The sequence below is a fragment of the Arvicola amphibius genome, chromosome 1 (assembly GCF_903992535.2).
Source record: "Arvicola amphibius chromosome 1, mArvAmp1.2, whole genome shotgun sequence".
NCBI classification, from domain to species: Eukaryota; Metazoa; Chordata; class Mammalia; order Rodentia; family Cricetidae; genus Arvicola; species Arvicola amphibius.
Window position 1 is genome coordinate 186,821,625 of NC_052047.1, and position 526,574 is coordinate 187,348,198.

Genomic DNA, 526,574 nt, shown 5'->3' on the forward strand with positions numbered 1-526,574 from the left:
TAGTGATGGACACCCTCTATAAATCATTGAATAGTCCATAACCCTTTCTTCTGGAGGGGGGGGGGGCGTTTCAAGAAAGGATTTCTCTGTGTAGCCCTGGCTGTCCTGGAACTTGCTCTGTAGCCCAGGCTGGCCTTGAACTCACAAATATCGTCGTGCTTCTGCCTCCCGAGTGCTAGGATGAAAGGCATGCGCCATCCCCACCCAGCTCCATAAACCTTTCGACCTGGCATCTGTATGTCCAATTGTTTGAGTAATCCAGAAACAGGAGAGGAAATCCAGAAGGAAATGAGAGTGCATATGGGACCTCGGAGTACGGGCTAGAGTGGCATCTCAAATCCCTGAGGTAGATGCAGACTTTCACAGAAATACTGAGGAAGAACTGTTAGTCACCTAGTGAGGAAAGTTAAAACAGCAGAGGAAGTTTCTTATTCTTTTCCATCTTCAAGGAAATCTAGAACTGTGACTGACCCTTGGTCAACCCCTGGAACTGAGATCATTAGCGTTTATTCTCTGTCAATGATTGATGGTTTCGATGTGAGTACCTGGGGTAGTGGACCATGCTGTGCCAGTTTGTCACACTGCTTTATAAAAACAGCAGGATTTATGACATGCGTGCCTGTGGTTTCATTGTTAGAGGGCTGACTTTCGAAACAGTTGTGGCTGGTTATGTAGCAAGATAGCCATTGGTTTTTGTTTTTTGTTTTGTTTTTTAAAAATATTTATTTATTTATTATGTATACAATATTCAGTCTGCGTGTGTGCCTGCAGGCCAGAAGAGGGCACCAGACCTCATTACAGATGGTTGTGAGCCACCATGTGGTTGCTGGGAATTGAACTCAGAACCTTTGGAAGAACAGACAATGCTCTTAACCGCTGAGCCATCCCTCCAGGCCCCGGTTTTTGTTTTTTGGGTTTTTGGTTTGGTTTGGTTTGGTTTGGTTTGGTTTTTGGTGTTTTGAGACATGGAGTTGCTATTCAGCCTTGGATGGCTAGGAATTCACTATGCAGACTGGGCTGGCCTCAAACTCACAGAGATCTGTCTGCCTCTGCCTCCCCAGTGCTGGGATTAAAGCGTGCACCACACAGCTGGCCCTCACTTGCTACTGAATCCTGAATGTATTTTCAGAGGGTTACTAGGCTTTCAGAAGCTGTGGAACTTCTAGAATACCTTTTTCAACTTTATTACTATTATTATCATTATTATTGTGTGTATGTGTGTGTGTGCATGTGTACATGATGTGTGTATGTGTGTGTGTGCATGTGTACATGATGTATGTATGTGTGTGTGTACATGTGTACATGATGTATGTATGTGTGTGTGTGAGAGGGGGATGCGTGAGAGAGAGGACAATTTTATAGAGTTAGTTCTCTTCTTCCACCTTCATGCAGGTCAGAGGATCAAAGTTGGGACATCTTCTGGTGGCAAGCATCTTTGCCTGCTAAGCCATCTTGACACCCCTTAAATACTTTTAATTAGCTTTTTGTTCTGACACTGCTGGAAATTGAACATAGGGCCTTGCAAATGCTAAGCAACAACTCTACCACTGAGCCATATCCTCGAACCCCCGGAAAGCTTTTGTAAAAGACATTTAGATGCAAGCTAGGAGGCAGTGGTGCATGCCTTTAATCCCAGCACTTGGCAGGCAGAGAGAGGCAGATCTCTGTGAGTTCGAGGTCAGCCTGGTCTGCAGAGTAAGTTCCAGGACAGGCTCCAAAAAGACATTTAGACATTTAGATGCACATCTTATACCATATACAAGATTAAATCTAAACTGATTCATGAACTAAAACAAAAAGAAACTAGGCTGTAGAAGGAAACATGGGTGAATTCCTCCTTATCCATGCACTTAGAAAGGCGTCCTACAAGTGATTCTAGCTCCAGATGCAGTAAAATGTTGATAAATCTGACTTCATGTAAACGCACACACGAAAAATCTCAGATAGAGCCAATTCTGGCCAGATGGTGATGGCACACAACTTTAATCCCAACAATCAGGAGGCAGAGATAGGCGGATCTCTATGAGTTTGAGGCCAGCCTGGTCTACAAGAGCTAATTCCAGGACAAGCCCCAAAGCTACAGAGAAACCCTGTCTTGAAAAACAAAACAAAACAAAACAAACAAAAAAAAACAAAACAAAACAAAAAAGAGAGTCAATTCTGTAGTTTTACTGGCATATAAGTGTAACATTATGCTTTATTTCTAGTATACTCCTTATATGTTATCTCTGTGTGTGTGTCCCCACCATGTGAGTCCTGGGAATTGAAGTCAGCTTGTCCAGTTTCTCAACAAGAGTCTTTACCTCCTGAGCCATCTCACTGGTCCCCATTTTGTTGTTTCTTGAGTAAGTCAGGGTCTCACTGTTTCTTGAAAAAAAACAAAAAACCCAAAAAACAAAAATAAAAATTAAAGAAGAGGGGCTAGCAAGAGTCAGTGGGTACAGACACTGTGTAAGCCTGATGACCTGAGTTCAAGGTTTATGAATGGTTGCCAGCATATCTAAGTGAACTACATGCATGCCTGGTGCCCACTGAGGCCAGATAGTTCCTTGAGAGACCCTATCTTGCTGGATGTGGTAGTGCATGCCTATAATCCCAGCACTGGGAGGTAGAGGCACTTAGAACTCTGTGAGTTTGAGGTCAGCCTTATCTACTTAGCAAGTTCCAGTGTTGAGGAATGTTTGTTTAACTATGTAAAGATGTGTTGCTGGTTTACCTTGCCTGCTTAAGGTACCTGATTGGTTTAATATCAAGAGGAGTTATAGGTGGAACTTCTGGGAGAAGGAGATGCCAAGACATGCCAGTGGCCAGCCAAACACAGAGGAAGCAGGAAAGTAGGACATACAGAATGAAAGAAAGGTTAAAAGCCCTGAGGCAAAAATGTAGATGAATAGAAATAGGTTAAATTAAGTTAAATGAGCTAGTGAGACAAGCCTATGCTAAGGCAAGCAAAGTCCATTTGGAAACAAAATGTGACTAAGCTTTGTTTTTTAGTGTCTGGAATTCCTTTGCAAGCCCTCTCAGGTTTTTAAGCAGATTTTAGTTGGCCCTACGTTGGGCGCCAATTTGTTGTAGTAGGTTGCTAGTTTGTTCCCGGCTGCACAGCCCCAAAATAATCACACAGAAACTATACTATTTAAATCACTGCTTGGTTATTAATCTGTATATCGCCACGAGGCTGTGGCTTACCAGTAAAAGTTCTGGCATCTATCTCCAGCGGGATTATATGGCTTCTCTCTGACTCTGCCTCCTTTCTCCCAGCATTCAGCTTAGTATTCCCCACCCACCTAAATTCTGCCCTGCTATAGGTCCAAAGCAGTTTCTTTATTCACCAGTGGTATTCACAGCATACAGAGGGGACTCCCACATCACAAGCATTCATAATTAATAATAATAAGTCTCTGTGTCTTTATTTGGGAGTTGGTTGGCAGCCCAAAGAAAATGCCACCTACATCCCAGGACAGCCAGAGCAACATAATAGAGAGAATCCCTGTGAACATGAACACACACACACACACACACATATGTATGTATGTATATACCACCACCACCACATGGTGTGACAGCCAAGCCCTCCAGCTGTGGTTGGTATCCAAAGCAATTACTATCCTGCCAGACAGCCTGCTGCTACCTAACAAAAGCTCAGGATATACAGCTCCTTCTCTTTTGTTAGGCTCCTTCTCTTTTGTTATTATGTAGATTGCCTGAGCTGGTGAGTTCCAAGCTAGTGACCAATTAAAGAAGGACTTGACTGCAGTTCTGCTACCCCTGGAAAAGAGAATGTTAATGAACTTCCACCTTAGTTTACCTTGGGGAATAAAAGGTGTTTGAAAAATAAACACGGGTGATCCTCAGGAATGAATGAAGCCTGAGACTCCCTTCCAATATTACTGTGTGAACTGTGTCTCAATTTTTCCCAAGCCTCCATGCTGGTCCAGAGAGGGAAAAGTAGTTTATGTTGGGGCATCGGAACCTGGCAATTCACCAATGGTTTTCACAGCATACAGAAGGGACTCCCACATCACAAGCATTCATAACTAATAACAATAAGTCTCTGTGTCTTATTTATTTATTTATTTAGGAGTTGGTTGGCAGCCCAAAGAAAATGCCACCTACATCCCAGGACAGCCAGAGCAACATAATAGAGAGAATCCCTGTGAACACGAATACACACACACACACACACACACACACACACACACACAGTATATACCACCACCACCACTGTCAAGAAGCCAAGGCCTGAGCGATCAGTTCAGTGATAAAGCATTCTCCTGGCATGTACAAGGCCCATGTTCAATCTCTAGTATTGAGGAGGAAAAAAAAAATGTCAGAGAGGCAAGAAGAGGGCACCCACAGATCCAAAGTTTTCATTGGTTCTGTTTTTCCACTCTTACCCACACTGGCCCACAAGCAAACCCACAGTGGCAATGGAGATGATACAGGAGCAAGGCCTGCATCTCAAACTCAAACATCTCAAACACTTGCCTATCTGGTAAGAAGAACCATGGTTTTAAGTATAAAGAGTGGAGCAAATCCTCACTGTGTTTTGTTGTTTTGTTTTTATAGATAGTTAGATGGGGGTAAAGAGATAGCATCTGCCTCTCTTCCTTAGAAGGGTGCCCAGTGCCTACATAGAGGCTCATAACCCATCAGTAGCTCCAGGTCTGGAGAATCCAATGCTCAATTTTGGTCCCCAAAGGCATGGATATAGATTCAGGCAAAACTCTTATCTACCTCAACAACCATTAACTGTTACCTGTGGGAAGTGTGGGTAACATTCCCCCCATACCTCCCATGATAAGCTGTTAAGAGGCTCATTCTCCTGTCTACCTTGCGCAGGTATTAATAGCTGCTGTGAGTCAAGACTGGAATATCTATGCCCAAGCAGTCTGCATAGCCTCTTCTTGAGCTGATGAGCAGGGGAGGAAGCCTCCGGACCAGTTTGGTTTGCTTACTCTATGCCCTGCCACTAGCCTTAGTGGAGTCTTCAGCAAAATGATTTTACCTCTAATTCTGGTGGGCAACCAACTGGAGTAAAAATTGCCCGTATTGTTTCAGGAGCTTCAAGAGTTTTATTCTTCTTGGATGTTTTTTTCTAGCTTCTCTAGGCCTTTGCACCCTGGACCCCAGCTTTTACCAACTGGCAAGGTAAAGTCGGTTTTAAATGGAGTACCGGCTTGGCCAAAGTCACAGTGTAGCTGGAAGCAAATGTTATAATAAGCATGTGTGGGGATTGGCTGCCCCACCCTCACACCTGCAGAGGGCACAGAAATGGGCAGACCAGCAGAAACAGCAAAACTCCTGTGTGTTCCTTTGTGTATGTGGCAGCCACCCAGAGAGACAGAGCTGTGGTTCTAAGGTGGCCATGCCTGGGGAAAACTTTCTGTGCCTGTCTCCCCATCTTCCTCTGGGAAAGCATCTAGAGACAGACTACATGAAGGTTTCTGAATTGTGCACGTCTCCATTCGTGTGCAGGCTCCAGTGTGTGCATGAGACCCAAACAAGAACACTAGAAAACTAGCCAAAGAAACTGAAAATTTATGGAGAAATGTAATGAAATATGGATAGAAATTAAACTCTAATTGAAGGCAAAAAATGAAATAGATTATCAGAATAAATGTATCAGGTAGAAAAATGATTTGAATACGATAACCTGTAACAGGCCCCCAGGCCTCAGCACAACTGACTCCACAATGGAAATAATCAGCCAGGCCATAAATCTCAGCATGTAGACAGTACCATCTGCTAAAATGAAAACAAAGGCCTAATTCATCAAAGTCCATAGTTCTGGGACAACTTCTAAATGTACTAACCTTGGCTTTTGGCTTCTTTAGTTCTCCTTCTGGCCAACTGTTCTTGCTAACTGAAGTATGTCAACCAGGATATGGTTTTTATGCTTAAAAGCTCACTGTGAGAAAGACTCGGTCTAAACTGGGATCCCGAGCACATGGTGTAGTCATTGGCCAGCTAATAGATTTTCTATCGGCTTATATCCATGTCCAAGTAGTCTTCTTCTGGTGGATACCCCATTAACAAACCATATTCTTTTTGTTGTTATTGCTTTTTGTTTCTTGAGACAGGGTTTCTCTGTGTAGCTCTGGCTGTTCTGGAACTACCTCTGTGAACCAGGCTGGCTGAACTCAGAGATCCACCTGTCTGTGACTCCTGGGTGCTAGGATCAAAGGAGTGTGCTATCACTGCCTGGCCTTTTTTAAAAATTTATTATATTATTTATTATCTATTTTTATTTTATGTGCACTGGTGTTTGTCTGTTGGATCCCCTGAACTGGATTATAGCTAGTTATGAGTTGTCTGTGGGTACAAAGAATCTGGGTCCTTTGGAAGAGCAGCTGAGCCATCTCTCTAGCCCCAAACCTATATTCTTAAAGAAAATAGTTCATAACTGGGCATGGTGGTACACACCTTTAATCCCAGCACTCAGGAGACAGAGAGTTTGAGGTCAGCCTGGTCTACAGAGAGAGTTCCAGGGTAGCCAGGACTACACTTGCGAAATCCTGTCTTAAAAAAAAAAAGAAAGAGGGGCTGGAGAGATGGCCCAGCGGTTAAGAGCATTGACTGCTCTTCCCAAGGACCCGGGTTCAATTCCCAGCACCCACATGGCAGCTCACAACTGTCTGAAAAATCCAGTTCCAGGGGATCTGACACCTTCACACCAATGCCCATAAAAATAAAGTTAAATAATTTAGAAAAAAAGAAAGAAAAAGAAAATAAAAACAAAATAAGTAAATAAATAAATAAATAGATCGATAAATAAATGTAGCAATATAGAGCTAGGCTAAAAATGTATTACTATGCCGAAAAAAAAAACCAAACACTCGGGTAGAAGAACTAAGTCTCTAAGCAGGTATTAGACAGCTGTAAACCACAAACTGACCTCAGAGACAAAACTATCTATCGGTACATTCATAGGAAGAGATGTTAGAAGAAGGGCAAACGTGGAAAGGAAGAAATCTTTGGAAACATGCTTACTAAATATGAAGACCTCCAGAAAAAGATGTCAGACTGAAACCGTGATCAGTGAAACGACAGAAAATCAAAGAGAAAGGGCAGCATAGAGAGAGAGTGGGCACCCGACGCAGACTCTGAAAGAGAGGGACTGTGGAAGGAGGCTTCAGAAAGGACAAAGACAAGACAGTAAAGTCAGTCTCCTGGGCACTCAGTGAGTGTCTCTCTTTCAGTAACTGGAATCCCTGTACCTGAAGTCATTAACCTCAGCTAAAGTACAACCTAGAGGGGACAAAGGTGGCCATACTTCTGTGATTGCCTCCCAGTTAAGGGTTGCTGCTGTAGCTCAGCAATAGCCTAGTATTCAAGAGGTGGGGCCAAGGTTTAGTTCCCAGAACAGCCCCAAACAACAGCAAAATGGTGACAACCGACAATTAATACACAACATGTACATTTCAGCCACAGAAAATTAAATTCTAGCCTGGGTGCATAAGACCATTTTGTTTTGTTTTTGTTTTTCAAGACAGGGTTTCTCTGTAGCTTTGAAGTCTGTCCCGGAACTCTAGCTCTTGTAGACCAGGCTTGCCTCGAATTTACAGAGATCCTCCTGCCTCTGCCTCCAGAGTGCTGGGATTAAAGGTGTGTGCCACCACCGCCCAGCATAAGACCCTGTCCTAAATCAACCTTTTATTTAAAAAAATATTTTTTAAAGAAAAATAATTTATTTTGTAACAAGAAAGGAAAAAAATGTTTTGCCTTTTCTTTCTCTTTAAATTTATAATGGATTTTCTTGTTTTTTTTGAGACAGATGTCTCTGTGTAGATCTAGAACTTGCTATGATGATGATCATGTGGCTTCGATTTGCAAAGACCATCCTGTCCCTGCCTTCGGCTTAAATTAATGTTTAAAAACTACATCCGGTTTAAAGGCTTTTTATTACAATATAAAACATATAAAGTTCACAAAGCGAGATTGTTTTTACAGGAATGAAAACTGAAATAAAAAGTAACCACAGTTCAGCTTCTAATATTAGCAAACCTTACCAGTAACTCAGAAACTTCCTGCTTATAAATAGATGTGCTTTTGAATTAAATACCTGGGCTTGAATATTGACAGTCTTCCTCATGTGTGATTTTGGCATGGTATTTAACCTCTTTGGGTTTTGGTTAAGCCGTCTATAAAGACTCCAGAGGTTAGCACCTTCTAAAATTGTTGAATTAGAAGAACTCGTATAATGTAAAACGTCTATCTCACACCTGATTACAGCCTGACTGCAACGAACGGTAATTATCAGGCAAATGTAATAAAGACGGCAACCAACTCCCACTTCCTGCGTGCCTTTCACTCAGTTTTGAAAGTTGCTCGAGCTCAAGCCTTTTCTCCTCGCTAGCTCCTCCTCCTGCCGTAAATGGCCTGCCCCAATTGTCGTGAAACGCTCTACCCCGCCCTCCATGTGGCGAAAACGCAGTCACGCTTGACGGCGCGAGGTGGCTCAGCCGCAAGATGGCGGCGCTGGCGGAGGAGCAGACGGAGGTGGCGGTCAAGCTGGAGCCTGAGGGACCGCCGACGCTGCTACCCCCGCAGACTGGCGACGGCGCAGGCGAGGGTAGCGGTGGCACTCCCAACAACGGCCCCAACGGCGGCAGCGGGAATGTGGCGGCCGTGGCGGCGACGGCGGCGGCCGGCGGGGATGGCGGGACCCCCAAGCCCGTGGTGGCCGTCTCTGCCTCTGCCCCGGCGGGGGCGGCCCCGGTGTCCGCCGCTCCCACGGAGGCCGGCGCTCCCCACGACCGGCAGACCCTTCTGGCAGTGCTGCAGTTCCTCCGGCAGAGCAACCTCCGCGAGGCCGAAGAGGCGCTGCGCCGTGAGGCCCGGCTGCTGGAGGAGGCAGTGGCGGGCTCCGGAGCTCCGGGAGAGCTGGACGGGGCCGGCGCGGAGGCGGCTAGCGCGCTTCTCAGCCGGGTCACCGCTTCAGTCCCCGGCTCTGCGGCCCCTGACCCTCCGGGCAGCGGCGCTTCGGGGGCCACGGTGTTCTCGGGTTCAGCCTCAGGTCCTGTGGCTCCAGGAAAAGGTGAATCGCGGGGTCCCGGGACAGGAGCGCCGGCGTGAAGGGGATCTAGCGGGGAAGGCAAGCCTGGCAGGCCTGCACCTCTGCGGGCTTGTTTTGAATTTCCTGGGCCCGCCTCTAGGGCCACATGCCCGCCCCTTTCGCTACGGCGCGGGCTGCGCAGTCAAACCCTCTTCTGAGCTGTCAGTTCCAGCCAGAGGCTGAGCAGAGCTGTGGAGCCGAGGGGAGGTGCCGGGAAGCCGGGCTTGACAGAAGTGGGGGATCACGGGGTTTCGGTGTTTTTCCTCTTATTTAGATTTCTGAGCCTTGCGTACGTTCGCATGAACACCACTAGGACCGTTATACTTCCATACTTTGACTGCAAATCCTTTCTAGATCTTGATTTTTCACAGCTCCGTGGTTCTCATCTCTCCTTTTGAGACGAGAGAACGCGCTGTGGAGTAAAGGCGGAAGGTTCTTTGGACCGCACATCCAGAGTGGTGGTAGTCCGTATTTCTCAGAACGTGGGCTAAGTGCTGTTCAGTGTTTTGGAGGATGCAAATTCCTGAGCATCATTTCAGGTGTAAACGCTCTAGGGTTTGGGGTTGGGGATCTGCCCTAACGGATTTTAAGGAGTACTGATATATACTAATCTTTAACAACCCTAACTTTACAGCTAGGTGTGGGACAGACATTTTTGTCTCTGTTGCTTTCCCTCGTGTGATGTCAGTTAAAGGCATTTTCCCTAGTTTTTTTTTTAAATAGGTTAATACGAGCCTAACATATAAAGTGTAAAATAGTGAAAATAGTAAAGTAGTGAAAAACTTCAGTTCCTGAATCCAGTCCTAACAACTCCTCTCCACCCTCCTCCCAGACACTGTCACAAAATTCATACCATAAACATACTCTTCCAGCCCGGTGGTGATGGCGCATGCCTTTGATCCCAGCACTTGGGAGGCAGAGGTAGGCAGATCTCTGTGAGTTCGAGGCCAGCTTGGTCTACATAGTGAGTTCCAGGACAGCAAGGGCTGTTACACAGAAACCTTGTCTCGAAAAACAAAAACAAAACCTCTTGCAGTATGGTTCATCAGGTGATGGCACCATGGCTGACCATCTGTGGTGTGGAAGGAGAGACCCAGCTACCTAAAAGTTGTCTTTCACACATGCCATATTTTAAAAATTTAAACTCACACCTAGTATAAATTCTCAAAAGGAGAACAGTAAATATTGAACTAAGTTATCCAGTTTAGTGGTTCTAGACAAGTTAATCTGTATCTGTGAGAGCATTGCCAGACACGGCACTGTAATTTATGTATATAGAGATGTGTCATGTTTATAATGCCAGCACTTGGGATGCTGAAGCAGGAGAATTACTGTGAGATTAAAGCCAACCTACACTTAAGTATAGTTATGGGGAAGTAAGGAATGTGTGGAAAATGTGACTGAGAAGGATTTTTATGCTACATTTTGTGAGTATGTTGTAACATAAATTTTATTGTTGTTACATTTTTTAAAATATCTATTATATGTCCAGAAACTTGACTTAGTTTTTATATCACACTTGAGAAGCCAAGGAGGAAAAGAGACCATGAGAGTGACTACAATATTATAACTTTATTTATAATTTTTGCTTCAAAGAGTATGTATAACCACTAAAAAACACAAAAGTGTAGAACACTATAATTGTAGTTTACCAACATTTCCAATATTCAAACTCTGATTTGATTGAAAAAAGCATTATTGTTTGTTGTGTATTGCTATATTACAAATAGATATTCAGCCTTTCAATCTTAAAGTGATTGATTATAGAAATTGCTTTAAGCATATACAATTGAGTTGTAGTCTTTTATATTTTATATTGAGCCATAACAAATGTTCCCTCTTTTCATTAAAATGGTGATACTTTGTTTGTTTGTTTTTTGAGACAGGGTTTCTCTGTGTAGCCCTAGCTGTCCTGGAACTAGCTTTATAGACCATGCTTGCCTCAAACTCACAGATATCCACTTGCCTCTGCCTCCCAAGTGCAAGGATTAAAGGTGTGTGTCACCACTGCCTGGCTGAAATGCTGATATTTTATATGAGGGGATTGATGTTTGAATATGAAGGTCTCACAGGTCTAGATCTATTACAGGAGTGATATACAAAGAACTTGAGTGTGTTGTATCTATTTGCACAGAGATTAACATAGTCATTTGCATATTTATTTATTTATTTGGTGGTTGGGGGTTGAACCTAGGACCTGTACATGCTAGACAATTCCTGTCCACTTAGCCACAATACCAAACCTGCATGTGCCCTTTGTCTTCAAATAAGACGGTTCCAAGAAAAATGTTGACTATTCTTGTTACTGATTTAAAAATGGTAAGATGTAGTCAAACTGAAGGGCTTTTGGCTTGGGTAACTGAAAGGCATACTAAATCCTATTAAAAGGTTCTGTGATTGTGAGCTAGCACGTTTGCTACCAAGCCTGACAGACTTAGGTGGCTCCCTAAAGCCTCCATCTTGGAAGGAGAGAATTGACTACTGTAATTTGTCCTCTGATTTCCACTTGAGCACAGTGGCTTGTCTCCCCCACCCCCATACGCAGCCTCACACATGTACACAAAATAAACAAATGTAATGCAAAATTTTAAAAAAGATACATGATTGTGTTGGGGAAGAGAGGTTAAGAGGAAAGGGACAAACTTGAGTAATAACTCTCCTTTGAGCCTTAGCAAACTTCTGCATTCACACGGTGCATTTTAGATCATTTTCTTAAAAGTTGTCATTCATTTTTTTAAACAGTTGGAAGTGTAGCTGTGGAAGACCAGCCAGATGTCAGTGCTGTCTTGTCGGCCTACAACCAGCAAGGAGACCCTGCAATGTATGAAGAATACTACAGCGGACTGAAACACTTCATTGAATGTTCTCTGGACTGCCATCGAGCAGAATTATCCCAACTCTTTTATCCTCTGTTTGTACACATGTACTTGGAGCTAGTTTATAATCAACATGAAAATGAAGCAAAATCGTTCTTTGAGAAGTATGTGAATTTTAACATATTTTATTCATCTATATACGTATATGTATACACACACATCTGTAACCCCACAAATGTAAGATTGTAAAGCAGAAGGTACTTGAGAAGGAGACGTACCTTGGGCAACATGAACCTAACATGGAGCTAGGGGAATTGATCTCCCAGACGAAGCCAGACTTGAAGTGAAGTTTGAAGAAGGGCTAGGAATTAGCCAGATGAAGAGAAGAACATATCTGGAAGGCCTGGGAGAAGGGTCATGATCGTTACAGAGGCTAAAAGAAACTCATTAGCTGGAACAGGAAGCATTGGTTGGGACCTGGAAACAGGCAGGTTCTTGCCCTGTGTTCAGGATTTTTGTCATAGGAATAATAGGGATTTGTATTGGATGAAATTAGATTTGATTGAGAATCACTGAAAACTGATATAAATAAAACTTTATTCTAAGAGCAGTAGAAACTATGTTAGAATTAGGTTGGACTTAAAATAACTGACAACTCAAATAGAGGCTTATATAAAATGGAAGCTTGGTTTTTTTCATAAAGGTAGGAAGTTTAAGACTAATAAGTAAATCCTTGATCGTCAGGATGTGGCCTTCCTCAGTTTATCGTCCTGGTCCTATGGTTTCCACTGTGTGACACAGATGGTCCTCTAGCAGTAAACATTCCTCACCGTGTTCTAATCAGCAAGGGGGCATACATTCTAGATGCACACACTTCTTTTTTTATTTTTTTGAGACAGAGTTTTTATATAGCTTTGAAGCCTGTCCTGGAACTTGCTTTGTAGACTAGGCTGTCCTTGAACTCACAGAAATCTGCCTGCCTCTGCCTCTCGAGTGCTGGGATTAAAGGTGTGTGCCACCACTGCCTGGCCCACACTTCTTTCTCTAACTTTTCAGTCGGTGCCCATCCCTGGCTACAAATGTAGGAAATATAGTCTTTCCTTAGGTGTCTGTTCCCAGCCAATAGGTATTTTGTTTTTGAGGAAGAAAGGAAAACTGAGCGTTTGGGGACAATGAGGCATCTCTGCTATAGATGTCAATAGAGGATAATTTCATTAATTTTCTTTTTTGTTGTTCTTTTTAGACAGGCTCTTATTACATAGCCCTGCCTGGCCTAGAACTTACTGTGTAAGCCGGGCTGGCCTCAGACTGGCAGAGTTCTGCTTGCTTTTCCCTTCCGAGTGCTAGAATTATAGGCAGGGTCTATCCCATCATAGCCTGAGTATACCTTTTTACGTAAAGGACCTTTATGCAAAGAGGCAAACATGGTGAGGGACAGAGGGGCTTTGGTTGATCAGGGTTATTAAGTGTACTTGATGGAGGTGATACTCCTTTTTCCCTTTGACCATTTGTAAATATTTCAAGACATTTTTGTTTGTCATAATAACTGGTAAGGAAGAAGGATAATAATTATAGGATGTATAGGTAGTCCTACTTAGCAGAGAGTTGCCCTGCCTAATATATTAGTAGCATCCCTGTTGAGAAACAAGAGTCTGCGGGTGTAGGTGAAAGGTAGATTAATTCAACACTTGATGGGTTAGCTATGAGGTGAAGTATAATTGATAATCCAGGTTTCTGGTCTGTCTTGATAAGGATGACTTTACTGAGAGAAACCCCTGTCAAGTAGGGGAATGAATCTTTAGTTCCAAATTCAGATGTGCTTTTGATTAATTTAAAAGTCCATTAAGAACCAATAACCTTGCCCAGCTTGGTGGCACATGCCTTTAGTCCTGGCACTTAAGGAGGCAAAGGCAGGTGAATCTCTTGAGTTTATGACCAGCTGGTCTACCGAGTGAGTTTCAGGACAGCCAGAGCTACACAGAGAAACCCTGTCTTGAAAAACCGGAATAAACAAATAAATAAAAAAGAACCATTACCTCTAGGACTGGTCAGCTAATAATCACTCTGTCCCTCTATAATGTAACCCGGTTCCCCACCCACTATATAAAAGCTGCGAGGGGAGGAGGCACTAAAGCCATACATTGCTTTGAGGAGCTCCAACGTTTAACAACAAAGTATAAGATCTAGAAAAGAAAGGGAAGAGAGAGAGGAGGAAATCCAGGAAGGTGCTGAGTTTCAGGTGTCAAGGAGGCAGGGTCGACTTGACGGAAGGGGAGCGCTTGAGTGAAGCCAGGACTCGTCCACTAACAAAGATGATGCTGGAAGGGGAGCAGCAGACTCCTAGTTCTCGTATTCGTTATTAAACTCAGATTCCCAGCTGAGGGGACAGAGCAAACAGCCTGAGCCTCGCTGCCCCCAGCTGAGCACAAAATTTCTATTCTAGTAGTCCTGTTATCAGTCTCCTGAGATAGCCATCTTCCTATGTGGGCAGATGGCCTGTCATAAAAGGGTCTCTGCTACCATTACAGTCTACTATGACCCCATGCCTAATGAGGGTAAAACAAAAGTATATTTAAACATATACCAAGGCTGAAGTCTTTATTCCATTGCCTTGGGAATAGTGAAATTATGAAAGTGCTCATTGTTCAGTACCAATATTTGTTCTTTAGTTGATGTTTACTATGTCTTAACATAGGAAGTAATTGAAATGTTTAGGCTATGAGAATCCATGTACTGATTATTTCTGAGGCATATTATTTTCTACTTCTATGTTTGAAATGTTCTATAATAAAAGTTTTTAAAGAATGGGGTTTTGAGAAAACACAAAATTCAGTAAAGCAAGGGTTCTGACATTTTTATGTATTACCAAAGATGATTTTCAAAAGCAATACATACTAGTGGTGGGTTTTACATTCCACTCACATGTTTCATTCACTCTGCTTTATTTCAAAACTTTCTCTTGAAATGTTTATGATACATTTCATTAGAGAAATTGTTCATTTTTAAGGGTGGGTTTTATAAATGAATTATAATCATTTTAAAATGTATTATTAGTTATTCTACAGCCTAAGTCAGGGTTATTTATATAGTTACATTATTATAAATATATTTTACTATATACTAATTACAGATTATTCTGGGATGGTTTATAAATGTATGAGGAGAAATATCTTAATGACACACTGAAAAATAACTTTTTAAAATCACTAAAACAGGTTCCATGGAGATCAGGAATGTTATTACCAGGATGACCTACGAGTATTATCTAGTCTTACCAAAAAGGAGCATATGAAAGGGAATGAAACCATGCTGGACTTTCGAACAAGTAAATTTGTTCTCCGTATTTCCCGTGACTCTTACCAACTCTTGAAGCGGCATCTTCAGGAGAAGCAGAACAATCAGATCTGGAACATAGTTCAGGAGCACCTCTACATCGACATCTTTGATGGGATGCCTCGGAGTAAGCAACAGATAGATGCCATGGTGGGAAGTCTGGCGGGAGAGGCTAAGCGAGAAGCAAACAAATCCAAGGTACGGGAATAAGCCTAAGAATCATAGGGTTTCCATTACATAATTTATACGTTGGGAATAACCTTCCACTGCTTTTAAAATGTGGTGTTCTAAGGATTACTAGTGTATGTAAGGGTTTGGGAATGGTTCCATGTAACAGAGCCCTAACTACAGCAGCTGAGACAAGGGTCTTTTTGGGGGGAGTAGCATAATAGTTTCAAAGTGCTGTCTGTATTCCTTGGCTTCTAATTCCTGCCTCACCACGTTTCGAATGTGGCATGCATGTCTATGCGTGTATGTATGTGTGTGTGTGTTCCCGTACAAACACTCAAATGGCTACTATGGCATTGTAGCTGAGTCCAGGGATGGGTAGGGGCCACATTGAGAGGTTTACTAAGTCTCTTAAAACCAGGACAACATGTGGGTTTTTTGCCTTTTTTTTTCCTTTCTTGGTTTTTCAAAACAGAGTTTCTCTGTGTGTAGCCCTGGTTGTCCTGTTACTCTCTTTGTTCACCAGGCTGGCCTTGAATTCACAGAAATCCACCTGCCTCTGCCCAAGTGCTAGAATTAAAGGCATACGCCATCAAGCACAGCTTCCCTTTTTTTTTTCTAACTAAAACTGTATACGGTGTACGTCTATATATATCTGTTGGTTAGAACTATGTTATGTGGTAATTTGTAGCTGCAAGAGAGCCTAAAAAGAGAAATGATTTAGCCAAATACACTGAAGAAAAGTTAACTAAAAAAAGTTGATTCTTTTGACTTGTAGGTATTTTTTGGTTTATTAAAAGAACCAGAAATTGAGGTGCCTTTGGATGATGAGGATGAAGAGGGAGAAAATGAAGAAGGAAAACCTAAAAAGAAGAAGCCTAAAAAGGATAGTGCTGGGTCTAAAAGCAAGAAACAAGATCCCAATGCCCCGCCTCAAAACAGGTAGGGAAGAAACTTATGTGGAGGTGAAAGCTATGTCACAGAGGGCTGAAGCTTATTAATATTCAGAGTGATTCTTACTCTGTTTCTCTTACAGAATCCCTCTCCCTGAGTTGAAAGATTCAGACAAACTGGACAAAATAATGAATATGAAAGAAACTACCAAACGAGTACGCCTTGGGCCCGACTGCTTACCCTCCATTTGTTTTTATACATTCCTTAATGCTTACCAGGTTAGTAAAATAACTCAACAATTTCTTCCAGAAAAGTCAGATAAAATGGTGATTTACCATTGAGAGAAAGTAACTAAAATGGAAGTTTATTATTTAAACTCTTGGCATTATTTAACTGGGAGACAAAGGAAAGCCAGTATGGTAACACATGCCTTTGATTCCAGCATTCTAGGTAGAGTCAGTGGGTCTCTGCGTTTGAGGGCAGCTTTGTCAAGGACTGTCAAAGCTATAAAATAGAGAAGCCCTGTCTTAAAAGAATAAAATAAAAAAAAAAAAAAAGGAGGAGGAAGAGGAAAATGGCACTGGCCAGAATAGATAGATTCTTCTGAGTTTCAAAGCCTCGAGCAGCTTGCAGGAGTCTGGATCCTGCTTATACCTGACCCCTGATGACTGACTGGAGCTCTAACCTCTGCGGAAGCTTATCTGCCTCATCTTTTGAACTTGGTTTAAGTATTAACATAAAGTTGGCATTTTTAACTAATTCTAAATGTCTTTAATTGACTTCTTATAATGGACTGCTGAGGATGAGGTGTCTAGTAAAGTACAGGAATTACTACACTTCTATCATGTACTCCAAATACAGAAGCAAAAAGTGAGTGATATCATGCTCTTCGTGTTTGTGCCTTCAGACATTGGGTTTTATTGGAGAACGTTGTAGCTGGAATTTTCTTTGGGTCACCAACTAGTTCCCAAATAAACACACAGAGACTTACTTAAGTTATGAATGCTTGGCCTTAGCTTAGGCTTCTCCCAGTAGCTTTTATTTTTACTTAATTGAACTTGCTTTTATTTTTTATTTATCTACATTTTGCCTCAGGGGCCTTTTTACCTTTCTTTCATTCTGTATATCTTACTTTCCTGCTCCCTTCATGTCTGTTTGTCTGGCCCCTGGTGTTTCCCTGGTGCCCCACACCCTAGCTAAATCCCTCCTTCTACTTACTCTCCCTGCTGAGAAGTCCGGCTATATCTCCTCCCTTGCTATTGACTATTCAGCTTCTCATTAGACCAGTCAGGTTCTTTAGGCAGGCAAGGTAAAACAGCAACACATCTTTACATAGTTAAACAAATACAATACATTTTTTTAAACATAGTTTAAAAAATATTTATTTATTATATATACAATATTCTGTCAGTGTGTGTGCCTGCAGGCCAGAAGAGGGCACCAGACCTCATTACAGATGGTTGTGAGCCTCCATGTGGTTGCCGGGAATTGAACTTGGGACCTTTGGAAGAGCAGGCAGTGCTCTTAACTGCTGAGCCATTTCTCCAGCCCCCATAGTTAAAATTTTTAAACAATTAAAAAATATTTCACAACATAAACAAATGTAACACATCTTTACATAGTTAAACAAATACAGCACATCTTTGCATAGTTAAATATTCTGTAACAGAATATAACTTCTTTTTTGGCTTTTCAAGACAGAATTTCGGGGCTGGAGAGATGGCTCAGTGGTTAAGAGCATTGCCTGCTCTTCCAAAGGTCCTGAGTTCAATTCCCAGCAACCACATGGTGGCTCACAACCATCTGTAATGAGGTCTGGTGCCCTCTTCTGGCCTGCAGACATACACACAGACAGAGTATTGTATACATAATAAATAAATAAATATTAAAAAAAAAAAAGACAGAATTTCTCTATTTTTGGAACCTGTCCTGGAACTTGCTCTGTAGACTGGGCTGGTCTTGAACTCAGAGATCTATCTGCCTGTCTCTGCCTCCTGAGTGCTGGGATTAAAGGTGTGCACCAGCACCTCCCAGAAGATACTCTGATTTTTAGTTCTGCGTGCTTTTTTGGAGAACTTCATCCATGAGCACTGCATGTATATCTCTCCTGCCTCTCATCACTCCCTATGTCCCCTACACAATGATCTACTCTTAATTATTATTATATGTATATACTCATATGTTTGTGTATGTTTATATATACAAGTGTGCATTTAACTTTGCTTATATGTGCATGTGTTCAGATGCCCTGTTTTGTTTGTTTACTATCAGGGCCTCACTGCAGTGGATGTCACTGATGATTCCAGTCTGATTGCTGGAGGTTTTGCAGATTCAACCGTCAGAGTGTGGTCTGTGACACCTAAAAAGCTTCGTAGTGTCAAACAAGCATCAGGTAAACTTGAAATTATATCTGTTTGATTCCATGGAATGTAGACAGGAAGTTGTGATCTTTGCAGAATTGATTTCACCTGAATTCAAGGGTAACATTCCCAGCTGTGTCTGGTGATATAGGCCTGTGATTATAAACTACTTAGGAGGATGAAACAGGAAGATTGAGAATTCAAGAACTGGGCAGGTGAGATGACTCATCAGGATAAAGCATTTGCTGCTGAGCCTGATGACCCGAGTTTGATTCCTGGAACTCACATGTGGGAGAGAACTGCTTTCCAAAAGTTGTCCTTTGACCTCCCACATGCGCTAGGCATGTGTGCACCTACATAATCACATGCACTAAATAATTTAAAATAAAAGAGAGTGAGTTCAAGGACTGCCTGGACTGCAGGGAGAATTCAAGGCCAGCCTGCAAAACTTAGATAAACTGTCTGAAAATAAAACAAACACCAAACTAAGATAACATTTCTAATAATGAAAGAACTGTTGGGGTTGGCAATGATTAACTGGTTGGCCCTCAGTTCTCTCCTATGTAGAATGAAGGGATTAGGTCAGATAACCCTTTTTTGGGGCGGGGGAGGCGGGGTGAAATGAGGTTTCAAGACAGGGTTTCTCTGTGTAGCCCTGGTTATCCTGGCACTCATTCTGTAGACCAGGCTGGCCTTGAACTCACAGAGATCCACCTGACTCTGCCTCCCCAAGTGCTGAGATTAAAGGTGTGGGCCCCACTTTAAGATTTGTTTTTATTATTTTATGTGTATAGATGTTTTGTCTGAATGTAGGTCTGTGTACCATGCATGTGCCTGGTGCCTGAAAAGTTGATGAACCTCCATGTGAGTTCTGAGAATCAAACCTGAGTCCTTTGCAACAACACTAAATATTCTCACCCACTGAGCCAACTCTCTAGCCCTTTTTAGATAACTCTTTAAAGTTAAAACTCTAATATCTGATGATTATTTGCCTGTAAATTTTAAGAAAACCATAGTGAGGGCTGGGAGGGCCCTGCAAGTTGTCCTTTGATAATCCACATGTATATGATGGCATACATGTATGTGATGACATTCACATATATGTGATGGCATACATGCTTCAAATTCACATTCATACACCCAGGTGCCAAGTTCAAAGCAGACTGAGCTACATCTTGAAGACCCTGTCTCAAACATCAAAACAGGGGGCTGAATAGATGATGACTCAGTGGTTCAGAGCACTGACTTTTGCAGAGGACCTGGGTTAGACTCCTATCACCATGGCAGCTCACAACCAGCCGTCACTCTAGTTCAGGGGCTCAGCACATGCATCTGGTGCATTCCTCTACATGCAGGCAGAATACTGATACACTTAAAGTTCATTCATCAAAAACAAAGGCAGAACAAAACAAAAACCCAAACCTCTAATAAGGTCAGGATTTTTTAAAGCTTTTGTTGCTATTTTTCCTAAATAGTACATTTAGATTATTTTAGGATTTTTATGAAACATAGCATAGTAGGCAAACTAAAGAATCAGTCCTGGTTCTCATTCTGAGTAACTGTGTGGTCTAGCAGATTATTAACTGTTTGAAGGTTCATTTTATTCTGTACAAGGGGATGTATCACTGACTTTAGAGGCCTTAGCACAGTGGGTATTGGTGCATAGGAAGAAATGTTAAAATGTTAGTTCTGAGCTATGATGGGATTGCCTTAAAGTGTTTTAATGAACGAACCTAAAATAATATTTCTGAACCTTTTTAGATCTTAGTCTTATAGACAAAGAATCAGATGATGTCTTAGAAAGAATCATGGATGAGAAAACTGCAAGTGAGTTGAAGATTTTGTATGGTCACAGTGGGCCTGTCTATGGAGCCAGCTTCAGTCCGGATAGGTAAAATACAAACAAAATTAAATACTGATAAACAGTATTGAGATTTAAAAGTTAACTGCTGGAAATAAAATGCAAATGCGTAGACACTTTTTAGAAAAACATGATTGCCTGTAGTTCAGTATCTTTTAGAATCTTACATTTGCTAATTTATCTTGGAGTACTGGTATATAAAATAGCAACTATGCTATATGCTAAATTTACAGGATCAAGGTTCACATTCAGGGCTCACTGGTTTCAAAATTTAAGCTTTATCTTTGAATAACCCTCTAATAGAGGTTGAATTCCTTGAGTTCTTGGGTTGTTCTTGTGGCACTTTGTAAAATTTAACACAAATTCCTTATACTAATGGCATTAATAGCTGTCTACTGAAGCATTATCGGTCTATAATGGAAAGAATGAAGAAAGCTGGGTGTGGTGGTAAGTGCCTGTAATCCCAGCTACTCTGGAGGCTAAGGCAAGGGGATTGTGGTTCAAGGTCAGCTGGGCAATTTAGCCAGATCACGTTCTGAAATAGCACCATGTGTGTTTGGCTATTTCTTGATTTTCATTTCTAACTTTCTGCTAAAATGACTGGAAGAGGGTATTTTCACCCATATTATCATTTGTATTCTACTTGGATAGTTTTCAACCACCAGAGTTTTAACTGTACTTGTGAGATCTTGGGAATAAAAAATATATATTTAATAGTGATTTAACCAGATGGTACATTTTACTTGAAGAAATGTGAAAACAGTTGACTTTTGTATTTATCCCTGGAAAAAGTAGAACATTATCATTTTGCATGGGAGTAGAGCTAGTTGAATGCTAGACTCCAGTCTTCTACTACTGAGCTACATTCCACTCCTTTCCTTTTTTTAAATATAGCCCATGCAGATAGGAAATAATATCCACAATTGACATACTTCGTTTTTTAGGCTGTCTTGGTAAACATACTTTTTATTATTCTAAATATTATTATTATATTTTTTGGTGTTTTGAAATGGAGTCTCATGCTGTATTCCAGACTGGCCTTGAATTTGCAGCAAGCCTCCTGCCTCAATCTCCCAAATTCTTGAGATCATACATATGAGTTATCAGACTATTTACTGTTTTTTTCTTTTCTAAAGTACTGTGACCCCCTCCCCATAATCACTATATATTTTTTTAATAATTAGCTTTATATAGTTGATATTCAGAATATAGTATGACAGTATTTCATTTTAACATTAGTTTAATAATTTTAGCTTTTGGTTCTAAGTATAAATAAAGAGGTGGGGATGAGATGGCTCAGTGGGTGGTGAAGTGCTTGTCATGCAAGTGTGAAGACCAGATTTTGGATCCCCAGCACCCACATAAATGCTGGACTGGCATGGCAGCCCTCCTGTAATCTCAGTATTCTGGAGCTGGAGATGGGATCTCTGGAGAAAACTGACAAGCTCTGGGTTCATCTGGGAGATTGCTCAAGGAAGACACCTGAACATGCCCATGCATACCTCATACCACACACACAGGTGAGGGGGCTCAGTGGTAGATTTCCTGCCTGTCATGTGCAAGGCCTGAGGTTCAGTCCTCAGCACTATCTGCGCATCTTCACATGTATGTGTGCACACACTGAGATATACCTCCCTAAGTCATTTGCTGAAATGTGAGAATGAGAAGAAACTTGAACAGGTAACCAAATTATTCTGGAAATCAAACATATCACCTCCTCTCCTCAGGAACTATCTGCTCTCCTCTTCAGAGGATGGAACTGTTAGACTCTGGAGCCTTCAGACATTTACTTGCTTGGTGGGATATAAAGGACACAACTACCCAGTATGGGACACACAGTTTTCTCCATATGGATATTATTTTGTGTCAGGAGGCCATGACCGAGTAGCTCGGTAAGAACACTATGATCTCATGGGTTTATTTACTGAACATAACTGATTCTTGTTGGGCATACAAAGTCCAGCAAACTTCATGTTATCAGGGCTGACTTTTTGAGAAGATAAGCATTTATTGCCATAGTTTGAAATGAATGTGAGGAAGAATATTACTCTGTCTTTCATTATGTATACACTAAGGGTCCTGCTTTAATGTAATTTCTAACGTTCCCATCAGATGTGTCTTGTTTCCCATTCCCACTATGAGCACCTTTTTGTCTCCTGTTATCGTAAAGTTTCCATTGGCGAAATTCTTGCTAGAAACTATGTAGTTACCCACACTACAGGAAAATGGTTTTCTGTGCATTAGGAGTGGGAAGCAGTGCGTATACAAAGAATCATAAAATTTACATGCTGGCTGGAGAGATGGCTCAGAGGCTGAGAGCAACTGGCTGTTGCTCTAAAGGACCCAGGTTCAATGCCCAGCACTCAAATAGCAGCCGAGAACTGTCTGTCACTCCAGTTTCAGGGGATTCGACACCCTTACACAGTCATGCATGTAGGCAAAACACCAATGCACATAAAATAATATTATATAAACTGGGTGGTGGTGGTGGTGGATTCCTTTAATCCCAGCACTTGGGAAGCAGAGCTTAGTCTATAGAGTGAATTCTAGGACAGCCAGAGCTACACAGAGAACATCTTGTTTCTAAAAGCCATAAATAAATAAATAAATAAATTTCCATGCCCATAATCCCAGCACTCTAGAACAGGACATGGTGGCACATGCCTTTAGTCCTAGCACTTGGAAGATTAAGGTAGGGGGCTGAGTTTAAGGCCACCCTGATCTGCAGATATCTTGAGTTCCAGAACAGCCAAGGCTACATAGTGAGATCCTGTCTCAAACTAGGCCCAATCTTCTGTTGTCTTTCCTTAAGATGGCAAGGAGGTGCCATTGAGAAATGACTTTCATCTGGATGTACCAATTTTTGGGGTTAAATTTTATTTCAATTAATTACTATTATTTCTTATTTCTATTAATTTCAAAAAGGCTTTGGGCTACAGATCACTATCAGCCTTTAAGGATATTTGCTGGACATCTTGCTGATGTGAATTGTACTAGATTTCATCCAAATTCCAACTATGTTGCTACGGGCTCTGCAGACAGAACTGTGCGGCTCTGGGATGTGCTCAATGGTAACTGTGTCAGGATCTTCACTGGACACAAGGTATCTTACACCTTTCTTATTCCAGCACACACAGATCCTTTCAGAGTCAAAATAGTAACTAGCAGCATGCACGCTTTAAATATAGTATTCATGCCACTAAACTACAGTTCTGTCTTGGCCTTATCAGATATACTTAACTTTATTTTGCTCTTTTCTAGGGACCAATTCATTCCTTGACATTTTCTCCCAATGGGAGATTCCTGGCCACAGGAGCCACAGATGGCAGAGTACTTCTTTGGGATATTGGACATGGCTTGATGGTTGGAGAATTAAAAGGCCACACTGATACAGTGTGTTCACTTAGGTTTAGTAGAGATGGTGAAATACTGGCATCAGGTAAATTATTTTAATGGCTTTGGGGTAAAGGTTGTTTTCATAAAAACAAACAAGGCAAACACAAAGTATACATGGGAAAATGTCAGACTCTAGATGTGTCAGACACTGATATTTTCTTTGGCTTTCTTTTAGGTTCAATGGATAATACAGTACGGTTATGGGATGCCATTAAAGCATTTGAAGATTTAGAGACTGATGACTTTACTACCGCCACTGGGCATATAAACCTACCTGAGAATTCCCAGGAGTTATTATTGGGTACATATATGACCAAATCAACACCAGTTGTACACCTACATTTTACTCGAAGAAACTTGGTTCTAGCTGCAGGAGCTTACAGTCCGCAATAAACCAGCGGTATTAGAGACCTTTTGGAAGCTACTGTTTGGAAAAGGGAGACTAAAAAGCAAATACCTCAGTGATTAGTATTTAAGCTACAAAGAATGTTTTTGTCTACATGGATCTGGGAGTATGCTGCTTGGAAAATCTGAACAGGACAGTTCCACGTTTCTCTAGCAACCACATTGAACTAATTTCCGTTAGTTGAATAAGAGGTATTATGTTCATGGAGGGGACATTTATGGTGCTTTGGATTGTGTGGAAACTATGCATTTTTCTGTTCAAATGCTATTTTAATTTATTATGTTTAGAAAGGAAGTCAATTTGATTTAAACAATTTATTCTGCTTCAAGATTCAAACTAAGAAATACAGTACCATCTTGAGTAGCTGAAGAGCTCTATGAGCATGTGTGTGTCTGCTGTAAAATGAAGTTACTGTACGGCACGCAAGCACTATGGTAAACCACCCACTAACATGCTTTCCTTCACCATGACTAGTGGGATGTATGTAACTGGGTAGGAACTACAGTTCCTAAGATCTAGAAGTACCGACCAGCCACTGACATCTCAATTGTTACCTTTTAAGTTCTGAGTGCAGTCACTCTACAGACCAGGTGAAGAGATCTAGATCCCATATTCTACTTCAACTGACATGGCTACATACGACCTAGTACACTTGAAGTCAGACATTTCAGTTGCTTACCTCCAGTACTGAGCCTTGCTTTGGAAAACTAAGAGATTTAGACCAAGTCACTGCCAGTTTTTGCCTTTGTTGCATTTTGTACAGTTTTATATTTTTGATATCTTGTAAATAAAGACAACCAGCTTTTCCAGGTTCATAATTTATTGTACAAATTGAGTATTACATGATGAGTTGACATCAGCTTCTTCAGGCATGGAACTTAACAGACGAGGTCAGACATCGAAAGACCCTACAAAACAGCAAAAAAAAGTTTGATACAAATGTGCTCCACTCTATTTTTATGACAATCAGTAATTATCACAACCCCCCAAGATAAAATAAATTCATCAGATTCTTAAGAGTCAGTAGGACAGACATATAAATAGGTAAGAGATACTACTTTGTTTTCAAGATATTTTTTGTTCTTCGAGATAGGGTTCCTCTGTTTAAGTCCTGGCTGTCCTGGAACTAGTTCTTGTAGACCAGGTTGGTCTCGAACTCAGAGATCCACCAACCTCTGCCTTCTGAGGGCTGGGATTCAAGGCGTGTGCCAACACTGCTCGGTTCAAGATAAAGTTTTCATGGAGATACACTACCCTCCCAAAGTCAGAAGTAATTTCATGCAGAAAACTGGGCAAAGTACCCAAAAAGGAATAAGAATATACTGGACTACATAGTTCCTATTTTTAACAGACTTAAGATGGGTAAAGCTTTTAAGAGCAGAACCAAAGTGAAGAAAGCATTCTACAGAGTTCTAGCCTTCTGGCTTTCTGCACAGGTGCTGCTAACACCACATTTACTCACTTCTGGATAGGTAAAAGGGATCGAAGGGGACTGTAAGAAAACCTTAAAAGGGTTTTTTTTTTTTTTTTTCAGGGGGAAATTCCAGTATTCTATGAAAATATAAAGCTACTAGAACTCAGCAAATACTTGCAACTTCATATACTAAAGGTTAGGGTTGGGACTGTCACTAGGCAGAGCGGCAGCCTAGCACCTGCCAAGGCCCTGGGTTTGATCCCCAGCACCATAAGTTTCATGTGTGTTTCTGTATGAAAGTCCAAAAAAGAGTTTTAGATGCCTGAAGTTACTTTTGAGCTACCTTTCATGGGTGCTGGGATCTGAACTCGAGTTCTCTATTCTTACAGTACTTGATCTTAACCACTGAGCGACTGTCCAGGCTCTGGTTAATCCCCACCTCTGCCCCGGGCATGGTGGCACATGCCTGTAATTTCAAAACTCAGCTGGTTGAGGAGGAATTGCTACAACTGTGAAACCATTTGGGCTATAATATAAACAAGACTGTCTCAAAACCCAAACAAACAAAACCCGACCAAATTACATAAGCTTATAGTTGAGCTGAGGAGACTATGAAGACTTGAGTTTGATCCCAGCCAGATGCAGCGGCACATTTGTAATTCTAGCACTCTTATGAAGAGACTGGGGGAGGACAGGATAGCTAGCTTGTACACACCAGCTAGCTGGGAATGCACAGTGCAGCATGACAGCAGAAATGAGACCTGTCTCAACAAGGGGGAGCGAGCCAACTCCCCAGAGTTGTTCACATATTTCCACACCAGTGTCATGGCATGTGAGTGTGCAAATACATAAATAAGCTCCCAAAAATAAAATACAGAAGTCACCTAATTGTATTAAGAGACAAATGGTGAGAGAAAAAAAAAGTACTTCAACAAGGCCCAAAAGACAATTTTTTGTGAACATGCCAATTTAGGGAAAACTACAGTCTATACCAGCTGACATAAAAGACATACCCTCTTACAAAGCTAGGTGTTCCATAATCCTCTGGGAAAGCACTTAAGCCTGAGAAAACATCATTTTGTTGTATGCCTTTCTCTGGTGGGTTTTTGTTTTGTTTTGGAGTCAAAGCAGACTCAAACTCACAAGACCATCCTGCGTCCCCCTCCCCAGTGCAGCAGGGATTACAGGTATAAGACACTACACCCAACTCCTGTTCTCTCTCAATTGTGCTGAGACCATGTCTTGCTATGCAGCACAAGCTGTTCTTAACCTGCAGTCCTGTCCCTGCTCCCCCACTGTTGAGCTTACAGGTATATTATACCCAGTGTTTGCTTTCAGGTATGCAGTAAATTTCAGAGTGCCAATAGTTTATTTTTTTATAAGGGAAGAGAAAAACCTTGACAGCAGATGGCTAAGTTACAAACTTTAAAGTGGCAATTCCTTACCAGTTATGATGCTTTCACAGCTGGGGTTTTTTTAGGCCTTAACTTGAAGTACAGGACCAACAAAGCAATGCCTCCATATGTGGCCAGAACACACTGAAAAAAAAGATGCAAATGAAAGTTGTCATATCTCTTTTATTCTAAGATATAAGTGCTTAGAGATGTAATTAATACTTACATTCATTCTACCTGTGAGAGTATAAGAGTTGAAATACTTTTTAATACCAGTGAACTGGAACTGGGCATCACTTTCAGGACCAGCCATGACTTCAATCTTAAAAAAAAAACAAACAAAAAAAGGAACAAAATATTGATTTGGGTGCAATTTATAAGAAAAATTCAGTTTCAAAACCTATGTCATCTCTGTGGTTCAGCTGACATTGCAATAGCAGAGCTGGTGGGAAAGGCCTAGCTATTAAGGACTGTTATTAGGACCGCCCCCCATTGCTCTTCTAAGTACTCCAGAACAGTTAAGCACTTAGCAGAGGAAGAGAAGAGCTGTCTTTAAGTGTCTTCTGACTCAGTACAGCTCAATGTTCACATTCTCTATCCATCCTGTGTTATATTTAGTAAACACTGAATTAAAACACTTTAAAGACCAGCTGAAGGTTGGAGTTTGTAATGCTTTTCACGTTTTCTCAGTGGTAAACACCAACTGAAGAGATTAACGTTCTCACAGCTTTTCTCACTATAAATCACTCAGGACTTCCACGGGAGACAGACCAGTTGGTGTTGATACTGTGTCAGTCAACAGTGGTTTCTGAAGCTGGAACCTACTCCTTATACCCAAACAGATAAAGGTATTAAGTGTAAACAATGGAGCTAAAACCTCTTGAAGAATATTGGCAAAAATATTTTACTTGTCCTTGCAAAGAGAAATCTAAAGGAAAGGAAATAGAAAATGGAGAGTCAACCTCACAAAGCAATTAAGATCAGCTTGGCGTGGCACAGGTCTTCAATCCCAGCACAAGGGAGGCTGAGGCAGGCTGATTTGAGTTGCAGGTTAAACATGAGATCATGTCCCCCGCCCCCAAAAAAGAAAGAAAGGTAAAACTAACTATGAACTTACAACAAGCATTGTTACAACTGGGGTTTAATACTGTGTGGAGCGTAAACTGTAACATTTTAAAGTGTCTGTCAAATTATATAACAAATATACCTTCTATCTAGCTGGGTCATTTTTCCTCCAAGAATTTACCTTTCAGAAATACCACAAGGCAGAAATACATGGTTCACAGATTGTTACTGAACACTGTTTACAAAAGTGGAAAGATGAGAAATCAACATGAACTGATAAATGACAATTGCTACTGAAGGAAACTATGTGTACCTATCGGTGCACCACATGGAAGGAGGCCCCAAGTGATGCTAAAAATCAACTCTACTTCTGGGTATTTCAGGGCTCATCAACGTCTCTCAAAGTTTGGTCCCTAAAGTAGCAGCATAAGACCCACTGGAAACTTGTTAGAAATGCAAATCATCGGGTCCTACCACAGACATACTGAATTAGAAATCCCGGTCCAGTTATCTGTCTTGTAAGGCCTCTAGGTAATTTTAATACACACACACACTCTCTCTCTCTTTCTCTAGGCAATTTTAATAGACAATACACACACCAGAAAAATGTTTAATGCTCAATAATTATATAGGGAAACTCCTGGAGAAAATACAGTCCCCCCCCCCACCCCGCCCCGGCAGACAGAGTTTCTCTGTGTAGTCCTGGCTGTCCTGGAACTTGCTCTGTAGACCAGGCTGACCTGAACTCAGAGATCTGCCTGCCTCTGCCTCCAGAGTGTTGGGATTAAAGGCATGTGCCACCATCCAGTTTTATTTCTTTCAATGTGAGAAACTGCATTTAAGAAAGCGACAACACACCTGTGAAATGTCGGACAGAGGCTCCTTCCACAGTGCTGGAGGAGTGTGAACTGGTTCAGCCACTGTGCAAGTCAGTGTGGTGGATTCTCAAAAAATTATCAACAGAACTACCATACAACCCAGTTATTCCACTCGGTATATACTTGAAAGACTAAATCAAAGCACCGCAAAGATACTTGCATAACTATGTTTACTGCTAGACTATTCACCAAGCAAAACTGAACTAGCCTGGATGTCTGTCAACAGATGAGTAGATAAAGAATACGTGGTACGTATCAGCCATGAGAAAAATGGAAAAAAGAACTTTTCCCCCTTCTCTTGTTTTTTCGAGACAGAGTTTCCCTGTGTAACAGCTCTTGCTGTTCTGGAACTTACTCTGTAGACCAGCTTGGCCTCGAACAAACTGAGATCTGCCTGCCTCTGCCTCCCAAGTGCTGGAATTAAAGGCGCATGCCCCCACCCCACCTGGCCCCCAAAATGAAATTATGCTGCAAGCAGGAGAATGGGTACAACAGATCATTGCATTAAATAAGCCAGACTCGGAACAAATACCCAATATCTTCTCTTGTATATAGACCCTAGACTTAAATATATATGCATATATGTATGTGTATGTCTGTGTTAAATCACGAAAACAAAAAGGGACCTTGATAAAGGAGGAAGAGATTTTAAGGACGAGGAGAGGGAGGAAGAAAGAAGCTGTTTGATACATATGAAGGGAGATGGGGCACTATCTGGCTGTAAGGAGGGGATCATAACAAGTTAGGTGGGGTGGGTGGAGGGGACAGTGAGGGAAAAGGATGAAAAATGCCGACACAAATCCAGAAAGCCACAGCAGAATTCAAAACCACTCAAAGTTTTTTATGTATGACTGCCTACCTACCACGACTGAGCCACAGACCCCAATGACAACTTGGACTAGCTGGTCGAGGTCCAAGCAAGATTGGTAGACTGGCTCTAAATAAAATGGAAGTGGGAGAGAACAGTAAGGGTGCTGTTGCTATGGAAACTGGCATCCCCTTTGTTTACCATTCAAAGGGCTTCAGAAGCATTCTTACTCAAGATCTTGCAACAAATTTCAGACCTTAATTTTGAACATTTTCAAAATGGTTACTGGAACAGTGAAGGAAATCTAAACTTCTTTGGGTTCCTTGGCCAATCTAGCCAAAGCAGGAAAATCACCATTCATAGTTTGTCAAGTTTCCCTTTCCTAAACTATGACAGCGCATGCTTTCCATGCACTTCATGATGCTTCTTAGAGCTATGAAGTGGGTTCTCACGAGAAACCTCACAGAAACTCACTGACTGCTATGCTAGCCTGGTACAGTGCAGGGTGGGCCAGCGCTGAGGTGCTGTCAGTCACTCTACAAGACACTGGAACAAGGATGAATGCATTCCAAAGACAACTAATTCTGACTTCAGAACAAAGACATGGTATAGGAACTGGGGTCTTTTTTTTTTTTTGGTTTTTCGAGATAGGGTTTCCCTGTAGTTTCTAGAGCCTGTCCTGGAACTAGCTCTTGTAGACCAGGCTGGCCTCGAACTCAGAGATCCACCTGCCTCTGCTTCTGGGATTAAAGGTGTGCGCCACCACCGCCCGGCTAGGAACTGGGGTCTTAAAGAGGCTTAGATGGAAGAAGAACAGTCGTGTTGCTGGCGAGATAAACAATGGTATTATCATTTGGCTTTTCAAGACAGGATTTCTTTGTGTAGCCTTGGCTGTCCAGGAGCTCACTCTTTAGACCAGGCTGGCCTTGAATTTACAGAGATCTGCCCACCTCTGCCTCTAGAGTACTGGGATTAAAGGCGTGCACCACCATCAGCAAACAATGGTCATATTAAGGCTTAAAGCATTATAGGTCTGCACCTTCCAACAAACCGAATATTGTTTTGGGGTAATGACCAGGAACTTTTTATTAACGCTGCCCTTTATGGGATTTTTTTATTTTTTTAAAAGACGGGTCTCAATAAGCAAAGCCAGATGGTCTGGAACTCACTGCATACACCAGGATGGCCTTGAACTCAGAGATCTGCCTGATAGCTTTGGGCTTAAAGGCATAAGCCATTCACACCTGGCAATAGGAATAAATGAACTAAAATGTGTTCTTGAAATCACATGCAAGTTTTTAGAGCCATACAATAGTTAAAAGATCATCTAAGACTAATACTTGTGATTAATTATTTTTAAAGATTTATTATGGTTAAACAGCATTCCGTTAGAAAGTTTAAACAGATAGATTTTGCTTGCTTTTAAATAACCCAATACCACTCTTAAAAACAACCAGTCTCTCCATGTCACTCTTCCTGTGAAACGGGTGTTTCATTAAAGGCTTAGGGTGATCAGTTGTCCTTGCTTCGCAATCGGTTCCTGGATATTGCTATTCTCCTGTCTTACAAACACCTATCTGGAGTACCGAGATGACCAGGTCTAAGTAAAGGAAAGTCGCCTCAAAGGCGCCCAGGGGCTACAAGAAAGAGCTTTTTGTAGAACCTTTCCACCGATTCTTAATACTGCGGCCCTTTAATACAGCTCCTGTTGTGGTGATCCCCAACCATAAAATTAATTTCGTTGCTACTTCATAGCTGCCATTTTAATAGCTATGAATCGTAATGTAAATATTTTTGCAGATAAATATCTGGGAAGGGGGGGTCCCGAACCACAAGCTGATTACTTCCGGAACACAGACTTAAATCTAACCCGTTAATCGCGCTCAGGCCTGGAGATTTTCAAGGGCCACTCCGCGTTTGCTCTAGTTTTGACAAAGACTGCCGCGCAGTTAAGGGAGGGCTAGCTTCCTGACTGCAGCTCAGAGAAAACAAATCGTTAAGGCCATATAAGCCAAAACACAGAATTTAGCCAGAGATGGGGTGAGACGCTAGAGATCGCTTCCAACACTATAGGATGACCTTGGGGAGCTCTCTCGACGGGTCTCACCTTCCCACTGGAAAATGGAATATAAGGTTCTCCGCGAACCGCGCGAGCCTTGGGGTGCATTCACCTCGTGGTGCAGAGGCTTCCCAGACGCACCGCAGGGCCCCGACCCTCATTTTCTCCGGCGCCATTCCCATTCCCCACCGTCCCGTCCCCGCAAAGCGAAGACCTCTCGCTAGTGCGAGACGGGGAAAACGGCCAGGTTCTAGTCGGCCCTGCGAAGCCCAGTCAGCGGCCCGAGCAGCCGAGAGCCCTTTCTCACCCACCTTCTCCCAAATCACAAATTCCGCAGCTGATGTCCTTCAACAAACCCAGCCACAGCTCAGCCCGACCGGAAGACACTCCCTTCCCCCCCCCCACGCGACGGACTGGCCGCGGCGACTGGGCCCTCTGCGTTGATTGGCTATCATCAAAAGTCCCTCCCCCCTGCTTCCTGTCTCGGCCCGTGTCTGACTGGCCGTCCTAACGGAAGTAGAACGGATCCTGCTGACGTCTTTAGGAGAGCGGCGTGGGGCTGTTGGCGCGGTTTCCTGCGCGTGCGATCGCTTCGAACCGGTCGGTGAGGTAGGCAGTCGCGGGAGCGGCGGGGCTGGGACCCGGGAGCTTCGGCGAGAGGGAGGAGACCTCATGGCTCCCACCTCGGCTTCCTGGCCCGGGTCTCCGGCCTTCCTGCTACGCACCCCTGAGTCGGCATGGGTGGTCTCCCCACCCATGCCCCTTTTTGCCTTAGCAGCTCTTGTAAGCCAGACTGACCACTTCAAGTACCCTTTTAGTGCCTTCCCTGCACGTGATCGCCAGACTCTTTGGCGCCTCAGTCTCATCGGGTCTAAAATGGGAATTAAGGGTTGGATTCCCAGCACAGTGGCCCTATTTCTGTGAAGCATGCACCCTTGCAGACCAAATCCTGCATTTCTTCTCGGTCGCCACTTCTTTCAGTCTCACGCTGTTACTGAACTTTTATTCCCAGGTATCTCAGAATAAACCAAACCTGTCTTGTGTCTTCATTTATACCTAGCTCTGGTTCCCATGACCTGCTCGGTGTCTCTTCAACCCTTACACTCTGTTTCTAAAACTTGCCTTTGAGTTACTTGCTTTGACTTCGTTCTTTTTCTCTCCAGTCGGTATTCTGTCACTTCCCCCAAGTCTCTGAAGTACCAAGTAAAGACAAGCTACTTAGTTTTTAATTTTCCTCCACGGAAGAGCCCAAGTTGATTTCTAAAATGTAACTTGTTATTAAGTTTACTCGAGTGTTCAGTTTTTAAAGAAGCCCTTCAAACAGTTTTTTAATAGGCAAATGACTGGTATGTTCGAAAAATAGGCTTTTTTCAGTGTTTCCCCCCCACATTTTCTACTTATATTCCTATTTATTATTATTAGTTATTTTTGATAACTAATTTTTGGTATTTGAGTTAGGCCTGCCTCAGCTTCCCAAGTGCTGGAGTTAAAGGTGTGGCCCATCAGACCTGGCTTCCTACTTATTGAACATTCAGCTCAAAAGCATCTTTCTCATGAAGCTTGCTGCCTTTACTGAATCTTGTCACTTTTTTGTTTATGCTTTATAATTTGATTTGCATTTTAAATTACTTACATATTGTATTTCTATACATACACATGCACAGATGAGCACACACCTGACATAATTGCAATAATTAATATTGAATGAACATTTACTATATTGAATCCTTTCCTGGAAGATGGTACATAGTGTATAGTTCATGGTTTTGAGACATACAAAGTTGGAAAGACATGGATTAACAAGAACCTAGCATATCAACTATATATAACGTACTCTTGAATCTTGTTTAGTGCCTTGCTAGAAGGTTCTCTTGCCATGAATCACATCCTTTATGAAACCTGCTCCCAGTGCTACATCTCACCATTATTCTTTCTATCAGCTTTAGGAGACCCAAACATGGCAAACCTGGAAGAAAACTTCCCCCGAGGGGGTACAAGAAAAAGCCACAAATCAGAGAAACCTTCCCAGCAGGCAGTTGAACAGGACAACTTATTTGATGTAAGTGGTGTGCTGCTTTGGTGAGACCTGAAACTTGGTAGCATCTCTGGAAAGACCGAGCCTCGCTGGCAGCAGTTATGTTCCAGTGTGTTTCTCTTTGATGTCACTTTTAGAAATTGAACTTGTTAGAGAGTCTCTGCCACCTCAGGCTTCTTTTTGACATTTAGTGTTTGATGTTGAAATGCTTTTGTAACTTGTCCTGAGGGAGTCTGTGCCAGTTGATTAAGGATGGACAAAAGGGATTTGATAATGAATTTTTGTTTTGTTTGTGGCTCTTGGGCTCGAACCTAGGACCTTGTGCATGTTAGGCAAGTTGTCTTCTCCTGAGCTCCTTTGTCCCAGTTCTAATCATTGGGCATTTATTTAAAAGGAGTCCTAGTAAGGAGAGTTTACATTAAAATTCAGTCTCATAGAGTGGTTTGTGCTCTTGATGCTGGAGAGAAGGAAAACCACCATTTAGGGGTGTGTGGCCTTAGGTCATTGGTATTATACAATCTCTCCTATGTATTCTAGAGTAAAAGTCATTGTTCCATGCTGAGAAACTGAGCTGTAGGGAAGGTATATGTTTTGTTGAAAGCATAAAGCTTGTTGTGGAAAAACGTTGGAGTTTTTCCCTGAGCCTCGGGACTCCATTTCCACGTGACACGTGGCTTCTCAAGCTAGGGAACCCCAGTGTCCACCCTGCTCACCAGAGGAAGAATGCAGGACAGAAGAGACATTGGGAAGTTGGAGGAGGCTTCTCAGACCCTGGGCAAGGGGAGCGTTGGCACCTGGATACTAGGCTTGGGACTGCAGCAGAAATGAAGACAATGGGGGGGGGGGATGGGTAAAGTAGCAGAGCAAGGTAACAGGACCCCAAACCTGTGGTGACAGCTAAGATTGCTGCATATCATTCTTCTGCATCCACGAATCTTTTTCCCTCTTAAGATCTCCACAGAAGAAGAATCCACTAAAAGGAAGAAGAGCCAGAAAGGGCCCATGAAAACAAAAAAACTGAAAACTGAAAAGAGAGACATCAAGAAATCTGTGAGAGAAAAATTTGAAATCCTCAGTGTTGAGGTTTGTAATACTTGGTGTTCTCTTTAACATGCTCCTTGTTTTTAAGTCTGTGTGCTCTTCCCTCTTTTCCTTCATTCTTTGCTTGTATACATACGTGCACACAATTATGTTTTCTGTATGTGTCTATAGAGACAAGTGCAAATTATGAGAAATGAGCTTAATTTCCTTTGCTTATTAACTAATGCCGCCTGGTGTCTTTCTATTTGGTTGGTTTGGGTTTCTTTTGGAGCCTGTCTTGGAACTTGATTTGTAGACCTGACCGGCCTTGAACTCACAGAGATTCGCCTGTCTGGTGTGGGTTGTTCCCCCCCCCCCCCCCCAATCCCCTACCCCACCCACCCCCATGCTGGAATTAAAGGTGTGTGCCACCACTGCCTGGCTCTGTTTGGGTTTTTTTTTTGTTGTTGTTGTTTTGTTTTGTTTTGTTTTTTCGAGACAGGGTTTCTCTGTGTCTTTGGAGCCTGTCCTGGAACTAGCTCTGTGGACCAGGCTGGTCTCAAACTCACAGAGATCCGCCTACCTCTGCCTCCAGAGTGCTGGGATTAAAGGCGTGCGCCACCATCACCCAGCTGTTTGGGGGTTTTTTGAGGTAAAGTCTTATGCTGTCTGACCTGTCTATGTAGCCAAGGACCTCCATCTCGCACATACAGGGAGTACTGTGTATAGTCAGCCTGCCTCCCATCTGTTCCCTATCCCCACTCTGTCTACCTGAGTTTGAGCCTCAGCATCACATGAACTAGATGTGGTGGTATATGCTTGTAATCCTAGCACTTAGGGACTGGGGTTAGGAAGATCAGAAGCTTAAGGTCATCCGTAACTGTGAGTTCCAAGCTAGTCTGAGATGCACAAGACTCTGTCTCAAGAAACAAATCACGAAAATGGTTAGATATGTGTGGTTTTGCTTGTCTTTTAGTAGAAGTTAGAACTAGAGACCAAATCACACCATCTATCCCTTGACTAGCCTGGAATTCATTATGCAGACCAGGCTGACCTCCTACTAATAGTGATCTTCCTGCCTCTGTCTGTTGAATACTAAGATTGAAGGTATGTCCAACCTTGCCTGACCTCTGCTCATTCATTGTGTAGATGTGAAATGGCCTCAGATCAATGGTGTGGTCTTACGGTTCTTAAAATTTTATATTATCTTTACCTTCATCCTCCAATATATGTTCATTTTAAAATAGGAAAATAGATTGCTCTGGGGGTAATTCATTAGCCTGCAGAAATATTTTGTTTTCTATTGTGATATTTTAAAAAATTTGTTTAACTTGGTGATACTTTAGAAAACTAGAGATTTCATGTAAAAATGTGATGCTGGTGTCATGAAAATTCAAACTCCTGACAAAAGAAAGCCCACTTTCCCCCATGTTTGAGGACTCCAGAAGCCGTGTCATGGTTGTACCCTCTAGAAGGGACAGGCACACTCCTGGCTGCCATTGCTTCAGTGGTCTGTCTCCTTCCCGTGCTGTCTTCTGGGTGTTCCGCATGAGTGCCGCTAGGGTATGGTAGAGTGTGCTGGCGGCTCTAGCAGCCCTGTCTGATCAAGATTTTCCCTGGCAGTCAACCAGATAGCTGATAACGCTTGGATATATACACATGCCTGTGTTTTCCTTTTGTTTATAAAATCTCTAGTATTGGTATCGGGACAGAGAACCAAAGTCCCCCTAACTGCTGTCATTGTTGTCTGCTTTACTGCATGTAGTTACTATATATTTTTTCCTTTCTAGTCCCTGTGTGAGGGAATGCGGATTTTGGGTTGTGTGAAAGAGGTGAATGAACTGGAACTGGTGATCAGCCTTCCCAATGGCCTCCAAGGGTTTGTGCAAGTGACTGAAATCTGTGATGCCTACACTCAGAAGCTGAACGAGCAGGTGGCCCAAGAAGAGCCTCTGGAGGTAAGGGGTGTCGGATGAAACTTGCCCCTGGAATTAGAATAGAAATGTTGAGAAAAGAAAATACGGTGCCATGGAAGCCATTTTTTTTTTTTTTATGTTTCATATTTACTTTGTGCGGGTGTGCACATGCCATAGCACACATGGAGGTCAGAGGGACAACCTGTGAGGTTCGGGTCTCTCTTTCCACCATGTGGGTTCCTGGGAGCCAACACAGGTCCTCAGGCATGTTCAGCAAGCATTCTTACCTGCTGATCCAACTTGCTGACCCAGGGGTTGTATTTTTTTAAACAATACAGGGATTTTTGACTTAGTCTAGGGAACCTAGAACACCTCTATAAGAAAATACCATTGGAGCTGAGGTCTGAAGGATGAAGGTTTCCCAGGTACAGGAAGAGGGGAGTTTAAGCAAGTCAAGCTGTAGCAGGAAGCGAAGTGCTGTTAGCATAAGAAAAGCAAAAGGTAGAGCAGCTTAGAATGAAGGTGGGCAGCTGTGGAGAAGCTGGATTATACATGGCTGTACAGACCATATTAACAATTAGTTTTAAATGTTGCAGTCAAAATGAAGTCTTTGAAATATTCTCACAGGGGTGGGCCTGCTGTGGACAGTATAGCGAATAAGCTCAAATGGCATTAGCAAATGCCTAGACCCCTCAGGAGGCTATTGCTATTAACATAGCAATAACATAGGCATTAAGATCGATGCAGTTTAGGGCCAGGATTTAGCAAGGGTTGGTAGAGCAGTACAGCCTTTGCCTGATGATACATTTGACATGTATAGTGAGACAGAGGTACTGGGGCCAATTGTGAGTTTCTGCTGTGTATGGTTTGATGGGAGAGATGGTTATTCTTTGGCTGCTATGTGGAATTTGAGGAACATTTGAGGTGTCCAGGGGACAGGTTATTGCTGAGTCCAAATAAGTCTGGGGTGGAAGCAAATTTGTGGGACTTAATGATGCTATGAAAGGGAAGAAGTTACCTACGGGGTCAAATTAGAATGAGAAGAGCCTGAAAGACGGAGTCTAGAGTCAGTGCTGAATTGAAGAGAGTTGGTGTCAGAAGAAGTTGGAGGGGCAGAGGATAGAAAGGGAAACATTAAATATTCATGTAAGAGAACAAGAGGCCTGACTTGGGATGTGCTTTCAACATGTGTGAGGCCTCAGGTTCAAACCCAGTATCAATAAATCCATGTCATGTGAGAGAAGGACTGCAAAATGGAGTCAGTGTCACAGAGCTTACTGCCTTAGCAGGTAAGCAGACTGAGAAGGACAGAAAGAGGAGATAAGATAGAGGCAGTGAATCCACACAACTTGTGATGAATCGTTGGCATACTACCTGTTTTACAGAAGTATTTGAAGGCTATACACCAAACTTAGGATGGTGACGTAGCTATAGACTCTTCCATGTGGATAAACACTTTGGGTTCTTTGAGTGTTTGAGCATGAGAAGTCTCTGAGCTGAGACTGGGCAATGGATTCTTAGTTCAGATGAAATACATCTATATCTATCCATCTATCTATCCGGTCTTTCTTATTACCATTATGCAGGACCTACTCCGCTTGCCTGACCTTTTCTCACCTGGAATGTTGGTGAGATGTGTGGTGAGCAGCCTGGACATCACAGATAGGGGCAAGAAGACTGTCAAGCTCTCTGTAAACCCCAAACATGTCAACAAAGTGCTGAGTGCTGAGGCCCTGAGGCCGGGCATGGTGCGTATCTGGATGTCACAGGGAGGAGGAGCATGTCATGCTGTCTCCTGGGGGTGTGGCTTAGGCCACCTTTTACTTTCTGTTTAATGCCTGTTCAGGTGGTGGGTCTTTTTGGAGTAGCAGTCTGTTAGGTGCTCAGGGAACATTGAAGACTTGAATCTAATTCTGTCATTGTGGAGGGAAGAAAGAAAAGTTGAAGCTTCTTTGGTAGGCACAGTCAAGTACTTGCAGGGAGACTCGGAAGTGGTAAAAGGGTTTCTTGTGATACTCTCCCGACTAGTTCTTCACAGAGTAAGTCTTTCCAAAACCTTACCTTGGGAGATGTCAAGGACCTCTCAGTGAGTGCAAGAAAAGGTCAGACAGCAACCAGCCTACCAGCTGTCTGAATGCCCAACTCTGGAGATACAGGTGAACTTAGGCTAGATCCTCCAAGTCCACTAGGTATAATAAAGGGAGCTGCATACAAATGTTCTGGTGATTAAGGGTCAGATGTATCTTGAAATGTTTGGTTAGAAGTAGTGGGGTTTAAGGAAGGCCTATAAAGTTGAATAGGATTTAGTTTGGTTCAAAGAGAACAAAAGTAAGCCATATTGCAACAAATTGAAAAGTGTTGGGGTCCCCCTTCCTGACAGTGCTCTTTTTGGCACTTTGTCTTGTGCAGTTCTCAGAGCAAATGTAGGAGGTAGTAGACAGTCTCCCCTTCTCCATCTGAGAGCTCAGTGACTTCACAGAGACCAGTAAGGCCAAAGCTGCTCACTGCTTCTCATGAAATGTATAAGTTGTTGGCAAGATATGCTTTCTCAAGAGTTGAGAAAAAAAATGAATGGAAGATAAAAGTGTGGTTCTGGATTCTCTTGGTAATCCTGGCTCTCGGTGTGATTCTATAGAGCCATGGAACTCATTGCTCTACTTAATATAAAAGACTTTTCTGTTTTTAAACACTGTCCATGTATCATTTCAAACTTGATATATAACACTCCTCACTTTCTGGAGACAAACCCCTTAAGTCCCTTGAGAGAGTTGACAGCTTTCCTTCTGATTTCAGGTAGGGAGCTATGATGTCAAGGTTGAGTGCCATGATTAATGAGGAGTCCATTTGTAAAGTTTATGTTTGAATGGTAGTGGAATTTGTGGGTGTCCTGTTTGCCTTTGACATGAAACTTCTAGGACTGCTTCCCTTCCCCCAGCTGCTGACAGGCACAGTTTCAAGCCTGGAAGACCATGGCTACCTAGTGGACATTGGTGTTGTTGGGACCAGAGCTTTTCTGTCACTACAGAAGAACAAAGGTGAGGGCCAGTGGAGATGGGGCTGGGACATGGGGTGAGCTCAGACATACGGGGTTATATTTAAATATTTATATTTCATTGCCACTTTGATTAGAAACAGGATAGAATAGTGAGTGATCCTGCAGGCTGGTTGGCTTTGGGGAATTAAAGACAGCTGATAGGAAAGATAATGCATGGAGGGTCAGAGAATGACTAGTCTCTATGGTGAGATAGACAGGCTTCAGTATGCTTTATCTCAGAGTCTACTGAACTTGCCTGCCACTCCTGGCTTATTTGGTTCACATTTCTGTGAGATAGTTGAATTCTAGAGCAGTTAGGTTGACATCCTACCCTTCTCATGGCTGATGAGCATCAGATGATCACTGGGTGGGTGGGCCATGGTACTTTCCAGGTTAGCTTGGTCCCACAGTTAAGGGCCATTCTCATGAAGGTATACTCTTCTTTTGGGTGCTGGGGCTGGGTTTACAGGTGCTAAGCTCAAAATTGGCCAGTACCTGACCTGTCTGGTTGAAGAGGTGAAAAGCAACGGAGGAATTGTGAGTCTCTCTGTAGAGCACTCAGAGATTTCTTCTGCCTTTGCAACTGAGGAGCAAAGCTGGAACCTGAATAACTTGCTACCAGGACTCGTGGTCAAAGCCCAGGTGCAGAAGGTAAGCTGTTCGTTGTTACTAATGTTTGAAAAGTTTGCTCACCAGATGACGGTAGTGCACGCCTTAATCCCAACACTCAAGAGGCAGAGGCAAGTGGAGCTCTGTGAGTGCAAGGCCAGCCTAGTTCTCAAGAGTCCTAGAATAGCCAGGGCTACACAGAAAAATCGGTTTCTGCCTCGAACCACCTCCCCAAAAGATGTATTTTACTTGTTGTTTTGTATATGGGGTGTGGGTATGTGCGTTTGTGTGGTGCTTGTGAAGAGCAGAGCCATTGTATCTGCCTGGAGCTCAAGTTACAGGAGGTTGTAAGCTGCCTGGTGTGATTCTGGACACCACACTCTGGTTGGTCCTTGGCAGAGCAGGGCACTTTTTGACCTCTGAGCTATCTACCAAGACCCTGTAAATTGTAATTTTTAATAAAATATTAATTATGCTTACTAATAAAGCTGATAAAGTAGATCTTTCTGGTCATAGAGTACTTGGAATTTGACCAGTGCCATATGTTATGACAGTATTTTGGACAAACTATTACTTGGTTTGTTTTTTGAGACTGTAGTTCTGGCTAGCCTAGAACTACTGGTATGTAGACACCAGACTGGCCACAAACTCAGATCTGCTTACCTCTCCCTTCCAAGTGCTGGGTTAATTAGTGTGTGCTACTATGCCCAGGCTGGTCAAGCTATTCAACCAAATTCCATCTGGTTTTGTTTTTGTTTTCTTAAAACTCAAAATTTTCTTTTAAAATTACATTTATGGGGTTATAGAGATGGCTCAGCAGATAATAACATTAATTGCTATTTTAAAGTACCTGGGTTCAGTTCCTAGTGCCCATATGATGCCATCTATAACAATTGTCTGTTCCTCTAGTTCCGGGGAATTTGACCTCCCCAGGCACCAGATACACGCACACTACACTGGAGCCAGAGCACTTAGACACGCAGACTAAATTTAAGATAGAGATTCTTTTTAAAATTACATTGAGAGGGAGGGAGCGTGTGTGTGTAAGCACACATCATGATGCAAATGCGGAAGTCAGAGGCCAGCTTGTGGAATTCAGTCTCTCCTTCAACCATGTAGTTTGCAATGATTAAGTTAAGGTTGCCAGGCTAGTAGCAAATGTCTTTACTGGCTCCTTGTAATTTTTTATAAAGTGACTTAAAAAAGTTAAGGTCACTAATATGGCTTATGTTGTGTTTTATATGAACACACATGTTGTTATTTGTTTATAATTGGTAGTTTTGAGACAGGGTCTCACTGTAGATCATGCTGGCCTCAAAGTCTTGATCCTTCTGCCTTAGCTTCTCTGGGATTAGCTTTATAGTCATGGTTTTTCTTTTTCTTTCTTTTCCCCCCCTCCTTTCAGTTTTTGAGATAAGGTCTCATTGTGTAGCCCTGAACTCTTATGTTGAACACACTGGCCTTGACATCTGTCTGCCTCAACCTACAGAGTGCTGAGTTTAAAGGTGTGTGCCATTATACCTGACCTTACTCATGGTATTTCTTTCTTTCTTTTGGAGACAGGGTGTTTCAGTGTAGCCCTGACTGTCTTGGCACTCAGCTCTGTAGACCAGGCTAGCCTAAAACTCAGAGAGCTTTCTGCCTCTGCCTTCCAAGTGCTAGGATTAAAGGCGTACACCACCATGCCCAATTGTAACCATGGTGTTTGCTGAACACTGCTGATCTAAAGTCAGATGGAGCCAAATGTGGTGATGGCATCTCTATAATCGCAGCTCTTCAGAGACAGACAGATGGAGTTTGGGCCACATAGTGAATCCTGTCTCAAAACAGTTGATTAAGCTGCTCAGATGGCTCAGTGGGTAAAAACACTTGTCGCCTAGTCTGATGGCCAGAGTTCCATCCCTGCAATCCACATGATGGGGGGGACAGAGCCATTTCCGCTGACTCCCACTTGGGTGCTATGCTGGTGTTATGTGTGCTCATTCACACGCACAATAAATAAATTACGATAAAAAAATTTTAAGTTGATTTAAAAAAGTCTAGTGATATTAAAAAGCTCATAGTGAAGAACTGTGCCGTCTCTCCTAATAATAGTAGCTTCTGCTGGTATCTCCTGATTTACCAATTTTAAGCATTGTTTTCTCTCATTTGGGTGTTGGTGACTTCACTGCCACCTTATGCCTATGTTTATTCATCTTTTTTAGAAGAAGCCTGCTGGTGGATGTGAAGTGACACCTCATGGTGATTTTGATTGGCATTTTCCCAACAGTTATTGATTCTCTCCATCTTCATGATGATGATGATGATGTACTCACTGGCTGTTTGTGCAGCTTCTCCATCTTCATGATGATGATGATTTACTCACTGGCTGTTTGTGCAGCTTCTTTGGAGAAATATCTGTTCAAAGATGCTTCACTTTTTAAAATTAAGTATTCATATTGTTAAGGGCTAGCTATAGGACGAGAAATGCATAGTTGTGGGCATTGTGGGATCCAGTGTTTGCCATGAAGAATATCTCATGTTCCACTCCATTGAATTCTTTTTCATGACATGTAATGTTTACTTGTAGGTAACTCAGTTTGGACTCCAGCTCAGCTTCCTTACATTCTTCACAGGCCTGGTCGACTTCATGCATCTGGAGCCCAAGAAAATTGGAGCCTATTCTTCAGCTCAAACAGTAAGAAACATCCAGCTAGCTTTTCTTGATTCTTGATTCCTAGCTGTGTGTTAATCAGCTGTCTGGTGTCCTATCTAGGACTTCATGTGAACCATATGCAGTGAAATACGGGAAATGGGAAAAGGTGCTTTGGAAGTGACACAGGAAAGACCAATGGCAAGACTGAGAGAAGTTATAGCTATAGAGGGTAGCTTTGCCTTTTACTTTAAAGGAAGAATAGTTAGTATAGAACACAGTTTGTTCAAGTGGGAAAATGTGGTTTAAAACAGTTTATGAGGCCAGGTTTAGTGGCTCATGCCTGGATTGCAACACTCAGGAGACAGGCAGGATGATCACCCCAAGTTTGAGGTCAACCTGGTCAAGTTCCAGGCCAACCAGGGGGGACTCAGTTCTCTCTCTCCACCATATGAGACCTGGGGGTCAAATTCAGGATGTCAGATGCCTTTACCCACTGACATCTATTCAGCCTGTTGGACAGTCTCTTGTAACTCAGGCTAGGCTCTGACTTTCTGTGTAGCTGCAATGCCCTTGGACATGTGATCCTGTTTCTACACCCAGAGTGTTGACATTACAGGTGTGTGCCAGCACACCTAGCTTAGATCTGACTCCTAAAATACACCATAATAGAAAGTATACTTGATTAAAACACTGTATAATCAGATTTTAGTAGTGACCCTGGTGAGTTTTCTGCAGTTACCTAAATGTTTAAATTTTCTACACTGAGCCAGGTAGTGGTGGCTCATGCTTTTAATCCCAGCACTTGGAAGCAGAGGCAGGCAGATCTCTGAGTTCAAAGCCAGCCTGGTCTACAGAGTGAGTTCCAGGACAGCCAGGACTACAGAGAAAAACCCTGTCTCAAAAAACAAACCAAAACCAAACAAACAAAATTTCTACAATGAACATTGGTACTTTAGAATGTATGTCATTTAGAATTTTGTAATTCTCAGATGACTCAGTTTCACTTTTAAAGTAGTATTACATTCTTATGTATCTTACAGAGAAGAAATTTTTTTAAAGATTTTTATTTATTATGTACACAGTGTTCTGTCTGCATGTACACCTGCAGGTCAGAAGAGGGCACCAGATCTCATTACAGATGGTTGTGAGCCACCATGTGGTTGCTGGGTCTTGAATTCAGGACCTCTGGAAGAGCAGACACTGCTCTTAACCTCTGAGCCATCTCTCCAGCCCGAGAAGAAATGTTTTAAGAGAAATTAGATGTTCCTCCTGACACCATAGTGACTTTTCTAGTGCTTTTTTGCTGTTGTTGTGTTGTTTTTGTGAAACAGGGTTTCTCTGTAACAATCCTAGCTGTTCTGAAACTAGCTCTTGTAGATCAGGCTGACCTTGATCTCACAGAGATCCTCCTTTCTTTGCCTCCTGAGTGCTGAAATTAAAGGTGTGTGCCACCACTGTGCAGCTCTGGTGCTGTTATGTTTGTGTGAAGAAGAGTTGACACAATTCGAGTGTTCCCCCCCACCCCCCCCCAGAAAGCCCTGGCTGTCCTAGAACTCACTCTGTAGACCAGGCTGACCTCAGACTTACAGAGATCCGTCTGCCTCTGCCTCCCTAGTGCTGGGATTAAAGGTGTGCGTTGTCACTGCCTAGATGGTTTGCATGTTTTTACTTTGTTGTTCAGGTGTATATTGGGACGTTTCAGACAGGCCTTCACTGTGGTGGCACTGGTATGATGAATTTGGTACTGAGTTAGACACAGTTTCTCTGGGACATTTCATTTAACTTCTCCACACACTGATTTCATGGGCTGATGTCTGTTACTCCTGAAGATTTTAGTACTTACCTGATTAGCACAACTGTAGCTGACCCCTTAGGGTCTGTTCTCAGCTGTATTATGTGGGCACCTCTTGTTCATTTTGCTTTTTTGTACAGGTAAAAGCCTGCATCCTCTGCATCCATCCTCGAACTAGAGTTGTACGACTGAGCCTGCGTCCCATCTTCCTGCAGCCTGGGCGGCCACTCACCCGGATCTCTTACCAGAAGATAGGGGCTGTGCTGGATAATGTTCCTGTTCAGGGATTTTTTGAGAAGGCTGGGGCCACCTTCAAGCTGAAGGATGGGACCCTGGCCTATGCCCGGGTGAGGAGGCTTCTTTCTTTGGTCAAAGATCTTATCACTGGAAGGACTTTAGGGAAGATAGGTTCTTTTCTGCTTCCTTCTTCCCTTGATAATCTTGTTTTTGACAGTCTCCATTGTGAAAGACTGTCCCTAAAGTCAGGACAATGACAAGTTTGTTGTTTCACAATGCTTAACCGCACTTGCTATGTATGGTACCTGACCAGTAGGTAGAACAGCAATGAAATAGGATCCAGACCAAGGCTTGGCAAAGACTTTTGATGTCGTTGTTAAAAAAGAAAAAAATCTTAAAAATTTTCTGATTATTTGTATATGTGTGTTTTTGTGCCTAAGGTACAGTTCCCATGGAGACAAGAGCAGGATGTCAGTTCCTCTGGAGCTGGAGGTACCGGAGATAGAGAGCCACCCATCATGGTTGCAAGAGCAGTACATACTCTTTACTCTGCGGCCATCCCTCCAGTCCCAGCAGAGCTTTTGTTAAAGGGCTGGATGGAGAGTATTTTAGACTTACGGGCTCTATAATCTGTGCCCCAGCACAGCTCAGCTGTGTTGTATGAAAGTGTCCACAGCATTTAACTGAACAGGCTCAACTACAGTCCTGTAAGGCTCTTCATTTATAAAAGTAGGCACCGGCATATGAGGGTAGTTTATTGATGCATGATCTAGGTGGACTGTTATTCATGAGATTCTATAAAGTACTGTTTTTATTTTTTTTCTCATTTTTTTTATTAAAAATTTCCATCTCCTCTCCTCCTCCCGCTTTCCTCCCCTCCCCTAAAGTACTGTTTTTAAAAATATTTTTAAGTTTTGAATATTTTGCTTGCTTTTATGTCTGTGTACCTATTGATACTGGAATTACAGGTGGTGGTGAGCTACCATGTGGGTGCTGGGAATTGAACCTGGGACCTCTCAAAGAGCAGCCGATGCTTGAACCACTGAGCCATCTCTCCATCTCACGAACTACTGTTTTTATAGTGATGATAAATGTGTTGTCATCTCAGTGTGCTTTGAACTCTGCCTCGGAGCTATGTTGCTGACTTTACTTTTTGATATTCTGCAGCTCAGCCATCTCTCTGATTCTAAAAAATTATTCAGTGCTGAGACCTTCAAACCAGGGAGCACTCACAAGTGTAGGATTATTGACTACAGTCAAATGGATGAGCTGGTCCTGCTGTCTCTGCGGAAGTAAGTGCCATTAGTACCCAGGAGGCATGCCCCTGTGCATATGCATTTTCACTTCTCTGGGCTGCCTGGGTGAGGGTGTCCTTTCTTGCTGGCGTGATTGTGGAGGTCCTGAATTATAGGCAGTCCCTTCCTTAGACTGTGTAACTATATGTTTTTCTTTTGTTCTAGATCAATTATTACAGCTCATTTTCTTAGATATCATGACATCAAATCAGGGACAGTGATAAAGGTAAGGACTCAAGCATATATGTAGATCCTTCTCCACCATCATGCCTCCTTAGTTTATATGTTAACTGTCAGCTCACTCGTCCTCTTATTAATACATTAAAGACATGTTTCTACTGTCTAAAAACAGACACTTCTGTATATTCCTTAGGTGACTGTAATCAATTTCAAAATAAAATCTTACTAGCTCCACCCAACCATATGGACACAATGGGTCACAAGTCTTGGGCTTGGGATTTGGTGGCAGCTGTTAGAGCAGATAGTTCGTTGTGTGATATTAGTGTGAAACTGGCTCCAGATCCCACTCCTCCAGTGTGCAACACTAATGGAGCAGATACTTTTAAGGTGGAGTTCATTCCTCAAGAGACATAGTCCCCGTAGGAAGTGTTCCTGCATGGAACACAGGAATTACATGCTCAGCCAGAAAATTCGAAAGCTTCATACATAGGCCTGGCTAAGTCTAGCTTGGGGGGCAGGATTGGCTTACCTCCATGAGATTTGAAAGGTGACAACCCCAATAAGAGAAAATATTGTTCTTAGGAGATTATGGTGTCTTTTCTTTGGACCCCATAGGGTACAGTGCTGGCCATAAAGGCATTTGGAATGCTGGTGAAAGTGGGTGAGCAAATGAGAGGCCTGGTACCTTCCATGCACCTGGCTGACATCATGATGAAGAATCCAGAGAAGAAATACCACCTGGGGGACGAGGTCAAGTGCCGGGTGAGCCCCCTGAGGGAGTCCATGGTGGGTTAGGGTTAGATGGGAAGAGAGAGATTCTAAGCTGACGTTTCTGCTTTTTTCTGTAAAATGAGTGTGTAACATCGTCAGTATCCTTTACTGAGTATTAGGAAAAGAAAAGTGAGTCCCTGACTTGTGTTGTATACTGTAAGTTAAAATAACCACGCAAGCCGGTTGTGTGGCATTTGTCGCATGGTTTGATGAAGGCTGTGTGCTCTGGTTAGAGCTCAGAAAGTGAGGTGGGATTCAACAACAGCCTTATTGCCGGTAGCCACTGCCATACACCGCATGTCTTAAAAATCATTGTCAAGTAACTGTATTGTCCTCATTTTCAAAGTGCCAATTAAAGGGTTGGAAAGCCAAGTATCTGTCCAAAGTCCCACAACTAATAAATGACAGAACCAGTTTTCAGAGTTAGCTCAGTAAAATAATGCCTTCTGGACTTTTGATGATGGTAGAACTTGAACTAGAAAAGATGGACAAGGTTTGGAAGGTTGTGGAAGAGAAAGGAATATGTTCAGACTCAGAAATAGCCCTGAGATACATTATGTATGAAATATCATAGCAAATCCCATTATTATGTATAATTAATATATACTAATCAAAACCTTATTTTAAAAAAAATAGCCCAGACCCTGGGAGGTAGCTCATGGGTAAGGGTGCCTGCTGCAACTGACGATCTGAGTTGGAGTCTCAGGTCCCGCATAATGGAGGAAGAGAACTACCCCCTGACCTCTGCACACATTCACCATGGCATGTGAATTCCTTCCTTATTCCCCACATACAAACACACATGCATCATGGCATGTGCATGCCCTCCAACTCAATAATTAAGCAACTAAAAGAATTAACAGCCTAGACGATCCCACAAAAACATGACATTTCCACAGATATCTTAAGTCCATCGAGAAGCTTGTTATAAAAAGTAGGAGTTCCTGGTTCTGCTTTGTCCTGGTACTGATTGTTGAACCCCAGTGCTTCCTGTGTGCTAAGCATGCTGTTCCACTTAAACATACTACTGGCTAGAGCTGAGTTTTCTTATGTTTACTGTATTTTATTATTATTGATACATAAGGGCAGTAATTGCACATTGGTGCAGATCTTAAGTAGTGAGATCAAGGGATTGAAAACGGGTTTCTCACCAGGTGTGGTGGCACACGCCTTTAATCCCAGCACTTGGGAGGCAGAGGCAGGGGGATCTCTGAGTTTGAAGCCAGCCTGGGCTACAGCATGAGTTCCAGGACAGCTAGAAATGTTTTTTTTTTTTTTTCTCTCAAGGTAATTGGCTTGCTCAGTCTTAGATCATAACTAATAAATAATACCACTAACCATGTAACAAGGTAGGTGGGCATAAGGTGTGCTATTGTAAATTTCTGAAACCCCAGGCTAGTGCTGCTATACTAGACCAGTCACACTGTGTGTGTGCCTGGGAAAGGGTTGTTAATGCTGTGAGAGGAAGTACGTTTGCAATAGAGGTTTCTATGCCTTAGATGCCATCCTGCAAGAAACAAAAAATCTACAGCTGAGATTATTAGAGGTGAAAGGTAGTTCTTTGAAAATGACCTATGTCCTTTGGTTTCATGGGGCAGCAGATCAGTCAGTGATGGTCTTGGTAACAACTTGTTGATGGCCTCTATCTTTTCCCTAGGTTTTACACTGTGACCCTGAAGCCAAGAAGCTGTTAATGACCCTGAAGAAAACTCTTGTCACATCCAAACTACCTGCCATTATGTGCTATGAGGATGCCAAGCCTGGCCTGCAAACGCATGGTGTTATCATAAGAGTCAAGAGCTATGGCTGCATCGTAAAGTTCTACAATAACGTGCAGGGGCTGGTGCCCAAGCATGAGCTCAGTGAGCAGCATATTCCTGACCCTGAGAGGGTCTTTTACACTGGCCAGGTAACCCTCTTCTGTACAGGTACCCTTAGTGACTGTGAATGCAGGTTTAATGGAGCAGTGGCAGATGGCTGCCTTTTAAAAGGAAGAGAAAGGGAGCAAAGATAAAGTGGCCCCAAGCTAGTTAAAACGGGGAGGGGGTGATGGCCCAGGAGCTCTCATTGGAATCCAGAGGACCCAGGCCTACTACCTGGATGAAATGCCTCATTACCTATGATGAACCAGAGATAGTCACCTCAGTCTCTCACCATAGGAGGTATTGGAAAACTAGTGCGTTTGAGTTTCTCTTAAAGAACTTCTTAAAACTTGAGGCTTATAACTTGAAGTTGTTATGTCTTTGTTAAGAAGGTTCACTTATGGGACTTTTAAATGCAGTCTCTATCATCTTTTCCCTGCCCTTGGATCTGACCCAAGGATCCTGTAGTGCTCGTGGAGGGCAATTTGCTCTCGGCTCTGAAGGCCTGCTGTTGCAGGAGATGGCCAGATACATGTGGTTTCTCACCAGGTGGTGAAGGTGGCAGTGTTGAACTGTGAACCTTCCAAGGAGAGGATGCTCCTGTCCTTCAAACTGTTGAGTGATTCAGAGCCAAAGAACGAGAGTGTCGAAAACAGTCAGAAGAAAGGAAGAGCTGTTAACACTGGGCAGGTACCTGGACAAGTGATTGTGTCTTATGGTGACATCAGTACTAGAGGAGTACTGGAGCCTGTGGAGAGAAGAGGGGTGGCTTTGCGAGATTGGGAGCACCTTTCCTGCCTGCAAGTGGAAGCTGGCATGAGAGAAAAGTTACGTTACGACATGGCTTTACTGGTGGTCTCTCTAATTGCTAAGGCCAGCCTGCAGTTTCCTCTTCCTTCCGGGAATCAGCAGAGAAACTGGCAAGGGAACCCCAGAGGAATTGTGGTGTGGGTGGAGATGTGGGGTCTAGAGGAAGGTATCTTTGTTTTTAGCTTCTTGGTAACCTCTGAGCTCTTTTCTCAGGACAGATTCTAGTTTTTACCTTTTGATTCTGAGCAGTTGGTGGATGTGAAGGTTTTGGAGAAGACCAAAGATGGGCTGGAGGTGGCCATCCTTCCCCACAACATCCCTGCTTTCCTTCCCACGCCGCATTTGTCAGATCATGTTGCCAATGGCCCTCTGTTGCATCACTGGCTCCAGGCAGGTGACACCCTTCATCGAGTTCTGTGTCTGAGCCAGGGTGAGAAACATATTGTATCCTTGACTGATATCTGGGGCAGTGGAAGGCCATGGGCGCCTGGGTGTGAAATTCTAGGCAGGACTAAGGGGAGAAAAATCAACTATTTGAGCTTAAAAATACTCTGTAAGACCAAATTGATGACCAGACCTGTGCCTGGAAAGCAGGAACAGGCCCAGGAAGTCCTACCAGGGGCTGGGTATGGTTGAAGCAGTAACTCAGAAAGGTTCTTCCTGTTGGCGTATGGGGCTCAGAGTGATTTCCTTGAGTTCTGCTCATGGATATTTTTAGGACAACACTACTCTTTCTTATTAAACATAAGATAAAATCCGTAGGGCAGCAGGGTGGAGTGGGGTTCATTGGCTGCAGGACAGGGTCAGTAGGGGACTGTATCGGCTAACCCAGCTTTCGGATTGTGGACATGTGCTGTGCCCTGTTGGCAGACCAGCGGGATTCTGGAGAGGAGTTAGCAGGAAGAACTAAATTGATTGTCCAGCATCACAGAATATCAGTATCTCCTGAAGGGCAGCCCCACTGGAACTGCTACTTCAGCAGTTAGGGAATGCTTAAGAACTTGTTGGCTTCTCCCAAGCTTTACTGTGCTGCTCCTGCTGTGGTTCTCTGCCTGGAGAGAACCATAGTAATAGTAAAGTCAGTGGACTAGAAGGAGGAAATGGAGTTATAGATACTTCATCTGTCTTTCCGGAACATTCCTCAATGAAGTTCCACTAGCTTCTTTGCAGGAAGCCAGCTTTGGTCTCCACAGTAGAAGGTGGCCAGGACCCCAAGAGCCTCTCAGAAATTCAGCCTGGAATGCTGCTCCTTGGCTTTGTGAAGAGCATCAAGGACTACGGTGTATTCATCCAGTTCCCTTCAGGTCTTAATGGACTGGCCCCCAAAGCTGTAAGTTCAGTTCTATGTACAAGGGCCTTTGGGGAGAGAGCTCAGACTCATAGACCTGCTGAGCTGAGAAGCAGCAGGGGGCTTGAGTACTTTAAGGGGGCCAAGGAGAATCATGTAAGGTGTGAATGCCATGAAGTCACTGGAAAAAGGGTGAATGCAACTGATGTACTGAACCTCCTGCCTGCTCTTTTGGTCCTAGAGAAAGGGGCCTTTGTCTCACACAGCAGTATTTGGTGACAGTGACTTTGATAGGTGACTGTTTCCAGTGTTGGGAGGACTGACTTGTGTTTATAGCATGTTCAGACTAAATTTTCCTGAGTAGCCCAGTGTAATTTTTGGAGCCTCCTGTGGTTTTTAAGGTGTGGAGGCACCAAAATATCTTTGGAATTACTTTTTTCTCCTCTGTGCCATTGAATTACAAGTTTTTCAAATGGAAAAGATCCTAATGTTTCCTTAAGTGGAACTTTTCATACTTGCTGAAGAAACTGGGTCCTGAAGGACATAGACAGGTGTATGACAACACTGCACACAGCACAGGGCAAAGATGTGTTACACTTGTTTGTGCTGCATTTGTTTAACTATGTGAAGATGTGTTGCATTTGGGTTAATTAAATAAAATTTACCTGACTCAAAGAGGTGGGCTTAGCATGGGTTTTTTAGTTGGGGTGGTGTGGAAGGAGGGAGGCTTCCTGGATGGCAGTAAAGAGAGAGAGTTAGCCAGTTGCTACTCTAACTCTGAGCTTGCAGGTGTTCACCCTAGCCTTTGAATCTTAAGTTTTATTAGAATAGAGATTTGGTTAAAGCTGCCTTTAACCACAACAACAGAGCCATTTTCTGGAGGAACAGAATCCCCCCCCCCCCCCCCCCCCCCCCCCCCCCCCGGCTACAAGCTGAGCAGCTGGGCTGCTAGCAGTTTAAAGCACAGCCACTGTGATGAAGGTTAAGTAGCATTTGGCGCTCCATGTTGGGCACCAAAGGTAGCAAGCTTTCTTGGGCTGCCAACCCCGAAACCATGAAATGGAGACTTATTAATTATGAATGCTTGGCCTTACTTAGGCTTAGCTAGCTTTTTAAACTTAAATTAACCCATTTCTGTTAATCTATGTGCTGCTCGAAGGGTCATTTATCTCATCTGTGTATTGTCCTCTCTGCTTTCCTGCTTCACCCCGTGTCTGGCTGCCTGGCTTCTGTTTTCTCTCTGCCCACCAGTCCCACCAACCATCCTCTGCCTAGCTATTAGCCAGTCAGCTTTTTATTAGACCAATCAGGTTCCTTAGGCAAGATGAAAGAGCCGCACATCTTTACATAGTTAAACAAATGCAACACATCTTTACATAGTTAATTAAACAATTATTTTGCAACATAAACAAATATAACATATTTTTACTTAAATATTCTATTCCACAACATTGTCTTTAGCCCTAACTGTATTAATGGACAGCTGCTTTCCTTTCCCATTTTTTATCTACTGTTCAGATCATGAGTGACAAGTTTGTAACCACTCCAAGTGACCACTTCGTGGTGGGTCAGACAGTCGTTGCTAAGGTGACCAATGTGGATGAGGAAAAGCAAAGGATGCTCTTGTCTCTGCGACTATCAGACTGCAGCCTGGGAAATTCAGCCAACACTAGCTTCATCCTCCTGTGCCAGTGCCTGGAAGAGCTGCAGGGTGTCCGCAGCCTCATGAGTAACCAAGGTGGGGCATGTTTAATGGAGGCAGGAAGCAGAGGATAAGGTCCAGACAGAAGTGTGTACTTCCATTGTACCTGTTGTTAGGGTGACATGGGGGCTTTCTCTAATTTAAAAACAAAAACAAAAAAAATTGGTGCAGTTTGATAGAGTTTTTATATGGCCAGTTTGGCCCTAGACTGTGGGTCTAAGTGACTTTCGTGCCTGAGTCTCCCCAGTAGTATGGGGCTGTAGTTGCATGCCACCTTAGCAAGCCTTTTTTTTCCCTCTCCATTTCTATTCTTTCTGTGTTACTAGAAACTGAGCCAACCTAGAACCTCAAGCAAGTGCTCTACTACTGGCCTGTATTCTCTCTCCATCTGTGCTTTTTTGAATAGTAAATGTTCGTAAAGTAATCATTACGTGTTTATGAAATGACACCCATTCACTACCCAGATTAAGATGAAGATCTTCTTGAATACTTACTAGGTGGTGGTGGTGTGCTCCTTTAATTCTAGCACTTAGGAGGCAGAGGCAGGTGGATATCTGACTTTGAGGCCAACCTGGTCTACAGAGCAAGTTCTAGAACAGTCAGAGACACACTGTCTCAGAAAGCAAAAACAAAGATTAGGTTTATTTGTGTGTGCACATGAGAGAACGTGAGTATGCCATACAATGTATGTGTAGGTCAGAGAATGATCTGTGGGAATTGGTTCTTTCCTTCCACCTCATGGGTTGCAGAGATTGAACCCAGGCTCTCAGACTTGACGGCAGGGGCCCTCTGAGTCATTTTACTGGCCATGACACTAGATTATTTTGTTTTTGTGTGGGATTTGTTTTGTTGAGGCAAGGTCTCACTGTGTAGGCCCGGCTGGCCTGGAACTCACTACGTGTAGACCAGGCTGTCCTTAAATTCACAGAGGTCTGACAGTCTCTGCCTCCTACATCTGACCTGACACTGGATGGTTTGCAGGAAGTGACTTCACTCTTTCAGTGTTTGAGTGTTCCTCTGCTCTGTGATGCCAGCACATTTCCAGAGGAAAGAAGTGCTGAGAGTGTCCTTCATTAATTCCCTGCTTTCTTTGGGCCTCGGCAGACTCTGTGTTGATTCAAACACTGGCTGAGATGACCCCAGGGATGGTCCTTGATGTCATGGTACAAAAGGTGTTGGAAGATGGTTCAGTGGTGTTCAGTGGGGGTCCCGTGCCTGACCTGATCTTGAAAGCCAGCAAATACCATCGGGCAGGTGAGTTTGCTCCTCTTGTTGGGAGACCCTGTGCTTGCTTGCTCCCTGTACTGGATACAGAAATTTCCATGGTCGTATAGTAGATGAGTTGATTCAGTTGAAGCATCCTTACCTTGTGTGAATGAAAATCAAGGCTATTGATAGCAGGATAAATGTTTAAGCATGGTTCTTGTGATGGTTAGTGTCAGTGCATAGCAGGGTCTTGAATTAGCTGGGTTGGCCTCTGAGCATCCCTAGGGAGCAGGGGCATCTTGGCTCTGTTAACTATAATGGGAAGCCTGGACTGGGCTGCGCTGTGTAAGTAAGGAAAGGGAGCTGATGAGTAGCATGCATCCTTTGCTTTCTACTCCTTGGTGCAGTGTGATTAGTATGTCCAGTTCCTGCTGACCTTACTCCCCACCATGGTGGGCTGCACCTTGATCTGTGAGCCAGAGCTAACCTTGTCTCCCATAAGGTGCTCTGTCAGGGGTTTTATTATGGCAACAGGAAACTAAGACAGAAGTGCTTTTATTGTGTTTGTACAAAGTTGGGATTTTATGTTATTAAATTGCATAAATTAAGACCCACTTCAACCGTAGCTAGGTGTGGTAGGCCATCTTGATTTCCCTAAACTGTGGGCCATCTTTGCCCTTTGGACTGAGGGGCCCAGAAGAGCTAGCTTCCCTTCCCCTTTCCACAAGGCTGATTGTGCTATGCTTGGTTCTGCACTACAGGGCAAGAGGTGGAGTCTGGGCAGAAGAGGAAGGTTGTAGTCCTACATGTGGACATGTTGAAGTTGGAGGTCCATGTTTCCCTTCACCAGGACTTGGTGAATAGGAAAGCTAGAAAGGTAAGCTTATTAGTGTGCACCTTTGTGGCTTTGTGTCTTGGCTTCCGCACCACACTCACAGCTCAGGGAGTTTGTAGTTAGAGTGGCTGTGTGCCTGATTCTGTCGAGGATATTTCCACTATACCTCTTATCCTGGTGGAGCTAATAGGACGGGTTTCCATGACAGATTTTATGATCCCCCTAGCTTTAAGGCCAATCAGGTACTGTAATGAGTGAGTAGGACATACGATTGGGGAGGGTTAGCGCTCAGACCAGACAGATGGGCAGATGTGTGCCTGGCCCCCACAGGCCAGACTGTTTGGCTCCATCCAGTTCTTAGCAGAGGACTACCTGGGTCTAATGTTGCTAAATATATATTGTCTTCCACCCCCCACACCAACCCCTACCTACCTTTTTTGGTTTTTGAGACAAGCTAGCTTTGAATCCAGTCCTGCCTTGCTCTCTCAAATGCTAGTTTTATTATAGGTGTGTACCACTATGCCTTTGGTTTTTTAAGAAAAGGCAGAATTTAGATTTTATTTGAAATAAATGTTGTAAACTAACTTAAGGGGAAAAAAGTCACCTGAAACTAATCAGGTCTGGGCATTTCTTACATTCAGGAAGCTTGTGCACACTCGTTCCTGATGCCTCCGTATCCTTCCATCTGATGGAAGAGCTGGGCATGATAATCCCAGCAGAGGCAGGCAGATCTCTTGAGTTTGAGACCAGCCTGGTCTACAAAGCAAGTTCCAGGACAGCCAGGGCTACACAGAGAAACCCTGTCTTGAAAAACCAAAAAATAGAGTAGATTCAAAGAAAAATCTTAATCTGTGGAAAGTTTCTCTGGGTAAGATTGTACAGGTTGTGCATTTCTTTATTCAAAATGAAATGATTGGGATCAGAAGTGTTTTAAATTTCTAGGTTTTTGTTTTTGTGTTTGTTTTTGATATTTGAACCAAGTTTTCTCTCTGTTACATGGGCTGCCTTCCATTTCCTGAGTGCTGAAATCACAGGTGTATAGCAGCATGCTAGGCAACTTCAGACTCTTGAACTTTGGAATAGTTAAATAGACATCACTCATTTAATATTCCTTATTCTAAAGGTCTGAAACCTGAACTGTCTAAACTATAAAACTTTTGAAGTCTCATAAGCTAATAACTCTCAAAAACATGGATTTGGGAACATTTTGGGTTTTAGATTTTTCAATTAAATATGTTCGGTCGGCATTTAATCATTATCCCAAGCATTTTTTTTTGTTTGTTTCTAGTTGTTTGTTTTGAAGAGTTTCTCATGTGTAAAAGTTCACCTAGAACTCTCAATAGTTGTCTTACCTCAGCCTCCAGCTGCTGGCTTTACAGGTGTGCCAACATGCCCAGCAGTCTCCCTCAGTGGTGGTAAGGTCTTACCATCTTACTGTCGGGCATGAACACAGTGGAGCAGAGTACTTTGAACACAGTGAGCTCCCATTAAAGATGCCTGCCTCAGTGATGTAACAAGTGCTCTGGGACTGCGGCGGGACCGTCAGTCAGTCTTAAGACCACTGGTGGTCTCCTAGCTGTGCATCAGGTGCACCCTAATAACTCCAGAGTTGAGATTCAATAGTTCTAGGTTTGGGCATAGAAATTTACATTCAAAACAAACCAAAACCAGGCATGATAGCATACCTCTGTAATCCCTGCACTTGAGAAGCTGAAGCAGGAATAGTTGAGCTCTAGGCCACTGTGGACGACTTAGCAAAGCCTTGTCTAAAAGACAAGAGCCAATGAAAGGGGATTCTGGTGATTCTGGGAATGAGTGTTCAGGAAAGGAAAGCCATGTCTGTCTAGGGGAAGCTAATTGCTTACAGCCCAGTCTACTGGTATCAGGGGCCTTCTTTACACGCTGCCATGTGGAGCCATGCACAAAGTAACATTCATTCATGAGCGTGAATGTACTTCCCATTCCAGCTGAGGAAGAGCAGTAGACATCAAGGCATCGTGCAGCATCTGGAGGAGTCCTTTGCTGTGGCTTCCTTGATGGAGACTGGCCAACTTGTAGCTTTCTCCCTGACCTCTCACCTCAACGACACTTTCCACTTTGACTCTGAGAAGCTACATGTGGGACAGGGTGTCTGCCTCACTCTCAAGACCACAGAACCAGGAGTGATGGGTCTGATTTTGGCTGTGGAAGGGCCAGCTTCTAAGAGGACCCAGAATCCAGCTCAGAGGGATTCCAAGACGGTTGATGGCAAAGAGGAGGAAGAGGAGGACACAGACTTGACTGTGAGGAATAAAAAGAAGCATGGCCTGGCTATTGGGGACAAAGTCACTGGGACCATTAAGTCTGTGAAGGCCACACATGTCGTTGTGACTCTAGAAGATGGCATCGTTGGCTGTATCCACGCCTCCCGCATTCTAGACGACGTTCCAGTGGGCACCTCTCCTACAACCACACTTAAAGTTGGGGAGACAGTCACCGCACGAGTGATCGGTGGACGAGACGTGAAGACATCCAAGTATGAAGTTTTGGGAGACTGGGCTGGCTTTGAGGGGAGTTTGGAATGAGGGGAGGAACAGGAACATAGGCAGATATTAAAGAGTTGCATGCAAATATTTCTCTCAGTTAACTACAAGGCAGTCAGTCAGAACCTTTAGCATATTGTTTTTAAACATAGAATATAGTGGTTAAAGGGTAGATTTAAAGTTAAACCTGCCTTTGAATTTCAGATTAACTGCTGAGTTATTTCCATAACTTGTAAAGTGAGATTAATGGCCTAGTCTGCCTTGGAAAGCCATTGGGAAAACGGAAAAAATGAGCATGTGTGCTGCCTGTTTAGTAAGTTGCATCTGCATAGCTTTTACTCAGTATTTATCAGCAGTTATCGTAGAACATCCTCCGTGGCACTTCTTTGTTTTTATTATTTGTGTGTGTTTGCACACATGGGTTCACAGGCATGCACATACTATGGCTCGTTTCTGGCAGTTAGAAGACAGCTTTCAGGAGTCAGTTCTTTCCTAACACCTTGTGGGACTTGAGGATTGACCTAAGGTGGTCACTTACTGCACACAAGCTGTCTTAAAGGCCCCTTACTTTAAATCTTGTTGTGTAGAATTTCTTGCTCTAACAAGAAAAGAAGGGGTTCAAAAATCTTACGTATGGTTGGCATACTATTGTTGGTTGTTAGTTATTGCTCTTTTTGGCTCTTTTGGGGGCCTGTCACCCAGCTCCCAAATAAATATACACATGTAGTCTTATTCTTATAAATGCCCAGCCTTAGCTTGACTTGTTTCTAGCCAGTTTTTCTTAACTTAAATTATCCCATCTATCTTTTGCCTCTGGGCTTTTATCTTTTTCTATTTCTGTGTACCTTTTTTTCCTTTTTTCTCTGTGACTTGCTGTGTAGCTGGGTGACTGACCCCTGATGTGTTCATTTCCTTGTTTTTCTTGCTCCTCCTCCTCCCCCCAGATTTCTCCTATTTATTCTCTCTGCCTGCCAGTCCCACCTATCCTCACTCTTGCCTTTCTATTGGCCATTTGGCTATTTATTAGACCAATCAGGTGTTGTAGGTAGGCAAAGAGTCACAGCTTCACAGAGTTAAACAAATACAACATAAAAGAATGCAACACATCTTTACATCATTAAAGCAAAAGTTTCACAGCATAAACAAATGTAACATCTTAAAATAATAATACACAATAGCATACTAATTTCAAGAACTAAGCATAGGATCTTCAGTAAGTCATTTATCCTCTCTAGACCTCTGGAATGAAACAGTCTGTCAGTCAAGCCTTTTCAGGCTCTGAAATGTCTCAGTAGGGCCTTTGTCAACCTAGTGTGGGGTGTGAGGGGAGAGAGGTGGTGGTACTTAGTTTGGGGGAGGGTGGGACAGAAAGACCCTGATCTGGGATCATTGTGTTAGTAGAGAGTACAGAGTGATTTGATTTCTTTCTCTCTCTAGGTTTCTCCCAATAAGTCACCCCAGATTTGTCCTGACCATCCTGGAGCTGAGCATTCGGCCAAGGTGAGGGAAACTCTGGCAGTGGCCTCATAGATGATACTTTTCTTCATTAACATTTTGTTTTTGAAGAGGTCCATCTCCAGCTGGTAGCAGAAGTCAGTAGAGGTTACTAAGACCCTTGGTTGTTCTTGCTTCTTGCATTGATGCTTAAAGAACACATCTAGGTCTTTGAACTCTTTTTTTGTTGTTACTGTTTTTTGTTTTGTTTATTTTTTGTTTTTTGAGACAAGGTTTCTCTGTAGCTTTGGAGCCTGTCCTGGAACTCACTCTGTAGACCAGGCTGGCCTTGAAGTCACAGAGATCCTCCTGTCTCTGTCTTCCAAGGGTTGGACTTAAAGGCGTGTGCCACCACCACCCTGCTGTAAGGTCTGTGACCTCTTAAAGTGTTCTTTTCCTTTCTCTCACTAGTAGCTATTCAGAATGAGTTATTGAAGTTTACTGTTCATGTGTAAAATATTTTGAATCAGATGTATATGTGTGTGTTTGTTTGTTTGTTTTTTGAGACAGGGTTTCTTGTGTAGCCCAGGTTATCCTGAAACTCACTCTGTAGACCAGGCTGGCCTTGAACTCAAAGAGTTCCACCTGTCTCCAGATTGCTGGAACTAAAGGCATGTACCATCACACCCAGCTCAATAATAAATTTTCTGTTTTCTTTAGGTAAAGACTGGCTTTTATTAATGCACTTCCTGCCCTCTGAGTTTTCTGTGTGTATGGGCACTGATTGGGCTAAAAAAATTGGTTGCATTATATTAAAAAAATGATTTTGCATGGAAGATTGTTGCTTGATGGTAGAGCTTACCTGGGATCTGCAGGGGCCTAGATCCCTAGCACTGCTGAAAAGAAAGTTTTGGAGGAGATCTGCTTATTTAGGATCAGTTTAAATGGTAGTAATTTATCCCGTCAAAGTGCCAAACCATACTCATTCTCAGAATGACGATTTACGTTTAGGCTCATTTCTGATCTTCCCTTAAAATTACAGAGAAAACAACTCTGAACTGAACACTGTGCTCATGTGTAAGCGTTTCTTTCGGGTGGAGTTACTAAGTCAGGATATATATGCAGTTGTGCTTTTCTAGTATAAGGAACGTTTCTACATTCACTAGCACACTTGACTATATTTTGCATTCTTGCCAGCATCACTGTACTATTTAATATATGGTTGAGTTTTGTTTTATAAATGATCTGAGTGGGTAAGTGGGGTTAGTAGTTCTTCCTCCTTTTTTTCCATTTGCTTGTTTAGTGATGTGTAGATTGACAACTTTCAGATTGTATGCCCTTGTGTGTCTGAAATTAAGTTGATAATGGTAGCTTAGGGTTTGTTTTTTCTTTTTTCTTTTTCTTTTTTTGAGGTACTGAGATGACTCATCTATGTAGCCCTGACAATCCTGGAACCTGCTCTGTAGACCCGGCTAGCCTTGATTTTAAAAAGATCTGCCTGCCTCTGCCTCCCAAGCGCTGGGTTCAAAGGTGTGCCAACAACGCCTGTTAATAGAAAGATTTAATTAAGTTTATTAAAGACTCATGAGTTAGTTCACTGCTGGTTTATACATAGATTGATGACTTGGGGAAGAGACGATTTGTCCCAGGTAGGCTATTGAGAAGGGTCTCCTTAGCCGGGCGGTGGTGGCGCACGCCTTTAATCCCAGCACTCGGGAGGCAGAGGCAGGCGGATCTCTGTGAGTTCGAGGCCAGCCTGGTCTACAAGAGCTAGTTCCAGGACAGGCTCTAAAGCTGCAGAGAAACCCTGTCTCGAAAAACCAAAAAAAAGAAAAAAAAAAAGAGAAGGGTCTCCTTTAAGGAGAAAGTTGGCCATGAGAGTAAGTAATAGCAGAGTCCCGTACCAACCCTCTGGCAGTTTTACAGCTCTTCTTTCAATCTAGACTCTGCCCAGTGGTTGGTTCATTCTTTCCTTTGCCTTTTTGCAAACAGTGATTTGAAGAAGGATGACTACAATGCTCTTAATACTCAGTCTGTAAGCCCCACGGAGAAGACTCTGCAATACCAGGCCGGGCAGACTGTGACTTGCTTCTTCAAGAAGGTGAGCAGTTGATGCCCTTGTTGCAGGGCTGACCTTCCTCCAGCACAGCGTGGGTGACACTGGAGGCAGAGGCTCTGCACTGGGCATTCTGTGTTGTCCTTACTCCTATGGGGGCTAAGGGTGATGATACATGGCTTCTGCCCCTAAAATCTTATCTCTATATGGGCCCCAAATAAAGGAGTGGTGGCAGGGAGCAGATGTACCTCTACTATTCTCCCATCTATGTATGTCCTGACTCTGGCCCCTGACTCCAATGAGCTGTCTGTCCAACTTTGCAGAAACATCTGTTACCTTAAAGTTTGAATGGAGTGAGAACTTGCTGCTCTTTGGTCCCAGCTGCCACCTGGATCTGCCAACTTTAGCTATGGGTGTCCAGGGATCCAACATGCTCTTCTGATGTCCCCGAGCACCAGGCTGCACATGCTACACATACATACATATATTGCAGGCAAAACACTCCCACATAAAATAAAAATAAACAAATCTTTTAAAATTATGTAATAGGGAGGAAAAGGTTGAAAAGACCAAAATTTTAAAAGAACATCAGAAAGGCAGCATGAAGTTTCAGGATAAACACAGACAATGCCAGAAGAACCAAGCAGTACAATTGGTTGAAAATAAGTAAACAGGTTGGTGTGTTGGCTTCCAGAGTTCAGTCTTTAGTGACAGCAGCAAAGTGACAAAGTCCATGGCTTGTGTGGTTAAGTGGATTGATGTGGTGTCAATCAGGATCTCTACTTTTACGGATGGAGAAATTAAAGCACCATTGTGACTGTAGCTGGTCAGCTGCAGCTGTCTAGTGGAAGACAAGAAGAGCAGCAGCAGAGCTGATACTGCTCAGATGCTTTGACCTCAGCGTGGAGCTGCTGCAGGGCCAGAGCACTCCATGGGCACAGTGGCCCTGGCTGAGCAGAATGAGCTGTCCGGAGACTGACAGATACCTTGATACTAAGTCTGATTGGCACAAGCACTCCGAGGTTTTCTTTTAATATGCCCACTGTTTGCTAGACAAAGACACCACGTGCTGCGATGCTTGCCACTGCAGCTTTCCAGACTCAGTAAGAAAGGCCAGTCTTTCTCTACTGGGTGGAATTGGTTTTATTTTGTTTTTAAGACAGGTCTAGAACTCATTTGTAGGCCAGACTGGCCTTGAATCCATAGAGATCTGCCTGCCTCTCCCAGTGCATCACCACACCCAGCATGAGTCTCATCCATAATCATCTTTCTGAGCATGTCACTAATATTTGATCCCTCTAGTGATCCCCTGCCTGTGGACAATCATAGTCCCCAGATGACTTAGTGCAACCTTTACAACCACCTTTGTTTTTCCTCCTGTCAGTATCATGCTGGTTCCTGTACCTGATTTATCTATTTTTCTTCTGTCTAGGACCCTTTAAGGGTCAGAATCTACCATCTTCCCTGTAGTTGATAACCAGCATATTCCTGAAGCATGCTGTACTTCGTGTACACTGCTTAGAGCTCTAGTTATTTGCATGCACATTGAAGTTGCTTCTTAAAGTGCAATCTTCCTTTAAAAATATTATTTATTTATTTATTTATTTATTTATTTATTTATTTATTATGTGTGCAATATTCTGTTTTGTGTATATGCCTGCAGGCCAGAAGAGGGCACCAGACCTCATTACAGATGGTTGTGAACCACCATGTGGTTGCTGGGAATTGAACTCAGGACCTTTGGAAGAGCAGGCAATGCTCTTAACCTCTGAGCCATCTCTCCAGCCCCTATAAACCATTTTATACAGTGACTTCTTAGTAAATGTTTTATTTTATTGAGTTGAAAGTTAGAATTTAAAACAGGATGTGGTATGCCGGGCGGTGGTGGCGCACGCCTTTAATCCCAGCACTCAGGAGGCAGAGGCAGGCGGATCTCTGTGAGTTCGAGACCAGCCTGGTCTACAAGAGCTAGCTCCAGGACAGGCTCTAAAGCTGCAGAGAAACCCTGTCTCGAAAAACCAAAAAAAAAAAAAACAGGATGTGGTAGTGAGAAATAAAGATCTAAATTGATTTTGAAATAAAACGTTGGCTTCTGGAGATGGTTAATTGTCATAGAACAGCCAAGTATAGAAGGAGGGTGGGATTGATGGGATTGGTCCTCCTGTATCCTGAGGATGTCTTCAGCATGCTTCTTTTGGTCTCAGCTGAGACACCGGAAGGACTCATTCATTCTCTGCCAGGCCAGCCAAGCTAGACTCTGGTTGAAGCCCATGAGATGGTGGTCAGGGTGGATTCCTCTCCCTTGGAAAAATGTGGGGTTTGGACCTTTTCAAGCTTGTGTTTTACTGGTGGGGTAGCCCAGGAAGCTCTTACATCCGCCTTGTCCCCCACAGTACAACATGATGAAGAAGTGGCTGGAGGTAGATGTTGCGCCAGACATCCGAGGGAGAATTCCTTTGTTGCTCACCTCCCTGAGCTTCAAGGTTAGTGCCTGGTAATCCTTGGAGAGAAGACTCACAAGTTCCCATGGGCTACAAAGAGCCCTGAGCTAATATGGGGTTTAGTGGTTTGGGAGGTATTTACTGTAGAGATTTAAATGTTATGTTTTTGGATATGTGACAGACTTTTATGGAGATATCAGAAGTTTTTTTTTATCCTTTAAGGTTCTGAAACACCCAGACAAGAAGTTCCAGATTGGGCAGGCCCTGAAGGCCACTGTAGTCAGCTCAGACATCCCCAAGGCTTTCTTGTGTCTGTCACTCATAGGTATGAAAAGAAGCGGTCTCTAGATGGAGAGGGGCTTGCAAGAGGGGCCGGGAGAGGGTCTTCAGTCCCTGTCTGGGTAAAAGAAACCCTTCAGTGGAGAGCTTCCTGGGAGTGGGTTGTTTGGCTTTCTCCACACTTTGTTCTCTGGTTTGTATGACTGCATCACTCTCCTGGATCTTCTTTTTCTAAACTTGATTTCCTCAGGTCTTTAGAAGGATTATCTGTCACATGACTGTGGACTTCATGGCTTCAAGCTGTAATGAGCCTACTCAAGTTGGCCACCTCAAATTTACCTGGTCTCTACCTCCTCTGGGCTGGCAGGCTGTAGTAGGCCAGACTGCCAGCTGCTATCTTGTTTTCTCTGCCCACCAGGTCCTTACAAACTTGAACAAGGGGAAATAGCCATGGGCCGAGTGTTAAGTGTGGCACCCAACAAAGGACTGACCGTCTCCTTCCCCTTCGGGAAGATAGGGAAAGTCAGTTTATTTCATGTGAGTGACTCCTACTCCGAGGCACCCCTGGAGGACTTCTTTCCCCAGAAGATCGTCAGGTAAGGAAGCCACAGAGCCCTTCCTCTTCTGCCTATGTGTGGAGTCGGTGGAATTTCTTTTTAGTTGATATGCAGTGTGTGGTATGTATGTGTGTCATTTTAGTCCTTCCCCCCCGTTCCTCCCACTGAAAAATTTAACAGGTTTACTACAGTTGATACCAAGTTGATCTGCCAAGACCTTTTCACTGGAGCATCCTATGTTTATTAAAAATTACACATGCAGATAAAAATGGAAAAGCTGTTCTACCTTATTTCTGCCCCTGTTCTCTGATAGTCATTTACCTAGGTCCTTCTGACTCTATATGGGGAAAATATCACTAGCATTTAGAACTACTGATAGCAGGGAGTGGAAGGAAAACAGAATTGAAAGAGAAATGTTTCCATACACCACAGCGCATGTGTGGAGGTCAGAGGACGACTTGTGAGAGTAGGTTCTCTACTTCCATCATGTGGTCTTGGGGATTGAACTCACTTATTAGGCTTGGTGGGCAAGATTTATCCTTAGACCCCTGAATCATCTCTCTGGCCCCAAAGTGGATTCTTAAGCATGTCCCTCAAGCATGCAAAGTGCTTACTAGGTATCTTTTGACATGATTATCATGTGTTCTGTGTGGATGGTGCACAAGGTGCCATCTTCAGAAGGCCATCAGGTAAACCTCACCTGCCTCCTCACAGCGCCCGCAGCTGTGTCCTGGGAGTGCAGCTATTTAGACGCCCTGAGCAGTTTTCCTGCCTGTTCTTCAAGGGGAGTCTGTGAATAAAGAAGTTAGGTGGACTTCAGGTAGTGTCTAATTTCACATAGCCTGTCTGTTGTTTCTGTGATGATGTGGTTTCCTCTCTGGGCCAATAGAGGATGCATACTCTTACAAGCACCTGTGTGGATTTGCCAGCGTCAGCTTTACAGGAGCCATGGCATAGAGACCTCTCTCTCTTTGAACTGGAGCCCCAAGAGCTAGGAGTGGCACTAACTAGAGAGCAGCTGTGGTACAGCTGAGAGCATGATTAGTTTGAACTTTGTTAGAGTACAAAATAATGGGTATCATTATGGTATTTCACACATAAGATCATTGTACCTTGCTGAGACTCATCCTTTCTAGTACCTTTCTCCATCTCTCCTCCTTGGCTGGTCTGCTTCCCCACAGATAGTCTCCCTTCTGCTTCCATGTTATGAGGGGGGTGTGTGCAGTTAAATCTCAGTTCTGCGTATAAGAAAATATATTTAGCCCTCCCCTCCCCCATTACCCTCCTTTGCTCTTCTATTTATTTATTTGCTTACTTACTTTATTTGTTATGTGAATGGGTGTTTTTCCTGCATGTATTCTGTGAACCATGTGTGCCTGGTGCCCACAGAGGCCAGAAGAAGACATTAGATCCCCTGTAACTGGAATTACAGGTGATTGTGAGCTGCCATGTAGATGCTGGGAATTAAGCCAGGAACTCTGAAGAGCAGCTGGTGCTCATTATCACCGTCCATCTCTCCAAATATCATTTTCCTCTTCCTACTCCCATAGTTCCTTCCTTTTCATGTTGCGTGCATGTGTGCTTGTGTGTGTTGTACACATGAAGGAACTGTTGTGACCCTGTCTTTCTGAGTCTGGTTTATCGTGATGAACTCCAGTTTCACCCATTTACCTACAAATGATGTAATTTTATTTTTTATAATCAAGCAAGATTATATTCTGTGAACTTGTAACATTTTCTTTATACATTACAGTCTATTGATGAACAGCTAAGCTAAAACCTGAGTTTTTTTTAACTGGAAACAAAGCCTCAAATATAAAAATAGTATAAGTTCAAGTTCCTGTTTCTCCCCTCTCCTGCTTTTGCCATATACTTTGAACTCTAATCTTTTCACTTAAACACATATGTGGGTATAATTTTACTTCATTTAGTAATAGAATTCATTTTATATATTATTTGCAACTTGCTTTTTTCTCAAAGCAGTTTATTATGAATTTCTTTTTCATGCTGATATCTTGTTCTTTCACCTTATTTTTAGTATTTATTTGTATCACACTACCGTTATCTAGACTTACGCTGAAGTGCCTGTCTTACAGCTCTGAGGTAGAACTGTAGTGGATTTCATGGAGAGTTGACGGTGCAGTCTGCAGAGTTGCCTTTTACTCACCCTCACAGTCTCAGGTGTAACTGCTTCCCTTTGCGTCCTAGGCGGTACTTCCCAGTTATAAAACTGGATTTGTTTATTTGTTTTGTTTTGTTTTATATGTATGAGGCCTATGAGTTTGTGCCATATGCGTGCTTGTTGTTCACAGCAGCCACAAGAGGATATTAGTTTCCCTGGAACTGAAGTTCCACTGTGTGTGTGAGTGCTAGGAACTGAACCCAGGTTCTCTGACAGAGTAGCCAGTAATCTTAACCACTGAGCCTTTTATCCAGCCCAGACTTTTTTTCTTTTTAATTAATTAAACTTATTCATTTATTTTACATCACAGCTGCAGTTTCCCCTTCCTCCTCTACTCCCATTTCCTTCCTCCAGACTAGATACTCTTTTTGTTTTAGATCTTTTATTTTAATTTACATTTCTTAAGTAGACTTTAAAAAATATTCTGTGTATATGTAAATCACCATGTGCATGCAGTGCCTGTGGAGGCCAGAAGAGGGCATTGAATTTGGAACTGAAGTTATACCCAGTTAGGAATTGCCATATGGGTGCTAGGAACCAAACCTGGGTTCTCTGCAAGAATAGCCAGTACTCTTACTGCTGAGTCATCTCTAGCCTGTTAATTTGTGTTTCTTATATTGTTTCTTTATGTTTTTTTCTGTGCTCGTTTTCCAAGTCAATTGCTCATTTATATTTGAAATATTCATATTTTTAATAAAAAATCATTCATATGTGTTTTTTGGGGGGTGGGGGCTTTATAAACTGTTTTATATGCCCACAGACAAACCTGTCTGGGAATTTTCTTTGGTTATGTGATTTTTGAAAGACATGGGGTCTTTCTGTATTGTCTGGGCTGGCCTTAGACTTGTACTTTTGATCTTCTTAGAGGTCTTCCAAGTACTAGGAGCACAACGTACTCCACAAAGCCCTCACTCTGTTTCAAGACCATTTTTGTAGCCTTAGAAAATGGACTTTGAAGAGCCAGATTTCAAGGTCTGTATTCTACTCCAAGCCAAGGCAGAGTCGGCTCACGGTAGAGTGCATAGCTTTGGGAGGCAGAGACTAGAGAGCAGTCATGGTCCACTCCCATCCAAATGTCCCAGCTACCGACATACACCTAAGTTGTCAACTACTTATAAACAGAACAAAAGTACCCAGAGCGTGGCAGAAGAAACCAATCTATGACGAGTCCCTGAGAGACACAGATCATCTCTGCCTTGTCTCTTGAAGCTTACAAAATGAGGGTGTGATTTTAGCAACATAGTCATTTTGAATACTTTTTATGATAGCCAGACCTGTGAGTAGCATGCAATTAGAATTCATCTGTCAGATGTGGGTAGGCAATCATTTGCCTCAGGGTAGTGTCTGAAGACTCCTTCCAGATCCAAAAAGCAGACGTCTGCTGTGGGAACCTTTGCATGTGTTGTGGTCGTGATCTTTTCCATCTCTCCTCCTCCTGTTTCTACTTTGTGATAAAGGCCATGAGTCAGTTTTACTTGAGCTGCTTGGGACCAGTGAGAGCCAACCCCGCTTCTCTCTTAAGAGTCTTGCTCTGCCTAGACCTAACTGCTGCATGGCTGCTCTGCTGTTTACAGCTTCACTCACTAGTCCCTTGGTCATGTTTTATGTGGTCTTGCTGTCTCTTGGAGATCATAGTTAAGAACTAATGTGGGAGCTGGGTGGTGGAGGCAGAGGCAGGCGAATCTCTTGAGTTCAAGGCGACTATGGTCTACAGAGTTAGTTCCAGGACAGCCAGAGCTACACAAAGGAACTGGTTCAGAAAAACAAAAGAATTTGGAGTTGGTCTCATCTTTAAGTACAGATGTCTTCAACGTCTGATAGATTATGCCAGTAAACTTGTAAATTGAAGATACCAGAAGCTGAAAATACACTGTGAGGGTATCCTGTGTCTTACCAACCCGACAAAACAAACAAACAAACAAACAAAAAAAAACCCAGAATTATTAAAGATTTAATTTTATGTATGTGTCTCCAGAATATTGATGGTTGAATGTGTCCTCCTTTTGCCCATTCCAGATGTTATGTTCTGTCCACGGAACACAGTGTGTTGGCTTTGTCATTACGATCGTCCAGGTGAGTGTTGGTGTTGGGGTGAGAAGGGAGAAGGAACAACCCAGAAGACTCAGTGTGGATCTCATTTCCTGCGATAGAACTCTGAGCTTCTGCCTTCTCTGCCCAAGGGTTGGATGGGATTCGGGTTGCTAGAAGAGTCCTGGCTCTTATCTCATAAGAAATGGTTCACTTACCTAAATGTGGGAGTCTAAGGTAACAAGATGGTACTGGGGAGGGGAGATGTCTGGTTCCAAAGTTCATTGTTGGAATAAGTGTGGGGTAGAAGGGACTGGCCGGTAATCCATTTATTCCATGACTAGAAATAGGTGTTGCCAACGTCAGGCTTTAAACAGGGCTTCTCTCTGGCTTGTTTCTGCATAGCCAGCTGTCAGAAACATAGCCCTGGCCTGGCAGGTCTGCGGGAGTGAGCAGGCTGGGCTCTGTAGACTGTGGTCTTTTAGGTGCAGAGGCAGTCATACACAGGTGATTAATGCAGGTGTACTGGGGAGCAGCACTGGTTAAAGGGATGTCTATGTAAGCCTTGTATTCCTTTAGGGCAAACAGAGAAGCAAAAAGTAAAATTGAAGATCCAGAGATTAACTCCATCCAGGATGTCAAGGAAGGGCAGCTTCTGAGGGGCTATGTGAAAACTGTCCTGTCAGATGGTGTGCTCGTAGGGTGAGTAACATCCAGAGACCGCTTTTGTGGGCTGCTCGCTTGGTCTTGAGCATGCTGCCTCCTCCTCCAGGTATCTTTGATAAGAATGTAGAAGAAAGCTTGTATATTATCAGCTGGTAAAATTCCAAAAATGCTTATTTTTTTTTTCCTTTTTTTTTTTTGGTTTTTCGAGACAGGGTTTCTCTGCAGCTTTTTTAGAGCCTGTCCTGGAACTAGCTCTTGTAGACCTATTTTTTTTTTTATCTTATGTATATGAATGTTTTGCATGCATGTATGTGTAATGTGTATTCCTAGTGCTCTGATGTGTGCAGAAGTCAGAAGAAGGTATCAGATCCTATGGAACTGGTGTTACAGATGGCTGTGAGCCACCATACGGGTGCTAGGAGCCAAACCTGGGTCCTGGAAGAGCAGCAGCAAGTGCTCTTAAACATGGAGCCATCTCTGTAGACCCAGAAATTTTAAATACTTTTTTTTTAGTTTTGAGTTATTTCTTGTTTGGTGTTTTAGAAAAAAATTATATTTACAGTTTTAGGTTCTGGATTTCCTGATTTTAGTGTTTGATCATGATTGTTTGTTGTGCTGTTGTTTTTATTTATTTATCTGTTTATCTTTTTATTTTGGGGGCAAGGTCTTGCTATGAGACTGTCCTGTATATAAGATACCATATAGACCATACTGGCTTTGAACTCAGAGATTCATCTGCCTCTGCCTCTTGAGTGCTGGGATTAAAGGTGTGCACCATCCCCCAGCCTCATGGTTCTTAATGTGGTCACATCATGTTCCTAAGCACAGCACATTCCCTGCTCTGTCTCCTCTTCTGTTTGTTTAGCTGTTTGTAATTTAGACATAGTACTGTAGTAGATACAGTGAACCTGAGCAGCTGGGTGTGGTGGTGCAGCAGAAGCAGGAGGATCTCCGAGTTCAGGGTAGCCTGGCCTACATAGCAAATTCAAGGCCAGCTAGGACTACATAGCTCAGTGATGGGGCCATTGCCTAGCTTCCCTGGGATGGATTGTCAGTACCACAAACAAAATCTGAATTCTTAGCTTCATTATACATGATAATTTGTTCCAGTTTCCAAAACCAACTTTATCCTCCTGGATGCCATGAAACAATGTCTCATATTTCTTGTCAAAGTGGAGGCACTGGGTGTGGTTGGGGCTGTGTTGTGTTTGTACCCACAGGACTCTCTTGTCTGTCTCTCTTTCAGCCTTGGGCCTTCAGTTGTAGGTTTGGCCCAGTACTCACATGTGTCTCAGTGTAGCCCACCCAGGAAAGAGCTTTATGACCATTACCTCCCCAAGGGAAAGCTGGTCACTGCCAAGATCCTACGGTAGGTGTTCTCTCTCCCTGCTCCTTCTGTCCCTCTTTGTTTGGTATGAATTAGACCCCTCCTCTGGGAGCCTTGGGAGGAGATTCCGAGGTAAACTCAGAACATGAGGGCATGTGTACTCAAGGAGTGAAAACCCTTTGATGTCGGCTCCAGCCTTAGCCCTGGAGTAGACATGGCCTCTGTTGTTGGTGCTGAAGCAGGTCCATCCTAGATGACTTGTTCCACGGAGCAGATGAAATGTGTGAATCCTCCCTGAGATGCTGAGCATCCCAGGGCAGGTAGGCAGAGCAGCTCTGACTGTAAAGAAGGCCCGGACACTGGACAACCTGCGGTGCCAGTCGCCTTCTGTCCTTACTTCCTGCCCTTATTCTCTTCCTGCATTAGCGTGAACCCCGAGAAGAGCCAGGTAAAGCTGTCACTCCTTCCCAGCGACACTGGGAAGCCGGACGTGTTTTCTGCCTCCCCAGAACCACTACTTCTGAACCAAAAGGAGAAGAAAGAAGGGGCTGAGGAGAGGGCCCTAAAAGGAGAAGAGAAAGAGCAAAAGAGCCAAAAAAGGAAAGAGAAGAACCAGAAGGGGCAGGAGGAGACGGAGATGTTCAGCCAGGAGAAGAAAGAGCCCCAGAAGTCACAGAGGAGCAGGCAGGGAAAGCGGGAGCGCCAGGAGCCTGCGAGTGAACAGGTGGGTGCTCGGGGAGGGTCGTGCCTGGCCTCGCCCGCCTCCCAGCCTTCTCTCAGAGTGAGAGCACCATGAGGGCGAAGAGAAAACTTCTCTTCCTACACCCCCACCATTTCAGGAAAGAGTGAGCAAGAGACCGAAGCAGTCTGGGGCACCAGAAGAGGACGACAGTGGTGTGGAAGTCTATTATCGGGAGGGAGAAGATGAGATGGAGCAGCTGGGGGTGTTGCCCAGGGTAAGGGTCACCACCAAATGGAGGAAAAGACTCCTGGCGAGAGGAGCTCCTTGTGTTCTTCCTAAAGAACTCTGCTGTGCCAGCCGCATCTTCATTACCTCATTTTCTGTAAGACAGTGGCTGATGGGTAGCTGCCTCAGCCAGTCTAGCTCCTTGACTGGGTCTGTAAACATTAATAACATGTTTATCAAGAGCTGAATGAGAGAGGTGGGTAGATGGCGCCCAGGCTCCTCACAGGTGCTGCTTGAGCAGAGAGGCTGTGGAGCCTCAGCCATGGGCAGGGCTCCTTCACTTTTGTCAGTCAGCATTTCTGTCCCAGACTGCTACTGTGAGCGCGCATGTGTGTGTTTGCATCTTACAAAGTCATTGTCTAAGAAATTGATTTAGAAAGAGGATTTTTAAGTTACTGTTGTCCCTTCAGGAGACTGAGACTGAGGGGTTTGGTATGGCTGTAGGCAGGGACAGGGAACAGTCTGGTCTGTGCTTCCCTCAAAGTTCTGTGATCCTGCAGGGAAAGCAGGCAGAGCCCGCAGAGGTGCCCCGGCTGCAGCTCTCTTCAGGCTTCCTTTGGGACGTGGGGCTCGACTCTCTGACTCCAGCCTTGCCACTCCGAGGAGAGAGCTCAGACAGCGAGGAGGATGAGAAGCCACAGCAAGCCAAGGTGCCGTATTTCCAGGGCATTGCTTCTCTTGCAGAGACTCCTGTGCCCTTTTCCAATTAGGTGTCTTCCTGGTGTGGTTCATGGACTGTCCTGTGAACCCATGACTTCTGCCTCAGCTTTCCCCTGGAGTTGAATGAGCAGGTGACTCACTTTCTTCCATGCAGAAGAAGAAGGGCAAGAAGGAAAGGGAGCTGGAGAAACAGAAGGCGGAGAAGGAGCTGTCGCGCATTGAGGAGGCTCTCATGGACCCTGGGCGACAGCCTGAGTCGGCGGATGATTTTGACCGGCTGGTGTTGAGCTCCCCCGACAGCTCCATCCTGTGGCTGCAGTACATGGCTTTCCACCTGCAGGCCACTGAGATCGAAAAGGCCCGAGCTGTTGCTGAGAGGGCCCTGAAGACCATCTCCTTCAGGTCTGGGCTAAGGCTCTTCACTTTGTCTTGGTTTACAGAGTTTGCCACCATGGCTCATTTCTTCCTGGACAGGCTAGTGGCAGTCCATGGTCTTTCAGGCTCATCTCACAAGTGTAGCTACCAGAAACAGATTTATATTTTATGGTCCTCTTCGATGAAATCACTATAGCAACATTTACTAGTCTCTGTGTGCTAGCAAGGTTCCTGGCTAAAGCAAGCAAAGCAGGGAGAACTCGGCACCCGCTTGGGTGTAAACCTATTCTTGGCAGAGCGGAGGTGGCTTTCAGAAGCCTGGTGTAGAGCAATGGCAGTTTAATGCTATGCTCCCTTCATGGGGGAGAGAATCAGACCCAAGATTCTGTTCCACTTCAAAATTAGACCAGTTTGTAATCTGGAGTGGGGGGAGAAATCGGGAGGCCCAGACGTGGCAGTAAGAGCTAGGTCCCCCTTCCAGTGGGCTGCAGTGGAGACAGTCTCAGTATCTGCACTTACAGGACATAGATAGTTGTTGCCTGGGAGAGAGCTAGTTCTGGGCCTCCAACTCTGAATTGATGGAACTCATGATCTACCCACTCCACCTCCAGAGAGGAGCAGGAAAAGCTGAATGTGTGGGTGGCACTGCTGAACCTCGAAAACATGTACGGCTCCCAGGAGTCCTTGACTAAGGTCTTCGAGCGGGCTGTGCAGTACAACGAGCCTCTCAAGGTTTTCCTGCATCTGGCTGACATCTACACCAAGTCAGAAAAGTTCAAGGTAAGATGTTAGGCTCTGGGCCTACTTGCCCCAGGCCACCAGGCTTTTGAACAGGCCAGCAGTGTGTGAGAACCCCACCTCCTAGGTTCCCCGTACTATCCCATTCCAGCCTTGTAGACCCCTTCTTTCTGCTTTTCCTTGCTATTCTCATACCTGTCTTCTGTCCGGGACTTTCTTCCCTGGAGGGATTACTCCCTCCCAGTCTCCCTACCTTCCTGGAACATCACAGCCTGTCCTTTCCACCCCAGAATGCCACACTCCTTTCTTTTGTGTCTTTCCACAGGAAGCAGGTGAGCTGTACAGCCGGATGCTGAAACGCTTCCGGCAGGAGAAGGCTGTCTGGATCAAATACGGCGCTTTTGTTTTGCGGAGGAGTCAGCCTGGGGCCAGTCACCGTGTGCTGCAGCGAGCCCTGGAGTGCCTGCCCACCAAGGAGCGTGAGTGCTCTTCCCAGTTCCTGAACACACTCAGGCCTGACACCTGCAAGTGGCAAGTGGGATCTTGTAAAGGGTGGAGTCGCTCCTGAATTAGGAGAGCTAATGCTGTGCTTGTCAGATGCTGGACCCCAAAACACGGAGGAGCAAAACAATTAGCACTGATTCTGTTGTCCATAGCCCTAAGAATACGTGTCTGCAAGGCTTGTGTGTGTATTTGGCTTCAAACCCACAGTGTCCTTTTGGGGTTTGTCTCTTATATCCTAGATTGTGGCCCTAGAGCAGTGAATCGGACTAGCCCTGTCCCCATAGCATAGTGTGCTGTGGGGAGGGGTCTCTGCAGTTGTCTTGCCTCTGACCAGTCCTTTCTCCCCAGATGTGGACGTGATTACCAAGTTTGCCCAGCTAGAGTTCCAGCTGGGGGATGCAGAACGGGCTAAAGCCATCTTTGAAAACACACTGAGCACCTACCCAAAACGCACAGATGTCTGGTCAGTCTACATTGACATGACCATCAAGCATGGCAGCCAGAAGGAAGTCAGGTGAGGGGGACGACAGTCAGGGCTGACTCCTGGTAGGGTCTGAGGTGGGAGGGGCTTTGGCCATGCTGGTGATGTTTAGCCACCCATGGCGGCTCCCAGTTGTCTGACTTGATATGGAAAAAGAGCTTTGACATGGCCCCCTGTCAAAGCTTCTCCTTTCCAGTCTTCGTATGTCTGAACCCTCTGCAGGATCCTACATGAGTCACATTGTGCCCGCCTCTCATTGACAGACCCTTCATGGCAGGCTTTCACTTTTGTCCCCTACAGTCCCTTCTAGGCAAGGAGGGTTGGAGGTGGGAAGATAGAGTAGGGTCCAGAAAGAACAAGTGCCTCATGCTTACCTTTCTGTGGTTTACGTTTGGCTTCTGTCATTAAGTGTCCCATTCCAGTAGCTTTGTCCTTCACCATGTAACTTTAGGCAGGCTACATCTTTTGTCTGTGGCAGAGTATTCATAATAATGATTACAGGGACGTTGGGCCTGAGAGCAAGTCGGGGAGTACTAGCTAGAAGTCATGTGCTAGGGACCCTGAGGGAATTGCTTCCGTGCTCTTCCTCGTAGGGACATCTTTGAACGCGTCATCCATCTGAGCCTGGCCCCTAAGAAGATGAAGTTCTTCTTTAAGCGTTACCTGGACTACGAGAAGCAGCACGGCACCGAGAAGGACGTGCAGGCTGTCAAGGCGAAGGCCCTGGAGTACGTGGAGGCCAAGAGCTCAGCATTGGAGGACTAGTAGGTCTAGGCTCACTGGACACTGGAGCAGCAGGCAGCCCAGCCTGCAGTGGGCACCCCGGACACTTAGGAAGTGGTTGTCTGAGGACAGTTTAAGTGCTGCTTTTTCTGCAGCATGCCTGGGACAATCCTGTCAGAATAAAGAATTCTGAGAGGCTTTCTCCTTTTAAAAAGTAAAATTAAATTAAATTTTTTTTTTTTTTTTTTTTTTTTGAGACAGGGTTCTCACTGTCTGGTCCTGGCTGGCCTGGAACCTGCTGTGTAGACCTGGCCAGCCTTGAACTAAGATATCTACTGCCTCTGCCTCCCAAGTGCTGGGATTAAAGGCGTGAACTCTCTTCTTGTTTTAAAAAATATGTATATATTTTTTTAAAATTTAGGGTTCTACAGATTGAACCAATACCTTACACATGCTAAGCAAGTGTTCTTCCACTAAACTCCACCCAGCCCTTGAGGTTTAATGCTCCTGTTTTGTTTTATGTAACACATTATGTCTTCCTTTCTCTTTCCTGCGGCTGCTCCATTTTTCCAGGCAACAGTCTCTTGGGCTTTCAGAAAAAAACAAGCGTTCCTTTCTGGAGAGTTTGCTGCAGTCTTAGAGCAGAAAGGCAAAAGCTAGTGTTTTCATGGCCAGGATCCCAGTTTGTCCCTCAGCAAGCTCTCGGGTCATACCCAAGAGGGTGTAGGGAAGACATTGTCTCAGGTCAGCCCGTACTGTCTGCCCTGTTGTGGAGGCTGGGAGACTGAGAGAAGGACAGAAGAAGAATCCTGAAGAAGATGGGAAACCTGAGGAAAGCTGAAAGTATTGGTTCAACTGTCTAGTCTCCACCCACTCCCAAAGCCTAGACCTCCTGAAGTCTGTCACAGCCCAGAAGTCTGGGTGCCAGCACAGACCCTACTAGTTGGTGTCTTTTTGGGGTGGAGGGGCCTTGTGCCTAAGGGAATTAAAAGCTTTCTCTCACAACCTAAATTGTTTTCTGAGTTTTCTGTGGAAAATGGCTGGGTTGGATGCCCGGAAGCAGGACAGAGACAAGGGACGGAGGGCATGAGGTTTTGCGTGTGTAGCTAGTCGATGCAGGACTGAGGAGAAAGAGCTGAAGCCTGCTGGTTCTTGGAGTTCATTTAGTACAAGTCCTGGCCAGGGCAGGATCTTCTAATACCATGTTTTCCCCTGAGCTGCCCCCTGCAAAAGGCCAGGCTGCCTCTGACCACATTAAGTCAGGTAGCTCAGATTGCCAAGAGACTCAATCCTTGGGCAGGACATGTGACTTGCCTTTGCAGTGCTGCCACTCTGTGGTCCCCTTTAGTCCTGTCCCATCTCCTCTCAAAAGGGGCTGTCAATTGCACAAACACCAGTTTAGGCTTTTAAAGTAAGAAAAGCTTTATCAAAAAGTTTAAATATATAAAATTACACCAGAGGTATACAATGGAAGCTACTTCCTAGCTGGACACACAGGAGTTGGGCATACCTATGCAATTAGACACAAGTTAACTGCACAGTTACAAATAACGAGCCTCCCCAGTGGGTTGTACTGGCACCAGGCTCCACCAGCTGATGCTTCTCAGCTTGCAGGCCCACCAAAGATCACCCACATAGTAAAGGACCAGCTCTGGGGAAGCCTATAGCTGTGAACAGTGCGTTGGTGGCTACAGATGATTTCAGCAGGTCTGGGAAATCAGACCCCCTTCCCACCCCTCCCCACTCCCCCAGTCTCTCTGGACCATATAGTCCACAAGATCCTTACAAATTCCTAGCTGTTTTATGTCCCCTTGGTCACTTGATAATTAGACACTGGTTAACAGATCTGATGCTGAGGTGAGCATGCCATGAGGGTTTGTTGCAAAGAAGCAGGCTCTAGGAGGTGAGCAGGGCCATCTCCATGTTGTCAGGGGCTGTGCCATTACCTGTCAGGCCCTGGGCCCACTTGTGCAGGCGGCTATAGAGTGGGAGGCCCTGGTTCTCACGGTACAAATAGACCCCAGTGATTGCGTTCCACTGTGGTCGTGGCTGGGTGCCTTCCACTGGGAACTTGGCGACCAGCTCTTCGTCATCCTTGTTGAGGGCCACAAAGCCAAAGAAGCGGCGCACGTTGTTGGCGGCCAGCACCCTTGAATGCACCTCCACTGTGCGCTGGAACAGCTGCTCCTCGTTGGTGCGGTACTGTGCCCAATAGGCCTCCTGGCGGTAGCTGAGTGGCGAGCAGTAGTGCTTGAGACACTTGGTCAGGAACACAAGGATGGCCACCACACCGATGAGCAGCCATCCGAAGAGCTGGCCAGAGAACAGGCAGGGCTCAGGGAGGGCCGACCGCTGCCTGGACCCTGCCTGGGGGTGGGGGGAGGAGCCTGGTGCAGGGGCTGTGGGAGAACACGTGGAAAAGGAACAGATTCTGCTCTGCAGGCAAGCAGGACTTCCTCTTCTCTATTTTTAACTCTAGCCCACACACCCTCCTGCGCTTAGGCTGTGCCTCCTGCCTTTTTTATTCTTCAGCCCCAAGGGTGCATTTTCACTGGACTCCATCAAACCCAGCTCAGGAGCCAGGAGTGGAGCTCAGCCACAGAGCACATGTTAAGCATTCGAGGCTCCCATCCACAAAAAAAAAAAAAAGAAAAGAAAAAGAAAAGAAAGAAAGAAAGAAAGAAAGAAAGAAAGAGAGAAAGAAAAATTCAAAGTGTGGGTCAGCTCAGATACATCTCTGAAGGCTTCAGAGGTCTCAGTCTCACACATCACTGCCTGTCCTTAGAGCAATTGCCTGAGTGCTTGCTTCACACTAGGAAGATGCAAGTCTGCGGAGGGCCAGGACCTTTGATGCAATCTTTGCCTACTGCTCATCTATAGACCCGTGGATTAGTGACCAGTATTTCTGTATTTACCATCTTCCAGCTCTGACGCTGACTTTAGCCCCCTTTCTCTGCTTCCTCCCTGCCCCCACCCCAAGACAGTGTCTCATGTAGCCCAAGCTGGCCTTAAGTACTGTTTAGCTGAACATGGTCTTGAGTTTCTGCTCCTCCCGCCTCCACCTCCTGCGTGCTGAGGTTACAGGCGTGTGCCACACCTAGTTTATACGGTGCTAGAGATCGAACATAGGACCTTATGTATGATAGGCATGCGTTCTACTGAGCTCCATCTTAGCCTCACTCTTCCCTTGTGTTGTTACTGTTTAAAGAATTATTTTAGATGTGTGTTGAAAGGGTGTACCTGTGTCAGGGGATATGTATGTGTTTTGAGGGTATGTATATGTGTTGGGGTATGGACATGTGTTGGGGTATGTATATGTGTTGGGGGTATGTACATCTGTTGGGGTACATGTAATTGTTGGGATGTGTTGAAGGTATGTACATGTGTGTTGGGGTATATGTTGGGGTATGTACATGTGTTGGGGTATGTGTTGGGGGTATGTACATGTGCTGGGGTATATGTTGAGGGGTATGTACATGTGTTGAGAAGGTTTTTTGGTTTTTGGGTTTTTTTTGTGATTGCAGAGTCCAGAGGGCATCAGATTCCCTGGAGCTAGAGTTACAAGTAGTTGTGAGCTGCCTAACGTGGGTGTTGGGAACTGAACTCAGGTCCTCTGTAAGAGCCATACTTCAGTCTTTACCCAGCCACTTCTCCAACCCTCCTCTTCATTGAGAGGATGGTACACACTGGCCCTTAATTTACTATGGAGCTAAAAAAACTCAGATCCTCTCATGTTTACCTCCCTAGTAGTGGATTACAGCAAGATACACTACAGGCAGCTAACTTAGGTTTGTTTGTTTCTTTCTTTCTTTCTTTCTTTCTTTCTTTCTTTCTTTCTTTCTTTCTTTTTCTCTCTTTCTTTCTCTTTCTGCTTTCCTTCCTTCCTTTCTTTTTTAATGTGTATAAGTGTTTTGCCTGCACATAAGTCTGTACACTATGGGTGTGCCTAGTGCCCCCAGAGGCCATTGAATCCCCTGGAACTGGAATTACAGATGGTTGTGAGCTACCATGTGTGTGCTGGGAACTGAACTCAGGTCCTCTGAAGGAGCGGTGCCCCAGGTTCTCTCCAGCCCCTAGCTTAGATTTCATACGTTTTCATGGAAAGAGCATTCTTTAGAGAGTCTTTTGTTTGCTGTCTCCCTCATCCTGCTTCTGAAGTCACACTCAGTTCAAACTATACTTATGACCATTATTATTTATTATTTATTTTTATTTCTTTATGTTCATTGGTGTTTCACCTGAATGTATGTCTGTGTGAGGATGCTGGATCCCCTGGAACTGGAGTTCCAGCTGGTTGTGAGCTGAGCTGCCATGTGGGTGCTGGGACTTGAACCTGGGTCCTGTGGAAGAGGACCCAGAGCTCTTAACTGCTGAGGCATTCCCTAGCCCCGGGCATTCTTTTGACCTCTTTCCCCTTGACCAACTTCCAAACAGGATGCAGGAAACGCTATAGCTAGCTGAAGCAGCAGTAGCCTGCCTCTTCCTGACCTGCCCCAAGAGTGAGGCTGGCTCACTGCTGGGGCAGGAATATGGTCATCCCTGGAGTCAACCAGGTTCCACTATCAACTCAAAGCCCACAGCAGCTATTTCTGAGGTGGCCTGCAGGGGCCAATGCCCAATAAGCTAGGGTAAGGATAATACTCTCAGCAGGTAGATTGGGAACGGCCCAGTGGTGTAATGGGATGTGGGATGCTTTCTCTGGGATTCCTTAGTGCGTAAAGTTGTCTCTAGGGGCTGCAGGTGGAGCATAGTGGCAGAGCACATGCTCGGCAATCATGAGGACTTGGGTTCCAGTCCTAGCACCCAAAGGCAAATTAGAGACACGTACCTGTGATGATTAATTGTTCCTTGCTCCACAGAATACTAAGTCACAGTTACCTGCTCTAAGGCCTAACATGGTCACCTAGGGCTTCCCTGGAGAGCTGCCCATTTTAACACTGGACCATCCTATTGCGTACCAACCCACCAGCTCCCCTGTGGGAGGGGAGGGAGAAGGCTGCCCTTCACACAGCTCCTTACCTGGGACTCATACTTAAGCCTCCGGCTGACCTCCTCTCGGAAGCCCGACAGGTTGGCAGGGCCCTCTCCACAGGGGAACCTGGCGAGGATCTCCGTGGCATGAGCTAAGGGGAAGCCTTCATCCCCAGCTGTGAGCGAGGAGGGGTCCACAAACTCACTGAGAGCACAGACGTAGGCCTCCCCTCGTAGCAGAGAGATGACGGACCAGGTGACAGGGGCCACGGCTGCACGGCCCAGGATGGAGCTTAGGAGGAGGAAGTTGGGGGCAGCGGAGCAGTTCTTGGCCCTCCGATACTGGCACTCAGCGACTAGGTTCCAAGTATGGTTGTTGAGGATGACTCCGATGAGGAAGAGTGCCAGCGCAGGCACTCCAATGGCTGTCAGCCCATACAGGTAGTTCCGGGCAGGAGAGCAGGGACAGTGGAATGCCACCACAGAGAACAGCTCCTGACTGCCCACCGTGCCCAGGGCCACCAGTCCGTTGAAAATCATCACATCCTTGCTCTTGAAGAAGAGAGACAGGAAGCGGAAGTTCTCTGCGATCAAGGCAGCCATGGTGGCTGGTGGGCTAGGGGCTTAGTAGGAGGCAGCAGAGGACGATGGAATTGGTGGCTTCTGGTGAGATTCTGAAGGAGCACACACAGGAGGACATCTGATGGCAGAGCATGACTATGCCATTTTATCACCTACGGTGGCCGAACTGGTGCTTCCTGTGAAACACAGATGACTGATAATGTTTACCTCTGAACACGGGCTGAAGGATGCCACTGTGGTCAAGCAGGTAGGGGAGGAGGGAGCTCAGGGCCCCCACGGAAATGGCGGTACTTATGGTTGCTGCCAGGTACCAGGTGCTCTCAATCCATGGTGCCTATCCTCAGGAGTCTATACAGTATCCTTGGCAACCCCCTGGCATCCTTGTGTACCCCCCTACGAGGGTGAGCCAGTCCCTGGCCAGGGCCACAGCGGGCCTCAAGTTCAAGATCAGGTCTGCCTGCTCTGAATAATTGAAGGTCTTTTTGCCACTGCCGGCTTCTCATCAGGAGGATCAAGCATGGCTGGAGGTTTTAGGTGATAGGAGATGACTTCTCTCTGCTAAGGATTTGGGACAATGTGGAGGGTGTGATATGGGTACCGAAGCTGTCCTAGTGAACAAAGACAGCCTACCTGGAGCCGTGGGTGGCGGGGGTGGGGTGGGGTTCAGGCCCTTTGGAACAGGGCAAGTTTGACACGAGATGCCAGCATCCTTGGGTGCACAAAACCCTTTCATTTTGGAGACCTCGGGGTCTCAACATACTTCACTCCTTCTCTCCAGACCTCTGTACTCAACTGGGAAAAAGCTAAGTCATTTTGGTACCTGACCCCTTCCTAGGAGCGTTAGAGGACAATAAATGATGCCTGATAGACGTTCAACATCCCAAACTCTTACCCTGTCAGGTCTACTGGGTGAGTATGAGTCTTCTGATGGCAAAGAAGACCCGAGGAGGACTGGGTGTCTTACCTGAGGCCAGGCAAATCTGGAGGAGTCGGGCGAGGTTTTGATCATGACTTGAGAATAAGTTTGAGCTAAGCCAGGGCCCCTGTTCACAACCTCATTCAGACCCTGCTCCCCTGAAACTTCCCTACTCAGCATCCCGCAGGAGCACAGCTCCAAGGAGCCTAGGCCCGATACCTTCGGCACTTGCCAGCCACAGGCAGCCTTAGTGGGGTCCAGGCCCACAGTTCCCATCTATCCTCCCCTGAATCGGTGACTGCAGGAGAGTTGGCACCCTGTCAGAAGTGCCCCTGGCCTGGGACTCTTTAGAATTTTAGCCCTAATTCTTTTCCCAGGCTCCACCCACACACCCAGAGAGACAGGCAGGGTGTGGCTCCGTGTCCATCCCAGCAGGGGAATGAAAAAAGAAAAAAGAAAAAAAAACCAAAAAACCAAAAAACAAAACTTCCAAGGCCAAAAGAAGCCTGGAAGTAGAGAGAGGGGTTAGCTGTAAAGAGAGACAGGGGAGCCTGTGCTGGCTTATAGCCGCATCCCTTTTCCTGTTGCCGCCTCTGTCAAAGATGCCAGATGGGCACAGGCAGGGCCATGTGGCTATGTGGACTCCAGGAGGAGGAGGCAAAGTCTGACTCCCCAGTTCAGAGCCCAGAGAACCTGAATAATTCCACAAGGAAGGGCCCTCGTCATGTTGCTGGTGGTAAAAAGGCTAGAGGCAACCCCATCCCTCCCTCCATCCCTTCTTTTCTCCCTTCTGTTTCTCCCTTTCTCCCTTCCTCACACCCAATTAGTAGTGGCCCTGGGCCCTTAAACCCACCCAGTGTTAAAGTACAAAATGCCTGATCTGTGGGGTAATGAGCAGAGGCCGGACCAGGCCATCTTCTGAGATTATTATGCCCGGGCCCTCTTCCTAAGGACAGGAGACAGGCTGCTAGAGAAGGGAGTGGGAATAACACATCCATGTCCCGAGTGAGGGGCCTATACCAGGGGTTCCCTTGCCACACAATCCCTGGAGGCTGCCTGGGACCAACCTGCCAGTTCCTTTGATACCAGCCTGGTCTACAAGAGCTAGTTCCAGGACAGGCTCCAAAGCCACAGAGAAACCCTGTCTCGAAAAAACAAAAAACAAAAAAACAAACCAAAAAACAAACAAACAAACAAACAAAACCAAGCACACCCCAGGAAGGGGCGCCTCCTTACCTGGGGCTGGCTGCAGACACCCGTGGCCTTGGCTTCCTGGGCTGGCCTCTCAAAGTGACAGCAGCGTGGGCACTGCGAACCCCTGGACAGATTAAGGGCTGCAAGGCAAAGTGGGCCTCACGGTGGCGGCTTCACCGCTTTTGCGTTTGAAAGCAACAGGGCTTTGGGCTCCGGTTACAAACAAACTTAAGGCCAGGCGTCTATAGATGGAAGTGCAGGCATCTGTAAACAAATTTAACTCCAGAAAAAGAGAGACAGAAACAGCGGCATGGAACTTTCTCGCCAGCGAATGGAAAAACAGCCTCCCAGCGCCAGGCAGAGGAGGGCGGGCTGCTGAGGGCGGTGCGAGACAGAGGAAGTAGAGAAGCGGTCTAGGCTGCTGTGTCCTGTCCCAGCCCGCCTCTGGGCCCGCTGTGGCTGGTCCTACTGGCCCTGCCTCGACTCTACCCTGTGCACCCCTCGGGGGCCATCTGGGAAGGTCTAGGCAAGAGCGAGGCGGGGCCCTCCAGGAGATCTTGCCCAGGCTCGCCCTCAAGGCCTGTTTAAAGAACAGCCCCCATGCTAGACGCCCACTGGCAGAAGCTTCTGGGAGTCAGGGCAGAGGCGGGCATTCAGGATTGATGGTGATGTTCCAGAATACAGAAGGTCAAGACCCCGGTCCCCTCTGCCCTTCTCTCTCTGAACGTCCTGCCTTTGTCTGTACCAGCCATCCCCAGAAGAAGCCCGCCCCACCACAGCTCAGCTAACTCCCAGGCACTTAACAGCTGAATCGAGGAATCTGGGGATCCTCTGGGCGCCTAGGGCAGAGGCTGGGCAGAGGTAGAAATTAGAGGGAAGGAAGTTTCTAAGCTGCCCTGCCTGTCCCTGGAGTGCTCATGAGCTCCTATCTCTGGGAGCTCACAAGCAAGACTGGAGAGTCATGAGTCAGGTACGCTGATGGGGAGAGTGCCAAGATGAGCCCAGTGGCACCTAGGATTTGGAGAGATAGCCCCAGGGTCATCAGCTCTTCAGGGCTGTGACAGTGGAACTCACACCCTGTGGCAAGCTGAACCCCCCCCTCCCCAGTCTGGCTTGTCTGTGTGGCAGGGATGGAGAGGAATCCTTATTTATCTTTGCCTTTTCACGAGCGCTCTACAAACTGGGGACTAACCTTAGCTCCCACCACTCTGGTGTTGGAAGCCCAGGTCTCCCCAAAGCTTTCTTTCACATTTGTTTCTCCAAGAACTTTCTGGCATTCTTTCCTGAGCGGAAGCCCCCCCCCCCCCCCCCCCCCCCCCCCCCCCGCCCAAACCGCGCGCACACCAATGCCTGCTCAGTCTGTGTTCATCTGGTCCCTTCATTCAGGGCTGGAGTCAAGTTCCACTGTCTCTTCCCTGCCACCCTGGTCCCGGGGTGGACATCCTGAGAGTGGAAGGATGGTGGATGAGGGAAAATGAAAACGGGAAGGTCAGAGTAAGCTCTGAGGTGGGCAGAGCTGAGGGTTGAAAGATGGGAGCCTGTGAAGTCTGTCTCAAGAGCTGTCTAATGGCCCCTGTGACACACACCATGGCCTCCCTCATATGGTCCTAGGTCTCGGCATCTTATCACGTATCACTCAGGCGTGTCACACCAGCTGAGTGTGTGACATTTAACCCATTCTATCTTACCCAAGAAACTGGCTAAGATTATGAGAGGGCTGCTTGCCCTCAGATCCTTGAGCTGAAGCACGAGAGAAGTCTAGTGCAAGAGGAAGTGCTGGGGTGTGGACTTTGGAAGCCTAAGTGGAGACAGGGAGCTGGGATGGAAGGAAGAGCATCACAGGGAGTCTGGGGAAGAGACTCGGGTACCAGTCCTGGTACAACACATCCTGCTCCCATCCCCAGATCTGGACACTTGTAATACTGCAACAGCAGGAGGTGAGGCACAGGGTGACACTGCTCCCAGGTCACTGGGACAGCATCACAGCTAGGGAGGTCCTTCAGTTCTAGGTTTCCTTTTCACAGTAGCAGGTGATTGCCTACTTGGACTTGGAGCTGTGCCTCAGAGTTGGTTTTCTGTCTACGTTGAGGGGGCAAAGGGCTGTGGGTTCAGATTCCTGCTCCTGCCTCTGCAGTCAGTGACAGCTCACACTTTGCTGAAGTAGGTGGCCACTTCCTTGCGTGGAGGCCGGGGCTCACTCCCAGCCCAGCCATTGCCTATCAGTGGTGCCTCCTGGCCCAGGCGCAGGGGAGGTTTGCATTCATGCCAGCTTGTGAGCAGCTTGTTCATGGTGCCTTGGTCCATGATACCACGCAGCTTCTCCTTCTCTTCCTCCGTCCTGTCAGAAGGGCTCTGGGCAGCCTCCGCGGTTGTGGCTGTGGCCGTGGCCGTGGCCAGCACTCCGTGGGTGTGACCCAGTTCCAGGTCATGGTTCATGGCTTCAAAGAACTGTTGGATACATACCTTAGCAAAGGCCTTGGCATGCTCTGTGCATGTCTCATCAAAGAGCTTACGCTCGATGTCGATGTAGTGCGACCAGTACTTGCTCTTGAGAAAGGCGGCCTGGGTGAAGCAGGGCCGCACAGAGCGCACCACGAATGCCAACAACGTGGTCAACAGCACAAAGGACCAGCCCAGTGCCTGTGGGGAGAGGCGGATGTCAGCAGACCTACCTGCCCAGACCCCTAAAGTGCTTCTCTTCTACAGAGGAGAGCAGCTATGGACCAAGTGACACCACCTCTTGGCCTCTATCTCCCCATTTGTAAAATGGTCACATATTTCACCTCACAGGAACCAGATCCTGGGAGCAAAGACCGTGCTGCTTTGGTGAGGCACTCAGTGGACAGGAGGTAACTCTACACCCCAGAGTGAGGCTTCCCGGGTATGAATCCTGTCTCCACTTGATCTTTCTGTGTCTCGGTTTCTCTGCCTACAAGATGGGGCTACCGGCAGTAACACCTACCTCACAGGGCTTTTATGAGAACCAAATGAAATGCTGGCTGTAAGACAACCCACATATAACCCTGTTAGACATCATGGTGGCACCACTTGGGGCCATACCTCTTCCTTCACAAGGTCTCTCTTGGTTCCCCCGGGCCTATTGGGAGCCCTGGGGCTTTCCTCCAGCTTCTGGGAATGACATCACCTCTAAATGAACACTCCCTCCACCGGTCTGAGCTGGACTCTCAAGGAATTCCAGAGATACCCTGGACAGTCCCCGAACTCCATTGGAAAGCATGGGACACATCTCTGACCACAGTTCAGCACAGGGCACAGGGCAGGACCCTCCCTGACTCCCATCTTCACAGAGAAGAGTTGGCACAAATCAAGGAAGTGGGGGTGGGGGTGGTGTTAGGGGTGCCCACTGGCTGCCGTGGGGGCGGTGGGAAATCCAGACATATAACTCAGTCTGGGGGCTGCTTCCATGTTGCTCACTAAGCCACTGGGGTCACAGAGGGCTTGGGTTTTCTCATGTTCCAAGTAATTTGCTCTCTTTTGACAATTTGATTTCTAGATAAAGTCAGTTCTAAAGTGACTTCATAATTCAGTCTCTACAAGTCACAGGGGCTTGTCTACAACCAGGCTGCCTGTGGCCTCTAGGGGGACCTTCCAGCTTTCACAGTGTGGCAGCTTAAAAGCCAAGCAGACTGACAGCGGCTCCAGGCAGGGCCTGAGGCCTAGGGTGATGGGGCAAGGGCCCACGGATGGCATAGACAGCCACAGTTAGAGAGCCTTGAGGTAGTCTGGGTGGTGACAGGGGCTGTACAGGGAAAAGCTCTACCCCCTGCCCCCGGGGGGCGATAGGGAGCCAGGGTCTGCACTGGCCAGGGCAGAGTGCGCTTGTTTCTCTAGCCCCACCGGAGCAGACACTGCCTCTTGCCTGTCCCCTTCATCACACAATTCACTGCCCCAGGGCGTGATGAACAGGAGGTCCTTAAAGCCTGCTCCCAACCATCCATCTCCCTCACCCTGTTCAAGATACCCAGACCCTCAGCTTCCACTCCCAGAGCAGGGAGGCACCAGCTGGGGGCATTTGCCAGGGAAATGTACCCAAATGGCTTAGCCTCCCACCGGCCTCACTGTTGCCTGGGCCTGGGAAAGGAAATGAATGCAAATTTCTCTCAGCCTCTCAGCTCCGAGCCCAGGATGGAGGAGGTGGGAAACCATACAACGCTCTCCAGGTAAGCTGGCTGAGAGAAGACATGGGTTCTGCCTTGAGTGGCAGCTAGGAATGTTTGCCTCAACCCACAGCCACCTGAGGGAAATCCCCACTTTGAGAAGGGACCTTCCCAGAGGGACCCTGGCCTGTGAGGAGACCCAGCCCCCTCACCTGAGAGATGCAGCGCAAATACCGCACGGCCACCTCTCGGGCCAGCAGCCAGTTCCCGTCATAGATCTCAGGACAGGGTACGCGAGCCAGCAGGCGAGCCAGTTCTGTCGCAGGCAGGCCGGGCACCAGGCTGCCATTGCCTAGTGTGGCCACTGGCACCGCTGTACAGAAGGCGCAGAGGAAGCACTTGCCATCCAGTAGTGTGACGGCCACCCAGACGACAGGTGCGATGAGAGCTCGCTGGGCCATGGAGCAGAACATGTAGCGTAGCACGGCGGGGTCCTTGGCCCGACGGCCCGCGGGGCGCTTCCACTCTTCAGCTAGCATGGATATGTTGTTGTTCATGACTAGGCCAAGCAGGAAAAGCACCAGGGGAGGCGTCAGCAGGATGCCCATGCTGTAGGCCATATTGTAGCCCGGCAAACAGGGGCAGTTGAAGTCAAAGGCAGAATACATCTGGGCACTGGCAAGCGCCATGATGCCGCAGATGCCGTTCATGAAGGACTCTTGGTTGGACTGCAAAAACTGGAAGATCATCCGAAACTTGTCCATTGTGTCCTGTGAGGGTCCTCAGCCTCTTCCCTTTTCACCGTGACTTCTGTGGCTTCCCAGACAGTTCCTTAAGCCACTCTGCCCACTGGGCAGCCACCTCATGACTGGGATCCGAGCTGGACTAGCCGAGCTCCGGGCAGCTGATGAGATCACTCTGACTCGGAGGAGCCTTCCTTCTACACAGGTGCTGGCAGAGAGGGCGCAGCTTGACCAATCCTGTGGGTACAGTCAGGACTGTGTCCCTCCCTCCCGCTTCCCGCCCCTTCTCTCCAGCTGCCTGCAGCCTAGAGAGCCACAAAGCTGCACCCGATGAGGACCACTTTGCTTTGGGTGCAGGAGGGAGAAGGAGATGAAGTCAGGCTGGAGTTTGAGAGGCTACTGGGCTCTGGGGAAACATCATTTCTCTGGGCCTTTCTCCTGAGTTCTCTCTGCAATGTCAGGACCTCAGGAAGCTCTTCCGTCAGCTGAAACAATAATAATAAGATGACGGAGAAATGATGGTGGGAACAGAGGCTGCGGCAGGCAGCGATAGCTGGATATTACTCATAGTAGGAATGAGGTGGCCACTCAGAGGTGACCCGTGAGTGTGGCATACAGTAAAACTACCTTGGCTTTTCTTTCCTTTCTCTTTTTGAGACAAGGTCTCCAACTCATTATGTAGCCAAGAAAGATTCAGAATTTCCCAATCCTCTTGTCTATACCTCTCGAATGTTGGGATTACGGGCTCGTGACATCACACCTGGCTTTGGCTTTGGGGTTGGACTGAACAGTTTGCCTAAGTCAGAGTTGCAGCTGGTTTCACATCTGCGTCTCTGTGGATGTGACTGTGTTTGTGAGCTGTGAGTGGCAAACCCTTCCAGGCTCCTTCTACTTCCACACCCCTAAACCCACAGGTGATACGATTTCATAATCAGAGAGAGCCCTGTGTGTTGAGCTATCCAAGGGGAAGGCTCCCTTTGATCCTGCAGCTTTCAGACAGGTGTGTCAGATCTGGAATCATCTGGAGATGATTCCTTGTCTGGTGCAAGGACATCGGAAAGAACCTCCCCTTGTGTTTCTGACCGTGGGGCACTCAGTGTGGCTTCTGTCTGTATATAGAGGTGTGCTTGTGACCACACTAGCAGTCTTCTGCCTGCATCTTTGCATTTCTGACAAGACCTGCCATGACCTCAGCTGGCTTGTGTGTACCTTGCATGCATTGTGTAACCCTTGTACAATTCTGTGGGATAGAATTTTTATCACTTTAAGGAAGTGAGGCCCGAGGCTCAGAGAGACAAATCTATTAGCTAAAGGCCACCAGGCCACCGGTGGAGAGACACGACTGGAGCCCAGGTTAGCCCTTGAGGGTGGGAGTGCAGGGTGAAGAAGGGCAGGGAAGGTTTCTGTTTGTTTACTTTTGTTGTTATTGTTTTAACTTATCTTCTGGTTGGGTCAAGTTTGTCCATTGAGTGGAAAGACTGCTGTGCCAATGATAGGACTACAAGAAGACTATTGTTTCCCTCAGCCACAGGCTAGGTGTCCTTGGGACAACTGGAGTCCCTAGGTTGGTGACCTCTGGAAGATTCTCGCTAGGGACTCCTCCAGAAGACGTGCACCAGAGGTGAGAGGCATGAGGGAGATCCAGCAAAGAAGGTCTCTCTCTCTGGACATCTGCTGCAGTGACAGGCACGGAGGACAAGGGTCTCAGCGGCTTCCAAGGCTTGATACGGCCCCAGGATGGCCATGGGGTGGGCCTGGGTGTCTCATGAAACCAAAAGGGGTTTCCAGCACCACGTGGACTCTCTGTCTTGTGTACAGGTATTGGACACAGCTGCCTGTTTGTAGCAATGAAGGGTCAAGAATTCCACAGTGGTTGGCGGGTACCTTCCATAGCCATGTTACTTGAAAAGTCTTGATGTACCACGACTTTTCATGGGTCCTACATGCCTTGTGAGGGTTGGTGCTGCAGCACCCCTTCCCCCAGGGTCTACACTTCAGCTCCCAGACTCCTTTCACTCCTCAAACAGGGACAAACTTTTCCACCTCAGAGTCTGTGTAAGCACTCTCCGTGTCTCAGGGGGATGCTTCCCTTCTTCCCGGTAGACATTCCAGTTTGTCTTCAAAATAATGTATTTATTTTATGTATGTGCATTTGTGTCTGTGTGTCACTTATGTGCCTGCTGCTCTCAGATCTCTTAAGATTGGGGTCACAGCTGGATGTGAGCTGCCAGACAGGAGCTGAGATCCGAACCCAGGTCCTCTGGAAGAGCAGGCAGTGCTCTTAACCGCTGAGCCATCTCTCCAGATCCTCCTACTTATCTTTTGTTTTGTTTTTAGAGGCAGGGTTTCACTATGTAGCCCTGGTTATCCTAGAACTCACTACGTAGTTCCAGGCTGGCTTTGAACTCAGAGATCCGCCTGCCTCTGCTTCCCGGGTGCTGAGACCAAAGGTGTGTGCCACCACTGCTTGGTTTTCTTCCTTTTCATCTTTAAGAGCCACTTTTTTTTTTCTTTTGAGACGAGGTTTTCCTATGTAGCCCTGACTGACTTTAAACTCCCTATGTAGACCAGACTGGCCTTGAACTCACAGAGATCCATCTGCCTCAGCCTCCAAAGTTCTGGAATTAAAGGCATATGCCACCATTGCTGACCTTCAAAATTTACTTTAATGTTATCCCTTCCCATTTATTTATTTATTTGACAATGTGTTATTGGTCTTGAACTCACCATCCTTTTGCCTCCTAAGGGGGAGATTGGGGGTGCTTGTCTCTTAAAGGGACAGGGTACCCAGGTGACAGGGAGGACGTCAAAATGACAATACGAGTGGCTGTGCCCAAGCACGTGCATACAGAGGTAGAGTCAGAGCAGGGCGTTGCTGGCTGTCCTCCTTTGTCACTCTCCTTGCTTCGGGGAGACAGATTCTCTCACTGAGCCCCGAAGCTCACCTTCTAAGCTGGGCTAACTGGCCAATGAGCTCTCAGGATCTGCCTGTCTCTGCCTTCCGTGGTTCCTAGTGTGCAAACCCATGTTGGGTGGCTGCTGGCGATTTGAACTCGGGTTCTCATGCTTGCAGAACAAGTGCTGAGCTGTCTCCCCAGTCCCTTATTTCAAACTTAGCTATGCTGAGAGGATGTTTATTTAATATCTGAGGCTCCCTTTGGACCACATAGGTTAAGGTCTGCATTTGTTTTGCCAACTATTCTTTTTTAAAAAATAGCCAGGGGGTGGTGGCGCACGCCTTTAATCCCAGCACTCGGGAGGCAGAGGCAGGTGGATCTCTGTGAGTTCAAAACCGGCCTGGTCTACAAGAGCTAGTTCTAGGACAGGCTCCAAAGCTACAGAGAAATCCTGTCTCGAAAAACCACACAAAGCATTTTGCCTGCGTGTATATACGTACACCCCATGAGTGCCTGGTACCCCGAGAAGAGGGCATTGGATCCTCTGGAACTGGAACTACAGACTACACACAGCTGTGAGTGGCCATGTGGGTGCTGGGAACCGAACCCAGGTTCTTCCTCTACAAGAGCAGCCAATGCTCCTAACTGCTCCCCCATCATTCCAGCCCCTTGTTCACTATTCTATTTCCAATACTGAGGACACTGTACCTGGTACTTATAGATGTTCAGTTAGTAAGTGCTGAGCGGATACCCAAATGGGTGGTCAAAGGAAAGGGTAAATTTGAGGGGAGGTGAGACTCAGAACCAAACAGGAGGCTTTCCTGGAAGGTTTTAGTTTCCCTTCCTTGAGGGTCTGGGAGAAGAGAGGGCTAAGGGCCTGGTGGATGTTCAAAGCTCACTGCCAAGGCAGCTGCTACTGTTAGGTAATGCATTGTTGCCTCTGTCGGGCCCCCACCTGTCTGTAGGTGGATTTTTCTGTCCTGCCAGTCAGTTCTGTTCTACCAGCTGCTCCCCAAATAACCATTCAGAGACTGGGTATTAATTATAAATGCCGGCTGATAAGCTTAGGCTTGTTTCCAGCCAACTCTTACAACTTAAACCATTTCTGTCTATGTGCTGCCCTGAGGTTCATTTACTTCATCTGTGAACTTCCCATGTTGTTTCTTCCGCATCTTGCTAGTGACTCCTCAGACTCCTTAGACTATGTCCTTCTTCCCAGCATTCTCTATGCCCCTCAAAAATCCTGCCTAGCTATTGGCCAATCAGCTGTTTATTAACAATGAGAGCAACACATTTTCACAGCGTACAGAAGGATTAATCCCCAGCTCCTGTCTCTCCAAACTATTTCCCACCTGTTTTCCCTAGACCTTAAGGGACTGCACCCCAACCCCTACTCTCACCTCTTCTAAAAGAGACCATGAGGCAAAGAAGGGGAGAGGTGGGGTGCAGCTGGGTATACAGCAGAGTGCCTTCCTCTTCTATGAGATTTCCCAAGGTGGAAGCACTTAGTGTGGATCTGACTCCCCTGCTTCCCTTGTGCTCCTCGGTCCCAGAATCTTTCCCCACACAGGGATGTGAATGGCTATTCCTTTATCAGTACCACAGACTGGGACAGGATCCAAGTCTCTACCTGCCTTTATAGTTCTGGAAGGGATAGTTAGTGGCCTGGGGATTTGTGTGGCTCCTCCAGAACCCCCCATTGAAGTCTCCTTCCTTCCTGGCCTGTTGCTGTGCTCGTTGCTTCTTGATTGTTTCTTTCTCTCTTCAGCTGATCATCTTCCTTACCCTAAATGCTGCCTGGCCTCACTTTAGCCTTTCTCTCAACCATCCTATCCATTCCTGTAGCCCTCAGCATCCTTTCCCTAGACAAATCCCAAGTCACACCCCCTGCTTGACCTTGTCACTAAGCACTTGCCTTGTTCCCTCAATTACTTGTACATAGCACAAAGTATTAAGCACTCCCTGGAGATGTCCACATGTCCTCCTCCTGGGAGTAGATGTGGGGGCTTCGAATGCCCAGGATGCATAAGATGAAGAAGTGCACAGCCAAAAACTGACGCTTTCAGGACATATCCACCTTGCTCAATTGGATAGTGTGACTCCCCTGTGTCCAGGACAAGGACAAGGGGGTACAATCCAGGATTGGCTGAGATTTGAGGAATGTGTCTGGGCCCCCAAGATAGCTAATTTCCTTAAAAGGAAGGGTCTTTAGGAGCCAGGTTACCTGTGTCCCTCATTCTTAGCTGGGTGGTACCTGTCGCTCGAGACATCTCACACTGGCAAGGCTGTGAGCGAAAGGGAGTGCGTGGATGACGGCAGAGAGGTTTGGGGTCTGCAGCTGTACCACTGGGGCCTAAGAGGGTGAGAGATACCTCTCATGGTAAGGCAGGAGAGCCAGAGAAGGTGTCGTTGGGCTCAGGCTCAAGGCCCATCGCTAGATGGACTTCCAGGCTCCAGCCAGTGTCCTTTATCAGGCTGCACTGAGGCCCCTCTGCTTGGCTGTGAGCTCACTCATCATGTCCCTACCTTCCACTCCAGTCCAGAACATCCAGGAAGGGAGGACAGTGTCCCTCTCGTACGTGTACTCTGGGTCCCCAGCACCCCATGACTGCTGCTTCATGAGAAAAGGCAACAGGTTCCGACTTCTGCCAATTCTGTTTTTGTGTCTGCTGTTTCCTCTTCATTTTGCTTTCCAAATGTCAAAAAAGTCCTCTCTCTTAAGACACAATCACACAGTATTGCCACAGTCCCTCAGTCTAGAGCATCATTGTCCCCCGAAAGGCTTCCAGGTGCATGGCTTGCCTCTATTATACTGCACGGTTTGCTTCAGATTATCAACATCTCTGTCCCGCAAATAGTGATCTCTCTGAGGTCACCTATAAAGTGCTTTCTGCCACAGTGCCACATGCAGGAGGTGCCCCATAAATGCTCAGTGTAAGAAGGAAGAAGTGAGAATTACCATCGATGGTTTTTTTAATGACCCCATGTTGCTTCCTCCGAGAGCCCGAGGGGGCCCTCTCCCGGTCTTCTTTCCCAGGGTACCAGCTCACCCACACACGTGGGCTATCACGGAGTTCTTTCCCCCCCCCCCCTCTCACAGTTGCTGCTAACAATTTGCCTAAATCATATCCCTCACCCCACACTACTGCAGACATTTGCATGGCCTGACCACAGTCAGGAAGTCGGGGGAAGCTGAGCTGCAGGGATTTTCTGGTCTCACCAGGTCCCTTAGCAAAAGCCTAGGGGAGTAGAAATGGTTTAGTGGAGGGGATCCAGGTTCCAGGGGGTCATCCAGGGTTATCACTCTGTCCAGGGCCCTGAGGAAGCAGCAGAGAATGGGAATACGCCCAGCTTTGCATTTGGGCACAAGTGAGTCATCAGGGTCAGGCTGAGGCTCAGCAGAGCTCACAGGCTTGAGCTGCCCCAGTTCTTCCTGTTTGGGCTTCCGGAGACTAAGTGGTGACTTTTCTGGCAGATCTACCAGTTCCTAAGCTAGACCCCACCTGATTCTGGAGACACCCTTACCAGACTATCACCCTCTGGCTGGGGATGCTGCTTGGGCTCCCTGGGGAAGGGGCTGCCTGGGAAGGGAATGATGCCGACTCCTACTTCATGTGGCGAGCAGCAGAAATGGTGGCAGACAGATGAGGGAGGTAGCCCAGCCAGTTAGAGGGCAGAAGGCTAGACCAGGCTGAGCTGTGGCCAGCTACAAACAGAACTGATGGGACCTGAGAGCTATGAAGGTCATCTCTTCTTGACTTCACAGAAAAACACACTCCACAGGAAAATATAAACTATTTTTAAGCAAAGCTGTTGTCGTATTTATTGTTTCAGAATGAATGCATGTGGAGGTCAGAGGACTACTTGCAAGAGTTGCTGCTCTGCTTCTATTGCCTGGGCTCTGGGGACTGAATTCAGGTCCTTAGGGGTGGCAGCTGGTGCCTGCACTCTCAGAGCTACTCACCAGCCCTATGATGTGGGAGGTGATGGGTGCTGGGAATATGTTTTATTGTCATTGGTTAACAAAGAAGCTGCTTTTGGCCAATGGCTTAACAGAATATAGCCAGGCTGGAAGAGATACAAATATATAGAAGAGTAGGCGGAGTCAGAGAGAAGCCACATAGCCGCCAGCAGGAGACAGACGCACCAGAATCTTGCCAGTAAGCCACAGTCACATGGTGACACACAGATTAATAGAAATGGGTTAATTTAATATATAAGAGTTAGTCAGAAATACGCTTAAGCTGTTGGAAAAACAGTATTGCAAATAATATAGTTTTGTGTGATTATTTCTAGTCAGGGTGGTCAGGAAATGAACTAGCGAACTCCACCAACAGCCCTATGTATATTTATTTATATTATTTATTTATTTTGGGGGCATGGTCTTAGGTAGCCCAGGCTGACCTTGAATTCACTTTGTATCTGAGGATGACCTCAGATATCTGCTGCTCCTACCTCCACATTCTGAGTGCTGGGTACAAGAGTGCATGCCATGCTCAGTTTACACAGTGTTAAGGATTGAACCCTCACTCATGCTGGGCCAATATTCCACCAACTGAACTATATCTCCAGTCTGGAAAACACTCTCTGGAGCAGTCAGTGCGTAGGGCTCTCATGAGGAACTTACCAAGCAGAACTCACTAGAACCTGCAGGTTCACGAGAACCCTGGTAAAAGCAGCAAGAAACCCAACAAGGGCATTGAAAGACAATGAATCAGACCTAGAGAGTAAACTGATGCCAGAGCTCAGAAGAGAACCCAGAGCCAGGTGTCTTGGGAGTCAGTGCCAGCTCCTACTCTGGTGACCTGGGGCAACTTCAACCTTTTTGGTTCAGTTCTTCTTGAAACAGTGACCTAATAATGTAGCTGTATGAGAGGATGCTCCTACCTCTGTTTGAAACAATTGTTATATTGAGATATATACCATATTAGAATGTACATTTCTACCTCGGATATTATTTATGTAATGACATTGTTTACCATATTGCAATGTACATTTCTACCTCGGATATTATTTATGTAATGACCTTGTTTACATTTGGAAATCATTGTCTTCATTTATTGCACAGTTGTTTATTCTCTTAGTCTTCAAGTTAGCTAGGTATTGAGAATTATATGTTTGTCATATTTATATTTAGGATAATCAGGTTTTTTAGATACATAGAGACTATATTTAGTATAGATAGTATAATCTTCGACCTCTTCGAAGAACTGTAGAACATGGCCTTTAATCTAACCTAGAGTTTTGTACTTATGAGACACAATCACTCCTGGCAACAATGCTCTACTCCCGAGAGAACATTGAACACCAAAGGCACTCCACTGGGAGTTTGTCTTCTTCTTGGCAGAAATGGCCTTTGGGCAAAGAAAAGCCTATACCTCAACTACTGACAAAGATACAGAATATCCATAAGTGGATAAAACAGGATTGTCTCATCTTGCCAAGACAGGATAGGATAGTTCTACTAAAGGTTCCTTGCCTTTGAAAAATGGTATGTCAGGTTATGTTAGGCCTTAGCCAAAGTTGGTTGCCTCAACATTGCTAACGAGACTTTGTATGATTGCCCAGGTAGTCAGTGTCATGTGACACCATGGCGATCATTTTTTAAAGTTTGGAATTGATGTATATGATCCGTATCCACAACAGGTTTATTTAGATTGTGACTACTCAAAGTTTGATCCACTGACCAGAAGAAGGGCATGGTGTTGGGGCTTGTTTGAGATGAGATCCTGGAAAGCAAGGAATGATGGCTCACACCTGTAACCCTAACACTAAAGGCACCTGAGGCAGGAGGATAGCCATGCAGCCCAGGCCTGGAGTTCAAGCACTTCAGCTAGACAGCTGAAGTGTGACTCTTCCTCAAAAAGAAATGAGGGGGGCAAGGAAAGAAGGAAAGGAGAAGGGAGAAAGAGAGGAAAAGAGAGAGGAAGGAAGGGAGGGAAGGAAGGAAAGGAAGGAGGGAGGAAGGGAAGGAAAGGAAGGAAGGAAGGATAGATTCAGGGACTCGGTCCTGGGTGCGCTAAATCAGAATCTGAACTTGATGGGGCCCAGAGGGACTGGTCCCACAGAGGAGGATGTACCCCAAAACTAGGCAGATACTGGGCTTTCTGGGAATGAGGTCAACAGGGCAGGCGGGCTTCCAGACCTATATCAATATGGGGATTTGACATGGGAAAACTGCCTCTGTTGGAGCCTAGCAAGATTCCTACACATCGACCTGGTGGCACAGCTTGGTACCTGGAGCAGCTACAGGGGCACGGTGATTGAGGCCAGGCCCCCAGAGCCTGGGGGATGCTGTAAGGTCAAGTGGCGGCTTGCTGGAGTACCAGGTACTTAGGAGGTGATCCACCTGCTCCCGGCTGGAGATGGCACGCAGGTGAGCCTTTCCGCTTCCACCATCCAGGTCTTCTGGGGGCTCTGGGGGCTCCTGTGACTCTGGAATTCCACCTGCTGGGTCCCGACGTAACCCCAGAGCTCGCAGCTCGCTCTGCATGGTCGAGAAGAAGTGCAGCACACAGCGGTGCGCGAAGTCCCGCGCATGCTCACAGCACGTCTCATCGAAAAGCTTCTGTTCCAGGTCCACATAGTTGCTCCAGTATCTGCGCTGTAGGAAGACCGTCTGGTCGAAGCAGGGTCTCAGGCAACGGGCTAGGAAGGCCACCACTATCAACAGCAAGGTAATGCTCCAGCCGATGGCCTGGAGAATAGGAAACCATTAGCGAGAGGCAGTGGGGCTCTAGTGGGGTACACTGTGTGTGTGCGTCAAAGCCCCTCCCTTTCTCTCTATCCCTTATCACACCTATATGCTTTCCCATTCAGTCACCATCCTGCCACTCATCCTCCGGATTCATCATCTAACCATCTCTCCACCCATTCATCCACCCCCTCCTCTCCTTTGGCTATATGTCCATCATTGTTCCATCCAGCCATTCTTCCGTTAGTCCTTCCTCTTAGCCATCCACCTACCCTCCCATCCGTTATGCTTCCATATTATTCTCCTTTCTGTCTGTGGCCCATTCAGCTGCACATCAATCACTTTGTCTTTGTACCCATTCTCATGTATATTTCCCATCTAGCCTTGCGACTATGCTATATTTTGTGAGACATTAAGCAGGGAATAGGAACAACAGTGAGGGAAACCGGAAGTCATTCTCTAATGCTGGAATGCTGGAGCCCACGCCTGCCTGACTCCTCTCCTCTTTCAAAACTGCAGTCTTTCCCAGCCCCACAAACATGAAAATGCTTTTCACTTGTAGATGTGAGTCCCACCCTTTACACAGTTCTCTTATTTGGTCACACACAGGCTCCCTCACCAAACAAGTTGAGTATTTTCTGTATGAGAATCAGAAAAATGAAAAGACCTGATATGCCAGGCTCAATTTGACAACTTAAAACTTAGGATGTAAATGGGTCTGACTGCAAGCTCCATGCATTTTCTGCTGATCTTGGGAAAGCCTAGAATACTGAGCATCTTGAGTGCTGGTCCTTTCATCATACCGCAAGCCTGCATTTCTTCTGAACCTAAACGCTCCCTCTACTCCAGAGCACAGGGCTCTCTGGAGTCGTGGAGACACTCCATGTGTAAGAGGATCATAAATGCTCTGTGCTGGACACAGGCTAACGCAGGCTTTGGTGATGGTGGTGGAATCGGGAGCCTGGGTGGAGGTAGGGCTGTGGATGCTTCAGGATAGTAGAGAGGCATCCCAGTAAGAATCTAAGCAGCTGGCAAGGATCTCCATTGTAAGAAGAGAGAAGGACCAATGAGATGTGTATCCAGAGTTTGCCCTGCCGGTTACAAGTTATGTGACTTTAACCTCGGGAACTAGAAATCCTCAGAGCCTCCATCGCCTCATCTGAAACGTGGGATGCTAACAACTGCCTCCACCCCAAAGGGCTGTTCTGAGGGTTAAAGAAACTGATGCACAGGAAATATTACCACAGAGCCTGATGTGGATGTAGTCAATATTATATGATTATAATTATATGATTTCAACTAGTTATTTCTGGGCTGGGAGGCAGGGACATCACCCCATTCTTCTGCCGCCCAGCTCCTGTGACTTTCAGAAGGGTCAGCACCCGGTGTGTGTTCTGGGTAAGTTGGTGTGGTCCTTTGAATGCAATTGGCCCCCATAAGCTCATAGGGAGTGGCGCTATCAGGAGGTGTGGCTTTGTTGGAGTAGGTGTGGTCTTGTTGGAGGAAGTGTGTACTGTGGAGGAGGGCTTTGAGGTCTCATATATGCTCAAGATAATGCCCAGTGTCTCAGATAACCACTTCCTGTTGCCTGCAAGATGTAGGACTCATAGGCTGGAGAGATGGCTCAGAGGTTGAGAACACTGGCTGTTCTTCCAGAGGTCCTGAGTTCAATTTCCAGCAATCTCAAGGTGGCTCACAACCATTTATAATGAGATCTGGTGCCCTCTTCTGGCATGAAAACATACATGCAGCCAGACCACTGTATACATAATAAATAAATATTTTTTTAAAAAAAGATGTAGGACTCTCAGTTGCTTCTCCAGTAGCATGTCTGCCAGCACGCTGCCACGTTCCCTGGCCATGATGCTATGGACTGAACCCCTGATCTGTAAGTTAGCCGCCCCAATTAAATGTTTTGAGGCCAGCCTGGTCTACAAGAGCTAGTTCCAGGACAGGCTCTAAAAAAAAAAAAAAAAAAAAGCTGCCGAGAAACCCTGTCTCAAAAAACCAAAAAAAAAAAAAAAAATGTTTTCATTTGTTTCATTTATAAGAGTTGCCGTGCTCACGGTGTCTCTTCGCAGTAATAAAAACCCTAAAAGTTGTTATCAATAGCCCCGTCCTCATCCCTCACAGGTGGTGGTCCCAATCCCCCAACACCTTCTGCTCTTGGTTGTGGCTCCAGCAGTTAGGAGCATTCTCCGACGTTATGTAGACCGGGCTCAGATCTAACCTAAGTAAAACAGGACATCTGTCTTAGGGTAACTATTGCCATGATGAAACATATATTTCTACATTATAATCCATCATTGAGGAAGTCAGGACAGAAACTCAAACAGGGAAGGATCCTCAAGGCAGGGGCTGATACAGAGGCCATGGAGGGGTGCTGCTTACTGACTTGCTCCCTATGGCTTGCTCCGCCTTTCTTATAGAAGCTAGGATCACCAGGCCAAGGGTAGAACCACCTACAATGGACTGGGCCCTCCTACATCAATCATTAATTAAGAAAATGCCCTACAGGCTTGTCTACAGCACATTTTATGGAGGTATTTTAATTGAGATTCCTTCCTCTCAGATGACTCTAGCTTGTGTCAAATTGACATAAAACTAGCCAGCACGGTATCTATGAGGGAATCGAGGCCTGGGCAGGACTCCACTTACCTGCGACAGGCACCGCAGGTATCGAGACACAGCCTTGCGGGCAGGGCTGTCTTTAACCATCTCATCTTCCTTACAGGGCACCTTGGCTAGGAAGAGCTGTACCTGACTGGGGGTCATGTTGGCAAAATCCAGAAACTTCTCTGGGTCAACGGAGTTGCTGAAGGCACACACGAAACATTTCCCGTCAAGGAGGGCCAGCAGGATCCAGACCAGGGGTGCTGCTAGGGCTCGCTGCAGCACAGAGGAACACATGTACCTGAAAGCCAAGAAACACCACGCAGTTAGAGTGAGGGCCAACTGGGCTCGCAGCGTGGCCTCTTCCAAGCTGTGGCGGTCTGGTTAGGGTCTCTCACTCGTGTTCTGTCTCTCTCGTATTCTCCCTCCACCCTACCTCTCTCAGCAAGGTCTTATGGATCCCAATTTGGCCTTGAACTCTCTGTGTAGTAGATGAGGATGACCTTTAGGTCCTGATCCTTCTGCCTCCCCTTTCCTGAGTTCTGGGATTACAGGAGTGTTGCCATTCCATCTGGTGGATGCAGTGCTGGGATTCAATTCAGGCCTTGGTGCATTCTAGGAAAGCCCTCCGCCAACTGATCTACATGGTCAGCCCTTGGCCAAGGTTCTCAGTGTCTATGTGTCAAAGATTCAACATCTGGGAGGCAGGGCTGCTGAAGGCACAGAACGAGGGCTGAGGAAAGAGAACTTAGAGAAGCCTCCCCTGCAAGGCGCTCAGCACAGTGGACACTGGCCCCAGCTGGGGCCATTAGGAACTGCTAACCCTCACCAGCTGATTTGTATCCATTTGCCAAACCCTGAGGACATATGGCGACAACAGGCTAGGTTCTTGTCTCAAGAAGCTTCCCAGAGAGGAAATACGGTCTTTAAAGAAACAGTTGCCTCTTGCTGCGTGCACCAAACAAACAAAATTTTTTATGCACGCAAGAGGTTAGATGTGACCCAGGTAATTCTTGGGAACCCTGAATCATTCTTATGGCTACAGTAGTGGCCATGGAAAGGTGAAAAATGATAGGAAAAATAATACATATTTTCAGGATCTGCAGGACGGGTCAGGAGGTAGGGACACTTGCTAAGGTTGACGACCTGAGTTCAATCCCCAGAACCCATATGGTGGAAGGAAAGAACTGACTCCTGAATACCGAATACTGTCCTCTGACCTACACACACACACACACACACACACACTACACACTATACACACACACTACACACACACACCACACACAGATGACGAGAGAGAGAGAGAGAGAGAGAGAGAGAGAGAGAGGAGAGACGTGAGAGGAGAGAGAGAGAGAGAGAGATATGTTTCAGGATGGAAACAAAATGAGCACAGCATCCTTAGCTGTCAATCACTATCTGGGGCAACAGGGAGTATACCTGAGAGCATCAACTGCCCTGGGTAGTAGAGAGGGGTGTGGGACCCTACCTGATGATGCCCAGGTCCTTCTTCCGATGCCCTGCTGGCCGGCGCCACTCCTCCATCATCACCACAGATTGCCTGTTGACCAAGAGACCACAGAGAAAGAGGGCCAGAGGAGGTGTGAGCAGCAGGCCCAGGCCATAGAGGGCATTGTAGCGTGCTAGACAGGGGCAGTTGAAGTCGAAGGAGGAGTACATCTTGACTGTGACGGCAGCCAGCAGAAGGCAGATGCCATTCATCACGGACTCCGAGCTGGACTGAAGGTGCTGGAAGAGCATCCGGAACCTATCCATGACTGCGGCTGCGTGGACACAGCAGTGGGCAGGACGCTGAGGCTTGGTCACTCAGTGATGGGCCTGGGTCCACAGGAGAATGTCTCTCTTCTCAGGCCCACAATGGACAAAAGGAAAGGCTGCTGCAGCCTCCAAGCCTACTCTCCAAGATGTAATGGAGACAAAGGTAGAGACCAGCTTTCTCTAAAGATGCCTCTTGCCAGGTGATTGCCACTCCCTCCTCCTGTGGGGTGTGTCACTCTGTGACCAGTCAGACCAAAGTACCTCTAGGCAAATGGACCCTGCTTTCTCCTGACTACCTCCACAACCCCTTGTACCTCTCTTCGGGGGTTTGTATATTCAGGTAGACACGGGTGGGGCTCCCTGGGGACAGGCAAATTCTGGGTGTGGTGAGACAAAGCAGAGATGGAGCAAAATTTGTATTGTCTGATGAGGCCACAACCTGACAGTCCAGCCTGGGGACATTTCCTGTGTGCTTTTGGGCTGGATGGAAGCTGGAGGGGTGTCAGCTCCTCCCCAGAGGCCTCCTCTAAGAGGAAGAACATCATAGAGTCCCATCTCAGGGTTTGCTTTGAGAAGGGCTATGACGAGCAAAGGCTTTCCAGGAGAGGATACTGCTTAAGCAAAGCCAGGATGAACCACACAGTTTTCTAATTTGGTTTCTGTCATTGTGGTAAACACTCTGACAAATGGCAGCTCGGGGAAGGACCAGGTTTATTTCAACTTATAGGTCACAGTCTATTCTTGAGGACAAGTCAGGGTAGGAACTCAAGAGAGAACTTGAAGACAGGCCTGTTCGCTATTCCACACAGCATTTCTTCTGACCAGGAAACTCACTTCATAGTCAAGGAAGTACAGCAGAAACCATGGAGGAATGCTGCTTCCTGGGTCACAGAGGTTTATGTTTAGCTAACTTTCTTATACAATCCAGGACCATCTGTGTGGGTAATGGTGCCACCCACAGTGGACTGGGCTCTCTTAAATCAACTCACAAGCAAAACAGTCTCCTACAGACATGCTCACAGACCAGTCTGATCTGGATAGTGTAATGAGTCTTTCTCTGTCCTACCAGCCAGCTCCCAAATAACAACACAGAGACTTATTAATTATGAAAGTTTAGGCTTGTCCCACTAGCTCTTACAACATAAATGAACCTGCTTTTATTAATCTATGCTTTTCCATGTATCCTTTTACCTTTCTTTCATTCTGTATGTCTGACTCCCTCCATGTCTCGTTGGCATCTCCTTTGTCCCTCAATTCATCTCCTACTTCCTCTGCTTACCCAGAAGTCCCACCTGTAGCTCCTGCCAGCTCTTTATTAAATCATTCACAGCAATATATATTCACACAGTATACAAATATTCCACATTTCCCCCCTTTTGTTTAAATAAAAAGAAAAGATTTTAACTCTAATACAATAAAATTATATATAGTAAGAACAATTAATAAGTGAGAATTATATTTATAATGTCTAATTCATTTGTATTTGGCAAATTTGGAGAAATTATTTTATTATTAATTATATCTTGGTGAGCCAAAAGTTTTTACCTAATTTACTTTCTATCCTAATTTGTATTATCAACCCCAAACTATCTTTTTAGGCTTTAAATTGTTTTCTTAAATAAACAAGTTAAGTTTTTATGTTTCACAACTTTATATAGTTTATGTAAGCTTTTTTCTGAATTTGGTAACAAAGAAAACTGTATAACTATCTAGTCTTTAACCTCATTAAAGACATGAGAAGTATATAATATTACCTGATTAAACAGAAAGTACAGAACAGGCAACTTCCAAAACTAAGAAATATCAGACATCTGTTTTTCTGGACAATCACCCAAGGTTCCTCTGTAATGTTGGGGCATTCATCTCCATCTTCAGCCTACAGGTCCAGAATATCTGACATTTTGTGAAGCAGGAACTTCAAAGGACTGTCCTACCCTGTCTTGGCAAAGCTTGACTGTTGGGGCAGCTGACCAATTCCTGCTTTCAGGGGCGTGGCTGCTCCAGGGGAAAAAGGTACCTTTAAAAAGAACCGGGTTTGGGATAGGCACCCCTGTTTCCTCCCGCTTGGCTCTCTGCTTCGCTGGAACCTTGGCTTTGTAAGTGTATTCCACTTTCTCCTTTTATTAAAACTGATTTATTCTAAAAGGACTATTTTTGGTTATTTTCAAATTCCTCCGACTGCCGATACACTTGACAGTCACCTTTGTATCTTGCTTGTTTAATTTGGACAGCATACTGTCAGCAGTTGAGGCTAGAGCAGTTTCTTGCCCAAATGGCTAGCTTTGCCACAAGGAAAATAAACTTCATATGGAGGTTCTTCACTGCCCATCATCTTTTTATGAAGGAAATCGGTGCTGCCAGGAGCAGATGTGTCTCTCTGTCATGTAAAACCCTGTGTTATTAAAACATCTTAAATGTCATATTCTGTAGGTCTCTGAGGTGTTTAAAGACCATCTGTCTATCTGGAATATATTGCTATTTGATCTTGAAAATGGCATATACTGGCTTTCTGGGACCCTAGTCTATTTGGATGCAAAGCTTCTTAGGCCTGGATGTAGTGGGGAGGGCCTTGGACTTCCCACAGGGCAGGGTACCCTGCCCTCTCTTAAGGAGGGAGGGGGAGGGAGGAGAGGGAGTGGGGGAGTGGGGGAGTGGGAGGGGAGTGGGAGGAGGGGAGGAAGTGTAAATTTTTGAATGGAAAAATAAAAAAACCCATATAAATGACTATTAACCTGTATTTCTTAATTATATATTACATTTTTAAATGAGCTGCACAGATACCTTATATAGTATAACAAAATAACAAAAATAACCTTAAATTGGTATCAATAGATAAAACTCCATACCAATGTAAAGTATTTGAGACTAGTAATTGTTTTTTTAGTTTAAAAGTAGAATCAATAATCTACCCTTTGATCTTATCATTTCTATATCTTCCCTTTTTCCTTTCAGAATGAGATCTTAGAGTCTAATCTCCTTTGCTTAGTTTCCTCCCTGACCATGACCAATAAAACTTGTAACCAACACCCTATAAACAATAACAAGCATCCATAATTCACTTAACGACCACCCCACCTTTTGGGAATTTGGGTGTAATATTCTTACAATTACTTCCTGATATCTGGAAAAGATGGTATCTTTGGGGGATCCTGAGAAAATTCAGATAATGGCCAAGTCCTGGGAGAGCTAGCTGTATCATTAATTGTTCAGTCTTTGTGTAGTGGGAAGGTGCAGGTTTAATTGACGTCCTGGCTAGACTAGTGTGTGAAACTGAACCAGATCATCTAGCAGCTTTGAAGCTGTTCTGGATGCAGAATTTTGAGGAAAACTGCAACAGAAGCTTTCTCAGAGGCTGGATCACCTGGGCTACTTGTCTTTATTGGTGTCTGATCCTTTTGTTTTGAAAACACACAAACTTTTTTTAAATTCACTTATTTTTATTTTATATGTGTTGGTGTTTTGTCATGGGTGCCAAGTCTCCTGTAACTGGAATTACAGACAGTTGTGAGCTGCCATGTGGGTGATGGGAATTGAACCTATGTCCTCTGGAAGAGCAGACAGTGCTCTTAACTACTGATTCATCTCTCCAGCCCCCAAAACACACAGACTTTTAAAGGTAACATATGTTTCTGTATCTACACAAGTAAGGAATGTGTAGTGTGTATAAGTCAGCTAAAGATGATTTTATGTTTTATGTTTGAGCAGGTAAAAGACATCTGTCAACTTTATAAGTCTGTTTGAACTGCATAACCAAACTTCTATCCATGCCACATGAAAGGATGGCATGTAATAAGAAGTCACGAGGACTCTTTAGTCAACAAGATTTATCATGTTTCATCCAGTCTCAGAGCTGTTCTCAGGCATACACACCACCTGTCCTGCAGGCTTTCCTGGCTTCCTCCCTCATGTCTGCAGCCAAGATCCTTAGGAGGTCTCCCCCCCTCAAATTTGACATTATTAAGTTTGAAGGAATCCATAGCTTTTCATTTCCTGTGGAAACAAAAGTACCACCTCTCCACCAGTGCAATAAATTTCCTGACTTCCATTTTAAAGTCAAGACCTCTCTAAAGTATACAGACTGACTTAATTTCAGTGGCCCCTTTAAAACCCAAAGTCTCTCAGAAGCTGCCATTTTCTGTCATTAGTGTTTTAAAAATTAAAAATTAACAAAGCACCATAAAAGGCTCAAACTCCCTGTGTTAGAATAGTTTTAATCCTTATGTGACTTATTTTTGAATATTACTTTACTCTTTCTTTAAGACTTTATTATTTTTTTTTTTGGTTTTTCAAGACAGGGTTTCCCTGTAGTTTCTAGAGCCTGTCCTGGAACTAGCTCTTGTAGACCAGGCTGGCCTCGAACTCAGAGATCCGCCTGCCTCTGCCTCCCAAGTGCTGGGATTAAAGGCGTGCGCCACCACCACCCGGCTAAGACTTTATTATTTTTTTAAAAATATTTATTTATTTATTATGTATACAATATTCTGTCTGTGTTTATGCCTGCAGGCCAGAAGAGGGCACCAGACCTCATTACAGATGGTTGTGAGCCACCATGTGGTTGCTGGGAGTTGAACTCAGGACCTTTGGAAGAGCAGGCAGTGCTCTTAACCTCTGAGCCATCTCTCCAGCCCAAGACTTTATTATTTTTAAACTATTTTTATGACTGTCTATATCCATTTTTTTCCTTTAGCACCTAAGCACCCTTTTAAGCATATTGTACCTTTTAAGAGGTTTTTTGCTTGTGTCTTGACCTAGGTTTTTGTGTGTCTGCAGCCACACGCTTGCAGCCTTTCCTGGATGTGTTGTTTTGTCACTGAGGCTCTGGTCTCCTTTAGTTCATCCCTGACTCTGTCCTCGCTCCTGAAACTTGACTGGTACTTACCTTCTTATCTGGTCCCGGGAAACAATGAGCGGGCTCTAGGTCATTTTGGTTTCTCTCCATCTCTGCCTCTCTCCCTTTGTCTTTCTTGGTCACTTACTCTTTTTTTAAGATTTATTTGTTTATTATGTATACAGCATTCTGCCTCAATGTATGCCTGCACACCAGAGGAGGGTGCCAGATCTCAGTACAGATGGTTGTGAGCCACCATGTGGTTGCTGGGAATTGAACTCAGGACCTCTGGAAGAGCAGCCAGTGCTCTTAACCTCTGAGCCATCTCAGAGGTTAAGCCAGCCCCGGTCACTTACTCTTTCTTTCCATCTCCCCAATTGTTCCATGTGTGGATGTGCCTCTCTGACTTTTGTGCCTCTCTCTGTGTCTCTCCCTCTCTGGGTGCTAATGCCACCTTCTAGTGCTCCTTCCTAGCATCCTTGACACCCTGCCTTGTGTGAGGGAACTCACAGATCTGCAAAAGGAATTTTGTGTGAACCATTTGAGCCCATAGTTTAAGACAGACCATCCCAAAATTGTCCTGCAAATTAATATCTATTCATACACTAAATAATGAAATTTGGGTCTTGTTTATTAACTGTTGCTATTATTTTTGTTTCTCAAAATGTTTTTAGGTGTTTGGCCTATACACATTTGTATATTTATGCAGACGCCAGAAGAGGGTTTGGAACACAGTTGTTAGCTGCTGTGTGTGTGTGTGTGTGTGTGTGCACACGTGTGCACACATGCGCACATGCTGGGAACCAAACCCTGGTCCTCTGGAAGAAGAGTAAGTGCTCTTAACTGCTGAGCCCTCACCTCTCCAGGCTCCACTTTTGCTTTTCTGAGACTGTGTCTCACTGGTGGCCCAGAATGGCCTGCAATCCATGGCTGACCTCTTTCCTTCACCTCTTGAGTGCTGGGATCACAGGTGTTGATCACCATGCCTAGTTATGATTATTTTGCACAAGATGCTTATTAGTTCTGCCTCTCTGAGATAGAATTCGCTGTTAGGAGAAAGGCCAGGTGAGGCCTTAGAGGCCAGCAAGAATGACATAGGACAAAGGGCTGGTATTTGGGGTCAGATCAGAGGAACATGTCTTCTAATGCAACCTAGAGCAACTTCTGCGACATTAAAAAGATGGACACACATGCCCACACATATGCATACACATAAGTTCTCACCTATACACAACAATTGATTAATTATTTATTTAAAACCTCCTGCTATGCCATGCATGTGGAAGTGACAGGATGTTTGGCAGTTGATTCTCACGTTCAGCTGTGGGTTCTGGGGGCTGAAGTCAAGTTGTCAGACTACACCCGTAGCTATCTTGTTGACCCGACATTTACCATGTTTACTCAGTGGTTACTCAGTGGAGAGTAACCTCCGGGAGCCTGTGTGTCATGCTTGAGGTCACAGCCTTGTGGGATGGACCTAGGGAGGGAGTTGGGCCCTCCCTATACCTCTGAGCCTTGCTTACCTGTTAGGTTGTGATGATCCTTCTGCCTCAACCTCCTGAGTGCTGGGATTATGGGCACACACCACCCTGCCAGTCCTGGAGTTATTATTGAGGGCCTGTTAGGAATGGTTGCCTCCATCTGATCCAGGTATGGTGGCAAACTCCTACAATCCTGACACTGGGGGAGCAGGCACAGGAGGATTGTCACAACTTGGAGATGGGTCTTGGTCTGCAGAGCAAGTTGCAGGCCCAAGTTTGATACTTTGTCTCAACCAAAAACTAAACCAAAACAAAGCAAAAACAACTCAGTGTACATGTGTTCAAAGTGTCTATTCAGAAGTATCTGTGTGGTTGTGTCACTACTGGTATAGAACAATCACACTCTCCCAAGGCTTCTTTATAATCTTTCTTTCAAAGGAAAGGCATTGACGGACTGGAGGGCTACTGTTTCCCTTCTCATGTCTAGCAGAGGAGCAGGGCTCTCTGTCACCAGGTGACCTAGTCCTCTGCCACTCGGGGTCAGGGGTAATTCAGAGCCATGTGGTGCCAAGAGCGAAAGGATCTCAATGGAGGGGTCACCTAACCAGTAGCACAGGACCAGCTGGCTGACTGGTCGGGAACAACTTGAGCTAATCCTTATTCCATTCTTTTTTATAGGAGCCCACTCTAGAGTCCAGGCCAGCCTGGAACTCGTTGTGCACTTCCTGCAGCCTCTCAAGTGCGGGATTATAGGCATGTGTCCCTACACCCAAACCCCATTCTTCATACCAAAATAAATTCAATGTCTCAAAGTTTCTAAACATGAAATTAAATGATAATGTCAGACAAGAAGATGTAGGTCAGTGTTCCTAATCAGAGCCTAGGCCTCTGTGAGCAGCACTCAGGATCCTCAGAGGAAGACTTAAGATGTCTGTAAACTAGGAACTTGTGGTCAGGTGTGGAGGTGAATGCCTGTAATTCCAGTATTTGGGAGACAGAGGCAGGAGGATTATCCATTCAAGGTCAGCCAGGTTGAAGAACCAGTTTCAGGACAACTTGGGCCACACAATGAGACATTTACAGCGTCTCCAGTAAACATTAAAAAAAAAAAAAAACATAAAAAGAGTCAAAATAAACACCATGAGAATTATGTGAGCACATACCACACAAAGGCTTGTGTGCCTTAACTGGTAGCAGGTTCATCTGAGTTGTTATATGTGAATATCCCTTCAGAAAAACAGGCAAAGTGAGCTGGGGTGTAGCTCGGGTGCCAGAGTGCTTGCCTACCACACAAAGCCCTGTGTTTGATTCTTAGGGCCACAGAAGTGGAGTGGATTGGCACACACCTGTAATCTCAGCGCTTGAGAAATGAAGGCAAGAGGACGAGATGTTCAGGTTAACCTTCAATAAATAGAGACTTGGAGTCCAGCCTGGGCTACCTGACTCCCTGTCTCAAATTCAAACAAATGAACAAATGCAAACAGGACCAAGGATCTGGACTGGCTATTCCAGGAAACTGAAAGGCAAGTGCCCAAAACTTCCTCATTCACAACGAAGCTTGTGCCTCTGAAGATTTGCCAAGTAGTTAGAAACGAGCGGGTTGACAATATAGTGTCAGCAAGGCTTCCAGAAATAGTCACTTTCATACACAAATGTTGGAGGGTAAAACGGAGGGCTCTGTCAGAGAGCTTGGCAGTATGTTTAAATACAGATGCCCTACCAGCAAAGTAATTACTTAGCTCTGAGTTTGCAGATGTGCAGATGTGGCCAACATGAACAAATAGGGATGTTCATTATAGCTTTGCTCTAGTGGCAGCAAAGCTGGAAACAACTTAAAAGTCATCAGCCAGGGCACTGTTGAAATGAAAAGCGACATACTGGAGAAGCGGGGTCTGTGGAGCCACTGAGAGAATGAAGCAGACCTGTGCACATGCAAATTGGAAAAGCTTTAGTGGACTTTGATAATCTCAAAAGGCTTTCTTCATGTGCTCTGCGGAGCATCGTTCCTTCTTAGCGCATCCACCAACACACACACACGACTTTAACATTATATATACTGTTTTTGCGCAGTTAATACCAAAGGTGGATAGAAGTAAGAGAAGACTTTCACTTTCTCTTTTATACCTTTCCTGTTGGACTTTTAAAAACTATGCTCTTGTGACTTTTATTTTGGAAATATCAGTAGAGGTTATTTGGGAGGGGGAGCACCTATGGAATTTTTAGTTGTTTATGTAAGCAAGGCTGGTCTTCAGCCTGTCAGCATCCTTCTTGCCTCAATCTCCTGCATGCTGAGATCATAGACATGAATTAGGAATTACATGCCTGACTTGGATTTTTAAGTATGTTTCCATATACAATCAGATGAATGCTATCCTTAAACCTTTTATTTATTTATTTATTTAGTGTGTGTGTGTGTGTGTGTGTGTCTACCCATGTGCATGTCTACCTAGCACGCAGAGGATGGGGGGCTGAGGAAGATCTGTGGGAGCCGGTTTATTACTTTGCATCTCTGCTGTTGTGGTAAAAACACTTGGACCAAAAACAGCTCCGACAAGAAAGGACTTATTTGATTTAAGGGTTGCAGTCTGTCATCTAGGGAACTAAAGCAAGATCTCAAAGCAGGAACCTGGGGGCAGAAACTGAAACGGGGATCATGGAAGAATGCTGTCTTCTGGCTGACTCTCCATGGCTTGCACAGTCTGCTTTCTCTACAACCCAGGGCCACTGCCACCTGCCCAGAGCAGCGTCAACCACAGGAGGACTAGCCCTCCCACATCAATCACTAACCAAGACAATGCCCCAAAGACATGCAGACCAGGCCAATCTGACTGAGGCCAATTCTCAACTGAGGTTCCCTCTCCTGAAGTGGCTTAATTGTGTCAAGCTGGCAGAAACTCACCAGCACAACTGAACCCTTGTCAAACTGACACACAAGCATATCACTATTAAACCAAAGCCTTTCTTTTCCTGTTGATCCCTAAGATCTCATGCTCCACCCTGATGATAAAGAACTAAACCTCTGAAACTGTAAACCAGCCCCAATTAAACATTTTCTTTTAAAGAGTTGCTGTGGGCATGGTGTCTCTTCACAGCAACAGAACCCCTAAATAAAACACCCACAAATCTCTTTAAAAACAGGATTGAAGGCGCTGGAGAGATGGCTCAGTTGTTAAGAGAACTTGCTGATCTTGCAGAAGACCTGGGTTTGGTTCCCACACCCACATCAGACAGCTCACTGACTACCTGTAACTCTGGGTTCAGGGGTTCTGATATCCTCTTCTGGCCTCCATAGACACATGGGACACATACTCTCAGGCCCACACATGTGCACAGAAAATAAATCTAGACAACAACAACATATCAGACTTGAAATATTATGCCTGACAATGAAAGACCCGGGAAGTGGTGGTGCAGCCTTTAATCCCAGCACTTGGGAGAAAGAGACAGGTGGACTGGTGGATCTCTGAGTTTGAGGCCAGCCTGGTCTACAGAGTGAGTTCCAGGACATCCAGGGCTACCCAGAGAAACCCTGTCTTGAAACAAAAAACAAAACAAAACAAAAAAAAAACAAACCCTAAACAACAGCAGAAAGAAACAACAACAACAAAATGAACAAAAGATGTAGATTCCAGCCCTAACATTCTTCGTATTCTACAGGATACAGAGCAAGGAACATTTTATTTTATGTTAATTTGCAGGACTGGCATTTGCAGGGCCCTGTGCTTGGCAGGCAGGTCTCTCCACTGAGCTGTGTCCCCAGGTACTATACATTCTAAGCTTCTTTCTTCTCAGAAAGAGACAGATGGGCATGAGCTTTATAAAATTATGTTCTCTTTCTCTTTTGCTCTGACTAACAAGCTATAGAAGTGAATTACAGTGACTAAGCTTGTCCACCTGGCTGAAGGGACTGGTTTCCTGGCTTCCGAGATCTTTGACTACTACATCTGGGGCTTCGTGTGGAGATTTCAGGACAAAGCAGGTGGATTGATGGTCGTGGGGAGAGGAGTACCAGGATAGACTCCCGCATTTTCATGCCTACTCCCCAAGTCTACCAAAGCCAAGGTGACTTCAGGTTTTCTTTTACCCCCTCCCTTTTCTTTGAGGCAGGATCTCACTATGTAGCCCTGGCTGGCCTGGTGCTCTCTCTGTAGACCAGGCTGGCCTTGAACTCAGAGATCCACCTGCCTCTGCCTCCTGAGTGCTGGGGTTAAAGGTGTGCGCCACCATGCCAGGCTTCCTTTTTCTCCTCTTGCTGATTCTTACAAGCTCACCAGATGATAGCCACCCCCAGCTGACCCAGTGGGAAGTGGGCGTTTGTGGAGAGATTGGACCGAGAGGGAGGAATCCCAGCTCTAAGGATAACTAGTCTCTCAGAGAGCCAAGCCGAGGAGCATGGCTGTGCTGGGCACACACAGACGTCCGCCTCGGATAACTGGAGGCACGAGGTGTATGCCTGCCCATGCTCTGCCGAGGACCTTGGCTTTGCTGAGATGAGGAGTGCCTGTGGGTAGTTTGTCCTTCTTTGGTCAGTTGCCACCATGGGGAGGAACCCTGTCAGAAGGAAAGATGAGAAAGAGCCCTGGTGAAACAAGCGTGGTGGGAGGGGGACCATCTCAGTGGCTATAGCAGGGCCCGTTTCTTCAGTAACATTTCCTTCATAAGAAGGTAGTTAATACAAGCCACGGGACATACATCATCCTTCCAAAAAGATCTTTGCCTTTAGAAAGAAGCCCAGGCCGCAGACATCCTTTAAATAGTGGTTTCTAACCTGTGGGTCACAACCCCCTTGGAGTCACATATTAGATATTTACAATTTATAAAGCAGCAAAATTAGTCCTGAAGTAGCAACAAAATAAGTTTATGGTTGGGGGTCACCACAACATGAGGAACGGCATTAAAGGGTTTCAGCTTTGGGAAGGCTGAGAACCAATGCTTTAAGGTGTTTCGATTGGTCCGAGGAGCTCTCCCTCAAAAGTTAGCAAGGCACCAGGAGGTTCCCATGATGCTCTACTGCTCCCTAGTGGTAGATGGAGACAATTTGAAATGAAAGGGGAGGTGGGAGGGCCCCTTGGATAGCCTTTGGTGTGTCTGTGGGACCCCTCTAAAGCTGCAGTTTATCCCCACTGGGTGTTGGGACGAAGCACATTTGGTGTGATTTAGCACTCGGCTTGTCCAGAGAGGTGCCACCAGACTCCCATTTGTCTTCCGATGTTTGCCATGAAAGGGTTTTACAGCGCACGCAGTCATATTTATCATGCTTCCCCTTTACGAGTCCCTGGCCTTTGTAACATTCTCGGGAGGCTTTCTTGCCAAGTACAGGCCATTTAAATTATCTATGAGCGAACAGGATGCTTGGGCATTGTACTCATTTCAACCACCTTTCTTAGGTTTCACTGTTCTTGGTCTCTATTTTGTGTTCATTAGCAAGCTGACTGCTCCCTGGCTAAAGATCCTGGGGAGCGAGGGTCTCTAAAAAACGGGAGAGGCTGGTTCTTGCAATAGGTGTCTCCTGCATGCTGGAGGTATGAAGGGATTTTAGTTTGGCACAGGTACGGTACTACAGGGATCTGAACTCAGACCTCCGAGAGTTGCAGCTCAGCACTTCACTTAACCAGCTTCTAGGCAACATCCCTAAGCCTCGAGGTTCTCCTTTGTCAGTGGGAAGAACAGTAACACGGACAACAGCGTGCAGCTCACACGACGGATCCCAGGGAACTGATAAACACCGACAAAGCGCGCAGCTCACACTACGGATCCCAGGGAACTGATAAACACCAACAACAGCACGCAGCTCACACGATGGATCCCAGGGAACTGATAAACACTGACAACAGCGCACAGCTCACACTACGGATCCCAGGGAACTGATAAACACCAACAACAGTGCGCAGCTCACACGACGGATCCCAGGGAACTAACCCACGCAGACCAGGACTTAGAGCACAGAAGACATGCTCTACAAAGGCCACTTTCATTGAAGCAATGGATCAGTGCGTAGGACTAGATTTCCAGCACCCACAATGGTGGCCCACAGCCCTCTGTCACTCCAGCTCCACAGGGTCTGATGCCCTCTTCTGGCTTCTACAAGTGTTGTATACACCCAGTACATAGGCACACATGTAAGCAAAACACCCATACACATAACATTTTTTTTTTTGTTGTTTTTTTTGTTTTTCGAGACAGGGTTTCTCTGTGGCTTTGGAGCCTGTCCTGGAACTAGCTCTTGTAGACCAGGCTGGTCTTGAACTCACAGAGATCCGCCTGCCTTTGCCTCCCGAGTGCTGGGATTAAAGGCGTGCGCCACCATCGCCTGGCACACATAACATTTTTTAAAATGAAAAGAATTAAAAGAATTCCACTTTCTGTAATTATCTGAGCCAGTGGCCTGGGAATGGCCAATGGGAGCTTGGACTTGGGGTCATTACACAAGTTTCCTAGATGGCATTTGTTTTCCTTCCTGCTGCTTGGAGGAGACTTCACTTATGCACTGAGCTGCAATGTGGAGGCTGGATTCTAGCCTGGGTTTTATCTATGTGCACCCTAGACCCAGTACTGAGGCAGTGGTACTTTTAGGGTCTGCTTATGACTTGGGGAGGATTGATGACTCCAAAAACCAAAACAAAACAAAAAACCAAAATGAAGAAATGTTGGCATACATGCTTCCAAAACTTCCAAAACTTGATATTATGTCAACTTCACTAATAATTAAAAGTAGTGCTCATAAATATTTCATTATTCTTGAAGACCATGTTTTTTTTTCTAAAACCCTCAGTTGGCAAGGAGATCAATCCAACACATACATGATTGCTCAGAAATCAAATCAGTGTACATTCTGTGACTTCCCTGTAGTCCTTTGAGTCCCAAAAGCCTTGTTGTAAAATTCCTTTCAAAATGTGTAGGGTGGTAAACGCCACTCCTGTGAGGTGTGGTATATTTTATTCTTTAAAAAAAGATTTATTTATTTATTTTTGCCAGGTGTTAGTGGGTACAGCCTTTTAATCCTGGGAGGCAACAGGCTGATGGGTCTCTGAATTTAAGACTAGCCTGGTCTACCAGAGCATTGTTTCAGGACAGCCAGGGCTACACAGAGAAATCCTTATCTCAAAAATAAAAAAAAATACAAAAATAACAAAAAGATTCTATTTTACTTTTGTGTGTCTACGTGTTTTTATGTGTATGTTTGCATGTGTATAATATAGGTGCCTGAAATGGCCGGAAAAGGGTCCTCTGGAATTGGAGTTACAGGCCATTGTGAGCTGCCTGGTGTGGGGACTGGGTCCCCTGAGAGAGCAACAAGTGAGCACTCGCTGTTCCCGAGAATGGTATATTTTAGTACATCTGAACTGATAAAGCTGGACCCAAAGATAAGAGTATGGGGTTCCACGAATACTCCTACTATTGAGTTTTGACTCAGTGTTGACTGGAGAGGTCAAGGCCCAGGAGCAACTGTGGTCCCTCATTCCAGTACAGCTGCCTTCCTTCCCAGGTGGCCTTGCTAAGGTGGCAGCCTGCACCAGCCAGATTTGTCATGTGGTGCTCAGTGTCCCCAGGGAAGCCTGCAGGCCTGCTTTCAATGTCATCTTCCCCACCAGAACATGTAGCCATAGGCAGCTGCTCCCTAAGGTGTGACAGTACGTGACCTGTGTGCCATATTCCGCTGAGTTAGGATGGAGGGTCTGCATTTTAGCACCCCCAACAAGCCCCTGTGGATAATCCTGATGCACAAGTGAGCTTCAAACCACTGCTTTCAAGGAACCGCTTTCTGGCTCAGTTCCAGGCATGTAGTTAGTGTTCAGTGCAGTTACTGTGTGTTACATGTTTGTGTGCATGCAGGGGCACATGTGTGCGTGTATGTAGAGATCAGAGGATAGGGTGTCTCACTGAGTTTCAGACTTAAACTTTTGGCGAGTACTCACCTAGTAAGTCTCCTTTGGAGAAACTGACTTCCCTTACCCGGCTGGTATCAGTTGCAAAGAAGCTTCGTGGTTAGGAGCGAGGGCTGTAAGTGCACTTCCGCTTCCCTCTGTCAGAATTTGTCTAGCGTGAGCCTCTGAAGGGCTTGTCCTTGTTGTCACAGACTCCCAGCTCCGTGAGGCGATACGTGTATCAGTCCTGTGGTGTCTGGAAGATGCTGTTTCCCTGGAGTCATCCCCACCTCTGGCTCTCATAATTATCCTGCCACTTCTTCTGCATAGGTCCTTGATCCTAAAGAGGAGAGGAGAGAGGAGGGGAGGGGAGAGTCCCTGGGTGTATCAGCTACACTCCAGGCCAGGTCCCAGGCCCAGGAGTAAATGACCAACGGCAAATGGAGTCCATGGTTTTATGTGTGATTTTTGTTTTGTTTGGTATTTTTTTTGTCTCATATATATTGTTTGCATTGATTTTCATATTGTTTTGAGAGACAGAGCATGAAGTTCAGTGGGTAAGGATGTAGGGAAGATCTGATAGGAGTTGGGGGAGGGGAAACGATCAAAATACATTGTATAAAAAATATTTTTAAATTAAAAAATTAAATAAAAGAATTGGCTAGACTAGTAGGCCAGCAAAGCCCTAGGGATCTTCCTGTTTCTTTCTCTTGCCCAGATTTTTATTGATTTAATTTTTTTTACACGAACTCAATTCCTCATGCTTGCATGGCAAGCACTTTACTGACTGAGCCATCTCTCCAGCTCCACTAAACGGGTGGTGGGCAGTGGATGAAGCTCAATTCCTGGGAGTAAAGCAGTGTGGTGTTCAGCCCAGCTTGGATGAACCCCCGCTCGCTTGCGTGGTGGACTGTTCTTGGCTAGCTCTGCGCTCAGCATCTCAGGGAGCAGGGAAGGAAGAAAACAGACGCTCGGTTGAAATATCCTGTTAGTTTATCAACATGGCTGAGAAAGGGCTTCAGTCTTTGAATTCAGCCAAGTGGGCACAGTGAAGAGTAAGACAGAAGGGAAGAGAGTGAGCCAGACAGAGGGATGGGGGCAGGGGAGGGGTAAGAGGTGGAAGGGAGGGACCAGAAGGGAGAGTAATGGGGTGAAGAGGAACGGTATGGGGAGGGAGCTTCCCAGAGCTGCTATTGATGAAATCCTTCTCTCCCCTTGACTCTGTCTGGGATCGTCTCTCCTTTGTCCTACTAGCTGGTATGAGCCCTCATTCTCTCTCTCTCTCTCTCTCTCTCTCTCTCTCTCTCTCTCTCTCTCTTCCTCCCTCCCTCCCTCCCTCCCTCCCCCCCCTCTCTCTCTCTCTCTCACCACACACACACACACAGAGAGAGAGAGAGAGAGGAGAGAGAGAGATGAGAGAGGAGAGGAGAGAGGAGAGAGAGAGAGAGAGAGAGAGAGCGCAGCTGGGGAGATCAGGCGTTTTACGAGTCAGAATAAATATGTGGACTCTGTACAGAGGAGGCTGATTCCCCTGGAGTGTGTGGAGGATCCTGGCTGGGGTTTGTAACAGTGGCTGCAGAGACTCTGGGTCCTTCTGGGAATGAGCCCACTCTGTCTCCTGGGAAGCCTGGGGAGGGGAATGGGGGTGGAAGACCTAAAGCCCCAGAGGTAGATGACAGCTGGAAATCACAGGCCAAACACAGGTCTAAACTTCGGCTATGGGCAAAGCAGAAGAGAAATGAAGGACAAAGGGGAGGGAGGGAGGGAAGGAGGGTAAAAGGGAGGGCTAGAGGCCTTCCTAGTAGTCAAGAGGCTGTGGAGGCTCTGCCTCTCAGAGTAGCCTGAGCTCCAAGGAAAAGTGAAAAGTTGTTTTTGAACTTGGGAGTCACAACCTGCTTAGATGTGCATATCCTTGCCCTCTGTTCAAACTTTAATATCCCTTTGGGACCCCAGAAGATGGACTTATGTGAGGTGTCGCTGGACCTCTTTGTCCCTCTTCCCAGTGTGACTACACTGGCTAAATCTTTTTCTGCTTTCCAGTTTTAACTGAGGACTGGTTGCCAGATGTGGCTTGAGGCATAGATTGTGACCCCCTGTTCAATACTGTATCGTAGACAAAGGCAGGTACTGAGCACAGTACCAAAACTATCCCTGGCTCAAGAAGTAAACAAACAAATAAGTAAATAAATCATGGCAGGATGGCAGGGCTAGATGGGGCAGAGACAAGGAAGCCACCGAAGTGTGAATGTGACAGACCATGTAGGTGCCATGCTGAGTGGCAACACCCTGCACAAGGTTCAGTAAGGACCCCTTAGTGTCACCCCCTTGAGCCCTCCTTACTTTGGTCTTTCTGTGTGTGGGGGGAGGAGTTCAGATAAGTGTGTGTGTGTGTGTGTGTGTGTGTACAGAACCGAGTACATACTGCACACTGCACGGTAAGTTCATTTGTGTAGCGTAGAGGCATGTATGTTAATGTGTGTAGCTGTTAAGAATCCAAGCCAGGTGATTGAGGTGCACACCTTTAATCCCAGAAATCGGGAGGCAGAGGCAGGCTGATCTCTGTTAGTTCGAGGTCATCCTGATCTACAGAGTAAATTCCAGGATAGGCTTCAAAGCTACACAGAGAAACCCTGTCTCAAAAAACCAAAGAAAGAAAGAAAGAAAGAAAGAAAGAAAGAAAGAAAGAAAGAAAGAAGGAAGGAAAGAAGGAAAGAAAAAAAAGAGCATCAGATTTCTGGTGCATGAGTCAGCAGTTGGGGGTAAATGTCGGGAAGACACTGCTCATAAATCAGACAGCAGTCCCTGACCAGTCTGCAGCTGGCCAGCACATGATGCCAGGCATCCCCAAGGCTGGTGGCTGGGGCTGAAGCTCTGGTTGTCTTCCTCCTCTAACACCAGGATGTACCTCACTTGCTTGGAGTCTCTGAAATCTAAGGATGTACTGCCTGGAACGAGACGGATGTAAAAGGCAGGAGAGGGGACTACAGGGTGACTCAGAGACTTTATCTCGAAGGTTCTCAGTAGGGTCTTCCTGCTGACAGGCAGAGAGCTCCAAGCATTGTACGGATACTTTGGAGACTCTGTCATGTACCTGCTATGGGCTATGACCCCACCGGGAACGTGGCTGAGGAACTCTCTCCTCAGCAAGCTTATGCTCTCATGGGAGAGGGAGAATCTAACCAAGCAGAAAAGGCGACTTTTAAAAGCCGTGAAAGGAATGGGTTCACCGCATGGAAAAGACGGTCAGGGAAAAGCAGGGCTTGAGTTATGCCTACATAGTGAGGATGGGTTCTATGGAGACTTGTAGGAATAAACTTCCAGAAGAGCATGGCTGGGTATGAGTATGCCTCCATTCATGCCTTTCAGGACTCTGGGTCAGAGTGGTTGGCGTCAGATTAGAGTAGGGATGACTTAGAGAAGCAGGAAGGCCATTGGAGGTGGGGTAGGATGGACCATCTTCTCCCCCCGAACATACTTGGGGAAAGAAATGCCCCAGATCCGAGTGGGAGAATGACTTCCTGGTTCCCTCCTGCAGGTTGTAGCGCTGAGCTACACTGATGGAAGAGTCACGTGAAGAGGACATTTATAGAAGCTCCCTTCCTCCAGGAAGCCACCTGGACTACCATAGGCCTGACTCCTCCTCCCCCAGTCTCTCAGTTTTCCAGCTGACAGAATCGGTCAACTTGGAACAGATAGCTCTCTCATAGTTTGTGCCTAAGCTTGGTTCTGGTCTTGTGGCTCTCTGGTCTTGTGGCTCTCTGGTCTTGAGCATGCAAATCCCAAAGTCAGGAACCGAGTCTGACTGAGGTTCTGGTTGGGACTTCTTGATGAGCGAGGGGGAAGTACCTGTATTCTTAATTTCAATTGTCTTGATCCATCATCCACTCACTTCTGAGCGATTTAACCCGTGCCAGGCCCTGTACCCAGAGCTAGGGAGCCTCCATTAGTGCTACTTCGCCACTCCCTGCCATCGGACACCTAGCGTTATGGAGGTCCTGTTCCCGCTTGTTTTCAAGTTCTATGTCCCAGGACAGGAAAACGCTCAACCTCTGGAACCCGCATCTATTCCTGATGTCACGTCCCGAGCGGTGACGCGCAGGCCCCCTACCTCCACCCCGGTGCCGTCCAGAACTTGTGGTCAGCGCCCCGGGGCCACATCTGGCAGCGCGGGTGCGCGCGTGTCACTAAGACGCTCATTCACCGGCGCAGCTGTCGCCATAACAACCGGAGCCCGGGAGTCCTGGCGACGCTGGGGCGGGGGTTGGGGGCGTAGGCCTCGGGAGGGACCCTGCGGGAGCGGGGGCGGTCCACACGAGCCGGGCGCTGCAAGCTCACCCGCGGGCGGGAGGGCGCCACGCACGTCGCCGCGGCCGTCCCCGCGGGCGGGGACCGAGCTGGCCGCCGAGCCTCTGAGCAGTCGCGCGCCGAGCCCCGACTCTATGGCCCGCGGGGAGCGCGCCGCCGCTGCGCCGCCCACCCGCAGCCGGAACCCGAGCTTCAGAACCAGGCAGAGCGCAGCGGCGCGAGCCGCGGGCTGGGGCCCAGGGGCCGGGCCGCCCCGGGCGCGGGGCATGGGAGCCCGGTAGCCGGGTGGCGCAAAGATCCCCGTGGCGGGCAGGACCCGCCGAGCGAAGATCGCCAAGCTCAGGGAGAGCCGGAGACAGCGAACCGCCCGCCCCCGGCCGCAGCCCCGCCAGGGCCCTCCCCCGGCGGCGCGCACCCGCGCGCGCACACACTTGCACACCTTTCCTTTGCTCCTGCCCAGCCTCGCCTGGGCCCCGTTGAAGCACCCCTGGGGGCCCGATGCCATGGGTAACAACTTCTCCAGTGTCGCCTCTCTGCATCGAGGAAAACAGAGTCGCGCGTCGCGGGGCCACCCCCAGAACCTCAAAGGTAGGCTTCGCCCGGCCGGGGCGCAGCTGGAGGGCTGCAGCGCAGGTGGAGGGGTGGGCAGAGGTGCGGTTGGGGAGGACCGGCAGGTGCCACCTGTTGTTTGCATTTGGACAGCGGGAGAGGCGCTTCGGGCAGTGGAGGTGGGCTGGGGCAGCAGCTGATGAGTGCTGATGGTGGAAATGAGGGAGGATGGCGGTCGGTGGGGGTCTGCGCAGCTCTGTCCCTATCTGCCCTGGTAGCCTCACTGGAATCCTCTCCTGTGATGCTAGGTATGAAGAGGTAAGATAGGAATTTGCGGGGTGGATGGGTCAGTGTGGAGGGAAACCCAGGTTTTCCAGCTGAGCTTCCCAAGAGAGTCATCGTGGTCTTTGTATCTACCTTGGGTTGGGGAGATCCGGCTGGAAGCACTAGTTGCTTTTCCAAGCAGCGGGTCTTAGAGATCCAGGACTAAAAGGGCACGCTCCCAGGGTCTTCTGCCATGGGTGATCTATTGCACCGACTGAAATCAGTTTGGTTTTTCAGTTCACCCAAAGACAAATATCTGGTCTGAACCCTAGAAAGGGGTAAGGAGCTTTGAAAATGGATGTACCTTCACCAGGAAGGTTTGCTATGTCCTTCCATCCATCCAGCATCCTCTGGGGAGGCCCTAGGCTCAACCCCAGGCCTTACAGCTTCCAACACATCTCTGACCTTTGGAAGATGCTGCTAGGTTCTGCCAGGCACTTGAACCCAGCTAATTCTCCCTGGAAAACAGCTTTCTCGTCATTATTAGAGCCAGTTGCACATAGTTCTAGGAGCACAATGATAGCTAAAAGCCCCAGGGCTTTCCAAGCAACAACAGCAATTAAAACACACAACATGAAGCAAAACAACCCCCTTCTCAGTCTCCTGGGATGTGACTAGGGTAGTAGTAGTGGCCTTCAGCCCAGAGCCTTGGTATTTACAAAGGCTGTTCACATCTTTTCAGGAAGTGCGGAGGCTTCTCTGGTTAGTCAGCAGGAGTAATCATATCCATTTCATAGAAGAGGGGACCTGAGGCTTGTTTCAGATTACAGAGCCAGTAAGAGTCAGAAACAGAATCAGGCTTCCGGCCCTAAGGGCGCGGAACTCTGTCTCGCTAGGCAGTTAACTTCAAGATGGAGAAGGGATGATGGGCTAAGCGCCGTCCTGCATTCTAATTCTGTCTTTCAGAACTTCACCCCACTCTGCTCAGGAAGGTCAGTGGGTCCTGGTGGATTTATGGGAATTAATAAGGTGACCCAGGCACAGGTCCTTTTGGAGTCGTGTGTACTGACCTTGTAAATCCTCATAGAAGACCTGATGTGAGGAAACGGAGATGCTGTGGTACTACAGCATTAGGTTAGGATGCTCATGGAAGTATCATTTAGACTAGGAAAGCAAGGAAATGCTTAGGAGTCATGGCATTGCCTCTTGGGGGGGGCGGGATATGCAGTTAGTAAGATTGCATTTTCAAAGACTCTGATCCCTTGGAAAGTGCTCACGGCGTAAGAACAGTATATAACACTATAAAGACTGTGGTCCCATCCCCATTGTGATCCCTGTGGTGATCCCCGTTTTGTTAAAAGGCAGTTATGTAAAGAAAAAGGAAAAACCAACACTCACAAAGCAAAGAAAGGAACATTTCTTAAAGGCTCTAGGTAATGAACCATATAGATTTTACTTCCTTTTTATTTATATTTTTATATTATTTTATTTATATTTTCTTTTCTAAAATGTGTGCAATAAACATGTATTATTTTTTTTTTTTTTTTTTTTTTTTTTTTTTTTGGTTTTTCGAGACAGGGTTTCTCTGTAGCTTTGGAGCCTGTCCTGGAACTAGCTCTTGTAGACCAGGCTGGTCTCGAACTCACAGGGATCCGCCTGCCTCTGCCTCCCGAGTGCTGGGATTAAAGGCGTGCGCCACCACCGCCCGGCTTGTATTATTCTTTTTAAGTTAGTTTCATGCATGTATATAATGCACCCTGCTTACTCTCTCCCCTCAGCCCCTTTCACCTTTTGCCCACCTTTATGAGCCCTCCCTCTTTCCTACCTGTTTCTTTCCTAGGTTCATGATTTTTTATTTTGTTGTGTGGCCCATTTTTTTTAAATCCAGGGCCATCTGTGTAACCTGTGGGTTGGGGCTATGCGCTGGGGTCTGTGGATGCACCACTGAAGGCATTGGCTCCCGTTTTCCATGGATTTGTCTGTAGGAAATAGTTAAGCAGTGAGGGATGGAGTCCTCTGAGTCCTTCCTCTGTCCTTGGCTGGCTGCTGATGGCCAATTTTGCACAGACCCAGTGCAGTCCTTTGTGGTTGTTGAGAGAGTTCATGATTGCAGAGGCTATGAACGTCTCAGAAGATGTTTCCACAGTCCTTCCCATAGTGAGCCTCGTAGCGTCTTTCTGCCCCTCCTTCCTTAATGCTTCCTCAGCCTTGGAGGGAATGATACAGATGTCTCATTTGGGGCTGTCACATATTCTCAGCACCTTGTGGAGCCATGCATCTCTGTGTCCATCACATTTCACCCAAAAGAGAGGCTTCCCTGATTAAGACTGAGTGTGGTAATTGTCTATGGGTATAAACATATATATTTAGAAGATAGTTTGACACTCTGTCACTTTAGCTAAATGGCAGGACCCCTAGGTTCTCTGGCTCTCCCCACAATGGGTTTTAGAAGGTGTTCAATAATACTGAGTATGGACTCCCTTCTATGGAGTGGGCCTCACATCCAAGCATAGAGTGGTTGGTTACACTTTATGGTTATAATGGTTGTGCCATTATTGCACAAGTGGGCACATCTTGCCTGGCAGTTAGTTTGGAGGATTCACAGTGTGCCAAGACCACTGACACCCCATCTCCCCCAGCAGCTTGTGTCGTACGTTCAGCACCATGAAAGCTTGCCATCAGGGAAGAGGATTCCATTTCAGTTCCAGCTTGATCTCTTTAGTTCCTGTGTGGTAGCTTCAGCAACAGGGTCTTACCGACTAGTTCTGGTGGGCATTCAAGAGGAATTGCAAGAGCTTATATTGTTTTGGGGGTTTCTAGGGCTTCTCTGAACAACTTATAAGGAGTTATCCCATACTTGGCACCAGTTTTGTGCATTTGTCCTAGCCATGTAGGAAGCAAGGGTATCTCTCTTCCAGCCTAAAGAAGTTTGGTTATAAGATTGTAGGTTTCCAGTGGCTTTATCATATCCCTACTGTTTTCGCTGATCTTCCCCACTGCCCCTCTCCACATGCCCCTCCCCCTTTCCTACTTATGCCTCTTCACCTTGGGCATTTCCCTTCTCACTTTCGTATTAGCTAGATCTACTATCCACGCTTTCTTAAGGAACCCCTCCCAGTGGTCTCTCTCTAGGCTTCTGGCCTCCACATCAACTCTAAGCTGAGCACACACAGTTAGAGATACTCAGTTATGACCCCCATGGGAAGGGAAACTGTAGCTGGGTTGCTACCATATACTTTTCCTAGTTTCATCTATTTACCTACAGAAGTATTATTTTATCATTACAAATGAGCTGCCACGGGCTGGGGCCGTAACAGTGGCAGAGTGCTTGTCAAAGATGAGTGGAGGCCTGGCTTCACGCCCCGGCGCTGCTAAATAGAAGAATAAATAGACTCCTGGTGTCAGCATGTGTAGACTGCTTCTAAGCACCAAAAAGAGACTGTTAATGAGGAAGGAATCTGCGGGCATCATTTGGGTAAATTTCTTCCCTTACAAATGAGAAGCAAAAGAGAAAAGCGCACTTATTTGTCCAAATTGCTTAGCAGATCAGTTTGAGGGGCAAAACTGAGCTCTGTCCTCGAAGGGTAGGGGCTTACTGGGGGCAGGCAAATGGACCTTGTGGTTCAGTGCTCACAGCCTGTCCCCCTAAAAGAGACACTGTTCTTTTCCTGGCTCCATGGATGCCTAGAGGAGTCCCCAGGAACTATGCACCCTTTTACCTGACATTTAGGTTTGTGGGGGTATGTTTGAGAACTCTGTGTCTCTGTCAGGAGGCAGGAGAAGACAGGAGAGGGGTCCCTGCTCTCCTGTACTCATTCACGGATCTGGTAATACACACCTCGTATCCTAGCACCTGGGAGGCTGAGGCCAGATGAGTGTGGGTTTGAAGCCTGGGCTGGTGAGATATTGTCAAAGAAGGAGGAAAGGGAGGAGAAAAAAGGGAGGAGGAAGAGAGGGAGGGAAGGAGAGAGGAGGGAGGAAGGTAGGGAAGGAGAGGGAGAGGAAGGGAGGGAGAGGGATGAGAATGAGAATGCCCTGAAGGCTCACCCTCGGGTCTGTCAGTCTTCCTCCTTAGCCTGACTTCTAGGCACTGTTCCCATTTTCCTTCTCTAAGAAAGTGGTCACCCGTCGGGGTGAAAAGATGGCCTCGTGGTTAAGATCACTTGCTGCTTTCTCAGAGGACCAGAGTTTGGTTCCTAGCACCTGTAACTTCAGCTCTGGGGATACGATACAATCTTTTGGCTTAGTGGGCACTCCCACACGTGTGAACACACACACGCACCCACCCACACACCAGAATTAAATTCTATAATTACTTAATGCTCACTATACATTCCCTTTTACCCTTTCAACACTGCCATGGGCATCCCTTCTGGTAGATTAGTGGTCACCCATAATCATATTCTAATTGTGTTGTTGTTGACCCAGGACCATGATTTCATCTGCCCACCCAGTGTTCTGCACTCAGCCAGCATCCAGCTGTGATTTTAGCAGTGCCCGTCTAGAAATCTGCTGGAGGTAGAAAAACCGACTTCCTTTCTTCCCTTTCTGTTGCAGCCCATTGGTCCTTACCGCTTTAATTAAAGCAGCTGCTAGGACCTGTCATAATAGATGTCAGATTGTTCTGCCTGTCAGGCTGATATGAAGTCGGTATGACTTTTCTCTCTCAGGGGTAGAGTTTGGTCTTTCCTAGAGACACACTACTGATAATCCCCTTTGGGTCCAAAGAACATGGATCTCCGGGCATCAGGGGAAGCCAGGTGTAGTTCTGGGCTTAGGACCAACTGACAGTGCCTGAGGAATTGTGTGCTGGGATTAATACTCTGGTATTGTAGTCTGTTGTGTGCTGACAGTTCTAGAGAGACAACGTGGAGGGAGGCGTGGAGACGCATGCTTGCACAGTCGGATTGTTGAAAGCCCAGGTCTGTGCCTAGGTCAGAGATGGCAGGGACATCAGGGAGAGATTGGGCTGGACATGGGGCACTGCAGGAAGTGAGTGCCAAGGGATATAGTAGGATTCTAAGGTGTATGGCGGTGGGGGGACAAGGCCTGGAGAAAGAGAATACGTGTGTGTGTGTGTGTGTGTGTGTGTGTGTATCCTCAGTGAGAGGTGCAGGGTGACTGGGGAGGGGATTTGTGCTTTGTACTGAGAAATACAGGGAATGAGCTCTCCCTCCTCTTCTAGCTCTTGCTGAGTTCTTCCTCATTCTCCACTGAATGTGGAGGAACAAACCCTTGAGAAAGCTCTGAGGCTCTGGGGAGAAGTTACTCAGTCCAGTGGTCATCCATGGATGGAGAGTGGGTGGGCCGCCTCCTCGCTTCTAAAAAATTCACTGCAGTAAAATTTACATGGTGTGAAATTTACCTTTTTAATGTATGCAATTTAGTGGCATTTACTTCATTTGCAGTATTGTACAATGACTGCTTCTATCCAGTTCCAGAATATTTTCATTGCCTCAAAAGAAAACCCCTTAAATAGCTATTCTTGTTGCTCCTGACTCCCTGGCAACTGCTGGTTCATTTCCTGTCTCTATGAACCTGCCTATCATGGACATTTCATATAAATGGCATCATGATACCTGCTCCTTTCTGTTGGGCTTCTTTGACTTGACATGAGTTGTTTCCAGCATTTGATTATTATGAGTAGTGGTACTATGAACATTTCCATATTGGTTTTTAAAAATATTAATTTTATATTATATGTAATATATACACAATATACATATATGATATATATATATACGATTATTTGGCTAAATGTATGTTTATGCACCTTGTGCATGCCAAGTGCCTGAGGAGGCCAGAGGAAGGTGTCAGAGCTCCTGGAACTGGTGTTACAGTTGTGAGCTACACTGTGTGTGCTGGGAACTAAGCCTGGGTCCTCTGCAAGAGTAGACAGTGCTCTTAACCACTGAGCATCTCTCCAGCCTCTGAGCATAGTTTTTTTGTTTGAATTTTTATTTTCAGATCTTTGGGATGTAAGGAATGGCTAACTTTTAAAAAAATGTTTTTATTGAGCTATACATTTTTGTCTGCTCTCCTCCCTTCCTCCCTCTCTCCTTCTACCCTCTCCCATTGTCCCCATGCTCCCAGTTTACTTAAGAGATCTTGTCTTTTTCTACTTCCCATGTAGATTATTAGATCCATGTATGTCTCTTAGGGTCCTCTTTGTTGCCTAGGTTCTCTGGGGTTGTGAATTGTAGGGTGGTTTTTCTTTGCTTTGTGTTTAATAGCCACTTATGAGTGAGTATATATTATATTTGTCTTTCTGGGTCTGGGTTACCTCACTCAACATGTTTTCTAAATCTATCCATTTGCATGCAAATTTCAAGATGTCATTTTTCCCCATTGTGTAGTACTTCATTGTGTAAATGTGCCACATTTTCTTTATCCGTTCTTCTGTCGAGGGACATTTAGGTTGTTTCCAGGTTCTGATGACAAACAATGCTGCTATGAACATAGTTGAGCACATGTCCTTGTGGCACGACTGAGCATCCTTTGGATATATACCTAAAAATGGTATTGCTGGGTCTTGAGGTAGATTGTTTCCTAATTGTCTGAGAAATCACCAAACTGATTTCCAAAGTGGCTGTACTAGTTTGCACTCCCACCAGCAATAAAGGAACATTCCTCTTACTCCACATCTTCTCCAGCATAAGCTTTCATCAGTGTTTTTGATCTTGGTCATTATGAAATGTGTAAAATGAAATCTCAGTGTTGTTTTGATTTGTATTTCTCTGATGGCTAAGAATGTTGAGCATTTCCTTAAGTGTCTTTCAGTCATTTGAGATTTGTCTGTTGAGAGTTCTCTGATTAGGTATGTACCCCATTTTTTATTGAATTATTTGTTCTTTTGATGACCACTTCCTTGAGTTCTTTATATATTTTAGAGATCAGTCCTCTGTCCAATGTGGGGTTGGTGAAGATCTTTTCCCAATCTGTAGGCTGCTGTTTTGTCTAGGAATTCTGAAGGTATTACAATCCCTGACTTCAAACTCTACTACAGATCTACAGTAATGAAAACAGCCTGGAATTGGTATATAAGCAGACAGGAGGACCAATGGAATGAATCAAAGACCCTACACATATCTGAATTTTGGCAAAGAAGCAAAAAATATAAAATGAGAAAAAGCATATTCAACAAATGGTGCTGGCATAACTGGGTATCAACATGTAGAAGAATGAAAATAGAACCATATCTATTGCCATGCACAAAACTCAAGTACAAATGGATCAAAGACCTCAACATAAAGCCAGCCACACTGAACCTTATAGAAGAGAAAGTGGGAAGTACACTTGAATGCATTGGCACAGACCACTTCCTAAATATAACCCCAGCAGCACAGACACTGAGAGAAATAATTAATAAATGGGACCTCCTGAAACAGAGAAGCTTCTTTAAAGCAAAGGACAGAGTCAACAGGACTGGCCGGCTTTAAAAATATTCTTCCTGGATTGATCACCTCACTAAGTACTGTTTATGACGGTGGCAGGGAGCTTACCACCCCTCCCCCAAGCTCTAATGCTAGCTAGACACCTAGTGTTTCCCTGTCTTTCTCATTATGACTGAATCTCCTGGGGGTGAGGGAGAACCTGCTAAGGAGTCTTGATTCTGGGTCAGGGCGGAGAACTTCCTTGAGGGTCTTCAACTTCCTCCCTGCTTCTGAAGGAGGATGGGTCTTCCTGGACAAGGTCCTAGCCAGCTTTAAGCCTGACATCCCTGTTGCTGTTTCTCTGATCTGGGTCCTCATGCCAGATACTGCAATAGTTGCTTTTTGGTTTGTTTATTTGAGACAGGCTATCATGAAGCTGAGGCTGTCTTCCCCCTTGTTATGTAGCTGAGGCTGACTTCCACCCCGTTATGTAGCTGAGGCTGGATTCCACCCTGTTATATAGCTGAGGCTGGCTTTCGCCCTGTTATGTAGCTGAGGCTGGCTTTCACCTTTTATGTAATTGAGGCTGGCCATAAACTTCTGATTTTCCTGCTTTGCTGTGTTTTGCTTGCTTGGTTTTCATATCTATTTGTGAGTGGGGAAGGAAAATGAGAGAGAGAGAGAGTCTGTGTATTAGTTTTATTCTATCATATGGGTCCTACTCAGGTAGTCAGGCTTGGTGGTGTCTTTACCTGCTGAGCCATCTCACCAGTCCTTGTGTGTTTTAAGAGAAGGTCCTACAAGATCTCCTGAGTAAATTGGGAGTGTGGGGATCATGGAAGAGGATAGAAGGGGAGGGGGAGGAAGGGAGGGTAGTGGTGAAAAAATATATTTGCTCGATATAAACAAAAAAACACAAAAACAAAAAGGAGAGAGGAAGGGGTGGGGGAAGGTCTACTCCATTGCCCAGATTGGCCTGAAATTCACTATGACACCTAGACTGCCCTCAAACTCATGACAGTTTTCATGCCTTGGCCTCGTGAATTCTGGGAGTCCAGATGTGCACCCTCACACCTGGTTTAGCTGCTGTCTTCAGTCCTGCTTCTGTTATCGTTGGTTCTTCCCCATCCACAGCGGCTGCCCATGGCCGCAATCAGATAATCAAAGCTTCCATTCTTTGGCGAACTCAGACATTTCCATGGCTGTCTGGGCTCCTTCCTTAGTTGCCATGATGTTGGCAGACTATGTGAGCCTCACCCTAGATGTCAGAGAGGCTGGGATGAACAGCCACCTACCTCTCCTGTCGGTTTTCAGATCATCGTTACCTTTGAACCCTGTTTGCTAATTGCCATAGTAATATTTACAGTAGCAGCCATGAGTTGGGTGGTTACTGTGTGCCAAATATGTTCTATGTTGATTTTTCCATCTATACGCTGCTGACAATATACCATGGCATTTTACAGATGGGGAAATGAGGCCGAGAGAAGTTGACTAACCTATCCTAGATCTGTTAGAAACGGATGGGAAGGGCAGATGGGGTGTTTGTTGTTGAGCCTGATAACTTGAATTCGGTCTCCAGAACCTGACCCCTGTGTACTGATTTTTGACCATCACACATGCTGACACACCCTCCCATGCATAAATACATGCAATAATAAAAAGGATGATAGTCACGGTGATGCACACTTTAATCCCAGCACTCAGGAGGCAGAAGCAGGCGGATCTCTGAGTTTGAGGCCACCCAGTGCTACATAGTGAAAACCTGTCTTGGGGTTGAGGGTGGTTGGGAAAGAAATGGCTAAAGCTGGAATTCAAACCCGGGGTCCGTAGACTTTAGAGTTTGCCCCTTGTCTTAGTGGCTGTTCTATTGCTGTGAAGAGACCCCATCACCAAGGAAACTCTTATAAAAGAGAAGATTTAATTGGGGGATTGCTCACAGTTTCAGAGGTTTAGTCCATGATCATCATGGTGGGGAGCATGGTGGCATGCAGGCTGGTATTGGAACAGTAGCTGATCAGCAGTTGGTGGGGGTCGGGGTGCGGGGACTGAGACTGGGCCAGGCATGGGCTTTTGAAACCTCAAAGCTCACCCCTAGGGACAAACCTCCAACAAGGTCACACCTTCTAATCCGTCTCAAACAGTGCCACACCATGGTGACCAAGCACTCAAATACATGGCCCATGGGAGCCTTTCCTATTTGAGCCACCACACTGCGGTATCTACCAGCCTGTCTTGGGTTGGTTTTCTCTTCAGTCGTAGGAAAGAGACAAGGCAGAGCCCCAGAGGGAGGGAAGAAAGAAAGTATAACGGAGCTCCTGATGCTCCCTTCGTAGATAAAGGATGTTTCAGATGACCCTGCTAGTTCAGAATCCCCAGCCTCCAGCTGTCACAACTTCCCGGGTGACTCTGGTTCCCAGCAGCCATATGGGCAGCTCAAACCACCTATAACTCCAGCTGCAAGAGTTCTTTCTGATGGTTGCCTTGCCTTAACAGGCAGTATACACACACACACACACACACACACACACACACACTCAGACACGCATAAATAAAAACAAAACAAAAAATGTTTAAAAAACGAAACCCTGTTTCTCATAGTGCCGTCAATAAAAATGAATTCACTCAATTTCCCAGTCAGTGTAAGGCTGGTATTTGCTTCTCTGAGTTTCTGCCCCAGGACATGGAAGGCCACAAGGGAGAACACTAGCATTAGAGACCTTTCTCCTTACTGGGGCTTTTCACTGTTCCTGGAATGATATCTTGGCCTGCCCAGGCAACCAATACCAGTACATAACAGAACACCACTGGCTGAAGGGTTTAAACAGCGCAATGTGTCTCTCACACGGCTGAAGGCTGGCGGCAGCCTACACCAGCCCATTTCTTGCCTTGTACACGCCTCCTTCTTGTTGGGTCCTCAGCCGACCCTTCCTCAGTGTGTACACGCATCTTATAAGGCCACAGACCCACAGTGGGGATTGCAACTCTCACAGTTCACACTTCAAGACCAGCCGCTGGCTTTACGGAGTCCACGATCGAGACTAGACAGGCTAAGGCAGGAACAGATGGAGGAAGAGGGGAGGGGACCAGGAATTGGGCACTGCATAGCGGATGCCAGGATTGCCTTTGCCCTGGTGTGCAGCTGGCTGGAGCTGCTTCCTGTTAATCTGCGATTATCTCATTCCTAGACCCGCACACCCACAGGCTAGAGGCTGAGGGGCTGCTTCTCACGGAGCTGGTTGCTTTGGCAACCCTGGGCAGGATGCAAGTCTCCTTGGTAACATCTGGGAAACCTACTTCAGGGACAGAGGGACATGAACTAGCCAACTGTCAGGCCTGGTGGCGCAGACAGAGCTGGGCCAGACCATAGAGATGGGCAGACCTGTGAGAAGGATGGGGCTTTGGGGATAAGCTGGGCTGTCTCCTGGCCATTTCTCAACCAGTCAGAGTCCAGAGGCCATGTCCTGTGGGCCTGGCTTACCGGGAGTGGTTACCCAAATCCTGCTGGTTCAGAAATGAGCAGGTACTGATACTTGTGGGGTGAGGCAGGGTACATTAAGAACAAAGGCTTCCGGGGGCTGGAGAGATGGCTCAGTGGTTAAAAGCACAGCCTGCTCTTCCAAAGGTCCTGAGTTCAATTTCCGGATTTCCGGCAACCACATGGTGGCTCACAACCATCTGTAATGAGGTCTGGTGCCCTCTTACGGCCTGTAGATATACACACAGACAGTATACATAAAAAAAAAAAAGAACAAGGGTTTCCATAGGCATCTTTTAGGCAGGTAGGTGGTCTTTGTTCTCTGGGCTTTGGCACAGGGTTTAGGTCAGGCATGGTTTCCTGGGATGCTCTGATTGGGATGTGAGTCCATTTAACAATCACATACTAAGCCCTAGCCATGGCCAGCGTTTCTCTAGGACACAGAATACAAAAATAGATGGGGGCTGTCCACCGTGGAGTTAGTGGGAAGCAAACAGAAACCAAAATGATAAACGAACAGATAAAAATGAGTCGGAATATGATAATTGCTAATATTCTAAGAGCCTATGTGGCATGGCCTCTTAAACCGTCATCCAGCTGAACTGTCTAAACTTTAAAAATGGTATTACAGCCAGGCGGTGGTGATGCACGCACTCGGAAGGCAGAGGTAGGCGGATCTCTGTGAGTTCAAGGCCAGCCTGGTCTACAAGAGCTAGCTCCAGGACAGCTGGGGCTGTTACGCAGAGAAACCCTGTCTCAAAAAACCAAACCGAAACAAACCAAACAAAAAATGGTATTACATGTAGTGTGTATGCAGACAGGAACACAGGCACATGTGGGGTTCAGGCCACAACTTAGGGTAGAGTCCTCTCCCTCTGCCATACCAATCCTGGGGGTTGAATGTGGATTGTTAAATTTAGTAGCCAGGGCCTTGACCTGCGAAGCCATCTGACCTGTCCACTATTTTAACGCTTGGAATGATGGCTGACATGCTCTGTAGGAGCACTTTTAACTTTTTACAGATGGGTAGAGTCATATGGTTGATGCTAAACAGAGCTGAGGAGGACTCTTAAGATGTGTTTGACCTTAAACTACCACTTTCAAAGGAGTGCAACTCAGTTGAAAGTGTTCAGAGCCTTGGTCTAATGTGCTGGTGTTTGCTCGTAATACAAGCACTCGGATGACAGAGATAGGAGGACTCAAGGTTATTCTTGGCTACATAGTGATCTCTAGGCCAGCCTGGGCTACATGAGACCCTGTGTCAACAAACAAACACAGAAAGAACAAAGCAATAATTAAAAAAAAAAACTGGTCTAGACCAGTGATGTCTGCTTGTAATCCTATTGCTTGGGAGACTAAGACGTGAAGGTTTTGAGCTTGAGGATATTCTAGGATATAAAACACACTCTGTTAAAAAAAAAAAAAGAGTTTTGTTAACCAACAAAACAAAAATAAAACAAAATGGAAGACATTTCTAGAAACAAAAATTTTTTAAATTTTGACTTTTGATCTACAGAGCCCCTGTGCTTGGCCCATAGGCTGAAAGCCCCACCACCCTAAGGTGGATTGGCCACTGTGGCCATGTACCTGGTTTAAATCATCATGATGGGCGGGCGTGTAGATGGAAAGCAGCCCTGGCACAGGCAGCTGCTGATGCCGAGGGATGCACCAGCCACCAGTGTGTGGCTGCTTCCTGTCTCTCTAGCCTCAACCTCTGGGAGGCCCAACAGATTTACAGCATCTCCAAGCTCAGCCTGGGGAGGTCCAGAACAGCTATGAACACCTACTTAAAGTGAAGTATAAACCCATGGAGGCTCTTTCTACCAGCAGTCAGAGGAGTGCCAAGATGTACCCAAGTCCAAGAGGACACGGACAGAAAGGGCAGACTCCCAAATATGCCTGTTTGACTCTCCCACCCCAGCCACTGCCTTGCAAGTTGTAGCTTAATAGTAAACATCTTTTTTGACATAACTTTTAAAAACTTTTTTTTTAATTTCAGGATAGTTTTAGATTTATAAAATTACTAGAAAAAGGTATAGGGAATAATTTTGATCTAGTTTGATTTTCTGTGGCTGTACTAAACATCGTGGCCCCAAGCAGCTTTATTTCATCTCACAGTTCACTCAGGGGCAGTCAAGGCAGGGACTGGAAGCAGAAACCACAGAGGAACGATGCTGCTGGCCTTCTCTCCAGACTGGCGTTCAGCTTCCTTTCTTACATACAGATCAGGCCATTCTGCCTTTCAGTGGACTGGACCATCCAACATCAATGAAGAATCAAGAGAATGCCCCGCAAACATGCCCACAGGCCAGTCCTGTGGAGGCGCTTCCTCTTCCCCAGATATTATGAAGGCCATACACCCAGTTTTCCTAATTCTTTTCCTCATGGTGCTGGTAGTTGAATCAAGGTCTTTGTGCGTGCCAGGCGAATGCTATACCATTCAGCTACACCCCTAGCCCCAGTTACTCTGTTATTAGCATCTTCCATTAACGTGGGATATTTGTGACAATGACAGTTCTGACCCCGTGTTATTAATGCCTGGAGTAATTTAGAGTTTCCTCAGTATACCCTAGTGTCTTTTCTTGGTATCAGGATCCTCATTTAGGATAACACATTATATCTGTTGTTAACACATTGTATATATACTGGTTGGACATTTGGAGACTTACTGAAATTTGTCCAGTGTCCCCCTCATGATTAGAAAGTGGCTGTAGTCTTGGAGAGAAAGGCTCTACAATGTCAAGTGTCCTTTTAACCATGTTATGCCTGACTCTGGATGGCGGGGTTTTATGGCATCGAAACTGCAGAAACAAAAACAACATGAGCGAGGTTTCTTTTCTGGACTTTGAGCCCAAGGCAGAGGGACACAGCCATGTTCAGGAGGGATCCATGCAAATGTGAGGTTAGCCTGGCTTACAGAACTGGTTCTGGGCCAGCTTGGACCACAGGGCAAGCCCTGTCTAAAAAAAAAGTCTGAGGGTGTGTCTCAGTGGTAGGGTGCTTGCCAAGCATTTGTGGAGACCTAGGTTTGATCTTTAGCCCCACAAAAAAGCCAGCAAAACAAAGTAGACACCAGGTGGGCATGGGAAGGGACCATGTTGCTGCTTGCTGAACAGAAGACAGCAGCAGGCTTTTATTGATTGTTCCGGGGTGTGCCAACATTCAGGAACTCTCTACTGGTCACGGCAAGGTTTACAAAGGTGTTCTCCCTCTTCTGCAAAGTACTTTCCCTTGAGGTTTTCAGGCTGCTGTGGATGGTTGACTTAACCCAGGAGCTTCCGAGTTCCTCGGCATAATCTGTCCTCATAGTTTGGCTTGTGTCTTAATGAGACAGAAAGACTATGGGTATTGGAGTTGCTAAGAAAGCCCAAGGGTTCAGGAGAAGAGACACCCACCAATCCCAGTGGGAAATAAACCAAATAAATGCTGACTTGTTATCTTGGGCAGCACATTTTAAAATGGCCACTGTGTCCATAAGCAGAACTGAGTAGAGTCTGGCCCAGGCTTAAGACAGCAGAGGGACTGACAAACTATAAACTCAGAGATGTCGCCTTTTGTTCCATTCTCCTCATTCAGCAGCTATGCATGCTGGCTCCAGTGATGAGGTGGCAGTTTCAGCAAAGTGACCTCATGTTCATACATAGCAACCAGGGCAACCATCGTCACAACCCAGCAGCCATGCTTGAGGGTCTGTTTATAATTAATGCGTCACTCATTTTCATGATCGCCAAAGTTAGTCGTGAAAACTTTATTTTGATTTTATTATTGTGTTTGTGTGTGTGGTGTGGCGGTTGTGAGCAGGCTGATGTAGATCCTGGGAACCAAATTCCAGTCCTTTGCAAGAGCAACAAGTTCTCTTAACCTCTAAGCTGTCTCTCCACCTCCCCACAATTAGTAACTTAAAATCAAATTTTGTTATGAGAGAGAGAGAGACAGAAAGACACACAGGCACAGAGAGAGATGGAGACGGAGGCGGGGTATGTGTGTTGAGCTCCGTTATGAATGGACTCTGTATCAGAATTCCCTAGAGGAAAAGAACTGACAGAATGATTATATATTATGAAGGATGCTTATTGACTTGACTCGCAGGTTGGGCTGGGGAGTCCAGCAGTGCTCACCTGCATGTTGACAAGGATGAGAGCCTGGTAGCTTCTCAGTCTGTGAATCTGGATACCTCAGCAGGCCCAAACTTGTGCTGGACTATTCCTGGAGAGCTTCTGGTCTTGGTCCCTTTTGGAAGGTCAAAGAAGCTGGACTCTGATGTTCACAAAGGATGGAGGCCGCAGCTGCAGCAATGGGTAGACAAGTTCACTAGTAAGAAGTGAAGAAAGGCTAGGTAGTGGTGGCGCACGCCTTTAACCCCAGCACTCGGGAGGCAGAGGCAGGCTGAGCTCTGTGAGTTTGAGGCCAACCTGGTTTACAAGAGCTAGTTCCAGGACAGCTAGGGCTGTAATACGGAGAAACCCTGTCTCAAAAAAACCAACCAAACAAACAAAAAAGAAGTGAAGGAAGGCGGGTGGGTGGATGGGTGGGCACAGACAGGCATGTGGGAGTTGGGGAGGCAGGCACTGCCTCGTGCTGGGACCTCCTTTTATTTGGGCTGACACCAGAAGGTGCTGCCTACTTTGGGGGAGGGCCTTCTCCTGTCATTTAACCCTTCCTTAAGATGTCCTCACAATCCCACCCAGAAGTGTGTATCTTAGTTGATTTCAGATCCAATCAAGTTGTCAATCAAAACTAACCATCACATTTATCAAAGGGTATTACGTGGGGTATGGTTTTTCTTTGGGAATAATTTCCCATCGTCTATCGCCATCTTGAACCTCACAAATTTTTAGCTTGGTTTGGTCATTGGGGCTCCTATTGTAACTTGTCCACAGTCTGGCCTTGTGGCCTAACCCAGTATCTTATGAAAAGATGGTTCAGAACATGCCTTTGAGGTAACCAGATTTTGTTTTCTATGCTACCCTTGTGCTAGTTCCTACCGACGTGCCCCACTACACATGCTTTCAGGCCATTAGCTGGTTCATCACTGTTGCCGCTGGCCTTGAGGACCTGGCTCAGGCAGCGTTTGTCAGTTTCCCTGTTGAAAAGGTAAAGCCAACTCCCCTCCATGCTGTGCTCTTTGGAAGAAAGTCACCACAACAGCCACCATTAGGAGGACAAATAATGCCCTGCCATCTCCTTTCCCAGGCTAACCTCAAATCCTCCTGCCTCAGTCTCTGCAGCTGGCATGACAGGTCTGGGTCACTCTGCCTGACATAACTGCTTCTTTACTCAACCAAGACAGTTGTGTCTGCATGGAGACTTAGAGCAAATGATAGGGAGTGATTGTGGGCATTTGGCTGAGTTTTGAACCCAGGGAGGCTTCCCTAGGTAAGCGACCTAGTAAAAGCAGGGTTCCAGAGGGAGCAGTCACCATGCTGGACATGGCACTCTCCACATGAGTACCTCCCTGTTAAATAGCACAGGCTATCCCACATGTCCTTGTTACATTCATCTGGGAGCACTGAGCTAGGTGTGAGGGCTGCAGGGAAGGCCCAGGAAGGCTCTGGTACCCTGCACTGAGCAGAGGACCAAGCTTGAGGCCGATGGGAGATGCTGTTGACCGCAGAGGGACTGAGTCAAACTAGAGGCCTCCAGAGCTCCTGGCCAGGGAACTTTGCATAGAAAATCATTCAACATCCACTTCCTGTCTCAGCTGTCCCGTTGTCTGTCTGTCCTGGCAAGTAACTCCCTGGCTATGTGTGGAGAGCAAGCTAGGAGGAACGAGAGTCGCTTCTTCCTGGGCTGGAGGAAGTGAGGAAGGATGGTTATTGATTTACCTGGATGGCATTTTTTTTAAAGCCCTTTTCTCCCTAGATGCCATCTGACTACTCCAGAGGTCAGAGTAAGGACAAAAAAGGGGAGAGCCTTGCCGGGGCCTGCCTGGCATCTGTTGAGAGGCAACTCATGTCCCCTAGGAGATCCAGTCTAAAGGGGCGTAGCCTGCAGCACTCCTGTGACAGAGGGAGGGACGCTTTGCTCCAGTCAGAACTGAGTGAAGCCCTAAGGAGTCCTTAGCTATGCAAAATGCCCTACGAAAGTTTCTTAATGGGGGAAAGATTTATTTCAGCTTCATTTCTGAGCTTCCGGTCCAGAGTGACTTGGCTAAGGTGAAGCAGGACATCATGGCAGGAGCATGAGGTACAGAACAGAGCAGTTCACCTTCAGTGGGTGCGAAGCAGAGAATGTCAGAAGGTTCTGCGGCCCCCTTCCTCAAGGGGCCACCTCCGTAGCCCATTCAGTGTCGATGGCTTGATTCACTGACAAGCCTTGAGGTCTCATGGTCTGGTCACCTCAGTAGTGCCACCAGCTGACGACCTGGCCTTTACCACGTGGACCATGAAGGACGTTTCATCTCAAAATGGTGAGAGATTCTACACACAAAACCTCATGAGGTGCAGAGGCTGAGGGACCAGCCAGGTACCTGGCTCTAATGTGGATTTGAGGAGACAGTCAGGACAACACAAGCCACCAGTGTCATTCACACGAATGTTTCTCAGCAGAGGGCAGCCCACCTAGACACTAAGGCTCAGCCTTCAGAAGAGGATCCTGTCTCCTTAACTGAAAAGTGAGAAGAGACCTGTCAGGGGGAGATTGGGCGTCTTCACCAGAGCTGAGGTGTGTTAAACAAAGCCAGGCGTGAGGGTGCACACATTTAATCCCTGTACTTGAGAGGCAGAGGCAGAGGCAGACAGGTTTCTTGGGTTCGAGGCTAGCCTGGTCTACAGAGCAAATTCCAGGAGAGCCAGGGGTACACCGAGTCCCTTCTCAAAAAGAGAAGAAAAGAAGGAAGGAAGGAAGGAAGGAAGGAAAGAAGGAAGGAAGGAAGGAAGGAAGGAAGGAAAAAGGAAGAAAGAAAGAAAATGAAAAAAAAGAAACAAAATATAGTCAGGTATGGTGTCACATACTTGCATGCAGGAGGATCATGTGTATGAGGCTAGCCAGGGGCTGTATAGCAATACACACACTTCCTCCCCCCCTCTCCCTGTCCCTCTCTCCCTCTCCCCTCTCTCAAAAGCAAAATGAAACAAAAACCCAAATCCCCAAGCTAAATAAAAATAGAACAAAACTAAAAGAAATGAAACAAGAATACTTGGCTGGGTTGGGTCTTGAGGAGTTGGGTTTTCTAAAAGCTCAGAGGCTTGTCCTAAAGGAGAGGTGGCCTGGTGGTAAAACTCAGCTCCTGAGGTTCTGTTCTGGGGTGAAGCTACCATTTGTTGTTTCCAGGCAAGATTGCAGGTTGATGCTGGGGTTGTCTGTGCTGGGGGACTATGGTTGAGGACCCACTCCTAGAGGGCAGCTGCCCTCATCAGTGTTCAGGATCTTGACCGCACTTGACCTTAGAGTTCTATGGCCAGACATCCATTTGAGCTCAGGATTTTAGCATTAGGGTGAGGCTTCCTTTTAGGGCTTAGAGTTTGGTTAGCAGGCCTTGTGGTGAAGAGACTTTCAGGGGCCATGAGCAGATAAAGGGGCCAGTAGGGTCTCCAGAAATGATCCTCCTGGCTTCTCCGCTCTTTGCTCGGACCCGAGACCATAGCTAAGTCACTTTCGGCACTATATCTCTGGGTGTTAGCATCGGCTAGCCAGTGAGGCTGTCTCACCGAGCGCCATCTACACCCACCTGAGCCTTCCAAAATGACACTAATGGTATGCTCTATAGACACTGATGGCCATTACTCTGTGAGTCAAATCTGCAGTGATAGTACTTAAACTGCCCCAGGCACTGCCAGCTTGGTCCAATTAATGCCAATTGGATCTTAACTTGTGCTGAGTGGCCCCTGGGGAGAGGGAGTGCTCAGTAAGCAGGATATGTTAAGCCCGGGTCTTGAGGGCTTGGTACGGTATTGCTCAGGGGGGCCGGCCATCCAGAGCCACGCCAAGCTAGTTAGGCCCATAGCTTTGTTTCCGAGTGGTCAGTTACTCTGCCCAGATGGTGGACGAGATGTTTTAGGCCATGGTTGAAGGGGCCTGGCTGTCCTAGTGGCTGGGATGCAGAGGGATTGGCTTTTTGCTTTGGCTGGCCAGGCACCTGGGAGAGAAAAGCTGTGTCTACAGAGGGCCTCATCCTCATCTTCTGTCCCACAGCCTCCAGTGTGGGTTCCTCTCTCAGAGAGCTGAAGCTGCTGCAAAGAAAACGTTCTGTTCCATGTGTCCTGGGCTGTCAGCTTTGCGAAGCCTCTTTCTCCTTTCTGGGTCTTTCTCAAGCTTCCCACAGGCGGGACTGATCTGTGGCCCATGGACTGCACTGAGGGTCATGGAGAGAGTGGCCCAACACAGAACTGTAAATTATATAAGCTTTATGAGATTTTTGTTTTGGCTTTTTTTTTGGTCACTCAGCTGCACAGTTCTTGGGTATGAACCTTGTAGTGACAATTTTGAGTCATCATGTGACATGCCTGGATGTGGTTTTGGGCTTTATTTCCTGTTTCCTCCCGGGACCCTCCTAGCTCCCTGTCCCCACTTGTCCGGCGGGTTTTGAGTTGGGGGGTCCTCATTGCCTCCCAGCTCTCAATCCTTTCTGCAGAGGGACCTACGTGACTTAAAGATCCCTTCTCGTAGTCAACGCTGAGAGCAGTAAGTGGGGGAAGCTAGCTCTGTGGTTCTTTCTTTCTTTCCCATATTGAGACTGTCTCCTGCAGTATGGAGTCACTTCCCTGGGGCTGGGAGACTCGTGACACCCAAGGTGAAGGGCAGGCTTTGCTAGCAATTCTGTCTGGGATGCGGAGTGGCTTCATCTGGGTCTGCAGGGACACCACCTCCAGCTCAGCTCTCTGGACCTGACCAAGGAGGCTGTGGGAATCCGATCCAGATGCCGACCTCTGGGAAAGCCCAGTGGACCTCTGGAGCGTCTCGAGGACATGGTAGGCAGGGCTGGGTCAGGCGGCCATGCGAGCCAGAAGTGTGAGGAGGGAAGGCGGTGGCGAGCATCAGCCCTCGTGGACCACAGGCTCAGAGGACCTTAGTAACAGGCTGAACTGTTCCGTGTCCTGCTTCTGTTTGAGATAATGCTTGGTTAGTAACGAAAACCCAACAAGTCCTGGCTACTGTCATTCTTGGGCTCCTCTCAGATGTCTTCCTTTAGGGAGCTTTCCCTGACCAGCAGGCTGGGTCAGATGGCCTTGGTGTCCTCTTCATTATTGTGCTATGTCCCTGGTCCCCTGTCTGAGCGATGATCACACGGTCAGTACCTGTTTGCTTGTTGGTGACTTTTGCCACCTCTGTTACCCACTGCTGGCCACCATCCCCAGTCCTGGCACTCACAAAGGGCCTTTAATGGGGTTTGAAATGAATGCAAAAAAGGGTTGTTCTGGGGAAATTCAGGCTTAGGACTGCCAGTGTTTTACTGCTCTACTCTCCCTCCTCCTCTCTCCCTTCCTCTTTTCCCTCTCTTCTTCCCTCGCATCCTCCTTCATTATCTGGAACCTAGGGTCCTCTGTATGCTAGGCAAGAGATCTGTCTTTGAGTTGTACCCTTGGGTCCCCACTTTATTGCAATGACATTCCTCAGTTCCAGACCCTGGGACTGAGTTACTGACAGCACAGGTTCTTTCTGGTGCCAGACTGTGTGCCAGGCTCTGGGCACCAGGTTCTACCCTCATAGAACTGGTTGCTATAGATCACTGGGGTGGAGGTCAGAGGTTGGAGAAGAGGAGAGGGTAGACAGGCGAGTGAAGGGAGGGAGGGCTCTCCCGAGTAAAAGTGTGTTTTGTTTATTTGAAACTATGTTACGTAGCCCAGGCTGGCCTTATTCTTGCACTAGCTGAGAATGACCTTGAACTTCTGATCTTCCTGCCTTTGCCTCTACGTGCTAGAAGTAGAGACACATGTCCTCACACCCAGTTTGTGCAGTGCTGAAGATGAGCCCAGGGCTCTGTGTGTGCCAGAAAACATTCTATCATCAGCTGAGCTGCATCCTCAGCCCCTTGTCTGGTCTTTTGGGAGAGCCTTGTTAGGTAGCCTGGCTGACCCGAAACTCACTTTGTGCACCAGTCCGGTCTCTAACTTGCAGTGGTCCTCCTGCCTCTGTCTCCTGAATGCTGGTTGTTGCGGGGACATGCCAGTAGCCCCAAATGAAGGATTTGTTTGGACAATGGTGAAGTTTGGTAGACACAGAAGGGGTTTGCCTCGGGGTGGAGCTGCCTCTGTCTGTGACCAGGCGAGTCTAGCCACAGTGTGGGGCCTGAATCAGGGGATTCCAAAGCTGTAGGAAGCATTGGTCCTCGCTCTCCCATCTGTACGTAAGTGACCCTGGGCAGATCATAGTCCTCCCCTAGTGTTGGTGTATTCCCCTCGAAGACAGAAACAGTGATGCCTGCCTGCCTTCACGCTGTGAGACGCCGTGGCAAAGGCCTTGAAGGAATGGAGGGCAGGCCAGAGGGCAGGCGGGTATGGAGGGTGGCTTGCTGGGAGAGCAGGAGGGCCATCTTGCTTTAGGCTTCTCTAAGTAATTAAATGCACATCTCAGGCAGGTTGTATCCACACCGAGGGAGGCAGCTGAAGTGTCTGGGAACTTGGTGTGTGCTGGCCTGGAAGTGTCCAGGCCCTTCTCTTTCCTTCGCCTGCCTCCTGGTGTCTGGGCTAAATCTGGTAGCGGTGGTGCTGATGACCATGACCATGGCGGTAGTGGTGGTGGTGGTTGTAATGTGGTGCCGGTGGTGGCGGCGGCACTGGTGGTGGTAGTGGCGGTAGTGGCGCTGGTGGTGCTGGTGGTTGTCATGTGGTGGCAATGGTGGTGCTGGTGGTGCTGGTGGCAGTAGTGGTAGTGGTGGTAGTGGTGGTGGTTGTGCTGGTGCTGCTGGTGGTGGTGGTGCTGGTGGCCGTGGTTGTCATGTGGTGCCGATGGCGGGAGTGGTGGTGCTGGTGGCACTGGTGGTGGTGGTGGTGCTGGTGGTGGCTTCTCAGGGTTTTTAATGGTTCTCTGCCTACCTCTCTTCCTGCACAGTCTCTTCCCCTCTCATTTTCCTGCCCCCCTCACAACTCCACCTCTGCACTCACAAGGGTGCCGCACGGCCCTCTCCATCCCCCACCTGCCTCAGGCTTTGTCCACTCTGGGATTTACTTTCTGCCCTGCTGCCCTCAGCAGGCATCCGGGTCCCCAAGCTGCCTAGGGGCCTCAGGGGAGAGCTAGCTTCTCCCATGTCCCAGTGCAGGAGACAAACAGGCGCTTTTTCATTTTGAGTGCTTAATACTGGGAACATGAAGGTCTGTTTAGTCTTATTCGGCTAACATAAACCAGCCGGAACTGGGCCATGGTAGGGAACTCTGCTGTAAGTTCCCTTATTTGGAATGAAATTCATTGTTTTTCCCCCCCTTCACATTGGGAGGCACTGGGAACTTTGAGGAGGTCTCGCTGGCCTCACCCCACTGTGTAGCTTGCGTGGCCCTTTCGAGGGTCACCGAGTGTCTGTGCTGTAAAAGCTGGCCCCGGGACCCCTCTCTTTAACACACTGCACACGGTGTTGAGCCGTACCCAGTGCCTTGGGAATGAAAACGACTGGACTCGTGTTCTAACCTTGCCCCTTCCAATAGGAGAAACTGAGGCCTGGAGAGAAGAGACCTGCCCAGACCTGCAGGCCAAGTCGCAGTAGATAGGGGTCTAGAAGCCAGGGCTTCCGGTCTTCCAGTCCTCAGGTTTCTGTGCTTTGGGCCAGTGGCCTCTGTCCCGGATGTGAGTAGAGGGTGAGGGTGCCGATTCATCTGGCTGGAAGTAGCCTGTGGTGTGGGAATTCTCCCAGGCTTCCAGGAAACTGATCATGGAGGCCCAGGGCAGGGAGCTGGGGAGAGGCAAGAGAGAAGAGGCCGTGCAAGGGAATGGAGAAGTGGCTGGGAGTCTGGAGGAGCTGTGTGACCCTCATCTGTTCTGGAGAGGTCAGTGTTTTCTTGAGTATCTTCCTGGACGTGTCTTAGACGAACCCAAGTAGTGAGACAGTTTCTCAGCAGGGGCATGCTGTGTGGGTCAGCTTACTAGGCCGGCCACCTGACTCATGTCTAGGTTCTTCTAAATGGGTGGGATTCTCTCTGAGGCGTCTTCTGACTTCTGGCTAAGGTTAGCCTCTGCTATCTCGGTTTGGGTCATCTATTACCTGGGTGTCCCCCTCTGCCAGAATTCCGCATCTCTGGGGTCAGGTTCCTTAGACCTGGAGTTTGTCTGGGGTCAGTCATCTTGCTCAGACCCCCAAGAAGATGGGGCTGGTGGGAGCAGAGACCGCACCTGGGGCATCGCAACTAGGACGTGAGCTTTCAAGGCAGACCCTGGCTTCCCGTCTTGGCAAGTGCAAGGCAACGCTTTATTCCTTAGCCATGAAGAACAGAGTGAACGCTTCATCCGGGCTTACAAAGCTGATGTGAATGAGCTCACAGTCACAAATGACCAGCCTCCCTAAGTCCCCCCTGATTAGGGTGGGGAGGCAGGGAAGAAACTGGCCAGCATGGTGACTGCCATCCTCCAAGCCAGGGTCCCCAGGGCAGGGTGAGTTAGTTTCTGCCTGCATCTTTAGCTTCATCTCAGCTAGCAACATGGGACAGCATGTGTTTGGACAGTCTTTCTAGAAGACACACCCTTTCATGTCTTTCAAACAACTTTTCATCTCTGTACTTACCATTTCCACCAGGAATACTCCCTCAGCTGCAGGAGGGCCTGTAACTAACTGCCCAGTGTGGGGCCAGCAAAACAGCCGTCTAAGACAGTGTAGGCCTCAGACACCCCTACCTAAGGGCCCTGGCGTGGGGAAATTAGGGCAGGAGACGTTGCGTGTTTACTATGAAAATTCCATTCACCGCTCGTCTGCAGTAACAGCGGTACTGGAATGCAAAGCCGTTTATAAAGTTACAGTAAACTTTCACTTCTATGCAGTCAGTGAGACGCTCATTTAGAAAAGATTGCCTTGTAGCCAGGAGCAAAACACCGCCTGGGGAGCCGTGCACTCAAGAAAGGCAGCTGGAGAAGATGTGTCCCTGGGTGTCTCCGGGCCCTCGGTGTTCCTGGGCAGAGGGACTGATGAAGTTTTTGCATTTTAGAAACGTTACCAAGCAGTTGGCACAGGGCGTTTTGCCCCACCCGGGTAGGAACTCTGGGTAGGTGAGGAGAAGCCCTTGCGGTGCTGGTGGCGTGAAACCTTCCCCAGGCCTGGGGATTTGTTCCTGTTCGATTTCTCTTGCTGTGATAACAGCCAACAATAAGCAATTTAGGGGAAGAAAGGGCCTATTTGGATTACAAGTCCAAGTCCAAAATACAGTCCATCCTTCTGGGGAAGTCAAGGCAGGAACGCAGGCCGCGGTTCTCACATCCACAGCCAGGAGCAGAGAGACAAATGCATCCATAGGTATTTGCTCAGTTAGCTCCGTTCACTCTGGTCAGGGCCCAGGTCGGGGATGGTAACAGTCAAGGCCATTCTCCCACAGACGTATGTGGTTGTTTAAATAAGGAACATCCCCCAGTAGGCTCAGGTATTTGAACTCTCGGTCGCCAGTTTGTGGTGGTGTTTGGGGGAGGTTATGGAATCTTACGGAGGTGGAGCCGTGCTGGAGGAAGTATCTTACTGTGGGTGGGCCTTGAGCCTCACCCCACTTCCAGTTCACTCTCTGCTTCCTGTTTGTTGTCGAAGACGTGATCTTTCAATTTCCTGCTCTTGACTGCCGACTGCCCCACCTCCACTGCATTTGCTGTAGTCCAGGCGACATTAGGGAACCGTAAGCCCAAATCAACTCTTTCTTCCATAAGTTGCTTCTGGTCACAGTGTTTTGGCACAGCAGCAGAAAGAAGACGAGGATACATGCCCACAAGCCAATCTGATCTAGATAACTCCTCTCTGAGCCTCTCTTCCCAGGTGATGCTAGGCTATGGCACGTTGACATTTAAAACTAACTCATCTCAGGGCTGGGTTGGCTGACCCAGGCACTTAAAGCTCTGAACCCTGAGAACTAGGGGCTCACTACTCCAGGCTTTAGAAGGCAGGATTATGGCTCTGTGTTTTTGCTGTTAGAGGCTTATTGTTGTGGGCATTAACCGCCAGTGGTCTGGAGCTTGGCAGCTACTGTAATCCTCAGCTTTGAGCAACAGTGGGCGGCAGCTGGCAGCAGTGGCGGCAAGTGACACCTAGTTTTAGAACCTCCGTACAGGCCACAGTTTCTGGAGCCTTCAAATGCTATAAACTGCGATAAATGTTACAGCTCTCAGGCTCAGCACCATGGGCTCCTCAGTCTTCAACAGTAGCGAGTATCGAAGCTCTTAGGTACAAGGTATCTGACACCCTTGGCTCCTGAGGCTCGGCTGGTCCTTGGAACTCTTTCAGTCAACAGGGACGGTAATTTCTTATCCTCAGCTCTTCGGCCATCTTTGTCATTCTCTTCTCTACTCCCTGTCATTTCTGTCCTCACCATTCTCTGGAACTCTTGGTGTAGATGTGTGCACACTTGTGTGTGGGAGTACCGGTGCATGCACGCTAAGGCATATGTGTGGAAGTCAGGAGACAGCTCCCCCCACCCCTGCCTCCCCTACCTTTCACCCAGTTGGTCCTCACCTTCCACCCTGTTTGAGACAAGAGCAGTTCTCTGTTGTTCGATGTAGTGTATGCCAGGCTGGCTGGCCCATGGACTCATGGGAGTTCTTTTCTCTCCTTTCATCTTGCCATAGGAGCATCAGGATGGCAGACACATGCCACCACATTTGGCTTTATATGGTTCTGGGGATTTTGAACTCGCATTCTTGCATTTGCTTGGCAAGTACTTTACCCACTGAGCCGTCTCCCAGTCCCACTCTCTAGCTCTTTAACTGCCTTCTTATTACTGCTTCATTGCTACTTCCGGTTTCTTCTGTCTGTTATCAGACTATTGGTATTGATCCACTCTATTAATGACAAGGACCAAAAGCAGACACAGCAGTAGCACCAAACAAACAGATAGATATATAAGAAAAGTCCTTTTTTTTATTCTAATGTTGCAACATCTGAAGGCAGAGCGAGACAGTCTCTTTCATTGTCGCGCACGAGCGTGCGCGCGCGTGCGCACACACACACACACACACACACACACACCCTGAGCTGAATAGCATTCTCATGTGGACAGAAGGATAACCATCACGGCCACCTGCACCAATCACAGCAGTTCGACACGCAAATGAAATGTATTGTCTGTATCAGCCAGTCCCAGCACAGTCAGTCATTCATGCAAATGAAGGGCCACACTTGCACCAATAACAGCAGCCCCCCATGTATGTACCTGAAAGAGTGTATTTGCGGCACCCACTGGCCTTCTGCTGAGCCAGGAGTGGAAGGAATAACTTCCTCTTTTTTATATTTATTTATTTATTTTTTATGTATACAATATTCTGTCTGTGTGTATGCCTGCTGGCCAGAAGATTGTTGTGAGCCACCATGTGGTTGCTGGGAATTGAACTCAGGACCTTTGGAAGAGCAGGCAATGCTCTTAACCTCTGAGCCATCTCTCCAGCCCCTAGCTTCCTCTCTTAAAGGACAAAAATGGCCACAGGGTCACAGGACTGTGGGGAATTGTGGTGACAAACTCTGTCTCCGTTATGGCTGGGACAGAGCCTTCAGAGCTAGAGGTGTGCTTCACCAGCATACGGTTGTGGGAACAAGTTCTGGCAAACTGTTTGGGTGACAGTCCTTTTCCAAGGTGACCCAGGCACCAGAAAAGGATCTGCCAGCTATCAGAGAGTCAGTTATCCTGGCCCCCAACATCTTCCCTAATTGAAAGGAACAATAAACATCACAAGAGGAGCTTTTGATAAAGGTGTATCATTAGCAGTGCATTTACCGAGTGCTCTGTGCCCAACTCCTGTACCCCACAGAAAGGGAGTTCCTCTAATGTGTCTCAGAATCACTTTCACTGTGGATCATTGTCTGTGGCTGATGAATTTAGGAGCGATAAGATGGGAGCTGTTGAGGGGATGAATCTGAAGTCGGAAGAGGTGAGCTTGGCAGCCATGGTGTGTGAATGGCGTGAGTGGTGAGGGAGAGAGGAATGGGCAGCGGTGCCAGTTTTCAGGTGACCAAGAGGACAGTGTTCCTCCAGGAGCTCAGGCAGAGAGAGGAGAATTACAAGGAAGGATAGGGGTGGAGTTCTGGTCAGGGTATAACCTGGGGAAATATTGGGTCCACGGTTCCCCAGTGTGAGCTTGAAGCTTAGGGGAGAGGTCATGGCTGGAACATGACAGCTATGGTGTCGCCTGAAACTGTGTGGACAGAGTGTCACAGGGTGGACAGTGTGGAACCTTGCAGAGTCATTGGAGAAGTGCAGTAAGGGAGGCAGAGAAGGATGGAGGACAGAGAGGAGAGAGGCTGGGAGCAGTGTGGCTGGCACAGCTCAGAAGCTCTCAGAGGTTAGTGGGTCTTCATTTGGCATGGGGGCAGGCAGCAGACTCTCCAAAGACCACACATAGCTAATTCTGTAAAAGAACAGAGGTAAAGGACTCACTTGCTGATGTTCAAGCTTGCTATAACCAAGCGGTAGCCACAGCAGGTGGCCCTGAAAAACAGACATGTCGATGGATGCTACTGAACAGAATCGAAGAAAGCCTTCTGCTGTGTGGTCGTTGTTTTCTAGGGAGAGGAAGACGGCTTGATGGTGGACAGTCTTTTCAACAAATGCGGTGGGAATAATTGGGGGGAGGTTAACATTTAAAAATGGATCCATAACTTTATAGGTAACTCCTAAGACTATGAAAATGCTGGGAAGAACCCACAGGGGAAGAATGCCATGACACTGGATTTGGTGACAGCTTCTTGGGTGTTATACCAAAGTACAGGTGACAGAGGGGCCGCTGCTCTCATTGGCATCGAGAAGGGGAGAGCGGGACCCCAAAATGAGGTGGACTAAAGTCTCATGTGGTAACGAACTTTATTCAGAGAATCCGCTTATACAGTTTATCCTCTGAGGGTTAGGAAGAGTCACCCGAGTAAAGTTTACAATCACAAGGACAAGCTACATGGGGCAAAAACACATTCCCAGAGCAATCCTGTGTTTTGAAGAAACTGAGGTCACAAGACTCCTGCGTTGTTTTCTCGGAGTTTTCTCACAAGCACCCAGAATTGTCACATGACTCCATTCTTGGATTGTGTTAATTGGAGTTTACAGTTTCAGAGGCTCAGTCCACTGAGCCACTGACCACTGAGCCACGCACTACTGTAAGCGTAGTGGGGAGCATAGCAGCACACAGGCAGACACGATGATGGAGCAGTAACTGAGAGCTACATCCTGATCTGAAGGCTGGCATGGGCTTTCGAAACCTTAGAGTCCACCTCCAAGGCCACACCTCCTAATCCTTTCAAATAGTGCCACTCCCTGGTGACCAAGCATTCAAATCTATGAGCCTATGGGGGACACTGTTATTCAAATCACTGCAATGTTTATGGTTTGTATTATCCAGTTTTAAAAGGGGAGGAATTTCTGATCTAACATACAATACAAGTGAGCCTTGACTAAGTACAAAATGAAAAAAGCCAACCAATCACACACATGCACCGCCCCTAGCAGCCACAGCTACCCAAATCTTGGCCTTGCATGAGCTAAACGAGGGCTCTACAGCTGGTTACTTCCCAACCCCTCAAATTCTGGTTCATTTCACCTACTTGAGGTTCTTAGAGTGGTCAATACATAGAGACAGAAAATGAGTGGTGGCTGCCAGGAAATGGGGAGGGGAGAGAGTGGGAAGTTAGCATGTGATGGGGCAGCGTGCTGGTTTTGTGGAATGATACTGGATACTTAATAGTGCAATGATATGGCTAAGATTGTAAGTGTTATGTCATGTATATTTTACCACAATAAATTTATTTATTTGGGGGAGAACCACTGTGCCACTGTGGGAGTTGGTTCTCTCCACCATGTTCCACCTGGAACTGAACTCAAGTTGTAGGTTTGGCAGCAAGTATTTTACCTGTGAGCCATCTCGCTGGTCTCTGAGTGAAACCCTTTAGGGCCCTGGCATCTTTCTTTTATCTTTCCCCATTTCTTTCCTTTGTTTTCATTCTTGTTAGACAAAGTCCCATGTAACTTAGGCTAGCCTCGAACTCACATAGCCACAGATGACCTTGAGCTTCTGCTCCCCTTACCTTCCTCTCCCGAGGGCTGGGATTCTTTATTACCACGCTTAGGTTTTATGCAGCACTGGGATCAAGTCACACTAGGTGAGCTCTCTACCATCTTTTCCACAGTTCTTGACAGTGAGATGAGAATGGCCCTTATATTGTTGAGAGAATAAAAGCAACGCGAGGGCTGGAGACACGGGAAAGACCACTGGCTGCTCTTGCCAGGGACGCAATTGTGTGTTCCCGGCACCCACGTGGTGGCTCAAAACTGCCAGTAAACTTCAGTTCCAGGGGATATGACACCCTCTCTGGCCTCCATAGATACTGGGCACACACATGGTGGACATGCGTATGTGTAGGCAAAACATTTATACACTTGAAATAAAAACGAATAATCTTTTCTAAAATGCCATCTGTAGCAGTATGCACAGCACGAGCCTGTTTGGACGTCGAGTGCTGTGTTTCTCCTTCTGTCTTATCCTTTCCCCTCTGTCTTTTGCTTCGTTCCTTTCTCTCTAACATTTATCCCAGGCCTCCTGTGAAACAGGCACTGTTCTGGGCACTCGGGTAGAGCTTTGGGCAAATTCCCTGTGTCATAGCTGTCTTCTTTGGAGGAAAAACAGGTTGGGAGGGGGAAAGGAGGTGCCATATGGGATGTCAGATGGTGAACAGTGGGGAGAGAAGTCATGAGGGGCGCCGCTAGGGATTATGGGTGGAGGGGCTATGTTTTCAATCCGGCTGTGGAGAAGGCTTGAGGGCATTAGAAGGTAGCAGTGGAGGGGACGGTGCAGAGATGGAGAGCTCTGGCTTCTCGTCCTGCTTGCTGCCATGCAGCACACTCAGGACCCTGCTGCCCCGTGTGAACACACACAGGCTGGGTCAGAGTAGATGCCCACCCTAGGGCATTAGCAGACCTCCCGCTGTGGAGCGGTCCGAATGGCAGTGTAGCGAATGGGGGCTTTTTCCTTACAAGTCAACATCATTTTCAGCTTATTATTATTATTATTATTAGTGTGTGTGTGTGTGTGTGTGTGTGTGCGTGTGTGCACGTTAGAGGCCAGAGGACAACCTCAGGGTCTCTCACCAGCAGGGAGCTTGCCCAATAGATGAGGCTAGCTGGCCACAGAGCCCCAGGGATCCTCTTGTCTGTGCCTTCACAGTGGTGGCACATGTGTGTGCTGTTATGTTAGCAGTTTTTATATGGGCTCTCCGTATCCCTGCCTGTTGCTTAAAAACAAAACAAAACAAGCTGGGTGGTGGTGGTGCACACCTTTAATCCCAGCACTTGGGAGGCAGAGGCAGGTAGATCTCTGTGAGTTCAAGGCCAGCCTAGTCTACAGAGCAAGTGCCAGGACAGCAGCAAGGCTACACAGAGAAACCCTGTCTTGAAAAACTAAAAAAGCAAAATAAAATAAAACAAAACAAACAACAAAAACTTGTGGAATTTAATTTTTACAAGATGAGCTTCTGTAGCCCCACAGTGGCCATGGTCTGCAAAGGGAGCACCGAGCTTCAACAAGCTGAGCTCAGGAATGAGTACGGCTCTGGGGGTTCAGGGGTTGCATTTTTCACTTTATAAAGGTCGCTTTCGTGGTATTACCTCCAATGCACCTGAGACAGGGTCTTGTTAGCCCTGGTTGGCCTTGAACTCACTTTGCAGACTGGATTGACTCAGAGTGTGCAACGATCTTTCTGCCTCGGCCTCTGCTGCTTTCCCTTCTCTTATTGTCCCGAGTGCTCCAGCCATGGCTTGGTGTTTCAGAGAGGAAATCTCCAAGTCTGTGCCAAGACCCTCATGTCTCCGAGGGATGGTTGAGTCTGACTCTCCTCCCTGGAACGAGGAACGCCTTACAAAGTGTATTATTATTGTCCCCAGGGCACATGTGTGTGAGTGCAGGTGCCCCAGGAGACCAGAAGACCAGTCGATCCCCTGGAACTGGAGATACAGATGCCAAAACCCAGCACATTCTGGCTTGCAGTTAGAGTACAGTCCGTCAAGGCAGGAGCCAGAGGCCGCTAGTCACATGGCATCTGCAGTCAAGACAGCAGAGAGATGAATGTCATTGCTCATCAGTTTGCTTTCATTTAGTCTGAACCCCCAGCTGGTGGAATGGTGCTGGCCAAATTGAGGTAGTCTTCTCAGCTCCGTTAACATATCCTAGCAACTCAGACATGCCCAGAGATTTGTCTCCTAGGCAATTCTAAATTCTGTTGACAATTGATATTAACCGTCACACCTATCCATCCATAACTTAATGGCACGGTTCCCCCTTTGGGTCTCATGTAGCCCAGGCTGGCCTCGAATGCTCTGTATAGCCTTCTGATCTTCCCGCTTCTACTTCTCCAGGCTTGTTTTATAGGCGTGCACCATTACACTTGATTCTTAAACAACACTTAAATATTTTTTTGAGATTTATTTATTTTTATTTGGGGTTTTGACTGCATGTATGTCTGGGCACCCTATGCATGCAGTGCCTGCAGAGATCAGAAGAGGGCGTCATAGCCCCTTGAACTTGGAGTTACAGATGGTTGTTAGCCCCATGTGGATGCTGGGTCCTCTGCCAGAGCAATCAGTGCTCTTAACCGCTGAGACACGTCTCCTGCCCTTAACAGCACTTTTTAAGGGACTGGGGTCTTTTCAAGTATTCAGCTTCTTTTGTACTTTACTTAAATATTTGTTTCTGTGTACTTGTGTATACACACGTTTTTATGTGAGGAAGCACACATTCCCGTGGCCCGTATATGGACATCAGAGGACAAAGTGCACCCAGCTTTTACGTGGCTCCTGGGCTCCATGTGAAAGGCTTGTGGTGCGTTTACATCTGTCTGCCAGGCCTCAGCCCCTGGCTCTTCCACCTTATTGTTGTTCTTTCGTAACAAGATGTCAAGAAGCCCTGCTGGTCTTAAACTTAGGGTATGGCTGAGGATAACCTTGAACTCTTGCCTTTGCCTCCTGAGCCTGAAATTCCAGGCATGTATCATCTTTATTTATTTATTTATTTATTTATTTATTTATATTTTGAGATAGGGTCTCACCTGACTCTCACTGAGATCAGCTGGCTTCTGCCTCCTGAGTGCTGGGATTAAAGACATGCACCATTATTCCCGGCCACTCAATCACTTTTTGAAGTGTAAAGTCTGGTGGTGTTAAGTATGTGTGCTGTTTTGTAAACGTCATCACCTCCAGTTTCTCCTTTTCCCAAACTGAAAGTCTGGATCAGTGGCTGCCTGGTTCCCATGGCCCCAGTCCCTGGTGACCACACTCTACTTCCAGTCTCGACAAACTTGATTCCTCTAGTTGTCTTAGAAAAATGAAGCTGTATAGTATTTGTCCTTTGTAAATGGTATATTTCATTTAGCACTGTGTCTTCCAGGTTTATTTGTGATGTAATTTACATCATAACTTTTTCCCTTTTTATTTATTTTTATTTACTGGATGGGTGCAACTCACTACATAGACCAGGCTGGCCTTGAACTCAGAGAGTCCCACCTGCTGCCGATTCCCATGTGCTGGGATGAAAGGCACGCACCATCCTGCTTGGCAGAAAGTTCTTTCCTTTTAAGATGAGATGATATTGTCTTGTATTTATACACCATATTTTGCTTATCCATTCATATGCCACTGTGACCTGTCTGGCTTTGAGAGTGACCTGACTGGGGCGGGGAATAGAGACACTATAGGCACGCTTGCAGAAAACTGTGATCAGGTGGGTCATGTGCTCTGATGGAGAAGCGCCAGCAGTCTGGAAACTCCATGCTTTTATTATAGACAGCTGGGTGACAAGGTGGGCTAGCTGATGTCAGCAGGGGTTCATGTGGGAGGACAGTCTCAGGCTGCTGTCATCAGGAGTAGGAGGCTTGATCAGGGGAAGGCCTTTTGGCCTTACCCAGAGAAGCCTGGCGATCCCCACGGGTCTGAGGTCTCCAGGCCCTTGATATGGCCGTGCCCATGCCATGAATGCTCATCCATACGAGGACACGATCACTCCGCACAGTCCGTCCACAAGCACTGCAGTTTATTCTGCAATTGGCCTGTTGGGAGTGATGCTGTGTGAGCATGGGTACACACATAGCTAACAGGATCCCTGCTCCCAGCTCTTCTGTGTTTATTCCCCAAAGTGGAAGTGTCAGCTCATATGACAACTCTATTTTTAATTCTTTTCGAGGAAGTGATTCAACTTAGTTTGTATAGAAATAGCAATTTTCTTTCCTTACCCCATCTCCTCAAACGCAAATGCTTTGATGCTTTTTTCTTAATACAGCTTTATTGAAGTCTAACATACAATGTACAGCACATATGTGTACAATTTGATGTGTCTTGACACACGTGCATATATCTGTGAAGTTTTCAGCACCATCAAGTTAGAGGACACCTCTGTCACTCTCAGACATGTCCTTGTGCCTTTGGGGTCCCCCACTGCTGTTGCTCTTCTCTTTCCTGCTCCCTACCTCATGCTCAAGGATTTCCTTCCTTTTGCTGTAGCTTGGTTGGCATTTTAGAGTTAGATATGAATGGAATCTTACAGGAGGATGCTCTCTTTCTCACTCCAGCTTCTTCCACTCACTACAGCTGTCTTCGAATTCATCCAAAATGCTGGGCTGTCTGTCATAGCCTGGTGCCTTTCCTTGCTGAGTGGTATGGATGTGGCTGAATCTACCTGCTCATCTGTTGATGGGCATGTGGGCTGCTTTCAGTGTGGAGCCAATATGAAGCTCCTAAAAGAGGATTTGCCTTTCAAGCCTGTGCCTAGACATGCTTGTCTGCTTCTTTGATGATGGAATGTCTCAGTTACACTTGGTCCAAGCACATCTAATTTTTTTTTAATGACAGGGCCTCGTATGTCCCAAGCTGGCCTCAAACTTGCCATGTAGCTGAGAATGACCTTGAACTTCTTTTGAAATTCTCATTTAATATTATAGTATTTGTGTGCATGATGTGTGTCTCAGAGCATGTGTGGAGGTCAGAGGACAGCTCTATGGAGTTGGTTCTTCCACCTTTGCATGGGTTCCAGGCCCAGGTTTGCTCAGTGAGAACTTTTTACCCACAGGCCCCAGACCTTGAACTTCTGGTCCTCCTGTTTCTACCTTCTAGGTGTACCCCCAGGATGGCAGGTTGTACCACTGTGGCTGGTTTTTGCTGAGCCAGGAGCAGAACCCTGGGCTTTGCATGCTAGGCAAGCCCTTAACCAAATATGTTTAACTTCTAAAAAACTGAAAATGTCTGTTTAATTCTGTGTCCGTTATATTTTATTCAGTTATTTTCCTTTTGTTGAATTTTGAAAGTTCTTTATATATAAAGGATTTGCAGCAGTCACCTCAGGCTCTCTATTGCAAATAACAAACCCTGCACTGGACTGACTTTATCAGTGAGGAGTGAGAATCTCTGACACAAACAGAACTTTTGGGATGGGTGGATTTTAAGTGGGCCAGGGCAGCTCCGCCACTTTTGGTAAGGGATTTTTTTCTAGTCTAGTGATGTCATGGCCATCAGAGGAATCCTGTAGAAGGAGACTGCATGTTTATTTCCCGGCTGCCCAGACCCAAATAATCACACAGAAGCTATATTAATTCCAGCATTGTTTGGCCAATGACTCAGGTGTATTTCTAGCTAACTCTTACATCTTAAATTAACCCGTTTCTATTATCCTGTATATCACCATGAGGCTGTGGCTTACTGGGTAAGGTTCAGGCATCTGTCTTTCTCCTTCAGCAGCTACATGGCATCTCCCTGACTCCTCCTACTCTCTTTCTATTTTTCTGTTCAAATTTCCTACCTGACTTCACTATGCTGAATCATTGAGTAAAACAGCTTTATTCATTAACCAATAAAAGCAACACATATACAGAAGGACATCTCACATCATCTCTCCTTTTCTGTCTAAATAAAAAGGAAGGTTTTAAGTTTAACATAGAAAAATTACATATACAAAACAGTTGTCAAGTAAGAATTATAGTTACAATATTTAGTCCATTTACATTTAGAAAATTAAGGAAAAAACTTTATCATCTATCCCATCTTTGTGAGTCTAAAGTTTATGTTTAATTTATCTTTTATCATAACTAGGAAAAGTATAACTCTTTGTCTTCAACTCTTCAAAGACCCCAGAAGGATATAATATTACCTAAGTAAACAGGAAGTTCATTGTAAGCAAATTCTAAAGTTCTAGAATTGGCAGACACATCTCGCTACCTGGACAGTCACCCAACGTTCTTCTGTACCATTGGGGCATCCATCTTCAGTATAAAGGCCCATAGTACCCAGCAGACCTTTTCATGAAGCAGGAAATTTGAAAGACTGTTTCACCTCTATTGGCGGTTTGTCACTTTCCTTTGTGTCCTGCAGAGCGTCTGGCAGTTTCTGTTATGAAACAGGAACCCTGAAGGACCATCCTGCCTTTTGGCAAGTTCAGCAGTCACTTTTCTGTGGGTCCTACATGTCCAGTTCATACAACATACCATAAAGCAGTCCAGGCAAAAGCCGGGCACTGATGGCACAGTCTTGAATCCCAGAACTCAGGAGGCAGAGGCAGGAGGATCTCTGTGAGTAGAGTACAGCCTGCTCTACAAAAGCTAGTTCCAGGACAGGCTCTAAAACTACAGCGGATTCCTGTCTCAAAAAAACAAAAATAAAAAACAAACAAACAAACAAACAAACAAACAAAAGCAGTCCAGGCAAGAGCAGTTTCTTGCCCAAATGGCTAGCCTTGTCACATTGAAAGCAAATTCCATAATGAGTTTGTTTTTTTTAAAAAATTATTTACTTATTATGTATACAATATTCTGTCTGTGTGTATGCCTACAGGCCAGAAGAGGGCACCAGACCTCATTACAGATGGTTGTGAGCCACCATGTGGTTGCTGGGAATTGAACTCAGGACCTTTGGAAGAGTAGGCAATGCTCTTAGCCTCTGAGCTATCTCTCCAGCCCACATAATGAGTTTCTTCAATGCCTATCTACCTCTCTGAAGTAATTGGTGTTTCCAGAAGCAGACATGTCTCATTGTTGAGAAAAATCTAAGTTCTTAAAACATTTTAAATGCTATATTCTGTAGATCTTTGAAGAGGTGAAGATTATCTATATAACTGAAATATATCTCTGTTTATCTAGAGAACCTAACTAACATGACTAAGTTTGACTATTCTAAATGACTATCTATTAACCTTTAATTTTTAAATGTACTATATAAACATAATATCTTAAACAGGAATAGAAATACATATACACAATGTAACAAAATCAACCTTAAATTTGTATCAATAGACCAAGATCCATACCAATGCAAAGTATTTATCTCTATATCATATCCCCTTATTATTTTTAAGAAATTGACTGTGACCATTAATCAATTACAAATAACCCTTTAAAATTAAGACAAACATTTATAAACAATCATTTTAGGAATTTGGGCATAGTTTTCTCCAAACTGCTTCCTGCTGTTTGTTGGGCAAGATATTCTTAGGGTTCATGGCCTGCTGTGGGATAATCGTTTTACCCTGTAAAGATTTGTTTCTTGTGCTTGTTTAATAAAATGCTTATTGGACAGTAGCTAGGCAGGAAGTAGCCAGGCAGGAATATAGGTGTGGTGACCAGGCAGGAAGTAGAGGCAGGGCAATGAGAACAGGAGAATTCTGGGAGAGAAAAGCTCAGTCTGGAGTTGTGACCCAGCCTCAAAGGAAGCAAGGTGTGACTGCCTTGCCAAAAAGGGTACCAAGCCACGTGGCTAACTCAGACAAGAATTATGGGCTAATGTAAGTTATAAAAATTAGTTAATAGAAGCCTGAGCTAATGGGCAATCAGTTTATGATTAATATAGGCCTCTCTGTGATTTCTTTGGGACTTAACTGCTGCAGGAACCAGGCAGGACAGAAACCTCAGTCAACAATGGACACCTTCCTGGGGAGTTCTTGTTCCATCAAAACCACATTAGCCTGGAAGAAATCCACAGGTTCTCATCTTCTGTGGAAACAAAAGCAGAACCTCTTTTCCAAAGTAACATATCCTTAGACTCAAATTTTGAAGTCAAGATACCTTTAAAATATATATGTTGGTTTAACTTAGCAGCTCTCAGAAACTAATGTCTCTCTGCAGTCAAAAAATTCAAAGAAAACACAATAATATACATAATCCATATTCTCTGTGTATTTTCCATCTTTACATGGCTTATTCTGTTTTTAATATTTATGTGTCTGTATTTTCATACTATAACTGTCTATACTCTTTTTCTTCTCTCTCCCAATCCTACGTTCATTTTTAAAACACACTATGACCCATTCAGAGGTTTACTTCTGCTTGAGTCTGTCTTTATTGCATATCTGTAATCATTTTCTGACCAGGAACACTTTTAAAATGGTAAGCAGCTTGGTTGCAGCAGCCCTGGACACTGGCTCTGCCTCTCTTGACCTTTTAACGTGGTGGAGGTAGTTCACTGCCTGCTCTGGGATTGCTGGGTGGGAGCCGTGCTCACCACCTCAATTCTGGGAAGCAGTTGGCCGCCACACACCCCATTCAAGTGCCCCATGACAGAACCACCTGAGAGAGTCAGAGCCATTCCATGCCACCAGCATGAACCAGAAAGCCTTTTCTTAAAGGAGCTGCATCTTCTTGTGGCCAACAAACAGAGTCTATCTGAAAAAAAGTGTGACTACCAAGAAGCTCCAATTAACTCTTGTTTTTGTGAGTCTAGAAGCTTTTTTAAGTGGTATTTTGTAGAAGGAGATTGCTTGTTCGTTTCCTGGCCACCCAGACCCAAATAACTATCACACAGAAACTATATTAATTACAACACTGCTTGGCCAATAGCTTAGGCATATTTCTAGCTAACTCTTATATCTCAAATTAACCTTGTCTATTAATCTGTGTATCACCATGAGGCTCTGACCTACTGGTAAGTGCCAGCATCTGTCTTTCTTCTTTGGCAGCTACATGGTGTTTCCCTGACTCCACCTATTCTCTTTATATATCTCTGTTCAGATTTCTTGCCTGACAGCTTTATTCATTAACCAATAAAAGCAGCACATATACAGAAGGACATCCCACATCAGAATCCTAACCAGACACACAGTCTCTGGAAGAGAATGGCTTCTCTGGCACTTTTTCCTGAAGAGCAAGGAAACTACTTAGTGTGTGTGTGTGTGCGCGCACGCGCGCACAAAATATCACCCAGCAGTCCTCCTGCCATGCCTCATTGGCTAGATGTGGGTCACATGGTCCTTCTCTAGTCACTGACAAGAGGGATAGGGCCACGTGACTGGCATGAACTAGTGGAGCCAGCACATGACCCTTCTGGAGAGCTTAGAAACCACACCTGTCCTCAGGTATGGAGGCTTGTGCTTTTAACTCCGGGGTGGGGCGGGGGCGGGGCTTGGGCTGAGGTAAGAGGACCTTGAGTTTAAGTCTGTCCTGGACTGTGCAATGGGTTCACTGCCAGCCTGAGAAACATACTGAGACTCTGCCTCCCAAAACCAAAGGCTAGGAATGTAGACCAGTGGTAGAGTCCTTGTCTAATTTATGGCAGGCCCTGACTTCAATCCCCAACCCCACAGAGACAAACAAAGTTCCAAACTGCTTTGCTTGGGCTTTTCCATAGAGAGTCCTTGTTCATTAGTCTGGCTGGAATGTGGATATTAGTCATTTTCTGGCTTCCAGAGGCAATGCTGATGTGGAACCGGGGTTGAGCATTGTGTCATCGTGGACCAGCACAGATATTAGAGAGTCTGCCACCATGTCCGTGATGGTCTTGTTGAAAACTAGTGGCTTAAACAAATCATTTAACCTCCTAAGACCTCGCTTTCCTCATCTGTCCAATGGGACTGGCCCTCTTTAATAGTTCCTGTGAAGGCTGAACAAACCCATGGGATTTGGCAGGCTTTGTGCCCACTGACACCTGAGCTGGTGGCTGCTTAGCCCCTCTTTCAGAACTTCCCTCCTGCCAGGAATAGCCAGGGGAGAGATTTTCTTTTGAGCTCAACTTCCTGTCATTAAATGAGAAAGAGAAGGAAAAAAAAACCAACAGACTGAGAAGCCACAGGCAATCACAGTGGACTTTTTTCTTCTCAGAAGGTGTGGGCTTGAACAAGATGCTATAAATGGTTCCTGCAGACGGGGAGGTGCTCTTCCCACTGCCACCTTAGTCGGGAGAGCCTGGGAGGTGTTAGGCGTAGGGCATTTATCATCTCTTCCTCTGGGGTCCTGCAGTGGGTGGAAGGGGCTGTGCCTCTGCAGCCTGCAGGAAAGATGGTCAGATAAGGCTGTGTATTCAGCCTCCTCCATGTACAGGACACATCCAGTGCTTAGCTTCTTGGCTTAGCTTACATGTTGGCAGGCTTACATGTAAGGGGATGAGGAGGGCCACCCCTTGGGCTATGTGGTAAAAGGCTAGCGATCTGTCACTTTGGGGTCCTACTGGGCCCACAGGGGCCACAACAGACATGGAGGTGAGGGGAGTTAATCTCTAGGCTACAGACTGGATGCTGGAAAGGAGAGAGATGAGTCAAAGCCAGGACTATATACCACCAGTTCCTGTCTCCCCTCTGCTTTACTTCATTTCTTCTTGCCTGTGTAAAATACTCTTGGCAGAACTATAGGATGCCACCATGTTAAGTTCTAGGCATCCATGTTATCCCTAGAATGGAAAAGTCCCTGCATGGCTGGCCTGCCTTAGATAGGCTACTCTCCCTTGGATGGGCAGCTCTGCCTTGGGGATTTGGGATGATCTCAGGCAGTGGGATAAAGGTAAGTAGCGTGGGAAGGATGTGGGTTGGGGGAACAGTGTTCAGAGTCACAGGACTTTGAGATGTGGCTGTATTCTAGGACCCATGGCTTGTATGCATGGAATACTTTGGTGAGAGGGTGGATATCATGTTTGATGCGGCCGGATCCATGGGTTAGGTGGAGTCAATTCAGAGAGTATCTAATGCTTCCCACAGAGATCAAATTTATCCTGAGGTGCTCAGGAATTATAGACAGACCAGCCTGTCAGCTCTGAGGAGGCGGCAGGAGTGGGAGTAAGTCCCAGTCAGGATGGCGCTGGGGGCTTGAGCTCTGGGGGAAGCTGGAAGACAGAAGGAGTTGCCTTGTAGCCGTGCAGAGGGTCAAGTGTTTGGGTAATGATGTCAGTAGATACATGTCATTTTTTTTGACAGGGTTTCTCTGTGTAGCCCTAGCTGACCAGGATGACCTTGAACTCACAGAGATCCTCCTGCCACTGCCTCTCGAGTGCTGGGTTTAAAGGCCTGCACCACCACCACTAACTCAGATGTGTATTTTATTTATTTATTTATTTATTTTTTGTTTTTTCGCAGGGTTTCTCTGCGGCTTTAGAGCCTGTCCTGGAGCTAGCTCTTGTAGACCAGGCTGGTCTCGAACTTACAGAGATCCGCCTGCCTCTGCCTCCCGAGTGCTGGAATTAAAGGCGTGCGCCACCACCGCCCGGCAGATGTGTATTTTAATCTTAGGTTAGATGCTTTGTGATTGTGAGATCTACACCAAGTATTCAGTGTCCCAAAGACTCAGTGTCATCATTGAGGGTGCCAAGTTCCCAGTGATGACCTCTTCTTCTGTAGCCCAGGGCAGGTATCTCAAGATGACAACAGCAGATGTAATTTTCTTAGTTGATTTGTATATTAGTTACTTGTCTTATTGTTGTGACAAAAGCAACCCAAGTAAGGAATGATTTATTTTCGATTACGACTCTTAAGTTGTAACTGTTCCAAGGGATGCTGTCTCTCATGCCCGGCAAGTTATGGTGACAGGGGCAAAAAAAAAAAAATTGGCTAATCACATTGTATCCACAGTCAGGAAGCAAAAAGTGGCTGGTTACATTGTGTCCACAGCCAGGAAGCAGAAAGTGGCTGGTTACATTGTGCTCACAGTTAGGAAGCAAAAAGTGGTTGGTCACATTGTATCCACAGTCAAGAAGCAAAAAGTGATTGGTCACATTGTATTCATTTGGGAAGTAGAAAGTAATTGGTCACATTGTGTTCATAGCCAGGGAGTAGAAAGTGGCTGATCACATTGTATCCAGTCAGGAAGCAGAAAGTGGCTGACTACATTGTATCCACAGTCAGAAAGCAGAGATAAATCTTGTACTCAGCTCTCTTTCTGAGTTTTATTTAGTCTGAGACCCAAGACTGTTGAGAGGCACCACCCCATTTAGGATGGGCCTTCCCACCTTAATTAATCTAATCTAGAAAATCTTCTACAGACAGGCTCAGAGATTGTTTCCATGGTGACTTTAAATCCAACTAAAATGACAACAAAAGTTAGCCATCACAGCGTTCACTTGTCTTTATTTTTACATGAGAGAAGGTACTTGAGGACATGCAAACCCTTCAGGGAAGCCTTCATGGGATGGGTAGGTGGATGGGTAGGATGTCCCAGCTGGGTACAAGGATATGAGTTTAAATCTGACTCTGCTGTTTACAGCAAGATGGGGACATGATTGGACCTTTATGTCTCATTCATGACTGAGGCTCCATCTAGACCACACTTCCTGGGACTTCTAGGTTGTTCTGGATACACTACCTTAAGGACCTTGTTTCTTCCTCCTGTCTCTCTAGCAGGTAGGCACTGCCCTTCTCAGCCCTGTTTTTCTGAAGAGAAAATGGACACCTGGGGTTTGTCACTCAAGAGACTCCTTCTTAGTGAGGACCCCCAGCAGAGACTGCAATGGTAGCAGCAAGTGTTGTAGTCACGAGACTGTTAGCATTTGGCTATCACTGGCTTTCCTGGGAGTGTCTGATCCTAGAGTCAGGGCACTTGTGGGTCCTGGGCCATTACTCTGTTGTGCTGCCGATGTCCATTGTCTGAGGGAGAAAGTTGGAAAAAGACCCTGTAGAATACAGGAGAAAGTTGGAAAAAGACCCTGTAGAATACAGGAGCAAGTGGAGGCCTGGCTCAGTGGCTCTGAGCTCTGCTGTCCTCTGCAAACCTTGGAAGGACAGGAAAAAGGACGAAGTCAGAGATGCAGGAAGACATTCAGACTGCGGGAGGCCCATGGGGGTATTCCAGATTTGGGGTGGTTTCAGCTGCGTAGAGGGCTGGCACCAGAAGGGGTGGGTCTTGGGAGCCTTGGCTAAGCTACGACAGACAAGTGTACACATGTGAATGTGTCACGGTGAGAGGGACAGGCGAAGGTTCCTCCCTGTAGAGGGGGTTTTATCCTTCCGACATCAGCTGCAAGCTTTTCTTCTGATCCAGGAGGGATCAGTCGGGTGAATTTCCGCATTAGAGATGCACGAATTTTATTCCTGGACATATGTCTTATCTCCTACGTCACTCTGGTGTCCTCACTACTTTTCCTCCCCCTGAACATCATACTGTCTGCCTTTCCTTACCTTCCCCCAAAAGATTATGTTCTAGGGACAAATCTTACAGATTCTAGATGACTATTTATCATTTGTGACTGGGACAAGGGCTGACTTCCGCACTGACTAAAACCAGAACATTAACCAAGTGACAAGGGACAATGCTTAATCTCCTTTCTTAGCCGAACTGGCTGCTGGCCAGTCCTCTGACATGACATTTACATATATAGCAGGCGTGTGTCAGTAACGTGCAAAGCTGAGTGCTGTGCTTGGTGAAGGATGTGTAGGGCTGAGTAAATGTTGGTGACAGGCGATGGCATTTGTTGAGGCAGGTCCTCTGTTTCTCCTGCCTGGAGTAACGGTCTGCTCACACATAGTCCGCTCACACACGGTCCCTCACATACGGTCCGCTCACATACAGCATCCCAAGTCACTTCTTTCCCTGGGTAGGGCAGGGACCATCACTCCTCACTTCCCCTGCATTCCTAAGTTGACAGTGGCCAGGTGCTTGCCTTGCAGAGGGATCCTTGCTCCTCATGAGTACCTCTCTCATGTCCCCACTAGAGAAGTGACCACAGAACCTCAGAGAAACCCAGGGGTTTGCCCTGTCTATGTGAGGGCAGAGCCAGCTTGTGTGGCTGCAAGGCCGAAGTTCCCAATCTCCACGTGTTTGGGGTGGGTACATCCATCCTTTCTGGGGAGTGACAAAGATCCCAGTCAAATGTTTGCTTCTAGTTGGCAGTTCTGTGGGTGTGGATTCCAGTTGGCACACACTGTCCTGGGCATAGGGATCTGGGTACCTTCTTGTTTGGGTCCTTTCTGCTTGGCATGGATGGTGAACCCTCTATGGTGAACCCTCTGTATAGTCCAGGGTGGCTAGGCTGCCTGCGAGACTTGGAACTGGGGAGTGTGAGCAGGTGTGTCTGTGTCTTGGAGGGTCTCAGAAAGTGCTGTTGGCAATGAGCCTGAGGCTGGGAGGATCTAGGAGGGGCACCCAACTCCAGGTTGTTTGCTCAGATTCCCTTTCGGTTTCCACCCCCGCGTCTGCACCTGTTGTGTTCCCATCATCACGGGCAGCTGGCAGCTGTCACTGCTTAGGGCACCTGTCCCAGTGTCCTCTGGTCTCCATGGCTCCCGTTTCTCTACACTGTGGCTTTTGTAGTCTCTGCCCTTCTTCCACCTCTTTGTCTTCAGCTCTGCCGTTCTCTTTTAGACTCCAGGTAGCAACCTGTGTTTTTCCTGGGTCTGGATAAAGAAGGAGTTTGGGGGTGGGCTTCCCTCCTCCTGATTCTTCAGTTCCAGGACCTGCCTAATAGGTCAGAGGAGGGAGGATGGCCCTGGCAGGTCTCCGTAAGCCCTAAGCACCTGGTGACTCACCATCTCAATCAAATTATCCTTTGTCCCTGATAGCAAAACAAAACAAAACCTTAAACACTGTAACCATCTGGAGCTGCCTTCCAGCTCCGCCTCAGCAGACCACTTCCCTCTCTGGCCTCTCCACATGCCAGCCATTTCCCGTGTCTCATTAATGAGAACATCTCCGCCCTTCCTTCAGCCAGTTTCGTCTGTTATCTCTATTCTGTATTTGCCTATTTGCAACTCTAAATACAACCACAGAGGACATCCGTCCTGAGTTCAAGTCCATACCCGCCGTGCAGCCTTGAGAAAGCCCACAGTTTTCTGAGCCCCCTTTGCTACCTCTGTAACGGGGACTCTTCTGGCAGCCTCAGGGTGGGGGCTGGACCCCCATCCTCTGGAGGCAGTTTTTTTAACCCTAGCCAGTGCTTCTGGGGGTGAACTTGCTGTTTCATTCTGCAAGTCACTGGCTCTGCCTTTGGCTTTCGGCTCTTCGAGGGTGGCTTTAGAAAGGGGGAGCGTTCTCATTCATGGGGAACAAGGATGAGAAAGGGATGGAGTGAGGAAAAGTTGAGCTGTCCAGCCCACCGTGGAAACCCGTAAGGAAGGGAAGCTGTAAGCAGGGTGACACAGGCAGGGCTTGTGGAGGACGACCTCGTTTATTTATTTACTTACTTATTTATTTATTTTAGCTAAACTCATTCTTCTCTTTTATTGAGTATATTTAAAATTTTTTAATTTTACATTTATGTTTGAATGTGTGTGTGCTCAAATAGGCGCTCACACACCATGGCATGTGTATGAAAGCCAGAAGATAATTTGTAGCGTGGTGGCTTTTTCTGCCATGTGGGTTACTGGAGCGCAGCTGGTCGGCCCTTAACTTCTGAGCCATGTCACCAGTCCTAGAATATTTTTGTTTACTATTTATTTATTTATTTATTTATTTATTTATTTATTTATTTATTATTTCTTTGTTTGGTCCTGCCTCTCCTGGAACTCAGTTTGTTGACCAGGCTGCCCTTGAACTCACAGAGATCCACCTGCCTCTGCCTTTCTTCTGAGAAACGGGCAGCGGACCAGGTAGGAAAAACCAGTTGTTCTGTGGTACTGTTCTAGAAGTCCTGGAGACACCAGGGTGACCCCTAGTTCTCAAATTTTCCCTACCCTACCAAACAGGTTTCTAGTGATGTAGCCCAGGCTGGCCTCATGCTCAATCCTCCTGCCTCCATTTCCTGAGTTGTAATTACAGGTGTATGCCACCATACCTGGCTTCTGTTTCACTTTTGCCACTGCCCACCTGAAGGACTCCTGGGCCCCCTGGCCACACTTGTCCAATCCTTGCTGTATGACTTCTCAGTTATGCGCCCCCATCCTGTAAAGGACCCCCATTCTACTGTGAGCTACTTTCTGAGTACCCCCTCTACAAGGTATGATGTGAGACCCGAGGGGGAGTGAGGGAAAGCCAGGTGCTGGCCCCATCCTTCCGGATGCCGCTGCTTTCTGTCCTGGCACCTCTTGTCTCTTCCCACGCGTGCCCCACACCAGATGGCAGAGTGACCTTTTAGACACGTGTGTCTGGTCCTGCTGCCTCCCCCACTGAAGCCTGGCTCTCAGGGAAATAGCCTGATCTTTGTTCTGCTTCTCCAGACCCTTGTGCCATTTCCCTGGCCCATCAAGTCTTGCCAACAGCACATTTCATTAGGGTTGTCCCGCTGAAGCTGCTCTGCCCACACCAGCCTTGCTTCTTGAGTATGCTGGGCTCCTTACAGCCTGTGGGCCTTTGCATGTGTGTGCTGAGTCTCCACAGCATGCCTTTCCCTGGCCCACCTCCACAGCACATGGACACAAATCTACGTATCATGCCCCATTCTGGGCACTTTTCAGGAAAACCTGCCTCAAACTCGCTAGAACCTGAATCCCTGGCTTCAGAACCTTTTTTTTTTTTTTTTTTTTTTTTTTTTTTTTTTTTTTTTTTTTTTTTTAGAAAAACGGTCATATATTCTGCAAAGTGGCTAATTGAGAAACGTCTGTTTCTCTCTGACCCCCCGGAGAGCTAGGAGCTGCCTGTTGGGGATCACATCTCATCCTTACTGTGCAGGACAGCGTTTGGCAGGTAGCAGATGCTCAATGTTTGTGGGCTTAAGTGCCTTAGCTGGGAAACATAGACTAGGCCCTCACTAGGCCCTGCTGTTTGTGTTGGGAAGAATAAGGCAGGGATTGGGAGAAACATAACTGCAGAGTTTAGAGGAGAGACAAGTTCCAAGTTCCAGAAATGGGGACTTAACCAACTACCTACAGCCCGAAGGAGGCTTCCTGGAAGAGGTTTCCCCAGGACGGGGCACAGGCAGAGAGAGCATTTCCAGTGGAAGAGAGCAGGAGCCAGAGGGTAAGCAAGGCCAGATGGTCTGTGGGATGCTGAGCCATGAGAAGACTAGGCTGCCCTATGGGAGAAATTGGTCAGTGGCCCAAGGCCCAGCTATTAAAAGGCAGGCGGGAGATAGGGGTCTCGGTGCATAAAGTGCTTGTTGTCCAAACCTGAGGGCCAGAGTTTGGCCCCCCAGAAGCCATGTAAAAGCTTGGCAGGCTTGTTGGCTGCCTGGAATCCCAGAGGTTGGAGGCAGAGACTGGCTAGCAAACTGGCTAACTGGACTAGTGGATTGGCAAGTTCTGGGTTCAAGTGAGAGATCTTGTCTCGACAAATAAAGTGGAGAAGGAAGATGCCAGTGTCACACATGCAGTCATGTGCACTCCCCATGCACATGTGAACACATAGTCACACATGCATACTCACCATGCACCCATACACGTGCTTAAAAAAAGGGGAAGAGCGCTGGAATGAGACCCTGTATGTGTAACCTGCTTAGAGGAGTGCAAGGTTTGCCTTTATGACTGTGATCCCATGAATGGGATGGTCAGATGCCTAGGCCACTTCCCCTCATAGGAAGGGACTAGGAAAGTGTGTGTGTGTGTGTGTGTGTGTGTGTGTGTGTGCACAACCACAAGTGAATATGTGCCAGTGTGAAGGGAACTGCCTTGCATAGAATTCAGAGCCATAGTTTCTTCCAAATGAAGTCCCTGGCAGAGGGAACCACCTTGCAGGCTGTAAGCACTCGTACCCAGGGCCTGTCCAGCTTCCTAACTGCTGAGCCCAGTCAGGTCCCAATGTCCCTCTGTGTTCTCCGTCCTTCTGTCAGACTGGTGTGTGTTCTGTGTATGGGCAACAGCAGTGTCTTGAGCACCTCACAAATGCTCATACCTGAGTTCCATTGGATGCAGGGCAGCCCCTACATTTACCCCTAATGTTTTCCCCAGCTTTTTCTCCAGCCCCTGACTCCCCATGTGTATCTTTCTCTGGGAATCTAGATCCTTAATGGTAAGAGGGCCTGGGAGATAGGAACTCTCCCCTGTCCTGGGAGAGGTGTTTATCCTGGACAGAGTGTGATGGGTAGAGAGAGTGGAGTCCCGGCTCTGCTGTGACATGCTGGGATCCTCAGGCAAACGCTTAGTTTCTCAGAACACTCACCCCCTCCTCTGTAAAATGGGTATAAGAGCAGCTCCTGCACTGTTCCGTGCACTGTAAGTCCTCAGGGCATGGCTCGTCCCGTTTGATGGCAGCTTGGGCTTGCTGCTTAGGGCTAGGATTTCCCTTCCCAGCCTCACTTGCCCCCTCTGTCTGTGCAGGGTGGTGCTGGATTCTGCACCCTAAGATTCCTCCAGAAGCTGGGTGGGTCTGTGGGAGAATGCATGTAGTGTGTAGGGCAGGAGATGGGTAAGTGGGCACCGTGGCAGCACTTAGGAGTGGGTGTGCACGAGTGGGTGGTGATATTTTGTTTGTGCTTTAACAAATAAAGCTTGCTTGAAGATCAGTGTGGAGCTAAAGCCACATTAGTTAGCCATAGAGGTCAGAAAGTGGTGGCACACACCTTTAAGCCCAGCACTCAGGAGACAGAGGCAGATGGATCTCCTTGAGTTCAAAGCCACCCTGGGCTACATGAGATCAAATCTGTCTAAAAGGGAAACTGAGCCAGGTGGTGGCGGCTCACACCTTTAATCCCACCACTAGGGAGGTGGAGATGGGAAATGATGTGGCTGGGAGGAGACAGGAGCTCATTGCATTCAGTCTGAGGGCTCCTGGAGACAGGATCCTGCCCTTGTTGGTTTGAGGATTCCGTAGACGTAAGAAGTCTCTCTAGTGGCTGCCTCCTTTACTTCTCTGATCTTTCAGTATTTATCCTGATACCTGACTCTGGGTTTTTACTATTAAGACCACTTAGAAATTGCACTACACTTGTATTTGTGCATACATGCTCATGTGTCTGTTCATAGACAAGTGGCATGATACATACATACTGTATGGGTCCGTGTGGCTGCGCAAGAGTGTGAATGTGTATGGTTAAAAAGACAACTTGGCAGGAGAGTAAAAGCCCGGGTTCCGGCACCAAACCACCTGGGTGTTCATCCCAGCCCTGATATCCTCTAGTTAGCTCTCCTTTCATTGGCCTTCTGGTCTTTGGGAGATGCTGGTGGTACCTGTTGGTAATAGTACGGACGTTGACCTCATGGGTCAGCCTGCAAGGACTGAAGGAACTAATCCTTGCAAGAGTCTGGAAGAAGGAGATAGCAATGATGGGAGTTCTGTGCACAGAAGCTCCCTAACTTGACTGTGGTATCCTCAGAGCAGAGCAAAGTCAATACTGCTCTGATCCCACCCTTGGCTTTACCCCTAATCTGCATGTAAGTGGCATGTGATGTCCCCTGAATACTGAATGGCTGTTTGCCTGGGTGACAGGGGAGGTGTTGTGCGTATCTCCATATCCTTGGGACAGTGTGTGTGTGTGTGTGTGTGAGTGAGTGTGTGAGTGAGAGAGTGTGTGTGTGTCTGTATGTCTGTGTATGGTGTGTGTGCTGCTGGGGCATCTCCAGCACTTTCTGGAGCTCGGCTATTTCAGGAAGCCTCCAGGCTCCTCCTCCTTATGTAAATAAACATGACAGATCCCTTGCCTGAACCAGGCGGAGGTGGGGGAGGCTCCTAGTGGGTGGGAGCTGGGAGGCGGCAAGCACAACCAGGGGGTGTGCGTGTGTGGCCGGCTGGCCACGGGGGAGGGCAGGGGGAAGGAGGAGGGGAGCTGGCGGCCAGGGCTGCTCCGTGACGAGGCCAGCCAGCCGAACGGCGGTCTGAGATGGGGGGACAAATCACACGGAACACTTTCCACGGTAAGGCCCCAGTTGATGTTTGGGGTTCAACCCACCCCGATCCTGGGGACCACTTGGGAGGCTGAAGCGGAGAGACACTGGGATAGAGTCTTTACTCGTGTCCCTGCCCTATCAATCTTTGTGGGCTCAGGGGCTGTGTGTGCGGGGGGGGGGGGAGTGAGGTGTTTGGGTGGGTGGGTGGCACTGTGGTTGGAGAAATAAGGATATCTAGAGACAACTGGAAGGTCGGGCATCTGAGTTTCCCTGCAAAGTAGCCTTGTTCTCTTACCAGGGTGAGGAGCAGCCCTTGAGTGGAACGTGAGTTCCTAGGTACCCCAATAGGATTCCTTACTGAGACTCTAGGCAAATCTCACTTAGGCAACTGGGGAGACAGCTTCTGTGTCTTAGAGGTGGTCAAGGAAGAGATGTGTGGGTACCGTGTGTGTGTGTGTGTGTGTGTGTGTGTGTGTGTGTGCACATGTGCCCGTGCTTGTGAATCGTGCTGGAGATATCTGTGGGTGTGTGTACCCATGCCACCTTGCACCTAAGCACACAGGTGTGCTAGTGACACAGGTGTGTAGTGACAGCCGAGCCTGGCCTGGTTCTCCAGGAGAGGTGAATGGATTTCTGGCAGACCCCCAAGCAGGGGGATGAAGAAAGGGATGGAAGCGGACTGCTTGGCATCCTGTTTGCTGGGCTCCCGCTTGCTTCCACTCCCGTCTTCTGGACTTCCCAGCTCTTGTGCCGTGGCCTTGGAAGCAACATAGCTAAAGTGGCCGCAGACCCGGGGGGACCCTTCCCTGGAACTGGAACCGGGCTCCTCGACAGATCTGGAGTCAGATCCCCTAGCCCGATGCCCTGTGACCCTCCCTATAAGGAAAGTGTGCACCCATCTGCTGAGTCTATTGGACATCAAAAGCCTGGGAGAGGCCCAGGCAGGAAGGAGAGAAGGAGCCACTTAGAAACCATGGGATGGCTGATGCCAGGTGGCTGCCCTCTCCAGGCTCCGGACATTGGGATAGTCATTACTAACTTAAAAATAAAGAGGTAGGAAAAGCAGGTTATTGATTCTCGGAAAAGGAACTGTATTTTGTCCTAGGTCAGGAGGGCCAAATGGCAGGTGGAAAGTCCTAGAAGATACATAACCTGGAGCCTTCTGGGGCAGTGTCAGGGACCTGGGCTTTGGCCTGAGTCTTGGAATGGGCTGACTGAGGTCTGGCCTGCCCGCCTATGGCCCAGGCTCACTGTTGGCAGAGGGTCTGGAACCAGCTGACATTTTCCACTGGGGTCAGACCTGGGCAGGCTTGGGGGCTGGGAGGGACAGAAAGGCCCTTGGGACACATGGCCACTGTCCTCTGGCTGCCTTGGAGCCCCAAGAGCTGTCTAGCTCATGCTCTGGAGTAGACAGCTTCGCTGTGATGGGCATGGGGCTGGGCACCTATTGGTTCTCATCTGTGACAGGACTTTTACCGCCGACGCTCACACAAGGCTCCTGGGATATCTGCATGGATGGGGTGAACGCGAAGTGGAGGAAGTAAGAAGGGCTCGGAGGAGCAGTCTGGGTCCAGGGTCAGACAGAGTTTCTCTCCTTCAGGTGCCCCATGTCACAAGCGACTGGAACGTAATTGGGTGGGCATCTAGGCTGGGCGGCCATAGGTGTGGATTAGTCAAGTATCGTATTTGCCCATTTCCGTTCCCTGTCAAGTCAGGCCCCTGTCCTCGGCTTGCCCTGGTCGTTGCCTCAGCTGCCATGCCTTGAGTAGTGGGTGTGTGGAAGGACCTGCCTGTGCCTAGCGGTATCCGGCCAACCCTGCCCATCTGCCCTTACGGGTTCGTACCCATGTATGCCTTCCTGTTCTGCTCACCGACTGCCTTGTGGCTCTGGTTCTGCCCCCTTTTAGAAGGTGAACAGGAATTGGGGGGAACACACAGATTCTGTGCGCTTCCTACGGGTATTCCTACTCTGCATGGCTTACTTGGGTCCCCAAACAGCCACATGGCCCTTGGTGGCATTTTGAAAAGCCTTGTGTTTGTTTCAAGCCCAAATATTTTGGCTTGCCGGGTCACAGTGAATGAAGGGCAGTGGCAAACACTGACCTTGCCCTCCGTGTTGGGTTTTATCTGTTGTGTGTGTACATGACATCATGTTTTGTGTGTCTGTGTGCTTGGTGTCCACAGATAGTATAGCTGGGTTTTGAGTCCCTATTTGTGTACCAGCGTGGTTATGATGTTTTTGTATATTGAAGAGACTATGTTGTTCTTACTATAAGCAGCTATGCTTATGGTGTACCCTGGGATGATGGTGGTGGTGGTGGTGGTGGTGGTGGTGGTGGTGTGTGTGTGTGTGTGTGTGTGTGTGTGTGTGTGTGTATGGGTTGGTAAAGTGGAATCCAGCTATGGGAGTAGCCTGGCAGGGAACCAATGGACCAGATGAATTTCCATTTGGAAAATGATTTCTGCGGTTGAGTGCTTAGGTTCTTACCCTAGGCAGGTTTCCGGGGCTGTACCTGCTCTCGGTCTGAAGGGCAGGTTGCTGGGGTGGACAGGGTGGGAAGTCCCATAGGGAGGCAGCAGGACATGAGAGGCCTCCCCTCTCCCTTTCTTCCCCCTTCTTCTCACTTCCTCCTTTATCTCTCTGTAGTGTTCAGCTAGTCAGGGAACTGACCCCTTGTTTGAGGAGTATCAGTGACATCCAGGTGGCTCACCTTCAGCCTGGTCTCCTGACTTCACGTGCCCAAGCATCAGAAGATGTGAAGGTTCAGTGATCTGAGAGGTAGAGCCACACCCATCACAGAGGGAGACATCGCCCCAAAGGGAAATGGCTGGCTGAGGGCACACAGCTGGTGCTTCAGACAAGACCTGTGGCCTTGTCTCTCTGGATTGACTCCTTTCTTTTCCTTCTTGAGTTCCTTAATCCTGAGAGCTGCAGGGGGCGGGGGGGGGGGTGCAGCAGCCTCCCATGGCCTTATGGGCCCTGAGATTAGCACAGAGCTGCTGTGGGAGGGGGACCTTAGCCGCTTATAGCCCATGGCTTTGGAGCCACCGAGCCTTCCAGCTGTGTGTGTGTGGGGGGGGGGGGGAAACAACGGGCTGTCCCAGAATAATTCAGCCCGGGACTTGGCCTCAGTGGGCACTGGAGGCTGTGGTCTGTAGGGAGAGGGAGAGGAGTGTGGAGTCAGGCCTGGTTTGGAGCTGAAGTGGGTACAAAAGTGTCGGGGAGCTAAGAAAAGGTGAGGGTGAGCTGGGCACCTGGGTGATGAGGCTGGGAAAGCCATAGGCAGAAGGGGACAGGGGCATGTCCTAGCAGAAAGTTCAAATCTCTGTTTTTGCTGACTAGTGCCTAAGCTGGCCCCTGGATTGGGGTGGGAAGGTCTGTTGGCAGAGTGGGCAGAAGGACCAAGTTGGCTGGTCCAAAGGTCATCAAGCAGCATACTTGGCATGGGTTGAGCATCCATGAGAGTTTCATGGAGGGTCTCTGTCCACATGTGCTTGCATGCCCACCAGCTACCCAGAAGTGAATAGTTGGACCCAGCCCATACTGGAGGGAAAGAGCCCAGAAAAGGCATGAAGTCTAGGAGGTGGGGGGTGGTTACCAGGGACTAGGTAGGGGTGCTTCCTATAGACACCCATATTGTAGGGCGGGAGCATGAGAGGCTGGGTGTGAAGGAGGACTAGGTAGGGGTGCTTCCTGGCCCTCATGAAATTCTTTCTCCTTCTCCAGTAACCACCTGTGCGTGTGCAAAGAGGGTGTGGATCTATGTAAGGGAAGCTGATGGTGACATTGTGTGGGACAGGTATCCATGTGAGCCAAACCTTCCCTTGTCTTAGACCTGGTTTTGGGATAGTCCTGGGAGCATAGGGACAGTGGCAGCAGGCTGAGTCATCTGGAAATCCCCTGGTGGAACCTTAAGGTAGAATGGGAAGGAGGAGATGGACTGATCTCCATCCCAGGTGATGATATCAGATGTGTGGCTGCTGGCTGCTGCGAACATCAACGCGAGTGAATGAGCGAGGAGCGAGAGCGGGCAGGATGCTCAGCTCAGAGATGAATTTGTCCATGGGGTGGCCATCCTGCTGTCCCATCCCCTCCCACATCATCATGTACCCCTTTGGTGCAGCAGGCAGCTTCAAGCCACATTATATGCATTGTCAGGGTTTAGGGGGGGCAGATAATTGGGTGTTAGCATGGCTTTTCATGCTGGGTCATAACAGCAAGAGCACACAAGACTGAGAGATCTCCAGATGGGCTCAGGGAGGGTGGAAGGCAGGGGACAGGCTGAGTGGTCAGCCGACTTGTGGGGGCAGTGAGGAGCCCACGTGCAGTGTGACAGGTTCAGAGCTCAGAGCTCATCTCTGTGACCTTGGCAAGCCATGAGTTTTCAGCGACTGTCCTGAAAGCCATGAACCAGGACCATCAATATGGTATTGTCTTTTGCTGCACAATCTATTACCCCCAGACCCACAGCCTGAAACTTCAAGCGCTTAACCAGCTCACTGCTTTTGTGCCCTGGAATTATGTGGTTTTCCTGGGGCCCCGGGACCCCTGGGTTCTCCTTCCCCAGGCTGCAGTCAGTTCATTGGGACTGCTGTCTCATCCCAAGGCTCACCTGGAGAGGAGCCATCGCCAAGATTACTCACAATTACTGGCAGTCCTTGATCCTCCCCACATCTCCCTACAGGCATAGCAGCTGGCCTCCCCTGAGGGAATAATTCCAGAGAGGACAGTAACAGCCAAGACAGAAGTGAGAGTCCTTCTACAACCCAAAGGGAGTGAGATTTCATTACTTCAGCCGTAATCTACTTTAGAAGCCTACACTGAAGGGGAAGGGGCCACACAGGAACAATAGGGTCCAGGGGCCAAGATGGCCCTCTTGAGCCAAGTTCAATAGCGGTGCTTCCCACGGACACCCATCTCACAGGGTTTGGGAAGGTGAGACAGGCTGGGTAAGAACCACAGAGGATGCAAAGACTGGTACAGGAGAACCATCCCTCAAGGATCACCTTCCTTCATGCCAGCAGTGCGGAGCTGATGGAGGGTCTTGTAGGGTTGTTGTCAAGTATGGATTGTGGAAGAAAGGAAGTGTCTCCCTTTATTTTCTGGTGTCTCTACCGGTCACCAGAAAGGGCACAAAGCAGATGTTCAGATGAAAAACTGCACACTAGCACCATGGTTCTCAACCTCTGGGTCATGACCCCTTTAGGGACGAATGACCCTTTCATATGGTTCACTTAAGAACATTGGAGCCGGGCGGTGGTGGCGCACGCCTTTAATCCCAGCACTCGGGAGGCAGAGGCAGGCGGATCTCTGTGAGTTCGAGACCAGCCTGGTCTACAAGAGCTAGTTCCAGGACAGGCTCTAAAAGCTGCAGAGAAACCCTGTCTCGAAAAACAAAAAAACAAAAACAAAAACAAAAAAAAGAACATTAGAAAACACAGTATTTCCATTAAGTAGCAGACTTACAGTTATGAAGCAGCATCGAAATCGGTTTACGGTTGGGGTCAGCACAGCACGAGGATCTGTGTAAAGGGTCGCAGTGGTAGGAAGGTTGAGTACCACTGCCCTAGAAGTTCTTGTCATCATCTTGCTTGAGCACCGAATAGGTGCTCAGAGCAGAACGTTGGAAAATATCAGTGAACAAGATGGCAGCCCTTCCCCCAGGGATCCTCCCTGTCCATCTTGGGAAAGGGCAGACACAGACAGGAAGGCAGAGAGTTGTCTGAGGGACTTTTCTCAGCTCTTGCGAAGATACATATGCCCAGAACCAGTGGATGCAGAATTGCCGAGGGGAAAGCACCCTGGAACATGCGTGCCTTAGGGGTGACCCGTGTGGTGAGGGACAGTCTGTTTGGGTAGATAGGTCCCCGGAAGTCTGTATCAGGGTCCCAGGAAGACTCCCGAAAGACTTTAAAGTCTGCAGGATGAGCAAGAAAAGGGCCGGTCCATGGTGGGCAGGGGAGGAAAGGGTTCGAAGCTGAGAAATGGGTGGAGCCATGCCTGGAGGTGTGGTCACTGGGGAAATGGAGACCTTCAAGGAGGCGCTTCTGCTTCTGCCCAGCTGGACAGCACCTCCATCACTGTCTCCTACCTTCTGGCTCCTTGCTCCTGCCCAAGGAGCCCCAATCAGAGAATGTACACCAGTCTGTCCGAGTCAGGCCCAGCATGCAGTACGGTGAGACCAGAGCTATGTCTGAGAGAAGGCGAGGCTGTAGAGCTCGGCTCCTTGCAGATCAAATAAATGAACACTTCCTTCCATAGTCATCACTTTTATTTAAAACAAACAAAACTTTATGTTAGACTCAGGTGTTAAAATTTGGAAGATTGTTTTGAATCAATGTGCTCCCCACATGCCCACCATAGCTGGGAGAGATAAGCAAGGCAGCTAGGAGCTTCCATTTAAAAAAAAAAGATTTTTATTTTAAATTAGTGTATCTCACACTGTCTGTCGTCTGTCTGTCTGTCTCTCTCTCTGTGTGTGTGTTGGGGGTTATCTCTCTCTCTCTCTCTCTCTCTCTCTCTCTCTCTCGTGTGTGTGTGTGTGTGTGTGTGTGTGTGTGTGTTGGGCGCTATCTGCACACAAACACAGATGCCTGCTGAGGCTAGAGTTATGGTGACTGTGAGTAACCTAAAGTTGGTGTTGAGGCAGAACTCAGGTCCTCTGAAAGAACAGTAAATATTCTCAACCCATCTCTCCAGCCCCAAGAGCCTGTTTTTATAAAGAACTCAAGGTCCGGAGTGAGAAAGTAATTTGCCTAAAGTCACAGTGATTTTGCAGCCTGGCTGGGGTGTGAACTGAAGGCCTCCTGCTTCCAATGTTCATGGGTTTTGCTCTGGCATCCACTCCCACCCCTTCCTCCCATGCCCCCATCCCCGCTCCCTCCCCCGAAAGTGAGCCAGGCTGTGTAGAAGGTGAAGATGAGGCAGGTACTTGTATTCAGAGCCAAGGGTCAGAACAAGGTAGCCTCAAGAGCCATGGGGTTCATCTGAGCCTTGGAAGACTGGAGAGGTTTGCAGAATCTCAGGTAGGGTTGGGAAAGAAGGGGTGTGGTCAGTGGGATCAGCCAGGGGAAAGGGTCATGGAAGTGGGAAGGGCATGGGGTGGTGTACTTCACAATGTCCTTATAGCAGTGGCCGCTTTCTGAGCTGTCCCTACATCGTCTCAATTGATCCCATGAAGGCTGTGGTGACCCCGTTTCATGGATAGGAAAGCTGAGGCTTCACACGGTATCCACACACGGGGAGATTGACTGGGCTTGGAGATGGCCAGGACTGAATTCAGATCTGTGCACTCTGCCGAGAGACCACACATGTAAGCTGACGTCTGCGGGTCTGTGTCTGGTGGCATTATTGGGCCCTGCCTCAGGGTTAGTGCTGCCTCACACACCCTCCCCGATCCTTGGCAGCTCTGCCGTCAGACTCCACTGTAACTCAGAGCTTGCTGGGGGCCATGGGGTCTTTACTCCAGAGGAGGGTCAGGCCTGTGTTGGCAGCTTACATGCGCAAGGAAGACAAGGCCCTGGAAGAGTCTCATTCCTCGTCAGCATCAGCAGGGGCCCGCATGGAGACTCCATGAGATCGTAAACTTGTCCCCAAAGGGCTGCTTTGGACCTCGGCTGGGAGCTGGTGGCAGGATGGGGGTTCTGCTTGAGTAGCCGCAAAGTCCTCAGGCTCACTACCGTACCTTTGCTGTGGTGCAGGTGCCTGGTCAGCACCTCCCTCCACCTACCGCCCCAGAACCATGGGGAGATGAGCTCTGGTATTGAATACAGAGTTGGGTAAAGCATCCTGGACACCTGTTGGAGGGGCATAGTCAAATCCTAGTTTTATCCTTAGTCTAATACTGACTTCACAGTGACCCTCCAAGTGATAGAAGGGAGCCTGCCTCCAGCTGCCCCATCTGGATCCTTGGTGCCAGAGACATGCATACAATAATTCTCACCGAGCTTTCCCTCCCCACAGCCCAGGGCATTTTCAGGTCGGATGTGGCAGGAAGAGAGCAGAAGCAGGGCCTCAGGGTGGCAGTTGCTCTGATCAGCCTTGCCACATTAGGCACCTCGAGGGTACCGTTCACGGTGTGGCCCACAGGTGCCTCTATGTAGTGGCCCTGGCACCGTATGAGGACTTTACACACTAGCGGTTCACACAGTTCAGGTGCCTTGTGTGGTGGTCCTGGCCCTCTCAGAAGAGACCAATGCCTGAGACAGCAGGGCAGACAGCAGGAGGCTGAATCCAGGAATGCTAGTGTGGACGGTGGGGTTAATAGCTGGGGTGTGAGGAGCTCAAGGATTGCCCTCAGACTGTGGGAGGAGTTGAGGAGGGTGTGGGTCAGGTACTTAGCTGGGGCTGCCAAGCAGCTGGTGGTTTACAGGGAGAAGATGGCCAGTAGACCAAAAGAGGTGGCTCCGTGTGGTGACCACACAGCCACCTTGAGAATAGCATGTGGGGGTCGCTCAGTGACGGAACCACAGTGTGGACAGGAGGGGAGGACCAAAGGCTTCACACTCCCAGCACGGAAGCTGCCGGAGTGCCTCGTCTCCACCCACCAGGACAGAGCAGCACCCATTTCACCTCACAGTTGAAGGGGACTTGTGGTTAAGGTTAGAGTGTTAGCCCACCTTGGCGTGGGGACCTCCTGTGAGGTAGTCTAAATTCTTATGAGCCCTTCCTGGGACCAAGTAATGGGGGACTTCAGTGGCTGGAAATTCTACTTTCCCATTGCCATCATCAGAAGATCTCGCTGGTATTTCCTCCACTCTATTTCATGTGTGATGTGTGTGGTGTGTTGTGGGGGGGGGGGTGTGATGTGTTGTGGGGTGGTGTGTGTGGTGAGTGTGTGGGTGTGGGGGGTGTGTGGGGTGTGTGTGGGGGTGTGGGGAGTGTGATGTGTGTGTGGGGAGTGAGTGTGAGGGTTGTTGTGTGGGTGTGGGTGTGCTGTATTGGGTTTGTGGATGGATGTGTGTGGTTGTGTTGTGTGAGTTGTGTGGTGGCTTGTAGTTGTTGGTGAGTGTGATGTGTGTGGTGGGTGGTGAGTGATGTGTGTGGTGAGTGTGATGTGTGGGTGGTGAGTGTGATGGTGTGGTGAGTGTGATGTGTGTGTGGTGGGGGTGATGGTGAGTGTGATGTGTGTGGTGAGTGTGTGATGTGTGTGGGTGTGTGTGGTGTGGTATGTTGTGTGTGGATGTGTGTGATGTGTGTGTGATGTGTGTGTGGTGAGTCTAGTGTGCGTGGTGTGTGATGTGTGTGGTGTGTGTGGTGAGTGTGGTGTGTGTGATGTGTGTGGTGAGTGTGGGGAGTGTGAGGTGTGGGTGAGTGTGATGGGGGTGTGGTGAGTGTGATGTGTGTGTGGTGAGTATGTGTGTGTGATGTGTGTGATGTGTGTGGTGTGTGTGGTGAGTGTGATGTGTGGTGAGTGTGATGTGTGTGTGGTGAGTGATGTGTGTGGTGAGTGTGATGTGTGTGGGGTGGGGTGTGGTGGTGTGTGGTGTGTGAGGTGGTGTGGTGAGTGTGAGATGTGTGTGATGTGTGTGTGGTGAGTGTGATGTGTGTGGTGAGTGTGATGTGTGTGGTGAGTGTGATGTGTGTGTGGTGTGTATGTGGTGTGTGTGGTGTGTGTATGTAGTGTGTATGTGGTGTGTGTGTGTGGTGTGTGTTGTGTGTGTGTGGTATGTGTGCGGTTGTGTGTCTGTGGTGTGTGTGTGGTGTGTGTCTGTGGTGTGTGTGTGGTATGTATGTGGTGTGTGTATGTGGTGTGTGTGTGTTGTGTGTGTGTTGTGTGTGTGTGGTGTGTGTTGTGTGTGTGTGTTGTGTGTGGTGTATGTGTGTGTAGTATATGCACAAAGTTTTGCTAGAGACCAGAGAAGGACATAAAATGTTTTGCTCTCCTGAGACAGGGTCTCTCACTGGCCGCTAGCAAGTCCCAGCTATCCTCCTGTCTCTATTCCTCTCCTGAGTGCTGGGGTTACAGGTGCCATCACAACTATGCTTAGCTTGTTATGTGGGTGCTGAACTCAAGTCTTCTCGCTTGTGCAAGAAGCGCTCTTACCCGAGGGATATCTCCCCAGCCTCAGCCCCTTGCTGAAGTCTAATGTCTGCTCAATAAAAATCATCCTTGGACCACTGTCGTTATTAAGACAGAATGTTTCTGTCAACATAAGCACTTCCTTCAGACTTCTACGTAGTCAAGTCTCTTCCCTCACCCCAAACTCTGACCCCACAAACTTGAGCCTCTCCACTGTCACTGAGATGCAGTCCACGTCGTAGGTGAGTTCTTCCTCAGAGCCGCCATCACTGCACGGACACACCCACTGCCCTCGCCCCTTCTCCGGCAGAGGCATACATACGAGTGGTTTGGGGCTGGCCATGAATCAAGCTGCTTTTATACCATGTGCGGATCACAGCCGTGTTCTCGTTTCTCTTGGGGGAACACCCTGAAGTCTAACTGTACCGTTGTACGGAGGCTGTTCCCTCCGGCAGCTGCCAACCTGTTTTCACGTGGGACTGCCTGTGTCCCAGCATCGAGTGAGGGCTATACCTGTGTGTGTGTGTGAGTGTGCGTGTGTGTGTGTGTGTGTGTGTGTGTGTGAAGGATTGCATGTAGCTGGAGCCAGAGGATGCATGTTCTGGCCTGTCACTCTCTGCCTTATTCCTTGAGACACAAGCCTCAGCAATCCTGTCTCCATCCCACACAGCACTGGGGTTACAGACACTAGTGCAGCCATGCCTGGCTTTCTATGTGATCACTAGGGATTTGAACTTGGGTTCTCATGCTTGCTACTGAGTGCTCTTAGCTACTGAGCTGTTTCTCCAGCTCCAGTAGCAGGAAACTAAGATTCAAGCAAGAAGAATGTCTGAGACCAGCTGGGTGCCCCTTCCAGTCAGGGTGCCTAAAACTACTGCTTCCTCTTCCCTTTACCTGGGATGCCCTCCCACCCTCCACACTATCCAGACTTCCCTTCCTGAGATGACCTTCTGCCTTCCACACTACCCAGAATTCCCCTCCTGGGATGACCTCACACCCTCTGCACTACCGTTCCTGAGATGACCGCTCACCCTTTACACTACCCAACTCTCTGGGACTCCTGAGATATTCCAGCCCTTGTGGCCTGATGGCTGCCAGAAGCCCTGCATCTCTGACCAGTTCTAGAACGTCTTGTTTTCCTGGAGAGAGCAGAGCCAGCCTTTCTCATACTGCCCCACCCCTCCGGCCTGGCACACTAGAATGTGCTCTAGAAAAGTGCATGGTCACAGCTGGTGCTAGGTCACGGAGCTTGGCGTCTGGGGCCCTCATGAGAAGCAAGCCGAGATGTGAAGTGACACAAACCAAAGTGTCCTGACAGGCTTGGCCTTTGGGGCCCCTAGGGCTCCCATTCCTCTCCCCTCCCTGTTTCCCTCCTCTTCCTCCCCTACTGAGAGAGTGGAGGGGTCCATGCAGGCCTGCTGCTAACTGCGTCTTGCTGCATTAGTAAGTTGCTGTGCTATAAGGACTAAAATCCGAGACACCCCAGAAGCCCTGTCATAGGTGCAAGCGTCCCTCCACCTTCCTCTGTTGTCATGGCTCTTTGCTTAAGATGACCAGATGGGCAGGCTTCATTTTCTGTAAGACTGGTGGGGCACGGGGAGCTGAGGAAGAAAGGGTACCATGTAAGGATGCCACTCAGCTGCTGATCCTGAGGCACAGGTCAACCAGTATCCCAGAGAGGGAAGTATCGCTCAGCCAATGAGTGCCAGAGAAGCCACCAGGTACCTTTTCCTGCAGTACTGACTGTTCCTATTTGTCTCCTGGCTGCCAGCCACACATCTGTAAAGCGCTTGCTCTGCCCCCAAGCCTGTCCTGCCCTCTGTCCCACTGAGTTGTTTACCAGGAAGGAAGAAAGTACCATGCTTTTTGCCATAACCCTGCCTCACCAGCCGAGCCCCTGAGGAGCAAGTTTCCTGGTGGTTCTCTGGGCAGTGACCACTGTGTGTCATTTTGTATGGTGATTTCCATCAATGTCCATGTCCTGGGAAGGACTGTTGACTTCAGGACAAAGCCACGTGTGTGTTATGTGTGTTCAGTGCCAAGGACAGAACTTGGTATTTCGTAAGTGATGAGTGTCATGTATAAGATGAGGAGTGACAGAGAAGATGCTGAGAGTGACAGCCAGTTGTGTTGGACAGGGTGACGGGCCATCGCAGCTGATGCTGGAGGGGAGGAGAGGATGGAGGTGGTGGATGGCCAAGAACCTAGCAGCCCAGTGGGTTCTCGGTCTTCCTAATGCTGAGACCCCTGAGTATAGCTCCGCATGCTGTGCTGACCCCCAACCATGAAATTATTTTCGTTGCTACTCCATAACTGTAGTTTTGCTACTGTCATGAATCATAATGTAAATATCTGATACGCGACCCCAAAGGGGTCATGGCCCACAGGCTGAGAACCACTGCAGCAGAAGGTGGTGGCTGGGAAAACCACCAGTGGAGGGAAGGATGGCGGTTACAGCTGGCTGTGCTGGAGAAGGCGGACACGCTGGCCAGTGGGTGGTCTCTCTTTCTTCCTCGGCCCTGGCAAGGCTCTTGGTCCCACTGCGTTCTCTGAGGCTATGGCCTATTCCTTTGCAGACTCCATCGGGGGCTCCTTCCCAGTCACCTCTCACCGATGCCATCCCAAGCAGAAGCACTGTCCGCCTGTGCTGTCCGCCGGGGGGCTCCCGGCCATACCGCTGCTCTTCCACCCCCACACTAAGGGCTCCCAGATCCTCATGGACCTCAGCCACAAGGCCGTCAAGAGGCAAGCCAGCTTCTGCAACGCCATCACCTTCAGTAACCGCCCAGTGCTCATCTACGAGCAAGTCAGGCTGAAGGTGGGCACCCCCGACCCCTGCCTTTGACCTCTTTGGCCTGCTTGCTGTTCCGCTACCAGCAGCCTGCCCCCTCTCCTTTTTTCTTCCCTCATCCTCACTCCTTTCCTAGTCTTCCTGGGTGATAAGACTCCGCAGACTCCGTGGGAGTGGCTTTCACCAAGCTGTAGGAAGGCCCCCTGGGGTGGGGGTTGGGTGGGAATAAGCTACATTGCAAGTTTTCTGGCTGTCGGACACTCCTAAGAGTTGGCTGAGGGTGGTCTATAGTGAGCCCACCCCTCCCCCCTTGGTCATCTGACCATGGGGGAGAGGCTAGGCTGAGGGTCCCCACTCCCTGTGGCCAGATCACCAAGAAGCAATGTTGCTGGAGCGGGGCCCTGCGACTTGGCTTCACCAGCAAGGACCCTTCCCGCATCCACCCCGACTCGCTGCCCAAGTACGCCTGTCCTGACCTGGTGTCTCAGAGTGGCTTCTGGGCCAAAGCTTTGCCCGAAGAGTTTGCCAACGAGGGCAACATCATTGCCTTCTGGGTGGACAAGAAGGGCCGCGTCTTCTACCGCATCAATGACTCAGTCGCCATGCTTTTCTTCAATGGGGTCCGAACAGCTGACCCGCTCTGGGCCCTGGTGGATGTCTACGGCCTCACACGGGGTGTCCAGCTGCTTGGTGAGTGCCATCCCTCTGCTTCATTAGTTGCAGGACAAACCCTTCAGAGTTAGGTGCTGGGACTGACCTTCGTTCCCGTGAGTCACGGGGGCTGCACGGAGCCTTAGTGGCCCAGAACAACTCTAAGGCTTTCTATGCACTGTGGTGTCCCCCCGCTGGCCACAGCTGTGGCAAGTGAAGCTTAGTGAGATTATGACCCATGAACCCCGTCCTCAGAGTGCCTTCTGAGTTATACACAACTTTCACCACCAGAAATAGCAGCCCTGTCCCTGCCCTGGTGAGGTTAATGTTGCTTTCAGTAACCATCGTCAGTGGAGGCGTAGGTACGAAGCACAGCCACCCTGGGACTTTCTTTGAGGAGACTCATATTCAGGGATGTTGAGTCCTTCACGGATGGGTGGTACAACCAGTTCTCCACACTGGGTCTGCCCAGCCCCAAACTACATCCTGGCCTACAGCTGTCCTGGCACCTGGGCTCCATCCTCACCAAGTCCAACCCTGGTCTACAGCTGTCCTGGCACCTGGGCTCCATCCTCACCAAGTTTGACCCTGGCCTACAGCTGTCCTGGCACATGGGCTCCATCCTTACCCTAGGGCCTTTCTGCAAAGATGCTAAGTGTATGGGAGAGGGAAGCAGGAGGCACTGGGGGTGGGCGCTTCAGACCCCTCAGCTTATCTTAGGCCTTGCATGGGGAGGGGAAGGACAAACAGCCCATAGGAGCTACTAGGGGAACATCAGAAGATGAGGTGAATCACCAAGGGATAGGCTTCCTGGTCATGGCATCTGTCAGGATTGCCAGAGGCCTCAGACTGCATAGGGTCACATAAGGAGCTGGTGATGGAGGGGAATATAGCCCCGCCCGTCTTCCTAGCTTGATTGATATATGCATACATGTATATTCAAGTCTGTGCTTGCAGACGTGTAAACTCTACATCCAAACAGCTTCCTCATCTAGAAGACAGTCCTGGGAAGAGTTAAAGTGGCTGATCACCACACTATCCTGGGTAGCGGAGACAACACTTGCCACGTCTGTCCCCATCTCTACTCCCTTTCTCTTGAAGAGAGAAATGCCACAAAGGGGGTTTAAAACCCGTTCCTGTTTCCCTTTCTGCCTTCTAAGCCTAGAAATTGTGGATGTTTTCCGAGCACTTTGACTTGAGTTTTAAAAAAAAATGCTGGGAAAGTAGAGAGAGCGATGTGAATAATCACTGGGAGCCCGGGTTCAGCTCCAAACATCAGGAGGCTGTTTTTGTTAACTAACAGTTTGGGAACTTTCTGTTTTTCAAGTCAATAAAAGTGTTCCCGCATTCATGCTGACACGTTGAGAGCCCCAAACAGGCTATTCCTGGTGGCAGCTACCGAAGAAGGGCATCCGGGCTGGCTGGCTGGCCGGCCTCCTCCGCTTCCTCTATGTACTGGCTGCACCTGAGGGCTTCCACCTGCCAGAAATTATGTGCCTTAGCTAGCAAGACAGATCTGGGCCGAATCCCGGTCCAGCGCAAGGGTGCCTGCACCAGGTAGTTGGCCCCAGTACACTGGGGGGCGGCAATCATAACTGTGGTGCAGACTTCGGAAGTCTCAAAGGATGTCCAAGTGAGGGTTGGCGGATGCATGGTAGTGGCTGCCAGTCACCCTGCTTATCATGTGGAGGGCAATTGCTTAACCCACGGTGCACACGAGCCCCTTCCTGCTGCTCTGGTGGCCCCGGGGCCTCACACTGTAAGGCAGCAGAATTCCAGAGCTTAAACCTGAGCCCCAGGCCGCTCATCCAGTCCAGCTTCAACCATCTGCTCTGAAGTGTCTTACCCAGGTCCCCGCTGCCCGGCGGAGGGCAGAGAGTGAGTGACTTATTGCTCCTGAGAAAGTCACCATCTTGTTGTACGGGGAGTGGGAGTAACACTCCGTCCTCCCTAAGCAATACTAAGAATACTCCTCTGCCTGCTCCCCCTGGACTGAGAGCTGGACCCAGGGCCTCCAGCATGCAAGGCGAGTGCTCTACACTGAATGGGAGCTTTGAACTCTGCATTTTGAGACAGGATCTCACTGGGTCTCCCAGGCTGGCTGTGAGCTTGCCATTTTCCTGCATTGGCCTCCCAAGTAGCTGAGATTACAAGCCTGCGCCACCAGGTCTGCCAAGAGTGACTTTCCTGACAGTTCCCACTCTTGTCTAAAGGCTCAGTTTGGAGGCTGCCTCCTTCCTGAGAGACCTCTGGGTAGAATTTCTCTATTCTGTTCTCACTACAGCTCTGTAGTCTCTGGGAGCCTCAGTCCATCCTTGTGTCTGCTTCCCCATAGGACAGGAGTTTCTTTGCGGAAGGAACCCAGGTCCTACCCTGCCAGCGACCTTTAGAGAGTAGTTCTCTCTCTGTGGTTCATGACCCCTTTGGGGGTGTTGGAAGACTCTTTCACAGGTGCCACTTAAGACGGTCAGAACATGCAGATATTTTCATTACAATTCATAATAGCAAATTTACAGTTATAAAATAGCAGTGAAAATAATTTTATGGTCGGGGGGTCCCCACAACACAGCTACTGTATTCAAGGGTCTGCAGCATTAGGAAAGCTGAAAACCACTGCTCTAGAGACTATCTAACCCTGCTGGGTTTAGGTTGTAGCATGGGAGGGAAGAGTGGGGGCTGGCTGCAAGGAAGTGCTGGGAAATGTCAGAACAGGTGGGTGGGGCTGAAGGAGACCAGCCCTATGCTCAGACAGCCCTGGGCTCTCTGGGCAGTTAGGGAGGCAAAGGAGACACCAGGACTCAATCAACTTACAACCTGGATGTAAATTGCTAACCTCTGTGGTCATAGCATCCCTTTCATCTGCCGGGAGGCTTCCATCGTTAGCTCACTTAACCTAGGAGGGTGTTTTCCATCCCCATTTGGCAGGGAGAAGACTGAGGTCTGTGGAAGGCCTGGCCTGCCCATGTAGGGATGTGGCTGAGCTGGGTCTGAACACAGAGTTCCACCATAAAAGCAGTCTTTCCCACGGCCCTCCGGCGGGTTTCCGGCGGGTTTCCTCATAGAAGGAGGCAGGAAGGCAAAGGAGGCTCAGGTCTGTGGTGGTAGAATCGCGAGAGGTTTCTTGGGAGGCTCAAGCTGGGCCTTACCCATTCTAGGAGACTGGACAGGTGGGGACAAGGGGGTGTGCCTAGTGCCATGGGGCCTCCGACCTCCAGGATACTGAGGGAGATAGGGTGGAGACTGGAGGAGAGTCAGCAGGGCCTCGTGCTGGCACTGGGGCCCAGGCTGTCCAGCCCAGCCTGACCCCCACCCCTTCTGTGACTATACATGGGTTTGTCCGGAGCAGTTCAGCTGCCCTTGGAGCTGCTGCAGGCTACTCTGCCTTCTCTGTGAGGCCGAGGCCTGTAACTCTTGTCCCGGCATAAATCACTGCAGTCCCTGGCATTTTCAAACAGGGATTATGGCCTCTGAAGTCAATCAGCAGATTAAAATAGCTCTCCATTTTGCATCTCCTAAATTGATTTGTGTGTGTGCAGAAAACAAGAGAGATGGGGGCCGGGGGTAGAGATGGGGAGGAAGGTGAGGGAAGAAGATGGATTGAGAGAAGGAGAGGATGGGGCAAAGGCACGGATCCACGTGTTAGGCTCCACCATGCCCAGCATATCTGGATCTTTTGTTGTCCCCCCTAGCAGCTCGCTCGTTCTCCTAGCAAAGTTGTCCCCTTCCTTGGGGCCAGTCTGTCTCTCTTGGGGTGATAATTTGACCAAAGATTATTCAACCATTAGAAACTCCTCCAGGTTCCCCTGGCCACTCCAGCTTGGTGTGCGGAACCAAAGCCCCCACCCGTCCTGTCTGGTGTTCAGAGCACAAACGTACTCAAGTTCTTGGTTCACCATGTGTAGTATGTGGGCACACATTCGCTATTTGAGCCAGCCCATAGATGGATGGGCAGTGTCCCTGAAGAAGTAGACAATTTAGAGGCTGGGGACTTAACTCTCCTTCACTGTAGTCCAGATACAGTCAGCAGGCTGACTCCGGGCCTTCCAGGCCGTGTCCCCATGTGCCAGAGCGCAGTAGCTCACCCTCTTTCCTGCGGGTGCCCTGGTCCAGACCTAGGATGGTATCTCCAAGAATAACAGCTTCGTACCTCCAGGAAGAAAGGCCTGCCAGCAACCAAATAAACACAGCTTTTATGGGGTGATTAATGCTAGAACAGATAAAGTCCGATCCCAGTTTCTCGTGGTCTCCTTGCTTCTCAACTTGGTGTGGAACACAGGCCTGTAACTTCAGCATTGAGGAGGTTGAGCAGGAGTATTGTGTGTTCAAGGCTAGCCTGGACTACATGAGACTGTGTCCCAAAAAGAAAGCATTGGAAAGAGCAGCCATGATCTTGCAAAAGGCTGGTGAGCCCTGACTCCACTTACAAGGTGTCCTGGACCTCATGCTGTGCCTTCCACTGCCTGGGCTATGTGCGGAGGAAGGAGAGCAATGGGAGAATTGAAAACCCAGCTCCTAACACTTGTTGAGTTTTGTGCCAAGGGACATGCCATATCACAGCTATGACGTGGGACATGCCATAACACAGCTATGAAGGGGGACATGCCATAACACAGCTATGAAGGGGGACATGCCATATCACAGCTATGAAGGGGGACATGCCATACTACAGCTATGACATGGGATGTGCCATATCATAGCTATGACGTGGGATGTGCCATATCATAGCTATGACGTCGGATGTGCCATATCACAGCTATGATGTGGAACATGCCATAACACAGCTATGAAGGGGGACATGCCATATAGCTATGAAGTGGGACATGCCATATCACAGCTGTGAAGTGGGACATGCCATAACACAGCTATGAAGTGGCCCAAATCTGATTCTGCAATTAAGTGTGGTCTGAAGTGTTAACTGCAGGGTGCCGCTGAGAACAATCCTGGAGGACGTCTGTGGGAAACGAAATCCAAGTTGGTGAAGAGAATGGAGTGGCTGAAGAGCAATTTAGCCATAAATGGGTGCGCACTGGCACAGAGTGGGGAATGAGCCAAGAGGGAAGTCCTGTTCTGGAAGGGAGTGTGAAGAAGAAAGGCAGCAGGCAGCTTGTGGCCATGAGGGTTGTACACAACTGGGCACACACATGCACACACGCACACATGCACACACACACAGACAGACACACACAGGCCCACAGACACATAGAGAGAGACAGAGACAGAGAGAGGAGGACAGAGAGAGGGGGGGAAGCTTCGAGTTAAATGCCCCAGTGGCTCTGGTGTTGTCTGAGTATTTAATAGGAGAAACCATGGCTGACAGCAGAGGCATGCCAGGCCCAAGGTGGGGTGGGGAGGGTCTGGAATTTGGAACCCACAGTCAATCTGGACATGAGGTCAGTGTGACCAGACCTGGTGCCGCATTGGAGTGGTGGTGGCAGTCTGAGGGCTGGAAGTGGGGGCTTGCCATGGTTCTTACCCTCTTAACCCTCTTCCCATAGCATACTTCTAGGTCTGGGTGGAAAGCCTCACCTACCTGCTGGGGGTGTTACTCATAAAGACACAGGTGGCTTTGGGTGAGATCCAGATTCTAGGGGCTGCTCCTCCAGTGGCCCAGCTTTGCAGCCCTGCACCAAGAGCCTCCTCAATCCCCAAGACAAGGCCCTAGGGCTGTAACTGTCCCAGGTGTGCTGAGTGTGTGCCGCCCATGGCTGAGAGCTCCGCTGTCAGCTGGGTGACCTTGCTGCTTCCCTGGCTTAACCAATGTTTATGCTTAGCCTTAGCAGCTGGGATCCAGAGGCAACTGTAGTTTAAGAAGCCTGTACCAGTCCAGAGATAGAGTAGACACTGGGGATGCTGTGCTGATGAGGGTTTCTCCCTCTTTGACAGTTTTCCCTAAAAAGAATAATTTGACTAGATATGGTGGTGGACAGACATGGGAAGCAGAGGCAGGAGGATGAAGTCATGTTCAGATACATACTGAGTCTGATTCCAGCCTGGGCTACATAAAGCCAACCTGGGCTACATCCAGTGCCCCCCTCTCCCCAAATCTTACTGTTCCTTCTGCAGAGACTCTTCCAGGCATTCCCTTTTTCTTCTTACTTCAGGTCTTGCCAACTGTGACAAGACCCAGGCATGAAACCCTCCACTGCTCCATCTTAGCTTCTTTCCCGCCTTCCCTTCCACTGATACACCCTCCCCTGAATGCCTGGGGCCCATACAGGTTCCAGTGGGTTGCATGGTTCATTGTCCTGTTTTCTAAGGTGCTGTGCACCTCTTGTGCACAGGAAAGGGTTACATGTATTTTACAGAGAGGTCTAATGACTTGCAGCTTGTCGTGGAGCAGGTAGTGGCTTATTTGAACCTGGAGCCTAGGCTGCATTGCCTTCCGGCTTCTCTAGCTGTAAGTCCCACTTAAGTCTGAATGCCTACCTCTAGGTAATCACCCAGGATCTGTTTTGTCTAGAACAGGGCATATGAGACCTCAAGGCGGGAAAGATCATCTATTCATGTTGGGTAGAGGTTACCAAGAGTTACTGCAATGTTGGACCAAGAAAGAGGTAATGGGGTCTCAGGGTATGTGATTCAGTATAGAGGGCAGGTCTGACTGCCCAACGTCCTCAGATTCTCAAGAGCTTCATCTGGCTCTCCTGTCCTAGAGCAGACTAGCTTGGGCAGCATGAGATCATGTCCATGGATTATCAAACCTGGATTGTCTGTCACCTACAGAAAAGGCAACGCTACATTGCCACCTAGTGTCTCATTGGCTGCAGATGTGGTTCTAGGGGCCTTGGTAAGACCTGAAGGGGTGAGAAGGTCATAGTGGGATCTGAGGGGAGGGAGGAGCTGGGTCCTGAAGAACTGGGGACCAGGCCCTCATTTCAGAAGCAGGAGAGAGCCACCAAATTAAGACCTGACCCAGCGGCTTGCAAGTTGTGGGCAGTTCCCAGTGTCTCTTGCCTTGGCCTCTGGATTACTTGGGCATAATTATCCATGCCCCACTTAGCTCACCAGTATCTGCAGAGGCTCCCGGATATAGGAAAGTGTCTACGATGTGAGAACTGGTCTTGTCTTTAGGTTAAAAAAGAATACCCAATTTGCCATATTTGCCTGGTCACCATCACCAAATAGAAAACTCCATGCATGTCTTCTGTCATGAAGGACAACCATGCAGTCTAAGATCTGGAATGAGACCTGTGATTCTCCAGTGGGGTTCTTTGGAACCCTCGGGCTCCATAGGACATCTCTGAGACAGCAAAGTACAGAGACATAGGGAGATGGACGTGGTGCCCCTGCCAGACTTCAGCTACAATTTCTGGTGGTACTGAAACAGAGGTACTCCTACTTTAAAGATGAACACTTGGGGTGGGTGTGGTGGCTCACACCTGTCATTCTAGCCATTAGAAGGCTGAGGTAGGAGTATCACTGTGAGTTCCAGGCCAGCCTGAGATACAAAATTCTGTCTCAAAAACTGAAAACATATGACCAAAGTTAATAACCAACCAAAACCAAGCAAACAAAACAAAAGTTTGACAGCCACTACATAAAATGATTCTCGGAACCTCTGACTCCATGATTCAACCAAGGACTTCAAGTGATGCTGGGCCAGTCTACACTTCCCTCAGAGGCCTCAGGAACATGTTTGTTTCTTCTGGGCTGCTCATAGCTGAGTTCAAAGGGAAAGGGTGGAGGCCAGTGTGGTTTTCAGGGTACTGCCCAGAGGGTTGGCTCATCTGAGCTGTGTACTGCCTCCCTCAATGGCTCCTTCTCCCATCTGGGTCAGAAGTAGACCCGCAGGAGGATGTTTATGGAGACAGTAAATGTGCTGGCAGCACCTTCCAAACGGGGGCTGGCTGCTGCAACCCCACGCTAAAAGATCACCCAGCGCTGCGGATGTGAGAATCCAAACAAACAAGAGTCTGGGCTGGTGGTGGCCCAGCTTCAAAAGAGGCCCCTAAGCCAGTGCCAAGACCCTGTGCTGCTAGCTAGGCTAAGCTGGCCCTTAGCGCTCACCACCAGCCACCGTAACCCATGGCCTAGCTCAGGTGGATTTCCACGAACTTGCCAGCAATATGACATTGGATGTGCCTTTCACCGGCTGCCCATCTTGCTGCCTGGGCAAGTCCTTGTCAGCTTGGGTGGGAGAGCTTTACCCTCAAGGTGACATTTATCACAAAGAGATTCAGGGGGCCCGGGGGAACAGTCTACCACATAAGAATCCAAACCAGGAGCCGGGCGGTGGTGGCGCACGCCTTTAATCCCAGCACTCAGGAGGCAGAGGCAGGCAGATCTCTGTGAGTTCGAGACCAGCCTGGTCTACAAGAGCTAGTTCCAGGATAGGCTTCAAAGCTACAGAGAAACCCTGTCTCGAAAAACCAAAAAAAAAAAAAAAAAAAAAAAAAAAAAAAAAAAAAAAAAAAAAGAATCCAAACCAGGAAAGCTTTTGTTTTCAAGACAGGTTTCACGGAGCCCAGGCTGGCTTCAGATTTACCATGTGGTTGAGGATGGGTGACTTTGAACTTCTGATGCTTCTGCCCCTGCCTCCAAAGTTCTGGGATTACAGATGTGTATACCATAGGCGCCTGGCTGGTTAGGTGTTGAATATCAAACCCAGGTCTTTCTGTATTCTAGGCAAGCACCCTACCAAGTGAGCTATGTGCCCCACCCAAGAAGAGTTATTTTTCAACAGCTGGAGTTCTACAGACACAGGGGCTGGGAGGGTTTTGAGGTAATGAGCTTTCCCTGGGGGCGTTTTAGGCAAGGCTGAGTGAGAAGATGGCAGGGGTCCGTGGGTTGCCTACCCCTTCACTTTCTTTGAGCTCCTATCCAATTGGAGATGCTAAGACTCTTGCAAGTGAGTCTAATTTGGATTCTTCCTGCCTCTAAGCCTAAACTAGCTGCCTGTTGATTGCCAGGACCCAGGTCCAGGCCCCTTCTTCTGCCTATGGCTCAGTACACAATGGTAGTAACAGCTCTGCCCTTCTGCTCTGGTCCAGAGCCAATGCTACGCCCCAGAATTGGCAGGCACCAAGGGACATGAAGTGCAGTGGCTGAACAGCGTTTTTTCCCCTTGAGACAGGGTTTCTCTGTGTAGCTTTTGGAACCTGTCCTGGACCTTGTTCTGTAGACCAGGTTGGCCTCAAACTCACAGAGATCTGCCTGCCTCTGCTTCCCGAGTGCTGGGATTAAAGGTCGGTGCCACCACCACCTGGCTGAGCGGCTCTTTTGAAGATCTTGTGCCACCTCTGCCTCCATCACTAACCCCTCCCAAGCGGGCAGCTGATTACATAACTTGTTGCTTCCAAATGTGGAGCCGTCCATGGCTTGTGGCTCCAGGTTACCTCATCCTGGGAGAGTCCCAATGTGTTCTCTTGATTTGGGGGCTGGACACGGCTGTGCCCAGCTCCATGTTAGCTCACCCAGAGGCCCTTTGCCTCTGCCATGTGCTGCATGCTCTACGTCTCAAGTTGCAGCTATTTCGGGGCTTCGCGCAGCTGACCTGCTGCTAGGACAGCTATTTGGAGCCTGCTGGCTGCCCACAGCTGCTCCTGCTGAGTGCTGGAGAGGAAGGGGAGAAGACATTCTTGGGCTGGGTCTAGCCAGTTCCAGCTGTTCCTGAGCCTCAGCTCCTAGCTCAGCAACATTTCCAATAAGTGCGTTTCCTAGCCTGTCTGTCTGTCTGCCCCTCTCCATCCACCCTCGCATTTCTTCTCCTTTAATCTCCACATGGAGCTGCTTCTCCTGGGATTTTAGTCAGTGATTTCATCCAAAGAGCATTTCCTGGGTGCCCACCGTGACTTTCATGTCTACAGAGAGCATGAACAGCCTATTTGTGTGGGTGTCTGGTGCTGGGGTTTGAACCCAGAGCCTTGTGCATGTTAGGCATACGCTTTACCACTGACCATGCCCCCACCCCAAAATGTTAATATCTGAAATTGTCTGGGCAACAGGGCGTCTGCGTCAAGATAGGCATCTGGCTCCATTCTCTAATGCTTTGGGGAAGTTACTTACACAAAGGCCACCAGCTAAGTACCAGGTAGAACATTTACTGCCCGGTCTGGAGTGCCCTAGAGCCCATGGTGACATGGAAAGGGTGGCTCATACTGACATGTGATCACATGTGCCAGGTGCTTTGCCAAGTGTCCAGTGGGCCTTACCCCATCACATCCCTGAAGCATCCTTCCAAGGGGAACCTAAGAATACAGGCTTTACAGAAGTCAGATACGTCTCTCACAGCCGAAGAAGAAAGGTCCCATGAGGTTAAACCACTTGTCCAAGGTCAAGTCAGGATTTGAACCCAGACTGTTAACTTCAAATTCGCTACACTCAACTATGTTCCTATCAATATATTGCCTATCGGTATGTGGATTTTGGTTACAAAAACCAACTAACTGATACTCAAAGTACTCTTAAGTTGTGTTATTTAGAGTAGATAGCCACTCTGAGCCTTGAGCTTCTCAGGGCACACCTGGAGTACTCTCTGGGTCTATTCCCTCTCTAAGTGGTGGGAAGGTGTGTTTGCAATCTTCAGTACGGAGGGAGAGGAGAGGAGATGTGTCTTCCTACTGGCTCAGAGCTCAAGCTGTGTGGTGCTTTAGATACAAAGATGAAGAATTCAGTTTAAGAGAACCCGACCCCTCAGAGGACAAAGCCCTTTCTTGCCTATTGAATTACTTCCTCAATTAGTGTCCACAATTTTGGCCTGCACTGCTGTGAACTACATACACCATGGCCTGCTCAGCTCAGAACAGCCTGTCCCAGAGTATGGGGTAGCCCGTGTGAGATCTTTCTGATAGGTCACGGGTGGGCCTCTGAACCATCGACTCCTCTTCTCCTTGATACTTCCGTCTCCTCTCTCAACTCCCTAGCATCCCCAAGGCCCAGCACTAGAATCTCTGAGGGGTCAGGGAGCAGGCTTTTCCCACCTATTTCCCTCCTTTGACCTCCCTTCCTTCCTGTCTCCCCGTTTCCCCTCACCTCTGCCCCTGAACATCCCCAGCCTCCAAGCCACTACCGTCGTTGTCAGAGTCAATTCCCTGGAATAATCGAGTTTTCTGGTTGGTTCCCTCCTCCTTGCCAAGGCAATACTGGGAACCCCAACCCGTCAGGCCCCAGGAGGCTTTCGGAGCAGCCTGAGACTTAGGAAGGGCAGCGCTTAACCTTCCTGAGTCCAGATAGCAGCATCGGGGAGAGATAGAGGGAGGGGCTTTGGCGGCTCCTCCACCTTCAGTGGAAGGCCAATGATGGCTCTTCTTGCTGGCTTAGTCTTCTAGGCTTTGCCAGAGGACTTGGGCACCCCAGTCACCTCGGTACAGGGAGGCATAGGTCATGGTGTGGCTTACAGTGGTGCCCGTCAGATTTGGGAATGCCAACTCTGCAGAAGGGGTTCTATCAGAAACGAGTGTGATTCTGGGTGGTGGTGGAGCACGCCTACAATCCCAGCACTCCAGAGGCAGAGGCAAGCTGATTTCTGTGAGTTCAAGGCCTTTCTCTGTCTGGTCTACAGAGAAAGTTCCAGGACAGCCAGGGCTGTTACACAGAGAAACTCTGTCCCAAAGGGTGTGGCATTGGGGGATGGACAGACCTTGCCAATACTGAGTCTACTTACTCATTGACTATCACCCAGCACCCCTGAGTTGTATTTACAGTGGGGTGGCCTCCACGGGCTGTTTTAAGGATAACATTTGGAGTTAGCACATGTTGCTGTCACTGTAGGTTACAGATCCACAGAGCAGGGACGTAGCATACCATTAAACAAACATGGCTGGAAGCAGCTGTTGGCACGAAAGGGAGGTGCTTGGGGTACAGTGAGACACCAGCGGTGTGAAAAGGGAACACATGCAGTGAGCAGCAGGGATTTGAGCCTGGCGTCCATGCCCATGGAAGGGCTTGACACACTTCCTGGATGCCCAGAAGTTATGCACATAATTTAGTGACAGTGTTCTGAGATGCGCCGAAGTTATCACATTTTCAGAACGGCTTATTACTCATGGAAGGTTAAACATTATTGGTGTTTATAGAGTAGAACTCAATTTTTGCATTAGCGAAAACCTAAAATACATCTAAAAGGATCTGTCATGCCACAATCCAAATATGGAAAAGGTCCCCCTCCTCCTTCTCTGGGTAGCTGGCTAACAGGCGGCCTTGTGTGCTTCTTTTTGCTGGAGTGTATGTATCATCTTCAGAATGAAGCTTGTATCAGCTGTCTGGATTAGTGAGACAAGGTTGGAAGCTCGGTGAAGCTGCTCTCAAAAGTCTATTTCTTGGATGAATTTAACTTCCTTCCACATTAATGTCTTTACGTGACAATGGTAACCTCAAGCCTAAGTATTGGTTTTAGATGTTGCTGTTTATGCAAAGAAACTGGGAGAGAGCGGTCCCCTCTGGACTCCTAGAGTGTTACAGATTCAATAGTACCTGTGACTAATGGTTATTGTTTGTGTAAAAGCCACTCTGAGGACTGGGGAGGATAGCTCAATGGGCAAAAAACACGAGGACCTGTGTTAGCTGTCTTTTAAAGGCAGGATGTATCGGTATGTTTATAATCCCACTGCTGGGGACTGGGAGATTCCTGGGACTCGCTAGGTAGCCAGCCCACAGTCTACTTGGCTGTTTCCAGACGAAGAGGGGGTGGGAGGGATTGGGGGGAGAGAGTTTGTTCTCTAAACAATCAATCGTGGACCGTGCCTGAGAGACAACACCTAAGATTGACTTCTGGCCAAATCCTAGATGTTAAACATAAAGTAGGGAAGTCCTAGGGATTAGAATTTAAGAAATCTTTTTCTCCCGTGGAGGGGCTGAGGGTGGGCTGAGGGTACAGGACATCAACCCACTAAAACTGTAAGTCTTAGCGGCACTGTGGCACACACAGAGTTCGAGGCTAGGCTGGGACATGAGGCTCTCAGAAAAAGAAAAGGTCCTTCTAATACAGTTTAAGAATCAGCATACTGCAAGTTCTGCAGGGTTACTGAAAACTAAGGAGAAAGCATTGCTGGCTGGAAAGCATTTAGAAGCAACTAGATGGCCTTGAAGTTGGTGTCTTCCAGCGGCATGCTTTGTTTAAAAAGAACATTCCCGCGCCCCCTTCGCTTTCCAACTTTGCACCTTTAGTGTCGGTGGCGCAGGCAGACTGCGCGACCGCTGTGGGACGGTGACGGTCGCCCTGTCTCTCGCCTTCCCCGCTGCAGACAGCGAGCTGGTGCTGCCCGACTGCCTGCGGCCGCGCTCCTTCACCGCGCTCCGGCGGCCGTCCCTGCGGTGCGAGGCGGACGAGGCGCGCCTGTCCGTGAGCCTGTGCGACCTCAACGTGCCGGGAACCGACGGCGACGATGGCGCACCGCCCTCCGGCTGCCCGATCCCGCAGAACTCGCTCAACTCGCAGCACAGCCGCGCGCTGCCGGCGCAGCTCGACGGCGACCTGCGCTTCCACGCGCTGCGCGCCGGCTCGCACGTCCGCATCCTGGACGAGCAGACGGTGGCGCGCCTGGAGCACGGGCGCGACGAGCGCGCGCTCGTCTTCACCAGCCGGCCTGTGCGCGTGGCCGAGACCATTTTCATCAAGGTCACGCGCTCCTGCGGTGCGCGAGCTGGCGCGCTGTCCATCGGGGTCACCACGTGCGACCCTGGCACGCTGCGGCCGTCCGACTTGCCCTTCAGCCCCGAGGCCCTAGTGGACCGCAAGGAATTCTGGGCGGTGTGCCGAGTGCCAGGGCCTCTGCACAGCGGCGACATCCTGGGCCTGGTGGTCAACGCCGACGGTGAGCTGCACCTGAGTCACAACGGCGCGGCAGCCGGCATGCAACTGTGCGTGGACGCCTCGCAGCCCCTCTGGATGCTCTTCAGCCTGCATGGCGCCATCACGCAGGTCCGCATCCTCGGTGAGTGCCGGGGTGATCCTGCAAGGGCCTAGCAGCTAGACTGTCACCCTAGGTGAGTTCTGGGTGAGGCAGAAACTTATGGCTCACTGATGGCTGGGAGAGATCAACTCACATCCCAACAGACACACACACAGCCTGGCCAGATCTGTATGCTCCAGTGTAAAAATTGGGGAAAGGGAGTTTGCACTAGCAGTGAACTGAGACTCAAGTTTCTTCAGGGTTCTTGTGAGCCTTACTGAAAATCAGGTTGGCTGGTTGTGGTGTTCCATACTTGTAATCCCAGCATTTAAGAGGCAGAGGCAGGAGGATCTCTGCAAGTTCGCCGCTAACCTGGTCTGCATATTTTTCCAGCTAAGCCAGAATTTCTTAGCAAGCTGTCTCAAAAACAGAAAAACGGTAACAGAAACGTTGCTGTCTTCTTGGGTTGATACCTGCCTCAGAGTAGGGGAATGCCCGAGCAGGTGGCCTTCAGGAATGAGATTGCAGTGCTGCAAACCATTCTCAGAGGAGGCCCTTTGAAAGGACTGGGGGGTGTGGGCTGTGTTAAGCCACACTCCCTGGCTGGTTCTATGGGATAAGTGTCCCTTACTGTGACCAGATGTCTGACAAGGTGATTGAAGGGAAGATGGGTCTGATTTGGCTCACGGTTTGAGAGAACAGTCCAGCCTAGTGGAGGATGGGTAGCAGTAATGGGAGGGGGTCACATGGCACCCACCTGCTGTCAGAGAGGTGTGTGCCTGCGCTCAGCTCCATTTCTCCTTTCTTTTTATTCAGCATGGGAAGCCAGCCCTGGATGGGTGGCTTTACCCTGCTGGCTGTTTCTCCCTAGCCTCGCTGTAAACGGCAGACCTCTGAATCCTGCCTGCAGAGATCCTAATGCTGCAGCTGTCGAGTAGATTCTGGACTTTTGACTTTGATGCTGTTGTTTTTGAGACAGGGTCTCTAAACAGCCCTGCCTGTCCTGGAACTCATTATGTAGACCAGGCTAGCTCCATACTCACAGAGACCCAACTCTGCCTCCTGAGTGCTGGGGTTAAAGGAGTACACCACCACGCCCAGCTGGTTTATATTTTTATTTAAACCTTTACCCAAGGTTAGGGAAACCTGGGCCTCTCTACCCATGGCTCAACCCAGGCATCTTGGTAGAGTTGGTAGTGTGTGCAAATGAGCTCGCCTGAGCTGCTGTCTGAGCTCCACCTGCTGTGAGGGACCCATGCAGCCCGGTGCTTGTGTCTGTGTATGTGGTGCTGTTGAGACTGTTGAGGAGTGTGGAGAGCTTGTGAAATGGGATGAAAATCAGCGCGGACGTCCGGTTCCGGACAGACCAGATGAAGGGATAATGGGTGAACTGTAAGAAGAAAAGCTACATCCAGAAGTGAAGCCAGAGTACCGAGGAGTTAGAGCTGGAAGATAAACAGGAAGGAAGGAGACGAAATCAGATTAGAGGAAACAAAATCAAACAGGAAGGGAGGCGAACATGAAATCGGGCTGGGAAGCACGCATACACACATCTGAGCTGAGGTGAGAGAGAACCGCTAACTGTTCTCGGGGAACAGAAGCACACAGAGGCAAGGCGTGCTCTTGCATCAGCCCCACCTCATAACAGCGGAGCAACTCTCCAGTAAGGCTCTGTCATCCGAAGGGGTTCACGAGAGGGAGCGAAAGGGACCGAAAACAGAACACGGGATTTTTTTTTCTGTCCCAGGTGGTAAGTGGGTCAAGGTGGATGTCAAGAAATACCACCCAGAACTCACTGTCTATTAATAGCTCCTAGCTGTTTGGAGAATTGGGCATGTCAGCCAGCAAAGTGCTGGGGAATCCTGCCTGCCTCCGAAGGGGAACCAAAGCCAGGAGCAGCATAGGAAGATTTACTGTTCCCCATACAGTAAATGCTTGGCTTTGTGAAAGTCCCCCATAAGCTGATAACTCAGGGCTATTTCCTTTATCCATGTGTACAGCACCTACAGCTTCCTTTGTGTTCACTGGTAAATCAAACTGTTTTCACTACAGACAACTATTATCAGGGTTGCTTGCTAGACAGGTTTGAAAATGCTAGTCCATGCTGGTAGGGTAAGAAAAGCAAATAGGTATGCATTTCTGAAAAGAGATGATAGTTTATTTAAAATATTAATGTAGTAAGAGAAACTGTATGAACTGGGCCTGTAACCCCAGCTATTTGGGAGGCTGCGGCAGGAGGACCAGATGTTTAAGGTTTGCCTGGGCTGCAGAGCAAGTTTGAGGCCAGCCTAGGCCACTTAGTGAGATCCTATCTTAAGCTAAAAAGCTAAAAGGGTACTGGGTAGGTGACAGATGTTTTGCTAACACGAGTGAAGCCCTAGGTTCAGTCTCTAGTGTGGAGGTGAGAAGAGGGAGGAGGAGAAAAGAGACCCAGCCTGTAGCGATGAGCTGCGGGCTGTGTTCTGGTGCCCGGCTCTCGGCCGCCTGGCTAGTTTATGCCCCAAAATAACAACACACAAACTGTATTCATTTAAACACTGCCTAGCCCATTAGTTTCAGCCTCTTACTGGCTAACTCTCTCTTGCTTTAACCCATATTTAGTATCTGTTTAGCATCACAAGGTGGTCGCTTACCGGGAAAGATTCAGCAAGTCTGACCTGGTGGCTGGCTTCATAGCATCTGGCCCAGAGAGGAGAAGCATGCGGATTGCTTGAGGCATCTGCCTCATTCCCAGCATCCTGTTCTGTCTACTCCACCCACCTATGTTCTAACCTATCAGGCCAAGCAGTTTCTTTATTAATTAACGAATAAAACCATCAGATAGATAGAAGACACACCTACATCACCAGCCTGTGAACATTCATTGATCTTAGAAATGGCGACACCATTAAATGAGTTACAGCTAGCAGTTGTAACAGAGCATTAGGGCCTGTGGGAAAGCCCGGGCAGTGAGGCTTCTTGCTCCCAGCAAGCTCATGGTTCTGCTAGGGCACAGAGCTGGATTCTCTTCAGGCTGTGTGGCTGGGTCTGGCTCGTCAATGGCCATGAGGTAGTGTTTAGGGGGGAGGCAAGGCTGCCCAAGGATTGAGGTTTGAGGACAGTCTCAAGAGGGCAAAGGCTCTGTCCCCAGTCTCACCTGTGGACAGTGTACCTCTGGGAAGGACTAGGCAGGAAAGAGGGAGGGAGGGAGGGAAGAAGGAAGGGAGAGGTTGTAGGACCGGAATATAGGGACCTCGGTGCCCGTGTAGAGAAAGCAGAACCATGAGCTTGCTGGGAGCAAGAAGCCTCACTGCCCGTGCTGTCCTACAGGCGGGCGTGGGGGCCCTCGGTGAGGGTAGGAACTGAAGTTTTCTCTATTAGGCTAATGGCACTGTGGCCCATCCGCCCCTTTTCCAGGCTCCACCATCATGGCTGAAAGGGGCGGCCCATCTCTCCCCTGCTCACCTGCTTCCACTCCAACCTCTCCCAGTGCTCTGGGCAGCCGCCTCTCGGATCCTCTGCTCAGCACCTGCAGTTCCGGGCCTCTGGGTGGCTCTATTGGTGGTGAGTACCAAGGCCCTGGGGTTGGGTCGATGCTTCCCTTCTCATACGTATATTCTTCAGAGAGGGACCGGCCGTGCAGCCTTTGTTAGGGCTGGGGCTGGCAGCTCTCACCAGGGGACTTTTATTCTTTTTTTTTAAAAAAATATTTATTTATTTATTTATTTATTATGTATACAACATTGTTTGTGTGTATGCCTGCAGGCCAGAAGAGGGCACCAGACCCCATTACAGATGGTTGTGAGCCACCATGTGGTTGCTGGGAATTGAACTCAGGACCTTTGGAAGAGCAGGCAATGCTCTTAACCTCTGAGCCATCTCTCCAGCCCCAGGACTTTTATTCTAAAAAAAATAATAATTTTTTAATTATTTAATAATGTGCATGCATGAATGTGTGAGGTGCCTGATGAGGTTAGAGATGTGCTGGATGCCCGGAGCTGGAGTTACAGGCAGCAGGCGGTTGCAAGCTACCTGATGTGGTTCAGGAATCAAACTCAGGTCCTCTGGAAGGGCAGCCCTCCTATCTGTTGACACAGCTCTTTAGATGTCTCAGTTAGAGTTTCTGTGGCGGTGAAGAGACACCATGACCACAGCCACTCTTATAAAGGAAAACAATTGGGGCTGACTTACAGTTTCAAAGCCCATTAGCGCCATGGCAGGACATGGCAGTGTGCAGGCAGACATGGTGCTGGAAAAGGAGTCGAGAGTTCTACATACATCTTGATCTGTAAGAAGCAGAAGGAAAAATCCTCACAGTGGCCAGACTTGAGCTTTTAAGACCTTAAAGCCCCCTCTTCAGTGACACACTTCCTCCAACAAGGCCACACCTCCTAATAGTGCCACTCCCTATGGGTCAAGCATTTATACATGAGGATATGGGGGCCGTATCTGTTCAAACCACCATGGATGTGTAGCTGTCGCTTTTTAAAAAATAATCTTTAAGATTTATTTTAAATTTGTGTGTGTTGTGTGTGTGGATATGTGTGTGTAGGCACCATGGAGCCCAGCGAGTATCTGATCTTCTAGAGGACCTCTGGAAATGCACCCAGGGTTAGTGCAGGAGGCTCATGCCTTAGAAGACTTGGGAAGTCCTTTTTTCCTTTCCTCCTTTGCTGTCTCTGCTCCTCTGGCCCTAGTCTGGGGCCGTGTGGCCAGAGCCGAGCTACTGGAGCTCAGCTTCTTCCTTTGAGCAGGAAGGTGGGATGCCAGTGTGAACAGCTGGCTTTCCATCCTGGAGGAAGACATGAGCCCAGGATCCCCTTTCTCATAGGCCCTGGGCTGGGCTGGGTCACATCCCATTCTAATTGGTGCTTTTACTCTCAGGGACGGCCCCCAACTCACCCGTGAGCCTGCCCGAGTCACCAGTGACCCCAGGTTTGGGCCAGTGGAGTGACGAGTGCACCATTTGCTGTGAACACACAGTGGACACGGTCATCTACACGTGTGGCCACATGTGCCTCTGCTACTCCTGTGGCCTGCGCCTCAAGAAGGCCCTGCACGCCTGCTGCCCCATCTGCCGGCGCCCCATCAAGGACATCATCAAGACCTACCGCAGCTCCTAGCCCACAGCCCACTGCAGAGCCCACCCGCACGCCCACTTCCGCAGACAGCAGCCCAGCAACAGCGAAGGGCGAAGCCAACAGGGTCCCGTCTACGTTTTCAAAACTCTTCCTCCTTTTCCATTAAATATGGGAAACCAAGGTCCCTGGAGGTTTGGGCTGAGAGGATCTGAGGCAAGGAGCGAGGTGCAGGGGGGGGGGGGGCACAAGCAGTACATAATGAGTGGAGGGGAGGAGAGAAGGCTACCCCACAATCTCCCTCTTTACCCAGATGTCTGCAGGGTGAGGGGCTGAAGCCGAGTCTCAGCTTGTTGCCATCCCTCACGATCTAGGCAGATTTCTAAGCTGTGCTGCCTGGTGGCACCTTGGAGAGAGTGAACATGTAGCTTCCCCTGGGCAGTTCGGGAAGAGGCCAGTGGACTCCTCTCATCCTGGGCAGATGCAAACTGCATGTCCTATCTCTTTTCCTTACCCGGAGTGGGTAAAAGACAGGCTGCAGAAGATTCCAGGTCCTAGGTCCTTGACCTTGTGCCAACCTGCCGCATTCAGGACCTCTCCTTGCCGTAGTAATTTGCACCAATCATCTCACTGGTGCCGATGCCTAGGGTGCCCTTCAGTATAGGCTGAGGTGGGCCTTACTGTTGTCAGGGTCTCAAAGAACAGGTCCACAGCCATCCCTAAGGCCTGTCCTCCCTCATCTCAGTGCCCGCCTTGGCCTGGGCTGATTCTGTCACCGTGTGCCCAGGAGGGACAGGAGCCCTCAGTGGGGTGGGGGTTTCCTGGGCTATGGACAGCCCTTTTCCTTATTTTAATTTATTTATTTATTTGGTTTGTGAGTTTTGTTTGTGGGTTAAGTCTAACCTGGGGGCTCTTAAAATGCTACTGTTGGGGGTTCCCGGGTAAAGGGGGCAGCAGAGAGCAGTCACCCAGAATCCCCCAGGCCCTCACAGAAGGCTCATGGGCAATCCTGCTAATTCTTGGGTGGAACTCCAAGCTGAGGCCTCCCAAGAGGTGGCTAAGCCTCTCTTGGATGTCGGACACTGGCATCCACCCGTGCCCTTCCTCCCTGGGTAGGAGCTATGTTAGTGTAGTTGGTTCAAGGGCATCTGCTCTCCAGGAATTGATCTCTATAAAGATATCAAAGGTTCTGTAAGGTTGGAGAAGGCTATTGACATATGGGCCAGGGGCCAGAACGGAGATCTTTGTTAGAAGGGTGGATCCCGAAGGCTGGGCTCTTAGTCCTGCTAAGCAAGTGTCCATCACTGCTGCTCTGCCTGCTCAGGGTTACTGTGGAGCCTTAGCCTAGGCTCTTCCAGCCCTTGGCCTCAGATGGCTGGTTTTATACCCTCAGAGATGGCTTCTGCCTTTGACAGGCAGGGTCTGGGGCTCTGCTGGCCACTGGCCAGTTCTATGGCTCTGGCCAGAGGTTACCCTCCAAACCACAGCTTCCCCTGTATAGAGTGGTTTGGGGGTGGAACACTCTTCATGTGGTTCCTGGGAGCTCTTCTGGGGTGTCTCCTGGGGGGGGGGAACGTACTGGGGAAGCATTGAGAGTGGGGTGCCAGGGTGGACATTTGCCTGCACTGCCCTTGTAGGGACCTGGGGAATCTGTGCCACCCTGGGTCTCCGCTCTTTGTTCACTCGGCCTGGTAGACCCTTTCTGTGAAAGCAGGCTGGAGCTGGTAAGTTGCCCCATCCAGTTAGGGGTCATCTGAGAGATGGAGAAAATCTGAGCACTGTCCGGCTGGAGGTGGGAAAAGAAGCCATCGTCCATTCTGCTAGTACAGAGATAGCACTGCCTCCTTTGTGAACTGGGTCACTGTGTCTGTGAATAAAGGTGATTTTGTACCAGCCTGGGGGCTGTGCTGTGCATCTGGGGGTGGGATGGGGACCAGTGTGTGAGCACACCTGAGTAGTTAAGGGCTATCAGGGACAGCCCAGTCACCCCTCCATAACTGTAGTCCAAAGGGCCTATGCCAGAGACGCCTCCTTAGAGCCAGGCTTTGGAGCATGGCCTGAGGTTCAGGAAGTGGGGTCCATAATACTAGGCAAGCCTTTTGAGAGACGCTGCTGCTCTTCTGGTGGCCTCGGGACTCTGAGCAGGGGAAACAGAGTTAGGTTGGACACCAAGGGAAGTCATAGGCACGCAATGCGGTTTCCTCTCAAACCAGAGATCCTGTGAGGTGAGTATCGCCACCTAGAGTCTCACAGGGTTACTATGGGTCAACCCTGTGGCCGGGATGGGAAAGTGGTATGGGCCCGGGTCTAGACAGTGTTAGAACACATTAGCAGGGCCAGGCCCCAGAGACTTGTGGGATGCCTGTCTACACCCTTTCCCTGGAGGATGCTCTCGCCACCTAGTAGCCCGCCTTTGAACTGACCTCAGGTCCATTTCTTTCCTGCTTACTAGAGACCAACACAACTAGGTAAGGACCAAGGACCCCCTTTGGCTACTCCCAGAAAAGCACTTGCAGGTGGGAAGGGGCTGGAGGAGTTTGTGGGAGCTGATCTCCCCTCTCTTACCCCGTCCCCTTGAGCTGGTAGATTCTGGAGTCAGCTGCTGTTTGGGCTCGTGGACCTTTTACTAGTCAACTGAATGGGCCCTCTGAAGCCAGAGAGAATCATGATTCTGTTCAGTTAAAAAGGCCAAAAACTTTATTTAGTTTTTAGGGAAATACAAGATGCATGTAAACATAAACAAAATATTACACAAAACAACCCAAATTTTAAAGTCTAGAAGCATCCCAAGACAGGTCATTCCTACAGACCAAAGATTCCCTTCGAAGCGATAAAGGACACCCGGAAAGTGGCAGGTCAAGGGGGCCGCGCCCCTCCCCCAAAGACACTGCGTGTTTGCGATGAGGCTTATAAAAACAACCCACTGTTAGAATTGTGAGAAACATGGCGATAGATTAGCACCACCAAGGGTCCTGGAGATGTGTCAGCACACACACGGACGCCGACTGCATCCAATGCCCCTGTCTCAGTTTCTCTGCTGAGGTGGAGAGGAAGGGCTCCTGCTGACCCCACTAAGCTGGCTGGGGATGAGTGGACACTACGAGAAGTCCCCATAATTCAGGTGTCCCAGTGACATCTATCTGCTTGCTCCCACTGTATAGTTCACATATCTATGTTGCAAGAGGGGCCACTAACATCTGCCTTCCAGACCTCTCAGTAACTGGGAGGGACACCCATGTCCTCTGTTGGAGGGGACAAGTTGTGAATTTAAGAATGATAACTGTATACCCTTTGAAATAAACTTAGTGCACCTCAGTAGAAGCCACCAGAAAACAAGCACATGCAGGGATGTGGTGTGCTCCTCTGGTCCGATTAGCAACAGGAGGCCAACTCAGTAGTTAGAACCATAGGTTCTATTAGAGCCTTGGGATAATGTCCTGTGTCACCAAGAAATGAGGTCACCTGCTTCTTGGATAGGCCTGGGCTCTTAAGTTCTAGTATGGGGATGTTGGCCTGTTATGATCAATGGCCTCTGATCTGTAGAGTCTGACAGGCTGGCCAACTCTGAATTGGACAAAATACATTGGGCAAAAACTACTGGGAATCTGGGAGATGGATTTGTCTTCTGGAAAAGGGCCTCCAAACCCAAACACTGGCTTATGGCTCACATAAGCTTGTGCCTCTCCCCTAAGACAATGAAGATGGAAGCCTGGCTGTGGCCCGGTGAGTTGAGTTTTTCTCTGGCTGGACTTTTGGCTGGTGAGTGACAAAAATCCCTGTAACCTGATCTCTTCGTTTCCAAACACGAAGAACTGATTCCTTCCTTCTTCCATAAATAAAGACAGCACAACTCCAAACCCTTGTTCAGTCCTTCCCACACCTTCTCTGCCTAAAAGACATCTTCTGGAGCCTCCTCCCAGCGCAGGGACGGTAAGCTCCAGTCACCTCAAACATGGCTACTCATTTGCCAACATGCCTCCCACTAGCTTGTCAACATGCTAAGGTCCATCCTTTAACACTAACACGATCCTCTCAGGCTTCCAAAGACAAAGCCCATTGTCCAGCATGAGACCTGGAGTGAGGTAGGGACCTTCGGCATTAGGGACCCTACCCTACTCTAAGGCCACTAAGTCCTAGACTGCGATGGCGGAGGGGTACTATCAAGGTCACTTGATATTTAGACGGGCTAGAGAAAGAGGGAGTGTCACATGCCAGTCCCTTACAGCCAGGTAGGGGTCAAGGTTCTGGAAAAGGCATTCAATCTACAAGCACCAGTGTGCCCGCTTTGTGGCCTGGGGGCCCAGATACACAGAACAAAGCAGTAGTTAAAGGCAGTGCTAAGGCCAAAGGTCACCAACCGTGTCCTATGACTGGCTCCGATCATAGAGTTTGTGAAACACAAGGCCATGAGACTGTCCCAAATGGGATTTAGACCAACTCCGAAGGTCCTCAGGAGCGCTCCACACCCCCAGGAAGCACCCTGGGCCTGCAGTGGGAACAGCAGGCACTGCTGTGTGGACACCCACGGGTCCTGCAGTCAAACCATGAGTAGTTCTCACCCTGCCCAGCCTGCCTCTCCTTCAGAACCAAGCCACGGCCAGCAGCTCTTGGATCCCCTGGGCAGTCTCATCCCAAGTACGTGGGTGCACTAATGTAACCACCTCAGCACTCCACACTCAAAACAGTATCTATTCCACGTGCTCATCTTGGTGCCCGGATGCTGACCTGGGCTGCTCCTGTTAGATCTGCTAATGCCAGTGTGAAGTTTCCAACTAAATAATAAAATAATTACAAAAACAAATTTAAAAGACACATTGCACTCTCCAGCCAGAATCGTGTGAATGACACACATACTTGCTGCCAGAAGCTGTGAGTCCCTTGGGACCTGCCCAATGCCAAGGACTAGTTCAATGGAGACCACCTGCCCTGCATTTATTTTCTCTAACCCCATGCTATTTAGTTCAAGTGGGAAATTACCACCAGTCTCTCTCTCACACACAATGCACTCATGTAACACCCATGCATGTGGAAATTACCACCACCGTCACACACACATACACACACATGCACACAAACATTGCTCTCTCGGCCCTCAAAAAAGCGAGGGAATTTTAATTGGTTAGTGATGTGGACTGCTGTCTTTTCAGAGAGCTGCACAGAGAGTCTAATGATCAGCTATGCAACCGTAATCTATTCCAAGGGAGAGACTCAGAAGGGGCCTGGTCCCTCTCCCTATCTGTAGAGAAATTCACACAAAGGTGGGTTGGAGCAGCAGGCCTACAGTACTACACAGAAGGGACACACCAGCCAAGCTGTGCTTGCTATCCTGGGGAAGCGGCTGAGCCCTACGACTTGTTCATCACCCCCTAGGAAAGATCTTATCCTGCCACTTTCCTTGCTGCATATGAAAGGGGGAGCTGGTGTGTACCTGTCATGGGGGGGGGGGTTCTGTTGTCAGAGGCAGGGCTCATGCCTTTTGCCCAAGTCACTGAGATGAATGGGTGGCTGGGACCAGGCCTACTGCAGGCCTGGAGGAATTGGGTCTTACTGGGTACGAAGGACTTAAAGCACCCATCTCCAAATGAGTTTGCTTACAGCCAGGACTCCTGTCCATTAGCTGAACTGAGGTTCCATAGTTTTAGAAAGATTCAAACACACATCCAAAGCATCGTAGCCCACATATCAGGAGGCTGGGGAGAGAGGGCTGCTGGGAATCGCTTCTTGGACGGGTCTCTCTGAGCAGCTGGCTGCAAATGGGGAATGAAAACAGGAGTGGGTCTTGGCTACCCTCATTCTGCTCTGGGGACTGGGCTCAAGAGGTCAAGAGCACCATGCCACTTCCCCAGACCCTTTCTTCTAATGTCCTCTGGTGGCTACCCCTCTCTTCATGCCAGGGACGTGGGGAGGAGATAGACAGTTGGCCTGCCAATCCAATCCACCGTCCGCCCATGTGCTCCACAGTACGACTCTTCCCAGTAGATCCTCCCATTTTCCGCAGATGCAACAGGGTCTCCTCCCCACTCTGTCCCACATCCCTCTTGGTAATATTGCACTTTTTCTGTCTTAGATGTTTTCATTTTCCATTGAGAATGCAAAGTATTGGAGGGAATAGGGGAAGTGAGTAACCTTAAAGAAATTATATATTAGTCAAACGCAGGAAAAGCAGGGGGTGACTTCACCTGCTCCCCCTCCTAAAAACAGACACTGCAACTTCAATAGCGCTATGCCTACTCTGCAAGTACTAGTCATATGAAAATAATGTTTGGCTGAGATTCCCTTGTCTTTTTCTCTTAGAGGATATAAGTAGTAACACGCCTCGTTGAAGAAAGCAATGGGTATAAATGCCAGTAAGCTACACGGCTCTAACATCTCAAAGTGACTACAATGATTCTATATAATGCCTTCGTCCATTTAGGAGTGAGAAAGAGGGACCCTTGGGACCAGGCTGGGGGTGGAAGGGTTGAGGCCTTGCAAAGAGAACCCGGGCTGTGAAGGGGCCCCAGGGAAGACAGGAACCGACTGCTGATGGAACCCCCTCCCCCTGCTCCCTCTTGTTGCCCCCCTGTGAGAACACAGAGGAGCCAGGCAGTGTAGCCAGGCCTACTAGTGACAAAGAAGGGTAAGGCTGGAAGGCTTTTCCTCCACCCTTGTCATAGAAGAGAAGGGTCTTTAGACTGAAAGGAAAACAAAGCACCAGACGACGCATCTTCGGGCATTATATAAACCTCAATAATGACCTCAGAAGGGCTCATTAAGATTAAAGTTGCAGTATACAGCAATCCGATGTCATCTCACATTTTCAGTTCTAACTAATGGAAAACTAGCTTTGGGCATTGCTGAGATTCCACTTTTTTTTAAATCTTTTTTTTCTTTTTTCTTTTTTTTTTTTTTTGCCTTTTGTCCCATCTGGTTTTGCTCCTAATGGGACAGAGCCCCAGGCCCTTCCCTCCTCCACTGCAGCCACAGTCTGTCCGATGTCACAAAGCAGCTCGTTAGCGCTAGGGAAAGGCCTTCTTGTCTGGGCAGGGCTAGGATCCAGGGACACAAGGCCTGGCATCCCCTGGCCATGTCTGAGAAGGCCTGGCATGCACCCTTCTTGTTTCAAGTATTCTTTGGGCTTGCAGGGTTTGTGCTGTGCCCTAATGGGTTGGTGGTGAGGGACCTTGGCTATCACTATTTGTTGACCAAGTCTACGTACTGACACTAGGTGGCAACATTCCCTACTTTTCCCAGACGCCTGAGCAACTCCCAGCCATCCCTGGGGCTGGATGTTACAATGTAAACACAATGACCACACTATGAACTAAAAGGAGAGGAGAGGAACTGGGGATTAAATGCAGTGGGAAAACCTGACATTAATTGGATGATTTGGGGAAGTCATTTCCTGTCCTTGAGCTGGAGAAAACAAGAAGGGATGGGATGGACTGACCTCTAAGGTCCCTTCCAGTCTGCTTTGAAAGCGTCTACGATTTCAGGGACACTGGGATTTGGGAGAGGGTCTTTGGGGTGCAGAATCTGGCAGGGAGGGTGGGAAAGGCAGCTCTGGGGATCTCGGTGGCCCAGTCCAGCTGAGATGCTCTGTGACTGCTGGTGCACTAACCATGGAGCTGGCTCAATGCAGACATCCGAGGAGCGAGGCTGTGGGCCATCCCCTGGCAGACAGCTGTGTGGAAGGTCCTTTCAACTGACAGTCACTCTACTTTAAAATTTATTTTAAATAGTCATAAATTACTTTTTCTTCTTTTAATAAATATGTGCTGTTTTAAAATGAGAAGAGTATATACTGCATCTTTAAGTAATGCACTTTGCTCTCCAGGTTTTCTTTCCATTTACCTCATTTAAAGTGCATTAATTAAGAAATAATGAACCACTTCTTTATCATTATTGTTCAAAAAGTACAAACAATATATCATGAAGACACTAACCACTACCATTAGTACTGCAACCTAGCAGATTAACTCAACATCCCGCTCTATTTAATACTGTCCAGCAGAAGAAAATAACTAATTTCAATTTTAAACAAACTCATAAACACAGAAAAGGAATAGAACAATGTCACCATGGGCTTTTGACAAAGGAGGGCTAGCGGTTTGCATCCGCATATGGAAGGGACATGGACTTGGGAATCCAGGAGGTTAGGGTTGGGAGCTGAAGGCAGACCTGCCTGGGAGGAGGGGGTGAGGGGCATTCTTCCTCCCATGTCTGTCGGAACCGGCAGCCCTTGGTCAGGAAGATGCTGGCAGCTCAGCCAGAACTGTGAGGCAGGATCTGTCCCAAATCAAAGGCACATGTGGAATCCGCTCCCAACATGAGGGGAGTTCTTGGAAGAAGCCCACTGGGCTTCTCTCTGGAGGGTCCCTCCTGAAATGTCAATCATCAAATCACAACCCAAAGCCGACAGAGGACCGCAGCGAACACCATTCTTTTGCTTCTCTGTTCCCTGGGGGCACTGCCCCTTGGGAAGACAGGGTTGGTTCCTGGCTTCGAAGTCTTCCATCTTCTTGGGCACCTGTAGCATTGCCAGCAGGCTAAGGGGGCACAGTGGCGGGGTAGGGGGTGTCTGCTCCAGGCTGACCCAGCCAGGGTCCTTTCTGCCCAGGGTTGATGGTGACTTCTCCACAGTAAGAGCTTTTTGTGGGCCCTGCCCAGGTTGGGGAAGTGTGCAGAGGCAGGCAGAGTAGTCACCCAGCAGCCTGGCTTCTAATGATGCCCCATTCCCTCTTGGGCAGCGACCTGAACACTGTTTCACCGAGCCCAGGACCTGGCTTTACCCAGTCTCAGAATTCCCTGGTGAGGTGCCATGCTAGGACACTGTGCACACAGTGGAAAACCTAAACAAACAACTTGGCATATGAAAGGCAAAAACGTTAAAACCAAAATCTAAATTAAACATCCCTCCATGGAATTCAACAGAAAACTCCGCCCACCCCCCTACTCCCTCTCCTATGTGAGGCTGAGCCCTTTGGGCCCCCAAACAACTTCTAAAATAAACCCCAAAACCAAACGCTGATTTATAACCTCCAAACCAATAACCCCTTCCCAAACATGCACAAGGAATCGCCTACCCGGAAATCCTCGAGCAATTCTAGATTATGAGGAGACTGGCACTGCCATTCTCTAGGTCAACTCCCACAGTGTCCTCCATGTGCCCTGAGGAGGGCAGGCTCTTCTTTGCAAGGCCAGGTCAGCCAGCAAAGGCAGGCAGTCCTTGTTAGCATCTGGGAACATGTAACTACCAACAGGCTGTGGCCTGGCCCCAGAAGGACTGAGCTCTGAGGAGACACCGCTAAGCCCCAGAGCTGGTGGTCTTCCAGACACCCACCAGCGGCTAGTGGACTAGAAACCAACACAATGCTAAACACATCTATGATAACACAAGGGTGGCTTCCAGAGGCGAGAAGCAAGCCCCTGAGGCGGCTGAGCAGGGGCAGGACCCTCGACAACACCTCATGACATCTGTTCCAGATCTGCAGCAAAAGGCACGACTGGGTTTTCCCATTCGGCCTGTACTAAACGGCATACGGTTCATCAGCAAAGTCACCAGTGTGTGTGCAGGGGTTCCAGGCCCAGGACAACCCTGCTATTCCCTTTCTCCTACTAAGTGTGTGCACCCGTCACACCCTCCCTTCCAGCTGGAGGGTGTCTTGGGGGGGTCACATATTCTGCAGGGTTCAACGTTGTCATCCCCCTCCCCCCTCCCATTGTCCTTTCCCTTGTCTGCAGGCCACCACTTTTCCAGTGGCAGCCAGAGCAGCACTGAGTCTGGAAGGACCCAGTGCTGCTAGTTCTTCTTCTTCAAGGTAGTTGGAGGGTACCCAGCCCTTGAAGGGCTTCACCTCATCCAGGATTGGCAGTACCACCAACCATTGGGGTTCCTCTCCAGCACCTCCATGGATACCCCCTCTTGGAAGCCAGCCTGTCTCCTCATCCCCCTCATAGTCTGCAATAGAGATGTACACATCTTGAGGTTATTGTGGATGAACTGAGACTTCTCGATAGGCTTAGGATGCACGGGGGGAGACGGGGATGCTGTTACGTTGGGTAGGCAGGAGGGGTGATTCTGAGCCCTGGCTGGCAGCCCGCTCTGCCAAGCGGCCCTTGGCCTCAGTTGGCTGCTGACCCGTGCAGTACTAAAGGAGGAGTTCCTGCGGACACCTCTGAGGCTGTCAGTGGCCGTTAGCGACTCATTCCTTCCTCCGCAGGGCACAGGGACAGGTTGTTGTTCCTTGGGTGGTGGAGACACAAACACAGATTGGGGCCTGACTGCCACCTGCCGCACACCGTTCCGCATCTTCACTGCTACAGTGCCCGAGGTCTTGCCGAACCCCCCAGGAGGCTTGGAGGGGATGGGTGGGGTGACCCTCTTGCTCTGGTTCACAGTGTCAGCGCTTGCACCCGCTTCTCGATCTTCTCCAGACTGTCCGACTTGCCCTCGCTCTGAGTGCTCTTGACTGTGTCAGGCTCTTTGCCAGCGACGTCAGATTGCTGGTTTCTCCTCCGGCACCAAATAGTGGGAAGGAGCCCAGCCCTCTAGCTCCCCAAACCTTACATACCACCATCCACTTTCTGCCTTTTCTAACACGTGCACCTCAGCGCCCGCCGGGAAGCTGATCTCGGAGTCCTGGACCTTCTGATAGGCACTGGCAGGTCACGTAGGCGGTGCCTTGCCCTTCCCATTCCTTCTTGGGAAACACATGGGGGAGTGGTGGCTGGGAGTGGAATCACATCAGCAGAGCCTCTCCTGGATTCGGAGGCTGACTGGGGGGGGCAGCTCTGAGTCCTCACTCCTAGAGCCCTTGAGGCCCCCTCGGAGCTGGCCTGTGGGCCTCAGCTGGCGCCGTAAGGAGCGAATGTCCATCTTTTCCTGGCTTTGAGACTCAGCTCGGTTCAGGACTGGCTTTGGTCGGACCGATGGCTTGGCTCGGGCACAGGAGGCCAGCCCGACCTTCACATTCGGCATCTTTCTTGGTCCCCGGCCTTGGGGGTGCCACGGAATGCCTGCATCTGAGGCAGAGCGTGGCTTTGTGTCCACCGCTGTTCTTGGACAAGGAGGAAGAGGAGGAAGAGGAGGAGGAGCAGGTGGTGTTGATGGTGATGGAGGAGGAGAAGGAGACATTGGACTGGTTTTTTCCCCAGTTCTGCTGGGCATTCTTCTCTGCCTTGAGTTTTAGGAGGGATGATGATTTGGGAGAACCTGATTTGGGGGAATTTTTCATGGCAAGAGACAGTGAGGAGCTTCCAGGGAGTCACTGTCCCCAGAGGAGCCTCTGGCAGACAGGGTGTCGTCTGTGTAGGGCATGAAGCCCTCATTCTCATAGATCGTCTCTTCTTCTAGGGCCACATCCTCAAGAAGACTCGCCCACCTTGAAGTGGGCCCGCTGCAGGGAGGAGGCAGCGAGGGACCTTCGGGGACTGGGGTAGGACGGCCTGTCCCCTGAGCCTCTGTCCTCTGTGGGCTCTTCACTCAGCTCAGGCTCTGAGTCAGAACCAAAGGCCGGGATGTCATACTCAGGTTCCTCATACTTAAGCTTCAGTGGGGAGTCCTGGCTCTCACAGGCACCCACAGGATTCTCCTCGGTCCTCCTTAGGTTTGCTTGGGGGTGCAGGTGGGGGCACCTTGGGCCGGGTCAGAGTACTGGTTCGGCGGCTCAGGTTAGGCTTCTTGCGTTTATCGATGTATGAGGCAGGGGCCCAGCCCTCTTTCTCCCAATTTGCACGTACCACCAGCCACCTGAGTTTTTTATCAATGACCTGAGGGAAGAGAGACAGGCCAGTGAGTTGCAGGGGTCTCTGAGTCCCTACAATGTCCCTCTCAGCCTATTTTATAGACCACAGCCCTTGAATATGTGGCTCACGACCTATGGCAGTCAATGGCAGGCTAGATTCGAACCCTGGTCCTGGTTGTGAGGCTCCCTAAGTCTGTGCCAGTAACTTCTGGAGCTATAGACCTCCATGACACCCCCAAATATACTACATTGTTCCTAGACCTATAAAAACCAACCTGAGAACAACCTGTATGTATAAAGAATCAGTGTTCCATTGTTCCCATCCTCCACCCACACCCATACCCCTTGAAAAGGCCTCTCGGGGACAGGCATAAATCAAACTGGAAGGTATAGGCCCAAGACCAGATCCTCCCGGTAGAGCAACCCTCTCAGTGTCCACAAAACCCAACAAAATCTCATTAGGAGTTCTTGGGTTGGCATACATATTGTCCTCTGCTCTCCAGTGCGTGTGGGCGGTGCGTGTGTGTGTATGTGTGTGTGTATGTGTGCGTGTCCATCCCCCCAAATAAAACATTCCCGACGAAGCAAACTGTTCTGTCCCTGAAGCTCACTTCCAATCGGCTCTTCGTGCTCAGCCCTGAGCATGTTTAAGGATGTGCCACTGTGGGGCAAGCTCTATGAGCAAGTGAGGGGCAGAAACCCAAGTCTTGGGCTCTAGCCTTGCTTGTGTACCCATCGCCGGGAGGCTCATTCTGTATCTGTCCTGCCTGACCCTCAGAATACCTTGCCAATAAGACATACTATAAAATGTGAAAACAGGTCCTTAGTCCAAAGGAGGCTCACCTCAGCTTTCTGTCCACCGCGAAAGCTGATCCCGTCAGAAATGCAAGACTGGAATTCAGCAATGGTGTAGTATTCTACCTCAACAGAAGGGGGCTCTGGTGGCTTTGGCAGCTGGAACCCTAAAGTAGAAACAATCGTGAGCAACACAGTTAATCAGAGAGCGTGAGTACCAAGGCCAGAGACTGGTGCCCATTGGCTCCAGGTGCTGTGGCCATCACTGTCAGCTGGATAGTAGCTGGCTTTGAAGGCAGCTGTCACTTAGGCTTAGCTCCCCCTCCCCAAGAAAGGTGTCTGATCTCTTGGGATGCTCACTAGAAAGGCCTCAATAGTTGGGCCCCAAGGTTAGAAAGGAAGAGAAGAAGAACAGGCTCTAGAAAAGCTGGAAACCTCTGTTTTATAAGTCTAAGGGTGGCTCCTAAGCCAAGGCGGGCCGCTGATGGAGAAGAGGGTGAGGGAGCCAACCGTCCCAGGATAGTGAAGCAGGAGTACAGGGGGCAGCTGGTTGGGGGAGGAGGTCTTTGGGGGGGGTGTAGCCTGTTTCAGCAGGCAGGCAGATTATTTTCAGAACTCCTATATGCCTTTTGGATGCCGGCACACAACTTTTCTCATAGTGGCATTAAGGACACTTAGAACACTTGGCCACATTTTTTTTTTTCCTCTTAACCGTCATTTTCTGTGCACACTAATGGGTGCTGCTCTTAGGCAGCCAGCGTAAGCCTTGTGGAAAGCCGGCTTGGCAGACGCTAGCCACAAAAGGATGTATCTCTGCCCGGCTTTGTCTTCTTATTTTGTTCTTTCTTATACTAAAGGGAAACAGAAAGCAGCTGAAAAGGCTGGGGGGGGGGGTTGCAGCTGTGGTGCAGAAGGCAGACCTAGAAGAGCAGCTACTCCGAGCCTCAGTTTCCTCCTTTCTGGAAAATAGAACTAAGAATGGGATCTGAGGATTACTGAGATAATGCAGTAACTTCCGGTCCAGGGAGGTGGGGTGCAGGAATAGCTAAACAAAGCTGGAGGGCAGCACCCCTGGCACCGTGTTTCTTTCTTTACCCTTTAAGGCTCAGCTACCTCTGTCTCCTGGTCTAAGCTGAGCTGTCACTCTGAGGGAGTGATGGGGACAGAGAATCTGCCAACTTTCTCTGCCCGTGCCTGGATGTACAGCCACACGTGGAAGCCGCTCGGTCAGCCATGCCTCAGTCCTCCCGTACCCGGACAGGGTGGGCTTCAGCTCAGCTAACTGACACCAGCATCCCTCCCTCATCAAGCTTGCATCTGTACGTGTGTGAAGGAATGAGCCCGTCCTTGCCAAAGTCAAGGCTGCCTGAAAATAATTAGCTTGGGGCTAAAAAGGAGAAATGGACGAATCTATTGTGCAGTTTGTCAAAAAAAAAAAAAAAAAAAAAAAAAAAAAAAAAAAAAAAACCCAGGATAAAAAAGAGAAATTTCAGAGGGACTCCTGGCTAGTCACAAAATACTCATGGCCAGAGGGCACATCCTCAAATGTAGGAAGGGCCTCCAATGCCCACGGATGGGCAGATGCCACTGAAGTAACATCGCAGCCAGTTGTGATTTAGGGATCGGTACAGTGTAGAGTAACCAGATAGTGCCACCCAACAGCCACAAAGGAAAGGGAAACCTGGCTGCTAGTCCTAATATCCACCATTGTATCCAATTTCGTGACGGACCTAGGAGGTGGCCAGTACTGTTCTCGGAAAAGCAAACTGAGGACTTCAGAGGGTAGGTGATCTGTCAAAGGGTCTTTGTTCCTGTGTCAGAAATGGAATCTATGCCAGGCTCCAATTTCCTCTTCAAGGTACGCTAGGGATGGTCCCCGAAAGTCTCGTGCATGCTAAGCAAGCACTCTGCTACCCAAGCTACACCCCTAGACCTGCAGCTTACCTTCCAATTGCATTCAACTGCCCCCGCCCCACTCCCTCACTTCCTAACAGGCCTTTGTTAGGACCTCTCAGCCTGTCACCAACGTTACTGCTCCCAAGCTCCCGCTTACCAATCTTGTGCTTGAGACGGCAGTCGTTGGAAAACTCACCCCACTCGAGGGACAGGGACCTCAGTGTCAACCTTCCATGAGCCCGGTCTTTGCGGTCATGCTCCTTTCTGGAGGATAGCACTGGTCTACCCCTTGCCCTCTAGGCTGTCAAGCCCCCCACCATCACTGGGCAAGTCCTGAGAGCTGTAGGCTTCTGGGCCATCGTGGCAGCAGCCCCATTTCTAGCCCCTGGCAATGCCCTACTGGACACTCCTGCTGGCCAGTCTAAATGTTTATGTCTGCCAGTGCAGTCGCTGGATGGATTTATTTAGCTTCGGAAGTGCAGTGCATTTTCCGATTATAAACTGTCTGGCTATGCTCCAGGGAGGCTGGGATCTGCAGGCTTCTGCCCCTGTCCCCAGCCTGCAAAGACAGAAACCCAACAGGGTCCCTAGACCCCTGGGCGACAGGCTTGCTTCAAAAAGGTATATCAACAAAATCAGGGTGCATGTCACCCCAGAGAGGAAGGCATTAAGAGACTGGCCACATACCAGGGCTAGATTCTCTGCGTGGGGGCGGCCTTGTCCTCAGGTTTGGGGAGCCTGGAAGAAAGCCATAGCGTTAAGAACCCAGTGGTAGCAGTGCCTACACCTGCTGCCTTCCCTGATGGGATCCACTCCGGATCCTTGGATCGTCAGTTATAATCTAAGTCACTGCAGAAATGATGGACCTTTAGGCTTTTCGCCTATTCTTCAGAGGGACCCACAATCCACCGCCTCCAAACGATAGGTAAAACCAATCTACAGATGCCGCAGGCAGGCAGTTTTCAAGGTAAAAGGCTGCACGGATTTATGAGATTTTTTTCAGCAGAAGCGGGGAACTATATCTATGTTTTGTTCACTAGTCCTAAGTCCCTGAAGGCCAGCACAAGCCAGACCAAAGTCCATGCCTAGTGATGGCCTCTCCACACACCAGAGCGCTGACAATCAAAAGCTACATTATGTATTAAACAAACAAACCAAAACAAAACAAAACAACATAACCAAACCCAAAACCAGCTTTCCTCCAAATTACTGGGCTGGACACAAACAGAAATTGTGTCACCCCTGCCCACCATAATATCAAAGGCGTTTCTGGACCAGAGGTGAAGGTGAGTGGTAGCTGAGGACAGAGCCGGCTTTAGTAATTTATTGTGAATGCAGGTGGGGGATTTGCATTGTGCCTTAGGGAGTCAGCTCTCTCCTTCCCCCTCCATGCTTGTCCCAGGGATCAAACTCAGATTAGGTTTTGAGTAGCAAGCACCCGTACATGCCGAGCCATCTTGCCAGCCCTTTCCATATCTTTTGCCCCACAAAGCAGGCCTGCACAGAGGACCACAAACTCAGGGCCCGTGGGCTTGTTAAATCGCTATACTGATCATCTAGCTCCACTACTAAAGAGCCACCCTGATTCATCTCTAGGGAGAGGGAGGCAGTAGCCTGCTTTCTCCTGCCATGCACCCTGCAGCAGCTTGCAGGACACAGCCAGTCACACCCCTGGTCCTTTCCACTCCTGTGACAGCACGGGGCCCACTGACAATCAGAGGCCAGACTGTAGCTCCCCGGGGTGAAAATGACATGGAGGTCCCGGGGTAGCGCCTGGATTCTTGCTGCACCCCTGCCCCCCCCCCCACCTGTAGGAGCTCTTTGGGAGGACCTGGGGCCTTCAGCTGCTTACTGAGCTGAGCCCTCTGAGGGGCGATCCTGGCCACGGCTGGGGAGCCCTGGGCCAACTTCGATGTGGTCCTCTCAGGACGCCCAAGGCGCTGCCGTTAGAGGCATTGCAAAGGATGGGCAGGCTGATCTCCTTCTTGGTGATGGGGGCTTCCGGTCCCTCGCCGTCAGCCGGAACTTCCTTGTCCCCAGATGCCTTCTTGTTGATGAGCAGGTTGCTGATCTCCATGATGTTTCCGATGATCTCCACGGGACCTGCCAGGTTCTTCTTCCGGCTTGGCAGCTCATCCTTGGCCTTCTCAGATAGGACGCTGGCGCCCAGCCCTCTTTGCCTAGATATCTGTGAGAGGGAAGGACCACGCCATCATTAAAGCCCATGTATTCTCTCTTCCCTTTCTGCTCCCAAGGCCTCAGTCTCGGTTTTGACCTCCTAGGCAGGGCCTTTCCTCTAGAAAAGAGAAAAGCTTGGCAGTTCCGCTAATTCCAGAGTGGAACCAGAGCTGGGGTCCATGGGAAAGATACTGGACACTGAGCTACTGCCCTCAGGCAAATATAGGACCTTAAATTAGGGTTCTTCAGCATCATTCTGCCCAAAAGGTAGACTTCACAGTGGCCTGCTACTATATGACCCAAGAAGCTGAGGATAATTCCGGAGAGAAGAAGTGGAATGTGGACGCAGCAGGGACAATCCCATTCCCCACAGGAAGGGAGCGGACTATAGAGGAACATGACACATGCAAGGACGCTTCTCGTCCCAGTTAACTTGTTTTTCCCTAAGAGTTCAACTTTTCTGTAAGACAAAGGGATGCAGCAGCTTGTCCAGCAGATCTAGAAGATGGATACCTTGAGACAAAGGAGGATATCTATAAAGACGACTTTTGAGGGTGCTGATGCATGCCCAGCAGTCAGAAGGACGAGGCAGGAGTGATCGGAGGTTCTAGACGATCAGGGAAAGCAACCATTTTGGGATTGGATTTAAGGCCTGCACCACACCTCAGCCTTGGCCGGAGAAGCATTTCTCTCTGCAACAGTCAGTAGTTAGTGCAGACTCACAACCGGTTTTTAACCATTTTTATGCAAATAATAACTGACTACTGAATATCTGCCCTCAATGGGATATCCGTGTCATTGCCCCATCCCACCCTCCTTCTCAGGGGACATCAGGGAAGAGGGGGTGGAAAGAATACTGAGCTGGAGGGTGAGGAGGAATGCCCTGGGAAATGCTGTTTTCTGGACTCGACAACACTACTGCACCTATGAAGTCACAGTAGCAACAGTTACCTGTCCAAGGCAGATCAACACGACAGCACTGATGGGACCCAGTGAGATTACACGCACACACACACAAGAAGGAGAGAGGACATGTAGGGAAGAATGGGGATGCTGGGGGTGCCTGCGGGGAGCAGAAAGGGGGAGCTGGTCAAAATATATCACATACATGTTCCCATGTACAAAAGTCTCAAAGAGGGCTGGAGAGATGGCTCAGAGGTTAAGAGCACTGGCTTGTTCTTTCCAGAGGTCCTGAGTTCAATTCCCAGCAACCACATGGTGGCTCACAACCATCTGTACTGAGATCTGATGCCCTCCTCTGGCGTGCGGGCATACATACAGACAGAATGTTGTATACATAATAATAATCTTTCAAAAAAACAAAAGTCTCAAAGATTAAAAAGAGAACGAGAATTCCATTTTTATTTTAAGCTCTAAGTCAGGCTGGGCTCGAGAGTAAGACAGACAAAAGGAAAGAGGCAGACTTTAAGCCTTAGCGCTCCGTGGACAAGCTTGGAGGCACACACCTATAAGCCTCGCACTCTGGAGGCAGAGGCAGAGGCAGAGGGGGGCTGGGCAGAAGTTCAAGGCCATCCTCAGTTACACTGGCCAGCTTGGGTACAAGAGACCTTGTGACAAACAAAACGAAACCAAGGAGTGGGGTGGGGATGTGGTGGAGCACCACCGGGTGGGGGAGGGTTCGAGTCCTACTGGAGAGACAGTGGACAGATCAAGTTCACAGAGTAAGTCCACAAATGTAACCTTTCAAACGCTGTGGTGGGCAAACACAAACTACGCAATGGGTGAGTTAAGGGCAATAAGAGAAACAAAGGAGTGAGATCTAGCTTCTTATATACGGTAAGGAGAGGGAGGGAAGGAAGAGCCAGACACTGCGGCTCACATCTACAGTCTTACCACTTAGGAGGCTGAGGCAGGAGGACTGCCTTAAATCAGACCAGTTTAGGTTAGATAGGGAGTACCAGGCCAACCTGACTATACACAAGACTTTGTGGTGTGTGTGTGTGTGTGTGTGTGTGTGGTGTGTGTTTAAAAAAAACAAATTTATGTAATCTTGGGGGGTTGGAAAACCTTCTAACTAAAGCTGCAATATAGAAAAATAAATGTCAGATGGAAAGCAATAAGCTGGATAAAATTCAAACCATTGTTATGGTGAAAACCAAACCTAATCCAAGCAAACCAAAAGCTCATAAACAAAGGCTAAAGGCAAATGACAAGGGCTGACTTAATTTTGGTGATTCGTTGACTTTTTTAAAACAACTTCTCCTCTTCCCCATATGGTGTTGAGCCTTTAATTACACGCCAAATCCACAGGGAGCCCTGCTTCTCCGGGCCCAGCACAAAACTGGTCAGTGCGTCCAACTCTGGGTTGCAAATGTCGCCCATCTTGCTCCCTGGGACACAAGCGGGCTCTTAAGAGTAGCGCTGACAGGCCAGATGTGCCGACAACTCCCTACTGCCCTTCCTGATGTGACCCTGATCTTGGTAGCGTGTTAGGTAGGAGAAAAAGGAACACAGAAGTTCATACAGGAGGTGGCTCCTCACATCCATATCACTGGGAGGTACATGCAGGTTGCAACCCAAATTATTTGTTGCTGCGAGAGCAGATATTACTGACTGAGGATGGCTGATGGGTGGAGGGTTACAAACAGAAGCAGAGAATGTCCAGGATGGAGGGGAACAAGTGAGTGCATGTTGCCTGACCTTTCTATGGCTGTAGCCAAGGCTAAGAAGGGCAAGGCAGATGTAGCAGCGGGGCCTGAGGGGAAGTATGTAACACTTTCCAGAGCCTGGGGTTCTGAAAGCTTGGAAAAAGCTGAAGACACCTTGCTGGTATCTTGTTATGTGACAGCAGCAGAGGCATAAGGACAGGGGCTGCGGGGAGACAGTCATGCCTGCAGTGTCCCATTTCACAGCCCTTTGTGTTCCATACGCTGTACGGATGAAGCTACCTCAGGCTTGAGTTACAGATACAGCAGGCAGAGCGATGAGCGGCATCAGGGGGTGGCTGTGTGTCTGGGCCCAACTTCCGCACAGCTGTTTTCCAGCTCTGTAGCAGGACTGACTCCGAGATGCAGGCTGCAGAGGGAATGGGAATGTGTAGGAGTGTGTGTGTGTGTGTGTGTGGTGTGGTGTGTGTGTGTGTGTGTGTTCTCTAAGGCTGGGGGAGGAAAAGAAAGACAGGAAATAAGGAATCAACACTCAAGCTTGAATGTTGGGAAATAGCATGTTTAAGGGGGGGCATCTGGCAACTTTCTTAAGGTAGAATGGGATCATTAGGGTCCCTTCTCAATTCAAGTCCTCACTGGCTAGGAAGAATCAAGCTACAGGGACAGTAGCTGACTAGAAGCAGCCCAGAGTGATGCTATTTGTTATCTTAAAAACACAAACAACAAACACAGAAAGCCCAAATGTAAAAGCAGCTGTGAGGATCACTTATAGGCAAACACCACGTCAGCCAGCAGCCCAGATGGGCTACGTTAGGTTAGCCTTTCCACGTCCAGCTTGTGGCTGATGGAATTTGCACTGTGGCTCCAGCTTCCATCGCTTAGAGAACATGAAAGACCACGGGTGGCTGCTTTGGATAAGCCATGTTGGAAACGCACAGGCCCCACGCCACCCTAACAGGATGGAAAGGTTGTATCTCAGTCCTCAGACTGACAGGTACTAGGGCAAGGGTGAGGGGCAGCACTGTCCCCTCAGCTCACACTAAGACTCAGTTACCTGCGTCCCCCCTGCAGCAGGGATGTAGCTTTAAGATCCCAAGCTCTGCTGTGTTCTGAGCCACTGGTGCACGAGTACACGCACAGACAAACCACAGAAAGTCTGGGGGGTGGGGAACTGAAGCAGCTTCCCTGTTGCTTACATGGGGGATTGTTGTTAGCTGGGTTGCAAGCAGAAGAAAAGAGAGAAGCTGAGCAAATCCCCCACAGCTGAACCGCTCCAAAAAAATTTTGCAAACACAAACACTCTTAAAGGCAGGTCTAGGGCTGGTGACAGCAGAATGAGCTCCACGGAGTTTAGCTTATTCTCCAGACATACACCCAAATGAACCTCATTAGGCTCTGAGGCAAGGGAGGGGGAGAAGGCAGAGTGCGATGTCTGGGGCCTTCAGTGTTGAACTGTGAGTAGCAGAGGCAGCCTGCTGGGGCTCTGCAGGGCCTGTGGAGGCTGGGCTCTGCAGGGCCTGTGGAGGCTGGGGCTCAGCAGGGATTGTGGAGGCTGGGGCTCTGCAGGGCCTGTGGAGGCAGGGACTCAGCAGGGATTGTGGAGGCTGGGCTCAGCAGGGCCTGTGGAGGCTGGGGCTCAGCAGGGATTGTGGAGGCTGGGGCTCTGCAGGGCCTGTGGAGGTGGGGGCTTCAGAGTATCTCAGCTGAGGCCGGTCAGGCAGCCAAGAGAGATGCAGAAAACAACATTCAGATGGCTGAACTCTTGGCAAGTGCATGGTGAGAGACCGCACCACTGACTATGGTTGAGCTGGCCCTGTGCCTCCTGTCCTCCTGGCGGGGGGCTCAGGTTGTGCTTTCAGGATCCCATGAGACAATCAGAGGGCCGAGCAGAGCCAGCACACAGCTGTCTTTAGGATCCACCTGCCATTGGCCACTTTGAAACTGAGCTCTGTTGCCCGGGAGCAGGCTCCTACCTGATGTACCACCAGCCTTCCAAGTTCTCTCCGAATCACCTCCCACGGTGACGCCCTTCTCGAGAGGCCAATCTCGTCCTTGCTTTGGCCTAGTGTAGGGCTTGCACCGGTGACATACTTCTCTTCTGTGAGTGGGTGGGGACAAGAAGAAAGCACAACAGTTATTTGAGGCTGTTGGGTGGCAGGATCCTGCCTCCCATTCTCCCTCCGCCCACCGGCCTAGTCTTGTTCAGGCCACTTACTAACATGGGTCAGCACTGGCTTTTCCAGAGAAGCAAGAAGGAGCAGGACTCAGAGAGCAAAGAGAAGGTCACTGGGTTAAGGGGGGTCACTGCTGGTCCTAGGAGAAGCTAAAGCCAGGCAGGATTCCGGGGTGCCTAGCAAAGCCGTAGGCCAGCATGAAAGCAGGGTCTCCTAGCTAGGGTGTTAGGCCCAGAGTTTGGATAAGAATCTGCTTCTCCTAGGGTCTAAGACAATAGCCCGGGGCCACCTGCTCGGTGTCTCCCAAATACCTTGGGAACCCCAGCACCTCTTGCCTCAAAACATCCATGTCCCACCTCTGCTCACTCAAGATTCCAGCCCTGTAAACCTCTTAATTTACCCCGCAGTCTGACTTACAGATGTTTCACAAGGATGCCCCCTGTGAGCACCCTACCCTAGACACAGCAGACCACAGCATCTGCCCTAGAATGGTCCAGGGAGGAAGCCCGACAGGAGAGGCTATGGGTTTTGTTAAGTCCTGTAACTGTGCCCCCGGCCCCCACCGGTCCCTCCAGGAGAACTGCATACTCTATTTTCCTTGTGTGTCTTCCCCTTTGGGGTCACCTCCAGGTTTTTCCCCACAGCACTGGAATCCTGCAAGAGCTTGGTGGGAAGGCTGAGCAGCAGGCACCTCCCTGGACATCCCTACGCACCTCTGCTCAGACGTCCATGTCTGCTGAGGTCCACACCTATCTTCAGGAAGCCCCCTGATGAACCTGCAACTGACTGCTGAGGCCACCTGCCTTTTACAAGACCAACTATAGGATGGCTTGGGGCCCAGGAGGAACATGCTGCACCCTCCCCATGGAAGAAGACCCTCAGGAGGATCGCCCTGAATCCTGCTATGTGCTATGGAGGTCGCCATGGGTACCCAGCACACAACACGAGAGGCTATTACAAGTAGAGGCTGGGACTCTACAGTGAGGGAGGAAAGAGAGGATGAGGCGGGGACTGAGTGGGAGGCTTGCTTGGGAGCTTCAAAATAGCAGGAGCCTGGCCTGGAAGCCGCCTGCTGCTCCTGGCTCCGGGCTGCGATATACCCACTCCTTGGACTCCTTCGCTGGACCTTGTTGGGCAGCCTGCCTCAGCCTCTGGGTGGCTCTGGGGATTAGGAGAGAGCTGCTACACCAACGTCCTGCTGTGGGAGGGCCATCTGCCCGTTCTCCCCTGGATTATTAGGGTGCTGTCTGTAGCCCTGTGCAGAGGGGGGGGGCTGACAGCGTTTTCCTCCCTCTGGGAGAGGCAACTGTCTTGCCAGGTTTGCAGGCTGGAGCTGACAGATCAAAGGCCATACTTGAAAGGCTGCCCAAACGCAAAAGGTAGGCGATGGCCATAGACAGCTGCACAACTCTTCGCTGGGGTCCCTTTTACCGCAGGCCTTTCTCGGCACCAGCTGAGGAGGGCTCTGCTCAGGGCCTGCAGATTCCATCCCAGCCCTGCCCAGGAGTGCTGCCACACTGCCTGAGAAACCTGCCCAGCCAGATTCTGACTAGGGCTCTGGAGAAGTTCCACAGGCTCAGGCCAACCCTGCTCCATTTTCCAGTGGGGCACAGTAAACCCTGGCCTAGGCAGTGGCTAAGGGACAGCGCCAGGTCTGGAAACGCAGGGCCTGAGGTCCAGGGAGGTGTGGGCCTGGACTCCACTACATTTTGCCTTTGTTCGGCCGGGCTATTTTTAAAAGCCCTGTGGTTCAAGCAGGAAGCTATTGGGAAAGTTTTCCTAGGCAAGGTTTGCTTTTGAAGAGAAAAATGACAGTCTTCTTAGGGGAAGATCAGAGGAGCCTGCCCTGCCCCATGGCTGAGAACAGGGCCTTGACCATGTGTCCAGCCTCTCAGATGCCAAGGCTGGCCACAGCAGCCTTTTAAGTATGTGTGGTGGGCGGAGTCCGAGGGCAGCCACTTGGGGCAGGGGGCACAGCCACGGATAATTGTTTCTGGCCAGTGAAGCTAGTTGAATCTGCAAAAGACCCTGTGCTTGGGGACACTGGGGGGATGTCATGCTCTCTCAGTTAAAATTCTAAACAGCAGAGGCTTGTTCTGTCTGTTCAGTGCAGGACTCCAAGGGGAGTTCAAACCCTGGTTCCTGACCACCCCTCTCCCTGCCTGCCTCTTTAGACAGGTGGATTTCAGCTCTGTTCAGCCAGGGAGAACAGAGACATAAAGCCACCTTTGGCTGATGTAGGCGACTGGGGTCTTGGGCCATCTATCTTACAGGTGAGCTGCGGATAAGCAGAGACCAGTCCCCCCTTTTGGACCTGGCCATAGACCCCATGGTCAATGTCTAGACAGAACAACGCTCAGACAGATGGAAAATGGTCTCTATAGGTAGTGAGTCTGCAGGTGGTCTCTGGAAGATAGTCCCCTTTAAGAGATAGGGTTGAGGGAAGACTGAGGTGGCTGGGGGGCTGGTCAGAGCTCCTGGGTTATATGATCGGAGCGTGCATAGATGACGGCACTCCTGCCCTGGTGAATGACGGCTGGCCAGGAGGGCGGGGGGTGGGGGAGGTGGACAAGCCTGCCCCAGTTTGGGAGGCAGGGGCTGGAATCCCTGTAGTTTTCCAAACCGCAGAAGCCTCCTCTTTCCAAGCACTTTCCCTCTGTCAGCAGTCTCTCTGCTCCCCTCCTGGCCCCCTTCAGCTCCTCCACTAGAGAGGCCTGATTCCAAAGGCCTGGCCAGCTGAGGGATGGGGGATAGAGCTCCGGGAAACACGTGTGACTTTTTTGATCTAGTTACTCGATGACCCACTGCTGGCTTTCTCCTCCAGCTCCACTACTTGCAGTGTGGGCCCACCAGCCAGCTCCTTGCAAGGCCTCCTTGGCCGCCTGATTCACAGGACTAGGGCTGGAGTGATAAATGAACCATGAAGTTAGGGCTTGTCTTTGCTTGTGTATAGGTGACTGCAGAAGTGTGGTTCCTATGTATACGCTTTAGTTGTGGGTATTGCTGCCAGTTACATGCTGAGGTGACAGGGAGCCATCAGGTGTATGCAAATCCACCTGTGACTACGTAAACCAGCGACATGTAGCCGGGCCTAGGTGTGGTGGCACTCCTGAATCACGGTCTACGAGAGGCTGTGTATACAAGCTTATGGATGCACAGCTGGGGTGGTGCTCGGATATGACAGTACTAGCCACACCTGTGGCTTTGGGCCCTTGTGTGGGCTGTCTCTGGTCTCGGTGCATCTGTTGTGATCATGCAGGCAAAGGCATGTTTGGGACTCAGCAAGCGCTGGGTACAAACAGGCCAAACCTTTGTCTCTCTCGTGGGATTCTGGCCCACATCCTATTTGTCTTGCCGCTAGAGCTGGAGGCCATGTTCCACCCTAGCATCTTAGCAGAGCTGGTCCCCTCCCTCCTGGCTTAGGGTGGCTTCTTGCTTTAAATGCGGCCTGTTGCTGCTTCTCCAACACAGGCCGCCTGCATCAGCCCCAGGGTCCACGTAAGTCCTGCCTCAGGACAAGCTGGGTTCTTCATGGCCAACGCTCTGAGTCAGCCATTGGCGGTGGCCACCCTGAAGTTCCATAACGTTCTGTAGCCTGAGTCTTGGGAAAGACACTGCAATACACTGTCAATTGGGACAGGCTTTGAGGTTGAGTCATGGGGTACCCCATTTTCCAGAGAGGCTTGTGTTCACTATATTCCATCTCAGCTCCCAGCTGCTCCGCTCTAGTCTCTGGGGGACAGGAGAGGCTGACCACCCACCCAGCATGAAGGGCTGCAGATGTTTAGGGGTGCAATCCAGAGGCCATCCCTCCTGTTCCTCACCCTTCCCCACAAATCCCTGGATGTTGGAAGGGTCGTGGCCACACAGCCCTGAATCAGCAGATGTCAGCTAGGGACTCAGCTCAGGGCCTTCCTGTCGCCTTGACTGAGCTCCCTCCTCTTGAGATCCTGGAGGCCAGTGCTCCTGCTGAGGGATGGCCTCTTATCACTGTTGGTTGGGGACTGCTCTGGTGCTGTGATGGCTTTGGCTTCTGTGCCCTTCTAGGTTCAAATGGAGAAGGGCTGTAGGCTGAGGGAGTATTTCTTAGCAGAAGGCAGGAATAAAGGACAGGAGAGGAAGTCCTGACAAGAATAGGAAGCTATACGCGGTACCCAGGACAGGGATGGCCTTCCTCTGAGACCCAGGGACCTCCCTCATGCCTCTCTTCCCTTCCAAGGAACATATAAACTCACCATCAGGCCCCAAACCCCAATGCCCAGGGCACTAGCAAGCCAGAGCCGCCCCTTCTGCCACTCGGATCAATTCCCAAGTAAGGCCCTGTCCCCAGTCTGAGCTGCAAGTGAATGAGAAAAAGGCCTGGCCAGTTCCGGGTGAGTCAGGAGACCACAGGCAGAGAGCAGAGCAGGCAAAGGAGGGGGGTGTTAGTGAGAGGAGCAGCTGCAGGGAGGAGAGGCAGGCGCCTGTGGTCACCTCGGCTGTGCTGCCTGTTGACCATCCTCGCCCAGGGTCCACCGGCGATCCGGCGCCGCAGGTGGGCTTTACGTCTCTTGGACACTGGTGTGAGAGATGGTGATGGTGCCCACGGCCACACGAACCAAACCGGTGGAGAGAATGGAGATGCGGATGAGCAAGGATGGCGGAGGGGAGGAGAGAGGGAGATGTGTCCTCACTGCTGGGTGGTCCCTGTCAGCATTCCAGACACTTTCCACCAAGTCCCTCAGCCGCTAACCCCCAAATCTAGGGGTGAGATGGGAAGACCCTCACAACAGCCCCCCGGAGATGGAGGATCATTGCTCCCCCAGTTCTGGGCAGTGTTTGCTATCCAGTCACCAAGCAGACTGTCAACTTGTCACCATGGCCAGCAGCATGTGAGGGAAGAAGGGTGGCCAGGGAAATGGGGGTGAGGGGAGCTCTTCTTGCTGGTCAGAGCTCTCTCCACTCTGTGTTGACTTATATCTTTGCTTTCCTATTTGTTCCCACTCGGTGGGGGTCTGTTGAGGGCTGTGACTTGGCCTTGTATCTGTCCCTGGGGCCTTACACAATGCCAGGTCCTGGCCGGGAAAGGTTTGCTGCATGAGCCCCGCACATGGGCGGAATGCTACAGGCTCTGTCCCTTATGCTCTCCTTTTCTGTTTCTGATGACAATGACCACAGCTCCCGGGTCGACTGCTCGCAACCAGACCCCTTCGCCTGGATACACCTCTCCCCCTACCATTCCCTCACAGGTGGGCATTGAGCTCTCACGCACCCTCTGCCCTGGGTCTGGCTCCCCAGGCTTTGCTTTCCTATGTGACTCCTAAGGGAACGAATCCTGGGCCAGGGTCCCAGGCGCCAGCTTGCCGGCACCACAGGAAGCTGCCAGACTGCCTAGTTCTGGGTAGGGTGGACGAGCTGGTAGAATAAAAGTGACAATTGCCACACACACCTGGGCCAAAATTCAGTAAAAGCTTCTGAGAATACCTGCGTGCCCTGTGAGACGAGTGGGCCCGTGCAAACTCCTCCCTCTTCCTTTTCCTTTTTAAGAGTTTTATTTTATTTTTATTTTATGTGTATGCATGTATGTCCACCAATGGCAGAAGAGGGCACTGGAATTCCCTGAAACTGGAGTTTGAGATGGTTGTGAGCTACCCTGTGGGTCCTGGGAATTGAACCCAGGTCCTCTAGAAGAGCAGTTTAGTGTTCTTAACCATTGAGGCATTTCTCCAACTCTGCAACCTACTTCTTACAGAGGCCTAGGCAACAGGGCTAGGAGTGTGATCTCCAGCCCAGACACACTCCAGGTTCTTCCAGGCTCCTGCGAAGGCTCTGTAGACCTGGGCAGGAAACTATTAAGATGTGGCCACAGGCTGGTGGCACACAGGTCCTCCAGAAGCGTGCAGAGCACGCGTGTGTTCTTGGTGCACACATGCAAATACACACACTGGTGAGCCTGGAAGCTACCTTTGGCTGCCCTCTAACTCCCTAATCCATCAGGGTCAACGTCTTCCACACTCTGTCAACTCTATACCACTCAGAGTCATGGAGCCAATCTCAATTAGGGGATCACTTCTACCAGACTGGACTGCAGTCATCGTGGGCATTTTCCTGAGTGTTGACTGATGCAGGAGAGCTCAGCCCACCGTGGGCAGTATCATCCCTAGACTTGGTGAGCTAGCTTCTTAAAAAGTTTAAGAAGGTCTGGTAGTGGTGGCGTACGTCTTTAAATCCCAGCACTCGGGGAGGCAGAGGCGGGGCGGATCTCCGTGAGTTTGAGGCCAGCAGGGGTCTACAAGAGCTAGTTCTAGGACAGGCTCCAAAAGATACAGAGAAACTCTTGTCTAGAACCTGCCCCCAACACCAACAAAGCTTAAGAAAGCTACCGTTCTTAAACAGAGCAGAAGCTAGAGATTGCACCAGTAAGCTGTGTTCCTCCGAGTTTCAGCTTCAAGCTCCTGCCTTGACTTACCCTTGAGGAGGTACTATAACCTGGAAGTGAGACAAACCCTTTGCCCCCCAACGTGCTATTGGCCATGGCGTTTATCACAGCCACAGAACGATCTGTTACCACCTGGTCCCCGCTAAGTGCCCAGGCCTGCTGAGCGCTTTTCTACCCTGTCTGGTTCTGTCTGAGGCCTCCACTGCTACACATACCTCTGCCCTGCTCTTCCCGTTGTAGCTTTTCTGTCATAACGCTCTCCTTGACAGGCCCAGAGTGGCCTTCCCTCTTCCCAAGCAGATACCATAACACAGTAGCGAGAGTGCCCGCACCCAAACCTGATGAAGATAGTCATGTGACTGAAAGGCTTTGTAATTAGAAATATGACATCTATGATACATCATCACTCAGGGGGAGGTAATAACGGTTTGCTCCTAGCCTTGGCACTGGGGCCTTTTGAGAGGTCTTTTAAAAAGGGTCTCACTGTAGCCCAGGCTAGTCTTGAACTCTTGAGCCTCTGCCTCCACCTCTCGAGCATTGGGATTACAGGCATAGATTGCCATGCCCAGAGATCTGCTGTTCCTGAGAGGCCTGACAGGCCTTGAAGAGCAGGGCACTAGATAGAGGCAAGGTCTGGGGATTACAGCTAGACTGGATGGAACCCAGCTCAGAGGTCCAAAAGAACCAGAGTCAGATATAGGCCTCAAGGACTCAGGGTGGGAAACAGCTGAGTCTGAACATCCCAGCTTTTCCCAAGGGGCCTGGGGCTCTGGATCCTGTTACAGGGATGTGTTCCGAATCCTTCCTCTAATCACAGGGCTGAAAATGAGGCACCGACTCAAGAAGGGTGGGGCCCCAACCACCAACAGAGCAACTAACATCTTAGGGAAGGATGAATAAGGATTCGGGCCCTTTATGGAGCTGCTTATTTTGGCTTGGGCTGCAGAGAGGAGGGGGACGGAGGGACCGGCCTGAGCTGTGGGTGGCAGGTCTACATCTCTCTGGCCTTCAGACCCACGGCCAGCTGGACCATTCCTACTGACCGTTAGGGAAAGGATTCCTGCTTCCAGGCCACGGGAGATTTGGAAGGCATTAGGAGCAGGGAGTTGGGACATGGAAGGCTTGGACTCATTGGGCTGTTGCTGGCTTAGAGGGCAGAGGCAGTTTCCGTGAAATGCATGGAGAAACACCCCAGAATCTGGGAAGTTGAGAGGTGGCTCACAGGCCAGTCTGGGCAGCTGTCAGTGTCCAGAGTGGGCAAGACAAGGCACAGCAGGAATCATGTCCATGACTGCTCCAGGTCTTTGCCTCAGGGGCCTAGGGTGGAGCTGGGAGTAGAGACAGGTCTCTGTGGAGTTCTTGAGAGAAACTAGAGAGCTTTGTGGGAAGAAACTTTCTGGTAGTTCCTACCCCTAAGCCTGTTCTCTACCCAAAGCTGACAAAGTCTGAAGTCCACAACCCAGGAGAAATTTCCCTGTCAGAGCCCTAATGGGGGATAACAAAAGACGGGCCAGTGTGTGAGGGTGACCATGTGGGTTGGTGTCAATGAATGAATCCCAACAGAAGGGCCTTGGGTAAATCCAACCTATTGTAGGAGTTCAGGTTGCTTAGGGAGAAGAGCTGGGAGTTCTCCCCGGAGGGGATGGCCCCGCTTCCCACCCAGCTTTATCAACCCACCTAAGAACCCAGAGGCCCTCACCTTCTCACAGTCTTGGAGGGGTTGATGTCTGAGTTCAATCTCGTGTGGCCATTCTGGGCCTCCAAGTAGGTGGCCAGGGGACCCACCCTGCTCTTCAGACGTGCTCACAAACCACCAGCCTGCAAAGGGGACAAGAGAGGACAGGTTATGAATGCCTGCAAGATGGGGTTGACAGGCTGGGGCAGTGACATGGAGGGCAGGCGTGGCCAGAGTGCAAGGTGTGCCAGCAAGGCACTGAGCCAGACAACCTGGGCACCTGGGAATGCCTGGACCGACTACAGCAGGAAGGACAAATCCTCCCCCTGAGGAGAGGGTCTGAGACCCACACCCAGTGTCACGCGCATTTGAGGGAAGCATTAAAAAGTGAAGCGAAACAAATGGCTTGCCTCCCACATGTGATGCACTGCTGAGGAAACCTGAGTGGGTTCTGTCTAGGCACTGGCCCCCTGGGATCTTTCTGATCTTTCTTCCCATTTGCCCCACTGGTACACGGGAGCCAGGCAGCTTCTGGTTCTGAAAAGCCTGACTTTCACAGAGACTGACAGTCAGCTGTCCGTTCGTCCGTCTGTCCGACCCCCCACCAACCCCCCAGCATGTCAGTGGCGGCGCTTCCACTTCAGCTGCCCACTGCTGCCCTGGAGCGTGTTGACAATGCAGTCACAGTAGTGGGCACTGCATCCTCCTCACGTGACCTCTGACAAAGCAGGGCCACGTGACAAAGGCTCATTTCATATCTCCTGTTCATTCATGGGTTTGTACACTCCCTTGTTTCATTCATTCAAAAAACCAGCTGTGGAATAAGTATCTGAACCCCCCTGGTCGAGGGTCTCCTGGCTGTCTTCAGACCCTCTCCAGGGGTCCTTATCCCCACTGCCCTTCCCTTCTCTCATTGTCCTCCAGTAATCTGGTGCCAAGGCTCCTTTCTGTTCAAGGCAGACTCTCTGGTCCTGTACAGAGCCTCGGAGCTTGAGCAGCAGCAAGGGGCAGCTCGAGAGACCACAGCGGGGCGTCCTCCTAGGGGTCTGGGCAGCAGCAAGGGGCAGCCTGAGGAGACACAGCGGGTGTCCTCCTAGGGGTCTGGGCAGCAGCAAGGGGCAGCCTGAGAAGACACAGCGGGCGTCCTCCTAGGCACCCCTAAGCTGGCTTTGGCCTTGGAAGGTGGAGGAGACTGACTGGGGATAAGAAGATAGAAGAGGGAAACTGAGCACAGCAGGGCAGGCCTGGGAACACAGCTCATTTCGCAGGTCCTAAGTCAGCTCTTACTGTTCCTTATGACAGTGTCTAGGCGAGGCTTTGCCAAGTCCTTTCAGGACCAACTTTTTCTATGCCAAAGTGTCCCTATTGCCAATGCATCCTCTAAAGCAACTTCTCAAGGCCCCAGGGAGGCAGGTGACTTGGTGGTCTCATGGAGGCTGGGTGACTATCTTCCTCTTCTAAGTCATCCTGGGCAGGCGCTAAGGATGCATCCCTTCTTCTAGGCCGAGGGCTTGTGGGGGGGATGCTGAGGGTGGTGGTTTCGTTTCAAGGCGAGGCCTAGAACCCCGACTTTCCCAGGGGGGATTTTCTTATCAGTCCATCCAATCAGTCTGTATCTGAGCTCCCAGGAGGCAAACTCCTAAAGTCTTCCAGATTCTCGTCCCTACATTCTCCTTCCTGTGTGAACCTTCTTCCTCATCTCAGGGGCTGTGAGACCAGGAGTCAGGCTCTTCTTCCGGAGGCTGTCTGTCCTCTCTAACTTTGCCATTATGGCACTTTTCCTTGTACATGTTGCTGCCCCCCTTCCTGAGGAAGCTCCTAGGGACAGGGCAAACCTGGCTTCTCTGGCCTACCTTCTGCTGCACAGGCTCGGTACTAGGTAGGAGGCTGGACAAAGACGTGCTGAGGGCTGAATGGATGGCAGTGGGACCCTGTGGGCAGAGCATCACGTGGTTCCTGTGTTCCTCACACTGTGTCTCTAGCGGTCCTCTTTAAAATGCAATACGACAGAAACTTCTGAGGCGTCTGACCACACCCACGCATATCTACTTCCCTAGATACCAACTTAGGACTTCATTCTCTTGTGGCGGCCCCAGGACCTGGGGCTGAGACTGTCATCATCCTTAGAGCATAGGCCTAGTGGCCAGCACTGCCCAGGAACACTAGCCCAGGCTTCTATGCAGTCCTAACACGTGTAGGGACTGGGCTGGGTAGCTCCAGGCCTCACTGGTGTGAGGTAAATAATGACGGTTCTAGAGAGAAGCCTAACACTGGCTCAGCCATGGGCACCTCCAACAAGCCACGATGGCAGGCTGACACATTGCTAGGTGGGCATGGGTGAACATGGGCAGACGTGTCCACCTGCTCCTCCCCACCCATGGCTACTGTCAGGCCTCTCCTAGATGCCACTGACTCAGACATCAGTGGGCTCCTGACTAAAGTCAACCACTGCCCTATGAGGAGCGAACAAGACCCAAACCTCTGAGGATGGCCAATGGGATGACCCAGGGCACCTGTGGGGTTTCCAGGTGCAAACCGCAATGGGTGTACCTTTCTGCAATGGCCGTGTGTGCACAGGTGAATGGATGGGGGGATGGGGGAAGGAGGGTTATGCATGTGTACCCATCTGTGTGTGGGAAGACACACGTACACATGGGAATGGAGCTAGGTCTGCATCTGCATGCACTACACAATTACAGCCAAACACACAGTAAGCACGCTCAACTCCTGGCAGAGGTCACTTTATTTACTCTCCAGGATACTGAAGAATAATGTCATTGTCATTTTAGCTTCCCACTTTAGAGACAAGGGAGGGCTTAAAACGTAGGGGGTTCAGCTAGAGCTCCAAGTCTTTGCCACTAGAGAAGAAGAGTGCTTGCCTTCATGCACGGGGGTACAGAGGACTCCTTGACACACTGGGGTACCTGCATACTGGCACTGATGTTATCCTGGCTTAGTATCTCCTGGCTGTGCAACCTGGGGCAAGCTAATAAACCTTTCTGAGTCTTAGTCTCCCTTCTGATATTGATAACCAATAGGGCCTACCTCCCGAGGCTGACAGGAGAATCAGAGAAGACACCAGGGGCTGGGCTGAGCTGGTCCCAGGGTGGGGCTGGGCTGAGCTGGTCCCAGGGTGGCGAGGGTTGTGGATCACTAAGCTTCCATAGGGGTAGTATGCTTTCCCACAAGCCGGGAGAGCTACTCCAGCTAGAGGGCCCTGGGGGCAGGTGGAGGGACCCCATGCTGTTGATGGAGAAGTGCAGAGGGTCTTGCTTCAGAGAGAACCGACAGAGCACCTTGTGGGGATGTGACAAACAAGAGGAGAGGAGCCTGGTCTTCTGGACAGAGGCCCAGGCTGGAGAGTCACCTACAGGAGCAAAGTCCTGCAGCGCTTCTGCTCCTCCTCCTTCCCCAGGAATCAAAGGCCCGCAGCAGCACTGAGGGTCAGTCACAGGCAGAGATGCTTGGTAGCCCTCAAGAACTGCCTGCCTCCCTTTATCTTGGTCCAAGTACCAAGGAGAAAGAGAGGGAAGAGGGGAAAAGGGGGACAAGGGAGTGTAAGGGGGGGAAAAGAGGGGCAAAGGGGGGAGAGAGAGAGACTGAAAGACAGACAGACACAGAGGCGGGGGAGAACATGACACCAAGAGGTGTAACCCAACATGTTCAGTTAAGGCTAGGGATGTGGATGGCAAAGACCGGGTCCAACCAACCCCAGGAAGGAACCACTCAGGTTCTGAGCCAGATGCCCCATCTCAGGTCATTTTTTTTTTTTTGAGACAGGGTTTCTTTGGAGTTTGTCCTGGACTCACATTATAGACCAGGCTGGCTTTGAAATCACAGAGATCCGCCTGCCTCTGCCTCCAGAGTGCTGGTTTTAAAGGCGTGCCCCACCACCGCCGGCTTCACAGGTACTCTTTGGTGACCAGCTGTTAACTCAGGATCTGTCTGGTCAGTTTCCGGAAACGAATTTTAATTGAGTCTCTCCAGTGTTGGCACATGGAGGTGGGGTTAGAGAAAAAGAGAGAGAAAAGACCAAAAGGAAAGAGAGAGGCACAGAAAGAGGAGCAGCGGGAGAGCAGCTGAGGCTGAGCCTCTCCAGAAGGGGGCTGAGCCTGCCTGGGGGGTGGCAGGAAGTGATGGGCACTCCCAGGCCACTGCTGTCCCCAGGGTGACCAGGCTACAATGGCCTCCTTAAGTAGGGAGGATAATGAGCTCATTAGGGCCAGAGTGGAGGCCAGCTGTATACAATTAGGATGTAATAAAGTCCTGTGAGGTCACTGCTCAGCCCAGGACAAAGCAGTGGCGGGGGAGGGGAGAACCTAGTCCTTCCTCCCCTTCTGGAATCCTCCCAATCCCTCCAGATGCTGCCATGTGTCCTCCTGGAGGCCCTGAGTCTCCCCACTCTCCTGGTTCTGCTCACCCTGGAATTGGGTCCAGTTTGGATCCTGGTTTCACCCAGAGGACCAGGCCTCACTGGCATACCACGATAATGATAATTATCGATGGGGGGGGGGTCCCCCTCAGTCAGGGGCGCAGTGTTGTCAATGACCTGGGATGTTTATAGAGCTCCTGGTAAGGGCCAGGCACTGTTCTAGCATCACGAAAACCACTCCCTAAGAACAATCTTGCAGGTTCTCCTCTGCCATCACCCCAGGCCGGGCACACAGCTGTGTGGCCAAGCAGGAGAGGCCTGGCCTCCCAGCTCCTGTCCTGGTGTCAGCCTCTTGGCCAAACCCAGAATTCCTGAGACCGGCTGCAACTCTGATTTGGGGATTTGAGAGGCCTAGCAACCTTAGGTGAGCTCTAGGTCTTACTTTTATATCCAACACAGTGCCCCAACTCTTTCCCACCTGAGCTAACACTACTCACCTCACACAGGCCTCCCTAGGCGCCCATACCCAGGTGACAAAGGTGTGTCGTGAAGCCAGGTAGCGAAGAAGTTACAGATATTTTCAATTTTAATGGTTTGGGTTTTGGAAGACCAAAAGCCCATCCTACCAGAATCCTCAAGTAGCACCTGAGCAGCTACCAGAAATGCCTCCATTCTGCCCCTCCTCCTCTTTAGAACTGTGATGTGCCCAGGCATGCCCTTGTTTTTAACTTGGAGAAGGTGGGAGATGTAGCAAGGAGGGAAGGACCGTCCAGGCATACATCACCAGCATCCACCACCTGGTCGCAGCTGGGCTCCAAGGCCCTCAGCTTCACTTCCTTCCTATTAGATATTATTATTACATATGGTGTATTATCACAGCAGATCAGGGCTTCTCTCTAGAGGGACAGAGGGACAGGAAATGCAGTCCACTCGTACATGCTGTGCCTTTAAGAACAGCAAAAGGCCAGCCTCCCTGGGCCAGGCCTCCCCTGGTCAGAAGGCTCTGTCACTACATCCTCTTGCCAAGACACACTCCAGTTCTCAGCATGTGCCCTCCACTGTCCAAAGCAAACAGAGAGGCTTTGGAGCCGGTCAAAGGCTCCCCAGTGGCTCCTGTGTACACCCACACAGCCGCTGCCCTTCTGACCCACTCACCTAGTCCTAACCTTGGCACTCACCCTATTTTGGTGTCTAAGGTCCATTCCCTTCCCCCATATGGGACCTTGAGGTCACAGGGGCCCAGAACCTTCCCAGGGTATTTAGATTCCAAGACTATGAGCACAGACTGCCTGCATCACCATTTGGAAGGCTCCCTGGAGCCCATGGCAAGGAGACAGGAGCTGGGCTGCTGCCACCTCCCTAGATGAACCCGGAGTGAGGCTGGGGTCTGTGAAGCCCACGGTGCTCTGGTGGAGCTGGGCAAGTCAGTGTTCTAGGCGAAGTACTGAGACAGTGGTTCATCTATCAAGCATTTGCGGGCAGAGAAGGGTACAAGGCAGAAGAGCAGGTAGAGATGGGCTTAATCAAGGGTGCTCGAACTATATACTGTCTGGGATCAAATCCTAGCCCCGCTACTTCCTAACTAATGAAATGTAGCCCTAGGTAGCATAGTGTACGCATAAGGATTAGATACTCCTACGTATTCTAGTAATAGAATATACATATAATAATAATATCTAATTATACACTAGATAAAAGGATCCAAAATAATATCCAATTTCTAACGATTTTCCAAGAGGCTAACTTCCCATTTTTAAGTGCAAACCACAGAGAAGGACAAAGACCTTCAGGGCTGGGCAAAGGATCTTACGTGACATACATGTGTGTATGCGCGCACGCGCATGTGTGTGTGTGTGTGTGTGTGTGTGTGTGTGTGTGTGCGCCTGAGATTTAGTCCTGGTGACACTGCTATTTGGCTTTGATCTGGGAAGGTCTCCATCAAAAACGTGCAGATCTGATAAACTGGGCATGGTGTCACATGCCCGTAACCCTAGTACTAGCAGGCAGAGGCGTGAGAATCAGAAGTTCAAGGTCATCCTTTGCTGCATTGTGAGTTTGAGGCCAGCTTCGGCTGCATGAGAACCGGGGGAGGAAGAGAGAAGAAAGGGAGAAATAGAGGGAAGAGAAAAAACTATGTAGATCTGGCAGTATTTAGGGCCAGGCGGAGGTGGAGATGGGCATCGGAGAGTAAAAGATGGTACCAGGCTTGGGTAGGAGCTGCAGGGCAGCAGGGCAGCAGGGCAGCAGGGTACCAGAGACCTAGCCCTGCATGTGCTAGTGGCTGATGCAAGAAACCAAAGCTACCCAGTGCTCAGATCTGGGGTGAAGGGAGAATTCACACAGGAGCTGACAAGCAGATGAGGCTGGGGGTGGAGGAGACAGTCTGTTGGGAAAGGGCAGCCTGTGGGAGTATGAGCAAGGGCAGAGTGGAGGAGGCAGTGTTCATCCCGGTGACGCCCAGGATGGGGTGAGGAGACAAGGGAGATGGCGATGGAGACAGACACTGTCTCCTGTCCACATCTTTATCTCCCAAACAGGAGGTGGCTCAGAAAGGTCTGTGATCCAGCGAGGTGATGTTCAATGCAGTGGTAAAGAATATGAGAAGCATGACAGAAGTGGTTGCAGGAAGGAGACATTTGAAGATGACGGAGGAGCAGAAACTACAAAGAGACAGGTGTGGGCTGCTTAGACTCAGGGTTGGATGGTTACATTACAGTAGCAAACCTCTTTAAAAAAGCGATGAGGGTACCAAAAAGGACACGTCTCCTACAGTTCCTGACAAGGAGAGATGTCATTTTCTTTCTGGGCAGAGGACAGGGACCTATGGCCCTTCTGTCCACCCCCAGGAATGGGTGCTGGACTGGACATGCTCCCTGGCTAGTAGTGACAAGTGGGCCCAGGGAGAGGAGGCAGCACTGCTGGGCACCTACAAATGCTGCCAGGGCTGGTTTCAGGGACGGTCCTGTGAACCTTGGATTTATCCATTACCATCGGGAGTCTCAAGATGCCGAAACAGTAGGAAGGCCAGGGGACATAAAATGTGAGGGCCTCAGCTTCCAAGGAAGAAAAAGGTAAATCCCAGAGCAGAAAGTGGTGATTTCAATGATGGTCGTGGAATCGGTTTCCCCAGGGGATGCTCACTAGGCACACGAAGGAGTTCTACAGACAACAAAGCAAAGAAGGAAGGGGTTCTAAGAGCCAAGCAACCTGCTAACCTGGGTGGTTGGGCTGTGCCAAAGCCCAGGCTTCTGGGCCCTTGAGTCTGGGTGATTCCCCCAGCTTCTGGGGCTGCAGCACTGCAGGAGTCCCAGTTGCCGGTTGGCACATTTACAGAGGGCCAATAGGAGCCTGTCCTGCTGGATGTTTCAATTATCACAGGGTGAGGACATACATGCTGTGTTGGTGGCACCACCTAATTTAGAAGAAGCTGTGGCCAGGACCAGAAGCCGGGGGGAGGGGTCTAAACAGATGGCAGTGACAGGTCAGAATCTCACAAGAGGTTAGGTATCAAAGCAGGGATTGAAAAGGCACAGCCTCATACAGGGGCCATTTGCTCTTTGGACCTGGTGGAGGGTGAAGGATGCTAGTTTTGGGATGTGGCTCAGCAGCTGGGAGAATATACTGCTCTTGGTAGAAGATCTGAGTTTGTAGGCCCCCGAGGTGGGCAGCTCAGAACCATCTGTAACTCCAGTTCCAAGATATATGATGCGTCCAGCCCCTGTGGGTACCCGCACACAAGTGCGCATACCCATATACAGACCCCCTATAACTAAAATCAGTAAGAATAAATACTTTGTTATATCAAGGGATAAGGGTACAGCCAAATTGGAAGAATGCTTGCCTAGCATCCAGAAAGCTCTAGGTTCAATCCCCAGCACTATAAAACCAGGCACGGAGGAACACACCTGGGACCCCAGCACCGGGAGGTGGAAAGCTTCAGAAGTTCAAGCTCATCCTCGGCTACAAAGAGTTTGAGTTTACTCTAGGATCTAAGGAACTCCATCTCAAAAAACAAAATTACAACAAAATCTTAGGAGAAAACTGGGAATATCCAGGGCAAAGGAGGGCGTTGGCAACAAGCAGGATTGGCAACAGGAGGAAAAGCCCTGCCTCCCATCTGCAGTCCCAGGCTGCCTTGGGAATGAGTGTGGCATGCACAGTGCACAGCTACGTGGGCTGCAGAACTGGCACCGGGGTCTGACTCGATGGACTTCCATCCAGCTCTCCTTCAGACTCTCCAGCCATTCACTCCTTTACAGCGGAGACCGACAAGAACTCTGGTTCCCAGGTTCTGAGGCAAGCATCTTACCTGCTGAGTAGGCGCATCTCAGCAGTCCTGATGCTTCTGTGTCCTACCCCCAAACTCTATCTACAGATAAAACCAATCGTTTCTGACTCTTCTCCGCTCCACTGATGCCTTCAAGCAACCCAGTCTCAAAATAGTCAAAGGTGTGACTTTTGTCCCATCAGCCCCACCCCCAAGTCACATCTAAGCCATGTGACAGGGTGAGGCAGGGACACCCAGGACCAAAGAGGCTTTCCAGGACAAGATCCGCACCCAAGAGCTTTGTCAGGTAGCAGTGACTAGGATCAGCATTCCTGAAACCTCAGACGTCCCAACGCCACACGGCATCTTTGCCATATCCCACCACTATGTATTCTGTAGCTGGCAGAATAAATACCAAGACGCGCGCCACCTAACACGGGGACAAATTCTGAAAAAAAAAATGTATTAAGACTCACTGTATGAACAGTGTAGAATGTACTCAAAACATGCACCTAGGTGGTCTGGCTCAGCTACCTGAAGGCATCTTGTGACATAATCGGGACATGCTATAAGTGTCAAGTATGAGACCACTAACAGCATAACATAGCAGACTGTGTTAGGCTTTTTTAAAAAAATATATAAATAGGAGTACATACTAAAACAATGTTAAAAACTACAGTATAGTAAATATGTTAGCATCGTGGCTGTTCATCATCGTTACATAGCACATACTGGGCATAACTGTGTGTGTAATATCTTCATACGATAGACACTGAAGCTTAAATTGCTGAGTCAGGCGTGGTGACAACTGCTTTTAATCTCTGTACTGGGAGGACTGAGGCAGGCGGATCTCTGTGAGTTCAAGGCCAGTTGGGGCTTCATATAAGACCCTGTTCTAAATAATAAAACTGTTTTTTGTTCCTCTAAGACAGTCTCAGAATGTGGCTCAGGCTGTCCTTAAATTTGTGACCTTTCTGCCTCTGCCTCCTGAAAGTGGGGATCAGAGCAGCATAGGTTTGTTTACGTCAGCAAACAAGACCTATGTTTGTTTTCCACTACGACAACACGGCAGCTCTGGCATCCCGAGGAGGCAGGAAATCTTCAATTCTGTGCTAACCTGATGGGGCCACCACAGCACACACGCTTCATCAGTAACTGAGCACTAGGGGCTGTGTGGCTGTAATTCAAAGTAATTCCTCCTTTTATTAGCAACTTCAAGGAAGAAACCTACCTCCACATGAATAAACAACTCGGGTCACCAGCCCCAACCAGGGGAATGGAGGCTGAGAGTGAGCTTGAACTCTGCTACAACCGAGGAGGTTGGCTGCATCCTGTTCACGGAGTCAGTCATTGTAGAACATTGAACCACAGAGCAGAAAGGGCCATCCACGCCCACTGTGTGAAATAGAAATGTCGCATATAGCTTCCCTGTACTGCCAAGGCCACTGCAAGGACCACGCTGCAGGGTAGATGCTGTTTCCAGGGACACACCTCATATCAGAGGTGATACCTGCTTGACAATGTCGCTGGAGGAAGAGGTGACACTTGTGAGTAGGGAAGGGAATTTGAAATCCCACGACCTGCCCGGGTTGTGGGAGGCGGGGGAGAAAGAAAACAAAATGCCTAACAATACGACGGACTTTGTTTGGCAGTGTGGAGCTGAGGCTGAGGGACTACCCTGTGCTTGTTAATTTTCGGGGGGTAAGCGGGCATTGCTGGAAACTGGACCTATGATTTTATTAAGCAATCTGCTACTGATCTGGTCCCTAGATCTGGTTAATTTCAGTTTTTGTTTGTTCTTTAAGATTTTCTGAGCTTGAGTCTGTGTAGGTGTGTGTCTTGGGCATGTAGGTGCCTTTGGAGGCCTGAAGAGGGTGTCAGATCCCCTGGAACTGGAGTCACAAGTGGTTGCAGGCCATCTGGTGTAGGTGCTGGGAACGGAATGTGGGCTTAGGTCCCTAGGAAGAACAGCAAGTGCTCTTTCTAGTACCTAAGAAGGACACATGGATGCAAATGGATATGAATTCCCTTCTCTCCTTTGCTAAACACAGAAGTTTCCTGGTCTTAGAGCTGCATAGGTTTCTAAGAGTTGTAACTTCCCTCCCAACTGAGGCCAGCCTCTCTTCAACTGGGCAAAAATAAAACGGGGGCAATTGTAACTTTAAAGACTGTCTCCATAAACAAAACAAACCCACTCTACAATTTGTTGAGGGCATTCCTCCCTCCAAACCCTCCTTATTTAATTTCTGGGGAATTTTAAATAGAGGGCTCGCAAACATTCTGCACCACCTGACGTCAACGGCTTTCTGACAGCGTGGATTCCTCTGCGTGGTGTGGGGAGCAGCCGCCGCCAATGCCCATGCTTTTCCAGGCTCCTTTCCCAGCTGGAAACTGGGAGCCACTGGTGTCACCCTAGTATACTGAGGGTGCCCAGGAGAAAGTGTCCCACTTGAGGTCCTTTAAACTCTGCAGTTCCCCAAGTTCTCAAACAGCCCACCAAGCTATCCGAGCAACACCCATACTAGTATTTGCTTAAGCTAACAACTTAAAAAAAAGTAAATATACTTTTCAGAAAGACGTTTTCCTGCGCCGTATACCGAATGGGAAAACCTCATCCCAAATAGGTGATAACTGGGAAATACATCCAGCAATGTCTTCAAGTTCAAAGGCCATCAGCCAAGGTGCTGACCCTGCAGGGGCGCCAGGCACACTTTCTCCTTCACCCCGTGAGCAAAGGGAAAGTGAGGGGATAAAGCGCTATCCAGCAGGCTTCTAGCAGCTGGATGTACAAACTACCCTTTGGGAAACACGGATGGCCTAGAAACTACCTCCTTCTGAATATGAACAGACCACCTGCCCTCCTTCCTCAAAGGTTGCGCTAAGGTAACAGATGGGAACCTTGCTTCAGAAAGTGTCTAGGTTGCTGGAGGATGGGGGCAAGTTCAGGAATCCAGTAGACGCCCCCATGATATATACTGCCAGGGACTCAAATGTCGCCTACCCCGGACTGTCAGAGAAAAAGGACGGGAAGAAACTGCCACTTGGTGACTTTCTTTCTCTATAGTCACACGGGATTTAAATATCATCCCAGTGTTACAGATGGGGAGACGTGAGCAGACAGCTGGCTGCACGCTGGTCCCACGCTTGCTGGTCCCCGGCTGGCTACTCAGTAGCGTGGGAGCTGAGCACTCGAATTTCATGGGCCCTTGGGGAAAGACTTTCTATCTTGTTCTTTTTGACCCTGTGGGTCCTAGAGTCCCCACTTGTGTTAGTTTCCCTGATTCACCACTGTGTTCGGGCCCTGACCTTCAAGCCACCCCTCTGTGAAGTTCTGTGACTCCCCACCAGCTGGCTCCCTGGCTGACCTGATGTTTGAGATCCAGCTAGAGCAAGAGATCTCTGAGGACAGCCTCCTGCTGCTCGGCTGGGCATCTTGTTGTTGCCCCAGCCTGGCTTGGGTGTTTTGGATGGAGACGGGGCTTAGTATGTGGTTGCTGAGAACACAGTGCAATGAGAGATCGGCATAGGCTTCTCCCATCTCTGATCTCTGCAGCCACCCTTCCCTCTCTCAAGCACAGCTGCTGGAGTCCAGGTAAGCTGGTGCTGGGCTGGTTGTCCTCAGCCCCCATCACTGTAGGCCAGCGCCTCCTGTCTGGTTAGAATGGAGTGCAGGTATTCTTTGGCAATTCTAATCTAATTCCCCAATGCTGGAAAGTAATGGACAGCACCCCCTTCTCCCTGGGGATCTGCCATAGGGAACTGGAATACAGACTATTATTGTTGGCTGTCTAACTGGCCCTAGGACATGACGGAGGCAGATACTCCCATCCTCGAGAGCTGAAGCCCCTGCAACCTGCTGGTGAACCCAGCTGGAACATTTCTACTTGGGTCTCTCCCCTCACAGGAACGGCCTGGAGGCCGCTCACCGGGGACGGTTAAGGTTAAGGCCCCTGGAAGAATGCTAGGGGATGCCATCCGAGGAAGCCGTGCAGTCTGGACACAGCCTCCACTGGGACCATGTGCACAGTGTCACGTACCAGGACACACGAAGAAGCCCCATTAATGGGTACAACTATTGGGAGAGTGGCGCAGAGACCTGCTTCCCTTACCCCCTGAGGACAGAGGGGAGACAGCTGCATCCAAACCAGCTTCCTTGCTGTTTTGGCCTACTCGGTGCCTATCCCACCACAGAGGGGTCACCAGGACTCTAAACCGCCACAGAGGGGTCACCAGGACTCTAAACCACCACAGAGGGGTCACCAGGACTCTGCCAAGCATATGTGATGACCTAGCACATGGCATAGAATTCTCTGGCTGTCCATACTGTACAACAGAGGTCAGAGGTCAGAGTAGCACCCCGTGCAGGATTGTGGAGCTAGAGACAACAGGAAAAGGCATTCCGCTCCATGCCTGGCATGGAGAAGGTGATTCTAGGGCCACTAGCCTGCCTTACGCATAGGTTTCTCATACCCGGTCTCCTGAAAGCCCCAGGAACTTAACCTGGCCTCTAAATCCCCTTGTCCAGGAATGACTACCTTGGAGCCTCAGAAGGGGGTGGTGCCGATCCAGTGAGGCTCTCTGAACTTCCGGCTCCACTTCACTTCCATGTCTCCATGGACAGGCACCAACTCAGGCTCCTGAGAATGTGTCTAATGCAGGGAAAGATCACCTCAAACCAGATATCCCCCCCTAGTTCATGCCCAGCTCACGACAGACTCTCCACAGTGATTGGCCAGGCAGGATGATGTGTCATAGGATTACCAATAATGCCCAGCTCACTACAGACTCTCCACAGTGATTGGCCAGGCGGGGATGATAGGCACATAGGGTTAACAATGATGCCCAGCTCACGACAGACTCTCCACAGTGATTGGCCAGGCAGGATGATAGGCACGTAGGGTTAACAATGATGCCCAGCTCACGACAGACTCTCCACAGTGATTGGCCAGGCAGGGATGACAGGCACATAGGGTTAACAATGAGATGGGTGGCTCTTCCAACACTACCAACACTAGAAGGGAGGGACAGGGAGGGTCCCTCTGCTGAGGGACGGTGGGTAGCTCTTTTCTCTTTAATTCTCCACGAAGGTCTTTCTAACACACCTCTGTCCTGGCACACACAGCAGGAGATAAAGGGCCAGGAACGAATGAACAATGAGGTCTAATGGCTCGGGACTACATGTTTGCCTGTCTGCTTGGCTCTGGATTTCTCCATGATCAATACCTTCTCTTCAGGCAGAAAGAGGGAGGAGGCTGGGAAGGTAGCTGACCTAGACTGCCCTCCATCGTCTCCTCTCTCGGCCACCACGCTGCCCTACCAATTCCAGATTCTTGGGGGAGCAACTCCATTCTAGAAATATTCTCTAGTGAGATGGTGTAGCTAGAGTCTAACAGCAGAAAGTGGGGGACAGAGATGGGCTCTGAACATCTCTTTCCACCTGATGTGTTTTGGCAACGACAGGCCCAAGACACTCCTTTGTAAGTTCCTAGCCCTCAGCCATGGCATGCTACAATTTGATTTCACAGAAAAAGAAAAAAGCACTGTTGGTAACATCACGTTGTCAGCTTAGCCTGCCCCTTACACTGGAACGCACGGCCTCTATTCCCTTCCTCCTGCCTTGGCCTCGGGACTAGAACCTGCCCTGTTGTCTTAGATCTAAACCAGTTTCCCACCTGAGAACTGCATCTACAAGGTAAGATGGGCTGACCTCATGGGGTGGCAGAGGTGGGGTCACTGAGGGCAGATTGGCCTGAGGTCTAGAATGTTCCTGGTTGCTGTGTCCATGTCAAGAGGCTTTGACCCCACTGTAAGTGCAGACCCTCCGGATCCAAGAAGGTAACTCTGTGTTTGCCTATGGAATGAGGCCCGGAAGCAAGAGAAGGCAAATGTTTATAGGGGAGCCAGTGAGGCAGGACCCATGGGCCCTAATTCTCCTTATGCAAAACCCAGATGATGAGCTAAACAACCCTCCCTCCTCTCCAATGACAGACGGTTACAATACCACTCTATTGGCAACCAGGTCCACAATGCCCCCAAGATCTGCTCTGAGAGCCTGAGTAGCATGTCACACAAAGCCGTGGCTCCGCTATACTGATGCCTAGGAGTGGGGCAGTCTATCTGAGGCTTGCCTGGGAAGTACCAGTTGAGATGGGGGGAAAGGATAAGAAATAGCTCCCACCCCTAGGGCTAGGCTAGACTCCAATATCCCAGTGTGCTAAGCCATAGTCTTTGAGACAGCCATCAGACCTTCCCCATCACGTACTGTGAGCTAGGGCATACATGTAGAAAAATGCTGGGACATTCGGATGGTCAGTATATCCGTGCTGAGGAAGCCCCAGGGTGACAGGAATGCCTCTGGGAAGGTGGGATTCCCCAGTTCACCTCAAGGAGGAATGGGGACAGCAAATGGCTCAGGGAACTCAGGGGAGCACTCCACAGCTGGGCCCGTGACTTGAATTCTGGCCTCTTTAGGGCCCAGAGCTAAGGCTCTCACAGATCTTGTTTAACTTGAGAGGGTGGGGGAGGGGCTAAGGAAAACTGCATTCTTCCCGATCAAAGCCAAGAGTCTAAAGTAATACTTCTGGCTGTAAGTGATCGCAGTCTGTTTGTGATTATGGCTCCGGCTTTCTGGCAAGGCAGCCCTGGAACCCCACAGTTTTGCTGACGGGAGGGACACTCTCCCTCACTTGGGTAATCTTGTCCTCATCTGACTAAAGACATTCATCAGTCCTCTGCTTCCAACAGTTCTCCATGGCAACTCTTCAAAAACATTATTTAAAGAGGGGGAAAAGCTACCCTGAAACCTTACCATGGAATTCTTTCTGTCCAGGCACGTCCCAGAAAATCCAAGCAGCACCAGCTGCCCCAGCGGCCGACGTCATCTACAGGAGAGAGTGGGCACCGGACCACCCTCACCCTCTGTCTACTCTCTCCCTTTCATCAAGGAGAACAATGCTTGCACACATGGGAGCCCCTTGGCGGCCACAGGCCACAGTAAGAGTGGCTCGGGGAAGCTCAGCTGTTCACTCTCCGGAAATTTAATCGGCAAAGCATTTGGCCTCACGACGGCAATTCCAGAGGTGTCCAGGAGCCCGCGATCCCAGTGATCCTTGTTACAAACCCAGGGACACTCGCAGCCGCTGACCCATTTGGCAGCTGGGGAGAGCTAGCTGGGGGCTGGTCAACATGGCCACTTTCCCCTCCCCGTGCCTTCTGTGTGGAGGCTGCATGTTTACCCAGGCTTGGGGGTGGTGAGTCATCTTAACTCTACGGGTCTCCACACCATGGGGACCACACCATGGGGACAAAGAGGCTACTTCTAGTTGATTCAGAGTACAATGGTCAGGAAATTGGGGAGCTCTGTGGCCACTGCTGACCCCCTCTACCCTTCAGAGAAGGGCAGCTAGTGTTCTAAGGGACAAAGTGACTTGAGGTCACCCATTAACTGGGAGCTGAGCTGAGAGCCCACACTGACCAAGATCGTCTTATGCAAAGCCTGGTAATCCTTCCTGAATGGCTCCACAACTCCACCCGTTAACAGGACACCCTGAGCACTGTGCCAAGTGGCAATCCCTTGGCCCAATGCCTCAGGCAAGAAGTGGGTGTCTGGAGCTGGCATGCAAGCAGCACCAGGCTGGAGAGAGGTTAGTTGGTCAAGCCAGCCATGTAGTAGCCTATAGTTGATGTTGTAGGAGCTGGCTGGTACAGGGACCTAAGGCCCTGTGTTCTTGCCACACATGCTTGCTATCTGTCTCCTCCCATTAAAGCAGCTCAAATCAGTCAGTCAACAGCCCAAACCCGTGAGCACAATGAGCCATGGGCAGTCCAGTGCCCTATGAGAACAGGAAACAAATGAGAAAGACAGAGTGTCCAGGAGTGCCAGGATGAGGTACCTAGCCATCTGCAACAGAGACCTTCTTGAGAGGAAAGAGGGAAGAAAGAGGTTGCAGGGGCCAAGTCTGGGATCTGAGGGGGACTCAGTGGTGTAGGATTCCCCTCTGTATGCCGGGATTACCATTAATGAAGAAAGAAAACTGTCTTGAGCCTGAGATAGGGCAGAACTTGGGTAGGCTGGGAAAACTAAACTGAATGCTGGGAGAAAGGAGGGCGGAGTCAGAGAGAAGCCATGGAGCCCCATAGGAGACAGTTGCAGGAAGTTTATCCAGTAAGCCACAGCCATGTGGCGATACACAGATTAACGGAAATGGGTTAAATTAAGATGTAAGAGTCAGTCAATACGAAGCTAGAGCTAATGGGCCAATAAGGTTTCTGTGTGATTATTTCGGGGCTGAGAAGCTGGGAACCAACAAGCGGCCTCCTTCAACAACTCAGGCAGCCATGGTCAGCACCACCACATCTTCTGGAGCTTAACTCCAGAGCCTAAGCTAGACAGGAAAGCCTGCATTTTCGGGCTACGTGTGCAGACCTGAGAGAGGAACAAGACTGAATGCACAGACAGGGCTGGGAGGTGAGTTTAAAGTCCAGCCTAGCCACAGCCTAAAGGGCCCAGTTGGCAGGAAGAGTAGCCCAAAAAGGAACCCTGTTCCCGTCCCTTGACAGCTGTTACATTACTTCTGGGACTTTGGAAGCTGGCCCCTCAGTACCCAAGTCTGAGAGCCATGAGGCAGCCCTGCCTGCCTCCTTCCCTCTGCACAGCAGGGAGTAACTTCCTATTTGATATCACACAATAGGCACCTCCAGCCTACTTACCACAGCTAAACTCAGCTTTAGTGGGCAATCTCCTTCTTTTAGCCCTGGTTCCACCTATTCAGTCTGCCCGCAACACCGGACTCCTCTCTCCTTACAAGTTGCTGCCTCTCTTTGTTCAAGACGTACCATCTTCAGAAGCCGTCCCTCTACCCAATCCAGTACTGTGCCTCCATGAAACCCACAGCACGCAGGCCATGTGCCATCCTGAACCCTAGCCTCCTGGAGTTGGCATCACCTTGCTTTGGGCCTTACAAGGGGGAGTGTAACCAGCTCACAGTATCTGGGATATAGATAGAGAACCTCAGGATGTCACTGTCAGCAAGGACAAGCAAGACAAGGGCACAGTTTCTTGTCTACAGCTCTACACCAGCCCTATGCATGCCGTGGGTCACACAGTAGGTTCTTCACACTTGTCTACTGCTCTTCTCCAGCCCTATGCATGCTGTGGGTCACATAGTAGGCTCTTTCCCACACCTGTCCAACACTCTACTCCAGTCCTATGTATGATGTGGGTCACACAGTAGGCTCTCCACACCTGTCCACCACTCTACTCCAGCCCTATGTATGCCATGTGTCTCCACGCCTGTTGACTAAACTACCCCCAGCTACGGAAGCAGGATTTCCCTGAGGACTGAGGGCAGGAGGAGAGGAGAGCATGGAGGACCTACTCCATGTGGTATGGGGCTGTAAGAGAAGGGCTAGGATGGTTCTTTTGGTTACAACAGTAAAAGGCAACACGGACTGGAGGTACCCGGACTAGTGCCGGGGGGGTACAGCTCAAACCCCACCCAAACCCCTCCAGATCCACCACATATACAGCCCAGCCCCTCCAGAAGGACCTGGGGAGCCAAGATGAGGGAAGCCACACTTTCTCCATTCTCCTAGAGTCTCTGCCCTACAGATCTCTGCTTCTTAGCTCTTTGTAGTGCAGGGAGCTTACACAGCAAAGTCCTCTGGGGTTTGGCCTTTCAAAGAAGCACAATCCACGCTGCAAGCACTCAGGCTCCCAACCCTGGGCAGACAATGGCCCATGGTGCTCATGTCTGCCTTCCTTGCTGTGCTACCTTGGAACACGTTACCTCACTTTTCTGGACTTCAGTTTCCTCTTTAGAGAGAACACCAAGCTCCACCCTGCCTGTTACCAAGGGGTTTTAAAAATCGCCTGGTTTCCTATCCTGTGAAACTTAAAATATTATGATTCAGAGAGAGCACCTTGGAAAAAGCTCAAAATCCCCAGCTAGCTGGCAGGAACAGACACTTCCCCAGGTGGCCTTGACCTCTCTGATGATGATTCCCAGCAGGCATCTGAGAGGACAGACGTACAGACTACTGGCCACTTGGGTTCCGAGACATGGAAATCCAACAGTGGCCGTGGCAGTGCAGGTGGACCAGATCACGGGAGAGAGAGACATGGCCATGGTAAATCAGCTTCGGACCCAGGCTCGCTTTACTGCTAGTCTTTGGCAGACTGACTTGGAGTTTGGCTTTCTCTTACCCCCCCCCTCCCGGAGTGCTCCTGGGCCACTTCCCCACAATCCATTCCAATAAAAAGCTTGAGAGAAACAAATGAATTTTAGCAGGGGCCTGAGAGATGCCCAGCTCAGAAGGGAGCTACAGAGCATGCGCTGAGACAATGAAACCCAAACAATAGTTTCATGAACTCGAGCTACAGGAACCAGAAGTTTCCCTCCATTTGGGGGGATTCAACAGGATCCAAGATGGGGAGCTTCAGGGAACACTGACTCCCACAAGACTTTTCAGGGCATATAAGCTAACTGGGTCACCCCGGCTGTTCTCCACCTTAAGACTAGGATTCTTGGTCAGCACCGGACATCAGAGGATGAGGTTATGGAATCTAGAAAGATGCAGATAGGAACGAAGGTGGTTACCGTGGGCTACCCTCAGTTACCACCACAATGATTACCGAAAACCCAAGTGCTGAAGTGTGTAATATCCAGCGTCCCCAGGGTAAGCTGGGGAAAGTGGCAATTTCTCAACCCAAATTCCCTGAGGTTCTGACAAATTATACTCCCCAGAAAACATGTGCCCTGCACTTAACTAAAGCCCATTACATAAGAGTGGAGAGCATGTGGGAAGGGCTTCTCCCAAGACTTCAGCCGGCAGAATGAGACCTGCCACTTCACTGGGGACAAAGGCAGTATGTACACGTGTGTGTGTGTGTGTGTGTGTGTGTGTGTGTGTGCACATGGGGAGGTGGGCAGGGTCTCCAGGACTGCCCACTCACAGGCAAGAGTCAGGCCACCTCTGTCTACAGAGACAGCATCAGGTGAGGGTGACCGGCTGCTCTACCTGCCCAGCACCCTTGCCCTGCTCTGTTGGGAACCACAGCTGCTTCCCGGCATGTGGCTGGCAGCGCTTGGTGCTGACAAGCTCTTGGATGCCTTCCTGACAATAGCCATGGCACATGTAGCTTTAGGAAAGAACTATTTCCTTGTCTGCCCCCCACCTGCTCTAGCTGCCCCCCTCAAGAGCCAGGAAGACGGGTTCCCCCTACTTACCACAGCCTAACTTACACAGGGCTGCCTAACTTCCACATGGGGTGCCTATTCCCTGCTTGGCTGCCCTTCCCCCAGCACCTCTGCTCTGCCCCATGTGACAGAACTGTGATGGTCAGTGTGGTGGTATTCCAAGGCGGCCCTCCTCTCTGCCAGCCTTGCACGAAGCATCCTGACAGGAGGCATCTGCTCTTGGGTCGCCAGCAGGAGTCGGGCTTCTGTCACAAGCCCTTCTTTTATGTCACAGGCTGGGGACAAGAAGAGCTGTACAAGTAAGAACTCCAAAGAAGGCAGCTCTAGCAGGTGCTGCCCTAACTTCACGGGCTATGATCGCCCTGCTGCCCTCTGCCCCACAGACCCTCAGAGCTGAGACAGAACCAGAGTAACCTACTGTCTGGCCAGGAAACGGGCCCAAGAAGGTAAACTGTGCCACTGGTGTACCAGTCGGGTGCGGTTTTGTTTGAGACAGGATCTCATATGGCCAGGATTAGCCACAAAATTGCTACGCAGCCAAGGATGACCTTGAACTTCTGATTCTCCTGTCTCTACCTCCCAAGGGCTGGGATTACAGATAGGTACCATCATGCTTGGGGTCAAACCAGGGCTTTGTACACGCTAGGCCAACACTGCTCTCTAAGCTACAGCTCACGTTCCCAGAGTCCTGTCTGCGCTGTGACACACTGGGCACTCGCTGTGGTTCTGGGTCTCAACACATAGCCCTTTTGAACCAGAATGTTCCAACTCTAATATTCAATATTCCAGCTGTGGCAGGGGCTGCACAGTTGTTCCTGTTTTATAGGAAAGAAAACAGTACTTGGAGGACCCAAGAAACTTTCCGAGGGCCACAAAGCAATCGCCTCAAAATCACAGCCAGGTTTACCCAACCTGAAGTCTAATGTTTTCGTTAGGATGCTATTTTGCAATTGCAGCGGCAAGATAACCTCTGTCCCATGGTGAACAGGCTGGGCCAAAGGGCCCCAGGCTCACTTGCTCAGGGATTTATGCTCTCTGGCCCTCTCTTCGGGAAGTGAACACACTGCATACCAGAGACGGCCTTGGACCGGAATGGATTTAGGAACTGCTGATTAGGCAAATACAGCAGGGACACACACACATGCATTTAGGGAGGGACGAGCTATCACAGAGCAAGGCTTTCGGATGCTCCTACAGGACCGTGTGAAGGCCAGACATACCTCCAATACAGGCTGATTCAGGGAGCTTCACTCCTACAAGGCTGTTTTGAGTGGTTCACTACTCGGCAGTGCCTCTGGCAATAAAGTATCCCTCTCCAGAAACGGCCTCGCCTGTCTTTACTGGGATGTCCACTTCCTACGGCTGGAAGTCTGGGGCAGCATTCAGGTCGTTCCTTAGTCAAGCGTAGTCTAAGCACACAACTTAGAAGCTAAACAGAGTCAACTTAAGACAGCGGAGAGTCATAAAGAAAGGTATGCCAAGTGGGGGAGATGGAGCAGTGGGTGGGGTGCCACCAAGCACAGCCACTGGAGTGTCATCTCCAGGGCCCACACAGTAGGAGAGCAGCAACTCCCGTGTGTTATCCCCCAGCCTCTGCATACACGCTGTGGCATGAATGCCCCTGCAACCCTAAGAAACAAATTTAAGTCAAAAAATTAAAGCTATCCCATCCTCCCAATACACCCCTCATCGTAAGTGCTAGAATTTCCACACCCATTAGACAGAGACATTATGGGTGTATAAACAATTATCACAGTGCCTGGGACAAAGGAAGTACTCTAATATCATGAAAAAACAGGGAGTAATTAATGAGCGCCCTGTACAGTATGTTCCCCCTTTATAAAGTCTGTGGTACATACCACTGCCCCCTTTTATTCTGAAGGGCTAGAGACGGCTCAGTAGGTAACGGCACATGTTGCTCTTACAGAAGACCTGGGTTCAGTTCCCAGTACCCATATAACATCTATAACTCCAGTTCAAGAGAATTTTTTTTGTGTTTTGTTTTGTTTTTCAAGACAGGGTTTCCCTGTAGTTTCTAGAGCCTGTCCTGGAACTAGCTCTTGTAGACCAGGCTGGCCTTGAACTCAGAGATCCGCCTGTCTCTGCCTCCTGAGTGCAGGGATTAAAGGCGTGCGCCACCACAGTTCTAGGGAATTTGATGTTCTCTTCTGACCTCTGGCAGGTACCAGGCATGTGCATGATGCTCATACATACGTGCAGGCAAACACTGAGATACACAAAATAAAATAAGTTTAAAAATTTTTTAAAAATTGGTTTCCTTCCTCCCTCCCTCCCTCCCTCCCCCTCCCTCCCTCCCTCCCCCTCCCTCCCTCCCCCTCCCTCCCTTCCTTTCTTCCTATAGTGCTGGGGTGAAATTCAGGCTTTGAGTATGCCAAGGAAGTACTCCACCATAGAGCAACATCCTCAGTCCACAGCATTAGATCTGAAACTCAGTACTTGAATTCTAGACTCTTGGCCCTCTCTGCTTCGATACACAGCCTCCCAAGTAAAATGGTTACAGACACCATATTGTGCAGTACCCCTTACCCTAACAGCTCTCTTCTTTAAAACCTGCCTTCTAGCTGACAAGAATAAGTTAAAATGTCTGTTCTGCAGGCTGGACCACCTGAGTCTGACACCTGATTCCCATAATTCCCAGTGGAAGCAGAAAACAAACCAGTTTGGGGAAACTGGTGCTCTGACCACCACATGAATGCCATATGATTCCCCCACACACACTCTGAGGGGGTAGGACAGAGACATCCAAAAAAGGGAAGAACAAGGTTTCCCAGCCCCAGCCTCCCGAAGGCTGGGATTCATGCTTCTCTCTTGGCTTCTGTGAGATTTTCCCATGGTCTTTCAGTCAGCTCTGGAAAAAGCCAGAGGACTTTCCAGCGTTTAGTCACAGATCAACTGGACCAAAGCACTAGTTTGGAGGGTAAGGCACCCCAAGGCTTAGCTTTCTCGTGGGGAGAGTGGGGACAAAGGAGCTCAAAATCCCTTGTTTTCAAGGAAGCATCAGAACCCTCAGGGTATCATGGCAATACCAGGAGATAACAGACTCAGAGGACAAAAGCTGAGGCAGGAGAAATTCTGTTGACTCATCTCCACACTGCCTGCCCTGGCTGCAGTCTCGGAAGGAAACAATCCTGGAAAGCTGCAGGCAGCTTCGCTCAACACAGAAACCAGCAACCAGGACCCTGACGTCACCTGCCCGTAGACGTCACGCCAGCCATGCCTGCCAGAAGGGGCAGCCGGTGTGGGTCTTTGAGACACAAGAATGTCCTATAAGGAGGCTCAGGTCAAGGGTCAAGGAGTTTCCATAAAGAAACAATGGCTGTTACAGGCCCTGGCGTGGCTTGCTGGATGTTGTATCTTTCTGCTCCATGTGTCCTATTGACCAGTGGACAGTGAGCCTTCCTACATGGGTTCTTTCTGTTTGATCAAAAAGGTGCTTGCGACTTCTACCCAGATATGTGCTCCTTGAGATGGGCTATCCTTAGCGTGGGAGCACATCACCTTCTTTTTTTTTTTTTTTTTTTTTTTTTGGTTTTTCGAGACAGGGTTTCTCTGTGGCTTTGGAGCCTGCCCTGGAACTAGCTCTTGTAGACCAGGCTGGTCTCGAACTCAGAGATCCACCTGCCTCTGCCTCCCGAGTGCTGGGATTAAAGGCGTGCGCCACCACCGCCCGGCTGCACATCACCTTCTTGAGATCTTCTCAACTGATACCTGCCTCCAAGTTCAAGCGATCGATTTAATCACTAACACCGCACTACCGATGAGCAATGTGCCGGCAGGATCCCAGGATGACCATCTTGATGGGTCCATGACTCTGATCCACCTGTCACCCACACACACTTTTACCCACTCCACACTTGAGATCAGCACATCTCAGCCTCCCCGGGGCCCTTTTGGAGGGAGAGCCCTCAGCTTTTGGATTCTAAGAATCACCTAAACTCTTCGTCTGTCACTTTGGCTACCAAATGGTAAATTGCCTTTTATCATGTAGGATTATTCCACGAATCTGGTACAATTATCCTATTTCAGTATGGGGCTTAGGACCTGGCGCTTACTGTCTATGGACTTGGTGACTTTCTGGGCAGATCTCCTTAGAGGGGTGACAGCCACAGAGTGCTGCTGGCATGTCCACATCCCACATCACCTTGTGGCTGTGGTCCAGGTCACAGGGGGTCTTTGACAATCAGGCAGAGCCAGAGGTTTCTAGGTCTCTCCATAGACCCTCCATCTGAGTGGCTCCCAGCTAAGTGAAAGGGTACTCAGGCAGAGGCCTGCCCCAAATGGCACACAGGGAGGTCTGGGGGATGGTACTCAGTGGGGCTGCAGCCCAACAACGCCAGTGGAAATGTTGCAACACGCTCACCGTGTCCCAGGTCAAAGGCATCACAATTGGGTCTTTGTTCCGGAGTTCTGAAGCCTCACTCACCACTCCTTCCAAACCATCTCACAGATGCACACGGCTCACCTACAGCGCCTCCCCAGCCCAGCCTCCGGGTTCTTTACCAGAGAGTTACCTCCCAGGAGCTGAAGTCTGGCCATCTAGCCTTCTCCTCCTTACCCTGTCTCTCTCATTAAGCTGGGTGTCCATCCCAGCCATCCTGATGGACAGACGGACAGACAGGTAGCCACAGTACACCAGATCCTTGTTCAGACACACGTGTAGCTACGCAGCTATCTCCACAAACCATGAGAACAGCAGAAAAGCCACAAATAACAGAAGTTCAGACACAAGGCAGCCTCCACTCCAAGCAGCCACAAGGCTACGCCATGTTACAGAAGGAATAGGTAAGGCCTGGCGGAGATGCAGGACTTGAAGTTACCCAGGGCTCTTACAGGGTCTCTGTGCTAGCCGGGGCCGCTCAGGGATGAGTGGCAGGGGCAAGCTGAGGTCCCTTTACAGCCAAAGGAGCTATGCAGGAAAGCAGGTTTCTAAGCCTAACACAGACGCACATCTCCGGGTTCTCCTTCCTTCACCCTTAGGCAAGAGTTCATGTACTCTAAGGGTTACAGATACGTGATGGAAAGGGGAGAGGTAACTGAGTCCCCAGAGTCCTTTCTAATTTTTATTTATTTTATTACTTTTTGAGACAGGGCCTTACTATTTAGCCTTGGGTGGCTTCAAACTCCAGACAGTGTCTATCTCTGCATCCTGAATGCTAGGATTAAAGGCATGTGCCACCACGCTCAGCCTGGAATCATGTACTGGGACTCTTACTGGCCAATGGCTGACTGACCCCAGGCTCAGAGGCTCACGACCTCCTGCTACTCTGGGTCACACAGAGGTGGTGATGTGACAGGTACACGTGGCAGAGGGCGAGTCCCCAGGGAAAAACTTCTTGAAAGAACTGCCCTTGCATTCAAAAGCGATCTCCTGCCTTTACTAGGAGCAGACTCCCAAGAGAACAAACTTTCCTCCCCTGTTGCCTCTCATTATGACAGACCCCCCCCCTCCCATGGGGCCTCAGGGCCTTGGGGCTCCCAGAGCCATCCCCATGAGACAATAGCATGATGCGGCAAGCTTACGCAGGAAGGGAACCAGGCGGTGGTCACCTGGAATCCAGGTCTGATACCAGGTCATGTTCTGTCATGCGTGCCATGTCCCTGCCAACCACCCATGCACAAGGACAGAGCCTGAGTTCTCAGGGAGGGTAAATGATCAGTCTGTGCTGGGGAGTTGGGTCCCCTAGAATGTCCAATGAGATTTCTTTTAGCCTCTCTGCAGCCACCTAGAGGCATTATCATTCAGAAGTTTGGGAGCACTGTTTTTGACCTCAGGATACTTGTTTCTGCCCAGCTCTCTGTGCCTCAGTCATTCTATCTACAGAATGGGCACAGCGACACATTGAACTGCTTTCCTTTTGAAATATCAGAAGGAAGAGAAGACAATCAGGCCTCCCTTTTGAAGGGCCCACAAATGCAATCCGGGGTACACCTATGCCCAGGGCCTTCCCCCAGCAAACCGAAACTGAAACCAAAACAAGATCCTGAATCCTCTCAAGCCTGGCAGGGGCTTTCAAGCTGCAGGGGATGCCATAGTTCCAAGGACCTTCCGGCCCTTCACGGGTCCCAGGAGTTGCAACAGGGGACTGACAGACTTGAGCCCTCTTCCCTCTATCATCTGCTGTATCTTTTCTTGCCAGGGATACCAAGGGGGACTTCAGTCCACTCTGCAAGAACTCCGGAACCCTGGGAAGCCATGGTTTGTTCCCCGTGTCAGTTCCTAACGACACAGTGGTTGCTGCAGGACCCTTCCTGGCTCCAGGACCTGGCTTTATCCAGCGCTTGGGCCTTCTTCCCTGGTCCTGGTAGCTTCCAGCTCAGCAGGGGGCAGCTAGCTCACTACCCACACACTGCCCAGACACGAGCCAACCTCCCACAGGCCTGGCCCTTCCTCAGACACCTTGCCAGAGGTCTGGGGACTCTGGAACCCACTGTCATGGCCCTGTCTTCTCCACCAGTAGGCTGGGTCCTCCCACTTCTGTCTGGATCCTGGCAGACAGCTCAACTGGGGAAGCTGTCATTGGGCTCTAGAGCTACCATCTCCTCTGGGCCTCAGATGGCATGGGACCCCTGAATAGAGCATGGATGCTTCAGCTGCCACCTTGGCCCTGCATTAGCACAAGCTGGCTAATTAGCCTCAAGCCAGGGAGACATTCTTCCACCACCAGGCAAACTGCTGGCCTGCAGCCCAAACCAACAGGGGAACTTCAGACTTCTCGGCCCTCTCCCTGCCAGATGGAAATAACGTATAGCTGCAGAGATGGGGGAGGAGGAAAGGAACAAAAACCCAGCAGGGCCCAGGAGCCAGGCTGGAACCAGGAGTGGACAGTCAAAGGCCAGGCACTCACCACTTTCGTTCTTCTCGATGACATCTACCACCTCCCCAGCCTGGAGACTCAGCTCCGAGTTCTCTTGTTTCTTATAGTTGGACACCACCACGTACTGTTCCAGGATCATGGGCTCGGCGTTGGTGTCGGCACCTGGCGAGGGCAGAAAGCATGCAGTGAGCCAGCGGCCGGCCGTGGCCCCGCGTCCGGGGCGCCCTCTGTCCATCGCCCTCGAGGGAGGCTGCTCGGTTGCCAGCGCTGCACCGAGGAGCAGCCCGTAGCCAGGGCTCGCAGCTTGCTGGACCCCAAGGACAGGCCATATAGCAAGGCCCCACACCGGCCCGCTGCACCGCGGGGACCGGGGGACATGGGGAGCCAGGGGACGGGGGAGGAGAAGGGGGTGGAGAGAGGCAGAGTCAGGCAGAGATGGAAGACAAGGAAACTGAGGGAAAAGCCTGCTGCTGCCCGTGAAGTTAGTCACAGCCCGGCATGGGGGAGTCTGCAGCGAGGCCTGGGGCCTCCCCTCTCTCCAGACTCTCGTGCTGGCTGGGGTGTGAGAGGAGGGCCCCAAGAGCACAGTGGGCGGCCCATGAAGGCTGAGACCAGAGCACAGGAGAGAGAAAGAAGGGAGGCGAAGGGGAGGCCCAGGAGGCCTGCTGCCTCTACCCCAGCCTGTAAACCCAGAGAGAAAAGGCAGCAGGGATCCCCTCAGGAGGGAGAGGGAGAGAACTTCTCCACAGCCTAGGTCCAGCAAAGAGTCAAGAGGGTTTGAGGCCGCCAATCACTAGGGCTTTACTTGCAACCCTTAAATAGAAACACATGAGACCCGTCGAATGAGGAGCTGGGGGTGGAGGCAGGGGATGGGAGGAGGGCCCAGACTGTTTACTTGAAACCCAAGAAGAAAGTCCCAGAGCCAGTGCTGGCGAGCTGAGCCCACCCCCATCCCCCCATCCTCCCACCCCCGCCAACTTTTCCTCAAGTTCGGCTCCATTCCTGTCCTCCTGGCTCTCAGAGGGCCGGGCAGACAGCAGTGTTAGGCTTTCCGGAGGAGCTTTCCGGGGCCTCGCCGCCATCGCAACCAGCAGAGGGTGACTGGTTTCCCTTGCCTTGAGGCTCCGGGCAGTTTCAAGAGCCTTAGAGTCAAAGGCTGGGGTGAGCCCCGCTTCCAGGAGCAAGTTAGTTCTTTGTCCTACTTGGCTACTGAACCAGTGTGACGTTCATGAAACAAGCACCGGGCTAGAAAGTGGACAGACAGGGTGTCCATCGCATGGTATATGGCTGGATGTGTTGTCAAATCTCTGCCTTTCGGCTATCACCGCGGACACCCTCAAAGACAGGGTGCCCTGCTAGCCTTCAACGAATCCACAGGCAGAAAATGACTAACCACCTCTTTCAGGAAGACTTCCCAGACCTCTCCACCCACAAGGGAATTCTAGTACATTTCTTATACCACGCTGGTCAGTCAGCTTGTCCTTCCCACACCAGTGGCTGAAACAAGAGTTCAAGGTCAGCCTGGGTTGCTGGTCAAAACCCCTGTTCCAAAACCAAAACAAATGCAAAACCCTAGCAAGTTCCGCACAATTGTGTGGCCAGAGAGCTAATCCAGCGTTTCCCGTCTGCTGTGGTGCCTCAGCCCCAGACACATTCCCTCAATATGACGGGGTCTGACTCATGAGCCCGGCAGGTACGGCTCGGTTCACCTCGAGACACCCCCTCTCCCTTCCCCTTTAATTCCCAGATTAATGAGAGGTTTAGAGAGGACAGGAGACACATGCAGTTCCCACAGCTCATACAGAGACAGTCATACAGAGACAGTCATACAGAGACACATGCAGTTCCCACAGCTCATACAGAGACAGTCAAGCCACTTACAGCCGTTTCAATGGTTCAAGTCCACCTCTCTTCTAATTACAGAGCACTCGTTTATTTCCATACACACTGTCCTTCCGACACAACGACCCTCCACTTAGGAATGGAGACTTATCCCAGGAGCTTCTAAACCCCTTCACTCTGATGCCCAGGCTTACGAGGGCCAGCTTTAGTGGGTGGGGCCTCAGCATGACTCATTTTGCATAACCCATCCTGTCCCACAGCTCAGATATGCAGCCAAAAGTGGGGCGCAGTGCTTAGACCTCTGGGTCCTGTGTGAAGAAGGCGCTGTCGGGGTCTATGCCAGAGAACCCTGGGGGAGTCAAAGAAGTTCATTCTCCTGGAAAGAGAAAGAAACTTTTCTCCCACACAGTGTGGGCTTTGCAGCCCCAATGGAACCTTCGGAGGCTCAGAAGCTGAGGTGTGCCCCATGAGCTCACACACGCAAGCCCCCAGGGAGCTCCTGAAAAGCCAGAATTGCATTTCAGGCAGAAACACAACCTGGGAAGACCAGCATCTATATGCAGATGTTACCAGCTTCTGCACCAGCTAGACAGACTCGGCACTGGGTGACAGACGGCCTCCCACTGTGCCCTGGGGGTGATCAGTGCCTCCACAGCACAAACCAGAAAAGGACCAGCCACCGAGGGGGCCTCGGATGTGAAAAACAGGAGAAGAGAATACAAGACCAAAATGAGGGACAGGGGTGGGAGTTAAGTCCTGAGAACGCCAATTACATGCAAGCCCCCATCAGGGCCCTTCTCAGTCAGTCCCATACTCAACATTGAAGCGAAGCAGCATCATGCTTGGTCCTCACAGAAACCTCCACAGAGGGCTCCACAGAGCCCCACGTTACACACGGTACACTGAATGTCTCAAGGGGAAGCAGATTCCCTAATGTCACTTAGCTGTCCCATGCCACCTATCACATACTAACCCCTGAACACACACAGCCTTCAGGTACCATTGATGCTTCGTGTCTAGGAAGCACCTTGCCTCACGGCATCCCCGGACCCCTGGCATACCCAGTCAACACTGGAGTTTGGGATTTTTATAGATTCATGCGGTCATCTCTAGCGCGGACGTCCTTTAGTGGTAGGCACTGAGTGTGAGGTCAAAGTACTGCCAGACAGATGATGTGGCTGTTATGTGGAAGGGTCTTACCTCTCCAAGAGGGGGACAATAAATGACTGAACTGGAAGTGGGGCAAAGGTGACGTGAAGCTGAGGCAAGAATTAGCAAGTTCCTCCAGGTCTGTGGCCAGGCGATAAGGTAGTGAGGATAAAGACGTGGTGCCCGTGAGACGACAGATATCAGCTCATTTCCAGGCCAAGAAAAACCCGAGGCAAGATTCCGGAGAAAATCTACACACCCACGGCCCTCATCTGAAGTCTGCCTGGGAAGTTGGCTGGAGCCTCTAACAGCAAGCAAAGCGAAGGGACCCTTCTCCAGGGTCACACAGCGCAGGCAGGCTGCCACTCTTCCTGGAGACAGCTGTACTAGCTGTGGGATTCTCTCTCCCAGCTCTCTCTTTTCCACCCCCAGTGCAGGCAGGCTCCCGGCTCCTCCCTCTGGCATCTGCCTCGTGGGGTATCAGCATGGCAGCAGGCACTAGGGACAGGTATCCAGATGAGAAACTGCTTGGTGATGTCATCTGGAGAGGCAGCTCTGGATCCCCTCCAACGCAGGCAAGGCCTGGAAAATTGGGGTCTGGAGGAGTCTGTGGGAGGAGGGGGAGCCTCCTTGTGCTTGGCAGAGTGAGAGGGGTGGACCCTTCTAGAGAGTACTGTTTCCTGGGTTAGAATGGGCCTTTACAGGAGAGGAGTCCCTGGCTGGGCCTGCTAGGGTCCTGAGGATTGCTGCCCTGCTCCTGCCTTGCCTATTCTTCCAATAACCATCTGCATAGAACTTTGGGATTTCCTTTGTCAATTTAAGCTTCTAAACTAGGCTTCTGCCAAGTCATTCCCCAGCTCCCACACCTTCAATGGCTCCTCATTACTTACAGGATAAACGGCAGATCCGAGCCCAGCCTTTCCTGCGGTTGGTGCTCCCCTGCTTCCCTGCTACTCCTCCACCATTCCACGGAACATTCATGATTCAGCACCCATGATGTCCCTGTGCACACTTTTCTTCAGCAGCTCCTGTAGGCCCTGCCCTCTGCCCACATGCATTCCCCTCTCTTATTGCTCTCAGGCCTACCCAGAGCAATCTCTGCCTTCTGCCTCTCTAGGAGACTCCCTTAGCACTCTGGTCACAGAGCGTCTTGTTCTCTCCTGGGCTTTTGGTTGAGAATGGTTTCCCAACCAGACCATGTACTTCAGACCTGATACAGGTGCCACAGACACAACCTAGACCCAACCATTGCCTGACACTCAAAAGGCAAAAGCTTAGAGTCAGGGTCCAGTCCAGTCTTGCCCTTGCTTGCTCTGTGACCTTGGGGAGGACACTTAACCTTCTCAACTTTGGCCTCCTCATTTATGAACAGGAATAGTATCTCAGGGGTGCTCTGCGTCTGCACTGAAGTCACAGGGCCTAAAGCCCTGAGCAAAGTACAAACAGCTGCTTAGAGAGCAGAGCATGGGAGACGGGGGAACCAAAAACCTCACTGCCAGGAACAGCTCACAGCAAAAGCCACTGCCCTGGGAGGGTGCAGAGGAAAGCCTAAAGCTACATCCCTGCAATACACCTCTCCTAGACCCGCCTCCAGGCAGGCAGGGGCTTACCAGCAGGAGAGAGTCAGCTCAGAGGCCCCCAGGTCACTCTGGGTTGGATGCCAGGTTAAGCAGCCCCAGGACCCCAATCTATTAGGATCTCTGGAATCAGCCCATCGCCTCTGTGTTTCCTGTTTGACAGAATTCCCCCAGCATTCCAGAAGGGAAACCAAGGCTGGGAGAGACTCGAGCCTTGGACTCTCAGTTGGCCAGGCCCCGTGGGAGCTCAGCCCCAGGTTCCCCATAACCCTCCCAACCCTGGGCATCCCACCAAGGCCCAACGGCCGCTCGCAGCCGGTTCTTCCCAGGTTGCACCGGGCCTGCTGGCCTCTCAGCTATACGTTTGGTGAATAGAATGCATTGCTGTGGGCCAAGTGGGCTCGGGCTCCCTGGCGTGAGCAGAGGGGAAAAAGGGACAGGAGCCCAGCGATTAGCTCAGGCACAGGCCGGCATCATAGGGGACACCATAAGGATGACCAGGAGGGAAGGGGGACCTCCCCCACTGCCTTCTCGCCTGGCCTCTCTCCCAGGATGCTCAACACCCCCTTCCCTGCCAACAGCAGTGGCGGGAGGCAGGGGAATGGAGCTTGAGCTGTAACCCTGCAACTGGCCCAAGACCTCTTCTTCCTCCAGCCCTGTGGTGCCGCCCCACCCCTTCAGCCTTAATGTTTGCTCTTAGAACGGGACCCTGCGGAAGACTCTTCTGGAAACACCACTGCTCTCCCACCACTTACTCTAAGCACTACAGTCCTGCTGTTCATGGCTTTTGCCACAAGGCTGAAAACCAAGACCCTGACCCTCTACCCAGACTGACCAGATAAAGGCTAAGTCCCCAGGCCCTGAAGGGTACCTCATGGGCAGCTAAAAGCCTTGGGGCGATTCCAAGCTCTGAACTACTGGGATCTGGAGCTATGATCCAGCTGATCACATGCACAGCAAGGAACCTCCTGCTCTCCAGATCCCCTGAGAGATCTCTGGAAAGTGTCAGGGACTCTCTGCCTCAGATGAGAGATGGCTCATTTTTGGCTACTCTCCCTGGGATGGCCAATGTGATAAGGCCAAAAAATGACAGCAGTCTGCCATCCTCCTGGAACAGAAATGCCCTGAGATGGCATCACATGCCCTTGGGTACGTTATGCAACCCCCCCCCACACACACACAGGGCAGTGCAGGCAGGGCATGGCCGAGCTGGGATTCGAAGCCACAGGCACTGGGCCAGCACGCTCTCACCCTCACCACTATCCAAGGCTCAGCTGAGGACAACAAAGGGTTGGTTCTCCCAGCAGGCAGAAGGCCCAGGAGTGGAAAAGCCCCGCATGCAGATCAAGGGAAGCATGCGCAGGGAAGCCTGCCTCCTCGGCACACACGCTGGGACGCATGTTCACACGCATGCACGCAAGGCAGTACCTGTCACGTCCTTCTTGGGAGACTCAGTCCAGCTGGTTAGCCACACTTCCGAGTCCCCGAGAGAGCAAGGAGAAGCAGGAGAGAAAACCGTTAGGCAGGCAAGAGGGCCACTGAAGAGTGGCTGCAGACACTGAGGTTCAGGGCGCCCTGGGCGGAAGGCGGGGGAGGGGAGGGAGTGATTTCCTGGCCTAGGATGACTGCTGGGCGTGGGCCTGTATGATTACAGAGGCTGGCTGGGATAATGAGGTGTCTGTTGAAACACAGGAATCTCTGAAGCAGACTTCTGACCCAGGCCCTCCCTGCAATGGGATTCGGCTTTAGTGTGGGCTGGAGAAGGCCTCTGCTCTGCCTCTGTAGCCATGTGGGAGGCTGGTCCTATGGGGCCTGGTGGCTCCAAGGATTGTCAAAGGCCAGCGGGCTCAGCAGACCAGACCCAGGACCTCAAACATCAGGGTAGTTTTCAAGTTTTATGATACCGCTATGTATTGAAGTCATGTTCAGCTCTTGCCACAGCTGCGCCCCCGTCCCCAGTAGATGATGATGTAGGAGCAGAAGACTCCTAGGGATTCACAACCTTCCTTATGCTGCGATGCTTTAAAACAGTTCCCCGTGCTGACCCCTAACCATAATGTTATGTTCGTTGCTACTTCATAGCTGTAATTTTGCTACGGTTATTAATCATAATGTAAATGCCCATGTTTTCTGATGTCTTGGGTGACCCCTGTGAAAGGGTCATTAGACTCCAAAGGGTGGCACCCCACAGGTTGAGAACCACTGTCCTACAAAGCCCTTCGTTTCACACTGGACCCAGGAGAGGGACCTTCAGTGGTAGGGAGATGAGGGCTGTCTTCCAGGCTCAGACAATAGTATCTGGGCCTCAGTTTTCTCACCAATGAAACAGGGTTCTGTTGTTTCCTGCCAAGAGGGAGGATAAAACCACAGTGTCATGGAGGAACTGGTCATTGTGGGCTAGGGTACTCTAAGTACTCTGATGAAGAGGAGCTCTTCACCTGCTCACTGATGTGAATATTTCTAGTGTGTGTGTGTCTGTGTGTGTGTGAGCGTGTGCGCGTGCTAACACGTGTTGGTTAGCACACCACAGGAGGATAACTTTAGGGACTCACTTCCCGCTTTCCACCTTTACACGTGTTCCAGGGGTTGAGCCTGGATTGCCAGGCGTACGCAGTGAACACCTTTCCTGGCTGAGTCACCGGGCCAGTCCTGGTTCAAACATTTCTGGAATATCAAAAGTCACCATGAACACTGGAGGTCACCACACGCACTATCTGCCCATAGTGGAGAATTTACTCCCATGATGGATCAGGAGGTGGGCACACGCCTCGGGCCTCAAGCTGTTCAAGAGGCATTTTTCATATGGAAAGTAATCAGCCCAGGTTTCCATAAGACAGAATGGAACCATTCCTGGAGATGACCCCAAGTACAGGTACTGGTGTCAGGAGAGTCACAGGCTAGTGCTGGGCTGCACACATGAAAGGCAAACCCTTGCAGGGCTGCTACTGCTGGCCAGGGGAGCTGCAGACCTCTCCATAGCAGACAACAGTCAACACTGGTCCAGCGTTTGTGGACTTCCTGAGCTTTGAGCCACACACCTCATATAAATGCTACTTTGTTCTGCTCTGCACTGCAGGTATTGTTAGTACTCCATCTTGCACACACAGTGAACCAGAGAGGTGGCGTCCCTCACTCAAGGCTTCACAGCTAGGACAATGCCCATCTCTCGCGAGGATACTGATCAGGCAACCAGAGCTCGATGCCACCGTTTCAAGCACATTCATTACACACTTGTTCATAAACCTGCCTCCCCTTCCCAGCCCCTGACCTGGAGAGCTGGGAAGCTGCTGTTTCAAATTTTACTGTAACCCAAGAGCGAGTTCTAGAGCGGTCTCTGGGATTTGAGGCCTGGGTACAAACCCAGGATCCTCCCCTTTAAGGAAGTTACTTAATCTTTTGGAGCCTAGTCTTTCTTTTTTAAATAAACCTTCTTCAAAGTTGATTTTTATTTCAGTCCCTTTTTTGAGTGATTTGCTTGCATGTATGTCTGTGTATCATTTGCATCCCTGGTACCCAAGGAGGCCAGAGGAGCTGTTGGATCTCCTGGAACTGGAGTTACAGATGGTTGGGAGCTGCCAAGTGGGTGCTGGAAGTCAAGCCAGGGACCCCCTGGAAGGGCAGCCAGTGCTCTTAACCACTGAGCCATCTCTCCATTCCCTCAAAGTCTATTCTTGGGCTTCTAAAACTCAGGACAAAGTGACATGCCTGCCTTCTTGGCTGCCGTGATGACTAAATGAGGTGACGCCAGTGGCCAACGTAATGCCTGATAGTTACCAGTGCTTCCTGAAGGTTAGCCACCACGGCGGGTACCACTTCCCATGCTGTAGCTAGCACGAGCCTGACTCACAGCTTCCCTCAGCTCTGGGGGCACCAGGGAAGTCATGGTCCCAGGATACAAGGGTGGTAATGCAATGATACACTACGCTAGATACACCGAGAAAACCCCTGCATTTAGTCTGAGATACTTCCCACCATCACCTTCAGACTGGGTCAGCTAGAATAAGGGACAGATAGGGCTGGGGCTGAGGCCAGAGCCTCTCATCAAGACTGGCAGCTGGCAAGACTGCCCTCATGGAGCTGGGAAGGGCAGACATGCTGAGGACCACCAAGGTTCTAAGTAGCTGCAGACAAGGAGGGCCCAGTGCAGAGTGGGGTTTACCTGCCTGTGCCCACATCTTGCACCCCCTCTTCCTTTGTGGTTCCCTCAGGAGAAAGTGTTTTGAGAAAGGCGAATCTCCCCCAGTGAACCACAGAAAGGCATTCTGCCTGGGTGTAGATAGTCCAGGAAGGATTATTCTGCCAGCCATGGGCCAGGGAAAGCTTACCTTAGGGCTAGGGGCCAGATGGTCTCTGGGAAAACCACTCAATTCTACCATGATGCAAAAGTGGGCTGGGCATAGTCAAACCACTAGTCAACTTGAGAGGTGGTGACAGGATGACCAGAAGTTCAAAACCTGCCTGGGCCACTTAGATTCTGTCTCAAAATCTAAAGAGGGCTGAGATTGTAGCTCAATGGCAAAGTGCGTGTCTAACATATTTGAGGACCTAGGGTCCATTTCCAGACAAACAAATAAATAAATCACCCAGTGATTATACCAGGAACAAAAACTGGGCCATTCATCTTCCAATAAAACTTTACCAGCCCAAGGTAGGCTGGAAGTGGCCATAGGTCAGAGACCTGAGCACATGCCCATTCTCAGAGGAAAATGGAATTGACAGAAACAAGCCTGTCTTTTTAAGAGCAGATTATTTCCCAATCCCTGGATGTGCTGAGTAAATCCAATCCTGCTGCTCCCAGCCCGCCCTGGCAAGCTCTCTCCTGGGGTGGGAAGGACCCCTTCCACCTAGTTCTAATGAGCAGAGGAGAGCCTCTGGCTCACACAACCAGGCCCTCGGGCCAGCAGGCAGACGGCTGCTGGCTCAGGGGCAAGAGGCAGGCACAGCCAAGAAACAGCTGTGACCAACACAAACCAACTGGCACTTTATTTCCCTGTCCTCCACTGACCAAGGAGCCAGGGTCCCGCAGAACAGGGACACAGTTTCCCACAAAATGAGAGGTGTGGGACTGGCAATCCACACGCCTGGCCTTGCTGAGAGCTAGCTCTGTGGCCTCGGGCAAAGGGCCTCAATATTCAACACCTGCCAAGGAGAGCGCTCAGGCCTGCTGGCCTCTCAGGTGGATGGATGTCTGGCATTCTAGACTTTCCTGGCAGAAAGCTGGTACTGGCTATAATACACGTGAGCAAATGAGCCCTGGAAGACCATCTTTCCAGAGAAAAAGAACCACTTGAACACAGGTTCAGTTTCTGGAAAAACCAACCCCCAAAAGGAGATCGCTCTGAAAGATGCCTTATGTTTGAATATGAGACATCTCCCACAAGTCTCTGGATTACAGGTTTTGTCACTAGCTGATGGGATTCAGGGAAGTGACTGAATCCTGGGGCTTTGGACCTAAGAAATGGAGAGGGAGGTGGGAAGACATAGAAGTGGAGCCCACCTGGGAGGAAGCGAGTCACTAGCTGCATGGCTCCAAAGATGCTTCTGGACCCCTTCCCTTCCTTCTGTCTGCATCCCGGCTACAGTGAGGTCAACAGCTTGACTTTGCTGTCTTATTTACCCCAGCCCACGCGATGAGGTGGAATTGGTTAGTTAGGTTTGCACTGCTATGACCTGGCAGGGACAACTGAAGAAGAAAGCTTCATCTGGGCCCATGGAAGGGAAGCTCATTTCACGGCAGCAGGCATGTGAATAATAACAGCCGTTCACAGCATGGTGGACCAAGAACAGGGAGCTCGGCTAGAATACGGGCAGGAATAACATTCAAAGGCTGGTTCCCGGTGAGCTGCTCCCGGCAGCTAGGCCTCGCCTCCTAAAGGCTCCACAGCCTCCCAAAAGAGCGCCTTGAGCTGGAGAAGCGTTCAGATCACAAGTGCAGATCTGCTTCGTGACAAGGACTGTGACCTCTGTGGCACCGAGTCAAAACAGACCCATCCTCCTGTTGAACTGTTCCCTCAGGCATCTGTTAGAGCCAATGAAAGACTGAGCAAGGTATTGGGTGGGGGCGGAGACATGGAGCAAGAGTAACAAGGGCCTGCCTTGTGTCCACTTTGCCCTTTACGGCCGCTGAAGTGGGGCATCTGGCAATCTGACCTTCTTGTCATCCCCACCTTCTTCAGGAGTTTGCACACTGGCGTCACCGACTGCCCGGGAAGGCTCCAGGACAGGTGAAAGTGAGGGCTCAGGGAGACGATAGGAAGCAGACAACAGCAAAAGCTGTGGATTCCAGGGTGATAAGATGGTGTAGAGACGGGGTCTTTCAGTTACCCGTGATGTCTATGGTCCTGCTGGCCAGCAACACCACCAAGACTCTAGGCCCAGAGAAAGATCCAGAGTCTGCTGGTACGGCCAAACGCCAGGCTTGGTGCACACTAGGTGACTGGCCCTGGCTCCTGCCGGGTCTGAGTGATGAGGAAGAAGCCAAGAACGACAGGCAGGTACTCCTGAATTTCCAGAAGCTCCCCCAAGGTCTGGCTGTCCTGGCTACTCTTAATGAGAAAAGGACCCCGCCTCCCCTGCTTCCCTAAGCCCCTAACCCTGAGCAACTGCAGCACTGTGGGAACCGAGCTCCACATACCCAGTCAAGCCTTAAACTGTGTGCAGGACACTTCTCTGGAGGAGAACAAGTTCCACATTCCCAACTAATAAACCTATGGTGGGCTGCGGGCCTGGGTGGAGGGACAAGAAGGGGGTGGGCTGCCAACTGCTCAGACTCCGTGGAGAATGACAGTGAGCCAAAGGCGTGGGGGACTAGTTTTCACAGCTCAGGGATTCTGCCAGGCCCGATGGAATGAAAATCTCTGGCCTCCCCGGCCCTTCCCTCTGTCAGGATCTCAGGAGAGGCCTCTCCCTCTTTGGGAATTCTATTGTTCATACCCGTGAGCAGCTTCTAAGCAACCAGCTGCATCCTAACCCTCCCCTCCTTCTTTTGCTACAACTCGACTTTGCACAGGGCCAATTTCTTAAGTTTCCGAGACTCCGTGTGCTTCTTTCCCTCTCTGACTATGCCACCAGGAAACCTGGCCACTGCTTTCAGCCTGTAGCTGCCAGCCCCGTATTTAATGGTAGCAGCAGCAGCAGGAGCTGTTTTCATGACAGGAGCATGTCCCTGTCTCCCCCACTAACACGGACACTTGTTCCAACAGCTCCACGGGGCTCACCCGTGTCTTATAGAGTAATTGTCTATGGGGAGAGGGAGCGGGCACAACCGTGAGAGAGACTATTGCCATCTGGGCGGGCATGGCACAAAAGAAGACAGTGAAGACGAAACAAAGAGGTCAAAGGCCAGTTTCCCCAGATCATTACTATACTCCAGTCAAACTTCTCATCCTGGTTGAAGGTCAGGTTTAAGTGTGATTCTGAGGCCGGGCGATGGTGGTGTGCGCCTTTAATCCCAGCACTCAGGAGGCAGAGGCAGAGGATCTCAGTGAGTTCAAGGCCAGCCTGGTCTACAAAGTGAGTTCCAGGACAGCCAGGACTGCTACACAGAGAAATCTTGTCTCAGGGGTGGGGACGTGGGGCGTGGGATGGGCAATTTGAATGGGCAGTGCTGGGAGACAAGGCCTCACGGAGGTGTTTGGTTCATGTGGATATAACCACCAGGAAGGGGTAAGCCTTTCTCCCAGGAGCAGCTTGGTTATTACGGTGGGTCTTGGGCCTCCTTCTGTCTCTTCTGCACACGCCCACTTGCCCTGCCACTGTTGGACATCTTCGGCTTCCTGGTCTTATCACACAGGCCAGAAAGACCATGTGGGGACTCATGGACACATGGACTCATGGACACATGAGAGAGAGAGAGAGGGAGAGAGGGAGAGGGGGAGAGAGGGAGAGAAGGAGAGAGGGAGAGAGGGAGAGAGAGGAAGAGAGAGAGAGAGAGAGAGAGAGAGAGGGAGAGAGAGAGAGAGAGAGAGAGAGAGAGCGCACCACCTGCTTAAGATTCGGGCAGACAGCATCACGTCTCACACGACCTGAGGAGGACGGGGCACAGCTCTGAACATGACGTGTTTTCTTACTTCACCCTTACAATAATTTGCCTTCTGAAGATGAGGAAACTGAGGCTCAGGAGAGTTAATGTCCTTTCCCAAGGCCCCACAGCAAGGAAGAGGTGGTGTCCGCGTGGAGCCCAGGCAAGTGGGCCCGGAATCGGGAACAAAGGGGCCCTCAGGGGAGATCTCATTTTCGGGTCTTCCCCTCTGGCCTTATGTATTTCTGCTCTGCTCCTCTCTGTTAAACTCAGCCACGTTCCCACAGTTTGCCTGCAGCTACAAAGGTCTCCTTCCCCAGAGGGTTGCCCTTCCCAGAATCCACGTGCACATGGGACAGCCCAGCCTAGGGTAGGAATGTACTGAGCTGCTGAAGGAAAACAAGCAGACTGTCTGCTCAGGTAGGGAAATGGGGGTGGCCCATAGCTTCTAAAGGACCAAGAAAAGGATGCCTTCCTGAGCCAGGGCTGGGACCAGGCCAGTGCAGCCCAGTGGGTGCAGGGAAAACCACCTTCGGAAACACTCAGCTGTCTGGGGGAGGGGCTTCAGCGGAGAGCAGCAGGCAGGCCTACACGGTGCTGAGACCAGAAGCTTCTGTTTAAAGACAGGTGGCCACATTAGTTAGTTGGAGATGTGTGGGCAGACAAAGGGGCACTGAGTGGGGAAATGGGTGGGCGGGGCCGAGCATCTGCTCCTGGCAGCTGGGTTTGACCCGGCACAGCCCCTTGGGTGTGGCCTCCCCCTCAGTTCTCAGGTCCTTACCTCTCTTGGAGCCCTGCTGCTGTGTGCAACAGAGAAGAAACAAACACAAGACTGAAAATTCCAGCATCCCAGCCACTCCCTCCACAGGGTGGTCTGCCTTGGTGGTCCTCCCTGAAGCTGCTCCACCCACCATCCCCTGAGAAGCCCCCACTTAGGGCATTGTGCATGCACGTGCACGCACATGCGCATACACACACACACACACACACACACACACACACACACACAGGGGCAGCACAGAAATGGGCCAGTGACTCAATAAGACAGCCAGCCAGACACATCAGGCTTATAGACTTAGTCCTGTACCTACCTCTCTCGGTGCCCCTTCAGGAGCCAACAGGGAGGGGGTCAAGGGCAGCACGTCAGAACAGACCTTCCCATCTAGGGCAGTCTAGGTTAGAACATCCTGTCTCTTACTCTGGACTCAATCAGCTGTGGCTGTTTAGTGAGCAGCGTCCACAGGCCCTGCTGGGCCCTGCTGATGTCCCATTTCTACGGGACATCTTCAGCAAAGGAGGAGGGATAACGCCCCCCCCCCCCATGATCTTCTCTGCCCTGTCTTGAAGCAGCCTGGCACCCTTGGCTACCTGCTTGACCCTGTCCAGGCACCCACAAAGGGCATCCTTCTGCTCGGAGGCTCACTGGAGTGGACTGAGAGAGATGAATCAGGGTGAGTCCCCTTACTGGTATGACGGCCTGATCCTGAGCAAGGCTCACAAGCCACAGAAGCCGGGTAAGGGCTCTTGTCCGAACTGAAGTTGGGAATACCCATTTTGTAAGGTTGGTCTATCGTCCCATTCACTGTTCATCCAGCTCCAGAAGGCCTGCGAGGGGCTGTGTTAGCAGGTGTGCGCACACAGCAGGAGTTTAATAAAAGCACACCGAGCTAGGCACGGCGCAAATCCCGGGGTCAGAGCATGTGCTTGGCATGTACAAAGGCCCTGGGTTCCATTCCTAAAAAAGTGCTGTGTCTCTCCAGTTAGACCCGAAAATCCTTTGGACTCTGCCATACCTCAAAGTGTCCGTCCAGTTAACCCTCAGCGGATGATGGGAGCGTGAACTTTTTTTGGTCCTTGCTTTACTGGTTTCATAGGAACCCAGGCCCGCTGATGCCTGTGGCCCTGATATTAATCTAGTCCAAAGTTGTCCTCCTGAGCCACATGCAGGCCTTCTTCTTCTTCTTTTTTTTTAAATATTTATTTATTATGTATACAACATTCCTTCCATGTATCCCTGCAGGCCAGAAGAGGGCACCAGATCTCACTATCGATGGCTGTGAGCCACCATGTGGTTGCTGGGAATTGAACTCAGGACCTCTGGAAGAGCAGCCAGTGCTCTTAACCGCTGAGCCATCTCTCCAGCCCTGCAGGCCTTCTTCTAAGGCTGGGGGATGCCCTCAACCTCCTGGACACTGTGGTACACAGACCCTCAGGCTCAGCAAACATCCCAGAAGGCTGCTGACTGACAACATTTGCTTCAAAGTGTTCCAAGGGCTTAAAAAAACAAATGCATAACCAATATAGTTGTGTGACAAGAGGGATGTCACCGGAAACGGGCGTCTGTGCAGGGACAACGCGCTTATCTATGACTGGTGAAATCCAGGCTCACGCGGCCCCCTCCTCCATAGTGTCTGCCTGAAGCCCCTGGGCCTCTCCTGCCTTGGCCAGCCTCTGCTCTGTAAGGGATTGGCCAGGTCCCCTGAGCTTAATGACGCCACGTAAACAGCGGTGTATGCATGCGCACACAGAAGCATGCATGCATGCCTCGCTGCTGGGGAAATCCCACAGCTGGCTCTCAGGTGACTGAGCTTTACCCAGAAAGCAGCAGCTGAGAGAGAGCCTGCAGGACAAGGGAGGGCTGGGGGCGGGGTTATCCCTTCCACACCACAGTCCAGGCTGAGCTCCCCACCAAGAAGAATGGACAAAGTCACCATAGACAGACCCTGTCTCTGAGCCCTGCCCTGCTCTAGAAAAAAGGCTGTTCTTTGTTCTGTCCATGTCAGTCCGACAGTAACGCTGGGGAGTCTGGCCTGATGGAGACTTGTCCCCAAGGGAGGCCAAAGGCTGAGCCCTAGGGAGCATGTCCTATGGCAGACACCTAGGTGGGGGACCATGGCCAGGAAATCAGCTAGAATGATTGCACTCCTTTTATGGGTGTGGTGTGAACAAGCATCTCTGAGACTGCTCTAGGGTTCTATTCTAAAAAGGAGGCTGGAGGAGGCCCCTGGAGCAAGCTCTCTCCCATTCAGGTGCACGGTTCCTATTAGCAGAGGTGATCTGTGCTAGGTCTCTGAACAGCACCTCATGGTTGGTGCTTGGAGACTGTGGAGGAGCGGCGTGCTCAGTTTACTTTACGTTTCCTTATTGAGATAATGTGTAGCCCAGGCTGGCCCATGTGCCGCAATCTCTTAGGCAATGGGAAGTTTTTCAGCACCTCACACCTGAAGTTTAGAGACGGTGTGCCCATGTAACCCAGACTGGCCTGAAACTTGCTATGAAGCTGAGTAAACGACACCTGCTTCCTCTGTTGGAATTGCAGGCATGTGTCACCATAGCCACGTGAGATGCCCAGTTTAGAAGAGGCCTGCACACTGGGTCATCAAGGGCTGTGACTGGCCAGACACCTTCTGCACAGCAGCTCCCTCTCTTTGCCTGGCACGCAGGAGGCTGACGCAGGAAATGCACACATCCACGGCCAGTATGGGTGTGCTGGCTAGTTTTTATGTCAACTTGACATAAGCTAGGGTCATCTGGGAAAGCATCTTAATCAAGAAAACACTTGTCTGATGGCTGATGTGGGAGGTCCAGCCCACTGCAGGCGGCGCTACCACTAGGCAGCAGTCCTAGATGGGACAGGAAGTCAGTAAACAGTGTTCCCACACCCCCTGCTTCAGTTTCTGCTTCCAGGTTCCTGCCTGACTTCCCCTAGTGATGGAGTGTGTTCTGAGAACTGTAAGATGAAATAAACCCTTTCCTCCCAAGTTGCTTTGGGTCATGATGTTTTATCAGCAATAGAAACCCTAACTGGGACACTGGACAACTTAGCTAGATTTCATCTAAAAAAGGGGGGGGTTGGGGGTTGGAGCTACATAGCTCAGTGGTAGACAACTTACTCGCTTAGCATGCATGAGGTTGAACCCCTAGTGACAGGTTGAATGAAAATGTCCCCCATACACTCATATCTTTGCACGCTTGGTTCCTAACTACTGGAACTGTTTGGGAGGGATTAGGAGGTGTGGCCTTGTTGGAGGAGGTGTGTCTCTGTGGATGGGCTCTGAGGTCTTCAAAGACTCCCACCACTCCCAGTATGCTCTCTGTCTCATGCTTATGGACCAAGATGTGAGCTCTTAGCTGGCTGCTCCAGCTGCCTGTTGCCATGCCTACATTCCATCATAGACTCTAACCCTATGGAACTATAAGCCGAATTAAACTCTTTCTGTCAGAAGTTGAATGGGTCATGGTGTTCTGTGACAAATTCTAGCACCAGAAAACTAAATGTTTGCTTAGCAAACAAATCTATAAAACAGCCAAGTCTAGGAGGCCAATTCTAGGTCCAGCAACAGCCACACAGTCCTGGAAGAAAGGTCCAGAACCAGCACTTTTTGGGAGATTCAAGGACCCTCCCCCTCTCCCAGACAGCCACTGCTATCCACAAGGTCATTGGCCTTGAGAAGAGGTGGCCCAGGTCACGGGAGTAGGGAAAGGGCCCTGAAATCAGAACCCTGAGGTCAAATGTAAATGAGGACCCAAGAGCCACTAGATGGGTGGGGTGGGTAGGGAACAGAGTGCATGTCCTTCTCTGACAGACCTATATATGTGCAAGGTCTCCATGGGGCCATTGCCAGTGTACAAAGGCAGTCTTAATGTGGCCTGTGTTCCTGGCTTGTCACCCTCCTGAGGGAATGAACCCTGTTTAACACTCAGGGAACCTACAGGGACCCAGGGTGACCCAGGGAGACCCAGATAAAAAAAAGCTGTCCCTGAAACCACAGATGCCACCCACAAGACACCACACATGCAAGTCAGAAGCGGAGCTGAAGGAAGGGCAGTGACAGGGAGCCAATGCTCCCCACAGCCGGGAATGTGGAGAGATCCCGACATGGCCTCACTATCTTAATGCAGGACTCCTGTCCCAACATTACCGGCACTTCCATAATTATGCCAGCTACTCGGGTCACATGGTAACAACCAGATCCAAGGAGGGGGGGGGGGCAAAGAAAAAGTCAGGGAAAAGCACGCTTTTCCTTCTAAACGTCCTGAAACTTTGGAAAAACTCTGCCTTCACATTTCGAAACTGACCAATTATAAGAAGGCTGCGAGCCAACCAAGTTCCACACGTCACATTTCTGTTTCTAAACTAAGCAACTTTAGATCAGAAAAAGGTGCTAACACAATGAGCAAGGCGCACTTCCCTTGGATCTGTTTTTCCATCGGCTTCATCATTACTGGAAATGCTGCCCCGATGTCACATGTCTGCAAACCAGAAAGCCGAAGTGAGCAACAAGCCGTGTTCTGGCTAAGGGCTGCGGTGGAACGCATTTCTCTGCTGGACCACAACTGGGTGCCTCCTTTTCCCAGGAACAAAGCCTTACGCAGAGTCTCCTCACTGCCCACGATGAGGCTGGATTGAGGGTGGAGGTGCCAGTGTTTGGGGGAAGGACAAGCTTAGAACCCTGTTTCTTGATAGTTCCTTGCAGCTTACCTCCAACTAAAAACATCTTCAAAGAGCTGGCCCAGGCACATGGTGATCCAGCGACATCCCTCTTGCTACCTTCATTGTCTATCAAGCCTGAATGTGGCCATCAGTCCACACCCAGAATGTAAGCCCTGGTTTAGTTTAAGAGTTCTTAGGCAGTATAGTATAGGCTTCATGTCTATGATCCCAGCACATGGGAGGTGATGCCAGGAGGATCAGTTCAAGGTTAGCTTCCATCACCAAGAGAATTTAATGCCAGCTTGGACTACAGGAGACCTGCCTTGAAGCAAGCAGCCTCATAATTCTGACTGGGCCCTTGCCCAGTCTCTTCCAGCCCAGCTTCCTACTTCCCCAGCAGAAGGCGGGTGGTAGGAGCTGCAGAGGCTGCTAAGAGAACAGGACACAGGGCCTCCAGGCTCCCTGGACTTCCTTCCTGAGATCCCAGAATCTGGAAGTGCTCTTCCTTCCTGCCCCGCGTCGTGTGTCCAGGCCAGCTGAGCAGTGGGTGCTGCCCTGGCTGCGAGCCGAGGCGTGTGCCCACTATGCACAAGCACACAACACGTGAGCCGTACTGACACTCCATCACATCATTGCCACATGGCCCGGCTGCGGAACACAGCCAATCAGCCTCGTTTCCAACGAGATGGGCTCTGTACTTCAGGGGTGATATGAGGCTGAGGAGCCAGTGCCATGAAAATTGAAACTGTTTAAAAACACAAGCCTGGGTGAGATGTGCCAGAAGATGATGCCTGACAAGGCAAGCTCACCCAAGGCCAGGCCAAAGGAGGGCGCCAAGAGGAGTTTGATCATGGTCACCAAACAGCCTGGGTCTTCCACTGGAGGTGAGTGGTTTCAGTGGACCAGGAAGGCCTGGAAACTGCTTTGGTAGGGGGAATACTACATTTTCCAAGGCCTCCTCTCCAGCCCTGTCTCCTCTCCTGCCAGGAAGGCTCCTCTCATCCCTCGACTCCTCACTCCTATCAACCCCAGGCCCTCAGTCGCATCTCTCGCCCCAACACCCAGGGCACACCCTGCAGCTCATCCCAGCTTCAGAGCGCTTTTCTCCAGCCTCCCCGTGGGTGCTACCTCTCCTGTTCTCTCTGGTCTGCCTCCCTGTATCCATGACAGCGTCCTTCCCTGTCGGAGGAGCTGAGCACTCCCTGGGCCAGGAGCCAACCAATGCTTCAAAGAATCAGAAGTCAGTTCTCCGCCTGAGGAAGGCTGCTGCGGCACTACCCTTAGAAACAGCGGATCTCCAAGGCCTTACAGACGCAGGCTCTGCTGCATTGTAGCCCTCGCACATCTCTGCAGGTCTAAGACCTGCTGGAGTCTGCAGGAGACCAAATTCTGCCCACCCTTCACCTGGGGCAAGCGGACACTCTGAGCTGTCTCATCCATAAAAGGCAGGCGGGGGCTGAAGAGACAGCTTGTCACCAAGACCGATGACCCGAATTTGATCCCTGAGGACCCCACAGTGGAAGGAGAGAAGTGCCTTTGTAAGCTTTCCTCTATCATTCACATACATGCTGCGGTGCATGCACACACACGCAAATAAATATAAAATACACAGTTTTTAAAAAGATGGCCCAGCTTTTCTGGGTAGCCAGCTGTTTACAGCAGCCAGTACTTATAGGTAAGTCCTACTATCAGAAAAGTATACTTTATTCAAAACTGAACTTGGAGGTTTGGAGAGATGGCTCAGTAGTCAAGAGCACTGGCTGCTCTTTCAGAGGACCTGGGTCCAATCCCTAGCACCCACATTGTGGCTCACAGCCATCTGTAACCCCAGTTCTAGGGGACCTAACACTTTTTTCTGGCCTCTCAGGCAGGAAGCATGTACGTGGTGCCCAGACATACATGCAGGCAAAACACTCACAAATATAAAATAATAATTTAAAAACCTAAATAAAAAACTTAAAAAACAATAAAGACTAAACTTAGGCACAGCGAGCGGCTCATGCCTCTAACCCAGGACCGGAGAGGCCGAGGCAGAAAGGCTGCCATGAGTTCAAGGCCAGCCTGAGTTATGGAGTGAGACTGTCTCAAAAGTACAAAGCGAGGGGCCAGTAAGGCTTGGTGGGCAAGGCACTTGCCACAAAGTCCTGGGCTTCATCCCTGGAACTTACACAGTGGACGGAGAGAACCGACTCCCACATGTGTGCTCTGTCCTCCACACGTTATACATGCCCAAACACACAAACAGCTTAAATGTGTGATTTTTTTATTTACTTTCAAGGGTTTTATATTAGTTTATAAAATTTAAAAAAAATTAAGTAAGAACATTAAAAACAAGCAAAAACAAACAGAACCTGCCCAAGCTTAAAGGCTAGGCCTAGAGATGCAAGCTTGACTGTGCTATTCAAGAGGCTGACGCACAGGGCTAGAGAGACGGCTCAGCAGTTAAGAATACTTGCTGCTCTTCCAAAGGACCTGAGTTCTCAGCATCCACGCTGGGCAGCACGCAGTCACCTATAACTACAGCTTCGAGGGGTCTCGTGCGCCCCTCTGGACTCTGGAGCCCCCCCCCCAACATGGCATTTACTTACTGCCTGGAGTGGGGAGGAGCCAACACCAGCACCTGCTCCTATAGAAGCACGGGTACATCTCTGTGGCCTCTTGCATCCCCATTTTATGGATAAAACTGAGGCACAAGGAAACCAGGACTTGCTCAAGAAAAAATAGCTGGCAGAACTGGAGCACGAAACAGGCATTCTGGGTCAGAATCCACACTCCTTTGGGGCTCACAAGATGGAAATAGTGCTAAGATTGAATCTTTTTACCTTAAAATTGAAGGTAACATCAACTCCTCCTCTCCTTTCAAAGCCTATAATAAACCATAAACACATAAGCCAATAACAAAGCCGACGAAAGGCTGAGCTGGGGTTTAAATCCTACCCAGTGTGTCCGATGCCAAAACCTAAACTCTCAACTCCAACAATACAACCACAACAGCGCCGATCTCATCAACGGGGCCCAGTAAGACCGTTTCAGGATCAGAGATGGAAGGCAGGCTGAGTAAACAGGGCTTCACCAGGAACATCAACACTTGCCCAACAGAACCATCTTGCAACACTCTTGAGCAACCTCATTTGCATTGAAACAGCTCAACAACGCTGCCAAGGAGCACCAGGCCCCTAGGCCTGGCAAGAGGCACCACGAGGAAGCCTTGATCTCAGAGCTTCTAGGGCCACTGTGCCGCCTAGTGGCGAATCTCAGAACTTCTCAAGCATCTTCCTCGGGCGCTGTGGGAACTGGAAGGGAAGCCCTGCTGGGGAGCTTCCTTGTCCTCTAGAACTCTTGGAGGAAGCCTGCCCATCACCGAGGGTTACCACAGCTACTACTGGCCTTTCCTGCTGCTGGATGGCAGAAGGCCCTCAGAATGGTTCATGCCGTCCCTCCAGAGTGCTTTTGCCTCTGCTAGCTAGGTGTGATGCTCAGCGGACCAGCTGGAGAGGCCAGTCTGCCGCACATGCAATGAGTTTTGTGGTGGTGGCGGCTATAGCCCATCCTCAGTGGATGTTAGGTAAGGAGACTTGCCCAGCATTGGGGTGATGGTGAGGGAGACCAGAGCAAAGACGCCCTGAAGACCACCACGTGGACAACAGTTCTAACCTGTGCTGGGGCCCAACCTGTATCCTTGAGGTCTGCCCTATGGCTGCAGGCTGGCCTAGGCAGCCCTGCTGGTGTGTAAACCAGTTCTTTATGATACTGCCGCCCCCTACACACCCTGGTTCTTTCCCTCCCTAGGTGGTCCAGGCTGGCCTTGAACTTGGCCTTTTGAGTGCCAGGATTACATCATGCCCAATTACAATAAATCTCGCACCTTCTGTCTTCTGCTGCTTCTGTTTTTCCAGCTGAAGGAATGTGTCCACGGTCATACGACTGACAACCTGTGCTCCTGAGCTAGGAAACTCAAGCGTGCGAGTTTTGTCAACCTGACACAAACAAGTCCACGGAAGAAGGGACCTTAATCGAGAAGGGGCCCCTCTTGCCTGTGGGCAAGTCTGTGGTGCATTTTCTTGATTAATAATTGACGCACACAGGGCCACCTCTGAGCAGGTAATACGGGGTCGTATAAAAAGCAAGCTGGGAGAGCCATGGGGTAAGCCGGAAAGCAGCACTCCTCCATGGCCTCTGCCTCAGCTCCCGTCTGGAGTTCCTGCACTGACCTCCCTCAGGGACAGACTGTGACCTGAATGTATAAGCCATACAAACCTTTCCTCCCAGAGTAGCTTTTCAGAATGTTTTTGTCTCAGCAATCGAAAACAAACATCAAGCAATCTGACTGGCACTGTCCACACTTTCCCGAGGCCCAGCCGCAATCATCAAACCCACCCAACGCCGCCCCTGAGGCTGAGGTCCACCACCTGGACTCTGTCCATGCTATGGATCTCCAATCACCAGCTAGAAAACCAATCCAAGTCGCATCACCCTGGCCCCACCACATCCCTTTAGCGTCCCTCATCTCACCCAGAGAAATGGGCACAGCACCCTAAAATGGCCTGGGAGGCCCCATGTAATCTGTGCTATATCATCCACCTTCTTTCCCGGCTGTAACACTTCCCTTCTTATACCTCATCCTGTTCGATCTCCACCCTGCACAGCCCTTCTGCTGGAGGAGCTGGCTGGCTCTCGCGGGCCTTGGGCCCTCTTCCTTGCTGTGCTCTTGGTCAACTAACCTCGCCGCCCCATCACTTCCCCAATCAGCACCGTAGTTCATCGCTGCCCGCTCCCAAGCGGCAGGCATTTTCCCATAACTCGGACACCTGGGCAGTACCCTGAACACAGCGGGGGCTCAGGAAGGACAGCTAAGCCATGGTTAATCTTCCTTGCCCAGAGAGAGGCCACCCTCTCCAGACTCTCACGGGGAGATGCGGGCATTCATAGTCTCCAAACCTCTCAACAGTGGGTGGAGCTTGTACCGGTGCAAACCCTACAGCCAAGGTTTTCAGGGTGGTGGGAGATGGACAGGAAGCAAGAATATGCACATGACAGCTTGAGGGGTCAGCAACAGGAAAGGAGACAGAGAGGGCGAGGTTGGGGTAGTTTCTCTGAGATGGTATGCAACAGAGCAAAAATCTCAAAAGGGAGCCAGCCATGGGGAAAATGGAGGAAAATTACTCCAGGTCAAGGGTGCAGCAAGTACAAACCACGCAAAGGAATGAGCTTGACGTCTGAGGGCCGAGGACGACCTCGTGGTGGAGCAGGTTTGACTGGGTGGGGAGTGTGTTGGGGCAGAGCCCAAGTCAGAAAGGCAGCAGGGGTCAATTATGCAAGACTCTGTAAGCCAGAAGAAAGGAGTTCTTCACCCTGTGGAAGTCCCTGGGGGAATTTCAGCAGGTGTGGAATGTAACTTTGAGAGTGCCCCCTAGCTTCGCTATGGGGAATGGCAACTGAGGGGAGTCTTCTGGAGAAGTGAGTGGACCTGGAGGTGAAGTCCATAGGAGGAGGGAGGAAGGGCCTAAAGATGACCTTTAGTGATAGGCAGATACTACCAAGTCCTGGCAAAGAAAGACCGAGGAAGAAAGAGGTATGCTGGGAGAGATGCAGGTGAAAGTCAGACCACACTCTCCTCTGTCCGGGTCAAAAGTCACCCCGCCTCCTCCACAAGGCTGTAAACCACCTGACATCATCCTCCCCAGGTCTGCCCAAGCCTCGCTTCTGATTTTTTTGTGGGGTGGGGTGGGAGTGAGGGTGGGAGTGGGAGCAGGATCTTGACAACCAAAGCAGCAGCTGTTGCCTCAGCAGGGACGGTTCATGGGGATGGTTCATTTCAGAGTGCAATATGAGTATACGAGTAACCACAACCAAGAACACCGATCCAGGTTTCCCCCAAATAACAGGTTCCAGAGAGGCAGCAATCTGTCTATAGTAACTGGAGCAAAGAAAGTCCTAAAGTTATATGCTTTTCAAACACACTGGATGCATCAGGTTGCCAGGCAACAGCTGTATGGGGAGTGGGGGGGGGGAGGGCTCCGCTATAGGCTTCAGAAATATCTGACGGTACCCTTAGCCTTTGGCTGGCGGGAAGTAGGACTCCATTCATATATTCCAAATGATTTACCTAGTGGCTGCAAAGATGTTAGGTCACATGCAGAGGAGGGCGACAAAGGGCTGCTGATGAGGCTGAAGATGCACCAGACAGTTAGGCTCTTGTAACACCGCAACCTCTCCACACCACCGAGGTTCTCTTCAGTCAGTCTTTGCTGACGTAGCTTCTTTCTAGGAATTCTAGAAATCGTTCATAGTCTCACATAACCAAGGCTGGCCTGGAGCGTATCATAGAGCCAAGTATCGTTGGCTCTATCATAGAAGCCAGGCACCCCTCTTGACTTCTGACCCTCCTGTTACACTTCCTGAGTGGTGAGGATGCAGGCACACACCAGACTGGGTGTATTCGGTGTGGGGACTAAAACTAGGTTTTGCACAGGCTAAGTGAGCATCCTGACCCCAGCCATCCCTCCGAAGTCCTAAGTGACATGCACCTGCTCCCTGAGCAGGAGACAGAGGACAACCTGGCCCCAACGGCCAGACCGTGTCTCTAGACAACTGGTTCCACCATCAGCAAGGGTCTTCCGAGGAGCCAAGCTTTGGAACTAGGCTGGAAAGCAAAAGATAAGAAAAGGCATCCCTCTTCCGTGTGAGCAATCCTGAGAGGCTTCACCGCAGCGCCGGGGTAAGCCCTAAACCTGGACTCTGATTCTGCATGTACCCAGAGTCGAGGACCATCACCAGATTGGAGTTTTAGGTTTCTCCTTGCAAAAGCCATGAGCAGTGTGGCTCAGCGGACCACGAAAAGTAAAGTTCTGGGCGCGGGAGCTCACTGAGTAGCAGTGCTGCGGTGGGCAGTGATCTAAGCACACCCACAGTATCAACTGATCCAGTCTCCATCACTGCCACCTACGTGTGTGTTAGGGCTCTCCAGAGAAACAGGCCAAGACGATGTGCATATAGAAAAAAAAACTTTGAAGTTGGCACATGTGACTGTGGAAGCTTGTTGAGTACCAAGTCTGTGATGAGAGAGGCCAGGTGGGAGCCTGGGAACCGGCTGCAGTCAAGTCCAAAGGCAAGCTACAGCAGAGCACCTGGTGTGTGTGTGTGTGTGTGTGTGTGTGTGTGTGTGTGTGTGCATGCTTGAGTGTGTGTTCCATTAAGGCCTCCAACTGACTGCATGAGGCTCACCCACATTAGAGAGGGTAATTGGATTTATTCAGGGTTCACTGATTTAAATGTTGATTTCATTAAACAACAACATCATAGAAACACACAGATTAAGGGCTGACCAAGCACCAAGGCCCACCTGAGGACATACGAAGATAACGATCTAAAGAAAAACAGCTAACCACCACAAAGTGATGTAAACATCCCTAATTTACGAAGACAGAATGGGTCCTGGGAGGGAGAAATCTCCCATGAGTCACAGAGAAGAGGAGCCTGGTTCCAAATGCCTGATGCCTGGCTCCAGCCTGCCATTTTAACCATGACATTAAGTGGCCATTACCATAAGCATACCAATGTAAATTAAATTTCCTCATCCGACCTTTGCCTGGATGAAAATGGAAGGCAGAGAAACTGAAGAGGTAGCCTGGGTGGGGCACGGAGGAGTGGGCAGGTCCCCCAACTTAAACCGGAGGACCCCAGGGATAATGCTATATATACTAATGCTACCGCTACAGTATCATACAGTACTATATATAGTATTATTCACATATTATTTCATAGGTTTTATTGGGCGCTAAGAGCTATTGTATATCACATGAGACAGGCATCCTCATTATTTATTGTTTTAAGCATAACGGCAACAAGAGACTTCCCAAGGCCAAACAGGAAGCTGGGGTTCAGCAATAACAAGCGGTTGGTTATCCCAGCCCCAGTTTTGCCCCTCCAGCCCGGTTCTCCCTGGGGCTCTGGCTGGCAGTGCTGATGACCAAACTTTTCAGGCTCCTGTCACAGAAAGAAGAGCCTCACTGCTGCAGAGCTACCTGAGCTACCCTGGCCCAGCTGTCAGTCATCTGCACACACATCCTACCCCACAACTAAGTGCACAAGCATGCTTCAACATGCTTCAGCCTATGGCCCACGGAGGACACCCAGCCTATGCACAGTTATCAGCAGGACCACCCATGTCCGCACAACCCAACCCGTGGCCTCCCACACACAGACACAAGACAGCATGTGTACACCTAGCACATCCAAACCTATGTTTACAAAGACACAGAATACAATTACTTCCACCTCAGCTCCCACCTATGCAGCGGCACACAAGCCTCTACTTGGTCCACAGTCCCTGGCATTGAGATATAGGAGCCTTGAACACAGCCCCAAGGGTCAGACTCTTCAGGAGACTGTCCACAACGCTGCCCCACCATGACACATACAGGAAACAGACGTGCCAATATAGCTCGCTTTGTCTGCCCCAGCCCCGCACCCCAAAACTCACCAACTCATCGCGCTAACAAAAGATCACCCTCCCCCAACTAACTACACCCCACCCACACCCAGGCGGTGTGCCATTTGGGAGAGCCTCCCCCACCCAGAAAGAATTTTCTTTGGCCCTCCTGGGATAGTGTCGGAAGATAACCTCGCTCTTGCTTGGGAAGTACCTACACCTGCTCCCGAAGCCACCCCCCCACCCCCAGCTCTGCAAACTACTGCAGCTGACCCCACAGCCCTGAGCAGCGCAAGCTCAGAGTTGGGGGAGGGTTCGGGTCAGTGGTGAGGTGCAGCAATCCCGAGTCTCTCAAGAGCAACCCCTTTTCTGTTCCCTCTCACTTTCCCACGCTGAAGAACCTGCATATCCACAAACTCTCCCATCGTAGTGCGAAGGACGAACGGGAAAGCCACAGAGGTAGCCAGCAGTGGCTCCTGCAGCTGGGATGCAGGATACGGCTGCAGATGCTGCAGGTGCTTAAGCCGTTTCCGAGACACCCCCTACCCCATGCACCCCTATTCCCATCCAGGAGTCAGAAGGACTAAGGAGGAGAATGAAGGTGTACGTGGCAGAGAACTTGGAGGGCAAAGGACGGGGGGGGGGCGGCAATAGATGTGCACCCCCACCCCGGGGCAGGCAGGATGATAGTGCCGCAGGCCAGAAAGGCATTCCCCCCCACCCCCGCCCGCGAAAGTCCTGCGTAGGATCAGAGGGACAAGTGCATGTAGCTGGAAGGTGAGAAAAATAGGCGCTGAGATTCTCTTACCTGATTTCCTTTTGGAACTGCCATAATCTCTGAAAAAGAAACAACAACAAATAGACATGGTTAGGGTGGGCGGGGGGCACAGAGCTGCAGCCTTGGGCCGCACACCGGTGCGCTGTGGCAGCTCCCGGCGCCTCTGCTCATGTGATGCCGCGGCTCTGTGAGCCGCGCGCTCCGCAGTTGCACGCACTGCGCGTTGCGATACCCGCCCGCCGGCCCGGCAGCCCGGCCTCCCCACGGCGCAATTGGCCTCCTCGCCCCGCCCTGTCGCTCCGCAGACCGCGCCCCGGCCTGCCCAAAGGGGCTCACCTTTCCCTAATCCTCAATAGATCCAATAAGGCTATCAGATTCCAGTGCGCTTGCTAAACAGGGAAACTGAGGCTACCGGAGGGTGGGCGATGGCTAGAACCCAGGTTCTGACCATTGGCGGACCCACTCCCCACTGCTGGAACACTCCACCTCCCAATACTTCGCCTCGCTAGACCAGTAGCGACTTCCTCAGCAAGCTTTCATTCCTTCAGTTAGTTTGTTCGACCCTTTGATTCCATGGTGTCCTCCCCCATCCCCCAAGGCTCCTTAAGGCACACACTAGCTGCTTTAACCCACTCAATCTTTTGGGACTGGCGCAAGTGGGGGGCAAACATTGCCTGCGGGAACAATATTTATCATCTGTAGTTCCTTTTTTTGAAAGGCTAAATAAGGCTGACACTGGGTCTTCTCTTAGAACACTCTGCAGGGGTACCTAGGAAGCTGGGAGTGGTAGGAGTGAAGACTGAGCTTCTAAAGTGAGCACTAGGTTCTAATCCTGTCACTTAAAATAACTGTTGAACCAGAAGCATATAGTCCCTCCCCTCTTCCAGCTGCCCTGCTTGGAGTCTGCCCAGTTCTGCCCTCGAGGCACAGGTCGATCTAGGGTCAGTAACAAGCAGAGGCAGACACCCCAAATCTGGCTGCTCTGCCAGTACCCTCCATTCCCCCATCTTCTCTCCCCCAGTCTCATGGAATTCCTAAAATCTGAATTCTGGTAACTCTCAGGAGCCAGTTTTGGGACCTATCTGGAGACAAGAGGAACTGCCCTCCTGGTCCCTGGGGACCAAAGAAAATACCACTTACTACCTATTTTTGGCCAAGCAAACTAGCTAGCAGGATCTGCTCCCAGGAGAAGGGTCTCAGCGGGGAAGGGCAGGCAGCCTTGAGGTCCTGAGGGCGTGGCCTTAGGCAACAGGAAAGATGATTGGCCTATAGAAGCAGAGTGGCAGGGACAGTCCCGACTCCCTCTCCCCAGCTTTTGGGCAGGGTCTGGGAAGCTGCATTTCTTGTTAGGTATTGAGACAGCCTCACTACGTAGTCCAGGCTGGTCTTGAACTTTCGCTTGCCTCTGCCTCCTGAGTGCTAGAATGAGGCCCTGGGGCGATGAAAATCTGCAGGGCCTGTGGGGCAGAGGTTGCACTGTTAGGAAGGGTGGAGAGTAGGGCTTGGTGACACAAATCTGTATCCCATCACTCGGAAGAGGGCGGGCTCTCATCCTGCCCCCTTGATGTGCTAGCTAGTTTTTATGTCAACTTGACACAGATAGAATCATCAGAGAGGAGGGAGCCTCAACCGAGAAAATGCCTCCAGAAAATCAGGCTGCAGGCAAGCTTGTAGGGCATGTTCTTAATCAGTGATTGATGGGGGAGGGCCCAGCCATGGTGGGTGGGGCCATCTCTGGGGTGATGGTCCAGGGTTCTATAACAAAGCAGGCTGAGCAAGCCACGAGGAGCAAGCCAGTAAGCAGCATCCCTCCATGGCCTCTGTGTCAGCTCCTGCTCCAGGTTCCTGCCCCACTTGAGTTTCTGTTCTTACTTCCTCTAATGATGAACAGTGATACGGAAGGGTGAGCCACATAATCCCTTTCCTCCCCAATTCACTCGTGGTGTTTCATCGCTGGGACACTTGCTGAGCCCCAGCCCACCTCTGCCACCAGTTCCCCCTCTGTGATCAGATGTGGGGAGAGCTCCCAGTAGGGAAAGGATTGGTATGTGGTGGCTGTTTCCCACCCAGAGAGGAAATTCCTTTTCCGAGATTTTCCACTGAGGCTGGCCAAGGGGAAGAGCAGGCCACTGCTGGCAATTCAGAGCCGCCATTTTCCCAAAGGGCTTGCAGTGTTCTAGAACTCCACAGTACACTGGCCATTCCCAGGGCTGCCAGTGGCCAAGCAGGAGTGGCGCCCTCCCTTCAGTGGCCTCCTCCTCCATTCTGAAGGCTGTCTGGGATTGTCTTCGAGCTGGTTAGCAGCCCCAGTGGGGAGGCAGGCTGGCTGTCCCCGTGGGACGGGGACAGAGGAACGAGGCACATGTCACCAAGCACCACACTGAAGCTCAGGCTGACCATTCAACAGAACCATGTAGAAATCTGGCTAGAAACCCAGGGTGGAGCCACCCACGCCTACTTGGTTATCTGTGTTCCCAAAATGCTTCCTTGGGATTCTGAGGCTGGGCCAGGGTTGCACAAGCACCAGTACCAGCACCAGCCACACCTTAGGGGCCTTCATATGAAGCAGGAGCAATGCTCAAATTTCCCAAAAGGCTTCCAGACAGAGCCTCTGGGCTTGTCTTGCCATCAGAGTCTGTAGCCCTCTACTCAGGACTCCTGGATCTCTCTCCCTGGCAACGCTATGTTCTCCCCTTTCAGGTAAGAAGGGCAAGGCTTATAGACACTTCCTTGTCCAACATCAGTCAATGAGTGGCTGTGGTTGGGTTGGGCCCCAAACCGGGAACCCTGGTTTAGTTCTGAGGCTACGCACAAACTCTCAAGCCCCACCCTCCTGGAGCTGTGGGTGCAGGGGTAGAAGGCAACCCCGGGGAGGAAACACGCAGGAGGAAGGGGAGAGTGGCTCTTGACAGTGGGGGCAGCTGAGTCACAAATGAATGGCAGAGAGGAATCCATAAGGTGCCTGGCCTCCAGCCCAGGAAGGCACTGCCCTAATAGGAAATTCTCAGAGGTTTCCGGCTGGGCCCCTTTCAGCAAAACCATTTGGTATTTTTAACGGCTGAGTGTGCTGAGAAGTAGCTTAGGTATCTGGGACTCCCCCATCCCTGATATAGCAGGTTATGAAAAGGCAGGGCTCCCCCACCTCAGGCACACCCACCTCTCACAGCCCTTCAATCAGTTCTGGCCAGACAGGACGGGTGGGGGGGTCACTCTGTGGGGGGCCCAACAAGTCAGATTCCCTCCTCATTCAGTGGCAGTCTTAAGGTGGTGATGACAGTCGCTCCCTGGGCGTCACAGTCTAGTCTGCCTCTGACTTGCTGCTGAATCACGAAGTCCCAGGGAGCCGGAGGAAGGAGTGGAGGAGGGAGGGCGAGGCTAGCATCTCCCTTTCATGATGCCAGAAGCTAATGTAATTGCAAAGGCCTCCCAGGCTCCATCAGGCTGCTCAGCCTTTTAGCCGGCCAGGGTGACTAGGACAACAGGCATCAGTTGTGCTGAGCAAACTGGAACATGGGACTTGTGGGGAGCAAACTGGGACGACTGTTTCCACAGGCTGGCCTGCAGCAGAGAAGACTGGGGTCCCCCTTCAGCTTCCTATCTGGGTCTGTAAAAGGAGTCACACTGTTTATCTCTGGGTCCTTCCTGCGGAGATGCAACTGAGTTCATGTGAGGCCAAAGCCTCTGGTTCAAAGCTAGGCTGATTGCTGTGGCAATGACCCTGAACTACTTCAGTACTGAACTTCTCCCCCCTCCCCCTCCCAGAATGAGGGCAGTCACAGTCACAGGATGAGGACAGTCACAGACGGTCACAGAACCAACTCCCAGGTTTTGGGGAGGGTGGAATATACAACATTGCTGCACAGGACTAACTATTCTGGAGCCAAACAACAGCCATCTTTGCGAGCTCAGCTGTTGACTGTTTACATCCCTCAGACAGGCGTGGGCAGGGTCATGAGATCCTCCTCTGGGTATCTGGCTGTTCGTACCTCCTGCTGTGTACAACTCTGCCCTAATACACAGGGCCTGAGGGAGGGGCTTGAGTATATAGGCACATGAGGCTAGGGGAAGGGTCTTCATCTATGTGGCCTGGGAACACCATCATCCCTGTTGGGTAAAGACGTTCTGATGTGGCCTTTTGTGGGGGGGGGGGGCACCAGCATTCCAGAAAGTAACCCCTAACCTATGCTTTGTAAGTAAGCCCAATCAATACATTGGCTCTCTAGAGTGAATCGTGCCTTGATTTGCCAGCTGACCCTTAAGGGTCAGGGTAGACAGGGCTTACGTCAGCCCCTGAGGAGGAACTTCAGCAACAGGTGTGCTGAAAAAGGAACGGCCTTGTGATAGTGTTAACTGCTGACTTGACAGACTAGACCGTCCAGGAGACCAGCCTGCAGGCTCACCTGCTAGCCAAATGGCAAAGACTCCTTTAAGCTGGGTGCTTGGCTCAGGAAGATATATCAGCAGGCAAAGGGCTGGCTGCCAATCCTGAAGGTCCAAGTTTGATTCTAGGGAACCACGTGGTAGAAGGAGAGAAATGGCTACCAAAAGTTGTCCTGACTTCATACATATGCTGTAGCGTGCGCGCACACACACACACAGAGAGAGAGAGAGCACTAAAATGTAGTAAATAATGTTTGTAATGTTTTAAAAACTTGGGTGCTGATGAGCCCCTGAATTCAAGTGTGTGTGTGTGTGTGTGTGTGTGTGTGTGTGTGTGTATCACCATTAAGCTGTATCTCCCAGTCCAAGACCTTTTTTATAAGATGGTCCATACATAGTCCAGGATGGTTTTTAACTGGAAAGCCTCCTGCCTTGGACTTCAGAGTTCTGGGATCATGGGTCTGCATCACTATGTGTAGCTTCAGCTTCTCCCTCTTTCTCCCCGTTCACTTCTCTAGGTGAGGCCTGTGCTCTTCCTTGGCCATCCCAGCAAAGCATCTGGTATTAGTGGCAGCAAGGAGGAAGAGGCTGGAGTGAGGGCCGGGAAAAGTTTTGCCTCTTTGTGTTAGCTGCTTGCCTCTGCACCTCCATCCTGTGATGGCTTGTGTGGACCACCAACCTGATACAGGCATCATCCGCCTGCCTCTGCAACTCTCTCCTGTGATGGCTTGTGTGGACCACCAACCTGAACAGACATCATCCGCCTGCCTCTGCACCTCTCTCCTGTGATGGCTAGTGTGCACCACCAATTTGCTGAGGAAAGGAGGGGGGGTCACCCCGTCCATCAAGGTTACCAGTGTGAAAGGGAAGCCAGGAAAAGCAGCTGAGACAGGTGAGAAAAGACTCAGGGGTGTTAAAGCTCGGGGTGGCCATGAGGAAGGCTGCTGTATCCTTGGCAGGTGGAACTTGGCAGCAGCCTGCAGCCTCTCTCCCTCCCTCTCTTCCTCCCATCAGCTAGCGCCTTGGCACCGGAGCACAGGCCTGCACTTCTATCCCAATGTCCTCGCCCTGCTGTCTGCTGGCTGACTTTGGCTGCATGGCCTGGGGTGCCCGTCTGCAGGTCTGCTGCTTCTGCTAAGACTTGCTCGGAAGAAGCAGACTTGGTGCCAGATGGCTGACTTGGGTGACTTTGAGAGCTAGGACACGGGCACTCCTTAGAATATGTGAACTGGGGAAGAATGCATTGTATGTAACCTTGACGGAGGGCTCAGTCTAGGCCAGGAGAGAAAGCCCATAGGCTTTGGAAGCTGCTGCTGTTGAGACCTTAGGGCCTTACAGGCAGACACAAGAGAACCTGGTTCACAGGTCTACGATGCAGGGTACCAATGCTACACAATTCATTGTGGGAGCTAACATTTCCAGACAACTGACCCCAAGAGTAAAAGGCGTGGTGATACTCCAAGTGTGACAGAGATCCTGGGACTGAAGGAGGGCATCCTCAGGGACAAGGCCCTTTTAATCCAAGGACAGGACAGGAACGGGTGGGGGAGGTTCTAGAAGCAGGGACAAGCAACTCCCCACAGAGGTAAGACTGATCATGTGGGCAGAGGTGGGGTGGTGAAGGATGGATGGATGGAGTTTGAGGGTCCTTCTGTGAAACAAACCCAGGAGGGATCAGGCGCAAAGGGGACATGTTCTGAGTTCAGCTGGAGGGAAAGTTTTGGGACAGGAAAGGTAGGCAACAGAGGCTGTGACAAGTGTGGCACTAACTCACCTAACCTAGTTCTGGGCTCTGCTCTGCCATAAAGCCTGGTGGTCCTGGGCCAGCTACTTTAAACGTTTCTTTTTCGGCTGAGTGTTGTAGGGCACACCTGTATCTGCTACTTGGAAGACAGAGGCATGAGAGAATGTTGGGTGTTTCGGGGAGGCAGTCTCATGTAGACCAGGCTGGCCTTAAACTCACTATGTAGCTGAGGATGACTGAAGTCCTGATCCTCCTGTCTGTGCCTTTAAGAAGCTGAGATTATAGGGGCACCCAACCATCCCAACACCCTACCATTCCCAGCACCCCAACACCCTGCCATCCCAGCACCCTATCAAACTCAGCACCCCAGCAACCTACCATTCCCAACACCCTACCATCCCAATACCCTATGAAACCCAGCACCCCAACACCCTACCATCCCAGCACCCCAACACCCTACCATCCCAACACCCTACCGTTCCAACACCCTACTGTCCCAACACCCCAACACCCTGCCATCCTAACACCCTACTGTCCCAACACCCTACCATCCCAACACCCTACCATCCCAACACCCTGCCATCCTAACACCCTACTGTCCCAACACCCTGCCATCCCAGCACCCTACCATCCCAGCACCCTACCATCCCAACACCCTATCATCCCAACACCCTACCGTCCCAGCACCCTATCATTCTCAGCACCCTACCATCCCAGCCAATCAAATGTTGTTTAAATGACAAGCCTCTGTCTGTTCATGAGCTCTCGACTTGCTGCGGCAGATCAACAAGTGCTTCTAAAGGGTAGAATTGGCTAGAACCCATTAGAGTCGTTTATGGTTAAGAGTGTTTTGTGAAATGTCCGTTTCAGTAATCTATCTACCTCTCTGTCTGTCTGTCTGCCTGTCTGTCTGTCTCCCTGTGTTGGGTTGTGATGTGAGATGTTTATTCTCCTCCTCCTCCTCCTCCTCCTCCTCCTTTGTTCTGTTTTTCAAGACATGGTTTCTCGTATAGTCCTGGCTGCCCTGGAACTCACTCTGTAGACCAGACTGGCCTTGAACTCACAGAGATCTGCCTGCCTCTGCCCTCTGAGTGCTGGGATTAAAGGTGTGTGCCACTACTGCCCAGCTGAGATTTATTTCTTAATCAGCAGGGGCATTTTCAAAAACAGCGACAAATTCTCTGGGCTTCCATTTCTCCACTTCTAGGAGGCTACTCCGAGGAGCAGACAGCGCTGCTGTGAGACTCCAATAGAGAAGGAACTTGTTCTTCTAGAAGCCAAGTCAGTGTCTGAGCAAAGGGGGCCCTGGGTCAGCTGAGGTCTGCAAGCTCTGGGAGCTTTCTGCCCCCCATAGCCTGGAGCAGGGTTTCTGTTCTGGCTTTTGAAAGCCTTTGCACAGCATGGTCTCAAGAGGCAGAGACCTCCAGGCAATACAGAGGGTGCATGGATGCCATTCTATGCCCCCATTTGTGCCCCGATCTAAATTGCTGCACTGAAGGCTCTTGTGTCCAACAAGAATCTGGCCTTTCTCTGCAGGATCTGCATCTTCCAGGGTTCTGAGAATGGGCCCCATTGTGACCATGTGGATTTCCCAGAGAGGCCAGATTCCTGCTCTGGGTGAAAAGCTGAATTCCTTGGGGGAAGAAAGGGGTCTTGGGTAATTCAGCCTGTGTCCTAGAGGGGCTAGACGCTATGACCATCATAGACCTCAGAAGACACCCCTACACACACACACACACACACACACACACACAGAGAGAGAGAGAGAGAGAGAGAGAGAGAGAGAGAGAGAGAGAGAGAGAGAGAGAGAGAGAGATTTTGCTTTGTCTCCTCAGCATCCTAAAGAGTCTCTGCTGCTCTTTCCACAGAGAAAAGTCAAAGTGCCGTCTGTCTGCCCCCTCTGACTTGTCCCACCATGGTGGACACAGGCCCTGGGTGTGTTGGAAGCTCAGGGATGGCTCCACAGTGTCTGGGCCTCAGAGCATTAGTATGAAGAGATAGCGGATGGGTTCAAAGTCTGCTCCAGCTACCTGCCTGACACTCTGGAGCTCCCTGAACCTTCAGTTATAAAGGAGCCAGAACAATTCTTGCTTTGCAAACTTGTGGGAGACAAGCAAAACAACGTGCAAAGCTCTTGGTACGGCATTAGGTTACGGTGGAAAAGACTGGAACACGGAAAGGATTCCACCTGGAGGTGCAGGCTCACAAGAGGGGTTAGATCTGCAGAGGGGATGGCGGCCCTCTCTGGGAGACGGAGGTGTAAGACCATGGCCCCATCACATTCGATGCCAACTTAGGGTCATGAGCGCAAACAGACCTTGATTCTCCCTTTGTACCTTCCAAAGAGTCCCACCCAGTGGGGACTCTGACAAGCAACCTGTGGACAGGGTGGGGGACAGAAGACGGATGACAGTTGGCGGATGGATGGATGGATGGATGGACGGACGGACGGACGGACTGACTGATGGATGGATGCGGGTAGAGAACAATGGACAGAACAAGCCTCCAAACATGGAAGGACCTCTTTGACATTCTCTATGTACTTCATAATTGAGCCCCATCACTATACAAATGTTGACTCTTCTACATCCTTCAGAAATCCACGAATCACCTATGGCCAAGAGATAGCCGGAAAAGTCGGCAATAGGATGTCAGGGACCCCAGGGGGATTTTGTGCTGCTCTACGGCAATGGGCCTGCCTCACATCCCTTTTCCTCGGAACTCAGCTTTGTGGTTCTTCCTCCCACACCTTGTCCTCAAGAATTATCGCCCAATCACCCCTTGGTGTCCATCTATCCACCCCACCCATCCTCCATCCTTCATCTACCACACATCCATTATCTGTCCAGCACCCGCTCTTCACCTCCTTCTTTACTGAGGAGTTGTTACAGGCTGATCTCCATGCCTGACGCAGGAGGGTGGCCGGAGAAACACTGTCCTGCCTTAAAGTGCACACCGTCTCGTTACCAAGTGAAGACAAACAGCCAAGGAAAGAAAACGAAGAACTCAATTTGCGATTGGATACCACAGAGCTGTGTCAAGAGTTTACTGTGTGGGAACTCCCAGGGCAGGGAGGTCAGAGTGGCCTGGAGTGGTCAGGAGGGCTGCTTAGAAGAGGCAGACACTTGGGGGCTGTGGAGGAAATGGGAGGAGACTTGGGGTGGAATGGTGCATGACCACAGGGGCAGGGGAGAGGCAGGAAAGGATATAGAGAGCATGCCTGGGTCTCAACTCAGTCTGGTTTCTCTGTTTAGGTAACAGAGTAGGGAGGCGGAGGATGCTTTGCCTCTCTCTAGCTGCCCCAGGTGTTCTGGTCTGTGTGGTGCATAAGACAGACATACAGTCCCACCGCCATGGATGTGCCTGTCATGGATCCCTGGTTGCTGGCTCCTAACCTCCCAGTCCTGACCCAATCTGGTGCCTCAGCCTCCATGTTAAAGGGTGAGAGAAAGGCAGTCTGCGGGCATCTGCTTGGTCACCACACTGCTCTGGCAGGGGCAGGGCCAGGGCCCTGGAGGTCACACAGCCATCTCCCAGGTGGTAGACCCAACATCACAAAGGCAGAAGTACCAACCATGCAGACGTGCCAGGCTCCACGTTACCCACTTTACACTGTCTTTAGTCTCATTTTACTGATGAGACTCAGAGAGGTTAGGCCACTCTCCTGGTGTCACACAGCTGGTAACAAGGAAGCAAGACCGCAAACTAAGTGCTCTCTGTGCTCATGACCGTGGCAGATCTACTGCCCCTGCCATTTCTCTCAGCCCGGAAAGGCCCTCTTCCAGAGGGTCACAGTGTGTTCCAGTCCTGCCCACAGTGCCCAGTGCCCACAGTGCCCCAGTGCCCACAGTGCCCATTGGCACTTTAGGAAGAGCTGTCCAGGAGCTTTCTCTAGAGAGATGGCAATGACTGGCACCTACTGGCATTGCCCAGTGACCATGAGCTACGAAATCCATTAAGGATTCCCACATGTGACTCCCTCAGAAAATGTGACAAGAGCTGGGCGCAGTGGCACACACCCCTAATCAGAGCTCTTGAGAAGCTTAGACAGGAGAATCCCTGCAAGTTGAAGGCCAGCCCAGGCTACAGAATCAATCTCATGCACGCACGCACACATGCATGCACGCACACACTCATGGTACAGAGGGTGCTTACTCTAGTTCAATTCACAATGTCAAAAAAAAAAAAAAAAAAAAGGAACCCCGGAGAATTTTAATTCCATCTGAGACTCTAATTGATAGGAGGACCACAGAGACTTCTTTACTGAGCCGGCTCTTTCCTGCAGCTCAGGTGGAACAGGTTTCTCAAAGAGACTCCTTGAGACAGAAAGTAAGGAACTCAAAGAGCTTCAGGAAGTTCCTGAAACTGATCAGACTCACTGGGTTCCTCCCCTCCCCAGAGTAAACAGTAAAGAGAGCCACTCTCCAGCAAGCCAAACCACAAACAAGAAACAGATTGGGCAACAGCCTGGAGCCACCTGAAGGGACGCTCCCCAACCTGCTAAGCTGCCCGCAGGCTATGCAGTGTGCTCTGTGCGCCCAGCTGGGTGGGCTTTGGTGACGCAGCTGTCTTTGGGTCATTTCTCCTCCTGTCAGCAACCTTTCACCCATACTCCTTTAAGTAACCCCAATAAAACTCACTGGTTCCCCAAGTTGGACTATGGTGGTATCCATACTTTGGTCTGTCATGGGCTCCCTATCTGGGGTGAATGTGTTCAGTCTCCCCAGGGGAAAAAAAATCTGTCACACACATCTCTGAATGTCACTATTTCCAAAGTGATGAGACTCAGAGGTCACACCTCCCGAGGGAGAAACAGTATCTGAATGAGCATAAGAAAGAACTGAGTTAGCGTCTAGGCTCAGTTCAGCTCAATCCTCCTTCCCCTCCATCTCCCCTGCTGGCCACTCTGCATTGGCCCAGTGGTTTCCTGGATGGAAGCTTTTTCAGCGGAGCCAAGATCCATAGGCAAGCTGTTAGCAGCATCTGGGACAGGCGGCCAAAGGTGGGCACTGAGAGGAGAAGAGGAGGTTGGGGCTGCTAGAAAGGACAAGCCTGGGAGGCATGTGTGGAAAGTAGCCGGGCTGAAGTGATGGGCTGACTATCTTTATAGACAGCAAGAGATTCAGGCTCTTTTCAGGTCATTGCTGAAGGGGTCAGCCTTCAACTTGCAGGGATTCTCCTGTCTAAGCTTCTCAAGAACTGTTGGGTCGCAGAGCTGGGCCCCAAGACCCCTGGGATGTGGCTGCTCCTACCCGCTGTCATATATATCCCCAGGAATCTCCTCTGCCGTGACGCTGGCAGGTCTCTTGAGGGCTCCTGGAGCCCAGGCAACAGGAATGACTGCCAAGTCTAGATAGATGTCTTTACTGTGGCAGGCCAAGAGGAGGACTTCATGAGACAGCTCCACAAAGGGGCAGGCGGCTGCCACATTCCACACAGTGGTCTCAGACTGCAGGCCAGGGGCTCACAGCCAAGGGCCTGTGTTGCGGAGGAAACTTGGGGAAGAGCCTCCCCAGGGCAGCTTGGGGGCTTCCCAGTGGCCAACAACTGTGTGTGCTACATTTCTGAGCGTGCCCAAGTGGAAAAGGATTGCTGGACGGATCCAACGGCTACTCTAGCATTGGAGTCACAAGACCTAGGTTTCAGGTCTGGCTTTGCCTCAGTTTCCAGGATTAGACTGGGTTCCCTTAGCTCTAGGTCTCATACAGACCTGACTCCCTCAGGATCTGCCCAGATGGGACAGGAATATGGTGACGAACACTAGTGAGCCGCCCACCCCATCCCCAGTAAACACTGTTTTCCCAAAGGTGGGAGACAGGTGAATAAGCCATCATTAGCGTTGCCAGTACTAATCCAAGGAAAGAACCTTGTATTTGTCAAGCGCCCCCACCGTGGAGCTTCCAAACCATGTCCTTGACTGTGCTGGGCTCAGGACAAGCCTGTGTGGTGGGGGTGCTCCACCCCATTTTGTACAGGCCCATCAAGAGACTGCTCCCTACCCAGCCGTCCCTGTGTATGGGTCCCATGGGTTCTTCAAGGTTCCTGCCCTCCTGGACTGGGCATCTTTGGATCTGTTAGACCTCTTCATGCCCAGTCACTGTACATGGGGCACAAGCAGTCCAGCCCTCCTGGGCGTCCTGGCCTCCTGCAGGCGGCACTGACCTCGTGCCTTGAGACAGTCTCCACTAGGTAGGGGTCAGTCTTCTTGGCAGCACTAACTAGCTGCTCCACTCAATACTGTGTCTGCTGAGTGCCTGGCGGGCCAGGCTCAAGGGACACACTGGCTCCTTGCCTCTGGGGAGTGGAGGACCTGGGGGTGACAGCTGGGAGGAAGATGCCATGGTGGGGTGGCCGTGACAAAGAAGGGAAGAGGAGCGAGTGGTAAATCAGGGGGGAGAGGACAGTAGGGGGAGCTGGGGAGGTAGGCTCCCCAGGAAGAGGCCACCGGTGGGGCTCAGAGGGTTACCCTTAGCGCAGTGGAAAGTCACCCGTGTCTTATTAGACCTCTGGAACACCTTCCCTGGCTGTGTGCCAGTGGGCTATCTGCGGGCTGCAGGGGGCTGTGCACCCCTGTAGTTGGGCGGGCCAGCCTGCAGCTGGAGCTACTGCGTCCTGCAGGGTCGTTACTATTAACACTGGCTCGTGCGCTCTCTCTCTCTCTCTCTCTCTCTCTCTCTCTCTCTCTCTCTCTCTCTCTCTCTCTCTCCTTCCCTCCCCGCTGGCGTCATCTCCCAATGAACTACAAGAACTGGCTGTGACGGATGACAAGCCAAGACACCCGTCTCTGGGGTGACTTCGTCTCAAGGTGTATGCATGATGAGTTCCTCAGAGTCCCTAGCCCGGACCTGATGGCACACCCATAAAATAAGAATAATACAACTTTCAAAAAGAGTGGTAAAAATGCTCCCAAACTGGATCGCAGTGATGTCTGCACAACCGAAACTGTGCCCCTAATCATCAAATCAGCTGTGCACTAATAAAGCCATCTGAAAGGCTGGATGTAGCTGAGTGGCAGAACACTCGCCAAGCACACGCAAGGTCCTGGGTTCTACACCAGAAGAAAACAAGTGAATTTTATAACATGTAAATTACACATTATTAACACCATCTGGGAGAGCCACCGCCCTTCACTCTTCAGGCTAACACCAGCCTGTCCACGAAAAGTCTAGGCTGGGTAGACCCTGAAGTCACCTGTACCCTCCTGGTCACCACTCTCAGAGACAAGTGAGCTGGCCACCTGCTAGGGAGCAGGACGGGATTGATTATGGTGATTATGGTTAGTGGGGGGAGGACTAGATTTTTCTGGCTGTTTCTAGCAACAGGCTCCCTATGTTTGATAGTGCAGGGCATCCTGTACCCACCAGGTGGCGCCCATCCTTAGAGTTTCATCTCAGAGTAAGACCCAGGGACTCTGGAGGCCAGAGGTAAGGCCTCCAGAAGCACTCTTGGGGTCTCTATAGACGCGCGCCTTTGCGGTGTGCAGTACAGCGAGTTGCCTCATCTGAAGAGGGATCACTAGCGTCACAGGAGAATACAGTACCATCGCAGGTAGCTGTAATACTCCATTTTACCACCAGGTGGCGAAAGATACACACAGATCTGAAGTCAGGCACTGATTCTAAGCATCCCAAAGTTAGGCTGATGCTCAAGCAGCTTACAGACTGCAAGGGGAAAGGGCCGTGAGGTTTTCACAGAGCTTGTCCCTTGCTCCGGGGTTGTGCCTATTAGTTTCCCCGTTCTTACAGCCATTAGACCTGAGTTGTTCACACCTGGACCACAGAAATAGCCACCTAGTTTTGACCGGACCACAGGGGGAACCCAGAGATCCCAGATTCTGTCCCCATCCTGATGCCAGTGTCCATGCAGCTAGCCACTGCCTCACACCCACTTCCTCTCAGAGTGCTTCTTTCTAAGGCTCCTTCAGAGACAGACTCTGTCCTGAGGTTTGCTGTGACTCCCTCTGGCCTGGGTGCCCCCATCTGCTACCTGACTTGAGTAGCTTGCTCTACCACAGTCTCGGCTTGAACACTCTCTCCTTGACTCCGGCCCCTGGGCCTCCACTGTAAATGGTCAGAGAGCCTCCTGCCTGGTGTCAGCAGAGAAGGCCTGCCACAGGGAACCTAAGACCCAGGTTTACATTCAGTTCTGACACCATCGGGGAGTTACAGACAGAGCAGCCAGCAATGGTAAGAATGAAGCTTTGGGCTCTGGGGGGAGAGGGACTCACCTGTCCAGGTAGACATGCCTGGGGGCGGGGCTCACCTGTCCATCTGGAGATGATGCCTGGGGGAGAGGCTCACCTGTCCACCTGGAGATGCTTCGGGGTGGAGAGAGCTCACCTGTCCATCTGGACATGCCTCGGGGTGGGGAGAGCTCACCTGTCCATCTGGAGATGCCTCGGGGTGGGGAGAGCTCACCTGTCCATCTGGAGATGCCTCAGGGTGGGGAGAGCTCACCTGTCCATCTGGACATGCCTGGAGCGGGGAGCTCACCTATCCATCTGGAGATGCCTGAGTGGGGGCTCACTTATCCAGCTGGAGATACCTACTGGAAGGTAGGAAGCTCACTAGTTCAGCTAGAGATGCTGCGGGGGGACGAGGGGGGACGACTCATCTATATAGCTGGAGATACCTGGGGGTGGGGGAACCATATCACTTGTCCAGCTGGAGATGCCACAGTTCCTAGGTCCAGCTGGCTCTCCTGTCTACTTCGATGAAGAGGTTTTCTGTGCATTAGCCAGTGGCTGCAGTTGGGGGCTGGAAGGACAGTGTGGCCCACGGCCCCGGCTAGATAATGATGTCAGATGAGCAGAGCTGCCTAGCTGAGGGTCTAAACCAAGACATAGCCTAGGGCAGGGCTGTCTCTCTACCCTCAGTTCCCAAGCCAGAAGCAGTCCACTGAAGGTCACAGCAGAGCTGGCTGTCCAATTCTATCTCTATAACTAACCTAAGGTAAGACTCCAACATATGGGCAGACTTGAGTTCATTGGCCCATGCAGCTCCTGGCATACAGTAGATGCTCAATAAATACCCAGGAGTAAAGGGAGTCTGCAGGGGAGACTCTCATGGCTCTTCCTCCCAGGGGGAGGTAGGAAAGAGGAGAGGCAAGCAGCTGGGACACGCTCCACACTCAGCCTCGATCGCTGTACCCAGCCCATGCTATGTCTGCGACACTTATAGAAAAAGGAAGGCCATGTCGTGAAGCCACTGCCACCAAGGTCCTGCTGCCAGTCACAATGCAGCCTGGACACTAAGATGTCACAGGTAAGCTTACTCAATGCCTTGTCAGTAGGCCTGGAGCTCCAATGGGCTCGAGGATGTGAGGGCTCCAAAAGTAGTCACCCCAAACTCTCAGGAACCTGGCTGTGCTGCCAAGATGGCCTTACTCTGCCTCCTTGCTGGGTCTGAGGCAAGGCTAATAGTTTCTCCTGACTGAGACCACCACCTTCTCCACAGGGAAATGCAGTGACTGACCATCTCCTCTTGGTCCTGAGCAAACCACAATCACCAAGAACAAAATGGGAGGAGCTGTCTGTAGGGAGTCTCTCCGCATCCGACCGCATCCTTCCCCAACCCACCTGTTCTGTGACCCCCGACCTGTTCTGTACCCCCCAACAGCTCTGTACCCCCTTCCCTGGAAAACCTCATCCCTGTATGCCGGTTTGTCCCCTGAGACAGCCTCTCCCTGCCCCCACATCCAGTGCTCTGGTCAACTGGACTGCAGCCTAAGACTACGCCCTGTATGCCTGATCCTGTCCCAAGGGCAGAGCCACCACAGGGATGCAGGGTGCTTGCCAAGGGTGCCATGGCTGGTGATGGCGGCAGGTGCTGGAGGTGGACTTGGCTTCACGGAGAGCAAAGTGGGCTGGGATAGGGACTTTCCAGCAACATTTAAACCCCGAGGCCGGTGGGGGGCAAGATGATTCTGGGCCCTACCGCCTCCCACCTCGAATCTCTGTGAACACTGGGACATTGTTTGGGGCCTCAACAGAGGGTTCTGTGGCCCTGAGGCTGAAGAACAAAAACTAGTTTAGCAGGGCTCTGCCTGTCCCATGAAATTTCAAGAATTTCATCGGAGCCCTGACAGGCTGGGCAGCGTGAGGAGTGAATGATCGGAGAGGCCTGAGCCCAGAGCTCACTGCCTGAAGGGGTCCCCATAGAGGCCAAGCTAACAAGGGGTGCTGAGTGAGCACGAGGGGCCCGAGGGCAGTGACCTGGACAATGGGGTGTGTTTGTGGGGGGTGGGATGGGGCACCTCACATTTGTCCAGGTTCATCTCTGTTGTTAGAACAAATTCAACCTTCCCAGAGTATGTCTAAACTGAACTCCGTCTAGTTTCAAGTGTGGCTTTTAGATTTTCAATTTCAAAATCTTAATTATTTGTGTGTGCAGGCAATGTGCCATGGCGTATGTGGAGGTCAGGAGATGTTTGTAGGAATCAGATCTCTCCTTCCACCGTATGGGTCCCTGGATTAAACTCAGGTCACCAGGATTTTACCCACCAAGCCGCCTTGCTGATTCATCCTTTTTAAATTCTTCTTCTGAAGACGAGGTGTCATGTAGGATGTCTGTACAGTTGGATATAATGTTAGTGGGAGCAGCCTCACACCTGCTTGGCAAGCACCGGGCTATATCCCTACTTCCAAGGATGGCATTAACCTTACATCTCTCTCCTCAACCCATGTGTCACATGGCTCCCCAGAGTCCACACAGACAGATAGACTAAGAAGCCCCATCATGAGCCTCGCTTGCCCACTGACCCCTTGTGACTACAAGGCAGGGGGCCTGGCCCGGGGGGAGGGGGGAGGTCTGAAGGCGGCCTGCTCTCAGGCATCTAAGGACAGACACGTGTTTTAAGATGTGCCTCCCTGCTTCCTGGCTGTGTAGAGCTTTGGGTTCACCATTTGCTAACCAGAATCAAAGAATCTTCCTCAGGTGGCCCAAGAGGAAAATGACGTAATATTGTGTGGGGTACGCAGGGGGAGGTCAGTACAATGGACACTCTTTCTGCTGCTCTCCTTTCTCATCAGGAGGCTCACACAAGAACATGCACGCATGTGCATACGTACACACACACACACACACACACACCTCTTTTTATATGCTAGCATTCTAAGAACACACAGCTACAGGTGGAATGTCAGTCAAATTCACTATGACAGCATTAGGTGGCAGGGCCTTAGGAGGTGAGCAACATATATGGGTGGGATCAGTGTCTTGTAAGAGAGTCCAGAGAGGGGGCTGGAGACATGGTTCAGTGTGAGCATTAGCCATTCTTCCAGAGGACCCTGGTTCAATGCTCAGCACCCATATGGCAGCTCAGAACCGTCTAAAACTCCAGTCCCCTGGGATCTGACATCTTCACACAGACAAATATGCAGGCAAAGAAAAACCAATGTGCATAAAATAAAAATAAATAAAACAAGAAAAGAGAGGGAGGGCCCAGAGAGAGCTCGATATGGAATCAAGATGGCTGCCTACGAAGCAGGAAGTAGGCCCATCTTTGCCATCCCAGGGCCCCACATCCTAAGACCACCTAATACTGCTGTGATACAGTCTCCAGTACATGGGGCCGGGGCCCCTGGCAGTCTGCTAACAAGTCTGTGAATAGGCTACAACTGGTGTCGTGGTGAGTTCTATAAAGAAAGGGGGAGCAGTCGGGGTGAGCAGGTTCTGGGAGTCAGAGAAGGAAGGCAAGGCTGTTCTCACGGAGAAGGTGGTACGAGGGGCTGGTTCTGTTAGGAGCTGAGCACCCCACAAAGGCCCAAAGTGTGCACGGCCATCAGGTCTGAGAGGAGAACACGGGGCCAAGTGACAGGAGCCGGACAGCGACAAGGAACAGGCGTGATCACAGGGTGAGAGCTTGGACTCTGAGTGACAGAAAGACTGAACATGGGGGGGGGGGGTCGTCACATGATCTAATCATGGGAGCTGAGGAGACCCGGGAGACCAAACAGGAGGCCGAGGATCCACAGAACAGATGGTGACGGGCTGGCCCCAGGGCAGTCACGAAGATGGCTAGACTCAGACCAAACTCAGAGACAGGCTGAAGGAAGCACCTGCAGGATTTGCTGAGGGGTAGCTGAAGACTTGACGCGAAGATACTACAAAGAAGGCCTGGGGTTGAGGTGTGGGCGAGGGGCTTCTAAAAGAGCACTCTGTTCCCTGTCGTGCAGAGATGTGCACGGGCCAGTGTGCTCACAGTCAGAGGGGGAACCACAGCCCCAGAACCACCTTCCTGGGGCGGCTGCAGACAATGCCACACCAGGCCTGCTCTGTGCCAGGCCCATCAAAGGGGTCTTGAGGACATAACTTTCTGTACCAGACCACTGGTCTTAAAGAGCAGCAGCCGGGCACCAAAGTGGCCAGTGAGGGGATCAAAGCCTAGAGCAGCACTTCCTACCTCCCCCCGAGGCTGACCTGTCCAAACCTTGTTTTCCCTATGGAATGGCAAAGACCTCCCTGACCCCACAAAACGGAAGAGCCCCCTGCAGCAGCGTGCTCGTGAGGGGTCAGAGAGACCAGGTTGTCTGCAAAATTCCAACACGATGCATAGGCTTTGATGATTTGATAACTCTCTTCAGAGTCGACACAAGTCAAAATATTCTGTTACCTGACCCGTATTTATGTTTCAGGGTGGAGGGGCTGGGGCATGAACAGTGGCCCAGAAAGGTAAGCAGCCCTCAGGGAGGGGAGGCACTTGGCTAATAAATCATCAGGCAGTCGGCCCAGGGTCATATAAAGGCCTGGGTTCTTTCACAAGGACTAAGTGGGACACAGTCTCTCTTGAGGAGGGAGGAGGGATCCAGAGGCCGTGCAGAGATGGGTCAGGACTGGGCGACCCCTCTGCTGTACTTCTTGAGCCACAGGTCTATCCAGTACTGCTTCGAGGCGGAGGCAGCTAGCTCCTGTCTCCATGGTGACATAGAAGGCCTCATGCTTTTTACCCTGTCCCTGCTGTGCTGTGCTCTGCGAGGCAGAACATGACCTGAGTCACTGTCCATGCGGTCCCCAGGCTTTTGCAGCCATAGGGTGAGCATTTACTGCATGCTAGTGGCGCTCACCGGGTTATCTCAGGGGTCCCTTTCGCCCACCACCATGTACTCAGCAATAGATTGCTAGAGATCAGAAAACAGAATTCTAGAAGCTGCACAAATGATCAAAGCGCCTTAGGCGACAATGCCTGACTCCAGAGTGTGACCCAGAACAGTCATTACTCATTACCAAGACTGCTGTGTGGGAGCTGCCCCTCCGGGAGGGAGCGCGGGAGGTGGGCCCAAGGCTGCTCTATTGTACAGCATCGGCTCACGCATGTTGCATGAAATGGGGCCCATTTATTTAGCTGACTGGCAAGAAGCAGGGGCTGGAATAAAGGTGGGGTTCACTGATTCCAGCCATTAACACCCCCCTCTTGCCCTGATCGGGATGTTCCACCATTCAGGAGCAGTGCTCTCCCTACCATTATGAGGGACGGGGCCGGGGGAAGGGGGAGAAAGGCCACCAGCTGGAAACAAGCAATAGCAGGTTGGGACCCAGGGCCATGGTCATCCTAGAAAGTGAAGAAGGATCAAGAACAGGGTGGGGAGGACCCAAAAGACAGAAGAACCAGGATCACAGAGTCCCCAGAATGGAGGCAACCTGCAGAGGTAGACAGTGTGGACTCATCTGAAACCTGGGGATGCTGTTGTAAGACTACTTCCTCATGCATCATATGCAGTGGGAGTCTCCATCACCTGGGTAGAGCCCCTACCCCCTTTCAGACAGGATCTCACTATGCAGGCCTGATTAACCTTGAACTCACAAAGATGCTGTCTGCCTCTGCCTCCTGAGTGCTGGGATGAAAGGCATGTGCCACCATGACTGGCTTTCACCTCTTTAAGAAAATTATGTATATAAATGCATGTGTGCATTTTGTGTGTGGTATATGCAAAAATGTTCACTGAAGCAAAAAAAAAAAATAAGGACACTAAGTTCCCTGATTTTGAAAGTTAGATAAACTGAGCTCACACGTATGCCTGCGATGACAGGTGGACCTTCATAGGGAGCTTATCCACAGCAATCCTCCGCATTAGGAGTGCTGGGAGTGACAGTCTCTGCTTCTTGGGTGAAACCTTTCTTAGGTAGCATTAGTAGCTCTCCCTCTACTAGGTTCCCACATCCTCAGCCTCCCCATTGGCCCAGTTTGGCCCACACTTCCCAATCATGCAGAAGCGGTGACCGTCACTACTCACTCTTTGGGGGGGTTGACATCCTCAGGCCGTGCCTCAAAGAACCGAAAGACTTCATCACACTGAGAGATGTGGGGAGGCAGCCGGACAAGTGCCTGTGAGACACAAGGACAGAGGTCATTAGATATGGTGACCCAGGCAGGGTCAGCTCGGCTAAGTGTGAAGAGGGTCTCAAACACTATACCATGGGAAACACAGCCAGCCAGGCCATGGGGAGCTGAAATGAAACAATCCATCAGCCTATTCATCCACTAGAAAAACAAAACCCAACAGCAAAACAAAAATAAGAATATCTAGAGCAGTGATTCTCAACCTTCCTAATGGCGCCACACTGCAATACAGCTCCTCATGTTGTGGTGACCCCAAACCCTGAAATTATCTTTATTGCTACTTCATAACCATAACTTTCCTACTTATGAATTATAATGTAAATATTTTTGGAGAAAGAGGTTTGAAAAAGGGTCATGGCCCACAGGTTGAGAATCCCTGATCTAGGGTTAGGGCTGTAACTCAGGAGAATGGGGCCAAGTGTGCAAGTAACCCTGGGTTCTATCCTCAGCGTTTTATAAACTGGCATTCACCTGTAATTTCAACATTTGGGAGGTAGAGGCAGGAGGAAGAGAACTTCAAGGTTACCCTCAGGTGTGTACTTTCCAGGTCAACCTAGACTTTGTCAAACAAAACAAAAAACAAACAATATTCGGGTGTGGTGGTGGTGCACCCCTAGTGACACTACCTGCCACTGTGTCATATGTTTAGACACTGACTGCAGGACGAGTTCTTAGTGACAAGCTGAGAACGGCCACAGAGGACAAAACCGTGCTATGACAGGGTCAGATGGAGATGAGATGTAGGAAGGGCCCAGAAGCTAAACTCTGAGGAAGGGGAAGCTGTGTGAAGGAAGCGTGGCCCGAGTGCAGGGGCGCAAGGGAATTGGGAGAGGCTGGACAGGCCTTGTCAGAGTAGGGTTCATGGGAGACTGGAAGGCTTCTTAGGAGGCTGTGTTTGAAGGGTGAGGAGAAAGGGACTCCCATGATGATTGAGTCAGGCCAAGAGGCCTGCTGTCCAGAGACAGTGAGTCTCCTGCTGAAGCAAGAGATAGAATAAGAATATAGCAGAGCTGGTGCTCCACAGCCAGCACGCGTGGGAGCCCAGGCCTGGCCCTATCTAAGAGGTGGGGAGGGAGGCTGGGCCTCCCTCAGAATGGGAGAAATAAAGAATAAGTAAAGACCCTTGAATTAAGCAGACAGGACACAGTCAAAGTAGAACGGGGGACAAGGCCAAAGGAACCGAGGTCTGGAACCAGGAAAGAGAGAAGCCCAGGTTGGGGGAGTCCATGGATACACAGAGAAAGATGGCACGTGATAAGGAGGCCCTGGCCAACATGGAGACATTTTGTCACATGGCGGTGTGTCCCCTAATCCATGCCGGGACCTACTTCAGATGTTCCATCCAACCCCCGGTGAGCCCAATGACCTTCCTGAGCAGCCATGGAAATCCTCAGGCTGGTCCCATCCCCACACTATGGACGAGGAAGGAAGGTTTCAGTGGGAACATTGCCCTGGGCCCCTGTGGGGGCTGGGAAAACTATCCTAAAAGAAGCCTTGTGAAGACAGGGGCTTTAGCCCGTTCTGTTGATAGGGACTCAGAGCAGAAACTCAGCTAGCAGTTGAATGAATGAACAGATGAACGGAAGGTGAGAAAAGAACAGGATTTTGTGTCCAGAATCCCACACCCAGGAGCAGCGAGACAAGAAAGCACACATGGCCGTGGGTGGCCACAACTGGGTTACAGTTGGGGAAAGAGAAGCGTGGTTTCATTTTCTGAGCGGGTCAGACAACCCACATCTATCGCCCTGCACCAGGCATTCCAAGAGGCACTTCTGCACGCCAGATCCACACCCAGGCAAGACGGGGCGAGATTCGACCAGACCAGACCTTCGCATATGACAGCATTTTGCTATCATCCCTTTGCAGCTAACTCCCAGCCATTTCTTCCTGGAGCCTGGGGATTTGCGAAGGTCTCCAAGCTCCTGCCACCAACCGGGAAGCGGCAAAGAAAAAATGAATTTTAATGAGCAACAACTCAGTGCTGGGCACCATCTCAGATGCCAATTCCTCCAGCCCCCTGATAGCAGGAGGCTTCTCGGGGTGTGTGTGTGTGTGTGTCACCCTCTGGAGAGCACATCACATGACGCGTTGCCTCTGTATAGCGGGGACACCACAGCTGTTGAGGGGAAGGAGCTGCCAACAGAGTAAGTGGCAGGATCCATGTCCCAGTGCTGAAAATGTGTATGACAGGTGAATCCAGCCCCAAAGGTCACCAGGTTCTCACCTAACCTATGAGACACATTCTGTGTTTTCCCCAAGGCTGGACCCCCATGATTAATGTGATTAAAAGAGAGGGAGGCAGGAGAGAAAAAGGAAGGGGGCTGGTGGCCAAGTAAGGATAAAAGGGCTCCCTGGGGGCAGGCAGAGGTTCCCTGAGTTTTAAGGGTTCAAGCTAGGCAGGAATTAGGAACAGCCATCACTAGGTCGGGGCTGTGCACAGTAGCTTCCACGATGACCTCAGAGAGACAGGGCCATGGAAAGCAAGTTTCGGCTGGCCGAGCGGATCCTGAACCCCACCAGACACCCATGGACAGAGGGCTCTTCATGCCACAAGAGAGTGGTGTCTGGGGCAGGGGACACGTGGGCCACAGACAAAGAAGTCTTTCGGTGGAATGACAGTGGCATCTTGACTGAAGAGGGGGCCAGCAGGGAGCTTGTTAAGGGTTCACCATGATCGTTGGTGGACAGCAGAGGCACCCAGCCTGCCCGGGTCTAGCCAAAACCACTCAGCAAAAGTGGCTGGTGCCGAGTGGCCTGTTAGAGTCTGAACCCACACTGGCCAAGGTCCCAGCTCAGGTCACGGGTTCTGTTACTGAACATTTACATGTGTGGGAAGTTAACCGAGCAGCCACGGGTGTGAGCCCTGGCCCCACTGTTCCCAGGCTGCACTGGCCCCTTCTGAGCTCAGCACATCAGATTTGGTAACTGTCACCAGTAACGAGGTGATGAATCTGGGGAGCCCAGCACGGTGTCTAGGCTGGCAATGAGCAACCTGTGGGTACCACTTAGCTGTTCCATCATTGCCACCCTTCAGGTCAAAGCAGCGATGTGCTAGCAAGGGCTCCAGAACGTGTCGGGAGCCCCTGACTAGCCCTGGCACTGCAGCTGTGTGTTTGATATGTGGCCCTGGGCAGTTCACGACATCTCTCTGGTTCAGTTCTTCCAGGATTCAGAAAACATCTAATCCTGGGATCCCAGATTAAAACAACGTCCATGGGAACATATGAGATGATGCCTTGAAGGCCCTGTCTTCCTGGCCTTGGCCATGGCCGTGCTGGTTAGCACAGCAAAGCCTCTGAGTAGTCCAGCAGGAATGTTGCGGAGGCCGATCTACCAGCAATAAGAATATTCTAGAATGCTCATGTGCTCGATCAACTCAGAAAGAAAGGATGCGACCATGATTCTAATTCTATAGAAGAAACTAAGAGGAAAAGAACCTGAGGAAAACAGGGGACAAACAGCTGGTCAGTTAGGAGAATGCCTCTGTATCAGGAGCCTGTATCCTGATCTGGGCTTTCTGCTTCTGGTGTTCCTCTCTGGTATCTGTGAAATGTCCTGAAGATCCTTCTAATTGTAGGGCCAGTGCACAGTCATTAGTGACATCATCTGTCTGACCCATGGTGGCTGGGACAGTCTTTCTATACGGTATGACCCAGGTGACCTCAGAGTGTTGACCTCAGGCACTGGCCAAGACAACGAGTCTCACACCTTTGTGTCCAGGCAGGAGGGAACCAGTGGGGGTGTACAGAGCGAGATTTCTGCCCTTGGGCAGCCCAGACACCCCCTACAGCAAGATTACAATTATGAAGTGGCAACAAAAGTAATTTTATGGCTGGGGTCATCACAACGTGAGGAACTGTGTTAAAGGGTCACGGCGTTAGGAAGGCTGAGAACCACTGCACTAAGGGGAGGTGAAACACTCATCCTATGTGGAGCTTTGAACACAGGAAGTAAACAACTCAAAGACTTCAGGAAGTCCCTGAAACTGATCAGCTCCACTATGCTCCTCCCTTCCCTAAGCATAAATAAGTTTTAAGGAGGACGGTTCCTGGAAGAAGCGTGGACCAGCCAAACTGCCTGAAAGAGGCTTGGATCAACTGAGCTATCTGGAAAGGACATTATTTGACTTGTTAAGCTTCCATGGGCTATCCACTTCTAGCTTTTGTGAACTGTCACCATGCTGGGACGGGCTTTGGTGATGTCTTAAGTCATTTCTGCTTCTGTAAGTGACCTCTCACTTGTGTTCCTGCAAGTAACCCCACTAAAACTCATTGGTCTACAGACTAGGACTTTGGTGCTATCCATATTTTGGCCTGTCATCAGTTCCCTTTCTGGGGTGAGTGGACATTTGTTCACATTTCCCAAAGGACAGTATCACATGACACTGAGACAGGAGATTGCTTATGAGTTTGAGATAGACATGGCCGCACGGTGAGGCCCTGCATCAAATGGCGAAGAAACCAAAGGGCAGCTGTAGACAAAGCCTTGGTGTGGAATGAAATGCACATGGTGCTGGCCACGACGTCGCTGTTGGCGGTGACACTGAGTTGTGACAAGTTGTACCGTCTGACGGCAGAGCTATGGAAAGCACAGGGTGTTGGGAGCACTGGTCTCTGTGGCATATCTCAGTTACCTTGGAAAGGTCAGAGGGCTTCTCAGACAACCGTATTATGGACCTGAGCTTGATTTCTTCTGTTGTTTGTGGGTTTGTTTGCTTATTTTTGCTTTGCTTTTTTGAGACAGAGTTTGCTCGGTAAACAAAGTTAGCCTCAAATTCAGAGAGCCACCTGAATCTGCCTCCTGAGTGCTAGGATTAAGGGCATATGTCACCAAGCAGAGCGGACCTCAGTTTTCTAATTCAGCAGGATTAAGGGCCAGCCGCCATGGCCCTCTGACACATTCATAAAGTCCTGTTTGAGAGGTGTCAGATGGAAACCCTGATCTAGCCGCCAGCCTGACGCTGGGCTTCTCGCATGGGGCAGGGGGAGATGCTGTGGGCTTCTGCCTCTGGCTGATCCACAATCAGCTGCAGATGCCTCGGGCTCCACAGTTCAGAGCAGGCTGATCTGAGCTGTAAGTCAGGGCTGGAAGGCTTCCTCCTACCTCTACTCCACCTCCCCAGCGCTGCTCATATATTCAACTTAAAGCAATAAAAAGCTTGACTGCACTAAGCAGTTTAGAATGGTAAATGCCCTTTTTAAAGAGAAGAGAGGATATTGATTTGAAGAAGAGTGAACTCTAATTCAGGGCCATTCATTCATGGTTTATAATGAGGCAGAACATGTGACCCAGGCCAATCTGGACAAAACCCAAAGCTGGCTTCAATGGGAGTCTTCCTGGAAGCTAAGGACTGGCAGTTCAGGACTCAGTTGTCATTTTAAAATCTAAAGGATTGGCTATTTACTCATCTACAGAGAGGGTCTCATAGCTCACAATGCAGTTGAGGCTGACCTTAAACTCTTGGATCTCCTGCCTCCACCTCCTAAGTGCTTGAGTTACAGGCATGTGCCACCATGCCAGGCCTGACTTAAACATTTGTGCTGCCAAGAATGAGTTGTTAATAAAATATTCGAACATAAAGTGTCCTGTATACTTTTAATTTGACATTATGACCAAGAAAATTTATAAAAAAAAAAGCATTTAATTTGAGGTTCGCTGTTCTAGACGGTTAGTCCGTGACCATCGTGACCAGGAGCATGGCAGCAGGCAGGCATGGTGCTAAAGCAGGACCTGAGAAAACCACCGTGAGGCAGAGAAAGAGAGCTATCTGAAAACGGTGTGGGTTTCTGAAACCTCAAAGCCCACCCTCCATGACACATCTCCTCCAACAAGGTCACACCTCCTAACCCTTCCCAAACAGTTACACCAACTAGGTATTCAAATATATGTGCCTATGGGGTGGGAGGAGACTTCTCATTTAAACCATGGCAGAAAGGGCCCAGGAGGAGCTCAGCATGGGGACAGCATTTCGTGAGTCACTCAACAGTGCTGCACATCCCCACACAAGCCCTGTCAGGGGACTATGGTTTTCATTCCCTTTTTTTCAAGGTCACAGAGCTACTGAGGCTCTCGGACTAGACTCTGGCTCATAAGTTTTGGATAAAACCTGCCATCCTTTCCTCCCTAGAATTCTTTTTTTCAGGATGGCCTCTTCCATCTTCCTGCCTCTGTCTCCTGAGCATCAGGATTATAGGTGTCACCATGCCCAGCCTCCGTGGGATTGTGTGTGTGTGCGCATGTGTGCATACATGTGCTTCCTTGTGCGTGTGCAGGGATGAGAGAAGGACATCAAGGTGGGTGTCCTATTCTGTCATTCTTTGTCTCACTCCCTTGAGTAGAAGTTTCTCACTGAATCTAGAACTCACTATTTTTCTTTTCCTAGCCAGCCAGACCCATGGGTTTTCTTTCTTTCTTTTTCTTTTCTTTTCTGTTACTTTTTCGAGAAAGGGTTTCTCTCTGTAGCCCTGGCTGCTGTCCTGGAACTCACTTTGTAAACCAGACTGGCCTTGAACTCACAAAGATTCACCTGCCTCTGCCCCTGGAGGGCTGGGATGAAAGGCGTGCGCCACCACTGCCCGGCTCCCATGCATTTTCCTGTCTCTGCTCTCCTCAGTATTGAGGTTACAGGTGCATGAAGCCACATCTGGCTTTGTGCATGGATGCTAGGGATTTAAACTCAAGTTCTCATGCTTGTACCCACTGAGCTATCACCCCACATTCCCCTTGGGATTGTTCAATTTCCAGCACCCACATGGCAGCTCACAAACATCTGTTCCCGAGGACTCAACACCCTCTTCTGGCCTCCATGGGCACTGCATGCACATGGTGCACAGAGACTACAATCAGACAAAACACTTATACACAAAATGAAATAAAAATAAATTTAAAATACTTTCAACATTCTCTCTTCCTCCCCTCCTTTCTGTGTGTTGTACATGTACCATGGCATGTGGAGGTCGGAAAACAACATGCAGAAATTGGTTCTCTCCTTCTACCACAGCAGTGTTGAATTACCCACTCCGTGGCACATGCCTTTACTTGCCAGCTCCTCCCCTGGAATTCCTGAGTCACATCCACAGCAGGTAGCACTGAGCTACCGGTTTATTTGTTTTTTACTTCTTAGAGATTCTGGGCATCAGACCCAGGGCTTGGGGCATACTCTACCATTACACTGTTTCTTTAACTGTTGGGTTTGTTGTTGTTGTTTTGAGACATGATCTTGTTATGTATTCCAGTCTGGTCTTCAACTCACTATTTCCCTGCCTGTCTACTAGGATTATAAGCATGCACCTCCATGCCCAGATTAACAATGAATTCTATTTCTATTAAAGTCAGTGGTATCAAGAATAACAGTAAAATATCTAATGCTTTTTGTTTATTTTTATTGTTTATTTTTGTACTTTATATTTTTATTTATTTATATGTTTGTTTGTTTTCTGAAACAGGCTTTCTCTGTGTAGCCCTAGATGTCCTGTCCTGGAACTCTCTTTGTAGACCAGGCTGGCCTGGAACTCACAGAGATTCACCTGTCTCTGTGTCCCAAGTGCTGGAAATAAAGGTGTGTGTCATCACTGCCCTGCATATTTTATTTTTTACTACTACTAGGTATCAACTAGGTATCAAACACACTAGGCAAGTGCTCTATCCACTAAGATACTCCTAGCCTTTTACTTGTTTTTAATACTTTTTTAAAAATAAATCAATCATTTACTTTTTTAATTAATTAATTAATTATGCATACAATATTCTGTCTGTGTGTATGTCTGCAGGCCAGAAGAGGGCACCAGACCTCATTACAGATGGTTGTGAGCCACCATGTGGTTGCTGGGAATTGAACTCAGGACCTTTGGAAGAACAAGCAATGCTCTTAACCACTGAGCCATCTCTCCAGCCCCTTTAATACTTTTTTTTAAAGAAAGGATTTATTGTATGTGTTTGAGTGTTTTGCCTACATATGTCTGTGTACTACATGCATGCAGTGTCTGTAGAGACCAGAAGAGGGCGCTGGATCTTCTGTACTTCTGGAAGTACAGACGGTTGTGAGCAGCCATGTGGGCGCTTGGAACCAAACCCAGGTCCTCTACAAGAGCATCGGATGCTGTTAACTGCTGAACCATCTCTCTGGCACATTTTTAAATACATTTAATTTTCTTTTATTTATTTATTTAATACAAGTGTCTGAGCTCTGTGACAGTAACAGAAGACACCCGCTGAACACTTCCTCTGAACCACATACCACACATATCTAATGCATTCCAGGTCACTCTGCCTCCACAATGGAGTGACAGCCCTCTTTCCTATGGAAGAAACTTGGAAACAGAGGCTTACGGATGTGAACTAAGTTCATACAGCTAGACAGGACTTTGAGCACAATCTGTCTGGACGTCTGGGTACCAACAACACTAATGAGTATCTTCCGGGAGGTCCTAGACTATAATCAGTATAAAAAACAGGATTTGAGGCCTTGAGTTCAGAATTAGCACCATGACCCCCAAACAAAACAAACAAAAACACAAGCAGAAAGACAAACAGGCTCTGCTTTATGACATATGCTGGTTCTGCCTGTTCTTTGACATTGGTTATTTAGATGTTGTGCACACACACACACACACACACACACACACACACACACACACAGAGAGAGAGAGAGAGAGAGAGAGAGAGAGAGAGAGAGAGACCAACCAGAGAACAAGAGAGTATATTGACATCTATTAAAACTTGTGCCAGTAAACAAATGTGTATTCCAGATGCCACTGTGCTCAGAACTGATTCAAGCCATACTCAAAAGAAATGCAAAGAAATAAAACTCCTACCGCCAGCAAATACCACCCTCCGATCCCTCCTGCACTTAACTCCTAAGCTGGTAGAAGGGGTTTGACCAAGTATTTTATAAACATGGATGCCTTCCGAAAGGGGCAGAGCCTTAGCTGTGATTCCTAGGCCTGCTCCAGACAGTGGTCTAGTCTCAGGAGTGATCCCTCCCAAGTGACAGTCACGCCACACCTCCCACGCCCAGCCAGGAAACACTAGGCCGCAGGTGGGTTTTGTACAGACTTCTTCCTTCAAAGGTGGACGAGGCCTGAGGTCAGTCCCATCCCTCTCTTCCCTGACCCCCAGCCTTACCCTGCAGTACTCATCGATGGGCTTCAGCCTCTTCACCGCCACGTCCCGGATGTGGCTTCTCCGGAAGAGGATCTTGCCTGGAAAAGAGAGAGCCTAGTGAGCAGAGCGGTTCTGCCTGAGGTTGCTGTAAAGATCCTCTCTTCCCCTCACTTCTTGGATTTCCAACTGGCCCCCCACCTACACCACCTCAGTCAACAAAGCAAGAGAGAAGCTCTCACCTCTGTTGGGGGGCAGGAGGTGCCCAAGGCTGAGGCCCCACGGCCTCTCCCTGGAGGCTGCCATCTTGGGCATCTATGAACAACCTGGTCACCTCACCTTGTCTGGGTCTGTGGCGGGATCAATGCCCAATGTTAGGGTGTGGCTTTCTAGTGACCTCACACATAAATTTGAGAAGAGGCCCAACCCATGTGCTATGTTTTGTCTTCTGGCCCTGCCTTAAAAGATCAGCATTCCTTCCTGCTAGCCGGGCAAGGGTTCCTATTCTTAGCTTAGGTGGGTGGCTATTTCCAGGGTGAGACAAGCAGCTAGAAACTACGGCTGTTCCAGTCGGACAGTCCCCTGGCCTCTCTCACAAACCCTTCAGTCATTCAGGCCGGGACATCCCACAACAGGTATGGGCAAGACTGACAGGAAGTCCCGGTCCCTCAGGTCTTGCTCAGTCATGATGAACAATTCAGTGTGTTCAGTCATAACAAATGCTGACATACAGTCCCGTTCGATCATGAGGACGTCAACACATGGCTCTTTTCCGGCCTAGTAAATGCAGCTGGTTCTACCCCCCAAGGTCCCCATGCTGGGGACTGAACCCAGGACCTCACATACACTAGGTAAATGCTCCATTACTGAACTGCATCCCAGCCCAGACTGCTAAACTTAGAATCTGAACTCACTAGTCTGATGCTCAAGGCCTTACACATGGACACTTCTGGTCCCAGTGAGGGTCAGTGCATCCCCTCTTCAGAAGGCCTTGCTTGAATATGCACAACACATGACCCATTCCTAGGGCACCTGGCTCACCCTTCTGCTGGTGATAGCATAGGTGACAAGACACACCAAGGGACCCGCGGAGCCAGTAGATGACAAGGGCACATCTAGAGCTGTGACATCTTTCTGCTGTCCCCATCGGCCCCACTGTCCTTTGGAGAAGGCCTCCTCCATGTTAGGCCTTAATGCCAAAAAGGCTAACTAAACCTGTGGCAAGAGGTTAGTTAGCACGTGACACAGGCTAATCAACCAGAGACACGGTGATTGGCTGAAGCATGGGCGGGACCCAGTCTGAGCCAATGAGGTTCAGCCTTGAGCCTTCTCTTTCCCACAGTGGCTTATTTGGCTAGATGAGAGCCTGGCGCCCCCAGTGGCCAACTTTATTATCGCTTGAGAAGAAAACGGAAGAAGAAAAACAGCCTGGTGCAGCTCAACAAATGCTTCTGGAGCGACAAACAGCCACGAGACCACTGGTGAGGGGCTGATTCCTTTGCTGCTTCAGTGATTCACAGTGCCTCCAGAGAGGCTTAGGTAGCTGACCTCCCTCCCTCCTATCACCGAAGCTGCACCCCAGGGCACCCACCGTGCCATTTCTGGCTAAGAGGCCTCCTGCAGGTAGAGTCCAGCTGTTTCCTCAAGCAGCCTTTGGCAGGGAAAAGGGAAGGTAGGGGACCTTGGGACCTGCAAGAAGAGGCTGCAGAGGCCTCTGACCTCCCTGTCACCATAGTACAGGTCATTCTGCACAGGTGGGACAGGACCGCCAGAACACTGAGCCTGTGTGGCTAGCTTCTCATCTTCTGTGTGGCTGGGAGTCTTGCTCCACATCTGGTAGGGCACAGCTTATCCCCCACCTGCTCCCAGGACCCACCTAGCATGGGCTGTCACCCAGTAGGTGCTCCAGTAAGAACCTCCTGGGCACACTCACTCCACACCCTACCTGAGCATCCGCCCCAAGCTTCCCTTCCCCAAATGCTCTCGAGTCAAATGTCTGGCACTTGCAGATAAGAACTCCACCATGAGGTTCCCTTGCCAAGAAGCCAAAAGGTGATTTATTAATAAAGAGTGACACTTCCTCATAAGGGAAAATGTCCTCCATGTCCCTGCCTTTGGTTGCCTGTCACTTACTGCTCATATATCACAGATATCCGTGGCTGGCGGATGTTGTGTAAAGTAGCCTTTGTCGTTAAGCTGATGCTTGGTACAGGGAGACTGCTCTCGGGACTGATAAAAAGATGGGTGTCCCAGGGCTGGAGTTTGGGGCTCCCCACTGGAGCTAGCTGCTTGTCAGACCAGCCAGACTTTATGATACCAGCAGTCTAGAGGTGCCCAGCAGAACCCTGAAGAACCAAGAGAATTAGAAGAAGCTCGGGGCAGCCTAGAGAGGCATCACCCTCCACAAGAGGCACCCCTGCCCCTTCCCATCCTGTGAGAGGACAGAGAGAGGGAAGGAAGGAGATGTGGGGGTCATTCGGCTTTCCTTCCCAACCCTCATCCCAATTGCATCCCTGACAGAGCCTTGTCCTGCAGGGCTGTAGACAGAACTAGTGAGGAGGACGCATTTCAGGCCTCCAGGAAGTGTAGAGGCTCAGAGAAGGATGAGGTGAGGGGAAGGAAGATTCCACCTGAGGAAAGTACTTCTGGCTCCAGAAGCAAGGGCACCCCGCCATGGGTGACAGCTCATATCCCCTCATGAGCCCAGGGGTCAGCTACTCTGAGGCAGAGCAGTTTGCAGTTAGCTCCTCTGAACCCCAGCAGGGTGGCTCTCTTGAGCAATGCCTCTTTTTTAGACTTGGGGCTTTGGCGCAGTCAGCCCACAGGGATGAGGGAGGGGAGGCCTGGAAGAGATTCAATGGTTTTGACTTTTCCGTGAGGAATCCAAACCACACTGGGAAAGCCAAACCCGGGACCATATTAAAGGCAAAGAGGAAAAGGAGGGGGAGGGAAATCCCCATTAAGGAAGCCTAGACCGCAGGGCATTAAAGGCTGCTTGTAAAAGTCCTGCCGCCCCTTTATGGCAGCCTTGGCTGTTGCCACTCTTCAAAGCTAGGGGAAGGCGCCCCAGAAATGTGATAAGCGTCATAGGGCAGATTACATTCCGACCTGAAACAGACCCAACCCAGCAAGACTTAACTCGCTCCTGGGAGTCAGTAAGAAGCTGGAGGTACTGAGCACCCAGCACTGTCTGGGAGCTGAATGTGTGTGATGGTCCCTGCCTGTGACCCCTCCTATTCGGGGCTGCACTGAGGAGATGGAGCCTCAAACAAGAGTCCTGGGTCCCAGGCAGCTATGTGACCTCCATGCTGGGACCTCTGCACTCTCCACTGGAACCTAAGCTCTACAAACCCTTGAGATGGAGCCTTAGTGGGGTTAGGGACCCAAAGGAGGCAAAGGGGAGGGATGATGAGCAGTAACAGCAGCTGCAGGGTTGCTGGGCTTATTTGACCAATCCTTGCAACAACCTTGAAGCAAGTATTTATTTAAGATTTAAAACATCTAAAAAAAATGTGTATGCAGAGGGCTATGTGGGAGGTATGTGCTGCACACTCACACATACACATGCACGCGCACACATGCACACGAGTCTGACATTGCACATGTCCACAGGCAGAGGTCAGGTGAGATCAAGGGACAACCCTCAGAAGCTGGAGTCAGGCTTAGCAGCAAGCACCTTTATCCACTGAGCCATCTCAACCACCCTGATCTCCTTTTGAGACCCTTCACTTACTCACACAGCCAAGACCCTTTCCAAATGAGGGCTGTATCCACAGGGTCCAGAGCTCAGGACTTGAACACATATCTTGGGGGAGGGGAGCAGAGTGAACCCACTCTAGGGAGTTACAGGAGAGAAGCTCTCAATTGTTGGGGTTACAGGTTTGTGTCACTGCTGCCAGTTTCTGGATGGCTGAGCCTCAAACCGGGGCTTTGCGTAGGCTAGATGAGTACTTTGTCCAGCTCCTTGGCGTCTACACTCAGAGGTACAGCAGACATGCAAAAGCCCACCGTTTCAGCATGAACTGAAACCATAAGACTGGGTGCAATGGTGCATGCCTGTGACCCCAGCGTTGGACACCTGAGTTCCAGACCAGTCTGGGCGACAGAGTAAAACCCTGTTTTAAAACAAAATAAACTCTTAACTTTGCTGTTGCCATAGCTCACACAGCTAGAGGAAGGGCTGTGGCATCGTGGGTCTGTGTGTGTGATGATGACGACGACAATGATGATTTTAGCACCCAGAGCCAGGCTTAAGGGGAAAAAGTTTTAAAATTTAGGATCACTGTTGGGTGGTGGGGCACACCTTTTTAATCCCATCACTCAGAGGTGGAGGCTGGCAGATCTCAGAGTTCAAAGCCAGCCTGGTCTATAGAGCGAGTTCCAGGACAGCCAAGGCTACACAGAGAAACCCTGTCTTGACACCCTACCCCAAACCACAAAAAAAAAAAAAAAAAAAAAACAAAACAACTTAGGACCACCAAGCTGGAGGTCAGCTATGACACCACTACACTCTGAACACAGTATGCTTTCTGTACGTAAGCCTTCTCAGCCACCCAGGGGGACGGACCACTGTCTGGAAAATGGATTCGAAGCAGTGTAGGGACATTAGCACTGTCAAACTTGGCGAGGCTGAGTCACTTTTCGGTGGGCTAGATGAATCCTATAGAGCCAACCTCTGAGTCCGTCTCCTTCCTTCCCTTCACCGCTTGCTCCCTCTTCCCCTTTATGTTTTTGAGCTGGTCCGTCCTCAAACCCCTGGGCTCACGTGCTCTTCCCCTCTCAGCCTCCCCAGAAGCAGCCGGGCCTGCCCTGCTCTCTCCGCGCGTGTTTCCACTTCCTAGCATCGGGAACAATCTTATGTTGTGGTGGTTGCTGCTGCTGAGACAGCGTCTCACTCTGTAGCCCAGGCTAGAACTCACTAGTAGCCTAGGCTAGCCTGATCTTGATGGTAATCATCTTGTCTTAGCCTCACAGGTGCTGGATTACAAGTCTGTGCCCAGCTTCAGAATAATACTATTCTATTTTAAATTTCCTACATTTATTCATTGTGTATGCACGTGTGTGTGTATGTGGGGGGGGGGTGACAACTTGCAGGAGTCAATTCACATTTATTCACTGTGTGTGTATGCACATATGTGTGCACATATGTGTGTGTAAACCAAAGGACATGATGTCGGCTCCCTCCCAGACTGCACCACTTATCCGACTGGCCTCCCTCCTAGGATTCCTGCAGAAGGGTACAAGCACAATGCTCACAGATGTGTGCTTAGGGCTCAACACAAGGCCTTGCATAGAGCAGGCAAATAGTTGGCTTGCAGTAAATGCTGCAATCAATGTACTAGTGGGTGTGTGTCCACACAGTCTTGGTCTGGGCATCTCTCTCATTTATACACACTTGTGTATGTACACACACTCTCTCCTCACATACTGGGGCTGCCACCTCTGAGGCCAGGGCCAGACTCATCCTCCAGGACCCAGACAGAGTGGGGCCAGGGAGCCTGGTTAATTGACAGGCTGGTATTGAGGCCAAGTGTCCCTGTTCAACTCTTCCTGGGCTGGGGTGTGGTGGGTGTGGTGGGCAGTGGCTCTGCCTCCCAGTGGGAGCTGGGGATAAAGGGCCCCATTCAGCTTGGTTGCCTCAACTCCGCCCCTGTGGGGAGCTGTCCTCAGGAGGGGGGTGGAGGGATGCTGGCCAAGGCTTGCTGGCTGCCTCTCCTTGAGGCATGGCCCACAGTGTGGGGGGTAGCTGGGCCAGGAACCAGGCTGCAAGGACACTGAGGGCCACAACAGAAAGGCACAGCCTTCTGGGGCAGCGGATGGCAATCCTTGCTCAGCAGTGACCTGAAAGGCCTTTGTTCACTACTGAACCGCTGAGCACTGGGAGGTTCTGTCTTGAGTTCCCTTATGCAAGGAAACCTCAGGACCACAGCGAGGCCTGGCCAGTCAGAGGGGAGTTTGCTTGGCTCTTCTGAGATGGGGCATCCTCACGAAAGACTGCTTCTCTGAGCCCTGATAGCCAATTGTTCATAACCTCCAAACCCATGGACTCCACCCCATTCTGCAAGGATGTGAAGGTGCGAAGAAGACAGGCCAGGGGCGTGGACGGGGCTAAGTGCTGTGGACCAGGCTTCCCACAGACTGTTATTTGAGCTTTACAGCAAACTACAACTTAGGTAGAGGGACTGTAGTTAATTCCCTTTTACAGGTGGGTAAACTGAGGTTCTAAAAGTTGAGTGGCCTGCCGCAGGTCACATCCTAGCAACAGCAGAGTTGGGATTTGCATTCTGCCCGCTCAACTCCGGACTGAGGGGACCTGTGCTTTTAGTTCTGTTACCATATCTCTTTCTGAACCCGGGGCTGTGCATCTGCTTAGACGGTCACTGCACTGGAGGCTGGGATGTGACAGTGTGCAACACAGCCCCTACCCTCACAGAAGACTGTTTGTGTGTGTCTGTGTGTGTGTGCTTGCACACGCACGCACGAGACTAGCCTCGGTGGGATCACATGGGAGGGAGCTAGGAGCAGAAGTAGGAAGAATGTCCCAGGCAGATATAGGAACCCCATCAGCACCCCAGTGATGAGAGGGACCAGACACATCTGAGAAGCTGAGAGAAGTCCAAGGTGGCTGCAGAGTGGGATACATTTATGTTGAGGAAGGGGGCGCTAGGGTAACCCCCAAGTTGTGGGTCATGGATTGGGTAAGAAACTGAATGGGTAGCAGCTTGATCACAGGGGCCACACAGAGCAAAGTGATGTCACCGAAGTACACTTCAGAGACACCGAATTCCTGGGCTTGAAGACTAAGGAACATTTATTTATTACACTGCAGACAGAACTTGGGACCACACACACATGCTAAAAAGGCACTGTGCTGAGCCACTGTCTCAACACATTAAAAAAATTTTTTTTTGAGGTAGGTCTTGCTCCAAGTTTGCCTCTATCCTCCTGCCTCTGCCTTCTGAGATCTGGGATTACAATCATGAACATCATGCCTGCAGAATCAGTTTTTACCTAAGAAGACAAAAGTACGTTCTGAGTTCTTTTTCTCATCTGAAGCCTGAGGTCAGGGCCTAAGGGAATAGGCCCAGCCCTGTCATTAGCTGGCTGACACTACATGAGCTCAATCTGTGGTCGTGCCATCATCCACAGTGGCCCCATGGATCATGAGGATAAAAACTAAGAGATCAAGCCAGGGGGTGGTGGCGCACGCCTTTAATCCCAGCACTTGGGAGGCAGAGGCAGGCAAATCTCTATGAGTTTGAGGCCGGCCTGGTCTACAGAGTGAGTTCCAGGACAGCCAGAGCCACACAGAGGAAACCCTGTCTCAAAAAAACATAATCAAACAAAACCCCCAGGAGACCCCAGAAGCCATCCTACGTGATCCTTAGCATTCTTAGGTCAAAGCTGAGCTCAGAGAAGTTCGTGGCTCGTCCATCCTCACAAAGCCAGCGAGAGACCTGGCTCTCACTGTTCCTAGAGGTTACACTGCCCAGGTACTCCAAAGTGGCCATCTTTCCTATGTCAAAATCCTGTCCTGATCCTCACCCAGCATCCAATGGCACTACTTCAGAGAACCAAGGGACCCGTCCAACCCAGGCCATCGACCCTAGGTTCCCACCCACTTCACTCACAGCATGAAATAAGGCACAGCTCCTGCTCTCTACAAACCCAAGTTTCTAAAAACCTCATGACCAAAGTTGAAGAGACAAGCTCAGAGCGAGCTTCTGGGTGTCCTTAAGTCACACAGTTAGCTTGACAGGACGACTGGCAAATCCGGGTCCAGGTAGTGGGGCTCAACTGTATGTGCCTGCTCACATGGCTGACGGGTGCCAGGGCAGAAGACGAGGAGGATATCCTAGATCAGCGAGAGAGAGCGTCACCAGGCCCCACTTGCACGCTGGAAGCACCCAGCAGACACTGCCCTGACCGATAACCCACACTCACAACCACGCCTGCGTGGTTTGTGGTTGCCTGCTATTTGGCCGGCATTCATGGCTCCAGATATTTGGGGGGCACCATTACTTATACACTACATTTCTATTTCTATTTTCAGTCAATAGTTGCTAGCCTTAGCTGCTTTCTCCCAAAAGACACAGAGGAACGGAAGAGAAGAACTCTTTGTGAGAAGTAAGTCAGGGGCAAAGGTTAAGGTCAGAGCCTTGGCTGTATGTGCTGTCTTTCAGTAGGAGCCTTTTGCAGGAAAACACTCAAGACAAGGGGGCTTTCTGCACCTTTCAAAGGAAATGGGAGTAACTGGGGACAGGGGATGAGGGAGGCACAAAGCTGGCCTTATGCGGAGGCAGCCACATTCTGCCAGGATGGTCAGATTCGAGGCGAGGCTAGAAGACCCCTATTTCCCTGAAATGTTCTTCCCTTTTCATACGATTCCATCACTAGGCACTTTCTCCTTTGGACTCCATGGCTTTTGGAGGAAAGTCAAATACAAATCCAATCCTTGTATATCACAGAAATGGGAACCCAGGCTGGGCTTGCCTTATGTCATCTGGATGAACGGGAATCACAAAGCACAGGAGACCAAGCTGGTATTAATACAGAAACAACGGGCCCACAGCCTTTCTCTTTGAGATCTAGGAACGAACAAGTAAAACCAAGAACTGACTATTTCCCAAGCTTCTGTTTGGTGCCCCCAATGGAAATTTGGGGGATTTGCCATTAGGTAGAAAAACAAAGGTCATCCACACTAAATCTCTGTTTAGGTGCAGTATTTGTGGTGTTATTACATAGTTTCTTTATAGGCACAGATTTCCAAAATCAACCTACGGGAAGTTAAGTATTTCCTGTGGGGCACTATACCTGCAATTCGAGAATCTGCCATTAGGTGGCGAATAAAAGTAGGTTGAGTGACCCTCAACAAACTGCAATCTAGACAAAACCTTTACTGTAGGTAGTAAAGCAGCCTAGGTTTGAAGCCAGTTCTGCCTCTCACTAGGGAGTGGTCACAGAAAGTCATATGCCCTTCCTAGCCTGTGAGTCTTTATCTATAGATTTATGGTCATTAATTTGGATAATATGATTGGCTGAACCTCTCTGTACATCATCTGGGGGAAATGCACACTTACTGAATAATAACTATAAGCCTTTGACATTAATTTCCTCTTATTTATAATTGCTTAATTGTTTTTAATCTACAGGCCCCATCTATAGCTCCTCAGAAGGATTTACAACTCTTCCTACACAGTCAATTCAAATAAAACAAAACCAAAAACAGCAGTCACATGCTTTGGACAGCAGCTACCCTCCATCTTACAGAATGTATCTGTCCAGTAGGCAAGAACGTCCCACTACCCACTAGGCCCACTGAAGCCATTCTCATCCAACTGTTAACCTTGCAAATTCAGCTTTCAGAGCAGCAGTACAAGCCCAGTAGTGTGGGCCAGGCCACCACACTGACACTACTCCCTTGTCCCAGATGTCTCCAGGGGCTTCCTTATTTTGTTGCTCTGTCTGCACGTAGTATTACTACCTATTTGTTTATTTGTTTGTTTGAGATAGTCTTGTGGTTACAAGTTTGCACTATCATGTCCATAATAGAGCAAAAGAGATTCCTTTAAAATTTCAGCCTATTTTTCTGTCTTAATGTTACTGCCCAAGACCCCCACAGCAGCCTCCTCTCCCGTTCAGCAGTGCCTGAGTGAACACTTAGGTCTGAATCACTCTCATGTCATACTGCTGATGGCAAGATGGCTCAGCGGGTGAATACACTTGCCTGAAGGCCAGATCATCCAAGTTCTATCCTTGGGATCCACACTATGGGAAGGTACGACCCCTTCAAGCTGTTCTCTGACTTCCGCATGTCCCCTACTGAGGGCCTGGGGACTTAGGGACTGGTCTCTCCCCTATTCAGAAGGGTGGGGGAACCCAAGGTCTTATGAAGACAGGAAATGACGCTGAGCCTGATCTATAATCTTCCTGCCTCGACCTCTCATGTGCTAGGATTACAGGTGCGCGCTACAAAACATCTGGCTAATAGGAGAAACTTCTAAAACAATTTAGAATTTCTTCTAAAACGTCAGCAATATTCCTGGCTCTACATTTCCCCCTGCTTTGGATGGGAGGGAGAGAGTTCTGACTCACCACTGAGGGAAGAGTGTGGAGGGACCTCAGCATCCTCCTGCTTAGGCTAGTGATGAGGAACAGGTGACCATGCTGTTACTCATGACCCCACCCCACTGGATGTAGATATCATAAGCAGGTAGGCATCTCTGGGATGTGTGAGGATACCAGCCAAGACATAGTCCTTGTCAAGTTGCCACCTGAGGCTCTGACCCCTGCCCTATGCACCTCTGTTTTGACTTAGGGATGGATTTGTCTTTGCGGGCTCAGTAGTTTATAACACATGAATGGACTGATAGCTAGACACCAAGAGTCTGTTAAAGATAAAGCAGGAGGCCCATCAAGAGGCTCTGCCGGCCTTGAACCAGCATCTCTCATTCCTTCCGGAGCTCCTGGTAAGATCCAGTCCTGATTCAGCAGGTCAGGGCAGAGACTGCATTTCTAACGAGCTCCTATATGACGCCCCAGTTGCTGACCACATTCTGAGCAGCAAATCCTCAAACGCCTAAGAACCCTCACTCCTGGAGAAGATTCTAGAAGGCTGTGTTCACACAGTCAGACAGCGGTTTCACCACACTCACCATGGCATTGTGGGTGTTCACCGTGCCTCACTGATGACTTCCTGCCGATGCTGAGCTACAATGAAGGTGCAGAGATGCCAAGGGGGACTGACCCAGGATCACAGAGCTAGAAGGAGGCTGAGCTGAGATTTCAACCCAAGTGTGTTGACTTTCAGCTCCCCTCTCCCCCCGTGCTGAAAGATCACACAATGCTTGCCTATTTCTGCGCATCCTCCCCAACAAATTGATCTTTTTCATCAGACCAGCAGTGTGGAGTAGGAGCCCAGGTGTCAGGGCAGATCTGAGTCCAAAGCCTGCTTGTTTCTTTGAGGCCCTTCCAGGTTCTGTTATGGGTAATGGTTAGGGAAAAAGCTAAACAAAGGAGATTAGACTCAGAGTTCTTGTTCTGAAAAGAAAAAAGAGGAAATGCTGTGGGATAATGTTCTGTACACTTAAAGACTTGTCACTCATATTAGTTTAATAAAACGCTGACTGGCCAGTAGCCAGGCAAGAGTATATGTGGGGCAACCAGACTAAGAGAATTCTGGGAAGAGGAAAAGTAGAGAGTCCCTCAGCAACCAGATGCAGAGGAAGCAAGATAAGAATGCCTCACTGAAAAAAGGTACCAAGTCACATGGCTAAACATAAATAAAAATCATGGATTAATTTAAGTTGTAAGAGCTAGTTAGTAGTAAGCCTGAGCAATATGCCAAACAGCTTACAATTAATATAAACTTCTGTGTGTTTACTTGGGACTGAATGGGTTGTGGGACTGGGCGAGTCAGAAACTTCCATCTACAAAGTTCTTTCTCACTAAGGCACCTGGTTCTTTATTTCTTTGGACCAGTGAGAAATGCTATGACTTCTTTATCCTTTGGGAGAGACAAGCTAGGTGTAACAGCCTGGCCCAGCCCTCTCCCAGACTCCTCCCCTGTCTTCTGGAAGCACAGTTAGGTGAGCAGACTCCATCTTTAGGTCATGCAGCCCAACAGCCCAAGGCTTTTTGGTGGACGTCAGTGCTGAGATCTGTGGAGAAGGAGAGCTATAAACTCCCTGGGGAGCATTTCCAGGTCTGATGACTGTACTGCTTGATGTCAGGCAGCAGGGACTAAATGATACGTCAGTTTATAAGGTAGGATGGGCCTCGAAGAGCCAGCTCAGACCCTGTCAGAAGGGAGCAAAGACAGGGGCTATGTCTTTGGGACTGGGTCTAGTCACGGTGACTCAGGCTAGCTTCAACTTGCTACATAGCTGAAGATGAGCTTAAGGTTCAACCTTCTTGCCTCTCCCTCCCGAGTGCTGGAACCACGGGCACGGACCACCAAGCCCAGTGTATGCAGTGTAACAGATCAAGCCCAGGGCTCTGGGCCTGCTAGGAAAGCGCTCTGCCAGCTGAGCAGCATCTCCACAAAGCATCTCCCGAATGTTCCAAAGGCAGTGACCACCGAGGAAGAGGAGAGGAAGCCATCTTCTCTTCCCTTTATGGTGAACACAGGGTAGGCCTGAGAATGGGACCACTGTAAGATGCTGGTCAGGGCTGACTCTGACAGACAGGTCAATGACATCATCATTCTTGACCCCCCTGATTCCCACTTGCAGCCCACAGCCCCTTCACTGATCCTCCCCTAACAGACACCTGAGAACTGTCTTCTTCCCTCATTTCAACCAAGCCCTCAGTCTTTGCCTGCCCTGGTCACCTCCAGTCTTCCCACATCTTATATAGCAGGATATGCCAGCCTGAAGGATCCTTTCAAGACAGACACCTGTCCTGTCAGCCCAGAACACTTCACTGTAAGGGGATAAATCCTCGGTTCTTGGTGTGACCTCTGAGAACTTGTTCTTCTTAACCCAGTGAAGGTCACCAGCCACCTTCCCCACCCTGCGCTCCGTGTGACCCAATATGGCAGGCTCATATCAGCGCACGTCTGCCCTCATGGGCCCCATGAAGCCTAGCCTCCTTCTCCTGCCTTAGTTTCCCTCTTGCCTCTTCACCACTACCAAACCTGGGCTGAGTAACGGACCCATCAGCCACTCGGACGTGAGTTTGCTGACACAGCCGCATCCAGGGACACTGCTATCTCTAAGCACAGAGTGAAAAGGTTTGACCTGGGAAAAGGACGCAGGGATTGCGGAAGGAAAGTCTTTATTCCAAGGTGAAGGGCACGTGTGGGGAGGTCATGAGTGTTACAGAGGCCTGAAGTCACAGTCCTCACTTTCCGTGATGATGTCAACAAGCAAGGGGACCGCTGATAGCTCTGGTTAACTTCAATATTGTGTGATGGATGTGGGTGGAGCCTGGACTGGAACCCAGGGCTGTTTCCTGAAGGTCAAATGACCCAGGCTGCCTGAGGCTGCAGAAGTGTGGACGTCTGCTTTAACCAAAGGTTACTGGAGAAGGGTCATCAGAGACACTCCAGGACTATGGACTTGGGGTGGGTGCTGAGGAGGTCAACTCCTTTCTGAAGAGATCTCTAAGCTAGGGACAAAAGAAAGAAAATTCTGACAAAGTGGTTAGTTTTTCCTGGCTCTGAAATGTGGAGCTATGGTAGAGAGAGGGCTTAGGCCTGACCCATATTCACTCATAGGAGCAGAGACCTGGAGGTTCTGGGGCTGGGAGTCGCTAGGGCTAGCGACATTGACAGCTCACACACTCTTCAGGGGCGACCTTCTCGGTCCCATCTCCTGTCTGCCCAGCTCTCTCTGAGGTCAGCTGGCCTGACCACTTCTGCACTGGTTCATGCTACTATGCACATGGAATCCTTAGCCCCGCAGGTCACCGTTCTCGCTGTCCTCTTAGCCTATGGTCCCTGGACCCTGATCTTCCCGTGCCTGGCTTAGTCCAGATGTCACCTCTGCAGAGGCCCTCCGTGGCCAGCAAACCTCAGACATCTTGGGCCACCTCACTCACACTCCTTTTCCTTTCTGGTTCCTGTCACTGTTGGAAATTGTTCCTTTGTTCGCCCCCATCCCCCACTGAAAGATAAGCTTCCTGTCAACAGAGGCCTGGCCTCTTGTTCTCAGCTATATTATCGGTGCCTACGGCTGGTCCGGCACACAGTGTGGCTTGATAAATACCTGTGGCAGGGAAGGAATGAGTGAGCGCAGCTCTTCCATGCAGCATTCTGAGCAGTATGCTTACAGCAGGCCTTGGGAGCTGCTGGCCCCAGATTACAGAGTGGGAGCTATGATTACAAGGGGAGACCCAGCGTTCCCAGAAGGATGGAGGTGAGCGGTGCAGGCCTGTAATTTTGCTGATGTTTTTTATACCCCAGTATTCCCAGAAGACACTGTCTGTCATAGCAACATCAGAGGTTTGTCTTTTTGCCATCTGAGGTTACCACTGGGGTCCAGAAACTTCCCAGGCCCTCACCCTCAGAGACTGCGGGTGCCAGAGCTCAGTCATCACTTGGCCCAGTTCCCAGATCCTTTGGGGAAAGGCTTCTTAGCCTGGTGCCTGGTGGCAATGGAGAGGAACACCTATGGGTGAGCAAAAGGCCAGATCTCCCTGAGCGAGCTTAAAAACCATCCCTTCCCCCTGCTTCCTCTGGTGCTGAACAAACACCGGATCTTCTGCAGAGGGCTCTGTGGTCAGGGAGAGGAAAGCCTTGTGTCTCTGGTTCGCCAGGCTTCACACTGCCTCTTCATTAAGGGACTGCTATGTCAACGGTTACCAGCACAGAAGAAGTAAGCAGCCTGCTGTCTAGAACTACAGTCCCGTGAGGGTGCGAGGTCAGCAGGCTGTCTCCAGACTGGCGGCCTTTGCCTTGAATACGGACATGGGGTCACTCTGCGGTCCAACTCATCTCAGAGTTCATACCTCAACCACCTAGGGAAACAAAGGGCTATGGCTAGGGCCACTCAGTTATTAGCACTGCGGGCTTTGTGGAAGTCCAGAGAGGTAAACTGAGGCTAGCACAGGAGCACAGAGAGCTCTTACATGGAAGGCGAGCTAGCACAGCCTTGGCAGAGGAAGCACAGCCTTTTCTGCTCCACTGTCTGGCTTCTGAGGTCCCCGGGCCCCTGTCAGAGTCGTTTGTTTTTTACATCAGCAGCTATATAAACTCTGCTCTGCTCTGCTCTGCAATGACCATTTCCTCCAAGGAGGCTCCTCGGGCCAGCAACTCAGGATACACAGGAAACGGACTCCAATCCCAGGATGGGCAACAGGAGATGGATTTTCCACAATAGTCTTTTCAAACAAGGCAGAAGGTTCCATATAAACAGTAGGCTGCACCGAGAGGCTGCAGACGCAATCACGATCGGTCCAGTACCCAAGAAGGCTCCAGAAACGCTTGGGAGACCACTGCCCCTAGCACTCTGATATTGCCACAGGTGGAGGCCTCCCAAACAGGCAGCTGGGCTTGTTTGCTTTGGGTTATCTTCCCAAAGGTAACAGCCTGGGTGCACCTCTCTGTGGTGAAGAAGCAGGTTGGCCTCCTACCTGTAATAGAAAATGCGGACTCCCTGACATCTGGGCTCCCTTTCTGTATTGCACCCACTGCACGTGCAGGTGATGTTCTCCACTCAGCATGTCGCCTCGAGGGAACTTAGTGGGAATGAGAACAGATGGAGGCATGCCACTGCTCACACAGGTTACGGGGCTGTAATAAAGTCTAATATCTCTGGCTCAAGAGTGTTATATTTTGTATGGTGAGCCATGAAATCATTAAGCTAACTTAACTGGCTCACAAGTAAGGTGGAGTCAGATATCATGCACGCAGTTTTTCTGTTTGTGTATTTGGTTTTGGATTTTTTGGTTTTTTGAAAGCATGTCACATGTAGCCCAGGCTGGTCTTGATCTCACTTCATGGCCCAGGTTGGTCTTGAACTCTTGATCCTCTTGCTTCCATCTTGCAAGTGCTGGAGCAGGCTTGTGACCCCACACCTTGATCCATTCACAGTCCTGACAAAGCTGCGCTTATACCTGCAGCCTGAGGGCAAGGCGACTGACTGCCTAGTTTCTCAGCCCCAGGTCTGTTCCGTGTCCAGCCATTCAGAAGCCACAGATTCTATTATTACTGTAATTGGTATTATTATTGCTATTATTGGTGGGATATCAATACACAACTCAGGCTGGCCTTGACCGCACTCTGCAGTTCATGCTAACCGTGAATTATCCTCCTGCCTCAGCCTCCTCAGTGCCGGGGTCGCAGGCAAGCTCCTAAAGACACTTCACTTTGCAACCGAATTTACCACACTTCTTTTTAATAAAATATGTCCCATCACCAGGAAGGCAGAAGCAGGAGGATCCCTGTGAGTTCAGAGCCAGCTTGGTCTACACACTGAGTTCCAGGACAGTGAGGACTACACAGAAGGACCCTGTCTCAGAAAACAAACAAACAAACAAATAATAATAAAACAAAAAGCACCATTGAGGGCAACCAAAAGATAGTGGCGTTTGTTCTAAGGAGTTTGTTCAAGGTCTTCAGGAGAATCCCTTCTGCAAATCAAGTTCTACTCGGTTTCTTCGCTGGAAGCGAGAATGCTGAGCACTCTGAATACAGAGAAGTTTGTCACAGGCTACTGTCCTTACCGGTCAAGGCATGCTCACTCAGTGGCAGTCTCCACATGCTTAATGTAGAAATCAATCACTCTGGCCAATGGTCTAGCTAATTGAAGAGGCCAACATCAATTTCCTGATTTTGCTAACATACTAGAGCCAGTTTTCAAAATGTTCCAGAATTGGAGAGGTGGCTCAGCGGTTCAGAGCACATAGACTCTTCTAGATCACCTAAGTTCCGTTCCCAGCACCCATCCTGGGCCACTCACAGCAGTCTCCAACTCCAGTTCAGGGGGAAATCTAATGCCATCTTCTGGCCTTTGAAGGAACTGCACTCATGCGCACACACCTATACTCACACACACACACATGCACATAATTTTGAAATGACAAAATCTGAAGAGGAAATAAGATATTCAATTGGGGGAAGTAATCTGATGGTGGCAAACAGCTGGTGTGGCCCTGGGATAAAGCTGCCAGCACTGCAGTCAGGTAGCAGAACTGCAGGAGAGGAAGGTGCGGAGGCAGGTATTTCTGCAACATCTCCCGAGTCTGTAATTATTTCAGAATTAAAAGGTAAAGCCAGACATAGTGGTGCATTCCTGTAATCCCAGCACTTGGGAGGCATAGGCAGGAAGATCAACAGTTCAAGGGCATCCTCAGCTACATAGCAAGTTCAAGACCAGCACAGACCCCATTAGACCTGTCCTGGTTGGTTTTGTTTTATTAAATTGACACAAACTAGAGGTTCTGAGTAGAGGAAACCACAGTTGAGAAAAGCCTCCATAAGACTGGTTTTGGCAGTTGTGGTTGTGCATGGGGGGGGTAGGATTTGCTGAAGGAGCTAGAGACAGGAGGATCACGAGTCCAAGGGCAAGGCCAGCCTGGGCTAGACATTTTTGCTGGCTGGCGGTAGCATATACCTTTAATCCCAGGAAGGTAGAGGCAGACAGATCTCCACAAGTGAGTTCCAGGACAGCCAAGGCTACACAGAGAAATCCTGTCTCGAAATGAACAAACAAAAAAAGCAAAAACAAAACAAAAGACTGGCCTTTAGACAAGTCTATAGGACATTTTCCTAATTAGTTACTAATGTGGGAGGGCATCGTCAGTCATAGGTGGTGTCTGGGCAGGGAGTCCTGGGTGCAGGCTGAGGCCTCCCTCCATGACCTCTGTTTCAGTTCCTACTTCCAGGTTCCTGTCTTGCTTGAGTTCCTGTCCTGACTTCCTCAGCGAAGGGGGTGACCTGAGAGTTGTAAACAGAAACAACCCTTTCCTCCCCTAGTTGTTTTTGGTCACTTTACAGAAACACTAAAACAAGACCCTATCTCAAAAAGAAGGCAGGGCTAGAGGGTATTTAAGAGAAATGCAACAGCTTGGCAATTAAATGAATGAGGGGCTCTAAAAGCCTTAGACCCACAGGAATGTGTGCAATTGTTTAAAATGAAAAAACTCAGGCACAAAAGAATTACTCGTGTCAATGACCTCAGTCACTCATAGCAATTGAGAGAGCCTCCCAGGCTACCTGATTCCCGCAATTGAGAGAGCCTTCCAGGCTACCTGATTGATTCCCGATTCCCAAGAGGTTCAAGGTTACCTGACCCCAAACAGAATGCCCATTATGCTCGAGAGAACAGTGACAGTTGAGTGAGGGACCAAAGGGATTTGTGCTTGGTCTCAGCCCTAACTTGGTGGGTACAGAGGCAGCAGAGGAAGGCAGAAGCGGAGCCTTGCAGCTTGTCAGTGATGGTGCACGTCTTTAATCCCAGCAGAGGGAAGCAGAGGTAGGTGGATCTCTGTGAGTTCGAGGCCAGCCTGGTCTACAAGAGGTAGCTCCAGGACAGACTCCAAAGCTAGAGAAACTCTGTCTCGAAAAACAAAACAAAACAAAACAAACAAAATAAAAAAGCAAAGCCTTGCTGAGGCTGGCTGTGCCAGTTCCTCCTTAGCCAGGGAAAGACAGTACATCCGAAGAATATGTGTGTGTGTGTGTGTGTGTGTGTGTGTGCGTGTGTATGTGTGTGTATTTGTGTGGTGTGTGTATGTGTGTGGTGTGTGTATGTGTGTGTGTTATGTGTGTGTGTGTGTGTGTGTGTGTGTGTGTGTGTGTGTGTGTGTGTGTGTGTGTGTCAGAGGGCAATTTGAACAGCTAGTTCTTTCCTTCTACCATGTGAGTTCCAGGAATTAAACTCATTTTGATGACAAGTACCACTGAGCCATCTGCTACCTCCAAGTTGACTTTTCTCTAAACTGGGGATTACTGGCCCTCAGTGAGCCTGGAGGGAAGGAATGAAGGAATGAGGAGTGGCTGGTACTAGTGCAGGCATACACTAGTAGCTTGGTAAAATGTGTTTCGATAAGGAAACTGATTAACAAGTCCTAACAGAGCACACGCCACGTGTCCAGCCCATAGCAGAAACATGAGTGAAGACCAAGGAGGATGAGCGCCTGGTTTCAAAGAGCACAGACGTCAGCCAAAAAGATGGGTGTGTTTATTCACTCTCACACTGTACGGGGCTTGGGGGTACAGTCTGGGGGAGTCTATCCTCAACCCCCTTTTCCCAAGATGCCCGAGCTCTTGAATAACACTGCCATTTCTTGGCCTGAGCCACGCATATCTTCTTCCCTGGAACACCTACTGGAGAGTTGCCTCTTGTGTGTGGGCTCCACACCTTCTAGCTCCTTCCATGGGCTTCTCAGTTTCTCAGGCCTTGTGGAAGCTGGCCATTATGTACAGTGGCTCTTCATTCCCATAATCCAGAAAACAGGTTTAGTGCAGGTGAAAACAACTTTAATCCCAGCACTCAGGAGGCAGAGGCTGGTGGATCTCCGTGAGTTCGAGGCCACCATGGGTGACACAAAATTGATTCGTTCTAAAAGAGAAACAGTCAGGCGGGGGTGGCTCACACCTTTAAACCCAGCACTAGAGAGGTGGAAACAGGAAGGGATATGGTTGGGCAGAGAGAGGAATATAAGACGGGAAGAGACAGGAGTTCAAGGCATTCAATCTGAGGGTTCCTTGAGACAGGAACGTGCCCCCTTCAGTCTGAGGATTTGGTAGAGCTAAAAGTCTCTCTAGTGGCTGGCTTCTTTACTACTATTCAGCATTTACCCCCATATCTGACTCTGGGTTTTTATTATTAAGACCAATTAGAATTCGCACTACAGAGGGCTAAGACAGAACAGGGCTAAGGAAAGGGAGAGTTTCCTTCTGGGGAATTAATTAACCCCTTTTCTCTCAGTGACATTCTCTATGGTTACATTTATGTAGGGGTGGGAAGGTGTCCTGTCTCACTTTTCCCAGCAGGTGGGGTCAATTAACCTCATTAAGAGCTCCAGAGGTTGGTGAGGAGGCTCAGTGAGAGAGACAGAGGCACCTGTTGCCAAGACTGAGCTCACCGCCTGGGACCTACATGGGAAGGAGATGCCCAACTCATGCTTTTCTCCGTCGCACACCAGGGCATGCGTCCACCTCCTCACAGAAAATCAGTAACTTTCTCTAAAGATTTATTTTATTTTTAATTATGTGCATGGGGCGGGGGTACCTGTGTACAGAGGTTATAGGCTTTGAATCCTCCCTCCCCGGAACTGGAAGTACTGATCTATCTGCTCTACGTAGGTTCTGGGAACCGAACTTGGGTGCCCCGCAAGGCCATCTCTCCAATTCCCACCTCCTTCTAAAAGTTGTTTTTATTGCAAATTTATTTTGGAAGACAAATCTGTCAGCATCCCTTAGCCTCAATTTCCTAGTCAGTAAAATGGGGACAATAATGTCAGGTCACGTCAAATTGTTCGTGGGACTGTATGGTGAAAATCCTAAGCATACGTGGAGACATGGCAACAGTAAGGACTAACGTTTAGTTGACCCTCGGCAGGGGTCAGCCACGGTTCGAAGCAGCTGGCTGCCAACAATTCACTTCTCCCTTTACCACAGCTTACGGGGTAGATGCCATTATCACCCCATTTTCCAGATGAGGAACCTGAGGCACAGTTACTACATCTGGTCGCTGACAGAGGTAAGGTTTCCAGGGGTGAATGGAGACAGTCTGACTGTGAGATACGGGACCAGGAAGCGGTGGTACCCAAAGCCATGGCCTCCAGCACCACCTCAATTCTACCTTCCTCAAAGCACCAGGTCTAAGGCCCCTTCCTTAAGGGGCCTCTGCTGACATCCTCAGTGCATGGATTCTCTGCCCTCTGAGCTCCTTGAGGAGTCATGTGTGGGCATCATACAGTAACATACAGCAAGAGGGGCACATCCTGCTTCATGTCATTCTTTTTTGTTTGGTTTTTGAAACAGGGTTTCTCTGTGAAACAGTCCTGGTTGTCCTGGAACTCTCTCTGTAGACCAGGCTGGCCTCAAACTCACAGAAATCAGTCTGTCTCTGCCTTCCGAGTGCTGGAATTAAAGACATGCGCCGCCACCACCCGGCTTTAAGTCATTCTGATGGTAGAAATGGTCTTGTCTCTCACTATTTGAAGGGCTCCTTAGGTGGCTGGAACACCCTCACCCTGTCCCCTCAGCCTGGCCGATGGGATGACAAACTCTGTCCTTGTAGCATTGGCCAGGGACAGAGTGGAAGAAGCAGCCCTGTTTTTCCTGAGCAAAAAGGCAGCTTCAGGTCCCAAGGCCAAATCCAGTATTCACAGGACACTGATGACCTTGTGTTCCTCTCAGACATTTTTGCCCACAGCATCCCAGCTGGACAGCCATGCCATAGGTGGGTGCAGCACCCAGACTGTTGGAAGGATCTAAGGTTATTGCAAACCCAGATGTTGAGCACCCCAAATGCCCCGGACTCATAACTCAGAGGCCAACAGTGGAGAAGCTGTGCTCTGCTCACAATGAAGGAAGCAGCGTTGACGCACCTACTCTCCATGGCTAGTTCTCGTCTTGCCCAAACTGCGGCTCTGGCTATTCTATCTGGGAGCTGGTTACTTCTCTCCAAGCCTAGCAAAGATGCTCAAGATATGTAGTCTTTTGCTGACTTTGAGGGTCGGGTAAGGAACACCCTTCAGAGGGGTGCCACTCTCCAGCTGAGGGGCCACCACCTGTTCAATCCACAGTATGTCCTGACCACAGGCTACTCATGTCTAACTGGCAACTGTAATCCTGGAGGCTGCTGGCCTGTGAGGGTCCAGGGCCAGCATTAACCTAGAGGGAAGATCACTGTGAAGCAACTGTCCTGAGAGCCGGCTGGACCCGGAAAACCAGGGGGCAGTGTGGCCCTCACGGTTCAGGGCAGAGCCCTGAGTTCACGCCTTGGTTCTGCCGCTTTCATGGGCAGTTAATTGACCTCTCTGAAGCCCTCATGAGAAATGATAACGCAGTTCTCAGCAGGAAGAGCTGGAACGGTAATGATAAGAAAGCAGGCTATAATTACATTACAGGCCTCTACTCAAACTTTAGACATCCCAGTAATAGCGGGTCATGGCTTACCTGAGACATTTTTCTCTAAATTACACATGACTGCATGAAACAGGTTCCAAATGGTGCTACAGTGACTGGCTAGGCTGAGCTAGATCCAGACCTGCTAGCTCGCAGGTGTTCTAAGGAGTACGCACGGTAGCATAAGGCCCACGGGAGAGCAAGACTCGGGGAGTGTGCGCACTATAAGGGAAGTGGGGAAACAGTTGTGCTTGTGATTAGCAATCCTCTCCCAGGAGAAATTAAAACTCTCAGCGGCTCTGGTTGGTTGTTTAGTTTATGATACTTTTTAACTTAAAAAAAAAAAAGATTTTACAACAACAAAAAGCCTCATAGTGGTGTCTGCACACTTTTAATTCCAGCACTGGGGAGGCATGGGCAGGCAGGTCTCTGAGTTCGAGACCAGCCTGCTCTACAGAGTGAGCTCCAGAACACAGGGAAACCCTGTCTCAAAAAAATTATGTATGAGTGTTTTGTTTGCAGGGACGTCTGTGTACCACACGGCCGCCTCATGCCTGAGGGGGCTGGAAGAAGGCTTTGCCTCCCCATATTACAGATGGCTGTGAGCAGCCATTTGGGTGCTGGGAATAGAATCTGGGCCCTCTAGAACAGCCAGTGCTCTTAACTATCTGAGATGGAGTCTCCAGTAGACCAGGCTGGGCTTGAACTCACTATGTAGCTGAGGGTGACTGTAAACTATTACATCTTTCTTTTGTGTGATGGGGGTGGGATCATATATGGAGGCCAGAGCGCAGCTTGAAGTTGGTTCTCTCCTTCCACCACATGGTTCCCTCTGGAATCAAACTCCGGTTGTCAGACTTGGTGCCAAGGGTCTTTATCAAAGTTACCTTGCTGGCCCAGATGACCTTGAGCTACTAACCCTTGTGTCTTTCTGTGTAGCTCAGTCTGGCCTCAAAGTGGTAATGAAGTTCAGCTGAGCCTCCGACTCTTGATGCCCACCTCTGCCTGCCTTTTGAGGCCTGGGATTACAGGGTTACACAATCCTACCCTCTCAGGGTCTTTTGTGAAGAAGATACCGAGTCCGAGAGCCTCAGAAACTCCTCGGGAGCTACAGGTCAAGGGCTGGCAAGGATGATTCTGAAGCCAGTTGGAGGGTAGTGCCTTCAAAAGCAAAGGCTTGCAAGTCCTTTGGGGAATGGTTAATGCATCCCTAGCCTCCTCTTGACTTGGGGCGGGAGGACTTTTCCCGAGTCACCCCAGCCCTTCATAGGGCCATTGGAGCTTACCTGGGAGGAAGGGGATGATCCTCTTCTTGGGATCCTTCTGGCCGCCTTCAATAGGAAATTTATCCAGAAGCTGCATCTGGGGAGTCAGACAGACAGACAGGCTTGAGAACACTGAACAGGATCAGCATCCCACCACAGCCCCACTGCGCTCACACGGATGAGTGACGCCCGAAATCCCTCATTTCACAGCCAATTAACAAACTACATGGGGCTTGAGAGAGAGAAGGGCAGAGCTCTCCACGCATCAAAGGGGGCGTCTGAACCAGCTCAGGGAGGGGGTGGGTCCAGAGACACTTGAGAGCGAGGCTGGGCCATGGACCAACAGGCCTGAAGGCCAGACTGGGGTTCCCAGATGCTCCTTTGGGCCCAGCTCCTTCTTACATCATCTGTCTGTTGAGTGAATCCCTCAACCACCTGCATCCTGGGCCAGGAACGGAGGAAGGCCCCACCTGATACTTCAGACAGACCACCCACCTTCCAGAACTGTGCTGCAAAAGCAGGCACAGATGTTACTTTAATCATAAAATCAAATCTGTCGCACTGTCCCCACGGCCGGGGACCCCTTCCTCCCTTTTTTCTTCCCACCCTGAGCTCACTACTGCTTTTCCAGGGAGGAACCCTCAACAGCTGTTTCTTCTTTTGCTATTGCGGGCTGAAATTCTGTGTGATCTGGACAAACGCACAGGGAGCAGGACGGACAAGTCCAGGGTCCCTGTGAGCGGCTGGTGCCGTGTGGCTTCAGTCAGGATGTCTGCTGGGTGTCCCAGCTCAGGCACCTCCCTGAAAGGATGAGGATCTGTTACTCGGTACCTAACGTCCACCCCTTCCTCCCAAGGCTTCTGACACTCACTGATCTTGGATTAAGGCACTGGACATTAAAGAAAAAGTCCTTGGCCTCAGGGGGTTTATATTCTGGTGGAGCGAGACAAACAATAAACAAACTGGTCGTACGTCAGGGAAGGTCAAGCGTTACAGAGAAGAATGAAGCCAGCTGAGGTGTCTAAGTAAGATGTGGGATCTTTTGTTTGGGGTGCTGAGGAAGATGTCACCAACTCAGAGGCAAAGACCTCCAGAAGGTGAGGAAGCAGGGCACTATGGGTAAGACCTGTTCCAGAGAGGGGACCTGGAAGTGCAAACCACTGGAAGAGGCTGCATGGCTGGCATGTGTGAGTCAGGGCAGAGGGACAGGCAACGAGAGGACAGAGGCAGGATGGGCCAAATCATGGCAAGTGACATTTGTGAGAACCAGGAGTATCCCGAGGTACCAAAGGGTTTTATGAAGAGGAGGAATATGACTTGATCGTGCTTTGAGATGATAGTTCTACTAGGGTATAGTGAATGAGCCACAGGGTAGAAATGGCTGGGGTCAAGGGGTCAGCATGGCTGGTGATGAGGGAAAGAGGTCCTGTGCTAGACTGTGTGCCTGTGTACATGCGCATGTGTGCGCGCGTGTGCGTGTGTATACGTGCACAGGTGTGTGCATGCACATGTGTGCGTGCATGTGTGTCCATTCATCTGCCCAGCTCTAACACATGGTTTTAGGACTGTCTCTCACGTAATCATTACTCAATCTCCACATAGCATTTAGAACCCACATAGGAAGGGTTAGGTGGATTCCATTCAAAACAAGATTGTACCATAATCAACTTTCACTTCCCAAACAGATACTTAGCAAAAGCTGGCTCATGAGTTTTAAATGTGCTAACTTTAACTCTCAAACACCTAATAATTCCTTGCTGCCACATTTAAATACAACTGTGGGGCTATAACATTATAAATTTGTACCTGGGAGTTCTGTAACACACTCTGAAATAAGGCTGCCAGCTAGAACCCTGCTCCCCTCACCTGCGTTCTATTTTTGCACATCTCATTTTGTACTACACCAGTAATTCTTGCTTAGTGAGGAGAAGCTAGAAATTACAAAATCAGTGGGGTTAGGGGGTTCAGAAAAGATGAAGGGAGCTAGATGTGGTGGCGGCAGTGCACACTTGTAATCTCAGCACACGGGAGGCTGAGACACGAGGATCAAGAGTTCAAGGCCAGTCTGGACCATGTAATGGCCAGTCTTCTCTATAACAAGGCGGTGTCTCAGGAAAACACAAATAAACAACCAAAAATGAAAAAGCTTTTAAAAAGGCAGAAGAATCACTTACATTCAGTTCCCCTAAAAGCCAACACTAAAACTGTCGGGGACACATATCCTTCCTGTGTGTATGATAAAGTGACCTCATCAATCCTTTCGCGGCACATGCTCAACATTTTTTCCATATAGATGAATATTTCCATATTAGCATTATTTTGAAGTGTTACGGCCTCGCACAAGCTAAGCAAATGCTTTACCACTGAGGTACAGTCCCAGCCCTATGTCAATAGCAACATTCTTTTTTTTTTAAAAAGACATGGTCTCACAATGTAGCCCAGGCTACCCAGGCTGCCAAGTGCTAGGATCGTGTAGTCTCACTATGTAGCCCAGGCTACCAGTCTTCCAAGAGCTAGGATTACAAGTGTGTGCCACCATGCCTGGCCATACTGCCATTTTTAATTATGACATAGAATCTCGGTGTCCGCATGACCCACAGCTCGTTTGCCTGTCACCCAGTTTCCGACCTGTCACTGCTATATACATCATTTAATAAACATCTTTATGCCACGTGTCTCTCGATGCTTCCTTAATAACATCCTTTTCAATTTTATCCTATGCATATTTATAAATGAATCTTTTCCAAAATATTGAAGATATATAATACCATGTGTAGGACAGGCCTGGGGCCTCCAAGTACTGGCTCCGTAAGGGGTCTGAAGGGACAGCGTTGAGGTATCTGAGGACAAAGGAGGGCCCAGTCAGACACCCAGATATGGAGTGCTGTGCTTTTCTGAATTAACTTTCTCTGGACCCAGGGTGTACCTGGGCCACAGCAAGCTGTGAGACCTCACCTGAGAGGCTGTATCACTGAGGAACTCGAGCAAGTCTTCTATAGGACAACACTGGCCATTTTACAGCCCAGATAGCCGTGAACTCTTGATCCTCACGCTCAGCCTCCCACGCACTGAGGCTACAAGTGTGCACCGACGTGCTGGCCTTCTTCACCTTCTGACTGCCCTCCTCCTCCGTGCCCTGACTTTGTAATTTCTAGCTTCTCCTCAGGTAACAAACTTACAGCACCCGCCAGCTCTGCCACCCACACCATCTCTGACTCCATCGTTTTCCTTTGGGCCTCAGATTCCGGCTCGCATTGAGCACAGGAAACGTGGCGCTGGGAGGAGTGGGCAGGGAAGGACTCGGGCTATTCCTGCATCCATTCCTTTCTGCTAAGACACAGTATGCCTTCCAGATGACAGTTTCTCTGCTACATGTTAGGAATAAGTCAGATGGCGACATCGCCATCAAAGAGCTCCCATGCTGGGCTTTGACAACCGTCACCCAGCATATGAGGCAACTGTGAGCGATGAGGGCGTAGTTCTGGTTCTGAGAGGCTAGGTTGGGGCCCAGGTGCCTTCACTTCTCCACTTCAGAGTTGCTATGGAAACTGTGGGTGTGCAGACTGTCTACAGCAAAGCTGTATGTATGTATGACCCACAGGATAACCTCTGTTTGCACATGACAAGGGTCCCAAGCAATGCAGCCAGTCCAGGTCGAGGTAGGCTGTGCAGGAAAAACATGCCGGATAAGGAGTATACAAGAGAAAAGAGGGAGAGGAATGAAGGGAGAGGGGAGAGGAGAGAAGGGAAGGATAGGATGGAAAAGGGAGGGGAGCGGAGGGGAGGAGGGGAAGGGAAGGAAAATGTTTCTTTAAGAATTTTGCACTAGGGGCTGGAGAGATGGCTCTGTAGTTAAGAGCTCTGTCTGTTCCTCCAGAGGACCCCAGTCTGAATCCGGCAACACAGCTCACAGCCCTCTGTAACTCTAGTTCCAGGGGATCCAACGCCTCCTTCTGGCCCCCTCAAGCACTGCACACACGTGATACATAGATAAACATGCAGGCAAACCATAACATAAAATTTAAAAATGGGAAAAAGAATTTGGTATGATGATATGTCGAGAATACTCTAGAACAACTTATTTAATGAAACACTCTTATGTATTTTTATCTAACTGTGTGCGTGTGTGTGTGTGTGTGTGTGTGTGTGTGTGATTTGTGCACATGAATGCAAGTGCCAACAGAGGCCAGCGGCATCAGAACCCCTGGAGCTGGAGTTACAGGTGGCTGCCACCCTCCATATGGTGCTACATGAACCCAGACCCTCTGCAAGACCACAAAGGGCTCTTAACCACCGAGCCCCTTTTCAGTCCCCAAATAAAAAATATTTTAAAATTTAACTTCGCCTACTTCCTTTCACATTTTAAAGTGGCTCCCAGAAACTGCTGTGATTACCTACGGGGCTCACACTGTGTGTCTGGAACAGCACAGGTCAGGACGCAGTGGTCCTCCCGTGTGCTGGGCGGGGAGGAGGTGCGGGGTAAAGAGCGCCATAGCTGCCGAGGAGGAGGCTTCTGGGTAAAGAGTCAGACCACTAGGGCTTGAAGATGGTGTCACACTCCTGATGCCTTCCCAGGGGAAGCACAACCCGAATTTCCACAGTGAGTCTTTGTGCCTCATGGGGATGCAGGGTCGGTCATCTGATAGCCTGGCAAGTGTGGGGACAGTTTTCTCTAGACGGCTCCGGTGGGCAGTGAGGCACAGCGCAAGGGCCCACTGCCTCCCTCTCCCTAGAGAGCATGGCTTCCTCTTGGCATACTTCTGTTTAACTAGCATCCCACTTTCTACCCCAGCCAATATAAGGCCATCTGCTGAGTCCTGGGTCAACAAGGCTTTAACAGAGCTGTGAGCCCGACTGGCTCATTCCGTACTGGTAGCCCTCAGGTGTGGTGCCCAGGCCCCATCACCGAATTCACCACAGCTAAGTTAGCAGAGCCTTGGAATGGGATCTTCCCAGTCGTGAGTCCTATGACCCACGGCCGTGGAACACAAAGCCGGGCTAAGCAGCTGCCAGTGATACTTCATCTAGTGACAGGTTGCCTTCCAAAGAAATCAAAAGCCCTGGCTGTGACTCCAGAGCAGAAACCAAACAAAGGTGACGTAATGGAGCTGAGCCAGCAGTGTGTGAAGGCAGCAGCCCTTGGTCTGAGAGGGCTGCACAGTTAAGGGCCTAAGATGGCTGGACGGTGGGCAGCATGTCCACACTGGATAGCCAGTGCCAGTGTAACCCCTTCAGAGGCGGGCAAGCCACACAGTGCCCGACGGGTAAGGCTGAGTCCCACAGAGAGAAGCATAAGCTGAAGACCTGGCCAGGCTTTCCCAAGGAGGAGGCCTAGGAGCTTGGGCAATGAGTAGGGTCTCACCCATTGTGGAGATCTGCTGTGACCCCTTTTTCAGGCAAGTAGAGTCTCCTGTCACCCTTGGAGGCCCTGAGTCAGGACAGAAGAAAAGCAGGTCTCCTTGCCAGGGTTGGTCCTGGAGTGAGAAGCACCTGGCCACAGCAGCCTTTAAAGCACATCCCTTCCGCGCGGACTGTTTAGCTAAGGGGTGGGTCGTGAGAGAGATACTGGACAGTTCGGTTCCAGGAGCTGGCTCGGCCAGGGAAAGCTGATTCCACCCTCTCCCAGGGCAGGGCTCTGCAGTAATAAACTCTGGGGAGAAAGGAGGTGGGCCCATCCAACTGGGGCACATCTGTAACCCAAGAGGTCCAACTGCTGGCCTGCTGAGAGGGAGGGGCTCCATCCAGTGTTTCCACTTTAATCCTTTACAGTCAGACCATATCTACCCAGGGAACAAAAAGGACATTGCCGGGAGTGTGTGGCAGGATTTCTCAGTGAAGCCCTTAAAAAAGAGAAGTGCCCAGCGCCCAATTTGTAGGACCAGAAGTGAGCAAGGAAACCTCTAGAGCCCGTTTGTCCTGTGGCCTTGGCAGCTCCTATGTTAGATGCTGGGGTCGCTGTGCATCACAGAGGCAGTGGCAGTAAAGGCAAGACAGCGTGGCAGCTCCTGTTCGCAATCCCAGCATCCCAGCGCTCCAGAAGCTGCTGTAGGAAGCCTTGAGTTCAAGGCCATTTTAGGCGACACACCAAAGCACTATCACAAACCCCCACACCAGTTAAATCAGAGAATGCTAAGCGCAGCGTACACCTGTACACGCCTCCCAGTCCCCTGCGTTCCCGGTGGCCTTTCCAGTGAGGCCTACTCCAAGAGTCCTTTAGGACAGTCCTAGCCAAACGGCACCACACTCCTTCTCTGAATCCCAACAGAACTTCAGATTTGTTAATCCTGGTTGACAAACTGACACAGCCTTTTGTGATTTACACCAGCCACCCCCACCCCCTTGAGACAGGGTTTTACGGAGGCCAAGCTGGCCTGGAACCCACTTCGAGGCTGAGGATAACCTTGAACTTCTGATCTTCCTGTCCACCTGCTGGGATTACCAGCACACACCACCACGTCAGTTTTAAGTGGTAAAACAGATAAAACCAACTCAGGGCTTTGGGTATGTGAGACAAATACCCTACCAACTAACTGTGGAACAGCCACAGCCCGGTGGTTTACTCCTGTTTATTCAAGTACTGAAGAGGAGAACTCTTTGCCCCTAAACAGTGAGGCGTCCTGTTGGACCCATGTGGCATGATGGTATATAAATAATAGATGAGGGGGGGACTAGGTGCTACCTCTAAAGTAATTATTTAGCAAAGTCTTCTTATTTGGGGGACAAGGGAGTTTGGCAGAATTCTCTGTTCAAATTCAACCTGATATCGAAGGTCAACATTGATTTCAGGGGTGGATACTCCATTATCGGAGCAGTCTGCTAGTCTGCCGAGAAGGCTCCTCTGCCTTCTAAATTAGTTTAAGTTCTTGTCAAAAAGTCAACGAACTCCAGTCTGTTTCAGGACGTCATGCTGTCCGGTGACCCTCCCCCACCCATACCATCCTCTCGATCTCTAGAGGATTTTAACAAAAATTTTTCTTTTTCAAAATTAGTGGTTTTAGCCCCTCTGCAATTAACAATTTTTAGGTTGATTATGAAACAGTGGTTCTCAACCTTCTTAATGCTGCAACCCTTTTAATACAGTCCCTCATGTTGTGGTGATCCCCCCAACCATAAAACTATTTCATTGCTACTTCATAAATTTAATTTTACCACGTTTATGAATTGTAATGTGAATATCTGTATTTTCCTGTGGTCTTAGGTGACCCCCATGAAAGGCTCATTCAACCCCCAAAGGGGTCGTGGTGACCCACAGGTTGAGAACCGCTGCTCTAAAATAAAAGTTCTGAGATTGGGGAGGGGAAGTGCACAGAATTCACACACCAATCTAGGGGGCTTTTTTTTTTAAGACAGGGCATCACTAACTGGAGCCTAGACTTGCCCGGAACTCAGCCCCACCTGCCTCTTCCCCCAAGTGTTGGGACCTAAAGCAGTGTGCATCACGTCCCTAGTAAGAACAGCTACCTTAACAACCTTAACAAGGGAGATGTCCACTCTTTAATTTGTTGTTCAGCGTGTGTGGTGCACGCCTTTAATGTCCACTCTTTAATTTGTTGTTCAGCGTGTGTGGTGCACGCCTTTAATCCCAGCATTTGGGAGGCAGAGCAGGACCTCTGTGAGTTCGAGGCCAGCCTGATCTACAAGAGCTAGTTCCAGGACAGGTTCCAAAGCTACAGAGAAACCCTGTTTCAGAAAACCAAAAAAAAAAAAAGAATGAATAACAAATGCATGTATGTGCACGCAGTGTTTGTGTACACAGTGTTTGCTGAGAGGCATTCAGTCTAGAAAGGAACCTAGGTCTCGTGTTACAGACCTGTAATACCAGCTAATCGGGAGGTTGAGGCAAAAGGATGGAAAGTTCAAGGTCTGCCTGTGCTACAGAGTGAGTTCAAGGCCAGGCTGGGCAACTCAGAAAGACCTAGTCTCAAAACTAAGTGTAAAAAGAGGCCGTGCCCAGCACGTTCAAGGCCCTGAGTCAAGCTCTAGTGCTGGGAGGAAATGAAACCGTTGGCGTTCACAACCAATAAGAAGTTACACACCAACTCGGAGATTTCTCAAGAGGTGACCTTTTTTTTCTCTTTTGGTTCTCATTAAAAACAATTTAATCCCTGGATGGTATAACACAGGAAGTCCTTGAAGAGAAAATAAGAAAAGACCTGGAGAAGAAAATGTGGGCGTTCAACAAGGGAACACACTTAGCATCCCTGAACTATGCAGTTCACAAAGGCTCAAGTGGTAAATCCCGTGCTTAGTGTATGTATCTGGCCACAATTCAGTAAAAATGGAGAGAGGGAGAAGGCACGAGCGAGCAAGGGACAGATGAGGAAGGGGGAGGGAGGGAAGGATGGGAGGGAAGGACGGGGGAGGAAGGACGGGAGGGAAAGACAGGGGATCTCAATACTGAGTAGAATGAGGGCCCAGCAGAGCGGGGCTTGGAGTGGAGGGCACTTTTGTTAACACGGTCTCTCCCTGAGATACATTCATTAACATTCTTCCCCGTTCTTTATGACCTACATACACATAACACAGGGCAAACCAGTGTGGACAGTGGCTCCATAACCATACCAGCTAATCTGGTTACCCTCTGCAAGTCCGAGCAATGGGCAAGATGCCACAACTCATTAAAAAAAGATTGGAGAACAAGATGATGGGGGATGGGGCTATGGTTCACTGTAGGACAGAAGGGGGCAGTCATTAGAGATCCCAGATGCTGAAACCAATGTTGGATGGTAGGATGGATGCAAGCTCCCCCATCAAAATCACTACACCCCTCACAGCTGACCCAACACTGCAGCCCTCACAGCTGACCCAACACTACAGCCCTCACATAGCTGACCCAACACTACAGCCCTCACAGCTGACCCAACACTACAGCCCTCACAGCTGACCCAACACTACAGCCCTCACACAGCTGACCCAACACTACACCCCTCACAGCTGACCCAACACTACAGCCCTCACAGCTGACCCAACACTACAGCCCTCACATAGCTGACCCAACACTACAGCCCTCACACAGCTGACCCAACACTACAGCCCTCACAGCTGACCCAACACTACAGCCCTCACACAGCTGACCCAACACTACAACCCCTCCCTCACAGCTGACCCAACACTACAGCCCTCACAGCTGACCCAACACTACACCCCTCACACAGCTGACCCAACACTGCAGCCCCTCACACAGCTGACCTTACACTCACACAGACATTGAGGAAGCCAGAGAAAGAAGACGGCAACAGAGAGGACTCTTCCACCCTGGCAAGGATGACTTGGTTGTTGGGTCATAGCCATAATACAGGGTACTAGAACATTCCCCATTGCCTAAAGGGGTTCACTGTAGCTTCCAAAGTCTGCAACAAGTTAAAGAAGTCCTCCTTGAGCATGTTCTGGAAAACACGCAGCTGTCACTGATCCAAGCCCCTTCCCTTTACCATGGTGGTCTACACGCGGCATTAATAGGATCCACAGTGTGAATCATGGCCCAGACTCTGAGTGAGCTGGGACACCCGTACAGGAATAGGGTGGCTTTGGATGAGGGTCATGTTGCTTACACATAATAAAAGTTAGGGAAGGGCCAAGATGAATTATGGGGCAGGCAAAGCAGACTTCCCAGAGAGGACCACGGAGCTAGGCTCTGAATTAACACAGTGGGAACAAAAGGAAGACAGGCACTCAGCTAGAGGCCAAGAGCAGAGGCTTGTGGGTGTGAGGGTCAGTGCTGCTACAGGAGGCAGGCAGCCTTGCTCCTGAATCCCACGAAATGCTGCCATGTGTCAGGGAAAGTGGTGAGATCCAGGATGGAGGCTTGGGAGTGAGGACACAGTTGGCACCAGTGTTGGTAAGGGTAGGTGCCCAGTATGCATCTCCACAATGGGCCAGACATGCTGGCGCGGCCCCAAAAATGCAAAGGATGGAGCCACTGCCAGAAGTCAGCTGGGGGACACTGCCACTCATAGCTGTGGGCTCTAGGTGTGGAGGGATAGGAGAAACATTGCAGAGCCTGCTGAGGCACCAATGCTCACAGCCATCTCCATCTGGTCTGGTGGAGTCAAAGAGATGTCTCTTCCTGAAGCTCCAGGAGAAAGAGTCCCCACGACCCCATCAGCTTCTAGAGGTCGCCCTCACTTCTTGGCATATAGCTTCCCCACCTCCTCTGTGTGTGTGTGTGTGTGTGTGTGTGTGTGTGTGTGTGTGTGTGGTGACAGAGCCTCATATAGCCCAGGCTGGGCTTTGTTTAGAACGTGGAGTGCAGCTGAGGATGAAGGACTATGAACTTCTGCTCTGCCTGCCTCCACCTCTCAATGCAGGCAAGGGCCACCACGGCCAGTCTACATTGTGCTGGGGGGATTAGACCCGGGACACAGTGCATGCTAAGCAATGGCCCCACTAACTGAGTCACAACCCCAGGCCATGTGCTTTCTGACTGGATTATTTTGTCAGGGCCATCATAACACAGTATCATAAATTAGGTGGTGTAAATGGCATGGGCCTATTGTCCCACAGTTCTGAGTCCAGAATCCCAAACCCAAAGTGTCGGGGGACTTGGCTCCTTCTCGGGGCTGCAAGGGAGACGCTGCTGCTCACTTTGCCCTAGTTCCTGGTCATTATGGCCACACAGGACACTCCATGGCTGATGACGCATCACCTTTGTCTGCACATGTCTCTCTCCCTGTGACCCAAGGTCCCCTTTGAGTAGGTTATCAGTCACGCTGCACAGGAGACCTGGCCTACTCCAGAACAGACCTCATCTCAAAGATACGGCCACTTCCTGAGGTCCTGGGGTTTAGTTGTCAATATATGGACTGAGAGAGCATTATTCTTTCCTACACATGCACACATGCACAAACATGCATATGTGTATGCACACACACACACACACGCAGGCACGCACACCGTGCGCGTGTGCACACATACATCTTAAGACAACATATAACCACTAAAGGGAATTTGCTGCCCTCCTCCTCCTCCCAGAAGTCTTGCTGGAGTCACAGTGGCTTGTTGGCACAGCAAGTTAGTAAACATGAGGAATAAACAGGGCTGAGCCAGGCAGCTCTACACAGATCTGTTCCCTTGTCTGCTAGGCAGGGACAGTAGCTGTCTAGCCAGTATGCTCTATTCTGAGGTCAAGGAGCTAGTGGGGATACTGGGAAGCAGATGGGGAAGCTGTTTTGGCCAGGCCCTACCTAGCTGTGAGTATCCAGGGGCCCCAGGGAGCTGCCCAGCTGGTGTGCGTGGGCCAGTCTCAGAGTGGAGGCCTCAGATTTTCCCAGCAGTTCAGCGGGTGTTGGGGGAGGGAGTTTGGCCAGGACATGTGTTACATTTAACATGGTGGAGGCTGGGCCAATCGCCTACCACCTGCTGAGGGACTCACAGAGAGGGAGGAAATCAGTGACATGCGGACAGTACTATCAGCACTATTTCCAGACTCTGAGCCCTCTCTCTGGTGCCTGGAAGGTACCCAAGCAGGCTGGCTACCCCAGTCTTCCCCATATCTACGCCCATGGGCTCATGCCACATACATGGAAGAGAAAGAGCACTGGACCGGAGTCAAGTGGAGGGTTCCAGTTCCAGCCTGCCAAAGACTTGGTGAACTGGGAAACCCTCTCTGGGCCACAGTAACCCCATTGAGGAAATAGCTGTTGTGTCCGTATCCATAGGCATAGCAAAAACACTCAAGAAAGGGCTGCTGAAAGGCAGGCCCATTACTCCTGCCCCTTCCCTGGGGACTGACGTTAGGTGGAAGCGGGAAAACACGCAACATGGTTAGAACTGCGGAGAATGGAGGAAACCATCAGACGTGGTGTGGCAGTGGAACTCAGTCACGGGACATTTGAGGCACACCTCCCATCAACCACTGATTAAGAAAATTCTCTACAGGCTTGCCTACAGCCTGATTTTATGGAGGCATTTTCTCATTTCTCTGATGACTCTGGCTTGTGTCAAGTTGACACAAAGCTAGACCATCATCTCTGAGTAAGAACAGCCCCGCGGAGTGGAGTGTGGGTGAGTGGGATGGCACAGGTAAAGGTAGGTTTGGCTTACTGTCAGTCTGTGATACCCGGGCTGCCTTAAGACAGTGACTCCGGACTCCTGGTGCCATTCCATCTCTGAAGCGGTCCTGAAGACTTCTAGCTTCCAGGAAAGCTGGGCAGCATCCGCTAGGCCCAGCCACCCCTTACTGTCAATGGCTGAAAGGCCTTTAGGGTCCATCCTCGGTGACTTGACAGCCTTTGGCATCCTAAAACTCTTACCTTCATCCCATGTTAGTTCCCACGCCCTTCAGCTCTCTCTGGCCAAGAGGGAAGGGTAAGCGTAATACCAGAGGAGCCAACCACCGGGAAAGCCGAGGGCAACCACACCAGGGCAGATGTGGGCTTAGCCAGCTTCCAGCCTGGCTTTGGGAGAAGTGAGCAGGCCACGCATGCCATGAGATATAGTTTCCCCCAGGGAACAGAGCACCTCAGCTTCAATGCCCAGTGATGGTACTTCCTGGCTCTTCCTCTTTCGCTCCTAGGAAGGTGGCCTGGACTGGAGGGTCCTGATCCTGAGGAGGGCGGGGCCGAATCTGAGAGGAGGAAATTGGACTTCCTGCTTGAGTCAACAAGGAGTCCCTGGAGGATGTTGAGCAGAGGAGGAACACATGCAAAGTGAATTCTAGAGAGTCGCATCTGGCTCCTACACAGGCTGGGTAAAAGAAACATCTGGGGGAGGGGAGCAGTTGGCCAGAGTGCTACTGATGCCTGGTCTGGTAACAACCACACGGAGGTGAAGTTTGGCTATATCACCCAGCTTAGCCTTGCCAGAGACCCCTCCTAAGGTTTCTAAACTATGCCCAAAGTTGCCAACACCTCCCTCTTCCAGAACATCCTTCCAGAACATCCAAGAAAAAAAAAGAGGGAAGAGGCCCTGAAGATGTGAGAAAAGGGAAAGAGAACAGAATGGAACCTTTTCCACAGTCTCAGGTTTTTATTCTTACCTTCTGTATGGCTAAGATTGTGGTTCCCAAACTTCCCTGGGTACCCTGAGATCAAACTCTGCCCAAAGTTTGGGACAGAGAACAGAGATGAGGCCTAGGCAGACATTTAGGGCCAAACTGCTGTCCAAGGCAATGAGATTCTGGTCTAGGCTCTAACATGCCTTCCTGATGGAAAGAGCGGCCAAGCAGGATGTCAGGATGTGTATGACGGCACGCTAATGCCTTCCTTCTTTCTGTAAGTCAAGTGGCTTTGTTCCCTGTTGTTTCCTCAGTTTTAGCTACTGCTTCTGCTGCTGCTGCTGCTGCTGCTGCTGCTTCTTCTTCTTCTTCTTCTTCTTCTTCTTCTTCTTCTTCTTCTTCTTCTTCTTCTTCTTCTTCTTCTTCTTCCTCTTCCTCCTGCTCCTCCTCTTCCTTCTCCTCCACCTCCTCTTCCTCCTCTCCCTCCTCCTCCTCTTCCTCCTCTTCCTTCTCCTCTACCTCTCCTCCACCTCCTCATCCTCCTCCCCCTCCTCCTCCTCCTTCTTCTCCCCCCTTCCTCTGTGTGTGTGTGTGTGTGTGTGTGTGTGTGTGTTGAGGCATGGTCTCACTATGTAGCCCTAGGTGTCCTGGAACTCACTCTGTAGACCAGGCTGGCCTTGAACTCACAGAGATCATCTACTTTTGCCTCGCGAGTGCTGGGATTAAAGGCGTGCACCACCATGCCCAGCTGTTTACTCTGTTCTAAATGGGTCAGGGTCTTTTCAGGCCTTAAAGTTCTTTCCCCACAAATGTCTGTACAAAAGAAAAACAAAAGGCTGAAGAGAAGGCAAGGGTGGAGTGGGCAGAGCCCAGCTCTTTTACCAGCCTTCCCCTTGAGGCTTAGCTATCCAGGAGCTCGCTTTTGCTTGTCTGGGGCCAGAGATCAGCTATGACCACAGAGAGTGCGGGTGAGACCCAGCCAAGCCTTTCCAGGCAGCAAACGCACTGGGGTTGTAGCACAGGGTTCAGGCACCTCAACAAAGCTACTATTATTGTCTGCGCAGACAAGAGAGCCCAGCAAAGAACACGCAGGCTTTCTGAGTTCTGGCTAGGGTTACTGTCTGAACCAGGAACTTGGGGAGGTCACCTCCCCAATGCTCCCCTTTGTCCATTACAAATTTCACAACCACACGAATGTCACTAATGTCCCAGTAATCACAGTGCCAAGGAAACACCAGCTCTGAATGCTGCTGCTTCGGGCTTCATACCCACTACTTGCTCTCTGCCATCTGCATGGGACCAGCATGCTCAGGACCTCTGGTATGTATAGTCTTGTGTCCTGCTGCCTCACATGCGTCCCCACACACCGCACAGCTGTCTGTGGACCTCACCAGCACAGCACACTGTCCTGCAGCTCCCTCCTCTGCAGGTGGCTTCTGCAGATTGGCCACGTTTCCACACGTTTGTCACATGACCTGCTCACGTGACCTGTCAATGCTTGGAAGTGTCTAGAAGTGAACCTGGACATTGAAAGTCCCAGTGTTCACCACAGTGGCCGAAACACACTGGACACATCTAACCCTCACTTCCTAGCCTCTCTTGCTGGCAGTGTAGTCACATGACCGCATCCTGATTGGTGGAACCTGAGCAGGCTCCACCCTCACCCCCACAGGCACAACCTATGAAACTCTCCCTGCACTCCTCCAGTGGCCTCAGTCACTTGCGGCTGGATACAAATCCGCGGGAAATGGGGTCTGCAGATGGGTGAGTCCCAACTCCTGAATGGCTTCCTGGAGCTGAACCTGCCACCTGCCACTGACTTATTTTGGTCTGGGACACGAACAAAAAAATGAAAGTTTCTTATGTTAAGTCACTGAGTTTGTTAGACGGTGGCTGGATTATCCTAATACAGGGAGTTTAGTCAAGGTTTCCTGAACTAAACTGAAAGAGGGAAGACTGTAACATGTAGAGTCCGCCTAGGAAGGATCTGGGGCCACACAGCTCAGGCAGCACAGTCCCTGCATGGGAACTTCTGCACAAGGTGAGCCACCCTTCCCCAGCCTTGCCAGCCCCGCCTCCCAGAGTGAATGAGCCACAGCTGGAGAGCCTGGTTCTACAAGTCTGCAGCAAGTACAGGGACACAAAGTGCAGGGAGGGGCGGCCCCCTCCTCAGCCAGCCACCAGCACTCCTGATGTGTGACTTCAAGCTTGCCATCTCTCCAAGGCAGTTCACACCATCCCTAGGCAGCTTCTAGAAGTGCCCAAACATGTTCCTCTCAAAGAGCTCAAACTCAGGTCCAGTTCCTTCCTGGTCACCTCGGGCTAGGACCAAATGGCTCTGCTCAGAGGTCACACTTGAACAGAAAGAAGAAACAACACAGAGAACAGAGAAGAGGGACTCCCAATGGGTCCCTCAGTGGCCTTCACTCTGCAACTCTAAGGTGCAATTCCGAGACCAACAGTAGAGACATCATCTCAGAGCCTGGTGGAAAAGCAACATCACCCTGCCCGCTGGCTACACCCAAACCTGTATTTGAACAAGGGCAAAGAATGGTTCAGACACAGCTAGAACTCAAGAAACCCCGATGTTCTTTGCCCCCTATGGATTCGATAAGATCTTCAGCAAGCGATGGCAGACCAGTCCGTAGCGAAGACCAGAACTGCCCAAAGGAGTGGAAGCTGAACACACCTGCCTTTGAAGTGGAGAAGCATGTGGCCCCCTCACCATTTCCCACAGCTGATGCTCCCTAGAATTCATTCACAATGATTTCCCTGCTGGCCTGGTAAACAAGCATTGTTCTAGTGACTGGGAAGACAGAAGCCGTGGAGCTATTTCTTCTCCTAAAGCTCACGTTTTTGGGGGGGAAGGTGAGAGCAAACAAATGGCTGATAAGATGACAGACTAAGAGAAGAGACTTAAGACAAGGTAGGCAGATGACGTGGTCAAAGGAGGCCTTGACGTGGCCTAGGAGGGCGGTCTTGCTTCGTGACTAGAGACCCCAATGCTCAGGGATCCACTCTTAAAGATGTGGGGAAGGGAGTCCTGGAGAAGAGACAGCATTCCGGAGGAAGGCTCTGAGGTGGCAGCGAGGAAAGCAGGGTCAGTCTGAAAGGGCACAAGAACTGATCACACAGGGTCAGGGGCTGGAGTTCCGAGTTCATTCGGAAAAGATGGCAGATCTTTCAGGATGCTTATGCACAGGACCAGGGTATGGCATGGCTTCTGTCTGAAAAGGCGCACCCTGATTGGCAGAAAGCCTGGGAACTGAAGCACGAGGCAAAGAGGAAGACTATGGCAGTGGCTCTCGGGTGGGAGCAGAGCGGACAGAGCTGCAGGGCTGTTCTGAGGGAGGTCTGAGAGGAAGAGCCAGTTCTCTGTGTGTTGGACCCAGGATGTCCAGCCAGGTCTGTGTGGTCCCAACTGAACTTGACTCTCCTGTCATGCCAGGGGCCCCTAACAGCTGGCCTGACTCTGGCTTTGATGACTTCCTCCCAGGTTCCTAAGGCTGCTTTCCAGTCCAGCGTTGTCTTCTGCCATTGCCCCCAGGAATCTCTTTCAGGCAAGAGCTTCTAGCAGTCTCTCCATATTGGGGGAAGTAGGGAGGAAGTGGAACCCAAATGGAAAAAGAGAAATCCCAGAGAGAAAATAAAAGTTGGGTGGGATTACCAGGGGAAGCCTTGTAAAGCAGCCCACGCAAGAGAGCCGTGTTCCCACAGACAGCCACGCCCATGCAGGGAGCTGTGTCCCTACAGAGAGCCATGTTCACGCAGGGAGCCATGCCCCTGCAGAGTGTCATGACCACGCAGACAGCATGTCTCCACAGAAAGCCGTGTTCCCACAGACAGCCATGCCTTTGCAGGGAGCCGTGCTCCCAGAGTGTGGTGCCCATGCAGAGAGCCATGTCCCTGGAGAGAGCAGTGTTCACGCAGGGAGCTGTGCCCCTTCAGAGTGTCATGCCCACATAGACGGCCATGTCTCCACCGAGAGCCGTGTCCCTCTAGGTAGTTGCCCTGCCTTATGGCTGTCCCACTGCTAGGACTGGCTGTCCACCCAGGGAGAGGTGTGGGAGGAGGCAGAAGTACAAGGGATATCCAGATGGCTGCAGTGAGGTCTCTGGCACCTGCCTTCAGGCCTGTGTGGGCTCCAGACCCTGGTGGCAACACAGTGTGATGCAATAGATGGGATCTACAGAGTTGAGCCCTCCTACATCAGTTTCTTAGAACTATGGCCTTCTGTTTTGGCTGCACCTCCACTGAACGGCCCGATAAAGAAAGAGTGGGCTAAACACTGAACACACAGGGGTTCTCGCCACCCTTCCACCAGGGAGTCCTCTTCCTATGGCTCCAAGCTGAGAAGTGAGGCACTGGGAAACCCAAGACAAAAGGAGCCTGTCTCACTGGGGAGGGAGACAGGCTGGCCTTCAGAGGCGCCCCTGGGAGACACAGTAGGAAGAATGGCCAGCTTGTCACACACACAGCCACCTCTGCATCTCCCACCAGCCCAGACACCAGCCGCATGCTTCCTGTTTGAGTTTTTCTTTTTTCAATTTTATTTTGTATATCTGAATGTCATCCATTTAGCCTGAGGGCCCCCCTTCCCACTGCCTAGCCATCCCCCCCCCCCCCCGTCCTCCAGCATTCCAACAGGGCTGAACTGGCCACTCTGTTCTGCCAGGCAACAGATGAAGGCTCCCTAATTAGCAGACAGAGCCAAGGCCTGGCTGCTTTGAAAGCTGTCCCCCGGCCAAGCCAGGAACACGCGCTCAGCGAAGCTCCAGAGATACCCAAGACCCTTTTGTAGCTGGAGACTGTTCCCCAAGTCCAGCCGGGCTGGCACTTGCAGAAACCTCGAGACCTGCAACACCTTCATTCCCCAGAGAATCTACATCCACAGTCCCCTAACAGCTATGCCCGCTGGCTGCTCTGGGCTTGGCGGGGAGGGTCTCCTGTGCTTTGTCCCTTCAAACACTTCATAGCCACAGAGGCAGGTTCTGCAACCAATGCAGGTACAGCTGTGGGGAGCTCTAGGGGTGGGGTGACGGCCTACAGTCAGTCATCAGTAATAGATGGGGCCGAGGCCCAAACTCAGGTAAATCTGTCTGACACTGTCTGGGCTTCTGTCACCCCACTTTGGACGTCATGGATGTGGCATCAGGAACTGCACATGCCCTTGGACAGTGAGAAGTCACCCAACAGTAGGAGTCTCTGGAGAGCTGAAATCCCCTTTCCTTGCCCCAGCTCAATACAAGCTATAACAGAAGCAGCTCAGTTCTTCAGTTACTCCTATGACGGTCCCACCTGAACAAGCATCCCTTGGATCCAGGGTCTGCAGAAACTAAAATCACCTAGCTGCTGAGGCTCGGCCTCCATAGCTGGTCGATGAGGGATGGAGGTGACGAGGTTCACCTCCCCCAGAGAGACGAGTCAACTCTTTCGACCCCTAGCAAGGCCCACGACTCAAGCTGCCATCTTAGCTGTCCCATATGCATTGTTCCAGGAACGTCAAGCCAACTGTTGCCGTCATCTGGAGCTGGGAAGTACAGGATGTTTGAAACCTCTGGGCCTTCAACAGGGAGCAGCCTGCACAGCTGGGACGCCCCAGCACACACGCCTGTGTGGGAGGTCTGCAGAGGAGCCCCACCAGGGCAACACTCCTCTGCCATTCTTGGATCCTTCCACTAGCTGACGGTTCCCACTCAAGCTAGTGCCACCAGCCCGCCTGTTCCCTGGAGTCCTCAGTACATACAGAGCACCAGGCATTTAACTGGCACGTCTCGGGAGGTACCAGAAGAAATATGAAATGTCCTCTGGCAGGAAAGCAGTGAAGTGATCACAGATGAAACTTAAGAATTCACGTATGTGCATGCCTGCACACACACACACACACACACACATACACACTCACTCACCTGACCACCACCAAAGAGCTTCCTTCCCTTCATCCTCCAGCTTGGAGGGGTGCACAGCCAGCTTATGTATTTCTTCACCCACTTCCTCCAAACAGGGTGGATGGAGCTCGGTGAAGACAAACTGAATTTTCTAGGCCAAGCCTTTGAGCCTGGAACCGAGGAGGGAGGTTCATGGGGCGGCAACTGCATTCTCCCTGACAGGATACCCAAACACACCCCGGCATGATACCTTACACCAGGAAAACAAGGTCTGCAGCTCCAGGCAGGCACAGGTGGTGTGCGCTGACTCAGACAGACATGGTTGCTGGTGGAGCTGGGTTTGTTATTCATTAAGAGGGAGGTGATACGGGCCGAGCGCCAGGCAACAATGGAGCCTGGGAGAGAGAGACTGCTTCAGACCTTTCTAGAAGCTAGCAAGAGTCCTGCTCTCAGCACAGTCAAGGGAATGGGCTCCCACCGTCTACTGGCAGCCATCTCAGCAGTGACGGTGAGGCATCAGGGCTCCTGCCCTCCTCCCCAATATTAGAACCACCCCAACTGGAATGAACTACAAGCTGGGGCACCACAAGTCTTACTGGTGCCATGATTTGGGGGAGGTTTATCTGTTTCCTTTTTATTTTTTTCCATTTTTCCATGTGTGTATACATCACGGGTAGACACAGATATGTGTGGATGAGTGTACCCATGGACCCTTGCGGTTGACATTGGTAATTGCCCCTAATAGCTTTTCCATTTTATCCAATGAGGCAGGGTCTCTCAAACTCAGAGCTTGCTGATATGGCTACTCCTGCTAGCCCACTTGCTCTGGGGATCCTTTCTCTGCTTTCCAAGGCTGGAACTGCAGGTGAGCCGCTACACTAATTGGCACTTATGTGGACTTCCAGGTATAGTAACATTGGCCCCTATGCTTGCAGGACAAGTGGTGGCACACGCCTTTAATCCCAGCACTTGGGAGGCAGAGGCAGGCAGATCTCTGTGAGTTCGAAGCCAGCCTGGTCTACAAGAGCTAGTTCCAGGATAGGCCCCAAAGCTACAGAGAAATCTGTCTTGAAAAAACCAAAAGGACTGAGCCACCCTCCCAGGTCCGTGATGCTATGTCTTTTGGACAAGTCCAAAGTTAGCCATGAGATCCACTTTCCTCATTTATCAAATAAGGGTAAGGAGAAGGATCAGAGGTGGCCAATTAGTTTCACCTCAAATGTCCTCTGTTAAGCAATAGGGAGTGAAGAGACCTCATTTTGTTCTTTTAGAGATTCTGAGATGCATATGGCACCTGATCAATTAACAATGTCTGTCACAGTCTTGGTGGGAGAGATTGTGTGATCAATGAATGTTGTCTACTGCAGGCATGTTAGGACAAAGTAACTTGAATACCAGCTATGTATCAGCCTCCCTTCACCTCTAAAGGTTTCTAACTACAAAACACATTCTACCCATCCCTTAGTGACCATGGTTGATACCAGTTTTATGAAAAGTATGTAACTTTTATAGCATGACAGTCACACGCAGATGATTTCTCCAGCTGAGATACGGTCTCAGCAGTCATGAAGGACTTGGGGTGTAGGCAGCACCCCTTCCCGAGTGTTCTCACTCACAAGACTTCCCCTAGACGTTTAAAAGCAATGAGCAGTCCATGCTGATATTGGAAGGTGAAAGACACTGTAATTTCTGTTATGATTTTCCTGTCTCAGAAAGAACTTCCTGAACATGAGGTAATAATTCCACCCTGACCCCAAGGAAGAGCCAAGGAAGCAACAAATGGCAGAAACGGGTTTGAATTTCTCAGGGCACACTGGAGGGGCGATCCAATTGGACCTGGCATCTGATAGGAACAGGAGATGGTTGAACTCCTGCACCTGAGAGGTGGGTGCCTGGATCCAGTGTGCACAGCCCCTCAAAGAGGAGAGCATTGGTTTCTATGGAGACACCTAGGTGCTCTGGGCTGCCTCAGAGGCTCCAGCAGGCTCTAAGCAGCCAGAGACTTGGCTTAGCTAGAAAGTTCTCCCGAGAGCAGCATTCGAAACGTGGCTTTCAAGCCTCAAACAACTTCTAGCCCTGTTTCCCACAGACATGTAAGAATCCGCTCTGACACTGTCCTCTCTGGCCACACCCTTTCCGTGTGTTCTATGTCAGGTTCTGAGCCCCACAGCTGGAGAAGCCCCACCTGTATAAGGGTGTTCCTACAGGCACAGAGAGCTGCAAGCCTCATGCGCCTGTGGTGGGGGTAGGGCACTCAGCTTTTTTTCACGACCTCCATCAGACCACAAGTAACTCAAAGGGGAAAACTGAGTAGCAAGCTCTCCACCCTGAGCTGACCTCCAGGGACCCATTCATCGGGGCCTTTCCTCCCGCCCCTCCACAGCCATCCCTCTGCCCTGACACACTGTCCCTCAGGTAGGACATGCCAGAGGAAAGAGATAGGCTAGAGTTCACTTAGGGCTCCAGAGGCACAGGAAACTGCAGCCAATTCCCTGTGGAAGGGAACTGCCAGGAACCAGTGAAGTCCTTGGAGAGCCTCTCCTGAAGTCCCCATGCTCCACCATGAACAAGATGCCTCTCTCCAAGAGTAAGGAAAAGCTGTGGACCAATAATTACTTTAAAACAACAATAAGAATAACAACAACAACAACAACAGCAACAACAACAACAGTGTTTTCCTAACAGTGTGGCTGGGAGGAAGTGGGTTTGTAATTAAGACTTTGGAGATGAGAGTGTTTCTTTAGGGAATCCTTTACACACACACACACACACACACACACACACACACACACACACACACACGCAGTGCCTCTCCAGCATAAGAGCAGACCACATTATCTGGCAAAGGTGAAAGCCATCTTAAGGGCACAGGAAGAAGCCCGCCTCACCAGCTGGGTTGGGGATCCCTGGCTGTTTCCTCCCAAAGTTAAGTTTTCGAAGGCTGAACTCAAGAGATATTTCTGCCTTCCTCTCTAGACCCTTACACTTGCTCTTCTAAAGACTTCCTCTACATGGAATCTGTCATTTCCTTCTTTCTATTATCCTAGGAAACAGGTCTTTATAATGACTTCATTTTAGGAGAAGAAAATAGGGGCCCAGAGAGGTTACAAGAACTCATCAGAGGGTAAATAATCAGTAAGGTTTTCTGGAGCTTGGTTCTTGGAACTGAGCCATCTCAGTCCTGGATGCTGCTCATCCTAACCACTGTGCCCCCTGCCCGACTCACTACTGTTTCATCAGGACCAGAGCACCACTGCCAACATGCTTCCCGTTCCGATGCTCGGCTCACGGTTTTAAGTAATATCTGAATATAAGATTCCAGTGTGACAAGATAATTTTGATAGGCCCCTGAGGTTAGTTATAATGAGATCTACGTAGTTACATTCCACAGGAATGATATAGAATGATGGTCTGGGGGGGCTGGAGAGATGGCTCAGAGGTTAAGAGCACTGCCTGCTCTTCCAAAGGTCCTGAGTTCAATTCCCAGCAACCACATGGTGGCTCACAACCATCTGTAATGGGGTCTGGTGCTCTCTTCTGGCCTGCAAGTATACATGTAGACAGAATATTGTATCCATAATAAATAAATAAATAAATAAATATTTAAAAAAAAAAAAAAGAATGATGGTCTGGGAAAAAGAGGTAATGCAACTTAAATTATTATTTTCATTTTCTTTCTCTTACTAGATGCATTCTTGATACATGTTTTCCAAACCTGTTGTTTTCTGTTATTGTAACAACTACAAGGGACATTTTTTTTTGATTTCCCACCTCTCCCCAGATTTCTCCTTAATTACTACTCTGCTTAAAGTTTCCCTTTGACTAAGCCTCTCTTCCACTGATGCCCCTAAAACTCACCCAGAGATAATGGTTGCCAATCTGGAGTTCATCCTTCTAGATCTTTCAAAGGTAGTTATATATCAGTGGGAGAGATGTCTCAGCAGACACCAGGCCAAGCCTAACCTGAGTTACAACCCTGGAATCCACAGAAGAAGGAGAGAACTGACCTCCACGTGTTGTCCTCTGACCTACACACACACACACACACACACACACACCACACACACCATACATACACCACATATACACATGCCACACATACCATTCACACACACACACCTCACATATCACACACACCATACACACCACACACATACACACCACATCACACACACCACACATATCACAATACTATACACACCACACACATACCACATATCACACACCACACATATCACACACACCATACACACCACACACATTCACACACACCAACATCCACATACCACACATCCATACATCACACATCCACACACCACACATATCACACATATCATACACACCACACACATATCACACACACCATACACACACCACACATAACACACACCACACATAACACACACCACACATCCACACAACACACAGACAACACACATATCACATACACCATACACACCACACACATCACACATCCACACACCACACACATACACACCACCCATATCATACACACCATACACAAAAACTGGCCTTCAGCTGCTCTTTCCTCCTAGAACCTTCTAATTGAAGTTACTAAAAGCTGTGCTTTGCCTACAGGATCAGAGGATGGGATTTTCACCTGTTGGCCATTGACTGCAGTGTATTTAAGCCTACATGGTGTTAATAAAGAGGGACTTTTGTATCAGTGTTTAAAGGTCTGTGTGTCGGTCTGTCTCTGCGTGTGTATTCTCAACCTCCAGCCCCTTGCCCGAAACTCGTGAACTGGGGTCTAGCGCATACAGCGCAGACCTGGGCTGCGGTGCGCGGCAAAAAACCATATCACATACACCATACACACAATACACATGCTCCTCAGCAACCACCTCCCCAGGCTTTTACCCTGCTGTCTCCCATCTAGGCTCAGTGTTCTCCTGGGGCTCACTGGCCAACCAAGCTAGCGAATTGTTAAGATCAAGATTCAGTTAGAGACCTTGCCTCAAAATAAATAAGGTGAAAAGGGATTGAAGAAGAAACTCAATGTCAACATCTGGCCTGCACACACATGGGCGTTCATACATACATACATACATACACAAGCATAACAACAAAATTTCTCATAAATGGAAAAATTAACAGGTTTTGTGTTTTTTTTGTTTTTTTTTAACCTAAAAAGTAAAGGCCTTAGAATAAAAACTCCTATAATTCTAGAGACTGCAGTGCAGAAATGGCCCAGTGGGCAACAGTGTTTATTGAACAAGCGTGAGGACCTAAGTTTGAATCCAAAAACTCATGGAAAAAGTTGAGCATGGCTGCACGCATCTGCAACCCCAGAGCTGGGGTGGGGGGGGGGCGCAGAGACAGGCTATCAACCCTGCTCTAGGCGAAGTGAAAAATTCATCTCGGAGAAACAATGTAGAAAGTGATAGGACAGGACATCTTACACCTAATGTCTTCCCCTGCATACCTGAACACAGTTCATACCTGCATACACTACACACGCACGCACACAACCTTACACACACACACACACACAGAAGAGAGAAGACACTAATGCTAAAAATGCAATGATCCATGAATCTCCATAAATAACATCATAACAGCCCCCAGCACATTATTCCAGAGCTGAATATTAATGATTTGGGGGTTATAACTTTGTTCACCCATCACTAACAAGGCTATTCAAGAGCTGGAAACTGAGAGCAGCTCTGTGCCGGGTGTGCGGCTGGAAAGTGCAGAAGAGATGAATAAGGAAGGAGATAAAAAGCTCTTCAAAACCGTCTCAGCCCTTAGAGCAAATAAGTAGACCCAGGCAGCTCTCTCGACTGTCTTCCAAGGGTGCGGGGGAAGCTCAAGGGCTCTTCTGGCTCTGACCAAATATTGACCCAGTTGCACTCACTGCCAGGGGTCCCTCTCAGGGGCCAACAGCGCATGAGCCAATGTTTGCACAGAAATTAAAGCACCCCAGTGCCTGGCAGGCCAGGTTGTGAAACAGCCCCCATTGGAGCCAGAGCCTGGGAGCCTTCCTGTCATTCTTTGGTGGCGCTAGGGGAGACATGTCAAATGAAAAGACGATTTAAAGGGGCATTTGTGGCCCCTTGCCTGCCTCCTGCCTAACTTGACTACATCTTCAAACTCACCCTTTATAACCAAGCATACAGACGTGGCCATGAGTCCATAACCTGATCAGCTGTCCCTCTCCAGCTCACGGAGAGTTGAGTAGTAGGTTATCCTTAGAAGAAAACGCCCTTGCCTTTCCCGTTTCCACCTCAACATCTAAGATGCTCTTGATTCCGTCCCTGGAGTCTAACCTGGCTTTCAGAGGTGCTTTGGGACAGCTGTCCCAATGGGCATGCTCAGTTGACAGTTGCTGGGGATAGAATCAAGCATTTACCTGCAAAGTCATCTTGTCAGACCAGCAACCCCAATAAATGAGAAAGTCATGAAAACAAGGGAAGGAATTAATGCCACAAAGATGAAAAGAATGCCCTGGAACTCATTCTATGCAAATAACTGCTACACTGTACTGTTTAGGGAATATTGACAAAGAAAAGAATCTGTGCATGCTCAGGATGGAAGCCAAAAATTAATGTTTTCCTATTTTTTCTAAAGACATGGTCTCAAGTAGCCCAGGCTGCCCTCTAGCCATATAGCTGAGGATGACCTTAAATTTTTTATCCCCCTGCATTACCACCCAAGTGCTGAGATTATAGGTATGTGCTACCATGCCTGGCTTGAAAATATCTTTGGGATCAGAGGGATGGCTCAGCAGGTAAAGATGCTTGCTGCCGAGCCTGAGAACTAGAGTTCAATCCCTGGGACCCACATAACGGACAGAGACAACTAACCCCCTCCACATGTGGCAGACACATGCCCACCACAAATAAATAAATACCTCTGATCTGAAACTAACTGAGCGTATGGATGCACACACGGGGCTAGAGGATGAGCCACACAGACAAGCCTGGCCGCAAGCACAGTCATTCCAGGACCAGGGCCAGCACATCACAGAGCTACTCCAAGCTTGCATCCCTTCTCACAGTGATAGGAGGAAGAGAGTCCTAGAGCAAGATGGGGGTGGGTGGGGGGGCGGCATTCCTTTCTTGTGAGAGACTATAACTTGGGAGGGGGTGGGACCAGAATAGAAATTCTGATTTGGAAGTTTCCCCAGGCTTCTAGACTCCTTCCAACTAACTCATCAATGAACCCTTTCAGGGTCAACACTCGGCCCAACTGCATTATCATTTCCTGTCCCCACACACTGTACCCATTGATGGGGTGTGGGCAAATCCCACCAGTTTATCCTGGAGAGACCAAAGGAGACTGAGCAGGATTGGGAGATGAGGCTGACAGCAGGAGCCGTGAGGGCGCCCACTCCCACACACAGTGACACAGCCAATCCCACACCATTGAACCTGAAGGACCCATAATCTGGGAACGTGGTGTTTTTTAAAGGCTCGTTGCATAAACGGAGAGATAAGGATCATGAGATTAAAGCAGGTATCAATGCACAAACAGATAGGCCTGCATCTGCCTCACCCAGATGGTCTACTGCTAAGGGGCTAAAAGGGAAGGACTGGCTGCTGGCTGCGAAGGCTAGGCACGAATTTTTCTTCTTTGTGTGTGGGTCTAAATTACACTCATGTCCTAAGGAAAAATCTGAGTATCTCAGCTTTCCCTTCCAGACAGAGGAAGGGTGCTGCCCATTCACAATGATACACAGGGTGACATCCCGCTCCCACCCTGCTAGGGTTCATGTCTGTGCACTAATAAGCTCTACCTCTGGGCAGAGGTATTATACCAGAGAAGGTGCAATCCTTGGGATTTACCAGTTTGGAAGAGGGAGATAGTTAGTGTCTACAGTGCTGATATGATATGAAATTCAAGAGCTATAGCCAGCTAAGTTCTTCAGCAGAGACAAGACAGAAAGAGCTGAGCCTAGTCTGGGCTTTGCAGAAGCCTCTTTGGCCCTGTGTCCTCCTCGCCATCTGGTCAATTGCATGAGCTTCTCGTATATTCTTGTCTAAGCCAGTGTGACCATAAAATAGTCACTTGTCACCCAAAGATCCTAAAATGAATCAGTACACAACAGAGGGCTGTGTTTTGTTATAATGTGTGACTATGTATTATTGTCTCACTGAAGGAACATGCCTGTATGGATTAGAGACACACACCATCTACACGTACAAACTGGGTGGCAAGTACCTTGTTTGGGTAACCAGGCAGACCCGGCGGTATGCCCAGCATGCAGTTCTATAAATTGCTTATTTTGTTTTGGTCTCCTCTGTGTGTTTGTTTTTCTTTACTAGCAATGATCAGTGGTTTATGTTTCTTCATGGATGTTTACAGAGAAGTCTGCTCAGCCAGAGGACCCACAACAGCCTTCTGGCCTCCGCATGGTTTCCACCCCAAGGCCAAGGAAGGATGACAAAGCATGACTGTGAAGGACCATCACGGGAAAGGACAAAACCTGAGTGTCTGCATGCAACAGTCAGGACAGCAACAAGTCTGGCGGCTCTGTGGGGATTCCCTCATCTGCCCCTCAGTGCCAGGTTGGATTCTGGCCCTTAGCTCTTCTCAGGGCTCTCCAGTGGAATCTGGGCATGAATGACAGGATCCCATTAGGGGCTCAGGCCAGCATTTGGCTCTGGTCAACTCACCTGCAGGTCAAAGAACTTGCTGTACCTCCGGTAGATAGTCTGGGAGGTGGAGTCGGACCAGGTCACGTTGATAATGTATACCTGCAGGAGAAGGAAGAGTGGATGAGCAGGGAGCGGGTGAGTGGGACTGGGGCCTAAGGGGGTCAGGAGTTGTTGAATGTCGCTGTGGGAGGGCCACAGCCAAGACTACTGTTTTCTCATCTGTCACCAGAGCCTGGCTCACTGTGGAGGACCATGTGGACGACAGCACAATGTTTGCCAATACTCTCTCTCTCTCCAAATACCTGAAGAAGCATTCACTAAAATGAAAATCAAGATTCTCTTTTTAGACCTCTTTGTAGAGGGTTAAAACAAACTGTTTAAGTATCATTTTGTTAGTATGTTTTGTAGGTAATAAACATAAAATTGAGGCCATTACAATTTTTAAAATTATTTGTTTGTTTGTTTTGGTTTTTCAAGACAGGGTTTCTCTGTAGGTTTGGAGCCTGTCCTAGAACTCGCTCTGTAGACCAGGCTGGCCTTGAACTCACAGAGATCTACCTGTCTCTGCCTCCCGAGTGCTGGGATTAAAGGCATGCGCCACCACCACCTGGCACTTTTTTTTTAATAGCTGGTTTCCACTGGCCCTCAAACTTCAGAGTGAATGAGATTTTTAAGAGGGCTCTTCCCTAATTGCAGGTCCATGAGCCTCATATTTCAAAACCCCACAAGGGCAGACCTGGCTTTGGGAGACTTAGCCAGGTTACTCCACCACAGTCCAGCACTCCCTCTGGAAGCTTCGGGAGATGATAAACATTTCAGAGATGTGTGGCTCAACTCAGCCTCCTGACGACAGGCTTACTGCCCTTCACAGAAAATGTACACAGAAAGGGTTGTTACATTGACCAAGAAAGCCGACGAGTCTGGCACAAGTATTGACTTCACAGAGGAGGTGGAATGGCGCACACGGAAGTTTCTCCTTGGGTGCCTTCACAGAGCAAGCACACCAAGTCCAGGCTGTCTCCTGAGAAACTACACAGGCTGCAGCTTCAGGCCACCATGAAAGGCTACCTGGTTCAGGAAGTCTCTGAGGAGGAGGAGAAAGCGCCTTGTCCACACAATGTGGCTTGTTCCAGTTCTACACCCAGCCAGAGGCCCAGAGACTGCACACACATACCATGGGGCTATTCTGCTGATCTCCCCTGGTACAGGGGGGACACAAAGACTCCCACATCTGAATGTCCATCAGAATCACTCCAGAGCTGTAGACATTCAGGTTTGAGGCCACTGGTGTACGACTCAGACACCATAGGTCTGTGGGGCTCTTCTAGTGAAAACCTCCCCATCAGAGAGGCCAGGGCCTGGGCTGAGTGGAGAAGGAACTTCAGCAGAGAGAAGCAGTCAGACTGGAGCAACTCCGCAGCTGGGGAGACCAGAACTTGCACACAGACGTGCAGAGGAGGCTTGGTGCTTGGTAGCTCAGTCAAGGCTACACTCTGAATTCTGTTTCTCACCCCGTCTGTGCTATGGCAGTCAGTGTGCTGGTTTGAATGAGGATGGCCCCCATAGGCTCATATATTTGATTGCTTTGGTCCTCAGCTGGCGGAACTGTTTGGGAAAGATGAGGAGGCATGATCCCAGTTGGAGGGGTGGAGGAGGTGCATCACTGGGGCAGACTTTGAGGGTTCAGATCACTTACTCCATTCACTCCATTCTCAGTCGTGAGTCTCACTTCCTGCCTTGTGGCTGTGGATTGAGATGTGATCTCTCAGCAGCTGCTCCGGCTGCCTTCCCGGCGCCTTTGTTCCTACCATCACAGACTCTTAACTCTCTGAAATCGTATGCCCATTAAATGTTTTCTTTTCTAAGGTGCCTGGTCATGCTGTCTTACCACAGAAATAGAAACGTAAGTAAGACAGTTGGTTTCATGGAGAGGACAGTGTTCTGAAAGACAACCAAGGAGAGTGCATAAAGTCAGAAATTAGGAGGAATGTCCCCACCCAGAGATGGAGCATTGATGAGCAGAAGTCCTAGAAAGGAAAAACATTAAATAAAAGGCCAGCCCTGCCCATATGAGCTCAGAATAAACTACTGGTTTATTGTACTACATATGAGTTGAGTACAGTGGCTACACATTTGTCCAGCATATTTGAGGCCTTGGGCTTGGGTCTCAGCAGCGAAAACAATAATTCTTTTTAAAGCCAGGCACAATGGTGGGCACTGATAATTCTAGTATTTGAGAGGTGATGGCAGGGTAATCAAGAGTTCAAGGTCAGCCTGAGCTACGTAAGACCCTGTCTGAGGAAAAAAATAAGCATTATATATATATGTATGTATGTATGTATATATATATATATATGGACCGACACACAGGCAGACAGGTGTATGTGCACATGCCTTGTTTTATCCTGTATGCAAACACTTATCTCATACAATAATATTGCAAAATCTTTAGACAACTAAATGATAGCTCGTGTTCAGGTAACTAAGTGACTATATGCCAACATGGCATAAAGAATTACATGTATCGGCTCACTTAATCTTCTCAATGATTATCCCTATATGGTGTAGGAGGAAGGTGAGGCTCAGGGATGCTAAGTAGTAAAGTCACACAGCTAATACAACTAATAAAATTCACAGTAGAAGACTTGGACCAAATCTGAGTCCTTTCCCCATCTCTTCAGCATACCAGAGATTTAGTTTTCTGCTGTTGCCTGAAGCAGGGCAAATTATTTTTTTATTGATTTTTATTGCATTTTTCTCTGCTCCCCTCCCCTTCAACCCTCTCCCAAGGCTCCCCTCCTCCCCCGCCACGCTCCCAATTTACTCAGGAGATCTTGTCTTTTTCTACTTCCCATGTAGATTAGATCTGTGTAAGTCTCTCTTACTATCCTCATTGTTGTCTAAGTTCTCTGGGATTATGATTTGTAGGCTGGTTTTCTTTGTTTTATGTTTAAAACCCACTTATGCGTGAGTACATATAATAATTGTTTTTCTGGGTCTGGGTTACCTCACTCAAAATGATGTTTTCTAGCTCCATCCATTTCCCTGCAAAATTCAAGATGTCATTATTTTTTTCTGCTGTGTAGTACTCCATTGTGTAAATATACCACATTCTCCTTATACACTCTTCGGTAAGGGCATTTAGGTTGTTTCCAGGTTCTGGCTATGACAAACAATGCTGCTATGACCATAGTTGAGCACATGTCCTTGTGGCACGATTGAGCATCCTTTGGATATATACCCATAAGTGGTATTACTGAGTCTTGAGGAAGGTTGTTTCCTAATTTTCTGAGAAAATCAAGGCAGGGCAGATTATAAACACTAGACATTAATTTGGTTCTCGAGGCTGGGAAGTCCAAGAGCACGGTGCTGGCAGTGGTGGAGAGTCGTTCTAGGCATGAGAGGGAGGGGTGAGGAGGAAATGGGACTAAACTCATCCTTTTTACCATGAACAAGACATGACAAGAGCATGAATCCATTCCGGAAGGCTGTGGCCTATCTAAAGGTCCCTCTTCTTCCTATTGAGACAATAGTAATTAAATTTTAATCTTGGAGAGAACACTTATTCAGCAGCCACAGGCCTATTTCTCTATAGGTAAATTTAGGTCTGTGGGCATTTAAAACAAATAACTTGGTAAGAACTAAACACCTTTGCCGGGCAGTTGTGGCACACGCCTTTAATCATAGCACTCGGGAGGCAAAGGCAGGCGGATCTTTGTGAGTTCGAGGCCAGCCTGTTCTACAAGAGCTAGTTCCAAGACAGGCTCCAAAGCTACAAAGAAACCCTGTCTTAAAAAATCACACACACACACACACACACACAAACCCCACAAAAAAAAACAAACAACAACAACAAAAAACCCAAAACAAAACAAAACAAAATCTTTGAAAGCTTCAGTCAAATATCTGGAAAAGTCTGGATACCTTTGTGGGGGGAAGGGGCCTAAATCAGTGGTTCTCAACCTGTGGCTCATGACCCCAAAAGATATTTAAATTACAATTCATAACAGCAGCAAATTACAGTTAGGAAGTAGCAACAAAATAATTTTATGGTTGGGGGTCACCACAGCACTAAGAAAGTTGAGAACCACTGCCCTAGAGAAACAAGAAAGAGTCAAAGACACACTGAGAGCCCAGGACCAACCAGAGACAGAACTTGGGGAATCAGACAGATCACGGTTCAGGGACGACGCAGCAAAAGCTGGCCAACTCTCAGGCATTGCAACTCCCAGCTACTGTGGAAGAGGAGCTGGGTTTTCACGAGGGTCAAAACCACACTATTGCTCCCTCCCCTCTTTCACCTGAATATCCCCTTGCTGCAGGTCCCTAGACAGGGAGCAGATGTAGCCACGCCCACCAGAGGAGACAGAACCAGGTGAGCCTGCCTCCAGGTCATAAAAGTCCCCCATTCTCCTGGGCCTGTGAAGCAGAGCTGAGGAAGGACTTAACTGGGGCTTAACACCTGTGCTCCTTCCTCTGTGGTAATTAGTGGCTTCCCTTTCACCTCCCAGGGAGAATAAATAACAGGCTCGGGCCTGGCTGCTGGAAGATGCAGGCAGGCCTGGGAGTTGATGCAGGAATTGCACATGTTAAGAGGCCGCTTTATCGCAAGGCAGTGGCTTGTCAAGTAAGGAGAGAATTCTGGAACCAGCTCCAGCTGGATCTCACTCATAGCACCCACTACGTTAGCTGTGAGACTCCGGACACTCCCACCCCCAGGTGTTTCCCAACTGCTGCGACATCCCAGAGGTCCCCAGCCTTGGAACTAGTCACCACCCTCCCATAGATGCGACCAGAGATCTGAAGACGAACTCCAGACCCGTCCTCTCTTCTTGACAAGATGCTTGCTATCTGCCTGGATTTCTTCCCCGCCTTAGCCTAGATTATCACTCCAGATGAGCACGGATGTGCAGCATTCCAGCCTCACCCTAGCAACCCCATCCCAACACCAGAGCTTCTTGAAGACCTCCGGGCTGGTCCTGCTTTAGAGATAACTACAGAGAAAGAGCAGGTGTTGGGGGGGAGAGGGCAGAGGTCACTGGAGAAAGCCAGCTCTGTTTACCCTCACAGATAAAGCCCCTCTGGTTTCAGAAGCTGCCAGATAACATTACCCAGTAGCCGGACTTCAAGAAAGGGCTGGCAATTAAACACCGTGTTTCTGAACACAGTTACGTGGGCTTATGTTTCCTGTGTGGCGTTTCCCTTCCTTCTGGATTTTAAAAATGCACGGATTCCATTTCAAGGGCTCTAGTCGCTTTAGGCAGATGGCAGGCAACCAGGAAACCTCCTCAGAGACCAGTGACCATGCCAGGCTCCCTGTGAATAGCCAGACTATCATTTTCCCCTGCAGCTCACATTAAAGGGGAGAGCCTGCGGCAGAGACACAGCACCTCATCACTCAACTTCCCATTCTGAGGTCAAGCTATCTGCTCAATCAAGACACATGGCCTGACCATATCCCAGACTTCTGACCTTGGCTGCCCAGTGGGCTCTGCTGTCCGCTATGAACCAAGCTCCTCTGAACTTCCCTGTGGGTCAGTAAATTTGCATGACCTTGACACAAATCACATTTGGGTCTGCTCCAGAGAACCAAAAATGAAGCTCAGTCCACAGAGGGGTATCCAGAATGGGATGTGGGTTGAACTCAATGAGTGACTGGAAAGATGTGGCCCAACCATTCCTCCAAGGCCCCAGACTGGCTTGGGTTAGTCAGTAATGCTGTTGCTGCCTTTGTCATGGAAAGAAGGGCAAGAAGCAAGGAATTAGGGATTGTGGAGGGAGCCGTGCACCCCTATGTGGTGCACACTGTGGCTGCATTTTACTGAGGAAGGCCTTATTTTCCCTGGCCCCCTGCCCAGCCAACCTGGACCCAGCCAACCTGGACCCAGGCCAGATGGAAACCCCACTGAACATTTCCCCACCTGTTCACATATGGCTCTGGGATCAGATGGCTAGGAATAGGCACATTGTTGGGAACTTCATTGGGCACATCGCTGGGCAAGCTGTATTCACCACCCAAAGTTTGCCCAGTCAAGGGGCTAACTAAGGAGACATTTAATCTACACTATAGTCCTTAAACTACAAGTTTCACCTCAGGGCTGTAGCCACACAACAAAGGGGTACATTGCTCTCAGAGTGGGCTGATTTCTAGGGCCTGGGAAGTCATGGGATCACTTCAAATCTTCTAGAGTCTGTGGATGGAGAGAGACCTATCATTTTTGGTTAATTGGGTTCAAGATTATGGCCCTAGAAGCCAGAATGAACACAATCCAGAAACCAATAAAAGGGTCCACATTTGGCCCATGGTTATTGTACTAACTTCTTGTTGAGGAAGGTCCCAAGTTCTTTGTCAAGAAGCTGATGCCCATCTAAGATAACATTCTAGATGTTATCTTTCCATTCTAAATGCCCCACATACTTAGATCTGACTCGGGGGTTGGGAAAGAGAGTGGCATGTAAATTTCTAAGTCAGCTAGATTCAAGCCACCCTTGGGTAGAGGGCCTCAGGACTACTGTTCCCAGCGCAAGTAGCTCTGCTAAACCCTGGGCTGACAGTTGTCTTCCATGGCTCTCAGGTGGCAGCGATGGTCCTGATGTTGGAGGCCCTTATTCACAACCTCTAGCTGTTCCGGAGACCCAGGACCCATTAGCCCCACAAGCCTGTTACGTCTCGGAGTGCTCAAAGCCTGTGGTCCACCCTCAGCAGGCTGTCATATCCACCCTTGTTTGCTAATTGTTGGCACAGTACAATCCAGAGCCTGGCACATGTTGCATTAATCTATTTAACATGGGCGAGTCCAGCCCCTCCCTCATCTCCCCATTAGCACAAGCTGCCTTGCCCTCTCCAGGTCCTGAGATAATGACTGCTTCATTTAAGGAAAGAAATTCCAAGCAACAAGGAGTGGTTAGAGGCACACTGGAGAAAGTTCTCCAGCCCCAGACCCAAACTCTTAATAGGCAAGGGATGAAACACAAATCCTTCTGACTCAGTACGAGGGTCTTTGCCAATCCAAAGCCTTGCCAGTAAAATCATATTTAACAGCTCATGATCACTTGGTTCAATTTTGGGTGAATCCTGCAGAACCTCACATCCACCCGCTCCTCCACAGCCCATAAGGACCACAGCAGACCAGGGAACTGAACCCATTTCTGGGGGAAAAAAAGAGCTTTTCAATCATTCATTCATTCATTCATTCATTCTTTACTCTGGCAGTGCTGTGAATTGACCCTTGCACATGCTAAGCAACTTCAATCACTGAACTACATCTCCAGTTCTGAATAAAGACTTTAAAAATATATATTTACTTTTAAAACTTCACACCCGTATATTTATTGTATATTGAACATACTCCCGCCCCCAAGTCTTCCCATCCTCCTCTTAAGTCCCTCTTCATCCTCCTAGACAGTTACTTCTATTTTCAAGTCACACACACACACACACACACACACACACAATTTTATGTATAAACAATGATTTTGCGTCCTGAAAAAGAGAAGGGCAAAACTTGACTCCATTGCACAGGGACAAGAAAACAGTGCAGGCTGCTGAGACGCTCAAGGCCAGAGGCTTTTTTCTTGTTCTCTTCTCTGTGTTTCCTGGAAGGAAAATGCACACAGAAGCTGGGCGCTCCCGGGATCCACAAACCCTGAGGAACATGAAAGGGAGGATCCACCAGCAAAGCTCTAGCCTTCAAGTTCCCCAGAGTCAGAGACACTGAGGTCACTCTGCAAACATTGTTCTTGTCTGAAGAACAACAGCCACTCCTGTTTGCTGAGTGCTTACTGAGCTCCAGACACTGATAGGGACTTTATTCTGATTATTGATCTATCTTTACAATATCTTCCACGGACAGTGTTAACACCCCCAGCTCCCAAAGATGAGGCTGGAGTCACAGGTATGATCTGCTGAGGTCAGACCCACAGCCAGGGATGGCGCTTAAGCAGGCCATTCCCTCTAGAGGAACGCTCTGTCCTCTTTCTCAGGTTTAGCTATATTCTTTAAGCAATTGCAGGGCAGTAGGTAGATGTGTGCATGCTGAAGCTTACATGCCATGATGCATGCGTGGAAGTCAGGGAACAAACGAGAGAGTCGGGTCTCTCCTTCCACCTTGTGGGAAGCAGGGACTGAACTCAGGTCATCAGACTTGGTGCAAATGCCTTCACCTACTGAGTCAACTTGCCAGCCCTCTTTTCTAATTGTTCAGTTGCTATTATGTTAAAGTTTTATTGTGTATATTCATGAGTACATGGTATTGTATTTCATAAGGACATTTTCAAGACAGTATTCATTAGGTGTGTGCCCCCATATCCTCTACTCTCCTTTCTCACCCTTCGATCTCAATGGTCCTTTCTTACCCCAGGTCCACTTCTACTTACTTTTTTGTTTTTTGTTTTCTCTGTGTAGCCTTGCCTGTCCTAAAACTCACTCTGTAGACCAGGCTGGCCTTGAGCTCACAGAGATCCACCCCCCTCTGCCTCCAGAGGAGTGGGTGCACAGTGGAACATTTAGAACATTTAGAAACCGGAAGAAGAGCCGAGCTCATGCAGATGATCATGAAGAGGTGGTGCACGCCTTTAATCGCAGCACTCGGGAGGCAAAGGCAGGCAGATCTCTGAGTTTGAGGTCAGTCTGGTCTACAGAGTGAGTTTCAGGGCTTACACGGAAAAGCCCTGAGTTTTTTTTTTTAAATTAAATTAAAAGGGAACTAACTCTGGCCCTACTGTGAAGACCGTGTGGAGTCTGGAGAACTCAGTGTGAGGGACACTGTGCACTCTCAATTTTATGACTTCCTTTCCATGCTTTGATATAAACTCTCTGACACAGTCTTTTGTACTCTGAAGAATTTTTTTCTCTTCCTCTAGAACATCCTAAGGGCACCCAAAAGCGCAGCTCCTGGAAAGGATCCACTTCGGACTTGCTCTGAGCGTGACTCTCACAGGATGCTCTCCAGAGCACAGCACTGGAGCTGCTCTCAACCAGCAGGTGCCCAAGGAAATGGTCAGTGGGCATCTTAGGTAGTGCCCAAGCATCCGCAGAGGGTTGGGAGGACAAGGCTCACTTTATGATGGATATGATGTGAAAAACTTTATTTGGTGCATCTGACCTTTGACATTAAAACATGACTGTCATCAACAAAAATCACACACAAGATCCATGCAATCTAGTCATAAAATACACGAACACACACATACAAATCTTGTTTTAAACAAGCTTTACAATAAATGCACAAATAAAGTAACAATGAAATTTTGTATCGGGCCACGTTCATAGCTATCACGTCGGACACGTCTGCTAAGATGCACTGTGACATGGAGGAGCTGGAGCTCCGGAAACATCCAAGCATTTGTGCCTGGGTTCCAACGGGCTTGGCCACCACGGCCGCACCTCTAGCGCAGTTAGGAAGGGACTTCCGGCTCCACACACTCCCTAATCAACGCCCGACCTGGCGCATGGTCCTCAACATACACATCCTGCCAACAAGCCTGTGCCTTTGTCTCACGGCAGAGCCAGGCAAAGGTTAACACACACAGCTTGGTTCCGCTTCCTGGGCAATGCAGCAGCCAGGGAAAGCCAGCGGTCAGCTGCTCCTTCACATACAGCCTTCAGGGAAGTGACCTCTCCACTTCCTCCCCAGCTGACACACTCGCACCTTCCTCTCTGCTGAGCTCAGCAAAACTTCACTGGTGACACAGGCAAGGATCTGCCATTAGGAAACTAGGGCCTGGCGTGGCCTGGAACAAGCTGTTTGGAAAGCATTATGGTGATCCCTAGTCCTAAACTTACACATTCTTTGACTTAGAAAATGGACCTCTAAGATGGGGGTGGGGGTAATATGTATGCAAAAAATACTCTCTGCAGCAAAAAATAAAGACTACTGAATGTTCACTGACTTTAAAAGTTATATAATTATGGCTCATCTACCTGCTGATGGTAAGACAGCCTCCTTTACAACAAGCTGAGAAAGAAGAAAGCCAAGATTACAAAGCTGTATCTACACCACGGAGCCATATTTATTGGGGGTGTATGCGTGCATGGGGTTGTGCTCCTTCATGTATACATGCGTTAAAAAGAAAGAAATGACAGCTCTAAACGGATATTTGGGAGAAGAGATCCAAGGAGAGAGACAGGAACAGTTTCACTTTCTACTTAGTACATTTCTGTATTTATAGCCTCTTCTTTGACAGTTTATGGTTTCATAATTTAACATGAGATTCCTATCTTGGAAAACACTTGTGTCCCCTTAACCTGTCCCCAGCTCTGCTTTCTGGATGCTGCGTTGACAGCAGCCTTTGCTCATTCCTGTGAGAGAGGGGAGTTTCAGGTTCAAGGCTGAGGTCCTAAAGCCAAGGTTCACAACCATGGATACACATTCACCAGTGAGGTCCTTTAAGCCACTCCACCTGGGCCCTGCACACCAGTTACACTAGAGCCTTGGAAGATGGGAATGGTTTGGGGGGCTTAAGAGCTCCCAGGTGGGTCCACGTTAAAGCCAACCAAACCCTCAAAGACCACTCACTAGCTGGGGAAAAAAACAGCCACCTCTTTAACGGGAGAGCTTTCTTGAGGAAGAATTTACCCTACAGAGTTTAGCTTTGCCTTCATGATGTCTACAACAGGGAGTCTGGAGTCAGGCTTGCGACTCATCAGCTCTAATGGAGAAGGGGAAACCAGAATCAGATCCCTCTACTTTGGGTTGTGACTGTGTCCAAGCTTCCTTTGGCAGCCTGTGCCACCCACCAACCTGTGGCCCCCACAGGTGACCATGGCTCAGGAGAAAAGGCTGAAAGAGCCAGCAGTGCCTGCCCAGAAAAGAGACTGCAGTGATACGCGTTTTCAAAGGCTCAGAGGACTCTCACAGTATGCAGGTCAGGTCCAGTTGACCGTCAAGGCAGGCAGTAGGTAATAAGCGTAATTGCAGGAAAGCAGGTCTCTGTCTACTGTCAATCGCCAGAGCTAACCAAAGATGGAGACAGATGCCATGGGAAGTAGAGGGATTTCTAGCTGAGGGGACAAGAAATCCCCCCAAATGCAATGTTGCTTGATGACACCTTCCCACGCAACTTCCAATGCCCTGAGGCCAGAACCACTCAGAGTTTTTAATCAAAGTCCTCAGGGAAAGCAGCTTCCTATCGAAATGTCCGGCTTTCACCAGATCCAGCCTGGGTCCTGCGGAGGCCAGGCACTGAGCTAGGTGCGAAGTCCAGGCAGTGAGCCAGACACAGTTGTTAGGAGCGTCAACAGAAAACACACGGGATCACGCTGAGTCCCTGAGATTGAGTGCAGACACAAACGACCACAGGGGAGACACCACGCTGGACTGAAGGTCAGGGAACACCTGTCTGGGACGGGGCTGTCTGAACTGAGACCTGCATGAAGAAGGCAAAACATCAGTCACCAAGTGGGGAAACAGGAAGGTCAGTGAGACCCGATTTAAAAGTAGAAAAGATCAATGCCTCCCACTGTATGCGAAATGGCAAGAAGGTCCTCGTGACTTCAGACAGTGATCAAGGAAGGACACCAAATGGACAGGGATGAGAGGAAAACAGGCAAAGCAGAATTCAACAAAATCATAATGCTCCAAAGAGAACCAGCGAGAAAAGCAGCCCACAGTATGAGAGAAAATTATAACAGCGACGTGTCTGCTAAAGGACTTGTACCTAGAACAAATGACCTTTGAAACTGTGCCGTGTGTTTGGGTCCCTGCACAATCAAATAAGAGAAAACTGACCCCCGGCTATGCATGAACCCCACGCACTCCCTGTGCATGAAACCATCACAAACAGTAAGCAATCTACAAGTCAGAAGGTACACAGTCCGTGCCCCACCCCATTTCCTGATCCGCTCTCTACGAACACCCACTCCCCAATGTCCCTCGTTAACCTGTAATCTTGAGTAACACTGGGAACAAGGTAGGGTTTCAGGAAAGCTATGTTGCTCATCAGTTCCATCCAGAAAGGAAGGACGCAGCACCTACTGTGCGCTAAGCTCTGCCCTTGGACACTTAGTCAGACAAAATCAAACAAGACAGTGTGCAGCTCTGCTCCCCAGGGTCTCCAGGCCGAGGAGAAATAATACTCCAAATGACAGGGTGCTAGGAGACCCAACAGAGAGCTGTGCACAGACTTGGGGGACTTAAGGAAAAGCACTGAGCTGGGGAGGAGTCTGGTCCATCTTCTGCTACTCTAAGAGAATTCCTGAGACTGGGTAAGTTATAAAGAAAAGAAGTTGCCAGGCATGGTGGCACACGCCTGAAATCCCAGCACAGGAGAGGTAAAGGCAAGAGAATCGGTTCAGCCTGGACAACATGAGATCCTGTCTCAAAGAATAAAAATAAATCAACAAATAAATGAAGTTTATTTTGGTTCCAGATTCTAGGGGCTGGGAAGCCTGAAGGCACAACCCCAGCTTCCGGTGAGTACTTCTGTAGTGGGGAAGTGTCATACGCAGAAGATGAGGACAACCCGTCATCTGGCAACCAACCGGCTCCCATGAGACAGGTGTTAATACCCCTTTACAACCTCATTGCCTTCAAGGGGCCCCGGGTCTCAATGACACCACAGTGGCACCAGCTTTTAAAATGAGTTTCTGGAGGAGCCAACTATACTTACATCATAAGAGGCTTTCCAGAAGTCATGGCACTGGAGGAGAGGAGAGGGTTACAGTAGCAAGACGACACCCAAGCAGAGCAGCAACCTAGGAGCTGAGACTAAAGCTACAGTGCCATGAAACAGGCTGCGCTGGATGGCAGGAGGCCCAAGGAAGCAAAGAGGAGAATGCCAGGTCCAAGTTGAGGGGAAGATGGAAGCAAAAGACAGCAGAGCAGTCCATAGAGTCAGAGAGGCCAAGAGCCAGCTGGGGATTTCTTAGGTAGAGAACATGCCATAGTTTGGGAGTGGGAAGGAGGAAAGGGATCGGGAGCCCTGAAGATGGTCACAGAAACAGATGTGGTAGGAAACAAGGAACTGAGGGAACTCCAAGGTGGGGGCAGGAAAGTTGTTAAAGCTGGGCCTGGTGGGAAGAAAACTGGGGAAGCAAAATGTTGGAGAGGGTCCCTAGAAACGAAAGGAGATATGGAAGCCGGAAAGGGCTGTTTGAAGGTGGAGAAACTCCACACCAAAGGCTCCGGAGACTCTGGACCACCTGGGTTGCCGTGGGCTGACTCAAGCCCGGGTTGAAAGGGAATTGAGAAACTCCATCCTGGCAGTGCACGGGGAACCTAAACCACTTACTTGGGGACAGTCACTGACTAGGACCTTGGGACATTTGATGTAGAGGGCAGAGCAGCTTTAAAAAAAAACGAAGGGAACAAAATGTTAGAAGCCAATGTATTTTGTCTTATGTTAACTCCCAGGCAAAAGTGCTTAGGAAAATCTAAATCGTGTAAGTCAGTCTCTCTCTCTCTCTCTCTCTCTCTCTCTCTCTCTCTCTCTCTCTCACACACACACACACACACACACACACACACACACACACACACACACAGAGAGAGAGAGAGAGAGAGAGAGAGAGAGAGAGAGAGAGAGAGAGAGAGAACTTGTCCTAAAATACAGAGTAACAGGAACAAAATAATGCTGGGTCATATCTTTGTAGCCCCCAACCCTCATCTCTCCTAACCTGCGCCCACAAGGGACCTGCTTTGCTGTCCCTGCCAACTCTAGGACGTCATTTGCTCCCAGGTCCCCCTGGGGTAGAAAGCTGCCAAGTTAGCTGGAGGAGAGCCCTGTGGCTGGGGCCAGGGCAGCCTGCCAGGCGTTGCATCTGGTTAGGCCTCCCCCCTAATCCTAGTTCCTCGTCAGACAGAGGCTGAGGTAAGAGGGCACGTGGCCAGCTCTCTTCCACCAGGGCTTCACAAAGCCACGTCATGCAAGCCTTCCCTGGGGGAGGGTGTGCAGGGTGGGTCTGTGTGTCCCTCCCCTCCCTCTGACCTCAGCCTGCTTGGCCAGAGCCCACCCCTCTCACTCACTCCCAGGCTATTGCCGGCAAAGGCCCAAACTATACACTTTAGCCCTCCCAGGCTGCAGTTAAGGTCCCAGAGAAGAAATCCCTTCTTCCAGTCCTCACTGTAGAGATGCCAGCTGGGCTGCAATGGGCACTGGGTCGAAGTACTCAGCCAAAACATAAACTGCTGAATGCAACCCCTCTCCAGCATTATCACAGGGGTCAGGGCCGGGGAGAAAAGATGGGAAGCCCAATGGGCAATGCAAATTACACATGCTGAATCCAGCTTTATCTCTTAATTAGTATAGGGTCCTGGATAAAGTATCCAATTCCTCTGAACCTTCCACACCTATAAAACCAGAATAGCAAGAGGACATGACTTGAATGGTTTGAGTAAGGATTACAAATATGTATATGTATTGGTTTTCCAAGACAGCGTTCTCTGTGTAGCTTTGGCTGACCTGGAACCCGCTCTGTAGACCAAGCTGTCCTGGAACTCACAGAGATCCACCTGCCTTTGCCTCCTAAATGCTGGGATTAAAGGTGTGCACCACCACCTGGCTGCAAATATATTTCTAGAAAACATATTATATTGCATGAGGTTATGATGTGTGTGTCTGTGCATCTGCGTGTATGCCGCAGTATGCACGCAGAGGTCAGAGGACAACTCTGTAAAGTTGGACCTCTCCTCTATGTAGGGGCTCACACGCAAGTCATCAGGCTTACTTAGCAAGCACCTTTATCTGCTTGATGATTCGCAAGCGAAGACTGAATGAGAAAATGCCCACAAAGCGTCTATTTTATGTCTAGCCCATAAGAAACACACTATGGGCTCCTTCCCGCTATTTCCCTGTGTTATTTCTCTGCTGTGCCTGTGGCGGTGCTAAGGGAGTTTGGTCTTCACCTTTCCAATCACAGTTTGTGCACAACTGGGGGATCTAGACAGACCTTCAACCATAAAATGACCTTTACGAGGTCTGGCCATAAGTTCTGTCTTACACAGTTGAGGGCATTCAGTCATGGAGCATTCTGTGACGCTTGAGGACGGACTAGAAACCACCCAAGCAGCTCCCTCTCCCTGGCTCTCTGTGGGGGGCTCCCCTGAGTCACCAAGCTCCTGTACTATACACAGATCCCCATGGATGCTTACCGACCTTCCAAAACGGTTCGAAGCTTTGCTAAGGTCACAGGATTGAAACAGCCCAGCTTGGATTACAGCCCTAATGAAACTGTCCTCTTCCACTTTGTAGTAAAACCTTACAGGAGCCATTGTGAGGACTTGGTGGTATCCCAAAGTGGGGGGAGGAGCAATGACAGGTGTGCTGAGCTGAGGGAAAGGACAGGCAGTGGGCAGAGCCACATCTCAGTGGGGACAGCCAAGCCAAGCCAGTCACCTTGGGATCCACACCCCAAGCCCCACCCCAGAGTACTCCCTCAGGCTGGGCCCCACCAGCTGGTGGCCACTCCCTTCCTCTAGAAGGAAGCAAATGGCTTGCAGAGCTATTCTGGACGCTTGGTGCCTGATGGCATGTGCCCTACATGGCACTCCCTGATGACCTCTTTCCTACTGACGCTTCACAACCAGCTGCCTTGTTTCCAGAGAATCCTCCAGAAGATGGAGATGCAGCCAGTCAAAAAGGACATCAGGAATGGAGTCTGTTCTATCCTTGGCTTTGGGGCTCCGTTTAAAATGAGAATAGAGCTGGGAAGTGACTAACAGGGTGTCCCCAGTTCCTAACGTCCTCTGCTCTTTGAGATTTTCTGTATGTGGGGGAAGTAATCTTACAGGAAGTTATAATAGGCCAGAGCCTCTGTTTCAGGCAACTCACCCCAACTCAGAGGCTGGGACAAGTGAATGAGAGAGGACATCTTGGAGTTAGGGATTAAGGTTCACCACCAACTCCAGCCCAAGGTCTGAGACTGTGGACACATGATAAACAAGTGGGCAAGCCTGAGAACAGGCCAGTAACACGGAGGACAACTGTCCACGCCGTCCTTGAGTCTAGTCCCAGTCACACTGCTGTGCACATGGTGGACTCTTTGGAGGAACCCAGGGACCAGACCTTTCAAGTGCCAACGACAAAGAGGCAGCATTGGCCACTCGAACACAAAAACCGGGCTCTGTGGAGACTCCCTATGTCACTTATGAATGTGAACAGGCTAACATGGAAGCCCATCTATCACCATCAAACACCTGGAGGCAGAGCACACAGGCACAGGCCACACACCTAGAGACTATCCTTTAGTTCACAGGGACTCACTTCACCTAGTTCTCCATGGAGCCGAGAACAAGGTTGTTCTTGGTAAAACACAGGTGTATATAACAAACTATCTTTTCAACCCAGAAATGAAATTCCTTAATGAAAGAGTCATTAGCAAGTGTTTCAGGAGAGAAGGGGAGCTCTTGGAGGCGTAACAAATCCCTCATGGACTTGCTTTGCATACCTAGACTTTTATAAAATTCGGATCATGAAGGTGCCCATGTTTGTTCAAGGCAGCCAGCCATAGGCTGGGCTTCCTGCAGGGCATTTCAAGCCCAAGACACGCCCCTGAATCACTGCCTTTGCAAGCGAAACTACTTTCACTCAGAGAAGCTCCACTGCTTGCCTAAGGTCCCAGACACAGATCCAGAGTTGGGTACACAGCCCCGTCTGTGGACTCCAACCCTGTCCTTCCCACCAGGTCAGGCTGCCTCTTGGCATCCTTAAAAGAAGGTTCCAGCTGTTTTACATCCTCATCTGAGCCAAGACTCCCAACCCAGGGCTCAAGCATGCTCCCCCATTCCTCTCTGCAATCCAAGAGACCATGAAGACCATGATGGACCCTGAGGGCAAGATAGTTAGGGATGTGAGCAGAGCCAGCTCCCTAGCCCAATTCCTTCAGGTCTCCTGAGCACTCTTCGGGACCTAACAGCCTGGACCTCCTTCTGCACTGGACCAGTAGCAAAGCAAGCCCTGCCTATATTCAGGAGCAGAGGACATTCTATTCTTTACCCTAACTATGTACAAAATTATGGCAACAGTAATGGGAAAGTGGGCCACCTCTCCCCCTTCTCTCTCTCACCACTGGCCTTTGTCAGATGTCCCCTCTCCCTGAACATCTGCCTACATCAGCATTAGAAGTGTGCAGAGCTGCCTCTGCCTGTTTAGAGATCACATCCTTCCTTCTGGCTAATCCCTGCTCTGTTTAGGACACAGGTGCCCTTCTGAAATGCTCTGGCTCAAGCTGGTCCGTCTAGTCAGTCTGAGGGCTCCCTCTTCCCTGGAGAATGACTGCTCTAGTTCACCGTGTCTACAGCATCTACTGGCACACAGCAGATGCTTCCCAAATGCTTGCCAATGACTGAAAGGTGCGCAGATGTGATACTGCAGACGGCATGCCTCTACAAGGTCCGCGAGAGGAGAGGAAGCACTGCCTAGAAGGGTCTGTGGGCCTGTAAAAGAGCATGTTCAGCATGAGCAGAAAGACGCAGAGAACAGAGAGATAGATGGTCAAGGGGTAAAACTAGCCATCCACGGCAGGATATCCCGTGGCTAATGTGTCATACCCATCACCATGACCACAGCTAATCAGTTAGCCAAGGAGTCAGCACGGGGCTGAGCAGGAGGGTGATGTCACCTCCTCAGAGCCAAGAAAACTTCATCCAAGTCACCAGTTGTGGCACCAAGGCCCTGTGTCTGGGATAGCGACAGACTGGTCCCATTCTGACAGAGTTCCTGCTCTTCCCTAGACCCCCACTTCTTCCCCCAGCCAGAAAGGCTGGCTCCTTCCAATCTCCCTTCTCACCACTCCTCAGGGCCTTCCCTCCCTGACCACTCTGGTAAGATAATGTCATGGTCTCACACCAAGAGAATGCGTTTTGGCACTGGGAAGGCCCAGCTCCACCACCCCTGAGCTGTATAGGGCTGAGAAAATGACATAACCTCTGAGTCTTGGTCCTGTATTTATAAAACAAATCGCATGGAGCGCTGCGAGAATGAGCGGGTGACACACCCAAGGCATACAGCTCACAGCTGGACAGTGGGTGCACAGCACGCTCGGTGCATGCCCACTTCCGCCAGCCTTCTCCAGAATCCTCTCAGAATTTGTGGTACTTAGTTCTCCTGGACCCAGTAAATTATCTGTCCCTGGGAGGTGGTCTTCTCTTTACAGCTAAGACTGGGGTATAAGAAGGCAGTGCTGGAGAGATGGTTCAGCAGTTAAGAGCACAGGCTGCTCATGAGAGGACCCAGGTTTGATTCCCAGCACCTACATGGCAACTCACAGCCATCTATAACATTAGTTCCAGGGGTTCTTACGCCCTCTTCTGGCCCATTTGGGCACTGTATGCATGTTGTGCACAGACATACATGCCAGCCAAACACCCATGCACATAAAATAAAAACATATTTTCATAAAAGGAGGAAGAAGAGGCGGAGGTGAGGGAGGTGGTGCCGAGGGCAGGGCAGGATGGCTGACTGGATCTTGCACAGATTGCTAAAATAATCACAGGACCTAGGCCTGAATTCTTGCTCTGCCGCTTCTCATCTATCTGACTATGGGGACTATCCCCACGGGCACTAACAGTCATGGCTCATGGGAGGCTCCATAAAGGTGGAGGTGTCCGGGTTAGCTCAGAGATGAAGACCATGGCTGTCATCCCTATAAGGCTGGCATCACAGGGCATCACAGGGCACTGGCACATCCTCTGGGAGCGAGGAAGAGGGAAGTCCTTGTAACAAGATGCAATGCAATGGTCCTCCACTTGTGCATTCTGGGTAGCAGAGCTGATGCGTACCTAGCCAGGGCTGGCAGGAGGGAATGATCTTGCTAAGGAGAAGCAAGTGCCAGGCCCTCAACTGCCCTGCAGAACAAGCGCCTATTCTCTCTACCTGGGAGCTCTTCTCTAGGACTCAGGACAATGTTCTCACATTTCAGGTCTGGTGAGCGAGTTTACGGCTGCTCCTCAAACAGCTTCCCTCAGCCCATTAAAACAGGCCAGCCAGCAGCCCAGAACTCTGAAGCATCCCTTCCCTGGGGATGGCCCTCAGACAATCCAGCCTGAGTTTTTAGTAAAAGCAAAATGATTTTAGGTCTCTCTCCAATGAAAGGCAGGCCACCTCTACCTGCTGACTGTGTTGCTGAGGTGGGTGGAAGGGGCAGAGAGACCCCTCAGACAGTCCACTTCAAGGGCAGGGCCCTTCCACCCCACATGCTAGGGTTCTTCCAAAACCATCGGCTCCATCAAGGGTCCATCTTCCTCTCAGAGGCAGATACGGGGCTCTTCTGTATGTAAATCTGCCTTTGGGTGTTGGCAGAAAATGATCTCTTCTGTTCTGGCTTCCTGTCCCCTCCTCCTAAAGTCACCCCCAGCCTGAGTCACAAGCGGACCACTGCATGAGCAAGTTGAGATAATTTTGCAGGTGAGAAATAATGTCGCAGCTTCTGCAGTCACGTGTAGGATGCACGCACGCATGTGCACGCACGCACGCGCACCTCTTCTTTAATGGAGCCTCTGCCCTGGCTGTCCTAACAGCTTTTCCCTCTTTGAAGTCTCCATGGGTCTCTTGCCCACTGAGAAGGAAGTTCCATGCAGCCCGACTCTTATTTTCTTAACACGGTGGAAATATTTGGCCTTTGCCATAATATTTAGTTTTCCTGACACAATACATAGACAGCACTTTTTTCTCCATGTAGGTTTTCAAGGGATTGTTTATTGAAAGGCGATCAGTACAATACCACACACTGCCAGAGAAGGCCAGCCCTGCAGATGGGTGGGGGACAAACAGATGAGCCATCTCCAGTGTGTGCTCCTAACCCACTTACAGGACACACGCAGGCATCTGATCCCTTCTTAATGGGTGTGATTTATGACGTCTCTCTTAAATTAAAGGGGCTTTCTGAGTCACTCTCCTAAGACTCCCTACCCCAAAAAGCAATAAATGAGACTAAAACGAACATTTGTAAGAGAAGGGCAGGAGGTAATGCCTCTTTTTAAAAGAAAGATTTTGTTTATTTTTTTTTTAACGGTCTGGTTCTAGCCTTTGAAGATGATGGATAACATGTAGTCTGTGTCAACCACCCAGCAAGTATTTACTGAGCGTCTGCTAAGTGAAAAGCTCTGTGAAGCAAGGTGGGGGCGCGGGGGATAGATGGGGGCAAGGCGGGAGGAGGCTCTAATGCTGCCTGTCCACAGCTCACGGCGTAATTGGAGAACTCAGACAAACACATAACAAACACATAACACCAGCACCAACACCATATTTAAGCCTTGCTGAAACACAGCAAATTAAAACCGAGGACAGGAGCCAGAGAGGTGGCTCAGTAGTTAAGAACACTTGCCGCTCTTCCAGAGGACCTGAGCACGGTACCCAGCACCCATGTCCTTGGCTCACAACCACCTTTAACTCCAGCCCTAGGAGATACGATGCCGTCTCTGTCCTCACCTCAAAATACGCGGCACACATTCACACACACACACACACACACATATAATGTCAGTCCATCAAAGGGCTGGAGAGATGGCTCAGGGGATAAGGCTGCTTGCTGCTTTTGTTGCAGAGGACCCAGGTTCAGTTCCAGCACCCATGTGGGTGGCTCATAGCTATCTCTAATCCCAGTTCCAGAGGATCCGATACCTTCTTCTGGCCTCCTGGGCTACCAGGCATGCACACAGTACACAAACATATATGCAGGCAAAATACCCATACACATAAAAATAAGTCTTTTAAAAATAAAACATAAATACAGTTTTAAATTTATTTTAATTTAAATTTTTTTTATAATTTAAAATAATAAATAAAAGCAAGGACACAAAAACCAAGACTAATAATAGTCAATTTCAGTGATATCAGATGTCACAGGACAGTTAAGACTGAGAATCTGGTTCAGGGCAGAAGCTGCATTCATCAGTGGCATTCTTTTTCCCGTAATTAGTCCAGCAAGTAAACCCAGTTGATTTCCACCTGCAAGCAAGGTCACAATTCAAACTGGGTTAAATGCCAAACCAGGCTTCTGAGGCGGTGGTGCTCTCAGGGAGGGCTGGAGTCGCAGGCTTCCCACTGCAAAGTCAGGTGGAGCAGGACCTCTCAGGCCCTTTCCTGGGACAGTCAGAAGAAACAGCCAGAGAGGCTCCCAGCCATGGCAGTGAAGAAAGGGAGATAAGAAGGGCTTAGTTCAGATTAAGGGAGAAAACAAAGGAGGTTTAGTTTTGAAAAGCTGGCTGTGCTCTTCCGATAATGGAAGGTTTTGGGTTTCTGGTCCCATTAGTGAGACCTGGGTGGAACATTATAAAAAGGACTTTCATTGCAGGCAAGGGAGATGGGCTGGGAAGGAACGAGAGGAAGAGATTAGGGTTTACTATCGCATCCACAGAGGGTGGACTGGTTTGCCGGGAGGACCGCCAACAGTCTGCTGGGTCTTTGGGCGGTTACTAAGAAGGGTGAGCATACAGGGAGGAGGGAAGCTTTACACATACCTGGTGCAGCCATCCATAAGGGACCACAGCAATGCTACACTCAGTCATTTGGCAGCAATCTTACCCCTCGGTCTACATTCTGGAGAAATCTGTGGAGTTTGCACAGTGTGCAAGGATGCTTGCCACCATAATATTTGCATTAGAGAGCCTTGGAGGTAACCCAAGTGTCCATCAAGGGGAGAGCACGTGAAACGTGGTGCATATGGGTGCAGGCTGCTATGAAGCCGTCAAAAGCAACAAAGCAGATGCAAGAAACTGCAAAAAGATCTTACAGATATCTCATCGGCTAAAAAAGGAAGTGACCAAACAGAATCTATCCTACAATACCACCTACGGAAACCACACAGCCCGTTTTCTAGGGATACATGGGTTTAGATTAAACAAATTAGTGTAGACACTGAAGAGGAAGGAGGGAGGAGGAAGGGCCAAGTTAAAAGGAAAAATACAAAGGATGAGGGTTCTGTAATGACCATAATATGCAAAAAAATGTAAAACGAGATTAATTTATCTAGCTGCACCTGAAGTTGGGAAACCCAGCATGTGACCAACAAACACATCAGGCAGGGCCACGAGTCAGGCAGGGTCGGCAAATATTGACAAGTGTTCCGCTCAAGGGTTAGCAAAGCCCTTGTCCTAGAAGAACTTTGTGTCATTAGCCTGAGACTTAAGTGTAGGACCCTGTCCGTCCTCTCTTCATATGGTGCCTGGTGCCCAATACAAATGCCTCACACATGTGGAGGAAGCAAGCCCGTGTACTTCAGAGAACTCTGGAAGAGACATTCAAACGGTGTCTTAAAGGGACAGGGCAGGTAAAGCTCACACTCCAGAGAGTGGAAACAGCTTAGCACAAGTACAGGTGGGGGTGGGGGTCGGGGTGGGGAAAGGGTGGGAGGGGTGGGAGAGGCAGGTAATTGAAAGTGTTTGCCCTGATCTGCAGGCACGTCCTGAAGAAGTTAGGCTGCCACATCACCCGGAAAGAGGGGAGAAAGGTATGAAATGGGAGCAGAGAGTTTAGGGTGTAGGAGGCGGGGCAGAGTCTCCTGGCAACCGTGATCAGAACTTCAACACTAGGTTCTACTCCCAAGCCAGGCACTAAGCTGGCCCAGGGTCAGAGCAGACCAGCCCACTGAAACACTTCTTCCCAGCTCCCCACAGAGATCCGGGGACCACTTATGAACTGCGAGACAGACGAGATGACACGCTTCCATATGCTGAAGGGGGTCCTGCCAGGGCTCTGTTACTTGCAGCTGAATGCCTCCTAAAGGGTATGCCAGCTCTGTGCTGGCCCCGCTCCAGCTAGAGGGAAAACAAACAGCCCAACTTCACACTGGAGAAATCCAAAGCACTTGTGGGCTTCCCCGTCAGCTGCCCCAAGAGAGAAGTCCCATGTCCCATAACAGTGTCTCAAGGGAAGAGAAAACATGGGGATTTTGACCAGAACTTAGCAAAGGGGTCTGGAGAGCTGGGCAATATTAAAAACAAATAAAGATGCTTTTCTGTCTCTTTCCCCACACCCTACCGGAAAGAAGGTCCCTGGGGGGGACAGATCAGTGGAGGCTTTGTGCTGTTCTCCCCTCCCACCTCACCATCCTCCCATCCCCCACCAACTCTGACTGGGCTAGAGGAAGTACTGGGAATTAAATAGCTGCAAAGCAGGACCTGCACTTAGGGAAGGACGCAAGCTTTGGCGTGGCTTCGGTGGCTGAGGAAGGGGCAATGCTTCGCAGGGTAGGGAGCTCTTGCGCTGGTGTGCCCTGTGCTCTAACCACTATGATCTGTGTCCCAGGAAACGAATCAGGCACCCCCAGCAAGCCATCCAAAGAGGTGACACGGATGAAAGTATTTCCTAATGAAAGTCAGTCATAAAAGACCATGTGACAGATGGCTGTATTTATATGTGATGTCTAGAAGACACCAGTCCAAAGACAGAAAGTGTGTTAACAGTTGCCAAAGGCTGGTTACCAATGAGGGGCGGGGTGGGTATCATGACATATTCTGCAAATGATTATCACAGTGCAGTTATGTGACAATGAGACTTTTATAAATTACTGAGCTGTACAGATTTCATGGGCCAGTTGTGCATTAGGGGAATTATATCTCAAGCAAGCTGGTTTCAGACCTGGGCTAGGTTGGGGATGGCTAACACTGACATGGGCTAGCCTTCGCCATGGTTCACAACTCAGTGAGGACACAGGCACCTGCTGTCTACTGTGTTTGGCCATTGATTCATTTTCTCCTTCCTTCCCCCATCTCTCCCCGCTCACCCTCCCTTTCTCCCTCTTTCCCTCATGTTTTAGAGACAGGGTATATTAGTTGGCTTTCTATCGCTCTCATAAATACCACGACCAAAACCAACATGGGGAACAAAGGGCTTATTTCATCTTACAGCTTCCTGCCCATCACGAAGGGAGGGCTTTTGCACTTAAGGTAAGACTCTAAATGCAGAAACTGAGGCAGAGGCCATGGAGGACCACTGCTTACTGGCTTGCTCCCCATGGCTTCTTCAACTTGCTTTTATAGTTTTATTTGTTTGTTTGGTTTTTTTTTTGAGGCAGGGTTTCTCTGTGTTGCCCTGGCTGTACTGGAACTTGCTCTGTAGACCAAGGTGGTCTCTGCCTCCCAAGTGCTGGTATTAAAGGCGAGCAGCACCACCACCACCTCACTCCCCACACATCCCTTCCCCCGCGGCTAACTTGCTTTTTTTTAGACAACTTGGAACTACCTGCCCAGGATTAGAACCACCCATAGAGGGCTGGGCTCTTCCACATCAATCATTAATCAAAAAAATGCTCACACAGACTTGCCCACAGGCCTATCTGAGGGAGGAAGTACTTTTCCAATTGAGAGTCCCTCTTCCCGGGTTACCGCTGCTGTGTCAAGTTGACACACTAACAAGTACAACTCTCACATATTACAGGCAGCTAAAGCTGGCGGTGAACTCCTGATCCTGTTTGCTCTGCCACCCAGGTACTGTGCCATGTACCATGCCACCCACCACGGTGCCACTGATATATTTCTAAGCCACCTGCCAACTCCATCTATGGGCCCGTGGTTTGTTGTTGTTTTGTTGTCTCTGTGTAGCACTGGCTGTACTGGAACTCACTCTGTTGACCAGACTGGCCTCGAACTCAGAGATCTGCCTGCCTCTCCTCCTGAGTGCTGGGATTAAAGGTGTGCACCACCTTCGCCTGATGGGACCTGTGATTTTAGCCCCATTTTGTGGAGGAAGAAACTGAGATTCGGGGGGAGGGGGCTAAACGATTTGTCCTAAATCCCATGGCTGGTTACGGTCTCTCACCTCAGAAGCCCTGCTATTCACGACCAGGGCACTATGTCACCACGTCCCAATCTAAGCTGACTCAACACAAGACCCAACAGGTCTCGTCACATACTCTCATAGTACCCAGGGCAGTCTCTTATCACAGGTTGACTTTTTGAAAATGTGCACTGTTCAGACTGTCACGGGTTAGTCCCCTGCTTTCTAGGGCTAGCCTTGGCTCATGCTGAATGCATAGCGGGATGAAGGAGAACAGAAGTGACCTTTGAGAAGTCTTGGGGACAAGCATGGGCTGTCTGCTTCTTCCAAGGAGTTGTCAGGAGTCATCAGGCAGGCTGATCCGAGAAGGTCTCTCCAGGGTACCTAAGCCCAAACTAAAGGCCAGAATGCCCTGGCTGAGTCTCACCTGGGCCTCAAGTTTTTGTGGGCTTCTCTATCAAGAGCTCTCACAGGGAGAACAGCGAGGCCACCTCAGAGGCCCCACTACCGCCTGCCGAGAATTCACACTAACCAAATATCATCTTCCGGTCCCTCCAAGAATCCCTACTAATACAGGCTGTGCCTCTGTCCACCACACAGTGGGTGACAACGGCACAGCAGGAAGGAGGTGATATTTACTCTCAGGGTCTACTGCATAAAGTTCCTTACTAACCAGGGTTTCACAAGGTCCTCTCTTCGGGCCTCCCCTTGCTTGTCTTGCTTCCTCACAGCTCTCGGGTCATACTGTTCCCCTGATTCAGCTAGAAAACATGCTTCCAGGTCTGATATGTTGGGCAGAAGAGGGACCCTCTTCTGGGCAAGGGACCACACAGGAGTAAAGGCTGGTCCAGTCCCCCCTTCTACCTACTAATTGCGTTTCCTCGAATGACTGACATTAGCTTCCCGATCCTCTGCTTTCTGACCTGCACTGGGCAGTTAAGAGAGGTCTGTGTTACCTGCCTTGCACGAAGAGGAGCTGCAGAGAAGGGACTGTTGGACCCTTAGCCCTACTACAGGAAGTTCTGAAGGAGAAAAGATGACCATAGGAACATACCTGTGGACAGTGTGACCCAAGGGCTTCCATCACACATTTACACACAAGGACATAAACATGGATACACACCAATACGTACACACACGCATCACCCAGCACACGTACGTACCACTTTACACTCAAACTATGCATACACACACACACACACACACACACTCCTTTATTTTCTCAAAGACGCTTTGCCATCTTAAGAACACGTTTGACCTATCAGGTCAAACACTATCCCAGGAAGCTTTAACGTTCATGACATCTAACTTATTCCCTGTTTTGCAGAGAGGAATTTCACAACCAACACACCGTGTATCCCTCGTGTATGTCCCTTCACGGGCAAGGAGGCCTGCAGCCAGGACCGTCACTGCCTTTCTTCCACTGTTCCTCCCCGCCTGGCTATGGTGCACAGACTGGACTTCGACCATCTCTGTGGGCGTTTTGGTTGTTGTTGTTGGTGGTGGTGGTGGTTTCTTTCCTGGAGTGAGTCTGTAGACAATCCGAGTGCCTCATTTCAGAGGCCCCACGTCTACTGCTCCTGCCTGCCTAGGCTACACTCATCTCTGATGAGCCCCTGGAAATGCTGCATCGAATCTTGTCCACGTAGTGCGTTCTGACTCACACCAGAAGCTATCTCCCGTTACAGCAAAAGACCTGCATAAATCATGTTCTATCCCTCGGTGACAAGCTAGAAGGCCAGACTCCACACAAGACAGTCTGGCCTGAGGCTCAGAGGTTTTCAGTCCCAGCTCCACCGCTTGCCACCGTTTGCTGACTTAGTTGGGCTCAGATTCTAAGCCACAGACTCAAAGGCATGCTAACTCCCCTTCCCTATCACCTGCAAGTACACCCCACAGGGATGACAATCACCTTCCCAGGGCCATTCCCAGGTTCAGAGCAAGCTTCCCTGGTCCAGGTAGAGCCCTCCGCATGCCTCACAGCTGGCTACTGGCTATCACAAAGAGCCTGCAGCATGCTTTCACGCTGTCGGTGATTCTCAGAGCATCCCTGCAGGGAAGGCCCAGTCATCATTTATCTGAGGAAACAGAGAGGACAGGGTAAAACATTGACTGACAGCTAGAAAAAAAGGGCTGCATTCCCTCACTTGCAGGTCACCCTCCCAGCAGAACATGCCACAGGTTCCATCCAAGACGCCCTTGTCACATCCCTCAAGTGTTCTAAGAATATCCCCATCAGGCCCAGGGGGCCCCAACTTCCACCAGCTGCGTCTCCTCAGAGATGGCGGGACCACCCCTTCACACTTTCTTCCTCTTCTTATCTCATCTTCCCAAGAGTGTCATGCCAGGGTTCTGTCTGTCCCCTTCAGAAAAGGAAAGGGAAGCACAGAGTGACGAAGGAACTCCCCAAGACCACACAGCAGAAATGACTGAGCTGAACTATAAACTGGCAGTGTGGGTCCAAAGCCATAAACGCTTAGGCTCCATTTCTCTCTGGAACTCAGCGCCATTCTGTCCCCCCTGCCTAGCACAGAGCAGCACGCGCGGGCGTTAAAAATGGAACCACACTGCCTTCTCTTCTAGAGCAAAACCTGACAAAAGCTGGTGTGTGTGTGTGTGTGTGTGTGTGTGTGTGTGTGTGTGTGTAAACCTTGCACTATGACATAATATCCTGCGACAGAGATTTCACTAGCTTGTGTGTGTGTGTGTAAACCGTGCACGATGACATAATATCCTGCGACAGAGATTTCATTAGCATGTGTGTGTGTGTGTGTGTGTGTGTGTGTGTGTAAACTGTGCACTATGGCATAATATCCTGTGACAGAGATTTCATTAGCTGCTTTTTACAAAGGAAGCCGAGGTTCAGAATTACACTCTCTGCTCAGGTCAGTAAGTGGCAAAGACAAGAGCTGAACTGATAGTGGACTCTGGACCCTATGGGCACCGGCCTCGTCCTAGGGCAGAAAGCGGTGGTGCCAGTGAGTGGTGGTCTGGCCTGGAAGAGGACAGGCCAGTGCACAGCAGATAAGCAGGCTTTGTAGGCAAGGCTAACCTTTCCACACCCAGTGCTACTGAACCCAAAGGAGGCAAGGCTAGGCAAGAGCCTAAGGCTGTTGACAGATTGGCAGTAGCACTGGCGGGGCCGACAGCTGCTGTTTATTTTGGGGCCCAAGGACTAGTTAAGACCTGCTTAGTTCCAAAGATAAACTGAGCAGGGTAGGTGTCAGCTGCTCAGGAGAGCACTGCCCCAGCCACCTGCCAGCCTTCCTCCTTAGGCCTTGGTGTCAAAAGTGTCTCGCTAGACTCCCTAACTGGGCCTCCACCAACCTCACACAACAAAGCCACCCCCTGTAGTGTGGCGTCCCCATAACAAATGGTTTTTCCTGTCTTGGGAAGAGACGGGCTGGCCTCCAGTGGCTTTTGTCCTCTTCCCCTGGAGTTTGTGAGGCCCCTCTTTCCAGTAGAGATCTACACAGCAGCTGCCTTAGGCTGCAGCGTGGCACTGCTCACTGGTAAGAGTCTCCGGGAAGCTAGGGAGCAAGGGTCCCCCAGAGGGCTCTGGTGTCCCTGCTGGGCTTCAGTGCCCACTCATCAATCCGTCCCTGCCTCTGGTCCCTTGGCAGCACAGCAAGGACCATGCTGGTCTTTTCTCACAGGTCTATGGAAAGAACTCAATAGGAAAATGGCGGCACACCAAACGCCCGTCTTCAGCATTGTCATGTTTATTACTTGACAGTTATCACTGGAAGACAGTTTTCCTGGTCATCACAGTAGCATTTGGGTTCTCAGGTAAGTCCATGGTGGGGTTAACAGAGAGACATGGTTCTCGGGCGATAATTCTATCTGCTCTAACCCCTAACCCTAACCCTAACCCCTAACCCTAACCCTAACCCTAACCCTAACCCTAACCCTAACCCTACGGATGTTCTCTGGGTTCATCTTCCTATCACTGATAACTACACTGGGAGGGCTGTGTGTTTTGCATCCAAACAAGCAGCTTCCACAACTGTGGTAAAATAAGAGAGGTAAGAGGAAGGGGTTCCAGAGGGCGAAGCCTCCGTCCACAGGTTCACCACACTGATCCAGGGCCCATGGTGACCTGAGCCTCTGCAGGGTTAAGAGGAGTGTGAAAGTCGCCAGACTGCTGTGGTCACAGAGCTCAACAAAGCTCGCTGCTCCGGCCTTCATCATAGCACCTCATACACAGGAAGTTTAAGATCAACTCTCATCAGATAAATCTCCCCTAGGGAGTGCAACACTTCTGGGGCCCTATCCATATTACTGCTGAGGGAGACTGTGTCTGCCCAGGGGGTCTTTCTAGGGGGTCAGGATCAAACCCCAATCAGTGTTTGGTCAGACTGAGTCCTCAGCAAGTCATCAGAAAGCCTCCCCCCACGGCACAGCAGAGCCTGCCACCCTCAGGATGAGAGGGGCTGAGGCTCCATCTTGTTCTCTCAGACACTCCACTCTGAACACCCCATCCTCCTTCTCTTCCTTGGGGAGGGCAGCTACAGCTCTAACTCAGGGCTGTAGCACTTGCTGGTTCCTCACCCTCAACTACTCTCTCTCAAGTATCCACAAGACTTATTGCTGCAACTTTCAAGTCTTCAAAAATCACCTCTTATAGGGCTACCCCTACCCCCTCCCTAAGGTCACGCCCACAGAGGGCCATCCGTGGCCCCCTTGCTAAGGTCATCCCCCGAGGGCCATCCGTGGGCCCCTCCCTAAGGTCATCCCCCAGGGGCCATCCGTGGCCCCCTCCCTAAGGTCACGCCCACAGAGGACCATCCGTGGCCCCCTCCCTAAGGTCACGCCCACAGAGGGCCATCCATGGCCCCTCGCTAAGGTCATGCCCACAGAGGGCCATCCGTGGCCCCCTGCTAAGGTCACGCCCACAGAGGGCCACCCGTGGCCCCCTGCTAAGGTCACGCCCACAGAGGGCCATCCGTGGCCCCCTCCCTAAGGTCACGCCCATAGAGGGCCATCCGTGGCCCCCTCCCTAAGGTCACGCCCACAGAGGGCCATCCATGGCCCCTCCCTAAGGTCACGACCACAGAGGGCCATCCGTGGCCCCTCGCTAAGGCCACGCCCACAGAGGGCCACCCCACGGCATCCCCCCAACACCAGACTTACCTCCATTTCTCAGTCTGCTCTAGTTTTCTCTGCAGTATTTATTCCCACCTAACGTGTAACATATTTTTATCTACTTTGTTTGTATATTGTTTGCTTTCTCCCACCAAAATATCAACTGCACAAAGCAAGGATTCTTCTTGTTTTTTTAAAACGTGCATTGGTGTTTTGCCTGAATGCATTGTCTGTATGAGGGTGTCAGGTACCCTGGAACTGGAATTACAGACAGTTGTGAGCTGCCATGTGGGCACTGGGACTTGAACCTGGGTCCTCTGAAAGAACAGCCAGTGCTCTTAAGCCCAGAGCCATCTCCAGCCTTGGGGCAAGGCTTCTTACTCACCCTGTTGTGTTCACAGTGCCTGGAGTATAGCAAATATCCAAATTCTGACCAAGAGAATGAGTGACTATGAGTAAGTTAGCTGCTTGCTAAAAGCCAAACAACCTGAAGTCATTTTAAAAAAACTAAAACCTTCCAGAAAACATTTTAAAATGTGAGGTCAGGGAAGCTTCCAGAAGTAACAAAAATTGAACAAAATCATGAGGGATAACAATGATGGAAATAACAATAGCATACTTATCGGACATCTGATCACCACCCTGACCAGTGGTTCTCAACCTGTGGGTCACTACCCCATGGGAACAAATGACCTCTCATATTGGTTACATATCAGATGTCCTGCATGTCAGGTATTTACATTATGATTCATAACAGTAGCAAAATTACAGTTATGAAGCAGCAACAAAAATAATGTTACGGTTGGGGGTCACCACAACCTGAGGAACTGTAGTAAAGGGTTACGGCATCAGGAAGGTTGAAACCTGACATACAGTCACAACTTATGAAGTAGGTATGATGACTTTTATAATTTTTTTTTTTTTTTTTTTTTTTTTTTTTTTTTTTTTTTTTGGTTTTTCGAGACAGGGTTTCTCTGTGGCTTTGGAGCCTGTCCTGGAACCAGCTCTTGTAGACCAGGCTGGTCTCGAACTCACAGAGATCCGCCTGCCTCTGCCTCCCGAGTGCTGGGATTAAAGGCGTGCGCCACCACCGCCCGGCGACTTTTATAATTTTTGACAGAAACCGAGGCCCATGGAGCTGAAGAAAGGCAACCAAGTGAAACAGGCGAAAGTCCAGCCCCGCTGCTCACAGCTATTTCCCAGGCCGAGCCCGAGCCCACGTGGCAGAGGTTACCATCACCCCACCTGCTCTCATTCCCTTGCCTTCCCCTTCTCCCGCTGCCACCCCAGACTCTGGAGGTTACTTTAGATCCCACAGCCTAGATCTACCTGAGCAAGCAAAGTGCCTGCGGACTACCCAACGTTCCCTGATCCCAACCACAGCGCCATGATAGCTGTCATCTCTCAACAGAGAACAAAGAGGCCCTGGCAGTTGGACTCAAAAGTGGCTCTGGACAATAAATAGGACCTGAACTGTTTTTAAAGTTGATCTCAACTACCAGCTGCAACCACACTTGGTTAGTGGAGGGACTCAGAGGTGGTCAGAGGGGACAGGTGAGCTGCAGTGTCACCATGACCCCAGAAATTCTGTCTGGGACCCATATGATGAGTTACTCCGACTCCAGCATCCTAGGAAGCTACCAGATGGGGGATCTTCAAAGCCACGGGACACCCACTGCAGGACATTCCTTTCTCGTCACTCCTCTCTTTATGAGACCAGGACACCTCTGTTCTGGACCCACCAGGCCCACACAGTAGGGAGGAGATGCCCTTGGGAACATCCCAGGAACAGCCATAAGGACCAGAACAAAAAGAGCGCAGAGGGACAAGGAAGGCCACACACTGCTGTTTTTGACCATGCTGTAGATGCTTCCAGCCTAGTGGCGGGGACCTGGGAGGTGGGGGGGGGGGGGTGGGCGTTGACACATTCTCCATAGCAACCCACTGTCCAGGGCATTCCTCCAGCTCTGTGGGGCATGGCAGAAAAGTCCCTTCTCTACTACTGCAGAGATCTGGGTTTAAACCTTGATTGCTACCACTTAACTAGCAGGGACAGAAGCAAGATGCCCAATGTCTCAACAATGGCCAGGGTCTCCTAGCCCGGCGGCTGCACTTGGTAGGGGTTGGTTCCCCTGTACGTTTTCTCTTGACTGGGTGCCCCCAGTTCCCAGGCCTGGGAGCTACCACCCTCAGACACCACAGTGGGAACTGAAGCTGGTTTGCGCAGCTGCCAATGAGATGACTAACGTAAATAATTAATCCCGGCTTGGAAGCAAAGCTCAGACTCGGTTCTATAGTAGGCTTCAACTGTGTGTGAGAAGGACGGGTAGGCCAACCCCCTGAGGTCAAACTAGCAGAAACCTTGGGGCAGCCATCTCAGCATGCCCCAGCCTCATCAGCAAGGGCTGGTGTCCTCTCCATCAGGAGCCCCTGCCTGGGAGGTGGGACTCAGGAGAGCTTCCCTCTCTGTGCCTCACAGCCAGCCCGGTGCCAGGCAGTTAGGCCTCCTCCTCTGCTGTTACACAGAGAAATTCTCCCACACAGGCGAGTCCCTTAAAATAGCTTTTTGGGTTTCAGCCACCAGGAAACAGAATAAAGCTGGATCAGGATTGGGCCTACCCTGAAAGTTTACAGAGGAGCTACTTCAAAGGGCAGGGACAACCCCTATTCACACAGAACCCCTAGGTAGGCAAACTGTGAGGGAGGGCTCCCGACAAGGGGCGCAGCCCACAGAAGGACCAAATGTTGGGCAGCGTAAGTCCCAATGACCTCTGAGCCCTGGAGAGGGTCCAAGTGTGTGAAGCACAGTGACCTTGTGGGACCAGGCACTGGGGAAAGGGACGGACACTCCTGAATACATGCTCTACAAACTACGCAACAGCACTCTCTAAACTGCAGCCCTAAAGTCAATGGCATCAGGAAGGCAACTCTGAGGCCTGACCTGAGGCCACTGATTATAAATCAGAGGCCTGGGGGTGCCTAATGCAAAAGATGTGGTAGCTGTACAGGGAACGGTGGCACAACACAAGTCCAAATCTCCTCCGACTGAGGGAGTACATCAGTGGAGAGTGGACGGTGCTCTACTGGGCACCGGACAATGAGGACAAAGGTTCAAACCACTCCACAGCCCAGCCCCTCCGTTCCTTACCCCACCTAGGACGCAAGTTCACTGTCACCACCCCTTCCTCCCTGGAGCTGTGGTCAGATCTGATAAGAGTGATCAATTTCCTTCCAGGGCTGAAGGTCACCGGTGTTTTAGGGATCCCGGTGACGGATCAGATGCCCTCACTTGCCTAGTGCACACAGCCTGCAACGCACACAGAGGAAAGGCCGGGGCCTCATCCCATGTGTACCTCCGCCCAGGCTTGGGGAGGGTGGTTTCCTTACTGGACAAAGGGAAGTGACAGCAAAAGGCCAAAGAAAGCCCAGTGGAGGTGCAGAAAGCGCAGCTGTTTCCTCTTTGCTAACTCAGCCACCTGGGTGTCACTTCCTCCCTCAGGTAACAGCGGGAGGCGTGTAGAGAAGAAAGCAATCCCACAGGTTGTGGTCAGAAGACATCTTCACTGAGGATCCTAAGTGTCCCCAGGACAGTTCTGGTATGAATCTTCTCCGGAAGGAGCTGGTCGGTCAGGTGAGCCTTGCTGAGAAAGTTTCCGGGCATCCAGAAAAGCTTTTGGTCATCTTATTGCCTGTGCCAAATTATTAAGATACAGCTTGGAGAATCAGGGTGCCCCTCACACATTCTGAGTTCATCTCTCATACCTGCCGTTTCCCTCTGTGAGGCAGACCCAAAAGGCAGCAGCCATTTCTAGAGAGGCAAATGGACTTCTGAAAGGAGAAGCCATGAGGCAGGCAAAGTCTCACAGCTGGAGAGGGCCAGCCTCAGGGTGAATGTCCTCAGGGCCATCCAGCCTTTCTGGGGGTGAAATATTGTCATCTGGAGACTAGGCAATCTCCATGGGACGAGGTAGGCTTTGGAGCCCTGAGACCTAGCTCAGTGCTTCAGCTGGGGGAGTTAATGTTCTCTGCGGTGTCCAGGGATTCCTGTGGACTCCCTGAGCTTGCACATCGTCCCTCACCCCTCATCCAGGTAGTTTGGCCGCTAGCAGCAGCTTTCCACTGTGAGACTGTTTGGAGACTGCTCCTTAGTAGATACAAGTATTAGAACCACCACCAAGGTTCAGGAAACAAGAAAGACAGGGCAGAAAGAATGTCACCGAAGGATGAGGTGTGCTGTGAACCGCAGTTGGAGTGACCTGAACGAGATCAAACCAGTGAGCATTCCAACACGGCCCCGGGAGGGGGCTCCTGAAAGCCTACCCCCAGCTGAGATGCTATTGACTATCAACACCTGCTGGGGAAGCAGAGTCAGTTTTCACAGGTATGGCCCTTGGTAGGTTGGCCAAACGCCAATGGGCGGTACCACATCCATGAACTAGTGAGCAGCACTAATTAGTCTCAATGTGTTATGGAGGAAACAACGGGGGACATGAAAAAGGGGCACATGGACAGGGAGTGGGGGAGGATGGAGGAGGGAAGGGGATTGATCCCAGTACACTGTCCACATGTATGAAGCTGCCAAAGAAGCCATTTGAAATGTCTTTAAAAGAAAAGCAAGTCTTTCTGACCATTAGCTGTTATTTCTATTAGGACGATCCCCTCAAGGGGTCAGGCTGCTGGAATACATAGGTTTACGGTGGGGGATCAAACAAATGACGAGGTCATATAAAGCGCCGTCTATGAAACGTTGCGTTCCCAAGGGTGGAAGACAGTTCAGACCCACACTGGGACTCCAGAGACAATCCATCTGGGTTCCCACTGAGTTCTTTAGAATCGGGGGCCCCAGACACCAGAAGGCAGGCCCTGCCTTCTTCGTGCCACGGACAATGTGAGGGGAGATTGTTACTCTGAAATGCTGCTGCCTCTGACCTGTCACCCCGACTGTTGAGACCTGACGGCCTCAGCCTCACTCCTGCATGCCCCCCCATTTCTCCAAGAGCATGGGTGCAATAAACTTTTATGGGGGTCTGATCACTAGGAGTAAAGGCTATAAACATGAGGGGCTGGGGTCCAGCGAACTCAAAATCTCCAAAGAAGACCTAGAAAAGGGATTTAGTGCTGACCATGTCAGCAGGAGCAACCCTACAGCCAGCTGGCCTTCTCTTCCCCTCCCTCCCTTCATGTGTGCTCGTACATACATGTTCATGCACTTGAATGTGGAAGGCAGAGGTCAGCCTCCAGTGTTGTTTCTTAGATACCATTAACTTTTTAAATCATTACATTTAATGTGTGTGTACACATCTCTCTCTCTCTCTCTCTCTCTCTCTCTCTCTCTCTCTCTCTCTCTCTCTCTCTCTCTCTGTGTGTGTGTGTGTGTGTGTGTGTGTGTGTGTGTGTGTGCGCGCGCGCACCAACACTCAGGTATCATAAATAAGTCAGAGACAACTTGCAGGAAATCAGTTTTTCCTTCCACCAATGTGGGTCCCAGAGATCAAAATTAGGCTATCAAAGTTGGCAACAGGCATCTTGATGGGCTGAGCCCGCCCACCTACGACAGTTTATCATTGTCCTCAGAATAATCCCAAGATGGCTAGACTAGTTGACTAGCAAACCCCAAGGACCCTGTGTCTCCACCTCCCCAGCGCTTGGTGCATCCTACTATTTGTCTTAAACATGTTGGTTCTGGGGGTTGAACTCAGGTCTTGGTGCTTACACTTTCCTGACTATCTCCCTGACCCCCTGCAACCAGTCCTGAGCCCCCACCCCCACCCCAATGACCATCTGCTTATTCTGTCCCCATCCCTTGGGAGAGGTGTCTGCCCGTTGAGCTCTGAATCCCCTTGGGTGCCATCTAAGGCCCCTGGCACTTGGCCCCAACCTTCGTCACAAGCTCCTCTCTCCTCACCCACACGCATCTGAGGCTCTGTGCAAATCTCCCCTGCATCTTCCACCCGCAACGCATCACTTTCCCCGCTCCCTGGAGTGTCTTCCGGCAGTTCCATCTCGGTCCCTGTCTTTCCCAACCAATCCTCATCACTCCTGAGTTCTACCTCCTCCATTCACCTGGCTCCCTTGGAAACTCCACCTACACTGTCTCATTATTAGCAGATGTGGAAACTGAGGCACAGGGACACTAGTAACCTGTTCCATATGGTGTGGCCGTAAGTGGCGGTAGGCCTGGGTGTCCCAGCACTTGAGTGCCTCTTCTCCCTCGGGACAGTCTGCCTGGATTTGCTTGTCATTTCTTCCTGACTCAGCTCTGACGGGGAATCAAGTGGCAACTGACCAACTCGTTAGGGGGCAAGATGAGAATCATGGTTATGATACAGAATAGTCTGAGTAAAAGTCCTAAGAGGATATAACTTTCATTTCCACATCTATAAAATAGGAACAAAACCATCCCCTGCCCCACACTGGTGTTGTAAGGCCCGGACAAGATGTCCTCAGGTCAGCTCCGACCCTGCTTACTGTGCTTCCCAAGGTCCTGGCTGGACTCTGGTCAGCCCTGTGTATATAGCAGGGCTTAGTCCCTGATGCTACTATGGCAACTTGCCTGAGGTTATCTGAGGCCTCTCAGTGGCCTATCCACTAGCTCAGGTCCCTGACCCTCTCTCCATTCATCTGCCTGCCTACAGCTCCAGTCCCTGCAGACAACAGCAGCCGGACCAGGCAGGAGGCAGCTTGCACTCTGGGGATCAGCCTGTCCAAACACTGACCTCTCCGTTGGAAGCTTCCATTATTTTTGGCAATTGTCAGGGCAGAGAACATCATTGGCCCTCACTCAGAACCTACTTCCAAAGCCAGAATCCCCACCTCATTTCCCACACACACCCCTTGTCCTTCCTGTCCCCGAGGCTTCTGCCCCGAGCCATTATCCCTTTCCTGGATTCTCAGCAGTCGAGATGAGTAAGTGTGACTACCGTATGTATAACTCTATTCTTTGCTTTATTTTCTTTAATTAGGAGGCAAAAGAGAACAGTGTTGCCTATTAGACTTTTCTGGCCAAGAAACTGGTCAGTGACTCAGGCCGAGGAAATTAGAAGGCAATTTCCAGGGATGGCTAGGCAAATCCTAAGTCAGAAGTTCCCCCAGCACTCCGCTAATTCGCAGCCCCCACAGCCCATTAACTCAGCTGGCCCCAGAATAGCTCTTTGGAAAAAGCAATAGCTGGTGCTCGTATTTCTGAAGCTGGACCCAGGCTCACTTGACATCAAATAGGTTTATTTTTCCCTTCCCTGCCCTTCCCCTCTGCCTGCCACCACACACAGTGACTCCAATCCTGGTTTGCCCCCCTCAAAAATCTCTCATGCTTAGCTCTGGACGAAGTCATGAGAAACTGGCTCTGCTCCCTTCTCCTAACGGTCTTGAAGGATGTGGTTGGTTGTTCCATGAACAGGGAGTCTCATCAGCCCTGTGATTCACCCCTAGGTCACTTCCCTCTACAGAGAAGAAATGGTTCCCATTTATACACGTGTGTGTGTGTGTGTGTGCGTGCGTGTGTGTGTGTGTAAGACACTCACACTCCCAGAATCAGGAAGATGGGGAATGGGCAGCGCTGACCTCTGGGGCTCATCTGGCTAGGATCCGTCTTGCCCTGTCTTTACCTGGAGCAACCTCTTCTCTCCCAACCCACATTCTTTCCCTCTCCACTTATTAGGACTCTGTCGCTAGGCCCCAGTGCTCAGCCAGGATCCCCTCCAGGTCTGAACAGCTGCTCCCTGTTTACTGGTGTCGTGTATGCTGGGTGCTTTCCATGGGGCAAGCAGCCCAATGGAGTCTGAACAGCTGGGCCTTCCTTTCGGTCCAGTCTTGCCTTTTCCCTCAGCGTCATCCATGGGTCCTAGACGCCCTTGAGTGCTTTGGTGATGAGAAGCTCCTGTGAGGTTACAGGTGAGGACACTGAGCCCAGAGTCACTGGTCGGACAGTTAGGAAGTGCCAGAGGCCGTATCTGAACCCCAATCTGTCCTGTATCGCGTCTTTCATAAATGCATGGCCCTAAAAAAGGGCTCTTGCACTTCTCGCTCCTGTGGGGCTGAAGCCTTAATCTCAGAGCTTAGAGAATAAAAATGAAGAGCAGAGAAATGAATGAGTTTGGTGTCTGTTCCTAAAAACACAACTCCTGGACCAAAACCAAAACCTATGATGATCTAAATGCAGGGAGAATGTATTGTTTTCATAGGCCCACCTTTCATCCAGCTTTCCAGGAGTCACTGGAGACAGACACTGTCCTCCCAGGAAGCTCTCCCTCCGCGACCAGTCAAACCCAGTTGCATGATGGCCAAGCTTCCTAGAAAGGCGACCCTCTAATGCCACCCGGTGTCACTCTCTCACTGCCATCTAAGTCTGAGCCTGGACTCACTAACAGCACTCTGACTAGAAAAGCCCTGTCTCAGGGTTTCTGCTTGGGAGTAACTAACCTAGATCTGACTGGAGCTAAGTGGGAATTCTAAGCAGCTAGCTAATTTCACCACACTTTGGTCGATCCATCTTTAATAAGGATCAAAGACACACACACACACACACACACACACACACACAAATGGTAAATGAACCATCAGGCTCCTAGGGGAGCAGGCCTGCTAGCGCTGGGCACCATGGAAGGTAGCTGCTGACACCGGCTGTATTTGCATTCCCTGGAGTCCTGTGGAGGATCAGGGCGTTCACGACTGGTATTTGTCTGAAATAAACACTCAGGAAAGGAAACAACTGTGAAAGCAGGACACCTCCCAAATCTAAACAGACATAATGCCTCCTTTGCTTTAGATAAACAAGCCTCTCTCCACCACCATATGGCTCTAAACACACCTATACACACCTGTCAGTGCAAAGAGATCCGTGCTTCTGAACTCGCATCCCTGTCAGAAGACCCTCTGGGGGAGGCGGCTGTGCCTTGCATCTGGCATCTGCAGGGCCATCTTAAAGACAGGGTCTGAGGCCAAAGCCAGTTTACTTAAGGTCTCCTGAGGAAGAGCTCGTGAAGGGTAGGACAGGAGCCCCGCTCCCAGACAGGAAGGCTGACATCAGCAGAAGCTTCTCACCCTTCCCAACCCCACCCCAGGCAAGGGCTGGCAGAGAGGAAGGAAGCCACGGCTGGCTGCACCATGCACAGGAGATGGGGGCTACTTGTCTGTCTTTCATAAACAGACGCCCCCACCTCTGCAGCTCCCCCTCCTTGTGGAGATGTGCACACCCTCTGCTGGGTGTCCTGAAGGAACCTTTGCATTTGTTCCCAATGTCCTGGAGCCAGAGCCGCTCCTCCTGCATGGGCCCCAAGCCTCCCTCATCCGCAAGCTCTGGCTAACTAGTTCCCCCATAAAACCTCGGCTCTGCCATTCACCAAAGCCCAGGCTGAGCACTCACTCTGGGTGGTGGGAGGTTGGAAGAGGACATGCTTCTCCAGTGTAGAATTTACCAGGACATACGAGACTTGAGCGCAGTTTATCCTGCCAGCTAACCACACCAGAGCAGCCTTACCCAGAACATCAGCCCTTCCAGTGTGGGGTATCTACCATACAGGGGTCAAAAAGGGACGTGATCGCCCCAGTGCCCTACTGAATGCCTTCTATTACTGGGCATCCTTGCGTCAGGCATCAGTGCCCCAAATGTGTAGTGATGTCTCTGTCTTCTTTGTCAACCTCAACCAGACTCTGGGTATCTTCAGGGAACAGTTCACACCACCAGCTTGGGGCCAGTGAGCCGCAGTACTGTGACTGGCGACCTTGTAAGTGACCCACCTGACTCCCCGGTCCCTCATCTGTAAGGAAAGGGTTGCCGGATGAGCTGTCTGCCCCAGCCAGCCCCACAATGCCCCATCATCCAACACACTCCTCTCATTGTTTTCTAGAACTCTGTGTAATCCCATCTGCAGGTGACATCACTCTCCGCCCCAAGAATCATATCATCCGTTCTTCCACGGAAGTGGAGATGACCCCGGAAACACTCTGTCTGTAGAAAGGGAGGGAATGGCCATTTCAAGGGAAGTGGACAGGACTTCTTTTGTATTTTCCACACAGTACGCTTTATTATCAATCTTAAAGCGCCGAGGCCCCTTCCTCTCAGTCAGACCATTAATAGCTATTTTTCAAACTTTCTTAGGCAGACTCTCAGCAACAGTTAGTTGCTCTCTGACAAGGGCTTACTAACCAGAACTGAGCTAAGTACTTCACAAGGATGATGTCATTTAATCTCCCGATGAAGTAATACTATTATTATCCTCACTTTTAAAGTGAGGAAATTAGGGCTGGAGAGATGGCGTGGCAGTTACAAGCACTGGCAGGTCTTCCAGGGGACCCGGATTCAACTTCCATCACCCACATGGCAGCTCACAACTGTCTGAACTCCAGATCCAGGGATCCTGGCTTTCTGCGGGTACTTCATGCAAGTGTTGTGCCAACATGCGCACAAGCAAAACACTCATATATATAAAATAACTTTAAAAAAATTTCAAAGCAGAGAAACTAAGGTTCGTGGAGTTTTAAAGAATGTGCAAATGCTGCACAGCTAGCTAGTGAGTAAGCCAGCCCTCTAGAGAGACCAAACAGTAGCCTGGACTGCCTTTCAATACCGCCAATAGCGGTCTCGGTCCTGTTAGCTGCTGGGTTGTCAGTGTGCCTTACGTTGTGATCTCAGGCAGAGTCGCTCAGAGCTAAAATCTGGTTGTTTAGTGTAAAACCCAGAGCTGGGAAAACACCTGCTGGGGTCTCAGGGCAGAGACTGCTGTTGCCAAGAGCAGCGAGGACCTCAACTGAGAGCTGGAAAAAAGAACCCTTAAAACAGCATACAGTGCCCCCCAAAATGAGGTTAACCCTGGAGCAAGGTGACCACCTGGTGACCCAAGAAAACCCAAAAAGTTTTCTTTTTCTGTAGGACTGGGGATAGAGGTGCCTCAAACTTGCAAGACAAGGGCTCTCATACTGAGCGACCTCCTCGGCCCTTAAAGGAGCTTTTGGTTTGGTTTGGTTTTTGTAATGGCAATAGAAGCTTTCAATACCAGATGACAAGATTGGAAAGGATCCCTGTGTGTCAGGAATGCTCCTCCCGCACACCCCCAGGTCCACCTCCCTGCCTCATCACTTTTACCTTCTCCCCAACCTGAGTCCAGCCCCACTGAGTCAATTGCAGAGAACCCTGTCTTCAGGTCTGCTGTGATCCAGGCAGAAAGAGTAGCCACGGGCTAGTAATACACCACAAACCCAGCCTCCTTCCAAGAAGGAAATATAAGGCGCTTCAGAGGCCAACGTGCAATCTAGGGCAGCAACCGACAGCCTGTTTTAATTGTTAAAATGAATGCTTTGAATGTTCTAAATGCTCCTTTAAATGCCTAATTTGCAAATAGGAGGCTATCCTACTGTCCCCACGTCTTCTGTGCCCTGGGTACTGTACTGTGAGTCTCTTCTATCTCAAGTGCAGGAGCAGAACTCAGCAAGCCATCCTCAGGCAGCAAGGACACAGTATTTACTTCCAAAGGTGTGAAGGATTGGAAGACAGGACCGGGGGAGATGAAAGGGGACTGACACACACCCTGAAACCCAGCCGGTCAACCGTAGCCTCTTCTCATTAAGTTTGGGGGAGGGGGGGGAGGGGCGGCGGGGCAGTCAACCGTGCCTAGAAGACCACAGACCACATTTGCCTACTCGTGTCTGGAGACAGAGCATCACTTACGAGGAAATGACCCCGACGAAGGGTCACGTCCAGAGGAGGGATAAAAGGAAAAGCCACAGTTCTCCTAACACCGCGGGATACAATGGTTTTAAGAAGGAAATCAAAGCTCGAAGCGAAGAGTGGAGGGGGCAGGGGGCAAAGCGCTTCCTCTGTCCCCAGACCCCAGCCGGTGCACGCAGAACAGCAAACGTGGAAGGCAGAAAGCGAAGCATGGGTCTCCGGTCAAAGCAAGTAAAAGCATCCCGGGCCGAGTGAGCGTGAGCGTCCCGCGCCCCTAGGGAGCGCGGCGAAAATGCTCTTTCCCAAAGGAACTGCTCCGCAAGAGGCTGACGAAAGCTTCCCCCTGCCATCCACCCAAGCTACGGGCGGACACATGACTTCACCGTTGTAACAGACAAGGGCAGCCACTTGCCAATTGCAATGCCAAAAAAAGAAACCCGGGACACAGGAGTGGAGCAAGGACAGAAAAGGTTTCCCTAGAGATCGCAGCCCTGCGAACAGACACTGGAGCCAAGGGCAGCCCCTGGGGTCACAACTCTCTGGGACTTAATAGTAAGAAGAGGCGAGGGGCCACCCCAGCCACCCCCAGCCCTGGCTAGCCCACACCGGAGTTGGTGGGAGCAGTACTCACATAGTGCTTGGAGGGGCTCCTCCGCTTCTCCACGTCCACCACGGTGGCATCTTGCACGCAGTAGGCGAGCATCTTCCCCACAAAGCGAGTGGCGCCCCCCGGCGGCGTCACCTTCTCATCCCGGCCGGGTTCCAGCTTCTTCTCTGGTTGCCGGGGTCCCCGCGGCTCCGCGCCACCCCTGGCCCACGCGCCGTTCGCCGCCCCGGCTCCCGGCGCCCACAGCTGCGGCTCCCGGGCATGCGACTGTCCTGGAGGGCACGAGGCCTCCGTGCGCCCCAGGCGGCTCCCGTGGGCCTGCCGCGCGCCCCTTCTCTCCCGCGCCGCCGCGCTCGCTGCTCCGCTCGCCTGCTCGATCTCTCTGCCGCCCGGTGGGGCCGGCGGGAACTGGCGGCGCAGAGGAGGGCTGGGGGTGTGCCCCGCCGGCGAGGGCACGGGGCGGGGGCCGGGCCTGCTGTCAGCGCGCCGGGGAGGGGCCGGTGGCGCCCCTGGGCCGCGCTCGGGCTCCTGGGGGCTCGGCGCTGGCGGAGGCTGTGGGCGCAGAAGGCGGAGGCGGGGCGGGCAGGGAAGGGGAGGGAGGGGAAGGGAGGGGAGAGCGGCAAGGGGAAGCGCGGGGAGGGGCTCCCGGCCGGGGGAGGGGCTCGGGCGGATGGCGAGGGGCTGCAGCCCTGCGAGGCCTGGAAGGGCTACTCTGCTCAGCACCCAAACTCAAGGTAGCTTTGGAGGGAGGAGCCTCGGGGCGAGTAAGCCCAGTGTGCCCCCCATCCTGGCTTTCCGTCTCCTAGAGGATCTGTGGTCACCTTTCTGTCCCTTGTACTACTGCCATCTCTCCAGATCTCTTTAAGGAAAAGTGTGTATTACTAGCCTGTTACAGCCTACAGTTCCAAGAGGAGACCGGGAGGTAGAAGAAACCGGCATTAAATCTTTCAAGCCAGCTTTCTTTTGATGAACCACCTGCCCCCCTGCAGGTCACCACGGGTGAATTCTCCCCGGAAATGGAATCTATTGATCTGCTGCTGCCTCCATCATCGATCAGGGCCTGTGTAACTAACCTGCGACATCATTTCCCAATGACAAGGTTACAAACACCACTTTAGCCTTAAGCCCGGGCTCTCCTGGGACTCTCTCAGGGCTGGCAACCGGGAAGGGCGCACACAATGGTGGGAAAAATCCACTGTGTCGGGGGCCAGATCTTCATTAGCTCCAGGCTCTGGCTTCCTCACTATCCCTCGCTCTGTACCAGAAAGCCGCTTTCCAAGTCGCTTGCCCATCTCTGGTCTTTGAGCACAATTTTACTTAATTCAACATAACCCTCCCAACATCGGTTTCATCATTTTTTTTCCATTCTGCTTTGAAATATTTAAAGGAGTAGGTGTTTTCATAACGAGTCCAATTGTTTCACAATACAGTGATGTTTTGTGTTTGGAGACCAATGGGAAGCATCCGAAATGAGGACGAAGGATTTTTGTGACTTTTTTTCAATTTGCTTTGTCAGAAGCCCTGGGCCATCCTGAGACTTTCTTCTGCATTTGCTTGGCACAAAATATCCATCATAATCTAGAACCATAAAGAAACCAAACCAGTGCACATGAAAGACCTGACGACTGATTCAGGATGGAGCCAGGAAGGTGATTCTTTGGTAAGAACACTTGTTGCATTTATGGGGGACGTTGGTTCCATTCCCGGCATCCACTCAATGGCTCACAACCATCTATAACTCTGGTTCCAGGGGATCAAACACCCTCTTCTGACCTCCTCAGGCACCCAACGTGGTACACATACATACATGCAGGCAAAACACTTACACATATAAAAACTTTTTAAAAAATTAAAATTGTAAAAGAGTGCTGGCTGAGCAGGACTACCAGAGCTCAGAGCCGCAGTGCTAAGCCAGGGCGGGCATGAGCCTGAGAGCCTGGCACACGCTCTAGGGTCAGGACAGAGAAAGGATTGCAGGGCCTTGCTGGCCAGCCAGCCTAGCCACGGAAACAGTAAGCTCCAGGTTCGGTGAGAGGATAAGGAGGAGCGTGGGTATCAGCCATCTTCCTCTGGCCTATGAGTGTTTGTACACACAGGCACACCCATGCAAGGGTACACAGACTATGCATACACTCACAGAACACGTGGCTGCAGGAGGCACAGACACCAGGCACAGACTTCTCTGTCTCAGCGACATTGGTGGGAAGGCTAGAAGAAGGCGCTCCCTCAACAGGGAGAATGGTTAGTGGGGAATGTCAGAGCTTAGTCTGTCTTCTTGAACAACTTCACCCAGGATACATGCTCAGCCCTGAGCTGCGGAAGGTGGGAGGATGCCGGCCCCTCCCCAAGTCCTCTTCCAACAGCCAACCCTTCAGGAGAAGCTGCTCCACAGAAGCACTCAGCCCTCCTCTGTGGCTGCCAAGCTTCTAGGTGTGCTAATTAATCCTGATAAGCCCCTGGTGAGGGAAGGGGAAATGGGGGAGCAGGCTCAGTTTGCTGTGAGCCCCCTTGAGAATCGAGTGGTCAGTTCACCAAAACAGCACCAGTTTGCTCCCACCCAGACTGCTGCTCCTGGGCCCCAACTGCATTGAACAGAACACCAACCACAAGAAGCCCTGGGAGAGATGGCTCAATGCGGCCACTGTCATAGCAGCTTGGTGCTCACCTGCCTGTTGGCAGCCTTTGCCTGCCTAAGAAACTCCAGACAACCTGACATCTCTCAAACTGGGGTATAAGAACAATGTAGGCATATGCTAGGTTTCTCTTTTTGTTTCTGAATTATCTCAAGTAGAAAAAAAACTGAACGTCACCTCTCATCACCAACATGATGATGTCAAGACAGACGGAGGCTATTTACACCCACAGGAGAAAAGATCCTTAAGTGTGAAGTGGGGCTGGCTATACTTCCTACTTCTTTCCGCCAGTGTTCCCAGAATTCCTTTCTGCTGACCTGGGGTTGATTCAGTGCCTCCTGAATAACTGACACTGCTCTAGAAGAACAGAATTCAGCAGAAATCGACCTGTGACAGGGCCTGTGCCTGATGCCTCATAGGTCCACAGGGTGGCCTGTGTTGGAAATGTCAGCTCAAAGGCAGCGCTGGAGGTGAGGTAAACCCCAATTTTGTTGCCTCTGCTTATAAACTAGTAGGTGGGAGCCTAACCCAAGAATACTGTGTGAGGTCAAATGAGAAACTACAGATGTAAAAATGAAAAAAAAAGAAAAAAACAGGTTGAGGATAAATAATGAGAAGTGCCCAAAATAAAGATGCAAACTTACCTCAAAATCTGATTTTTCAAAAACAGAAAATTATATGATTTGGTTCTAATGCTTAGAATTAAAGAATTTTCTAGCTGGAAGGGATCATTCATCTCATTTCAGAGAGGCAAACTGAGATCAAGAGAAACTAAGAAAGTCCCCTAATGCTAAGATCTAGTTAGCCCTAGGCCAGCTGTCTCCCCGCTCCAGGTGCCTAGTCACAGGCAGGGTGAGTCTGTCTGCAGAGCACACTGGCACTCGTCCTAACACCCAGAGAGTCCTTTAGTTCCGATTATACATGTATACGAGCACCAAAACTTGCCTGGACTCCCCAGCGAAGACTGGACAGTGACAGACTGTGCATGCTATGTGGTCCTCCGTGCAAGGTCCACCCTTCCTCCTCCCCCCAGGAGGCTCTTCAGGCTGCCTAAAAAGAGACAACATCCAGGAAAGCACAGAAAACTTTTAAGCCCTAAGTAAAAGCACAGTATTATCCCTTCTTCACACGTAGGAATGTTACGGTAGTTCCTAATGTCACTCTTGGTCTGTCTTAGGGTTTCTATTGCTGTGAAGACACGCCAGACCACGGCAGCTCTTGTAAATGAAAACATTTAACTGGGGTGGCTCCCTTACAGTTCAGAGGTTCAGTCCATCATCATCATGGCCAGGGAATATGGCAACACGCAGGCAGATGTGGCGCTAGAGTACTAACTGAGAGTCCTACATCCTGCAGGCAAAAGAAAGTTGACTGAGACACTGGGCAGTATCTTGTGCCTAGGAAACCTCAAAGCCCACCCCCAGAGTGACACTCTTCCTCCAACAAGGCCATACCCACTCCACCAAAGCCATACCTTCTCCTAGGGCCACTTCCTATTCCTTTACATTCAAATTACCGGTCTCTAACCATGTCTTGTATCCTGCTTACTCAGTCTTTACTATACAGAACCTCATTTACATCTTGTTCGGTTATTTAGCTTTCCTGTGCTTAGGTTGGCCCAACTGATCTGATATGAAGCCCACAAAGCCCTTAAAAACAAACAAGCGTGGTAGTGGTGGTACACACCTTTAATCCCAGCACTCAGCAGGCAGAGGCAGACAGATCTCCAGGTTCAAGGCCAGCCTGGTTTACAGAGTGTGAGTTCCAAGACAGCCAGGGCTACACAGAGAAACCTGGTCTGGAAACAAACAAACAAACGTGGACTTTGACCCCACCTATTTTCTCCCTACCCTCAACTGAAGCATTTCTGCCACCTCCCACCTGCACAAACATAATTTTTAATTATAAATTTTTCATTGTACGTGATTGCATAAGGATATTCTCATGAAAATATGTACTAGACGTTGAGTGTGTTCCCCTATAATCTTTGTTCCCTAGACTAGTGGTTCTCAACCTTCCTAATGATGTACCCTTTAATACCTCATGTTGTGGTGACCCCCCAACCATAAAATTATTTTCATTGCTACTTCATAGCTGTAATTTTGCCTCTGTTAGGAATTGTAATGTAGCTGGGTGGTGGTGGCATGTGCCTTTAATCCCAGCACTCGAGAGGCAGAGGCAGGTGAATCTCTGTGAGTTCAAGCCAGCCTGGTCTACAAGAGCTAGTTCGAGGACAGGCTCCAAAGCTACAGAGAAACCCTGTCTTGAAAAAACAAAAAAAAAAAGGAATTGTACTGTAATATAATATCTGATAAGCAGGGTCTGACATGTAATCCCTATGGGGTCGTGACCCACAGGTTGAGAATTACTGCCCTGGACAGTTTTACTTCTGCTTACATGTCATATAAACCTACATGTGTGATTTTACATATCTATTAAAATCTAGGAATCTCAGGCTGGCGAGATGCCTCAGAGGATAAGAGCACTGGCTGCCCTTCCAGAGGTCCTAAGTTCAATTCCAGCAACCACAAGGTGGCTCACAACCATCTGTAATGAGAGCTGGAGCCCTCTCTGACAGGCAGCATTCAAGCAGGCAGAACACTGTGTACATAATAAATAAATACATCCTTTAAAAAAATCTAGGACTCTCATATGAGAGAAAGCACATAATATTTGTCTTTCTGAAACTGGCTCAATTCATCTAACGAAAAAAATCTGCAGCTGCATCCATTTTCCTGCAAATTGCGTAAGTCTTCTTTCTGGATGAATCCACTGCGTATGCAACATGCTTTTTGACTTATCCTTCTGATACTAGACATGTAGGCTGCTTCAGTAAGTTAACTATTGTGAAAAGTGCTACAGCAAACACTGATCTGTTTGCCTGGAAGGCTGACTTGGCGTCGTCTGGGTGGATACCCAGGAATATAAGATAGCCGAGTTGCACGGGACGGCCTGGTTTTAGGTTTCTGAAGAGCCTCCGTGCTGACTTCCAGAGCAGTGGCACTAGTTTGCATTCCACCAGCCGTGGATAGGCTGCCTTTCGCAGGCGCCTTCTTTCTTGGTTGCAGGACGTGGGTCGAGGATGGGCACCAGGGCTGCCCTGTCTACACAGCCCCACTGCTCATAATAACAAGGTGTGGCTCCTTGCCAAGCCATCAGCTGGTGAAAGCCACCCCTCCCTGCTGCCCCACCTAGGATTTTCATCAGGCAGGTGTCCACCTGCTTCTTCTACCGTGAAGGGCCCCCTGCTGCACACTGGTAAAAGTTATTGTGTGGATTTTTTTCTTTTTTTATAGAACCACTTAGAATTCTAGTCTTAGAAAATGACCAGGCCCACAGAATTCCAGAAGGAAATCTGGTAGTTTGAACAACCAAAGAAGACAAGGACACAATTAGATTCATAGTGGGGAGAAATATTATTCTTTGACTCTAGGCAGCATCCCTAATCCTGCCAGACATCTGGTCCCCAGACTAGAACATTGTGTCTTAAGGCCTTCTGAAATGAAGATGTGGATGTTCACACAGTCTGATTGCAGCCACTCAACAGGTGTGTGCTGGTGAGTTTTATGCCAACTCAACACAGAGTCATCTGAAGGGAAGGACCCTCAACTGGGAAAATGCCTTCATGAGATCTGGCTGTAGGGTGTTTTCTCTACTGGTGATTGATGGAGGAGAGCTCAGTTCACTGTGGGCGGGGCCATTCCTGGGCTGGTGATCCTAGGTTCTATAAGGTACCAGGCTAATAGCAAGCCGTGAGTAACAGCCAGTACCAAGCAGCACCCCTCCATGGCCTCCGCATCAGCTCCTGCCTCAAGGTTCCTGCTCTGTTTAGGGTCCCGCACTGACTTCCTTCAGTGATGGACTACTGTTGTGGGATATTTGTGCACTGTATGAGGCTATATTGCTGCGATTGGTTTAATAATAAGCTGAATGGTCCATAGCTAGGCAGGAAGTATAGGATGGATTTCTGGGGAGAAAAAGGAAGAAGAGGAGGAATCTAGATGTGTGGGAGACACCAGGAGACACTGAGAGGAAACATGAGACACAAGATAAAAGAGAGGTAATGCCATGTGCAAGGACATAGATTAATATAAGAGCTAGTTAGGAATAAGCCTAAGCAATAGCCCGAGCTTTTATAATTAATAAGAAGTCTCCGTGTCGTTATTTGGGAGTGAGCTGGCAGCCCAAAGAAAAATGTGACTCTAAACTACGATATGGAAGTGTAAGCCAAACAAACCCTTCCCTCCCCAGTCTGCTTTTGGTCGTGGTGTTTCATCGCAGCAACAGTGACCCTAACTAACACAGGTGAACTCCCAGCATCCTCTTGGTATAAACGATCACTCTGTAGACTTCAGTTTTAACCACAAACAGCCCTAGGTTTTCTTTTTCAAATTCCCCTAGATTTTCCAGAAGCCAGAAAACTCTGACGTGGCCACTGGGTGACAAATAGAAGAGGAGGGAGAGAGAAATCCGTTGGGGAATTCAAAAGCAATGTTTTCCCTTTTCCTTTTTTATTTTTTTTTAAATATAGCCAGAGGCCACAATTTTTTTAAAAGGCTGTGTTTGACTCCGCCCCTCCCATTTTCTTTCATTTCTCTATTCAGAATTATCTTTGAAATCACTGTTTTGTGTCCTGTTTGAACCTATAAGTTTATTCATTTTCAGGTAAATGGTTTGGGACACTTGAGGGCTCAAGGTCAAGCGCGATTTCAGCACAAGCCTTACCCCTTATAAAGCGGAGGGTCCCCCCCCCAAATCTGTCTCGTTTCTTACTCAATCAGTAATAAAGGCAGAGAAAGCCTTGGCACCCGGACTGTTGACCTGAGCTGCCACAGAGTGGGGTTGCCGTGGGTAAATAATCTGCCAAGGGTAAAGAGTCCCTGTTCATCTTCCTTTCCGAAACGTGCAGAGCGCTTGTCTTCCTTAGGACTCAGGTTTACAAGTCCTAGGCACTGACCGGAGCTGTCTGAAAGGGGATGGGGCGGGGCTCATTTACAACTCTTAGGAGCGGTTTCTCGTGGAGTCACAGACGTCTGGACGTCCTGAATGAGTAGAATCAGGAAGTAACAAATCTTTGAGAATGGAAGCAATGATTTTCCTTATTTCTTCTCTCTGCTTAGTACTGTGTGCCTGTGTTACTTCTCCTTTTCTTTCGTGTGCATGTACGTGTGTTTCTGCCTCCCGAGTGCTAACATTAAAAACTGCGCCATTACACCAGGCTTTTGTTTTACCTTCTGACTGAAGTTTTTTTCCCCCTCTGCTGCTTTACTCGTGGGTGGAAAGTCTCCTCTGCACAAGGATCCACCAACCCCTCAATTCAGATACATCTAAGGCGCGTTGCCTGCCTCTGGAGTGCAGTTTCAAGTTTGCTAGGAAGAAAGAATCTGATTGGCTCAGGTTGGTCATGTGTCCATCCTTCCTCAAGCAAGAATCATCCGGTGTAGTTCTGCAGAAGAAACATGATCATAAGCAAACTAATTAGGGAATTCTAGGAAAGAGGGCTGGTACAGTAAGTTATATATCCCAAATACAGCTACTAAATTGTTGTGTGCTCTTTAGAGGACTTCATTAATCAAGTAATTTTTTTTAACATTTGTTTACTGGGGATGAGTGTGTAGATGTCGGAGCACAATACAGGGAGTCAGTTCTCTCCCACTATGCAGGTCTTGGGATAGCAGTCAGAGCGGTGAGCATTAAGCACCTTTATTTACTGAGCCATCTTACCAGCCTGGTAATTTATTTAAAGTTACTTACCAACATAAGAGTCCCACTCAACGTGGAACTAGGGCAACAATTGGAGACAAATTGCCATTTAAGAATTGTATAGCTTTTTTTGAAGATAAGCATGGTTTTAAAGTCATAAGAAGGAAACTGGAGAGGTGGCTTCGTGGTTAAGAGCACAGGCTACTCTCCTGTGAACCCCAGTTCAATTCCCAGCACCCATATGGTGGTTCACATCCATCTCCAGTCCCAGGGGATCCCAATACCCTTTTCTAACATCTATGAGAACCAATGAAAGCAATACATTCATATAAATGTTAAGCAGTCATAAAAATAAAATTATAATAGCAGTGAATGTTATTTAAGTGGAGCAAATATATCTCAAAGTATAAATTCTGAGGATGAGAATGGAAAGTTTTACAGTTTAAAGATTTAAAAATGCACAATAAACCCCACCCCCACAAATTCCACAATGCACTTGAACCTTTGTAGATGTGACATATGGGTTTGACTGTTCAGCACAGGGGTCAGGCAAGGGATGGAGCCTCAGGTTTTGTAGCTGACCCAGCATGGACTTTGAAGGTGGCCTTGAGGGACTGCAGGGACCTGGAGCTTCAGAATGACCTCTGTTTGGTGGGACTGTGGGGTCCAGGTGATAGGACAGCTGTAGTTCTTGATCTGCAGTATGGAGGGATACAAAGCTATTCGATTTTCTAATTTCCTTTTCTGTGAAGTTAGGTAGCTCATCTAGTCCATCAAAACTTCCTTTTGATTATAGCAAAAATGGTAAGAAGAGTAACAATACCCACAATTCTTTATTAAGTTCATATAGTATTGTATTCCAAGAACTGTGCTGAGCAACACACACACACACACACACATAACGAGGAATTTAGTCACAAATCAGACTGTAGAACTTTGTCTAGATGACAAGTATATATGGCAAAACCAAAAAGCTTGGACCTTTCAAATCCTGTTTCTTTAAATATTGACCAGCATTTATCTAGTGAGGGCCGAAAGAAAGACGTCTACTCAGTGTGTGCCTTGCTCTCTGCAGGTGGAGTAAGGAAGCATTTAGTGTCGACTGTAAGCTCTGAGTCAGCCTTCATTTCATGGCTCCAGAACTCATAGGAAGGTGTGCGCCACCCCCACCCAGCTTTGGAAAACATGTTTTAAGGTGTTTAATTGTTACTTTAGTTTCCAGTTTATTATTTGTACTTTTCTAGAAATCAAATGTTTCCTACATTTTTGGAACTCTGTCTCTCTGCGTGTATCTGTTTCTCTTTTTTCTCTGAGAGGAATCAGGTTTTCGGTCCATTAACTTCTTGGGAGGCATATCAATCTGTGAAGGTTCTTTAAATAAATTAGTCTTTCAGAAGGCAGCAGCAGGCTGAGCTCTTCTGCATCCTGCCCTTGTAGCCAGGGTGATCCTCCTGACTGTAGGGCAGGCATGGGCAGGGCCTGGGCTGGTCACCCAGCACACTGTGCAAGTACCAAGCAACCTGTGCGTGCACTCAGCCATGCTCCCCGAAGATGTGGGGTGGTGAGAGGGGTGTGCTTGCTGCTTGCTAAGTCCCACTGTGTGTTGTGCTAGAACGTGTAACGGGAATGTGCTATAATTGTGTCTTTAGTGTCATAAATGGAGGCCCAGGCCTTTGTGGAGTTCGGTCTCGCAGGCAATAAAGGCAATAAATAAATCAAGCAATGGAAAACCATTACACTTGGTTTTCAACTTGCTACTCTTAATATCTGTTCGGCATTTATTTAACAAAAGCTACAAGAAATCAGTTTTCTGTTAAGTGTGCGCCTCCTTCTTTCCACCCACTTGAGGATGTTGGTTATTATGGTGAGAACTGGACCACTCAACACCCACAGGTCCTTGGAAAGCCCCGTTCTATTAGGCCAAGGCCCTTGGCCATTTGTCTGTTTTGTCTAGTACAACTGAAGTGACCTGTTTAAAAGCAATATGGAAATTTTTTTTGCCATGGAGAGCCAGGAGGTCCCGTAGACGTCTCTGAATAAGAAGTAGTGATATTAAGCCAAGTGTGGTGGCTCACACCTTCAGTCCCAGCACTCAGGAAGTAGAGGCAGACAAATCTCTGTGAGTTTGAGGCCAACCTGGACTACAAAGTGAGTTCTGGGACTCTGTTACACAGAGAAACCCTGTCTGGAAAAAACAAAACTACCACCACCACCATCACAACAAAAGAAGTAGTGATGTTGCCAAAACTTTCTAAGTGCCCGGGAGGTGGCCTGGTTTGCTTCCGTCGCACACAGCACCAGAGCTGAGACTAACGTCTGACACACAGCCAGTCTGAACTAAACATTTGTCCCATGACTGAGTGACTCTTGAAGAAAACTTTGTCAACTGGAGTCTAGCTTCCAAGAGTTCCGATTTTCTCGCTGCCTTATTAAAGAGTCAGTTAATAGCTTTCCTGTGCTGGAAGGAAACACGTCCCTTGTGACATACAGGTGCATATGTGGAGAGCCGGGCCACCTGCTCCTGTCCTTCCAGTTCACTCCTGCAGCTGACATAGCTTTGTTCAGCTCTGACGAATTCTAGTCCAGAGAAAATGAGAGAGCCCACAATAGTCAAAGGACGGGAGAGCTGCCTGGTGACCACTGGAGCAGCAGCGAGGAGGAGGAACAGCGTTAGACTTCTGGAAAGAGGGCGGGCCAAGTGAGGGCTGGCAGAGGGACTAGAACGCGGAGAACAAGCTCGAGAGAGGCAGACAGAAGTTCATTAGAGCGTCTGTGAACTGCGAGGGAGGGTAACACGGAAGAGGTGGGACGCATGAGGAAAAGCGTGGGCCTCCCCCTGGGCTTTGTGGAAGCGCACTCTTTCCCCATCTTATGCCTGTGCCACGGAGGACCAGCAGCTTCACACTTAGAGATAGACCCAAGAGAGTGCAGGTGTGATGGGGGAACCTGGTTAACCAATTATCTTTCAGGACCAAGTTAGGGCGTGGCTTTCTGGGACCTGGAGAAAAATCAGCTGCAAGCCCAGGTGCTCTCTCTCTCTCTCTCTCTCTCTCTCTCTCTCTCTCTCTCTCTCTCTCTCTCTCTCTCTCTCTCTCTCTGTGATTCCCTCGCTGCACAGCTGAGCATAGACTTCTCATTCTGGTTTCATGAGTTTTGCCCTTAAAATAAATAAAAATATAATTGTTTATCTTTAAGCTAGCCTGGTAATTTCCCGAATCGAGTTAGCTTTTACAGTTGGCGCCCGATTGGTGGGACTCTGGTCTCCAACTGCTCTGGCCAGCTGCTGGCAGGCTCCATGCCATTCATTTGGGTATAAAATTCCCACACAGCGGCCCTGAGTAGACACTAGACACAGTCCTTCATATGTTCTCATTAAATGTCTCAGCTGGCTTCTGGGTCCAGTTGTCTGGTGCTCACGCATGCCCAGGCAGGATGCAGGCTAGGCCGGCATTACTCATAATAAGCCCAAACTGAAAATGTGCTGCTATCCATCGGTGCTGAGGGCATCGATAGCTAATGTGTTGCAGTGATCCAACAGAGGACTGTACATCATCCTTAAAGGAAGATCCACAGCTTTCTGCAGTGACACAGATGAAACTCACAGCTAGGGTAGCGAGGGGAAACGGGCTGGGGATAGCTCAGTGGTAGAGTGCTTGCCTGGCATGCAGGAAGCCCTAGGTTCCATTTCCAGCACTGGTTAAACTGCGTGGTGGCACACTCCTGCGGGCCCTGGCCCTCTGGAGGTGGAAGCACGAAGATCAGAAGTTTGATGCAACTGAAGATACTTAAGATCCTGTCTCTAAATAAGTAAACACTAAGTTTAAAATAGAGAAAATTGATTTATGGCACCAGAGGTCAAAAGAGCCGATGCACAGGGAGGGCTGGGTGACAGGGAGCATTCCCACCATTCTTACTGTCACTCTGCAGGGGCTCCTGAGCTGCTTACCAGAGCTGTGTGTTGAATGCATAGACCTTGAATGAATGAAATGTATGCCCTGGCAATGCTGAAGCATGCATGGGCAGCCCTTATATGGCGCTTCTGTTGATCTTGTCCATAATGGGTTTCATGGTCTAAATTGATGAGGAACGGCTGACCAGGTCTTTTCCTCAAGAGGGCGCCAGATCTCATTACAGATGGTTGTGAGCCACCATGGGGTTGCTGGGAATTGAACGCAGGAATTTTGAAAGAGCAGGCAGTGCCCTTAACCTCTGAGGCATCTCTCTAGCCTAGCTTATCAAAAAGAGACTAAATCAGCCTGGATGAAGCCCAGGGCTGTGGAGAGTGGAGTCAGGAGGATCTCTGGGGCTTAGTGGCCGCCAGTCTGGCTGCAGGAGCAGCGGGAAAGTCTGCTCAAAAGAGTTGTCTTGCAGGGGTGGCACACGCCTTTAATCCCAACACTTGGGAGGCAGAGACAGGCAGATCTCAATGAGTTCAATGCCAGCCTGGTCTACAAAGTGATTTCCAGGACAGCTAGGGCTACACAAGGAAACCCTGCCTCGAAAAACCAAAAATAATAATAATAAAAAAAGAAGCAGAGTGTGATAGATAGAACTGGACAGCCTGTGTCCTCTGGCCTCTGAGAGTGTGCATGCACACACACACACACACACACACACACACATTAAAAAGCAATAAAAGCTGAAGTAGAAAAAGGAATATAGTTTACACTTTAGGCAGATGTTAAATATAAAAATAATACTACATGTGATATACATTTGTTTAGAGCTCTATACTTCTTTCTGGGTTTTGGTCTCAGGATGGCCTTGAACTTGTGACCTTTCTCCTCAGCCACCCAGTACTAGGATCGCAAGTGTGCACTGACACACCCAACCATATACAAAAATAGTTCACACACCCAACCATATACAAATAGTTCTTGTTCTTCATGAGAACAAGAACATGGGAATTCTGTAATTGTAGGACTTCTGTTTTGTTCAGTTTTGTTTTTTGAGAGAAGGCCTCATACATCCCAGGCAGATGTCAACCTCTCTCTATAGTCAAGATGGCCATGGGCCTCTGGGCCTCTTGTCTCTACCTCATGAGCACTAGGATTACAGGCCTGTACCACCATGCCATGTCATGCAGTCTGTGTGGGACCAGGGTTTCATGCATGTGAGACACGCACCCTCCAACTGAACTACCTGCCAAGATTCTGTAATTGTAGCATCATATGTCTTTCCAAAAGTCACCGAACTTGGGGATGGTGCACATAGTTGTAACGGCAGCACTTGCGAGGCTGAGACAGAAGGATGGCTGCAAGTTCATGGCTATCAGAGCTACATAGTGAATTTAGGTCTTTAGGGCTAGCCTACGATACATAGCAATATTTTGTTTTAAAAAGAGAAAATAATAATTGAATGTGATAAACTGGTAACATCTGTTAAAACTGGGTTATATGTATGCATGCATTACAGGGTTACTCTCCTGCACTGTTTTTTGTACTGTAAAGCGTTTGAAATATTCATGGTTTTAAATCATTTATCATAAGTGGAAACAGAAAGCCAGTGGGGACAATGAGTGAGCCCTAATGAGCAGAGAAACCAGAGCTGGTGGCTGCACAGGACAGTTCTGCTCACATCACTGTCGGGAATCCATCAGCATGTTTTGCTCCAAGTGTCCCACATCTCACAACTTGCTTCCCACAGAGTCCTTGCAAATAAATCTAAAAGTGACTTGCTTTTCAGTCCTCTGGAACTTGGCAATGAAACTTTCCCAGAAGTTTGAAAACACAGAAAGACTTTTCTCTCTGAAGTTGTATCTAGCAACTACCCCCATTCTAAGTCTGTTCTGAAGATCAGGGGGCAAAGCAGCCACACTAGGCAGTCATACAGGCCAGGCAGTGGTAGCACACCTTTAATCCCAGGACTTGGGAGGCAGAGACAGATGGATCTCTGTGAGTTAAAGGCTACCCTAGGCTACACAAGATCTAATTCATCTAAAAGAGAAACAGAGCTCACACAAAGGTGATCTCAGCATTTGGGATCATGTTGGGGACTACAGACCACTAACCCTGAATTTCTTGTAAACAACTTGTTTTCCTCTGCTCTGAGCAGCCTGCAGCTGCTCTGAGCACAAGACCCTGATGGCAGGGGAGTGGGTTCTGATGAGTCTGCAGCTGAAAGATCCTGAGAGCTGGGGCGTGGCCAGAGCCCTATATAAGCTGCCTCTGAGCACAATAAAGTGGGCATTCTTGGCACTCTTGTATCAAGGATGACACGTGTCTCTGTGTCTCTGGGTGTGCATGTATTTTTAAATCTCTAGACCCCTTTCCTGAGGCTTGCATTCCATCCCATAGTGCAGGAGCTACAGGATCACACACCTTTAATCTCAGACAAGGGGGGTGGAGACATATATATATATATATATAGTTATTATTATATATAATATAAAGGGGAAGGGATAGGAACTCAGTGGGGTGTGGAGTCTTCAGGATTTGTGGAGACAGGATCTCACCCATTTTCAGTTTGAGGTAGAGGTAAGAGCCAGTGACTGCTTTGCTTCTCTGATCTTCAGGCTGAACCCCAATACTTGTCTCTGGGTTTTCATTATTTGTGCGACACCTGTTCCCTACCTTCTCTGCCTGCTATCTAATGTGTTCAAACACAGATCTGGGGCAGGCAAGATGGCTCAGCAAAACACATAGAATAAAATCAATCTATCTGAAATGAATAAATAAATAAAGGCAGAGCTTTGTGCATCTCTGTGAGTTTGAGGCCAGCCTGGTCTACACAGTGAGTTCCAGGACAACCAGGGCTACATAGTGACATCTGTCTCAAAGGAAAAGGATAGCCTGGAGCCCTGTCCTCTGGAGACTCAGCTTTCTAGTGGACCTGTGTTACCACACACATGATGTCAGGGCAGGGCTCATTCTGCGCTCCTGTTACCCTGTTTCTGTGGGGGCAGTCCTCATGCTATAGAGTACATGTATGCAGAGGTTAGAGGACATCTTTCAGGAGTTGCTTCTCTCTGTCCATCTCTGTTGGGCTCCAGCGATCAAACTCAGGAAGTCAGGATTGGTGGTGCCTTTACCAGCTAAAATATCTCATCAGTCCAAGGAACATTTTGTTGTAGACAACAGTTATGGTACAACTGATGGATCACCGAGAGATCATAGTATGTTCATTAAGGTTTTTTTTTATTTTTTTTTAAGATGGATCTATTCTTTTAAATTAAAAAAAAATTAAGTGGATGGTATTTTGCCCAAATATATGTCTATGTGCTCTGTGCATGCAGTGCCTGGAGAAGCCAGAAGAGGACTTTGATCCTCCGGGACTAGAGTTCCAGATGGCTGTGAGCTGCTGTGTGGATGCTGGGAATTAAGCCTGGCTCCTTAGGAAGAACTGCTAAGGCTTTTAAGTACTAAGCCATCTCTCCAGTCCTGGCTGTCTTTTCTCTTAAAGGCTAGTCCTTGCCTGTTTCCAGCAAAAAGTCCTTGGTGAGACTTCCAACTTCCAACTTCTCTTCCCTGTAATAGACAACACTGAAATTTCTGCTTATTCTGATTTTTTGTCTTGTTTTTGGTTAGACTTCTGTGAATCTCACAAATGTATTGTTCAGGGTTGGTCAAGGATTTGAGGAGAATTTACACACATATTTGGGGGTTTCCAGCCTGGGGACTTTCTCTCTCCTTGACATTTCCCCTTAGTTTGTAGCTGTTGCAGATGCTTTCTGCTCTAAGTGAGTCCCTGGGAGCCTCTCTCCTGTGCAAGCTGGGCCAAGGCTCTCTAAGTGTGATCTTGGACCAGCAACACCAGCAGCACCATGATCCAAACTGTCTAAAACAGAAGTTTGTGGTGGGACCACTAAGTCTATGTTTTTCTTTCCTTATTTCATGTGTGTGTGTGTGTGTGTGTGTGCGCGCGCGCGCGCGTGTGCATGTGGGGGGGGGCAGGTGACAATGCAAAGGGGACCATTATCTCTTTTTATCATGTGGACTCTGGTATGAAACCTGGGTCATCAGGTTTGGTGACAAGCATCTTTACTTGCTGAGCCATCTTCCTTGCCCAAACTGTATTTGCACAAGCTCCCCCAAATTCTAGCATATTCAGATTTCAGGATGAGTTCCTTAGAAGAAAAGGCACACAAATATGAGCCTTCTGCCAACTGAAAGAAAATGGTCTCCAAAGGGAGTAGCACTGTTAGGAGGTATGGCTTTGTTGAAGTGGGTATGGCCTTGATGGAGAAAGAGTGTCACTGTGGAGCTGGGCTTTGAAGTTTCAAAATATACCCAGGGAGATGGTTTGTTGAAGGAGGTGCTCGTTCATTTCTGGCCACCCAGACCCGAAATAACTGCTGTGGGAGCTCCTTTGGCCAATAGCCTTTAAGATACCAGCCCACTTGGGCGTGGTCTCTTATACTATAAATTGTGCGCTCCTTCTCTTGCTTCCAGCTGCTAGACTTAGTTCCTGTTCCCCGTTCATGCAGAGGACTGTGATCTAGGACAATGATCTGCAAGTCTCCCCCAAATAAATAATTATACATAATTCGGAACTAGTGTGGGATTATTTTGTAACTTCTGTCATCAAATAACCACACAGAAACTGTGTGGTTAATTAAAATGCTGCTTGGCCTATTTATGCATATTTCTAGCTAGCTCTTATATCTTTTTTAAAAATTGATATTTATTGAGCTCTACATTTTTCTCTGTTCCCCCCACCTCTTCCCTCCCCTTCAACCCTCTTCCATGGTTCCCATGCTTCCAGTTCACTCAGGAGATCTTGTCTTTTTTTACTTCCCATGTAGATTAGATCTATGTATGTCTCTTGTAGTGTCCTCCTTATTGTTGTCTAAGTTCTCTGGGATTGTGATTTGTAGGCTGGTTTTCTTTGCTTTATGTTTAAAAACCACTTGTGAGTGAGTACATGTGATAATTGTCTTTCTGGGTCTGGGTTACCTCACTCAAAATCATGTTTTCTAGTTCCATCCATTTGTCTGCAAAATTCAAGATGTCATTATTTTTTCTGCTATGTAGTACTCTATTGTGTAAATGTACCACATTTTCTTTATCCATTCTTCAGTTGAAGGACATTTAGGTTGTTTCCAGGTTCTGGCTGACAAACAATGCTGCTATAAACATAGTTGAGCACATGTCCTTATGGCATGATTGAGCATCCTTTGGATATATAAGTGGTATTACTGGGTCTTGAGGAAGGTTGTTTCTTAATTTTCTGAGAAATCACCACACTGACATCCAAAGGGTTGTACCAGCTTGCATTCCCACCAGCAATGCAGAAGTGTTCCCCTTTCCCCACAACCTCTCCAGCATACGTTGTCATCAGTGTTTTTGATCTTGGCCATTCTTGCAGGCATAAGATGGAATCTCAGAGTTGTTTTGATTTGCATTTCTCTGATGACTAAGGATGTCATTTTATCTTATTGACCATGTCCTTTGCTTTACAGAAGCTTTTCAGTTTCAGGAGGTCCCATTTATTAATTGTTTCTCTCAGTGTCTGGGCTACTGTGTTATATTTAGGAAGTGGTCTCCTGTGCCAATTCGTTCAAGTGTACTTCCCACTTTCTCTTCTGTGAGGTTCAGTGTGACTGGCTTTATGTTGAGGTCCTTGATCTATTTGGACTTATTTTTTGTGCATATAAACCCAGATCTGAAACTAAGCAAACCCTCAATTAAATGTTTCCTTTATAAGAGTTATCATGGTCTCTTCACATTAACAGAAACCCTAATTAAGATAGAAGTTGGTACCAGGTACTGGAGTATTGCTGTGATGGGCCTAACTATGTTTTTGTTTGGAGGAATGTGGATTTTGGTACTTTGGGTTAGGAAAGCAGTGGGATGCTTTAAGCACTGATTAATGGGCCATACCAGTAGGAGCATGGAAGACAATGGTGTATGTGGGAGGCTGGCTCAAGAGGTTTCAGAGGAGAAGAACTTTAGTACGTTGCCTCCAGGAATTGTTCTTGTGATATTTTGGTGAAGAAATTGGCTTTGTTTGTCCCTTGTCCAAAGAATCTGCCTGAGGCAAAAGTGAAGAGTTTTGGATTAATTCCATTGGCAGGGAAAATCTCAAAACAGTCTAGTATAGACTCTGTCATGTGGTTTTAGTGGTAACTCTAATGAAAATATATAATGAAAAGTAGCAAGATGAGCAGGATAAATTCCAAAATGTAAAATCTGAGGAGAAAAGGAGCACCAGGAAGTGAAATGGAGCTAAATTCTGAGTTCAAGGAGACACGCAGATTAAGAAATGGAATAAAGGGAGTGGTGCTCTCAGGGCAAGATCACACCCAGCTAAATCTCCAACTTGTGAAAAAGGAATTAAAGAAACACAACTATATGTGGTGGCGCGTGGCTTTTAACACAACACTTGGAAGGTTGAGGCTGGTGGATCTCTAAGTTTGAGGCCAACCTGGCCTACAGAGAAAATTCCAGGGCATCCAAGCTTAAGCAGTGAAGGAAACCATGGAAACAGAAAGGTGATGAAGATGTAATTAAACAAGGGACCATGATCCAGCCCCAGCAAGCCGCAAAACCTGACAGCTTCAGCCAAGTGGTTCTGGCTTTAAGGACAGGAGAAATGGGTTATGGAAAATTCCTCAGCAACTAAGAAAAGCCTCTGAGGCCAGGCACGTGTCAGGGGTGTCCCTGAACAGAGGCCCATTGAGGCCACTGTGTGAAGCTATGAAGAAGCCTGGATTGTCTTGGTAACCCTCAGATGTTAGAGATGCCAGAGTTGTGGGATACCTGCCAAGGAGAGATGCCAATAGGGACTGGAACCAGCCCAAGAGAAAGAAGTGTGTTGTAGTCAACAGAGATGAAAGGACCTGGAGAGCTGAAGAGCATTTTAACATCAGACATGGAGATGCAGAGCCTGGAGTTTGCCTAGCTGGTTTTTGGTCTTGCTTTGGTCCAGTATTTCCTCACTATGCTCCCTTCCTTATATTCTGGAACAGAATTATGTATATGCTACATCATTATATGTTGGAAGTATGTGATATGTTTTTTGATTTTATAGGGGATTATAGTTAAGAGATTGCATGAATCTCAGAAGAGACTTTGAACATTGGACTTTTAAACATTATTGAGACTGTGATCGACTATGGGAACTTTTGAAGTTGGACTGGATACATTTTTTATTATGATATGGCTACAAGCCTTTGGAGCCCAGGGAGTGGAATGTTGTGGTTTGAAAGAAAATGGTCCCCAAAGTGAGATGTGGCTTTGCTGGAGTAGATGTAACCTAATTGGAGGAAGTGTGTCCCTGTAGAGGGGGGCTTTAAGGTCTCATAAATGCTCAAGCCACCCCATTGTCTTAGTTCACTTCCTGTTGCCTGCCAATCAAGATGTAGAATTTTCAGCTCCAGCATCATGTCTGCCTGCACATGTCTGTCATATCCCACCATGATGGACAATAAATAGACTGAACCTCGGAACTGTAAGCAAGACACCCCATTAAATGTTTTCCTTTAGAAGAGTTGCCATGCTCATGGTGTCTCTTCACAGCAATAGAAACCCTAAATAAGACACCTTCCTTTCCTGTAAGCTTCTCTGGCATCAAGCAGATGTGTCTGGCCTCCTCAGATTCCACAATTATTATCTGTGGGAGGAGTTAACCTGTAAATCACTGTGCCCTGTAAGACCAGAATTCACTTAAAAAGAAAGATTTATTTTTATTTTATGTGTTTGAGTGTTAGCTTACATAAATATATGTATGTACCACATGTGCCTGAGGAGCCCTGAAGAAGGTGTTGGACCCCTGGAACTGGACTTACAAATGGTTGTGAACCACGATGTGGGTGTTCAGAATTGAACCTGGGTCCTCTCTAAGAGCAGCCATTGCTTTTAAAGGAGGCTGAGCCCTGTGTTCCATACACACCACATTATAAACCAGATGTGGGGCATGTGCGTAATGCCAGCACTGGGGAGGTAGAGTCAAGAGAATCAGAAGTTCAAAGTCATCCATGACTACGTAGCAAGTTCAAGGCTGACTTGGGTTGAGCTGTTTCAGACCCTGTCTTGGAAACAGGAAAGGAAAGGAAAGGAAAGGAAAGGAAAGGAAAGGAAAGGAAAGGAAAGGAAAGGAAAGGAAAGGAAAGGAAGTGCTTTGGTGATTTCGTTAGAATTAAATCCTAATTTAGTAGGTGTCATTGGCCGAACCGTATTTCACCAAAATTCAGAAGTCAGAAATCTAGCCTCCAATACCTCAGAATGTGACTAGTTTGGAATATAGTCATTTTCTTTTCGTGTGTGTGTGTGTGTGTGTGTGTGTGTGCGCGCGCGCGCGCGCGCTTCAAGCTCACCATATAACTAAAGAAGTCCCTGAACCCGATCCTCCTATCTCCATCTCCAGAGTGCTAGGACAGCATCTGTCAGCATGCCTAGGAACCAAACCCACAGCTTCTTTCACACTAGGCAAGCACCCAGCGACTAAGCTCCACCTCTAGCCTGAATCAGGGTCTGTAAAGCAGCAACGAAGGCTAAAAGGGGTCATATGTGCATGGATCTAATCCAATAAAGTTTGTATCCTTTTAAGAGGACTGGGAGCTTGGTATAGCTGTCTATACCTATAGAACATCACGGTTATTACCCAGACATACCTTTTAAAAAATAATAAAAAGAGAGGCTGGAGAGATGGCTCAGCAATTAGGAGCACTGACTGCTCTCCCAGGGGACCTGGGTTCAATTCCCAGCACCCATATGACAGCTCACAACTGCCTGTAACTCCAGTTCCTGGGAGTCTGGGGCCCTCATACAGACATACATGAAGGCAAAACACCACATAAAAATAAATCTATAAAATAATAATAAAAAGAGAGGAAAAGGCAGGCCAGTGAGGCAGCTGCTCAGTGGGTAAGGGCACTGAGTTCAACACCCAAGACCCACAGTGTGGAAGGAGAGGACGGACGTCAACAAGTTGTCCTCTGACCTCCACGTGCACACGGGACATGTCCATGAGTCCTTCAAAAAATTCAAAACTGTTTCTTAAAGGAAGGGAAAGACGTGGGGAGAGAGATTCAGAGGAAGGATGATCACGTGAGAAGGGTCAGGAAGAGGCTAGCTATTTATAACCTGAGTGGCGTGCTCTCAAGGAAAAGCCTTAGAGGGGTCTCTCAGTTTCTGAACTTGTGAGATTCCCAGAGTCTCAGACTTCAAGACTGTAGTGGAACTGAGAGGGGCTGAACTGCGTTCCTAACAGGCTGTGGAGGCTGCTGATGCTGATGGCGTAGGCACGGCTTGCTGGATGTCAGGGACTGGACGTCAGGGACCTGAAGAACGTGGTCACAGTGTGGCCCGGCCAGCAGTTCTAAGCCACCTAGCTGGCTGGAAAGAAGACATGTTTTCTCAGACTATCTTTCCATATCTGTCGAGCTTTCTAAGGATTGAAATATGTTAGAGTCCCCCAGCTTCTACAGCTGAGAGCAGCGGGCTCTCCAGACCATAGGGAGACGGCAGGGGTAGAGCACAACAGGCCATGTGGCCGTATTTCCTAAAATTTCAAAATAAATCAGAAAGTTGGATGTTTACATTAAATCTTTAGATTTTTAAAACTGTCAAAACATTGGCAACTTCATCTGCTAATTTTTAAAAAGTTGTGAGACAAAGAAGCCCTTGAATGGGCTAGACATGTTATGTATTTTATTTTGGAGATATACATGTATAAATATATACAAATTTTTATTTATATAAAAATCCATCAGTCCATATGATTAAGATTTGTCTTTCATATCACGCCACAATTAAGAAAACAAAATACCCAAACATCTGCCTAGGTATGAAAACATGGGCATTCTTGTCTCTGGGGACAAGGCAGGGAAGGGATAGGTGGACCTTGTCTTTGTTTCTAATATTTTGCCTTCTTAGAGAATGAATGGGGCATCATGGCACACAGACTCCCAGCACTCAGCAAGCCGAGACAGGAGAACTGAGGCCAGATGGCTACATAATGAGACCATGCCTCAAAAACCAGATAGGCTGGGTAGACGGCTCAGTGGGTAAAGGCACCAGGCAGGCACTCAGGCCTGAGTCTGACCTATGCCTGGAACCCACATAAAAACACTGGCTGTCGGGGCCCATGTCTGCAATCTCATCACCCCTGCAAGAAAGGCAGTAGAAGCAGAATTGTCTAGAAGCTTGCAGGCCTGGAAAGCGCCGCGTCAGAAGTGACTCCTGGAAGCTGTTCTCTGACTCCTAACTCATGCTGTGGCATATGTACACGAAACCCAAATAGATATAATTAAAATAAGTAATTAAAAACAAATGAAACAAAAGCATAAGATGGAGCACATGGGGGGCAGGGGAGCTGAGGGGCTAGGGGTGTCAGCAGCCGATCCACTCTCATGGGACTGAGGTGGCCCCTTTGTTAATGTCTCTATGTTTGGAAATATGTCATATTAAACATTGTAATCTTGTTTTGTCTATTTTTGGTTTTCTTCTGTTGTTGTTGCTATTTGTTTTTTTTAGAGTTTCTCTGTGTAATAGCCTTGTCTGTCCTTTAACTCACAGAGATCTACTTACCTCTGCCTCCCAAGTGTTGGGATTAAAGGCGTGTGCAACCATGCCCACCTTAAACATTGTAATATTAAATTTAGAAATACCTGTGAAGACATGAACCCGACCCACCCCTGGGAGGCCACTGAGCCAAGCTCTTGGCTCCCTCTTGCCTGTGATGCTGTGTAGGGAGACACATTGCTGCCATCTCTGTGGCACGGCTGTGTCCTGAGGACACCTTCCCTGTTCAGCCCAGCATCCCACGCGGCATTCACGGTGCCACTCAGCGGCAGTCTAGGGAAGTTTATGTGTCATCCCTAATTTGAGACATTGCACTGGCTCTACGGTTTAGGATCACTGGGAGACGGCTTCTCTTTCTGGACCTGAAAGCAGTGCATTCTTGTAGCTAAATTCACTGAATAGTGAGGCAGATTGGTCTCTAGGTTTCCGGTCTGGCAAATAGGAGTGATCATAGTTAACCTATCTGAGTTTACCTGAAGACTTGGGTATGCTGTGGGACTGGAGCACAGCTGTTCAATAACCATTAGCTATTACCAAGTAGTTTTTACTAATTGATTTTCCTTAGAATATCTTTCTTACATGATAGATTAAATATGAGACAACAATGAGGACGGCCACATTAATATCTGACCTGTAAGCCTCAAGAAGAAAATATTTTCAACTCTGATTTAAGTAGCCAAGGTGATTAAATGTCAAAGCTGCTTCAAAAGAGTTGAGACATAGCCGGCCATGGTGGCGTATGTCTTTAATCCCAACACCCAGGAGACAGAGGGAGGCAGATCTGAGTTCAAGGCCAGCCTGGTCTACAGAGCAAGTTCCAGGACAGCCAAGGCTACAGAAAAATCCTGTATCAAAAAACCAACCAACAAACAAAAACCAAAAACAAACCCGCTGAGACATTTGAAATTAGCTTCCAACCTGCAAGGAACGGTCTGCTTCTGGCTTTGGAAAGACCTGCAAGCGCTGGGTCAAACCTAGGAAGGGAGACAGGCAGCAGTTGGGGCAGGAGACCCTGGGTCTAGGCCCCTGCTTGTCCCTTTGGCCCTGCCAGGCAGCCAGTTTGTTGACAAGAGTTGCCATGTGGTATGAGATGCTTCAGGTAATGCTTCAGGTAATCGGCTGGGAGCAGTGCCCCCTGGTGGCCGGTGGTTTTAACCGTGACTAACAACGCTGTAAAGAATGGATGAACACAGATCCCGGAAAACACACTCCCCAAGGGCACGGGATTTCAATTGCTTTTCGGAAGGTCTTTCCTTGTCTTTTTAATTTAAAAAATATATTTTTGAGACAAAGTCCGATACATCCTAGACTGGCATCAAGAACTTGCTATGCAGTAAAGGATGACCTTGAACTTCTGGTCCTGCTACTCCTCCCACTGAGGGTCGTCACAGGTGTGATCCCCTCTGCCAAATTCATGCAGTATCAGGGACCGAATCCAGGGTTTTGTACATGCTAACCAAGCACTCTAACAACTGAGCTACAACCTCAGCCTCACTTTGTTTTTTAAACTAACACTTCCTACATTCTCTCCCCTCGTATCCCCCTTTTAACTGAGAAAAATCCTATGCCTGGTTATATATTTTTAGCCAGATGTGGTGGCACCAACCTGTAATCCTAGCATTTGGGAAGTAGAGGCAGGAAGATCAGGAGTTCACATCTAGCTTCGGCTACATTGTGAGTTTGAGGCTAGCCACAGCTATATAAGTCCCTATTTCAAAAAATAAAAAAAAAATTTATTTTAAGGCAACTTTTGATATTCATATAATTTTACTATTTAATAAAGGGAAATTTCTACACTAATCCAAGAATATTTTTACATATCAAAATAAATCTTGGCTGGATGTTTGATATGGCAGGACCTAGAGCATCTCCAACATTTCTAAGATTTGACATATTATTTTTTGGTTTTATGATTATCAATTCAGAGAACTGGAGTGATAGCTCAGCGTTTAAGATCACTGGCTGCTCCTGCAAAGACCCTGGGTTCAGTTCCCAGCACCCACACGGTGGCTCAGGAGACCTGATGCCCTCTGCTGGGCACCTCAGGCTCCAGAATGCATGTGGCACACAGACATAGCCTCAGACTCCCACACAAACTCACAAAGAAGGCACGCATGCTCAGAAGGCTGCTTTGCATCAATACAGGGTACATAATGGTAGGAATATATTTTGAGCCATTTCAGAAATTCTTGGGAATTCTGTCCTAATCCAAAACTGAAATATTTAATGGCCTTCTTATGAAACCCAAACAGCTACTCAAACAGAAATTATTATAATCATTCTTGGACTGCTGAGATTGTTCATTGAGTAAAGACCTTTGTCATCAGGACTGACAACCCAAGTTTGAACTCCAGAACTTACACAGCAAGAGGAAAGTGAGTTCCTGTAAGTTGCCTTCTGACCACATTGGTACACATACACACACACACACACACACACACACACACACACACAGAGGGTGGGGGGAAAGACAAATATATGTAAAAAAATCAAGCATTTGGACACAATATAATTAAAATCTACCTATTTGATACTTACATATGGAAGAACAATAGTAGGAAAATACAAAGTCTTTGCTTTCTATAATTAAGCCATTATGCTTTTGTAAGAAAGGTCTTTGTACAGAAAAAGCACTGAAATTCTTAAGAGAACAATGTGTCAAATCTGAGCTGAGATTCTTCAGTGTCTGCTGGTGTCTGTGCTAATGAGCAGTGTGACACAGTGTATTCAGAACCACGGCTGCAGTGAAGCCCACCATGCAACACTGTCAAATGCTATCACAAATGCCTCCGATTTGTCACATCTGATTTTTCAAAACTTCATTATGTCTCGTTTTGAGTTAGTTTTTGGTTATTCTTTATTCAGAAACCTGGAACTAGTGGTCTACAAGAGCTAGTTCCAGGACAGGCTCCAAAGCTACAGAGAAACCCTGTCTCGAAAAAAAAAAAAAAAAAAAAAAAAAAAAAAAAAAGAAACCTTTTACTACTGTTACCTTGTGCTGTGGGATGTCTTTCTGTACACTGTGAATATGTGTTGCTCTCATTGGTTGATAAATAAAGCTGCTTTGGTCTATGGCAAAGCAGGATAGAGCCAGGTGGAAAATCCAAGCAGAGATACAGGAGAAGAAGGGCAGAGTCTGGGAGATAGCAGTCAGCTGCGGAAGAAGCAAGACATATAGAAAATGAGGTAACAAGCCACAAACCACGTTGCAAAGCATAGATAAAAAATATGTGTTAATTTAAATGTAAGAGCTATCTAGTAATAAGCTTGAGACATCGGTCAAATTTATAATTAATATATAATTTATAATTAATATAAGCTTCTGAGTGGTTACTTGGGAACTGGTTGGCAGGAAAGAAATCTGTTTACAGTGTGTGTGTGTGTGTGTGTGTGTGTGTGTGTGTGTGTGTCCATGTATCCCATGTGTGTCTCCACATGCACTTTCAGGTGAACTGTAAATTAGTTTAAGAAGTAGTTTGTGTAGTTTTTGTCTTCTTGTTTTTGAGACAGAGGTCTCATAGCCTGGCTGGCCTGGAACTCTTTATGTAGCTAGATCAAAAATCTGCCTGCCTGTACCTCCTGGGTACTGGGATTAAAGGTCTGTGCCTAGAAGAAGCTACAGGTGGTTGTGAGCCCCCCAGCATAGGTACTGGGAATCACACTTAGGTCCTGTGGAAGAGCAGTGTGGACGAGAACTCCTGGAAAGAAACTCTGTCTACAAAGGCCAGTTGACTGGTTAGAACTTCAGAAAGGTGAAGAGGTTGGGATGCTACAGATCCACAGCCTAATTACAATAAATTTGGGCTATCCTTAGCCCCTTAAATAGTCATTCTTTGTCCATCTCTGTGTCAGACCTAATATCCCATGACTAACAGACAAAAATCAAACTCAAGATCCTGTGACTGATAGACAAGAACCTTGGAATGTATTAGCAAACCCTTGTTCCTCCCACTAAGGAGTCAGCATGCTCTCAGCATCTAAGGCCTAGACAGGTTCTCCCCAGTGTGCTATAACCTGACCACCCAATGTACCCACCAAGGTAGGTGTCTTGATTTATGACTTTCTTTGTTCTGTTCCCATAAAAACTTTATGAAACTCCTTCCACACTGGAACGTAGAATTTGAGGTAACCCACATCTGTATTCCCAGGCCATGGTCTCTCATATTTGGCTTCAAAATAAATTATTTCTGATTCCCCTTGGGGTAACAGTTTTGTTTCTTGTGTTGGCGGCAGGAAGTGCTCCTAATGGTGGAGCCATCTCTCCAGCCTTCAGAGTCCATTTGCTACACGGAACTCTTGTTTTTCACGGTCCTCTTCTGGCATTTCTTCTGGCACCAGTTCAGGTCTCCAGAGCACTTCTGAGCCCCCTACCCCTCAGTCTGACAGTCCCGAGGCATTTGCTGTGGTCTACCCGGCAGGACCTCCAAGTTAACTTACCCTTGTCTTCCTACCTCAGGTTCTGTTCTGTTAATGTCTGATCTCTATCTCTTTGCCATGATGCTGGCTCCTCTGGACGACCGCAGTAGGCATGAGCTCTCCAGTCTACCTGCCCCTGCCTGGGCTTGCTTTTCTGCATCATTTCTGAGCTCTGCTGCCAGAGATACACACACACAGACACACACACACACACATACACTTTTTCTTTATATAAAGACAGTAACCAATTTTTAAATGTTACTATCAAAACTTTAAAAGTCTGGAGTCAAACAAAATTCTTTTGCACCGAAAGTTCTAAATCACATGCCTTGTGACCCACTTGAAGGAAAGAAAATCCCCAGTCTGCCTGTGCTGGTGGCCCGGCCCCCAGTGGAATGCTGAGACCAGCACTCCCAAGCCAGCTGTCAGCTCTCGGAGAGCAGTCTCCCCATCTTGCCCTTCACCAAGGGCAGGCAAGCCCAGACGCAGGCAGACCCCACAGGCACGGGCAGAGCTTGCTGACACTACTGGAGCTTTAGAACTGGGCCGGACTGGGCTGGGCCGGGCTTGGCCGGGCTGGGCTAGCTGCTGCCACTGCAATGTGTAAGCTTTCGTGCTTCTTCACGTTGAGAGAAGACTCATGGCTCAGGGGCTTTTGGGATCTTCTGAGTTTGACTGTATGGCTCACTCAACTGCATACTCCTGTTCCTGCCCAGCCACGTGCAGATAGGGTCACATTCATGGGTCGCTTTCCTTACGGGTTGGCATGTACAAGGGCTGTGGGACAGGGCAGATCATGAAAAGATGGACCCTGTGGCGAAGCTGTGTATACCACCACACTTGGACAGAGGTCAGAGGACAGAGGTCAGAGGACAGTTTTCAGGGAGTAGATCTTTCCTTTCACCATGTAGGTTCGGGAGACTGAGCCCAAGTCATCAGACCTGGTGGCCACTGCCTTTACCTGCTGAGCTATCTTGGCGGTCTCTTTCCACTGTCTCTAAAGAGTAGTTTCCAGTTGTGCTTCTGCAGTGATGCAGGACAGGTGTCTTTTCCTTGGGAGAATAACAATGTCTCCAGGACCACACCATGACATTAACTCTTTGCTTTTCACTCAAAACAAGTATTCTGAAATCCAAGCAGGCAAGAAGGACCTCTTTCTGAGATTCATCTTTGGTTTCTCCCAACTGGCCTACTATGGAACTTTCAAAACTCAAGTGGGAAAGACTTGTCACTTTCCCGTTCTTTCATTTCAAGTTGTCTTGGGTGAGCCTTTACCCTCTAGGTTGGCAGGCAAACTATCCTGGTAGTGGGAGGGTGAGCAAGGCAAGTTCACTCTTCCCTGGAGATTGAAGGGAAGCCAGAATTCCACAGCTGGGAAACAGCACAGGGCCATGCTCCTCCTGAGACCAAAGCCTATGCTGATAGCCCAGGGTTCCAACTTGAATGTCCCTTCAGAACACAGGGCTTGTGGGTCCCTCCTTTGCAAAGTTAGGCCTGGAATTTCAGCTGCAGCTAGGACTCGGGCTGAGGCTCCACCCTTCTCAGAGACAGCACAGAGCAAGCCTCTGCACAGAAGTCTGCTGTCCTGGCCTCTGCCATGGAACTATCAGAAAGGACTTTCCGGCCTGCAATACCTGGGTTCTGCTCATCTGGAAATCCTCCCCAGGGTCCAGGCTTCCCAGTAAACACCCTGTAAGTTGTCTACACAAGCGACTCCCCAGTTCAGCTCCACACAAAACTTCCCTGAGGTAAAGTTTGCTTGCTACTTTCAAAGCAGTTTGGGAAAACAATAGCTCCACTAGCAGCTCAGCATGGTAGCGTGGTATTCATCTTTTAGTAAATTCATTGTCCACAGATTTCGGTGTGGCACAAAAGCCAGCAGCTGCCACAGAGCTCATTCTTCTACCATTGTCTGTCACTGTTCTGAAAAGCAGCGCTAAAAACACAATGTGAGCCTGCTCTGTTCTCCCCTTCCCCTCCCTCGGGCCCTTATTCATGCCTGGTCCTCAGAATGGGAAACAAAGACTCAGCCCCAACAGGACAGTTTCTAGCAGAGACAATCAAAACGGGCACTGCCCAATGCCCCAGTTAGCTGCACCAATTTGGTCAAATAAAGAAAATGAAAACCCCTGTTTGGATGATAGGGCTCCGTGATACAGAAGGCAGCTCTGGTAAGCCTGCTTCTATTATAACTAAAGCCACCTTCTCCACTCTGCTAGCTATTTTCCACCAACATCCTTGGTTTTCCACATGTATCGCACTGAAGATGGTGTCTGACAGGTGTCTTATCTACGAGAGGTCTGGGTTGATAATGCCGTGACTGGTTTTTAGAGACCACCAAAACCAGACATGGTGGTGCACACCTGTAATCCCTCACTTGGGAGGTTGATGCAGGAGGATCGGGAATTCAATGCCAGCTTGGGCTACATAGTGAGAGCCCATTTTTAAAGAAATATCAGTGAGGCTAGGGAGATGGTTTAGTGGGGGAAGCACTTGCCACGTAAGTGTGAGAACCTGCATTTGCTACATTTAACTCACATAAAGATGGGCACGATCATGCACTTCTGCAATCCCAGCGCATCTGTGGCAAGATGGGGGTGACAGGAGACTCCTAGCTGGCATATACAAGAATGAAAGAGATCCTGTCTCAGATAAGGTAAAGGGTCAGGTTTGATTGTCCTATGACCTCCACATGCATGCCATGGCATGCAATACACCCATATCCACACACATGAATAAGCACACACACATACACACACACATGCACCACTGTTTTCAATGTATTAATGTTGTGGTGGCCATATGACTGAGTACTTGAGGAAGCAAATTGGGACTTTGTAAGCTGGATGTTTATTCCAGCTATGCATCAACCCCACCCTTGCTGACTGGGCTCTAGGCTAGTTTTGAGGCTACTGTTGTGAAGGGTGAGTGGCCAGTCTCAGCTCCTGCTTGTAGAAGGAGCAGCGGGCCACTTCCTGCCGCCCAGCTCCCGGCTGCTAGCTAGCTTTACCCAAAATAATTACATGGAAACTGTATTCATTTAGACACTGCCTGGCCCATTAGTTTCAGCCTCTTATTGGCTAATTCTCACATCTTGCTTTAATCCATATTTAGTAATCTGTGTAGCACCACAAGGTGGTGTCTTACCGGGAAAGATCTTAACCTGTGTCCATCTCGGAGAGGAGAGCTATGGCATCTGCCTGAGGCGTCTGCCTGACTCTGCTTTCTTTCTCCCACAATTCTGTTCTGTCTACTCCAGCCACCTATGTTCTGACCTATCAGGCCAAGCAGTTTCTTTATTAATTAACCAATGAAAGCAACAGATAGATAGAAGACACTCCTATATCACCTGCTGGAAGAGATGGCCGCTGTCCAGAACAGCAGCTTGTCTAAGGTATCCATGATGAGCATCTAGACGGCAATTCACGAAACAAATGCAAACAAAATCCCAGCAGTTATTCGTTCCTGTCAGAAGGATGGCGATGAAAGCCATGGTTCATCAGTGTTGGGGAGCTCTGGGCAGCAGACTTGTCCATCATAGATGGCAGTTAACAGCGGACCAGCCTTTGCAGTTGGCAATTTGCCAATATCTGTTCACTTGTTTTTAGTGTATGTTTTTAGTTTCTCTACAGGGCTTAGGGTGGCCTTGAACTCACAGTCAGCCTCAACTTCCTGTGTTCTGACCAGTACCTGGCACCAGATCAGGATCAGTTCAGATGGTCATGCACTTTTCTCCTGGAAAAATCTATGATAGTGTCCCTGCAGCCCTGGCTGCAACAGTTGAACCTATAATGATGTCCCTGCAGACTTGGCTGCAACAGTTGAACCTATGATGGTGTCCCTGAAGCTTTGGCTGCAACAGTTGAACTTATGACGGTGTCCCTACAGCCTTAGCTGCAACAGTTGAACCTATGACGGTATCTCTGCAGCCCTGGCTGCAACAGTTATAAGCTAGAAACCAACTAAGTGGTACTCAACAGGAGGCTGAGTTTGGAACCCAGGCACACAATGGAACTATGTCACCATTTAGAAGAATATGGCCAATTCCCACAGAAAAGAGAGAAGACTCCCAAGATTAATGGTAAATGAAAAAGCAAGGTGTGTGTGTGTGTGTGTGTGTGTGGTAGAGGGGGTGGGGAGAAGGCTGCTGCAGAAACGGTTCAGCAGTTAGTAGCACTTGCTCTTGCAGAAGACCCCGGTTCCACTCCCACATCCACCTGGGAACTCTCGTTGCAGATGATCCAATGCTGTCTTCTAGCCTCTAGCACACACATGGAACACAGACATACATGCAGGCAAAACATACACATAAAATAATAATGAATAAATCTTTACAAAATTAAAAAGCATGGTGCATCTAAAACGCTGACCTATAGCCAGACAGTTACACTGGTAATCCCACCACTGGGGGGGATGAGGCAGGAGGCTTGTGACTTTACATAAGTGAGACCCTGACACCAACCTCCTCTTCCCACTCCTTCCTCCCAAATAAAATTCTTTTTAACTGTGGAAGGATACATGAAGTATCAACATGATTGCTTTCCATATGCACATAATCATTTGGGACATAAGTGTGGCGCACACGGGGCACAAAGTTGACATCGGTGTCTTCCTTAATCATTCTTCCCTTCATGCCTTGCAACAAGGGCTCACCAGTGCTTGCTAATCTAGCTAATCAGTTTGCCCTGCAGCATCTGCCTCAGGTGCTGGGATTACAGCCCTCATGTCTTCCTGGCTTTTACATAGGTTCTAGGACCCCAAACCCCAGTCCTCACACCCACATGGCAAGGGCTTTATGAACTGAACCATCTCCCTGACCCATAATATGTATATAACCTTTAAGTATGCAATATTCAGTAAGTTTCACATTTTTCTCTTTGGAACTTTTCAGGGCAAAACCACCTTTTAGCAGAAGGTGGTGGGTTGTACTTTTATCACATCTACGGGACTGAGACAGGAGGATTGCTGTAATTCCAAGACCAATATTGTCTATATAGCTAGCTCTAGGTGAGTCTAAGCTACAAAAGCAAGATCTCATCTCAGCACTAGCCCCTCTCCCCCATCTTTTAACTGAATGAGGATGTCTGCATTTATAAGTAGAAAGATGTTGGCTACAGACGATTTCCCAGAGTAGTCCAGTAACAGTCCTTGTGTCCCGGAACCTCGGTCCTCACCATCAGGAGGCGGTATTCACATTCATCCATTCTCTTGAGGTAGGGGTGTACCTTTTGACAGCCTCAGCAATTACAATGTGTGAAAGAGAGACTGTGCATTCTGAGCTGTGGACAAAATGGTCATGAAGCCTCCACCTGACTCACGCTTTCTCAGGGTGCCTGCCCAGGAAACCTAGCCATGGCGACATGGAGAACATGGGGCACCCAACCGTACCCACAGCCCAGTGCTGCTGAGCATATTCAGAATTATACAAACATCACAACTACATAATTCCAGAAACCCCAACGTTCCCAGATGAACTCTGAACCACATGACCTCCTTTCCTTACGCCTGGCAACCAACCATTCCTCTATTTTGTACCATTAAAGACCTGCTTGTTCTATAGCTTTTCCATATAAAAGGATTTATGTCAGTGTTCTCAACCTTCCTAATGCTGCGACCCTTTAATACAGTTCCTCATGTTGTGGTGACCCCCAACCATAAAGTTATTTTGTTGTTACCTCATAACTGTAATTCTGCTACTGTTATGAACTGTAAAAATATCTAATATGCAGGATATCATACATGTGACCCCAAAGGGGTCAAGACCCATAGCTTGAGAACCACTGCTCTATGTGGTCTTTTCTTTTACACCTGAGTTCTTGCACCTAGCCTGAAATCTTCAAGAGGACTGCTCTGTTCATGAGCTGATGGACATCGGGTTGTTTCCACTTTGGGTTATTAGTAATATACTGTGCTGCTAGTTTTTACACCAACTTGACACTAGCTAGAGTCAGATAAGAGGAGGGAACCCCAAATGAGAGATTGTCTCCATAAAAATAGCCATACACAGGTCTGTCTGTAGGACATTTTCTTAACTAGTGATGGATGGGGGAGGACCTAGCCCATGGTGGGTGGAGCCATCCCTGGGCTGGTAGTCCTAGGCAGGGTGGGCAAGCCATGAGGAGTAAGCCAGTAAGCAGCTGTCTAGAAACAAGCCAAGTGAAGGCTGGGCATTCATAAGTAAAAATAAGACTCCGTGTATTTATTTGGGAGCTGGGTGGTGGGCCCCCAAAGAATTAAAAAAACAACTACATCTGGAAGTTCGAGACCAGCCTGGTCTACAAGAGCTAGCTCCAGGACAGGCTCTAAAGCTGCAGAGAAACCCTGTCTCGAAAAACCAAAAAAAAAAAAAAAGAACAACTACATTTTGGCATTTCAACATGAGGCTTGAATTTCCATAGGGCCTGAGAAAGCATAAAAAAAGAAACACAAAACCAGACAGGGCTCCTTTAAGAAGTTCTGCAGCACAGCAGAGAGCTTAAGGGACCTTTTTCACACTAAGTAGAAACAAAGAACTAAGTAACAAATGCCTGCCACAGTGCAGGGCACTGGCATTCCAGACTTAGGGCTGAGTGCAGTTCTTGGTCACTTACCTCCTTTCAGGCTGCAAGCTTTAGTTTGGTGAATCAGTCACCAAAGCTTTAGTGGAGGTCCTAGCCACGTTGCTTAACAGTTTAAAGGTTCATGAGGTCAGAAAAGGGTAGAGATACACAGTAAAATAGGTCCAGACAGGAAAAATACCTCTGAACAGGTTTCAGTGTGTTTTAGAATGTGCATAAGGTTTAAGAAAGGAAAGAGAAAGGTTATAGACAGTCATAGAAATAGTTTTTTTTTAAAAGGGAATTTTTAAACAGAGTAAAAGTAATACAAAAAGAAAAGGCTACATGATGATGGGAAATACACAGGGAGTCTGGATCCTATACAGTATTGTGTTGATTTTGAATTTTTTGATTGCTGATAAGCATCAACACCTGCTAACAGACATGGGATTGTGAACGAGACTGCTAAATTGAACTCTAGGGCTATCTTAACTTTAAAAAAGAATAAGTCAAAAATATGTTGCATTGGAGAAGAGGTTTTGTTTTTGTTTCCACAGGAAATGAGAGGCTGTGGATTCCTTCAGGATTAATACAGACCAAGTTTGATCAGGGAAGACCTCCAGAACCTTGATAGGTGATGTATACCAGCTAGTCTTCCCAGGACTTGGCCATTCCTCATTTTTCTCAGGAACCCCTAAAGATGCCTCAATCCACAGACAACAGGACACAGTCTAGAGAAAACAATGCCCAATTCCCAAGTGATGGTGTGTGGGTGGTTTTTGGTTATTTGGTAGGTCACGGATGTTTGTTATCATTTAGGGGGATACAGGAATATAGAATAAAAAGAACTATTAATCTCAGATACTTTACACTGGCATAGATTTTGGTATATTAAAGTGTTTTCAAGGTTAAACGAGTATATTTTGGGCAGATAGATGAGATGATTTTCAACACTTCAAAAACTTACAGAATATGGCATTTAAAATGTTTTGTTATCATAGGACTTTCCGGGACAATGAGACACATCTGCTTCTGGCACCACCAATTTACTTCATAAAAAGATGATGGTCACTGAAGAAACTCCATATGGAATTTGATTTCAATGTGGCAAGGCTAGTCATTTGGGCAAGAACCTGCTCTTGCTTTGACTGCTAACAGTATATTATACAGACTGGACAATAAGGACACAAAGAAAAAGACTGTTGAAATTTGCCAATACAAGGTGGGACCATCCTTCAAATTTCCTGCTTCATTGAAAAATCTGCAAGATGTTCTAGGCCTGTAGGCTGAAGATAGATGTCCCAATGTTGCAGAGAAACTTTAGGTGACTGTCCAGGTAGCTAGATGTCTCTGTTGTTAGGAAATATTACATCTTTCTGAGGTCTTTGATGGAGTTAAAGACTAAATAGAGTTGTGGTTTCCTTTGTTATGATAGAAAGTAAATTATGTATAAAACTTTGGAATCACTAAAATAAGACAGGTAATGGAGTATTTTCTCTGGATTTTTTAGTATAAATGGACAGAATGTTGTAAATGTAATTCTTACTTGATAGCTGTTGCTGTTGCACATGGTTTTACTATGTTGAAGTTAAAACCTTTCCTTTTTTTAGACAAAAAGGGAGAAATGTTATATAATGTTAGTTTAAGAAGTGTTACACTTGTTCATGCCGAGGAACATTTGTTTAATGATGCAAAGATGTGCTGGATCCTTTTATGCTTCATTGCTGCATTGGTTTAACTCTGTGAAGCTGTGTTTCTCTGCCTGCCTGTGAGATGGTTCAGGAGGTGCAGGCACTCTACACCAAGCCTGGTGTCCTGGATACAAGGTGGAAGGAGAGGACTAACCTCAACGTAAGCTGTCCTCTGATACATGTGTGCCCAGGTATATATACATACACAATGACTAGATACAAAAAACAAAACAAAACCCCACAACCAAAGCCATCAGGCCATCTTTGCATTTCCTTCCTGATTCCAAATGAAAACGTAGCATTTTACTTTGACATAATGGAACTTTGGGGTTTGATTTGGAATTCTTGTGAGTCTAGAACCTGGTGTTATTCCTGGATTTACCTGTTTTGTCTTAATAACTACAGTCAAGGTTAGCAAGCAATAGACAGGTTGTCAAATTTCAATAGAAATAGACTGAATTAAAATTCAGCATTACATGAAACCCCACTGATCGAGCATAGGCTCACATTTAGCCCTCTGCCAGGAGAACAGCAGGCATCCAAGGCTCAGCCACAAAGCTCTTTGTCCTGGGACACCAACCTTCAGGATGGTCATGCACACCCTTCTCCCAGAGCCTGCTGCTGGAGTTTCCCATAGGCTTCGCATGGACTTAGGAAGGGAACAAAGAGATGTTTTTGGGTAGCCTGGTAGAAGCCACTTATGGAAGGAAAACCACATTAATGAGAAAGTGTAGATGCTTTGCCAATGGAAAATTAGAAGTTCGCTTGGTTTCAATCATTGGCACTGAGATTTGAGTCCCTCAAAGTTGAATGGACTTTATCCCACTTGGCTTTTTTGGCCAGTGTCCTGGCACACCATCAGAGAAGAAAATAATTACAAAGAAGTGTCTTAGAGGAGTGAGGAGCACTGGTAGTTTACCAGATGGGGATAATCATGGCCCTTCAAACAAACCCATGACCAGACGGTAGTTACCATTTGTCTTCTCGTCTCCGTAAGCTACGTGTGTGCCCACACTCCTCCAAACAAGCACACCCCAGAGCTGAGGACTTTTCTCCATACCCCTCTGGTTCGTCCTTATACATAAGCTGTAGTTCAACTGCATTAAGCCCCCCAAGGGCTTTCCCAGACTTCCCCTCAGCTCTGCAATGTCCTTACACCGCTGCGGGGAAAGGACTCTCAATCTTGTCTACTTGTGCTTCTGGTGGGTGGGGATGGGAAATAACATTATTCTTAATTTGTGTGTGTTGGGCATGAACACACAGGAGGAGGAAGGGGTGTTGGGTCCTCTGGAACTGGTTAGTAGGTAGTTGTAAACTTCCTTACGTAGTTACTGGAAGTGGAACTCTGGGATAGCAGTATATGCTCTTACACACTGAGCTATTTCTCCAGCTTACATTCAGTGTATTATTTTTAGTGTGTGTGTGTGTGTGTGTGTGTGTGTGTGTGTGCGCGCGCGCGCACGCTCAGAGGTTTGCACTCCGCCTTTCACACGTGGAGGACAATGGACAACTCTGTAGGGTGTGTCTCTTCTCCTACTTTTACAAGGGCTCAAAGATGGTGCTCAGATTTAACTGCATGGCCATCTCACTGGTCCATATTCTTATTTTTTTAAAAGAGCTAATATTTGTGAAAACATTAATTTGGAAGCATTTGACAGCTCACCTTTCAAAGGGAACAGATGTTAGCCTCTGGTGAGCATTTCTAGTAACATCTGACAATATAGTTACCTATATCCTTCTCAAATGAATCAGGAGCATGATATTAATACGGATTGTTCAGAAGCTGAAGCCGAGGCAAAGACTTCAAGAAAGCAAAAACTTTCACGTGGGGGATGTGGAGAACAGGGATGAGGAGCAGAGAAGATGAGCAAGGAATGCTGGTAGATATTAAGTTGGCAGCTAAGAGGGGTGGGTGGCACTTGATGGTGTAAAGACACTCTGACAACACACGCTACTGCCACAACTCCTCAGAAGGACCAGGGAACCTGAGTCTCATGCCCCAGGTGCCCTGGCGGAGATTGTTTCTGGGGGATGTTAATGCCAAGTGCTCCCAGCTTGAAGAGATTTCCGAACACTGGGGAAACCCTCAGGAGAGTCTGGCACGAGGCGCTGGAAACCAGCCAGCCACAAACAAAAGTGGGATTTAGGAAAAATGCACCAGGCGCTGCCCTGGGTACGGGGACACAGGAAACGAGAGAATTCTAGTCTCTGAAAGCATTCTGCTGGGGAGACAGACGATAAACAGGGAAAGAAGGCAAACGTCTGGAGTGTGTTAGGCAAAGACTAGCACTACGGGCAGAACAAAGCTGGGGAACAGAAACTGGTTACAATCAGCCAAGAGGGCTGGGGCAGGCCTCACTGAGGTGAGGCAGACAAAGACCTGAAGGAGAAGAGCAGAGGCCTGTCCCTAGGCAAGGACACACCTGGTGCACGAGGCCTAGCAAGAGCGTAGTGCAGTGAAGGGTGGCATGGCAGAGCCATGCTGGCCATCGGGATGCCTTAGGCTCCTGCCTAATGAAGACCCAAAGCCATGGAGAGAGTGGGAGCAGCACAGGATCCCTGTAGCTGCCGTGCTGAGAACGTGATGAAGCCAGTGGCAGAGGTCAGAGAGGAGGTGACAGCAATACCTCAGGAAGGAGGAAAGGGGTTGTGAGAAGTATATTCTAGAAACATTTTGGAGGAGTCAAAACAATTTGTGACTGTACAGCTTGGGTGTGGGCTGTGAGAAAGATGATGGGCTCGGCCTGAGTGTCTGGGAGCATCAGGGGCTCTGAGGAGCAAGGCAGGGGCTGCGTGATCCAGGGACTGGCTCTGAACACATGAAGTTGGTGATGTCTCCAGGACACCTAAGCAGATACCAGTATCTGGGTGTGAGGACAGCAGACAGGCCCAACCCCATGCCAACTGGGAAGTCTGGCAGCATGCAGATGGCATGGCCCATGAGGTTAGGATCCCCAGAGAGCAAGACAGCTAGAACTGAGGTCTGTGGCTGAGTCTTGGGCACTTGGGGAGATGGATAACTAAGGAAAGGAGAAGGTGCAGCCGGGACCTTCGGTGTCCTGGAAGGCAAAAGCAGCAAATGCTTCTAGGGCAGTGGTTCTCACCCTTCCTAATGCTGTGAGCCTTTAGTACAGTTCCTCATGCTGTGGTGATCCTCAGCCATAAATTATTTTAGTTGCTACTTCGTAACTGTATTTGCTACTACTACTATGAATCATAATGTAAATATTTTTGGAGACAGAGGTTTGCCAGAGGGGTCGTGACCCACAGGTTGAGAATCACTGTTCTAGAAGGAGGCACTGATGAGCTGTGTCTGTGTAGATCTGTGCTATACACACTTAGTGATTCCATGAAGGCACATGGAGTTTCATATCAATGGCATTGCACCACACAAACAGCCCCATAACTTGATTTTCTTCCCACATCTGGGAGTCCCGTGCCATAGCAACGGCAGCGATCTGCGCCATCATTTTAGTGGCTAGGTAGTGTTTCATCCTGTGTCCATACTTAACTTCTCCACATAAAAATTACTGTAGCTTAGGCAGTGACGGGCATCTTGCGAGTTTATGCTTTCTTTCATACTTGGCGTGCGTCTTCCCTGGAGAGGAATTCTCATGGGATTGCTCAATCCAGCCTGTTCCCATTTTACTTCCCAGTTCTGGGTTCCCGCCTGAGAAAAGCCACTAATCAAGATGGATTGTGCATGGAACAGCTGCTGACCGGGAGGAAAAGCTCCATGCAGATCCTGTGTAGCTGAGACCCTTCCACGCATAGGGAAGAAGCAGCTGTCTATGCCTGTGAAGAAGGCGGACCAGAGGGCAGACGGGGCCAGGACAGGAAAGGATCTCCAGTGTGAACTTGGGCTTGTGGATGTAGAACCACTCATCCACAGCGGGTGGAGAAGCTCCTGGGCCCGAAGGGTTTCCAGCTGAGCTATCCCCGACGCTGTTACGTCAAAAGCCAACACAGCAGACTCGGGCAGATGTGCCCTCTGCGAAATGACTGTAATTAACTCCAAGTCTTTCTCCATACTTTGTTTCTGCTGGCTGGACCTACCATTCGCTGTTAGAACAAGCCTACTACATAACTCAGATGTTTTCTCTACCTTGTCATTCTGAGCCCAAGCAACGACTCCGTCACCTGTCTGGGCACATCCCAAGCCTCCGTCTGCATGGCAAGTCCTGCACACTCAGCGGCAATCTGAAGATACCATCCCCAGCCAGACAGCTAGCTGACAGCCTCTGCCATCTTCAGGGGCACCAAGGGACCACACATTTAGCTGTGCACCTCTTAGAGTGCAGGCAAATGTTCGGAGACAACTTTTAAGTCATAAGGGAAAGCATTAAAAGGCCACGCCATGCTCCAGATGCTTTTCCTGTTCAAGGCAGATCTGAAAACCTCAGCAGTCCAGGTCTTGGGCCTCACTGCCAATGTGGCACCTCGGGAAGCAGAGGCAAGTGTCAACCACTCCAGGAGACTATGCCCCTACGTCTGCTTTTAACACATCAAGGGAGCCAGATGGAAATGTATCTGGTAGCCCGGAGTCTGAAAACGCTTTCCAACAATGCTGTCTGGCCATTGCCTCTCCACCAGGCATGCAGAAGCCTTTACCCTGGACGTCCCTCCAGCAAGATAGGGTCCCTGAGTCCAGACACAGTGACTGAGCCAGCAGCACTGCTTACTCCCATTCTGTTCTGAGTGACACTCAGTCCTGCCAGGAAGTGACAAGGATGGTTTGTGTGTGTCATGGCTGATATCAAAGCCATCTATCTCGGGGACATAGCAAGTAGAAGGAAGTCAAATCCCATTTTCCTAGTGACTATATTGGAATTTATTATGAGATTAAATATATATAAGTCCCTGTACAATGCCTGCGAGAGAGCCTGGGGTAAGGCCAGCATCTTTGCTCCGCAGCTCTGCTCAGAAGGCCGTGTAGTAGTGAGCTCCTGTGCTCACAATGTCGCTCTGGTCCTCCAGGAGCTCCAGCACCTGTCGCAGCACAGCCTTGCTCAGGTCCCAGCGCAGGTTCAGGCGCACGCAGTTCTGGACATGCATCAGATGGCAGCCCTTCTCCACATCTGTGGGTGAGGGGAGACACAGCATGATTGTGATGGCCAGGCCCTCCGCTATCCCTCTCCAGGCCTCTGGCAAGATCCAGGATGATTCTTCTCGCATCAAGGGCTGAGGCGCACTGATCTGTATAATCACACAGCCACACGCATGTCTCTATAGTGACACAGCCCACTTCTCAATGCTCTGATGTTCTACATTCAAGGACTCCAGTCAGTAAATGCACATCCATGACCTGATGGCTGTGCAGTCCTGACAACCTTTTCCTCTGGTACACAGCACTGAACCCCTGACTACTCAGGAGGACACCTCTGGACACTCACAGCACAGCTGGCCTTTCTTAGACGTCCTACTTAATGGAGTTCCATGGGTAAGGGATTTCTACCTTCAGCCTGCCCCATGTTTCCTCTCCTGGCGTCCATTGGGTCATATCCGTGACAACTGTAGTTTAGTAAACCTTTACCTTTGACCCCAAACTAAAACCACTGGGTACTCAGTGGTGACAGCTGAGGAATAAAACCCCCCATTCCTCAGGTTTCCTCCTGAGGGTTGTAGCCATAGGGGACCATTAATTCTATGTTCATGGTCAGCATTCTTTTTTTTTCCCTTTCTACCAAGCAGACTAAAATAGACTAGAACAAAAAAGTGAGAATCTATAACATTATGTTTTGTCAATTTACTTCATATAGACATCTTCTGACATTATCCTGAGTCAAAGTGGAGACTCATCTCTAAAGGAAAGCCTCCCCTTGGAGCCCAGCCCTGGCATGAACCAGCTAAAGGGCGTTCACACGGCAACAAAGGCTTCAGGTCCCAGGGTGGCACTTGGCGAAGCATTTGACCCTCATTTACTTCACAGCCTCGAGCAAGTCACAGCACCCCACAAGGATCAGTTCTCTTACAATTTGCTGGCTCTGGGACAGGGACAATCTGTGGTTCTCCCATGGGCTAACAAAAACGAGATTGCGACCTCTAGTGGCAGTGCCCACTCATTACTCTCAAAACGTGGTCATTTTGGATTCACCAGCAGCTGCACTGTCGGTGAAAATGACATGGTGTGTCTCCTGAGGGCTGAAGACTGCCAGTGAATCTAGATGAGACCCTCAAGTGCATGCTTTGTGCTTAGCTCTTCTACTCGTGAGAACACTCTCAGAGTAAAAAGACATTTCCAACGCAGAACTCTTTTTAGGATAATTTACCATTGTTACACCATACTTAAAGTGGAAATCCAGGAGTTTTAACCTATAAGCCACCTATAATAGAGAAAAATCCACAAAAAGATTCAATTTGAAATTGCTAGTTCCCATTTTAATATTCAGCTGAGGGGTAGAGAGCCAGAATGAGCCTGCAGGACCCCAGGCTAGAGGCCAGGGCCATCAGTCGCTGTCCCATGGGCAAAGGGAACCTCACTTTTCACCCCTTCCCACCCTAAATTAGGACTCTCTCAACAGCTTTGTGAATACCAGTTCCCTCCAGGTAGACACCACTGTCTCCTGTTCTGTAGCCAGCCTCTTCCTGATGCTACATGCTGCCCACTTTTCAGACAAACCCTTTCAGGGGGACCTAAAACAGGCTTAGTGTAGACACTTTCCTTGCTGTGTTCCCAGTCTTGTTCAGACACCGTAAATGAACAAGGAGCTCCAGTCCTTCTAAACATCAGCCCGATGCTTATTTTATATGAAAGGTAAGAGATGAACTAAAGGCCCAGTAGGAATGATGAAATAAATGGCCAACTAATTTCTCTGGACAAACTGTGGAATACCATGCAGATATTTAGAAGTCGAGGCCCTTTTCGGTACAGTGCTATTGCCAATGATCTTGAGAAGTCAATGCTGGGCAGAAAATGCAAGGTGGAGACAATATAGTCTACAGGCTAACCTTGAGTTTCTAAAAAGATGGACTCTGTGTTTGCAAGTGTGTGGAGCATCCCTGGACGGATGCTGGTTTGATACAAGTGCACGGAGCATCCCTGGACAGATGCTGCTTGATGCAAGTGCATGGAGCATCCCTGGATGGATGCTGTTTGTTGCAAGTGCACGAAGCATCCCTGGACGGATGCTGGCCTGGTGTAGAGATGGTATCTGACTTCTCTGTGCAGTTTTGCACTGTTTGGATTTCTAGAATCTGCATATGTTATTACTTAGGAGCAATCTTCTTTAGTGCCGTATGTTATGACAACAGGAAGACAAGTGGTCACAGCCAATACTAAGAGAGTTCCTGTGAGGTCTTGCACCAGAATGTAACCTAGAATCCAGTTCCTGGGAGTTACCTGAGCTAGGTGATTGGCTATGGCTTTTAGAGGCCCTTGTGTGTTGGGAGCACAGCATGAATGTCCTTGAGGTCACAGATCTCCAGGAAAACCAGAAATGTTAAGCATGCAGGATTCCAATGAGAAAGACATAAAGTTTGTTTTCCCACTCAAAAATCAGGGAACTGGAGGTGATTAACAGCCCAGTAATTGGCGTTATCTGTTGGGCCAGGATATATCAAGCTCCTACAACCAAGACTGGAGGTGGCTAATAATCTAAATGACCCTTATAGACAGGGTCTCTCCTAAGCTCCCACAACCAGGAGCGGAGATACTCAATAGTCTAAATGACCCTTATGTTATCTGGATAGCCAGCCTGCCCCCCCCCAAACTGCCAGAACCAGAACCAGAGGTGTTTAATATTCAAAATGACCTCTACACTATCTGTATGACTGTGACCAGGCCAGATTCTTCCCTAGGCCCTTAAGCTAATACAGGCAGCCTGTCTCTAGAACCCATCTTTTTGGAAGAAACTTGACCCTGGGTTTATTTTCCATGTAATTATGCTTCTTACACACTGGGGACTACATTACACCAGGAAACTTTTCCCCAAATTGCACTGGATTTAAATATGCCTATAGCAACCCCCCGGCATCAGACTCCCTGAGCTTTGATCCAGGTTGACGAGGTCTGAACTGAATTCTTTCTCACCTCTTTGTGGTTTGCTTCCCTGCCTGCCATGACCACCTGTAGGGTCCTCCTCACTCCTGAAAGGACCAAGTGGTAGAGCCTATCCACCCTGATAGGCTCGCTAGTCTGGGCAGGAGCCGACCAGACTGTATATAAAACCTGTCAATTTCTTTAAAATATTTTACTGGTGTGTGTGTGTGTGTGTGTGTGTTTGTGTGTGTGCGCGTGTGTGCATGCGCGCACGCACACACACACATGCCATGGCAGGCACATGAATTTGGGAGTCGGTTTCTGCCACTGTACTGAATATTCCTGGCTAGCTGGCCCACAGGCTCCCTGGACAAGTCTGCCCCCCAGTTTGCTATAGGGGGTTCTAGAAATACAAACATGTAGCACTGAACCCAGCTTTTTTTGCAGGTTCCAGGATCTGAACTCTGAGTCAGGCTTCCACAGTGAGCACTTCTACCCACTGAGCTGTCTTTCCAGGCAAACTTGTTGTTCTGACTGCGCCTCTGGTCCCCAGGCTATAGGGTCTCCCAAGGAAGGGAGCGTGAACCCCTTTCACTTACTTTACAGGTGCCAAGCTATAAACTTCAGTCCCAATGCACATCAGAGTGGAGGGATGGCATCTTGGGACCACGGCATCTCCTTAAACCCTTCCTCCAGTGGGCTGGGGAAATAGCTTGTTTGGGAAGCATAAGGACCAATGTTTTCAACTTTCCAACACCAGTAGAATCAGCCATGTGTGGCTGCACGTGAGCCTGTAAATCCAGCATTGTGTGTGCGCGGAGAGTGGGGATGGGCACAGGAGACCGTAATCCAGCACTGTGTGTGGGGATGGGGACAGGAGACCGTAATCCAGCACTGTGTGTGGGGATGAGCACAGGAGACTGTAATCCAGCACTGTGTGTGGGGATGGGGACAGGAGACTGTAATCCAGCACTGTGTGTGGGGATGGGGACAGGAGACTGTAATCCAGCGCTGTGGGGGGGGGGGGGAGTGGGGGCACCTAAAGTCTTTCTTTGGCTTCCATGCAAACACACATGCATGCATGCACATGCACATACATACATACATACACACACACACACACACACACACATACAGAAGGGGCAGAGAGGAAGAAGGAGAGGGAAAGGAGAGAGTGTGTGTCTCTGTGTTATCCCTAGCTGACCTCCTGCCTCAGCCTTCTCAGTGCTGGGGTTACAGGTCCATATTATCAGGGATGCTTAAGGCGCTTTTATTATTTTTCTGAATAAACCAAACAACATTCATTTATTAAAATAAGAGGTTGTGTTGAGCTTTTTTGTTGTTGTTGTTTTAAATATTTATATTTTAATTGCATTAATGTTTTGCCTGCATGTATGTCTCTGTGAGTGCATCAAGTCCCCTGGAACTGGAGTTACACAGCTGTGAGCTGCCATGTGGGTGCTGGGAATTAAATCTGGGACCTCTGGAAGAGCAGTCAGTGTTCTTACAAGCTGAGACTTCTCTCCAGCTCCCCCTTTTCCTGTTTGTTTGTTTTTTAAAGACTGGTTATCACACCACATTGGGTTCTGATGTCACTGAGTCCTAAACAGCAGGGCGGATGACCTGACACACTCACTCTACCTGGTGACTCAACCTGTCTGTCTGGGCCTGAAGGGCGACCTGGGGTTAACAGCCCTTCCTGCTTCAGGATCATGTTGACAGAAGTATTTGTTATTGGCACGTGTTTGCAGGGTAGGCTCCGAAAGGTCACCCTGAAGACTGACTAGTCCATACAGACTTGAAGGGAAGACTTACGTTTTCTTCCTGACTAGAATAAAATGGAACCTGTGTTGTCATAGTAGCTGCAGTGTGAGTGTCTGGCCACTAGAGGCTGACCTTACCCCACAAAAGCAGACCACTTTCAAAACCAGTTCAATTACAACTCATCAGTTTCCAAGACGACTGAATTTCATTATTCATGAGCCAGGCTGTCTAGAACCAGTCTACCTTACACTAGAAGGCCTATGATATTTTAAATGAAGGGAAATGTCATGTTTACATCCAAAGGCAGTGGTAAGCACGGGTATCAAACAATGCAACTGAAGACGGGGACTCGGAAGGAGCGCATCTCAGAGCTGAGCATGGTGGTACACTTCAGTGTGTCGGAAATCCCTGGGGGGCCTCATCTATCAGCCTTCAGCTTGTCCCCTACAGAACCAGGAGCCCCAGGGGTGTTTAACGGAGGGGGGCTCCAATGCTGACTTCTCCATCCAACCAAAGTCCAAGGAACTATTGGGGTAGAGTGTGTGTTAAAGAAGAGGAAACTGAGGCTCGGCGTGGACAGGAACCCTGGCTGTCTCCTCCCCGAGTCAGGAATGGGAACATCCTGATCCCGTCCTGTTCTGGGGAGGGAACCCTGGATGCATCTCATCATCACCTGGACCTCGTGCCACTTACGATTTGGTTTCTGGCACTCTTCCTTAACGATCTGGTAGATCCTTTGGTGCAGGTCTTTGTCCTTGCTGGTTACCTAGAGTCCAGAGAGAAAATGTGGTTTGAGAACATAGCAGTGTGTCCCTCGGAATTCAAACCAGCACTTGGGCAGCTCTGCAGATCCCATGGCAATCACCTGCCCTTCCCCAGAGGTGGGATTCGGACGTTGGACTCGGGCGATTCAGCTCTGTCCCTAAGCATTTGGTTCACTCCCAGGAGCTGCTTCACCGGGGCCAGAAGCTCTCTATGACTTGAAGGGCCACCTTCTTCTTCCACACTTGAACTCACTCACAACATTCCTCTTTTCGCTGTAGTATGTCTGAAGGCGCACAAGTGCTCCAAGCCCCTGGCCTTCATCCTTCCACTCCTTCCTCTCCACCCCCACGCCTGTCTTGTATTTCTTTAGTTTCTCTTCTTCCAAGCACAAGGAAAACTTAAAGAAGAAATGGGCATGGGAAAGCTAACAAGGTAGAGAACCTAGTTTACTACTGAAATACCCTCCGCCCTCACAGGCAGACACAAGCATGCTTCCTGCTCAACGAGCAGCAGGTTACTCGCTCAGGTCCAGCAATAAACACAGTAACAGCAGAGCCAGGGAAGGAAAGAGGACAGAAGAGAAGTAAGGAAAGAGGGAAAGAGAGGAGGGAGGGAGGGTGAGACAAAAGAAAAGAGGGGGAGAGGGAGAAGGCAGAGAAAGAAGGGGAGGGAAAGGACAAAAAAAAAGAAGGAAGGGAAAGAGAGAGGGGAGGGAAAGGAGAAATAACGGGGGGGCAGAAAGGAAGGAAAGAAACAAAGCATATAAAAGGGGAGAGGAAGAAGGAAGAGTCTACGCCTGTAATCACTGAAGAACTGGGCGGTAGAGACAGCCCACGAACGCCCGTGAGACCTGACTTCCAGAGCAGGGCACTCGATGACTTTTAACTTACAATGTAAACAGAAGGGTTGGCATTGCTATGATAACTATGTCCAGCAGGGCCTCGGGAGACAGGAAAACCACAAACCAGGCGTGAGTGGAAGGGGAGGGGTCAGCCACAGAAGGGGGCATGGCATGTATTCTTGTCTGACTACCCCTTCCAGCTCACGGTGAGTCAGAGGAGGAACGGCCCGGCCCTGCCACACCTCGCCCATGGCAGCTGGCTGCAGTGGCTGTTGCTGCTTCACACGGAGGGTTAAGACTACAGACCCTTGGAGAGGCCAACCCAGAGAGTGAGGAGGAACAAGTGTCCAAGAGGACTCCAGCTGAGTGGCCCTGCTTGGCTTGACAATGACTGCCATGTCCTACTGTGCCCTCCCATCCCTGGACGGGTGGACAGCACTTGTGTTATACAGGACTGTCTCTCCCACAAGTTACTCAACACTGGAAAACCTCTCCAAAGAGGAACCCACTGGTGAGTCTGAAAGCCATGAGGCCACCACCAGCCTGTCTTCAGGAGATTCACCGTCCCCCTTCAGCCACCTCTGCAGGGGACACAGGTGGCTCCAGGAGGCCTCCTCTCAGCTTATGCCTCCAATATCAGAGACAGGCAGCAAGAGGCAGACTTTTAACTTGAAAAGAATGAGGCCAACAGCGACCATGCCAGAATTCTGTGGGGAGGGGCAAGGCCTGCAGGGGGGCTGACTGGTAGGGCCACCCGAAAGCTTGACTAAATGTTCTTTACTCCCAAAACACTCCTTCCTGAGTAGGTCTTGGAAACACTGACATGAATCCATAGAGATGGCCACACAGATAGGCCACATAGCTAGACCGGGCAACACTATTTGTGACAACAAAAATCACACAACACTGTAGTGTTTGACACAAAACAATGACTAGAAAGTTCTGGTAAATACTCATACAGTCAGGAAGAGTGAGGCCGATTCACAGGTCCTGACGTGCACAGGTAATGGGGATGGAGCATGGGTCCCCAAAAGCACAGAGTGTTATCTCCAGCAGTGGGGGATTTGTGAGGCCTTTGTGGTGCTCAGTGGGTGAGGCCAGGGATGCTGGCAAGCAATCTACATTGCGCAGGACAGTCCCTGACTCTCATCTGGTCCAGTGATGCTGAGGATGAGGATTTCTGACTTGGAAGAAGATTGCTATTTAAAAAAAAAAGCCATAGGAACATACTTAGAAATTTATAATCTGTCAATGTACAAATGAATATTTAGAAGGATATTAAGTTTCAAGAGGCTGCATAGATCGGGTGTAGTGGCACCTGCCTACTCTCTCAGCACTGGAGAAGTAGAGGCAGAAGGCTATGAGTTCAAGGCCAGCCTGGGCCAGCCTGGGCTACAGAGCAAGCCTGTTTCACAAAACCAGTGCTGAGAAGAGTTAGATTGCGAGAAGGTAAGAGCTAACCTGTGCTTCTGACTTATACGCCTCCTGAAGATTGTTTTAGGAACAAGTGTTCGTAATGCAAGCTACAGAGGGGACATAGGCTGCAAGTCTCTTACATAGTACGGCTTATGAGGGCCGCCATTTCTCTGGAACACAAATCCCTTGTCCCACAGCAGCTGTAGAGCATTCTTAAACACACTGTGGACTGGACTGGAAGTGGTGCTGGTCTTTGATTCCACCTGCACAGGGAAGAAAGAGAAGTAAGTTTCATCTTCATCACCTACGACTAACGCCCCAGGCTGACTGGTTTATGAATTCACCCAACAGGCTTGTCTTGTGCTGAGTCAGCACACTCGAGGCCTGTCTCAGCTGAGCAGGCCGGCATTTGGGCACAGCCGGAAGTCTGTTCTGGAGGGGCCCACTTGAGAACTGCTGTGTGCTTCGGCTTTGACTTAGTCAGAGCTTTGTCTTCACACTGCTGGGCAATCTTCCCCATGGGCACCAGCTCCCTCCTCTGGAAGGCTAGGTGAGGGGGTAGAGGGCACACTGGCCTGGGAGAGCAAAGGCAGTCGCAGCTCTGACAGGGAGGACGACGGAGCAGACTCAGCTTTCAATCACTGCAAACAATATGGGAAACATCCTTTCCAAGACGCTTGCCTCACGTGACCTCAGGATGTGCTTAAAGACCACAGACCTGAGAGCAGGGCCTGGGGTGGGGTGGGGGTGGGAGGGTCTCCTCTGAAACACCAGCAGCTTCCTGGACTGAGGTCTGCGTTTTGCTTGTCATTTTCAAAAGAACAATGACAGACAGGCACGATTCAGGAAACCAAAATTGCTCACAGACTGAAGCAGTGAGTTGGGGCTCAGGCCCTGCAGGAACTGGGCGGCTTCCTGAAATATATATAGTCTGCACTCCCAAACAAACTCTGCATCCATCCAGCTGTCCGAGACACAATGGCTTTGCAAGATCTGCTTATCATGTTTCTGGATTTGCTAAGAAGGGTGATGTTAGGAAAAAAAAAAAAAAAAACATCAGAAGAAAGAGAAAGAAAGGGAATTGAGCTTTTGAGAGTGATAACGGAGAGTGCCCAAGGCTCTCAGGTTTCTGCATCACTGTGAGCATCTGCAGTCTCCCAGGGTGCTATTAGATGGAATTCAGCTGAGTGACACTGACCTCCCAAGCAGTGCAATCTGACCGACTGATTCATTATTGATGAAAGAAATCGTTTGCAAAGAAAAACAAATACAGCACCATATTCGTTTCTTTCTAAATAGCACTGGACAGGTACAATTTTCTTCTCTAAGCTTCTTAAAAAAGATGCTACACCAAAATTTCCCCATTAAACATTCTGGCTGGGGGAGTCCTCAGGTCGTTCTAGTTCACTGTGGCCATGTGGCTCCACATGAAGGTGGCCTTCACTACTTATTAATGTTTCCTCATAGTGGGCATGGGAGCACACACGTGAAGTCCCAGAACACAAGAGGCACATGCAGAAGGACCATGAATTTGAGGCTAGCCTGAGTTATACACCAAGTTCCAGGACAGCCTAGACTACGAAACAAGGACATGTCTCAAAAGAAAACGAAGGGCCTATGAGATGCTGAGCCGGAAAAGGAGCTTGCCTCCAAGTGAAAGCACCTGCTGACGAGCCTCACAATAGGAGCTTGATCCTCGGGCCGCAAAGGGCAGGAGGAGAGGATGGAGTCTTACAGGTTGTCCTCAGGCTCCACACTCTCACCGTGGCACGTGCACAAGTACACACGCGAGTGCGTGCACACGCGCACACAAACAGACACACACACAATTTAAAAGATGTTTTAAAAGGAAAAGGGGAGAGAAGACAGGGACAGAGGGAGTTACTGGCAAATACACTGAGAGCCATCAGAAGCCCTACGAGGGTCCTCTAAATGATAAAATGGAAAGCCGCCAATGGAAAGTGGACAGCTGGAGAGCTGCAGCAACCCTGGCCAAGAACAAAGCTCCCAGCCATGACCTTCTCCACCTGAGTGCTTTCTGAAACACTACCCGTCATGTCTCTGTATGAACTCCTGGGTCACTGGGCACACAGACTGTTGCCAGGAAGAGGTAATTAGGTGTGTAAACAAATCCAAGAAGCAAGGGTCAGGAAGGAGCTGGGATGGTACCTGTTTCACCAGCAGCATGTAGAATAAGTCAGGACACTCAGAGCAGCCTGGCTGGTGATGGGAGAAGCCTGGAAAATGTCAGGACAGTTGCAGAATAGAGAGTACGTGTGTGAACTCATACTTGGGTACAGGTAATGATAGCTTTTAGATGGTGGCAAACTCTATGTCCTACCAGGAAAGCACAGAAAGATGCATTGCTCACTGAAAACCTCAGCCTCCTGAAGAAAAACCAAAGTGCGTTCCCATTTGGGTAAAAAGCAGGGACACAATCACCACTGTCAATATAAGCTCATCATAAGGCCAGGGACATGCTCAGGAGACTAAGACAGTGCTTGTCCTGGAGACCAGGAACAGGGCGGGAGAGAGGTGGCAGGGAAACACATTTGTCGCTTTCTGGGACCATCATTCCTTGACTAGAGTCTGCCCTCTCCAGTCCTGTTGGAGGTCATGTAGCGGGCAAAGATTAAGACAGACGACCTCTGCTCTCACAGGCCTTACATTCTGGTAGACGAACGGGGACAAACACTATGGGCCAGTGACATCACAGACATAAGGTAACTGATGGAGGGCAGGGAGGACGAGTACCAGTGACACCACACACAATGGGGTCAGAACACTGAAGCACAAGTGACATTCAGATACAGCTCTGGGAAGACAGAGAGGGGCACGTGGCAGTCAGAGAGGATGAGGAGGCCGGGAGATGGTCCGTGAGCTGAGATTATGCAGTTAAAGGTAAATACGTGAGTCACACACAACAGCATCAAACCCAAGAACAGCAGGGCAAGGAAAACCTGCAATTCCCAGTAAGTCTTGATTTCATATAACAGAAACCTGAACAACAAACCGGCCTGGAATACAAGGAACACAAGACTGGACAGAGGCGTCACCAAGAGCAAAAAAAAAAAAAAATCCTCTGAACTTTTCAGTTATAAACGTGAATACAACTTGGCCTTTATCTGAATCCCTGCAACAGACAGATTGACCTTTTCATGGAAAAGACGAAGCCATTAAAAACCGTGGTTCAGGTACCATCTTGCTGGCCAATCATCTCTTGGAAGGAGGATGAGTCTCTCCTCTTACCTCTTTACACTCATTTACTTGTTCAGAGATTAAATGCCCATCTCAGCGAGCACTGGCAACTAGGTGCCGTGACCTAAGCCTGCTATTACTCTCTACTCGGACATTAAGAGCAACGTGATTAAGAGTGGACAAGGGCAGGTCCAGCACATTTTGAATTCCTAGTGCTCAGTGACCTTTCTAGAATAGAAAGGCACAGGCTAGAACCATGACATCTGCTTTGGAAGCCCACCCCGTGAGTCTTCCACCAGTCACACATGCCCTCACCGTTCAGCTGCAGGCGTGGGGGCTGAGGCCCTCATGAGCACGCTGCACTTACTTTGTCCGAGCAGGTGCTGTGAACCACAGGCTGGCTGGCCAGGGACTGCAAGGACTCCACCATCTCCAAGTCCTGCTGGTAGAAGGTGTGCACTTTCTTCTCCTGGAGGAATTCTTTGATTTTCTCACTCAACAAAGACGTGAGGCCGGCGAGATCCAAAGTGCCTGTCTTGCTGCGGGGACAAAATTTAAAATGCCTTGTAGAAACCATCGTCACCTCAGGCTCCTTTTGGTGTGCATAAAACCAGAAGCCAGTAGGAGACGCCATTCGACACTGGTGCTTGTTCTCCGTTGTTGTTGTTGTTTTGGGGGATTTGTATGTTTACAAAAAGGGAAAGCTATGATGGAACCGTACACATTGACAGACATTCATGACGTTATAAAAACAGACCAAGAACAGCATGGAGGGGCGACCATTTTTGTGAGAGGGAGAAGAAATCCCACTAAATATCTAAGTGATGTTCATGCTGTGGATGCACAGAATAAAGGCACATAAGGGAACCATGGCAACCTAGGAACACTGGTGACCTCTGGGTAGTGGTGCTTGGAGACAACTTCCACTTCCTTTGCGATAAACATCTACTGTTTGTATTGTTTGAAAGTACGGCTTATTGCATAAGTAATATATTTATATGTTTAAAAAAATTAAAGAGAGCCGGGCAGTGGTGGCGCACGCCTTTAATCCCAGCACTCGGGAGGCAGAGGCAGGCGGATCTCTGTGAGTTCGAGACCAGCCTGGTCTACAAGAGCTAGTTCCAGGACAGGTTCCAAAGCCACAGAGAAACCCTGTCTCGAAAAACCAAAAAAAAAAAAAATTAAAGAGAGGGCAGGGTGTACAGCTTAGAGGTAGAGCACTGCCTAGCATGAGTTTGGTCCTGGTTCATTCTCTAGCATGGCAAAAAAAGAATGTGTGATGGATGTGTGTGCGGTGTGTGTGCATGTGTGTGCGGTGTGTGTGTGTGGGTGCATGTGTGTGCGGTGTGTGTACATGTGTGTGCGGTGTGTGGGGGTGCATGTGTGTGCGGTGTGTGTGGGTGCATGTGTGTGCGGTGTGGGTGCATGTGTGTGCGGTGTGTGTGGGGGGTGCATGTGTGTGTGGGGGGGTGCATGTGTGTGCGGTATGTGTGTGTTGTGTGCACGCAGAGGTCAGAGGGAGACACCTGCTTTATCACTCTCCACATTAGTCCCGTGAGACCAGATCTCACTAAATTTAGAGGTAAAGAAATGGGCAGCAAGTCCCAGTGATCCTCCTGTCTCCACCAGCTACACTGCTAGGGTTACAGGTCTGCCCAGATTTTAATATAGGGTTGACATCTGAGCTCAAGTCCTCACAGTTGGGGAACACACAATTTACCCACTGAGCTGTTTCTCTAGGGCCTCTGCCCCCAACCCAACAAAAGTATCTTCCTATGCTGGCTAGTTTTACGTCAACTTGACACAAGCTGTAGTCATTTAAGGAGACGACCTCAGTCGGGAAAATGCCTCCAGAAGAGTGTGCTGCAGACGAGCCTGTCACATATTTTCTTAATTAGTGACTGATGGAGGAGGCCCCGCTCACTGTGGGTGGGGCCACTCCTGGGATGGTGGTCCTGGGTTCTATAAGAAAGGAGAATGAGCAAGCTACGGAGAGCAAGCCAGTAAGCAGCACTCCTCCATGGCCTCTGCATCAGCCCCTGCCTCCAGGTTCCTGCCCTGCTTCAGGTCCTGTCCCGACTCCCTCTGATGGTGAACACTGCTGTGGAAGTGTAAGCTAAATAAACCCTTTCCTCCCCAAGTACTTTCCTCATGGTGTTTCAGCAGAGAAAAGTAACCCTAAGTAAGACACCTCCTCACTCTGTCCTCCCAGCTGAAGGCGCCGGGAGGCCACTGAGAAGGGATTTTCTTTACCTCATCTCATATTTTAGCCAATGCCTGTATATTCATATTCCTCCCAGGCTTTGTCTGTTTCATCTACTATGCAGGAATAAGATCTGTCCTGGTTGAAAACAATGCAGTTCTTTCTGTTGTTGTTGTTTTATAGTGGGAGCTGCAGGGTGGGGTCGTGGTCCCCGTGGCATGTTGTTGTTTTATAGTGGGAGCTGCAGGGTGGGGTCGTGGTCCCTGTAGCATGTTGTTGTTATATAGTGGGAGCTGCAGGGTGGGGTCGTGGTCCCCGTGGCACAGTATTTTGACTGTGAAAAGACTTGGTGCAGTTTTCTTCATGGTTCTCACCTCAGGGTTTGCTAAGCTTCTTGGATCTGTGAGTTTAGAGCTTTCCTCTGATTTGGAGAAGTTTCAGCTGCCATCCGTTATTCATCCGGGCTCCCCCCCATTCCTATAGTAAGTCTAATTATAACACACTTGTGTGTCCTTTACACCCTACAGCCTCTATGCTATACTCACTCTACTTTGCAGGGGAGGAAGCTGGAGCAGAGAGGACTGGAGCCCCCCGTACTCAGGTGGGTATCTGAGGATTTGTGCCGTTACCCCAGCATCTGGCTCCTATTGCTAGACTTCCCTACAGCCGTCATGTTCTCAAGCGGGGACATGGGGACTTACTCCGGTGGCTCTTCCTCCGTTAGGGCTGGGCTGCGGAAGGGCTGGTCATACACTCTCCTGTAGAGCACTGGCAATTCGAGCATCCTCGCAGTTTGAATATTCCACACGGGATCATCCACCTTATCTACCAACCCAAGAACAAGATGCCACAGAAGGAACATTGAGAGCACTTCCTTCCACAACCAAATCACCCATAGGACAGTAGTCTGGAGTCGCAGGACAGGCCCCAGCCATCCCTTGAGAGAGAAGGCAATGCCTACAGTGTGATAGGCACATCTGAGGTGGAGAGAGGACTGTCATCAGTGAGTTGTGTGTTATGCTGATGTATACATGACCAGCCCTTGAAATTTATATTTATTTAAGACAAGGCCTCCGTATGTAGCCCTGGCTAACCTGTAACTCATTATGTAGACCAGGTTGGCCACAAATGCATGGAGATCTGCCTGCCTCTGTCTCCTGGGTGCTGGAGTTAAAGGTGTGTGTCACCCATGCCTGGCTGCTTTTGAGATTTTCCCACTGAAAACCAGCCAGCGCGGTGCAAAGGGGGTGATTCAGGACTATTTCTAATTAGCTATTTTCATTAAAGTTAATGGGCTTAATGGTGTTCAAGACATTTCCATCCTTTTGAAGAACTGGAACATTCTGCCCTAATGGACTGACATTTAGAATTTCAAAGTACTTCAGAAATGGCAGTGCTGTCCAAATAAACTCTCCATCTCTATAGAGTCCACAATTCATTCTTTCCCAACTTACTTCTAATTAACATTCTTCAAAATAAGATTTAAAAGTGCTGCTTTCCTAAAAACAGCATGCTAAACACAACTTCCCCACTACACGTAAATCTTTGCAAGTCTGACCTGGAACTAAACAAGCATTTACGGAGCATACACCCAGAAGAGCAGCTCACTTGGCAGAAACTCCCCATGCTTACAGTAAAGGTTGGCACTGATTTCTCGCTGTTCTCTGAACATGCGCACATAGCCTCTGACATGGATAACATCCCCAATTTCTATCTTGGTTTTCTGCTCAATGGTCTCCTGCAGTTTCTTAAGCTGTGAGGTCAAGCTTAGCTCTCTTGCAGTGCTTGGAGCAGCTGGGTCTGTCGGGGCCAGGAAAAGAGAAGAAAGGTGTAAGCAAGTGACCCTCCATGGTGCGGACACAGCATCTCAGTACGTTTGGTCTCCTGGTGAGTTGCTATGATCTTCTACGGACTGTACAATACACCAGCACACCTGAACGTGAGGGTGTACAGGTGTTCTTTACGAACTGTATAACACACCAGCACACCTGTTTCTCTACAGACTGTATAATAAACCAGCACACCTGAATGTGTGAGTGTACAGGTGTTATTCTTCTGCAGACTGTATAGTATACCAGCACATCTGAACGAGAGGGTGTGCAGGTGTTCTACTGTTTCCAGGGACCCAGCAGCTGGGACTTACGAGAACATAGCATGTTCATTGGGATAAAAATACAATATGTCTTCTACAAGTTTCCCTGTATGAGTTGCAGGATGGGAATTATGGGCAACTCTTTCCAGATATTACTCCCTACCTGAAAAGACATCTGTTAAATGCTGGTTCATTCCCACGCTCTGGTTTGTCTTGGTAAGGTTTCAATAGAGAAATGATCTCTCCAAAATTTTATCTTTTGATGGAATTCTCTGCTTTCTGACCAACTGCAGCTTCGACAGTCATGGTTCTGTAATGTGTAGCAGCCCTAGAACACACTTGCTGGACCAAGACCCATAGTATCACAGCAAACACAAAGAACCGTGTGCATGCGGCAACCGACACCTCGGAAACTAGAGGCAAAGCAATGTGGCTGCTTAGCTCACTGGGTTTCTTCTGAAAATACACAAGAATCGCTTTTTTTTTTAAAGGCTGCTCTCGCCATGTTCCTATCTCCAGGCCCTCTTCTACTCACTCTGACGTTTAAGGGTATGTATAAATCCAATATGCAGACGTCACACGGGATTATAAGTAGCCCGTGCGGCACCACTGACATTATCAGGCTGACGGTTGATCTGAGAGGCCCAGCTTTCATTTAAAGAGTGAGCCAAATTGATGAAAGAAGGCTCCAGTGTGTAATTTAATGACTGTAATGAGACGGCCGGAGTCTGACAGAACTTCATTTTAGTAATCTATTCCATACTGAAGATAACTTTCTAATTGTGGGGATCAAGCTTTCTTACTTTGCTTATAAGTTAAGTGCAAATGGTACATTCAATGTAACACCCCCAGAAGTTCATGTTATAGTCTTTATTAATTCATGTTATAGTCTTTATTAATTGACTGAAACATGATTTTTGACTCAAACTAAATTTTGTTTTTAAAAATTGTCTTTTTTGGCCACCTTCCAATGGAAAGCTTTTAACCTTGGGGCAATTAAATTAAAGGAGAGAATGAGCGAGTTGGGAGCAATTTAAAAATACTACTTTACGTGTAACATGACAAGGATCCTTTCTAGGCTCCCTACTGCCTGACACGCTTACTCTGGCTGTCCTAGAACTTGCTCTATAGACCAGGCTGGCCTTGAACTCACAGAAATCTGCCTGCCTCTGACTCCTGAATGCTGGAATTAAAGGCGAGCGCCACCACCGCCCAGCTACCATTTTCTTTATCCTTGCTTTTGAATGAAGATGACTCTGGAATTGCTCATTGGTTCATCTGCTTCCCAACTTTAAAGCATCTTCCTCTTGGTGTGTTCAGTATTAACAGCCACTCTGTTAATCTAAAACATCACTATTACTAAGTGCAGGAATTACATGGTGTTCCTGATCACGTCACTTCTTTAAAAAGAGTCAATTAACTTGGATATGGTAGCACAAACCTTTGATCCCAGCACAGGGGAGGCAGAGGGTTTAGTGCGAGTTTGAGGCCAGCTACATAGTAAGACCCCATGCCCCCCCCCAAAAAAGTTAATTTAGAAAACAAAACAATGTCTAAATTATAAACCAAATCAATCTATAGCCTGTTTAGAGTTTTATTGGGACAGAGCCATGCCTGATTGCCCGTGTATCATCCATGGCCACTTTGTGCTAAAATGGCAGTGTCGAGTAGCTGAGGCAGATCATACCTACAAAACAGGCAATGTTTACCATCTGCCCCTTTACAGCAAGTCTGCTCAGCCTCCGCGAAGCTCAGGTGTGGCTGGATAATCCACCTTCTGATTAAAGACCGAGCAGAGCTGTAAATGTGCAAACCACTGCCAATGCTTCGGTGGTTTGAATGGTTTGCTGCCCCAGAGTCTCCGGTGCCGGAAACTATATCCCAAACTGTACTGGTCAGCACTCCATCACGGTAATGAGATACTGATTCAGACCACTTACGGAATAAAGAGTGCATCTGGCTCACAGTTTTAGGTGTTCAAACGCTGGTTCATCTCCATGGTTTGTGATGAGAGCAGCATGCCATGGCAGGAGAGTGTGTCACGGTCAAAGTCACACACTGAGCCAGGAAGCAAGAAGAGACTAGGGCAGGGTACCATAACCCTTTTTAATGCCACGTCCCTAACAACCTAGGACCTCACATTAGCTCCCATCTCTTATAATGTCTACACTATTGTCCATTCTTGCCACCCCTGGGGACCAAGCGTTTACATGGACCTTTGTGAGCCACTCATTCAGACCACAGCAACAACAGTGTCAGGGGTGGCACTGAACGGGGGGAGGGGGGCTATTCAGAGCCAAAGGGCAGTGGGGACGAGTCAATAGTACTGTAAACTGTGTAGGGGGCTGGCTTCTCTCTTTTTGTTCTTTTGCCCTTGGGGGACCGCTCCAGAGGAAGCAACATTCAAGGAGTCATCTTTCAGGTAGAGACTGGCCTCTTCCAGGCATGAGACCCATCTGTACTTAATCTTGGATTTCCAACCTCCAGGACTGAGAAACAAAGTTTGTAATAAGTTACCTGCCTGCGCATTGTGTGTAACAGCACTGTGATGGCTAATCTTCAGAGTCACTAGACTGGATGTCGAATCCCCATAGAAAAACACTCTGGGTGTGTCTATGAGGATTAATCCATAAAGGAAGCCACCCTGAATGTGAGCTCTATCATCCCCCAGGCTGGGATCCTCAACTGGAATCCAAACAGAAAGGAGCGGGTGAGAGGATGCGGCGTGTGTCCGCCTCTGCTTCCTGTGGATGCAGTGTGGCCAGGGACATCATTCACCCGCCTCCACGCCTTCCCCGAAAAACTGTGTGCTGAAACACAATATTTCCTTTAGACTGTGTGTGGTGGCACTCACATTTAATCCTAACAATGAGAAGGCAGAGGCAAGAGGATCTCTATGAGTTTAAAGCGGGCCTATACGGTGAGTTCAGGCCAGCCAGGGCTACATAGTGAGAACATGCCCACCCCCAGATGTTCCCCTTGTCAGGCATGTAGTCACAGCAGTTAGAAAAGTAGTTGGCATAACCACAGACTAAGATAAGTAATCTAAACTGTTCAAGAAGCCCAGGATCTGATTGTCTTACAGGTTTATCTCTTGCCTTAAGTCTACCTATAAAGTCTCCCAAGCAAAGCAGAGCCACGGACTTAGATGTTCTCAGACCAGGAGAAGGAGGAATGCTAAAGTTATACAAAACTAGTTCCTTCCTAAATATACACTGGGAAACTATACAAACGAGCAAGCCATTGGCCAGTACAGCCAAACGCATGCTGGGATTCGGACAGAGGACGGCACAGAGGACAGCAAAAGCAAAGAGGAAACCTCATAAGCTTAGACATTCCTGCAACATATATCACAAATGAACAGACATGGGAGATGAGATACTGGAGCGAGAAACTTGACAAACCCACACGAACACCACTATTCCTTGTATGTTACAAAACAGAACAAGGAAGAGTGCCAGTATCTGTGGCTTCTCAGAGCCTAAAATGACCACTAACATTGCCTCATGCCCTTTCAGTTATTATGAACTTAATTTTCTAAAAATTAATCTTATGCTAGGTGGTGGTGCATACCTTTAATCCCAGCACTTGGGAGACAGAGGCAGGTGGATCTCCAGGATCAAGGCCAGCCTGCTTTACATAATGAGTTCCAGGACAGCCAGGGCTACACAGACCTTGTCTTGAAAAACCTAATTTAAAAAAAATAATTTTCTTATGTGTACTAATGCCTGAATGAATTTGTGTGTATTACATACATGCCTGGTGCCTGGAGAAAACAGAAGAGGGCTTTGGATCCCCTGGAACTGGAGTTATTAATGGCTGCGAGTCAGCACATAGGTGCTGGGAACTGAACATGAGTTCTCTGCAAGAGAACTTTAAGAGTTACTTAAGGGGCCCGGAGATATAGCTCAGTGGTTAAGAGTACTTTCTGCTCTTGCAGAGGACCCAGGTTGGGTTCCAATCACCAAAGCTTACAGTCCTTTGTAACTCTAGTTCCAGAGGACACAACACCCTCTTCTGGCCTCTGTAGGCACTGCATGTATGTACCACAGAGATACACATACAGGTAAAACACCCATACACATAAGATAAATAAACCTAAAAAAATTACCCAAGAGGGCTCAGGTCTATAAATTCATGGCAAGAATATTTGCCCATCATGTTTAAAGGCCCTAGATTTTAACCCTGGCAACACAAACACACACACACACACGCACACATACACACACACACACACACACACACACACACCAAGCAACATAAAAATATATTCATGTAATTCCAAATGCTGGTTAGTCAATGTGTTCAAAATACAATTTTAAGATTTACATTAACTTCCAAAGGAATCCTATCCCCATCCTCACAAGCTTTGGATTCCTGCTTGTTTGAGCATGATAGAGTTTTCAGAAAAATCTGTGTCATGGCAACCATGTTGGAGATGCAATCTTCAAAATCTTTGGTTAAGGATTTTGAACTGATAGGTCATTAGACTATAATATCTTGACTTGCAAAATATTTGAGGTAAAAATTGTGTTGTAGAAATTCCAGGGATCCTGTCTCATGCCTATGCTTAGGAGAAAATTATGGCCAAGCAGGTAGGAGAGAAGCAATTGCCCTTTCCCTCTATGATTCCAGAGCAGCAGAGCTCTGGAGATAGTGTGTCAGGGCCACCAACACAACCACTAGCCAAAGCTCTGGGGACAGTGTGTCAGGGCCACCAACACAACCACCAGCCAGAGCTCTGGGGACAGTGTGTCAGGGCCACCAACACAACCACCAGTCAGAGCTCTGGGGACAGTGTGCCAGGGTCACCAACACAACCACCATTCGAAGCTCTGGGGACAGTGTGCCAGGGTCACCAATGTAACCCATCAGTAACTTAGTGTGAAAACACTGGCAGTTGTTTGATGAGTTCCCTTGAGCAAAATCCTTTGTTTATCAGACAATCAAAGGAATGTGGCAAGTGTAATTACCTGGTGGAGACTCAGTACTGCTCAACCTTTTCCAGCAGGTGCAGTTTATAACCCCAGTGGCATCATCCACTGAAAGAGAAGCATCAACAGGTAGGTGAGAGACTTGGGCATGCTGGTCAACCCACATGTCCTCATTGCATTCAGCCATCCTGAAAGATGACAGCTCTAATAGGCTAGTGGAGCAACTCTCTTAAAAAACTGTGCCTCTGAGTGGATGGAGGGGAGGAGAGAGGAGGGGGAGGGAGGACAAATGGAAAAAGAGGAGGGGAGGGAACTGCGGTCAGGATGTAAAATAAATGAAAAAAATGTAATTAATAAAAAGAAAATAAAACAAGGCAAAAACCCTCCCTCTGTCTTGAGGAGCAACCTTCCACTGCGCACCAGTAGGAACGGCTTCCCTGTAAGCACTGTCTGCGTTTCCCTCGGCCTCCCTCAATGGCACTGCCACATCTTATCTAGTCTGGTAGCGGTACACCCTCAGGAAGTGAGCGAGTGCCCACATCCATAACCTGCCTTTGTTCTCTCTAAAGCAAGAAAGTACCCATGCTCTGTGGTCGGAGGCACCGGCACCCCGGGCTCAGCCTTCTGTCACCTCTCCTCTTACTAGCTCGCTCACAGCCCAGGTAAAGTGGTTCACATTATCTGGTCCAGAGGCTTCTCTGTGGAAAGGCTTCTGCCCAGTCCTGACCTCTACAAGGGTATGAGGATGATCAAGCTCGTTCCAGAAGGACACAACTTTATTTTTATAACAGAAAATAATTATACCCTGGCCATAAAAATAGAACTGGTCTGGTTTATTTTATTTATAATGCCAAAAGGAAAAAAGAATCAAACAATTTCCATGATACTTGGATTTGTGACTGCAAAGGAACTTGGAGATCTTTGCTGAGGGAAGGCAGGATCTTCTCCATGCCTGAATTCTGACAAACTCCAAACATAGGTTGCTAAGCACAGAGAAGTAGGCCTCATAATCAAAGCAAAGAGAAAAAAGCAGATTGTTGTAAAAGCCTACACAACATAGAATAGGCGGAGGAAATGTCTTATTGTTGGCTTAAATCAATGTAGAAAGATTAGGCTATCTGTACAGTGAATAAGTCCATTCTGTTAACATAAAATAGGTGAACGGTGTGAGAAGTGGATATGGGGACTGTCTTTAAGCTTTGGATTTAGAACTGGAGAAAAAAGACTTTCTAAGCAAAATCTGAAAATTGTAACTCATTAAACAAAGCTTGATATATTTGCTGACCTAAAACCAATAACAGATAGCAACTTTTCCAATACATGGTTACTGCTTTAATATCTAGATTTCCAACCAACTAGTGAGAAAAGTACCAAGACCACAAGAGAAGTAGAACCAAAGAAAAGGGATGTGCAATGTATGGAAAACATGCAAGGCAAATAAATAAATGTCAGTATGCTAAATCCAGTAATTGCCATGGAAAAAATCACATTTAAATAATTTCTCAAGTGCTAGATTGACAGTTAAAAACACTGATAACCAGGGTAAGAATATGGCTCAAGTCGTACATCACGTACCTAGCATGCATGAGGCTCTGGGCTCAATCCCCAATACAAAAACAAATAAGAAAATACCAATACCCTCATTGGCTATGAGTTGGGTTATACATCAGCAGCCCATTTCAAAACAGCAAGACTGAAAGCATACGTCATATTTTTAAAAGCACACACCCTTTGACTTGGCAATGACTTCTAGTAAATTATTCCACAGAGAAAGACAGAACAGGTGCACAGGTATCTACATCTTGAAGGACACTGCTCACTAGAGCAGTGCTTGTAGCACTGGAAATAGGAGCAACATAATGTTTACAAATATGTAGTTGGCTAAATAAACTGCAACAACACAGCATATGAGACTAATGAAGATCTTGGTCCTCACTGTTGAAAGATACACATGCTTCACTGTAAAACACAAAGCCCTATATATACCTTATAAATCATATATATATATATACATATATATACATATATATATTTTAAATTGTATTTCAAGAGAAATGATTTTAAGATATTAAATGTTAGTAGCAGAATCTTTTGAAGTATGGAGAAAGACACCTACAATCAGTGTGAACATTAACTTGATGTGGGATTTCCCTCTGTATGTTGTGAATACCATTGGTTAATAAAGAACTGCTTTGAGTCTATAGCAGAGCAGGGCAGAACAGAGGCAGGTGGGGAAAACTAAACTGAATGCAGAGAGAAAGGAGGCAGAGTCAGAGAGAAGCCACGGAGCCTCTGCTGGAAACAGACACGATGAAATTTTGCTGGGAAGCCACAGCCATGTGGTGATACACAGATTAATGGAGATGGGTTAAATTCAGATGTAAGAGTTAGCCAATAAGAAGTTAGAGCTAATGAGCCAAGCAGTGTTTTAAATAATACAGTTTCTGTATGATTATTTCCGGGCTAAGTAGCCAAGAACCAACTAATGGCCTCCTTCCAACATTAACTGTTAGATAAATTTCAAAAACAAAAAGAAGCAGGGTTTTACTCTGTAGCTGGCTTGGACTCACTACATAGCCCCAGCTGGTCTCAGACTTATAGCAATCCTTTGCCTCAGCTGCATGAGTGCGGGGATTACAGGCGGGAACCACAGCAGCTGGCTGAAAATGTTTATTTATATTGGAAGCAAGACCGATAGCAAGTGAGTGAACATTTGTTCTAGAGGATGTGAGGTTATCCTGACCTACCCTGAGCCTCTCTAGAGCCACATCAGAGCTTAAATTGCTGCCAGGGGTTCTGTGTTCTACGGGTACTGCCACCAAACCCCGACTTCTCCGGCTTGTAACTTCTCATGTAGCATGGCTCCTGAGGCCTGCTGCTGCCGAGTGACCTAGAAGAGGGGACGCATTGCAAAGCTACACCACATCCTTCCCCAGTGTGCTACAGGATGAGTCAGTGTGGGTAGAGACGCCACAGGACATGCCTGCAGGAAGTCAGAGTGCCCAAGGAGAGCCATGCTGGGCCGGTGGACTGCAGGGAGAAAAGTGGCTCTCGGCTTCAACTAGCCACCCAAGAACTGAAGCGCCAAAGCCTTCTGCTCTTAATTACTTCCACATTGCTGTTTTCCTGCAGCCCACAGATGTGTCATGCTCTCACAACACCCACTTGAGGAAAAGGCTGCTTAGGGAAGAACCAAACCTAGCACCTTAAATGTTTCTGTAGTGCAGGAGTTAAGTGAATCCCTTTATGTCACAAGCCTAAAGCAGACCCAATTCTCAAGCCAGAACTGAAATCCCCACCAGTTTCATATATCTGATCTGAAAATATCAACCCCAGATGACTCGGGTCAGGGGAGCCTGGAGAAACGCGGCGATGTGGGCGAGAAAAGCTATGTGAGCTCTATACAGACAACAGCGCACACTGGGGCCATTAGCCATCGAAAGGGCTCACGAGCCTCTCCAAAGAGAACCTAAGAGAGTTGAGTCATAGTTTTCTCAGCCACAAAATGAAAATACTTGTTCTTCCTATTTCTAAACAAAATGGGGAGAATAATAAGAAATGATGAATGTAAAAAGTGCTTTGTAACTGAAAGACATGATGATGTCATCCCAGGGGCTTGGAGAGAAATACTGTATTGTACTACGGACAATGCACTTGCCCACAGCTGGGTATACTGTAGGAGGGTAGCACCTGCTTGCTGAGTTGTCTTGGTGAGTGTCAGGAGGGGGATGCCTGGCAAGATTTAAAACACACACACACACACAGAGAGAGAGAGAGAGAAAGAGAGAGAGAGAGAGAGAGAGAGAGAGAGAGAGAGAGAGAGAGAGAGAGAGAGAGAGAGAGAGAGAGAGAACTCGCAGAGGGAGAGATTTCATCTCAAACACGTTCTCTGATAAGCACAAGGACCTCACCGTCCTTGTGCGTGTTGGAGATGGTAGATGTTGGAGAGATGCAACGATACTGACAATGTCAATCAAACATTCTTGGACACAAAGTTCAACATGTACAGCAAGAAAGCAATCCACAGGCAATGCCACAAAAGGGGATGATGTCAATCAGAGTAAAGGGCTGCGAATCAAATCACGCTTCCCTCCAAACATCTACCACGTCCTCTTAGGTCTGAGCATGTTGGAGTTGCTCAGCGAATGTGACGATGTGACACATTAAGATGCTTGCATTGGGGTTGAAGAGATGGCTCAGGAGTTCCAAGTCCTTCCTGCTCTCCAGGGGAGCAGAATTGGGTCCCAGCTCCCAGCAACCACACTGGGTGGCTCACAGCTTCTAACCCCAACTTGTTGTGGGGGAGGTGGAAATCTGACACCCTCTTCTTGCCTCCTCAGGCACCTGGACTCACATACACCCAAACACACACTCACACACATATACAAATAATTAAAAGTAAAATCTTTTAGAAAAAGGTATTTACATTACCACTTTCGTGCCCCCACCCCTGCTGCAAGACACACTACACTAAAGCAGGTGCTAGCAATTCTTTGGTGTCCAAATCCAGAGGCCCTGTTTTAGCTTTCGTCAGGAGGATCAGGCCAAGTCCAAGAACAGATAATCATATCTTGAGTGAAAAACAGGGTTTTCTTCTCTAACTTCCCTGACTGTTCTGAATATAAATCTTTTAAAAATGATTTTTACCCTCTTCTAAATAGGTCTATTTTTACATTTACTGGGCCTCTTTTCAAAGGGATCGCTTGCTCTAAACACAGTCCTGCCCTTAGCTCTGCACAGCTATGTTCCAGGTGTCAGGTGTCTTCTCCGACCACCAGTGACCCTACACTGCTGTATTTCAATTCTTCCGCCTCCTCTCTCCCCAGCAGCCGCACCTGGCAGCTTCACCAGTTTCCGTCTTACCTGTGGCCTCATTTACTTCGCCCAGACACGGAACTCTTAAGAGCCTCTCCACAGAGCGCTCGGGTTTGTGAGGCCCCTGGCTGCTTGCAAACATGAGGACTGCTCAAACTTCAACTTTCAGCTGAGTTGGGGACTAACTATATAAACTCTGTTTCAGAGGCGATTGCTCTTACCTGCATAGCTGTAGAAAGCATCCTTTTCTCTCATGCCAACGACAGTTCCCATGATATCCACCCGTCTTATTGGATGGCCGTTGTAAAAATATATACCTAAAAGTCAAGAGGAAGCAGTTCAGATAACACAACCACATTTTCTTGCAGTAAATGTCTCTTGGGCATAGGGTGTCACAAGTCAGTGGCATGCTGTGTGTCCAAATTCCAGCCTTAAGAGTCAATCCTGGGCACATGACAGGCTCCAAGAAGTAAAGTGGTCTTTCCAAGAGCAGAAACAGAAAACTAGGCTCTTGAGAGCCTGAACTAGAGCAACAGGGAAAAGCAGGGTCACCCACTCAGGCTGGTTAATTCCCTTTCCACTGTGAATAGGAATTGTGCTTCGTTGACTAAGGCTCACAGGACCGGAGCATAGCTATCACCAGACGGCATCAGCACACCGTTACATCTGAGTGACTAGAAAGGAAGCCATGGCTTTTTTCAAAAAAGTTTTTTAGATTTATTTATTTTACATGTATGAATGTTTTGCCTGCATGCATGTGGTACACTGTTGGATCCCCGGGAACTGGGGTATGGATGGTTGTAAGCCACCATGTGGGTGCTGGGACTCAAATCGGATCTCTGCAAGAGGAACGACTTTTAACCTCTAAGCCCCCTCTCCAGCCCCATGGTTTTAACCAGAACTTTTCTAAGAAACGAGTCATCGCTTCTACGAACCAGTGAGGAGAAGATCACTGCCCACCGGGGCTAGCTGACCACAGCTCAAGAACTTCTTAAAAACACTGCAAAACCCAGCTGTCCAGATGCGGGGAGACAAGCTTCCGCCAGCGGCAGAGACCTGAGAGGGGCGCTGCCCACCGACACCCAGCAGCTTTTCTCCCCAGGCCTAGAGCACAGACCTGGGGCCTTTTAGAAGTCACAAGCTCCTATTTCCAGCTTTCATTCCCAGGGCTCCCTGGCAGCTTCAAAGCCTCCAAATCCTACTCAAGCTTCCCCTGTGGAGCTCTGCACATACCTGTCACACTCACTGGCTCCCAAGGAGTAGCCTCTCTGCTTCCCCAACCTCCATAGTGCCTGATTCTTCACTTTCAGATGCAAATGACATATACACGTTCATTTTCATTTATTCTATTTTTGAAGGCAGTGCATTATTTTTTAAAGAATTATTGTTGTTGTTGGTTGTATTTATATGTGTGGATGTGGATGAGGATACCCAGAGAAGAGGGTGTCACATTCCTCAGAGAGTGAAGTTAGAGGCAGTGGGCAACTGGGGTGCTAGGGGCCAAATCTGAATTCTCTGAAAGAGCAGCCAGGCCGTCTCTCCACGTCTGCGTTTTCAAATGGCCTTTCCCTTTGTAAGTAAACAGATGGGTTGTAAACAAAGAAGCCACGATTGCTTCAGGTATTTGTGTGTTACAGCTAAGAGGAGAAAGGTTTCCTGGCAGCTGGGAGCCAAGGAATACTACGAAGTCACATTGCACAACAAACCTCACACAAGAGATGCATTGGGAGGGAAAAACCAGGAGGGTTAGCCACCTCTGCTCTGATGAAGAAGCAGCAGAGAACTGATACGGGTTTCTTGGGGAAAGATGGTGAGCTTTCCAGAATGGCCTGATCTTGGGCAAGCTCAGGGACTGGTGGATTCTGTGACTTGATCTAGGGTTTTTTTTTTCCCTGTGGGGTGGGGTCTAACTCTCCAGCTTCGAGGGGTAGGACCTAGCTTTTTAGCAGCGGAGGAGTTCACAATTTGGGCCACTCTTTCCTCCCATCACAGCAGGTCAGAACCTCTGGATTTCATCTGTTAGGAGATTATGGCTTGACCTTTTCACTGACCACTACTGACAAGCAGTTCTCTGAATTCCTTGAAGACAGGCTCATGGGAATGGGCTGACTGGACAAGCTGCTCTTGAGCCTGTCTGCCAGAGGCACACTAGGAAAGTGGGTGTGGCTTAGAGAAAGAAGCACAGCAAACTCAACCCAGAGCTGGCACCTCTTTTTTTTGGGGGGGGGGGCGCGGGGTTTGTACTCTAAAGATGAATTGGTGGATGGGAGTCTATCCTTAGGGCAACCTAGAAGGGCTGAAGCTGATGTTGGCAAGGCCCCATGAAGGAAGGAGCCCAGGTGACAGTGTCACCCCTGAAAGAGAGCTGCTCCCGTTCACAAACGCCTGGGCTGACGGGACATGACATGGACTACGTCAACAGCTGGAATATTCTGACCTTTAAGATGGGGAGAGAGGCTGGACAGAAGTCTCTGTTTCCAAGGCAGTAAGACTAGACTAATGCACAAGCCAGCGTCCCCAGGTCACCAATCCTCATGCGACAAACGACCATCTGGCATCAGTAAAAATCCGAATAGGTTTTCACTTGAGAATACACTACACCTCCTTGAATAAGGATAAATATGAACCTCATAACTGTCTACCTTGGGGACTAACACATTGCTCGCTTTCAAGAGCAGTCACTTGAGGTTGAAAAAAACCCTTCTAGTCCCCGAAGGACTCCACTCCGGCAGAAGCATCAACAGAACAATAGAGGGCTACAAAAAACAAACAAAGAACAGATGGTTTGCATTGGGGGTGAGGAAGGGAACTCTGAGGAAACTCAATGAGGAAGCAAACACATGCTTAAAACCACAGAAGAAACTTCTCAAAGCATATTAAGACATGAACCACAGAGTAAGAAGTTAGGCCTCTACAAGATGGCTTACAACACGAGAAAGGAAGAGACCCACTTCCTTCCACCACAGAGAGCTCGCTTCTGCAGCTAATGGGCTCTAGGAGGCTGCGCTTGTCCACTGAGGAGGAAAGAAGCAAAAAACTCAATGAGCTAAGAGAAGAACCTGATCAAGCAGAGATGCACTGGTTTACCCCAGCCTCAGGTTCCAGCCTTTTCCCGTACCCAGAGGCCTAGGCGCTCCAGGATATCTGTGCTACACCCAAGAGCTCCTGTGTGCTCAGACTCTCAAGAAGAGGAAGCCAAACTGTGAGGGTTAGAGTGCCAAGGTCCTTGGCAAATTTGGTTTAGATTTTAAGCCACTGTCCACAAACATCACAAACCCCAGGAAATACTGCCTGTTCTCTCTCTTTAAAAAGCATTTTCATAAGTCATTTGGTGGTGGCCCCACACCTTTAATTCCAGCACTTGGGAGGCAGAAGCAGGTAGATCTGTGAGTTCAAGGCCAGCCCTGGTTTTTATAGAGTGAGTCCCGAACAGCTAAGTCTACACAGAGAAACCCTGTTTTCACCCCTCCCCCCAAAAAAGTACTCAAGAAACAAAATCAGAAACGTTCAAAGCCAAGGCTGGTCTAAATGAGTGAGTATCAACCAGGTCAGGCAGGGTTACATAGGGAAATTCTATCTTACAGGGAGGGTATCTGCACCCCCAAGCAAAGAGGGTTTGTGTTTGTGGTTTTGAGACAGGGTTTGTCTTGTAGCTTTAGAATCTGTCCTGGAACTCGCTCTGCAGACCAGGCTGGCCTCAAACTCACAGAGATCCATCTGCCTCTGCCCTCCCGAGTGCTGGAATTAAGGCATGCATCACCCACCACCCTGGGACAAGCAAGTTTTTAATGCATAGAACAAATGAGCAACAAATTAAACCACCCACCTAAATATACACCTTTCACCATTTCCCACCAGCCAAACCAAAGTTCAGATTTATGGAGATGATATCTTACAAGGCAAACCAAACGGTAGCCAGTTTGGGTTTTCACAGTTTAGGGCACTCTCTCCTAGCCTCAAGCTCTGTGGGAATCCGCTGTCTGGCTTGTTACAAAGCTGCTTCTGTTGCCTCCTTCAGCTTTGATAATTAGCTACAACTCAGGAGGGTGTACTACTTCATGATCACAATTTTATAGCAAAAGCCACAAATCAGAGTCAGCCAAATAAAGAAAGAACAGAGGAAGGTGTGGAGGGTTCAGAGACTCCGGGACACCTCACCCTCTACACAGTATACTTAACTAACCAGGGAGCCTCATATCAAGTCTAAACATCAGGTTATAGTGGGTTTTTCATTGTCTGGGTACGACTGATTCACTGTCACATGGAGATGAATGGAATGACCTCAAACCTCCTGGGGTGGGGGGGGTCAGGCTGATAGGGTCTCACTTTGATTTCCAGCCCTCCATTCATAAGGTTGAGAATAGGTAGGTTCATTCTTCAACTAGCAGCCCAAGATAACACTTTCATCGGAAAAACTAAGGTGTGGGCCGCCACCTCCAGTAACAATGACACTCCTACACTCAGGAAATTCCAAAGACTGAGCTTCTGTGCCAGGACCAAGGACAAAGGGCAAGCAAATTCATGAATACAGAACACTTTTGTTTCCCGTTTGTTCTTGTTATTGCTGTTGTTTTAACCTTCGCTATTTTGTTGTAGATATTCTTTGTCATTAAATATTTCTAAATTTTATGGAGTCACAGGCGTTTTGTTTGCTTGTTTTAAATTTGGTTTATTTATTTATTTATTATTTTTTGGCCTTGAACCCACATTGATCTGCAACCTCTCAAGTGCTGGGATAGAGGCACACATCACACCCTTCTTGTCTTGATTTTAGAACCGACCGGTGTCTTCTGTAGCAGACCAAGCTAGCCTTGAATATAGTTGAGAAGTGATGACCCTGAACTCTTGATCTTCAAGCCTCCACCTCCTGAGGGCTGGAATTACAACTGTGTGTCACACCTGACTCACAGTATTCTCTTTATGGTAAACCAAGTCAAGTCCAGACCTAGAACAGCGTGGGGTTTCCTACTTTCGTGGAAACCAACAGCATAGCATAGTTAGTCTTTCTCTGTCCCTCCAGCCAGCTCCCAAATCATGACATGGAGACTTATTTTTAATTATGAAATCTTGGTCGATAGCTTAGGCTTGTTTCTAACTAGCTCTTATAATGTAAATTAACCCGTTTCTATGAATTTACATGATGCCACGAGGCTCACAGCCTGTTATCTCATCTCCTAAATGTGAAACTTCCTCTGAAGGAAGAAGGGTGGGTCATGAGGACCCTCCACCCTTCTTCTTCCAAGCATCTTCTGTGCCCAGAATCCTGCCTAGTTATTAGCTGTTCAGCTTTTACTAAACCAGTCAGAGTGACATACCTTCACAGTGTACAAAAAGATTATTCAACAGCATAATCTAATGAAAACCATTCTAAACTATGATGCCTGCTTCATCCATGAGATTCCCTCTTACAAATGGACATCTGAAGCAGTCTCCCAGAGAGGGTAGAGTCCTAAGGTGGCAGCAACTGGATTCCTTAACCCACCATTCATATCCTTGCTCACAGCCAAGCGTTAACCCCCTGAGATGCCCTGCCACATGCTGGCTCACTCACAGATCTTTAAGCAATGCTGGCATTTGGTGTGAATTAATTTCTTCCCAAGAGGATGAGTTATAAAGACACCGGATAATTCTGGCGAAAACTCTGGAGGAGGCTGGCTGCCTTCCAAGTGGAGGAAAATTCACAGAAGCAAGTTCAACAAAAAGTAGGAAAGTGAAGATGTGGTGGAAAAAAACTGTACAAAAGGCTTAAGAAGGCCATGCACGCAGAACAAACCGCGGTAAAACTCGTCTCATTCAAACTGTAACTCAGACCTTCATTCGGAAGGTCCTTGATTGGAAAGTGTCACAAATAGCAGGGACTTAACCAAACATCTCAGCCAGCACAGTTGTAAACTCCTGTAGTACCACCGTCACTTAACTATTTTAATGTGTATGTTAAATGTTTAGAGCACGACAATTAGCTAAGAACCAGTACTCTAATTTTAAAAGCTGTGGCTGGGGAGATGGTATGGTAGCAAGAGCCTGCACACGGTGCAATGGTCTGAGTTCTGCCCACAGAGAAGCCCGGCTTGTCTCCATATACTTGTAACCCATGTAGGGGACCTAGCAGAGATTCAAAATGACTCTTTCGAGTTTTACTGGCCAGCCAAGCCTATCTGAATTGATATGTTCCAGGTTCAGCAAAGTCTCTGCCTTAAAAAATAAAGGTGGCCAGCAATGGTGGCTGCATGCCTTTAATCCCAGCACTTTGGGAGGCAGAGGCAGCAGATCTCTGAGTTAAAGGCCAGTCTGGTTTACAGAGCGAGTTCTAGGACAGCCAGGGCTGCACAGAAGAGACCCTGTCTCAAACAACTGCTCCAAAAAGTGGGGGTTGGAGAAATGGCTCAGTGGTTAAGAGCACTGACTGCTCTTCCAGAGGAACTTATATGGTAGCTCACAACCATCTGTAACTCCAGTTCCAGGGAATCCCAATTCTGCCCTCTGAGGGTACTGCACACACATGGTTCACAGACAAAATACCCATACACATAAAATAAAAATAAAATACATTAAAAATCCAATTTAGAAAGTAAAATATCTGAGCGTGGGCAGCACAGCCAGGCCCCGGGCCAGGGAGGGGAGTGTAAACAGCAGTGGCGGCTTCCAGAGGCGATAGCAAGAAGTTCTTCTGGGCATCCCTGTCACAGCCAGCCTGCAGTGCCAGTCTCTGTACGCAATACCCAGCCACAGCATGACCTACGGTGCATCAGAAGAGCCTGCACCTAGAGGAGTGGCCACTTGAGCCTTAGGCCCCCCTGCATCTCGAAGAGCAATAACCGGAGGCAGCTCTGCCCTGCCTCCAACCAGAGGAGCAATCAACGGAGCCATCGCCCCCAACTACACCAACTGCAGAAGCGAGAGGCCCCTGAAGAACAGGCATCCACCTTAAAGAAGAAATGATAAAACTTTCCACTTAAGGAATGGAGGGAAAGACAAACAAAAATTGGAAGAAATAAACAATCCCTTAAAGAAAACCAAGAAAAAGCAATCAAACAGGTGAAGGCAACAAACGGTTCAAGACTTAAAAACTGAAATAGAGGCAATTAAAAAACACACACAACAAAACTGAAGGAATTCTGGAAATGGAAAATCTGAGTAAACCAATTAGGATCTATAACACAAGTATAAACAGCAGAATACAAGAGATAAAAAAGAGAAGCTCAGGCATGGAAGACACGAGAGAGGTAACCGATTCATTGGTTAAAGAAAATGTTAAATCTAACAACTTCTTAACATAAACATCAGGAAATCTGGGGACACCATGAAAAGACTGAATAATAGAAGAAGGAGAAGTACAGCTGAAGGCACGAAAATATATTCAACAAAATCGTAGAATAAAACTTTCTGAAACCTAGGGAAGAACAAGTCCTATGAAAGTACAAGAAGCTTACAGAACACCAAAAAGACTGGACCAAAAAAGAAAAATCCCTTCATCACATAATAATCAAAACACTAAACATACAGAATAAGAAAAGAATATTAAGAGCTGCAAAGGAAGAAGGCCAAGTAACATATAAAGGCAGACCATCAGAATTACACCTGACTTCTCAATGGAAACAATGAAAGCCAGACATCCTGAACAGGCATCATAAAGACACTAAGAGACTGTGGATGCCAGCCCAAACTGCTATACCCAGCAAAGCTTTCAATCACCATAGACAGAGAAAACAAGATATCCCATGACAAAACCAGATTTAAACAGTGCCTATCAGCTAATCCACCCCTACAGAAAGCATTAGATGGAAAACTCCAACCCAAGGAAGTCAGTTATACACACATACACACACACACACACACACACACACACAAACAGAAAAAAAAACAGGCAAAAAGATAACCCACACCAGCAAATCCCAAGAAGGGAAACGTACACACAATACCACCACCACCAAAACAAAATAATAGGAACTAGCATCATTGATATTAATATCCCTTAATATCAATGGACTCAGTTCACCTTAAAAAGACACAGGCTAACAGAATGAATACGAAAAAAGAATTCGACCTGCTGCATACAAAACACACCTCAACTCCAAAGATATTTTTACCTTAGTGTAAAGGGTTGGGAAAGGTTTTCAATCTAAGAAACAAGCTGGTGCAGCTATCTAATATCTAACAAAATAAACTTCAAACTAAAAGAAATCAAAAGAGATGGAGGACATTCATATTTGCTTGCAGGAAAAATCCATCAAGATGAAGTTCTCAATTCTGAACATCTATGCCCCAAATACAAGGGCAACCCACATTTGTAAAAGAAACATTACTTAAGCTTAAATCACACTTCAAGCCCAACCACTAATAGTGGGAGGCTTCAACACCTGCTTTCATCACTGGACAGGTCTGCCAGACAGAAACAGAGTCATTTAACAGAGAAATAAAGGCACTAACAGATGTTATGACTCAAATGGGCTTAATAGATATCTATAGAACATGCCACCCAAACACAAAAGAATATACCTTCTTCTCAGTACCTCATGGAACCTTCTCTAAAAAATTGATCACATACTTGGTAACAAAGCAAACCTCAACATATATATATATATATATGAATAAACCCTGTATCTTAACAGATCACCATGGCTTAAAATTAGAATTCAATACCACTAATTGCAGAAAACCCACAAACTCATGGAAATTGAACAATGTTCAACTGAATCACTACTAGGTCAAGGAAGAAAGAAAAAAAGAAATTAAAGACGTCCTAAAATTCAATGAAAACGACCGCACAACATGCCTAAATCTATGGGACACTATGAAAGCAGTGTTTAGGGGAAAGTTCATAGCACTAAATGCCCACAGAAAGAAGCTGGAGAAATCCCACACTAGTGAGTTAACAGCACACTTGAAAGCCCTAGAACAAAAAGAAGCAACTCACCCAGGAGTAATAGATGGCTAGAAATAATCAATTGAGGGGATGAAATCAATAAATAGAAACAAAGAGGACAATACATGAGACAAAGAGTTTGTTCTTTGAGAAAATCAACAGATATAGACAAATCTTTATCCAAACTAACCAAAGGCAAAGAGAGAGAAACATCCAAAGTTAACAAAATCAGAAATGAAAAGGGGGACAATGAAGAAATTTAGAGAGTCATCAGGTCATACTTTAAAAAATCTGTACTCCATTAAATTGAAAAATGTAAAAGAATGGACAATTTTCTGAATAGTACCACATACCAAATTAAATCAAGACAGATAGAGCTAATTAATAAACCTATTACTGCAAGGAAACAGAACAGTCATCAAAGTCTCCCAACCAAAAAAGGGCCAGGTGGTTTCAGTGCAGAATTATACCCGAATTTCAAAAAATACTGATACTTCTCAAATTGTCCAAACAACAGAAAACAGAAAGAAAGAATATTGCTTGAACTGATACTCAAACAAAACAAAGATGCAACTAAGAAAAGAGATTACAGACCAATCACCCTCATGAACATTGATGCAAAAATACTCAATAAAATACTGGCAAACTGAATCCAAGAACACAGCAGAAAAATCATCCACCATGACCAAGTAAGCTTCATCCCAGAGATGCAGGGATGGTTCAATATATGAAAATCTGTCAATGTAATCTACCATATAAACAAACTGAAAGAAGAAAACACATGATCATCTCATCAGATGCTGAAAGATCTATGACAAAATACAACGCCCTTTATGATAAAGGTCTTGGAGAGAACAGGGACACAAGGAACATACCTAAACATAAAAAGGGCAATATACAGCAAGCCAAGAGCCAACATCAAACTAAATGGAGAGAAACTCAAAGCAATCCCATTGAAATTAGGAACAAGATGTCCACTCTCTCCATATCTACTCAGTATAGTACTTGAAGTTCTAGCTAGAGCAAAAAGACCACAAAAGAAGATCAAGAGGATACAAAATGGGAAGGAAGAGAAGTTAAACTTTCACTATTTGCTGATGATATGATAGTATATATAAGTAACACCAAAAATTCAACCAGGGAACTCCTACATCTGATAAACACCTTCAGTAATAATAAACTAAAAAAAAAAATCTGTAGCCCACCTACATACAAATGATAAATGGGCTGAGAAAGAAATCAAAGAAACATCACTGTTGTGGCACAATGGTCTTGTACTTCGTAAAGATTTGTTACTTGTATTTTAATAAATGCTGATTGGCCAGTAGCCAGGCAGGAAGTATAGGCAGGGCAACCAGGCAGGAAGTACAGGCTGAGTGACGAGAACAGGAGAATTCTGGAAAGAGGAAAGAGTCAGTCTGCAGTTGTGACCCAGACACAGAAGAAGCAAGATGAGAATCCCTTGCTGACAAAGATACCAAGCCACATGGCTAACATAGACAAGAATAATGGGTTAATGTAAGATGTAAGAATTAGCTAATAAGAAGCCTAAGCTAATAAACCAACCAGTTTATAATTAATGTAGGCCTCTTGTGTGTTTATTTAGGACTGAGAATGGCTGCAGGGCCAGGTGGGACAGAAACCTCAGTCAACACATCACCCTTTACAATAGCCACAAATAATATAAAATATCTTGGAGTAACTCTAACCAAACAAGTGAAAAACCTGTATGACAAGAAGAAAACATTAGAAAATGGAAAGATCTCCTATGCTCTTACATAGGTAGGATTAACATAGTAAAAATGGCAATCTTACGAAAAGCAATCTATAGATTCAATGCAATACCTATCAAAATTCCAGCAAAATTCTTCACAGAATAATACTGAACTTCATACGGAAAAACAAAAAACCCAGGATAACCAAAACAATCCTGTGCAATAAAGGAACTTCTGGAGGCATCACCATCCCTGACTTCAAACTCTACTATGGAGCTACAGTTAGGAAAACAGCTTGGTATTGGCATAAAAACAGACGGGAGGACCAATGGAATAGAATCGAAGACCTGGATAGCAATTCACACACCTACAAACAGCTGATTTTTGACAAAGAAGTTAAAATTATAAAATGAAGAAAGGAAAATATATTCAACAAATAGTGTTGGTATAACTAGATGACGACATGCAGAAGAATGAAAATAGATCCATATCTGTCGCCATGCACAAAACTCAAGTCCAAATGGATCAAAGACCTCAACATAAAAACAACCACACTGAGCCTCACAGAAGAGAAAGTGGGAAGTAGGAAGTACACTTGAATGCACTGGCACAGGAGACCAATTCCTAAATATAATGCCAGTAGCACAGACACTGAGAACAACAATTAATAAATGGAACCTCATAAAACTGAGAAACTTCTATAAAGCAAAGGACATGGTCAAAAAGACAAAATGGCAGCCTACAGAATGGGAAAAGATCTTCTTCACCAACCACACAGAAGACTGATATCCAAATTATACAAAAAACTCATGAAACCAGACATCAAAAGAACAAATAATCAAATAAAAAAAGTACAGACCTAAGCAGAGAACTCTCAACAGAGGAATCTCAAATAGCTGAAAGACAATTAAGGAAATGTTCAAGTTCCTTAGCCATCAGAGAAATGCAAATCAAAACAACTCCGAGATACCATCTTATACCTGTCATAATGCCCAAGATCAAAAATATTGATGATGGCTTATGCTGGAGAGGATACGGAGTAAGGGGAACACTCCTGCATTGCTGGTGGGAATGCAAACTTGTACAGCCCCTTTGGATATCAGTATGGCGATTTCTCAGAAAGTTAGGAATCAATTTACCTCAAAATCCAGCAATACCACTTTTGGGAATATACCAAAAGGATGCTCAATCATACCACAAGGACATTTGCTCAACTATGTTCATAGCAGTATTATTCCTAATAGTAAAAATCCGGAAACAACCTAGATGCCCCTCAACTGAAGAATGGATAAAGAAAATGTGGCACATTTACATAATGGAGTACTACTCAGTGGTAAAAAATGACATTTTGAAATTTGCAGGCAAATGGACAGAACTAGAAAAAAAACCACAGTGAGATAATTGAGACCCATAAAGACAAATATAATATGCCTTAAGATCAGAGAAGCAAAGCAGCCAAACCACTAGAGAGCTCTTATCTCTAAGAAATCTTCAAACTGAAAGAGAGTGCGTTCCTGTCTTATCCTGCCTTATATTCCTCTCTAGTGCTGGGATTAAAGGCGTGTACCACCACTGCCCAGCCTTATGGCTAACTAGTGTGGCTGCTGGGATTAAAGGCAGGTACCACCACTGCCTGGCCTGTATGACTGACTAGTATGGCTGTTTTGTGTTCTGATCTTCAGGCAAGCTTTATTTATTAAAATACTGGTGAACTATCACTACATACTCTCTCATACGTAGATATTAGACATAAAACAAAAGATGAACAGCCTACAGTCCACAACCCCAGAGAACCTGGACAACAAAGAGGACCCTAAGAGAGAGACATACACGGATCCACCTAGGAAGGAGAAAAATAGAAGCTCTCCTGAGTAAATTGGGAGCATGGGGGGTAGGGGGTAAGGTGGAAGGGGAGAGGGGAGGAAGGAAGGGGAGTGGGGAAAGAATGTATAGCTCAATAAAAAAATAAAAAGTAAAAAAGTAAAAAAATCCAGGCAAGATGTCTAGAGGCACACCCAGACATGTATTTACACACACAGGCACATACTTGCACACACAATGCTTTACTCCTTTCGCTGGTCTCAAGGGCCCACCTACTGCAGACAGATGCTGTTGCTGCACTTGGACAAGCCAGGTGATGTCCTTCCGCCCAGGAGTTTCCATTATACTGACTGAGATGAACTCAAACCAAAACCAACCCCACATTCTATGAAGAGGACACCCAAGCTCTGAAGAAAGTGGGTCACATCCCCAGAGAGGTAAGAACTGTAGCAAGCTAACCCTGACTAGTTCAGTGATCTGTCCACTCAAGAGCAGGCCCAAAGAAAAGAACCTAAGTATACTTTATTTTTTATTGAGAAAAGATCTTATGTAACCCGTGTTGGATTTGAACCCCTGATCAGAGCTCCTTCCACCTATCAAATGTTGGGATTACTTACATCGGCCTTGAAACAGAGGGACCTCAGTGCAAAGGTTGCGCCCCCAAATTTTTATTTAACTTAAAAAATTTAGGTTGTTCTTTAATTTGCAGAAAAATCACAGAAATGAACTCCTTCAAGGGTTGAGGCTTGATATCTTTCAGACCTCAGCAAGGCTCTTCCAGAGCCTTAAGGCCCCAGTTTTCTGTATCTTTGGGGAAACTGAGCTGGTGGGTCAGTACAGGGGCATCCATTAGTGTGACTGGCCACATACCTGGCACTTGCTGGGATTCCTTCATCTCCAGGATATCTCTGATGTAGAGTTTTGCAAAGGCTAGAAACACAGGATCCAAACCCCAAAAGAGGGACGGGATCTCCTCTTCCCTTGAACTGGATTCACACTGCATCAAGAGGCTGGGTTGCGGCATCCCCTAACCCTGAGAAGCACGCTTCAGAGCCAAGGCTCTATAAGAGACATAAAAATAAGTTTTCAGGGTGTTCAATGAGGGTGAGGATTTTCCAGAAGTTTTAGGAAGGTAAAACAGGACTTTGGCACCCCGTCAAACTCTATGCCTTGCGGGTGAAAAAAGTGGCCTTGTGTGAGGCTCATTCCCACGAAATACCAACTCAGAACCAGTCAAACACCAAAGTTTCTTTCCATAGAAAGCCTCGGCTAGCCCAGGCTGGCCTTAATCTAGCTGTGTAGTTGAGGATAACCTTGAACTACTGATCCTCCGGCTTCCTCCTCCAGTGCTGGGAGTACAGGCGTGCAGACTCGCCTGCTTTATGCAGTGCTGGGAATTAAACGCAGGGTTTCGTGCACGCTAGGCAAGTGCCCTCTACAGCAGAGCTACAACCTCAGAGCCTAAGCACTCACTCTTCACTTTGGGGATAACCATCCACACAGGCGTACCCCAAAAAGAGCTTTAACAAATGAGTCCGGAGAGTAATGGCGCCCGTGTGGCCGAGGATTTGGGGTCCTGGAGGTGGGTCTATTCACGCTTCGACCTTTAACCTTCCAGGAAGAACGGAGGAAAGGAAAAGGAAACAAAATCCGTGCAGTTTGCAGCCCTTCCCAGAGCAGGAGCAGTTGGACAAGATTGCGCCACAGTTCCGGTTACGAAAAGGAACGAAGGGCGGTCGTATCACTGCGCAGCCGGCGCACTTCCTTCCCGCCACCGGTGCCGAGATACCGCCAGCCCCTCCGCTGAGCCCCTCCCGCTGAGGCCACGCCCCCGACGTCTGCTGAACGGCCACGCCCACCGCTGCGCATAGGCTCCGCCCACGCAGTCTTTCAGGTCCGAGCCCAGCGCAGGCTCTCCTGTGGCCTCGGCGCTGTCTTCTGGACTGACTGACTAATCCGGGAGTTTCTGGAGCCAGTCCAGGAATTCCTGCAACTCAAATCCCGCCTTCCATGTCAACGTTTGTCACTCTGATTTCCTATGACAGTTCCTAGGAATTGGGTCGGGATCAAACTTTTTTTTTTAAATTAGAGCAGGGGGTTGTCCTGACTTATTAAGCCAACAAACAACAAAATGAAGCAATGGAGTATTTTACATGTTTCTTCACACCTGGTAAATGATCCGCTGACACGCCGTTGGGTGTCCTCGCTTGCAGATGTTAGAATTTAAACTTGAGACCAGAGTGGATGTGAGGTCTTGTCTCTAACGGAAACCATTCCTACAAGGCAGAATACGGTTTGTCTCCTTTCCACTTCCGTAAGGTTCAGTCCAGGATGTTGTACATTTAATAACTCTTGAGAGCCTGGCGTTTTTGCAAACCATGACCACCTTGATGGAGCCCTGTCCACAGCGGTTTTGCTCCTATAAATAAAGAAGCTGTGTCACCACAACGCAGGAAATGGTGAGAGTTCTTCCTAACTCCTAGGGACTGTGACACGACACAGGGGGAGGGCAGGCCACTCACTCCAAGGGCAAAAGAGGCAGGTGGCCAAAGAGATCATTGCTAAACTATCAGAGAAAGAACTTCATGGGTTGGAATGGAAACTGTGTGTCATTAGAACCACGGCATCCAGTTACCACCCTGGCCACAGAAGGAGTTGAAAAACACAGTAGCTCCCAGAGTCCATGGCACTACTGGGTCTGTGGAGTTTAAGATCTGTTCAAAACCCTCTCTACTAGTACAGGCTCTCCCCAAGGAAACACAGCCGGTAGGACTGAGGCTCCCAGTTTACCTGTCAGGTAGAGACAGACAGGTTGGGTGACATTTTCCAGACAGCACGCGTCTGTTCTAGGGTGGGACCGGAGAAGAAAAGAGCTCTTAGATGTGCTCAGAACACGAGGTGTTTTCAGGAATGACTCTTAGGGCTATCAGGGACAGAGTGCTGGGTAAGAGCTGTTGGGGACTGGGTTTACTGCCAACCTCAGGGAGGGCCACACCCAGTGGTAGAAATAGAAGCAGATTCCCCTGCTGTCATCTTTTACAGAGATGGAAGGACACTTTGGAGGGGAGTGCACCTCTTGATCTGAGCCCCAAACCTTCGGAGTACCGGTGGTAAAGAAGCTGAAGGTGGGACGTGGAGTAGGATTTTCCATTGCAGAACCACAGTGAGTGATTTAGGGAAGCTTTGTAAAGATTCCAGGCTCCCAGGAATCGTCAGTGGGTGCTCCCGGAGTCATCAGCCTTGCAGGCCCCAGCACAGCACCTTACAACACCCCAAAGCAGACATTTAAAAAGTTAGTGCTAGGGACCCTTTCTTTTGACTTCTTGGTGTGAAACAACTTTAGTTTTATAGACATTGCTTTGAAAGATCATATCATTCTCTCCTGAAAGTGAAGATTCTAGCATTCTTGAAAATGGTGAGTTTGAACTGTCTGTCTCAAAAAACCTGAAAGCTCAAACTAGCCTGCTTTAACTGTGATTCTCAAGTAGAGCAGGGTTTCCTCTACTTGCCTGTGATTTTCTCTTTGGAGTTCATAGTTGATCAAGATTTTTCTTCTTGATCAAACCCTAATCAGGCTCCTCTCAGCTAGGCCTCAACCTTGGCCTATAAAGATCTGAACAAATGCTAGCAAGATTCACAACAGCCCAAGGTGGCATTCTAGTGCCCAGTTCCCCTTAAAATGCCCGAGAAAATCCAGACTGCAGAAGAGTTGTTTGTTCTAGCTGACACAACCCCAGGGAGCCATCTCCCAGCCTCTGTGGGAGGCCAGGAGCCTGAATACCACGGGCAACAGTTCTGATTAGTTTCACGTGGGCTACACTCCCTTCACACTTCACACTTGGTTAAAATTTCACTCCTGAAGCCTGGGTTCCTTTCCTCAGTCCCTACTCCCTCATGTTCTCTAAACAAAACAAAACACACGTGCGCATGCGTGCGCAGGCACACACACACACACACACACACATACACACACACACACACACACACACCTGAATGAACCCCGCTTTTTCTTCCTGTCAGTGGTTATTGAATACATTTCTGCTTTCACTGTTTCCACTAATGTCACACCATGTTTATCTTTGCTACAATAAAGACAACTTACCCTGAGGGCATCTTCAGTTTCTCAGCATCCCTGAAGCTCTCTCTGTATGCTTTGGCGCTGGGTGTGGAAGAATACTAAGCATGTCACTGGAGCAAACGGGGTGATGCATGAGATAGTAACTAAAGTCAGGGCTGGGGTGTACCTCTGTGGCAGCGCGTTCCTCTAGCTGCTAGGGAATAGCATACCCAACATCCTGGGTTTAATAGGCAGCACCAGAAGACAAAAACAAAATCCTCCCAAACAATAACAAAAACAAGAAGCCAACCTGTGGCTTCGGAGTGTGTGGCCTGGGTTATAACTGCTCTGTGAGTCATGGGAGGCTGGTGGAGGGGGCTCATTCAATGAGATAATGCGGTATAGTGGCAGAAGAAAGGAAGCACGAAACATATGAGCAACCATTATTTGTGTTCACGGTGGAGGCAGCATGCAAACCGGGCTTTTTAAAATGGAGGAGCTGTTCATTCCTTTATTTATGAAACCTATTTCTGAAGGTTCTATCAAGGACTGTACCAGACACAGGGAAGGAAGGAGACAGGGTGGGGGTGGGGAATAAGACAAGCCCTCATGGAGCTTGTTTCAGAAGAGACCAGAGAAAAGACGGTGGACAAAGGAACATGAATAAAATAAGTACGGTGGTCACTGCTTAGGAGGACATAAGAAGTGTGTGTGTGTGTGCCTCATGTATACAGTCTATTTTCATCAGATAAGATGACGGGGTCTGGGGCTGGGACCTGCAAGATAAGGGGTCAGTAGCATCAAGTACTAAGAGCTTTCAGGGGCCATAGTCAGTACAAGGGGCAGGGCTGTAAAGGACTTCCTTGTTCGTTCTAGGAACAGGAAAGAGTGAGGGAGCGAGGTAGCTACTCCCTAGGAGGCAGGCAGAAAGCAGGGTCCAGAGGAGCTGGTAGATAGCTCAGGGCAATGCAGGTTTGTGGGCAATTAACACATCAGCCGGCCCGGCTGGAAAGGACAGGGAGGCCAAGGGTTGAGCCAGGTTCTGAAAGCTTGGATAAACTTCTAGTTTTACTTCCTGTAAACGATGCAATGGTGTTGCTTTTGATCAGAGGGATCATGATGTTAGTTAAAATACCAGGGCCATCATTGAGAGCTCAACAGGTAAGGAAGGTGCTTGCCTGACAACCTAAGTTCAATCTCCAGGGCCCAGCCAGAAGCTGACCTTTGACTCACAGGCACAGCCCCACCTTCTCCTAAATAAATAAATGTAAGACCAAACAAAAAAGCTAAGACCATCTGCCACATTCGGCACACTACAAAAATATGTATGCACAAAGTGTTCTTTACCCAATGCACTGAATTAATCCTGAAATTTGTATATTAGGGCTATCCACCAATTGATGGTGAAGGAGCTAAAATAAGATACTGGGGGACCTATTTCAGTGGTTTCAACTACGTCACCTATTCTACTCCCTTTCCCTGTGAGTTCTGAGCGCTCCTTCTCCCTCCCCCCTCTCCTTCTTCCTCTCTCCTTCTTTCTCTTTCCCTTTCTCTTCCTCTCCCTCTCTACTTCTCTCTCTCTCCTTACCTTCCTCTCTTCCACCCTCCTCTCTCCCTCCTTCTATTTCTATTTCCCCCTTCTTTTCCTCTCTCCTTCCCTCCCTTCTCCCTCTCCCTCTTTTCTTCCCCCTCTCTTTCCCCCTCCCTCTTCTTCTCTCCCTCCCTTTCTCCTTTTCCCTTTTCTCCCTCTTCCCAATCTCTTCCTCCCTCTCTCCCTCAACGCCCCCCCCTTTCTAGCTTATATCCACTTTGAGAAAAGGCTTCTCTGAAGACCTCCACCCCTTTAATTTCTGCCCTGTGGCTCACAGCCTCCATTCAGAGCTAAGCTCCTTGAAGGAATTCTGGGCACTCCCTACTACACTTCCTGACGGTGGCTGTCCATTCCAACGCACAATGATCTGACTCTCTAAACTCAAACAGACCCGGTCCAGCCCACCACTCCACTGAAACTGCTCTCCTAAGGTTAGCAATCATAAAAAACAAACACACAAACAAACAAACAAAACTAAAAGAAGGTTAGCAATTTTTTCAACTTTATTCAAATTCTCAAATGCAAAGGCTCTTCTCCTTATCATTCCCACTGTAGCTATGTTTTTTCCCTAGCATTGGATGTTGAGTTCTCTCCTAACCCTTCGGCTTCCGGGGTGCGTCCTTTCTGATTTCCCTTGGATCTCCTGTTGCTTTGCTTTGTTCTTGTCTTCTGTTGATCTCTTACAGCAGCCTGCCTGCCTCACCCTGTGCACACTGAGAAGCCTCATTCAGATCCAGAACTCAACCGCTCGGGTACTACAGTGACTCTGCTCTTTACACCCCGCTCTTCCTGAGCCCCACATGTCATGTCAACTTCAGTGGACTCTCCTAGTACCTCAGCCTTGCCCTGCAACTGCTTCCTACCCCACTCTCTTTCTCTCCACCCTACCAAGGTGAATGCCAGCCTCATCTGCCAATTTGGTAAGAAACCAGGGAGACATCAAGGGCAGGCACCTCACCCTCTATCACTCTGAGATGCAATTTGTCTTTTTTTTTTTTTTTTTTTTTTTTTTTTTGTTTTTCAAGACAGGGTTTCTCTGCAGCTTTTTTAGAGCCTGTCCTGGACCTAGCTCTTGTAGACCAGGCTGGCCTCGAACTCACAGAGATCCGCCTGCCTCTGCCTCCCGAGTGCTGGGATTAAAGGCGTGCGCCACCACGGCCCGGCTCTGAGATGCAATTTGTCACAGACCCATCAATTCTGCTTGTATGTTCTCCACCCTAGCTCTCTCTTTTTCAGTGATCATATGGAATGCTGACATTCCTGGTCGGACTAGCTCCTGTACCTCCAGCCTTTCCTGCCTCCCTTCCATCGTCTGTGCTATACCACAGATGCTCTTCATAAAGTGCAGGTTAGACAAGGTTAGTTCCTTGTTTAAAATCTCTCAGAGGCTTTATGTGGCTGGCCGAAGTTTCTCATTGTCCGCATTTCATGCCGGTCTCTCGCAGCCTGGTCAGGACGGCCTTCTCTAGACCCATCTCCCACAGATCATGGCTATGCCACACTGCAGCTAGCATCTCCACATGCTGGTGAGGAGTGGACTCCAAACTCAGTGCCCACTGGGAACATCTGAGAGAGGAGCAGAGGGGGCAGAGTTTGAGTGCCACTGGATTAAACTGGGGGAACACACTGAAGGCATTTGGAACATACAATTTCTGGACTATCTCAATCTGCCTTTTGCCCCTCCCCTTCTGTCTGAGATGTCAATCACATATGAGCTCTAAAAATAACTGTTCTACATGTACAGGGGATACAGAAAAAAAAAGCCAAACCTGTTATATGCTTGGCATATAGCAGGCATAGAAAGGCTCTGCTGAGCCAAGCACACAAACACCCGATCGCTGTGTCAAATGAAGTGTATCTTGGCAGCACGGGGTGGAGACCTGAGTTATACAATCAGGGGACAGTAACTCTATTCTCACTTCTTTTAGTGACCTGGCCTGTCACTAAAGTGTGCCTCAGTTTCACCTCCCATAGTTTGAGCTTCGCTGTTTTGTGCATAAACACGTTCTATCTTCTTGATATATTAACACTTAGCAGTATGAAATGCTCCCCATTTTGTCTCTAATGAGATGACTTATCTTAAAGTTCATTTTGGGGGATAGAGAGATGGTCTTAGAGGGTAAGACTGCTAGATGCACAAGTGTGAGGACCCGAGTTCAAATCCCTGGCACCCATAAAAATGCTGAGCATGGCTGCATGCGCCTGTAACATTTTATCTTCTGCATGGTTTCCCACAGTTTTAAACGTTGAAAAGAACATCAAGGATAAAAAAAATAGGAATTTTTTTGTTTGTGTTTTTTTCCTCCTTGGCCATTTGAGGATTCACCTCCATTATGAATGCTGCAGTGTTGTCTAGACCAGCAACCTGATGCCCACCAGAGGAAAGACGTAGATGTCCTTCAACCTGGGGCAGCAACAGCCCATAGGACAGGACTCTGGAAGAGACCAACCAAAATACCAGATGTCATCTCTGTGTGTGGATTCAGAACCCACTTTGGTTGTGGCAAGATAATCGGCTTTGGCAGGGTTTAGGATTCCTTGAATTATGCCAAGAAAAATAAGCCCAAACACAGACTTGCAAGACATAGTTCTATAAAAAGAGAAAGAGTTTAGAAAACACTGCAAAGAGGCAAGAACAGGATAAAGAAGGCGGGGTCGTTGGTGGGTGGAGGGACCTGCGACGGGCCATGACTTCATCTGCGGTGACATTTCTAAGCAGAGGACTAATAACCTGGGCAGTTTTAACAAAAACAGAGCTTTGTTGTTGTTGCTTTTTGTTTTTCAAGACAGGGTTTCTCTGCGTAACTTTGGAGCCTGTCCTGGAACTCTCTCTATAGCTGAGGTTGGCCTCTAACTCACAGATAGTACCCACCTCTGCCTCCTGAGTGCTGGAATTAAAGGTGTGTTCCACCACACCCAGCCAAAAAGAGATTTTTAAACATTACATCCCAGGACAATGCTGAGCCTGGCTTGGTGGTGGGTTGTGGTAATTTGAAAGAAAATGACCCCCAAAGGGAGTGTTACCACCAGGAGGTGTGGCCTTGTTGGAGGAAGTGTGTCACTGTGAGGGTGGGCTTTGAGGCTCAGTGTGACTGTCAGTTGACTTCCGGTTGCATGCAAGATGGGACTCTCAGCTCCAGTACCATGTCTGCCTGCATGCCACCATGCTCCCCATCATGATAATAGACCGAGCCCCTGAAACCGTAAGCAAGCCTCCCAATTAAATGTTTCCTTTATAATAGTTGCCGTGGTCATGAGGTCTCTTCAAAGCAATAAAAACCCCCACTAAGACATGTGTGAATTTATATGACGATCCCCTGTGTTCTACGTTATGCCTGATCAGTTGAGGCTCACACTGCATTTTGCCAAGGGTAAAGGGCCCCATTGTTACCGGCAGTTTATGAATGGGTTCCACGAACACCCCCTCTCCTGGTAAAATTAAAGAGGGCTCTGTGCCAGCGCTGGCAGCACTACCACTGCCCTCTAAGTTACCAGCTATAGTGAACTTACCTGGTGGGAAGTACCTGATTCTTCTTATATTTATCTTACTATGTTACCACACATATTAGAAAGCATTTGGAGCTGGGTAAACACTAGGCTTTGAAAAAATTGGATAAATAATCATGATGACAGGCCAGAATAAAGAGATAAAGGAAAATTTCGAAAGAGAAATCAGAACTTAACTTTTCAGGCAAGGCGCTGACAAAAGGCTTGCGCTTTTGGCCAAATGAATCATGCGTGGGCACAACCTGCAGGAGTCAGTTGCCTCCTTCACCATGCGAGTCTAGGGACTTAACTCAGGTGGCTAGGCCTAACAGCAACAACCTTTCCCTGCTAAGCCTAGCAATATATTATGTTTCAATAAAAAAATTTTAACTTATATCCTTAGTATCTGAAGTTGAGTTTTTAATTTATCTTTGTTATTTTTAATGACGTATATATGTGTTTGCCCATGTGTACAGATGTGCACTTCAGTACAGTTCACGGGGAGGTCAGAAGCATAGGATCCCCTTGGAGCTGGAAGGTTGTTAGCCACCAGATGTGGGTGCTGGGACTTGAACTCTGGTCCTCTGGAAGAGTAGTCCTGGTTCTTAACTGCTGAGCCATCTCTCCAGGCCCTGAAGTTGCATTTTAAGTTGAGAGAAAATAAAAAGTGAACGTGTTACATGAGTAAGACCCCGCATTTTGTGTTATTGTCACTGAGTGGAGTAGATCGTTTTCACGGTAACATAATCCAAAAGAAGAGATGTAGCTCCGTGCAGTACTTACCTTTACTGTTTGACAGGTGCCGTGGGCTCAGACAATTGTTATGCCATATGCCTTAGCATCTTGCTGGACAACTGAATAGAATTTTGTATTTCTTATCACTTTATAGTTCTCCCAGGACTGCTTCCAATCAAAGAAAAAAATTAATTCCCAAATGGTGTTAAAGACAACACATTCCAGAGCCTAATTAACAACACACTCAGCAAAGATTGAACTGCTATTACGCTGACTCCTTTAAGAGCAGATTAGTTGGAGTGATAGTATTTATGGTAGCGTTTAGTGTTATATTAGCCTGATGGAGAACAGCTGCTCTGGCCCTGATGATTAAACCAGGAAGGGGGTGGGGTAGGGAGTGCTGTCAAAAGCAGGAGACCTTGCAGAGCCAAAGGGAAGACAACTAATTAGCTTGCCCCCAACCTAGAGACTGCGCTCATCTTCTCTGTATTTCTTTACATGCATAGATTTTTTTTCCAGGCCTAAATCAAGCCTGGCTCCCAGTTAGACCCTTCCTGTTGATGCTGGCTGATACCTCTTCCCATAGCATCTCTGCTGACAGCATCTCACGCTCAGGGCTTACTCTCTGTGTACTTATGCTATGGATGCGGACCTGGTCCCCCGAACTCCATTAAGTTATGTAAAGACATAATTTTTGTTCTATATTCTAACAGCATGAGGAATGATAGAACAGAACTTAATTTTAAAAAATCATTGTCCAGGGCTGGAGAGATGGCTCAGTGGTTAAGAGAGCTCATTGCTCTTGTGAAGGACCCAGGATTGGTTCCCAGTACCCACATCAGGAGGCTCACAACCACTTGTAACTCCAGTTCCAAGGGATCCAATGCATTCTGGTCTCCATGAACACTTGCACACACAAGCGCACATAAACTCGTGCAGGCACACAATACACATAAGTTAATAAATATTTTTAATAACTGTCCAAAGAACAGTGTAATTATGTGAAGATCTATTCTAGTATCCTTTCTTATTTTCAATGTTTTGAAAATTCCCTTGAAGCCAGGCGGTGGTGGCGCACGCCTTTAATCCCAGCACTTGGGAGGCAGAGGCGGGCGGATCTCTGTGAGTTCGAGGCCAGCCTGGTCTACAAGAGCTAGTTCCAGGACAGGCTCCAAAGCTACAGAGAAACCCTGTCTCCAAAAACAAAACAAAAAAAAAAAAAAAAGAAAGAAAGAAAATTCCCTTGACTGCAGGATAGCCAGGCTAAGAAAAAATTCAGGATGAGCGGCTGAAGTGATGGCTTGGCCAGTTAACAGCACTGACTGCTCTTCCAGAGGACATAGGCTTGATTCCTAGTCCCCAGCAGTGGGTCAGAGTGGTGTAACTCCAGTCCAGGTAACCTGATATGGCATACAAGGCTCTCTTCTCTCTTTCTCAGGTGCTGCACACATGTGGGGCAGACATACATGCAGGCAATACACCCATACATGTGAAAATAAAATATTAAAAATGCAGAATGCTCAGTTCAACTTGAGATTCTAACCACCAACAACAAAAATCTTTTTCATAGCTTACATGTGTTTTATTATGCTCTTACTTAATAGTGTTAACACCTATTTAATTTACTCATATACTTTGTAACAATCTTACAGTCATTGCTTAACAGCAAGAAGGATATATAATGAGAAATGCATTATATTTTTTATGCTTCCTCCATGTAAAGGTCACAGAGTATCTGTACATAAACTAAGATAGTTATGACATCATTGGGAGATAAATATTTTTCTCCTGTTTCCTTACTTTCTTCCCTCCTTTCTTCTCTCCTTCCCTCCTTGAGACAGGGTTTCACTGTGTTGTGTAGCCCTGGCCACCTTGGAACTCCTTCTGTAGACCAGGCTGGCCTTGAACTCATAGAGATCCGCCTGCCTCTACCTCCCTAGAGCTGGAATTAAAGGCGTGCGCCACCACCCAGCTTGTTTCTAGTTTGTTTAATTTGGTCTTTTAACTGCTCATAACTTGACTTATTTGGGCAGTTTCTACTCTTCTTATGCAGAGGACCTGACTTAAGAGGTGTGGCTATTTCTGTCGGGTGACTCACTGATGATGACATGTCAGATAAAGTCACAGATATTCTAGTAGCCTTTTGTAGTGACACTATGTCTCTCTTTTCACCCAATGCCCCAGAATCATCACCACTAACACAACATCTACTGATACCTATTCCCTGTCACCAGGAACTTCATTGGGAAACTTGTAACACACATCAGTATTTTAAGGTTTGACTCCCGGAGTGGCTGAACAGCCCATTGTACTGAGGATGGTTTCAGTGCTGGCTTGGTATTTTCATGTCCAAAGCTAGGTCTCAGTCCTGGATGCCCCTAACCACCTTAGCTGTGGGTCTTAGAGTTTCTATTGCTACAATAAAACACCATGAACAAAGAGCAAGTTGGGAAGGAAAGGGTTTATTAGGCTTACATCACTGAAGGAAATCAGGACAGGAACTCAAACAGGGCAAGATCCTGGAGGCAGGAGGTTATGGAGGGGAGAGAAGGGGAGAGGAGGGGAGGGAAGGGAAGGGGGGAGGGGAGGAGAAGGGAGGGGAGCTGCTTACTGGCTTGTTTCCTGTGGTTTGCTCAGGCTGCTTTCTTATAGAACCCAGGACCAGCAGGCCAGAGATGGCACCACCCAAGGGTTGGGCCCTATCACATTGATCACTAAATGAGAAAATGCCTTATGGCTGGATGTCAAGGAGGCATTTCCTCAGCTGAGGCTCCTTCCTCTGATGACTCCAGCTTGGGTCAAGTTGATACAGGAAACCACCCAGTACATTGTGGCAGATGCCATGACATGTTATCCGTTCAGAGCCAAAACACCAATTTCCACAGCTAATATTTGAGACCTCCTCCAGGGAATTGCTTCACCGGTAGCTATACTCTGTGTTTGACGCCAGTACCCAGGAGCTGTGACACCTCCAGAGTGGCCAGCACCCTGCGCTCTGTCCGCGTTTCAGCGGCTCTTCAGTTTAGCTTCTCCTTTTGCCTCTTTGTGCTTCCTCCGCTCCTGTGCAGTGGGGGATCTTGAAAACATAACCCAGTTTCCTTCTGGGCCAATCTCAGTGTTGGAGAATGCAAAGGAACCCGCCCTAAAGCTGGTAGACAAGATGACCATTGGAGGAAGGGAATGTGACGGGATGAGGGCAGTCCCTTGGACATGTAGAGGTGCAGGAAGGACATGTCACCTTAAAGGACAGTGAAATGGGATGGCAGTCACTGAGCAAACAATGCTTGGGAGAGAGACCAAAACAATTCAGGGTGGTGAGTCACCAAACTTTAAGGCTGAGAAGAGAAGCCAAAGATCCCTTTGGCCGCTTCTGCAGCCAAAGTTCAGATTTCTGAAGATGAGATCCAGATCTGAGATGACAAAGCACCAAAGGGCAGGGAGGACAGAACCCTTAACCACAGTCCTAAGGGAAGGAATGCCATCCTGAGATCCAAGACAAGGATGCAGGCACTGATAACTTCTGAACCTGGACTCCAGACTTCCTCCGGTCCTCTCGGCCTACAGAGTGGCCTCTTCCTCCAGCGTACTCAGGGTCAGTGCCCTTTACTTTTGGAGTCGACAGATGGAGACTTTTGCCTTGAAATGCGAGGACTCACCAAAAAAAAAAAAAAAAAAAAAAGGAAGCTACAGGGCCTAGACAACTTGTGCTAGTAGACACTAGAAGGGTAAATGTGGTCCTCGACTTAGGAAGATTTGATTTAATGACGTCTTTAAACTTTATGATGATGCAATTTTTCTTTTTTGTGCTAGGGTCTTATGTAACTGAGGCTGGCCTCAAACTCACTATGTAGCAGAGGCTGGCTTCAATCTCCAGTCCCCCTGACTCTACCTCCCAACAGCTAGGATCACAGAAGTTTGCCACTACTCCTGGCTTCTACTTTGAATTTTGATCTTTTTTCCAGGCTAGTAACATGTGGTATGTTGGTGCTTCCGATGCTAGGCAGCAGCTTCAAGGAACTGAAGCCCCTAGGTAGCCTTGCAGTTGTTACAATCAACAAGGCTACAGTGTTCTGTGCTGCAGGCTGTGGTGCTGGCTAGGTTAGGAGCAGTAAATGCTTTTCAACTTGGGATAGTTCAATCTACTATGGTGTCTTAGGGCTTTTATTGCTGTGAAGAAGCCCCATGGCCATGGCAACTCTTATAAAAGAAAACATTTAATTGGGGCTGGCTTACAGTTCCGAGGTTTAGTCCATTATCAATATGGTGGGAAGCATGGTGGCAGGCAGACATGATGCTGGAGAGGTAGCTGAGAGTTCTATATCTGGATCCACAGGCAGCAGGAAGAGAGAGTGACACTGGGCTTGGCTTGAGCATTTGAAACATCAACGCTTACCCCCAGTGACACACTTCCTCCAACAAAGTCACATCTACTCCAATATTGACACACTTCCTAATAGGGCTGCTTCATATGAGCCTATGGGGGTCATTTTCATTTAGACTACTACAGATGAGTTTATCTGGAGCAACCCCATAGTAAACCGAGAAGCATTTGTAAATATGGATATTAAAAATGCATATTAAAAGAAGAAGAATATAAAACTGACTAAGTAATAATTTAGTGACAGAGAACATTCTCCCAAGATATAGGCATTCAGCTTGGCAAGGATCCTAGGAGATGGTGCCATCACACTGCCAGGATGGTGCTTGGAAACTGGATAAAACATCACAAGAATCAGCCCACTACATCAGCAATAACACTGATAAGCTCCCAAGGTACATAATTTAAGAAAGGCAATTGTGGGGTCTCTGCTCTACATCACTGAAAACTTCAGGTCACACATACCATGTCAGCGTACAGGCTGGCCTCTCCTGGGTCTTTTCCTTCAAAGTAAAGGACAGCTAGGGGCATATTCTTCCACTACTCAGATGGAAGCAAGATGCTTGGTAGGTTCTGGAAGCAGTGTTTTCTTCTCTGCCTTCTTCCTGCTAATGGGAGAGATGTTTTAGCTGTGTTGGGACTTTGCAGAAAGTTCAGGATGCAGCAAGAGCAGCCCTGTGCTGTGGACCTTTCTAACCGGCAGCTCTAAGCATTGGATTTCTAACGGGCAACCCAAAGCACTGGAAGCCATTTGCCTGGTCACATAAACCCTTCTATCACTCCCCCAGGTCCGCTACAGGGAGATATGAGCATTTTGCCTCCAGATTCCCATGCTGTGAAAGAGAGACTTTCATGTGGGGATATAAACCGTGAGGCTATGGAGAACTTGAGTGTGTCAGGGAAAGGGAGCCAAGGATGCAATGGGCAGAGGGCCCCAGTTGGTAAGTGTGTTGCCCTTCTAATTGATCGTTATACAAGTGAGGAAGATGGGGAGTCATTAAAAATGGAAAGCACATCATTTAAAAGGCAACACAATGCTCATGCTCCGTGCAGTTGTCCTCAAGAAACCTGAGCTATACAGGGACTACAAAGGCTTTCCTTCGTATTTTCCCACTAGCTCAATGGGGAAACCATGTTTCCTTGGCTTTCCCACTAGTTAGCAGATGATGTCACCATGGGCCTTCTTCTTTCCTGCTCCAGCTCCCTGGGTATCTTTCTGCAGCTAAGGCTTCCAACGCTTGGGCCCAAAGTACCTGATTCTTCTACAGATTCCTATGCCCATGCGAACATAGATTCTTTCAATTACACCAATGTATTTTTTCTTGAATTAGATATATTTTCAAGCATAGCAATATTGGAGAATATTATGGTAAATGTTCATATCCCTGGCACCTAAATTTTGTTATACTTCATTATATTTATGCTTTTACAAACTTTCTTGTTATTGTTTTATTTTGAGGCACAGTTTCATGTAGCCCAGACTGGCCTCAAGCTCACTATGTAGTCAAGGCTGACCTTGCACTCACTATGTAGCCAAGGCTGGCCTTGAATGCCTGCTCCTCTGACTCCACCCCTGGAGTGTTAAGATTCTAAGTATACATTATCACACCTAACTGTACAGAAGAGCTTCATGAGTTCTTTTGTATTGAAACTTCATCTCTCCTTGCCATTAACTCATTTACTTAATTGTTATTTATATCTGCACAAACTCATGGATATTTCTAATTTTTCCAGATCTGACCACTGGGAGCTGTGTGTATGTGCTGCTGGCTGGAGAACCCAGACCCAGAGTTATACTCCTGTTCCTTCCTTGGAAGCCTTCTCACTTGGTTCCTGGGTCCCTCTGTTATACTCTGTTGTTTTCATTTTTGCGCCTTTCCTTACCTTCTGGCACTGCAAGAAAGATCAGGTTTGTTAGCCAGGTTCTTGGGAACTCCTGGTTCCTTTCATTGGAAAAACAGACACGGAATTCAAGATCTGGGCACAGATGTGTTGGCTGCTACTGGGATTTTGCTAGTCTGGGGCCCTTGATGGACAGGGCTAAGAAATACATGATTCATGTGTGCATGCATGTATGCATTATACTAACCTGTGTGCATACTTTTCTTTTTCTTTTTGTTCTTCCTGTCACTCTCCTTCCCTTCCTTCCCTCCCCTCTCTTACCCTCCTCCTTCCCCTCTTCTTCCTTTCCTTCCTTTTCCCTTCTTTTTATTCTAGTGCTAGGGGCCAAACCCAGAGTCTTGCTAGGCAAATCCTCTATCACTGAGCCTCACTCCCAACCCAAGTCCTCCGAACTTAGCCAGCAACAGACAGTCTTCCTTCTCCCTCTTCCCTGAGCTCTGCTCTCACCACCAGCCTGGTATTCTCTAGTCCCTCCAGCTCTAAGTCAGAGTCGGTAATAGCTTCTATTTGCTTCCATGGCTCATTTTCTCTTTCTTCATGATGGCTATCCATACGCCAGATAGTCACTGATATTCTTGTTTGATTAATGCTTGCTTCCCAAATGGAACTATTAGCTCATGGGGGCGAAGAATAAGTCTGTTATAGGATCACTGTATCCTCAACTCAGAATTTTTTATTGAGTGATTGAATGAACAAAATTATGGGGCTCATTGATGAAACATAGCTGTGTATATGGTGGTGTTTGCACATTTATACTGAAGGGATTATGAGTTGAGAAACTATTAGAAATAATTGTGTTCTTAGCCAAAGAGTCTAGAAAATATGATAGCTTGTTGTTGTTGTTTTTTGTTTGTTTGTTTGTTTTTGGCTACTGTCATTCATAAATTTGACATGTGTTGAGAATCGTCAGCCTACAAGCTCTGTTGATGAGGCACAAGGCTGTTATTGGCAAGGTGACCAGTTTTCCTCTCTATAGGGAACTTGGCTTGCTCTTGCTATAGAAGGAAAGAGCTCCTATTTAAAGCCATGAGGTCAAAGAAGACTATTATTTTAGATGCTCCTCCCTGGAGCAAGCCTGCACAGGCTGAGCCTGACCCAGGTGGGGCTCACAGCAAAGTTTAACTTCAGGCATTTCCTGAAACGATTCCACACAAGTTCAGCTCTCACACGGAAGCTGACACTGACGCTGCAGGCAGGGTCCTAGTGTGCATTCTGCAGCTTTCTGAGAACCGTAACCCCCTACGCAGAAACGTTCAGTGATTCATGCTACCTGGTTATACAGCCGCACTCTGTACACGGTTTGATTTATGTTCCACAGTATTAGGATAATTTACTTACATGTCTATCTATTTTACTACCCTACTGTCCCTCCTCATTGGCAGAAATACAACATAAAATCAGTTGATATATCTGAAATGACCTGGATCCAGTACCTGGGTTTGACTGTTTCTTTTAAAAATATTTATTTGTGTGTATGTGTGCTCGTATGTGTGCATATGTGTATGTGTGTGCGTGTGTGTGTGTATGTGTGTGCATGTGTGTGAGTACGTGATAGAACAGTTTCCTTTCCTGCCATGTAAGGTTCCAGGTAGTGAAGGTAGAGGACACCAGGTTTGGTGGCAGCACCTTTATTCACTGAGACATTTTGACCTGCCTGTTTCCTCTTTAAATTTCAAAATAAATTTTATTTTTCCCCATTTGTGCTACCTACTTTTCTACTGCTGTGATAAAATACCATGAACAAAGCAACATAGAGAGAGAAGAGTTTATTTTGACTTACAGTCCCATAGGGATAAAGAGTCCATCATGGCTGGAGGCAAGGCCGTGAGCAACAGGAGCCGGAAGCTGAGAGGTCTCATCTCCATCCACACACAGCAGGAAGAGAGACCTATGTGGATGTGGGCTGAGGCCATCAGCTCTTATAACCTGTCCCCTGTGATGTACTTTCTCTAGCAAGGCTCGCCATCCTAAAACTTCCATGACCTCCCAGATGGTGTTACCAACTGGGGACACGAGTATAACAGGGATGTTTCTGATTCAAACCACCACATGTACATATTCTGCAAAAGTTCCAAGGAAAACAAATAGCTCCCCACTCAGAAACAGAGGAGATCCCTTTCAGAAATCCTTTAGTCTCACTGGGTGATGGTGGTGCAAGCCTTTAATCCAAGCACTCTTGGGGCAAAAACAGACAGATCTCTGAGTTCGTATCTCTGAGTCCAAGGCTAGCCTGGGTTACGGAGTGAGCTCCAGGACAGCCAGGGCACACAAGAATCCTATCTGGAGAAACAAAAACGAAACAAAAAAAGAATCCTTAGTCTCAAGAATGATCATGTTTTGATGGTGGACACCAAGATTGTGTGTTACCAGGACTAGCAACTTAAGGGTTTTCCTTGAAAGGATCCCTTTTCCCATCCAGCCCCTTTGCTGTGGGTTTAACTCTGCCAGGAACAGTTCATAGGGACAGCTCAGTTTCTCAATTAGATCGTAACCCCGGCTAGGGATTTAATCTCTTTTCATTTCCTTCCCTTTTGGAAAAGTATGAGGAATCCAGGCTTTGTAAGACTTGGCAGATGGAAGCCAGAAGATCAGAAGTTCAAGGCCATTCTCGGCTAGAGGGTCAATTCAAGGCTTTCCTTAGCTACAAGGGATACTGCCTCAAAAAAATGTGAGGAATTTAAACATACCGGCTAATATAAAGATTAATAGAATCAGCACTTATTCTCCACCTAACTTTCTGTTATTTTGATGTTTTGTTAAGTATGTCAGAAAAAGTACTGTGCTCATTAAATCCTATTTCCTTTTCCTTTTCTGAGCACATTAAAAAACTAAACTTTTCAACCTCCTTTGTGGTGAGATTGGCACCACAGATGTGCCATAATCAGCGTGGTATGTGTTCTTTACAGGGTAAGAATGGCTGAGTTATTCTTATTACCCTTCCCTGATGCATAGATCCTGGAAACCATATTTTGAAATAGCAAAGCCCAAAGACCCTGGAGCCCCCATTAGATTCTGTATCCTCGAGTGCCTGATGGTTGTGTGGCTCATTGTTTGGGGATTTCCCTTGCTGTGCTTTGAGTTTTGTCTTCTTTTAACAGGCCTTGCTGAGTAGGATGGTCTTTAAACCACTGTTTTAGCTTGGATGCAGTTGACCTTCTGGGATCTTTTCAAATGCTTGTCTGTGGTTTGTGTTCTTTACCCCAGTAAGTGCCCGAGCTATGGTTTAGTCTGAGATGTGCCCCCAAACTCCTGTGTTGATGGCTTATAGCAGTTTTCAGAAGTGGACCTTTAGGAAGTGATGGATCTGGAGGGCTCTGGCCTAGGGAATGGATGGATCCATTCAAAGATTTGGAGCTTTTTGGTTTTTCTTGGAGGAGCCTCACTATAAAAGCAGGAGCCACATTTGTGTCTTCTTCCCGTCCACTGTGAAGAGAGCGGCTGCCTCCCACCATGTGTTCCCTGCCACGATATTTTGCCTCATCAGGTTCGAGATCAGTGGAGCCAGAGAGTTTGGACTGAACCTGTAGACCACTTTATCCTCTAAAATTGCTGATGTGAACAGACAAGTCTCAAAAAGAACACAAACGGCCAATAGCTGTTTGGAAAATTGTTCAACATTCCTAGTTACCAGGAAATGTAAATTAAAATTACCCTGAGATATCATTTAGCCAGTCCGAGGTTATCATTAAGAAATCTGACACAAATGTGGGGAAGCAGAGCCCTCATTCATTGCTGGTGGGAGTGAAATTTAATATCGTTATCATGGAAATCGGTTTGGAGAGTCCTCAAACAGTTAAAAATAGAACCAGCACATAATCCTGCAATTCTGCTCCTGGGCATAGACCCCAAACTCCATATCCTAGCGCAGAACTATTTATTTGCACGGTTATTGCTGCTGTGCTATTTATCACAGCAAGGAAATGGCACCAGCAAAGGTGTTCCCCCCACCAATAGAGGAATGAAACGTGGTACGTGTCCCCAAGGGAATACTAGTCAGCCGTAAATAAAAAGAAAATCATGGAATTTACAGGAAGATAAATAAACGTGGAAAGTATGGTGTTAAGCAAGGCGACCCAAACTCAGAACAAACTCTCCTGCCCTCCTCCGTACGCGGACACTGGCCTGTGATGTACATGTGTAAACAGCTGTAAGCGTGTGTATAACACAAGACTTACGAGCGAGGTCAAGGAGGTAGGACTAAGTAACAAAGAAGGATGTAATGCAGGCAACAGACTCATGATCATACAAGGGTAGAAAGCTTGTTTTTTCTAGTTTCAACTGCTCTTTTCTCCTGGTGGGTAAAGTGGATAAAGATATAACTGGTCGTGGAAGTATAAAACCCTAAATGAAGCTCCATTGCTTCAGCATGGCCACCCTGGATAGACATTCACTGAGACGCACAGGTTGGGACTGGGCGAGGGTTTGAGTGGCTTTTGTAAACTTGCTGTGTGATGTTCTTATTTGTGACTTACTCAGTACAAAACAGTTTATTTCAGAAAATTGTTTCTCTCAAGTCTCTTGTCACAGATATGGAAAGTTGTGACCAGCACAGCTTGTTTGTGTCCACTGCCCATGGAGGTCTCGGTAAGAATTTGTTACCCCAGGTTTTATTTTCGTTTTTATTTCTTGTTATTATAGTGTCAACACATAAAATGAGGAGTCAGGCATAGTGGCATGCATCTATAATTACAGGACTTGGGAGTTAGAGTCGGGGATGCGAGTTCAAGTCCATCTTCAGCTATATAAATAAGCAAATTCAAGGTTAGCCTGGGCAACACAAGACCTTGTTTCAATCATGCTCCCTCACCCCCAAAAGATGGAAGACAATGAAGCTTGCCATGCATGCATTTGACCACTTAGCTACACTCCCAGCCTTAGCCTGGTGTTTTGGGGGAATACTTTTTATTCTTTGGAAACCAAAAGCTATAGATACTTTCCTCAAGTAGTGGTTTATGTTTCCACTTAGTTTAAATTGTCTTTGTTTAGCTGAAGTTTAAATTGACCAATTTTGTTCTTATCTTCTGTGTAAGAAATCTACAATTCCAGGTCTTAAAGGTATTCTCTTGTATTTCCTTTTGCATGTTTTGAAGCTTTTACTTCGACTAGCTTGGGGGTGGGTAAGAAGATTCCCCCCCATGAACTAGAGAAAATTGTTACTCCGCCCTTTGTTCCATTCATGCCGGAGCTGTGACCTTTAACACAGTTCCTTATGTTGTGGTGACCCCAAACCCAAAATTAATTTTTTTGCTACTTCATAACCATAATTTTGCTCCTGTTAGGAATTGTAGTGTAAATATCTAATATGCAGGATATCTGATATATGACCCTTGTGAAAGGATCGTTTGGCCCCAAAGGAATCTCGACCCACAGGCAGAGAACCATTTCGTTACAATCTCTCATGTTTCATTGGGTTAGCTGCTTGTCCCATCTGTCTTGTTTGCTCTAAGTGTTTTTGTTTGCTTGTTTGTTTTTTATTTTATTTTTCAAGACAGGATTTCTTTGTGTAACACTGACTTTCCTGAAACTAACTCTGTAGGCCAAGCTGGCCTTGAACTCACAGAGATCTGTCTGCTTCTGCTTCCAGAGTGCTGGGATTAAAGGTGTGTACCACGGTGGCCCAGCTGCTGTAAGCCTTAGCATGTCGTTACATTTATCAACACTGACTCTTTCTCTGTACTTCCACTTGATGTTGAACTTGATAAATTCCACAACTGATTTGCATTTGCATCTCTTGTTATTGCAGTTGTGAATGAATGTTTATTGCTATTACATGTTCATGTCAGTGATGTGCAGAAGTATTGATTTTGTGTCTAGGAATATGATTATACCTTTATTGATTGTGTCTATGAAACTCTTCAGATTTGTAGATCATCTGTATCCTAAGTAAAAGCAAGTAACATTTGAAGATTCCCTTTTAAATTTTTGCTCCTTCCATCCATTCTATAAACTGCATGAAAGTGGGGACTTTTTTTTTTTTTTTTGAGAAAGGGTTCTTCTTTGTAGCTTTAGAGCCTGTCCTGGAACTCACGCTGTAGACCAGACTGGTTTTGAACTCACAGAGATCCGCCTGCCTCTGCTTCCTGAGCTGGGACTAAAGGCGTGTGCCACCACTGCCCAGCAAAAGTGGTGAATCTTATTCTTGAGTTGAAAAATGTTTTTAAGTGTTTTTCCTGCTCAACGGTTTTAGGCTACTTAATTTTACCCTATGTTGTTAATAGCTGTATTTAAGCAAAGCAGATACTGCCACCCGTTTCACTTACTTTGCTAGACCATTATGAAGTTTAAATGAGATGCCATACAGGAAAGATCTTACTTGATTCAAATGTTAGCTGGCATGTGTGTTTGTGTGTTTGTTTACTGCTGTGCTCCTAGTACCTACCGTAGTTTTTGAAAGACAGTGGTGTGCAACAAATAAATGCTAGATGGTCATTAAGAAATAATTAATATTAATATTTCATGTAGTGTAATATTTCTCATATCCTAACAGGGATAACGACACTGAGGTATGCACAAGGATATTTCCTGCATTGCCTGTTAGTGGCAAAAATCGCCGTATTATCTCAGAATTCTATTTCTGCGGTTCCGTTGTCAACCTCAGAATCAAACCTCAGAATCTATTTCCTGTACATGTTCTATCTAAGCAACTGTTTCCAATCTATTGCAATTAGCATAGAAACAATGACTTATTCACTAAGTTACTGTAGGCTTGGTTAAAATTTCATAGCATTTAATCTCTAGGTGCTTTGGCACATGGCATTGTTACGAGACAGAAATTTAGAAATCAAGGGTTTCATTCTTGCAAAGATAAATACACCCAGGATAGCCACAGTGCAGCTCAATCTAATGGCGTGTCCTATGTAAGTTGAAAGGAGTGATATCTAAGTAAAAAGCAGAACCAGGCCTACACAAATGCCTTTTCTCTCTCAGTAAAGTGCTTTGTTCAGGAGTGTGTCTTTCTTATTATGTGACTGTCTGGCAATGAGAACGCTAGCCTGATTTCAGTAAGTGGATTAGAGGGTTTTATTTCTAAAACTTCTCACAGGGAAGTCTGCTGAGTCCTGTATTTCTGAAAGCTAGACATGGAGGTGAGGCCCAAACAAGAAGAAATGAGCGCTGGATTCATGAAGCAACAGGGAAAAAAAGATTACGCTGTGCGATTTTGGACATCATGTTGCTTTTCATATTGTATATGCCATTTTCACGTCTTTCCATGTTATCAGTCTATGATTTCACGTACAGAGGCACTTTGCTGCGTCTCTCTCCCCAAACACTTCGGGCTGCCACTCCCCTCCCTCCCTTCCACTTGGCACAAACCTCCACGAATTCTTGCCCTAGAATACACAACTTCGAGAGATTAAGGATAGAAAGGCAAGGCCCGTGTCGCTGCAAGGACATGTTCTTTTTTTGAAAACCAAGTGATCAAGAAAACTTAGAACTGTGCAGCAAGCCACAGACGCCTTCTATCTAAAAGACTCTAGGTCTTTCTGGGGACAGATGCCTGTCATTCCCGCTCTGGATCCTGGGAGGTGGACACATTCCAGCTCTGCACTCATGCTGCTAAGCTTTTAGGAAATGTGTCATAGCAAGAAAAAAAAATCAGATGCTATATTCTCCACTGACTAGCTTTGCCAAAATCAAGCTTTGAGACTCTTATAAAAGATTAAAATGTCAAAGCCAGTACGTTGCAGTGAAGGGCATACATCATTATTTTGTTCTTATCTGCACCACCTGACAGGCCTAAGAGGCAAACATAGCCAGGAACCATAATCCCCAATACTGTAAAGTCATTGTTGACTTTCTGTATTGATTCAGCCTGCTCAGAAGCAATCAAATAAAGAAATGTGTGTGATATAAGACTATACAAGACAAGGGCATCTCAAAACTGTTGAGGAGAGGTGCATTCATACAGAACTCTGAGCAGGTTCGGTAAGGTCTCTAAGCTTCAACTTCACCTTCGGTAAATGGAAAGTAGTATGAAAATATAACAATACATATATCTCATAGCATTACGGCATTGAATGAGATAATCCATGTAAACTATGCAACCCAGTGCCTGGTAAGAAAGTGTGCATAGTCTTGTAGACATACATTGCTATCAATATTTTAGAACCAGGACTGGATGGATATGCACCTAACCCACACTGGTCATATTCAGGGGCTGGGATTTATGGTGAGTGCTACTTTCCCCCTTTGCTTTGACAGTATTTCTTCATTTTTTCCCTTTATAAGACAATACATTTGTCTCCTTCAACACTGTAGTCAGCTCACACTCACTGGACTGCAGAAAGGATAAGCAGGAGGAACAGTATTAACCAAGTGGACAGAGCCCCTAGTGAATCCCATCTCTCTAGTCCTTTGCAATGTAACCTAGCTGTTCTAATGAGGATAAATCTCATCTAATTTCCCATCTGTTGGCTCTGGGCTGTCCAGGAGACAGTCTTTGACTCACAAGGCAGACATGATGCTAACTGAACACTATGTGGACTTTAAAAGACCCTTGCAGCTAACGTGTTCACCATCTTACAACCCCGAGATGCTTCGTACGGTGGGGATGGCTAATTTACATTAAAGATAGCATGGACCCCATGGGCATCCAGCTCCAGCTACCAGATATGTGAACAATGCCATCTTGGACTCTCTAGTTCTCTGAAGTTAGTATTTGTGAAAGGGGAAAATCCAAATACTACTGATGCATTCATGTAGAAAATATTGGTTAAAATTATAGAGTAATTATGGTAAAGTGGAGTGATTTGGAGTTGCATGGAGTGTCTGCATGGAGCAGGATTCTGACCACTCACTAAAAGTGTCATGTGGACAGCTCTGGGACAGAGGAATGGGCTATAGGGCGTTAGGGAGTGCTACAGGGTGAAATGCATGTGTCAAAGGGGAAGGAGAGAAGCAGAATTGGGCAGGGACTGTGGAATAGTCTTAACACAGGCAGGCCTCAGCCAACCCCACTGAGATCTCCAGATCTAGGAGGGCCCTTGGGAGTTGTTTCAAGTTAAAAGGCCCTTGATAGACCCTGACATCATTCAGCCAATGGGTGAGGAAGTGGGTGTAGCCTGGAAAGAGAATCCTCATTTGGGATAATTCTGAAGTGGGAGAGGCATAGCACATCAAACCCACTTTTGTAACAAGCCTGGTTTTTGTTTGTTTGTTTGTGTTTGGTCAGTGACAACTTTAATTTCTCATAAACCTTCTTGCAACTTTCAGAACGGTAGGCGGAGATTGATTGTTCGTTTCCCCAGCCAACCAGATGAATAATCACACAGAAACTATATTAATCACAACACTGTTCAACCAATAGCTTATGCATATATCTAGCTAACTCTTACATTTTAAATTAACCCATTTCTATTAATCTGTGTATAACTACGAGGCTGTGGCCTACCAGTAAGGTTCTGGCTGGTGGCAGGGATCTTTCTCTCTGCTTACCTTCTCTCTATATCTCTGTTTGGATTTCCTGCCTGGTTTTACTCTACTAAGCCATTGGCTGAAAGAGCTTCTTTAATAACCAATGAATAAAACATATTCATAGCATACAGAGGGGAATCCCACATCACAGAACCACTGAAAACAGCTAAGAACAGCGGTGGGTTGGGACTGGAGAGATGGCTCAGTGGTTAAGAGTGCTGGCTGCTCTTTCAGAGGACCCGGATTCAGTTTCCACATGGCACCTCACAACTGCCTGTAACTCCAGCTCCAGGGGACCCAAAACCCACAGCAAAAACACTAATATACATTAAAATGAATGAATAAATTAAAACAGCACTGGGTTTCGACCTTGCTCTTGCTTGGCCCTGGCTGTCCATACTAAAGTACTGACCAATGTGATTTAATTGCTGTCCTTGAGTTAGGGAGTGTAGCTCAGTAGTAAAGAACTTTCCTGGCATGGGTGAGGTCCTGGGTTCAATCCCTTGTGCCAACAGAAGACAAACACTAGAGCTGGAGAGATGGCTCAGTGGTTAAGAGCATTGCTTGCTCTTCCAAAGGTCCTGAGTTCAATTCCCAGCAACCACATGGTGGCTCGCAACCATCTGTAATGCAGGCATATACACAAACAGAATATTGTATACATAATAAATAAATAAATATTTTAAAAAAGAAGACAAACACTACAGCACAACAACCCGTAGGTCTTCTCATGGCTTACTGTGTGTTGAAACAATTTTAAAAGACAGCAATGCCACCTATATCAGAAACTTCATTGTGTTTTGTTTTGTTCCCATTATTTGTATGTGTGTGTGTGTGTGTGTTCTGTTTTTAGACCCTGCTTCCATTCATCGTTAAAAATCCTTGATAACGGGGTTAATTTGCCTCAAGCTCTTGGGAACTAAGGGGGTATTGAATGATTCCTCCCAGAAACCCTCAGTCTTTAATAAAAAACTGCTGTCTAACTGAAGCGAGCATGCCATCTTACAGTGCTTTGATATTAATAATTGAGCTAGCTTGCTTTGCCAGCTCAATAAAGGGGTGCGTGATTTGAAAATAACGCAGCTGGGTGGCTTTGCAGGAGCGTTCCACATTGTAAATGAGTTTAGCTGGGGGATCTGGATACTATCAAAACAGAATGCAACTCGGCCTCCCTGGGGGAAACCAAATCACTCAGCTTGAGAGGAAGACAAAGGAAAGGAATAAGGGCTTCCAAGGTTGTTGGTTTAGCAGGATTGGTTCTGGTGCTGGGTGGCAGTAATACTTGGTTTCAAAGCAGTCTTTATCCCCCAATAATTCTCTAATCCCTGTTGTTATGTGAACCAGCAAGCATTTGGAACGCACATATGAAGGTTAGAATTAGGATGCTCCCTTGGGTAAAGCAGGAATGCTCAACTAAGAGACTCATTAACTCGCGTTTTGTGAAAGTTTGTGAATTCTGATCCGAAGTGAAATGTCCACGAATCAGTGAAATATCAATGTTAATGAAAGTTATAATAACTAATGAAGTGGCATCCACATTATATAGGAAGGATTACAATAGGAGGAAGGCCTGGTAGACAGGGAGGGGGTGGGGTCTGCCTCTGTCGGACCCGGAAACAGGAGTCTTCTCTTCAAGCTGTTTCACAGTGTTTTATCCCATACCAAGAAAAACACATCGCTTTTATTTGTCCATTTCAGTGAATAGTGATTGTCAAGCTCAGTATGGTGGTGCGTTCATAACTGTAAACCCGGAATTCAGGAAGCTGAGACAGGAGTATTATGAATTCCAGGCCAGCTTGAACTACAAAGACAGATGCTGTCTCAAAACAAACAAAGAAACAAACAAAATGCCACCAGCAACAAAAAGACTGGTGGTGGTTAGTGGTGATGCCAGGGTGGTAGCGCCTATTCAGGTCAAACCTGTCAGTTGCCTATCAACCACACAGAAGATTATAATGGTTACATTTATTGGCTGATGAGACACGCTGCTAGAAAGTACTTTCCGGTTTCATTGGGGTATAATTGACACGGAAAGTCACTCCGAGTTAAGACGTGCTGTTTAACACCATGACACCTGTGGTTCTGTCACCACAGCCATCAAACAGACTTATCACCGGGGTTCCCCATGCTCAGTACGATCTCTCGCTCTTCCCACACTCTCCTCTAGTCAACCCAGTCTCCGCTTTTAGTCTCTATTTACTGTAGAAATGGACTTGACTCTCAGGGAGAAGGGTCTGTCCTTTTCCGGTAACTATAATTCTTTTGAGGTTCATCAAAACCATTGTGTGTATCTGTGTAGTTCATTCCTTTGTATTGTTGTGCAGGGTTCCTTCTTATGAGCACACCATAATTTCCTTTCTTTTTTCTTTTTTTTTGGGTTTTCAAGACAGAGTCTCACTATGTAGCCCTGGATGTGCTAGAACTCCCTTGCTCTGTAGACCAGGCTGACCTTGAACTCAGAGATCCACTTGCCTCTGCTGAGATTAAAGGTCTATGACTCCCAAGAGCTGGGATCACCTTTGTGTGAGCTCTGTTTCTCTTATAGACTGGCTCAATTTCATGTAGCCCAGGGTGGCTTTGAACTAGCAGAGATCCATCTGCCTCTGTCTTCCGATCCTGGGATTAAAGGTGTGTGCCACTACTGCCTGACCTCTATGGCTAACTAGTGGCTTAGTTCTGCACTCTGATCTTCAGGCAAGCTTAGATTAGTTGTTAGATTACAAATGAAATATCACTACAGCATGCAGCACTTGAGGGGTGGAGACAGGAGGTCAGAATTCAGTGTGGTACTTGGACACAGAGCAAGGTCTCAGGCTAATCTGTCTTCCAGAAAAGAGCAACAACAAAAGCATCCATATATTAAAAAAAATATTTTTTAAAGTTGTACTAGAGAGCAACTGGGTTTAAAATTCAGTTTGGTGTTTGGGCATATCTAACTGACTGCTAGCAAAAGGTTATAATGTCCACGTGGGACAGAATGAAATGAGACTTCTACCACAGCAGGTGAGGCGATGATTGGCTTTGATGTCGTGGGATAAGCACCAGGTCCCTAAGAAAAAGGGAGGTAAGAATAACACATCAATTCAAACTTGAGAATGGAGAAGGGACTTGCAAGCCACTCAGTCAAACTGCCCTTAATTAAGAACCATCTGAACATCTGAAAAGTCATGGAGCAGGACAGCTCCTTGTGAACAGACACGACGGGAATGGAACATGCTGGATGGTCCGTGAAGTCTCGGCCGGGACTAACACAACGCTGTGAAAGCCAGAAAAAGGTGACAGTCAGGGTCAAAGCAGGCTCACAGGCTTTCAGTGTTGACATATGAAATCTAGACTGGATTACAATCCATGTGGGCCCCTTCACTGTATGTTTTTGCAAGGCACACGGAAGCCAAACAAAGGCTTATTCCACAAGCTGGAGAGAACGCTAGAAACCAGAATTCCTAACCCAGCTGGTTGGGGAGGGAGATTAGAATCAGCATACTTTGGACACAAAGGTTCAAAGAGAACAGAGGGCCTCACCCAGTTATCAGGCACAGGTCACCGAGGAGCAGCCCAGGGGTAGTCAGGCCCTGGAAGGCCCCAGGGAAGAGTGGAGGAAAGGAGACCAAGTGAGAGGGGAGTGTGGTTCATCTGGAATCCTAGTTCTCAGGAAGGATCGGGAGTTCCGGGTCCTCCTTGGCTACACAGCAAGTTTGAGGCCGATCTGTATTACTTGAAACCATCTCAGGAGGAAAACAAAGCAAAAGGAGAACTAATCGGAGAGAGACATTTTGAAGGCAGGTCCTAGCAAGACGGTCTGAGAGTCTGACAGGGATTGATAAGGAGGCACCCGGGGGTGACTCTGCCTCAGCCTTCACAAAGCTGTACCTGGACCTTGTGGGTTCCATTTGAAAACCATGCCATGCTGAATGAACATGTCTTTTAAATATAATACTTTGCTTTTTGAGAATTTCATAGTTCATATAGTGTCTGCTGGTTATAGTCACCTCCCGCTCTTTCCTCTAACTCCTCCCAGACCTGCCTTTACCTCTACTCCACCTTCTCCCAACTTCAAGTTCTTTTAGAGTTCAGATTCCTATCTGTGCTGTCCATATCCTCATTGGATTGGGGAATGGATGTGTTTGAGGGGAAATATAAGGGAACTGGACTGGAGGTATGTAAGGGGCTGGGCATTAGCCTTTGGCAGGGAAGTAAAACCAATCTTCCAACTGATGTTGGATTATAACAAGAATAAACATCTTAAAATAACTCTGATACTATATTACTCATATATTTCCTTTCGTTGAGTTTTGGTTTTGTGTGTGTGTGTGTGTGTGTGTGTATGTGTGTGTGTGTGTGTGTACGCGCGCGCACACAGGAATGTGGAAGCCAGGGGGACTTCAGGTGTCTTGGTCAATCACCCTCCGCCATTTCTTTAGGACAAGATCGCCAATGGAACCTGAGTTCACCAGTTCAGCTACACGAGCTGGCTACCAAGCAGCAGGCATCCATCACTGCCTCCCCAGCTCTGGGGTTACATGGATGGGCCTCCTTACCCAGCTTTTCAGATGAGGCCGGAAACCCAGATTCAGGCCCTCACGCTTGCATGGCAAGCGGTCTGCTGAAGAACTTTTACCGACTGAGCCATCTCTTCAGCCCCCTTTCGCTGAGTTTTTAATGAAGAGGATTTGGTAAGTAATCTGTTGAAGGAATCTGTGATCATTGTGAAGGTAATCTAGAGTTATGAGTCTCAAGAGGGGATCATTCATCGTTAAAAATGAGTGGAAGTTTCAAATGTTCCTTGAACAGGGATATATGTCTATATCTGTATCTATATCTGTATCTATCTATCTATCTATCTATCTATCTATCTATCTATCTATCTATCTATCTATCTATTCAATCCTGCACAAATATGTACCCTTTTCCCAGCACCCCATGTCTGGAGATCTAACCCAGAGAAACAGAGCCCCCTGCATTAATATGTATTCAGGGAGTCACGAGCCACCTGATGTGGGTTCTGGGAACTGAACTCAGGTCATCTAGAAGAGCAGCAAGTGCGTTTAACTGATGGGCCCTTTCTCTAGCACCTAGGATTCCTCTAAAAAAATGTTTTTAACTCAACATAATTCCAATTGTAGACTGCCGCCTGCCAAACTTCCTGAAATCTAGTGGCTTTACTTTGCAGCAGAAGTCTCTGCAGCTCTTCAACCTGTAGTCTAGGCAAGGCTCAGCAGGGACTTGTCTTTTCTGCACAGGGGATCAACAGGGGAAGTTTGAGTAGAAGCTAGAAGATCCTCTTCAGAATTGCTCATCCACCCGGCTGGCACGGTAACGGGAGCCGTCTGTTGGAGGTTCAGTTGTGACTCTGGACACAGTCCTCCGTGTGGGTTTCCCTAAGGGCTGTTTGGGGTTCACCAGGCTTGCTGGTGGGTTTCAAAAGTGAGTATCCCACTTAGGTACCAGGAGTGGGAACAGCTAATTTTTTTTAAAGGAAACATTCATTTACTGTCTGTGACTGTGTGTGTGTTCATTCATGTGCATGCCTCAGCGTGAGTGTGGAAGTCGGATGATAATTTGTGGGAGTCAGTCCTCTTCTTCCACCTTGTGTGTTCGAGGGATTGAAATCAGGTTGTCAGGCTTGGCGGCAAACCTCTTTATCCCCTGGGCCAGTTTACTGGCTCAGAACTGCTAGTTGCTTAACTCCTGGCTCTGGAAACCGGCACAACATTGCTGCTGCTGCGTTCTGTTGGTTAAATTGTCTAGTTCCCAGATGCAAGAGGAGGGCACATAGACCCTACTTTTTGCTGGAAGGACTTTCAAAGAACAAGGCGACTATACACTCAAATACACAGACAACACAGCGCAGAGTTTAGCAAGTTTTCATGTATTAAACTCACACCTTCCATTGGCACCCAGTCACTGCTCCCTCAGGGGTAACTGTCCTCTTCAAACACTGTTACAAGGAATCCTTTTGAGCTATTCTACGATTGTAGAAGGGTTAGCAATGTCCTTGGCTTGTACCTGGCAAATGCCACTAGTGCCCTGCCTCCCAGCTGTGACAACTAAAACTGTCTCCGGAAATTACCAGATGTTCAAGGGATGATGAAAGCGAGTGAAATCACCCCCACCCAGACGAGCATCAGTAAAGTCCCACGTAATCAGCTGGAATGTGTTTCACACGAATGTAAGAACTCTTTATTTTTTTTTTTGGTCTATTTTGATTTTGAATGACTCCGAGGACACTGGCATACCACGAAAAGTTGATGACTACCTGTTTGATGAATGAATAAATAAATTGGAAGCAATCTGAAATAGCCAACTCTGAAATCCGTAGGTTTTAGTATCTGTATCCTTAATCACAAATCATTTGGCTCGTTATAATTAGCAATGTCCATTTTATGGAGTTGGCATTGATATAAAATACATTTGCCTCTGACAGAAAGCCATCATTTCATGTAGCAACATGAAATATGTGCCGTGGAGATAGAAAAGATTGTGATTTCCCAGACACATAGACACTGTCTCGTGACTGTGCTAATCACCTAGTGTTACCGGGCTCAAACTGTGGCTCATCACTGCCGTGGCAGTTGTAAAACAGGGCTGTATAGAAGGTGCTGGATCTTAGGCCAGAGGAGGGAAGGGGAAGAGGGCTGTGACAGGAAAGATTTAGGAAGCTCTTTCCCAGCAATGGTGCTGTGTGACAAAACTCTTCCCAGGAAGACACAACCCATGACTCCTCACCCCAGATAGGGATCCCACAGACCACAGTACAAGACATCGAAAAAGCTAACTTGGTGAACCCCATGAGTTTTATTGGCATCATTTACAGAAATTTGGGTGAGGGATTCCTTATAGGGTCAGAAATGACTGAAAGACAGCGGACTCACCAAAGCCCACCCCAGCATGGGTGACAGCGGGCTCACCAAAGCCCACCCCAGCAGGGGTGACAGCTCACAAAGCGGGGACCTGGAGCACATTGTAAGGCCTGTGGGCAGCTCAGCAGGTTGGAGAGTGTCCTTTCCAGGAGCCTCAGTTTGTCTAAACTGCTACTAGCCAGCTGGTCTTATCTCAGAGTCTTCTTCATCTTTTTTTTTTGGTGGGGGGGCTTTTTAGAGACAGGGTTTCTCTGTGTAACAGTCCACAGTTCTGACTGTCCTGGAACTCACTTTGTAGACCTGGCTTGCTTTGAACTCACAGAGATTCGCCTGCCTCTGCCTCCTAAGTACTGGGAGAGCATGAGATTCTTAATCTCAGGGTCGTGGGTTCGAGCCCCACGTTGGGCACCAAAATGTAGCAGGCATGGTCGCCTGGCAATGGGAAATAACCAAACTAGCTTTATATGAAATACTCAGCTTTAATAAAAGGAGAAAATGGGAGAAACTTACAGAGCCAGAGTTCCAGCGAAGATCAGGGAACCAAGAGAGCAAATCACCAAAACACGGATCTTTTAAAGGTATTTCGTGCCCTGGAAGGGTCACGCCCCTCAGACAAGGGATTGGTCAGCTACCCCATCAGGGCCCAATTCTGCCTGGTAGCTCATAGCTGCTTAGTGACAGGACAAGTACTTTAAAAACTGTTTTTGTTAGGCAGCCGTGGTGGTGCATGCCGTTACATTTGCTTTGTTTTGAAGTGTTCCTTTAATCTCTGGACTTGTGAGGAAGAGGCAGGAGTATCTCTATGAGTTTGAGGCCTGCCTGGTCTATAGAGTGAGTTTCAGGCTAGCCAGGGTATAACTGGATGTTTCTCTCCCACCTGTCAGTTCCTGAATGACCACCCAGAGGCTTAATATTAGTTATAATTGTTTGGCCAATGGCTCGGGCTTATTTCTGGCTATCTTTTACATTTAAATTAACCCATTTCTATTAGTCTATATTTTATAACAAGGCTCATGGCTTGTTACCTCACATCTTGCTTTCCTGGTGGCTGCTGGCATCTCTCTTTTTTTAAAAAATATTTATTTATTATGTATACAATATTCTGTCTGTGTGTATGCCTGCAGGCCAGAAGAGGGCACCAGACCCCCATTACAGATGGTTGTGAGCCACCATGTGGTTGCTGGGAATTGAACTCAGGACCTTTGGAAGAGCAGGCAATGCTCTTAACCTCTGAGCCATCTCTCCAGCCCCGCTGGCATCTCTCTTGACTCTGCCTTCTTTCTCCCTATCTTTAGTTGGGCTTTCTGGCTCACTATATTCTGCCCTGCCATAGGCTAAATGAGCTTTATTCATCTACCAATAAAAATAACACATATTCTCACCATACAGAAGGATATCCCACATCATTTCCCCCTTTCTCAATAGAATAGGAGACTCTAAATCTCAGGTCATGGGTTTGTGCCCCACATTGGGTGCTATTTGTTATATGAACCCACAAGAGTCTATGAAAGGGTCTCAAAAATTTATTTAGATACAAAATGGGGCAAATACTCACTGATGCAGAACAGAATAGATGCTGCTGCAAACCAGCTATTGTGTCCTGCTGTTCTACCCGGGGAGAAGGGGACCAACTGCTCCTGGCTCTGACCAGCCAAGAGAGAGAGAAAGAGACAGAGACATACACACACACACACACACACAGAGAGAGAGAGCACAAATGAAGAGTGTAACCCTTCTCTTAAGTGGTCACATATGCAGATATGACCACCTCCTAGGGCTTGCTGCCCCAAAAGTCATTGGCTAAATGAATCCAAGTCCCAATACACTAGGGCTACACAGTAAGGACATGCCTCCAAAATAATCTTTAAAATTAATTCTTTGAGCATTTTATACAATGTATTTTGATCATTTTTATACCAAACCTCCCCCAATTCCTCCTAGGGTCACTCCTTCCTCTTTATCTTCGAGGACAAATAATTTTGAAATGATTGAACAGTCACATCTCAGATACAGTTTATGGAACACAGAATAAATATACTACATACAAATGAGAGTGACAGGGGCTGGAGAGGTGGCTGAGCAGTTAGAGCACTTGTTGCTCTTGCAGAAGAACCAGGTTCAGATACTGGCACCCATGTGGTGGCTCATAACCACCCACAACTCCAGCTCCAGGGGATCAGATGCCCTCTTCCAACCTCTGCAGAGACTGGGCATGGAACACATGTGGTGCACACATGTGTGCAGGTAAAACAACTGCACACCTAAAAGAAAATAAATAAGTCTGAAAGGAGAACTAACATGAACACCCTTCCTTTCCTCCTTTCTCCCTCATTCTCCTTTTGTTAAGTTGATCCTGAACCTCACTGTTCCAGGCAAGTGTGACTCTACCACTGAGTCACACAACCAGCTTCACAGCCACGTTTGTCAGCCCTATAAGAACTGGTTGCTCATGTTTCTGCTCCTGGGTTACTCCCACATAGCCAGTGTCAGAATAAAGAAAACTCAATATTGAATATCCATATTTAAGTTCAGAAGGAGTTCAGGATGGGGTGGGTGTACCAGGTGGTTTTGTGTGTCAACTTGAGCGAGAGTCATCAGAGGAAGGAGCTTCAGCTGAGGAAATGCCTCCATGAGATCCAGCTGGGAGGACTTTTCTTAACTAGTGATCAATGGTGGACTGTCCAGCCCATGGTGGTTGATGTCATCCCTGGACTGCTGGTCCTGAGTTCTATTAGAAAACAGGCTGAGCAAACCATAAGAAGCAAACCAGTAAATAGCTCCCCTTCATCAGCTCCTGCCTCTGGGATCCTGCCCTGTTTGAGTTCCTGTCCTGACTTCTTCAGTGATGAATTGTAATGCTGAAGTGTAAGCCAAATAAATCCTTTCCTCTCCAACTCGCTTTTTGGTCATAGTGCAGCAATAGAAATCCTAGCTAAGACAGTGGATCTAGGTTTTTTTTAAACATAATTTGAACGTTACTTATACATCAATCTGGTCCATATTGCTTTCCTTTTCTATTTTCCTGAGGTTTTAAGATGGTAAGCCTCCTCGTTACACTGCCAAATGTTCATGATTCATTCTAGCAGAAGTAACTAGGAATGAGAAGTGGGTGGGGGTGTAACAATTCCCTGTGACGCAGAGAGATGAATCGGAGCTGAGGATATTTTTAGAATCCTTTTTTAAAACAAAAGGAAGCTGAAAGCAGGTGATTGTTTACTTCTCTTTCACTTCTGAAATGGGGAACACGACCAAATTTCCCACCTGGAATATTCTGAGTGACACACACATCTATTTCAGGAGGATAATTGCCGTTAACTGCAGGTATCTTTCTTAAAATACTTGTAAAATTCCTTTCTAAAAATACAATACCCAAAGATAGAAAAATGTATTTATACTACTGAGTCCATCAAAGAAATTCTCTACTCCTGCCTAATGTACACAGCAGCAGCTAGAGAGCCAACTAGGAAGCTTACTGTCTAAACTAGAATCGTGGATGCAGAAAGGAACAAATGTGTGCTTCTTTTACTATATGTATATATTTTTCACTTTAATATACTCATTGAACAAAGTTTATGGAGTAGGAAGACACTGGGCTAGATTTGGGAGTACCAGGATGAGAGTGGTGACCCAGTCCCTACTCTCAAAGCACTTCCAGCCTGAACACAGAAACATATGTATACCCTCACACGTGTGCACAGACACACAAAGCTCCTGTGCACACACCCATGCACAGCTGTATTCACACATAAACACATGCTCATACAATACATACACACACATATCAATACACATACACACTTTTACATACTCATACATATGTGCATATAAGCACATAAAACATATGTATCCATGTATACACACACTCACAAGCTTCCGTGCTTGGGTGCTGATAATGTAGAGGTAGGTAGTGAGTGGAGCATGTTTTTATAAGTTAAGAAAGGGAGGAGAGAGCAAGCTATAAGAATAATCAGAGAAAGTTACTATAAAAGCTTGGTGAGGTCAAGGGGCGTATCTTTGTGGAGTTGTTAAGTATTAGATAATTAGGTTTGCCAAGATCTCTATTTAAATGTGGATTGCCATTTTATCCATGAGGCCATAAGCATGGAACCGAGCTCTCTGCTTCAGTTTCCCCGTTCTCCATGCTGGGATTATCACAGCACCTCTCAGCTTTGGTAGGAGGTGAAAATGAGGTGACATCCACAAACCACTTAGCAATTGCCAGCTGTGTAGTAAGCACTATACGCTAAGTGTCTGTTTTTAATGATATCCCTATTGTCAGAGAGAGAGAGAGAGAGCTACCAGTAAATTACCAACCTCTCCAGTGAGGTTAGAACGGAGCCAAAATTGTATATAAGATGAATACATGCTGATTGGTTAAATTTACTTTTAAATTTCCAAAATTTCAGGAAAGTCAAATTTTGATTATAAATAACACAAACATGTAGCTAGAATAGTTTAGTAATAGAAAATCTAAATCAGTCTAAATGACGTCTCACAACTTCAAGGTGGAAATGTATGAACTACTAGTTAACTCTAGGAACATATCACATAAGTATGTCACACTTTATAATCTCATTAATGGAATTCTAACAAAATCATTTGGTATTCTTCATTCAAAAGAGATCATTTATAAAATCGGAAATAAAAATGGGCCAAAATGCATCTGAAAAGGCATAATCTCATCAATGATCTGAGGTTATTTTGGGGCTGTCAGCCTGGCAAAGATCAAAGGAAGGATGCCTGGGACCTTGGTGTACTGTGGAGGATGTAGTGCAGTTGGCCCGCTCATAGATTGTTGCTAGAATATGAAGTGGAATAGGTCATACTTTTTGAAGCTAGTTTGACATCATAGGCAAAAACTTTTAATACAGTTTCTCTTATCAAATCTACTTCTTGGCTTGTACCTTAAGGGAACACAATTAGACAAACACACAAAGATACTTTTATCTGCATGCTTACTGTGGTAGTGTTCATGACAAAACACTGGAAACCACCTGAATGCTTGCAACAAAGAAATGCTCCAATCCATTATGACCTAAGTAGACAGTGGGACTCTAGCCAGCCGCTGGAAAGGGTTAGAGAGACGGACTAATGCCAGCATTCAAAAGTGATGTTACAAACTTCTTAGGGCCTGCTGTGAGTGCTGTGCAGCGAGCACTCACAATATGCTATGTTTATTTTAAAATTTATTTTTATTTTTTCTTTTTATTGAAAATATTTTTTCTCACAAAATATTTTTATTTTTATTTTATTATGATAGTGATTTTTTTCTCCCTCTATTCCTTCCAGTTTCTCCCTGCTACCCTCTCGTCTGGATTAATTTCCTTTCTGTCTCTCATTTGAAAATAAACAGCCTTCTATGGGATAATAATAAGATAAAATATAATAAGACAAAACAGAAACTAACACACCAGAATTGGACAAAACAAACAGAAGAAAAAGAGCGCAAGAAGGCACAAGAAACAGAGACTCACTCATCTTCACACTCAGGAATCCCACGAAAACACTAAACTGGAAGCCATCATAGGTGCACAAAGGACCTGTAGGGTAAAAGAGAGGAGGAAAAAATACAAATAACATTAAAAAATTGAAAGGAGTAATATAAAATAACCCCCAAAACAAAAATCAAAGAGCACCAACACCACATTATGCAACAGGGAACCTTCAAAGATGCCCTTGGATTCATTTTCTCTTGACCATCTACTGCTGGGCATGTAGCCTACCCCTAAGGGTAGTTTGTCCCCAGTCAGACTCCTTTGGAAGAAACTACATTTTCATTTGCATGTGGTTATCAACTGGAGACAGCTTCTGGATTCTCCTTTCAGCTTTAGGACCCCAGCTGGTGCAGACCCTGGAGGCTCTGTACACGATGCCTCAGTCTCTGCGAGTTCATGTGTGCCATCCCCGGTATGTCTAGAGGCCTTGATTCCTTGGTGTTCTTCCGCCCCTCTCCAGCTCTTACACTCTTTCTGACTCCTCTTCCAATGGCTTCCCTGAGCTCTGAGGTGAGGGATTCGATGGAGGCATCACATTTAGGGCTCAGTGTTCCAAGGTGTCATTCTCTGCATAATGTCTGAGTGTGGGTCCCTGTTTGTGCTCCCATCTGCTGCAGGAGGAAGCTTCTCTGGTGATGGCTGCACAAGATCTATGAGTACAGCAGAACTTCACCAGGAGTCATTTGACTGCCGCATTTCTCCTGTCCTAAGCATCTATTTTTAGTTGCCTTTATTAGAGGGAGGTGCTAGAGAGGCTGTGCAGGGAGCACCACACGTGTGTCTTTGATGAAGTTGTCTTTCGTGTAAATAGGGTCCCACCATGAATTGAGTGAATGCATGTCACTAGTTAAAACTGACTTTTAAAGTTCTAAAAATTCAGGAAAGGGGCTGGAGGGATGGCTCAGTGGTTAGGAACATGAGTGCTTCTTCTAGAGGACCTGAGTTCTGGTCTCTGTGGGCACCCACACATATGTGTCATACACACACACACACACACACACACACACACACACCCCAAATTAAAGTTCAGGAAAGCCAAACTTTAATTATAAATAATACAAACGTGGAGCTATGGTATCAATACAGGATGACGCCATTGGAACTCGCTCTGTAGAGCAAGTTGGCCTCGAACTCACAGAGATTAACCTGCCTTTGCTTCCTTAGTGCTGGGATTAAAGGAGTGTGCCACCACTGCCCAGCACGTTTATATTTTTAATTGTCCTGCCCTTGGCTTCGCAATGGCATCTTATAACTTTTTTAAACTTAGATTTTATGTGATGAGTGTTTTGCCTGCAAGTGTCATGTACCATGTGCACTTTGAGCATATGGAGGTCGGAAGAGGGTGTTGGACCTCCAGGAACTGGAGTTATGGGTCGTTGTGAGTTACTAGGAGGGAGCTGGGAACCAAACCTGGGTCTTCCGCAAGAACAAATGTTCTTAACTGAGGAGCCATCTCTCCAGACCCAAATCTTAGAGCTTTTGATTATCCCTGCCTCAAGTTACTTCATATCCATGGACTTAGCATCTTCTGGCCACACCTATTACTTTAATTTTAAACATTTCCATAAGAGGTCCACTTATTTTTCCATAATTTATGGAAAAAAACTATGAGACTATTTGTAATTGTTAAAGATGTCTGAGTTTTTCCTCTGCTAAGTGCTTTTTACTTTTAAACACAGACCAACAGACACCTTTATTACACCAAGCCACAGATGAGACTTATTTGCCTTTCTGGACTTTGATTCCGCCCGCCCCCCCCCGCCCCCAAGAACATAGCCATCTGCTCTACTACACTGGCTCTTTTCTGATTAATTTTTCTTTTCTTCTCTCTCTCTCTCTCTCTCTCTCTCTCTCTCTCTCTCTCTCTCTCTCTTTTATAAAAAGAGTTTACTGAAGTATGATTGACACATACAAATATGCTCATAACTAATGAACAGCTTGGAGATAAGAAATGTTCATGAAGCTATAATCATACTCTATGCCCAGAACATATCTATATCAACATAGTCTCAGCTGTGTGTGTGTGTGTGTGTGTGTGTGTGTGTGTACCAATGTCAAATGTCTTCTATTACTCCCTACTTTAGCTTCTTGGGATAGACTATCTCACTGAACCTGGAGTTTGAGTTTTAGGCTGGCTGGCCAGATAGTCCTGGAATCAGCCTGCCTCGACCCCCAGCACTGGGTTTATAAATGTGCTCCTCAGACGTTTACATGGGTCCTTGGGATTGAACTCAGGTCCTCAAGCATGCACGCCAGTGCTTTTCCACTGGACCATCTCCCCAGCCCAGCTTCAGCTTTAACAGGAATGAATTTGAATGAGGAGCTTCCTAGAATATAATTTCTACATTTTATTTTATATTTTTTAAACACGTTATATGTTACAGGTTATTCTAGAAGTCATTCTAAGCCTCCTGCCTCAGCCTCAAGAATGCTGAGATTACAGGTGTGAATGAACCATCATGTCCAGGTTATTTCTTTCTTTTTTTTTTTTTTTTTTTGGTTTTTCGAGACAGGGTTTCCCTTCCAGGTTATTTCTTAAAGTTTAATAAATATGTATATAATCTTTTGGGAAGACAATAAATCCACTCCTATTTTAAAATGAACACCAAAAAAGAAAACAGACCTACCCTTTGGCCTAAGTCTAATTCTGGTGGTTCACACAGAGGAAATCCTCAAATATAGGAATATGAGAAAGGATTTGTATACAAAGGTACTTAACAGTATTTTATTTTAAACAAAAAATTATAAATAATCCAAATATCTCACTATGGCAGAGAATAATTACAGATTATACTAGAACCCTACAAGTGCTAGATGCAAAACTTTATATGGCATATAATCTAATTTATGCAAAAATAATGTTAGTACATGTAAAAAACGTTGTTTGGAAATACAAGAAAATCTTATCAGTGGTTTAGCTAGTGGAACTACAATATTTTTTATTTTATTCTTTATACCTCTCTTCATTTGACCATAATTAAAGTTGACTAGGTCATTTTCAGGGTTTTCATATCTGTAAATACATGAAAGTGTACATTTTAAATGTATGCAGTTCATTGTAAATCAATTATACATAAAACACTTAAAACAATTAGAAGAATCCTCAAAAAACAATTTTAAGTCCTTTATTGGAAAAGGGATTTTGCTACATTTTGGGGTCAGAGCAAAAAGTGGTTAAGAACTAAAGCTCTTAACTGCGGATTTGGGCATCTCTCCAGGACCAAATTTTAGAGCTTGTTATTAATTATCCCCTCTTCAGGTCACTTTTACACTTACTGGCTTCATCTTTTGGCCATGCCCCTTATTTTCATTTTAAAACGGTTTCATGAGACCCACTCACCCATTCCTTGTTCTAGTCACCAGGTCTGTTTTCTATTCGTACCCTGGAATGTGGTGCAGCCCTTGAACACCTTGATGGGCGACCCTGAAAGGGCTTCTGTCAGGGGGAGGAGGAGGAAGGTAAATCATTTGACAAACTCCGGGGCAACAGCCACAAAGCCCCAGCAAATCTGGAATCTCGGGACTTTTTTTTAGCAGAGGTAAGAGTCACCAAGGGCGGTACCAGTTTTCTGGCTGTGGAGGTGGCCCAGAGGTTACTCTTATGGG

General features: G+C 48.5%; 9 protein-coding genes across 14 annotated transcripts; 3 read left to right on the top strand and 6 right to left on the bottom strand.

Moving 5' to 3' along the window:
* Nucleotides 1-8,451: 8,451 nt before the first annotated feature.
* Taf5 (TATA-box binding protein associated factor 5) lies at nt 8,452-24,586 on the top strand. Of its 2 annotated transcripts, XM_038335610.1 has the most exons (11): nt 8,452-9,040; nt 11,801-12,038; nt 15,090-15,405; nt 16,154-16,317; nt 16,412-16,547; nt 18,541-18,661; nt 20,391-20,520; nt 22,218-22,382; nt 23,416-23,593; nt 23,752-23,929; nt 24,062-24,586. In XM_038335610.1, the coding sequence occupies exons 1-11, from the start codon at nt 8,473-8,475 to the stop codon at nt 24,277-24,279; spliced, it is 2,412 nt and encodes an 803-aa protein (XP_038191538.1). In that variant the 5' UTR covers nt 8,452-8,472; the 3' UTR covers nt 24,280-24,586. The 2 variants fall into 2 exon arrangements, with proteins under 2 accessions (XP_038191538.1, XP_038191539.1); XM_038335611.1 differs by lacking the exons at nt 22,218-22,382; nt 23,416-23,593; nt 23,752-23,929; nt 24,062-24,586 and adding an exon at nt 21,845-22,209.
* A 508-nt stretch (nt 24,587-25,094) lies between these two features.
* Nucleotides 25,095-32,355, bottom strand: Atp5mk (ATP synthase membrane subunit k). Of its 2 annotated transcripts, none has more exons than XM_038335613.1 (4): nt 32,222-32,355; nt 27,327-27,422; nt 27,152-27,244; nt 25,095-25,200 (listed from the first exon to the last, which is right to left on the bottom strand). In XM_038335613.1, exons 2-3 carry the CDS (start codon nt 27,411-27,413, stop codon nt 27,155-27,157), a joined length of 177 nt encoding a protein of 58 aa, XP_038191541.1. In that variant the 5' UTR covers nt 27,414-27,422; nt 32,222-32,355; the 3' UTR covers nt 25,095-25,200; nt 27,152-27,154. The 2 variants fall into 2 exon arrangements, with proteins under 2 accessions (XP_038191541.1, XP_038191540.1); XM_038335612.1 differs by lacking the exon at nt 32,222-32,355 and adding an exon at nt 31,959-32,206.
* A 66-nt stretch (nt 32,356-32,421) lies between these two features.
* Nucleotides 32,422-75,318, top strand: Pdcd11 (programmed cell death 11). The gene is made up of 36 exons (XM_038347999.1): nt 32,422-32,519; nt 33,851-33,969; nt 34,897-35,028; nt 36,756-36,923; nt 38,468-38,629; nt 39,817-39,916; nt 40,385-40,566; nt 43,094-43,201; nt 45,092-45,298; nt 46,356-46,480; nt 46,649-46,709; nt 47,279-47,425; nt 49,092-49,343; nt 49,846-49,986; nt 50,356-50,550; nt 51,266-51,436; nt 52,913-53,132; nt 54,201-54,350; nt 55,064-55,179; nt 57,105-57,652; nt 59,097-59,159; nt 61,086-61,194; nt 63,543-63,632; nt 63,813-63,915; nt 64,288-64,465; nt 68,625-68,681; nt 69,216-69,338; nt 70,549-70,671; nt 71,056-71,353; nt 71,469-71,585; nt 72,097-72,246; nt 72,411-72,658; nt 73,243-73,411; nt 73,695-73,848; nt 74,222-74,387; nt 74,948-75,318. Exons 2-36 carry the CDS (start codon nt 33,868-33,870, stop codon nt 75,117-75,119), a joined length of 5,607 nt encoding a protein of 1,868 aa, XP_038203927.1. The 5' UTR covers nt 32,422-32,519; nt 33,851-33,867; the 3' UTR covers nt 75,120-75,318.
* A 1,156-nt stretch (nt 75,319-76,474) lies between these two features.
* Nucleotides 76,475-83,079, bottom strand: Calhm2 (calcium homeostasis modulator family member 2). Of its 2 annotated transcripts, XM_038342323.1 has the most exons (3): nt 82,783-83,079; nt 80,097-80,806; nt 76,475-77,390 (listed from the first exon to the last, which is right to left on the bottom strand). In XM_038342323.1, the coding sequence occupies exons 2-3, from the start codon at nt 80,649-80,651 to the stop codon at nt 76,974-76,976; spliced, it is 972 nt and encodes a 323-aa protein (XP_038198251.1). In that variant the 5' UTR covers nt 80,652-80,806; nt 82,783-83,079; the 3' UTR covers nt 76,475-76,973. The 2 variants fall into 2 exon arrangements, with proteins under 2 accessions (XP_038198251.1, XP_041911625.1); XM_042055691.1 differs by lacking the exon at nt 82,783-83,079 and having other exon boundaries at nt 80,097-81,779.
* A 1,806-nt stretch (nt 83,080-84,885) lies between these two features.
* Nucleotides 84,886-87,622, bottom strand: Calhm1 (calcium homeostasis modulator 1). The gene is made up of 2 exons (XM_038317964.1): nt 87,071-87,622; nt 84,886-85,380 (listed from the first exon to the last, which is right to left on the bottom strand). Exons 1-2 carry the CDS (start codon nt 87,620-87,622, stop codon nt 84,886-84,888), a joined length of 1,047 nt encoding a protein of 348 aa, XP_038173892.1.
* Nucleotides 87,623-96,703: 9,081 nt separating this feature from the next.
* Calhm3 (calcium homeostasis modulator 3) lies at nt 96,704-101,581 on the bottom strand. The gene is made up of 3 exons (XM_038318944.1): nt 101,295-101,581; nt 99,851-100,106; nt 96,704-97,195 (listed from the first exon to the last, which is right to left on the bottom strand). The coding sequence occupies exons 1-3, from the start codon at nt 101,579-101,581 to the stop codon at nt 96,704-96,706; spliced, it is 1,035 nt and encodes a 344-aa protein (XP_038174872.1).
* An 18,985-nt stretch (nt 101,582-120,566) lies between these two features.
* On the top strand, nt 120,567-202,057 carry Neurl1 (neuralized E3 ubiquitin protein ligase 1). The gene is made up of 6 exons (XM_038313600.1): nt 120,567-120,651; nt 182,261-182,502; nt 182,844-183,165; nt 196,308-196,997; nt 200,352-200,498; nt 201,819-202,057. Exons 1-6 carry the CDS (start codon nt 120,567-120,569, stop codon nt 202,055-202,057), a joined length of 1,725 nt encoding a protein of 574 aa, XP_038169528.1.
* Nucleotides 202,058-204,686: 2,629 nt separating this feature from the next.
* Sh3pxd2a (SH3 and PX domains 2A) lies at nt 204,687-407,724 on the bottom strand. Its single transcript, XM_038321072.2, is given in 35 exon segments — nt 204,687-211,859; nt 211,862-211,928; nt 211,930-211,976; nt 211,979-212,027; nt 212,029-212,121; nt 212,124-212,395; nt 212,398-212,503; nt 212,505-212,654; nt 212,656-212,700; nt 212,702-212,779; nt 212,781-213,041; nt 213,043-213,257; nt 213,260-213,359; nt 213,361-213,591; nt 213,593-213,717; nt 213,720-213,763; nt 214,556-214,700; nt 217,117-217,167; nt 218,282-218,359; nt 218,362-218,577; nt 218,580-218,617; nt 223,208-223,233; nt 223,235-223,332; nt 227,882-227,965; nt 230,042-230,048; nt 231,534-231,599; nt 231,601-231,644; nt 258,205-258,336; nt 264,171-264,215; nt 285,436-285,464; nt 305,760-305,851; nt 314,990-315,066; nt 337,775-337,850; nt 365,215-365,295; nt 407,226-407,724. Coding segments are annotated over 35 exon segments (3,507 nt in total). The 5' UTR covers nt 407,298-407,724; the 3' UTR covers nt 204,687-211,692.
* A 39,728-nt stretch (nt 407,725-447,452) lies between these two features.
* Nucleotides 447,453-486,806, bottom strand: Stn1 (STN1 subunit of CST complex). 3 transcript variants are annotated; one of them, XM_038317595.2, is made up of 10 exons: nt 486,524-486,805; nt 485,921-486,111; nt 472,873-472,968; nt 467,876-467,944; nt 462,443-462,610; nt 461,512-461,635; nt 458,975-459,146; nt 455,550-455,672; nt 453,081-453,153; nt 447,453-447,723 (listed from the first exon to the last, which is right to left on the bottom strand). In XM_038317595.2, the coding sequence occupies exons 2-10, from the start codon at nt 486,072-486,074 to the stop codon at nt 447,566-447,568; spliced, it is 1,137 nt and encodes a 378-aa protein (XP_038173523.1). In that variant the 5' UTR covers nt 486,075-486,111; nt 486,524-486,805; the 3' UTR covers nt 447,453-447,565. The 3 variants fall into 3 exon arrangements, with proteins under 3 accessions (XP_038173523.1, XP_038173519.1, XP_038173530.1); XM_038317591.2 differs by having other exon boundaries at nt 486,560-486,804; XM_038317602.1 differs by lacking the exon at nt 462,443-462,610 and having other exon boundaries at nt 486,560-486,806.
* Nucleotides 486,807-526,574: the final 39,768 nt, after the last annotated feature.

Excerpts from the sequence above, each read along its gene's own strand:
- Taf5 (XM_038335610.1), top strand. The coding sequence starts at position 8,473 with ATGGCGGCGCTGGCGGAGGAGCAGACGGAGGTGGCGGTCAAGCTGGAG. Across the intron at positions 12,039-15,089 it reads GCAAAATCGTTCTTTGAGAA|GTTCCATGGAGATCAGGAAT; the intron begins GTATGTGAATTT and ends TCACTAAAACAG. Across the intron at positions 22,383-23,415 it reads GGCCATGACCGAGTAGCTCG|GCTTTGGGCTACAGATCACT; the intron begins GTAAGAACACTA and ends AATTTCAAAAAG.
- Atp5mk (XM_038335612.1), bottom strand. The coding sequence starts at position 32,018 with ATGCACCCCAAGGCTCGCGCGGTTCGCGGAGAACCTTATATTCCATTT. Across the intron at positions 27,423-31,958 it reads TTCCATTTTCCAGTGGGAAG|ATTGAAGTCATGGCTGGTCC; the intron begins GTGAGACCCGTC and ends TTTTTTTTTAAG. Across the intron at positions 27,245-27,326 it reads CTCTCACAGGTAGAATGAAT|TGTGTTCTGGCCACATATGG; the intron begins GTAAGTATTAAT and ends CTTTTTTTTCAG.
- Pdcd11 (XM_038347999.1), top strand. The coding sequence starts at position 33,868 with ATGGCAAACCTGGAAGAAAACTTCCCCCGAGGGGGTACAAGAAAAAGC. Across the intron at positions 68,682-69,215 it reads TTGTCATTACGATCGTCCAG|GGCAAACAGAGAAGCAAAAA; the intron begins GTGAGTGTTGGT and ends GTATTCCTTTAG. Across the intron at positions 70,672-71,055 it reads GTCACTGCCAAGATCCTACG|CGTGAACCCCGAGAAGAGCC; the intron begins GTAGGTGTTCTC and ends TTCCTGCATTAG.
- Calhm2 (XM_038342323.1), bottom strand. The coding sequence starts at position 80,651 with ATGGCTGCCTTGATCGCAGAGAACTTCCGCTTCCTGTCTCTCTTCTTC. Across the intron at positions 77,391-80,096 it reads GGCTTAAGTATGAGTCCCAG|CTCTTCGGATGGCTGCTCAT; the intron begins GTAAGGAGCTGT and ends TTCTCTGGCCAG.
- Calhm1 (XM_038317964.1), bottom strand. The coding sequence starts at position 87,622 with ATGGACAAGTTTCGGATGATCTTCCAGTTTTTGCAGTCCAACCAAGAG. Across the intron at positions 85,381-87,070 it reads ATTTGCGCTGCATCTCTCAG|GCACTGGGCTGGTCCTTTGT; the intron begins GTGAGGGGGCTG and ends CTCTCCCCACAG.
- Calhm3 (XM_038318944.1), bottom strand. The coding sequence starts at position 101,581 with ATGGATAGGTTCCGGATGCTCTTCCAGCACCTTCAGTCCAGCTCGGAG. Across the intron at positions 100,107-101,294 it reads AAGGACCTGGGCATCATCAG|GTACATGTGTTCCTCTGTGC; the intron begins GTAGGGTCCCAC and ends CTTGGCTTTCAG. Across the intron at positions 97,196-99,850 it reads ACCTGCGGTGCCTGTCGCAG|GCCATCGGCTGGAGCATTAC; the intron begins GTAAGTGGAGTC and ends CCTATTCTCCAG.
- Neurl1 (XM_038313600.1), top strand. The coding sequence starts at position 120,567 with ATGGGTAACAACTTCTCCAGTGTCGCCTCTCTGCATCGAGGAAAACAG. Across the intron at positions 183,166-196,307 it reads ACGGGGTGTCCAGCTGCTTG|ACAGCGAGCTGGTGCTGCCC; the intron begins GTGAGTGCCATC and ends TCCCCGCTGCAG. Across the intron at positions 196,998-200,351 it reads CACGCAGGTCCGCATCCTCG|GCTCCACCATCATGGCTGAA; the intron begins GTGAGTGCCGGG and ends CCCCTTTTCCAG.
- Stn1 (XM_038317595.2), bottom strand. The coding sequence starts at position 486,074 with ATGCCGCAACCCAGCCTCTTGATGCAGTGTGAATCCAGTTCAAGGGAA. Across the intron at positions 472,969-485,920 it reads GGAATCCCAGCAAGTGCCAG|GTATATATTTTTACAACGGC; the intron begins GTATGTGGCCAG and ends CTTGACTTTTAG. Across the intron at positions 461,636-462,442 it reads AATCAGTGCCAACCTTTACT|ATAAGGTGGATGATCCCGTG; the intron begins GTAAGCATGGGG and ends TTGGGTTGGTAG.